Here is a 576716-nt window from a genome sequence, read left to right as displayed (position 1 = left end):
GAGAATACAACATAACAAAATCTATGTTTGTGGCACTGAAAATTCAGTACCCTCAATGCTTACATTAAAAAAGAAGAAATAGCTAAAATTGAAGATCTAACTGCCCTCTTGGAGGAACAGAAAAAGAACAGCAAACTAATCCCAAACCAAGCTGAAGGAAAGAAATAGCATAGATCAGAGCAGAAATAAATGAAATCAAGAACAGAAATCCAATAGAATCAGCAAAATCAAAAGTTGCTTCTATGAGAAGAATAACAAAATCAACAAACCCTTAGCTACACTAACAAAGTAAAATGAGAGAAGGTGCAAATAAGTGAAATCAGAAACTAGTGAGGTAACATTACCATTGATTGCACAAAAATAAGAGCAATCATAAGAGGATACTATGAACAACTCTATGCCAAGAAAAGTAGACAATATGGATGAGATGGACAAATTCCTAGAAACACATGAACCACCTACACTAAGAAACCTCTTCAAACCAATCACAAGTGAAGACATTAAAACAGTCTTCTAGTATTCTTCCCAAAGAAGAAAAGCCAGGGACCCAATGGCTTCACAGGTCAATTCTACTCATCATTCAAAGACAATCTAATACCAAATTGCTCTAGCTTTTCTTAAAAAATGAACAGGAAAGAATGTTACCAAGCTCATTCTATGAAGTCAACAATCATCCTAATACCAAAACCAGATAAAGATACTACAAAAAAAGAAACTTACAGGCCAATTCCTCTAATGAATATGAGGCAAAATCCTCAACCAAAAACATTCAAAACAAATCCAAAAGCACATTAAAAGAAGAATACACCACAATCAAGTGGGTTTTATCCCAGGTATGCAGAGATAGTTCAACACAAGAAAATCAACTTGTGTAATAAATCACATTGAGGAAGAAGAAAAACCACATGGTCCTCTTGATTGATGCAGAAAAAACATTTGACAAAATATAGAACCCTTTCTTGATAAAAACACTACAAAAGATAGGAACAGAAGGAAGCTTTATCAATATGGTTAAGTGTATATATGAAAAATAAACAGCTAGCTTTGTTCTTAATGGTGAAACACTGCAAGCTTTCTTGCTGAGATCAGGAACAAGACAAGGATGCCGACTGTTATTCAGTATTGGGCTAGAAGTTCTAGCTAGAGCAATTAGGTATAAATGACAAATGAATAGGAAAGGAAGAAGTAAAACTTTCACTATTCGCTGATGAAATGATGCTATATCTAGAAAATCCTGAAAGACCCACAACAAAGCTACTAGAACTAATATATGAGTTCAGCAAAATGGTGGGATACAAGATTAATCTGCAAAACTCAATGTTTATATACTGCCAAAGTGCAATCTGAGGAGTTATCGAAAACGTTTCCATATATGAAAGCATCTAAAAGAATCATTTGGCCATTTTGCCTTTCATCACTGTAAGACAGTTGTACTATCTTCCATTTAGTCCCCGAGTGTCTTACTTTTTTTTTTTTTTCATCTTTTCTTCAAAGAAGTTTTAGGTCACAGTTGAGTCATGTAGAGAATACAAAGAAATCTCATATACCCAACATCCTCCCCCTTTTCCCCTTTCCCTCATCAATAACACTATGTGTGGATGGTACATTTTTTACAATTGATGCACAAATATTAAAAAAATAGCTACTAACCATTGTGAATGGTTCACATTACGGTTTACATTTTGGGCCATAAACTTTTATAAAATCTGATAAAATTTTACATATCCATCATTGCAAGATTATGCAGGATACTTCCACCACCCTCAAAATGTCTGCTATTCCATCTATTTTTTTTATCCCCTCCTTTTGACTTTTTGTGTGCTGTCTCCTCTCTGTGTCCATTCACTGTGCTTTCTTCTGTGTCTGTATCTATCTCTCTATCTATCTATCTATCTATCTATCTATCTATCTATCTATCTATCTATTTATTTTTATTTCTCTTCCTCCCTTGCAGCTTGCTTCTGTCTGCTCTCTTGTGTTCATTCACTGAGTGCTCTTCTGTGTTTTTTTTTTCTTGTCTCCCTTTTTTGTTGTGTCACCTTGCTGAGTCTCTCCCCATGGGTGCTTGCAGACCAGGCGGTGCTCTGTGGCACCTGCCAGTAGTGGTGCAGGTGGTGCTCCTCAGCGTGTGAGTGAACCTGCCTTCACAAGGAGGCCCCAGGATGTGAACCCAGGGCCTACCATATGGTAGATGGGAGCCCAACTGATTGAGCCATAGCCATTTCCCTGTTCCATCTATTTTATTCCTCCTAGCCACTTCCCTTTGGGCCCATGGTGACCAACAGGCTTCACTCCTTGAAGGACAAAATTCATAGTTATTTGCATCTTCAATGAGGGCTTGACACACTGGTCTGTCCTCCCCTATTAGGAACTGCCAATTCTCTCAAGTGACTCCTGTCCCACTGTTTGAGAGCATAGTGGGCTTCCCTAGGATGAGAGTTGAAGGGTTTCCTGCTCATTATGTGGGTCTCTACTCACTAATGCAACACACTATGCCAAAATGATCAGTCAATGCTCGCTAGAAGCCTGACCCAGCTGCACTCTGGCCCAAATGCCCCCCATCCAACACCCTAAACCAGTAACCCTTCCTTGTCACATTGCCATATGAACATCCCAACATTGCAATTTCAACCATGTACCCATCAATCCCCAATGTTCACCCACTCCTTCCCCCAACACTTCCCCTAGTTCCATGGACCATCCAACACACCTTCCCAATCCTACCCCCCTGTCAAACCTGCACCACCTAACTCAATATTATCACTATACCCCAGTCAGGTCCCTTCACTGCACAACTACACACTTCCACCTTATCATAGATTTTGCCTATGTGAGTGTTGGCTCACAACCTTCTTTTCCCTTTCTATTTCCTATAAACCTATCTTCCAGACTCTAGCTATCTGAGTTGGCTCACTTTGCTTAATTTATATCAGTGAGGTTATGTAATATTTGTCCTCCAAGGCACGGCTTGTTTCACTCAACATAAGGTCCTCAAGGTTCATCCATGTTATCCTGTGCGTTAGTACTGCATTCCTTCTTACAGCTGAGTAATATTCCATTGCAATATTGATGGGCATTTAGTTTGATTCCAACTTTTGGCAATAGTGAATAAAGACACTATGAACATTGGTGTGCATATATCTGTTTGTGTCCTTACTTTCAATTCTTCTGAGTGTATCCCCAGCAGTGGAATTGATGGATCAAAATGCAGATCTATAGTTAGTTTTTTGAAGAGCTGCCAAACTGTCCTCCACAATGGCTGGACCATTATACATTCCCAGCAGCAGTGGATGAGGGTTCCTGTTCCTCTACATTTTCTCCAACACTTGTAGTCCTGTTTTTTAAATAGCCACCAGCCTAATGGGTGTAAGATGGTATCTCATTGTAGTTTTGATTTACATACCCCTAATAGCTGCTGTGTTGCATATCTTTCCATATGCTTTTTTAGTCATTTGTATTTCTTCTTTGGAGAAGTGTCTATTCAAATCACTTACCTATTTTTCAAATGGGTTGTAAGTCTTTTCATTTTAGAGGTGTAGGATTTCTTTATATATAATAGATAATAAACTCATATCAGATATATGGTTACCAAATACTTTCTCCCCTTGGGTAGGCTGCCTTTTCACTTTCTTGACAAACTCCTTTGAGGTCCAAAAGTTCTTAATTTTGTGGAGGTCCCATTTGTCTATCTTTCCTTTCACTGCTCATGCTTTGGGTGTGAAGTTCATGAAATCATGTCTTATTACAGGGTCCTGTAGATGTTTTCCTAAATCATCTTCCAAGGTTTTTATGGTCTTGGCTCTTATATTTAAATTTTTGATCTTGAGTTACTTTTTGTATGAGGTATGAGATGGTGTTCCTCTCTCATTCTTTCGGATATGGATATCCAGTTCTGCAAGCACTATTTGTTGAAGAGGCCATTCTCTCCCAGTTGAGTGAGCTTGGTGGCGTTGTGGAATACCAGATGACTGTATATGTAAGTATATATATATATCAGAACTCTTGATTCAGTTCCATGGTCTGCATGTCTATCCCTGTGCCAATACCATGCAGTTTTGGCTACTGTAGCTTATAGTATGTTTTAAAGTGAGGTAATGTGATTCCTCTGATTTCATTTTTCTTTTTCAATATGTCTTTGGCTATTCAGGACCTCTCTCCCTTCCAAATAAATTTCATAGTTAATTTTCCAATTCAGTAAAAATTGCTGTGTTGATTTTTATTGTAATTGCATTAAATCTGTATATCAGTTTGGGTAGCATAGGCATCTTAATGATGTTTAGTCTTCCTATTCATGAACAGGAAATATTACTCCATTTATTTAAGTCTTCTTTGATTTGCTGTAACAGTATTGTGTAGTTTTCTACAAAGGTCATTTACATCTTTAGTTCAATTTTTCACTAGGTGTTTGATTCTTTTAGTTGCTATTGTAATGGTATTTCCTCCTCAGAATGCTCATTATTGGTGTACAGAAATGATACTGATTTTTGTGCATTGATATTAAAACCTGTGACTTTACTGAACTCATTTAGAAATCATTGTAGATTTCTCAGGGCTTTCTATGTATAGGATCATGTCATCTACAAATAATGAAGTTTTAACTTCTTCCTTTCCAATCTGGATGCCTTTATATATTTTTCTTGCCTAAGTGCCCAAGCAAGTACTTCTAATTCAATGTTAAATAGGAGCAGTGATAGTGGGCATCCTTGTCTAGTTCCCTATCTTACAGGGAAAGCTTTTAGGATTTCACCTTTGGATATAATGTTAGCTGTGGGTTTTTCAATATACCCTTTATCTTGTTGGGGAAGTTTCCTCCTATCCCTATCTTTTTATTGCTTTTATCAGGAAAGAGTGTTGTATTTTGTCCAATGCTTTTTCTACATCTATAGAGATGATTATGTGATTTTTTTTCTTTCAGTGCTTGCATACCAGGAATGAAACCCACTTGTCCATGGTGTATAATTCATTTGGTGCGTTGTTGAATATGACTGGCAAGTATTTTGCTGAGAATTTTATCTAGGTTCAACAGGGAGATTGGTCTATAATTTTCCTTTCTTCTGGTGCCTTTGTTTATCTTTGTTATTAAGGTGATGTCAGTGTCATAGAATGAGTTAGGCAATGTTCCTTCCACTTATATTTTTTGGAGGAGTTAAAGCAGAATGGTGTTCTTTCTTTCCAGAATGTTTGGTAGAATCAAATCTGAAGCCATCTGATCCTGGGCTCTTCTTTGTTGGGAGATTTTTGATGACTGTTTCTATCGCACTACTTGTGATTGGTCTGTTGAGCTCCTCAATTTCTTCTTTCATCAATGTAGGCTGCTTGTGTGTTTCTAAGAATTCATCCATTTCCTCTAAGTTATCCATCTTCTTGGCATATAATTTTTCAAAGTACCCTCTTATGATACTCTTTATTTCTGTGAGGTCAGTGGTGATATCCTCTTCCTCATTTCATATTTTGTGTTTTTGCATCTTATTTCTTTTTTTCTTTGTTAGCTTAGGTAAGAGTTTGTCAATTTTATTGATCTTCTCAAAGAACTAGCTTTGGGTATTGTTTATTTTTTCTATTGCTTTCTTATTTTCAATTTAATTTAGTTCTGCTCTGAGTTAGTTTGTTGTTTTTTTTCTAATTCCTCCAGGTGTGCAGTTAAGTCTTTGATTTTAACTCTTTCTTCTTTTATGATATATGCATTTATGGCTATGAATTTCCCTCTCAGTACTGCTTTTGCTGTGTCCCATAAGTTTTGGTATGTTGCGCTGTCATTTTTTATTTGTTTCAAGTTAGTTATTGATTTCTTTTGTGATTTCCTCCTTCACCCACTATTTGTCTAAGAGTGTGTTGTTTAACTTCCATATCTTTGTGTCTAATAAGGTTCTCTGGTCCTTACTGATTTCCAGCTTCATTCCATTGTGGTCAGAGAATTTAATTTGTATAATTTCAGTCTTTCTGTATTCACTCAGAGTTGTTCTGTGGCCTAGCATGTGCTATATCTTGGAAAATGATCTATGTATACTTGAGCAGAATGTATATCCTGCTGTATTTGGGTGTAGTGTTCTTATATGTGTATTAGGTACAGCTCCTCTAATGTATGTTTAAAGTCTTATTTTCTTTATTCCCTGTTGACATGTTCTGTCTAATGGTGATAATGGTGTATTAAAGTCCCCACTATATTGTAGAGGCATCTATTTCTCCACTTATTTTTGCCTCATGTATTTTGAGTCCAGTGTTTGCCTCATGTATTTTGAGGTGTCCTAGTTAAGTGCATAAATGTTTATGATTGTCATTTCTTCTTGAAAGATTATCCCTTTTATTAACATATACTGTCTGTCTTTGTCTCTTCAAATAGTTTTGCATTTAAAGTATATTTTGTCCAATACTAGTATAGCTACTCCTGCCCTTTTTTGATTATTGTTTGCTTGTAAATTGTTTTTCAACCATTTGCTTTCAGCCTTCTTGAATTCCTGGGTCTAAGGTGGTTTTCTTGTGGATAGCATATAGATGGGTCATATTCCAGTCTGTGTCTCTTCACTGGTGAGTTCACTCTTCCAGTCTGTGTCTCTTCACTGGTGAGTTTAGTCCATTAACATTCAATGCTATTTTTGTCATGGAATTACATAGATTAGGCATATTTTCTTTGGGTTTATGTATATCATGCATTGTTTTTATTACTCTTGTCTTTTTAGTGTTCTTACACTCTCCTTCAAGTCTCTCCTGCTTTTTTCCTTTCAACTTGCAGAACTCCCTTTAGTATTATTGATGTACCTGTTTCTTATTGACATACTCACTTACATGCTATTTGTCTGTGAATATTTTGAACTCTCCCTTATTCAGTTCTGCTGGATAGAGAATTCTTGGCTAGATTGTTTTTTTTTCTTAGTACCTTAACTATATCATACCATTGCCTTCTTGCCTCCATTGTTTCCAATGAGAAATCAGCACGTAATCTTAATGAGCTTCCCTTGTATGTGATGTTTCTCTTTTCTCTTGCTGCTTTTAATATTCTCTCTTTGTCTTTAACATTGGATAATTTGACAAGTATATGTCTTGGAGTAGTTCTGTTGGGATTTAAACTGTTTGGGGCATGTTGTGCTTCTTGGATATGTCCATCTATCTCCTTCAATAAGGATGGGAAGTTTTCAGCAATTATTTCCTCCAACACTCCTGCTGTTCCCTTTCCCTTTTCTTCTACCTGGGGTGCCTATAATGCATATGTTTGTGCATTTCTTGTTGTTGTTCAATATCCCAAGTCCCTCTGGATTTTTTCTATCTTTTTATCTATCTGCTCTATTATCTGTTTGAGTTCCTAATTTAAAAAAATATTATTTTATTTTTACTTTTACTTTTTCTTAAAATTTTTGTATTATACTTACATATAAAAGTGTCATTGTTATTTCATTTTCTTATTACTTGTGTGTGGTTATTTTATTGGTTTCATTTTTGGAAAGGTTTCAGATCACAGGAGGGTTACAACTGGGGCAGGGAAGGATCATTGGTGTGGGGTATAAATGGGGGGAAGACATGGGAGGAAGTTCACCTGGGTATACATATAAAGCATAAAAATATATTCAAGTGTTCATGGGACATTGTCACAGTAGGTGTAGAGTCATACAATAACAAAAAGAATATCAAATTTCCATCTGGAGGAGCTCTGCCACATTCTCAAATGGAACAACAAGAATGCCTCAAGTACAGGGACACTGACTAGTAAAGGAGGATGGTCCACTGATATTGATAAATATGCTTATGAGCCTTTGCTCTTAAAATGGAAACTTAGCCTAGTGACATAGGGTGCCTAAGAACATATAAAAGCAATAACTTCCCCCCAGCATGGGACATGACTCCCAGGGATGAGAGTCCCTGTTACCTAGGGATTGCTACCAAGTACTAACAAGCAAAGCATCTGGAAGAAAAAAAAAAGACCTTAATCAAAAGGGGAAAAAACTAAAGACAAATGAGTTTGTATGGTTATGAGACCTTAAAGTGAGTTAGGAAGCCATCCCAGGGGTAGCATTTATGCACATCTCAACAGGATCTTATTGATACTATAGATCCAAAATAGATACTACCCTAAATACTGAAGCTTCTTTGGGATATGGAGACATCCAGACAATATAGTCAAGACAGATAGCTCAGGAATTTGACCCCTTGCCAGTGGGCCCTAATTTGGTATTTATCCTCCCCAGTGTGACAGAGTTAGACTCAGCAGTGATTTCCCTATGCATGATTCTTCTGTCCTTCTATTTGTTTTTTTTTTTCAAATTCTACTCAATTTATTCATTTTTTTTAAAAGATATTACATTAAAAAAAATGAGGTCCCCATTCACCCCCACCGCCCCCACCCCACCACTCCCCCCTCCAATAACACTCTCCACCATCATCATGTCACATCCATTGCGTCTGGTGAGTACATCTCCGGGCATCGCTGCACCCCATGTCCCGTGTTCCACACCATAGCCCACACTTTCCCACGTTCCATCCAGTGGGCCATGGGAGGACATACAACATCCAGCAATTGTCCCTGGGGCACCACCCAGGACAACTCCAAGTCCCGAGAATGCCTCCACATCTCTTCTCTTCCTCCCCTTCCCCGCACCCAGCAGCCACAATGGCCACTTTTTCCACATCAATGCCACATTTTCTCAATTATTAAGCACAACAGTTCATGAATAGAATATCATTAAGTCCACTCTGATCCTTACTGTATTCCTCCTTCCTGTGGACCTTGGCTTGGTTGTGTCCATTCCACATCTATGTCAAGAGGAGGTTTAGATTCCACATGGATATTGGATGCAATCCTCCTGCTTTCAGTTGTAGGCACTCTAGGCTCCATGGTGTGGTGGTTGACCTTCTTCATTGTCCTTCTATTTGAACCTATAATCAGTACTAGAGTTGGTAGGTGTACATTCAAGAGACTTAAATCTTTGGGCTGTCCAGGTGTCAGCTGAGCCCTGAATCTCAAAGGAGTTGCAACACCTATTTTCCAGTTCAATGGTCTCACCAGGACAACTAAAGGGAAGGAGATGATGGACAAACAACATACCAAGGAACCAAAAATGTCTACAACTGCAAGCAAGAGATTCCCATCCATTGGATTTATGGGACCAAAATTCCCCACAATTAATGGTGGTGTAGGCATCACCATCCCAGAGTCCTCAGGATTGGGAAACAAATTATGGACTAAAATGAACTTACTAGTATTCTACTATAGACTTATTGTGATTTTAGCAATGGAAGAAATACCATTGTTGTGGAGGCAGTGCCCCATGGATGTTCTCGGGTCATCCTGAATGACATTAAAACAAGAGATACAGGCCATTATATACGGGTCATAACCTTCAGAATCAAGGGGAATGATGTAAACTACAATGTGAACTATAATCCATGCTTAGTGACAATGCTCCAAAATGTGTTTGTTAATTGAAATTAATGTACCGCACTGTTGAAAGTTGTTGCTAAGGCAGGAAAATATGGGAGGTGTGGGGAGTGGAGCATATGGGAATCCCCTATATATTCTACACATTCATACAATCAAAGTATCTTTTAAAAATAAAAAGGGAGAAAAACATTTAAAAAATCAAATTTTTGGGAATAAACTTAACCTAGACATAAAGGATCTGTATTCAGAAAACTACAAAATATTGCTAAAAGAAGCTAGAGAAGACTTAAATAAATGGAAGGAATTCCATGTTCATGGACTGAAAGACTAAATATTAAGATGTCAATTCTACACAAACATTTACAGATTCAAGGCAATCCCAATAAAAATCCCAACAGCTTTTTGCAGAAACTCAAAATGAATCAAGGAACTAAGTATTAAAGCAAACCATAAAACTCCTAGAAAAAAAACTTTGGAAAACATCTTCAAGAGCCTGTGTTAGGCAAAAGTTTCTTAAACCTTACACTCAAAGGACAAGCAACAAAAAATAAAATAGATGAATGATTCCTCCTTGGAATTAAACACTTTTGCACCTCAAAGAACTGTATCAAAAAGGTAAAAAGGCAGTCATCTCAATGGGAGAAAATATTTTGTAATCATTTATCTGATAAGAGTTTGATATCCATGAAATATACAGAAGTCATACAACTCAATAATAAAAACACAAAATATCAAATTAAAAAATGAGGAAAACACTTGAAAATACAATCCTGCCATAACCCACTGAATGGACTGGGAGACAGTGTAAACTACAACATAATCTGTAATCGATGCTGTGTAGCAGTGTTCCAAAATGTAGTCATAAAATGCAATTATTGTACCACACTAATGAAAGAAGCTGTTGATATGGACAAGTGGAGGGGTATATGGGAACCTCCTATATTTTTTAATGTAACATTTTGTGTGATCTATGTATCTTTAAAAATAAATAAAAAAATATTTGAAAAAACATGAAAAATGTTCACCACCACTAGTCATTAGGGAAATGCAAATGAAGACTATAATGAGATTATTTCACACCTTCTAGAATGACTGCTACTGAAAAGATGAAAGCTGCAAATGTTGGAGAGGATTTGGACAGATAAGAATGCTTAAACACTCTTGATGTGAATGTAGAATGGTAGGCTGTACAGCCACCATGGAGTACTGTTTGACAGTTCCTAAGGATGTTGAATATAGACTTGCCATGTGAACCAGAAATACCATTACTAGGTATATACCCAGAAAAGCTGAGAGCAGTGACACTAATAAATATCTGTATACCAGTGTTCATAGTGGCATTTTTCATGATTGCCAAAAGTTGGAAACAATGCGGGTGTCCATCAATTGAAGAATGGATAAACAAATTGTGGTGTCCATACATTATGGAATACTGTGCAGTGGTAAGAAGAAATGAAGTCATGAAGCATACAATAACATGGATGAACCTGAAAGACATTATGTTGAGTGAAGCAAGTCAGACACAAAAAGACAAATACTGCATGATTGCACTATTATGAACTAAATATATTGTTTAAATTAATGGATTTAGTAATTATAATAAAAGTCATCAGAAAATAGAATGAGGGTAGAGAATGGAAAGCTGATGGTTAATCTGTGCATAATTGATTAAAACAATGTTTGCAAATCTTTGGAAATGAATGGAAATGGTGAGAGCATATCATGGTGTTTGTGAGTAGCAGAGCTATTATATGGGTATGGCAGTGGTTGAAAGGGCAAGTTTAAGGATATGTATATTACTAGAAGGAAAGCAGAAAAATGTAACATGGGATTGTACAACATACTGAAACCTCTTGTAAAATATAAATATGGGTGTTATTGCATAAATAAGACTGTTTTTTCAGAATATGAAAACAAAAATACTAGTGAGAAGGAAACAAAATAGTCCCTATGTACAGCAGGGGAAGCATAGAGAGATTGAGAGGTGATGAGGTTTGTTTGGTTGTTTGGCAATTTTTTGTTTTTTCTTATTACTTGTGAATAATGAAAATGCTCTAAAATTATTGAAATGATGAATGAGCAATTCTGTGATTATACTGGCTAACATTCACTGTATGCTTTGGAGGAATTAATGTTTTATTAATATATATCAATAAAATTGTTAAAAAATTTCCACCACAAAATCACATGCAAACATACATGCACACACATACACAGACACACAAGCCAAAGATGGTCCATGGTGGAAATGTGTCCTGTAAGAAAATATTTGGCTATATATTAGCCAGGTAAAGAATTAGTAGGAAGCATGAACTCAATAAAATCAGATAAGCTTAGTTTCTTTAAAATATATTTATATTACAAAACAATCATGCACATGTGTAGAATTTCATGTAACACCTCTTCATCTACACAGCACTATTGTAGAATATTTTTCACAGATTATAAAATAATATCATCAGACTATTACCGCTAATTATGGTCCATAGTGTCCATTTGGCATATTTTTTCTATCCACCCCTATAACTACCACAATATATATTTGGCATTGATGCAAGAATATTACAGTATTATTGTTAACTGTAGTCCATAGTTTACATTGTTTTTTGTCCATGCTTCTTTACATTCCCACCACCCTGCAGTAGAGAATTATGTCCATTCTAGTTCATGAAGGACATTCTTGCTTTTGTAACATTAATCACAATTCTCATCCACTTCTCAATTCACTGTTACTCATTCTCTATTCTCTTGCTTTCTTTTAATTGATATTTACATCCCCAGACTACGCTTTTCAGCCACAATCTTACTTATAAACCAGCTGCTACTCGCTATAATGTGTTACAATCAACTCTATCCATTTCCACACTTTTACAGTCAAGTTAATTAAAACTACATACATTAAGCATCAGTACTCCTTCACAGCCCTCCTCTTAACTCCTAACAACCTATATTTTATGCTTTAATTTCATGCATTTATTATTTGTATTTAGTTCACATTAGAGCAACCATGCAATATTTATCTTTTTGTGTCTGGCTTATTTCACTCAGCATAACATCTTCAAGATTCATCCATGCTAACATATATGTCCCAATTTCTTTTCTTCTTATTGCAGCATAGTATTCCATTATATGTATATACCACATTTAATTTATCCATTCATTGTTTGATGGACACTTGAGTTGTTTCTATTTTTTGGCAGTTGTGAATAAAGCTATTAGAAATGTTGGTGTGCAAATGTATGTTTGGGTCACAGTTTTAAAAATACAGAAGACTTCACTAATTTCAATGTCATTTTTGCACAGGGATCATGCTAATTTTCTCTGTATCATTCCAGTTTTAATATATGCACTGCCAAAGCAAGCACCAGATAATCTTGTTTTGAAAACCAGAATATATATATGCCTTTCAATGTTGTCAGCCTTTAATCAATTTATAGTTTCTTGTTTCTGATATGTTCTTAAAAGTCTCTCCAGTGTCACTGATTTTTTTTAAAGTTATCCAATCATTTTAAAACATTTAAGCTGTTCGCATTTGTAAGGATGCCATTTTTGGTTAATTTAGCTTTCAAAATGGCTATATAATTTATACTATTTCCCTCAGTATTCCACAAACTCATTAGGAGCATGGTTCATATATTTATCTCCACTATTTTATCTCCAGAGCCCAGAATTTATGGCAGAAGAAGCAACAATGAGCATTTATTTAATGAAGAGTTTTTTATATAGAATGAGGTGGTATTGTCAATGAGGTTCTTCTTCATTTTCTAAATGTACCAGATAGAAAAATTTCTATTTTACATAAAACACTGAGCTAAGCTTATTCTATGCAAAAAGACAAGGAAACCAAAGATTAATATTCTGTTGTTTCTCCTGAAAGATGTCCAGGAAATATGTGTCAATCATCAGGAGAAAAATCTATATTTAATTCTAAATTAGAGACAAAACGACTCATTGGATGTTTCTAAAACCCCTATGATATTTACAATACCAAGACCAAGTTCCAGTTTTTGGGTCATATATATATGAAAATTTTTGTTAGGCTAGATAATTAGTATTTGTATTGCTTTACTAACTCTATACTAAAATACTATTTTAAATTGATTACAAAATGTTTGAGAATGTTAGATTTGGAATGCATTTTCAAGGATGTTGGAGATTGAATCATCTTTCCAACAAAAGACATGCTCAGGTCCCAACCCCCAGTCCTGTGGGTGTGAACCCACTTGTAAATAGGACCTTTGAAGACGTTATTAGTTGATGTGTGCCCAGATTGTATGAGGGTGGGTCTTAATCCAACATGGCTGAAGTCCTTAAGAAAAGAAATTGGGGGAAGCAGACTTGGCTCAATGGATAGAGCATCTACCTACCACATGGGGGGGTCCATGGTTCAAACCCAGGACCTCCTTGAACCCTGTGAAGCTGGCCCATGCACAGTGCTGATGTGTGCAAGTAAAGCCATGCCACACAGAGGTATCCCCTATATAGTGGAGCCCCACATGCAAGGAGAGCTGTCCAGTGTGAAAGAAAGTCCAGCCTGCACAGGAGTGGTGTCGCACACATAGAGAGCTGATGCAGCAAGATGATGCAACAAAAAGAGACACAGATTCCGAGTGTTGCTGACAAGAATAGAAGAGGAAACAGAAGAACACACAGCAAAAATGGACACAGAGAGCAGACAGCTGGGAGGGGGGTATGGTGGAAGGGGAGAGAAACAAATATTTTAAAAATCTTAAAAAAAAAGAAAAGAATTTGAATATGGAAGAAAAAGCCATGTGAAGGAGAAGCCAGAAGTCAATAGAACCTAGAGAAGAAAGGAAAAGACATTGCCATGTGCATTACCATGTGTCAGAAAGACCAAGAAACACCAGAGATTGTTGGCCAGCCAGAGGATCCCAACCCCTGGAGGAAGCAAGCCTTCTAGCCCCCGACAACTGTGAGCCAATAAATTACATTTGGTAAGCCAATATGTTGCATGGTATTTATTTTAGCAACTGGGAAACTAAAACAAAGTACATATATAAATCAGAAGTAGAAAATTATAAATCCAGGCAATCATATTTTCAACTGCATTTTAAATGTGCTTATTTACCGAGACATTAAATAAATTCTTCAAAATGGGTATAGGCAAATAAGATTTTCCTATTTTTGGAAATGAAAATGGTAAGAAGGCATACTCCATGGTGTGATTATACTGCTGAAAGTGGAGTCCTTGTTTTTCATTTTGAATTATCATCAAATTAAAGACTTTTCTAAATTCAGGGTAATCTATTGAGAAACAGAAAAACAAAATAACATAGATATTTGAAAATGAAAGAAATTATAAATAAAAACTCTTTTCCTGAAATATTTTCCTCTGTTACAATGTTTAAATATTTTGCATCTTTCCAGGATTCAGGCAGTATTTAGCGATAGCAAGGCAGCCAGACTGAATAGTTCAAGAGAAAGAAAAATCATAATTCCACTGGCAATACAACTTAATATTTGCAGTTCACACAGTTCATCTTGTTGCCTTACTGTCTTATAAATAATGCTCAATTTCCTTTATCTAAATATTTACCAATTATAATTGAAAAAGGCCCTTAAAACTTATGGATAGGCCATATAAAAAGAAATTTTAAAAACTTACACATTGGGAAGGAAGAAGTAAAACTATCTCTATTCACAGGTAAACTCATCTTATATAAAGAAAATACCAAGGTATAAACACACACACACATACACACACCAAACTTAAAAGCATGAGTAAATGAATTCAGCAATGTGCAGGGTAAAAGATCAATGCAAAAAAAAAAAAAAATCATTTGTGCTCCTGTACACAGAAAGAGAAAATTTTAAACGGAATTAAGAAAATAATTCAATTTACAATAGCCTCTAAAGGAGTAAAATACCATGGAATGGATTTATCAAAGGAGATGCAAGACTTGTACACTGAAAACTATAAAACATTGTTGAAACTAATGAAAGAACACCTAAATACATATAAACGCTTCCTGTTTACATGGACTCAATATTGTTAAGGTGGCAACATTACTCAAAGCAAACTTTGGATCCAGTGCAATTCCCATAAACATTCCAATCACCTTTTTGCAGAAATGGAAAAGCCAGTCCTCAGATTCATAGGGCATTACAAGAAGCCCCCAAAAGCCAAAATAATCTTGAAAAAGATTAAAGTTGAAGGACTTATACTTCCTGATTTAAAAATTACTACAACTCTACAATATTGAAAGTAGTGTGGTGCTGGCTTAAAGATAGACCTATAGGCCAATGAACTAGAACTAAAAGTCCAAAAATAAACTTAAACATTATGGCCAATTGTTTTTTTGACATGAATAACACAATCATTCACTGGGGAAAGAAGTCTTTTCAATAAACAATGCTGGGAAAACTGGATATACACACACAAAGGAATGAAAATGGAACAGCACCCACATCATATGCAAAAACCAATTTAAAAAAGTCAACAACCTAAAAAAAAGAGCTAAAATTCCTAGAAACATAGAGGAAATCCTTATGACCTTGGATTTGGCAAGGGACAATAGAAGTAACTCCAAATGCCTAAGAAAAATAAAAGAAATAGATAAATTGGATTTCATAAAAATTTAAAACTTTGATGAGTTGAGGGACACTAAGTAAAAAAACAATTCACAGAATGGAAGAAAATACGTTCAGGTCATGTACATGATAAGGACCTAGTATCCAGACTATATTAAGAACTCTTATTTTTAAAAAAAACCTCATAATTCAATTATAAAAATACCACAGTCCAATTAAAATATAAGACAAAGGACTTGAATGGGCATTTCTCCAAAGATATAAAAATGACCAACAAGCACATGGAAAGATGTTCAACATCATTAGTCATTAGGGAAATGAAAATAAAAAACTCAATGATACATGACTTCATATGCATTAGAATGACTATAATTGCAAAAAATAGAAAAATAGCAATATTGGCTAGGAAATGGAGAAATTGAATCCCTTGTGAACTGGAACATAATAATTATTGGAACATAACATAAACAAATACATATGCATGCATATTTATAACAATATTACTCACTGTAACCAAAAGGTGGAAACAATCCAAATGTCATCAAGGGTGAGTGAATAAACTAATTGTGCCATATATATATAAAATGGTATATAATTCAATTATAAAAGGGAATGAAGTACTGATACATGCTACGATATGGATGAACCTTGAAAACATTATGTGAAGTGAAAGAAACCACACATAAAATTTCCTATGTTGTACAATTCCTTTTCTGTGAAATATCTAGAATATGTAAATTCATAGACATAGAAAAGTACATTGTTGGTTCCTAGGGTTTGGGGAAAGGTAAAATGTATAGATTCTGCTAAATGGGTAAGGGGTTTTCAGGGGAATGAAAATAATTTGGAGCTAGACAGAAGTGGTGATTCCAAAACACTCTTTAAGTACTAACCACTGAATTTTACATTTTTAAATTGTACTTATTATTGTGTTTGTCAGATTTCATTCAGAGAAAGGCATGCAAAACAGGAAAAATTCAAACCTTGCATGTAAAATAGGAGTAATTTTTGGGATATCTATGCTTACTTTAAAATTAAGCGAAATATTTTAATTCTGAAGAAATTGCAGATGACCTTACTATACAGGTCATGATGGCAAATTTTCAACTGAAATGTGAAGGTAATGTGATACAGTGTTTACTATCTTGTGATAAGCACTCAGGATATAATGTGATATATACTTATGTCTAATCTCAGCTTCACTGCTAAATAGGTTTGTAACCTGGATATATTACCTCGGTGACCTCATTTGTGAATAGGGACAATTCTTAACCTCTACATTTTTTATGAAGATTTGAGATCTTTGTGAAAGGTCTCAAATAGTATATGGTAGATCGCATAATATCAGCATATGTAAACTAGAAAGACATTTTATTGATTAGATATGACCTAAAATTAAAGATCATCAAATCCACAACTAATAAAAATTTTATAGTTAAAACAATTAAATAATTAAGAGACTGCTTTATTGAATAGAAAGATATAAAAGAAAACCTCCTTACATGTGCTTTTATTTCAAGGAGCAGAACAAGGCATATCAGTTCTAGAGTGAAATTCATTCAGATAAAATATATCCTTGCATTCACTGGCCATAAAAGACAAAGTTGATTTTTGGTGATATACTCGGTAAACATTAAATATCCCATTTCTTTTGTTAATATATAGAGGCTTTTAGGAAAAAAAAGTAAAATGACTAAGATTTCCCACCTCTAACAGACATAGCAAATATTTCCATAAGAAACAACCTCTATATGGACAAGGAATAAAATAATAATCATATTTTTGTATCCTTACAGTAGTAATATATACTAGGGTCTTTGGACTTAACTTATTTTAAGAACTTTTTCATTGTTCAAGAGTCACATTTTGCTTTTAACTGTCATAGTCACTATGTTTTATCTTATTCAAACATGAAATCCATTTTTTTAATATTAGAGTTTTTGGCAGTTAGTTCATAATTTCTTATTGTTCCATGCCAACTTCATTCTACTACATGAAATATAGGGACTTTTATCATAGTTCTCTTGGATTTTAGAGTAAACTTTCTATATCATATTGAAGTCCATTTTAAGAAAATATTATTCCCTTCCAGTTTTTGGTCCATTGCACTTTGGAAAGAAATAAAATGGAACTAGAGGTTACAAATAGCACATAGTAAAAAGATTAAGTTTTATTTCTGTTTTCCTTTATAGTCTGCATTCTCTAATGCACTGGATAAAATAGCCAAAGGTCTTATTAAATGGTAGTGCATAGAAGTCTTGAGAACTGTTTAATGTATATTCAAAATATATTAGTTGTATCTTGTCATTCATCTTAATTTTATATATAGGTTGTCCATAAATTCTGGAGAAGTCAACATACATAATAAATATATCTTTATTTATATCTATATTAGAAAAACATTGTTCCAAAGAGAAAAATCATATAATTATTGGGGCTGGCATTTTTTTCACTCATTTTTTAATTTTACTCAATACAAATTTATTGAGATCTGTCAGCCAAGCATTCATTTGAGTGCTGGAGTGCAATGTTAAACAGCACTGATGTAGTTCTTCTCAAATAGAAATTACGGTATTGCCAGGAACACATATACGGAACGACAATTACAAGAGTGATGAGTGCTGCTAAAGGGGACAACTGGTATGAGACAAAAAGGGTAAATAAGAAGATCTAGCTTAAAGTAATTTAATGTCAGTGATAACCCCTGCTTTTATAAATTATCTCTCTAGGAGAGATAAAATACTTCTTGTTCATAAACATGTTCTGTTTTGTAATTTTTTCATTTTCTATGTGTGGTAGTTTAGACTATATGTACCTCAGAAAATGCTGTTCTTAAAGCTGGTCCTTACCTGTGGGTGTGAACCTATCGTGGGTGGGGCCTTTATTAGTTATTTCTGTTAAGGGTCTTTTGACCAGGTTACTTCAGTAAGGCATGGCTCATGGCGGGTCTTAAACTTCTTATGGGAGTCCTTTCCAAATGGGATGAAAGAGACAGAAGGAAAACCACAGATGCTAAGAGAGAAAGCCAGAGGAAGCAAGAAGCTGAAGAAACACAAGGCAGAAGAGAAGGGAGAGACCAGCATACGCCACCTTGCCATGTAACATATGAGTTCAGGATCCATAGCAGCTGTTCTTGGGGAGAAAGCATCACCTGATGATGCCTTGATTTGGACATTTTCACAGACTCAGAACTATAAATTCATAAGCTAATAAATCCCCATTGTAAAAACCAACCCATTTCTGATATATTGCCTTTGGCAGCTTAGCAAACTAAAACAACTAAATATTTTATGATTTATGTTTTTCTCCTTGGTTATGTAACAATCACAGTATTGGAATGATGAAACATTAAGTTGTACATCAGCTCTTTATATGGGAATTAACATTAGCTTAGGTGTGCAAAGCATTTTAAATCACATTCACTATTTGATTTGCACAACACATTATGAGGGGATTAAGGTAGGTTGCATTTAAAATAGTAGGTTTATTCAAAAGCATGAAACTTCAGTTTAGCATAATGAGGTGACTTGCCAAAGATAAATACTAGTATAATGATTAAAATCTTGATTGAATGATGCATTGATTAGAAATTTAGTTACATTTCTGTTATCTATGCTGATTCTCTGAGTTTAATTTATTCTGTTTAAGGACTGAAATAATAAATTTTTATTTTATGTTTTGTAAATGTTTCTTTTATTTTCTGTAAAATTTTTGCATAATTTCAAGTTTGGCTGAAATTTTCAGAGAAAACTGAAAATGTAATAAAGGTAAATAAATAAAAATGTAAATAAATAAATGCATAGATAAATAAATTGAAACCTAACACCACTACTAACTTTTTGATAGGGAAATAATTTCATCAATGATCAATTTGTTATTTCAAGGACTGATCATCAAATTGCATTTTCATTATATGCCTAAAACTTACTAAAATGACTTATAGGCAGAGGGAATTATTACTTCATTTTCTGAGGGAAACTATGATAAATATTTGTTAGACAAAGTACACAGACCTAAATTCATACATAACAGAATTACCGTGTGTTCTTTCTGGAATGGAAGGGTTTTGGGGAAAGGGGATTCAAGTGTTAGAAGATTTAGCAGGAAATGTTTTTAACATTACCTAGACAAAGAGGAAGGTGAAAATGGAATGATATCTTTAAAAACCCAGGAATAAGGGAAAATATAATAAGGGAACTGAAGGAAATAGTGCATAGCTGAAGTGTAAAAGATAGGTGGAAATGGGCAAAACTGCCATGAGGGAACTATCAATAGTTAGTATTCCTTGAATTCTAGAACGCTAGCATTCCTTGAATGTCAGACCTTTCTTCTAAGGTTTTTGTATGGATTATTTTATGCTTTCCTCAGAAAAACTATATGAAGTTATTATAATATAGCTAGTATGACCGTGAGCACTGGAATCAGATGATCTTAGTAGCTATGCCACTATTTACTATGTAACTTTGGAAAGGTTATTTAACCTCTCTATGCCTTACTTTCACCTTCTATGAAACAGAAATAATGATATCTACCTTACAGTTTGTGAGAATTATATGAATTAATAGGTAGAAAATACTTAGAATAATACCTGGCACATAGTAAGTACTTTATATAGTAAGGATATGGTTTACTTATTAATGGTTTTATTTTTTGCACTTCATACTTGCAGAAACTGTCAGAGTGAGCCTTTGAAAATAAAAATGAATACATTTATCACATAGAGAAAGAGCCAATTCTGGGTCCTCCCCTTACCCCTTCTATGATATCTTCATTGGATACTGTGGTAGCTTGGAGCTATGTGCCCTAGAGAAACATGTTCTTAAACTTCATCCATTCCTGTGGGTGTGGTTCCTTTATAAATAAGATTTTTTAAAATATTACTTCCATTAAAGTGTGACTAGAATAAATTAGGTTGGGCTTTAATCCAGATTACTGGATTTCTTTATAAACAGAGTAAAGTCAGACAGAGTGAAAGCTACAGGGAATAGGCAGAAGCTAGAAGTCAATGGAACTGAGAAGCAACAAGAGGCCACCATGTGCATTACCATGTGATAAAAAAAGCCAAGAATCAAGGACCACTGGCAGCCAGGCCCAGAATGTCATAATCTTCTGGGAAAAAAGAATCACCTTGAAGATGCCTTTATTTTGGACTTCTAGACTCAAAACCTTAAATCAATAAATTCACATTGTTTAATACAACTTGTTGCATGGTATTTGATTTATCAGTGAGGAAACAAACACTTTGTTGCTCATCAAATACTCCATCTCCTAGTATTTGTCTCATTCTTCTCTCCAACCAAAAATCTCTTCTGACAAATAAATCCATGATTTGTACCTTTATTTCTTTCAAATTTCCTACCAAAGAGGATTTTATTTTGTCCACTTTATATAAAACAGCAGGGATTCTCCATGTGGAAGGATTTCAAGGAGACATGCACACTTTATAGTTTAACTAATGATCTCATAATGGTCATGCCTTCCCAATATAAGCAACTGGAAACAGGACAATAAATGTGAAATAATTGTTTTCAGAAATAGGACAGGGCAGCAGACTTGGCCCAGTGGTTAGGGCATCCGTCTACCACATGGGAGGTCCACGGTTCAAACCCGAGGCCTCCTTGACCCGTGTGCAGCTGGCCCTTGCGCAGTGCTGATGCGCAGTGCTGTGCCATACAGGGGTGTCGCCCACGTACGCACAAGGAGTGCACCCTGTAAGGAGAGCCGCCCAGCGCAAAAGAAAGTGCAGCCTGCCCAGGAATGGTGCCACCCACACAGAGAACTGACACAAGATGACGCAACAAAAAGAAACACAGATTCCTATGCCACTGACAACAGAAGCAGACAAAGAAGACGCAGCAAATAGACACAGAGAACAGACAACCGGGGCGGGGGGGGAAGGGGAGAGAAATAAATAAATAAATCTTTAAAAAAAAATAGGACAGCAATCAGCAAGGAAGAATGATTCCTAAAAGAAAGGAAACAAGTAAGAGGAGGACCAAGATCACTATGTCTCTCTGCCCACAGGTGAATCCCAAATGGGAGTGCACAGAGTAAGAAAATAAAAAGCACTCAGCAGAACTTCTACACAAAAAAAGAGATATCAGAATTTAGGGAGGCTGGAGTGACTGGAAGCTGAGAGGAAGAGTAACAAAGAAGGTGAAAACAGAAAAAGAAAACCAGGGATTTGCTCAGAGGTAGCTTTAGAATCTTTGCAGTGCAGTCATTCTTTGAGCAAATGGAACCAGAGTGTTGTAAATTTAACAATTCTCACAGCTAATACAAGTTAAGATATGTCTGAGTTTGAATCTGCCAAACTGTAGTGTTTTCAGTGATCAGTCAGCAGCAGCATAAGAAGGGACATCATTTAGTAATAGTCTGTGCTATGCCTGGTTAGAAGATAATTTAGACTCACACTAAAAAAAAAAACTTAGTAGGGTCATAAAGCACCAAATTAATCCATACAAAACTGCCTGCCAAAATATAAAACAACATTCATTAAAGGAAGACCACAAGATCCAGACCATCAACAATATATTATTCATAATATCAAACATTTAAACAACAATGACAAGATATATCAAGATGGAGAGACATGTAATATAGTAAAAGGGATAAATCAGTTGATAGAATCAAATCCAGAAATGACAGAGAAGATATAAATAGCAGACAAAATTATTGGAACATTTAATTACATATCTTTCAAGGAAAATATCAATATAATATGAAGTGAAATGGAAGACAAAAAAGTAAACAAAAGGAATGCCTAGAAATGAATGCATATCTGACATATATATATATATATAACAGATACACACTGAACTGGAGACAATAGAAAGTGGTCTAATTTACATATAATTGGTGTTCAAAAAGAAAAAACAAAGAGGTGGGCAGACAGAACAAACAACTGTAAACTTTCTAAAATTGATGGAAAATACAAACTAACACATCTTAGAATTTCATTCAGCCAAGCAGACAAAATAAAAACCATGCTGTGAAAGAAAAGAGAGAAAATCATATTTAAATGGCTGAAAAATAATGTTGATAAACCAAGAACTCTGAAAGCAGTGGAAAAAGGTCATGTATACATTGGAACAAAGATTTTCCCTTATAAACTATGTAAGAAAACAATGGAATGCTATATGTAAAATAGTTAAAGGAAGGGCAAATAACAACTGGCAATCTAGAAGTCTATAACCAATAAAAATACCTTTCAAAAAAAGCCAAAATAAAAACATTTTTCACACTGAAAAATTGGTCAACAGCAAGATTATACTATAAAAATTGTAAAAAGAAGCTCTTCAGGTATAGAGAACAAATATTAAAAGGAAATGTGCATCTATATAAATGAATGAATAACATAAAAACAGGGATAGTGTAGGTAAATGTAAAATTTTATCATATTTAATTTTTTAAAATTGATGATTCCTTTCTCATGCACTTGTAAAAAGAAGCATAAATTAAATCCTACGTGAGTACAGAGAATGTAAAAAATCTAAAAATTACAGTGGAAAACAAGGAAATGGAAAATGTGCAAACAAACAAAAAAGTAACCAAACATAATTTCTTTGGGAAGTCCATAATATTGATAACCTTTAGTTGGACTGACCAAAACAATAAAAGGGACCAAAAAACCAACAAATAATCAGCATCAAGATTGAAAGGAAGAAAATAATGAAATATCCTACAATCATTAAAAATGGAAAATAAGGCACAATTATAATCAATTTTATGCCAATAAATTCAACAACATAAATGAAATAGGGACAGAATCCTTGAAAGACATGCATTACCAAAATATATCCAAGAAGAAACAGCAACTGAATAGTCTTCTATTCTTAAGGAAATTAAACTTATAATTAAAAATTTTCCCATATAGAAAACTCAGATGGCTTTGCTTGAGAATTTTATAAGGCAATTAAAAAACAAGTAATATCAAATAGCAACAAAGTATATCACGAAACAGAGAGGAGAAAACACATCTCAACTCATTTAATGTGACTGTTTTTACACTGTTACTCAAACTCAACAAAGACTTTACCAAAGAAACTGAACAAATAAAACTCCCCAAAATGAGAGATGCAAAACTCCTTTAATGAAATTTGTAAATTATATGCAAATTATATTAAACTATTTGTAAATTATCTGTTATATAAAATAGGTAATACACCATGAACAAGTTGACATATCTTAAGAAATCAAAGTTTATTTAGCATATAAAAATTAAAGCATTTAAAAATTGACATTTCAATATTTATTCATAATTAAACTTTCCACAATTAAGAAATGATTGGAACTTCTTCAATCTGATAAAGAGCATCTCCAAAATGTTGCCAGAACAATTGTATTTTCATTTGGAAAGAAAATGGACCTTAACCCTTGCTTCATGTCATACTCATAAATTAACACAAAACTAACTAATGTAAAAGGTAAGTCTATAAATTCTCTGGGAGAAAACATTGGAGAAAATCTTCATCAAGTATTTCTTAGATAGGAAAGCAGAGGTGACCCAAGTGATTGAGCTCCCACCCACTACATGAGAAGTCCCAGGTTCAGTTCCCAGTGCCTCCTGGAGAAGATGAGCAAGACAATGAGCTGGCATGATGGGCTGACATGGCGAGTTGATGCAACAAGATGACACACAAAGGAAACACAAAGAGGAAATAATAAGACAACAAAGCATAGAATAAAGGTGACTCAAGTGATTGAGGGCCTCTCCCCCACATGGGAGGTCCCAGGTTCAGTTCCCAGTGCCACCTAAAGAGTAGACAAGCAGACACAGAGAGCACACAGTGAATGGAAAAAGAGAGCAGACAAAGAATGCAAACAACAAGGGGGGGGCAGAAATAAATAAAATCAATCTTTAAAAATACATATATCTTAGACAGAATATCAAAAGTCTAATTCACAAAAGAAAAAATGAATAAAAGTTTTGATTTAATCAAATTGGTAACTTCAGCTCTTTGAAAGTTATTGATAAGAACATGAAAAGATAAGACACTATCCAGGGAATACTATTTGCCACACATTTACCTCACTAAGGACTTTAATCCAGAATATGTAAAAAAATTATTTCAATTCATAATTAAGGAAAATGAAAACAAAACAAAACAAAAAGCAGTTGGTAAGTTTTCTATTTGCTTCTTATGTAGAAATTTAGACTGTCTAACCTAATCTTTAAAAAATGAATACTTTTTCAAAATAACATCTTTTTAAAAAATATCTTACAGACCTGAGTTCATCAGAAAGCCTGCTAGCCTGAAATCTAAAGAATCAGTTACTTTCCTAAAAGTGGAGGGCACATAATTACCTTCTTACCTGTTGTTACTGGGTTTTATCTAGGTTCTTGACTTTGCTGCAGAAATGAATTTCAAGAGCACACCCAGTGAGTTAGGGCAGTAATTTATTCAGGTAGGGAGGGAAGAGAAATGGGAAAAAATAACAGAGCAGAGGTCCCAGGTAGAGAGGAAGGGGGTAAAAAGGAATAAAGAGGGCTGATTTACAAGCTACAATTTCCCATTACAGGTTATAAATCCCCAGGTTTACTTGCAGGGCCACATGGCAGAGGAAAAATGGCAAGGGTGGTGCACGGAGGACAGGAATAGGTCCAAAGGCAAGAGAGAAGGGCAAGAGTGAGCTCAGGCCTGGTGGTTTGCTTCATAAACTGTTAATAATTCCACCCCTTTGCTAATGGCAGGGGAGGAATTCCAGCTGTTTGCTGTTTTGATTGATTACCTCACCCATCAGTCCCTTAGTGAGAACCCAATGATAAAGTCCCTAGGGAACATCTGGGGCTTTTCTTTGCATCCTGAAGAAGTCTTTGTTCTAGGTAGCAGAATCCTGGGGGGGGGGGGGGGGGGGTTCTTCCAGCAGCCATCTTGGGGGTTACTGATGTCCATGTGGACTCTCTGCCAGGTTCCAGATCTGTCTATTAATTTCCTATCTTACTAGCCTGCTTTTGCTGTGGCAGATGCCAGATGCCATACAAGCCAATAAGGGTTCAGATAAAATTTTTAACAAATTGTAAAAGCTGAGTATTGCATAATAAGGGAGTATATAAATCTTAAGAGCCACAGATCCAAAGAGACTTTGCAATTCCTCACAGACTCTTGTCTATGGTACTCAAGAGAAAGATTGGGGGCAGGGCAAGGTCTGGAAAAAGCACTCCTCATGATGCAGTTCTGGAAGAGTGAAACAAAAAATCCTGTGGCAGATCTTTCCTCTTTTCTACAATGGGAAAAAAAAAAAGAAAATTCAAACCATTCTTTCACCATTTTAAACATTTTTAATAATTTATTCAGGAGTGGCTTCATGTTCTGAAATCTTGGCTCTTTTTGCTTATTTGTTTTGGCTTTTGTTTCATGTGGTTATTTTAAGTGGGTGTTGTATTTTGTTATAGCTTTCTTTGGGGGGTGTGCATCTCTTTTTATAGCAATGTTCATTTTGTCCATCCCAAGGTCTTCTGTTTCCTCTTTCCTGATCTCTAGGCTCCAGTCAAGAACCAAGTCCTATAATGGTCACTGAGGTTTTTGTTTTTGTTGTAGATATTCTAGATCTAGTTTTTTACCTCATTCTAACTCATAACTAATTGACCTGACTGCTCTTGGGACTGTGTCTAGGTTCTATTTCCTGCCAAACAATCAAGCATAGCCCAGTCAGGAGTTTATAGTTGGAACTAGAGCCTTATCTTGACTTCTCCTAACATTTAAAGGATATTTAGTCTCTATTCTCCCCACAGCAGGCAAACTCCAAAGCACACCCTGCTTTATTCAGAAACCAGAGTCTAGCAGATCTTTATTTCAGTTCACTATTTTGCTGATCACTTCTGCCTTTAGTCAATAGAAACAGTTTTATTTTCCAACTTGCTGTATATGATTGTTTTTTTCTCTTTCTTTACTCTTTGTTATGTATTCAGCCTTTAACTTTTACTGGTATATTTTGAAACCAACATTGATGGACCCTGGTTAGGGTATGCTTCTTTTGCCTGGGAAATTCTGTTTTAAAAATTTTCCCATATTTTAGGCTGTACAGTTTTCTAAATTTTTTAGTTATCCTATGTTTTGTCTTATTGTTTTCATTATTAGTCTGTCGTCCCCTACATATTTTTGGTGTAATATTAGCTGTTTTATATTCATCCTCGTGTACTCTCACATAACTCCTCTTTTTCCCCCTTATTTACCTTTGTTCCATCCATTCCACATCCATTTTCCCCTCCCCTTAGGGCCCACAACGCCTGCCAATCTAATACCCTGGGAGCCGTCCTTTCTCACGAGAGATACAGTTCTCTCTATTCAACGGCATTAGTCTTCCCCAGGATATGGGTCCACCCCACCCAATGGTAGAACCCACCTTGGCAAAATGAGCCTTCAGCTATTCCCTCCGGAGTCCGTCACGCATCAGACCATACCCCCTGAGCATCCTAACCAGGTAACCCTCCTACTTATACTTTGATACGTTTTACTCAACATTTAGTTCTCAACGAACTTCTGACACTCTCCCATATTCGTATGTTGCCCCTCCCTCTAACATAGGATAACTAAAAAATTTAGAAAACTGTACAGCCTAAAATATGGACCACATAGTAAGCACAAATGTCACCTTGTTTGAAAACTATAGTGTTGGAATCTGTACATCAGTTTCAGGAAATATGATATGAATAAGTTAAAAGATTATTGCTGTGGAAGGGAAAAGGTTTTATGGTGGATCTGGGGAAATACTGTATATTGTATATATGAATTTCGGTGATCTAAGACTCTTCTGAAGCTGACATTATGTTGGGATTCACTTTACGGGAAGTTTTGGATCACAGAGTGGTTCAACAATGGCAGCGGAGGAATATTGATATGGGATGTTATTGACAGGATATATATGGTTGACAGGGAGTTATACAGAGCATATGCCCAGGGTATATGGTAATGTCTATATATAGTCATAGTGGAAACAAAAACAACAGCTGGGGGGATACTGGGCTCCTGGCCGGGGGGTCACTGTTGTGGGCCCTGGGAGAGCAGCGGCAATCCTCCAGGTGCAACGGCAAGAACCAGGAAGGAAGGAGGGCCGAACAGTGGGCTCGTGATACTAATGGTTACACTTTTGAGCCTATACACCTGCAATAAGAACAAGGCCTAGAGTAGCATTGTGCCTGGGGGTTTCCTCCTGACAGCCTGCATGTTACTCAAATGTGGCCACTCTCACAGCCAAACTCAGCGTGTAGATGCGATGCATTCCCCCCAGCGTGGGACATGACACCCAGGGATGAGCCTCCCTGGCACCAAGGGATCACTACCACATACCAGCTGAAGAAGCAACTAGAAAATGACCTTGAATTAAAGATTCAATGCGGAACAGCAGAATATACCTGTCTACATATAATGACATGACTTCGGGAAGCTGTTTGACCTAATGTAAGGGGGAAATGGAAAGGAGAAATGAGATTATAAGTCTGTGAGTCTCTAAAAAAGAGTCTGGAGGTTGTCAGAAGGAATACCCCTATGTACAACTGAACAGAGTCTAAGAGACAGATAAGGTAGATACAACCCCAGGTATTGGTTCTTTTGAGGGATAAAGAGACCCACGGGTTCTATGGTCATGGCAGAAGGGGTTCACTGCCATGACAGATAGCCCTTCTTTGGAGCTGGTGTTTCTGCGTGATGGAATTGGACTCAGAGGGGATCTCTTTTCACAAGACTTGCATGCTACTTTATTGGAATTGTAGTCGGTGCTGGGTTTAAGATATATGTAGGGGATTTGAATCTCTGGACTGATAATATGACACCCAGGCCCAGAGCCTCAACAGACTTCAGCTCCTACACTTTGATTTATTGGACTTACTCCACTCAGCTAACATGGAGTTGAAGAAGGTCAACCACCACAACATGGAGCCTAGAGTGTCTACAACTGGAAGCGGGAGGAGTGCATCCAGTACCCATATGGAATCTAAGCCCTCACTTGACATAGATGTGCAATGGACACAACCAATCCAATGTCCACAGAGAAAATGTGGAATGGGTGTGGGAACAGTAGCCATGGTGGCTGCTGGGTGTGGGGAACGGGAGGAAGAGATGAGATGTGGAGGCATTTTCGGGACGTGGAGTTGCCCTGGATAGTGCTTCACGGACAATTACGGGACATTATAGATCCCCCCAGGGCCCACCGGATGGAACGTGAGAGAGTCTGGGCTATGATGTGGACCATTGACTATGGGGTGCAGTGATGCTTAGAGATGAACTTACCAGGTGCAATGGATGTGTCATGATGATGGGAGAGAGTGTTGCTGTGGGGGGAGTGGGGGGCGGGGGCGGTGGGGTTGATTGGGACCTCATATTTTTCATAATGTAATTAAAATAAATAAATAAATAAATAATTTTAAAAAATTTTTCCCATAATTTTTAAAACTTTTAATCTATGTATTAAACATTGAATATACCACAGATGTACAGTTTTATGGTATCCCACAAACTGAATGCAGGGGTTATTTTGGGGGGAAGAAAAGAAAATATAAAGAGAGTTAAAGTTAGGGGCATAAGAAATGTTCATGAGGCTTTGCAGTGATGAACACACTTCAGAATCTTTCCTCAGTATTTTTGGTCTCTTATGTAGTCTGCAATTTAGGAGGCCTGAGTTTTAAATCTTAATTTTTAAAAAGAGGAAATAATACTTTTAGTGATCAATATTCAAACTTTGATGGAATCCTAGATCTTGCCAACATTCCTGAAGGACTTATTTGTTATGGAATAAAATAGATGAATGGCATTTGCTTTCCTTATCTCTTCTATACTACTCTTGGACCTCTGCTTTGATCTACTTTGTACACTGGAGTCCTGAAAAACATATCATTAGGAAAAATAAGAACTCTTCTTAAAATAATTTGAAAACTATTTATGAATTTGACCAAAAGAAAGTGAACTCAAGGTCAAATTGGCTTAGGCAAATAGGAATGTTTTTGTTCTGATAATTGAGAAGAATCAAAGTAGAACAAATTTGTCTGACGGCTTAGATATTATCAATAGGTTTCTCTTTCTCTCTGTCTCTCTGTCTTTCTGTCTTTCTATATCTCTATCTCTATCTCATTGTTCACTTCTCTGTTTGTTAGCCTTATTATCTCATATCGAAGAATGACTTTCTCTCTGTTATAAGAAGAGCAGATCATGACGACATACATTTCCAAGATTTTGTAATACCAGCAAGTTAGCAAGTTGTCCTTTGTGTACCAAAGGACTTCTTTATTCTTTTTTTTTTTTTAAGATTTATTTATTTAATTTCCCCCGCTCCCCAGGTTGTCTGTTCTCTGTGTCTATTTGCTGCATCTTGTTTCTTCATCCACTTCTGTTGTTGTCAGCGGCACGGGAAGTGTGGGCGGCGCCATTCCTGGGCAGGCTGCACTTTCTTTTGCGCTGGGCCGCTCTCCTTATGGGGCGCACTCCTTGCGCATGGGGCTCCCCTACACGGGGGACACCGCTCTGGGGCTCGGCACTCCCTGCGCGCATCAGCACTGCGCATGCGCCAGCTCCACACGGGTCAAGGAAGCCTGGGGTTTGAACAGCGGACCTCCCATGTGGTAGACGGACGCCCTAACCACTGGGCTAAGTCCGTTTCCAAACTTCTTTATTCTTGAACACACACACATATCCTAATATACCTTAGTTATGGATCAAACTTGGTTCACATAAACTACTACCAGCCTATTCCAATTAGCCAAAGCATAGAGAGAATATGTTTTACCAGACCTGATTCATATGTTTACCTCTGAAGAAGTGAAGAAGGTTAGCATCCCAGAAGAGGTAGGAATAGTTTCATAAAAAGAGAATGTGAGAGTAGATTGTTATTTCTTCTAGAGGGGAGGAGGGTGAATATAGTTGTTTCCTATGACTGCTGTGGCAAATTACCACAACCTAGGTAACTTCAAACTACAAGCCCCAAACAAGGCCAAAACAGGGCTATGTTCCCTCTCAAGGCTCTAGGGAATAATACATCTGTCCCTCTTCCAAGCTTCCAATGTTTGCTGGCAAGCCTTGGCATTCATGGCTTATAGCTGCATCATGCCATTTTCTGTTTGTCTTCATTTTGTTGTCTTCTTTCTGTGTCTTCACATCTCTCTTTATATGGACAGCAGTCACTGGTTTTAGTCTCACCCTAATCCAGGATGGCCTCATATTAATTTGATTATGTCTGTAAAGATACTATTTCCAGTAAACCACAGTGATAGGTAACAGGGTTAGTACTTCAGCGTATCTTTTAAAGAGACACAATTCAACCCACAACAGTGACTGGAGAGATATGTCCACTACTATTGGAACAGATGATTTGTAAAGTCTCCCCTTCAGTATTAATATTTTATGAACATGAAATCCTCTGTACTTGAGTATTCTTATTGATTTAGTGTCAGCATGGAACCTGCTTCAGTAGAGTAATAAAATATTTTACTGAATTCTATCTTTAAACTTTTTAAACCTCAAAGTTCCTTGGAAATTTCCATGTAACAGATGCAATTTCATAAAATTTCATTTCACAGTTCTCTGGTAAGAAAGTCAGATATCAATCATTCCTATTTACATTCTTAGCTTAATATGATGAGGTATGAATGACTCAAACACTTCCTCTCCTTTGGACAAAAAATTAGTAGGAAATTTTAATTAAAAGCATAATGACATAGATCCATTGACATTTATTTTTTTGAAGCTATAATTCCTAAGTTTGTTCATTTTTTTCTTTTTGAATATGATATCTCTATGGAGAGTGTCACATATTTTCCCATGTCCTCAAGTAGAGTCACTGAAAATAGCAGATGATACCACTATTAGGAGCCAAACCTTAATCTAACTACTTATTTTTCACCATGAGAGGTCTGGTCTCTAATCCTAACCTTTTTTTTTTTTTCCTATTCATGCTGATTATGCCCCAGTCTTTCAACCGACTGAAAAAGGTATCTTATACACATAGGAATGATGATTTTATAAACAGTTTCATTTTAACCTCAATCCAGATTTACTTAAACTTAAAATGCAACAAAAATGGACTATTCTATAAAAATATTTCAAAAAGAATTCCTTAAAACTTGCAAAAAGTCATATGTGCAATAAGAAAATTATAATTTATTTCAGATTTAAAATATGAATAAACAAGAGGAGATTGTGACTCCTAATATATTTAAATTCAACCCCAAATTCCTGAAAACTTCTGCAAAATGTGGTGTAACTTAGAATTTTTATTAAAAAGAAAGTGCACAGAGAACCAGCAAGATGGCAGCAGAGTAAGGAGCTCATAGAGTCAGCTCCTTCTACAGGGCAGTTAGCAAACACCCAGAGCTCTCTGGAGCTAGCTGAAGCACCTGTTTGGGGGCTCCAGGAGACCAGAAGAGCATCCTACAACATCTTTGAAGGAGTAGAAGGAGAAGACGGCCCATCTGCAGAGAAGACTCATAAGTAGATTGCTCCACACGGTGGAGGCCATTGCCCATCCTCCACTGGAGGCACAAGCTGCCTTGGGAGCTGTTCCAGGACTGGAACGAAAGTTCCACTCCCCAAAACAGGGGAGGAAGAGACGGTTAGACACAAATTTCACCTATGATGAGGAAATTCAGCAGGCTACAGTATAATTCTGAGAACATCTATAGTTTGAGCCTGTCCAAGTAGAAAGAGGCTGGGAGCTGCCATCTTAACTCCGCACCTAGGATGAAGGGAAGCAGGGTGGACTGAGGATCCCAGTGCTGGTGGAGACCAGCTTCTTTCCATCCAGATCATATTGCAACTCTATCCTAGGTCCCAGTGCCACCTCCAGCAGGGAGGAAGCTGCGGGGACCTTCACCAGTCTCTCTGGGAAATTACCAGCCAATCCTCAGAGGCTGTGATTGTCCAACTCTGGCAGCAGGAGCCACCCCAGGAGATGTTTTGTGGCTGGAGTTGGAGGCTCCATTTCCCAGAAATGGGGAGGAAGAGATGGGTGGCTGCCAATTTCAGCTGCTGATTGGTAGACTTGGTTGGCTAAGGTATAACCCTGGTAACAGCTGGGGTGTGAAACAGCCCAAGACAGAAAGAGACCAGTAGCCACCATTCTGACACTGTCCCCAGCCTGAGGGGAAGCCAGGCTGACTGAAACTCTCAGTGTTGGCAGGAACCAGTTTCTTTCATACAGATTATCCTGCAGCCCTACCTATATTTCAGCCCTGCCTCTGGTGGGAAGGAGGCTGAGGAGCCCTGAGCCAGCCTACATAGGTAACTGAAGGTAACTTTGGCTGGAATAGACTGAAAATCGGAAGTCTATCAGGGCAACTGCGGTCATCTTGGACTCGCACTGCATAGATTACTGCCCACACCTGCAGCTCCATCCCTGCCCCAACAGAGGAAAAAAGGATGTGAAGCTTCATCGTCTCTCTGGGCAACTACAGTCTAGGTCTGCACTTGTATTATTCCATATAGCTGTGACTCTGTACCTACCCCTGGCAAAAGAGAAAGCTAGAAGAAGCACCAGCTACATACTTGGCTGCTACTGCATAATCAGCAAGGGAGAAATGATGGGAAGACCTAAACTAAAGTGAAACATTGCACCAGGAAAAAATAGTGAGCCGGATGCAAAGACACCAACAAAAAGCTACAACCCACACAAAGAAACAGGAAGTTATGGCCCAGTTAAAAGAACAAGATAGGCCTCCAGATGACATAAAGGCGTTGAGACAACTAATTATAGATGTTCAGACAAATCTCCTTAAATTCAATGAGATGGCTAAAGGGATAAAGGATATTAAGAAGACATTGGATGAGCGCAAAGAAGAATTTGAAAGCACACATAGAAAAGTAGATCTTATGGGAATGAAAGGTGCAATCAATGAAATTAAAAAAATGTTGGAATCATGTAATAACATATTTGAGGAGGCAGAAGAAAGGATTGGTGAGCTTGAAGAAATGGCCTCTGAAAGTGAACATACAAAAAAACAGATGAAGAAGTGAATGGAAAAATTGAACAAGGTCTCAGGGAACTAAATGACAGCAAAAGGCATGAGAACATGTATGTCATGGGTGTCCTAGAAGAAGAGAAGGAAAAAGGGGCAGATGGAATATTTAAAGAAATAACGGTAGAAAATTTCCCAACCTTATCGAAGGACATAAATATCCCCATCCAAGAAGCACAATGTACTCGGATCCGAAAAAATCCAAATACATCAACTCTGAGACACATACTCATCAGAATGTCAAATGCCAAAGACAAAGAGAGAATTCTGAGAGCAGCAAGAGAAAAGCAACACATAACATATACGGTACACCCAGTAAGATTAAGTGCTGATTTCTCACCAGAAACCATGGAGGCAAGAAGACAGTGGTCTGATATATTTAAGATACTACAAGAGAAAAACGTCCAGCCAAGAATATTATATCCAGCAAGACTGTCTTTCAAAAATGAGGGCAAAATTAGAATATTCACAGATAAACAGAAACTGAGAGAATTTCTAAGCAAGAAAATAGAATTTCAGGAAATACTGAAGGGTGTGCTAGAGCCTGAAAAGGAAAGACAGGAGAGAGGGGCCCGGAAGAGAGCCTAGAAATGAAGATTATATCAATAAAAGTAACTAAAAGTGTCAAAAGAATGGTAAAAATAAAATATGACAGATAAAACCCAAATAGTAAAGTAAAAACTTAAACAATGATGTAAAGCACTTGTATCCAGAAAACTGCAACTCACTGTTAAAACCAATCAGGAAAGCCCTAAATAACTGGAAGAACATTCTATGCTCATGGCTTGGAAGACTAAATATGATTAAGATGTCAATTCTACTCAAATTGATATACAGATTTAATGCAATCCCAATAAAAATTCCACCAGCATTAAAGAAAAAGTGGAAAACACTATCATTAAATTTATTTGGAAGGGTAAGAAGTCCTGAATAGCCAGAAACATCATAAAAAGGAAAAGCGAACCCTCATCTCCAGACTTTAAATCATAATACCTAAATATAGTGGTAAAAACAGCATGGTACTAGCCTAAAGACAGACACAACAGACCAATGGAACCAAATTTATGGTCCAGACCAGACCCTCACAGGTATGGTCAAGTGAGTTTTGACTAGCCTGTCAAAGTCACACAGCTTAGGCAAAACAGTCCATTCATCAAAAGGTGCTGAAAGAATTGGACATCCATAGATGAAGGAACGGAAGGGGACTCCTATCCCACACCTTATCCAAAAATTAACTCAAAATAGATCAAAAAACTAAAAATAAAAGCAAGGACCATAAAACTTCTAGAAGAAATTATTGGAAAATATCTTCAAGACCTGGTGGTAAGTAGTGGATTCTTAAAGGAGATAAGATGTTTAATGTATGTAGAAGTTTTAATTAGCTTTACTGTAAAACTCTGGAAATGTACAGTGTGACTGGTAACATACAGTGAGTAGCAGCTAGTTTCCAAATGGGGATATGACTGAAAATGGTAGTCTAGTAAATGTCAATTGACAGGAATGCTTGAGAATAATCTAGGAAGTGGATAGCACAGTAGAGCAAGAGGTGGATGAGAATTGTGGTTGACGGTACCAATGCAAGAGTGTTCTTTGTTAGCTAGAATAAATGTGTATCACTGTTGCAGGGTGTTGGGAATGTGGAGAAGCATGGGAAAAATCCAGCTGGAGTGACCTATGGACTGTGGTTAGTAGTAATAATATAATATTCTTGCATCTATGCAAAAGATGTACTGTGCTGATACTGAGGCAGTCTGGAAAATGTGAGCCAAATGTACACTATGGACATGGTAACAATCAGATGACATTATTTTATCTGTAGCAAATGACACACCACATTGTGGTGTGTTGATGGAAGGATGTTGTTTGGGAACTCTGCACATGTGCGTGATTGTTTTTAAGTTTTGAACTTCTGTCATAAGAAAATATATTTAAAATAATAATAATAGGGTGGGTTGGGGGAAAAACACACCAAATGTAAGATAAGGGCTATGATTAGTAGTAAGATTCTGACAGCATTCTTTCATTGTTTGGAACAAACATCTCATGACAATGCAATGTGTTGGTGGAGGGTTGATGTATGGGACCCCTGTATGATGTTATGCATGTTTGCTTTGCAAGTTCACAACTTTTACTATACACTTAATTGTTTATGTATGTTCATATATAAATGATATAAAGATAATAGTCAGATTGGTTAGGGGAAAACTACCTCGTTTAATAGTAGTATTTTGACAATGCTCTTTAGTTATTAGTTAAAAAGTTTTAAAGACAATGCAAGTTATTGGTGGTAGGGTGAGATGTTATATATGTTTGTTTGATGTTATATATGTTTGTTTTGTAAGTTCACAACTATTATATACTTATTGTTATGTATGTGTATGAATGATGTATTTCAATAAATTAAAAAAAATTAAATTTAAAAATTTAAATAAAGAAAGCACACACTTTACAGAGAAAGAGGACAAAACCATGAAAAAAATCTCTATAAATAATTACTGATTGTCTGATATATGAATGATATTGGACGAAGTTGAAGAAAGCTTCAAGTTCTACCTTTTAGAAGATGTAGCTGTTCACCTAAGGCAATTTGTTTTATTTATTTCCACTCTAGAAAAAAAGAGGGTCTATATAAAATTATATTTCAGAAACATCATTTCTTTAGGGAATTGGAAACAAATAATTGTAATGTGATCTAGATAGATTTATTTTAAAATTTAGTTATATGTAGTAGGAAGAATATTTTGTTTGTTTCTGAGAAAGTCACTATTGTGTGCTCAAACAAGCTTGTGAAGGCAATTCTGCTATACCTAGGCACTGATTTAAAACTTAGTTCATCAACATCTTCTGGAATATAACTATTTTTAAATTTTTTCCTGAAAAGAAGACCAAATGTGTGTGTATATTATATTATAATATATATTTATTTTATATTATATTATATTATATTATATTATATTATATTATATTATATTATATTATATTATATTATATTATATTATATTATATGTTTCCTTTAGTGTGGCTTTTATACTCTGGGCTAGAACCTCTCCTGGCACACAGTACATTTTTGTTAATATTTGGACTGAATAAGTGATGAGGCAACTCAACATCTACAAGGTATAAGGTTGATTCCAAGAATGCCAATAAGAAGAACTTAACTATTTAATGCATAATTCTGGAGTTCCCTAAATGCACAGACCATTCGCTATGTTAATCATATTCAGATATGCAGAATATTACAATGCTAAATAGTTTTAAACTTTTTGAAGGGGGTGGCTATCCAATTGGAAGTCAAAGAAATGAGGAATCTGGATAAGTCAACCCACTAAGAGCCCTCTCAGCATTCAGAGCAGGGTGGAACACAGTGTGGAATGGATTTAGACTGGCAGGCAAGGAATATGATTTAATTATGTGGTTAACCAGGACTTAAAACAAAAATTTTAAAAATCGACTTCCCAGAATTATAAATTTGTCCCTGAAGCAAAGTAGTACTAATCAACCTATAAAAACTAGGCCCCCTTACACAGGTCAGGGGAAGAAAATTAGTGAGAAAAACTCCCTTCTTTTTTTATGAAATAGCATTAAATAGTTAAATCAATGAGGAGTCTCCTATCCAAATGTGAGAGAGAAAAGAAGAGTGTGGAGGAAAATCATCCTGGGACATAATATAAAACTAATCTCTGAACACAGACCAGGGCTTCCTTGACCTGAGCTCTATTTGTGTGATTTATTAAGACCAAACTCAACACCATAATTTCAAAACTTTGAATAAGAAATTATATTTTAGGTTCCAATAAAGATACTCAAATCTTTTAGTCTATTCGTTGTCAACCTCACTCACCTTAACAGATAAATTATTAGGAATATCTGGAATGAGATATTTCCATTTTCATATTTCTATTAGCTTATACAGGGGTCACTGGTTAAAAGAAAAAACACTAAATAGCCATAATAAGGAAAAAAAACAAATTAATTTATACTGGAACAAGAAGTGGCTTTTTAAAAGATCTTTAAATTATTTTTATGAAATAGGAAATATTTATAATGTTAAGTGAGGAGAGTAAGATAAAACATTACAAATGTGGTTTATGTAAATGTGAGTGTAGGTCCATGTGTGGTATAAAAAGAAAAATAATTCACTGAGAAAATGCTAAATGGAAAAGTGCTAGACTATTAAAAGTATCTGTCTCTGTTCAAGAAAATTAAAAGTGTATTTTTTATTCTTCTTTAATTTTCCTAATTTTCAAAAATTCATACCATCAGCATGTATTATTTTCATAATCTGGAGGAAAGGAACTTAAAAATTGGGGGGGAAAAAAGCAAAAGAAGCAATTGAATATGCTTATTTTATGGTTTCCAAACTCATTTATGCCTTTGAGATTGGAGAGTATAGAATATAAGTTGTAGGTCAACCTGCTCATAAATTAAAATACTAGCATTTCTCTCTTAATGAAATGGCATTTGAATATTAAGTAAAAGCATAAAGAGAAAACTTTGCCAACAGTTTTATTTTTTTAATTTTTACTATTTTTTTAAATTTATTGAAATATATCACTTATACATAAAATACATAAACAATAAGTGCATAATAGTTGTGAACTTACAAAACAAACATATATAACATCAAACAAACATATATAACATCTCACCCTACCACCAATAACTTGCATTGTCTTTAAAACTTTTTAACTAATAACTAAAGAGCATTGTCAAAATACTACTATTAAACGAGGTAGTTTTCCCCTAACCAATCTGACTATTATCTTTATATCATTTATATATGAACATACATAAACAATTAAGTGTATAGTAAAAGTTGTGAACTTGCAAAGCAAACATGCATAACATCATACAGGGGTCCCATACATCAACCCTCCACCAACACATTGCATTGTCATGAGATGTTTGTTCCAAACAATGAAAGAATGCTGTCAGAATCTTACTACTAATCATAGTCCTTATCTTACATTTGGTGTGTTTTTCCCCCAACCCACCCTATTATTATTATTTTAAATATATTTTCTTATGACAGAAGTTCAAAACTTAAAAACAATCACGCACATGTGCAGAGTTCCCAAACAACATCCTTCCATCAACACACCACAATGTGGTGTGTCATTTGCTACAGATAAAATAATGTCATCTGATTGTTACCATGTCCATAGTGTACATTTGGCTCACATTTTCCAGACTGCCTCAGTATCAGCACAGTACATCTTTTGCATAGATGCAAGAATATTATATTATTACTACTAACCACAGTCCATAGGTCACTCCAGCTGGATTTTTCCCATGCTTCTCCACATTCCCAACACCCTGCAACAGTGATACACATTTATTCTAGCTAACAAAGAACACTCTTGCATTGGTACCGTCAACCACAATTCTCATCCACCTCTTGCTCTACTGTGCTATCCACTTCCTAGATTATTCTCAAGCATTCCTGTCAATTGACATTTACTAGACTACCATTTTCAGTCATATCCCCATTTGGAAACTAGCTGCTACTCACTGTATGTTACCAGTCACACTGTACATTTCCAGAGTTTTACAGTAAAGCTAATTAAAACTTCTACATACATTAAACATCTTATCTCCTTTAAGAATCCACTACTTACCACCAGGTCTTGAAGATATTTTCCAATAATTTCTTCTAGAAGTTTTATGGTCCTTGCTTTTATTTTTAGTTTTTTGATCTATTTTGAGTTAATTTTTGGATAAGGTGTGGGATAGGAGTCCCCTTCCGTTCCTTCATCTATGGATGTCCAATTCTTTCAGCACCTTTTGATGAATGGACTGTTTTGCCTAAGCTGTGTGACTTTGACAGGCTAGTCAAAACTCACTTGACCATACCTGTGAGGGTCTGGTCTGGACCATAAATTTGGTTCCATTGGTCTGTTGTGTCTGTCTTTAGGCTAGTACCATGCTGTTTTTACCACTATATTTAGGTATTATGATTTAAAGTCTGGAGATGAGGGTTCGCTTTTCCTTTTTATGATGTTTCTGGCTATTCAGGACTTCTTACCCTTCCAAATAAATTTAATGATAGTGTTTTCCACTTTTTCTTTAATGCTGGTGGAATTTTTATTGGGATTGCATTAAATCTGTATATCAATTTGAGTAGAATTGACATCTTAATCATATTTAGTCTTCCAAGCCATGAGCATAGAATGTTCTTCCAGTTATTTAGGGCTTTCCTGATTGGTTTTAACAGTGAGTTGCAGTTTTCTGGATACAAGTGCTTTACATCATTGTTTAAGTTTTTACTTTACTATTTGGGTTTTATCTGTCATATTTTATTTTTACCATTCTTTTGACACTTTTAGTTACTTTTATTGATATAATCTTCATTTCTAGGCTCTCTTCCGGGCCCCTCTCTCCTGTCTTTCCTTTTCAGGCTCTAGCACACCCTTCAGTATTTCCTGAAATTCTATTTTCTTGCTTAGAAATTCTCTCAGTTTCTGTTTATCTGTGAATATTCTAATTTTGCCCTCATTTTTGAAAGACAGTCTTGCTGGATATAATATTCTTGGCTGGACGTTTTTCTCTTGTAGTATCTTAAATATATCAGACCACTGTCTTCTTGCCTCCATGGTTTCTGGTGAGAAATCAGCACTTAATCTTACTGGGTGTACCGTATATGTTATGTGTTGCTTTTCTCTTGCTGCTCTCAGAATTCTCTCTTTGTCTTTGGCATTTGACATTCTGATGAGTATGTGTCTCGGAGTTGATGTATTTGGATTTTTTCGGATCCGAGTACATTGTGCTTCTTGGATGGGGATATTTATGTCCTTCGATAAGGTTGGGAAATTTTCTACCGTTATTTCTTTAAATATTCCATCTGCCCCTTTTTCCTTCTCTTCTTCTAGGACACCCATGACATACATGTTCTCATGCCTTTTGCTGTCATTTAGTTCCCTGAGACCTTGTTCAATTTTTCCATTCACTTCTTCATCTGTTTTTTTGTATGTTCACTTTCAGAGGCCATTTCTTCAAGCTCACCAATCCTTTCTTCTGCCTCCTCAAATATGTTATTACATGATTCCAACATTTTTTTAATTTCATTGATTGCACCTTTCATTCCCATAAGATCTACTTTTCTATGTGTGCTTTCAAATTCTTCTTTGCGCTCATCCAATGTCTTCTTAATATCCTTTATCCCTTTAGCCATCTCATTGAATTTAAGGAGATTTGTCTGAACATCTATAATTAGTTGTCTCAACGCCTTTATGTCATCTGGAGGCCTATCTTGTTCTTTTAACTGGGCCATAACTTCCTGTTTCTTTGTGTGGGTTGTAGCTTTTTGTTGGTGTCTTTGCATCCGGCTCACTATTTTTTCCTGGTGCAATGTTTCACTTTAGTTTAGGTCTTCCCATCATTTCTCCCTTGCTGATTATGCAGTAGCAGCCAAGTATGTAGCTGGTGCTTCTTCTAGCTTTCTCTTTTGCCAGGGGTAGGTACAGAGTCACAGCTATATGGAATAATACAAGTGCAGACCTAGACTGTAGTTGCCCAGAGAGACGATGAAGCTTCACATCCTTTTTTCCTCTGTTGGGGCAGGGATGGAGCTGCAGGTGTGGGCAGTAATCTATGCAGTGCGAGTCCAAGATGACTGCAGGTGCCCTGGTAGACTTCTTATTTTCAGTCTATGGCAGCCAAAGATATCTGCAGTTACCTATATAGCTGGTGCAGGGCTCCTCAGCCTCCTCCCTGCCACAGGTGGGGCTGAAGCCTAGGCAGGCTGTAGGCTGATCTGCATGAAAGAAACTGTTCATACAGGGCAAAACCTATAGCAGTGATGAAAGACAATATGTCAAAAACAAAGCTTTTCCACTTTTTCATTTTTTGATACCCCAATTTATTTTTCCTTTATTTCATTTTTCTAAATTACTATGTATTCTATATTTAGCCTTTAAACTCATCACTATATTCCATTTTACTATTACTGGAACCTGGCTTATATTAGGCTTCCTTTTTAAAGAAGGTTTGGACTACAGAGAGGTTCAACTATGGCAGGGAGGAACATTGGTGTGGGGTGTTATTCATAGGGGGCACATGCTTGGAGGGAGTTCTCCAGGGTGTATACAGGGTACATAAAAATATTTGGATATTTTCATAGTTGTTACAGTTAAAAATGACAACTGAGAGAGTGCTGAGTTCCTAGCCAGGGGAGCTCTATCACGTTCCCCAATGGAAAAGCAACATTCCCCCAAGTGCAATGGCAAAGACCAATAAAGAAGGATGGCCCAACAATGAGCCCTTGATACTAATGGCTCCAATTATGAGCCTGTGTGTCTGAAATATGAACTAGGCCTAGAGCTGCACGGTGTCTAAAAGTTACCTCCTGAGGGCCTCCATGTTGCTCAAATGTGGCCACTCTCTAAGCCAAACTCAGCATGTAAATGCATTACCTTCCCCCAGCGTGGGACATGACTCCTGGGGATGAACCTCCATGACACCGAGGGATTACTACCAAGCACCAGCTGACAATGCAACTAGGAAAAGACCTTGAATAAAAGTGTCAATGCAAACCAGCAGGGTATCTCAGCCTACATGTAATATCAGGTGTTAAAAACTGCTTTTTCACCTTCACTAAAAGGGGCAAATGGAAAGGACAAATGAGTTTATATGGCCTTGAGTCTCCAAAAAAAAGTTGAGTAGTCATCAGAGAGGTAATGCTTATGCATGCCTCAGCAGGGTACCAGAGACAGCCAAAGTAGAAGGAAACCCAGGTACTGGTTCTCCTGAGGGCTACAGAGACCCACAGGTTCTATGGTCATGGCAGATGGCTCTGGAGTTCAGTGCCATGTCAGATGGCCCTCTTTGGAGTTTGTGTTCCTGAGTCTGATGGAGATGGACTCAGATGTGTCCTGTCTACACATACCTCTTCTGTCACTTTCACTGGACCTGTGGTTGGCTCTGGGGTTGGTGTATACTCAGGAGCCCTGAATCTCTGGACTGTCCATGTGCCAGCCCTGAGCCTCAGCAGACTTGTAACTCCTACCTTCTGGTTTATTGGACTTACCCTGGCCAGCTAACAGGGAGGTAAAGAAGATCAACCACCATACTAGGAAGCCAAGAGTGCCTACAACTGTGAGCAGGAAAATTGCATCCATCATCCATATGGAATCTAAGCCCCCTCTTGATGTAGAGGGGGACTGGAATTAACCATCCCAGGGTCCACAGGATGGAGGAATAGAGTATAGATTAGAATGGACTTACTGGTGTTCTGCTGGGGAACTATTGTGATTAGTAAGGGAAGAAATTTTAATATTGATGTATAGAAAGTGAACACGGTAGCTGCTGATGGTAGGGAGAGGGAAGAAGAGATATGATGTGGACACATTTTCAGGATTTGGAATTGTCCTGGGTGGTGCTGCAGGGACAGATGCTGGACATTGTGTGTCCTGCCATGGCCCACTGGGTAGAATGGGAGAGAGTGTAGACTACAATGTAGACCACTGTCCATGTGGGGCAGTGGTGCTCCAAAATGTATTCACCATGTGCAGTGAATGTGCCACGATGATGGAAGAGGTTGTTGATGTGGAAGGAGTGGGGTAGAGGGGATGGGGGGTATATGGGGACCTCATATTTTTTGAATGTAACATTTAAAAGAAAATAGAGAAAAAAAAAAAAAAAAGAAAGAAACTGGTTCCTGCCAACACTGAGAGTTTCAATTGGCCCGGCTTCCTCTCAGGCTGGGGGCGGGGTCAGAATGGTGGCTACTGACCTCTTTCTAACTTGGGCTGGTTATCACTCCAGCTGTTCCCAGGGTTATCTCTTAGCCAGCCAAGTCTCAGTAGCCAAAATCCGCAGCCAGCTGTCTCCTCCTCCCCTGTTTCTGGGAAATGGCGCTTCCAATTCCCGGCACAGAATAGCTCCTGGGGCAGCATGTGCCGCCAGAATAGGATAATCACCAGCCTCCATGGCTTGGCTGGTAATTTCTCAGAGAGGCTGTCGCAGGTTACCATGGCTTCCTCCCTGCTAGAGGTGGCACTGGGGCCCAGGCTAGACCTGCAATATATCTGGATGGGAAGAAGCTGGTCCTTAGCAGCACGGGATTTTCAGTCTGTCCCGCTTCTCCTCGTGCCAGGTATGGAGTTAAGATGGCAGCTCTCAGCCTCTTTCTCACTTGGACAGGCTCAAACTTTAGCTGTTCTCAGGATCATACTGTAGCCCACTGAATTTCCTCATCATAGGTGAAGTTTGTGCGTAACTGTCTCTTCCTCCCCTGTTTTGTGGAAGTGGAGCTTTCGATTCCAGCGGGGAACCACTCCGGAGGCAGATTGTGCCTCCAGTGGAGGATGGGCACCAGCCTCCTCATCATGGATTGCTCTACTTACGAGTTTTCTCTGCAGATGGTCAGTCTCCTCCTTCCACTCCTTCAAGGACATTGCAGGGTGCTCTTCTGGTCTCCTGGAGCCCCCAAACAGGTGCTTCAGCTAGCTCCAGAGAGCGCTGGGTGTTTGCTAACTGCCCTGTAGCAGGAGCTGACTCTAGGAGCTCCTTACTCTGCCACCATCATGCTGGTTCTCATGCCCCCAGTTTTAGAAGATAAATAAAGATAAGGAAGGAAACCGTTTCCAAAATTATACTGACAGATTTTAGCATGTCCCTGTTGCTACATGTGAGAATAAGAAAGCAATAGAGCCTCCTTCATGTGCAGTAGTTACTATAAAATCAACCTGTCAGTCAACTGTACAAGAAAATTTCCAAAGATATGTTCTAACTGTTAAAATACACATAGGACTCACTACTATGAAAATATATATTTCAACAAGGCAAGGAGAACCAAAAATATCCCATATTTTAGGAAGCCTACGTGTAGAATTTAAGTAAAACTGGGTCTCAATTTTTCAGGCTGTAATGACAAACACTACACAATGGGCTCCATGGCTAGAAGTCCAAAACCAAGGTATTGGCAAGGCAATGCCTTTTTCTACAAAATCTGCAGCATGCTGTGGCTGACTGCCAGCAGCCTTCTGGGTTCCTTGGCTTAGACCTCTGTCTCCCATCACATGACCATGCCTTCTCCTTTCTGACTTCTGTGACTTCCAAATTTTCTTTACAAAGTCTCCAGTTGATACGATTAAGGTCCAATCTGGTTCTGTTTGCCCCACTTTAATTAAAATAACATCTTCTAAATGTCCTACTTATATGTGGCTTCATACCCACAGGCATGTGGATTAAGATTAAGAACATGTTTTTGTTTTTTTTGGTTGCATAATTCAATCTACCAAAGAGTTATATTAAGTCTTTAAATTTTTTGAAGAAAAAAAGTCTTGTTGAATAAATGAGCAACATAATGACGATAGTTTGTTAACATAATATAACATAAATACTAATTCTGTAGGGGTTAATATGTAATTAACCCATTCTTTTCTGTTTGATATCTGAGAAAATGCTGAAATTTGATGACTAGATTCCTTTAATCTTTTCGTGATTGATAATATCAGGAAACTAGCATTAAATATTCCCCACTTTTATGCTAGGCAGTTTATTGAACTGAGGTTATTCTCATTTATTTGTAAAATATTCTCTATGTGTCTATTGAGAGAGCATATGGTTTTTATCCTTTAAGGTATACTACGTTGATTTATTTTAAGATGTTAAACAAACCTTTTATTCCTGGGATAAATCCCACATATTTATGATCTGTAATCATTTTTGCACATTTCTTGTGGTAGGGGTGGTCTAGTGCAGCCTGCTGCCTTTCCCTGTGATCCACAAATCAACCCTGTGCTCAGGACTGTGTTAACCTGGCTCCAAGGAGCTGACTCCCTTCTGAGGAGTCTGCCTTGTAAAACTCATCCCCTAGCAGATAGTAGCCTGCCTGATAGCACATTCCTTCCCCTTTTGCCCCGAACATATGAAAACATACACTGGTGATAGTCTGGCTAAAGTATGTGCTTCATAGCACCTTCTGGTATATTTGTTTCTGGTGGGAGGGAGCAAGGTCCCTCTACTAAAACATAAGCACAGGCTGTATGTAGATCATCTCCCTACCTCAGCTGTGGCCACTGGGAACCCATGCCCACCAGTGAAGTTGATTTTGTTCTGTCTCTTCTCCATATAAGTAACCACTGTTTCCATCAATGCCCATGTAAGTATGCTTTTGATGGCAACCTAGACATATGCAAACTATGGAGTAGGTTGGAACCCCAGGATTGCTGTTCCTGGTGGCAAGCACTGTTATGCTCTTTACTACTCCCAATGTGGTGAGATTCCCTCCCCTAGCAGTGGTAATTGATGTCCTCTTTATGAACATCAGATTGGCACAATGAGCAGGGTTGCCAGCAAAGCACACCATAGCATGAAGTAAGAGATCCTGAGTTCGGCTTTCCCAGGGTGGTGCCAGCTTCCAGGTCAGTGGTGGTGATGGGCTGACTGAGATGTTGGCCTCCCTCTGGTCACACAGGGACAAATGGGCAAGACATGCTCCCACAGTATTTCAACAAATAATTTTCAACTGACTTCAGAGGGGAGGGTGCGGTTCCATGGAAGAACTCTGCTGGGTCTGTTTAATTCAAGTGAAGCTTCATGGTTCTAAGTGAGATGTAGGTCCTTCTTTTCAACCCCTGACTCCCCAGGAGGGCTTGCAGGGTAGGCAAATTAGAGATTCAACAGAAGGATTCTCTAACCACTACTTAAGGCTCTTCAAAAATGGTGCCAGATGGGGGTGGAATCTACTACCTATTATAGGTAGCCCCCAGATGCCAACAAACACCGTGCAGCAGCTCAAGTGGTTGAAATGTCAGATAGAAAAGAGAGGAAGGAATGTAGAACCCTTTGGTTTCACTTTGCCCAGTAGCCCTAATAATACCTCAGAGACTTGGGTAATTTGCCCCTTCTGTAGGAAAGTAATCTGATTACAGTTTTTAAATCAAGAGAAGACAGCAAAGGCTGATGCCAAGACAGGTCCTGCCCTAACATGGTCCCATGGTGGAGGGGCCCACCTCACACTACTTGAGCTGTGGGAGCAGTAGGGGGTGGCTGCAGCCACAAGGACAGCCTGGCTGGGTGTTATCAAATGGCAGGAGGGCCACGCAGATCCCTGAATATGGGGCTACATGAAAAGATTTTTATGTACAACTTGAATGCCATTTGAAACCTAACTGCAGGAAAAAGTAAGGGCAAGCAAAAAAAAAATTGCTGCATATAATCATAAATCTTTTTTTGTAATATTAAACAATATATTTAATAATTATAACTAAACATTTTGTGTATCTGCATATACATAAATTGTGTAAGTATATATAATACCAAGAATATATTGCTTGCTAAAATATTTATATGTATATCTGTTTTAGATATTGTTTCTTTCAAAAATATGTAAATTAAAATTATCATGTGTCAATAATTTTGTCACTCTAACCAGTAAAGATCTTATGCCTTTACATATATATTATGAATAAAACTAACAAATATTTTCAATAGAAAAAGTTAATATTGGATTAGTTCAGAAAACATTGTTTAATGGAATTAGATCAACTCCTAAGAATTCATTTAGAATACTACTCTTTTAATTAAAAAAGATAAAGTACATCTTTACATATTTTTGCATACATAAAAACACAACTTACTGACATATGTTGAAAAATAAGCAAAAGTGAATAGAATTTCATGAAAAATTGGTAATTCTGTCTATTGTTCTTACTTTGGCTGATCACTTAATTTTTAAGAAATGCTTGCATTATCACTAGAAATGATATTTAATATAGGTAATCATTTGTAGTATCCTCATAGTTTAGATGAAATAGTTGATTTTAAAAATTGGAAATTACCAATTTCTCAAAGGAATGAATTTTGACATGTGTTTTAACATTTTGTCAGTAAATATAGTGTCTAAATTAATAAATAAATATGAGAGTGCATATGTGAGCATATGTGCGTTGGAAGATGTTTATTTTGTATACTTTGAACAATATTAGGTGGATGCTTAAGTGAAATATGATATGCTTGTTTTAGTCAATGTTCAGGAGGAAATCAGTAGTAATTGTTTCAAAATCTTTAATTTGTCTTATCGCTGGTATTGAGGTATTTGTTTTCTTCTGATTTAATACAAATAATTGAAATTTGGATATTTCTTATAATGTTGCATCATCTATTTAATTAGCCTTTTGCTCATCTTGCCTCTTAAAAGAGTTATAGCATATATTTTATTATTGCAAAAAGTTAAATTCTGTCACATTTTCTATCTCATTACTTTTAAGTCATAATAATGGGCCTGATAAACCAAATGAATAGTGTATCAAAAATTCATTTTTAAAACCATTCTGAAAACAAATGATATGTGTGAAGCATGAAGCATATTTTTTCAAATGCTTCTTAAACAAAAAAAATGTACCAGATCATACAGTTTCTCCTTTAATGTATTACAGTGATTCATAGCTCATTTATTGTTTAATATACATAAGCAGGATGATGGATAATAATAAATTAAAATTAAGATATCTTAACAATGATTTTCAAAACTGTTTACAGATATATCACAGTAAAGGCACTTTCGGGAAAGACACCTTTTCTGTTTCGAGTGATATTACTTCCTGTACATTAATCCTATATATTATTCATTTATGCTCTTGTACCTTGTACTGTGGGAGAGTGAACTTAGATACTGAGGTTGTTGAAAGGAAAATATCTGAGTCTAAATAGTCCATATTCTAAAAATTTTCAATAGACCTAATATAGTAAGTTATAAATGACCATTTGTTAAAATTAATTTATGAATAACAAAGTTGCCTAATTTGAATATATAAAAGTTGTACCTAATAAATATTAAAATTATACATAACAATAAAATTTTCAATTATATAAAAAGACATGACAAACCTAAATGTGCGTGTACCTAAAAACAGAGAGTCAAAATACATGAGGTAAAACTGATAGAACTGAATGGAGAAATAGACAAATCCACTATAGTCAGAGACTTCAACATTACTCTGTCAGTGACTGAATGATCAGGAAGGCAGGATAAGTAAGGGTATTGTTGACCTGAATAGCACTAACCATCAGCTTGATCTAATTGACACCTATAGAAAACTTCACCCAACAACAGCTGAAATCACGTTCTTCTCAAGCTCACATGGGACAATCACAAAGCTAGACAACATTCTGAGTCATAAAACATACCTTAACAAAGTTAAAAGTACAGACTTAGACAGCAGTGAAATTAAACTAGAATTAAGAAACAGAAAGATATCATTTTAGTTTTGTAGACTGCTAAAGCAAATACCACAAAACTGGGAATTTATTAGCTTACCATTTTGAGGCTGGGTAAATGTTCAAATGAAGTCATCATCAAGGCAATGCTTTCTTTCCAAAGACCAGCTGCCAGTGATAATTGGCTCCTCTACCACATGGCAAGGAACATAGCAGCATTTCCTGGTATCTCTCTTCTTTTCTGACTTTCATTGGTTTCAGCTTCTTGCTGCTGTGGCTCTCTCTATGTCTGAATTTTATTCTCTTATAAAGGACTCCAATAATAAGATTAAGACCCATTCTGATTGAGGAGTCACACCTTAAATTAAGTAGTCTCATCAAAATGTCCTACTTAAAATGGGTTTATACCCACAGGAATGGATTGAATTTATGGACGTGTTTTTCTGTGGTACATATAGTTTCAAACCACCGCAGGTATCAGGAAAATTTCTAAAAATGTGCAGATTAAAGAAAACTTTTAAATACTCCATGGTCCAAAGAAGAAATCTCAAAAGAAATTTTAAAACATTTTGAGCTAAATGAATGTGTATATACAGCTTATCAAAATTTATGAGCAGCAGTAAAAGCAATGCTTAGAGGGAAATTTATAGCATTAAATACATAGATTAGAATAGAAAAAAATATGTAAGATGAATGCTTTAAATTTCCACTCTGAAAAACTTTAAATGCCCCAAATTTAATAACTAGATGAAATGGATAAATCTTTTGAAAAAGACAAACTACCAAAACTTGCACTAGAAGAAATATTAATACATAAACTGAAGAGTTAATATCTATTAGAACAATTTATTCAATAATTAATAACATACCAAAAATTTTAAAAAGACGAAGATCAAGTGGCTTCACTATTGAATTCTATCAAACATTTTGGAAAGAAATGATACCAATTACCTACAATCTTTTCAAGAAAATAGAAGCAGAAGGAACAGTTCCTAACTCACTCAGTGATCCCAAAATTATCCTGATAACAAAAACTGAAAATGACATTACAAAAAAGGCAAACTACAGGCCAATATATCTTATTAAAACAGATGCAAAAATATTCAACAAAATATTAGTAAATTGAATCCAATAATGTATAAAATAGTTACACACCATGAACAACTGGGATTTATACAATTATGCAAGGCTGGTTCAACATTTGAAAATCAACAAATGTAAACCACCACATAAACGGACTTAAAAAAAAGAAATCACATGATCATATCAATTGATTCATAAAAAGCATTTGAAAAATTCAATACCTACTTATGATGAAAACTGTCAGCAAACTAGGAGTAGAGGGAAACTTGCTCAACTTGGTAAAGAACATCTATAAAACCTTTCACATAGAATGATACCTAATGGTGAGAAATACTTTTCCTCTAAGATCAGGAACAAAGCAAAAGATTTTCTCTCTCACCCAACCTATTTATCATAACTTATTTAGTGTAATAATAATACAAAAATAAGAAATAAAAGGCATACAGATCAGGAAGAAAAAGACAAAGCTGTTTTTGTTTACAGATGAAACTGATCACTGATGTAGAAAATCACAAATATTGACTAAAAATAAGAACCTCTTGGAGAAATAATATGCCTGCATATCAAGGTCATCACTCTCTATAAAAGTCATATATCAAAGTAAATTGCTTACCTATGTATGAGGAATAAACACATATAATTTCAAGTTTTTAAAATAGATTTTAAATAGCATAAAAATTAAACACTTAGTTGTAAATTTATACAGGATCTATATGAAGAAAATTTAAAAATCTGATGAGTAAAATCAAAGATCAAATTAAATGGAAAGATCCCATATTAAGGTATTGAAGGACTCATCATTATTTTATTTATTTGTTTATTTAAAAGATATTTAGATTACACAAATGTTACATAAAAACATAGGGGATTCCCATATGCCCTGCTCCTTATACCGTCCACATTTTTCCACATTAACAGCACCCTTCATTAGTGTGGTACATTCATTACAATTGATGAAAACATTTTGGAGCATTGCCAATAAGCAAGGATTATAGTTTACAATGTAGTTTACACTGTCTCCCACCCATTTTTGTAGGTTATGGCAAGATATGTAATGTCCTATATCTGTCGATGTAACGTTATTCGGAACAATTCCCAGATCCTGAAAAATGCCCCTATATTTCATCTGTTTTTCCCTCTCCCTGCCCTCAGAACTTCCAGTGGCCACTGCCTCCACAGCAATGATATAATTTCTTCCATTGCTAGAATCACAATAAGTCTATAGTAGAATACCAGTAAGTCTACTTTAGACCACAGTTCATTCCCCAGTCCTGAAGATTCTAGGATGATGATGCCCAGTCCACCTCTAATTGAGAGGGGGCTTCAATTCCATGAAGTAGATGGGTGGGACTCTGTTGCTTGCAGTTATAGACTCTCTCTGTTCCTTGGGATGGTCATTGTCCATCATCATCTCCTTGTTAGTTGTCCTAAATGAGTCCAAAGAACTTGAGAGTAGGTGTTGCAACTCTGTTGAGATTCAGGGTGCAGCTGGCACATGGACAGCCCCAAGATTTTAGTCTCTTAGATGTACACCTATCAATCCTAGCACTAATTATAGGTTCAAATAGAACAGTCAGAAGAACCTGTTTAGGGAAATCACAACTGAGTCCAGCTCTGTTACATGAGGGAGCATAAATTCCAAAGTAGAGCCCACTGTCAAGACATCAAACTTCTGAGCTATCTGCCCTGACAATAGTGTCTGCATATTTCCAGAGCCCTCACAAGCCCCACTATTCGAGGTAGTATTTACTTAGGCAGTCAATGAGAGCATGCTGAAACATGCATAAGTGTAACCTCTGGAATGACTTCCTGACTCACTTTGAAGTCTCTTAGCCATATAAATTCATTTGTCTTTACTTTTTCCCCTTTTGGTGTAGGTCTTTTACCTGTTGCATTGCTAGTTGGTGTTTGGTAGTAATCTCCTGGTGCCAGGGAGGCTCATCCCTGGCTCATCAACATTACTAAGATGTCAGTTTTTACCAATTTGATCTATAGACTCAAAACAATCCCAATCAAACTCCCAGAAAGCTATTTTTGTAGATATCAATAAACTGACTCTAACACTTGTTTAGAAAGGCAAATTACCAAGAATAACCAATAAAATCGTAAAAAACAATGTTGGGGGAATGATATTACAGACTTTTGATTTACTATTAAGTAATCAAGTCAATATGTACTGTCAAAAGAATACACCCATATATCAATGGAAAAATATAGATGGTACAGAAAGAGACCCACACAAATAGAGTCACCTGATATTTTACAAAAGGGCAAATGCAGCTCAATGGAGAAAGGATCATCTTTTGAACAAATGATGCTGGCACGATTGGATATCCACAAGCAAAATAATAATAATAATAACAATAATAAACAACATAGACTGAGATTTTACACTTTATAAAAAACATTCACTCATTCTGTATCAAAGATACCAATGTAAAATGCAAAAGTATTAAACTTCTAGAAGAGTTGGAAGTGGCTTTGGCAATTTCTTATGAATTTGTATATAGTTTTAAAATAAGATCTAACAAACATGCTTTTAGGTATTTACCCAACTTGTCAGAAAACCTATGTCAACACAAAAAACCTGCTGTGAGTATATAAAGCAGCTTTATTCATAATTACCCAAAACTGAAAGCAAATAAGGCATCCTTCAATAATTGTATGGATAAACAAATTGTGGTGCATCCATATAATGGCATATTATTCAGATCAAAGAAATGAACTATCATGCTACAAGAAGACATTGATGAATCTTAAATATTTCTAAAAGAAAGAAAGCAGTCTACGAAGGCTACATATAATTGTATGATTCCAATTATATGAGATTCTCAAAAAATCAATATTATAACTATGGTTAAGAGATTAATGATTGCATGGGTTCAGTTATAGAGGGGAAGGGTTGAATATGAGAAGGAAAGGGGGATTTTTAGTGAAATGAACCTCTTCTGTATGATACTGCAATCGTGGATACATGGCATTATGCACTTGTCAAAACTCAAAGCCTTTACAGGACAAACAGTGAAACAATACATACAGATTTAAAAAATCACTTAAGAAGTCTGAGGATCCCAGACAGAATTCAGATTGTGAAAATCAATCCATAAAACTGTAAATCTAACTATATTAAAATGTCTTCAGCAATATAACTGAAGCAGGTAGGTGTAAGAGATGCCGACTTATGTAACTTCAGAAATAAGTGGAGTCTGTAAAAATAAAGACAAAACAATGGCACTTAAACATTGTATTCTATCTAATAAAGTTGCTTCCCTCAGGAGTATGTGTTATCAATTCCAAGTCCACTATACATATGTACTAGAACTGAACTATTAATTAAATAGATAGTGGGTGATGGTATCCAGGTTTCTCACTGTTTGAAAGGAAATTTATAAATAAGCAAGGAGAAGTGGTTAGAATGATCCACAGGGTAATGGATTAGGATTGGAGACATCAGAACACACTCATATTTTGCTTGTATAGATACAGATGGTTACATATAGAAATACTTATAGAAACACCTGCAATCACAGGTTAAGACACATACCTATATTTTTTTCTCTGTCAGCTGAGGGGCCTAAAACAAATAACATGCCAGTAGCAATAAGCGTATGTAGGAGGCACATTTTGTTTCCAATACCTTCTTGGATTTAAAAGAAAACAAAATGAGAACAAAAACAAAAAAACACCCAGGCTCCTTGGAGAAATGTTGATTATAGGAATGGGGCAGGAAATATACAAAATGAGATTAGGACATTTTATAGTCCCAAAGTTTGGAAGTGCACCCCCCCACAAACAAATCACATCAAATTGATGGGGTTTGTCCAAAAGAAGAAGAGCTAAGCGAAAAAGCTGCTAAAAGCTAAAGATGAAACAAGGTGAGCAAAAATAAACCTAATAAATGAAGCCCAAAAAATAACCAAATAAAATAAATAATAAAATGGGTTATAAATCCAATGTATAAAATAAAAGTCCATACCAATATAAATGATTGACAAAATTAATCAATGGGAGAGAAGAGACAAATCTACCCTGCAGAAAATTTTCATATAAATTTTGTAGCTATTCCACCCTCAATGAGGGTGAGCATAACACCTCACTCCTTAAGTGTGGGCTGTGATGGTAACTTCATTCTAAAGAGTATGGTGTAGAGATGGGGAAAAAAGTAGATTTACAGTGAAAACAAATGACAAACACTACCTAAGTCAAGTGGTGAAGCTTAACAGCAACTGTCATAAATTATGTTGTTTGTATGTAATCTTGTATGAAATGATGAAAATGGTAATTTACTCCCGACACATTCCTCCTTCAAACCCATAATCCCTGTCTGATCACGGGAAAAGTCAGTTTCCAGTGGAGTGGCTTCCTACAAAATACCTGGCCAGTATTCCCCACAACTCTCAAGATCACTGAAAATAAGGAAACTGAAAAAGCTGTCTACAGTCATTAAGAGCATGAAGAGTTGTGATAGCTAAATGTAATGTGATAGCCTAGATTGGATCCTGGAACATATAAAGTGCAACAGGCAAAAACTAAGGAATCTCAATAATGTATAGACTGTGGTTAATAATACTATTTAGATATGTTTTCATTAATTATAACATGTACCATACTAATTCAAGATGATAATGATAACGGAAACTGGGTTTCAGGTATAGGTACACTCTTTGTACTATATTCTCTATTTTTTGGGACTTTAAAACTATTCTAAAAAATATAGGCTGTTAAAAATGATCAGTTGTTACCAGTGTGTAGTGGAGGAGGGTTGAATAGGTGAAGCATAAGACTTTTCATGGTGGTGAAACTCTTCCGTGTGATAGTATAATGATGATTGGGTGACACTAAGCATTTTTCAAAACCCACAGAACTTATAGTACAAAGACTATACTTAAATGCATGAAAATTTTTGAAATGCATTTAGGAGGTCAAGGGATCCCAAGATATAATGCGGAATATGACAAAACAATCTCACTGCAATACAAATACATGAAACAATATCACTTAAAAGGATGGAAGAAAGAAAGGTGCTGACCTCAGTAACCTTTGGAAATGAGTAAAGTCTATAAAATAAAGGCAAAAGGAATTTTACAAAAACACTGTACACTAGTGAATAAAGATGATTCCCACATGAATAAAGTTTAACAATGACATTGTTACTACCATATGTGCATATTGGAAACAAACAATTAAGCAAATGAAAGGGCAATGGTTAGAGCCAGGTTTATCAGAGTTAGAGTGGGAGTTTACACATAAACAAGGGGAATTGGATACAATGGCCCCAATGGTAATGGCTTACTTTGGAGGCATCAGAATGAGCTCATGTTTAGTTTAAGTTAGGTACATATGGTTATATATAGAAATGGTTATACATGTATATTTACATTTGTTATTATTCTTAAATATATATCTCCGTGCTCTGGTAGCTGATAGGGCTTAGAAATAATGTTCCACTACCAATGAGCACTGTTAGCACTCTGATCTTGGGTTCTAATACCATCTTCCAATAAAAGGAAACAGAGCTCCTCGAAGAAATAGCTGATTCTAGAACTGGTGAAGGAAATATACAAGGTGAGCCTATAGCATTTTGTAGTGTCGGGTGAGTGTTCTGGTTTGAGTCCTTTGTGGACCCCAGAAAATCACATTCGTAAGCTAAGCCATTGCTATGCATGTAAGCAAGCCTATTGTATGTGGGACCTTTTGGGTAGATTCAGTTAAAAATCCTTTTTGATTAGATCACTTTAGTAAAGGCCTTTGATTAAGACCCATCTTGGTCTGATGATTAAGACCCATCATCTGACTGGAGTTCTTTATAAACAGAGGACTGAAAGCAGCAGACACAGAAGAAAAAGCCCTAGATACAGAGAAACCCTGGGAGACTGAAAGAAAGTGGTCTGGGGGTCAGAGGCTGTAGTCAGTGGAGCACAGAGGCACAGAAAGAGGCCCCTGAGAGGCTGAAAGAGACAAAGCCCAGAGGAGAGGGATGAGACAAGTCATGTGCCTGGTCACCCACAGGATTTGGACATTCTCACAGCTCAGAACTGTTAAGCTTTTAACCAAATAAATTCCCATTATAAATGCCAACCCCTTTCTAGTATATTGCTCCCAGCAGCTTTTAGCCAACTAAAGCAGTAAGGAAGTCCTAAAATTTAATAAAGAACCACATGGATATGGGTCTTTCAAAGAAGCACAGGAGTCTACTGAAAGAAATCTCAAAGGCCAAAGATTAGTACAATTTGAGCTATACATATATTTAAAAATTAGATTATATTATCACTATAAAATAAATATCCCTGATTTCATACTGATATAAATAAATGATCAAATTAATAAATGGAAGAAGGACAAAAATCTCCCATGCAGAAAAATTCTAAAAAAAATAATATAAATATTCTGCCCTCAACAATGTGGATCATAATTCCCCACTTGTTGTGGGGGGGTGGGGGGGAAGCTTCTCATAGCAACTCTCTTCCAAAGAATATAATACAGAATAGGGAGAAACAGAAACTTCATTGAGGGAAGCCCTGACAAACACCTCCTCAGTTAGGTGATCAAAGTTAACATCAACAGTGCTATCATGTTGATGGTTCACATCCTTGATGTAACATGATGAAAATGTCACAGTCATATTGATTTCTAAAAGCCATAGCGCCTGTATAATCATGAGAAAAACATCAGGGTCCTGTACTCCTTAAAACTATCAAGGTCATCCCAAACAGGGTAAGTCTGAGAAAGCACCACCGCCAAGAGGAGCTTAAGGAGGAAGGATAACTAAATGCAATGTGGTATCCTGGATAGGATCATGGAAATGGAAACAGTAACTAGGTAAAACTAAGGAAATCTGAAAAAGCATGGACTTTAGTTAATATTAATGTGTCAATATATTTCATTAATTACAGCAAATTATGAAGATTAAATGGGGACAGTAAATACATGACTCAATTCCACTGTTTACAGTGCTTTATCAGAGTAAAATCAAGACATTTTTATGAACTTCCACATTTGTTTGCCCACTGCCACCACTGCCTTGAAGTCTAGACCTCTTTCAACCCACTTTTCCACTCCAAGCACCTTGTTATATCTGGGATTTTACCAGTAGTTGTCCACATATGCTCAGTAAAATGCCTGCTTCATTTTTCCTTATTATTTAAATCTGCTCTTAGTTTACCACTGTCATTTCTCCAAGGACCTCTATGAAAGCATTGCTTCTTTGCTGTTCACCTGGACCTAACAATGTAATTGTTTCCCTGATGAATCTTGGACTCTGGGTAACTTGTGGAATTAGAATAAGTGTTCACCCATCAAAAAGTCCACCTTTTCATACTTCGCAGTGGCATTTTTAGGTAGAACCTCCTAAAGTGTTTGCCAAAATGTCTCTTCAGCTTTGACTTACAACCTCCACTCTTCCTAATACCACTTATCCCCCTCATTTCTCTAAGGACAATGGAGGAACAGTCTATATTCTGCTCAGGTTTTTTTCTTTCTTTCATTTTTTCATCCTTTTCCCAGGGGTGACTTCATAAAAAAATAGGTTATAAAAAATATGGCATTGTATTAATTCCTATTGTTGTTGCACCAGATTACTAAAACCTTAGTGGCTTAAAATAACACTTGGTTATTGCTTCACAATTCTGATGTTCAGAAGTCCAAAAATGGATCTCACTGGGCTAAAGTCAAGGTATTGGCAAGTTATTTCTTTTCTGGAGACCCTAGCTGTGGGTGGTGGCCAATTTCATGTGTCATCTTGGCTAGGTTATGGTGCCCAGGCATTTGGGTCAAATAATCACTGGCCTGATTGTTATTGTAAAGGTATTTTTTAGATGGGTTTACATCTATGATATGGTTTTTTAAAAAAAGATTTATTTATTATTTATTAATTTATTTATTTCTCCCCTCTCCCTCCATTGTCTGCTCTCTGTGTCCATTCACTGTGTGTTCTGTGTCTGCTTGAATTCTCGTTAGGCAGCTCCGGGAACCTATCCTGAGACCTTCCAGAGTGGGCGAACGGCAATCATCCTATTGAGCCACCTCAGCTCCTTGTTCTGCTGCATCTCTTACTATCTCTCCTCTTTATCTCTTTTTGTTGCATCATCTTGCTGCACCAGCTCTTGGCATGGGCCAACCCTCCTGCATGGGGCAGCATACAGCACAGGCCAGCACTCTATGTGGGCCAGCTCACCACATAGGCCAGCTTACCTTAACCAGGAAGCCCTGGGTATCAAACTCTGGACATCCTATATAGTAGATAGGAGCCCAATTGCTTGAGCCACATCTGCTTCCCATCTGTGATCTGTCAGTTGCTTCCATGACTGCATCTACATGAAGAGTTTCCTCATCCAATCAGTTTATCATTTGGAGGTCTGACGAGTCAAAACTGAAGCTTTCAGGAGTCATAAAGAAGAATTCATGCCTTTATTTCATCCAGACAGTTTTTTCTGGCAAACTCAGCTTGCCTTTAATTGTAGTTTCCAACTTGTGACCAGGCCCGTGAAATTCAGACTTGCCAGCCACAGTCACATGAGCCAATTCCTATAATAAAGCTCTTCATATATGTATGCATATAAATAAATGATTTCTCTCTCTCTGTCTCTGTCTCTCTCTCTCCCCCATCCCCCTAGGCTCTGTTTCTCTGGAGAAACCTGACTAATGCAGAGGAGTCTGTTTTCTTGCCTTTTCAAGCTCTTAGAAGCTGCCCATATTACTTAGCTCATGATCCCGTTCTATCTCCAAGGGTAGCAATGGCTGGTTGAACATTTCTCAGGATACAATCTCTCAGATCCTGCCTCCTCTGTCTCTCTCTTCCACATTCAAGGACACATGGGTTTACACTGGACTCACCCAGAAAAGTCAGATTAATTTCCTCATTTTAAGGGCAAATGATTTGCAATCTTAATTCCAATCTTAAAGTCCCTTGTCATGTAACATAATGATTCACAGGTTCTGGGAATTAGGACTCAGACATCTTTGAGCAGCTATTATTCTGTCCAACACAGGCACTGAATTAAATAGAATTTCTGGAAATCTCCATCCAACACCCAATCTCAGCTCAGACTCAATAAAACTGAAATGCCCATTATTATTAAGCATAGTAGAATTATATTTTCAAACTACCAAGAGTCCAACTGTGACTCTCCCCTCTCCAAGTAGCACACTACTTATGTGTACTGGAGCTGCGTAGAATGCAGCATATATCCAAGACAGGTATGGGATCTCTAAACAGAAACCCTTTCCCCATTTACCCAGTCAAAATAAATCAAACCACATGATCCTGAAGGAAAATTTGCCATGATGTGCTTGTATGCAGATGAAGTGCTTGCAAGTCTTTTCTGTACTCCAGAATGGTGTGGGAATGAAACATCACAGTTTCCCAAAGGTGAGAATAGAGTGTCACAGATAGAATGATGGGATCTGAGGAATTAAGCAGATAGGAATGAAAGATGACTAACCAGCAATTTGTGGAGACCCAGTCTCTGTAGATGGTCAGAAGAAATTGAGGATAAGAGGTATTCCCCCACTCCCGTCATGTACATCTTTTCACTAGAAAATCCCACAGGTCTCAGTTTAATTAAGCTTATGTCACTTAGGCAAATAGACTTCAAAGGGAATTTTAGTTGTTAAACAAATAAAGAAAATTGGAGATAAGCACTGTTTATTGCTAGGAAGTGAGGACCCTTGTGGGTCTAGGTGAAAAAGGTGAAATAAAATTATTTTAAGGATAATGTATTATCACACATAAACCACAGGTGAGTTTAAAGAATAAAGAAACATTCAGTCATAAAAAAGGAATGAAGTCTAGTTGCTACAATGTAGTCGAACCTTTAAAAAATTACACTAACTGAAAGAAGCCAGATACAAGGGGTACCATATTATATAATTGCATTTAAATGAAATATCCAGAACAAATAAATCCATAGAGGCAAGCATACTGTGGTTGAAATGGGCTGGGAAGAGAAAGAAATGGGGAGTAATTGTTTAATGTGTATGAAGTTATATTTTAGGATGATGAGATAGCTTGTACATTATTAATATATAACTATTTATATATTAATATATTAATTATTTTATATATTTATATACAAACTATTAATATATTAATTTATTAGAGTGAATTATTCACTTTAAAATGGTTAATTTTATGTGAATTTTGCCTTAATAAAAAAATGAAAATAAAGAAACAATTTTAAAGTGGACTGGTTAACACTGACATAGAAGGATATTATAGGGATTAAATTCCCCAAAAGTCCCCTGTTGTCTTAATTTTTTGGTTGCTATGACAAATACCAGACAATAGGTTGGTTTAACAATAGAAATTTTTAAAAATATATTTTAAATTTGTTTTTAAAAGATACATAGATCACACAAAATGATACTTTAAAAAATATAGAAGGTTCCCATATACCCCACTACCCACACCTCCCACTTTTCCCACATCAACAACTTATTTCATTAGTTGGTACATTCATTGCATTTGATAAATACATTTTGGAGCACTGCTACACAGCATGGATTATAGTTTCCATTGTAGTTTACTCTCTCCCAGTCCATTCGGTCGGTTATGGCGGGGTATATAATGTCCTGCACCTGTCCCTGAAATATCATTCAGGACAACTGCAAGTCCTGAAAATGTCCCTATATCACACCTCCTTTTCCCTCTCGCCTTCAGCAACTCCAGTGGCCATTGTCTCCACATCAATGATATAATTTCTTCCATTGCTAGGGTCACAATAATTCTATAGTAGAATACCAGTAAGTCCACTCTAGTCCATATTTTATTCCTCCATCCTGAGGACCCTGGAATGGTGATGCCCACTTCACCTCTCAATTGAGAAGGGACTTCAATCCCACATGGCTGGTGGATGGGGCTCTTGTGCCCACAGCTGTAGATTCTCTTAGTGTAGCTGTTGTCCATCCTTACCTTCCTGTCAGCTGACCTGGGTAAGTCCAACGAACTGCAGAGTAGGTGTTGTAATGCTGTTGAGGCTCAGGGTCCAGCTGGCACATGGACAGCCCAGAGATTCAAGTCACCTGGGCATACACCAACCCTATCACCAAACATAGGTTCAGTAAAATGGACAGAAGACATATATGTAGAGAAGTCACATTTAAGTCCAACTCCGTTAACTCAGGAACACAAATTCCAAAATAGGGCCCACTGGCAAGGTAGCAAACTCCAGAGCCATCTGCCATAACTGTAGGACCTGGGTGTATCTGTAGCCCTCAGGAGCTCCACTACTGGGGGTTGTACTGCTTTGGCTATCTTTGAGATCCTGCTGAGATGTGTATAAGCACAATCCCTCTGATGACCTCCCAATTCATTTTGAAGTCTCTTAGCCATATAAACTCATTTGTCTTTACCATTTCTCCCTTTTACTCAAGATCTTTTTCCAGTTGCATCACTAGCTGGTGCTTGGTAGTAATCCCTCAGTGCCAGGAGGCTCATCCCCAGGAATCATGTCCCACACTGGGGGGAATGTAGTACATTTATATGCTGAGTTTATCTTACAGATAGATGGAAAAGGAGGTAATTGGGGGCAATGGAAGTGTTCTGCGTGATCATGCAATGATGGATACAAGCCATGTTAAATTCCATCAAAAATTTATAAAAGTGTATGGTCTAAAATATAAACCATAATGTAAACTTCTGATCATGGTTAGCAGCTATGTTTCAATATTTGTACATCAGTTGTAGCAAATGTAAGATTCACATGTAAAAAGATCATTGGTGGGGAAAGGGGAAAAGGGGGAGGATGTTGGGTATATGGGAGTCCCCTATATTCTGTATGTGACTTTACTGTGACCTAAAACTTCTTTGAAGATATATTGGAAAAAAAAGAGGTAAGACACTGAGGAAGAAATTGAAGAGTTTGCCTGGCCACTGTACCAACAAGACAACACCCATTACAGAGATGCAAGGCAAAACATCAAAAATTTTTTTTCTTTTTTATAACACTTTTCATTTTTTTAACTCCTCAATTTTTAAATTTTATTTTAGCTTTTCTAAATTATTATGTATTCTATTTCTAAGGTTTAAACCTATCATTACTATTTCATTTTTCTGTTAATTGAATTTAGCAATATATTAGACTTCATATTTGAAGAAGTTTTGGATCACAGAGGGGTTCAACTATGGCAGAGGAGGAGTATTGGTGTGGGGTGTCATTGATGGGGGATGCATGGGAGAGGGTTCACCTGGGCATGCATATAGGATATATAGATACTTTTGGTTGTTTGCTGGGTATTGACACAGTGAGTAGAGACTCACATGATAACTGAGGGAGTGTGGGGTTCCCATCCTGGGGAGCTCTGCCACATTTCCCAGTAGGACAGCAACAATCCCCCAAGTGCAAGGGTAATGGCCAGTGAAGAAGGATGGTCCAATGATGGGTCCTTGATACTGATATTATGCTTATGAGCCTGTTGCACTTGAAATTTCAACTTGGTCTAGTATTGCAGAGTGCCTAAGAGTTACCTCTTGAGAACAATAGTGATTTATTGGCTCACAGTTTCAGAGACTAGAAGGTTTGCTTTCTTCCGGAGTTGGTAGAGTCTGGCTACCAGCCTCCTTGTCACATGGCGATATCTTCTCCCTTTTGTCTCCTAAGGCTTTTCTCTTCTGCTTATAAAGGACTCCAGTAATCCAGATTAAGCCCAACTGCTTTCAGTTGGGCCATGAGCAGTTGGGCCGTGCCTTAAATAATGAAACATCTTCAAGAGATCCTACTAACACACTGCAGGAATGCACACCAATACCAAGAACAAGTTTAAATCAGGGTGTATAATTCACTCCATCATACCTGCCAACTATATTTTAGAATGTTCATAAACTGGCTATCATATTCAGTGAGTACCAGTAATGAGCACTCAAATAAGTATGCAGGTATAAATTAAGGAACATTATTCTAGGAGACCATATGACAAAGAAATTTGATTCACACTGAGGAGGGATCATCTAAAAATTCACTGTGAAATTGGTTCTTGAGGTGAGATCTGAAGGATAATAGATGTTAAATAAGTGATGGGAGTATTTTTGATATAAAGGGAAAACTGTGCAAAATCCCACCTCGTGGAAGGAGGAATGAACAGAATGTAACTGCTAAATCTGGAGTCAAAGGGCTAAGGGCCGCATGATGAAGGGAGCAAGATGGCAGACCAGGCAGAAACTTTTGGCAATGTTAAAGAATTATGTAATCACCCTAGAAACACTGAGTGCCACCAATCCCTGCTTCATACATTGTCATTACTCCAGAGGTCCTTAGAACTGTACTCACAGAATGCTCTTTTTGCCACTCTGTCTAGTGTACTTCTGGCTCCCTCTCCCAGGTATGTTCAGGCACTGTCCTCTTCCTCTCTGCAGAATTCACCTGTAGAAACTATGTATATCCTTTGATGCAGCACAGGTAGAAACTTATTTATGAAGTCTTTCCTGACCCTAATCATATGCTCTCAGTTGTGGTAGTATAATGTACATATTTCTACGTTGGCACTCAACTTATTACTTTACATTTTATGTTTTTAGATCTGTCTCCTCCACTAGACTCTGTGTCTCTTTAAACCAAGAACATGACCCACTATAACCCAACAAAAAGCCTGGCATAACTAATGGCTCAGTAAATACTTGCAGAATAAATAAATGGGTGAAAGTTAGCCGTATTGATTTAATTTCCTCTAATTCCACTCTAAGACTCACATGGACAGCATGGAATGGTCTAATCAGTTTTAAGATCATCAGGGACTGTGAAATAACTAAAGAGAAAAATAGTACGAAATTGAACTTTTAAACTTTTAAAAGTAGTATTCTGGTTTAAGACCATCATTGGGATAATTTGATTATACTGTTCTTTCACTATTACTGTTAACTCTTTAGAATAATGAAAGGAAATTTTTTTTATCTTAGAAGCAGAAAGGTTAGAAATTTCTGGTGAAGATGCTTTGAATTGCTTAATGAATAGTTTATTTATTACTTTTCTTATTTCCTAAAAGCTACTGTGTCCCTGAGACTATCCAAAGTAAAGAAAGTTTTCCTATATACAGTGTGCCCGTCCATGTGTGTGCGTGTATGTATGTGCTATGAAACCATATACCTTGAGAATTAAGATAATAGTAAACAAAATACCATCATTTTGACTTATGGTCAATATGTTCACTTGGTATGAATTCAAATGTATGCGTTTTGCTATTATTTCTGTCTTCTCAAGTGTAATGACTTCTTACTCTCAACAGCCTTTTTTACCAACAGTGAAATATGGGGCTTCTTTGACAAGGGTCTGGCTGGTTTATCTCTGTTTCCTTCACTACTGATCTCTGGAAAACTCCCTAACTGCTCTTTTCTGCCAGAGTGCTCAAGTTTTTCTTCCCTCCACTTCTTGCACTTTTCTCAATTTCATGGAATGCTTTTCAAAATGGTGTAGATAAGTCCCCTCAATTCTATGTTTCTCTCTTAAAGCTGAAGTTGTTTTATAGGTTAAGCAAGTAAATGTGTCTATCAATAGATTAGGAATCACAATAAGCAGTATAGAGCTGAGAAGGAAGTCAGAAAGAGAATGAACAATAATAACTTACATCACGTGGTATTCTTGGTGAAAAGCTATTTCCATTTGCATCAACTAAATTTATCTTCTCTGTAACCCTAAAGAAAAAGAGACATGAACACTATTAGCTCTAGTTTATTCATCTGTAAAATGGGGACTTAATAATGTCTATCTCATATAATTGTTGTGATTTTAATTGACACAAGGCACATATGTAGAAAATTTCCTGAAATATGGTAAGTACTTAATAAACGGTAGCTCTTATTATTTCCCTCATTTCAAGGAAATATCTTAAAGTTAAGAGATGTTTACTAATATGTCCAATGTAGTAAGGGCTAAATCCAAGGCTCAAATTAATGCCTTCTGACTGCAAGCACGCCTCTATTTTGTGTCTCAAGAGAGATTCCCTTTTATTAAATAGGCTCTTGGAGGCACCTGTCTTTACAATCAAATTCACTAATGATTGTATCGGGAAAAACTTTCCATGTGTTGGGAAAGGTGGTTAGCAACATCTGTATCTGATCAGGGCAATGAAGAGTTGATTACTTTAAGAGGATTAGATTTCAGCAATCAAGGTTACTCAGAAGGAAATAAGAGTGTAATTTGGACTGCTTTTCAATATTTAAATCTCAAAATTTGACTTTCACGAAAGCATGGGTTCAACTGAAAAACTATAATATTATGCTCCCCTCCAAAAAAAAAGCCTGTAAGCCAAAATGTAAATGACATGATCCATTAAATTCTAGTGATAGGAAGCTGGGATAAAAATTAGTCATCTATATTAAAGAGGCAGGAGATAAGCATGATGTTAAAAGGACGTAATAAAGAGTAGACAAAAGCTTATAAATCTCTGCCTGAATTAGTACTTATTTTAGCTCATCAACTGTGATGGTACTGTTATATTAAAAATTGGTTCACCTACTCCTCTTTTTGTTTAATGATCTAAATATCCTCACACATTGTAATATGCCTGGTGGGAAATCACTCATTTGTAAGCAAACTGGTGATTCTATAACATCTATAGCAAATATAAAAATGAGAGAAGAGTGAGTTTTGATAACAGCGAAAAAACTGGGAAATTGGTCAGTTGGCTCTTATTACCATGTCTTAAACATTGTTTTTAAGGAAAGATGCAGTTCTTGGACAAGGGATGACAGAGTAAGTGGTGGGACTAATGAATGAGTGTCCCCAATTCAGCTGAGGTGGGACTAATGAATGAGTGTGCCCAATCCAGTACTACTACAGAGTAGGAAGGATCTTTTAATGTGACCTTTAAAAGTGTGCATTAGAAAAAAATTTGTGTTAGAGTTATTAGTATTATAATAATGAATTGTTATGCAAATTAGTTGCTTAATAATATGACTATATATAGAATTTATGAAAGATTTAAAAGAATGTTTTTGTTTATCTCTCTACTGACTAAGGCTACAGGAAGTTACACACTTGGAGAGAAACACCTGCAACTCTATGTTTACTGCATTCTAATGAATAATTTATTAAGTGTATATATATATATAAAACATAATAAATAGAATTTTGAAGATCAATTTTACAATAAGCTGTGATTAAACACTTAAATATGTGGTCTTAAGCCATTTACAAGGCAATTCAATATTACATATGAGCAATTATTTTGAACATATTCCTTGAACAGCAGATAAGAATTCCAAAAATGCAATTCTTACAGAGCACATTACTACAGTTATACTTCAACCTATTTTTAAAATAGTCATTTTTCAGTATTTCCACAGTTACATTTAAACCTTGTTAGATTTATAAAAATATTTATTTTTATCCTTTCCTCGGTTTACTATAATCTTACAAGAACAAGAAAAGATAACTGCCTCAGAGCAGTCACATTTATAGGACATGAATTATCCAGCCATTGATTCTAGGTTAGGGCCTGGGACCTCATTGCTTCTCTCCAGGTGATTTATACTTTCCATAATGCCATTTGTAATTTAACTGAGACTTTGCCTTAAGTTTTAAAGTCATATTTTACTTGCCAAATCAGAGTGACTTGTTTTTAATTTTTCATACCCCTAACACAGGTCTTATTATATACAAATATTTATCTTCTCTTAAAATCATGAGTTCTTTTAGTCTGGAGAGGCCAGCATTATATAGCCCACAGCACTGTCATGAAGATACTTTTATTTGTTCTGTTAGAGTTATTGAAAATTGTGTATGCCTAATCTGTATCCTATTTTAATTGGAAGAGATATATAGGGAATCATCTGCCAGATAAAAAGTATCTCATTCTTGGTGTCAAGTCTCCTTTCTAGGGTATTTGGATAAATTATTGTTAGAAATGTACCCTTGAATGTATATTTCTTTAAATGTACCCTTCTCTCTGTGGGTCTATAATAATTCTGATTACCCCTTTCTGCCATGTTATAAAGTGTGACTACCAATGGTGATTGGGTCTTTCTCTGGAATAATTTCTATTTTTTTCTTTGTTTCATGGACCCATTTGATTAAGTCACAGTTTCCCTGCATTTTTTATTTTTCCTTCTCCCAAAACATGGTTCATTTGGGTAAAGTAAAATAGCAAAGATCTAAATATTTGTGTTATCGATATATTTAAGACTGGTGTTGGGTAACTATGCAACTACTAAATATTAGGTCTACTTTTCCAGGAAAAAAGATTCCCAGAAAGAGATTTAACCTCAGGAAGTTCCCTGAAGCATGCATACTCTCAATATCAATACATGTGGGAGGAATAACAAATAGGATTGGGAAGAAGAGACAAGTTGGAATATAAAGTATTCACAACAAAGTCTTAGGGTAAGCCTTCAGGGAGTTCTGAATTTTGGATGACCTTGCAGTGCTGTCCCAAATTTGGCCACACATACACTAGCCTTTATAGCAAACTGTCCTTGTGTAATGGATGTGAACGTACAGAAAGCAACTTTCTTCAGCCAAGTTCAAATAAAAGGAAAGGACTTTGCTGAGAGTTGCTGGAAGCCACCACTCCTAGGGGATAGGGGAATGCATGTTTTAATCCTGAAAGTTTGTCTGTTTAATAATCAACCTTAAGGTACATTCACTAAGAAGTTGTAGAACGAATGGATTTAATCATTTGTCCTATTTTATGAAGGAACAATTTAAATTTATTTTTTAGGGCATAAGATAGTATGGGGATTTCAGTAAAGCTGGTGACTTGGATACATTTCACCTTTCTTTTCATTTGAAGCAATCTGGCTGGTCATTTACAAGGGACTTGGAAACTTCAAATTCAGTTGACAGTTTTTATAGATACACACAGAGATATCTTGTTGTTGTTGTTGTATAGGGATTAGAAGATGATTGAGGCCTGAGAATTTAAAGAGGAAATCTCAGGTCCCCAGTGGACCTTAGACCATCCCTAGCGGTACTACTGCCTAGGGAACACAGTGGAGTAGAAGAGTAGTATTAACAGAGTATTAAGAGTTCTCCGTGCACAGTGAGATGGACTGGGCCGTCCAGCTTGCCGTCCAAAGCTGTGATAGATTTGGAGAAAATTGTAAAAACCTGAATCATTTTGGTAGACTAAGAGTTGAAATGAGTAATAATAGCAAAGACTCCAAATGGTGATAAAGATATAACAACTTAATGGAAAATTGTTTGAGAGATATAAAAATGACAGTCACAGAAATGAGAATACCAAGAAAGAAGTTTTTGTAAAAAAAAAAAAAAAAAAAAAGAACTAGAAAACACTAGAAATTAAGAAATGCATTCCCTTCACCAAAAGTCAGGAAAAATGCAAAATGAAGCAATAATGATGTGCTATATTTTCCCAAATTAGATTGAAAACAAGACATGGATGAGCACAGAAGTTCTCATTAAGATGCACCTGCCATTTCTGCCATTGACAGCATAAAAATCTTCCCTAATAGACTATAAAATGTTAGTTTACAAACCCCATAATTTTACACATTCACTAATATTCAAAAATGAATTTTTATATCCAGACTGACCTGAAAAACATCTTTCATATGAGATATACTGGCTGCCCTTATGATGTTAGTTACCAAGACAGAATTTATCTTACATTATTGAATAGTATGTTAATGCAAGCATATCGTGATATCCTTATTTGACAAATTAGGCTTACTTTCCAATGAGCAAAATAAATGGAGAAAATTTCCTGTAAAGGGTTATATTTAAATGCACATCATAAAATATATCATAAATTTACATAAAATGTTCATTAATATTAAATCTAGTGTGTATATTTTATGTAATAAAGATGATTCAATAAATTACTTGATAAAATTAAAGATCATTTAGTAATTTTCTCATATTTATACATCAAGCTATTTAATACAGTAATTCAGTTCATATGTTTTGACAAAGACTTATTTTTATTTTTTTATTAAGGCTGATGTTGACAAGGTTGTTCATATTACAAAAATGGGTAAATTCAAGCAGTGTTTTGCAGTTGGTAATAGAAGTCAAGAACACTGAGGGTGTTTTTTTCTTATCGCTTTCAGAATATTTAATTTCCCCTCCATCTGATAATAATTTCACATGTAAAAAATAACACAAAACTATGTCAATTTGAAATAACCACCCACACACCTTATGGAATTAAAATATTGTGTGGGCTTGGAATCATGAATATGTTCTGGAAACATGATCTCCAAAAGCATATTTTTCTATAAAAAATAAATTTATAATAAGGACAGTTGTTTGAACCAAAAGATTTGATATTTTAAACGTCAGGAACTTGCTCAATAGGCTCTGGATCTTAGTTTATAGTGTTAACTAGAACATTTGGATTTCAAGGACATGAAGTCTCATGATAGTAAAATATAGTTACACAAAATTTTAGAGTGAAGAGAGAACACAATGTCCATTAAAATTTATCATTTTCTAGTACTGCATTGAGGCAATTTTTAAGTGCATATATAATTTGTTGTAGACGAAAAGGTCATGTACTCTACCAATTTAAATATTATTTACTGGCATATGGACAGTATCTAAGAGATAATGTACACATATTTTCAGGATATCTCTGAGAGCTATCTTTAATTCCTGAACAAACTTGGCCCTGTATAAATGGGATATTAAAGCATGCTTTACAATTTCACATAACTGAGTGATGTTTAAAATAAGTTTTAGATAAATGTGGGAATTTCTTTCCCCCTTGCCATCCATTATATGAGTAAAATTGTTTATTGTATGTACATGTGCCACTTGGAACAAATTTTCAGGATAATTTTTGTATTCAAAAGCCCTTGAGTACTAACAGCTGCTTTTCTATGTGGTTTTAAATTAAAGGCTAGGGAGTAGTATTCTTATAAACACGTCCCAGATTTTTCCCATTTGTATAATTTTCTTACACAAAACAATCTTATGAGAAATAGACAGGAGAAAAGAATTTATTAACTGAAAATGAAATGTGTAAGACTGAAAAAGGAGTGTAAGATAGCTATAGTTATTTTATTATTGAACAGCATTGTTCTTCTAGTGTCCTAAAGAAATTTAATTTACCACTTTATACTCTAACAACTAAAAAAGGTACTTATAATTTTAAAAATATATTGATTGCAATCTTCATTTTGGAAATTTGGAAATTCAATCATTGTTTTGAGTAGCTTGAACTATCTTTCTGTCTTAAGAATTATAACTCAAATCTTCATATTTGTATATGTATCTATACACACACATCTATTTGTATGTGCAAACACATACACATATATATCATTAACATCCAAAAAGTAGAAGCAATGTTAGTCTATTTTTCAATGACCATTTAAATGTACCATATTGAATATTAAGACATCTTTTAAAAGCAAGCATTAAACTATTACAGACCAGATTTTCTAGCTCCCCAGTGCAAGATAAGCCATATGGAGTCACCCATTTGCACATCTCAGATATGTCATTGATGAATGACACAAATATATGGGATGGTCTAATAATTAAGGCAGACAAAACAATGAAAATTAATTTCACAGTAATTAAGTGAATGTTCAAACAGTACTAAAAAAGTAAAGATGGATGTTCAACTATTTAAGAATTGGTTGAATATACAAAACACCCTGACATTTGTACTCAGGGTTAATAAATCTTGAGAGGCATGTTTAAACTAAACGTTGTAAAACTTTTGTAACTTTAAAATGCTGCAGGGTTTTTCTCATTTGTTGTTGTTGTTGTTGTTGTTTTGTACCATGAAATTGGTGTTTTACTTCATACTTGCTCAATTTAAATAAGTCATTAACTTGATTTTGCTTTTTTCTTTATTTTCATATCTCTAAGGTTTAGTCTTTGAGCTGAAGGACATTACTTAACTGTGTCATCTATAAAGTATTGTCACCAAATTGTCCTATTAATATAGAAATATCATTTATCTAATTGCTTATAAATCTGTGGAATTATTTTTAATATCAGAAAAAAACACATGAGGATATCTGATGAATGCCTTTTGGAAGACGTAGAGGTAGTATCAGACACTAGATGGTCTGCTATTTGGTTACAAACTCAATTCAATTCAGCTGGCATTCATTAACTACTTAGTCTATGGCAGACGCTTTACAGGGATTATATGGCAAAGATGAGAAAGATGTGGATGTTGCTTTTGTATAGTTTACAAATCTTGTTGGCAAGATAAATATGTAAACAATTAATTAAAATATCTTGCTATAAGCGGAATGACAGAATTCTATATGAGAGGCTCTACACTGTATATTTAAGAACCCAGAAGCCAACAGCTCAAATCTAGCTTCCACCACTTACTAGCTGTGTGACCTTGGGAAATTCCCTTAAACTTCCTCAGTCTCAATTTTATCATGTGTAAAATGGGTTATTAAAAATGTCCCCATAGAGATATCGTGAGAATTACTGTAGACATAAACATATAAAGTTGTAAACTCAATGACTGGCATATAATAGGTGTTTGATGAATGTTACTTAATATTGTTTTGTCATTGCTAACATCGTTTTATTATCAAGGTAGAGAAACATCACAGAAGAAAAGATGAATAATTCTAGGGTTCAATTATTGCTTATAAAATTTCACATATTGTTCTGGCTACTCTAGATCATACAATAATTTAAATCTCATACAACTCTAAGAGATAAACCTTATCATTTTATTAGTTCTCCCATAGCTGAGTAAAACGAGGCTTAGGAACATTAAACTGGCCCTCAGAATCAGCTCAGTTTGCAGAGGTGCTGCCAGTAATTACCATGAAATGTTCAGTGGACAAAGGAAGGAGAGAATCATTCAGAGAAGAGAATAATATTTAGAAAGAGAGTGGATTTAATTAAGTCACTGAAGATTTGGTCCACCTGTTTCCTCTTTATAATACTTCCTGTGACTGCCAAGCCCCAGGATTCCTTGTACTCAGCCAATTCTCAAAAATGATAATATTTACACTCACTCATACACTTGCCACCCATCTCGAAACTGCAGCCAAGTCCTACTAGAATTCCATTCTCTAGTCTCTTCTCACAATGGTATTTGGAGTCTCCCATTTTATTCAGAACATAATTAAACCTTCCGAGCTTGGATTTCCATGGATTTCCATTTTCCTTGATCTACATTATCCAAAGATTTCTCTTCTTATTCTCCAAAACAATTCCTTTTCTTTAGTCAAGCTGCACTTTACTGACTTTTTAGTAAATATATTTTTTTGTTATTCCTTGTTCTATGCCATTGATCAAAATCATTTCACTGACTAGGAAACATTCCCCATTCTCTTCAGTTATTTAAGTTCTTCTTCAATATCTGGATTAAGTCCCTTCTTCTCTATGAGACTTTCACCAATCATTATAGCATTATACCAGAGGAAAAAAAAAAGAGAGAGAGAAAAAAATCCTTTCAGGAAATACTCTATAGCCTAAACTTCAAGAAGTTCTGTAATGCTTAAGTAAAAAATTCAGGTAATAAAGAGTTTTTAAAGAAATTTGTCTGTGCTTTACTTTCTAAAACAGAATAAACCCAATGGTTGTAAGAACATGCCTATTATTTGCTGCAATGCATTTTCTTCTTCATCGTAATGGCAAGTCCTTTTAGATTCTTTAAGAGTTCTCTTCTGTAGGATTACTTGCATTGCAAAGAACTTATAACCCAATTCAAAATAACCTAAACACTTAAGGGAATTTGTTAGTCCAAATAACTAAATTGTCCAATGTTATTAACAAGTACTTCAAGCAAGGCTTTGACCCAGAGACTTGAGGATTTTGTCAGGGATCTGGCTTGATTTAATCTCTGAAATCCCTCTTCTACAGAGTGTAGGTTTCATAATAAACCTGCCCACTACTCTCAATAAAGCCACATACAGCTACAAATTGGTTGCTGGAAGTCCATGGTAGTAACAGCTTTCTTAGTGCTTATCCAGAAAGAGAAGGAGCTCATTTACCTTGGTAATTTCTTTCACATCCTGTGTTCTGAGAGACACTCTTACTGAATTAGACAAGTCAAATAGCACCAATAAATTTACTTCTGGAGTCAAAGAAACACAACACTCTCTTTTTGATTCAATCTATTCATGTGCTTTACATTCTTAGTTTGTAGTTAGATTCCTCAGAATCAAGAGAAAATTTGAGAAGGATGGATATATTAACAACATGGAATCATCCAATGAATGAACTTCGAATATCTCTCCAATTGTTCGGTTGTTAGTTATTTTTTGTCAGTAATGTTTGGAGTTTTCAACGTAGAGATCTTATATTCAATATGTGTGACACTTTTACAAATAATGCTGATTTTTATTTCCATCTCTATTTTTTTATATTAGTAGGTTAAATGCAATTAATTTGATATATTGACCTTGTAACCAGAAGCTTTGTTGGTTCACTAAATAATTTTTAAAATATAATTCATTTAATAATATTTGTATTAATATTTTTAAAATGATTCTTTTGATTTTTAATTGTAATATATATTGATTTTCAAATAATGACAGATTTACTTGTTGTATTTTATCCTTTGACTTTCTATTGCCATAGCTTACTATTGTCTATCTTTTTACCCTTTTAGTTACCCTTACTGATAATCTTCATCTCTATACTCTTCTCCAAGCCTCTGTCCTGTCTTTTCCTTTCAGGCTACAGTACTTCCTTTAATATTTCTTGTAATTCCAATCTCTTAAAGGCAGCTTAGCAAACTAAAATAAATTATGATACTAGTAGAATAGGATGTTCCTATTCAAATTTCAAAAGTTAAAAAAAGGGAAACGGACTTTGGCCCAGTGGTTAGGGCGTCCGTCTACCACATGGGAGGTCCCCGGTTCAAGCCCCGGGCCTCCTTGACCCGTGTGGAGCTGGCCCATGCGCAGTGCTGATGCACGCAAGGAGTGCTGTGCCACGCAGGGTGTCCCCCGCGTAGGGGAGCCCCACGCGCAAGGAGTGCACCCGTAAGGAGAGCCGCCCAGCGCGAAGGAGGGAGCAGCCTGCCCAGGAACGGCGCCGCCCACACTTCCCGTGCCGCTGACGACAACAGAAGCGGACAAAGAAACAAGATGCAGCAAAAAGACACAGAAAACAGACAACCGGGGGAGGGGAGGGGAATTAAATAAATAAAAATAAATCTTAAAAAAAAAAAAGTTAAAAAAAAAGGCTTTATTAATGAGTAATGAGTAGAGTTGGGAAGAATTGTGTGGTACTTGATAGAAAAGGCATAGATGGCTTTCAAGAGACTTGGTAGAAATATGGATGCTAAAGGTACTTCTGATGAGGACTTAGAGGAAAATGATGACTATGTCATTGTAAACTGGAAGAAAGGTGACCCTTGTTTTACAGTGGCAGGGATTTTGGCAAACTTGAGTCCTGATGTTGGGTGGAAAACAGAATTTGAAAGGGAGGCACTTGGACATTTCATTGAAACTAGATATGTTTTCCAAACTAGATGTGAAAGTGTTGCTTAGTTTCTCCTTCTAGCTTACAGTAAATGCAAGAGGAAAGGAATAAGCTGAAAACTGAACTCCTAGGCACAAAGAAACCTGAAATTGACCTTCCAGAGAATAGTGCCCTGTGTGAGGATTTAAATGAAATGTGAAAACAGTCAGCTATTTCAGCATAAGTAAGGGTTAGAAATGCAGTTATCCAAAAAGGATTTGTGGAAATTCCTGTACTAGTAGGACAGAAAAAGGACAAATTGAAAGAAAAATCATTTCAAGGACAAGACCATGTAAGCTGAGGTCTGGACCAAAGACTTTTTAGTCCAAGAGAGAAGACCCACCCATGTGTGTGGGAAGGGTGAGTATGTACTGGCACTCAAAAAGAACAGATCTTCTACCCCATTGTTCAGGAAGAGTGTTAGCAATCCAGTTTTCTCAGATGCCTAGGGAATTTTCTGGCCACCATCCCAAAGTTTGATGAGAGTGGAGCCTACAGGCCAGACATCACCCAGATGCTTGACAAAGGTGGAGCCAAGAGCCTGGCCATAATGCCATGCTTGAAGATCCTGGAGGCTTCATCCCAGCATTTAGGGAGAACTTGACTGCTGTGCAAGCACTTACAAGGTGTGACGCTGCCTCTCAATCAAGTCCAGAGAATAAACTCATTGTTCCATAGATAACTCTCAGACTTCAAAATATAATGGAGAATGCTTTGCAGGGATTTTGGCATTTTTGGGACCCATGACTCCTGTTCCCTTCTAGTTATTCCTTATGGAAATGGGAATGTTATCCTATGACTTGGAAGTAGATCTTCTTCTCTAGGTCTCACAGGTCCACAGACAGAGGGAAATTGTACCCCAGGACAGACCAAACCTGTAACCAACTTTGATGAGACTTTATACTTAGTATTCTTAATGAAATGATGTAAAGCTTTTAGGATATTGTGATGGAATGAATGTATTTGCATATGGAAAGATCTTGTGTTTTGGGGGTCCAAAAAGTAGAGTTTGATTGTTTGAAGCTATATGTACTCCAGAAAAGTATGCTCTTAAAGTTAATCCATTTCTGTGGGTGTCGACCGGTTCTAAGTAGGCTCTTGGTGAGTAGGACCTTAAGTTAAGGTGTGATGCATGTCATTTAAGGTGGATCTTAATCCTCCTACTGCAGTGCTTTATGAAAGAATGAAATTCAGACAAAAAGAGAAAAGCCACATATATAAGAATCTGAAAGCAACAAATCTTGGAGGAGAAAGAAGAAACCAGCAGATACTTCCCTGTGCCTTACAGAGTAGTCTAGGACTGCCAGCAACTAGTCCTTATGATGCCTTCATTTGGACATTTTCACTGCTTTATAAGCTTTTAAGCTAATAAATTCCCATAGTTAAATCAAAAACATTTATGATGTCTGTTTTTGGCAGCTTGGCAAATTAAAACACAGGCCAACAAGAAGGGCAGGTTAGAACTCTCAGGCCTAGCAGAAGCTGCTTTCCACAGGTGAAATTTCTTCTCCATCAGAGAAGCCCCAATCTGCTCTTAAAGACTAGCACATTATTGAATCAAACCAACCAGATTCTTGAGGATTATCTCCTTAATTTAAAGTCAAAAGATTATGTTCTTTATCACATGGCCAAAATGCCTTCATGGATATATCAAAATTAGTTTTTGATTAATAACTAAGGATTATAGCCAATTTGACATATCACTGATTGTTTTAGCATACATTAAATAAATGTGACTAAATCACCCTGTCACACAGGAAAAATATCCTGGTACCTTTTATCTAATCTTTTCTGTTTTAAGAAAGACTTCCAGAATTTTATTGTTTTTCACCCTGTTTTAATACATCATATCTTTAAATTAAGTATAGATTCATTTGCAGTTTATCTGCTATTGCTGTACCTATCAAGATTTAACCTAAAAAATAATACTTTAATCTAACTAATTTACTCTCTGTCAAACCTTGCCCTAATGTATTTTAATATTCTTTTAGTAGCATCTCTATTTAGCCACAGAGAAAGTCTTGAGAATCTATAAAATGCAGAATAAACCGAATTTGACATTTAAGAAAAATTGAGTACTTGAAACTCACAGATAATACTAAGTAGTTAAATTTCATTATTATGAAATGTTACCAATATGTAAGCTTTTAAAGAAAACACAATAGCCCCTATCTTTGGTTAACCAAAATTTGAGAAACTTTTCTTCTTTTAGAGATTCATTTTATGGATACTTATACAATCTCAAACTGTTAGGTTAAGTAATTTATAAAAAGCTACAACTTCTCTTAAATGTAATTAAAATAAGGAAAACTATTTACTTATCAAGGGGAAGGTATTTTGTGTACAAGTAGTTCCGAAATTCTTTCAAGTCCATCAGTATGCTAGAATTTCTAGAAAACTGTTCATTAGACCTGAAAATAGTTTTATTACACTTTTAAAGGTTGGTATAAAAACTAAATGAAAAGGTAAAAAGAGAATTAAATAATCCATAAAGCTTTTAAAGGTGAATAAAGTACTGTATAATTCATAATTTATTTGAAGGTTTTGATATTAGGATACTGATAAAGCATGCTCCCTCTCTAGATTCTGTCAAATGTAAGAAACAAGAAAAAAACTAGATTTTTTAGATTCTGTCAAATGTAAGGAACAAAAAAAAAAGGAAAAATGGATTTTATATCTTTTTTATCAGATAGAAAATGTTTTAGAATTGAGTCTATTTCAAAAGCACCATTTACCATTAAAAGATTATGCTGTTCTTATCTGTCATTAAACTCTTTGCTTTCATTATTCGGTAGGTAAATTTCCAAAGAAAGTTTTTACTATACTTTTATAGAAATCAAAACATTCAGGAACTCTACTAGTGATCTCAAAAAAGAGGAGCATTTGTTTTACTAATAGGACAAAGGGAGGTCATCTGATTGGAGGGTGTCATTGGATTTAGTATGTCATGCCTATTGTGCTGTTCTGGAACAAAAAAAAAGTGTTGAAAAGTGACAAGAGAAAAGCTATTGTTCTGTTAAGATTATCTAATGATATAAAAACAAAAATAATTAATCATAACATTTTCAAGAGGAATTGTGACAAAAAGCAAGGGGTAATGGGGATATATATTTTTGCTTTCTAAAATATGATTCTAAAATAATTTTTAAAATTTCACTCTCTCCTATTCTGAAGCCATAACACAGGGAATGGGGTGGGGAGAATAGATAGGAAAATGGAAAGTCTTAGGAGACTTCCTCTGAAAACATTTTCTCTCAAGAACTTTTCTATTTAAATATCATGGACTTCACACAATTTCTCTCAAAGTGTCCTTATTAACAGAGAAGAGTAAAATGTTCACTGAGGACAGGGGAGCACCTTTCAAAGATATTTACCAGAAGTAAACAATTTATGTAGGCTCATATCTTATTTTTAAAGCTCATATTGATTTTGTGTTTCTTACTATGTTAGAGTCATTATATTTAACTATAAAACAGAGATTTCAGCAAACCTTCCAGAAAAACTGAAGCTCAAGGAAGATGTACCAAGTTTACCCTGTGGCCTTTCATATTTCTAGAGTTACTCATGGCTTTGTTTGGAACAAAAAAGAGTTTTGTGAGTTCTTGTTTAGTTGTCTGTGTATGATTTTCTTGCAGGTAAAACTTATTACTTTGAATAATGTTTTCTATTACTATATTGTTTTGTTGATCAGACTTCTGAAATCTTCATTTGTCCAGAATGACCACTAACAAAGAATGAAACCAAAAGACCTTTAAACTCATGAAAAGGGAAACGATGTGGCTCAACCAATTGGGCTCCCATCTACCATCCATAAGAGGTCCAGGATTCAATGCCCAGGGCCTCCTAGTGAGGGCAAGCTGTTCCATGCAGCTAGGTGGCCCCTGCAGAGTGCCAGCCCGCATGGGAAAAATGCTCCGTGCAGGAGTGTCAGCTGATGTGGAGAGCTGGCACAGCAAGATGACACACACAAGAGACATAGAGGAGAGAAAACAAGAAGATGTAGCAGATTAGGGAGCTGAGATGGCACAAGAGAGTAATTGCCTTTCTCCCACTCCAGAAGGTCCCAGGATTGGTTCTTGGAGCCACCTATTGAGAATACAAGCAGACACAGAAGAACACACAGTGAATGGACACAGAGAGCAAACAACAGGGGAATGGGGTGGGGGGAGGGAGAAATAAATAAAAAAAAAAACTCATGAAAATAAGTATCATAATACCTTTTCATATTACTCTAATCACTATTACATTGCCCCACCAACAAACATACACATACCTTAGCTACTCAAGTACAATAATATTGAATCTTTAAAGGTAAAGCAGATTTCATATTTCAGGTCTTGTATGTAGAGTTTGGAAGCTAAAATATCCACCTTTACAAGAAAAAGGTGGAGAGAGAGACAGACAGACAGACAGAAAGAGAAGAAATTGCAAAATAAGCAGTGTAAGCAGATGGGGGGAACACAAAGAATCAAAAGGAAATGCCAGAAATAAAAGACACTGTGAAAGGAATGAAGAATATATTCAGTGGGATCACCAGTTAAATTGATTCAGCTTGAAGAAAGATTAATTAAAAACATCCCCAAATAAAATGCAGATAGAAGAAAGAATGGAAGAGATAGAGCAGAGCATCCAAGAATTGCCAGTCAATATCAAAAGATACAACACACTTGTAATGAAAATATCAAAATGAGAAGAAAGAGAGAACAAACCAAAGAGATAGTTGATTAACAATGGCTAAAATCTTCCCAAAGTTAAGTATAAACACCAAACCCAAACACAGGTCTAAGAATCTCAGAGATAACCCCCAAGGAGGATTTTCTTAAAACAAATAAACAACAACAAGAAAAAAACAATGACAGGAGCAGAAAACCAAAACAAAGCAAAACAACTTAGGCATATTATAGTCAAACTGCAGTAAACTAAAACAAAAATATCTTTCAAGAATATGGGAAGGCCAGTAGGAGTACTCTTACCTATTGCATACTAAAGAAAAGTAGTATAGTGGACTTATAAAAAAAAATACACAAGCCAAGAAAAGAATGGTTTGTAATATTCAAGTGGTGAAAGAAGACCACCAAACTAGATTTCTATGACCAGTGAAATTATCCTGAAAAAGCATATCTTGCAAAAGGATAATTATCCTGCAAAAATGAGACATAAAGAGTTTCTGAGACATATAGAATCTGAGGGAATTTCTTGCTAGTAGGCATGCACTATAAGGAATGTTTTCAGGCAGAAGGAAAAGTCAGAGATCAGAAACGTAATTCTACACAAGGCAAGGAAGAGTATCAGAGAAGGGATAAGTAAATGAAGATAAAATAAATTATTTTATTTTTCTCATTTTTAATTTATTCTAAATTATAATTTTTGCTTTCAGCAATAATAATGAATTGAGTGATTATAGCATATTAAGTGAGAGAGATGAAAATAATGTCACAAGAGGGAGGAGGATTTGTTTTAGATGTTATGCGGAAGTCCTCCAGGTGATGAGATACAAAAACAAATAGTGAGCCAGCTAAGAATGCATAAAAGGACAGCTTTATTAGATCAGATCACCTGGATGGGGAGAGGGAGAATGAAGGCAGTGGAGGGGCTTAGGTCTTACTTAATGCAGGCTTTTTCAATGGTCAATAGAGGAAGTGAGAAAGAGAGCATATGGGTCCAAGGCTCTTGCCTTTATTGTGATCCAGAGGGGAGGAGTCAATTTTCCAGTGGTTGCTAAGGATTGGCAGCTTTAAACTATGCAGCAGGAAGGGCAGAAGTAGCAAGGACCACTTGGGAAGCAGAGGGTGGCTCTTATCATCTAAACCATATGGAGGTACATGCTTTGCTAGTTGTGGTTATGCCCAGAGCAGATCTAACTGAGGAGGTTGCTCTAAAGGGGAACTTATGACTACAGCCAGGCAAGATGATGAGGTAACAAATATAATTTCTTTTATACCATTACAAGAATGAAATGGCAAAACTCTGTTATAGGGTATCTGCATTACACATGAAATGGCATGTTATTTGAATGTGAATTTATTTAAAAATGTGTATCTTAAACTTGCATAAAGTTTAGACCAACTACAAAATTAGAGAACACGTCCCCATGACTGCTCTCAATAATGACACCAACTCCAAAGTCTGGGATTTCCAAAACTATAATCAGGTTTGGCAATTTGCTTAAAGGACTCACAGAACCAAATGAAACCTACATACTAAAGGTTGTGGTTGAATACAGGGAAAGAATACAGATTGAAATTAGCTAAGGGACGAAGTACATGTGGCAGAGCCCAGGAGAGACACCAAACACAGAGCTTCCATTATCCTCTCTCCATTCAGTTAGGATATGTTACTTTCCTGGTATCAGTGTGTTACAATATAACTAAGTATTGCCAATCAGGGAAGTTCAGCTGACCCTTCATGTTCAGAGATCTTATCAAGGCATCATCGAGTAATTGTTCATGTAGTTAATCACAGTCTCCATGTCAACTGATACCATGTGACCCAAAGGTTTCTCCTGCTGGAGTGAGAATTTTCAAATAAACAAGGGAGGAAGGCTAACATACTTCATGTGGTGATGGATTAGTTTGGAGACAACAGTATGAATTCATGTTTAGCTTAATATAGACACTGATAGTTACATGTAGAAATATTTATAAATATGATATAATCACAAGTTAGCATACACACATATATTTCCTTTCTCTGTCAGCTGAAAGGGCCTAGAAGGAACAACAGCCCAGTAAGAATGATGACATCTAGCGCCGAGAACTTGCCTTCTAAAACCATTCTTCAATAAAAGGAACCAGGGCTCTTCATGCAATGTCTGATTCTAAAATGGCACAGGATATGTACAAGATAAGCCTGGAGTATCTTTTTTTTTTTTCAGATTTATTTTTGTTTTTTCCCTTCCCTGCCCTCACTCTGGCCCTGCTGGTTTTTTGTTTTTTGTGTGTTTTTTTTGCTGTCTGTGTCCATTTGTTGTGTAATCTTCTGTATCTATTTCCCTTTTTTGCCTTCTCTTCTCATCTTTCTCCTCTAGGAGTCGGAGGGATTCAATCCTGGGGACCTCTGATGTGGAGAGAGGTACTTTTAGTGCCAGAAAATAAGGAAATGCTAAACACACCTCACACATGCAGTGTTAGACGTATATCAAAGAGACACACTAATCAACTGAAAGAGCTCCCAAGGAGAAATACTGGAACAATTTGATCAAACCCAAGTATAAAGTAATATTGGAATCTAACCAAAGTAAAATTAAATATCTATGAGCTTGTACTGGTAAAAATGATTGAATACATACATACATACAAACATAAATGGGAAAGAATAAGTGAATCTCCAATGCAGAAGAATCCCACATAATCTATGAAGACTGTCCACTCTCAAGGAGGTAGAGCATAAATCTCCACTTAAGTGTGGGCTGTGCATACTGACTTCCTTCCAAATAGTACACTATGGATAGGAGGGTGAAGAGTTGGAGAAACATAAGGAACCCTTCCTCTAAAAGGTGATCAAGGTTAAAATGAACAGTTATAATTTCATGGTGAGAGCATGTAATTTTGATAAGATGTGATAGAAATGTCAATTTGCCTCTGTGGTCTTCCACCTCAAAATCTGTAATCTTAATCTAAGCATGAGAAAATATCAGAAAAATCCCAAATGAGGTACATCTTAAAAATACCTGACCAGTCTGAAAAACTGTGAAAGGTAAGAAGAGTCTAAGAATACATGATAACTAAATAACAGAAAAAGCAAATAACATAAATCTAATCTGAATAAAGAAAGAATTTTAATTAAGAATAATCAATCAATATTTGCTCATTATTATGGACCAAGGTAATACAAGATTTGAATAATAAAAGAAACAAATGTGGTTTATACAAACTGTCTGTATTATCTTTGCAATTTTTCTGTAAATCAAATCTATTCCAATAAAACTTCTGGTCAATCAAGATGGTGGCATAAGACACTCCAAGGCACAATTCCCTCACAGTATCTTTGAAGAATGAGCAAAATTGACAGAGCCATCCTTCTCAAAATTTCAGAAAACAGTTGAAGGGTTATAGTAACTGGGTGAGTGCTGAATCAAGAAAACAAAACTTTAAAATTGGTAGAAAAAGTTCATGACACGCTTGCTGACCCCTCTAAGTTGTGGAACCAGGATGTGCTCCCATTGTGGGTCCCTGATCCTGTACTGGATGGAGCAGAGTAATTCATATTTCCATACTACAGTGATGTTTGTCAATGCCAATCTATTAGGCAGCAGATAAAACACTGAAAAGAAAAGTTCTATCTGATTCACCCTCCTAAAACTTGTCTTGCAGGCACAATCAACTTGCAGACAACTAAAGCAGAGTGAAAAGCAATTAAGTTAATGTGGCCTGGGGCAAAGGATTACTGGCTTTGGGACATACAATAAAGCACCAAGGAGTTGGGGATAGGGTCGGGGAGAGAGTCCATTTCATAGACAGTAGAGGAGGCATTCCTTCTCCTGTAAGTGGGTGAATTCCTAAGACCAAAATGAGCACAAGCACAGGACAAGAAATAGGCTCAGAAAAGATGCTGAACTTCACTTTTGCCTTGGACTGATATTCTTAATAGGAGGGCTAAACTCTGAAGGAGAACACTAACCAATGCATAGCCAATTTGCAAAGACTTTAAAACCTGGTGTTTTTGCACTGGTTTGCTTGTTTTTGTTAGCTCCTAGCACTCAAACAATTCTGTTTTATCACTACCTGGATACAAACTTAAGGAATAGACAGCTCAGGGACTAAATTCCAGAATTAACACACTAAAATATTAAAAGGTTACAGTATACAGGGTGTCAGTTGTGGGGGGATGTGTGGGGAAGGGTGCACCTATGGCATGGCTCTATGGAATATGAACATATTCAGGTGGTCATGGGGTGTTTTCTCAGTGGGTGTAGACCCACACAATAACTGAAAGATATAAATTCCCATCCTGGGGGTCTTGCTACATTCTCTAATAGACTGGCAAAAATCCCTAGTGTACATGGGCAGTGCCTAGTGAAGAAGGGCAAAGCAATATGCCAGGCCCTAGATACTGATGCCTGTACTTAGGAACCTTGTTCTTGTGAAATTGAAACTTAGCCTAGTATTATATATCACTTAAGAGTTATCTTCTGAAAGCCTCCTTGTTGCCTAAATGTGGCCTCTCTCTAAGCCAGACTCAGCATATAAATGCACTACCTTCCCCCCACCTGCCAGCATGGGACATGACTCACAGGGATGAGCCTCCCTGGCATCAAGGAATTTTATCAAGTGCCAACTAGCAATGCATTTGGAAAAAGACCTTGACCAAAAGGGAGAAATATTAAATACAAATGAGTTTTTATGGCTAAGAGATTTCAAATTGAGTTGCGAGTTCATTCCAGAGATTACACTTATGTACATCTTAGGACATTTACTTCCACAGTAAACAATGTCTCAAGCAGCAGGACTGCTGAGGGCTCTAGAGACATCTTGACACTATAGGCAGGGAAGACAACCCCAGGAATTCAGCACCTTGCCTTACCTTTGAATATATAATAACCTTTTCCCCCAAAGTATCAGAGTTGGACTCATTTATAAATTTCCTACACATGGTTCTTAGGCCTCTTTTAATTTGAACCTATAATTAGCACTATAACCATTAAATAGATGTCCCAGAGACTTAAATCTTCTGGTTTTTTATATTCTGGCTGAGCCCTGAATCTCAGCAGAGTTGCAGGCAATACCTACCCTCCAAATCACCGGACTTCCCAAGAACAACCAACAAAAGGATAAGGATGGATATGCCCATTCAAAAAACAGAGAGTTTCTACATCTGCCAGTTCTACCTATCTGTCCCATGGGATCTAAGACCCCTCTCATTTGAAATCAGAGTGGGCATCACCATCCCAAAATCTTCAAGACTGAAGAAAGAACAAACATAAGGGAGAATGCAACTGCGGACTAAAGTAGACTTCTTATTATTCTGGTAAGGGAAGAACTTGTAACAATAAAGGTAGTGGTCATCAGAGTTTCTGAGAGGAGTAAGAGGAAATAATAGATATAACTTGGGGCATTTTAGAGACATTGGAATTTTTCTGCATGACATTGCAATGATGAATATAGGCCATTATACATTTTGTCAAAATCTATAAAATTATGCAGTGCAAAGTGTAAACCATAATGTAAACTATAGACCATGTTTAGTAACAATACTTCAATGTGTTCATCAATTGTAACAAATGTACCATGCTAATGAAAGATGTTGTTAATGGGGAAAGTGTGGGAGGGAGATGGGGTGAGGTATATGGGAATCCCTTATATTTTTGATGTTGCATTTATGTAATCTAAAGTATTGTTACAAATAATAAAGAAAAGAAAAAAGAAAATTTTAAAAATGCAAAAACGACCATAAAGTATAACTATAAAGGACATGATGCTAAAGTGATTACTGGGTGTCTTTTCAATAAAGTGCTGGGTTTATATGGTTGTATAGGATTGTGCCCTGTAGATCGTTTTCCTATTAACTAAACTACTTGCAGTGCAGTAGAGGGATAGTTAAGTTGTAGAGAATAGATAGTGGTGCAAATAAATATTTTTTGTTTTAGATTAAATTGACTTTTTTCCTGTAAAACAGACCAATCATGTCATTGCATTTTATTGTCCTATAGGTTATCAACCAAATTTGTATCTACTAGCAACCTCAGGATTCCTGATCATATACAATCATATATATAATATTATATATACATATACACACATAAATACAAATGTGATGTGTCATTATATATAGATACAATAGTATAAATATGTAAATTATTTTTTCTTGAATTGTTTTAACATCTTATTGATTCTCATTAATTAGTTAAATAAAACATTTGACACTTGTTTATTTTATAATTGAGAAAAATAAAATAAAATAAAAGGTACAGCGTACAATAAAATAGTACAACACAAAAAAAAGGGAACCAGGAAATGATGGTCCATTCAAAGGAACAAAGTAAACATCCAGAAACAATCAATGAATAACACCAGACTTTGGACTACCAGACAAAAAACTTTATAAAATGATAATCAATATGTTCAAGGAGATAAAAGTAAATGTGGAAAAAGAACTAAAGCATATCAGGAAAATGATGAATGAACAATATGAGAATCTCCATAAAGATGTAGAAATTTTTAAAAGGAAGTATTGGGTGTAACAGAAATATTGGAATTAAAGACCACAATAACTGAAATGAAAACTTCCTTTGAGGGTTTTGACAGCAGAGCATAAAGGACAAAGAATGGAAAAATAAAAGTTAACAGTGGATAGAATTGAAGGTAACACATTATAGTGAATAAAACTAACAATGCTGAGTTACAAATGTGATTGTGGCTGAAAGAGGTAGCCTGGGGACATAATTTATCAATTGAAAGAAAACTAGAGGATAATCTAGGGACTGTATAACAATGAACTTGGTTGTTGAAGAGGATTGTAGTTAATATAAAAATTGCCAGAATATTCTATGAACAAGAATAAATGTACACAGTGTTAAAAATATGGTGATACATGAGAAAAACTGAACTAATGTACCTTATGGATTATGGTTAACAGTTATACTGTAATATTTTTATCAATGGCAAAGAAGGTACTTTACCAATGCTAAGGGTCAATGATAGGGGAAATAAAGGTGTAAGGGAGTTTTTGTCATAGAGTAAAAAAATTGTTCTAAATTAGACTGATGTGATGGCAGCACAATTCTGTGATGAAACTGATAACCACAGAGTGTACACTTTGGATATATTTTACACAGCATGTGGTCATATAATATACAGTGAATGCCATGATGGATGATGGATTGTGGTTAACAGCACAAATATAAGAATGGTCTCTCATGATGTATAACAAATATATACTGCTAATACATAGTGTTAAATTTAGAGTGGTTTATGGGAAAAAGCACACCCAATAAAGCTATGGATTATAGTTAGCAATAGAATTTTGATGAATTTCTTTCACATTTGTAACAAATATTCCACAACAATGCAAGATGTCGCCAGTGGGGTTACTTATGGGAATCCTATATATTTTGCACTATTGTTTTATAAACTCACAACTTCTCTAATTAAAAAAAGGGAAAAAATCCCACAGATGGGTGTTAAATGAAGCTTTATTTATTTATAATAGTCAAAAAATATTTGCCAGTTGAAACCTAGATGAGTTTCAATTGGCAAATATTTAAACAGACTTTGATTATCAATGTCATGGAATACAACCAAGCAATAAACAAGAAAATCTATTCACATACACAAAATCTTGAGTGAATCTGCAGTGAAGTATCCTGTGTGAAAAATTTAATCCCAGAAGTTTACATGAATCAATTTAGGAATTCATTTGTGTAGTATTTTTGAAATGATCTTTTGGTCATGAAGAATAGATTGGTGGTTATCTGGGTTTAAGAGCAGGGGAAGAGCTGAGTGTGGCTATAAACATGTACCACCAGGGATTCCTGTGGGATAAAAGTGTTCTGTCCCTCAACTGCGTCAATGTCAATATCCTGGTTGTGATACTGTACTGTAGTTTTACAAGATATTACAATTGGGAACAACTAGGTAGAGTGCACATGCTCTTTCTGTATTCTTACAAATATATGTAAATCTATGATAGTGTCAAAATAAAATGATTTCATAAATTCTGAAAAATTATATGATCCCAAAATTTATGGGATAATACTGGTTAAATGTGATTATAAATTTCCATGGAAATACAAATGACCCAGAATAGAAAATCTATGCAGAAAAAGAACAAGGACAGAAGGTATGTAGTTCAGATTTCAAATTTTACTATAAAACTGTAACTATCAAGGGAAGGTTGTAATGAGGTAAGGATGCACAAATAGATCAATAAAACATCATCAAAAGTCCAGAAATAAATTCTTACATTTATGGTCAACTGATTTTGGACAAAGGTCAAGGTAATACAATGGTGAATAGAGAAGATTTTTCAAAAGATTTTTCTAATTGCTGGAGCAATTAGACACCAACAAGGCTATAAATATAATGAAATATCAAGCATAGGTAAATCTATAATCAAAGACATATAGATTAGCAGTTTCTACTAGTGGATGATGGGTAGATGGTAGACGAATGATTGCAAATATGTTTGGAGTGTCTCTTTTGAGTTATTAAAATTTTCTGCAATTAGGTCATGGTGGTGTCACACAACTCCATGAATAGAATAATATATAATAGTAATATGCATTGAATTGTAAATTGTAAGTGGGTGGATTTTATGGTAATTGAATTGGAGCTCAATAAAGCTGTTTAAAATTTTTAAAAAGGAAACCTAGACACTGGGAGAAAATACTTTGAAACTACATTTATAATGAGAACTTAATATCCAGAATTATAAAGAAATCCTACATCTAAAGAACAAAAAAGGAAAAATAACTCAGTTGAAAATTGGGCAAAAAAATTGGATAGACATTTCTCTAAATAAAATTTTTAAAATAGTCAATATGCACATAAAAAGATGTCCAACATCATGAGCCATTAGGAAAATGCAAATTAAAACCACAAGGAGACACCATTTCATACCCAATAGAATAGCTACTACTTAAAAAAAACGGAATGTAAGTGGTGGAAAGGATATGGAGAAATAAAAATACTCGTTCATTGTTAGTAGAAATGTAAAATATGCAGTCTGATGGTCCCTCAGAAAGTTATGTATAGAATTGCACCATTACCTACCAATCCCACTTCAAGATATATACACCAAATAATGAAAGTGGGTACTTGAACAGATATTTGCAAATTGATGTTCATAGATATATTATTTATAATTGCTAAAAGATGGAAGCAATCCAAGTGTCCTTCGACAGAAGAATGGATTTACAAAATATGGTATATCCATACAATGTAAAATTGTTCGACCTTAAAAAGGAGTTAGATTCTAATCCAAGAAAAGATGAATGAACCTTGAAGACATCATGTTGAGTGAAATAAACCAGAAACGAAAGGACAAATATTGTATAATCTCCCTGACATGAAATAATTAGAATAAGCAAATTCATAGAATCAGAAAGTAGAATTCATGTTATCAGGAACCAGTGAAGATGTACGGAACGTGGAGTTAATGCTTAATTGGTAAAGTGTTTCTGCTTGGGCTGATGGAAAAATGTTGATAATGGATGTGGTGATGGTAGCACAACCTTGTGAATGTAATGAATACCATTGAATTATATATTTGTATCTGTGGTTAAAAGGGGAAATTTAGCTTCTATGTATCATTCTAGAATTAAAAAACAAGCTCGTACAACACAGTGAACCCTAATATAAAGGAGGAACTATAATTAATTGTATAATTATAATAATATTGTTTCATGAATTGTAACAAATAACCACACTAATGCAAAGTGCTAATAATAAGAAAAACTGTATGTAAGGGTGGTAAATGGGAACTCTGCATTTTCTGTATGGTTGTACATAAACCTACAAATTGTCTAATAAAAATAATTTAAAAAGCAATTCTAATATTAAAGAGTTCATGGAAAGTTTTCTGTTTACTTCTGAAAGCCATTAACTTTGTTCTCTTAAAATCAGAGGCAGTAGGTTTGAAAAAAACAGAAGAAGCAACATAAACGTACCAATTTTGAATTGATAGTGGGCTTAAGAGATCAACGTAAGAGAAATTATAGGCACACTAAACATTAGTATATACATATACTTCTCATCCTTTGACCAAAGTGTAAAGTGTTTATACTATACAGAACTCAGAATTAAGTCGTAGGCAATCAGTTCATCATTGTCATTCTAATGACATAGAGTAACTGATATTCAAAATGAAAGTTCTAAGATAATTAACATACCAAATTATATTAGACTACTCTGTTTACTAAGTTATAACTGGAACACTTAAATCTTTAATGATAGCAGGTAAATTATTTCTTAACTATATAGTAAATTATATATCCTGAATTCCATAACAGCAATTCGATTATATATAAATGATGTTTCCATTAGCAAATTTCCTAGAGATGAATTTTCATTATATGAAAAGTATATTCTCATTTGACCTTTTGATGCAATATATTATTTGAATCCTAATATTAAGCTGTCTTGTATTTTCGGATTAATAAATGGACTGCTTTGCTTTTGCTAAAATCTTTTCTGTGGCTTTTTTGCATGAATAATACTTTGTCTTGATATGGAAATATTATGGCAAAATGCTTTATTCTTTAAGAAAAGAGTAACTTGTGAAGAGTTTATATAAAATTGCAAAGGAAAATTTGCGGGAAATTGTTTTCTCCTCTATAGAGTGATATTTGCAGACAGGACACTTGTAGATACTTTCTTTTTCATCCTAGACATTTCAAAAAGTAGGTTGATTTATTAATTCAGCCTTTATTATAGTCAATATAACTGTACATTTTTAACCCAAATTAAGAGTGCTAAAGGGGGAGGGAGTGGTAATAAATCAATACTCTTTCATACTCTTCTAATAAGCCATGTGGTTCAAGTTCAAAAGCATGTGTGGAACATATTCTCAATGTTTGGTTGCTACTTTTATCAATTTGTTCTTTATTGTGTGTGTTTAAATGAGAAGTTAGAGGAGGATATTCAAGGACTGCTGGCATGCTATCCTGAACATTAAATTTGTACTGTCTTTAATTCCACATTCATCTACTACTATTTTTGTTACTCCAAGAGAGAATTCCAGAGGAATCTGGCTACCTCTTCATAGCCTTGTTTCTAGAGCCTGTATTCTACAGTATCAGTTCCTTTCAGGACGTAGAATCCATCATACTTGGCCCAATCCTGGCTACTACATGATTATTTTCACAGTTTTTGCATCCATTACATTTGCACAGCAGTTGCAAGTTGGATTTCAGCTACCTAGCTTAAACATTCCTCCAACTATTTATTCTGCAGACTTCTGCTTTCTATTCTCTCTGTGCATGCTATCTGAAATATAGGACATTATCTTAATTAGTTTTAGGTTTTATATGAATTCTCTTAGTTAACATAGAATACTTCTATGTGCTTCTTTATCTTTTCAATAGATGGCTATACCTTTCAGATATGGGCTATTATAACATCTCTTCCTCATTAAAAATAGCATCTCTGTAATGTGAAATGGCTTCAATCCAGGCCATAGTCACTAACGTATCATTACAAACTTATGTTGAAGAATTTAATTTATTTTTATTTTGAATTTATTTTGATCAAAGTATTTTAATACTTTGATTTTAATATTTTGATCAAAAAGAACTTTGGCCATTTAAACACTTGTCTCAGTCCCTTAAGCAATATTTTTCTTATAATTTTCAAAGATTTCAATGATTCAACGTTGCTTTTAAAAAGCATGGGTAGGGAAGCGGACTTGTCCCAGTGGATAGGGCAGCTGTCTACCACATGGGAGGTCCACAGTTCAAACCCCGGGCCTCTTTGACCATGCACACGGAGAGCTGACACAACAAGATGGTGCAACAAAAAGAAACACAGATTCCAGTACCATTGACAACAACTGAAGCGGACAAAAAAGAACACGAAGCAAAACAGACACAGAGAACAGACAACTGGGGTGGGCGGGGGGAAAGGAGAGAAATAAATAAATAAAATAAAATAAAAAATAAAAAGCATGGGTACCATTTCAGTACACTGAGGCTCCAGTTCACAAGAAGTCTGACTACAAATGTAAAAAATCAATAAAGACAAACAAAATAAAAACAAAGAACATCAGTAGGCACTGTGATACATACTTTGACTGAATGTTTTTCTTTTAACTCATGTGTGAATATCTAAACTTCTTAGGACATTCATTTGCATGAGCCTTATATTTCAGCAGCAATTTCTTGATGATCCCTCCTGATTTCTTAGACCAGTGGAGTTTAAAATGGATTTCTCAGAATGCTGATCCTTTTCTTTGAGGAACTCTGGGTCCCTGCTCCATGCTTACATGGAATCAATTTATACAGCATAAGGTTTCATATGAACAAAGTGTTTTGCAGCTAATTATAATGAAATGTGAAATTTGTTTGTTTTCCTATTGTATCCAACTGTCCATAGTCTATTCCTATCATCTTCAAATGGGCAAATAGACTAAATAAACCACATACTTGAGAAATACCTCAAGTGTTTGTTGGAAGTATAACAGATCAGCTGATTTATTTTATCAACCCAACAGTTTACTTGTAAATAACATCTTTATACCTCAATATCATACATATTATACCCCATTCCACATGTATTCCATTAGCATAAACATATGTGCTATTTATACAATGTATTAGTCAGCCAAAGGGGTGCTGCTGCAAAATACCAGGAATTGGTTGGTTTTTATAAAGGGTATTTATTTGGGGTAGGAGTTAACAGATACCAGGTCATAAAGCATAAGTTATTTCCCTCACCAAAGTCTATTTGGAGCAAGATAGCTGCCTACATCTGTGAGGGTTCAGGCTTCCTGGGTTCCTATGTTCCTAGGGCTTACTTTTCTCTGGGTTCAAGTTTCCTTTCTTCCTGGGGCTGGCTTCCCTTTCTTCTATGAACTTACTTCCCGGAGCTCGAATTTAAGTCTTCAGCGTCAAACTCCAACATCAAAACTCCAACAACAGAAATCCTCAACTCTGGTTTTTGCCATGCCTTTTATCTGTGAGTCCCCACCCACTGGGGACTTAACACTCTAATCATAACTTAATCATGCCCAGGTATAGATAAGATTACAAACATAATACAATATCTATTTTTTGGTATTCATAACCATATCAAACTACTACATACACCAAATGAGGAAATCTTATAATTGTGTGATTCATCACATTTCAATTGATAGCTTGCTAGGATCTAACATATTTTGTCTTTCACCTCTTATAAATCTTTGAGACATTTATTCCCTTTGTATTAACACTAATGTAACCACCACAGAAGAGATGCCATTGTTACTCAAAAAAGCCAAATTTGTTTCATAGCGTCCCTGATATTCCTCCCTCCTCCCCTCCCTCCCTCTCTCTCTCTCTGTCATTAACTTTCTGTTTGTTTGCACTCACCTAACTGGACACTCCAAACCTCTCTATTCTTCTCTGCTTTGATGAATTTCTGTCCTTGAATTCAAACAGCAAGCTATCAGGCCTTCTTAATTTTGTGGCTAATCCAAGGTTGATCATTTAAATGCTTTCTTAAAAAAAGCTGAATTTGTTCTTGATCTTCATTTATCGTCCACCTACTTAATTCTTCTATATTTTCCTTTGGTAGGTTGAGTTATGTACACCAGCAGAAACATGTTCTTAATCTTAATCTGCATTCCTTTATGTGATTATATTTAAAAGCAGGACTTTATGAAGATATTATTTTCAGTCGCCATGGGGCCAACCAAGTAAAGGTGGTCCTTAATCCATATTACTGGGGCCTTACAAAGAGAAGAAAGTGGAGGCAGAAATCAGAGAAATATAAGAGGAAGAAAACAAAAGACAGCAGAAACCAGAAGAGCATGTATCAGGAGGCAGAGATGCCATATGAAGGGAGGCAGAGGTGCAAGCCAAGGAATCTAGAGACTGTGGCAAGCCCGTCTACAGACTCTGGGGAGAAAGTATGACTTTGCCAACATCTTGGTTTTGGACTTTTAGCTGCTGAAGATGGAAACCAATAAATTCCTGTGGAATTGGTTTCCGTCTTCAGCAGCTAAAAGTCCAAAACCAAGATGTTGGCAAAGTCATACTGTGGTATTTGTGATAGCAGTATGGCAAACTAAGACATACTATGATCCATAATATTAAATTCTAATAAAATAAAGGTTTTGGGTAGTTGTACCTATGTGTGCAACAGTTTAATATTAAATGCTAAAACATCACTTAGGTTCTTGTATTTTGGGTGTTGATTTAGTATAATATTTAGTAATATTTTTGGAGTCTATTTAAGATAGTGCATTTTTTTCTGAGTTAATAATTTAAAATAAAATCTGAAATGACTTTTCAAAGTTTTTTCATGATTATCATTATTTGACCAAAAGGTCAGAAGGTAAGCTTAAAACATGATCAATAAGAGCATAGCTATGCTATGATTTTTATGATGGGTGGCAGCAACTAGCAAAATCTCTCTTCTCTGCTCTTGAAGAAAAGACTCTGGTTGTCACTCTAGTTAGGGTTCTTAGACATTAGAACTCTGTTAAGTGACAGAATTTGCAGCAGATTGAACTCTGACTATGCATATATAGGTTCTTAAAATGTGGTCTGCAAACAAGGGATTAGCAGCCTCAGAATCGTCTGGGAATTTGTTAGAAATGCTAATTATTTGCTCTCATCCAGACCTACTGAATCAGAAACTCTAAAGGTAGGACCTAGCAATTTGTGATTTCTCAAATCCTCTAAGTGATTCTGATGCATGCTAAAGTTTGAGAACCACTGCGCTAATGCTTCAAGTATAGATTGTAGACTGAGGTTAAATCACTACAGTTACGAGGATGAGTCAAAGTTTCAGCAAATTATTGCAAGGAGAACTGGTTCTTACTTAATAACAAAACATTGATAATTAAAGTAAAGATAAAAGTCCATGTAGAATAGGAGACTTTTGAGTTGCATATACTGATTTTGTTTATCTGGTTTTTTTAAAGATGTATGAATAAGTTCGGGATACAACAATAACTCCCCGATAGGGTTTGCAATCAAAGACAAGCTGGAGCTAATAGATATCTCCACCAGAAACTGGATCTGAGTCAAAATAGTACACCTAAAACTTAGTTTCTAAAATCAAATCAAGGCTATTAGGATATCTGTTTTCAAGGCTTAAGATCACTTGTTATGTGGCACTTCATATCTAATGCAATAGGGAACATGGATGATTAAATTATTTTCTATTATTCAATCATTATATTCATGCATTAGCAAAAGTGGTCATGATTTTTAGTGAAAATAGAAAATCTTTTATGAGAGACTGTTTTAAAAAGTGTAATATTCAATACCACTATTTTGAAATAAATTAACTGATGGGAGGAAGGTGAATTAATTTTTGTTTATGAGACTAAAAGTTTAAATGCAGAATTTTAATACATTGACTGCATCCTAATGACTCAGGAATTCTAAGTTTATGTGGAAAATAAGTCATGACAGAGAAATATATTTTAATATCAGTATGAAATAGTTTATGTTAGGGTATTGTGAACTTATTGCCCTGATATTCAACAATATTTGAAGCTTAAAATCTGTGGCAGTTTGACATTGTTTTTGAATTCCAAAAGGAGATATAGATTATTCATAAACTGGTCTATTTCTCTGGTCTATTCCTATTCCTTTTACTGATTTAAACTCAAAGGCTTTACATATACTTGATTAAATCAAAATTGGAGCTTTGATTCGAGCACGTCATTAGGGCATTCAGGGTTGCGTGCCCACCCTCTTGGTGGGCTATATAAATGGATGCCCAATCAAGGACACTGAAGTAGATACATAGGAGAACACTAGAAAGCAGATAGGTGAATAAAAAGAGAGAGCTTCATAGACACCACAGATGTCTCAGGAAGAGAGATGAGTCATTTGCCTGAAAGTTTTCAGCTGACCTTGTGAAGAGAACAGAGCAGCTAAGCCCAGAAAGAAATGAGCCTTACACCAGCCTCCAGCTGAGGTGGGAAGATGCTGGACCCATGGAACCATAAAAGGGAAGAGGAAGGCTGAATTCTTACAGGTATTGCCTGCCATCTTGTTTCAACATGTGGCAACAGAGCCTGGTAAGGAAATAAACTTGAGTTGGATTATTTAGGGCCTTGTAACTGTAAGCATTTACCCCAAATCAATACCCTTTAGCCAACAGATTTCTGGTACTTTGCATCAGCACCCTTTTTGGCTGACTAATACAAAATCCTTCAAACATTCCGAAAGTAATAATTCATGTAAGTGGAGTGTATTTTCCACTTATCTACTAATTTTCCCTTAAAATTCCTTTTGCAAATACTGTGTGTCAATGCTCTCTTCTCTTGTCTAGATGAGATAGCAGCATTGAAATATTTTCAACAGCATATATGATAAAACGTTGACAGAAAAATATTTTTAAGTCAGTTTTTCACAGATATGTATCCCTAAAATAAATTGCCACATCAATTTATGTACATGACTTGGTGTAACAGAAGACAAATGTTCCCCCAAATCAATTTTCATTTTCTTTCTTTAATAATACAACTCTTGAATTTTCCCAGTCTCCTTTGCAGTTTTGATTGGATAGATGACAAAGATATAGCAAATTGGAAATGAGGATAATGTCTTTTGCAACTTCAGAGCTGTTCTCTTAAAGAGAAGGGCAATGCCCTCTGCTCTCCCTTCCCACATTTGCACTGACTGAGACAATCATGGAATGATGGGAGCAGGAACCATATCAGATCACAAGATGGAAACCACACATTCACCCTGACAGAACACTAAGGTAGAAGACCCTGGGCCACTGACCTCATTTGGGACAACATATACCCAACTGTCATGTGAGAGAGAAGTAAATTAATTGTTTAAGGTTCCATTGTTTTGTTTTGGAATTTTTTTTTACTGAATTTGAATACTTATTCTCACTGATACCCTGGGAAACCTAATTTGCTTCATGTTCTATGGTTTATAAATAGAGAGGTAGTGCATTTGTTGAAATAAAACAAAAATGATGAGAAAAACCATGGGTAAAAGCACTGTTACAATGTGTTCACTTTTTCAAATACTTGCCCTTATTTCTTTGTCACCTGAAAATCTGTCAGTCCACAGTAATTATTGAACATGTTCTGAGCATTAGGTAGACCCTTTAACCAAGTGTTCACAGTTACCCACTTCTTATCCTCCGTCTTAACCAATCTATTATCAGGCTTCTTACCACTCCACAGGCTCCTGAACTTTAGCTTGCACCCCACCCTGAGAAAGCATCAAAATGCTTGTATCCAACCCCCATTAGGTTATGGAGAATTAGCCGACCAGAGTAAGGCACATTTCCTGTCACACCTAGCAGATAATGCAGTCTCTCACCCAACTTCACTTTACTTATTGCTTACCTCTCCTTATAAATGAAAACCATAAGCACTTTTTCTGTTTGATTCTGAGACAGATATTTCTGAGATCAGAGTTATTGCAATAGCCTTTATGAATAAAATTTCTACTTATTTAAGTCCAGATTATTTTTTCACTTGTTTTCTTCTAGGCCCCAGGAATGCTGTAGTGAGCAAGCCAGCCGAAGTCTCTATCCATAAAGTACTGTTATTATTTTTAGGGAGCTGAAATGAGTAAACAGATTAAAAAAAAAAACCATTAAATAACCTATTACATTTAATACATATATTTAATTAGATCAAGTTTAATAGCATAAGATTTCTTAATTTCCCTGGAAATTCTAAAATAAAAAAAAAATTCATACTACAATCCCCACTTAAAATCATAAAAAAATTTATCTTTTAGTAAAGTAGGGCCTCTTCACCCCCTACCCTGGCCCTGAGTTGACAAACCATCCAACCTAACCTTGGCAGTATTAACATTGGTTTAGTCTCTGATGCAGAGCCAGTCATTCTGCCTTTTTCTTATGCTTATCAATATCTGTCTATCTGTCCATCAACATACATATGCTAATGTATTTGTACCAAATAACACCACCACACTGTAGTTATTGGTTTTGATATGCATTGATGTATAGAGACATGACTATTTTTTAATTGATCTTTTATATATTCATTATGTGAATTTATATTAATTTTTCCTAGTTATTTTATTTTAATGAATATATTGGCAATTTTTAATTTTTTGGCATTATCACCTGTGGCAGTTTGATATTGTTTATGAATTCCAAAAATAGATATTGGATTATTTTTGTAAACTGCTCTGGTCCTCTGGACAATTAGATTATATTGGATTTAGAGGTTTCACTTTTACTTGATTAAATAATGATTATGGCTTTGATTGGGCCACATCAGTAGGACACAGTATAAACAGCACCACAGAGAAGGGAAATTGGAGTTTTGAGCTGGAGCCCCCTGGAAGTAAACACAGAGAACCAGATGTATGAGGAAAGAGAAAAGTCTCCATTAGATATGGCAGAGGCCCTGAGATGGGAAAAGAGATGAGCCATTTGCCTGATAGTCTACAGCTGACCTTTGAGAGAACAGAGCAGCTGAGCCTGGAGAGAAATGAGCCACAGAGAGAGAAGAGATTTATCCCAGCCTACAACTGATAGTGGAAGAAGCAGGGACCATGGAGCCTTAAGGAGAAGAGGAAGTCTGAACCTTTGCAGAAGTCAGCACCATCTTGCTCCAACACGTGGCAACGGACTTTGGTGAGGGAAGTAAGTTAACACTTTATGACTTGGTAACTGTAAGCTTCTACCCCAAATAAATACCCTTTATAAAACCAACCAATTTCTGGTATTTTGCATCAGTACCTCTTGGCTGACTAAATATACCACCATTCTATATTCTACCCTTGTGCTTATATTTTGTCTCCTTGTGATACTATTCCCTATCATGGTTGCAAGAAACTGGATTGCTGAATCAAGGGATATGCACTTTAAAAATTTTTCAGACACCACCAAGTTACCCTTCAAATAGTTATGAAAATTTACGTTCCCTAAAATCTTGAATAATTCATGCTATCAATCTATTTTTATTTGGATAATCTGATAGGAAAAATAAGAAGTCAATAATATCTCATGTTTATTGTCTATTCCTATTTCTTTGTGACTTGTTTTACATAATTTGCTTATTTCCATAAGGCTCTTTGTTTTATGTATTTTGCTCTCATGTTATTTGATGCAAAAATGTTTGTGAATTCTATACCTTCTTTATCTATTGTAATCTGATTCTTTTAGCTTTAAATTCTACTTCACATGGTAGGAATATTGATATCAAAGTTTTCTTCCCATTTGTAATTAATTACACTAACTGTTACTCTTCACTTTCAACTTCTCTGATATTTTAGATTTGGGCATGTTTCTTGTTTATAGCATATTGTTAGATTGTAGTACCATCTGAGAAACTTTCTATTTATAGAATAATTTAAATTATTCCCAGTTATTATGATAATTTATATACGTGGTCCTATTTTTCTTTTCTACTATTTATTTTATTTTTGTTACTTCTTATTTTTCCATTCTTATTTTTACTAGATCAAATTAACATAATTTTCCTAAAATTGATAATTATTACAACATTTTTTTTCTTCATGTAATGGAAAATGCTTCCTTACAATATAGATATGTGCAGAAAATATTGAAAGAAACATAATCAATAACAGTTTACCTAAAAATTGTTAAACTAGTGTTTTTTTTTCTTTTTTCTTTTTTGTATGTGTTGTACATGAATGGATATGTGTGTGTGGCAGCAAATGTGATTCTTGTTTGTATACTGATGCAGTTTTATATCCTGCAAGTTTTATAACATCATCTTCATGGCCTTCCTCATATCACTAAAATTTTTAAGCGGTTATATTTTACTATATATCATATTTGTATATAAGACATTTAAATAATTGTATATTAGATATAATATTTAATATATTACATACATTAATATATCTTTTGGATTATCTGTATCTTTTAGCTAATTTCCCATTGTTTAAATTTATATCAGTTATGGTGTTTGTGTCATATAAAATGGCATAACAAATAGCTGATTTCTTCATTATGTTCAAGTAGAAATTAGATTTCTGGTGAAAGTGTTTAAAAATTACATAGGTTACAGATTCAATCAATTACAAAAGGTCAATTCATGAAACTAACTTAAGTGGGTAATTGTATAAGGATTCTGAGGCATCACAAGGAAACAGCATATGAAAGCAGTAGATCACAAGAATATGAATTTCAGTGCATTCTCTAATATTGATCTATGTAGAAGAAGAGTGTATATATATATATATGTATATATATGGTGGGCAATACTGTCCACCAAGTACTTTCCAAGCTTCTCTGAGCCCAGGCACACAAAACATTAAACATTAATGACCCATAACACTTAGCATGAGACTCTGAGCTTTCTTGGTTTAGGTGCCTACCATGAATCCAGCAATTGTGATAGGAGCCTGGGCCATTTGGCAAACAAGTCAAAGCTATGTAGATAGTGAACAAGGATGGGGAATATGGATGAATAGACGAAAGGAAAAAAAATGTTGCTTAACAGCAAGCATGTTTAAGGTTTCTGATAGACATTTCCAACTTTATTTTCATAAATGTTACACTACTAAAATTCCTATCTGATATCTTGAAGTGTACATTTCATCGTTACCTTATAAACCCTGAGAAATATTAAATATATCTAGTTTAAATTTGTATTTATTATGCTTTAAGTGAATATGATCTTGAAACCTCAGTGAAAATTTTCACATTTTCTTGCTCTTACCAGGAAAAGGTGTGTTAAAGAAGAATGGAGGTCCAGTGGAGATATGCTTTGTTGGAGGATACTATTGAGCCTTAACCCTTCCATGTGTTTCCTAAATATACTCACATACATAAAGAAGTATTCCCACAAAATCTCTCATTTCAGTCTGTTAAACCCTGTTATGGAGTTTAATTTTTGTAAACTCAATAGTCTTTTTAGTATAATTCAGAGACAGATTGGTTAAAGTCCTGATTGACCTTCAAGATGCAATTTAAGATCTCTTCCCTAATCTCATCTTATGTGACCTATCAGAAACATTTCTCACAATTTATCATTAACTCCTCAAACTCCTCCTTGGTTTTTAAAAAAGTAGCGAATCCTACCAAATCAATAGGTATAACTGTACTTGATTACTTTAATGGATGCATATTAGACTATGATATGTATCATAATTTATGTAATTATTCTCTTTTTAATTATCATTTGTTTTGTTCCAAGTTTTGTATCACTGTGAACAATTGAGCAGTGTTGCCTTAAATATTCTTGTAAATATCCTTTTATACTGCTACTTTTATTCTACAGAGGTTCTAGGAATGCAATGCCTGGTTCAAATTTATATGCAATTTTAATTGTAAAAGATGTTGCCAGACTGCTTTCCAAAAAGCCTATAAAACATAGAAATGTAATAATTGTTCATCATTTTCTTTACTTAAAATAATGCATCTTAACATTATGCCTTTTGGTAAATTAGTTATGTAATATCCAATTATATTAATTTCTTTGGCAGCATATAAGAAATGTAACTTTGGCTCTTAAATTTACATTGTTCTGGCATCTATCCAAAGGCTACTTATTAGAATTGGAAAATAAAGGGTAAGAAAGATATAAATAGCCACTCACAGTATTAGCTAAATATATTTTATAGGTATAACATGTCAATATTCTTTTATAAATGTGAAAGAAGTGGATAATATAGATTCTTTAATTTATCTCTTAGGATTGGATGTAAGAAAACAAATTTTTAAATTTCTCTCTGATACTTTTTACATTTGCATTAAATTTCACATTTTCATAGTTGCTACAATTCCACCACCAGCAATTGAGGACACACATCCTCAAATAATGGTCTAAGTTGATGTTCTGTTTTTTCAGACTGAACCAATATTGACTCTAAGCAAGGTGCCAGAGGATCAGAGGAATTAAAGCTTGAAAACAGATATGATTAATATCTAGCTATTCCCTTTTCTTTAGAGGTAAAATAACTGAAGTTGAAGAAGTTTGAGTGATTATTTTTCCAATATTACACAGTTGCTTAGTTGGATATATCTTAAAGGGGTTTCTTGTAAGGTATTAATTGTGAAAGTATCTACCCAAGTATAAGTTCCATATTTCATTGATTCCAAATTGCCATATTGTTTATAATGTCTCTGTAATTTAGTTGTGTCTTATAATTACTAGCTCTCTACAGTTAACTGGCAACATGTTTTGATTCATAATTGTGATAAGTAAGATTTAAAATTGATGGGGCATTAGACTTGAAAAACTAGGCTTTGTTTATAATGGCTCCCAAATTTTCAAATCAGCAGAATAGAAAAATAGCACCAGGAATATAGGGAATAGAAATATATATATATATATATATTTGGTAATTATTACCTTAAAAATAACCATCATCCTTAAAGTCATACAGTAACAGATTTAGCTGCAGAGAAGGTCAACACTGGTTCTTCAGCACATATCCCACAATTAGCATATATCAGTGTTTCTCATCCTTAAACAACATATAGGTCCTTTTAAAAGATCCCCTCGCATAGATCAAATTTATTCATAGCATAATTTTACTCAAATATGTTAACATCAACCTAATTATAAAACCCATATGTTTGTAGCTCTTACCTAAACACAAACAAAAAAATAGGAATCAAATAGCAATACAACAGGCAAAATGTTCAAATTTAAAATCTTAATTTAATACAGCAGATGACCTTGCTTTTTTACTATCAAATCCTACCTCAAAACACGAAAGCTACATTTATGAGTGCTAGTGTACCAATACTGATCTCAGCACGCCTAAAGAATATGCTGATTATGGTTGCTATAGGGGGACTTTGTCCTCCTACCACTTTTCTCCAACTTAAATATGCCACACCTTTATTCATGCAGGGCGTCATATTTTATGGCTTCATTTTAGAACAAATGAATTATTTATGTGGTTAAATTCCTAAGTTCTTCCTCATTAGTCCAAAGCAATTAAAGCAATAATACTTGGAACCAATGTGATCGTAAATACGAATGCAAACAAAAGAGGTAAATAGTGGCAGCACTGAGTTATAAATTATCAATATTACAGTTACACAGATGATTAATAATATACTTATTATGTTAAGATCATTATGTTACTTCAAAGAAAATTTTAAATTCCCTTGACATAATCTATGACCACTAAAAATATATCACAGACACATTTGAGAAGTTTGGAATATGAATTTTTGTTTTCCAGAGTGGCATTAGAATAAGAACTCAGTTCACAGAAACTCAGGGAAGATGGAGTTACTGGGACCCAGAAGTGGTTTATGTTGTGGACTATTCAATTTATTGATGGGAAGTTATCCAGATGAATAGAGTAAAAGCATCCTGAGAATGTCATGACAGGAAGTATGAAAATCAGGCATTTGGAGAAAATAACATATGGTCTCAGAAGCAGCAGGTGAACTCAAGGATGATTTACTTCTTTCTGGAAGAACCAGACTAAGTGAATCAGGATAGAGATTCAGGAACCAGGGATCCAACGACTGGTCTGCAAAAGGAAGAAGAAATTTGGCTTCATAAATCAAGACAACAGTATTGTCCTAAAATCTAGTCTGTGGACCAGGACAGACCAGGAACAATACTCAGTTGCTGAGCAGAAACAACATGCAGATTTTGGTTAAGCGAAGCAAGATAAAGTAATGAGGTAAATCAGTATGAGCAAAAAACATAGAGAAACTTACTTTGATCTGCAATTATAGAAAGGAGGAAATATATTTTTAAAAAGACTAAAAATCTTTAGCTTTCCTTCTAGTAATATACATGACCTTAGATTTTTCCTTTCAACCAATCCTACCCATACAATATCACTGCTAGTTACAAACACCATGATATGCTTTAACCATTTCTATTCATTTTCAAAGATTTACAAACAACGTTTTTACCAATTCTGCACAGATTAACCCTCAGCTTTCCATTCTCTACCCTCCTTGTATTTTCTGGTGACCTATATTCTTTTTTTTTTTATTTTTATGGTATACAAACTTCATAGCTGCTTTATTTACAATAACAGATGGAAATAACACAAATATCTTATCACCTAATGCATACCCAAAATACATTATATCCATACATTCAAATTTTGTTGACCTATATTCTTATTATTAACTCCATGAGTTTGCATAATATATTTAGTTCATAATAGTGCAATCATACAGTGTTTGTCCTTTTGTGTCGGGCTTGCTTCATTCAACATGATGTCCTCCAGGTTCATCCATGTTTCATTTGCTTCATGACTTCATTTCTTCTTACTGCTGCATATATGAATATTCCATTGTGTGTCTACTCTACAATATGTTTATCCATTCATCAGCGGATGGACAACTGGGTTGTTTCCAACTTTCGGCAATCATGAATAATGCTGCTATGAACACTGGTGTACAGGTGTTTCTTCTCTCCGTTCTTCTGGGTATATACCTAGCAATAGTATTGCAGGGTCCCAGGGCAAGTCTATATTCAATTTCCTTAGGAACTGCCAAACAGTCCTCCACAATGGTTGTACCATTCTACATTCTCACCAACAGTGAATAAACATTCCTATCTCTCTACATCTTCTCCAACATTCAAAGTTTTCCAACTTTTTAATAGCGGTCAGTTTAATAAGTATGAAATGATATCTCATTGTAGTTTTGATTTGCATTTCCCTAATCTCTAGTAATGTTGAACATTTTTTCATGTGTTTCTTTGCCATTTGTATTTTTCCTTTGAACAATTATCGTTTCAAGTCTTTTGACCATTTTTGAATGCACAACTATGTGATTATATCAAATACCATTGATTGTACACTTTAGATGAATTGTATACTTTATTAATATGAATTAATAAAATTATTTTTTTAAAAGGACATCTGCTAAAGGCCTTTGATTGTAAACTTTGGATAGATCATATATTATCTATACATAAAACTGCTTAATAAAGAAAACAGTAATTGTGCAAGAATAGCCAGAAATAGTATCTATTTACAGCAGGGGAAGCAGAGCAATATCAAGGGGAGAAGAATTTTCTTGTTAGTTTATCTGTTTTGTTAATTATTATTACTAAAATAATGAAAATGCTCTAAGGATGATTGAGATAATGAATGCACAACTCTATGATTATACCAAATACCATTGATTATACACTTTGGATGAACTGCATGCTTTATTAATATTTATCAGTAAAATTGATTTGTTAATAAAAGACTAAAATTAATTATTTTAGATTAACGCCAGTCAGTTAAAACATTCACATTTTTAGTTATAATACTTTTGGTTGGAATGTTGGCATTTGAACATAAGTGATCTATAATTATCCCACAAAATATTTTTTAAAATATTTTCTGATTAAGAAATATTGGTTCAGACACAATAAGCAGTTAAATATTTAACCTAATCCATAAACTCTCAAAATCACTTATTTTAAGTAATAGGAATAGAGCATGGATAACATACGATATTGTTACATGATAGGAAGTCTAAAGACATTTCTTCAAGCACTTACTTTCTCTACCATGACAAAAGGAAAGAAATGGGATCAGCAAGATAGAAGGACACAATAATTAATCATTGTTTGCTAATTAAATATATTTGCCATAGAAAAGTATTTTTTTTTAGCTAATAGGGAAGTTCCCATTTCCTACTTCTCTCTTCTCTGTTTTAACAAAATTCAAATTAAAAGGTTCTCTATAAGTTTGGATATACGAATTCCATTCTGTTTAGTAGTTTAATTTGTTTCAAAAGCAGATAGCACATTTGTTCCCTGAAGGAAGTGTTTTACATGGTGGTGGCTCATTTCCCTCTTGAACATTAAAGTTGATGTAATAGAGTCTGCTACCAACACAGCTCATTGTAATGGCATAATAAGTATACAGTATGATTAGCTTAATTTGAATGAGGGATTAAATGTGGACATTCAGTTGGGAATAAGAGTAAACAAAGGGAATCTACAGTCTTTTCTGAAATATATGGTTTTGCAAGTTCAAGGTGTAGATACAGAATCATACAGATCACACTCAATACTAGGTAATTTTGAGATACATTTCCACATGTGTAGAGAAACAACGAATACAAATTTTATGCACCAAAACAGGTATATTTCACATTCCTTTATGTATAGATGTGTATATACATATATATGCATATATGTGCATATGTATATATGCATAAGTATATATTTAAATGCAAAATCTGCCACTTAGAACACAATATGACATTCTGTATATATGATATTTTGTTTCATGGGACAATTCATGTAAGTGAGATTCCTGTTTCCTGAACTAGGAATTGAACTTCATGCTGCAGGTAAGATCTGAACATTTCACCAGAAGTATTTTGAGGGAATAAAACATTGCAAAAAAGACCTAGCTTGGATTATTATGACTAGTATGTGCACAAACAACATCATCTTATCCTTTCATACTTGGTTCTTCTTCCATTTCCTTAGGAGATTTCTTGGCAGTGCTCAGTAATAGTAAATTTTATTTTTTGTCTAATAATGAAGTTTCCAAAACTTCAAACAATGTAATGGAAGCCATACAGGTCATTAGTTCTACCCAAATTTATTTCTCCACAGAATGCCTACATCTTCAAAATATACATAAAAATTAACTCTGTAATGATAGGAGTCAGAAATAGATTTACTTTCCACACAATATCAGGGGAGATCATTTAAAGACCCCATCCCCAGCACTGTGTTCATACTTAGTTCACACAGTTCTAACAAATCATTAGGTGATCTATTCCACAGAGTATAGAAGTTTTGTAAATTCCTGCTATTTCTCCCAAGACTTCCAGACTCCCCCAAGTGGATACCTGAGAAATGTAGCCAAGTGCTTCTAAATAACTCTAATCAATTCACACAAACTTTTTCCCCCTTTCTTTTAATTGAAGCATGACAAATGAATACTTTCTTTTTAGATACATCTACTACTCCCTTCTTTTACCACCTATGATTAAGAATGTATTCACGTGACAGTTGTCTCCCTTATGAACACTGTTTCTTTCTTCTCCCTCTTGTCCTCTTTAAAAATGTGAAATCAAACCGGCACATTCATTTAAGTACTGTATCGTGGTTTTCAGGGTCACTACTAAATAAACCCTATAGTCCAGAATGGAATGTCTTTTGGTCTTGACCTCCAAATAAACAAGAAAAATACAATTTATATCAAAGTACAGTTTGCTATGATATAAGGGCATTGGAATGTCTGGAATCTGCTTTAACCAATTAAGCCATTCAAGGAAAGTGGAAAATAAAGTGTTCAGTAAATCCACTGAAGGCACCATCTTCCGGTCTCCCACTGCCTTTATTGATCTTTTTAAGTGCCGACTAATGAGTCCTATATATACCTGATGGGTTGTTCTCACACCACCACCTCAGAGGAGCTAAACTTGCACAAAGAGAGAATCAACTGGGTGGGAGGGAGGACGGGCCAACCAGACCGAAGGCTGCGCTGGCCTTTTGAAACCCAGCCCGATGGTCTACCTCCTGGGAATGCAGAAGACCCCATTCCCTACTTTCCGTGCCAAATCCATTAGTTCGTTTGCAGGAGGTTCTCCATTCAGGTCGCTTCTGGGGCGAAAGCTTTTGTTCGCCTACCACTCTTTGTATTAGGAGAACTATAGGGAAATGCAAAGCAAGCTCCTGGCAGCCGCTTCTTTGCGGCAAAGCCGCCCTTTCCACTCATCTATGTCAATTGCGGGAAAACTGACGTTCTCAGGGCAGGTGGGTGAAAATACCAAGATGAGGGTCACAGAACCCAGGTGTCTCTGTGTTTACCCTTTATGCACTTATACAGCATCGCCACAACTCCCCCCTCCCCCCGCCCCAATTATCAGCAATACCAGCGCTTGCATTCTCTATAAAGGGGTGGGGTGGGGGTGGGAGCATTTTCTTTCCTCCTTTCTATAAGATTCTGAGCAGGATATCGGCCTCCATACCAAAATATAGAAATAAAATCAAATAAGCGAAACGTAACGGGCAGCAACTATACTGCGAGGGAAGCCGCAGCTGGCACCTGCCGGGATTCGGGATTCGAGGCGGTGGGAAGCTTTTGGTATTGAATTCTTCCTTTCTTTAATCCCCACCCCTCCCCCACCCCGGGCCGCCAGGCAGGCTATCTCTGACTCTTCATTTCCCCCTCCGCCCCCACCTTAGAGGAGTCTCCCACTTCTCGGTCACGGGCCGCTCTGCCTCCCGCCCGCGGTGGCCGTCGCGTTCCTCGCCCTCCGAGGCCGCCGCAGCACGCGGGGGACGCCCGGCTCGCGGCGCGCTCCCAGGCGCGCACGGGCTGTGGGTCCCGGCGGCGGCGGGGGAGGGCGGGAGGAGGCTGCGGTGACAGATGTACTCCTCTGACAGCTCTCAGTATCAGCCCAGTGGCTCCCTGCCATTGGCTCAGTGCAATGGACCGGCAACGCCGCGCACTATAATAACACTCATGCCTGCGAGCAGCAGCAACTCCGAGTGCGGGCGCCTGGCGCGGGGGATGCTGCCGCCGCCGCCACCTCCGCGCCTGTCTCTCGGGCGGCTCCCGCGGTCCGGCTGCGTTCGGCTGCCGCGCCAGCACTGACTCCAGCTCTCTCGCTCCTGTCTAACTGTTCCTCTCCGGGCCCAGGATTCTCCCATGGCTCAACGTCCCAAGGCAAATTAGGAGAGAAACAGACGAGAGGGAGAGAAAAAGCCACGGAGGGGAGCGCAGGGAGGATGCGGAGGCGGGGACGCCTCAGCGCGCGCGGCCCGGGGGTGTACTGAGCCGGTCCCCGGAGGTCGTGCCAGAGAGGCGGCGGTGTGCGCGGCTGGCGGGTCCCAGCCCACAGTTCCCCGGCACCGGCGCGCTGCGGCTGCGGGCGCGGGGTGCATGGGAGCGGCGGCTGCGGTGGAGGAGGCGGCGGCTGCCTCATGGAGTGTTACTACATTGTCATCAGCTCCACGCATCTCAGCAACGGACACTTTCGCAACATCAAGGGAGTTTTCCGGGGCCCTCTCAGCAAGAACGGCAACAAAACTCTGGTAATCGCTTCTGTTCTCTCTCCCTCTCTCTCTTCTCTCCCCCTCCCTCCCACCTAGTGGGACATTTGGAAGGTGTGCTTGCTTAGTTGAGGTTGTTGTAAGGTTTTGCAGGTGTCTCGATCCAATTTGGTTTATAATGTATTCGTTTATTTATACTATGGGCGTGGGGTGAGAATTTTGTCAAGGAAAAGATGGGGATCTTAGGAAAGCTGTATCCTGGCTTTGTGACACTTTCGGACACTCTACTTCACTCACTAACGTTGAAGGATTAACACAGTCTCTTCTTATTTGTAGTAAATTGTGTCAACACCACCTCTTTACAAAAGAAAGGGAAAAAACCACAAAACTCTAATTCCAAGTGACCCCATAACATCTTTCGGTTCAGAGCTGAAGGTGAATAAGGATCTTAGAGTCTCTGATGGAGGCAGGGAGCTGGTGGCGCGGAGGACGGGGAGGGATGGGGTGATGGTTTTAGGAGTTTGGATTCAGGCTGTCTCCTGAAAAATTGGCAACAAACTTACCTAGTGTGAAGTTATCAGGACTAAGCTTAGCAGAGTGACTCCAGAACTCATGCTGACAACTTCCAGCTATTCACTCTAAAGAGGCTGGGGATAAGTGTGAGAGGCGATCCCTCTGTCACTATCAGAGCTACTAGGAAACATATTAGACAAAAAGAACTCATGCAGTCTCTGGAATGTTCTCAGTGGACCACAGGCTTCATCTTTCAGCACTCTAAGAGGAAGAACACTCCTGATTGGTGGGAGAAGATAGGCTGAGCATTGAGGGAAATAGCTCATACTTTTCATCCAAACCAAATCTTAGCTACAAAAGCCTCCCTGCAGAACTGGCATGCATTGGTATCTCTAAAGAAGTATACACTTCCATAATGGAAAAAAGAAGTTGAGGGTAAGCTCATAAGGATGAGCACTGCAGAGAGAGTAAAGCCAGAGTAAGAAGATAATATACAAATATGTGTCTGGGTCCATTAGCGAGCAGACCTCATCCCCCTTTATAAAGTATTACTTAGCTTGACTGTGTAGAGAATGGAAGCTTATGGACAGACTAAACACCAAAGTAAATATTTTAACCTATTTTTTTTTATAACTTAGAATATGATTCTAATTGATTGAATATATATATCTCAAAGGTGTGGGTTTTCCAAGAAAGAAAATTTCTCATCTGAAGTTTTAAGTGAATTCTGACATTGGCATAATGCATTGGACTTCTTTCTTTTTCCCTTGAATCTATTGGCTCTTCTCAGCTCATTTAAGAATCAAAAAGCAGCACTAGTTTATTGCTTTTATTGCTCTTCTGGATGTGATCATTCCTGTTGTTGAATAAAAGAAAGTGCAAATACTCTTTTCAGTCTTTCTTGGTGGAGTCCTAAGCAAGAGCTTAAAGGAATTATAGAAAGTGTTCTGACCCTACTTAGAGAACTCAACTTGGGATTCAGGGAAACCCTTCATTTCGGTTCATCATTGGTTGTTTTTTAAACTTAGTTTCACTTGTGGGAAAGGCGAACTTACTGAACAAGAGCTCATCTCCATACTTAAAATAACGCTGTGGGTGATAAAACCACACAATAATTATAATTAATTTAAACAGTCATTTTTCAAACCTCAACATGTTAAAATTCTGTTAATCTTGAAACTTCAATCATTAATTTCTAACAATTTATGCTGACTTGTTTGTTGTGTGTTTTGAAGTTGATTGGTTATCACTCATATTAATAAAAGAGATTAAAGTCTATTAATATATTTGCCAGTGTAAGCTTGTGATTAAAGTGGGTGATTAGAAGCAGTTACCTAAGTGAGATTAATAAATCTAAATATCTACAAATGTCAGAAGCAACAAGCAAGCATAAAATGCTTTTAAATAGCTCCTGTAGTATTTCTCTTAACTATAATGGAAGAGATGTAGGACATTCATAACTGGTACATGCAGGCTGTGTTCATAAGTTGCCCAAGTTTGTATTTCCTTTACAAGAGATTTACACTAACTGAAATAATGCTGATTTTCATATATGATCCAAATATATCTGAAAGTATTTCTTTACAAGGTAATATATGTTTTATGTATGATTTCTAGATATCTTTGAAGTAGTTTTGTTGTTTAAGGGAATATCATGGCTATCTTTAAGTATAAGAGTTTCTAGATGTAATAAATGAAATGTTTTTAATTAAAATGATTTGTCTATATTTTACTTAAAAATGTGTTCTTTATAGCACATAGGATTCTCTGAGGACTTACTACAGGCTAAAAGATAATAGGTAACATAAAACTGGATCTGAAACTTCTAAGCATTAGCAACTTTAATAAGCAACACAAATATTTTCTTAAAATGTATATACATTACATTTTGAAAATTTTCAAGTAAAAACATCTTATCATGCTTTTTTCCCAATTTCATGGGGTAATAATTCTGAGAATTTTCTACCTTCTTTTCTTTTGATTTTGATATATTTTGAATTTTGCCTTTAAATACATTATCACATTCTTGCATATTGAATGTTTTAAGTTGAAAGAATTTTAATAATATTTTAAGTGTTTTTATATCAGAAATGCACAACTGAAACCATAAAACCTCTCAGGGTAAAAGTGTTTTGAGTTTATCTAGAGAAATTCCAATCACTTTCAATCACTGGATATTTAATGAGTTCTGAAAACTCTTTAATTTCACAGTTTTTTTAAAAATTATTTTATATTTTTCAAAAATATATAGGTCTAAATTTAAGATAGCCTGTAACTACTAACACTATATTCTTTCATGAATTGGAAGTTACTTATAGAATAACTAGTGCAACTCACGTTTCAATGACACTGATTTGTTACTATATTTTTAAAATCCAGAATGTAATCCTGCCACTCATACCTAGGAGATCATTAAAATGGACAGTCCTTCCCATAGGTCATATTATGTCATCCAAACATAAAATTCTAATTTCCAGGAAAAAAATACAAACATATTCGTAAGACTAGGCCCACTATGATTCTTGATCTTATCCAAAAGATTTTAAAATATATTCCATTGGAACACTTTAACTAAAAATAATACAAATCTCCATTTTGTAATCTCTTACAAGCAAAGGTAAAGGTCAAACCTCTTGTCATGATAACTGCTTTAAATTGTATCATATCTGTGATATAGCTCTAATTCTGTAGAGTGAAATCAAGCTGTTTTAAAAGTGCTCCTATTTCTAAGTTATTAGGCTTGATGGCAATAAATAAAGTTTACCTTCCTCCATGTATTCTCATTCTTTTTCTTTACATTATTTCAACCCATCATTGTATAAACATTTAATTATACCTTTTTAGCATTTGTTCCACAAAATTTATTCGCCCTAGTTATATTTTTTAAAAATAACTACTTTAAATATGAATATTGGGATTTGCCTCTGGAACCTTGGAAATCATTACTAATTTGTTCATCCCGTTAGTCAGTCAGTACTTTTATATCTCATAATTCAATTATGTGTTATTTTTCTGGGGATGGAATTGAAAAAGAATGGCTGGTTTGTTTTGAGCTTATACAGTGAGTTACACATATCACTGTGTAATGTAGATTTCTTGACCCCAGACACATTTCCTTTATCATTTATCTACTAAATTATGGAATCCATAGTGGGTGGTAAAATGATTCTTATGTTGATAAAGAAATTATATTGTGTCATCCATTTGACTGAGGATACCTTGCTTTTCTGCTTATTGGATGTGGAGACATGGTGCCAGATCCATAAAATAATTTGAATTCAAATTTATTTGCCTTCTTATCTTTCAATATGCAAACAACACTAATTTCTGTCTGGCTTAGGCCTTGTCTCTGTAAGTTGCCCTTAATTACAAGTAAATTAAGTACCAGGATTATCAAAGAAAAGAAGCATTATTAATTGGTTCTCAACTTTTTTTTAAATTAATTCATTCAGATTAATTGAGATGCTTCAGTTGCCAAGTAGTCTTCTAGGTGCCACAGTCTAGGATGGGTTTAGTCATGTACTACGATCCTGTTTATTTTAAATATGTTGAAGAAATTCATATCTTTGACATGTTTGCAGATTTCTTCAAACTCAGGAAGTTTTCACATTTATTAATTTTTTAAAGTATGAAAAATTCTGTGTTTTTTTCTTTGTGTGTATAGTAAGTCTCTAAAAATAAATCTTTAAAACCCACTGTATGGCCTTTCGTGTTAATTATCGGTATCTAATATAACTTACTATTATTCATGTCTTTCCCTTACATGTTCTAACATCTCCCAGAAAATGTAATTTAAAACCTTTCTCAAGTCATTGAAACCAACTTTAGTGGTACATTTAAGATTGCACAGAAGACTAAAGAGACTAGGTATTGAATTGGTGCTGATAAACTAAATATATATGCATATATATGTATATATATACATACATATATTATTGTTAAAATCTTCAAGGGAAGTTGGAGTGAGGGTGATTTAGGGTGAATCTTAATATACCCCAAAACTTTCCTACTTTATAAACTTGTTCATATAATCAGTATGGTCAAGTATTCTTATAAATTGCTTTCAACTCTTACATGCTCAGTATTAAAGACCATCTAGTGTCTTCTACTTTTCTGAACATAAGGTGTTCTTTGCTACATTTGTTGTGTTTTATTCTAGCAAAACTTTACATCATGTGCGTCTTTCAGAACACTTTCTTCAGGTAAGGCAAGTCAGTAATATTTGAATTATTGATATTCTAACTACTAAAAAATGTTAGAAATATTTTAAGACAAATGTCAGTTAATACCTTTGATTCCCATACACCTTTGTTAGTTCATCAAATATTGATTGAGTTATTTTAGCTGAAATTCAAACAGTGGCATTATATCTTGCCTTCACTTCTCAGTTCTGCACCAGTATTTTCCCAGTGACTGATGAAAGTACTTAAATTTTTCCCGAAAATACAGAGCAGCAAGAGCTTAAGTACCATCTAGTCCAGAGGTTCCATATGGTTGTATTCAGGACCAAAGTCAGGCTTCAGAAGTAGTTTTTTTAGTGTACACAATGTTTAAAATTGTTTGGATTTAAATGCCATTCAGAAAAGGAGAAGGATGTACTTCCCAGTTTGCCACTGTCTAAACTACTTTTTATTGTTATATATAATTAATTTACAATACCTGACTAACCAATGAAATCATGTGACTATTTTACTTCCTGTTTAGTTCAAGAAACAAATTTTACCTGTGGGTAGACAGAAGCATTTTCATCATTCCACAGGTACCCTTTTTAAACATTTTTATCATTCTACATGTACCCTTTGTTGTACCAGCTGTTAGGAAGCAAATGGTATTCAAATGTGTTCAACATATTCATGTTCTTCTATAATATCTGCTTACTATATGAGGGTTGACATGCTTAGTAGTTTTCTTCTGGTCAGATATCTGGGAAAATCATCTTAATAACAAAACATGAGTATGTGAGGGTGATATGTTTTTTAAAATAAAATTTTATTGAAGTATATCATTCATACATGAACTTACGTAAACAATAAGTATATAATAAAAGTCATGAACTTACAAAACAAACATTCATACCAACATTTAGGGTCCCCATATATTTCCCCACCACCAACACCTTGGTGTTGATGTGAAACTTTTGTTACAAATTATGAAATAGCATTACCAAAATATTATTGCTAACAATAGCCCATATCTTACATTTAGTGTATTTTTTCCTCAGCCCACCCAAATATTAACAACCCATATTAGGATTATACATTTATAATAGTTCATGAGAGAATGGTCTCATATTTGTCCTGTTAACCATAGCCCATTTTCTACCACTGGGTTCCCCTGTGTTATACAGCTCCTGTTTTTTACAAGACATTCAAAGTTTATACTCAGTGGTTCTAATTTTTATCACAGAGTTGTGCTGTCATCATCTCAGTCAGTTTTGTAACATTTTCATTACTCCAAAAGGAAAAAATTCCATACCCCCTTATACCTGCTACAGTTGTCTCTTAGAATTGATATAATATCATCTTTGATATTGCTCCAAAAATATCACAATATTACTGTTAACCGTCATCCATAAGTTATAGTAGTTGTAATTTTTCCATGTATCATCATATTCTTAACGTTTTGTAAAACAATATTCTTATATTATACTATTAACCACAGTGTTCATCCACCACCAAAATCACTGTTATACATACTCTAGATGAGTATTTAGTTTCCTTTCAATTGACATTTATATCCACAGACTACCTCTTTCATCCACAATCTCATTTATAAACCAGCAGTGTCCCTATAATTCACCATCAACTCTATTCATTTCCACATTTTCACACTAAACATTAAAAACCCTACATACATTGAGCATCAGCTCCCATTCTAAGCCTACATTGTATCTCCTAATAACCTACACTCTAGAGTTTACATCTGTGAATTTACTTATCATCTTTACTTTATATTAGTGAGACCATACAATGTTTGTCCTTTTCTGTCTGACTTATTTCACTCAATACAGTATACTCAAGGGTCATCCATATTGTCATATGTGAGGGTAATACGTTTTTTTCATTTTCAAATTATTACTCAGGCCACTTGACATTTTTGGTATTTTTCTATTTTTTTGTCATTTTAAAAAATTAATTTGTGAATATAATTTTATTCTTTAAGTAATTTATACTTTCAGCATACTTAATTCAGCTAAATTATTTGTAGCACATTTCATTGAAAGTAGAGAGGAAATTGTATTTTTTAAATGATTATGTTCATAAGAGTTGGAATAATGTCCTCCAGTAATTCTGTTGAAACATGAAAACTAGTGCTGCACAGTAGGACTTTGAGTAATCTTTTTGGAAAAATTGTTATAATGTATGGTGTTCTGCAGTGAGAATTCATTTAAGAAAACTGTTTATCACTTTTTAAAATGCTAACACAAAAATTGCAATTATCATTTTATTATTTTTCCTTTTCTAAAAATTTTGACCTGAAACCATATGATCTGTTTTATCTCATTTGAAATATCCATTGCCTATTAGAAAATCCTTTCCATTTATACTACATTATGATGGTGCTTTCAACTGCAAAGCTCCATTAATTTTATAAAGGTATTACAATGCACTTGCTAGTATAGTATAAGATAAAGTAGAGTAATTAATAATTAAAACTCAATCTTAGTTGTCACAGTAAAACAAAGTCCATTACCTAACATAGTGTTCTGGACTCTTTCATAATGGGTTGGCACCACTGGAAGAAAGGTATATACTTTTCTAAATGTAAGAACATTTACTATACTAAATGTTTATGGTAGTAATGTCTGCTTCAGACTACAAAAATTTTTTTTTCTTAAATAATTTTAGAGAAATGTGCTATACTATTGATCTCTTTACAATATTTCCTTTATAATAAGATCAACCTTCTGAAATATAAATCATATTTGGATTTAACTGGAAATAGGTAAAATTGATATAGTTAAAGTATTTATTTAGGTTTAAAACTAATAGTCCTTATTGTGGCATATTCTGCTATTTTGCAAAGAAGTTTATAATAGCTTTATTTGAAATATTTATCCAGATTAAAATCTATCTCTCAGTGATAATAACCCCCCCAAAATACCTATTATAACTATATAAAATTGTCTTATCTGTTCAACTCCAGTAGCTTATCACACACACATTTCTTATATTTAAGAAAGTAAGCTTATTTTTAAATGAAATACGTATTTTAAAATTTAATATAAAGTGTGCATTTTGGCAGCCTATATTTAAGAAAATAGGCTATAAATTGAGCTATATAAAATGAAGGATTTAAAATAAAAGCATGAAAAATATACAGAATGATGGCACTTCCCACCAGTCAAAGAACACAACTCTAGTTGAATCCAGTTATGGTTTTTGTTACTCTTTAGAACAAGGTAGACTGGACACCATGAAGACCCTTTGAGACTCTCTTGAAGAAGGTGTAAGGAGGAATTTTATAGGATGTGGAATTGTATGTGTTTTGTTTTGTTTTTTTGGTGGAGGATTTAGTAAAGCATTATTTTATTCTGGATTTGGTACAGTCAGAAAGCAGGGCCAATTCAATGATTACTTCTTAGTACTTTTCATCTAATGGGCAGAGCAATAGAGTGGGGGTGATCTGTAGAAGTGTTCTAATTGGTAAGAAAGAAGCTTTCTCTCGTGTTAACTGGCAGCTGGGATGTTTGGTAACAAAAAGAGTGTTTTTGTTTTGTCCATGCTGAAGCATGATTGGGGAATGATCTTGGTTTTGTCTAGTTCCATCATGATCAAAACAAAAAGATGTGTTTTTTTCAATGAAGTGTTTCAAATTATAGAAGTTATATTGATAATGGACACTTCTGAATTCAAGACATCCCAGGCCAGGGATTTTAGAACTTATGGAGGAACAGAGGATTGTGCCAGTAAAGGGGATGCATGTAACCATGTATTACATCGTATGAAGTCCAGGCAATGGGAGAGAATTTTGGAGTCTGGAATTCTTGTGGTGATTAACATCAATGGGAATAGGGTAGGATAAGATTAGTTCTGATAATTCCAGTGGCAGTGAAGTGGTGAAGGAGGAGAGGGGGTCGGGAATTCTGTGGGGAGCACTCAGGTTTCTTGGGCTCACCTTTGACTCCTCCTGTGAAATTGAATTAAGCACAGCCTTATTCTGAACCCCAGTGCTCTCTCCTTAACACAAACGAAGTATTCTGGCACAGAGGCCTGGTTACTCCTAGTTTTAGAGCCTGTCTTCCAAATTCTGCCACTGGGGTTCAAAGTATTAACAGCAATTCATAGCTTAATCCATTCTTATTGCCTTGTTTCCGTCCTTCAGGCAGAGAACACTTAAAGAATGTGGAACAAGCAAGTTTTGTTTGAAGTGGTGTTAGAGAAGTTCTGCAACTCTGGCAGTTGCCAAGGAGCTTAAATGGATTGTGGAAAGCAGGAGATTTGTGGGCAATGAGTTACAGATAGAAAGTTGACACCAGTTGCAGAAAAGGAAGTGGTTTAATGATGAGAGATTTGTACTGAATTTCCTATAACTGGTCAGGACATAAATTTGGGATAAAATATGCATTCTCTCTTTGTTTAATGAAAATGTCTCAAGTAGCATGGTTCAGTGATTCCCAAGGAAATGCCACAAAGTTGCCTTCATGTATTTGCTTGAAAAGTTAATATTTAGCAAATCACCACTCACTGTTGAAGACACCTGATATCTGATTACAATGCCTTTGTAATAGGTGAAGAGGATAGCAGCTTTCATTCTGGGATTTGGTTCTAGCATACAATTTGGAATGTCTTCATCAAAATGCTTATTCTTATACTATAACATAGTGGTTGAAAACACAAACTCTTTAAAACAAGATGGATCTCAGCCCCAAATCCTAGATTTACCTCTGTAACTAGTTAAGTATTGCTGTTTATAACCAAAATCCCTCACATATCAACTATGTATCTAAATAGTGTTTTACATTTGAGTATTTTTTCATTTAATAAGAAATATGCAAGTAGACGCTTTCTAACTTTAAATTGCTCAATAATGTCATGACTAATGACTGTGATATTTTGGTGTATTTCCTATGGTTTTAAGGCAGCTACTATTCCAGCCATCACATCTCCATTCTAAACAAGAAAAAGGAGTAAGGAAAAAAGGACAAAAAGTTGAATGTCTTTCCTTCTAAGAAGTCCCATCCAAAATTTTTGCTTACATCTCTTCGGCCAGAGCAGTGTCACAGAACCACTCCTGAGTACAAGGAAGGATGGAAACATGATATGTTTTAAACCAGGCACATTGTTAATACCAGTAAATTCAGTGTTATGTTTGTAAGGAACTTAGGTGATAATGGATATCGATCAAGCAAGAAAAGTCTCTACCACAACTATTCACTAGCTCTGTGCCCTTGGTCAAGTTCACTTTTCTTTCTGTCAGTTTTAGTATCTTTAAATAGAGTTGATAATAATGCCTACCAGGGACATTGGTTTGCAGATCAAAAGAGATAATATATATAAAGAAATTTGAATAAAGTTTGTCATATAATAACCCTTCCATAAATATTAGCTATTAGCATTATTCATAATCGTATTTGAATCTCATATTATTCAACTCAATATGTATGAATTTACATAATTTGGACCCCATTAGTAATGAATTATATAAATATTTTTTCTTACTTTACCCGGGTTATCTCTTACATACTTATCCTGTCCCTCAAAATGCTTAAAGTCTCTCTTAAATATGAGAGAGTAGCCTTGGATATTTAGGAGCTAGAGATGAAAATCCAATGGGAGCTATTACAGATCAGTCATTCTTAGATGCATAAGCCTATGGACTATACTCTGTACTGCTGGAAATCTGATTCTTGAGGAAAGCATAGGCTTTCTTTTAACTCTGTCCCATAATAACTTTCTAATTCTTGCGTTACTGCAGTTCTGTTGCTACAAAATGAATATTTACACTAGGGGGCGGCATAGCATTTCCTCTTGCTCTCATCTAGCTAAGTAATAATCATACAGTAAATAATTACAGATTAATAGTTTTGTCTGATATAATTACCACAGTTTTAGTAGCAAAAAGTAACTCTACATTTTCACTGACCAGGAAGTCAGTATGGAAATGCAACATAGGTGTGATATATTTGCTATGTATTTTATTTGTATATTTAATCAAATTATTAATTTTGGTCATTCTTAACCTCAATCACATAAAGCATTTGTTGTTAAGATGGTGCTAAGATAAGAGTTGTTGCCCAAATATACCCTTACTAGAAAGCCATTCTTGGTTATAAAAGTATCCGTTTTCACTGTTAATGTTATACTTTTCTAGGTGCTTCTGAGTCCCTTCAACCTACTATTTTCATGATTCTTAATGCTTCATTTACTTTAACGTCAGATAATTTATAATGAAATTTGATTGAAATTTTCATGAACTACATTATTAGCAAAATAAAGATGGAATGTGATCCCCATCATTTGTTGAAATAAGAATAGCTGAAACATGAATTAAGAAATATGTAATACTTTGAAATATAGTCCTTATTTTTATGAATGCAACAAATAATATTGCAGAAAAGTAGTTGGAAAAAAGCTGAGACAATATCTCCAAGTTTTGCTAAAATTTAATGGAATTTCCTCCATAACAATTTCGATTGCATTTCGTAGGAAAAAGGTACAGATAGTACAAAATAACACAAACTGCTCTATTTATTATACTAATCACTGAAATTATTGCTGCAACATGAAAGATACAATTTTTATGGATTAGGACTTATAGGAGTTGTTATTATGATACTTACTGCTATTAAAAAAACATATGAGGCTGGTTTGCCAGTAGACTGATATTAATAGAATTTCAGAAATACCACATTATATATTTCTGCCCTGGAGAGCCACAGTTTGACAATCTATTGCCGCATTCTTCTTCAGTAAAGCATATGTGAAATAAAAAATAATAATAGTAACAGTGCTTAGCATAGATGTAAGCATAATTTGATGATGTAAGAAAAAATTTAAATACTGAGGATATTGTTTGCTTATAATGCTCAATCGCTTTGATAAAGTACTATGCCAGTAATTCAATTCACATGTGATAGTCTAATTAGACTTTCAGGCACCAAACGTTCCAGTTATTTTGACTACTTAATACTATCCCAATACTATTCTATAAAGTATAGGAACATAGATCATATGAGAGACTCCTCTCTCTTATCTCTTAGCATTCTACAGAAGTTAGGTACAATATCTATTCATAGGCACAAGGAAAAATAGATATATGCACACAGCACAATCTCTCTTGTCCCTCACTGTCCCTGTGTCTCTCCCTCTCTCTCTTTTTTCACCATACCCTGTGGTATTCTAGAAAAGCAGAGAGGATATTGCTATTCCAATATTCAGCCTGTCTCCATGTTTCTTCTGAAAATAGCTGTGGTAAAATTTTGGGAAATCTGAAACAATTCTACCTCCAAAGTTCTACTGGATGAACATAATTACTAGGGATCATTTTTTAATTTAAAAAAGATCATTAAATACTCGGGCATTAAGCAAAAATGTAAAAATGTAAACTAAGATAAGAAGGTATATAAATTTAAACAGTAGGGTGGTGCAACACCCTTTTTTTGACTGAGAAAGTCTCCATTTATGCTTGTTATTCTGGCTTGATTAATAATAGTACTTCCTTAAACTCTTAAAATTATTTTCGTTTGGATGATAAATTCTATGGTCAATCTACTAAACATAAAAACCACCACAGTGACTGAAAGTTACCTGAAATGATTTCTTGTTTTGTTTCCTGAATTGAGTTCTGCATCCTTTTGGATTTTTGGACTCATGTGGGACAGTCAGCTAGAGATGATGTCTTAAAATGATACTTGGATATCTTTTCAACAATCCTAAGGTCCATGACATGCAATGATATAAGGAATGTACTTATTCTGCCTTCCTACCTTCTGATGGCTTGCGCCTAACTGCATGTTGGAAGAAGTGATATTCAGAGGCAAAATGCCACAAAGGCACAGGGTCAACTGGAAATTATTTGAAGCAGCTGCTGCAGTGTTAAGGCAAGAGGGGAGCTACAGCGAGTAGCCAGTGGCCATGCACCAGGCTTGTCAGTGGAAAGTGCCTGGAGCTAAAAAACCAGCTGCAATATTCCTAGCTTACTATTTTACTGGGGGGATTTTGCCCAAGCAATGCCAGTTTTGGTTCTTTAACAAGTCTGCTTCAACAGGCCCACCTTTGAATCTGTTCCTTACCTAATACTCTGCCAAAAAATGTATTTTATGCTTCATTTAATGAGTTAATTTTGGTTATTTTATACTAAGAAACCTGTTGAGGATTAGGGCAATTTTGGAATTAATTTTTTTTTTTCAAGGAAACGAACATTTTGCTGGATTTTACATATGAAGAGTTTTGATGGTGTTTTATTCGTCCTTCTGATCATTTCCTTTCCCATTTTTTCTATAGTAAAAAGTATTCAGGCTTTGGAACTAGAGACACTTGGGTTTGAATTCTGGTTATGTAACCTAGACCAGGTATTCAGCCTCTCTCAGATTCTGCTTTTTTAACTATAAAAAGCCAAATTTACAATTCATTGAGTTCTTGCTGTACATCAAATGCTATTTAAAACATATTATATAAATTATACATAATTACCACTGAAATGCTCAAAGATGAATATGTGTGAGCAGGATTATTATAAGCATTAAATAACATATGGGAAGTGCATTTTTCAGGATCTGACACATAGTCCATGCTATTGTTATATTTACCATTATCTATATCTTAAAAAGACACATGCTTCCTCCTTTCCAAAACTAACATATGTATTTGTACCTTTCAGATAGAACCTGAGAGAGGACAAATGAATGGTAGGGACAGTAAGTGAAGTTGAATAAAAAATAGACCAGGGATATGATCATAAAATTTAGCAGCTATAGACTGCCTATAAGTAGATTACCTAGGTTTGTCTGTGGAAGTAAAGTTCTCTAGAACACATATTCTAAAAGTAGATGATCATAATTATCACCTAGGGCTTATTTAGGAAATACAACACTCTGGACCTAGTTTCATAGGTCCTAAATCTTAATATCCATGGGTAGGGTCCAGGAATCTATGTGCATCCAGGTGCCTCTAACTGTTTTAGGACAAATACATCTGGCTTGGGGTGAATGGATTTGATCCAGCAGAACATTTGGATGTCATACATTCACATCAACACTCCCTCCCCCCCACACCTCAAAAAAAAAAAATTAAAAAGATCCTTTAGAGAGCTAGCAGCAATATTTTGTTAATTATTTTTAAAAAATTGAAACTAGGGGGGAAAACCTAGCTAGAATATAGTTAAAGTTATAAGCAGAACAAATTCTACTTCTTGGTTTGGCTTCATGAGTCAAATTACTTAACTTGGCTAATTTCCTTTTCAACTTGCTTTGTATGTATACTAGCTCAAGTACAAAATAAGGATAATGATGTATTTCATAATATTTAATCATTTTAAATTCATGCTGTTCATTTATCATTGTGTTGATCAACTAATCAACATCCAACTTATAGAGCTTTATATATGTGTTTATGCCTGATGATTAGTTAAAATTGGCATTGTTGGCAATTTGTTAGCTTATCAATAAGGTGTTCAACAAAGATATTTTCACATTTCTTTTTCTTCTAATAGGTAATGGAACATAAATAGTTTAATTACATTAAATAAGTCAAGTACCAAATGGTATATTTTGCATACATTATAAGGTATAAAAAGATAGAAAAAAATTAGTAAAAGATGACATGCTTTTAGTAAAATTCAGAGATAACATCTTTTTCCAGTGCATTCATTTTACTCTGTGATTTTCCTCACCCTTTTTTATGCCTAGTGTTTGCAATCTTCTATTTACCATTAGGAATAATAAATGTTTCACACTAAGCGTAGACAACTGGAATTATTTGCAAGCTCTTTATAGCTGGAAGTACACTATCATTTTCTGGGATATTTTATTGGGTTTTTCATTTATAGGAATAAGATGGGAGAAGCACTCCATTTTCTAGTATTTGCAGGACACATTTCTAGCTTTGGCTTTCAGGTTTAGACAGTTCTTAAAGTGTAGGTTATCCTTCCATCTTTCTCAGACTATTTTCAGGGAGAACACAAGAAAATGAAAAGATCTGAAACCTTTTAATATTTTTTTGGTAAGCTTCTAGAAATTTATTCTCTTCTAATTGCTGGCTGTGCTGCGGAGGAGTGAAAGAGGGTGGAAGAGAAAAAGGCACCTTGTGATGTGTGAACAGGAAGTAATCAGGTTGGAGCCTTTCAGCAGCCTTTGGAGAGATTTGTAAAGCGCTTTCCTATTCTTTCTCTGCATTAGTCTGGCCCTAGAGTAAACTTTTATATATATTATCTTTTAACCAAGATAGAATCTCAGATATATTTATGAGCTTTGATTAAAAATATATTAAACACGTTTAAAATTTTCATTGTTCTATTTAAGGTTACTATATGGTCTAGAATGCTGCCAGGTGTCTGAGTGGAATATGAATATTTTCAAGAGTTAATGATGTTATGCTGAGAAATATTATAGTACCGTTTTGAAGTAGAGAATAAAGGAAGGCAACATAGTTCATTGTAATAAGAAAAACTGGAAAAAATTACTGTGTGGTTAAAAATAAAATTGATGGTAAATGTCCTTAAATGTGTAGGTTCACAAGATGATATTGTACTCTTAAATAATTTTTCTTGAAAGTTCATATTTTGCATAAACCAGTATGCTTAAAAAAAGTATTATTTTTAATCAAGAAGGTATCATTGTTATCTGCATTTTACAGATGAGGAACTGAATAGAATCTAACTATCTTGTCAAAGGTTATAAGTGCTTATGAGTGGTTCAACCTAATTCTGTTTTAGGTTGTATTTTAGTCACAAACACAATAAATCATAGCCTTTTATATTATTCCTATAGTAAAATACACACTTCTAATTTATAAAGAAATAACCTTAGCAGAGGTCAATCAGTTATACAATACAAATTTGAAATCGTATTTGCAAAATCATATTCTGGAGTTTACCCTTTAAAAGCATTTCCAATTATATCTATGTATAATATTATAAATATATCAAATTACAAATCAAATATATATATAAAAAGTTAGTGTACAAGTATCCCCAAAGAAGTGTATATAGTAGCTTTTAATGTCTGCATTTCATATTATGTAATTATATAGGTCTGTCCAAGAATCATAGCAAGCACTTATTCAACTAATTAAAAAATGCAAACTGTTTCCACATAGACTAATAAAGGCAGTTTGTATGGAAACATTTGGAAAATAACTAAAGAGTAATCACATTTAATGATAACATGTCAGTTATTGCCTATAAATCTATCAGATCTGTTTTGTGAGTCAAGTATTGCATTATAACTCTTTTCTTTCCTTTAATACAAATTAAAAGGAAAAATAGTATGACAGAGACATATACAAATATAAGTAAAATATACTGCTTAATTAGCTGCTAAAAATAGCTAGTTTTGTAAATTGATTTACAGAATGGAGCAAGAAGTAAGCAAGAATTTTCAGCAGAAAGAAGACTGTTGAAGAGAGGTTGTGTTTTTGATAATAGGTGGGGAGCTAAGTGATTTCATTTTTATTTTAACAATCGTCTCTAATTAAAAATTGACAGATGGGCTCATTTATTCATCAAATATGAATTAAGCAGAGTAGTAACATGACCTGACAATCTACCTTTTCTTATCTAGTTGTTTAGTCATCAGGGCATAGAAGAGGGGAGGGCAGCCTGGCTGGCTGGCTGGCTGGATAATACCTATTTCTTTTGCTTAAGCCTATTGAAAATCACTCTCAAGGAGAATCTAATATGACAGTAAGTGGAGAGACACAGAGAAGGAGAATTTCAAATGAAAAACAAGAAAATAAGAAATTGAAATGAAATATAATAAAACTTCTGTAGAGAAGTAGGATAATTATTGGTGGAATAAAAAGTATACTAAGTTCACAATCAATTTCTTCAATTATAAACATGATCACCCTACCAATATGTTTTTTATAATTTCTGTATCTAAGGAGAAGGTTAGACTGTCATCTTTAATTATAGTAAATATTTAATAGGATAATAGCTGCTGTTTAGTTCGAAAGTGAGACTTCTAAAGTTTTAATTGATTTTTTCTATATCTTTCATTTCCTGTTAACAAGAATAATCGATATATAGATCAATAAGTAGACAGAAAATCACAGAGATAAATAGAAGGAAGCAAATACAAACAGACATTCATTTATGTCCATTTATAAATTTCAGAAAATAAGAAAATATTATGTATATATAAAATACTCTCAAAATTTTGACATATATCCCTAAAACTTTTTTCCACATCTAATATTTGTTTAAAAAAAGCATTTTTCAAAAAACAGCACTTAAAAAAACTGTTTTTGAGATAAAATATATTTTCCCTGTTTTCAACCCACACTGGCAGATAAATATTTTTAATATTTTAGTATTTAAGTTTGTAATTTAGGAACTATAATAATTTTCATAACAAATTTTTTCCATTATCATTTTTATATCAATAGCACATATGTCCATATAGTTACATATAATTGTATTTAAAAAATATTTCTAGATGGAAAAACTGACAGTGTAAAGAGCATTGAATTTAGATTTTGGAGATGTGCTTTTGAATTATTCCTGGATAATTAGCTGTCTGGTGCTCAAGAAATTATATATAACTGCTCTGTGGTTCCTATATTCATTCATTTATTTATCCCTGTAACAAACACTTATTGATTACTCTATGTGTCAGACACTGTACTAGCTACTGTTAACAAGATGAAGGCCAGAAAGACATGGGTGTTTTCTTCCAGAATTTATTGTCTAGTGAAGTGCTCTCTCAAGTGGGATGTATTACACCCTAGAAAGTGCACGGTATAATTTACTGGGAATAAGTAGAAGTATTAAAAATTACCTTAATATTTCTGGTCATCTCTGTAATTTTTAAAAATATTATAAATGCCCCTCAGTATTGAGATATTTGCTTGAAAGAGTTTTTTGTTGTTGTTGTTGATGGGTTTGTGATCAATTCAGAACTAAAATAGTAAATGGGAAAAGAATGAATGCAATGAAAAAATCTTATGGTCAAAGATAGCATAATTGTTTTAATGGACTGCAATTTCTGTGTGCTTGAAAATTTTGCAACTTCACGTATTTCATGACTCATGTAATTTTGCAATGAGGCATTAATTTGTACATAGCATGTTTGACACATTTTCAAGCATTGTATTTGCATTGTTACATTTTATCCTCATAGCAACCCTATTCAAAAGGTACTCTGATTATATCTATTGTCATTCAAGTTCAGGAGATCTGTCTCCAGAACCAGAGCTAATATCCACCATTGCTAGTCTGTCCCTCATATGTTAAGTTCCTTGAGAGGGTACAGTAATAACTGTGCATCTGGAAATAACTATGGTGTTAATAGCTTTAATGTATTTTTCTTTATTTGCATCTTTACATTGTGTTATGAAATAGGCAGTCTTTCTATTCCTGTGAGGTATACCTTGCCTCATAGTATTAATTTATAGTTTTCTGGCCACTTCCTTTGAAAATACTGTTTAAATAATCATCAAAGCTTGAATCAAATTTGCACCTTGCAAAGCACTGAGTGCAGCACAAGACCTTAAGAAAACAGAGCCTATCGAGACAAATTCTTTGTGCCAAGAGGAATTGCAGGTTTGCACAGGGTATTAATATATATTCTAAATTATTTATAAAATGCTGAATGAAAATCCTTCCTATCTCCATCAATAAAAAAATCATTCTATCTGCTGAAACTGATTCAGCAATATGTATATATATATATATATTATGGCATATAAAACTATTATTTCAGCTTTTTATGTGAACTTTAATAATACCTACATTTTATTAACTAGGCATTATGTTGCTTCTAGAAATAATTGGTAAGTTTTGTTCCAAATTACTATGTTAAAATAAAATATAAAGATGTGCTTTAGATGAAGTAAATCACATGGAATTTATTACAAATATTTATTAAGCACCTAGTGTGTAAATACCTACTATGGGTTAGATGTTAAAATGGAATGGTGTGCAAAAGCATACAAGTCCTCTGACCTCATGAAACTTGTGGCTTAGCAGGGACATCTCACATGAATCACTAAGCATATCATTGCAAACTATCTTAAGTTCCCTGAAGGAAAGGTATAAGCAGTATGAAAGCACATACTATGGATGATGGATCTAATATGGGATATAAGGAAGGCTGGGGGGAATAATAAGTAGGCAAAAGTGGCAGAAGATGGGAAGTAGGCACAGCAAACGGTATGGACACATGCCTTCTAAAGAGAAGTCTGGCATCTTCAAGGTACTGATGGAAAGCCAATATGCTTGGAGCTTTTCAAGTAAGAGAGTTGGTGAAGAAGAGACTTGAGCAATGTGTAGGTTCAGGAAATGCAAGGTTCCTTATGAAGGTGAACCGAAGAGATGATTTCATTATGAAAACAACAATCTATCTCATTGTGGAAAAGAATGGAGATGGTGTATGTAATAGCGCATGCAGACATACCAGCTAAGTATCAAGTGTAATGTAGACTAAGCCAGCAATGGCTCAGACTAAAAGAATGTAATGTATTTTGAGAGATGTGTGGAGACTTAAGATGCATTTATTACACAAAATCAAGGTAACATATGATAGCTAATGTGTAGGAAGTGAGGAGAAAGGGTGTGCTAATGATGACTCCTAAATAGCTCTCTCACAGTATGTTACAGGTGTGTGTACCATTCACTGATATAACAAACATGGAATCACGAGTTTGGGGGGTAGTGATGGTGAATACTCAAAAGTGTGTTTGGGAACACGTCGAACATCAAATGCTTTTCACAAATATTTCAGTCACATAGATAAATGGGTTTAGAGGCCATAGATGAGTTCATTTAGAAGGAGCTCATAATAAGCACTAATTTCTGGATGCAAAGTTAGAATTGAATTCCTTAATGAAATAGTTTCTACTATCATTATAAAATTGCAGTGGAAAATGTAAATCTTTTCATAGTATTTTTTCACTGTTTCAAGTCAATTCTCTTTATTCAGTTAATTATTAAATTTAATCTCATATTTTTTATTTTAATTTTGAAAAGAAGAAACTTGGGTATCTGTCCATGTGCATGTTTACTACTGTATCAATAGAGATTGCCAGTATAATTGAAAAACAAATGCTTTGGGGCAGGGGTTATTTTTCAGGTCTTTGATGTTAACTATCTGTACAAGACCAATATGAAAACACTGAAAATAAAGGACCTAGTTGTTTTGTAGAGATATGTGTATTTGTTTTAAGATCAATGAGGATCACTTAAAATATTCTATATAGTTCAATTTAAATAAACAAATAGGCAAAAAAAAAAAAAAGGAAACTAAGAAAGGAAAAGATTCTAGGACTGGGAAACAGGTTCTACAGGAAGTCTTTAGTGAATCAAATACCTATAATGTAAATTAGAAAATGGCTTTTGAAGAAGTGGTGCTTACATGAAAAATATGTGATATTACATTGAGAAGCTAGGGTTTAGAAAACAATCTGTGACCTCTATCAATAGTGGTACTTTAAAAAACAAAAACCCATATGCAATTAGGCAGACAAGATCATTCTCTTTATTTGCTCAAAAACTGAGCAGTGGCTATTTAAGCAACAATTATTTTTTAGTGTACTGTTCTTTATTCTAGTCATGGAAGAGGTGACCAAAAATGTTAGAACATTACCAGCTGTTCCTTAATTGAAATCCATAATAATAGTGAGTATATAAGTGCTCACTAACAAAATAAAAAAGCAATTGAAAGTTAAGATTTATAAACTATTAAAGAATGAAATGTTGGGAAATGGTGAAATATTAGAATTACATTTTCTGAAAATAAAGGCTTCACATGAAATAAAGACAAGTGTGCATTTAAGAAAAACCAGACGAGGGTATAAAAAGAAAATGGAAATAGTTCTTACCTACATATCTTTTGCTTTTGTAGAAGACTGTCATAGTTAACAGGATTTGAAAAAAAGTCCAGAAATTACAGACTTCTCACGTATTTTGTGCCGTTCTTGTAAATACACTTGAATTCTAAGCAAGGTGATTTCTAATTTTTCAGACGTGTTATTTTTAATTATTCAAAGAAACATGTTTTATTGCACTTCAATGTACTGTTTAGGATCAGAGTAATGGCCACAAAATCCATGGCAAGTTCTCATTCATGACACAGACTGAGATCACAAAAACAAATATTTATTGAAGATGATACCCAAACCCAGCCTTTGATACCAATAGAAATCTGTTACGTTCAAAGCATGTTTGTCATTATATCATCCATGACCTTAAACAAACAAAATAGCTAGTCATAAACACATACACATAAAGACATACATAGCACATTCAGTATGGGGTATCTGTCAATAGCAAGATTATAAATGAAGTTGTCTTATGGAAAAGTTAACTGCAAATCACCTTTACACAGATCACAGCATGCCATCAGGCACTGAAATTTAAGTGGAGAATCTGATCTTAAGAAGAAAGCATAATCAGGAGACACTTAGAATCAAGGCAGAATACTTTCATTTCAATAATCAGTCAAATGGACTTAGAACTCTTAAATATATCTGGCTGCTTCAGGAGTCTTAAACCAGCATGCCAGGATTTCCCATAATTGATTGACAAGGAAACTAAAAATTATAGTACCGTATTGATCCATTTGCAATTACCGTTAGATTAAAGCAGAGTTGGCTACTATTTTATTCAGCTGCTCTTTCACATAATATTGATTAAAAGCACTGTAATAAATCTATATGCTTCATGTAAAAGCAATGCTTCTAGACTTGTGTGTCTCTCATGCTTATGCACATGCATGTCTGTTTGTGAGGGATGCAGTGAATTATGCATCAGAATTTCTTTCAAAGCACCAACAACCAGGATCTAAAAGATTGAGTTCTTGTGCCAACTTGGGAACCATTAATCTGGAGAAGGTAGACATTTTCATAAAATTTTTAAGTTATTTATAACCAAGGTTCCAAGTAGTAACTAATAAATGGGACTCCATCTGTAGTATTCTGACTTCTGGAATACTACAGTGTATTTCCTTCTTTCTCTGAGGGGCCACTACATTTTTTCCTTCCTAAACATCGATACTTCTTTTTCCCGTGTGGTTTAATTATGCACCATTATTTGTGAAAAGCAAGTATCATTTGGATTTGATTTCTGTATAATATCAACATTTATAACTAGAAATCATAGCAGCTGATTTGATTAATGACCTGTAATACTACATTATAAAGTAAATTTTGAAATATCTAACCTCTTGGATGGATGGTGGGGGAGAGTGGAATGCAAACTGCTTCTGCATATTGAATTCCAGTATTATATTACCTACAGCACAAAGTGGTTGTTTCATCTGTGATGGAAACATTCCCCCCTGCTTTCTTATCATGAAAACAAGCATGGTACTGAAAGGAACTCATAGTTTTAACAACTCATTATTTTAACAACTCAGTTGTTCATGCGTGAATATTTTAATTTAAGAGAGTTCCAATGAAAACGTGAAGGATTAGGTTGGTAAGTGTGGGAGAACAGAAATAATAAAATTTTTTTTTAATCACTCTAGTAAACATCATTTCCAATAATACAATGTGAGGGATGTAATTTTAAAGTTTGCACCAACATTTATAAAAATTTTAGCCACTAGATTATAAAGTATCATTCAGGATTTTACTGTTCTTTTCTTACCTATATTTTCCATAAAATTCATATATATTAAACTTCTTTGGAAAATTATAGTCACCATGAAGCTTTAAAATTATTATTTACTATAATATTTAACATATAGTTTGATAAAGAATAGATATGATCTGGATATGTATTATCAAAATAATATAAAGACAGCAGCATTTTTCATTACCTAAAAATTAATGCAGTATAAAGAAATTGTTATTGAGACAGAAAAATAGAAGATACATGGATAGAGAGAGAGGTAGATAGAAAGGTACTATTTAAAGTTGACAAAATTTTCATAAATCTCGTTTCATGGTATTTTAGATTTCATAAGAAAGGGGTTGAGTGAAATAAATTAATATATATTATGATATTTTATTACCAATTTATCAATTAGTAGTATTCTTTCATTAAATTTTTTAGAATTTTACCATAAAAATTCTCCTAGAGATGAATTTAAACAAAAAAAACTTAAGGCAATTTATTATATTTGAAATTTCATGCAACAAGACATTAACAGACAGCCTGACAGTTGGATATCTTAATATATAATACTAGAGGGGAAGGGTGATTTTCCAGTTTTTCCTTATAAATTCCTAGATCAGGTTATAGTGATTAAGTTGTAATTTGCAGTACTGGTTGATTGGTATATTTCCACCATTATAGGCTAGAGTAATAATTTTCCCTTAATAAGTTTCTACATGTTATTTTTCTTTTTAAAGGTCTAATAAAGACTGTATAAAACGTATTGGGAGAATGTGCACTTCTGGAATATTTGAAGTGATTTTTGTATGTTTAATACCTTGTAGAAGTTAAAAATCCACATTTTTATTCAAACTTTATGAGCATGTAAAAATATTTTTCCTTAATCATATGAAGTGATATGTAATTTTTACTATAAATGATTGCTTCATCTGAATTACATAGAATTAGAGTACCTACAATGTTTAGAATATGTGATCAGCAAATAAATGATTATGTTTATAGATTTATGCTGTCTTCTTGGTATTTTTTGTAATGGTTACAAATTTAGAAACAATGTTTCATGACTGAAAATGTGAGTATAGCTTTTGGACTTTGAGTTTAATTACCAAAGGTTGTGTTTTAAACAAATACACAAAAACTGAGAAGTACACAACTAGTATACCTTTAAAAATATTTTGACAAAATCAAATTATAAATACAAATAGTGAGTTATTTCCTTTCTTTCAAAATGATAATGTATGCAAATTGACTGTTCAATGTTATAAACACTAAAATAGCAGAAAAACTAGGCCTGCAAACTATGTGGACTGTCATGTATGCATGTTTTATGTAACATCAGAAATGAAGAACTAATTCCCATTAACCATAATTGCAGACATCTTTCCCAATACAAATAACAAATACCAAAAAAATCATAGTATGTCTTGTGGGACTCTAAATGAAATTTCCCCCAATCTCTAATTTAAATGGATAAATAAACACACTGTTCTATTCTGAAACAAAACACATGTTTTAAGACTGGGCTCAAATCTAGTCTAGTCAGGATTCTAACAATCTAGTCTGTAATCATGCCAAATAGCAGAGAAGACTGAAAAGAAAATTCATTAATTATGCTCTGTTTACTGTTTTATTGTCAACTCTGATCATTAAGATTACCTATCTTGGCTACTGTCATTACTACACTAGAGTGAATTATAATGCAATTAAATTAACTGATATATCAAAATTTCATGTGTGTGTCTTTTCCAGAAGGAATTTATTGACTTATTGATATCTAGAATGAAAATGAATTTATATTTTATTATAATTTCATAACACTATTTAATTAATTTTCTTCTGAGTTGAACTGATACGCAAAAAATTTATTTAAATACTTTGCATTTTCACTGAAATCTTTTCACACTTTTTTCCACTCTTCCCTAAACTGTTTGTCAGAATTTGTATCTTTAAATTAATTGCATTTGCGTCATGCCCACACTGAACCTGTCTTATTGCTAATGTGAACTTGACATTTTTGGATATTGTTGAATGAATGAGCAAATATACCTAATCATCATGCTTGTGTATGTAAGGGACACATATGCTATTTAAATAATTTGTCTTAAGTATTATGATTTTAAAATTTATGCTTTCAAATATTATTAAGTATCCTTTAAATTGCATAGGTAGCTAAGAGAGATCAGCGAAGTGTTTGTTCCATGAAGCTCTCCATTTAATGTCTCATATAGATAGAGAACAGAAGTCATGAAAACTACCAGCCTAGGGCTTAATTCATTCCATCAATGTGTTAGTGAAGTGACTTTCAACTTCAGAGGAGAGTTTAATGGATAAATTAAAGCAGTGAAAGGAGAACTGCTTCACTCAATATTTATTTGATGTATAGATCCTGTCACATGCTCTGGAAACAGAACGATGAGCACAAATAGCCCCTGTCCGTGCCCCGTGGAACATGGATGTGCTGAATTAGATATATATTACTCAAAACCAGAGGTTCTTACTCTTTTTTTTTCCATGTACTCTTTTTCCAGTCAGGTGAAAACCATGGACCCCTTACCAAGTCCACACTACACTGTGTACTATTTAATAAATATATCACACCCACACCAACATGTCCCCATTAGAATAAACTTTGAATTTCAATTCAAGTTCATAGACCCCTTGTTAAGAACCCCTGATCTAAACAATTACAGAAACAAATCTAGAATTGCTATTCCAAAAAAAATTAGCTTTGTTGTATGAGAACTTATAATAGGATTTCCTATAGCAAGGAGATCATACAGTTTTCTTCAAGATTCACTTCAAATAATATTGAAAAACTGTTAACTACTTATTGGATGGAGTGAAGGATTTTGGGATGAGGCATCATTGAAAGTGCTGTATGCAGAAGACAGAATGGTTTATTTGAGAAACCAGAAGAAGATATATGTGGCTTAAACAAATAAAGACAAAGATGTTTTTAATATGATAGTCCAAAAAAAAAAGGTACGAACTAGAAATGTAAAACCATTTACATGACTGTACAAAGTTATACTTCTCTCCCAAAACAGTGTGTTCAACAAAGTAATTCTTAAGTGGTTATGAGCATGTATATAAAAGGAGTATATTTGTGTTTTTTAAAGGTCACTCTGACTACACAATGGAAGATATATTAGAATGAGCCAAAGTGTATGTGAATTATCTACATGGAAGATTCTTCCAGTAATTCAGGCCAGTAGTGAGGGCAGTGTGAACTAGAGTAGAGATGTTTGAGATGGAGAGATTATGAATTCTAGGGGATATTGACAGTCATCATGACTTGAGGAAGGCTGACTGGAGAGTAGAGTTGATAAAGATGTAGAAGATGATTTTCTCTATTTCTGGTTTTTGAAGCTATGCAGGTAGTGGTGCCTGTGACTGAGACAGTCAACACTGGGAGATAACTACTTTGGGAGTTATCGATGTTACAAACATTTTCACTTCTATCAAGTTGATGGTTTTGTCTGTTTTTGGCATAGTGTCTGAAAATGGCAAAAGTATGGAATTTATAGAAGGTTCCCGGAAATGCTGACACATCCTTTGTTTTACTGCATGTGATAATGTTTCCATTTACATTATTCCTTTAGGTTTTGAGGAAGAGGACTGCTTTTACTTCTAAAAAGTTAGGTGGGTAAAAGGAATCTAGATGTAAAGACTGTGTTAAATATACTCATACATTTAATTAAATAGTAGCTTTCAAATACTTTGTTTTTGTTTTAAATAGTGAAACAATAGCAAGTGAGTACTGATATCTAGTAAAAATGTGTTAATATTCTCATCTTGATTTAGAGTGCTAAATTATTTTAAATCATATAGGAAAAATAGTTGCATATGAATGATAAATAATTTAGGAAAAAAATAAATGTACTATCAATTTCAAACAAGCATAGGAAGGAAATATATACATGTGTATATACACACACACATATAAATACATACACAAACACACTTAAACCTGTATATTATTTTTTAATTATCATTTATCTGTTCCGTGTAATGTAATGTCTCTTTATATCTGTGGGCAGAAATAGAAACAATTTTTTTAAACAATTTTCCAGTTCAATGATTCTCTTATCAGCTATATTTAAAGTACTGCTCCAGGAATCCCTTTGTTTTTAAATTCTGTTTACAATTTTAAATAGTAAAAATATCTTTTGATTCTTTATAAAACATCCTGTTTCCTGGTTCATATTTTCAAAACTTCTCATGATTTTTATATAAATATTCTATTTATCCCTTTTCAATCCATATTTGATCATTCCAATATCTTAAATCTTTGCATGTTTATTTCTGCCATTATTTATATATATATTAATTTTTATGCACAGTGCCTTGTCTCTGTGTGTTTTGTAATATATGTTTATTTACCTTTATAATGAGGTACTGATTTTCCTTTGTATTTCATATGTCCTGGATTGAGAGCCCTATGGTTTCTATTTCTATCTACCAATTTGTCATTATTTTAAGTTAAATTATTTCAAATAAATTATTTTTGGAACTTTCCCATGAAGTGAAATTTGAGGCTTTGTGAGAATTAAAGTTTCAAATTATACTTGTAGTTGCTTGTTTTTGTTTCTGTTTCCTGTATTTCCCTTGATGCAAAATCAAGGCAGAAACTGTCAACATTCTAGTTCTCCATCTTTAGAGGTGACAGAGAAGAGTTGGGAAAGGGGCTATTATATTTCTTAGCCTCCCTTATTCACTTTGCTTCAACCTATAGATACCATTTAGATATTTTCTGGTAGCTTCCATAGGTAGATATGGCGCTTCCATACTTCCCATCTCCTATAACCCAAACAGTTTCAAAGCTATTTTTAAAGACTCCTACACTTTGCATATATCCTCCATGAGACTACTGGCAGTGGCACTATCTTACTTCCCAGGTCTCTGATTTCCAGTTTTTTGAGATTTCCAATATCTGGATGTTCATGGTAACTCAATGAATTTAAAATTTGTTTTTAATATTTTAATTGAGATTAATGTTTTATTACTTCAGTCAGTAGTTAACATTACTTAAATTCTGTTTTATGAATATATGTCACTTTTTGTTCTTATAAAGTATGTTACAAAATAAACACTATCTAAAAATTTCTGTCAGAATTTTCTGCTCTGATTGTTATCTTTCCATTTATTGCATGTATACAAGGCTACCAAAAAAATTTTTAAAGAAATGTAATGTGGACATTTACATTGAAAACAAAATTTCTAGACTTAACCCATTGTATTGGTAAAATTGATTGATCTTTAAGAAATTACAGTGTGATTTTTGAAAATTTTCCCAGGTTCAGAGAAACATATGAATTTAGAGAAGCAATTTAAGCACTGACCTTTGAAAATTTAGTCCTGTGCTTTATTCTTTTACTGTAGTAACTTAGATTACATGATCACCATGGCAACTGGTTCTTACAAAATTTAAAACAAAAATTCCTGAGGCTACCCAAAATACGTAATGCTCAACAGAATAGCCTTTAAAACTGTCCATGAAGTACTAACTAAATTGTGAAGCATAATAAATAGCAAAAGGAAAGCAATTAGTCACATGCTAAATGTTATAGTTTTCACCTAAATATTTTTCTTATTGAACCATATGTCTAATTTATGGAAAAAAATTAAAGGGCAATTATTTTTAAAATCCTTGACTTTCAATGAATACCAATTCATTTAAAGTTTTATAACAGTCAAAATGTAAAATATGCTGGCATATGGACTGTGAATAGAAGGAAACAAAAATAATGAAAATATTTATGTTAGGATGATTAGATCATGTAGTACTCTTAAATGTTTTATAGTTCTGTTCTTGGAATCAAGACAGACTTGATATCAGTTATGCCTAACTCAAGATAAATTCAGTCAATATGTACCTTTTTATTCAAATATAAATTTGCCATCTAAAACTATAAATATATATTCCATATGGATTAGCTAAAAATTTTATATGATGATATAACTGTATCATATAACACTTGGGCCAGTTATCATTTTTAGAGTACAATCTTTAGGAAAAGTGATAAAGTCAAATTTCCAAAATTAAAATTCTTGGGAGGATTTCCTACATTTTTCAAAACTGTATGTGGCAAATTTTATAATAAAATTAGATACATGATCAAAATTCAGAACATTGACAGTTGTTGGATAGGCAAATAATAGAAAACTTTTGCATAGAATGTTGAACAATTACTTCAAAATAAAGTACAATTTCAATTTTAATTACCATTATAATAGAAAGGCTATTGAAGTTAGGTAACATGATTGTCTATATCCTAATATAATATTAGCCATAGCTGCAATTCACTTAAACTAATAAATTCAATACAGTAACCCCTAATCTATTGGTAACAACTGTGTTGAATATTCAGAAGTTTGTTGGACTAAATATCAAGTGCCTTCATTGAACATGCATGTTCTTTGGGGCAGAGAAGGAGAGAATATAACAGAGTATGCAATGTATTGGTTCCAAGTTATTGAATACTTACGATGCCCCTGACATTGGGTTGGGTGCTATAGATACAAAGATGAATTGGCCCTTAAGGGACTTACCAATAGAAAGTAGAGTCGCAAAATAGGAATGAGTCATACTTTTGATCTGAGACCAATACAATAAATATATGTAAGGTTTCAGGCCATCCCCAGGTAAATTCCTGACTTAAAAGTAGTGTGTCTTTCAGGATCCCATTTAGTCTTGATTGAGTCAAGACTTTTTTTTTTTTTTATTGCTTATTTTCCTTTCACTCTCCTGTAAATAACTCTCTTCTTTAAATGTCTGCACTGTAGCAGGTTTCAATGAACTTACTCTCACTGAAATCTAAGTGACTGATAAAGACTGGTATGTTACATTCCTCAGGGATTTTTCTACTTCTAAATTTACAGTCTTTTAGACTTAGATGAGATCCTAGATGTAATTTATTCAAAAATTTTTTCAGAAATTTGAATGCTAAAGGCCAAAGAAGGATGACATGTCCACGGTCACTACCTATTAAGTGGTAGAGTCAGGCTCCTTTTAGGTGCATTTTAATAATAGGTAAGAGATCTAAGCTAAAAGCCGATCCTGGCTATGCACAAGGACCTCCTGGTATCAAACACAATACTCTAAACCCATACATACTTATAGGACTATTGTTTGGGGAAATAAGAAGGCATATTGCAGTACTTTCTGTGTTTTGTAGTTCTGGATTTTAAAAAGGAGAAAAATAATCCAAATTTTTCATTTACAAAGAAATTGCTTTTAAATGCAATCTTAACAAAAAATAACATTTGAAGGAAAATTCTAAAGATATGAAAACTTTAGCCTACTCATCTATCACTTATAACAGAAGCTATGCCACTAATGATCTATTCATCACTTTGAAAACCTCCTTCCAGTGTATCTAGCTGCTGAATGGATGGGGAACAAGAGGACCAGAACAAGGCTATTGCATTACAATAACACACTTTAAAATTGGAAAGTGACAAAATCAACTCTTTAAAATTACCAAAATAATAATAATAATAAAATAAAAATTATATAATTACCAAGAGCTATTGAAGTGCTTGGAAATATATTTTTAAACAGATAGTATGTAGATGATACCAGTTATTTTAAATAAAAATACCTTTAAAATTTTTGATCATTAAATCTATTAAAACATAAAAGGAAACATCTTTGTTATTCTTCAGCTACTAGACTTAAAAAAACATGTGATACAAAATAACTATATTGTTATACTGAAAATATACTAATAACTATCACTAGCAAACTGAATCACATTGAAGTTTGGAACAAATTTGGATAATTTAAGAAATAGTTCTGGATTATAGAGTAATACTATGATTATATATTTTAAGAAATATTTGATGCCATTCAAGCACCCCGAACCTACCTGTAAGCTTTGTACATTTCTAAGCTTTCTCTGAATTTAGTGTGTCTCCAAACAGTGTAAAAAACTTTTTAACATTTACCTAAGAATATCATGGGTAGGAAATCTGCATCTCCTTCTTCTCCCCTCGTCCCCCTTAAAATAAAACCAGGAAGAACATTCTAAAGCTAAAAATATGAGCTTTGGAGTCACCCATCATTGCACTAAATCTGTATAATTAGTTTAAAGTGTGAAATTTTAGATCTGATTCATTTAATATGTTATTGTAAGCAATAATACTAAAAGCCACTGGTATACCATCTTTAACGATAATTGTGCGTTATTTAATTAGACTAGTTAATACCAACTTTGGTAGCATATTCAAAATACTCTACAGTCAGGTTGGCACTAATGCTGACCAAACAAAATGGACACAAGCAACATATAACCTATACTTGGTACACAGTGAATATCATGCTTGAATGTAAAGATATATCAACTTATTCCAGATGAATGAAATGAAATTTGTGCAAATAAAAAACAATCTCACTTTTAATTGATAAATTGAGTTTTAATCTACATTTTTATCTTTCCCTTTAAAGAAATTGATTGTTTTGGTTTACCAATCAAAAAGTAAATAAATAGGCTTATAAAACAAAGACAAGTCTATGGTCTGTATTGAAATAAAGGAGGCTAGCACATTAAATTAGCAAGAGTTCAGTCTTTGTGATCTTCTGAGGCCTCCTCTTGGTTTTGGAGAATGTTAATATAAAGCTATTTGGAATGAGCAAAATGCACATAGAAGCATACATATAATGTAAAGTAGCATATAAAGATGTACTCACTAGTCACCTTAGAAACATTGTTAAATAATAATGGAATATCAATTGACAGAAAAGTTCACTTCCATTCTGATATAATGAACTGGGTACTTTCACAAGTTCTTAGTGGGAGTATATACTGATACAGATTTTTGAGAAATAAATAAGGGAGACTCTCAAAATTTTTAAAGGTACCCTTCAACTCAGTAATTCTATTTGTAACCAATTTTGAGTTGAAGCAAAATATGACTATGCATGCCATGATTTTATATTTTCAGTCACTGAGTTCAACTATAGTCTGCTAAGTTATCCTTCACTGACTTTTAATGACCAATTTGACAGATTCCAATACTTTTGGTAACTGTATTTATTACATGAACTATCATTTAGTTTTAATCTTCATAATCAAATTAAATCTCTAAACGACCTTATACTCCTTCTAAACCTCAGCACCTCCAAAATTGTTGGAGTAGGGAGAAGGGAAAGGAAAAGTTATAAATATCTTTCCTTACCTGGCCATAATTGTACTTTTTTTACTGATATGTAGAAGCTTTCTAGACTAAAATTGACTATATATGAATGCCTCTGTGTAGCAAATATGTTGGGTACATGAGCTAAATTCATAGAAAACTAATGCTTTTTTTGTTTGTTTGTTTGTTTTGCTGCATGATTCCTTGATATGGTATATCCAGAGGAAGTTTATCCATTTCTAACTCATCCCAGATTTGCTCACCATGAGGTCTCCCCCAATCACCTTAAATTTGGAAACCCTTTTCCTTCTACATAACTCTTTTTGACAGAGTGCCAAGAAAGATGACTCAAGCTCCATTTCTTTTTGTGGTGTTTGTTTGACCAGCAGAAAACTTTTTCGGAATTGTCATTCTCAATGATGGGCTTCTAAGCCATATAAATTCTGTTTGCTCTCTACCCTGTTATCTCCTAATTCAGTATTTTCTGAACCAGAGGCATATGGATGGGCCTAATGCCTAAGCAGGGCTCTCCCCTGAGAATACAATGCCAGTCTTCCATTAGCAAGCATCCCCAACCTCTATAAATGATTATTTTGGTGCTTTTCCTCAGAAGTGGATGTCTGCAGAGGTGCTGACTGTGGAGATTCTCATCAAGATTATTATATTTCCCACCAGGCCCAGGAAACTCCACTCCTCATTTCTCCACTTAGCTTAACTGGTGATGGGAAGTGGTGGAGGTGGGTTTGGTAAAAGAACTAGTTAATGGGTTTAATATCCTTAAAAGGATGTGACTAGCCAAAATTGTTGGTTATTCTTTAGATTATATGGTTCTTCTGTTAATTGTTTTGATGTTAAAAGGTCCCACTCAATATCCTGTTATACAATTTTTACAAATATGCATGAAGAAATACATACAATTCTATAAATTTTAACATTATTTGTAAAAAGTAAACAAATAAAATATAAGAAATCAACCTGAACTTTTAAAATGAAAGGAAGAGTTGGGTTTACTTAAAACTAAAATAAGGAACAATCCCCCATACTTGAATGCACTCCTTTCAAGCCCTGGGATGGACCCTATCAATGTGTTCTTATGTTTTTATACAATTTGCAAAGATAAATATTTTAACTGCAATTGACTAAGACTATTTTTCCTTTTCTTTCCAACTTCCCAAAAATAAAGATAATATCTTAGTATATCTGACACTTCTTGTGCTGATGATGGCCTATGGTTCCACATAAAACAACATGGACAATTATCACTGATAATTAAATGGATTGAAGAAAAAGTATTTAAGTTATAAAACTGTTTTTCCTAAGTCCTCATTTCTTCAAAAAGTCAACTGTTAAACCATAAAAGAAATTTGCCTACAGAAATATGTAGGTCAGTATAAAGAAGCAATACTTTAAAATTTTCATTTAATTATTTCCTGCATGCCCTAACTTCTAGTTAATTTTGAATATTTCTAAAGATTTGTCAACTCTACCCAAATTCAGTTATGATAAGAAATCCATATTGTGATGGAAGCAAACACTTAAATTGTAGGTTAGAATAATGGAATCCCATTGATGTCCATATCTTAATCCCAAAATTTGTAAATATGTTACCTAAAATGGCTAAAATGACTTTGCAGTTGTGATTAAGTTAAGGTTCTTTACATGAGGCAATTGTGGAATTTCTCTGTGGGCCCAATAAAAGATGATAGAAAGGAAAGAATCAAGAGATGCAGAAGCAGAGATCAGAGAAAGAGAGTGAGATTTGGCATGATTACACTGCTAGCTTTAAAGGGATTTTAAGATGATGCACTACTGGCTTTTCTAGAAGTAGGCTTTAGGAGCTGGAAAAAGCAAGGAAACATTTTCTCCCATAGCCCTCAGAAGGAACGCAGAGCTGCCGACATCTTGATTTTTAGCTAAAAAGACCCATTCTAGACTTCCAACTTCCAGAACTTTAAGATAATAAATTTATGTTATTTTAAGCCAGTAAGTTTGTGGTATTTGTTATAACAGTAATAGGAAACTAATGAAATCTGAAAGAAAAAATGTATATTATTTGTAGTGTTTATCAGCCTTAATTTGCAAGCTACTATTTAAGTGTTTATGTTCTTCATTGAAAATATACATACTTTAAATTCACTGAAAAAAGAAGAAGAAGAAGAAGAAGAAGAAGAAGAAGAAGAAGAAGAAGAAGAGCTGTAAAGGCATAAGGCCCATGGAAATTGGATTTGGGTTTTCTCTTCATAGAAGTGATTCTCACTGCAGTGATTTTTCTTCTTTTGAAATAATTAGAGTATTCCATTATAGAATAGATATTATTCTTTTAGAAAATTCTTTTTCAAAGACCTAGAGTTGTCCTATAATTGAGTCTCATCTTTAATTATATATACTGTTGGGAAAATGATATTTACATACATTCCAGACAATTCCTCTTTGAAAATACAAGCATTTTTTTCATCTAAAACAACTACTATTGCTTGTCTAACATTGGAAAGGATTTCTATGGAAGTGTAGTAATTAAATCAGCCCAGATGCTCTACTTCAAGAATAAGGAGTAGCTTGGCAGTAACATTATAAACCTGTCTACTTGCTTGTATTTAGAAGTCATTAAGCACTAGAGCAAAGTAAGTAATTACCGCTGTTCAAGGTAGTATAATTACTATGCATAGAGTCAAGTATGGAATATAACACAATAATAACGAAGCTTATATTTAGATGGCAAAGTGTTCTTAAAGAAAGCAAATAAAATATGTTCTCCATAATTTCCCCTTATATTTTAGTAAATCTGAATTAGTTAAAATAAGGTCAATGGGGGTTTATTAATTTGACAATTCAATACCTCATTCTTAATACCTAAAATAACTGCGTATTTTTTATGTCCTATTATCTCTATCAAAATGCCTATAGTAAAAACATTTAAAGGGTTTTTCTTACTGAGTGTCACTATGCCATTTCATGCTCCTGCCCTGGAAAAAGGGATTTTATTGTTGTTGTTTGTTTATTTGCTTGCTTGCCTATTTTTAAAAACAGCATTGCCTATAGTGATATTAAAAGTCTCTGACTGAGTATCCATTATTGAAATAGAAGATGATTTATTAAGGAAACATCAATAAAGATCTTTAATTCTGTTATTTGTGCTGGATCAGAAAGGAAATTTTTAAAAAAGAATACTTTGTTTCTGAAAACTCACTACATTAGATTTGTATTTTAAGTGATTTTCTCCTCCTCATCCAATTTTACAGTATTAACATGGGTTATGAAATACAGCTTGAAGTAGATAAAAATTATTTTTAATATTTTCTTCCATCATATAGCTCTGAGTTTTTGCATATGCATGAACGCATACATCCACTACATAAATTATGTAAAGGGAAAAGCAACTTGCTTTTGTGAGCAGTAGTTAAGACTGAAATTTATTAATATCTAATCAAATGTTCACTGAGTCAGTGCTTAAAATGGAATGTTGTTTATTTTTTTTAAAGCTTTATTTATTTATTTATTTCTCTCCCTCCCCCCCCCACCCCAGTTGTCTGTTCTCTGTGTCTATTTGCTGTGTCTTCTTTGTCTGCTTCTGTTGTTGTCGGTGGCACGGGAATCTGTGTTTCTTTTTGTTGTGTCAGCTCTCCGTGTGTGCAGCACCGGTCCTGGGCAGGCTGCACTTTCTTTTGCGCTGGGTGGCTCTCCTTACGGGGTGCACTCCTTGTGCGTGGAGCTCCCCTACGCGAGGGACACCCCTTCAAGGCACGGCATTCCTTGAGCGCATCAGCACTGCACATGGGCCAGCTCCACATGGGTCAAGGAGATCCGAGGTTTGAACCATGGACCTCCCATGTGGTAGACAGACGCCCTAACCACTGGGCCAAGTCGGCCGCCAGGAATGCTGTTTTTACAGATCTTCCATTAAGACAAAACCAGTACTATCCCAGTGAACTATTCATTAATATAAACTTTCTTGTTTTCTTCTTCTGGCATATCTGTCTGTCTATCTGTCTGTCTGTCTGTCTATCTATCTATCTATCTATCTATCTATCTATCTATCTATCTATCTATCTATCTATCTATCTACCTACCTACCTACCTACCTACCTATCTATCTGTCTGTAGCTAATGTTGCTCAGCATAATTTTTGACCCTAGTAAAACATAACTAAATACTTACTACTTATGCATTTCAGTTATTTTAATACACGGCATTTTCAATCATTTCATTACCACTTAAATTAATAACACTTTCAATTCACCATCCTTCAGTGATCATTTTTGTATTCAATCTACATATTCAGCCATTCTAGCATAAATTTCAAAATTATTTCTACTAAACAATTTTTTCCATTGTTTTCTGTAAATAGTTTGCTGACAATCCATGAAAAGTATTATGCTTTGCTGAATATTAGACAGATACAATATTATACCAATTTCTATATCAGTGTTTCATATCTTCGTTGAAACCAAAATCATGGACAAAACATTACTAGGAAACAATATTTCTTTATGGAAGAATCTATTAATACTGGATGAGCATGGACTCCACAGTTTGATAAATTTGTCTTTCCCCTAGCTAAGCTGATGTTGGCAACAACAAGGACAACTATTCAGGGCTTTTGAACACAGTCACCTTTTGTTATTATGACAAAGAGCAATAAGTAAGGAAAAAGATTTCTCAGTGGCCTAAAAATTGTTAGTAATGGGAATGGACATTTAGGATGAGAGGTCACACTGTGCAGCTCAAGCACTTGATCCCTAATGGCAAAGACACCTATGGGTTCTTTAATAAAGTGCCTGAGTATATGTATCTGTGTATTTTAAGTTTAAGCTCTAATTTAAAGAGACCAAAATTAGAATTTATGAGAGAAAATGAAGGGGAAAAAAAAGAAAATATAGATAAAAATCATCTTTGTTCAAAGAAAAATATTTATTTCAATCAAAAGATTAGAATGCAGAAAGTTTTATAATAAGAGGCTGTAAGCATAAATGGTTAGAAGAAAATTCATCATAGACATTTTTTATAAACTAGTGTCAAGGTTATCACCCTGCTAAAATGATATGTTTTCATTTAAAACAAATGTTTAAGATATGTAAGTTTCTTTGAAAATTATTCTTTACTTTTACCAACTTTTTCCTATTTACCTAACATCTACCAGTTCTGATAACATCTACTGTACTTGGGAGACCAGAGCAATCAATGAAATTAAAAGATTCAGAAAAAGAATGACTTTGAAGAGACTATAAGATTGAGAGTTACAGTTGTATAGGGAGCCAGTTGAAGTAAAACTGCATTAGCAACAGGCAAAAATTAGTTGTATTAGTGAATGCCATAAAAATAATTCTGGGTCATCCAAAAACATTTCATTCTCGTTATGTGTAAATTCCTAGGTTTTGGTGGGTAGCTTCAATGACCACAGTTATCTCAACATTAGTTTTAGAAAAGTTACCTTGCCCCAGGATGTGTATACACCTAGTATAAATGAAAAATGGGAAAAATAAAATAAAATAGCCTATCAGTAATAATGCTAATAAATGAGAACATGTATTTCATAGTGAATAATAATGTATTTCATAATGCATTTCAGTACATACCAGTGGAATGGAAATAGGAACATTTGCCATTTGGAGCTCCTACATTGAAGATTAATGTTCCCTGAAACCTTAGATTTTGCATGTAGGAACAATTCAAAAATGTTTATTGAAATAAATAAGGATTCCTGAAAAATGATTGATGTCTATATAGAAAAATTAAGTTTAAAACTTGTTTAACTTCTTGGTCTGCCAAAAACATGATTCAACTATTAAATTTCAACTAATTCCATATGATCAGGAGAAAGAAAGATGATTTACCCTAGAATTCCAGCCCTGGGGAAGCATGTAATTATAGAATCAAGACAAACTTTAGTTGTTTTTTTTTAAAGAAAAGGTGGAATTTAATCTATTTACAGGGCACACTGTAAGATATGAAATTCCACATAGATATCAACACATTGAGGGGAAGCTTCATATAATATGTATAGTTTGAAGCTGTTCAAGTACAGTTTCATTGTGAAAAGTGTTATATAACAAAACACTTTTAAAAAAGAGTTCTTAGTAAAGAGGTGGCAAGACAAACCTATACCAAACAGTATAAAAACAACTTTATACCTCAGCAGTACAATCTAAAAGTTAAAAGTCCCAGGAGTACCATCCTACACGTTGAAGGTTTAGCCTTCAGAGCCAGTTTCTGGCAAAATATTCTGATCATCATCTTCCTCTACAGATAAATACTTTTCAATTAAACTCTGAAGCCTTGTAAACAGACTCACGTTTGTGGTTGTATAGAACTTCAATTTTGTCCAAGCCTCCACATTCTCCAATCATTGCACAAAGTTTCTCGGGTTTCACGTAGTTCTCACCAGCTTTCATGACAAACTTTAAATTTACTGCAGAACAAGTTTTAAAATCTTTTTACATAGTCATGTCTCTTTTTCCTTCTTTATGACAATAAAAAACAGCACTGCCATGTAATGCTGTGGGAAACAAAATGGTAGAACCCACGAACCTTAAATATTTACTCTCTGACCCTTTAAGAAAAAATTTGCTGATTCCTAGATTGCAAGAATGCTGAAGTGGTGGTTGTAGAAGGAGTAGAATGACTGGTTTATTAATAAATCTGAATGCTTTAGAGTATAAACACAAAATTTTTTTTTCTTCAATATCTATTGCCAGCTAATACCAGGGGAAGAATGGTTTGGGTCCCCTATCTCTATAGCACTTTCAGTTACAAGACCAGTCCCAGTCTGGTAAATCAATCGAATAAAACACTACTATCATACTCCATTCAAAACTTTTCTCTTTCCCTTCCCCCAGCACCAGCTGCCCAGGTCTGAGCCCTGATGCACACAGCCCCGAGTTCCTGAGGCACCAGAACCAGTTTTGCCTTGAGTAGAGGACTGGGGTGGGTATAATCTGGCTTTGAGTCATTTAGAGGAGGAAATGGAGGAATGGTCGGCAAGACAAATTTCCATTATGGACCGCCTACATATTGTGGGGAAGGGCCCCTGACTTCTTTCTAGTTCAGACAGCTCTGTCATGCTCACACCTCTGCTGATGCTGTGTTTTTTAGCAAATATACATGATTTTCTCAGATAATATTTGGCCTCTGTATATGTGAAGTGTCAGACGAAAAAAAAAATTAGTACAACGCCATGGAACAGAATTTGGCAATAACTGAAAGCAAAACAAAAGAAAACTTACATATGCATTCATCCTTCAACCCAACAATCCTACTTCTAAGGCTTTAAAGGTAAACCTCAAACAATTTGAAAATACTTATGCACAAATTTATTTATTGCACTGTTATTTGAAATTGCAAAATATTAAAACTACTTTAATATTCAGACTCAAAGACTAGTTGAATAAACTATTGTAGTACCCACAATGTAGTACTATACAGCTATTTAAAAGAACAAGGAAGATCTCTATGAACTAATATGAAGTGATTTCCTGGAATTATTGTTCAGTTAATAAAAGCAATATACAATAAAACACATATAGTTTGTAGAAGAAATAAGGTGAAATAAAAAATGCATGCATCGTATTGTCTTTATTAAAAAAAGGGAAGAATAAACTAGGAAACAATTACGTTGGTTGAGCTCAAGGGGCAAAAGGGAAATAGAGTATATGAAATATGACCTGTAGTAACCCTTGTTTGAGTATACATTTTTGTATAATTTTGACATTGGGCGAATGCTAATACTCTACATATTCAGAAAGGTTAAGTCAATAAGAATGGAAGGGGCAAAAAACATACAACCAAAAGCAAACTAAAACAAATGAATCTAATTGCATTTTAAGTGAATAAAACAACTTACACTGAAAGAGGAGGAGGGGGGCAAATCCAAGGAATATATGAACAGAGTAGCTGACCATGTATGTTAATATCTTCATTTTTAATGAGGTGGTAATGGGCAAGGGGAGGAGAGAGGGGAACTACAAAGAGATCTTGGGCTCTTTTACTAGGTTTGCTTTTGTGGAAGTATGAATGAAGCTATTTTGAAACTATTTCAATTGAAATATAGATATGAAAAGTTAGTAAACATCTTAATGCTGTTGAGAGTCAGGTATCTCATTATTCACAAAACTACTTACAAATGGAAAGTGGGATGGGAAGAAAGAACACTGGGAATGGATTAGAATTGGCAGTATATATTTTCATATAAACACTCACCTACCTACCTGCCTACATATGCATGCATGTACATGCAGATAAGCATATATAAATACATGAACTTGTATATGCATATGATTGTATTTATTTATGTCTATGTATGCATATAATGCCTCCCTCTCTCTCCTGAGGCAGCCTTGAGGTAATAACTTTCTAGCAACAATGAACACACATTCTTGCCAGATCTTGTTTTCTAATAGAATTCCCCACTAAATGCACCTGAAATGGCTGGTTTCAGGGCTGGTCAAGAAAGGTACAAGATAAGGGTGGAACATTTTGTTATGGCAGAAAGTAACAAAGTCTTCAAAAAATGATGTAATCACATCAAAAGGACGTAGGAGTCAGTCTGAAAAGGTTCACACTGACCCAACCTTTTGAGCCACAAAATAAAGGACAATTTATTATTGAAAATAATAAATCACAGACCATTTTTAAGAATCAGGAATCCATGAATCCCATCGCTCCCAAAGAATTGGGAATCTGTTAATCCCATCGCTCCCAAATTTGCTACACATTGAAATCACCTTGGGATCTTTTGAAAATCAAGAGCCCATGCTCCCATACCTAGTCATTCTGTTTTAATTAGTTTAAGGAGTGATCTAGCAACAGGATTTCTTTTTTTCCCCCCTTCTTAGGATTTATCAGCTGATTAAAAACAATAGGGGAAACCTATAACTCATGCTCTTTTTCTTTATTTCTTTTTTAAAATGTTGAAATAATTTAACTTTTTTTCTAGCCTTCTCATTGATCAGATTAGGAAACTGACACCTCTACCATTTATAATATTTCAGCAAGTTTAAGTGAACATTTGGGAACAAATTGTGAAGTTTTCCTATTTCTGAAATATGTTTTTTCTCACTAAACCAAAATTTCCCACTTTGCCTTAGTACTAAGGCATGAGGTTATTCCAAGGCTCCACTGGAGTGTAAAAAAATCAGATGCACATAATATTATGACTTTAGGAATTATGACTTACACCTTTTCAGGTTTTTCTTTTCCCTCCAGTGCCCACAATTTCTAGTATACAAGATATTGACATTTTAGTACACATTTGAAATAATGTATTCTAATGTCACTAATTTGGCCCTTAAAAGTCAATTGTATAAAATAGGATTCAAGTTAATTTCATTTCTCCTTTATCTTCTCTGATTTACTTTTTAACTTCACCTGTTTTTACTTTCATTCTAAGTATAAATTATAACATTGTATGCTTTAATTCTTAAACAATGAAATTATATTGTATATATAAAAATATAAAAAAAACTAGACAACTCTTAAAATATGAATGTGATAGTATTTCAGTTTTCTCTCTCTTTCCAAAATAATGCCTGACTAGAAAAGAGAATGGGGAGTTGGCTTTGTGTGTGTGTGTGTGTGTGTGTATTTTCCCAATCATAGTGCAAACTGTTCAAAAGTCATCTTTCCCCTTTACCTGTTTTTTCTTATTATTTTTCCATATTTTCCTACACTCAATTCAGCTAATGCTTCCAATTATGAAAGGGGCTTAATTAATTAAATCTACATTTATCATCACTACCAAAAATAAAGCCTTTAAATGCTTTGGGCTAGTAAGATGTAAGAAAGCATCTAACAAACAAATTATAATTTGTTTTCCAGGATATTACTTTTTTAGAAATTATGAAACATCAGATCAGACTCACTTCCTTCTAATATACAGTATTGCTTTTGAATTCAATGGCATTTTAAAATTATGTGTAGAATATATTAGAAGTGGCTCACAGTGATATAACTATAATTTCAATAGTTTCTGAAACATTATCTGTTTCTCATCATACAAGTTATTCAAGTGTCTCATTTTATTTTTAATTGCAGTGGATGGAATTTAAAATTAAAATTAAGTTTTAGAACTAGGGGCATTTTTCATTTGAGAGACCAATTTTCTTCTGCTGTATGTAGTTCTTTTAGTGCTCATGACAATATTACAGTAAATGAGGAGCAGGTAAGATGTGAATTATTTCATGAAGTATATTCCCCCATCTTGGAAGGTATTTTAGGCAGTATGAAACTAATATTACACTTAAAAAAGCATGTTTGCATAAAATTTACATTGATAATTTGATACGATCTCAGGCAAGAGACTTTTAAGAACATTCCAATAAAGTTTAAATTATTTTATTTAAAACTTTTTATATTTATTGAAAAATATTACGAGTTAATGTTTTATTACTGTGTTCCAAATATAAAAAATGGAATAACTTTGTGTTAGTATCTGAAATGAGTTATGAACAGGTCTTAATGTACCAGTAATTCTGTTCAAAGCAAGAATGACAACAGTATGGGAAGTTATAAACAGATTTATGTTTTATACATTTCTACCCAGTATTAATATATTACAAAACACTCTTCAGGCAGAATGTATCTTTCTCTGTATTTTGGGAAGCTAAAACATTTTAATGCAATTCAAAATTATCATGCTTGATAATTAAGCTATTAGTTTGGACTAACCATTTTAATAAAACGTTATAAAAGCTCCAACTGTAGTTTCCCTGGACCAATGGCTTGAGGGTGCAACAAAATCATAAAAGCATGAATCAAACAATTTCTCAAATTCAGTCCTCATACATAAAATTAAGAAACCCCTACCACTGCATATATCCCATACCATTTTATTCTGGACCCCTGGGAAACTAGAGAATGACGTTTTCCTTTTCTATCACTTCCAATAATGGTCATGTACATCCCCAGCCAATTCAGCTTGTGGATAGAGTGTATTATGGATTTCCTAACCATATCAATATTCTGCCCCTTGAAAAATTTGCTATTGCCCCGTTGCTGTACATTAATTATTACCTCCTCATTCTTAAGGAGACAAATGCTCTGTGATCTTTTTTCTTATGCAATAGATTACAACTGCTATGTTTCCTTAGGTCTCACAGAAATGTTGACAATATGGCTCTTTCATTTTACTTGTCCTTTATTCCATCTCCTCCACATTGCCCGTAAGGTCCTTTGAGGTATAATTAAGGAACAATCAGAAAGACTGTCTTGGTACCTCAAAATCATCCTATTTGATGACAAATAGTCTTTGTATGTGGGTCAGGCTTGCAGAAGAGCTCATCATTGTTCTACCCTTGATCCTACAGTGAGATACCAATTTTCAAGGGAAGTAAAATCCTTTCACAGAGACACCTCATAATGAGTGGTACATAAAATCTGTTATATGGTGGCTCCTTTGATGGTATATTCTTTAAAATCAGTACAAACTTTAGAATTTGAAGTTCAAAGGTTTCCACCAGATTTTAGTTGCATTTCCATAACTGATTATAAATGTGGTTATTGTTGCTGGAGTTGATTTCCAGATTCTTGGTTATGTTCTAAGAAAGAATTCAGAAGTGCACCACAGTAAAGAGAATTTAGAAAAAGAGTTTAATAATGGGAAAGTACACACTCAGACTTGAGTGTAGGCATGCTCAAGATAGAGATACAGGCAGTGGACTTGGTCTAGTGATTAGGGCATCTATCTACCACATGGGAGGTCCGTGGTTCAAACCCCGGGCCTCCTTGATTTGTGTGGAGCTGGCCAATGAGCAGTGCTGATGTGTGCAAGGAGTGCCCTGCCGAGTAGGGGAGCCCCACGCCCAAGGAGCGCGCCCTGTAAGGAGAGCTGCCCAGCGCCAAAGAAAGTGCAGCCTGCCCAGGAATGGTGCCGCACACATGGAGAGCTGACACAACAAGATGATGCAACAAAAATAAACACAGATTCCTGTGTCGCTGACAACAACAGAAGCAGACAAAGAAGACGCAGCAAATAGACACAGAGAACAGACAACCAGCATTGGGGGGTGGGGGGTGGAAGGGGAGAGAAATAAATAAATAAATAAATCTTAAAAAAAAAGAGAGAGATACATGTTCTGTCCTGGGGTTCCCTATTTTATAGCCTCCAGGGCTCCAGAGTCTGTGCTGATTGATGTCTTTGAGACAAAGCAAGGGAAATTTCATTGGGTGGTGATTTGATTCTCTTAGGGGTTGCTGTCCAGTTGTTACTGGCCTCTGACTGCTGTTCATGACCTGTCCATGAGTGAATGGTGATGTTGGTGACCCTTCAGCAGCTGTTGGTGTGTGCTACAAGTTGCCCCCTGAAACTTTGCTTGTATGCATCTGCAGGAGGATGGAAGTCGGCAGGTCATTGCCTCAGCCTTTCTTACTAGATGGTATTTGTGTGGCTTATTGGGTTTCTACCTCTCATCTTTGGGTTCCTATTCTATCCAGCCTCAAATCTGCCAAGAGAATTGTACAACTTTAATATTAATGTAGAGTTGAAACGTGAAGGTCATTCTTCTGTATCTGCTTACTATTGGTTAGGGGTTTCAGTCCCTGCCTAACAGGGTGTAAAACTCTCTTGCTATGCTTTTGGGGTCAGGAGGAGGAGCACTAGCTTCAATGGTGGAGATTGGGTGATAAACAGTCTCCATAAACAGATGTTTGTTTTGGAACATACCAATTCTGGAAGAGATAAACTGAGTTAGGAGCTTAAATATATAGGGGCCTACTAAGAGTTTAAGAGGGATGTTGAGAGGGGGCCTAGGAGGGTTATAAACCAAGGAGAATGAGAGATGCAAGAAGAGTGAGAATGGAGTGCTGTTGGCAGCATTTTCTAGTCTGAATGCCTGGTTAATAAGGTTTTTTATGTTTTCCTGAGCTTTAGAAGACTGGTTGACTTAGAAGCAACATTCTTTACCCAGGAGAGCATAGGCACCTCCTTAAGTGGCAGTAAGCACACCTAGAGCTCTTTGGTTTAGAAGAACTACAGCTGCTACAGAATTTAGCTCAATTTGAACAAGTTCTGTGCTATCTGTGGTTCTTTTTATTCTAGTTGTTAGCTCTTTGGAAAGACTGAGATAGGTTCATTGGGTCTCGAGGTGACTGGTGGTGCCTGTAGTTATTGCTCCTCCAATTCCCAGTGTACCCAGGGAGAAGTGGTATGTGTAGTAGGATGACCTGTTGTAGATGGGGAAGATTTTTTGAGGGGATAATAGATTGAAACACAGGGAATGGAAATGATTCATTTCCAGGCTTGTATTTTAGGTTGGGAAATAGATATGCTAAGGTACAAGTTCCTCTCCAGAAGGGAGGGAGAGAGATAAGCTTTAGTTCCTTAGAGGAAGAAGAGGCCTTGTTCCAGGGGAAGGGAGACCTTTTATGTCACATTTCCTACAACTGTTTGTTGCTGTTGCTTATCACTTTTTGATGTCTGATAACATGAAAGGCATCGGCAGGTCTGGCTTCATTAAGGATTTAGAGGCAGGGTGGATTGTTAAAAAGTATTCCCTGTAGCTCCTCCCAGGTGAGGCACTTTGAGCCAATTAAGTTTTTGAACTGGAGGCTGCAGAGATAGTGACTCCCGAAATGACTAAGGAGGAATTGCAGGTGGGCATGGCCTTGCAAAAGTTAGAGGTGTTGTAGTGAGAAGCCTTAGGGATTAGGCCCATCACTGCCGAGATGTATTGGTTGGCAAGACCAATAGAAGTGGATGAAAGTGTGAATGGAAGTGGATGAAAGAGTAATATATTTAAGCATGTATATGCCATGTATGTTAATATAAATATAAAAACAATTATGATTCTATTCTACTGATCTACTGCTCCTAAGATAAACACCATTTTTATCTAGAATGGTAAACCTTCATCAAAAACTGTAGATACTGAATCTCAAACTGGAAAAAAAATCACCCACTTTTTGGTATTGCCTAGAGAATGGAATCACAATCGCAAATGTTACCAAAAGACCTATAGCTTATTTTTCTCTAAGAATTGAATATCTATTACTTTTCATTTTTATTTATTTTCTTTCTATGGTGAATAACAGCATTTTGTACTACAAGGGATACTAGAATAGAAGGAATGAAACCCAGTTCCTAGTTCTGTTTTACTAGTTATTAGCCACATGTATAGCCATCTCAACATTTCAAACTTCAGATTTCTTTGTAATAAAATTATAATAAAATACTCTCTACCAGTGTTTTCCTCACAGTTATGTTATGAAGAGCATAAATGATACTCTTGGTAATACTGCTTTGAAAATAAAAGATGGTGTACGTATTTTAGATCCTCTTAAAGTTCTGATTTTATAGCATACTTGTGATAACTAAGGTGTGATAGACACATTTTTTACTATAAATTTCAAATAAAAGTGAATTCATAAATTTTCTGGCTCTTACCATAGTGAAGATAATAGAAGAAAAAAAAATTCATTGCTGATTCCTCTTATCCCAATTTTATATAGGCTGATAATTATTAACCTTGTGATAAGAGCTCCCATAACTTTTTGTCCTAAAATATATAATATAGTAAGACTAAATATGAAATCTCTCACAGTAGTGGTTACAGATACTACAGTTCTTTATTATCTTGATATGACAATTTAACTCTGCTTACATTATACATATATACGCAAACACACATATTTTATGAATATTTAATTTTATGTTGAAATATATGCAAACAATTAAAAACAAACATTGGGAAACTGCTGGTCACAATACAGCTGATACTGATGATATGGTTCCCTGTTTACAGAATAGCTCGTGAAAAATAACTACCATTACTAGTATGTTTCTAAAATAAAAATATTTTACCATAAAATTCTTCAGACAATTTTATAGACATGTTATTATACTAATTCACTTATTTATTTTTGGTGGTGGGTGTATTGCATGGGTTTAATAATCCCTTGCCCTATTTTCTAGTAAATAAATCATAAAGTAAAGAGGCAGAAATTTAATTCTCGGTGAAATTGCTACTATTGTAATCATTGGTCAAAGGACAAGAACCAATGGGTTACATGAAGATTGCAATGGAACTAAACAGAATATGATAAATACCAGATCAATTGCATTCTTAAGGATAGTAATTGGTAGATTATATAAATAATTTGTAATCTGTACTTGTGAATATACAAAAATGTTTGTGTATCAATTTTATCCTCTTACTTTATTGTATTCTACCTTTTTTTCCAAACCAATTTTTTTCCTAAATGTAGATGAACTGATTAGAATACAAAATATTAAAAGGCCTAACTACACCATGGTTAATTTATAAAATAATGAAATCCAAAATGACATGTTTGACATTTCAAATTTTATGTTTAAAATATTTAAGATATTAAAATATTAAGATATTTATGTCCTGAATGTATTTATTATTTGCATCTGAGTAATGTTGTTTTTCTTTTTCTAACCTGTTTTGTAAAGGGAGGTAATACCCTGAAAACCACACCCTATATATATATATGAAAGCATTTCAATGCTGAGAAAAGCTGGACACAATACAGGTTTTTCAAAGATCTTCAGAACTTAACTTTTCAGTGTGCTTTTAATTTCTTACACTATTTGAAGGGACTGTGGTAAGGGAATGTATTAGATTTTTTTTCTTCTTTTATTTAATTTTCTCATGTTTAATACTCCACCACACTGGGGCAGCAGTCAACAAGATTAGTTTCCTTAAATAGAAGTCTATCACGGGTACCTGATGTTTGTCTTTTATTTAAAAGCCTAAAAGTTAGTTTATATTTCCTTTTTCCATATATTTGTCTTCCAAATGCTTACCTGTTTGTAATTAAAGTATGAGAACCTAATACATAGACACCAATGATTCATCAACCAATTTGGGGCATCAGATTAGCCGCTAAAATTGTATAAATGATATAAAAGCCAAATTCAGCATGTAAATGCATTACCTTCCCCCCATTATGGGGCATGACTCCTGGGGATAAACCTCCCTGGTGCCAGGGATTACTATCAATCACTAACTGGCGATTCAACTACAAAAAGGCCTTGAATAAAAGGGGGAAATGGTAAAGACAAATGAGTTTATATGGCTAAGAGTCTTCAAAAAAGATTTGGGAGGTCATCAGAGGGGTTATGCTTATGCACACCTCAGCAGGATCCCAAAGATAGCCAAAGTAGATACAATCCCAGGTACTGGTGCTCCTGAGGGCAATGAAGACACACAGGTTCTGCAGTCATGGCAGTTGACTCTGGAGTTAAGTACCTTGTCAGTGGGCTCCGCTTTGGAATTTGTGTTCTTGAGTGTGATGGAGATGGACTCAGATGTGACCTTTCTACACATGCCTCTTCTGTCACTTTTACTGAACCTGTGGTTGGCGCTGGGGTTAGTGTATACTCAGGAGACTTGAATCTCTGGACTGGCCATGTGCTAGCTGCAGCCCTGAGCTTCAGCAGAGTTGCAATTCCTACTCTCCAGTTTGTTGAACTTACCCAGATCAGCTAACAGGGAGATAAAGATGGTCAACCACCACAACAGGGAACTGAGAGTGCCTACAGCTCCAAGCAGGATAATCGCATCCATCAACCATGTGGGATCTAAGCCCCCTCTTGAAATAGAGGTTGAGTGGACATCACCATGCCAGTGTCCACAGAATGGAGGAATAAAATATGTATTAGAGTGGATTTACTGGTATTCTACTATAGAACTATTGTGACTAGTAATGGAAGAAACTGTAGCATTGATGTTGAGAAAGTGGCCACAGTAGTTGCTGAAGGCAGGGAGAGGGAGAAAGAGATGTGGGGGCATTTTCAGGACTTGGAGTTGTCCTGACTGATATTGCAGGGACAGATGCTGGACATTATATATCCAGCCATAGCCCACTGAATATACTGGGGGACAGTGTAAACTACAATGTGAACTATAATCCACACAGTGCAGTAGTGCTCCAAGATTTATTCACCAGATGCAGTGGATGTGCTGCAATGATGAAGGTGGCTGTTGATGTGGGATGAGTGGGGGTGGAGTGGGGGGGTATGTGGGAACTTTTTGTATTTTTTAATGTAACATTTTTTGTGATCTATGTATCTTCAAAAAATACAATTAAAAATGCTCCTAAAAATAAAAAATAAAAAAACAATGTAAAATTAAACATTTAAATAAGCAAATACCCTGAGCATTTAAATGTATGCATTTCAATCCCAGAAGAAGCCATTGTGAATATTGCTAGAGAAAAAATGGTGCTCACTGGGACAAGGAGAGTGAGAATTGCAGGCAGGCAAGAGTTTATTGGAATGCTCACCCAACAGAGGGGGTCTGAAGTTTAGACTTCAGCTCCCCCACCAGCATGGTGAAGGTCTGAAGAGAGACTTCAGCCTGCTTGTTGAAGGTGGTGGATATGACTTTATACAGTACATAAATAGGAGGGGAAACGTTAGTCCATGGGGAGGGGTTAGACTCTGAGTATAGCCTGTGGTTAATGAGGGGTTGTAAAAGTGAATTCTTTTTGTTCATGGCTTAGGGGTAGTGGGCTAGGAGGTAGGGTATTCTTGGAATGTGGAGGTCTGGAAGGGATGGGTCCTTATCTGCTCCATTCTCACTATGATATGGCTTATCCCTGGGGGGAAATATGCTGTTCTCCACAAGTAGACAGACATCTTGCTCAATTGATCAGGATGGAGTCCCAGCTTTATGACCTCTTAAGCATTGCAAACGTAGGACATCAACTCAGTCTGACTACTTCCTGCTGTCATGGGGCAGTGAAGGGTTCCCTTCTGTCCTGTCCAGTGGGTTCTGATTTCTGGTTCTGAAGAGGTTGGTATTGGTGTCCATGTAGCAAAAAGATGCTGTTCCCATATTCCTGAGTTGTTGATTGTATGATTTGGCCTATGAATCAGACAAGAAGCTGTAAGAGACAAGGACCAAAAAGAAACAGCAGCAATATTACCAGTAATGGTGTTATAATGGGTAAAAGGAATGACTTTTGTTTTCCTTTCAAGACTAAGATTTTTTCCTACCTGCCCAGTTTGGTTATATAAAACAACAAGTTTCATTTATGATTGCACAGGGGTTTAGTACATCCTGTTGGATAAGGAACAGTTGTGAGAGTTTGGGGTCATCTGTTATTGGGGCAGAGGAGACCTGCCAGCACTGATGAGGCTCGTGGGGGGTTATTTTGCTAAATGGGGCTAACATTCCAATTCTTTTTAATATGGTTGGGTGAGGAGGGACAGTGGGAAGGTGTGGGATTCAGTTATTGTTCCCCTTTCAGTGTTGAAATATTTTGACCTCTGGCTCTGCGGCTGGCACTATTTTTGTGGCAGGAGAAGATCATGTACATGGTCATGGGTGACATCTTGGATGGCTGTCTGGATAGACTGCGTTATTGCATGGAAGATGTATGGACCTGCTGATAGGAGGAGAATGAGAGTTCTAATTGTGGTAAGGATAGGAATTAACTATGAAATTTAGAGTGGACTGTGAGATTATTGCCTCCAAGAGTCTGAGGAGAAGGAATAATAAGATTATACATTTAACATTGAATATTAATGACATTAATGATTGACAATGAAATTACATGATTTGGTAGGCTTGTACACATAGAGTTTTAGAGGGAGTAGGAGACTTTACATTATTAACTGTGGCTTCATAACAGTGTTTTGAGTGATGTTTTATTTTTCATGGATTTAAGGTTCCAACCAGCAGAGCTGCTTAGACCAGTACGGTGATCAAAATGACTACGTTTTCCCCAGTTTATATAGTTTGAAGCATAGGCAACAACAAATTATTATTACTTAACTTTTGGGCTTGGGGCAACTGGCACTTTGACTTGTAGGTTAAATTTAGTCCATTGTTGTAAGGATCTAGTTACAAGAGTCCCGTTGCTATGTCTGCAGCACTGAAAGCATACCTTGCCCCTTCTGAGAGCCAAAGGGGACTGATAAAATCCACTTGCCATAGTGCTACTGCAGTGTGTGCTCCGCCAGTACATCTCATCCAGTGAGGTAATTGTCACAGTCATTGGAGTGAGTACAATGGACACTTGTAGGTGATGTTCATGAGCTGCTGGTGAGTGACAGGCAGCTGGAACTGCTGGACTAGGCACCACAAGGTCTGATATCCATGATATTTGCCTTTTCAGTGGAGCCACTCTGCTGCTTTTTGGGTCTCAGTGGTATGGTTCTGGATCTTCATAAGGGCATCTGTTGCAACAGTCCCAAGAAAGAGGAGGGGGCAGGGGCATGATAGACTGCTGTTTGTCACTGTTGGCAGCCATCCCAGATGATCTTCCACAGATTTCTCTTCCCCACAGAGGGCAGCCCACAACAGTTCATTGTTCCTGTCTTGTACTTTGGGTTCTTCTCCCAATTGTGATCAAAACTTAAGTGGTATTTATTTAGAAATTTGCCTTTGCCACAAACTCCACCTAAAGCCAATACTGATACTGGTTACATCCAAGTCACAGGGTAAGTTAAGATCCAACCCCCTTACCACCTGAGCTTGTTACTGTTTTAAAAGCAGCCTGCTGGGCGTAGTTCTCATTTCCATGTACAACTTTTCTGATTAACACATATAATGGTTTTAATATCTGAGCTAAATGAGGGATGCAGGGTTTTCAGTATCCCAACAATATTATAAACCTTATTAACATGAGAAAACATTGTAATTTATCAGTTACAGCAGAGGGTACAGTTTTTTGTTTTACTCAACTAAATACCTTTTAAGAATTTGATAGGGCTTTGTAGCTTGTCCCAGTTGTTTGCCTATCTCAAGCTCTTAAGATAAGATACCATTGTCTTTGATGCTTCTTTTAATTTAAAAAAACAACAACAAAAGGTTTTTTGGCTAACATAATATCAATAGTATTACAGACATTGGTTTGTTTGTTTTTTTTCAGCAACTAGAAATTTTGCTGCCAGGCCAGGCCAGGTGATTGGGCTATGCACACAGCCTTGAGGAAGCACTGCAAAATCCACCTTTGGCCTTCTCACATGAAGGTGAATGCAGGCTGGATTGATTTGCCTAAGGAGATACTAAAGAAAGCCTTAGCAAGTTTTAAAACAAAGTGATAGTGACATAACTGGATATTAAGTTTGTAACATACTTGCAATATTTAGGACTGCTGCAGACAGCAGTGGTGTTACTTTAATCATGATAATCTACTGTTATGCACCACCCTTGGCAGTCATCAAGGGTCACTCTTTTTCTGAAGCCATAGAGCTGCTTCTTTACTGGAAATGCTGCAAATCAGTTGAACAGGAGCTAAAGCATTTGTTTTTTGCTTTCTAGGCGGAGGGGTTGTTTCTGTGACACATACCATTTAAAAAAGTAATTAAAGTCATGATTAACAACACTATATCTAATAATTATGCTGAAACATTGTTAGATTTTTCAGGAATTCTATGCACTCTTTTAAGTATTCATTAAGCATTTTATTGATTAACAGAGGATTAAAAAATCCCTTTTAATTTCATAACACTTTTAAGCACTTTTCATTCAACTTATAATATATCAATGGAACTCAACTATTCTATTATTTCACTTTTTACCAAGGTGAAAGATGTTTTTCAGGACTTGACTCTGAGAAGACAGGTTTGAACATAATGTTCTTTTAAAAGTGATAAGATTTATTATTATTTTTTAACAGCCAAGGAAATGATAAGGTTAAAGTATAAGAAACTGTTTTGATAAAAAGAGATTTTTCTTTTCTATATTGATTATTCAGGGGAAAAACTCTTTGCAAACTTTTGCTTAAAAAGACCATTAGTATACTATTTGATACTACAGCTTTTAAAATTTACAGATAGACCCAACAAATTTTACTCAGCTTTAACTACAAAAACTTCTTTTTCATGAACCTTCTGCACTTTCTGTATTCATTCAGGTTTTGTTTTATATTTTAACTTTTCTTGATAAGCAGTTGTTTTATCTTGGGACAAAACTACTATCTTTTTCCTTAACAATAAAACACATTCTATACATCCTAAATATAGAAGTTACTAAAATGATTTTGGGAATTGTCTCAAAGCAAATTTCTTACAACATACAATTACATTGATTACCTTAATTAACAGGTATTTTATTTTAGCAGTTCAGGAAAAACTCCTTTCCCCGCTTTTTTATGAAAACCTAAGATTCCCAATAGAATCAAAATTATCTTTTTTCTATCACCACTTTAATATGCAGATTGAGATGGCTTCTAACAGGTTTTCCTGTTATGAATTTAATCATTAATTCAGTTTCTGTTTAATAACGACTTTCTGTAATTAGCCATTTGAATATTTCAGTTTAAGCCATGCTTCTACAAACTTCTTATAACTATTCATAATCACATAGAGCATCTTTACTTCATTTCAAGACAAATTCTGCCTTCATGGAGCACATTCCCTTACTTAATGCTACCACATTACCTTCTACAACTTGCTATATGCATTCAAGTTTTGTCCTACATACTTCCATTCTGTTCTTATGGAAACCAGCCAGCGAATCCTAGGATAAAAGACACTTTTCTTGAATAAACTTATCAAGTTTCAGTCAGCACTCCTACAAACTCTTTACTTCTTTCAATATCCATTTAAGTTTCACATCCTTCATTTCATTCTGTGAAGAAAAATAAACTATTTCCATTTAGGCAAGAACTATTTTTTATGAAGAGATTTGTAGTAATTTCATTAGTCAAGATTTATAATTTTCATCACTTTAAATATCTTATTAGCATTCATATTTATTTATTAATATAAGCACTTATTTAATTTTTGGCCATTTGAATAGAGCTCTTTTAGGAATTTTCATTTATCAATTTCTATTGTCATCTGGAGGTATTAAAATATACACTGGCACTGAACAAACAGACAAACACAAAAAGAGTTATGATACACTGACAGAAACATAAAGTTCATTAATTTGACTCATAATTCTTACTCCTTCAGTATGGCTATTTTTACTGCCTTTAAGATTTTTTTTCTGGAATCAGTGCTGCTTGTAATATGCAACCTTGCTTTTGGAAATACTTTTACTAGTAATCAGCAATAGTTAGGAATATTCGAGCATTATAAATACAGTTAAGATTTAATTTAGCAGTTTATACAGACAGGTATTCAACAACATGTTTTGGATTATTGCTTTTTAGGAGTGCACTTAAACTTAGGAGTCAGTTAGAAGCTTACTTGTGAGAAGCGAGCCATTGCAGGTTAAGGAAGGTTATTAAAGGGACAGCAGGGTATTGATAAAATGAGAGGGATCAGAGGAATAGGATCTGAGATGGTGTTTGATTAGGGAGAGATCAGAAAGGGAGAAAGGGATGTGAATGCACATAATGCTTTCAGCCTCAGACACTTCCTGAAGATGGAGGACTGGAGCTGGGGGAAAAAGGTTTGAGAGTGGGGAGTTGGGCTCCGGAGCGAGTAGTGGGTGGGGAGAAGGGAGCATGTTCACGGGTAGATGTGGGGGAACAGGGGGAGGATGGAGTAAGTCTGGGGGTGCTGATGAGGCATACAGCAGTGGCAGTGGAGGAGGGGCTTGATCGGAGAGATCTGAGTTGGAAGAAGGATTTTCTGTGTACAGACAGCAGGGAGTGGTGGGAAGGGGAGGTGAGCTCCAGCTCTGGTGCCTGTATGAGGAGGGGAGAAAGTTGGAGCTGAAGGTAGTGACCACAAGGAAGGGGAGTCAGAGAGGAGGGTGGGAGTGGAGTTGATGTCCAAGGTATAGATGGAGGAAGTGCAGGGGGAGCTGGATCAAAGTCGAGGTTTTCGGGGGACTTGGGGGGCAGAAAGGAGGAAGAAGAAAGCTTATGAGAAGGCTTTTGGTATAAAAGAAGAACAGGATTGCAGAGGGAGGGCTATACAAAGATGAGAGAAGGCCTGACCACAAGGAATCTTGGATACCTGCCACTGCACTGGATAAAGTTCTTTAAGTCTCAGAGAATTTGGGAATTAAAAGTGCATTCTCTGGCCACTGACATTCATTGTCCAATTGGTATTGCTGCCACACAGAGGTTGAATAGAAAATGAGTTCTTTGAATCTGATGTCTCCGTTTGGGCACAGCATTTTAAGGTTGTGAAGGAGACAACACAGAGGCATGATTCTGGGGGGCCAAAATTGAATTCCCCATTTTAGGTGTCCTGGGTGAGACTAAGGACCTCTAGGACAGGGGAGCTTCTGAGTGAGACAGGCATCCCCAAATCAGTCAGATATCTAAGGAAACAAGAGACTGTGCTTGGGACTGGATGTCTCTGGAGCTAAGGAATCTCTTCCCATGAGGACTAGGCAACATGTCCACCCATGGCCCTCAGATCTGTGAGGATCCTGACCTAGTGCTAGGTTTTCCCAGTTAGTTGTCCTGGACAATGGAAAAAGGAGAGAGAGACAGCAGGATCCTCCAGTGGAGAAATCCTTAACTCACCCAGCTGAGATTCCACATGTGGTGTTGGATGGGCATTTGGCAGCGGCAGGATGGAAACTCCTCACCAATCAGTCTCAACATAGTTCCAGACCTGGGTTTTCATCACCAAATGTTAGAGAAAAAACAGCGCTCTCTGGAACATGGAGATTGAGGATTGCAGGCAGGCAGGAGTTTATTGGGATGCTTTCCCAATGGAGGGGGTCAAAGATTAGACTTCAGTCCTCCCGCCAGCATGGTGGGCATCTGAAGAGAGACTTCAGCCTGCTTGTGGAAGGTGGTGGATATGACTTTATACAGTACATCAATAGTCAGGGAAACGTTAGTCTGTGGGGAGGGGGTTGAACTCTGAGTATAGTCTGTGGTTAATGAGGGGTTGTAAAAGTGAATTCTTTTTGCTCATGGCATAGGGGTAGTAGGCTAAGAGGTAGAGTATTCTTGGAATGTGGAGGTCTGGAAGGGATGGGTCCTTATCTGCTCCATTCCCACCCTGATATGGCTTATCCTTGGTGGGAAATATGCTGTTCTCCACAAGTAGGTATCTTGCTCAATCCATCCGAATGGAATCACAGCCTTAAGACCTCTTAATCATTACAAACCTTGTGAGGGGGAAACTCTAACAGATATAAATAAAGATTCCCCAAATGAATCTTTTCATTTGACAATAGACAATGAACAAAGACTATTTACTCTGCTTTTGCTACAGCCATTGCATCAGACACCATCACATTTGCTTGGTAGAGACTCAAAAACAGGTAAGAGAGCAAAAATAACCAAGAAGGCCTAAGTATGCTCATTGGAGGCTGATGGCATGGAAAAGTTAGAGGCAGGCAAACAAGAAGCATGATAGCATCTATGAATTGTTTGGGGGGCATATTTAGCTCTCTCCAATTATTCCTGTGTTCCTGAAACAGAGAGAAAAAAATAGGGAAATGGACAGCCATTGACAATGTTCTGACCATTCTGGGCTGATTGCTGCGATTTATGGTTTGACTTGTTTGAGTGATCCTCAAAAAATGGGATTTCTCCCTCTAGGAAGATTGCTGTAGAGATAGTGGTCTGAGTTTTGTGTTGCTATGGTCTGGCCATTTTTTTGCCTGTATAATCAGCCTCTCAAGATTACTCACAATAATAATATTTGACATTTATTGAACAACTATTACATGATAGGCAGTTGGCTGAGTACTTTACATGTTTTCCTAAAATCTTACAAAAACATTGTGATGTATATTTTATTATCCTCATTTGATGGATTAAAAAACTGAGACTCAGGTATATTTTAAAAATTGCTTAATGCAAAACTCTATTAATATGTTACTGGCTAGGAGTAAAACCCAGGAATGGCTGACTCCAAAAGCTATGCTCTTAGGTAAATCATGCTATGTATGAATATTTCTTTGCACTCACAACTCACACCTTTAACGTATTATCACCTTTTGACATTTACTTATTATGCTCTTTGAATAATTATATATATAAACATGTTTAAACATAAGAAACCAATGTACTAGTAGGAAAAACCTTCACATTAATAAGATATATGATAGTCAGATGATTTGCAGTTCTGAAGTCCATCAAGGAACAGACAATACAGGAAGAAAACTGTCCACCTCAGAATCTTTAAATATGAAGTTGTTTGCCTCTGGTCAACCAAGATGATGGCATGTGATGCTGCAGGATAATGTTCATCCAAAGATTATTTGAAAAACTAGCAAATAAGATGGCAGAACCCTCTTACTCATAACTCCAGAAAAGAGTTAGTGTTTCAGTAACTGAACAAGTGCCAAATCAAGAAAACATGGCTTTTAAAACAGTAGGAGACTGTATTAGCAAAAAGGGTGCTGATGCATATACCAGAAATCTGCTGGCTTTTATGAAGGGTACTTATTTGGGGTAGAAGCTTATACTAGGCCATAAAGTTTAAGTTACTCCCTTCACCAGTCTACTACCATGTTTTGAAGCAAGATGGCTGCCTACATCTGCCAGGGTTCCAGCTTCCTGGGTTCCTCTCTTTCCAGGGCTTGCCTCTCTCTGGGCTGAGATGATCATCTTCTGGTCTCTGCAGCTGCAAACTGTCAGGTGAATGGCTAGTTTTTCTTCCTGGGTCCTTTACTCTGTCCTCACAAGAAGCTCCTCTGTATGCTTACTTTCCAGGGCTCCAGTTCAAAACTCCAACTTTCCTTCTCTGCAGTGCAGTTTCTTTGTGAGTCCCTGCCCACTAATGGGGTGGGGAATGAATATCCAACTGACATGGTCCAATCAAAGCCTTAATCATTATTTAATCAAGTAAAAGTAAAACATCTGAATCCAATACTCTCTAATATGCCACAGAAAAAGACCACAGTTTACAAACATAATCCATTATTTCTTTTTGGAATTCATCAAGAATCTCAAACTGTTACAGGAGGTTCAGGATACCCTTGCTGAGCCTACCCTGACCCCTTCTCTGAGCTGGTTTGGAGCTACCCTGCACTCCCATTGTGTCCCTGGACCTGTACTAGAGAAAGCAGAGTAACCCCAATGCACAAATATGCCAGTGCCAATATATCTGGTGGAAGCATGAAAGACTAGACCAGGAATTCTTCTCTTGTTCACCCTCTAGAAATTGCTCTGCAGGCAGAAAAAAGCTTGCAGACATCTAACACAGTGTAAGAAACAATTACATAAAAGCAGCCTTGGGCAAGGGATTTCTGGTTTTAAGTCTTAAAATAGAACATCCATAAGGGGGAGAAAGTCTATTTCATAAGTTGCTGAGGGGGCATTTGAATTCCTGTAATTGAGAGAATTCCTGAAGCTACAAGCAAGTGCATGCCCAACCCAGAAAAAATGAACAGTATCCTGCACTTCACATTTGCCATGAGTAGTTCTTGATAGGAGGGCTAAATTCTGAAGGAGAGAATCAGCCAGTGCAAAGCCAACTTGCAAATACTCTGAAGGTTGTTTCTGTGTTTGTTTTCATAAGCTCTTGGCACTCAACAAAATCTTTGTCATGTTACTATTTGGATATAAACTTAAGAAACAGTTAAGGGACTAAATCCCAGAGGTAACACACTAAAATATTAAAATGTACAATGGCAACAAATGTTTACAAGACAAAGAAAGAACCAGGAAATGATGGCCCTCCAAAGGAACAAGACGAAAATCGAGAAACCGTCATTGAAGAAGGCATAGACAAAGACTTTTAAAAAATAAATACATTCAATATGCTTAAGGAGATTAAAAAAAAGCACAGAATAATAAATAAAGTATGTAAAGAGAACAGTGGATGACCAACATGAGAATCTCAGTAAAGACACAAATTTTAAAATGGAACCAAAAAGAAATACTGTAGTTGAGGATAGCAATAACTGAAATGAAAAATTCCCTAGAAGGTTTCAACAGCAGATGGAACTGGCAGAAGAAAAATCAGTGAATGGGAAGAAGACAAGTGAAATGATACAGGTTGTGGAGCTGAAAGAAAACCGAATGAAAAAAAAAAAGTGAATAGGCCTAAGAGAAGTGTGGGGCGTCATCAATAGTACCAACATATGCATTATGGTAATCTCAAAAGGAAAAGAAGGAAAAAAGGGACAGAAGGTATATAAAGAAATAATGATTAAAAAATTCCAAATTTAATGAAAGACATGAATATTCATATTCAAGACTCCCAAAGAGCCCTAAACAGGAAAAATTCAAAGAAAATCACTCTCAGACACATAATAATCAAGCTGATAAATGCCAATGACAAGAGGAGAATTCTGAAAGCTGCAAGAGAAAAACAATATTTTATGTATGAAGAAACACCAATGAAATTAAGTGCTGGGATATTATCAGAAACTATGGGTGCAAGAAGACAGCAGGACAAAATATTTAAAGTGTCAAAAGAAAACAATTGTCAACCAAGAATTTTATATCTGGCAAGACTTTAGAAAAAATGAGGGACAGATTAAGACATTGCCAGATAAATAAAAGCTGTGGGAGTTCATCACCACTAGATTTGCCCTACAAGCAATGTTAAAAGGAATTCTTCAGGCTGAAAGGAAAGGACACTAGGCAATGAATCAAAGTGCCATTATGAAATAAAGTTAGCCATCTGGGTAATTATAAATGCTAGAAAAAATGTATTGCATTTTTGGGTATGTAATTCCACTTTTTATATCTTACAGGTCCTAAAATGCAAAGGCATAAAAAGTAATGATAAAGTTATGGTTTTGAATGTACAATGTGTAAAGATATAATTGGTAAGAATACTTTGTATATGCTAATGAAATTAAGTTGGTAACAAATAAAAAATACTTAACAAAATATTGGCAAACTAAATCCAATAGCCCATAAAAATAAATACACCATAATCAAGGTCGATTTCTCCCAGCTATGCAAGGATTATTCAACATAAGATCTTCAATTATTGAATTATGCCACATTAATAAAATGAAGGAAAAAAAACTCCACATGTTCATCATAATTGACACAGAAAGGCAGCTGACAAAACCAGTACACCCTCTTGATAAGATCTCTTAGAACACTAGAAATAGAAGAAAACTTCCTCAAAATGATAAAGGGCATATATGAAAAACCCACAGCTAACATCATACTCAATGGTGAAAGACTGATAGCTTTCCCTCAAGATCAGGAACAAGACAAGGATACCACTGTCACCACTGTTTTTCAACTTTGTAATGGAAGTACTAGCCAGAGCAGTTAGACAATAAATATAAATGAAGGCATCCAAATCAGAAATGAAGATATTTACAGATAACATAATACTATATATAGAAAATCCTGAAAAATCCATGACAAATATATAATAACTAACTAATGAATTCAGCTAAATGGCAGAGTACAAGATCAACACAAAAATCAGTAGTGTTTCCATATAACAGTAATGAACAATCTGAAAGGAAACCAAGAAAAAAAAATCCATTTACAATAGCAACTAAAGGAATCAAATATCTAGGAATAGACTTAACTATACATATAAAGGACTTATATATGGAAAACTATAAAACATTGCTGAAAGTAATCAAAGAAGACCTAAATAAATAGAAGTATATTCCATGTTCATAGATTGGAATACCAAACATTGGTAAGATGTCATTTCCATCTAAATGATTTACAGATCCAATGCACCTCCAATCACAATTCTACCAACCTTCTTTGAAGAAATGGAAAAGTCAATCTTACATTTATATGGAAGGTAAGGGACCCCAAATAGCCAAACCAAATTGAAAAGAAGAACCGAGTTGAAGTTCTCACACTATTTGATTTTTAAAAATTTATTACAGAACTACAATAACCAAAAAAGCATACCCCTGGCACACAGACAGACATTCAGTCTAATGAAGTCAAATTGGGAGTTCAGCAATACACTCTTACTTCTATGGCCAATTGATTTTTGATAAGTGTGCCAAGTCTACCTAATGGGGAAAGAATAGTGTCTTCAACAAATAGAGCTGGAAAACTAGATATTCATATGTAAAAGAATGAACTTGGACCTAAGCCTCACATAATATATAACTGAATATGGATCAAGGACCTATATATAAGAACCAAAACTATAAAACTCCTAGAAAAAATCATAAGGAAGCATCTTCATGACTTTATATTAGGCAGTGGTTTATTTGACTCTACATTGAAAGCACAAGCAACAAAATTAAAATAGATAAATGAGACTTGATCAAAATTAAAAACTTTTGGACATCAAAGTATTTTATCATAAAAGTGCAAAGGAAACAGACTGGATGAAAGTTGGAAACCACATATGCATAAAGGTTACTATCCAGAATAATAAAGAAATCCTACAATTTAACAACAAAAAGACAAACAGCACAATTTTAAAAATGTCTAAAAGTCTTGAACAGACATTTCTCCAAAGAATATATACAAATGGCCAAAAAACACATGAACAGGTACTCAATAAATATCATTACCCACTGGGGAAATGTAAATCTGAACCTCAGCAAGATAACCATTTCACACTCACTTGAATGGCTACTACTCAAGAAATAGAAAATATCAAGTATTCAAGAGGATATTGAAAAATAGAGACACTCGTTTTTATTGGTTGGAATGTAAAAGGTATAGCCTATGTGGAAAACAGTTTGACAGTGCCTCAGAAAATTGAGTGTAGAATTACTACATAACCCAGCAATTCTACTAGTTACATACCCAAAAGAATTATATATAGGGAATTGAACAGAATGTTCCTAGTGACATTATTTACAACTGTCAAAAGTTAAAAGCAACCCAGGTATCCATCAACAGATGAATGGATAAAAAAATGTGTTATATATATATACAATGAATTCAACTGTAAAAAGAAATGAAGTTCTGATTCATGTGACAGCATGTGTGTGAACCTTGAAGATGTTTTGTTGAGTGAAAATAAGCCAAACACAAAAGGACAAATATTGCATGTTTTCATTGATATGAAATAAGTAGAATAGGCAAATTTATGGAGTCAGAAACTAGAATACAGTTTACCAGGGGCTAGATAAGGAATGGGGAGTTAATGCTTAATTGGTAGAAAATTTCTATTTTGAGTGATTGAATTGACTCTTTAATGGATGGTAGTGATGTCAGCACAATATTGTGAATGTAATTAACACCACTGAAATATATAATTGTGAAAAGGAGAATTTTAGGTTGTATATATGTTACTAGAATAAAATTTTTTAAAAGCAGGGCTGTGCAATACAATGTACCCTAATGTAAATTATGGACTAGAGTTAATGGCATAATCATAATAATGTCAATTCAGTTTTAAGAAAGGTATAAAACTAATCCAAACTAATGGGAAAAACTGAGTTCATTGAGGGGCAGGTGGGCAGGTATGGCAACTCAGTATCTTCTGCATGATTTTTCTCTAAACCTAAAACTTTTCTAATTAAAAAAAAATTAAGGCCAAAAAAAATGAAGCAGCAGCATCTCTGAAAGTTAACCTCCCTAGGCTCAGATCAGCTGAACACTTGATCTTAAGTAACTTCAATTAATAAAGAAGGTGACAGTCATTCTTAGTTGAGAGGCAATGTCAGTAAACTGAGAGCATAGCTGTCATGTTCAAGTAATATACAAACCCCAGGAAGACCGAGAATTAAGTACAGGAATATTTAAGCAAATTAAAGACTGTTAATATGTTTTTATTGGAAGAACTCTGTTTGTTATGTTATGTACTTGCAGTACTTAAGGAAAATCAGCCTTACTAATATAATAGCTTTATAACTCCAGTTTACAATGTGTAACTGTGTAATTGGTAGAGACTTGTGATTTTAGGATAAAATAAATATCATTTGTTGGGAAGTGGTTGAGTGCCTACTTTCCATGTATCAGGTCCTAGGTTCTATCCCCAGTGCCTCCTGAAAACAAAAACAAAACAAAACCAACCAACCAACCAACAAACTATAATTCTCCTTGAGGAGCAGATGTAGCTCAGTGGTTGAGCACCTGCTTCCCATATACAAGGTCCTGGGTTCAATTTCTGGTACCTCCTAAAAAAAAATAATTTGTGCAGTACTGGAATATTTCCAGGTTTATCTTATTAGAATTTTAGGGTATAATGATTATAAGATTTTACTCATTAATTCAGATTATTGAAAATATCAGGTTGAATGGGACCTCATATTTTTTTAATGTAATTTTTAAAAATAAATAAATAATTAAAAAAAAAGAAAATATCAGAAGGAAACAAAATATACCAAATTAATCCATCTAAGTTTAAAACATTAAAGCTGTTTAATTTGTAAATTGACACAAATGTTATTTAATGCCTCTTAAAATGACTAAATATTTGCTCCATTTAAAATATAACAACCTGTGAATTAAGGAAAAATAAAGTAGCACAATTTCTTTGCTCACTAGTGATTTTCATGTGCTTAAGAGGATCCTTTTGCCACACACTTGGCAAAAATGTGCAATATCTACAAATTTGTATAAGTCTAAAATCTTCCATTTGAAAACAAAAAAAAAAATCAGTGCAAATTATTTTTTCCGCTTAATCCCATTTATATTAGTCATGACAGCTGTTTTTTAAAACTTTATAGAAATATTTGATATGACCAAGAGTCCTCTACTTGTTCTTCTGTCCTTAATCAACTAAACACTGTCTTACTTGGATGCTCTAGAAATAAAACAGACAGGAGTTTTGTAAACCCATCTACAAAACAGCTCTTTAAATATGTGAGGAGAGCTTTATAGGGCACCCTTCACTGCCTGTCATATCACTGGCCTAATCACAATTCAAACTAAACTTAGGTGAGAGGACAGGGTCCCAAACGTAATTCTGCTATTTCTAAAACCATTTTAAATATCTTATAGTGTGACAAATGTCCTTTTAGATACTACAGAATTCACAGATATAACCATACGTGGTTGCCTTCTATTAATAGAAACAGTCTACTGTGAACAAACATTAAAATAGAAAGGAATATCAAAGTTGTGCTCCGGGGATCCAGAGAAGGCTCCCTGAAAGAACAACGTGAACTCCTGCCAAGGAAAGAGTAGTTGATAAAGTGCCCAAGGGTGGTGTATTATACTAGCAAGTCCTCAACAGATATTGATTTTAAAACTGCTATCTCACAGGGTATGATTTTCAGAACTATCTTTTGATTACACTTGTGACAGTAAAATTGAGAACATTAATGCCATTTTCTGGAATTCCACTGCAGATGTGATCTGAGCAATGTCTTGTGCAATGAACACTATATATTTCAGGCAATTTAAACTTTCAGTCACAGCATATCAGTTGATAAATAAAATCTAGTAGGCTCAACCGAAGGCCCCCGTGTAACCCCTATGTCAGCAAAACCAAAATCTGAGTAAGTTTCCAGAAAACAGAATTTAAATCAGCAATCAGCTATTGCCAACTCCCTATTCTCACTTGAGCTAACATCCTCATTGCTAAGCAACCTCCTGCACTAATCATATTAGGAAATGTACTTCGCTTTAACCAATGCAGATTTCCTCACAATGTACTCCCTTATTTTGTCTATAAAAGCACATTCCTTCCTTTGTTCAGTGGATTTTTCTCTAATTCGTGGTGGTTGGGATCTCTCCAATTCATGAGTTGATTCAATAAAACTCTCGAGAACCAAATTTTGCTCAAGTTTTTATTTTAACAGTTATTTTGGCAACCACAAAAGTAACTGCTGATGACTGCGAATAACACAAAGGACAGGGGTAGCTCCGCAGGAACCCTTATAGTCACTGTTCACTCTTCTCATCGTTTGTCCTCAGTGAGTTCCTTTTGGGGGTCTGAGTTCCACTCTTCCTGTGCTTGAACCTTTAGATCTCACTGAGTTCCTGTCCAGGAGGTAGCTGGCCAGTTATACTTGGCATGATGGGACCTGAGTCCCTACCCTTTGGTTTGGTTCACATTATTTCCGCTGTGGGGTTCACAATATTTTGCTGCTAGTTATGGAATCCTCAAATTCTAAGAGCACTCTGCTGCCAGCACCCCAACATCTTTGATGTTTAGGAATTATGGGGCACAGAGTCATGCAAACTTAACTATTAGCGGAACATCACTGAAAATAACTTAGACATACAGTGGTTCTCATGGGGAAATTTTCAGCTGAATAAGATTGCTTATCTTAGAAGTGCATTTGAAAAAGTGGGCATCCAAATTAGGCCAAATGGGATTCCTCTTTTAACAGGTACTTGGAATCCACTGAGAAATTGCAAAACTCAGAATAGTTTATGTAAACTGGTGAGTTTTGTATTTCTGTTTTCTGTGTTTCTGTTTTTATGTCTGACCCATTACTGAAACTTTTAAAATTAAAGTTACAAGCTCTCTATTTGTGTCTGTCTACAGTTTGATATATAATATTTTCCTTCGTCCAATGGTATTAACAAATTAACTTAAAAAGCTTCCTAAAAGAGCTTTACTCAAATTGGTTTAAAAATAAGTAATCACTTACATATAAATATTCCTAGGGAAACGGACTTTGGCCCAGTGGTTAGGGCGTCCGTCTACCACATGGGAGGTCCGCGGTTCAAGCCCCGGGCCTCCTTGACCCGTGTGGAGCTGGCCCATGCACAGTGCTGATGCGCGCAAGGAGTGCCGTGCTACACGGGTGTCCCCCGCGTAGGGGAGCCCCACGCGCAAGGAGTGCACCCATAAGGAGAGCCGCCCAGCGCGAAGGAGGGAGCAGCCTGCCCAGGAATGGTGCCGCCCACACTTCCCGTGCCGCTGACGACAACAGAAGTGGACAAAGAAACAAGACGCAGCAAAAAGATACAGAAAAACATACAACCGGGGGAGGGGAGGGGAATTAAATAAATAAAAAATAAATCTTAAAAAAAAAAAATAAAAATAATAAAAAAAATAAAATAAATAAATAAATATTCCTAAAGTCCTGAATATTAAGGAAACCAAGCTTTTAATATTCCCAATTAAAATAAAAAGTATTAATAGAATGAAAGCCAAATGTTAAAAATAAAAAACCTGAAGTTCACATAATTCAGATAATTCTTTGATAAATAGGACTAGTTAAATATTGTTAGTTAAATAAAAACAGCTATGTCTTCTGAATTATCAATGTTCTGTTAAATACAAACACAGTTTTATTCTACCTGGGTATGTTCTCCATAAATGTGTACTTCTATAACTGATAAAAAATAACTTAACATTATATCTTCTACATCTTTAAAATGAAAAACGTAAACTTGTGTTTAATGAAATTGAGTTATTATTCTGACAAACTTTAATAATTCTGTTTTGTAGAATGTTTGTTTAAAGATGGCTTCAAAGAACTTTTTAGTAATTTACAATGCCAGTGTGTACAGTATGCGTGATGTGCTTTGATAAAGAAAAGAGAGTAATTTTATCCTAAAGTAAAATGACTGTCTCTGAATGAGAAATAGGAATGTGTAGAACAAAACCTGAATGAATATAAGGTTTATTGGAAAAGGAATTTTATTTGTCATCATGAAGTTTGACTAAGATTCTATAGGCTTATGAGAGTTTTAGGAGTTTTCTTATCAGATAGTATCCCCATGGGAAACTAGAATTTAGTTTTCTTGCTGTTAAAATAACAATTTTCTTAGATTATTGGCCTGCTCTTAATAGGAAGCTGTAAAAGTTTTACTTAACCATTTTGGGTAATCTGCTTAGAAAGCAAAGATTCTATGTCTTATCAGAACAATATCCTTATTGATATTTATATTGACTTTTTCATCCTTTATTGTTTTAAAAACAAGTCTTTTCACTTTCAAAAAAACTAAGTTTTTGTTTGTTTTTATAAAATCATGTTAATCCCTGTTTACTTTTAAAATATTTTATTGTCACTTTGGTTAAATAGGGAATCAAGTATTATTTCACAGTAACTTATTTTCTTATTTAACAAAATGTGAAAACATAACACAATTTTGACATTTAACATCCTAAAATCAAATGCTAAATAGCATCTTATTGCTCTCAACCCATCTTGAAATGTTTAGAAAGCCCCTATAAGATACAGAGGACTTTTTCTTTCACCTTGTAAAAAAAAGAGTTGTTATTGCTCATAAATTCAGTTATTCTTAAAAAAAAAGTTATATGTCACATAAAAACCGCATTTCCTTCTCAATTTTATTATTTTTGTAATGTACATTCATCAAAATTTCCACTTTAGGAAAGAGTAATAAATTAACCACAAGCATTTTAAGAATTTTATCATCTACAGACAATTTTCATTCTGATGCTTCCCTGAAAACACTTGCTATCAGCTGAAGGATAGAGTGCTTCATCTTCAATAAAAAGGACTGTCTCAAAGGCTCATAGAAAAAAGCTATGCCAGGTACTCTGGGGCATAGGCTTCTATGGACATTGTTTAAATAATTGAAACCATGCTACTGGTCTAAAGTCATGATTACAGAATTCTAACAAAGAAGCTGATGGGTCATGAGATTGCTGACATGAGACAGAGAGAAGACTAATTATCTAGGACTAGAGGAATTAATAAATAATTATTGTAGTTTTGTTTACATTATTGCTGATGTTTTAATGTTCTATTTTCTAGTACAAGAAATCCCTTACTCTTTTCCCTTTAGATATTTATAATTCATAATGCACTTATCTTTTTCTCCCTGCTTGGAGCCTCCAGAATTTGGAAACTCTTATTGAATATTTTTATTTTCATGACAAAATAATTATTTATGTAGGTTCAATCACAATTTATACTCCTTGGGAATAGTGCATGATTGGACATACTAGCAATATAACCAAAGTTTTAACAGGATTAACATGTTTACAAATGATGCTCATTTAATTAGATGTAACCAGAAACTTTCAAGAAATTAAGGTTAACTTTTTAAAGTCAAAGCTTATAAATCCCTCTTAAAACCCTATCTAGTACCTAGCCTTACAGGTCAGTAAAGAAAGTTACTTTCTGGACTGCTGGTGAAATCTGGTGTTGAGTTTTTGGCTTGACTTCCTAGCTTTAATAGGCATTTAAAAGTCCAACTGGATGTTCCCTATAAAAATATCAGCAAAGCAATCTTAAAAGACTGTAAATTAACAGTCTTGCCATATCTATGTAAATAATCAGACCAAATCTAATAAAAGCAGTCTTACTTTATGATTAAGAATCATGTTTTGGGGTTATCGTTAATCAAAAGAAGGGTGACTAAATCAATTTTTTAAATTTCAGTGAGAAACTATATAGCACACTTCTCTGAGTTATCAATTTTTGCTCCTATTCATTGTCTAAGCTATTTTGCTTCCATTTTATAAACTGAAGATATCTACATGGTTTTATTACCTACCTGTAAGTTTGACTGGATGCTGTGATTTTGCATTTATTATCTACCCTATATGCCAGTCACAAAGCTAGCTTAGTATTTTCTGTATACTAGACCTTAAATTCACTAAAGAGGGTCAGTACCCTCAATCCCTTGACCAACAGGGTTCCACTCTTTCACACACACTGTAATCCCTTCCCTAAGAACATATGACCCAGAGAGAGCAGTTATAAATATAGCTAAGGTTATAAAATAGAGCTTTAAAAACCACCCTAAATGTTCTTCACGCCCTCAGGGCTGAAATTAAAAGTCTACCATCAGTGTCCTTATAAAACAGACAGGCCCTTGATATCCTGACTAGCCATGAACACTGTTGCATTTATGTTAATAAGATCTGGCACAGCAATAAATAATCCAAATATATTAAAACACCAAGTTAAGATAATTCATTGTATCAGTTAGGCTTAAACATTTCAATAAACAGAGGCCTTTCCTTATTGTAAGACTGATGCTTTAAAAGTTACTAAAAACTTTAAAAATATATATATTCTCCACATGGAGAATACCTTCTATTATTTTTAGTGCCTGAAGCCCTCACTTTATTGGGAATGTCATTAAAGCTCTAACTAAGAGTCTGCAAACAAGTTGGCATTATCACTGTCCCTACCATCCTCAATCTTTTGGAAAGGTGGAGAAAACAAATGGCATATTAAAACTTAAACTGTCTAAATTAACTAAGGAAACCAGGTTACTTAGGCCTAAATTTCCTTCACCGGGCCTTATGACCATTCAACGCACACTTTTTGGAAAACATAAACTTTCTCCCTATGAAATTGTCACTGGAAGATCTGTCAATTAGCCTCCATTTTAACAATGATCTCTGTCCACAACAGAGATAACTCATTATTGTAAATCTCTAAGACTTATGCAAAAAGTATCTCCAAGAACCAAGGAATATATTTCCAAATTTAAATCTCCCTCAGACTCTTCACACCCTAATTTCAAGCATTTGAGTGTGTTGGAAGTGACATTAATACAAAACAGCCCTTAAATCACACGGAAGGGACCTTATCAAGTACTCTCAACCTCTTACCCTTAAGTTAAACTGGAAAGTATTGAACCTTGGATTCACACCTCACAGCTTAGAAGGCCTCCAACCTGCAACAACTGAACCTACAACCAAACCAAACACCTACAACTACAATTTACTAGGACAAGAAATAAATGGCTTGGCGAGGTGCACAGCTTCCACCCAAGATCACAAAACAAGTCCCCTGAATGCCTACATTCCTTTCTGTTCCTTATCATATTGTTCTTTACAATTATTGTTACAGTTCCTATGACACAAGGCTGAGGTTCTGAGATGTGTTTGCTTGGAAACCTGGGTTGTCAGTGATGTTGTAATAGACTATATACCTTGTCAGTTGGAATTTATAGGAAGTATCAGATTTTGTTTTATTGCAAACTCTTCAAGTGTTATCCAAACTCTTTAAGTAATTACACAAATTATCTAAAGACAATGTTTTAAATACCTCTTGAGATAACTCAATCCTCAGGGCATATTTGCATTCTTTTGTGCATCCCATCTGGATTTTTATGGAAAAAAAACATGAACAATAGTATCTATTAAAAAAACAACCATGACTCAAATTGTCATTTTTGAACCAAAACATGATTAGGCGGTGATTCTTTGCATACTTGGTTGAAATGGAAATTCACTTTTATGCCATAATTTAACAACTTTTGGATGAGAATGTTTTCATCATTCTTCTTAATACACTGTAAAAGGAATTATAGGAAAACTTACAAAGCTGTCAGCAGTAGATTTAATTATTCTGTTGGTCAGAGTTTGGATAGTAATATGAGTATTTTCAGGTTTATTAGTAATGCAAAGTATTTGCAAAAATCTGGAACAAAGTATCATGTGACTTGGAATTTGACATTAGTGAAGTCTACTGACTACACAATGTCAGAGTTGTTTAACTTTGAAAATTAAGTGCAATACCAATATTTCTAAAACTTAGCAAGATTGACAACAGATGGTTATTTGGGTACCTTTTTTCCCCTCTCTTTGAATGTTTGTTTGTGAAGCTTTGGTGCTGAGGTTTTTCTAGTTATTACTATACATTTTCTGACCTATGTTGTACATAAGAAGAGGCTCAGACCCATCCTAATTAGCTTCTATTTCAAGGACAATTTAAATAGTGGATTAGTTCATGGTATACTGCACTATTAAGCAAGGGGAAAAATCATAAACTGGGTACAGACTAGAATGTTTCAACTCAGATAGCAGAATCTTTAAAAGGAGAAAGCAGAAGGAATTAGAAAGAAAAGCTATACCAAACAGAAAGAAAGGTCAGAAACATAACTGTATTGTTAAGAATGAAAGATCTGGAAAGCTCATGGGCCAAGACGGGGTAAGATCCATGGGGCTGAGTCCTCCCTGGGCTGTTGAAATTCATTTGTCTTCACAGTTCACTTACAAACCTATGTACAAATTAATGTGCAATTAATATGTCATTCAAATGTTCTATTTTTTATAAGTATACATTATTTTCTGTCTTCTACTTTTGGTTTATTTTAAAACATACTTATTTTATTCAACAGTAATAATTTAAACTATGATTTTTAGAAAGTCCAAAATTTTAACCTGTATCCATAATCTCATTACATGAAACATTATTACTATAGCTGTGTCATTTTTACTCTTTTGCTATGCAATATACATATTTCCTAAAATTCAAATAATTTCATATACAAAAATTATATCTTCAAATAATATTACATTGTGCACATATCCATATATTGTTATTGGCTGCATAATATCTTTTTAACTTGAGTGTATTATATTACCCAATCCTACGTAAACTGTGACTTAAATCATTTATCATTTTCCGTATTTTCAATGATAATGTGATCATTATTAAAATATTTTCAGTTAGTTAGGAGTAGGCATTGGTTATTATTATTGCATTTGGGCTATTGGATTCTAGTTTCATAAGTACTGGATCCTATACAACTTCTGTTTTGGTGAATTTTGGTATTTTTTGGGAGAAGAAAATGTATTTGATTAACTTTATTCCATAGATACTTGAAAAGAAGATGTATTCTTATAGGAACTAGAGTTATACTCACATACACCCAAATTTTCAGAACATAATTGTTGGATTTACATTTACTTCAAAAGCCTGCTGAAAGGTTTATTATTTAAAAAAATGAAACAAGTTATTTTGCTGGTATTCAAGCTTCTTTTTTGCTCCAGAAAATTTTCTTCAATTGTGTTTTTGAACTTTATTTCTATTCCAACTGTTATGGTTTCTATAATTATCTCTCATTATTTTTAATTCTTCCAATATTTCTTTCCACAGTATTTCTCATTGCATCTATCTCTATTTTAAAGCAAACTGTGTTTTTAGCTATCATCTAGTTTCCTATTTCTCTGTTTTCCTCCCACTCCCCTTCATCTGAGCTTGTTCTCTTCTGTTTCAGAGACCATGTCTTTCTCCTTTCTAACAAAGATTTCAAAATATTTTCTAAAAGATAACTTCTTGAATTTAACACTTTTTAAAGTCATTTAGTTTCTCTAAATTAAACTTGTTTTTCTCTTTTGCTACATATATTTTTAATGCCCCCATATTTACCCATCTTTCTATGTGAAAAGACTTAGCTGGTGCTTTTCAATAAAACTACTTAGATTTCAGTAAAACTACTCTATGCCTAGTGAGGCATAAAGATTTGAACACATATAAAACTACTTTTAAAAATATGTGTTCAAATCTTTATGCCTCACTTTAACATTTATAGATAAATCATTGAAGAAGGTAGAGGAAAAATATATTTAAAATCACCAAGAATCATAGAAAGTCATTTTGTCAACAGTTTATATTCTAAAACCCAGAAAAGGGAAGTTTGATCAAAGAAAAATTTAAAGGACATAAGGAATTTTAGGAGGTAGTAATCTCATTGGAAAACTTAAAGAGTTAGAGCACCTTGATTGTGGAAATGTTCAAATATTTGTTAAACATGTCTATAATAGCTTCCACTATAAGAAATGAAGTACCAACAAAAGTTATCACAATATTTGTGAACTAGAGAAATACATATTCTACATGTAGCATGAGTTTAAAATTGAATTTATTAGGAAGATAGGTATTTTCTGGTACTAAAACTCATTTTAAGTGATGATGTCAAAAGAAGCATTAGTCCTTCCCAAGATAATAAAATATTTCCACCCCAATAAATAAAATATATTTACAAATAAATATCAACTTTCACAACTTAAAATTAAGCTTTTAAGTGGATAAATATTTTCTGATGATAAAACTCATTTTAGGTGATGGTACTAAAATAAGCAATACTCCTCTCTAAGGTAATAAAAGATTCCCATCCTGGTTATTAAAAATAGGTAAAAATACATTTTCAGTTGCAGATCATTTAACTTCACCACCCAGGAAATACAATGATATTTACACTATTGCAAATTATACAGATTCCATAGAATGATAGCCTTAGTTTTATGAAGAAAATTTTAGATGTCTTACCTTAAATAAATCAGAAGACTTTAGTTATACAGAGTTGCCCATTTTGCTGTTTGGACTTAATTGAAAGCCAATTTGATTAGGTGATATTCATTTTTTATTAGATCATTTAACATCTTGATGGAATTAAAGATAAAAGTATTGCTCCTTTCTGATTTTTAAGATGTTTTCAACTTAATGTTTTCCAATCACCTGCATATCATCAATCATGATGTGGTGATTTATGTCCAAATCACTGCATACTTATCTTAAAGAAAATTCCAGAAGACTCTATACATGTTTTCTGCCAATCATAAGTTGAAATTTCAAACCATTCCCATTTCAGAATTTGAAGTTTCTCTAAGGACACTATCTGGTTTTAAAAATTCAATGTCTCTGTTAGATCCTCCTTGATTGCCAGTTGAATAAACAGTTTAAATGGTATTTTCCTGCAGAGGTTGATGTTTTCTCTCAATTTTATTTTCACCTCAACATCTACAACTGTGTAAACAAATATAAAAATACAGTAAGGGAATAAAGAATCTTATGTAGATCTCTGGCGGTGTGTACATCCTATCAAATAGAAGTAGTTCATTATCAAAGAAATGGAATTTTTCACTTAATACTCACATTTTAGTGATACTATCACAATTAATCTAACATAAAATAAGCTGAATCTTAGGTTTCTGTAAAAATATATGGAATCTAAATCAGTCTTATGCTGATATGAGCTTAAAATGATTTGTATTGTAGGGAACTTTCTTACTGACATTAGATAGACACAATTTAGAAAATTTTATGTTTTTCAGAGAAATTTCCTTAAGCTTCTGAATGTTATTTTAAATGGCAAATATCTTAATGTGTTGCAGTTTCCAAAAATACATGTGTGTGTGTGTATACAGCCACACCTATATAGATATATTCATTACACTTTGATACATAGTGCTATGTCTTTCATAGATACCTCCACATTTTTCCCCCTAAGATACAAAAATTCTGGGGAGTCTCTGGCTATCACAAACCAATATGTCCTAGAAATAATACTCTTAATTATTCACCGTCTGAGAGTTCCATCTCCCACAAGCAGAGGCCACCAGAGGCATACCTGTGGTCCAAAACGTATGGTTTACTGATCATTGCAGTGAGTTGAAGCACCCCACCTTGGGGAACCATGGAAACATCACAGTATGAGTGTGTTGGAAAGATTTATTATCAGCTCTGTATCTATGTTAGGTTATTTGGGAGAAAGCTTAAGGAAGTAGGACTTTTCTCTGAACTAGAGATTGTAAAGAAGCAGGCATAATGTTATGATTGATTATTTTATCTAGAAAGATGGAAAATAAGGGTATGGCTAAAGCTGTAACTGGAAGTAGGAGTCAGTCATTAGCCAGGATGGAGATATTGGTCATGTCACAGTTTGGCGAAGTTCATGTTACTGTCTGTGTTCAGACATGATTAAAAGTATTCTTGGTTTTGTTTTGATCTCTCGTGTTCACTGCTGTTGATGTTCTTTGAAATTGTTTGTGTCCAACAGAAGAACACCAAGCCTGACTTCAACATCAGGAGAACATCAGGCCAGCTCTTGGATGTCAGGCTACTCTTCTTCTCTGCTCATACTTCACAGATACAACAGCTATTTTATGTGTGTGTGTGTGCATACACGTGCATGTGACAGAGAAAATGCATAAGTTTCATAAGATTAAATGACTTAATGTAAATCTGGGGAAGGAACTTTCCACTAAGAATAATTCATTAAAAAATATGAGATCTGAAAATAAAAATGGAAATAATTTCATGTATTAGTTTAGTTATTTGTGAAATACACCATCAAACAAATAGTACTATTAAAGGTTGCATAATAAATGGATGAGTTTATTAAATTAAGAATAATTGATATTTAGTTTACTGTTTTTTAATTGAAGAAATATTCATCGAAAGTTCTATCATCATTTTCTGTACTGAGAATTAATTCAACTTGTTTGAAACTCAAACCAAAATAATTTGACAGAGTGAAATAGCAGTTATATGAAAATACATGGTTGTAAATAACAAATTTACTTTTGGGAAATCATTCCAAACTTACAATATAATTCAAGATTTCAATTTCTCTCTCTCACATACATACACATATGTATGTGCATACATAAGAAAAATTAAGTAAGGACTTTATCATAGAAAGAGATGTGAGAGATAGTATTATTTAATCTAACCTTGACATCATTTTTAATTTAATCCATAAAGTCTTTTTGAACAATGCAGTATATTTAACCTTTCAATTTATTTTATCTTATAATGTTTAAAAACTTTGGGAGAAATATCTAGAATGCTATTGGCAGGGGAGCTATCAATCTGTGTTTTATTAATTTTTCCCAACCTTTTATTTAAAAATTTATTGAGCTACAGAAAATTTATACAAACCATACAATAAACACGCACAAGCATTCACTTAGGTTTGCTAATTGATTTTACCACATTCATTTTTTTCCTCTTTATATTTGTGTATATCTTTGTGTTTATATAAACAGAATCATTTGAGTATTGAGAATTATAATATTTCACCCCTAAATTTTTCTGCATCTGTCTTTTAAGAACAAAGACATTTATCTTCGTAACAACAATATATTAATGCATTCAAGATATTTATACTCATATTTCACCATTGGTCCCAAATAATGTTTCTAATCAGTGTTTAATTTTGTTTTACCTTGTTACACTTTGCTTTGATCCAAATTCCAATCACAGATTATGCCTTGAATTTAGTGGATGTAGTACATATTTGTAAAACATTTTTCAGATCCTTAATAACACTGTATATATTTTTAGATTTAATGGATTTTTGTCCTTCTTCTTATGTAAGTGCTTGGTATGACATATATATTCTGAGTCTCAAAACTGACCTAGATAAGGTGCCTTTTAAAATGAAAACGTTATCATAGTAAATAAATATGTTTAAATATTTATTTTATTAAAGGTATGTTTATAAAATCAATAGACATCAGAGAATTGGTCCCTGAAAAAATGGCGTTTAAAAAAGTTATATTTTGAAGGGAATGGGAATTAAAGCAAGTTGTTGCCAGGCAGCAGTTCAGGGACATTGAGTCTTTAAAGAGAGGCACACCAAAAGGGTAGGTGTAGTTGTGAAATGCTAAATAATAAAGATAATGATAACAATAATAATAAACCTTTGCCGATTTATGAATTTTGACTAATACTGGCTCTGGGATGAGGGCTTTAGGAGCTTTCATGGATACAATGACTGGCATTTTTATTTCATCCCTCCACCCTTGGGGTAAGCTGCGCTCCCTCTATGGAAAGTTGACCTTGCTGTTACTGGAGGACTTGTGCCAGTACCACCCTGCACCGAACGTCAGCTACTAGGTTGCAGGCAACATCTTCAGCAAATCTCAGCTTTATAGACAGAGAGAAAGTGCAAAAGCAAGCAAGTGATAGAGTGACCATCATCATTTGAAAGAATTCTAGCACATGTACTTTCATTTTGAATCATTGTAACTTTTCAAAGAATTACAAGGAAAAAAATTACAAGAATTATTCTAAAGCATACACAGACATACTAGGAAGCATGTCACATTTACAAGTACAAATATTATAATCTCTTAACACCAAATTTAAAATACATGTGTCCTAAATTATTTAGCTAATTAAATCAATGCAAATTGCATATGCAGATTGCAAATGAACAATTAAATCAATAATCTAAAATAAAAAATTATATCATATAATCCCAATTTTAATGATATGCTGTAATACTACTAAAAACTGAGGTAAAATAATGTAGTAATTTTGTATTGCACCAGTTGTATGAATATGTTTTCTCAAGATCAGCAGAAATTCTAAATTTTCAAATTGTATGCTATCATGTCAGGAAAATTAGCATAAAATTTAATTTGTGCAAATTAGTCAGAGGCAAGGGAGGCAAATTAACTTGACACATTAATTTTGTATTTACAGTAGTCTTATAATGTGCATGTACATGAGAAATTTATCAGTTTTTCTCTTTGCATCAATATCAGAATTTACTTCTACGGTTACCTTAAATGGAACAAAATATCTGTTTACAAAATACTTTGCCACAAAAATTAAATTTCACAAAACCGGTCATATAGGAAGTAGTTCTACAAGATAATTTCATGGAACACAGTTTTTGTAAACCACATATACCTTTTTTTAGTTAAAATGAAGATGCATTTAAATTTCAAATATTTATAATGTTGAGTGTTTAGAAAGGGAAATATTCGAAGTAGCAGATAATTTGAATTATTTTCTTAAAATGTGTTTATTTTAAAATGCATGATATCAAGGTGGGAAACCTAAAAAGTTTGACTATAATTTGAATATTAATACTGTATAGCCTTGTAAAGGCTATCTCATTGGTTGTTCTATACTGTTCACTAATTAGGATTGCCTTCAATAGTTAAACAAATATGCAAATATTTTCTTGACTTTTCAAGATTCAGAAATATTGTAAATAATTTACTTTCGGTAACTTTCTTTTTTGGATTTCTTGGGCATTCCAACATCAGTGATTAAATGAAATGGTTTTGGTTTTTGTTTTGTTTTGTTTTGAGGTACCAGAGCCGCAGATTGAACCCAGGACCTTGTATGTGGGAAGCCGGCACTCAACCACAGCCCCTCATTGGCTCCCCTGAGTTGGCCTTCTCATTTGTTTGCTTATTTTAGATTTTAGGAGGCACTGGGGACCAAACTCAGGACCACCCATGTGGGAAGAGGGGGCTCAACTGCTTGAACCACATCCACTCCCTTAAATGGGTTTTGAAAGTTTCTGTTATCACTTTGATTCAGTTAGCCAGGATGTTAGGTTTTATATCAGCTAAAGCTTAACATCACCTGAATATTGACATATACTGATTGGAACCCAAGGAATATTTATTGCTTTTTAAATAAATTTCTTTGAAATTATTGTGTGTAAGACAATAACAAGGGAGAATATTGATATAATAATGACTTGAAACATTGTCCTGTAGGAGGACTACAAATATTCACTTGTAAACATTAGGAGGAAAACAAAACAAAACAAGAAAAACCATGAAAGAGTTAAAATCAAATATTTGTATCAAATTACTTCTGTCTTTAGTTTTATCTATACCTTGATCAAGTCAGCAAGTCTATATAAATCTCAGTTTATTTATCATAGTGTGGGGATATATATGTTAACTTCCAAATCAGAGGATTAAAAGAAATAACATTTTTGTGAAAATATTTTTAAAAGTTCTAAAGAGATATTTGGTAATTTATAAAACTAACTAAAAAAGGAATTCCCAATTATTATTTTTTTAAAGATTTTGTTTATTTATTTCTCTCCCCTTCGCCCCCACCCCGGTTGTCTGTTCTCTGTGTCTATTTGCTGCGTCGTCTTTGTCCACTTCTGTTGTTATCAGCGGCACGGGAATCTACGTTTCTTTTTGTTGCGTCAGCTCTCCGTATGGGCGGTGCCATTCCTGGGCAGGGTGCACTTTCTTTGCCGCTGGGCAACTCTCCTTATGGGGCACACTCCTTGCGCGTGCGTGGGGCTCCCCTACGTGGGGGACACCCCTGCGTGGCAGGGCACTCCTTGCCCGCATCAGCACTGGGCATGGGCCAGCTCCACACGGGTCAAGGAGGCCCGGGGTTTGAACCGCAGATCTCCCATGTGGTAGATGGATGCCCTAACCACTGGGCCAAGTCCACCGCCCCAATTAAATATTCTTAAAAGTCACTATTCCCTGTTTTCAGACAGTATGATCTCTTGGAACGCAAAATAATTTAGTGTTATATGGTTCAATTTCTTTTAAAAAGGCAATAGAATCATCTTAAAATATGAGTCCTAGTTAGCTCAGATGTAGGTTAAAGAAGATTAATTAGAATACACATAAGATCCCATAACAACTCAAAGGCTATTTTATTTTCTGTGTTTATATTTATTAAAAAATTGTGAAAAAATGTAATGACGTTTTGCTTATCTTATTTTTACAATTGCATTTGTAGAGAACATCAACCTTTTATTTGATTATGTCACTGAAATAACATTATTAATTCCCTCTGCTCAAGAATTTTCTGAAGAAAACCTATGATTTTCTTTCTTTCACATTAAATGTTTGGCAGCAAATTTGGTTGCTGAAAGCAACAGGAACTACTCAGAAAGTTCTAAGAATCATGAACTATGCTATTTTGGGTCCTTTAAGAAAGGAAAAATATTTGTTTCACAGCTATTTGGAAATTTATGGTCCTTGACTATAATGATTGAACTTGTAGAAGGTTGAATTGCCCTCCTGACTGAAGTTGTCTCTTATTAGAGACAGCTGGGGACCAAAATGTGTGGACAGACTCAAAGAGGATAGTATAGCAACAGAAATAATAATTTATTTTGTAAATAACATTAACATTGTAAGTACTACTGTCCTGGAAACGATAGGCAAATCAAATTTGTCATGTAAGCTTCTTTCCTGTAAGTGGAAAATCTAAGGGACACAAATTTTCCCTTTGTTTGTTCTGCTGCGTAGATAACTAAACCCCGGCCCTCTTCTCTGGCTAATGCTTATTTTCCTGGATGTTATGAGAGAATACCACTTTGGTTGATGAAAACAAAGGTAACGACTATGCTTCCCTTTCATTGCATAAAGAAGAGGATTATGAGAAACAAACAGAAACTACACAATATGATTCACATTGCACCAATCATGGCAGAGCCTCCAAAGGGTAAATAACCATTTCTATATTCATGCAGATGCATTGGGTACAGTTATTTTTCTGGAAATGCAATCATGTAAGTTGTTGAGTCCTTATTGATTAGATCACATAAATTAATCTAATTGCTTTTAAATACTCAGTTTCTATGTCTCTAGTGTTGTAGATCTATGATATATATATGATATTTATATATATTATATATATATATAGATCACTAACTCTTGTCCATTGCCTTGTTCACGTAGGCACTGTTTATCGCTTTATTCTCTAGTGGTGTGAAAGAAGTAGTGATGTTCTTTATTAGTTTCAGTTTCAGCTTTGAGCAGAAAAGGCTAAAAACAAGGAAATGTGTTGAAAGAAGAAGGAGGTAAGGGTGCAATAAAGATGGTGCTCCTATTGCCTAAAACAAATCACATGTGTGGAAGAGAAAGGAGAAAAAAAGGTAGATAGCTGTATAGGACAGATGGGCAGAGGAGGTGCTAGGAGGTCAGTAGATTCTTTCACCTTCTGTCAGGGCTGGGTTTGAAACTCATCTTCCCAGGGGACAAGTTCTGGAGAAAGTTGTATATGTTTTAACCGTAATTTCAAGTTCTTTTGTTTAAGAATTGAAAGGAGGCTCTACATGACTTTCAGACTTAGTTTAAATTGAATTCCAATTTTACCTATATGATCTAGTAAATAAAATCAAATAAAATTGATATGTAAATACTAAATGTGTGAAAGTCTAACCTGCAGGAAAATGTGGAAGAACATTTTTGCCATGCAAAGCCTATCATAACTCCTCATGTTTAGAGTAAAAATTTTCCCTAGACAACAGTGACAAGTGGTGAACCTGGCTTGGATTTGGAACTCCAAGCATCTGGCCTCTACTTGCCCACTGATTTAACATCAGAGTTGTTTGATCTCTGTCATACAGGTTCCTTATCCTTTACTTAGACTTTTTTTTTAATTAAAGAAAGTAGAACTGTAAAACTCAGGTTAATGGAGGTAAAATCCCACTCATTAAATCACGATGGGATCTAGGGCTCAGTTCTAGCTGCCTCATTTAATAGGGCATGTTTCTACATTGGACAAGTTCCATAGAAGGACAATAAGTTTAGAAAATACTGCCGATAATTTCACTTCAGTAAGTGTCCAGAAATAAATATGTTTAGTCTGACAAAGTGTCAAGTTGGAGTGATGTGGAAATTACCTTCAAATAATTGAATGATTCATATGCATATAACAGACAGGTACATTTATTATGAAAATGAAGATGCTTAATCTTCAGCATTCTCTCACATCAAGAGGCCACTTCAGTGCTTAAACAATGTGCTCACAAGATCCTGTATTTTCTATTAATAAATTTTAATTGCTTTACTTAAAGGAGACCCTCAGACTGTATAAACTTAAGTAATCTCTCAAAAACCTGATCTGACCCTGTTGATATATACTTGTTTTCTATGCTTGTTTTCTGAAGCATTGCAGAACAGAATTAGGATGTACTATTCTATGGGAGAAGAAAGTGCATTTGGATCAATAACTGAAATTATACTACTTAGCTAAAATCACTTCATTTACTTATAATTTTATATTTAATTCTACTTTTATTTGCTTTCTCCCCTTCTAAAACATACATTGCATAAAGGCAGAGGCTTTGTCATTCTTATTTACAAAGAAGATGCATATAATAGATTTTACTTTTAAAACTGCAGTGATTAGAAAATAGTGTCATTCCAATCACAGAATTGTTCAAGAAGAGTTGGAGAACCATTTGGCAGGTATGTAGAGAGCATTCTTATACCAAGGAACACCCTTTCAAGTTTTAGCTGAAATGCCACTGCCATGGTAAAGCCTTCCCTCTTCTGGACAGTTAGTTCTGCCTCAGTACTCCCAGATTACTATATTCACCTAGCCACTGAAATTCTTACACACTGCATAATTGTTGTTTGTGTGTCTGTCTTTCCTTTCTTGACAGTAGATTCTAAAAAGTACATATAGTTCCAAATCATATGCTACTTCTTATTAGCTATAATTCTTTAGGCAAATTATTTAAATATTTTCGGAGCATCTTCTATGGAATAGAAACAATAATATATATTCCTTAAGTTAAAACAAGCAAAGCATGATTAGCAAAATAAAAGTCCTAATAATTATCACTTTCCGTCCTTGGCATCCTGAAACATGAAACATTGAAACTGGCACATGAGTAGTCACAAAATAGCTTGATAGATCAATAGACACATAAATAAAGGAATTAGTTTCAAACTCTTTTATAATTGAAGATTTAAAAATAATATTAACTCTCTTTACCCATGTGCTAAATGATCTTCCTTGAACACTTGGAAATAAAGTCTGATTTCATATATCAGGAAATTTTGTGAGGGAATTGGACATAATGCTTAAGGAACAAGGATCAAGTACAGTAAAATAAAATGAGTTTGTAATGCATTTCATCTCACATTTCCAGTCAAAAAGGAAGAAGATTTGCAATCATTTTAAAATTTAAGTTGAGTGGTTATTTTGTGCTGGGAATTGTTCTAAATGCACATTATAGCATTTTACAGTCACATTTTATTAAGCACAATCCTATTAGTAAATGACAGAAAAATTATTCAACATTGGAATACAAACACCACATGCACACACACAAAATATTTTTAAAATTTCTTTTCTGCCCCCAATATACTTCATATATATTTTTGTTTAAAATATTTTAGAGATATTATTCCATTTATTTAATTTAATGCTTTTATCTCTTTTCTATTTAACATTTAATAAAGAAAGAACCCAATAATTTTCATTAGTTTATGTAAATGAATGTCCAAAACCCCAAAATATTAATTTTACTTCTGCAATTATAATTCCCCAACAACTGCATCTTCTCTATTATATTATACATATACAAACAAAATACATAATATCTATATTTATATTATATATATTATATAACCCAAATATATATAATTACTCTAGTGAAAATAATTGTTATATTATTTAAAATTAGTATATTTAAAGCATTATTATAAAAGATGAATACTCAAAAGAAATAAAATATTACTTTTATAAAATATTAAGAAATATTAGAAGAACACTGATTAATAATCATTCAAATTACAAAAGTAAGACTACCCGCAAAGTGGGGTGATTTCTCCCTACAATAAATTATTAGATTCAGTGAAAGAATTTATAAGGACTTTTGCAATTTATAAGAGGCACATCCTATTTTTAATACCTGGTCTTTACAGAAGAGTTTAAACACAAGAAAATTTGACCACACCACCCAGATTTCACCAATATTTCTGTTTTGCTACATTTACATGTTTTTTAAAATATGAAATGTATTTTAAACTTCCTTTATAGTTTCACTTCCCTTTATGTCTCCTTTGTAGAATTAACCTTAGGATTGAAGCTGTTGTTTCACATCTTTCCCATCTGTATACATGTATGTATGAAAAGAAATATATATGCCATATAGTTTGTACTGGGTATTTATTCATTTTGACACTTTAGACATATTCATTGTAATTACTGTGTAGCATTTTTTGCTTATAAGAATAAGTGATTTTATGCATTCTCACAATAAAGACTTAATTTGCATCCAATTTTTTTTTATCATTATAAGCAGTGCTTCAAAAAGTTTCTGGCTATATGTGCCTTTACGTAGAAGGGCTGGCAATTTTCACTGGGCTGTATACATAAATGTGGAATCACTAGATTCTTCAACTCAACTAGCTGCGACAAAACAGTTTTTCTGATGTGACTGTACCAGTTACATTCCTATTAGCAGTATATTAGAGTATATATATTATATACTCTATATATATTATAATATATATATTAGAGTATATTTTTTTTTTGCTCTCATCTTAATCAGTTTTCAATATCATCAGCTTTTAAAATATTTACATATTAGATAGGTTTATTCATTGTTTTAATTTCATGTCTCCCTAACAATAGTTCCTGTTCTGAATTGAAAAAGTAGAATCTTAAATTTGGGTTCGGGTGGAGGTCAGGTATAGCACAAATATGGAACCAAAAGCAATAACGCATGAAACAAGACAGTTTACTACTTACAGTTCTGGGGGGATGGGGGGGCTGGATGGAGATTCTATGAGGGAAGAGAAATCCTGAACCCTTGCAGACATTGGCAGCCATCTTGCTCCAACATGTGGCAACAGACTTTTGGCCTGGTAACTGTAAGCGTCCACCCCAAATAAATACCCTTTTATAAAAGTCAACATATTTCTGGTCTTTTGCATCAGCACCATTTTAACTGAATAATATGCCATATATTATTTAGATTAGAATTCAGTATTTTTAAATTTATATGGCAAAGACCAAAAAAGAATGAAGGTCCAACAATGAGCCCCTGATACTAATGGCTATGCTTGTGAGCCTGTGCACCTGAAATAAGAACAAGGCTCTAGCAGCAGTGTGCCTAAGAGTTATCTCCTGAGAGCCTCCATGTTGCTCAAATGTGGCCAGTCTCGAAGCCAAACTCAGCATGTAAATTTGTTGCCTTCCCCCCAGCATGGGACATGACTCCCAGGGATGAGCCTCCCTGGCGCTGAGGGATCAATACAAGTGCCAGCTGATGACGTAACTAGAAAATGACCTTGAATAAAAGGGTCAACTCAGGCCAGCAGAATATCTCTGTCTACATATAATAACAGCAGTTAAAAATGCTTTTTGACCTAAATCAAGGGGGAAATGAAAAGGACAAATGAGTTTATATGCCTACGAGTCTCTAAAAAAGAGCCGGGAGGTTATCAGAGGGTTGCCATTATGCACACCTGAGCAGAGTCCCAGAGACAGATAAAGTAGATACAACCCCAGCTATTGGTTCTTCTGAGGGCTACAGAGACCCAAAGGTTCTATGGTCATGGCAGATGGAGTTCAGTGCCATGTCAGTTGGCCCTTCTTTGGAGTTGGTGTTTCTGTACGACAGGGCTGGACTCAGGTGTGATCTCTTTTCACAAGTCTTTTCTGTTACTTTACCAGAATTGTAGTTGGTGCTGGGGTTTAAGATATACCCAGGGGATCTGAATCTCTGGACTGACCATATGATAGCCAGGTCCTGAGCCTCAACAGACTTCAACTCCTACACTCTGGTTTATTGGACTTACCCCACTCAGCTAACATGGAGTTGAAGAATGTCAACCACCACAACATGGAGCCAAGAGTGCCTACAACAGAAAGCAGGAGGATTGCACCCAGCATCCACGTGGAATCTAAACCCCCTCTTGACATAGATGTGGAATGGACACAACCAATCCAAGGTCCACAGGATGGAGGAATAGAATATGGATTAGAGTGGACTTACTGATATTCTATTCATGAACTATTGTGGTTAGTAATCAAAGAAAATGTGGCATTGGGGTGGATAAAGTGGCCATGGTGGCTGCTGGGTGTGGGGAATGGAAGGAAGAGATGAGATGTGGGGGCATTTTCGGGACTTGGAGTTGTCCTGGGTGGTGCTGCAGGGACAATTACTGGACATTGTAGGTCCTCCCATGGCCCGCTGGATGGAACGTGGGAGAATGTGGGCTATGATGTGGACCATTGACCATGAGGTGCAACGATGCTCAGAGATGTATTAAAAAATGCAACGAATGTGTCATGATGATGAAGGAGAATGTTGCTATGGGAGGAGTAGTGGGGTGAGGGGGGTGGGGGATACTTGGGGACCTAATATTTTTTTAATGTAATATTTTAAAAAATGAATTAAAAAATAAATAAATAAAATAAATTTTTATGGATGCTATACTTTTCTTTATCTGTTTGAAGACTCTATTTTAAAGCATTCCAAATTGCTTCTAGAGTAATAACGTCTACTGTTTATTTTTGGTTAACTTGTTTCACTTTAATTTTTCCTGTTGGGTTTTAGAATGTTAGTTGCATAACCTTGACTATATTTTTTCTGCTGTTCTCTTTCTGAGCTCATGTCTTCTTCGTCTGGTGGATTCTGTGTTGCCTTCTTCTGATGCCTTCTGGTTCTCAATCAGACTGTGTTAAACTAGTTACTTGTGGCTCCTTTCCTGTGGTAATATTAGACATAGATTCTCTCTCAGTAATAATCAGTTTGTTCATTACTTAAATATGGGCATAGAACTGTTTTGCCTGCCTCTGTAAGGTGATCAGGTTCATATCAGTCAAAGACACAGACAGTAGTCAGTTCCAGCTTATCAGCCTTTTCTATGAATGGGGCTGTGACTTCTCAGGTATTGTTTTGAGTCAATGAGCCAGGAGTCCACTGCCACCAATTAATACTTTTATTCCCCATCTACGAGGATATGTTTGCCCCTCTCTATGCACCTTCATCAATTCCATTCTGTTTTCAACTCAAGGAGACTAACCTATATAGGATCTCTCAATGGTCTTCTTTGCCCTCTGGCTACTGATTGTGTTATACCCTGGGAAGCATTAGTTAGATATGGATGAGAGGAAGGACAGTGAGGTAGGGTATTTATTTTTCTGGATCCTTCCCCTAAGATTGACTCTTTCTCTCAACCAAAGTGGCCCACTCTGCATGACTATTTCCTCTCAAATTCTGAAAACCAGTTTTCTCCTTATCCCTTGGGGTCTGGGGTGATAACAGCTTTCCATTGGGGTACAGCAGTAACCACAGTAATTTCCCTATATTCTGGCATTACTTTGGCAATCAGTCCCTTTATTAGACTTTCTTTAATCTTAATTTCAGTGTGCCTCCAGTTTCTTGCTGATCGATTAATAAGTTATCTCCTAGTAAGATTGCTCCAATCTCACCTACTTGACTCTGGACCAACAAACCTACTTATGTGCAGCTTTAGGTTTGCTTAGCTGTTCATTTTTTCTTTTTTGTTCTTGTTTGAAAGCAGTCCAACTAAATGTTTTATTCAGTTGGTGAGATTTACTATATCATGCTATTATTTTTCTAAAACAATTCATTATCTTGGCTTTGTATTTTGAACTGGCAGGAGAGTAATTTTTCATAGGATGGGCTTTCAGCTATTTTGACTGGCATCTTGGCTCTCTCTAATTGCCAAATATTGAAATATGGGTCAAAAAGTTTTAAGAAACTCAACCTGTGAAAGGTGGGAAAATGACTTTGAATTATCCAAGAAGCTGCTAATGGAAATAAACTTTAAATGAGTGTCAACAAAAACAGACTCAGTGATATCACTAGAACTTCTAAAATGACATGGGAAGAGTAGAGTTATGAAGAGAAATATAGTCATTTTTACAATATCCTTGTTGTTGCATGTTTGCCATGCCCTAGTACCATAGCCAACCAAGAACAGAAAACCAGATATAGTAAGAGAATCTGCAGATGAACTGGAGCATATGTCCAGAATTGGTCAGAATAGGCTGGGGAGGATCTGTAGAAATAGGCCCATCAGTCAATCAACAACTTTTAGTTCTATAATGGCCTTACTTGGTGTGATTAGCTCATGCCCACAGGTCTAAGAGTTGATCATTTAAAATTAGGGTCATGTGTGTAAACCTGCACCCCAGATACACACGTAACCTGAAAAACAGTAAAGGAATTTAAATTTAAGCCTTGAATTTCAGTGCTTGGCAGTTTTGGAAGAATAAAGACAGGCTTTACTTTTCATAAATTCAGTCATCTGGAATCACAAAATATGAATTTATTTTATTTTATGTTATTATTACACAGAAGACAGCTGTGGCAATTTGCCATAGAGTCAAAAGATAACCCTAATGTCTACAGATGATTACAAGTGTCATAGGAATAAAGAAGTAAAGCATAAGAGAAAAGAAAGGCAGGCAAGCAGATAGCAGGAAGGAAAGAGAGAAGGGAGAGAGGAGGAAAAGGGAGAGAGAGAGAAAAAGAGAACATTTAGAACCATGTTCATTTTCATTTTGTCCATTTTCACCTCACCAAAAAAAGGTATTGCTTATGTTTAGAACTCAAACACATTTGATAACACATTTTGCAAGCTTTGTAATGAACTTACAGATTCCCCCTTTCCAACTTTTAGAACCTCAGCCTTCATATGGTTTTTGTCTTTAATTTAAGCACCTTTGCTATAAATCAAGATACACATTTACTGTTCTTGATTCTTCAGTCACCAGGCAAGCTTTGCTTTGCTTAAATCAGATTCAGCTGTGATGAAACTTATGCAGAATAAATATTGCTTGTGAGAGCAACTAGTTTTCCAAGATCTATGAGATGTGACAGTATTCTCTTTACTGATAAATTGCAATGTAGCAGGAAGGATGCTACAGTATGTATTGATTTCTTTTGTGTATAGAACTGATTTTGCTGCAGCTTGTGAATTGCCTTCATGAGCTGACAGCCCATTAAGTATCACTTTGTGTGTCTCCTCCTTCATTATTGCTTCTTTTACTGCTATGTTTTACTACCTTTTAAATAGAATGTCAAAGAAAAATGGATTAAAAGAAAACTTTAGTGGTAACACCACAATTTCGAAGGAAATATATGACTTTATTAGGTAAAATTGGATGTCTGCCACTACTTGCAAGGATGGACTTTAAAAAAAAAATTCAAAATGACTGAATTAGAATATCTTAAAGCAAACTAGTAGTACAATGGCTTTATTTCTATTATAAAGTTAAGGGTTTTATTTTAACATTTTATATTACAGCCAGAGAAAATGCAATGAAAATATTATAGTATTTTTCATTTCTTCATGGTAGATCTGACTTTTTATGGGTAAGTGCAAAGAAGACACCTTCAGAGTTTAATTCCATCATCCTCAACAGTCATACATTTTTGACTTGATAGCAACTTCAAGATCGTTTTTAAAAATTTTATTATGATTGTTTGGTGTCTATCTCTTAATTTCTGAATATCACTGTATATAACAATAGTTTAAATTTTAAAAAGTAGTAAAATATGATACTGTTAAAATTTAAGATTTGTAGGCCATTATCATTCCTGTTTTTGATATTGTCTGGCTTACATTCCATCATTTTCAGGAAGTGGTAGAAACGCAATGATAATACACACTAGAGGAAAAGCATTTCACTCAAACTTACAAGAACTAGAAGAAAAGACATCACTATACTATATGATGGAAACAGAAACAGAAAACCATAATTACAAAAAAGAAAAAGAAACATGGTTTATTAAAAAGCAACAGAATGTCAAAGGAAACACGAAACTGAATTTGAAAGAGAATTAAAACTGCCTTGAAATAATAAAAATCGAGATTGTGGGAAATCAGTTCTAGGACATGGAGCGGCAATGAGAGGATTTGATTATATGTAAGAATAAGATGAAGGAGGACAAGGAGGACGAGGAGATGTACAGTAGGATGGAAATGAGTAGAGAGAATATAAGTGTGGAGGAAAGAGAATCCTGCTTCAACTTAAACATTATATATTTTCCTGAGTCAGAAAGCAGAAGTATAAGAAAAAAAATATTAAAGGAAATTCAAAGAAAAATCTCCAAAGCTAAAAAGAAAGGATCCAAGTAAGAAGATGAAAAGTACTCACTGTTGAAAAAAATTAAACTTCACATGTCAACAGTTTATAAATATGTAACAAAGATAAATATCTTATAGATATATAGCTAATGTTTACTGAGTCAACTATGAGCACAATAAAATATCAGTGCTCCATTATCACCCACTTCTTAACTAAACACATTCATCTGTTAAATCTTACATACCCTGACCATATATGTATGTACATATGGAAATAAATGCATATGTATTGTGTATATATAAGCCTATATGCATGCATTTATATATGTCTGTATGAATATGGAGAGAAGACTATAGGCATTTGTTATATTTGTATATACACATTGATACTAATTTACACTACCTGGCTATCATAACACAGCTTTTGACCAAGTAAGGTCTGGAAATCTGGTTACTTATTTAAAAATATTTAAAACACAAGTAAAAAATATGATAATAAATATTTAATGAATTAAACCACAGATTTGCCTTAATATAAATCAAGGACCTGTATAAATACATACTTTATAAAATATTAGAAAATTATGTTCTTAAAGGTATATAACCTACTTGTTTAAGTCGTTTGATTTTACTGTGTTTAAACAGATGATTTATGTGGCTTGACACATTTTAAAATTAATCAATAAAATTATGTGAGTGATTTTGACATAAGTCATTCTGAAAATCAGACTATGTACCACATTGGTATAGTCATCATTGATGTTCTTCATAGAGTTAAGTTAATCTAGGAGTGATTTGCTTTATTATCACATGCAATATAAAAGTATAACACTAGACATTGACATGACTTCATGTGGGATAAAAACACTACCATTGGAAGAGGGTCCCAGTGATATTCAGGAGAAATCAAACAGATTCAGGTATCACCATGCAGAGACTTGATAAACACACAGTAAGCTTAAATTTTGGAAAGCAAACTTTACTCCAAATTGCTTAGTTATAAAACTTCTGGCAGTATATAATAATGGAAGATTTAACTTAATTAAAAGAGCTAAATCTAAAGGCAATTGTGGTGGTAGAATTTTATATTAGGAATTTCTACTCCCAATTGAAATTCCATTGATATCACGGAAGAATAATAGAGATGTAGATTAAAACAGAATAAAATAAGAGGAAAAGCATTTACTTTGAAGACTACACTACAGATCTCCTGCGTAGGTGGAAGATGTGGGTGATGTTTTCCGAACAAAAGGGACAAACAATAACTCATAGGCAAGATAATGTGGGCCATATAGTCTTCAAATTCCTAGACTATGCTGCTTAAAGCAGACTCTAAAGAAAAAATATAAAATACCTGTATTTATCAGCCAAAGGGGTGCTGATGCAAAAGTACCAGAAATTGGTTGGTTTTCATAAAGGTTATTTATTTGGGGTAGAAGCTTACAGATACGAGGCCATAAAGCGTAAGTTACTTCCCTCACCAAAGTCTATTGCCACATGTTGGAGCAAGATGGCTGCTGTCGTCTGCTAGGGTTCAGGCTTCCTGGGTTCCTCTTTCCCTGGGGCCCATTTGTCTTCAGGCTCAGTGTCTCTGTTTTCTCCCCAAGATGAACTGTAGGCTATGAGGCTCTCTAGCCTTTGCCTCTCTCCACAAGGCAGGCAGTAGACTATCAAGTGACCAGCTCTGTTTCTCTCCCTGGGGCTTGATTCTCTCCAGGCTCAGCTGCTCTGCTCCATGTGCTTACGTCCAGGTCTCCAGTTCAAAACTCCTGCATCAAAACTCCAACTACTCCTCTGCTCTGCCATGCAGTTTTATCTGCCCTACTGACGTGGCCCAATCAAACCCTAATCATCATTTAATCACATCCAGGTACAGACCAGTTTACAAATATAATCCAATATCTATTTTTGGAATTCATAAACCATATCAAACTGCAACAATGTCCTTCTCACTCTCATGCAGAAATTAAAGAGAGCACAAAGGATGCTAGGACCCTGAATTGATTTCTGCCCCATAAAAATGGTCTGGTATAAACATTACATGACTCTCACCCAATTGTGGGATAATTTGAGGGAGTGGTCTGTCCATGACGCAGGTTAAAGAAATGCATTCTCTATAGAGAACTTTAAAATAATGATAAAACCAACTAAAAGCATGTCTGGGTTTTAGTATTAACGTATGACAGAAGTTCCTCACAGTGTCAGTGATGAAAAGTTCCTCTCTTCCAAATATCTCCTAAATGATTAATTGCCATTGTTATTGTTGAAAAGTGTTGATTTATATAACATTAAAGTAACACATTTTTGTTACTTAGCCTTTACTAAACATTGTATCGCACATGGCTATTAATTTGGAGAATTCGCAGCCATTCAGTCAGCCCCTGAAACATGTAGAATTAGTTATAGGTGATTGTTTTTGCTGTTGTTTGTTTTGCTTTTTGAGAATAAATTCATAATGGCTGGAAATCTTTTGAGAAGCAGATGATGACTCCAACCCTTGTGGCACTACATACTACTACATTAAAACAATAGATTTTAAATAGGCAATAATAGCATAGTGATTTTAAATTGGAAAAATGGAACACAGATTATCCAAATCTACTGTTTTATATGCTTATCAATCTCAGAAATTTGTGAGGTTCACTCTTACAAGAGCATTTTTTCCATGAGTTTTCATCTTATAAAGTTATATTCATGTAATTAAAACTATCAATTCATGGTTTTTCCTCATTTGTTCAACAATATGTATTTTAGTCTCATTTCATTTCTTTTTGGGGGGCATGATTGTGTCTATTGCATGTGTATAATGTAGTAAAAGAACCAATTAATTGTCCACATTTTAATGCACTTTACTAATTGTTTCATTTCATAACTACTATTGGAAAATAATTTAGTCATATAGAAGATGTTAAAAATTATTTCCTCTAGGTACTAACCATGATAGATATACCTCTTTTGCACTTTCCAACCTTTGCCAGAGTTATTCCCTAAAATTTCAGATTTGTGATTTCAGTGTTTTATTTCCTCCTATGCAGTGTATATCTACAGTTGGAGGTCAAATGAGTGATATACAAGCCTGAAGGCAGACTTCTTAACTTTGCCTCACAGTAACACCTTTCTACAATTTATTATACTCATTTCCCTGAATGAGTCCAAAAGATTGCACTACAATGTGGTATTTTTCCCCTTCCTTTCAGCTTCAATGACTAGAACAGTTCCTGAAACATAGTTGCTAAAAAACAAAAGTGCAGAAGTAGACATAATGTAAGGAGCGAAAACATACAAATTATAAAATTGTAGAATGCAAGTTGCTGAGAATATGGCAAATATATCCAGGATATGAGAATATAGATAAGCATTTAATAATTATATTAGATAAAATATATTTAATTTTCTCTTTAATATAACAGAAATCTTATTCTTTTTTCATTTGTGATATTGTGAGCTGTCTTATCAAATGTGTCATTTAGTGTCTTCCATGACATCTAAATGGGGCCTCATCACTGTCCTCTGCTATAGCTAACATCCTGTACTCATCCGTTTCTTTTGTGGCATGTGTGATTATATTTCCTCAGTAACCTTTTATTGACTGCCAGAAGTGCCTATTAGCTTGATCTTCTCTTCCTTATTTAGTTAGCTATTCCTTTAAAGCATAAGTCTGGCCAGATGTAGCTATAAGCAGGCAGATGGCTTTTGAGAGATTATTTTTGATAAGGAAGTGGCTTCTTCTGAAGGTGTGGTTGCACAGCCATCCTGGCCAAAGACATAAAGAATGCTTTGTGAGCTCGTATGGGATACCTTTAATCCAGTAAAGATAGAAAAAAATTCAACATAACACTGACATTTAAGTGTAAGGAGCCAGCTTTTCTATGTGAATATTATGTTTTATGGAAGTAGGGGTTAACTAATAAGTATATGTGGATAGAAAATCACCTTTTGTGAAGGGAAGGAATATCTTTTTAAAATAACTACCCATTTAGTGTAGTATGAGAAAATTGAAATTATAAAAATAAATTAATTTTGTTATAGTGTTAATGGTCAGCCCAATTTTACTGGATCATTTACTCATTGCAATGAACCCTCCAGTTGATTGAATGTATGAAGTCTAGATTTTTGGAAAGATCTTTGTAATTTACTTGCTCAATTAAATTAGCATTTCTATTGTGGAAGTTGGCAAAGGTATTAACTTAAATTTTACTTATTCATCATTTTTGGAGATTTATTGAGAATCAAATTGGGACAAATTTTGAGGCAACAATGAATCCTAAAACATGCCAATATGTTTTGATCTTCTTTTTTTTTCCCAGTGGGTTATGGCAGGATGTATAATATCCAGCATCTGTCCCTGCAATATCATTCAGGACAACTCCAAGTCCCCAAAATGATCTTACATTGCATCTCTTCTTCTCTCTCTCTGCCCTCAGCAACTACCGTGGCCACTGTCTCCACATCAATGGTATAATTTCTTCCATTGCTAGAGTCACAATAGTTCTATAGTAGAATACCAATAAGTCTGCTCTAATCCATATTTTATTCCTCCATCCTGTGAACCCTGGGATGGTGATGTCCATTCCACCTCTAAATCGAGAGGAGACTTAGATCCCACATGTCTGATGGATGCAATTCTCTGGCTTGGAGTTGTAGGCATTCTTGGTTCCCTGGTGTGGTGGTTGACCATCTACATCTCCCTGTTAACTGACCTGGTTAAGTCCAACGAACCGAAGAGTAGGAGCTGCAACTCTGCTGAGGCTCAGGGCCCAGCTAGCACATGACCAGTGTTTTAATCTTCTGAGAAATGAAAATCTAAACTGTAATTTTTTCATACTAATTTAAATCATTTAATACATGGACTATCATTCGCTACCTACTGTAAAAATGAAATTGTAAAGTTCAAAGTATCATACCAAATTTGAAAATATATTTATGAACACATAATTAATAAGTGACTCTAAGTTTTAGTTTAACATTATGATGAATCATGTACATATTTTTTCCTATTCTTCCCTGTTAAGATGCCAGGCAAGGATACAGGTAAAATTTAGGTACCAATGGAGAAATCTTGTTTTTCCCTCTCTCTGTAAAATAAGTACAGCAATATGTTTTATGTTTACCTTGTATACATAATTCATTATATTATGAAGAATAAGCTCAAATATTCCAAGAATATCATTTTCAGGCTACTAAATCTGTTTCTTTTCTTCAGACAGAATTCCTTCTAAACCATTATGAATATTCAAGCTGGAAGTTAGTATTACTTTGACATTTTACCTATTTCAGTGTTTTTAACTGTTGCTCATAATCTTATGCTTTAACGTTTCCTCAATATATAATGATTCAAAACTTTTAATGTTTCCTTTCCTAGAGGAATAAAATTGTGTTTGTTCTCTGGAAGATTCATTTTAATAGATAAAACATCATGGATAATTAAACAAAATAATGATGCACCTTTGTGCTAAAAGGAACACTTTTAGAAATTTTAAAGTTCAAAACATTTAATGAAACTCTTAAACCTATTTTTAAAATCTCAGTTTAAAATATGGTAATATCTGACTATTCTAAGAAAACTTAAGAGAAATGAATCGTAGCCTACAGGTTATTTTTTTAATTAAGATTTATCTATTTCTCTCCCCTTCCTTTCCCCCCCCCCCCCCCCCCGCCCCGTTGTCTGTTCTCTGTGTCTATTTGATGTGTCGTCTTCTTTGTCCGCTTCTCTTGCTGTCAGCTGCATGGAAATCTGTGTTTCTTTTTGTTGCGTCATCTTGTTGTGTCAGCTCTCCGTGTGGGCGGCACCATTCCTGGGCAGGCTGCACTTTCTTTCGTGCTGGGCAGCTCTTCTTATGGGGCGCACTCCTTGCGCGTGGGGCTCCCCTACGCAGGGGACACCCTTGCGTGGCATGGCACTCCTTGAGCGCATCAGCACTGCACAAGGGCCAGCTGCACACGGGTCAAGGAGGCCCAGGGTTTGAGCCGCGGACCTCCCATGTGGTAGACGGACGCCCTAACCACTGCGCCAAGTCCGCCGCCCAGGTTATTTTTTATACCATTGAAATACTTCTGATTGGTATGCAGAGATCTAGGTCTTTTGTCCCTAATGACCAAAATTTCATAGAATCATGTATATAAACTCTACTTATTTAAATAAATATTTGTACACACTTAGACTATAATAAATACAGCATCCATCAGATTGTATGTCATCCTCTAATACTTTGAATTGATGAGTTGTTTTATCTTAATTCTTCTGTATGTCAAAAAATCTTTCTTCTGCATTTCTGCTTCAGCTATCTCAAAGACTGATATTTTGCCTCAAAATACTCATATACCAAATACTGTACCAAATATGAGATTTCTGATATAATTGTATTCTAGAAGATTTATTTTCAAGTGAAAATGACTTAAAATTTATCACAGTGCCATGAAAAGTAAATTTGGAATTAGAAGACTGGTGTTAAAGTTTTAATCCTCTCCTTTAATAATTACGTGTGGAAATGCATTCAGCCTCTCTGAACTCCAGTTACTTCATCTATTGAATACGTACACTAATTACATAAAAGAATTTCATAAGAAAATGCAACTGGAAGCTATTGGTGAACAAGAACATACTTTAAGATGTTAGATAGTGATTTTAAAAGTCTCGTCATAATACTAGGGCCATGTGTTAAAACAATAGGATATTATTTATACAGGAAGTGATTTAATCTTACTATATTTGAATATCTGATATAATTAGATATATTTAATGAGATTTTAAAGGTAAAATTTTTAGCTCTTCATACATTCTGCTTAGATTTGATGTCCTGCCTTTTAACATGATGCGGTAAAAGAAATTTTATATGTGGGCATAATTCCTTAGAATTTTACTAGATTCTGTTTCTTCTCTCACATTCTTTGTTACCTTGTAATGCATCCTATAATGTAAAGACCATGGCTATAAGTAAAAAAGCATGTATTGTAGGAGTAAAAGAATTGAGTGGTTAGCCATTAGATAGCATGATTTTCCTTCTTCTTGAAGTTACATATAAAACTAGAATATCTTGGGTTTTTGTAGAGCAATTAAAATAAAATAAAAATTCACATCAACCCCTTATATCTTATTAAAATCATTAAAAATCAGGAAATGTGTGGATTTTCTAATTAATTATTTAATTCTAAGAAGTATACTAATACATAAGCCGTAATCCAAAGGGGACCTTGAATAAAAATTAACTTGCACAGCCAATGATAATGTAGCTTTAAATTAAGAATGGATTCGTGTGGCAAAATGTGAATAATAGATAAATTAAAGCTATCATGAATATGTGAGGGACTAGTAGTAGTAATATTATCAAGTATCTGAATTTGACTATCTTAGCACTGTGTATTTGACAAAGACATCAGGAAAGCTTAATTAAATAATGTGATTATTATTATCTTTCTCATCCTTCATCACATCTTACATGCCACACATTCTACTCATTCAGCTAAAGTTCTGTACTATATAATAATCTGATAAATTCTCTTTTTAAGATATAGGAGTTGCAATGTCCTACTGAGTTAAGATATAGGATATACAAGTTATTTTGGTAAAATATTTTAACACAAAGGAGAAATTCCAGGGATGGAAATTTCTTATGATATTACAGGTCACTGTGTGAAATATTACTCAAATCATGCCATAGAAATGTTTTTACCATTCCTTCCATTAAGTTAACAAATATTTACTGCACGTCACCTTTGTGGAATAACTCAAGGAGTTGTCTCACACCACATCTTCCATAAAGACACAATGGTCAGCAGTGTAATCACCTAATGGGGTCATCTCCTAAGACAGCAAGAAAATACCCTTGGAAATAAGTCTAATTTTACTGAATGTGGTTTACTTCTGCTTTCTTTTTTTTACATTTACTTCTATAACTTACATGATAAATTATATTGTGTAAAAAGACATAAGAAGTAGATACTAGGAAATCTTTCTTTGTCAAAATAATTTATGGAAAAATTTAATGCCTACTTAGTACAAAGAAACATTATAATTTGTTAAAGGAAGATATATTTAGTGTGGTCCACCCCTATATAGTACGAAGTGTGCACCTTTATGCAGGCCACTTTTGCATAGGCACTTTTGGAGGAATGATCATCATTTTACCTAGTTTATATTTGAGAAGGTGATATACAGGGCTTATCTTAGAATTTATAGGTTTATGACAAGAGAAAGGGTATTCACTTTGTCCCTTCCACTTGTTCAATGCTAAACCTTGGAAAATTTTGCCAATAACATTTTACCAGAAATTGCACATTGTTTATAATAAACTAGGAATAACTACCATTACCAGGCTCTGTGTGAATTATGCTCCCTTTTTCTGTTAGTTGCTATAAAATATAAAATTATTTATATGTAAAATTTGTATATGCTAAACATTGAAATATAAGATACAGAATTAGATTATATTTAACTTTACATTTACATTTATAAAATTTCTTCTCTAGGCAAACTAGTTAATGAAAATTAATCTACTTATAAATATATACATATATTCACAAACCAATACTTCTGTATAAACTATTGCATCTAAGGTTTCTAAAACCAAACTCCAATAATCTATCTGATTGGATATATTATTAACATAAACTTTCACTTCTAATCTTACTATACAATTTTGAAAATGTATTTCCTTCTTTTAATTCTTAATATAGGTAAGGATGATAGAGTAGTTAAAGAAAAGCCTGCATATTTCTGTTATGAATTAGTTATTTTAAGATAACAAGTTAAATTTATATTTATAGGTACAAACACACACTTAGGTACATATACATTTGTACACATCCACATCCACACACATAATCTCCAAAAATTATGAGAACATAGTGATTCCTATGTCTTTGGAAGTAGTAGGCAAGTTGGGGAAAATAGAACACAGAGAAATGACTCATATTTTATGATGAGAAGAAGGAAAAAGAGATAGTTTATAATTTTGGCATTAGATAAACTGGTAACTAAAGTGATCAAGTGTAATTTCCTTATGTTTATATATGTTACTGCCTCAAAAAGATGGGAATTGAACTATATGACTTACAAAAGGTTGATTTCCAATTAAGAGTTTCTAGGTCTAGAAAGAGACTAAACATAGAAATGTGTTTTAAGAAACAAAGGCAGACAAGTAACAATTGTTCAATAAAATATGTCTTTGCAGACATTAGCTGGTGTGTGTATACGTGTGTATGTGTGTGCTTATGTGTTTAAATCCAGTCAATGGCAGTTAATAGCAGCAACACTTCACACACTGATTCAGCACTTAATTTTTATTAGAAAATCTTAACAGTCTTCTGTCATAGTGTGAATGTGTCTGCCCCTAGGACTAGCACCATGTGTTGAATTTATTCTAGTCTTTCATAGGATCCCAGGGGAGTTTATTCACAGTTGTAGATTTACTGCCATGCACCCATAACTGCCTGGTTGGCTTTCATTGTGAGCACAAAGACAAGAAATTATGCAGTGCAAATAATTCATAGTGGTACATTAAAAATAATAAGCATTATTCTTGGTCCGTGATGCTGGAAGTTTATAGTTTCTGACACTTGACTCTGGTTTAGTGGCAGACCCCAGGATTTATGTTTAATATCTGTCCTTTCAATGTCTTACAGTAGAGCCTGAGTTTTTACAGCTTCAAAGCAAGCCGAGAGATGCTGGCACCATAGATCTGTCTATTTTATTGATTTTACCATAAGTGCTTTTAATTATTCAGTAAAGGATCCAGTTAACAATCCTATCTATTTTTAACCAATTAAGTTCACATTAAAGATTTACCAAGATCATTCTAATAATAAGAGCTGTTTCATGGCATTTACCCAGCAAGTACCCAGTACTGGGATTCTATATCCTGTCATGGACAGAAAGATCCAAAGCAAATATGCTTTCAGATATATAATAGTTTCTTTATTGAGCAATTATTACTTATAAAATTGCATATTTTTTGACATCCACATAAATATTTATCGAATCAAAATATTTTGGTCAATATTTTTCTTATAGGAATAGAAATCTTCAGAGGTGAAATTAAAAGTATTGGAAAAAAGTATAATCATATAAAGCTAAAGGAGAATACAATAATTGCTTATGAAATCAGAACATACATTAATTCTGCTAATCTGCAAACACATCTACTAAATCGTACGGTTTATTATTTCTTCATATCACTTATGTTCTTTACATTGCTGGAGGAAATGTTAGGGTTAAAATAATTTATTTTAAAAAGGCATTTCAATTCGTTTTATTAAAAGGTCATATTATGAATGAGTTAGCATATTTTTAAAAAACATATTGAGAGAAGCAGGCTTGGCCCAGTGGTTAGGGCATCCGTCTACCACATGGGAGGTCCGCGGTTGAAACCCTGGGGGTGTGGAGCTGGCCCATGCGCAGTGCTAATGCATGCAAGGAGTACCCTGTCACGCAGGGATGTCCCCCGCGTAGGGGAGCCCCACGTGCAAGGAGTGCACCCCATAAGGAAAGCTGTCCAGTGCGAAAGAAAGTGCAGCCTGCCCAGGAATGGCACCACACACACGGAGAGCTGACACAGCAAGATGACGCAATAAAAAGAAACAGATTCCAGTGCCGCTGACAACAGAAGCGAACAAAGAAGACGCAGCAAATAGACACAGAGAACAGACAACTGGGGGGTGGGGGAAAGGGGAGAGAAATAAATAAATAAATAAATCTTAAAAAAAAAATCATATTGAATACACTTCATTTTATAAACAGGTAAATTAGGGTCAATAAATATTAACTGGCTTCCCCAAGCTCACCTAACGTTAATTAATAATATAAGAGTTTAATCTTCCATCATGTGCCTTTTGACCCAGGGTTATTTTCACTTATGTTGTATTTTTAACCCCAAATTCCTAATTTACTTGCATGTTATGTGGTACTCACATTCTATTTTCTCTGAAACCCAATTTCACAATAAATATGCATACATGTAGGATATTTTACAATTACAAATGGCTCCTGTTACTTCTCTATAGTCCCAGGAGAAAAAAAAAATCAATTTGAATTGCCTCATACTGACTTTCAGTGGATTTATGCCTTAGCGCTGAGCTATGTTTAACTTTAAATCCTCTTAAAAAGCAATAGTTCCCATCTATCGCCTATACGTTGCTTTTTGTTTCAATACCTGTGTAACTAGTATTTCTCTATTGATGAATTCTTCTTTTGCACATTTTTTTCTTCCTGGATTCCTTGCTTTACTACATACTCATGCATAGTGTAAGCTTTGATTCAAAGGATATCATCATAAAAAATAACAAAACAATAAGAAAAATAAACCCTTTTTAATACTTAACAACTATGAGGACAAAATCAATGATGCAGTTAATTTTATTTTTATTGTTATATACTGGAATCACTTTTAGTAATATATGCACATATAAACTATAAGTAATATGGAAATTTCAGAGTAAAATTCATTGTAAAGCTCACAAACACTTTTTTTCACAAATCTTATTCTTTTGCCATGGATAACTTATTTTAGCAGTTTGGTGTTTACCATTCCAAAACTTAATTTTGTCTAATGCATGTATACTTTAAAGTCATATACTATTGCTATTGAATATACAGAAACATACAATATTTATATTATTTAAAGACATTGGAACACACAGACACACACAAACTCACACATCTGGCTTTGGAGAATAATTTTAACAATCTATCACTATATAATTAGTTTGTATCTAAGATTTAGGATTCCTAGAATCAGAGATTGAGACAAGGACTCAAGTGCATATTATTTATTGAAGAAATGCTCTCAGGAATAAAAGTTGCCAGATTTAGTAAATGAAAATATATGACTAGTTCAATCTGAATTTATCTTGGAGTCCTTTATTTTATCTGGTAATTCTACTCAAGAGAGAGAGTGGAGGACATGGAATGTGACAGGAGTAGTAGCTAAACATAGGTATATTGTCGGTAAAATTCAGCTTCTGCTGAGTCCACATGGAGCATAAATATCCACAGCATAACTACACTACACATTTGGCCCCAGCTTGGGGCTGACCTTTTGTACTAGCATCACTCAATCATTAGCTGTCCGTTGTGTGGGGAGGAGTGGAGAATATGTGAGGGTAGAGATAACTTTTTGGATGGATGACTCCCAGTCATCCAAGGGCAATACTTCAGAGAAGGTGGTAGCTTTCAGCAGTTAGAGGATGTCAGATTAAATACAGACATGTTTAAGTGTTAATGCAAACAAACCTACCAACCTACATCATCTTCCTTGCAATGAAAATACCTTGGTTTATCTTACCAGATTAAGAGGGATGTAGATTATCAATAAAATATAAGGAATGCCTTATTCATACTGTAGAATCCAGAATATCTTGTAATGAAAAAGTAGATTTGGGTTTGTTCCTATAATCCATAATACCATTTCCTTTTCTATTAACAGATTTTAAATATTTTTTTTACTGACAAGGCATTTGCAATTATATCTCAACTTCTGTTTATTTTTTAATGTAATATATAGATTACATGATTTGCTGACCAGAGTGAGATGACTATTTTATTTTCTATTGCCCAAATTTATATTCTCTATATCAGTTATAATTTGTGTATAAATACTACGGATGATTCTATCTTCTGTAACCAATTATATTATAATATCTGCTGGGTTTATGTATTTCTAGCTATTGAGAAGTTTCATTTCCACATATATAATAACTATAACTTCTGAAATACTGCAGTCCTTACCAGAATACAATAACTAAACAGTTCTTTTATCCATGGTGTGACCTGCCTGGTTAGAGATCAAAAGAGTTGGTTTCTACAGAACTAAAAGCAAGTCAAAGAATATTTTCAAACAAAAGCAACATTGAGTTCAGAAAATCAAAGAGAAGACAAATAATGTAAATGTTTTGAAAAACCAAAAACAAAAACAGGTAACAAAATCAATTCCAGGCCATAATTGGGGTCTCATGTTTACAGAATCAAATTTTGGAATCTGATGGAGTTGAGATACAGAGATGAAGTCAGATTAGAAACTAATGATTAAGGTTCAGTCTGCTGGTTCACAAATTTAGAAGTGAGTACCTGGAATGTGCCTGTATTATATTTATGATGATTATTAGGTTGTACTGAGTGTCATAGATTCATGGGATGCCATCTGGTCTGTATATAAATTATTATAAAATGTGTATTTTTCAGAGAAATATAGTATCATTCAGCACACTTCTCATTTACATGGTCTTTAAAAATCATCCAGACAAATCAGTTATCAATATTTTAAATAGTTTGACAATAAAAGTTTATTATAAAATTATCCTATATACTTCATGGAAATTTGTAAAATGAAGATGAGAAGGAAAAATGATTCACCCTTAGTTAATCACTCCAAGACAATAATTGTTAAACTCTTTTTTATGTCCCCTTCCTGTCTCCCTGCTGTGCATATGTATTTTTACATAATTGTAATCAAATAAATGATTTATACAAAATTATACATGCTGATTAAAGTATCTGTTCTTCATGATTAATAATAAATATTTGCTTGTCACAAGTAATTTTAAAAATTTAGAAACAATTGTAATAAAAAATCACCCAGAATTCTACAACCTAGAAATAATAACTATTGATATTTTGTTATTTCTAGGTTGCTTAATAGTGTTCAACATTTTACAAATGAATAATGATTCCAGTAATTAATATAAACTTACAGCTATAAAATATTAGCAATAATTTATAATAAAAAATATTATGCTGACCTGCATGTATGAACAAGGAAACTATATTTAAAATGGATTCTATTTTTTAAAAAAAGCCCCAATAATTTAAAAGTTCTAACCATTATCACAAGACAGAGAACTAAACAGCTTTAATATTATGTAAGAGGTCATCAACAAATCAAGAGAACCTATCAGATTTGTGAAGGGAATAAAAGAAGCTCAAGAAAACCATTCCCTGTTACAGGTAGAAATGAGGAAGAAAAGAAGCAGTTGAGTTAAAAATTCCTAATGAATTAGTTTGATATCACCACTGATTAGAGAGCAGCTGCCATATATTAAAAATGTTAGGATATCAGAATATATTGATGATTCCATAATTTTATTTAATCTGCTAATGTATAAATCTAAATACAGTGTTAGAATCACAAAATATTGCATTTAAGATTAGGCTAATGGGGTGGCAGAAAGATGGAAAAAGCACTGATCAAGATATGATCCTTCAAAGATCTAACATTTATCAAAACTGAGTATATATATATATAGGTCTTTTAAAATTAAAGTGAGAAATTACCACATACACATATACATATCTACACATACAGAAAAAAATTTTAAGCATGCATTTTATAATATTTTAAGTGTTAGTGTTCCATTTGATTTATAGAACCTTATAATTTAAGTGCTGGAAAACACCTTCAAAATCATCCACATTGGAGGCTTTTAAAGTAGCCTGAGTGGAGTACAAAGGTTTCGCAAAGGATGGAGACATTCATTGGCTAGCTCTGGATCTTCTCTGCTTCCATTTGAACCAGAGGACATCTACTTTATTTGTGATACACATACATGTGTATCTTAATATATATATGTTAAATATATATCTTATCCATATATATGTACTTTTTGCATGGAATTTCTTTTTTTTTTTTTGGCAAAAGAGAAGTGTTTCACTCCTTAAAAATAAGGTGAAAAATTCTGATTTGACTCCATTTTCTTTCATATGTGAGAACTCAAAGCCCAGTGGTTGTTCCAGCTCAAGTTCACACACAAGTAAACTAGAATGTAAGTATTCTAAAAGTGCTAAGACGATTCTATTCTTCCCACTCTGCTATAATATGTATGAAATACACAGTTTAGTTTGGTCTACTGAGAAAACAAGTTGTTATAAAATTTTTATGTTAATTTTCTATCCCCACAGCTTATTTCTCTAGATGGGGGAATGATAAGCCTTGATAAATTCTCCTGGAAAGTCAAAAAACAGGAAGATTCTATCATATTACTGAAAAGAAAACCACTAGTGTTTAAACCATATAAACACTCAGCTGCCTAAAAATAAAGGTTCTTGTTGCTGCATTACCTTACTCTGCCTGAACTTTAGTACCTTCAACAGTTTGATGAGGGAAGGCCTAGATGATCTCTAATGTCAATTCCATTCTGTATCATTTAGGAGGCTTTGCATTTCAAATAGCAGGAAACCCTCATTTAAACTAGCTTAATCAATGAGGAATATATTACCTTAAGAGAGTGAAGTGAAATTCCTGAGATATGGTATATCCTAAGGTTTGTTCATTTAGCAACTCAAATGTGTTGTCCATGACCCGAGTTCTCTCCTCTCAGCCTGCTATGCTCAGGGTGACTGCATTCTTGGCTGTTAATAAGATGAATAAGTTCTCCGTGTCACATCCAGACACAATAATGAACATAGAAAGGAGGAAAAAAAATATTTTTTTATGGTTCTCTCAAAGAAGATAAGAATGTTTTTATAGAAACAATCCAGCTAATTTACCCTCATGTCTGACTGGTTAGAGATGGCTCATATGCATATTCCTGTACCAATCAATGGCAAAATTAATTACCTGAACCAACTACGCCCACTCCTGGAAGTGGATATAGTTTCATTTTAACATGAGGCACATATTTATGGGCATACTGCACGAGTGTGAACACCTAAATGAAACTGGAATTCTGCAACCATTAAAAAGAGCAGGAAAGGATGATAATTGGCTAATATGTGTGTTGCCTACATGACTATACTGCCCTAATAACATTACTTGATTTATAATCTCTACTTATGAATGGTAATGAGATAAGACACAGTGAAACTAATCTGAATTTGAATGGAGTTCTCAAACATTATTCTAGGCATTTCTACCCAAGCTTTCTCTAACTATTTATTTCTTTGTTAAAATCAGATTAAAATAACAGATTTGCATTGAAGAAAACATTAATGTGAAAGCTTAAAATGGCATCGTGATGCTTAGTGATGCATTGATTAAAAAGAAAATTAAAATGCTGAACCCAAGTAAGCAAATAACCTTATGAATTTTGGCACAGAAAATTACCAAAAATGCTGCCAAACTTCATGCCTTCACTCTATGTATGGATGTAAAGCCTCATTCCAGCTTTGATATTACAACTTTGTAAGTATTCTATTGGAGAATTCTATATAGAACAAGTAGCAGGTCAGGTACACCAAAACTGTGTTCCTGAAAATCAAGCTATTGTTGCTATGATCATCATTCCAAATAGTTCCACAAACTGATAGGATGGCAGCAGTTAGTATATAAAATAAGCAATTATAAAGAATGGTAGTCAGCATTTAGTAAATCCTTTCATTGTGGTGCCAGACAATATTCCAAGTGAAGTAAAGGTTTATAACAAAACATAAAGGTAGGTGATGTTATTATTGTGATCCTCAATTTACAGATGATAAAAATCATAGAAAGCATAGGAAATGTCTAAAATTATATGGTTAATAAGTAGAACAGCTGTTAGTCCCATCCAAGCAGTATGGCCACAAAGCCCTCAGAATCTTAAATACTATGCTGCCCGGCCTCTAATTTAAAAAATGCAAGGAGGAAGTAGACTTTAATTTTAATATGAATAACTGGCTTCATATGAGACAGAAAGAGATTTATTCAATGGACTAAGAAGGAATCTATCAAAAATTGAGTCCTTTTATTATTCAAGGAGATGTAAAATTAATTTTTCTAAAATATTTTTGCATATAGTTTAAATCAGGGCTTCTTAACCTTTTGTGGGCCACAGATCCTTTTGCCAGTCAGGCGAAAACCACAGACCCTTTACTAAATCCACACTATACTGTTTATTATTTAATAAATATATCTTACCCACACCAACACATCCCCACAAGAATAATGTTTCTTTGAATTTCAATTCAAGCTCACAGATCCCTTGTTAAGAACCCCTGATTTTGATAGTGATTTATTTTCTGTTTGTAGTATATGTGCTTTTTTTTTTTATTTTATTTTTTTATTTTTATTTTATTTTTTTTTTATTGACTTTGTAATAATATTACATCAAAAATATATATGTGAGGTCCCATTCAACCCCGCTCCCCCACCCCCCCCTCTCCCCCCCCAACAACACTCGTTCCCATCATCATGACACATCCATTGGATTTGGTAAGTACATCTTTGGGCACCTCTGCACCTCATAGCCAATGGTCCACATCATGGCCCATACTCTCCTCCATTCCATCCAGTAGGCCCTGTGAGGATTTACAATGTCCGGTGATTGCCTCTGAAGCACCATCCAGGGCAGCTCCATGTCCCAAAGACACCTCCACCTCTCATCTCTTCCTGCCTTTCCCCATACCCATCGTCCACCATGTCCACTTTTCTCAATCCAATACCACCTCTTCTATGTGGACATTGGATTGGTTGTGTCCATTGCTTTTATATGCCACAAAGTAAAGTCTGTTAAAATTGTGCTACTTCAGTCCATCTCCAGCCTACATAATATATAGTAAGACAATATCAAAAGGTAATTTGGTGTAATAACATTAATATTCCAAAATCAAATTTATAAACTTATTTTAAATCTGGGTCTTTTTTTTTCCTAATCTTAATGTGAAGCATTTTTGTTAGATATCTAATTGGCCTAATGAATAGAAAAGTGTTTTTATTAAATGCATGAATGATTGAATGAATACATAAATTTAACTTAAAGGATGGTGGACCATATTTCTACTGCCCATACAATTTTCCATTGTATCAATTGAAAGCATGTTTTCTGTGTAAAAACTGGATTTCAGTTACTTGGAGCGCATATAGGCCTCTGTATTCTAAAGTTCTAGGCAGCCTGTTCTTCAAATCAAATACTAAGAATCTTTTTAAGTCCATTTAATATTGATGAAGTTAAAAATATATGATTAACAATAGGCTATTACTTAGCAGATATTTCATATATGCCTAAATAAAACAGGAAGATCTTAAGAAGGGGCATGACCACAGCCTCATGGTTCAACATGCAGATCTATATGAAGGTAACCTCAAAGGAAATAAAAACAACATGAGGACAGCAAGTACTGGGAAACAAAATCAACAAAAAGATCAAACTGGTAAAAACTGCCATTGAAAAGGTATTGTGTATATGGGGAGGGGACAGTTCTCACTTGACATGGGGCATTTTTGTCTCAATGGAGTTATTAATAGAACTACCTCAAGAAGGAATCTGTAGAACTTGCAAATGGTAGATAAGTTAAGCATGTACAATTTGGAAAGGAGCTTCGGTGACCATTATATGAAAATTATAAAGATCTGAAAAATGGATAAAGCAGAGAATATTTCTGCAGAATCGTCCTTTTGTATTTGCATACATGTTAAAATAAAACAGTGATTAAATCCTCTAAAAGTACTAGTTTAATGTAGAATAGAATATCAAGAGTCACCAGAATGATATCACAACATAATATAGCCAAAGACATGAAGCAATTCTGAAATAAAATGTTAAGGACTAGACAGAAAGATACCTTATAAGACATACAATAAATTCCTTTCTGTTAAATTAAAATAAATATTCTATCTCCCACAATCACTAGAACTTTTCCAAAATAATTTGAATGTATGCCAATTTTTTCTTTAAATTATATTTAAGCATTATATAATGATGCCTGAAGTCATTGGTAAGAGGGCAGATTAGCATCTATTTTTATTCAAATGAGGTACTCTGCTTTTCCTGCCAGTCCTTTTAGTCATATTATTATGCCTTAGAAACATTTTATGTAAAAGGAAATGAGAAAGATTTAGTGCCAACGATTTTTTTAGAATAATCAACTTGGCATTAGCAGCTTGATTTTCTTAGAAATCATGTTCATTTTTTTCTCTCACTTAATAGGAAAATCTGAAAGCAAATGAAATATTATAAATTCACAGAATAAATTCTGTGGGAAAATACTATTAGTGCAGAATTGCTAACCATGAACAAATTACTGCAATTAGAATTATCTGAGTGGTGTTCTAAGGCCTCCACCTCACTAAAGTTATATGATCTCAGAAATTGTCTTCCTTATATTAATATTAAGACTCTCTGAGTTGAATGAAGGGAGACACTTAATGATTATTCATTTCATAAGATTCTCTCTTGTCAAAAGGTGTGTTTCAGAGTTTAGACTCATAAGTTTGTAGTAATTCTAAGTCCTTTGGGAAATTCAAAATTTCCATCTTAAAATAAGAGCTACAGGGAGAAAACACTTTTTATAAACTAGTACAGTTTTTTAAAACTGTACCTGTTTTTTTACAGGGTCTAAATTCTTCACTGCTGCTATGTCTGCATAAGAATTAAATGTCCATCTATACTAATGCTCAATAACCGCATGGATATATCCCTTAATCTGTGGTTATTGTCATCAGTAGTCTTTTTCAGATTGTGGGTTTAATGAGATAATTGGAATTAAACTATTTAAAAGTGGTCACTTACCATAGAAATATGAATGTACAGGCAAGAGGCTAAAGGAACCCACAAGAACGAATGAGAAATACTACATAATTCAAGATATTTCTAGATTCACATGACTGTAAAATTTGAGAACTCTCCAAAATTTATATAATGCTCTATAGATTTAGTGCTCATTTTAACTCAGCTTTCAAAAATGAAACTTGTACTGAACTGAAATTAAAGATGCAGATTTATAAATATCCTAGAGGATATGCTATAATTTTTAAAATAATTTATTATTTTTAAAATAAATTACCTTTTTATGTTATTTGATATCTTCTCAAATCTATGTCTTTGCAGCTGTTTTTCACATTTGAATTAATAACTTCAACAAATACCTAGGAGAGATTTTCATCAAACATCTTAGGAAGAATTTTACTATAAATAACCAAGTCAAGTATTTTGATTCTTTTAGTCAATTACATCTCTTTTAGTCAATTACAACTTCATAGATGGAATTAGGTTCTAAAATCAAGTGATTTTAAGTCAAATAGATTGCACTCAGTATTGGAGTGACACTCATCCCATCAGTTGAAATTCTTGAGCAAGAGAACTGAGGGTTCCCGGGATCAGAGTCTATACCCTCTGTTTTTTCCTGAGTAACTTAAGGAATTCAGAATCAAAGCTTCAACATCTCTCTTACCAGAGTTTCCAACTCCCAGACTGTTCTACAGAATTCAGACTTGCCAGTCCCACACTGATGTGAGCCAATATTTTATGAAGAGCCTTGACTGATACATTTTCCATTTAGGATGATATGTTTTTTCATTTAGGATACGTTACCAAAAAGTATAAAAGTCAATCAAATAATTAATCCTGTTATCAATTTTAGAACCTGTTATTTTTGAGGCAACTAAATATGTAAATATGGCAGGAGCTCTGTCCTTACATAGCTCATTCTATACTGCAAGATGCAAACAGAAAATGGTGATCCATTATGGTACTTGCCATGATTGTGATGTGATCAGAGTTTTAGTAGAAGAGCCTCACCCAACTTTGACAGGCAGGAACAAGCAGTGCCACTCTGGAGTCATGACAATGGAACCATATTTGAACAGTGCTGCTTGGCTTCATAATGAGACAAAGGGGAGATAAAGTTGAGAAAGTAGAGAGGCCATTGATCATGAGGTCGCCTGTATGAAATGCTAAAGATTTTGGCCTTTTTCCTGTAGGTGCCGAAAAGACACTATGATATTTAAACTGGAGAATGACATGAATACATGTTAGAAAGATCATTTTGGAAATAGGGAAGAGTATGAGACATTGTAGAGACGAGACAGCAGGTTTAGTAAGGAGACTTATATGCTAAAGGATGGCAAACAAGACTGCCAACTACAATGTACTCATATGTTATACTGTCATGTATCTCTATGTTGTGATGTCACTTTTATTCAAAGAAAAACATGAAACATGTAGCTTCTGCTGCAAAAACCTAATGTTAAGTCATAGTTTTGTAGTTTCCAAAAATCTTTTCAGTGGTTCCTTCGAAATGATGCAAAGTGCCCTTCAGGACAAGACGGTGTAACTAGCATCCCTTTGGGATTCCGCAAGTTGAAAATTAGCTTCACCTAGATTAAATATATTAAAATTGGATGAAATATAACACTGTAGGAAAGAGTTTGAACAGCATTGTACTGTGTATGCACACTTAAGAAATTTGCGTTTGTTCCAAAAACATACAGGTACTCACTTTGGTGTAAATGTGCAATTGGATAGCAATTAGAAGACTCAATAAAAAGTCCAATATGTCTGTATTTACCATCTTTATCACCATATCACCATTGTGTCAAAGTGTGACATATATATATATATATATATATATATATATATATATATATATGAAGGGTTGGAATATATGCTCTCTAAGAAAATTTTCAAAGATTTAAAAATAATTATATGTCAATTTCCAACAATAGGAGGTATATATCTTTTCACTACTCCTCTACTTCAGAAAATGAGGCAGGGGGATGTTAGAGAAATCTGAACTATACAGGTGATTTTTATAAGAAGTACCTTTTATTGACTCTCAACTAGAGGTTGTACCATTCCTTTGATGGAATCTGAAAAGTGGAATGTATGAGTTCTCAATGATTGGGAAATACTACAAACATTTAATGGGAAGAACTGAGTATGATAAACTTCCCAAAATGCTCAAGACATCTTCACTTAACAAAGAACTTTCCCATCCAAAGTAAATATCAAAAACTAAAAGAAACACTTATTTAGGTTCAGATTGAAGGGAATATAGCAACAATTGAAGCTAGTATTTATAGAATATGCATTTCATATTTGAGCTCTCCAAGCAGTCATTTCTTATCATGTGCTCTGTCAGACTTTACTCTTCAGTTTCTTCTTCTGGTCCTTAATATCCCTTTAGTTCCTTCAGTTCTGCTAATTTTAGAGTCTCTGATCCTGACTCCCACTCTCTCCTCTAATCCAGACCCTCTTCATTACTTCTGTATTTTTGAAATGAGTCTGATAAAATACACATTGATCAAACAGTAACTACCTTGCTTGAAACTTTGGCTTTCAGAATTATTCTGACTTATAATAAATGGATTTTCCTGGATTAGCAGTACATATGTTCCTTTGCAGTCATATGCATAAGTCAAAATAATCCAATGTACATCAGTGAATAGGAAAACTCCGAGAACCAGCAATTTACATAGCTAATATTTGAGGCAGTTAGTATTTGGGCACAGTTATTTGGTTTTTCTTTATTAACTCCTATTTACATATATTAATTAGCTACTATTATTTATAGCTACATCTACATCCATAGCTATATCTTTAAAGAATTTTATTAAGTAATAATCTCATCTCTTCCCATTTTGCTAGCCAATTTAAAAAATATATTAATATATAATGGTTCAATAAATATAATTTCGTTACATTTTTAAAAATAGCTTGTAAGTTAATATCAGAATATTGTATTTGGCTCATTTTCTTATCATTTGTTCTCATTTGATTATAAGCAATTAGACTGTCACATGAATATTCTACTTAACTCTGATAGCTGCTTTTCTCATACATCCATGAAGAATTTCTTACATAAATACTTTTATAAGAAAAATTTTGCTATTAAAATTCTCAATATCTTTTTTTTTCCTCCCAGAACAACAGGTACTATGGGTCCAAAGCAGCTGCCTTATTGGCTTGTTTGATTTGGAGAACCTATCTGATGATAAGCCTGGAATCTGTTAATCTCATTTAAAATAAATGTGGTGACTTGGAGCTATGTACCCATAGAAAACATGTTCTTAACTTCACCCATTCCTGTGAGTGTGAACGTTTGTAAATAGGAACTTTTGATGAGACTACTTCAGTTAAGGCAGCCCAGCAGAATCAGAATGAATCTTAATCCTATTATTGAAGATCTTATAGGAAAAGCCACACAGAGAGAGAAAGTTAGAGAGAACAGCCAGAAGCTGAAAGTCAAGGGAACCCAGAAGAGAAGGAAGAAGCCAGGAGAGGTCACCATGTGCATTGTCATTTGACAGAAAAGCAAGGATCAGAAGTTGCCAGGATCCAGTCCTGGAATACCAGTCTTCAGGGAAAAAGAATCAACTTAATGATGGCTTGATTTTGGATTTCTTCTAACCTCAAAACTGTGAGCCAATAAATTCACATTGTTTAAGCCAACCCATTGCAGATTATTTGTTGTGGCAGTTAGGAAACTAAAACAAACAACAAACCACATGTAAAATATTGCTAAATATTGTGCATAAAGTCATTCATAGTGAATATGTATACTCAAATTATAATTGACAAACATTTTAATTAAAATATAATTGCATGAAATGTTTTAGGAGAAGAATTATTTTCACAAAGGTACAATATATTTTGACTAAATGGCACAGTGTAGAGATTGTAGTTGTATTTAACTTATTGAAGGAAAAGCTAAATTTAAAATGACATTTAGGATAAATTTGTTAACTCTGAATTGAAATAGCTAATCATTCTGAAGCGCAGAAAGTGTGCTTTTTCCAAAAATCATAAAATTTTGAGTATAAATTACTTTGTTTTATGTCAAAGTAGTGAAACGTATGAGCCATGATTCTTCACATCAAAGACCTTAGAGAATTGTAGAGGTACTATCACCCCAATTGTTTTAAGACATGAAAAATGAGGTCATAGATGAAAGTGAATATTTTATAATTACTGTTAAGTAGAGGGTTTTTCCAGTATGAGTTTTAGGAATGTTTCATAAAAGAGGCAGAAATGAGCCCATCAAGAAAATGTTACATTCCCAAAGGAGAAGTAGAGAAGAGAGATATTGAGTGGGTGGATCAACATAATGTGTTCAAAAGATGCTCAAAATAATAGTTGAGGAAAAGTTCATGTAGAGGAGCAGTGGGAAAGTAAAACAGAAAGATTGATGGTTCTTAGGTTGTGAAATTCCTTGAATTAAAGAGTTAAGAGGTTTGGATTTTTGTTAAAGTTTTTTGAAGAGAGAATGAAAAGCTCAAAGCAAATGTCTTAACCTGGGTACCCAAGAAAGCAAAGCCTTAGGCATAAGCTTACGTGCTTTTTTTCCCTTTTTTCTTTTTTTAATAAGAGAGTGTATCTGAAAGACTAGAAGTGAAGGACAATGGATTGAAGTATGTAAGGAGGAAGAGGCAGATTTAGCTGGTTACTTCTAAGTGGGACTGATAGCATGATCTTTGAGGCAGTACTCTGAGAAGTCACCTCTGTATCAGAACTGTGGCATATAGGGAGGAGGGAGAAATAAAGAATAATTTAACCACTGCTGCTTATTTCCCATTGTTCAACCATTCGCCCCATGATTTGTTAGAATCCCTGTACTTATAGATACTAAATTGGTTGGCTAGGGCAAGAATTGATGCACTGTCAGATTGCACCTGCTTGAATTTGATCAGAGCCTAAACAGGACTGGAACTGGAGGCAAATGATGGCTAGAGGACAGGGAGCAACATGTCAAAGATTTCTGATGTGATGATATTTTAGAAAAAACTCACCTGGTAGAATAATTTAGTAAAGGATATTGAAGGAAAAAAGTCCAGTTATGTTGAAATAAGACAGGTGAACATAGCAAAGACCTCCACTGCCTAGTGTTATTTGTAGCAAGAAAGAAAGAATGACTGTAATAAGTTGTAGGGGGAAAATTGTCTGGGTTTAGATAGTGACTGAAAATGGGAATACAGGAACCAAATAAGATTTTATTTTTTTAAGTTTGGATTGAATGGTGATGCCATTTTCAGAAGGCACTGTTTGCTGCTGTTGTTGTTTTTCCTTGAATAGATGCTAATGTTAAAGATGTTTTAGACTTACTGATTTCAAAATGCTCTGATATCACCAAATATATTTTACCCATCAATATAGAAAGTGCAGCTAAAGTGATAATATAGAATATGTTATCATTTGGCCATTTCGTTAAAATATTTTGTGCTTTCTATTTCCAAATACAGCTACAATTAAAATTTCAAGTCATTTCTGCAGGAACCCAAGGAGTCAGTGGATAACTTCTCTCCAAAGGAGTAATGGCATCTATTTTCTGTTTCCTAGAAGTGTAGGATATGCTACATGATCAAAATTTGTTCCAGAAAATTTCTATAGAATTTATTCTGTCCACATTTTTATACAAAACTATTACCTTGTCTGCCACCCACACACACATAAGTACCATCCAATTTGTCACATGACTATTTCCATGTGTTAGAGTAGGAGAAAATGTGGTTCAAGGATTAAACACTGGAAAATTAGCTACCATTGTACAAGTTAACTGAACACAGCACAAATTGGTGGTAGCTTCTGAAACAATATTTTTTTTTACTACCTTTGACTAAGGGGGCCTAGATGGGCAGAAGGGATCTGTATACCAGGAATTGCTATACTATTTATTAGAGGAAAAGAGTCACTTGTGTCTACATTCTATTTGTCATTCAATCTTCCTTCTCTTAAAACAGTGAGGGAATTTCCATGTCATTTTCTTCAAAGTGGTCTTTTTAGGCTCTGTTAAAATATCATCTTACATTATCCTGTGTAATATCTTTAAGCATCAGAGGATGAGAGCTATGTAATAGTTCATTTCATATTAATATTTTAAAATATTTTATTTCCCCAAAATTTGGAACTTTAATTTTTCCATCAAATCCCCACAAAAGAGTGTTTATACTCTTCTGTTTGGGGAGCCTTTCTTGGGTAAATCCACCCCCTACATTGTCCATTGATTTTATATGCACCTAGTTCCCTCTATTACAATCCCTATTTGCTTAAAATAACTAGATTGGATTCTATTATCTGCAATTGAAACTTAATTGATAAAATTATCCACATCCATCCTTCAATTCCCATTGTCATATAGGAATCTCCCCTCATGAAACATCTCAACAAATGATATCTCTCTTTCATAAATGAGTACACTGTCCATCACATCCTAATGATATTTGTTGAATTATGACCCCCAGGAAAAACAAAAACAAAAACAAAAGCAAAGAAATATGGTGTGAACCCTTCGTAAATAGGATCTTTTAAAGGTGTTGTTTTCAGTAAGGTGTGCTTAACTGAATGAGGGTGGGTGTTAGTCCAGAGGACACAGAAGCCATATGTGAGTGGGAACCCAGAAGAGAAAGGAGAGGACATTGCCATGTGATGGGAAAAGCCAAGGAACCCAGGGGTTACTAGTCAGCCAGAAAACTACTGACCCCAACCCCAGGAGGAAGCAGGTCTTCTACCTGAGGTCTTGACTTGGACTTCTGGCTTCTAAAACCAGGAGTTAACAAATTCCCATTGTTATGCCAACCCATTGTATGGTATTTGTGATAGCAGCTCTGGCAAAAGTAATGCAATGTTTACCTGCATATTACCTGTTGGCTGCACTGGTATTTTATATTTTCTCCACTAGACCAAAAAATTCTTAAAACAATAACCATATGCCATATACCACTGTAAAACCTACAATACCTAATGTTAATATTTGGATACTATTTTGAGAAGAAATAAAAGTTGAAAGTATATTATATTAAAGGAGTAGTTCTAAAAATCTAGGCAATGAAAATGTTATTATTTTCTTAGATAATTCATTATAGACAGTATGATTTCCCAAAATCACTGATTAAATACTTTTTATATGTTAATATCATTTTATAGTTATTGTTCCTTTTCATATATACAAAATGCATATTCAGTACAAAGCAATGAAAAATTGCTTTTAATGCAAAAGAGGAAATAATACATTGTTTGAGATGGAAATTAAACTCCTATTTGGGTTATTGCATATTCAAGTTAATACATAGGGGAAATTAAATAAGGTCATTTTGAGACATATTTAGTGATTTGCAGATGTTTATTAAAGAATAGTACTAAGCAATAAGGTTTTGCTTAGAAACATGGGTGCAGAGATTAAATGAACTATATTATCTTTAACAGTTACAATAAATTGTCCACTGTATTTTAATGTTTTAATCAAACATGACTGATTAACTAGAATTGTTTGTAAACTATAGTTTTTTTTCTGTTAAATAATTCTGTAAATTGGCTTCTCTGTTCTAAATGGCTGCCTTGTCTGACTTAAAATATAAAAGCTATCCAGAAAGATTCAGATGTCTTCTTCATTCATCACTTACTGTTCATCTCAGTCTCTGATATTCTCAAATCAGCATGCACAAAATTGCATGCACATGTATTCACTTTTCCCTTGCTGCCAGCATTTAAGTTTCTCCATTTTATTTTAATGTTTGTAAATTATTAAATATGCATCATTATAAGCTACATTTGAGTTTTATAATTGTTACTATATTTTTTTCATTTTGTATGTTAAAACACATTTAAATTTGCTCAGAAAAAAATAGCTTGCTTTGCCCATTTTCAAAGAGGTCTTTGAAAATTTGCAACTTGTGAGCTATTCCAAACTGCTGAGAGCATACAATCCATAAACAAAGAATCATAAAGAAGTGAATATATAGAACAGGATTTGGGTCAGAGTAGTGTTGAGGATGAACCATAAAGGAAATAAGACCTATTCAACTTTTCAAGTAGAATAAGCCAGGTAAATATTCCTTCACCAGGAGGATAAATCAAGGTTATACAAACTTTATAAAGAACCTAGAGAAAGGATATCTGGCATTATTTGCTTTTCTTTGTGTCTTCTTTATACTAAGAAGGAGGAAATAATGAAGGATGAGTCTTGAAAGGAGTAAGAGCTAGTATAATTTCTCTCTGGCTATGGCAATCATCCATAAGCTACAGACCTAGGCTAAGAATCTACTAAATGCCCAATTCCCTGAAAGATTAAGTTTGGAAAAATCTTGGAAAATCTTTTTAGCAAATTTACAAAAGTCTCTAGAGTAAAGGCTTTTATACTCTCCAAGAGCCTAAATAGCTTGAAACCTCTAATGCTAATGCTTCTGCAAGACTGACTGTGTTCTGAAACTGTAGAATGTATATAACCTGGATTATTGGGTAAGGGAGGCTATACAAGACAGAAATAAATTGGTGAGTACCCAAAATGTTTAGTTAAAGTATGAAGTATTTGCCTTCATGAAAGCATGCCCAAATTTGGATGCGGTCTTTGTATTGCTTCACAATTACTAAAGGAAAATAAATGAAGTAGTATAAATGAATTGCTTTTTAAAAGGTCTTGCATATATAAGACTGTTTTTACAAAACATAAATAGAGATATAGAAATAGAATAGCAGCTATATACAGCAGAAGAAGCATAGAAAGATAGAGAGCTGATGAGTTTTTGTTTGTTTTTTATTACTATTACTGGAATAATGAAAATGCTTTAAAAATGATTGAAGTGATTCAGTATAATCATAACTATGTGATTATACTGAATACCTTTGGTTGTATAGTTTGGATGGGTTTATGATCTATTAGTATGTATCAATAAAATTGATTTTTTAAAAAAGTAATTGGTATATCATTTCCTGAAATATTTCTATAAGTTTATCAATATTTTACAGGTGTTTTAATATTTGCTTTTATCTATAAGAGCAAAATTGGGAATAGTTTGGATTTGTACTGATAAACAATCAGAAGATACATTTATATTGGTAGTCTAATACATCTAAATATAACAATATCCTTCTATACTGAGTACTCCAAGTTGTAGACACAAATTCCTTTAAGCCTCAACAGTAATACTACAATTCTCTCTCATTCTTTAGGTAGAAAAATTAAGATCATGTTAAATGAACCCTAAAACATTTACCTATTCTAGTTACTAATCTTTGCTAATTGAAGGAGACTCAGATTGGTCACAACAGGATTATATACAAATAGTGGAACCAACATCAGTGATGCAATATTAAGTTTCTTTTGATTGCAAGCATTACAAGCAAACTGGAGCTATCTTATGTTAAAATTGAAATCTATTAGCAGGACTGATGTGATATAAGAATGGCTGAAAAAAGGATATGTCAACAACAGAATCATCTCCAAAAACTGAACCCACACAAGTCCATTGACTTTCTTATACAGGCAACCTGAATCCTACCCTATGCCCAAGCTCTTTGTAGTAATTCTCTTGAGAGAGAATATCTAGTTGTCCCAGTTTAGATCAGACTTCTGACAAAAATCACCTTTCTTCATAGAAACAGAGTAGAAACATGGGTACTAAGTTCCCGTCCATATGGTGGTCTGTACCATTATATTAAATAATAGAAGAGAGATGAAGTAAGCCCTCTAATGGTGTTTTTCTTGTTCTTGGCTGAATCTACTTTGATTTTCACAGGTTCTGGTATATAATAGGTACTGATAGAATACATGTTTGAAGAATGAATCGATTCAAGATGGTGCTCAAATGTTGTTTCATGTCAACAGGGTTAATACATATGAGAGCAACATTTTTGTGAAAAAGCCCATCAAAATTCTCTTCCTGTCAGCTTCCTGTAAGTTTTGAGTCATGTTTAATTTAAATCACTTATTTGGACATAAATATCAGAAAGCATTATATAACTTTTAAAGAAATTCTGTTAATGTTTGTAATCTCTATTAGATACACATTTTAACTAAATTTCACAAGGAAACTTTAAGTGAACACTTAGAATCCAAGTACCTGTTAAAATCCAAATTATCAGGTTAGCAGAAAGAACAGGGTCCTGAGGAAAGAGATACAAGGGGAGATTTTGCAGCAATCAGGGGAATGAAATCCCTTAGAGGGGGGCAGCCAAACATGCCTTCTTTAGGGAGATACGACCTTCCTTAGGTCAGAAGATCACTCAATGCCTAGGTCGGAGATAATTTTCAACAGGAGAAAAAAAAAATGTCTAAAAAAAGCACCTAAACGGTAGTCATGTAAGACTGTTAGCTGCACGAGGGGACTGGGTAGGACTGTGAAGGAAAAGTTGGCCGCACTGTCAAGCACAAAACTAGTCGTGAAACGCTGGTTTTGTCGGTAAATGAAGTAGACGTTAAGGTGTACAGGAGCAAAGGAGAATAGGAAGCATAAGTGAAAAATCTAGAACCTAGAGAGAAAAAGAAAAGAATAACAAGTAGAGTATTTATATTAAAGGAAATACCTCTTTAAAACCGAAAACTACTGTGTTCTCTTCCTCTTCCGCAAAATGAGAGAGAAGGATCATCAACAGCAGTAGGCAGTATTAAGAAAGGGACACCTAGAGCCTGCGCCACGCTCAGGAGAGAACGCTGCGCCTCCTCGTGGTTGTGTGGGCCATACATGTTCAGAGAACATTCCCTAGTAACGGGCTATAGAAATGATCCCTGAAAGTATAGTTTTCGTTAAATAACTGTTAAATTTGGATAAAAAGTATAATTGTTGAAAAAAACAAAACAGTATGATGGTTCTGGTGTCACAAAACATCTAATTGAGAATTATACAAATAATTTCATATACGTTGCCATTATTCATGATTATTATTTAGGAATACTTCTTTAATGTTTTTACCTAGTCATTATTTTTACATTGTTATGATAATATTGCAGATAATCTTTAATATTCCGTTTTGTTCAGCTAACATTTTAATAGAAACATTTTAATGTTATTTTATTTTTTATAATATACTCTGAATAATCAATATAATATTTGCACATTCCTTGTGATTTACAGATCACTAAAAATTACTGTATAGAAAATAATAAAAATAATCTATGAGTGAGCTATCACTAGAGTGCATTTTTCAGGGAACTTAGACCTGCCTCTTATTTCCAGGGACTCTTCCAAGGAATCTTTACAGAGAGCTGACTGATGACTCTTAGTGGTATCTAAGTGTAGAACGCCACATATGGTGCAAGAGGAGCGCAGGCATTGATGTCAGGTAGACAGGGGATTACATTTCATTTTGGCCACTATTATTTTTGTGTATTTTGCCAAGTGGCTTAAAAATTTTCAGTTTGTTTCCTCATAGATAGTTATGAGACATGATAGAAATAAATGTTAAAACACCAGTATAGTGCTTCTAATAATAGTAATAATTAATATCAAGTACTTTGTGACATGCTTTATATTTATTCACTGCTTTATAACATATAGCATATATATGGGTTTCATAGTGTGCCTTAAGTTGACAGTTAGCTTCTCTGAGCCTATCATTTTCTTTTTGCAAAGTTTCCAGCCACAATCCTTTTAACTCTCATTAACTCATGCCAAACAGGTGTAATAACTCATTGTTAACCCAGCTTCTTGCCTTCCACCATAATTACCAAGCCACGGTATCCTAAGGGTTACCACAACAGCCAGCCCCTGCCACCAGCAGTGGAGCCCCTACTGCCTTCAGACTAGTAAACACCCCATTCTTCTGCTGTTGCTGGCCTTAATCTGGGTTTCCTAAAAAATAAATTAGTCAATAAATAAAGCCTGGGTCAAAAGTTTGCTCTAAAATGGAATACAACCCAGGGAAGCAAGAGTGAGCAGTAATATTAGAAATTTAATAGAGCAAGGAAGGAAAAACAATACAAGAGATTCCATTATTCAGCTGGACCTGTAGCAAGATCAACTGATACTTGGTTTCAGAAAACATCTTTAGAGCGCTATAAAAACTCATTAAATTTTGAGAAAAATAAAGATAGGAAAGGAAGGGAGACGTTATCTTCCTATCTGCAATTATTGAAAGTCCACATCATAGGGCCTTAATTCTCACTCATTCCAGTTTTGTTAACCAGTCTCTTCAGGCAACAATAGGAGCAGGCCAAACCCCTTGGGTTCAGCTGTGCCAGCATACAGGCATAATGGTTGGTCTCTCCTTGTTTTGGTAATGTGGTCAGGACAACCTGATCTATAAGTTAAGTGGGGCAACCTAGTTCCAAACCTTGGAAAGATCATGGGCTTGGAAGTAAGGCAAGTGTTAGAATCCCGGAGAGAAAAGTAGCTATAGCCACTAACATCTGGTTTGGTGCATAAATTGAATCTGATATAATAAGTACTATCATACTGCCAGAATAATAATTGATTATAAAATAATAAACAATTAAATAAACAAAAATACAAACTAATCTTAAAGAATGATATGGAAGCCCTGGAGTTGCCAGCAAATTCATAAAGTTGAGACACAAGTATTATAGCTAACATGACTGGTCACTGAAAAGGAAAAATGTGTAATCGCTGGCCATATTGCTGAAAGGTTAGTCAAGTTTCATAACATCCAAGAATATCAAAGTTTATGACTTAGCAGAAAATATGAGAAAAAAAATTCAGATTGAAAATAATAGACAAAGCATTGGTGATCAGAATGAATGGGCTATAAATTCCTAAAACAATCGCCAAAAGTAAATAAAGAAAATGCACATAATATAAAAATTCTGTAATAGAATAGTGTAGCAGTTTGGTATTGTTTATGAATTCCAAAACTAGATATTAGATTGTGTTTGTAAACCAGCCTGTTCCTCTGGGCATATTAGATTGTATTAGATTCAGAAGTTTCACTTTTATTTGACTAAATTATGATTAGGGCTTTGATTCAGCCATGTCAGTAGGATGTTGATTCCCAGTCAGAGACTCACAGAGAAACTGACACTGCAGAGGAGAGAGTTTAGTTTTGATGCTGGAGTCCCAGGAACTAAATGCACAGAGAAGGAGAACACAGAGAAAGAAAGACAGCTCATTAGACTACAGAGGCCATGGAAAGAGAGATAAGCTTGATAGCTTAAAACTGCAGCTGAGCCTGGGAAGAATCAAGTTCCAGGGAGAGAGTTGAGTCCTCCACCCTACAGCTGAGACTGGAAGAAGTTGGGACCATGGAGCCTTAGGAGGGAGAGAAAGACTTAACCCTCACAGAGACTAACAGCCGTCTTTCCCCAACACGTGGCAACAGATTTTGGTGAGGAAAGTAACTTACTCTTATATGGCCTTGTGACTGTAAGCTACTACCCCAAATAAATACCCCTTGTAAAAGCCAACAGACTTCTGGTACTTAGCATCAGCATCCCTTTGGCTGACTAATACAAATGAGTATTAGAATAATTTATATTTTAGTAGTTATTGGTGGCAGTAATGCACACAAGATTTCCAATATGACAGTCTGTTCTAAAAGGGAAGAATGGAATAAAGGTCATATTTGTGCAGGTAAAGATATCAGGGTATAATTTATAAATGTAAGTTATTCGATACTTACGTGACAGGAAGGTTGGAGTCATTCATTTTCAATTATCCATACTCTATTATAAGATAAATCTCACCCAGTAGAAACAGGTTTAAAAAAAGTTGTGGTTCTGTATGTGTTTGTGTGTGTGTGTATTCTCACCCATGTAGGCAAAAATTTTGAGGGGTATAACTGGTGTGAATGGGGAGAAGGGAATATCAAATGTAAAATTATTATTAAAAGGCAAATATGGCCCTTTGTTCTTTATATATGTCAATAAAATTTCTAGTCCTCCAACTGTCCTCTTCTGACCACAATATAGTACACTCAGAAAGAGTCTTTGTGGAAAACCTATCATCATCCTCTAACATAATAACAAAGTGAACACAAAGCATTGCAGGTGTACCATCCTGGCAGGGTGTCAAGCTAAAGACAAATGGATAAGTCATCAACAAATAATTTGAATAACTAACCATTTATTGAAAATGGCAAATGAGAATCCCATTCATATTATACTATAAAGCATCTTAAAATTTGTTTTTGTTATCTCTCTCAAGAGCCTTCTTTTCCTTCAGCTGCCCTGAAATTTCTCCATTTATTCTCAAATTTCTCCAAATTACTTTGAACTTTCTGCCTTTCTCCATACCCCTCTACCTTCTAGATCTGTTTGTTTAACGTTGTCACTGGTTTTACCAGTAACCATGTCTTTCTTTTCCAAAATAAGTCAGTCAAGGTCCTTTCAGGAAACCACAGTTTTTTACCTCACCAAATTGTCAAATTCATCACAGAAAATGACCAGGTTCCAATTTGGCAGACATAGACTTCTTCTTAGAGAGTAAGTGATGGGATGAAAAGAGTGGTTGTGAATTCAAAAAAGTAAGATTCTTTGTTGCTGCCCTATATCCCAGGAATTGATGAAAAGAAGGTATCACATTAAATATAATTTGGCAAATAAAGCTATAGCTTCATTCCTTAGTATACTCATTGGTATATTCATGTCTCCAATAGGGTTGAGAAACCTATTTGGGTGGAATATTGATAAGAAAAGTGAAGATTTTTCTAGATAGTGAGAAAAGTCTGTTTTGGTTTGTACACTTCCTGGTATGTTTCAGATAATAGAATGATATGTTTGTGTAAAAATGAATCCATTCTTGCCACTGCTATCACAGTCATCCTTGTGTTTAAGTAAGCTATTTCTGTGCCTATCCCTATAGCAAATAATTTAAACACAGCATAATAATTAATACTTAATATAATGTAAACGAGCCATCAAAAAAGTTTAATTTTTTCAGTATATTTTGTTTAAATGGCTAGAAAATAAATGGGGCACACAGAAATGCTCCATGTGAAAAGTTTAATATAAAATTTTAAGTTAAACTCAGTTATTTGGAAAGCATGAATGCATGATAAAATCTACTGTGAATATTCCTAAATACTGAAGTTTTATTATGAAGTTTCACATCTATAATTAAACACAGTGTATTTACTTTATGAATTATATTCATAGTTATTTCAGAAGGGCCCAGAGTTATCTTCAGAGATCTCATTGAGTAAAGAGGCTGCACTCAATATATGTGAAATGGTTAAATGCATGTTCCAAAAATAAAATAATGTCATTGAAGTATATTCAACATTGGAAATTATCGCTTTTGGTTTATCTATAATTTGGATATCTCTATGCTCTTAATTTAGATAAAATTCTCCTTTATCTTTCTATAATGTGATAATTTATCACTGAAATGGAATTCTACAAAACTGATCCTTCCAAAACAAGCTTAATCATTGTGAGACCCTGTCATTAATGGAAATCATAAAGTAATTTCAAAACTGTTGCCTGTTAATAGTATTTATCCTACAGGAAAGTTTAGGCTTCGTTATAGTGTATGACCATTCAAAATAGCATAACTTTGCCTAGATTATTAAAGAAATCATCCAATTTAAGAATATATTACTGTGAAGACACCATCTGTCACTACAGAAGCTAAAAGACAGGATTAGTTTTACTATGGCTTTTTAGAGAAAACATAAAGTAACATGTATAATCTATTAAGTAGCCCTATGTAATATTTAAAAATATTACAAACAGTATTGCACAATTTGAAAGAAAAACTGTAATGATTACTATTGATTCTTGCAGTGTTTCCAAGAATATTCTGCTCACTGTGTTGACCGGCAATGGTCTAGAATTTGGGTAATTTCTGTATTCAAGAAATCATTTGTTTAGTCTTTTTTCAAATATTTAAAAATAATAGTGAGAGAGAGATACAATTTAAAAGTCTCTTCTTCGAAACTTTAGGTAACATGCTGACATGAAAATCAACTTAAATATTTATGTAGTATTAGAAATTGACTGAGATACTTGTATATTAGCACACACTCTGAGGTTGAACTTACTTTTTGCAGTTGCTCTATATCTTTCATAAACTTTTGTTCTTTTATTTTACTTTTATTCTTTTCATTAAAATCCCTCAACACATATGTAAATTAAATTTTTGCTAATCTGTGTACAAGAAAAAGACCTTCATAATTTGCCTCAGCAGCTTCAGGTAAAAGAAGCACATTAATAAGATGAAATGCATAAATTCTTAAAAGATGAAACAAGAAATGACTTGGAATTGCATCATTTACCTTGTGTAAGTAAATGGAGTGTATGGAATATATATATATAAATGCAATATTCTACATGCATTCAAATGGAAAGGAAATCACAATTGCCACAATTAAAAATTTATTTATGGGGTTGAAGCCATGACATTTCCCCTAGAAAACAGGAAGTGCATCATGTATGTGATAGGCTTACATAATAATGGAAAGAATACAAGTAGAGACTCTTCCCATGAGTATACATGAAATCATGAGAAAACTTAGGAGAAAATGTGTTAAATAACGTTGTTTGAGAAACAAATCACTTCAGGAAAGATATTAACACTGATAATGGCAGATTAAGTGAATCACAGTCAATCTGTTATTCAGTAAAACATATACTTGGTGCTGATTCTACAAATATGAATTGGAAGTAGTTCTACTGCAATGAGAGCTCTATGTCTGTCATGGAAGAGGACATTGAAAGAAATGAATCACAGTACAATTTGAGCAACATTGCAAATTTGTACCTAAATAGGGAAAACACAGACAAAGAAACCTGGACAGAAGTTTGTCAGGCAGATAGGGAAGTAATTTTACAAGGAGGAATAACAATATTTCAAAAGGTTTAGTTAAAGAAATGAAATGTGGTGGTGGGTTTAGGGAATCTACAGTGAAATTTCAAGGTGAGGGAGTGAAACAGATGCATTTCTCTTGTATGTGGTACTTTTTTTTCAGTTTATTGAATACATGGAGGTACTACCAGGAGCACTTAGAATTTTTCTCCAATTGCTTTATCCCCAAACAAGAGTAACACTCAATGTTTAGGGCTGCTAGGACTTTGTGATCAGACAGTTTTGCATTTGCATCCTAGCTTTCCTTCTTAAAAATAGCATGACCTTTGGAAAGTTTCTTCCCTTTTCTAAATTAACTTTCATCTTCTACGAATGAGAATAACAGCATGTAACTGTAGAGTTGCTATAAAAGTGCATTGAGGATGCTGTAGAAGTATGTAAGATTTTATAAATTTTAATATAAATCTTATCTATTTTTATTGAGAAAAATGTACTGAAAGTATAATTCTACATCTGTAAGCATCAGCATTATTTTCTCTATTCCTTAGTAAAACTTATACTGGGCTTATCATTTACATGTAAGAGGATTTTTATTACACTGGAACGAAATGGATATAAATCTCATATGAATCTAGCATCAATTTGAATAAACTTCTCCTATCTCCACTCATAACTTTCCATTGTCAAACATTTTATTCATTAGAAATCTTTTGAAACTTTTTTCTAAAATCAAATTTTTAAAGAATAATCATGCATATGATACAAGATTCTCATATATCTCCCTATCACCAACACCTTACATTGTTACGTATTTGCCAGAAGCAATGATAGTATGTTGTCACAATATCACTGCTCTCTGTAGTCTATTGCTTATATTTTGTGTATTTTTCCACAAACCATCCTATTATTAACACCATGTATCCTTATTGTATCCTATACTGACCTTCAGCATTAATCGTAAAAATATTACAATATTACAATAATACTGTTTTCCATTGTTATAAAAATATTACAGTATTACTGTTTACTATAGTCTATAGATTACATTAGTTGCAATTTCCCATTTATCTCCATATTCTTAACATCCTGTAATAAAGGAACCTTCTTGTATTTGTACTATTAACTGCAGTCATCATCCACCACCAAAATTACTATGTTATACATTCTTTAGATTGCCCTGTAGCTTTCTTTCAATAGACATTAACCTCCTTAAACTACCCTTTCAGTCACATTCACATTTATAAATTGGCTTTGTTATACTCATATACTGTTACCATCAACTCTACCCATATTCACCTTATTAAACATTCTACATACATTCAGCATCAGCTCCCTCTTCTCAAGCCACATTCTATCTCCTAGTAACTTATTCTCTATAGTTTAACTCCATGAGTGTACTCATTATATTTAGTTCACATTGTGAGACCATAAAATATTTATCTTTTTGTGTATGGCTTCTTTCACTCAACATAATGTCCTCAAGTTTCATCCATATTGTCTATGCATCCTGACTTCCTTTCTTCTTATAGACAAATATTATTCTATTGTATACATCTACCACATTTTGTTTATCTATTCATTGGTTGATGGACATATAGGTTGTTTCCTTCTTCTAGCAATTGTGAATAATGCCGCTATGTACATTGGTATGCAAATGTCTATTCATATCCTCACTTTCAATTCTTCTGAATATATTTCTAGCAGCAGGATTGCTGAATCATAAGGCAGTTCTATATTAGCTTCCTGAGGAACTGCCAAATTGTCTTCTACAGAAATTGCACCATTTCACATTCGCACCAACAGTGAGGGAGTGTACCTACTACTCCATAGCCTCTCTAGCGCTTGCAGTTTTCTGGTTTTTTTATTTTTTATTTTTTTATTAATGGTCATTCTGTAAGGCATGAAATGACATTTCATTGCAGTTTTGATCTGCATTTCCCTAATAGCTAGTGATGTTGGACATCTTTTCATGTGCTTTTTGGCCATTTGTATTTCTTCTTTGGAAAAATGTCTTTTCAAGTCTTTTGCCCATTTTTTTTTCCTTAGGAGGTACAAGAATTGAACCCAGGATCTTTCATGGGAAGCAGGTACTTACCCACTTGAGCTACATCTGTTCTCCTTGCCCATTTGTAAATTGGGTTGCTTGTCTTTTTATTGTTGAGTTGTATGATCTCTTTATATAACATGGACATTGAACACTTATCCAATATGTGGTTTCTGAAAATTTTCTCCCATTGAATAGGCTGCCTCTTCACCTTCTTCACAAAATCATTAGAAGCACAAAAGTGATTAATTCTGAGGAGATCCTATTCATCTATTTTATCTTTTGTTGCTTGTACTTTGGGTATAAGATTTAAGAAACCACCACCTACCACAAGATGTAAAAGATGTTTCCCTACATTTTCTTCCAAGAGTTTTGTGCTTCTAGCTTTTATATTTAGGTCTACGATCCATTTGGAGATAATTTTTGTATAACAAGTGAAACAGGGGTCCTCTTTCCTCTTTTTAGCTATGGATATCCAGTTTTCCCAGCATCATCTGTTGAATAGAATATTCTGACCCAGCTGGGTGTGTTTGATAACCTTACCAAAAATCACCTGACTGTAGATGTAAGGGTCTATTTCTAAATTCTCAATTTTGTCCCATTGGTCCATACATCTATCTTTATGCCATTACTGTGGTGCTTAACACTGTAGCTACATAATATGCTTTAAAATCAGGAAGTGAGAGTATTCCAACTTCCTTCTGCTTTTAAAAGATGTTTTTGGCTATTTAGAGCCCCTTATCAAATCCTCAGGTTCAACGGCTAATGTCAGGAATGACAACAAATGTCATTGGGGAACCTGGTGCTGGAGTTGGGGACCTCACTAACCTGTCCAGCCTCATCCAAGCAGGACAGAAGTTTGCTCAGTACATATAGCGAAAGAATCCTGAACCTGGAGAGCACCTGAGAAATCATGTCTGGAAAAGATCATTCAGCAGCAGCACTGAAGAACATTACACTTGACCAGGAACCCTGTCTCAGAATGCAAATGGCTTCATGCTCTGAAGTATTCACTATACATAGAGGCCAAAAAATAAACAAACAAATAAACAAAAAACACCATAGCTGATCTTTGAAAATTATGGAGGAAAACTCTTGGATATACTCCTAAAGGATAACTCTGTTTGGATAATAGGTTTATCACAAACAGACCTGAACATAGCATGACTCCTTTGGAAATAAATCATCAGTAGAATTGTTAATTATAAGTGCCAATAAGCACTGGGGAGAGTTCCATTTCCAAACTTTTATTATCATATTTTTATATTAGACTTAACAACAGTATATATTTATTGAATAAAAAATGAAGAAATAGATTTGATAATTAGCTTTTCTATTTCTGTAGAAAAATGCTGTTGGAATTTTTATTGGGATTGTGTTGAACCTGTAAATCAGTTTGGGTAGAATCAACATCTTAACGATATTTAGTCTTCCAATCTGTGAGCATAGAGTATCCTTCCAGGTTTACTTTGGTTTCCTATAGCAATGTTTTGTAGTTTTCTGAATATATTTCCTTTATATCCTTGGTTAAGTTTATTCCTCAAAATTTGATCCTTTTAGTTGCTAATGTAAATAGGATGTTTTTCTGACTTTTCCCTCAGGTTGTTTATAAGTAGTGTATATAAATGCTACTGTTTTGCATATTAATCTTGTATCCTGCTGCTTTGCTATAATCATCTATTAGTTATGGTAACTATGTTGTGGATTTTAAAAAATTATTTCTAGGTATAGGATCAAATCATTGAATAGAGAATATGTTACTTCTTCCTTTCCTGTTTGGGTATTTTTATTTCTTTTTCTTTCCTAATTGGTCTAGCTAGAAATTCTAGCATAATATTGAATAACAATGGAGACAGCAGGCATCCTTGTCTTGTTTCTGATCTCGCAGGAAAACTTTCAGTTTTTCATCATTGAATACAATATTAGCTGTGATTTTTTCATATATGCTCTTTACAATGTTTAGAAAATTTCCTCCTATTCCTGTCCTTTGATGTGTTTTTATCAAGAAAGGATGCTGCATTTTGTCAGTTGCCTTTACTGCATCAATTGAGAGGATCATGTAATATTTCTTCTTCAATTTATTAATGTGGTGTACTATATTAATTGATTTTCTTGTGTTGAACCACCCTTGCAAGGTGGGATAATACCCACTTGATAGTGGTGTATAATTCTTTTATTGTGTTCTTGGGTTCTGGTAGTAAGTATTTTGTTGAGGATTTTTGGAGATATATTCATTAGAGAAATTGGTCTTTAACTTTCTTTTTCTGTAATATCTTTATCTGGCTTTGGTATTAGGGTGATGTTGGCTTCATAGGATGAGTTTGGTAGCATTCCTTCCTATTCATTTTTTTTTTTAAGTTTGAGCAAGATTGGTATTAAATATATTTTTTTTAATGATTGTTAGAATTCACCTGTGAAGCCATATGGTCCTAGGCTTTTCATTATTGGAAAGTTTTTGGTGACTGTCTCCATCTCTTTACTTGTGATTGGTTTGTTTTTGGTCTTCTATTTCTTCTAGGGTCCGTGCAGGCTATTTGTGTATTTCTAGGAATTTGTCCATTTTTTCTAAGTTGACTTCTAGGAAGGTGGCATCAGAATAGGTTAGCAAGGCTCAACTCTTTTAGAAAAGCAACAGAGGAAAGACAAAAAGCTCCAAGAGAGCTTCTTTGGGGATCCCCAAACCAGGAGAGTGCTGTGCATCTTCCAGAAGGGAGAAGGAGAGAAAGAGAAAGAGGCTGAAATGAAAACCCAGCCCAGCAAATGGAGGTTGAAAGAGAGACATCTGTGTAAAGAACTGCCAAACACCACCACCTGCTGGCAGGCCTAGAAACTGCAAGAAGGAAAAAAAGCTTTTTGGAGTCTCTCATGTTCCAGGACCCTTGGATCTGGTTTGCACACCATTAGTGGATCCATTATCCTGTTTTGTTAACTTAAACGGGGCAGTTTTAAATATTTAGAAAAGGTTGAACAAAAAAATCAAAGAAGAACCATGAAACAAAACCACTAGTTGAAAGAGAAAAATTGACAGTAAATTCACCAACATAATCAGATGCTTAGAAATCAGCAAAAAATTACAAGCCACACCAAGAAACAGGAGATGGTCAACCAAAGGATAAAACTAAAAATCCTGATGAGACACAGGATAAAGACAACTAATCAATGATGTTCACACAAATCTCCTAACTCAATTCAAGAATTAAAAGAAAATATGGCTCAAGTGATTAGGTTCCCATCTATCATATAGATCATGGTGAAGGCAAGCTGGACTGCATGGCAAGGTGGCATGAACAGAGAGCTGACCCATTTGGAGTGCTCGCCCATGTGATGTGCTGGCCCACATGGAGTATTGGCCCGTGTAGAGTGCTGACCTGCACAGAAAGCTGGCACAGCAAGATGATGCAACAAAAAGAGACACAGAGGAAAAACAATAAGAGACACAACAGACCAGGGAGCTGAGGTGGCGCAAGTGATTGAGCACCTCTCTCACATACCAGAAGGTCCCATGATTGGTTTCTGGTGCCACCTAAAGGGAAGGAATGCAGACACAGAAGAACACACAGCAAATGGACACAGAGCAGACTGTGAAAGCAAACAATGAGGCAGGGGGCAATAAATAAATAAATTTATTTAAGAAAAAGAAAATGTGGCTAAAGAGATAAAGGATTTAAGAAGACATTGAGTGAGCATAAAGCACAATTTGAAAACCTGCAAAGAAAAGTAACAGAGCTTATAAGAATGAAAGACACAATGAATGAGATTAAAAATACATTAGAGGCATATAACAGTAGATTTGAATTGTTGGAGGACAGAATTAGTGAATTAGAAAACAGAACATCTAAACTTGAAGAGACTGAAGGACAGAAAGAGAAAAGTTGGAAAAAATTGAAACTTGAAAACGTTTTGAAATATTTATAGATTCACAGGAAGTTGCCAAGATTGTATTGAGAGGTGCTGTGACACTTGACTCAATTTCCTCCACTGGTTTTATCCTACATTTTTATAGCAAAATATTAAAACCAGAAAATGGCAGTAGAATAACATGTATGCATAGTTCTAGGTCTTACAGATAGATTCATCTAACCATCATTGCAATCAAGGTACAGGGTTATTTTATCACTGGAAAGATCCCTCATGCCACCCCTTTACAGTTATACCTGCTACTTCCAAACCCACTGTCTCTAACCCATGGCATGCACTAAATTGCTTTCTATTACTATGATTTATTATTTCAGGAACATTAAATAAAATAAATTATATAGGATGTGACTTTTAGAAATTGACTTTTTTCATTCTGTGTAATGTTCTTGAGATCTATCCCACTCATTGTAGTTTATCAATAGTTCTTACTTTTCTATTGATGAGTAGTATTCCATGGCTTTAATTCATGGTTTAACAATTTACCTATTTTAGGACTTTTTGGTTTCCAGTTTGGTGTTATTGCAAATAAAGCTGCTATGAACAATCATGTTCATGTATTGGTGTGGATCTATGTTTTCATTTCTTTGGGATAAATGCTCAGAACTGAAAGTGACAGGTAATATGCTATGTATATATTTAGTTTTTTCTAAGAATCTGTCAAATTATTTTCCAGAATATTTGTACCATTTTCATTACTACCAACAATCTACAATATTTTCTCCACACCTTCACCAGCATTTGCTATTGTCACTATTATTTTATTTTATTTTTCAAAATATGTGTCTAGTGATATTTCACTGTGGTTTAGGGTATTTAATATTAAAAAGGAATGCCTATTTTCATTGACATATATTTCTGAATAGATAAGATATGGTTGTATGTCATTACTTTACATAAGAAATAAACCTAAAAATTAATAAAATGCTTAGACTAAATAAAATAAAAACTTCACTTTACCTGTACTGAGATGAGTCCATGGCCTAATGGAATGGTGGGAGGAGAGTGGTAAGGAGGAAAAATAACATGGAGTGTTGCTCTGAAGAAGAGTTCCCTTCCAATAGAATATCAGACACCTGCAGTTCAGCTGTTTTTTCTCTTTTCTGCCTTTTTTCAACTTGCACACAGTCTCTGACACACTCTTTGTCACCCTCACTAAAAACTTATCCAATGAGGACTGCTTCTGTCTTCCTTTCAGAATTCCTTAAAAGTGTGAAATTGTTTGGTTGTTCAATAAATTCACATTTCTGCTTGTCAGAGATTTGTCTGGATGGTATTTCTCCACAAAGTTTTGAACTTCTACACATTTTGCGCACATTTCTTTTATTAAGGAACTGGGGACATCCTCCCTTATCTCCTCTTCATCTGAGGAAATCTCTTCAGACACCTCTTGTTGCTGCTCCTTCTGAAGTTCCTGCAGCTCCTCAGTGCTGAATCTTCACGATGTTCCTCCACTGACTCTTCAACATGAGCAGCATCGACCTCCAGACCCATGGGCCAGCCGAAAGAGACAATATCCTGAACAGCTGTACCCTCTGTACCTGTGGGCTTGGGGTCAGCCTCAAATCCTTCAAAGTCTCTCTAAGTCACAGCTTCTGGCCACAAATTCTGGCCTTCTCCTCTTTTGTGATATAGGTTCGACTTGGCATTTTCTTCCAAAAACCTCTGTTCTCATCACAGTTAAAAGCTTGGTGGGGAATAAACCCTCAGCCTCTATATAGTCTTGAAATTCACTGACAAATTCATCAGCAACCTTTTTATTAGCACGTGCTGCCTCACCATGCCTCACAACACTATGGATGCTGATCCTCTTTTTAAAATTATCAAACTAGTGATGACTGGCATTAAAAACTTCAACCTGTTATCTCTTGGTTCCGGTTTGGTTTACAAAAGAGCGGCATGCAACACTTTCACTTTTTCATATATCATGCTTCTAATACACTGCTGCCTGCTAACTGCTTCTTGTCTACCTAAATTAATAACAGCTTTTCAACTTCCTTGTGTGTCTGGAAATGCTGCTTTGTGACTGTTTATCTCCTTTCACAATTTCAGACTTTTTTTTAATCGTTTCTTTATTCTTAATGATGGTGGAGAACATTGTTCTAAGCATACTGTATTCCCTAGCAAGATCAGCAATGTGAATACCTCTCTCATATTTACCTCTAATTTCTTTTTTTGCTCTAAGGTGGTACAAAGTAATTTTCTTTTCTGCTCAGTGCTATCACTGCTCAGTCTCTTAGGATCTATGATGAGAAAAAAAATGCAAAAATACACAAAATTACCACAGAAGCTAGGACTGCAGTGGGTTGTGCACAGGGCAAGAGCTACCATGTAACTAGACCATCACCCTCGGTTTCAGCTGGAAAGGGTTGCGAGTCATGAGGCACCTGACACTGAGAAGTTCTAGCTTGCGCATCGAGTCCTAAAAAAATGATGAGTACCAGAACAAAGTTTTCACGTCAAAATGTGTCGAGTACCAAATTAAAAGTGTTTCAAAGCAGTCAAGTACCAAGGTATGACTGTGTTTAAATTGTAATTATGAGAAATGTGGAGGGAAAGGACCTCTTTCAAGTTAGAAGGGATTGAAACCAAACTTTTGGGCTAAACTAAGAAACATTGCACATTCCCACGAGGAAAAAATATCAATATATTTCAAGTTATTAATGACAAGAAAAGATTAATCAGTAGTGTTGCCTGTTTTAAAATCAAGTCTGTCATTCATCTTTCTGCCTGCCATGTCATAGGTCCACTCAATATCTAAATATATCTCTGAAAAAAATATTTTTGTAAAATTATGTGTTTTTTATTCCTTGTCTATGAATGCCTTAGGTCTTAGGAAAGTATACCTCTAGTAACATTTTTTAATTCCAGGGATTCTAGTGCCATATTCCCTATGTTTAAAAAGTCTTATGTACAAAACATCTTAAAAGAACAATTAATAGTGTAAATTTAATAGTATATAAACTATGTTAATAAGTCATAATAGCATAAATAGACTAAAAATCAGAAGGTGAGTTCTCTGGTATTACTAACATTGAAGAACTTTGTGAAACTGGAATATAGTTCCCCTGGTAAGTTTAACCAAAGCAAATTGTATCTATAACTGAGATAGTACAAAAACAAAATATTTCTTTTGCATTTTCTTAAAATGATCCTTTTTTTCCTCTCCCCAGAACATATGTTAGCATTTCATTTAAGGTCTTATTAAAAATGCCCTGGCATTTCTGCTTGTCTGGATAGAATTTCACTACCTCACACATCTTGAGCATTATAAAATGCCACATTAACCTTTCTAACAGAGCTTGGTATGACACAGAAGATATATTTTCCAATAGAATGTATTATTCATTAAGTAAATAGTTGAGGCAATATGAAAGAATTGCCTGAGTTCTAAAATTTAATCAAGGCAATTAAAGTCAAAGGTGTTAATATATTGCTAGACACATCAGAGTCATTAAATATTCTTGGACTTTTCCTTCAGCAGTGAAATGGCCTTCTACTTCAAGCATTCATTTGAATTTTATTACGCCTCCTCATTTTTGTACTAACTTCCAATGCTGAATTTATTATTATGTGTAAGTATTTACACATAAGGTGTTTTGCATTTTATATTATTGTTTTGTAGTGCCTATGTTTTGATAAATCAATTCTAAATCACTAATTGTTTATTTTAGTACTATTTACAGACCTATATATACTACTGTCTCCTCCTCCAGAGGAAATATTTCAAACGTAAATAGAAGTGATATCTATATACCATGAAATTCATAATTTTAGTAAAAATTATTTTTTGCAGTGCTTTATGATTTAATTGTGGATACTTGGGTACCAAATGTTGCTGATGTAATTACTGAAGAATTTTACTTTTACTTATAGTCAAATACAGTTAATACGAGTGGTCAGTTTGTGAGCACTTTTTTTCATGTTTTTTAGATTTTTGCAATGAGATTATTTACAAAACCCTGCACATGCCCTCATGCCCATTCTTTTACTGATCCCTTGGCTCAACCTCACAGGAAGGGAACAAAGTGGATCACATGCAGTGTACTTTATATTCAGAATCTCACTTGGCATTGTTTTTATTGGCATGTTTACAAGTACAACTCAGAGAATAACTTGCTTAAGAGCATACAACTGGTAAATGGCAAACAAAACCTGTGAATTGAGAATATATATTTTTAAATGTTGAGTGGTCATCAACTGTGGACAACCAAATGGAGTTGAAATAACCAAAACATAGCATTCAGAATATTCTAACTAAATTACTTCCAATATATAGATGAGTGAAGCTTGCGAATAGAGACTTCAAATTAAATAACTAGTATAAAAAAAGAAAAATAAAATATTTAGGTATTCTCATATATAGGGAAAGGAAAGACATGATGCACGAAATCACCAGAAATATATATAATCAACTCAACAAACTATTCTTAATGCCTAATATAAATACAAATAAAATGTATATAAATAAAATGTATACAAATAAAATGTTATTTGGGTATGTAAAAATTAAAGCTGATTCCACACTTTGAGCTATACCATATTCTGATGCTTTTAATCACATTGAGTAGGAAGAGTCAGGTCACTAAATGATAGTCAATGTGTGTTACTGTATCTATGCTCTACCAACCAGTACTTAGTAGTAATCAGGAACTACCCATTCTGCTTCCAGCTTTAACTATATGATTTCAGGGTAGATAATAAAGGAGGTACTAGAATATTGCACCTGGAGATTCCTTCAGGTCTGGTGAAATGCATTCCAAATGCAGGCGGTGTTCTGGTCTCTGTGCAGAAATTGGAGCCATGTGGAGAGCCAATCATAACTTACTTCATTTGTGACAAGGAGACAAAGTTTCTTTCTATTTTGCAATTAAAACATGAAAAATAAGGGAACATAATTTTCAAAAAGGATGTAAGTTGAAGGTGAGATGGTTGTTGCTGCCTTTGTACCCCTGCACACTGGGAAAAAGGCATACAATCTTGAATTAGCTTGTTTAAGAAAAATAAAAATGATAACAGTGTGTTAATTTCTTTTCTTCCCTTCAGTAAGGAAAATATTACTTTATGGAATTAGAATGTCTTAGCCTAGAAAAGAGTACTTGATGATATTCTATTAAAATTTATGATATATGCCAGTAATTTAAAGTAATCTATTTAAAACGGAATCCATGATACCAAAGGACTCATTTGGTTAAGTTCATCAGCAGGTTCCTGTATTAAAAATTATTTTTAAAGTGTCTTAATTTCCTCACTGTTGTCTGCTATAAGTCAATTTACTAATATCAAGTAATCGATCAATAAAATTATGGTGTAAATCAATGAATGTAAACAAAAAAGTATGTTCACTCAGCTGAAGGAAATAGAATCTTAATTGAATGTTGGATATATATTGTAGAAATCGTTTTGCTACTGACACTTTTTTCCTCAAGTCTATATATTTATATAGCACTTATTATTCCAGTGTCTAGACATCTTGACAAATGTGTCATTCTGATATAAAACCCTATATTCTTTGGCCAACCCTATGGAAAACCATATGGCATACTGAGCTATTCAAAAACAATCACAAAAATAAATGACCCTGTGTGATCAGGCATTGGATATTATTATTAGATTATGATGCTGTGACCTTCCCTTCACAGGATTGTCTTAAATACTAAGTAGTTGAGACATGCCACAAAAATGACTAGGATTATACTTGCCTCATAATAAGCGGTCAATAAATAGTAATTATTTCTATCATAACTACCAATATAGTTGTTATTATCTGGACAAACTTCTAAAAATATTGATATGATTCAGTTAAACTTTAGGAACTATTTCATTACCCTTTCATTTTAAGAAGTTTGTAAAGGCAGAAATTTATATCCTTTTCTGGGTAATTGAAAGAAAGAATTCTCTTGCTTACTATTTTCTTGGCAGTTTAACTGAGATATATTCATATACCATACATTTATCCAAATTGTATAGTCAATGGCTTTTAGTATAATCACAATGTTGTGTATCATCACCATTAAAAATTTTAGAACAATTTCATTTTTCCAAAAAGAAAAGCTACACAACCTTAGCAGTCACCTCTCAATCCCTCTATCCTAACCCAGCCCTACATAACCACTAATATAATTTCAGCTTTATAAATTTATTTATATTTACATTTTATATAAATGGAATCATACAATATGTAGTACTTTGTGTTTGATTACTTTCACTTAGCATTATGTGTTTTTTTTTGTAAGATATAGACATTTTATAGTCTTAAATTACATTTGTTCAGTTCTAAAGAAAAACTCTCCTATATATGCAATTTTACCCAAATTCATATTTCACATGAGTTTTTACTATGCTCTACAGTCCCATGGTATATTTTTTAGCTTTCATTTTAGTAATATACATGACCTTAGACTTTCTCTTTAAATCACTGTTATATCCACATAATAGTACTGCTAGTTACAAACATTGTTATGCTTTCAACTTTTCTATTCATTTCCAAAGATTAACACACATCCTTTTTATCAATTCTGCACAATTTCACCCTCAGCTTTCCATTCTTTAACCTCATTCTATTTTCTGGTGATTCATATTCAAGTTATTAACTCCATGAGATTACACCATATATTTAGTTCATAGTAACAATCATATGGTTATTTGTCCTTTTGTGTCTAGGTTCCTTAACTCACCATAATGTCTTCCAGATTCATCCATGTTGTCATATGCTTTACCACTTAATTTCTTCTTACTGCTGCATAATATTCCATCATGTTTATATACCACAATTTGTTTTTCCATTCATCAGTTGATGGACACCTGGATTGTTTCCATCTTTTGGCAATCATGAATAATGCTGTTATGATTATTGGTGTGCAGATGTCAGTTTGGGTCACTACTCTCAGTTCTTCTGGGTATATATCTAGTAGTAGTATTGCCTGGTCACATGGAAAGTCCATATTCAACCTCTTTAGGAACTGCCAAACCATCCTCCACAGTGGCTATATATTTTTCTACATCCCTGCCAAAAGTGAATAAGTGTTCCCATCACTCCACACCCTCTCCAACACTTGTAGTTCTGTCTTTTTAATAATGGCCATTCTACAGGTGTGAAATGATATCTCACTGTAGCTTTGATTTGCATTTCCCTAATCAGTAGTGATGTTAAACATTTCTTCATGTGTTATTTTGCGATGTGTATTTCTTCTTTGGACAAATGTTTATTCAAGTCTTTTGCCCAGTTTTTAATTGTGTCATTTGGCTTTTTATTGTTGTGTTCAGTATTTCTTTATATATCATAGTTATTATTATATGTGCTTTTCAAACATTTTCTCACTTTGAGTCAACTGCCTTTTCACCTTCTGACAAAGTCCTGTGAGGTACAAAAGTGTTTAATTTTAAGGATGTCCCATTTCTCTATATTTTCTTTTGTTCCTCATGCTTTGGGTGTAAGGTCCGAAAAACCACCTACAACAAGGTCTTCAGAATGTTTCCCTAAATTTTCTTCTATTATTTATATGGTCCTGGCTTTTATATTTAGGTCTTTGATCCATTTTGAGTTGATTCTTCTACAGGGAAGGAGATGGAGATCCTCTTTCATTCTTTTGGTTATGGATATCCAGTTTTCCCAGCACTATTTGTTGAAGAGACTGTTTTGTCCTGTTAACAGGATAATTGGTAGGTTTGTCAAAATCCAGATGTCTGTAGAAGTAAGGTTTATTTCTGGGCTCTCAATTCTATCATACTGATTAGTGTGTCTATCTTTATGCCAGTACCATTGTATTTTGACCACTGTAGCTTTGTAATATGTTTCAAAGTCAGGCAATGAAATTCCTCCCACAAATGCTTTTGGCTATTTGCGTGCACTTTTCCTTCCAGATGAACTTGGTAGCTGCCTTTTCTATTTCTGTAAAATTGGCTGTTGGGATTTTGATTGGTATTGCATTGAAACTATAAACCAGCTTGTGTAAGATTGACATCTTCATGATATTTAGTCTTCCAATCTATGAACATAGAATGTCTTTCCATTTTTATAGTTCTTCATTGATTCTTTTAGCATTGTTTTGTAGTTTTCTGCATATGGATCCTGTACTTTGGTTAAACTAATTCCTATGTACTTGAGCCTTTTTGTTGCTATATAAATGGAATTATTTCTCTGATTTCCTCCTCAGATTGTTTAATACTATTGTACAGACTCATTATTGATTTTTTTCATGTTGATCATGTATCCTGCCACTTTGCTGAACTCGTTTATAGCTCAACTAGCTATGTTGCAGACATTTCAGAATTTTCTAAATATAGGATAATGTCTTCCATAAATAGTGAGATGCCTTTCTTTTTTTTTTTCTTTTCTTTTCTTTTTTGGAGGTGACTTTTATTATTATTTTTTCCTATTTTCTTATTTGGATGCCTTTTTTTGTTATTTTTTCTTGTCCACTTTCTCTAGCTACAACTTCTAGCACAATTTTGAATAACAATGGTGATAGTGGGCATCCTTGTCTTGCTCCTGATTTTAGAGGGAAAACTTTCAAACTTTCCTCATGGAGTATGATGTTGACTGTGAGTTTTCATACATGCCTTTTATCAAATTGAGGAATTTTCCTTCTGCTCCTATCTTTTAAAGAGTTTTTATCAGGAAAGAATGTTGGATTTTATCTAATGCCTTTTCTTCATTGATTGAGGTGATCATGTACTATTTCCCCTCAGTTTGTTAACGTATTATATTACATCATTGATTTTCTTATATTGAAACACCCTTGTATACTAAGAATAAAATCCACTTAGTTGTGGTTTATAAGTCTTTTGATATGCTGTTGAATTCTATTTGCAAGTATTTTGTTGAGAATTTTTGCATCTATGTTCTAGAGAACATATGCATCTAGAGAAATTGGTCTGTAATTTTCTTTTCTTTCAGTTTCTTTATCATTAGGGTGATGTTGGTGTCATAAAATGTGTTGGGCAATTTTACCTTGTCTTCAATTTTTTGGAATTGTTTAAACAGGATTGGTGTTGATTCTTCTCAAGATGCTTGGGAGAATTCACCTGTGAAGCCATCTGATCCTGAATTTTTCCTTTTTGGGAGATTTTTGGTGACTGATTCAAGCTCTTTAAATGTGATTGATTTGTTCATTTCTTGTATTTCTTGTACTGTCAGTGTAGGTTGCTTTTGCATTTCTAGGAATTTGTCCATTTCATCTAGGTTGTCTTGCTTGTTGGCATACTGTTCTCATAATATCCTCTTATGATCCTTTTTATTTCTATGGGGTGAGTTATAACTTCGTCCCCTTCATTTCTAATTTTATTTATTTGCATTTTCTAACTTTTTTCCTTTGAGAGTCTACAGGATTGTCAATTTCATTGCTTTTCTCAAAGAACCAGCTTCTAGTTTTGTTCATTTTCTCTATTTTTTTTTGTTCTCAATTTTATTTATATATGTTCTAATCATTATATCTCTTTCCTTCTGCTTGCTTTAGCAATGGTTTGTTGTTCTTTTCCTATTATCTCCAGTTGTCCAGTTAGATCTTTGATTTAGCGTCTTTCTTCTTTTTCAATATAGACATTTAGGTCTATAAATTCCCCTCTCAGCACTGCTTTCAGTGTATCCCATAAGTCTTGATAAACTATGTTCTCATTTTCAGTGGTCTCAATGTACTTACTAATTTCACTTACAATTTCTTCTTTGACCCACTCATTATTTAGGAGTGTGTTGTTCAGCCTCCACACATTTGTGAATTTACCTCTTTTCCATCTATTATTGATTTCCAGTTTCTTTCCATTATGATCTGAGCAGATGTTTTGTATAATTTCAATCTTTTTATATTTGTTGCATTGTGCCCTAACATGTGGTCTATCCTGGAGAAAGATCCATGAGTACTTGAAAAGAACATATAACTGACTGAGTTTGGGTGTAACATTCTGGATATGTCTGTTAGGTCTAGCTCATTTATCATATTGTTCAAGTTTTCTGTTTCCTCATTGATCTTCTGTCTAATCTTCTATCTAATGATATGACTGGTGTATTGAAGTCCCCAACTATTATTGTAGATATGTCTATTTCTCCCTTCAGTTTTGCCAGTGTTTGCCTCATGTATTTTGGGGCACCCTGATTAGGTGCATAGATATTTATGACTGTTATTTCTTCCTGGTGGATTGTCCCTTTCATTAATATATAATGACCTTCTCTATCTCTTATCATTTTTTGTATATAGTCTGTTTTGTCCCATATTAGTACAGCTACCCCTGCTCTGTTTTGGTTGCTGTTTGCATGGAGTATCTTTCTCCAAACTTTCAATTTCAGCCAGTTTGTATCCCTGGGTCAAAGGTGAGTCTCTTGTAGGCAGCATATGGATGGCTCATTTCTTTATTCCATTCTGTAGGCCTGTATCTTTTGATTGGGAATTTTAATCCATTCAAATCCAATGATATTACTGTAAATGCATTATTTACTTGCACCATTTCATTCTTTGTTTTTCACTTGTCATATCTTATTTTCATCTGTCTTTTTACTCTTTTGTTACCCTTTCTGCTATTCTTGTCTTCCACACTCTCCTCCAACCCTCTCTCTCCTGTCTTTCTTTCAGGCTCTAAAGCTCCCTTTAATATTTCCTTCAAAGGTGGATTCTCGTTAACAAGCTCTCTTAGTTTCTGCTTATTTGTGAATATTTAAATTCATCTTCATGTTTGAAGGACAATTTTGCTGGATAAAGAATTTTTGGCTGGCAGTTTTTCTCTTTCAGCATCCTAATTGTATCATACGACTGTCTTCTTGCCTCATTGTTTCTGATGAAAATGCCACATTAAGTCTTTGGGGGCATCCCTTCTATTTGATGGTTTACTTCTCCCTTGCTGCTCTCAGAATTTTCTCTTTATATTTGATGTTTGACGTTTTGAGTCGTATGTATCTTGGAGTAGGTTTATTCACGATTATTTTGACTGGCATGCACCTTGCTTCTTGAAATATAAGTTCATTTTTTTCATGAGAGTTAGGGAATTTTCACCCATTATTTCCTCAAATACTCTTTCTCCCCCTTTTCCCTTCTCTTTTCCTTCTAGAACACCCATGACATATATGTTGTTGTGTTTTGTGTTATTCAACTCCAGGAGCCCTGCTTGATTTTTCACTCTTTTCTTTCTCTGTTCTTTTCTCTAGTCAATTTCAGGTCTTCTATCTTTTGTATCACTTATTCTTTCTTCTATCATTTAAAAATTGCTCTTGTATGCCTCTAATGTGTTTTTATCTCACCCATCATGTTTTTCATTCCCATGAACTCTGTTACTTTTCTATTCAGGTTTTCAAATTCTTCTTTGGACTTGCTCAGGGTCTTCTTGATGTCCCTTATCTCTTTAGCTATATGGTCTTTCAACTCATTACTTTGATTTTGGAAATTTGTATGAAACTTGTTGATTAGTTGTCTCAAATCCTGTGTTTCTTCTGGGCATTTGATATATTTCTTTGCCTGTGCCATTTCTTCCATTTTCTTAGTATGCATTATAATTTATTTTGCTGTTTTCTAGGCATATGCATAGGACAGTGAGTTTACTCAGATAGTCAACTTCTCTTTCATAAGAATTTAGTGGCAAAAGCCTGTGTATTACTGTTGTTCTTTGATTCTTTGTTCAACCTGTCCTGGGTCTTTAGGATTGTCCCTATTAGTTGCTCAAATCTGGGCCACGGACCTAACAATGCGTTGCAGACCTGCTTCCAAGGGCCTTGAGGAGGAAGGCTGTAAGGCCACAAAATGCCTCTCTTGTTTACTTTTAATTCCCTCATGTGCACTTCTTTCGTCTGCCATCAGATGGCATTCTTTGCAGCCCTCTCAGCTCTAAGCCTGGTTGGCATGTTTTTGCTGCAACACCATCCAGATCAAAGTGATAGAGGATTGTGCCTGGAGTCTAAGAGCTTTGTAATTCAGTCTTTCTCAGGGGGAGTTCTCTAATCTTTGCTGGAAGCCCCTCCCTTTTCCCAGTTAGAAAATAATTCCACTCCACTCCACATCCTCAACAACCAGTCCTGGTCAGTAGAGAGGATCAGATTTCTTTAGCCCCTTTCTGGCTCCCAAGACAAACAATACTACTCTCCAGACCTGGAAGAACTCATGACACAGCAGACCAAATCTGTGAGTCAAAAGCTGAGTCAGCCTTAACATGAGTCCCTTTCTCTCCTATTTCCTCAGAGATGGCTCTCTGGGGACCTCTTTGTCTGTAGTCACTGCTCTTGCTTACTTTTAAATGCATTTTAAAAATCCATTTTTTCTTTGTCTAGCCCCTATAGATCCAGAATCAGGCAATAAACATAATTAAATGTCTGGACAATTAAAATAATATTCATATTTCTCACTAAATGAGTCTTGTGACCTGTACATGTATTATTAAATTAATTTTCTAGCACTTAGAGTTGAATTTAGTAAGAATTTTATTTGAAGATCAATGCTGGAAAAAGTGTCTTTTACACTGACAGTATGTAGAATAGAGCAGAGGTTTCCCAAAGGCTGTTTGTAGATCAGTGCTGATATATGTATCTTTTTATGTGTGTCAGAATGAGGAAATTAATGGAAATATGCATAAAGTTTACTATGAAGAACCTGGAATCTAGGAAGAGGTTTTGCAGAAATGGTGAAGCACAATGTCACTTTATGTGCTTTCAGTGCCACCCTCACCCCCTTAGTGACAGAGATACAGAGTAGTATGGAAACTTCTATTTTTTTCTATATCATGGCAATTTATTGCATTTTAACATGAAATACAAATATCCTGGAGGTATGAGGAACATATCAGATTTTGAGTTAAGGTTTGGCTGACTGAGTACATTGACCTTTTCAATGTCCTTCGGTTCTGAGGCTCAGTCACACCCCTCCCCAAAATTGATTCTAATTCACATATATGACTTTTAATGCATAGGCCACACCTTCAGTTCTTTGATGATTGCTTACGGGATGAAAATCACAGTCAAGTCCATTAGAGGTGACCCAGATACAATCTTGGTCTTACAAATTTCTTTGTTTAGTAAGAGAAGTGCAGTCTTGGCAACTACTCTCTCTTAATATATTTTTTATACTATATCCTTTGCTATTTTTATGTTAAAATGACCATTCTTTCATGAAATTATAGAAATAATATATAATAAGAATTCTAGAATTTGTATTTTTTGTGCTTTTTTAATCTTTTTTTTAAAAAAGGTACATAGAGCACACAAAATGTTACATTACAAAATATAAGAGGTTCCCATATACTCCCCATCCCCAACCACCCACTCTACCCACATCAATGACCTCTTTCATCAGTGTGGCACATGCATTGCATTTGATGAACACATTTTAGAGCACTGCTACATAGCATGGATTATAGTTTACTTTGTAGTTTACACTCTCTCCCAGTCCATTCAGTGGGTTATGGCAGAATATATAAAGCTCTACATCTGTCCTTGTCATCTGGACAACTCTAAGTCCCAAAAATGCCCCCATATCACATCTCTTCTTCCTTCTCCCTGACCTTGGCAACTCCCGTGGTCACTGTCTACACATCAGTGATACAGTTTCTTCCATTGCTAGAGTGACAATAATTCTATAGTAGAATATGGAGACACCCAGGTCCTATGGTCATGACAGATGGCTTTGGAGTTCAGTGCCTTGCCAGTGGGCCCTACTTTGAAATTTGTGCTTCTGAGTGTGATGGAGTTGGATGCAGATGTGACCTCTCTACACATGCCTCTTCTGTCACTTTTACTGAACCTGTGGTTGGTACTGGGGTTGGTGTATGTTCAGAAGATTTGAATCTCTGGTCTGCCCATGTACCAGCTGGGCCCTGAGCCTCAGCAGAGTTGCAACACATACTCTATGGTTTGTTGGACTTACCCAAATTAGCTAACAGGGAGGTGAAAATGGTCAACCACCACGCCAAGGAACTGAGAGAGTCTACAACTGCAAGCAGGAGAATCTCATCCATCAGCCATGTGGAATCTAAGCCCCCTCTTGATATAGAGGTGGAGTGGACTTCACCATTCCAGGGTCCACAGGATGGAGGAATAAAATATGGATTAGAGTGGACTTACTGGTATCTTTGTGTTTTTTTAACTTAATATGATTAATTTGTTTTCTAGTTAGATAATGCTATCATTTGCAAATAATGCGTTTTCTCTTTCCTTTCAATCTTTATATATTTCATTTCCTTTTTTTCCAAATAGTGATATTCAGAACTCCCAACACTATACTAAACGACAGTGGTGTTAATGAGCATCCTTATGGATTTTTTCCTCTCAGTTTTAAAGAGAATGCATTAAACATTTGTTCATCGAGCTTAAGGTTTGTTATATGTTTTGGCATTACCTTTACCAAATTAGGAAAAGTCCCTTTCACCACTAATTAGCGAGCTTTTTAAAATCATTAAATAGTGTTAAACCTTGTCATACATTTTTTCTTTAATGATAAACTGCATGCTTTTTTTCCTTCTTTCTATTAATATAGAGAATTACAATAATATTAATTCTGATATAAAACTTATATTTGTGATTTTTACCAGATTTTGATGTATCATTAATGACTATCCAAACTAACATAAGTATATGCTTTGATGACTCAAGTATAAACTTGATTTTAATTAATAAGTATTTTCATTGTTCTTTCTCATATTTATTTGAAATTTAATTGCTTAATATCATACATATGAACTATTGTGTACAAAAAATCACTCATAGAGCTTGGGTATTCAGCGTAGTAATTCTACTTGTCTGACCTGGTTAAAAGAACTCTTTGACATGAAAACTGTTAGTTGTGATAGGGAAGGTCTAGGATTGCATTTGAGAAGATCAAATATATTTTCTGTAAAATGGAAACATGTAAGATTCAAATAGAAAAGTCAAGTAATAAATTAAAAGTTATAATGGAAAAATAAATAATAGAGTTCAGGAGCAAGGAAAGTTGAAAGAAGACTAGATTAGGTTTGAGAAATTGGTGGCTGTGCATAGCTCAGAACAAAGATTATAATTGTGTGAGCTTGCATTTATGTTCCAGGGGACCCAGATTCAGGCATGACCGTAGTAGCTTTTAGCAACTGTGGGGAACTAAAATTCTATGGATGATATTTATATTTATTAATCTCTAAATGTCCCTCAATAGGTAAACTTCATTTTCTATATATAATGAGATAGTTACTGTACAAAGGTGTTGTAGTAAATCATCTATAGAACTGGTGATTATGATGACACTGACTTTGTCAAGAACTCCAAAGGACCATGTGTGATTTGAGATTGTATGAACCTCAAAAAAATATGTTCTTAAATTTAGTCCATTCCTGTGGGCTTGAACCCAATGTAAGTAGGACTTTTTGATGAGGCTTTTCAGTTAAGGTAAGACCCACTTCAATCAGGATGGGTCTTAATCCTATTATTGGAGTCCTTTGTAAGAGAAAGAAATTCAGGCAGAAAGAAAAAGTCACAGGTAAAGCAGCCAGAAACTGAAATCAATGGAACCTGGAAGAAAAGGGAGAGATCAGGAGACTGCTATGTGCCCTGCTATGTGACAAGTTAATGACCAAGGGTCACTGGCAGCCATTCCCAGAAGTTTTGGGGAGAAAGTATCACCTTGATGTTGCCTTTATTGGGACATTTTCCCAGGCTCAAAGCAGTAAGCTAATAAATTTCCACTGTTTAATCTGAACCATTTCATGGTATTTGCTTAGGTAGCCTAGGAAACTAAAACAGATTTTGTTGCCAGTAGTGTGATATTGCTGCTATATATATCAAAAATGTAGAAATGGTTTTGGAATTGGGTGTTGGGTTGAGGCTGGAAAAACTATGAGGTGCTTTGTAGAAAAAGCCTAAACTGCTTGAAGAGACTGTTGGTAGAAATATGGATGTTAAAGATACTTCTCAAGAGGCCTGAGGTGGAAATGAGCAATATGTTATTTAAAACTCCTTGTTTTAAAATGGCAGAGAACTTAATGAAATTGAGTTCTGATGTTGAATGGTGGCAGAAATTGAAAATGATAAACTTGGATTTCCAAGGTAAATGTTGAAAGTATAGTCTGGTTTCACCTTATGGCTTAAAGTGAAATTAGAGAAGAAAGGAGTGAGCTGAGAACTGAACTCCTGGATAAAAAGAAATAAAACATTGATGGTTTGGAAAATTTTGAGCTTCTAGAAAGTAAGTCCCAAGAGAATAGTGCTCCCTGTGCAGGTTTAACTAAATATGGAACCAGCCGGTCATTTCACTGCAAATCAGAATTGGAGGTGCAGTTAACCAGGAAGGATTTGTGGAACATTCTTTCATCTGATGGCTTGGACCTGTATCTACTACCTGCAAAATTGATAAACTTTTTGTGAGATCAGTGTGAACAAAACCACTGCCAGCCTGGACTGAAAAGGACAGAGAAAGGACAAATTGAAGGAAAAATCACTGCAAGGGCAGAAACATGGAAACTGAGGTCTTTCACTGAAAACATCTTCTTGGGCTAAGGGAGTGTGGAAATTGTGACAGTGCCCCAGCACTTTGAGAAGACCAGCCTACCTTGCTTTTGTTCAGGAACAGTGCTACTACCCCAGTGTTCTCCGAGGGTAGAATGTATGCCCCTGAAATTCCGGAAAGCCAGGCTGCCATCACAATGCTTGAAGTGGGTGGATCCTTCACACCATTGAGAGAAATTAAAGCACTTGGAAGGATTGGGGCTGCTACTCCATCAGGCCCAGGTGACAAAACATCATTTTATAACTTACTCTTAGACCATGAAATCTAATGGAATATACCATGCTTGGTTTCTGAATTGTTTGAGACCTGTCACCCCTTGTTTTCCTTCCAATTTCTCCCTATAAAGAATGGAAATGTTTTCCTATGCCATTCTTTCTATTGAATATAGTAAGCAGAAAACTTTGTTCTCTAGGTTTCCCAGGTCCACAGATGGAGGGGAATTGTGTCGCAGAAAAGACCACACCCATAACTGACTTTGATGGGACTTTATACTAAGTATTACTCTGAAATGACTTAACACTTTTGGGATATTGTGATGGAATAAATATATTTTACAAACCCTGAAAAAACATGTTTTTAAATTTAATCCATGCCTGTGGGTGTGAACCCACTGTAAGTAGAACTTTTTGATGAGGCCACTTCAGTTAAGGTATGATCCAACTCAATCAAGATGGGCCTTACTGGTATTATTGAAGTCTTTTATAAGAAAATGAAATTCAGACAGGTAGAGAGAAAGCCACTGACAGAGCCAGAAGCTAAAAACAGCAGAACCTGGAAGAGAAGGGAGAGACCAAGAAATACCACCATGTGACAAGCTAAGGATCATGTGCCTATAGCAGCCAGCCCCAAGATGCAACAGACTTCTATGCCTTGATCTGGACATTTTCTCAGTCTCAAAACCATAAGCTAATTAATTCCCGTTGTTTAAGCCAAACCATGCCGTGGTATTTGCTTAAGCAACCCAGCAAAACAAACCATCAGTAACAAGTGAAGTTGAGGAAGAAACTCAACCTAAGAGTCTACTGTAACTGTAAACTGGTTTGTCCATGCAAATTTTAGCAAACACAATGTGTGGAACAGTGTGATTCAGGAAACCAAAGCAGCATATTTAAAAAGCATTACAGGAGGCCATATTAGAGGCTAATGTATTAAGTCACATGTGCTTAGGTAGCTGGAATATAGAGAAAGTATTTTATGTATAGACATCTAAGAGAAAAGGAATGGCTTTAGTGAAAATAAGCTGTTGGGTCCCTAAAGGACTTAGTAGGAGAAGAATTTAAGGCACCACTGGCAGAGAAACTGTTGGAAGTGTTTGACGCACTGTCTTCTCGAATGCTCGCCTTCCTGTTTTCTTCCTGACCAGGCTGAATCTCCTCCATAAACAGTGGCGTATCTCAAGTGTCGGTCAAAATGAAAGTGAATCTCCCTAGACAGGAGCACCTCCTGATGTTGAAAGGTTCAAGAGCCGCCCTCTAGAATGGTATGTATACCTGGGACATCGCTCTCTGATCAATACCCTTGCAATCACCAGACAGAATTTAACCAAAGAATCTGAGGTACCTACCTGATTTGGTGAGATACCCGTGAACCAAGGATGATTTACAGCGTGCTTCAAGAGTGGTTTCTCTTTCTGTCTCAGGTCTCTTCATGTGGCACTGATGAAGTTACCAGGCTTCGGTTTTATCAGTAAAATTAATGTAGTATTACATGACAGCAGTGCCAAGGATTTAGAAATACATCACGTTTCAACATATCACTGTGGTTTGTTAAAACTTACTGTAATTTACTTCAAAATATTGTGTATAGGGGAAATATGTCCAAAATCTTATGTCAGCTTTCATTTTCTGTACATGGAAAAGCAATTTTGAAAAAGTTTAATGATTTAATTGGGTCATTATTTAGGAAGAAAACAGGTCAGTTTTCCCATGGAAATTTTTTGTTTTCTGAAGACCTTTTATTTGAAGTGTTTCAGCTTTATTTGTGTTTTTTACTATCACAAATGCACTTTTTATTACTTGGATGCTCTAAATACATGGATGCCAGTGCTATCCTGAGCTGAGCTACAGAAATGATCAATAGATATATGAATTCATTGGATTTGTACTTACCTTCCTTATGGCATCCTTTTTTGAGGGACCATAGCAGGCATTGCCCTGTTATGATGTAGTCATCAAACATTCCAGAAGCTTACCAGTCCCATTTATAACTTAAATCATATTCTGATGACTGGAGTTAATAGGACCATCTCTGACTGTTGAACTAAGATGTTCTGCAATATTAAGTAATATAGTAATGGAACCTATATGCTTAACCTGAGCTGATAATCTGAACTGAAGTGGGTTATGGGTGGAGAGAAAGGAAAAGAGAAAAAGGAATTAATTTCCACATTCTTTATCTTTGAATCTCACAAAGTATATGTTAAGTAACTTTACCAAAATCACATAGCTAGTAAGTTACTGAGGCAACATTTCAACACAAGGCTGCCTCCATGTTTCCAAGATACTATGCTGTCTCCTAATTAAGGAAACATTTTCAGAGATCATTCTCTTACAGACTTCCCAGTTTGATGCGATTTTAGAACAATTCTGTTAACTGCTAGGTGTGATTTTGTATAAATTAGAAGCCACAAAATACAGTTAATTCCAGAGATACAGAGGCTAACTGTCACTGGGAATTTGTAGTTTTTGGTTATTCTTTTATTTCCCAAAACAGAAAATACTTGGAAAAGAGTATTTCAGCAGTCTAGAATGCTAGAATGATGAGTGCTTTGAAATTCATGGATAATTTCAACTTTATCAAAGCTCTTTGTCACCATTCTTCCCTATAAAAGTCAATTAAGAATTTTCACAAATTTTAATTTTATTGATGTTGAATGCCAAATGCACTAATTTAAATAGACATTTAACTTTACAGTATAAAATGTGAAAAATATAGAGATAATATCTTATTAGTCTAGAAAAAACAGTTTTTATTTAAAAGGAATTCTCACAAATACAGATGTCCTTGAAGTACAAGACTGAATAAGTTCAGACAACAGTAAAGCAATCCTCGATTCCATGTCTTACCATGTGAAATCATAAAGAAGGGGCAAGAAAAAGATAATTGCATTAATTCTTGAAAGAATATGCTATCCAATGGTTAGTTCCATATAAAAAATTGTGGCAAGTGGGTGTAGCTCAGTGACTGAGCACCTGCTTTGCATGTGCAAGGTCCTGGGTTCAATCCCCAATACCTACTTAAAAAATTGGTGGATTTAAGGATCAGTAATTTATTAATTTGAGAGTTGTAAAATATGTCAGTGAACATTAGCAATAAGTGAAAAGAATCATTATTAGGTACTTCTTCTGACTCTTGAGAATGAAATAGTGGTCAAATGAGTACTGTGACAGCATGACAGGAGTTCCCCACTAATGAGTGCCCTAGCAGTGGAACCCTCATTAAGTAATTCTCTAATGACTTTTGAGGAGAAGGAATTCATCTCTTAAATTTTTTTTTAAATAGTGGTGAAGATATGAACAATCCTGCCTTATGGCTCTTGCGTCTTGGGGCCTGGTTAGGAATTCTAACTCAAAGACCCTGGAAGGTTCCATTCTTGAGCCTATGTACTATATGCTGGAGTCTATGAACAATGACTTAATTGCGGGCAACTTGAAGACTGCTATGTTATAATAACTTCCTGTACAATTCCCTACTCCAAATTAGAATTCAAGAACCATAGTTCTAGGGTCTTGATACTGCTTAAGTGCCCCAGATATACAGAGGACACTTTTGGTTTTTTTATACTTTTTAAAAATTAAAGTTAATAGATCACAAAGAAAATTACATTAAAAAGCAAAAAACATAAGAGGTTCCCATACACCCCACTCCCCACCCCCATACCCCATTATTTTTGTAATTTGTATTTTTTTGAAGATATATACATCACCAAAAAAATGTTACGTTAAAAAACATAAGAGATTCCCCATATATCCCCCAACCCCCCAGAGGACACTTTTGTCACAAAGCCAGTCCCTAGTCTGGTTAAAGTGCAAAGCTAAATCATGTCTATGTTTTTAGTATATACTGCTGAAAATAAATCAAATCAGTAAATATTCTGTTTTTATATATATTTAGTGGAATTCAGTTCATTTTAAAATATAAAATGATCTTTTCCAGATGGATTAAAAATTAGTAGTTTTTAAATTGTCTTCAATTCAGACATCTCATTTTTAAATATTATTACATTCTTGTTAGTTATCTTCATGTGAATTCAATATTTTAAGTATCACTAATTTACTCTTTTAATTTTTAAAATTTTTAACAACTAATTTATTCTTTGTCTCTATAGTCTTAAGACTATTATTACTTCCTACATTAATATGGGTATTTCCACATCCTTTATATCTCTGGAATTAAATATGATGACTATTTTTAAGCTGGAAGTGATCTTACAGGGCATCTAATTCAGATCTTTATTTTGGAGAATGAAGTGATTTTCTTTTTTAAGTTTGTGGATTATATTCACATTTACCAGTAGTCACTTCAGTGAAATAGCATATTGGTGTTGATTTTTGATTTTCCTTTTTCCCCTGCTTTTCAGTAGACGAGTTGTCCCTACCATATCTTATTTTTTGTGATACTTCCACTTTAGGTCCTGTTTCCCTCGGATTTGGAAAGATTGTAATTATAAACTACATTCTAGGTCTAAGAAACACAGCTAAGAAATGTTCTCTTCACTAAGAGTACTAGATTATTGCATAGTGACCACAGAAGTAACATTACATTATTGACCATATGAAAACAACCCCACATGCCAAAAATTGCAGAAAAAGGAATTCAAGATTTTCCTACTCATCTCCTATCGAGATTTATTCCTTGGTTTCCACATGATGGGTCCAAACTTCTGCTCAAACCTAAAAGATCACCACCTGTGATTTCTAGAGAGGCAACTAATTATATGAAACAGTACTTAATCATTTCAAAACATGATTCAAAATCACGGTTATGATTGTAAAGTAGATCTATTGGAGTTTCAACTTAATTTGAAAAAAAGAAGCACTTAATCTGGTCTCACACACTAAATGAACAAATTAATTCTGGAAATATGAATAAACAATCAGAAAAAGGAGAACGGCATTTGAAGAGGTCTTAGAGTGTTTCAATTTCCAGCAGTAATTGTACTGAAAAGATTTTTCCTTTATCTAAAAAATTGCAAGATAGTTTAAAAGCACTAAATTTGCACTCTCTTTATAGAGCAAGATGGGCAATAGAACACACTATTTGTAACAGCCAAACTGGGATTATCGGGCACAATGAAATACTGTCTAGTAATGCAATGATTCAGAAACATTTAGGGCAAATATGGGTTTTCTGTGATGTTATTTACTGTAAATATGTGGTCCATCTTCATAAAAGAAAATTAGGTCTTATTGGGAAAATAAATTTATTTATACATTAATATGGTGCTATTTTTCATATATAATGAATTTCACTGTGAGAAAGAATATTGTGAATAAACAGTGCATGGACTGAAATAGTGAAATGAATAACTACTTTACTGACTTTTAAATTTTTAATAACTTTTTTATTGACCATTTGTTAATATAGCCTGTTTATTTTTAACATTATAGAAAAATAACTGTGTGGTATTATGTGTGCAATCTGTATCCCAAAAATGATTAAGTACCAGGTGAATTCCTGGCCCTTAACTAAAGAACTTTCTAGGTTCTACTTAAAAGAAGCCTTCTTTTAAATTAATTATGATAAATTATTGTTTAAACCGAATTTGAAGATAGCATGTTTCTTTTCCTTTTGTTGATGCTTTTCTAGTGATTGAATTAGATAATTCATGTGAAGTAAGATAAGTAGGTCAGATTTTGGTGACTCCCCCAATCTAATTTTACTGTATTTTTTCTTTCTTCATCTTAAGTGTACTGATTTTTTAAAAATAAAACTGAAAACAATGAAAAAATATAATAAAAAGCATTACAGATAAAAGAGGGAGGTGAGTCTGTGATTTTATTCATGTTTTGCATATATATCATAAGATGATTAATTTTTATAGAGAAATGACAAAGAAAATAATTATTAAATTCAACTAACGTGTATTATTAAAGCACGTCATTTATTTGTTATTTTTAGTTTGAAGGATTATTAATGAAATTATAAAATAAATATGTGGTTGAAATGTCACAGATAATTCTGAAATTTGATTGTAGAGTCAATAATGACTTCAATATAGTGAACTTTTATTATACTGACTAAACTCAAAATTTGAGATCTTATTTTAGTTAACATAATTATTTTGGAAGATTGTTATGTGAACAGAAAATGAAATAGTATACTCATTTTATTAGGTTACATTTGGTTCTTAATTATATCCTCTGTATATAATCAATTACAAATTCAGAGAATAAAATAGTCATGTACTTATTCTCCAAATGAGGGTAATGATTTACTCTGTTCATTAGTTACATGTTGCTTTGAAAGCTTAGACACCAAGACAATCTACTATTAATTACTTCCATATGTTGCATGATTACTAAATGAGAATATTTTATAACTATTCCTTTTTTTTTTTTCTTTTGAAGATTTATTTATTTATTTAATTTCCCCCCCTCCCCTGGTTGTCTGTTCTTGGTGTTTATTTGCTGCGTCTTGTTTCTTTGTCCGCTTCTGTTGTCGTCAGCGGCACGGGAAGTGTGGGCGGCGCCATTCCTGGGCAGGCTGCACTTTCTTTCACGCTGGGCGGCTCTCCTTACGGCGCACTCCTTGCGCGTGGGGCTCCCCGACGCGGGGGACACCCTTGCGTGGCACGGCACTCCTTGCGCGCATCAGCACTGCGCATGGCCAGCTCCACACGGGTCAAGGAGGCCCGGGGTTTGAACCGCGGACCTCCCATATGGTAGACGGACGCCCTAACCACTGGGCCAAAGTCCGTTTCCCTATAATTACCCAATATGGAAATAAAATAGCTTCACACACACACAGTCAACTTCCCAATATTTTATCACCTGTACTTTTTGAATTAGGTATCTTTTAGTCTTTTAGTCTCCACCTCCATGACTTAGTGCCACAGCCCTTTCTGAGTTAAACATAATCAGATAATTGAAATCTGGATATCATAGAGTCAATGCAGACTTTTACCACCAACCACTGTAATATAAGTTTCCTTAGAAAATTCACTCAGTTGTTGAATTAGTATAACTAAGAGATGGAGCACAATTCTCTTCTAAGATATACCAGTCGTTTATTTTCTGTATTTTAGTCAATGATCTATTATTGTGCTCATGTCATGGGATATGAATTTTGATATACATTCAACATGTGTTTAATGTTAATTTTTCAAGGGATTCATCATCTTAAACTGTGCTACACTGGAGTCATGATTACTAATCTTCATAAGAGGAAATTTCATATTTGTTATGTTTTCTTAAGATTCCCCTGATAACTTTGTCCGGAATAGAGCCTATGTGCATTCTTCTAGAGATATCAAATGCTACTAACATCATTGAGTATTTTCTAGAAATACTTATTTGATCCATGAGGTTACTACAAGCAAGGGAGTTGAGAGAGTAATTGTAAGGTTGTTAAGAAGCACCATCATTTGCATATTGATGATGCTTACATAATATTTTGAACACTATCCAAAGACTGCACTTTAACTTTCTGATGACTCTGGAGAACTGGCCTTAATACAGAGAATATTCAGAAACCAAATCTTTTGTTTCCCAAGCATAAAACCAAAGTTCTTTTTTTTTCAAAATTTTATTTATCTATGACTAAAAATTCAAAAAGCTTTTTTAAAATATTACATCTTTCAGAAATATTGTTGAGTCAGATTTGTTGATTAAGACAATAGAGAAGTTTCTCTATGAAAATATTTATAATTTAATTTATAATTTTAAAAATTCAGTACTATATATCTTATATTCCATTTTTCTAGTGCAAGAATTCTTATTATGTACAGAATAAATAACATCATTTTTGGTTGGCATGGGGAATTTCAACTACAAAGACAGGGTATAAAAATTAAGATTAGACTAAACATTGATTTCTCTCCACTACTGTGAGTGATAGCTTTGAGACTTAGAAGGAGATTACTCAATCATTTCATTACTCCATCTGTAAAATGGGTTAATAATATTACTTAATCTAGTAGGATTCAATGATCAATGTATATAGTCAATAATTATTAGATATATGATTGTAAGATGAGGATGAAAGTAACTTCAATGTTGAGTAGTTAATACTAAATATTTCATAGTGGAAATTTTTATGTACTGACAGAAATCAGGATAAAAATTGCAATATTCTGTTTAATAGTAAATATACTGTTTATCCAAAGTTTTGCAATGTGATAAACTAGTTGTTTTATTTTAGGAGCAGAATGCTGTTAGTGCTTTAATAGTTTTTGTATTGGTGCATGACTAAATAAAATTTTATTTGCTCTCTGGATTCCAGGCAACATTTTGCAAAATATTGAGAAGCAATAGTTGCCATTTTGAGCTTGTTTACAATAAATTTTTGAGCATTTTAATTTACATGTTCAGTTTAACCTTTATCAATTTTTTTACTTGGTGCATTGATTTTTATCAATAAAATGCAAAATTTGCTTTTAAAAACATAACACTATTGGCATAAATGCAAAGTACCGACTTACATTTCATTTTTAAAGAAATAATCTTCATTTTTAAATCTTTTAGTCTCAAAATATGGTGTGTAACTATACAGGCAAGTATTTTTGCACATTCATTTCCATCATTATGATAATATGCTTACAGAGATAAAAGCTGTTCTATTTCTTATTCTGCATTGTTAAATCTGTGCAAGTGTTTCAATTACCATAATTCTGAAAATTTTTATGGCTTAAAATTCTAAGGTAATATATTCTTTTTCTTGTGTTCAATTTCATTTTTTGTATTCAGTCTAAAATACCTGACAGCTGCCTTTGAATATGTTTTGTAGGTATTTGAAAAGACTAAAGTATAGGGTAAGACAGAAAAAAAGCAAGAACAAAGTTGATTCTGACAACCTAACATGTGATAAGAAAGAATAAGGTATTTTTGCCTATTGTATGGTACTTTGATAAAAATAGAATGAATCTTCAGTAAAACTACTTTATTTTTCTAAGTTTGGTGGTTTTGGATTTTTTTTTTTTTCATTTCATTGAATTTAACTCCCTCAACCTGCTTGGTAGCCATTTGGTCAATTAACATTTATAGACATTATTTATCATTGTTTTAGTTTGCTAAACTGCTGAAAGCAGAAACCATGAAATGCAATGAGAATTTACTAACTTACAAGCTTAAAGTTTTAAGGCTGAGAAAAATGTCCAAATCTAGCATCACTAGCAATGCTTTCTTCTAGAAGGGTGGCTGCTGACTATCCTGGACTCCGCTGTCACATGGGAAGGCATGTGGCAGTGTCTGCTGATCTCTCCTTCCTCTTCTGGGTTTTCTGTGCTTCAAATCCCTGCTTCTATGGCTTTCTCTCCCTTGGTCTGAATTCATCCTGTTTATAAAGAACTTGAGTAAAAGGATTTAGACCCACTGTGGGCCATACATTACCTGTAGTAACCTCATCAAAAGGTCTCACTTACAAAAGGTTTATACCCACAGGAATGGATTCACTTTAAGAACATTATTATCTGGGGTACATACAGTTCCAAACCACCACATTCATCAAGGAGGCACTGGGATTTGAGTATTATGGTTCCAACATTCAGGACAGACTAGTCTAGTAGGGATGGATCTCAGACAACCTGCTGAAATTGAGCCACATTGTGTACAAATAAATGATATTCCCAGTTCCAAGTTCTTGAAATGTTACTCTCCGCCAATTGTCTAATACTGAATGTTTCTATCTTTGAAAGCTTTTTTTCTTTCAGGCACTGACAATTCCTAGTACATATTTTTGCCATCTTGTTTGAAGTCATGATTGGCAGAAGATATTTTTTGGTCTCATTTATTTTTTTTCTCCCTCCCTCCCCCTCTCCCACCCTGCTGTTTTTGCTGTCTGTGACCATTCACTGTGTGATCTTCTGTATCTATTTCTCTTTTTGTCTTCTCTTCTCCTCTTTTTTCTAAGATTCACTGGGATTCCATCCTGGGGACCTCTGATGTGGAAAGAGTTTCCCTGTCAGTCAATTGCATCATCGCAGTTCCTGGTCTCTGCTGCACTTCATCTTGACTTTCTCCTTTGTCTCTCTTTTACTGCATCATTATTTTACTTCATGACTCACTTGGGCAGGCATTGGCTCGCTGTGTGGGCACTGACTCACCATGCGGGCACTTGGCATACCATGTGGGCACTCGGCTTGCCATGCAGGCACTTGCATGGGCACTTGGCTCACTGGGTGGGCACTCAGCTCATCACGTGGGCACTGGGCTCACTGTGCGGGTCCTTGGCTTGTCACACAAGCATGCTTTCTTATCTTCTTTTTCAACAGAAGGCCCCAGGGATTGAACCCAGGTCCTCCCATATGGTAGACGGAGGTCCTACCACTTGAACCACATCTGTTGGCCTCATTTTTTAAAAAATTATTCAAATATATCACTCATACATAAACATACATGAACAATAGTATACAATAATAGTTGTGAACTTACAAAACAAACATATGTAACATCATACAGGACTCTCACACCTCACTCTACCATCAATAACTTGCATTCTTGTTAAAACTTTTTAACTAATGGTTAGTGAGCATTGTCAAAATATTACTACTAGCCAAAATATTTTCCCCCAACCCCCCCTTATATTCTTTATATCATTTATATATGAACATACATAAACAAGAAGTGTATAGTAAAAGCTGTGAAGTTACAAAGCAAACATGCACAGTATCATACAGGGCTCCCATACATCAACCCTCCACCAACGCCTTGCATTGTTGTGAGATGTTTGTTACAAATTATGAAAGAATATTATCAAAATCTTACTACTAATTAAGGTCCTTATCTTATATTTAGCATATTTTCCCCAACCCACCCTATTATTATTTTTTAAATATATATTTTATGACAGAAGTTGTAAACTTATAAAACAATCATGCACACGTACAGAATTTCCAAACAACACCCCTCTATCAACATACCATACTGTGGTGGAACATTTGTTACAATAATATAATATCATCTGATTGTTACTACATCTGATTGTTACAACATTTGGCACACATTTTCCATACTGCCCAATTATCAACACAGTTACAGCTTTGGCATAGACACAAGAATATTTTATTACTGCTAACCATTATCCATAGGTCACTCCAGTTGTATCTTTCCCATGCTTCTCCACATTCCTGCCACTGTACAATAATGATGGACATTTGCTCTAGCTAACAAAGCACACTCCTGCATCTGTACCACCAACCACAATTCTCATCCACCTCTTGGTTTACTATGCTATTCTGTTCCCAGAATATTCTCTAACATTCTGTAAATTGGGATTTACATAACTAGACTACCATTTTTCAGCCACATCACCATTTATAAACTAGCTGTTACTATATGTTACCATCCACTCTACATTTCCACACTTTTACAGTAAAGCTAATTAAAAATGCTAAATACATTAAACATTAGTAGTTCATCTCAGTTCTCTTCTTATCTCCTTTAAGAGTCCACCACCTACCACCAAGTCTTGAAGCTATTTTCCAACAATTTCTTCTAGAAGCTTTATGGTTATTGCTTTTATTTCTAAGTTTTTGATCCATTTTGAGTTAATTTTTAGCTAAGGTATCAGATAGGGGTCCTCGTTCCTTCTTTTGGGTGTGGATATCCAGTTCTTTCAGCACCATTTGTTGAATAGACTGTTCTACCCAACCTGTGTGGGTTTGATAGGCTAATCAAAAATCACTTGACCATACATGTGAGGATCTGTTTCTGAACCATTAGTTTGGTTCCAAAGGTCTACCTGTCTGTTTTTGTTCCAGTACCATGCTGTTTTTACCACTATAGCTAGGTAATATAATTTAAAGTCTAGAGACGAGAGTTCACTTTTTCTTTTTAAGATGTTTCTGGCTATCCACCACCACTTACCTTCCAAATAAATTTGATAACTGTGTTTTCTATTTTTTAAAAAATGCTGGTGGACTTTTTATTGGGATTGCATTGAATCTGTGTATCAATTTGAGTAAATTGACATCTTAATGATATTTAGTCTTCTAATCCATGAGCATGGACTATTCTTCCAGTTATTTAGGCCTTTTTAAAATTTCTTTAACATTGAGTTGTAGTGTTCTGAATATAAGTGCTTTACATTGTTGGTTAAGTTTACTCCTATTTGAGTTTTGTCTGTCATATTTTATTTTTACCACTCTTTTGACACTTTTAGTTACTTTAATTGATATATTCTTCATTTCTAGACTCTCTCCTAGGCCTCTCTCTCCTATCTTTTCTTTTCAGGCTCTAGCACACACTTTAGAATTTCCTGAAAAATCCAGTCTTTTGGTTAGAAATTTTCTGTTTCTGTTTATCTGTGGATATTCTAAATTTACCCTCATTTTTTGAAAGACAGTCTTGCTAGATATAAGATTCTTGGCTAAAAGTTTTTCTCTTGTAGGATCTTAAATATATCACACCACCGTCTTCTTGCATTCATGTTTTCTGGTGAGAAATCAGTCCTTAATCTTATTGGGTATTCATTATATGGTATGGATTGCTCTTCTCTTATTGCTCTCAGAATTCTCTCTTTGCCATTGACCTGATCAGTATGTGTCTCAGAGTTGGCCTATTCAGATTTTTTTGGATGGTAGTAGGTTCTGCCTCTTGGACATGGATATCTTTGTTCTTCAATATGGTAGGGAAATTTTCTACCATTATTTCTTCAAATATTCCTTCTACCCTTTTCCCCTTCTCTTCTCCTTCTGGGACACCTATGACACATATGCTTGCATGCCTTTTGCTGTCATTTATTTCCCTGAAACCATGTTCAATTTTTTCCATTCTTTTCTTCATCTGTTCTTTTGAATGTTTACTTTCAAAGGTCATGTCTCAAGTCACCAATCCTTTCTTCTGCCTCTTCAAATCTATTATATAATTACATTTTTTTAAAAAAAATCATTTATTGTACCTTTCATTCCCATGATTTGCTATTTTTCTATGTATGCTTTCAAATTTTTTGTGGTCATCCAATGCCTTCTTTTTTTTAATTTTTTTTATTTTGGAAAGGAAAAAGGAATTTATTTACAGCTGGCCAGACTCAGGAGCCTTCTGTTCAAAACCTAAGCCCCAAATAAGCTTTTCAAGTTCTTTTTATACAGAGGAAGTATGTTTTAGCATGGACTTCTTACATTCTAGGTAAGCTTTTACAATGGACTTCATACATTCCATGTAAACTTTTAACACATTTGGCCTATATTCTCTCTGAATATTTAAAGTATATAGAGTTTGCATTGCTAAACTATTTTTCTGGGACTATAGTTGTGCCACTGTTTTCTTAATATCCTTAATCTCTTTAGCCATCACATTGAATTTATTAAGATTTCTTTGTACATCTATAATTAGGTGTCTCAATTCCTTTATGTCATTTGGAGGCTTATCTTGTTCCTTTAACTGGGCCATATCTTCCTCTTTCTTGGTGTGGATTGTAATTTTTTGTTGGTATCTTGGCATCTGTCTTACTAGAGTATTTATTCTGGATGCAGTTTTCCTCTTTAGTTTAGGGCTTCCTGCCCTTTCTCCCTTGCTGGTTGTGCAGTAGGAACCAAGGATATAGTTGGTGCTATAAGCTGTGGAGGCTCAAGCTGCCCTCACTAACCCAGGGACTGATGAATCTTCTTCCAACTTTCTCCTTTGCCAGGGGAAGGGACAGAGTCACAGCTGTTTGGAATAATCCAAGTCATGCAGGCCTAGACTGTAGTTGCCCAGAGAGAATGATGGAGATTCATGTCTCTTTCTCCCCTGCACGGGATGGAGTTGGAGCTGCAGGTGTGGGCAGCAATCTATGCAATGGGGGTCTAAGATGACTGCTGTTGCCCCGATAGACTTCCAATTTTTCAGTCTGTGCCAACCAAAGGTGCCTGCAGTTACATGGATAGGCTGGCGCACAGCCTGCCAGCCTCCTCCCTGCCAGAGGTGGGCTTGACATCTAGGCTGGGACTAGACCTGGGTGAAAAGAAAGTTGGTGAAAGAAACTGTCCTACTGTCACTGTTATTTTCAGTCAGCTGGGCTTCCCCTCATGCTGGAGTCAGAGTCACAATTGCTGCTACTGGCCTCTTTCTGACCTGGACAGGTTCAAACTTAGCTGCTTTTAGGGTTATACTCTAGCCAGCTGAGTCTACTAATCAGTAGCCAACATCAGTGGCCAACCATTTCCTCCTCTGTTTTGGGGAAATAGTGCTTCAAATTCCAGCCACAGAATAGCTCCTGGGGAAGCTTGCACTGCCAAGGTAGGATGATCTTTGGCCTCTGTGGCTTGGCCAGTGATTTCCTGGAGAGGCTGGTACAAGTTCCTCCAGCTTCCTTTATGCCAGAGGTGGGGCTGGGGTTAGGCCAGAGCCGCAATCTGGCCTGGATGGAAAGAAGTCAGTCCCTACCAGCACTGTGATGTTCAGTGTGCTTCACTTCCCCTCGTGCCAGGTGCAGAGTTTAGATGGTGGCCACTGGTCTCTTTCTGACTTGGACAAGTTCAAACTTTAGCTGTTCTCAGGATTATACTTTAGCCCGCTGAATTTAGTCATCTGTAGCTGTAGATGGTGCCAAACCGTCTCTCCCTCCCCCATTTTTGGAAAATGGAGCTTTCAGTTTCAGCTACAGAACAGTTCCCGAGGTGGCTTGTACCTCTAGTGGAGGATGAGCACCCATCTCTGTGGCGTGGAATGCTCTACTTACGAATTTTCTCTGCATATAGGCACTTTCCTCCTTCCATTCCTTCAATGATGTGGCAGGATGCTCTTCTGGTCTCCTGGAGCCCCCAAGCAGGTGCTTCAGCTAGCTCCAGAGAGCTCTGGGTGTTTACTAACTGCCCTGTAACAGGAGCTCCTTACTCTGCCACCATCTTGCTGGTTGTCTCCGTTTCCCTCATTTATTTTTAATCACCCACCTTAACATCATCTATGCTGAACTTTATACTTGCCTCTTTTCCCCATCTCCAAATCACCATATTTGAATTTTTTCCAGTCTTCTCTTGTTTAGTAAGCAGCACTGTTATCCTACTGATTGTTCAAGTCTAAAGCCTTTGTCTAAATTATCCTTGATTCTTCTTTTGCCCTCCTACAACATTTCCAATAAATCAGCAACTTTTTTTCCACAACTTATGCTGAATGCATTTATTTTTTCTATTTACTTCTGCTTAAGCCCCTGTCACCTTTAACCTGGGTTACCATAACACACATATAACTAGTTTTCTTGTTTTCACTGTTACTTTTTTCCCACCTATTATTCATATAATAGCCCGAAAAAACTTTTAAAATATGGGTCAGAGTATGTTTCAGCTAAAAGCTCATTCTTGGTTTCCCACAGTGCTTGTTATAAATCCAACCTCATTCTTTTGCATACCAAGTCCTTATCTTGTCTCTTAGACTTCATCTCTCAAGAATTTCCCCTTGGTCTTTTTATTCCAGTCTCACAAACTTCTTTTCCTTATCAAGCAGACCAAAGTGGTACCAGCCGTAAGCCATTTGCCAAATAGCTTCCCTTGGCCTACAATGTTCTTTCCTGAACACTCAGATGGCTGAATTCCTGTTACTATTCAGGTCTGAGTTTATATCTTCTCAGATTGCCCTGCTTTAACCAACAATATGAAGTAACCATTCAATCGCTGATTATCATATTTGCATAGCATTTACCTCTATCAGATTTGTTGCCTTGAGTATTTGTTATATTGTGTGGTCATATAAAAAGCCAAGTCACCCAGTCCTTCCTTATCCTTTCTGCAAAGTACCTAATCAATATCTGAAAATTTGCCTTATTTATTTACTTATTTATTATTTATTTACTTATTTAATTTTAGTTATTGACAATTTTCCCCCCACAAAAACATAAGTGACATAAGAACCTAGAATATTTCCTTTTTGTTTAACACTGTACATCCAGCTCCTGCATATTGGTTTCCATTAGATAGGCATTAAATAGTTGTTGAGTAAATGATTAGCTAGTTATATCCAAGTCCTTCACCAGTGACCTTAGTATTTTCATTTGGTATAATGTAAACCATGTCAATATTGTTGTTAAACCAAACCAAACAAAAAACAGACAAAACAAACAAGAAAACCCCTTAAAATGTGATATTCTGTTAAATCTTGTTCCAGAAATTAATTTTTTCTCCTGTTTCAAACTGCTGTTTCCTATAACAATCTACTTTTGCTGCAGATCTTCAGGAACTCTGAAAGTCATGCTGAGGAAATTAGCTCAAGAGTTTGAATGTATCATTGAGTAACAGAAACATACTGGCTTAGTAGTGAATCTCTATTGTTTGTCAGACAATCTGGATGGGAATGGCTGGTTGTGGATCTGGATCAACAGATCAATGGTGTCATCAAGAAGTCAGGCTCTTTCCACTCTTCCACTTTGCCATCTTGTAACTGTGGTTTCATCATTGCACTGTGCTGCCACACCTGTACATAATATAGTCATATTCAAAGGCAAGAGAGAGCCCACAGGGCTAATGCTCTCCTCAAAGTGTTTGCTCTTTTTTAAATTTAATAACCACAGCACTGGATTCACTTTATTTTTATTATTTATTTATTTATTTATTTATTTATTTTTAGTTGTATTTTTTTGAAGATACATAAATCACAAAAAATGTTACATTAAAAAAATGTAAGAGGTCCCCATATACGCCGCCCCCCCCCAACTCCTGCCACATCAACAACCTCTTTCATCATTGTGGCACGTTCATTGCATTTGGTGAATACATTTTGGAGCACTGCTGCACCACATGGATGATAGTTTACGTTGTAGTTTACCCTCTCCCCCAGTATATTCAGTGGGTTATGGCAGGATCTGTACCTGCAATATCATTTAGGACAACTCCAAGTCCCAAAAATGCCCCCACATCACATCTCTTCTTCCCTTTCCCTGCTCTCAGCAACTACTGTGGCCACTTTCTCCACATCAATGCTACAATTTCTTCCATTACTAGTCACAATAGTTCTGTAGTAGAATACCAGTAAGTCCACACTAATCCATACTTTATTCCTCCATCCTGTGGGCCTTTTCAACCCTCTTTACAGTATTCCTCTTGGTTATCAGTGGCCAGCGGTCAGCCTTGAGGTTCAAATGGCCTGGACCATTTGAAGGCAAAGGGGAAAGAATAACAATAACTACCTTAAATTAAATGTGATCTACTGAGACTGGAGACAGATGTTTCCTGATTTCCCACCATCTGCAAAATTGGAGTTCTTTCAGCAAGAACTAAGATAGGCAACCAACAATGTGTTCCATAAATGGTGTCCCTAACTCACTTTTCTATATTTTTTATAGCTGATACTGAACTATGGTTGTCTAGGCATTAATTCTGATCTTTGAATAAGAATTACAACCAGAATATTTCTGTCTTGGACTAAGTGACATAACAGGCCACCATTATCTTCATTTTTCACCATTATCTTCCACCATTATCCACCATTATCTTCATTTTTCTTGAAGTACAATGACATTTGAAATAGATGAAAGATGGAGAATATTAAGATAAAAGCAAAGAGAAAAACTTTAAAATTTAATATGAAATTTTATCACCATAATCCCATGCAGGGCATTGTGCTTAATAGTCTGGATAAATAATCATTTTTTTAAACAATTGCAGGGCATGGTATTTAATAGTCTGGGTAAGTAACCATTTATTTTAAGGAATATTTTTCATAGTTTTATATTTGTATAAATAATCCCAAAATATTAAAATGGGAAAGTTCAGAGACTTTCAAACCATAAAATATTAATATTTAAGGATGATATATCGTGTGTATATATCTATTAAGACTATTCCTCTTAAGATTTCTTTTAATTGTAGCAGAATAAAATTGGAAATGCTACAAATTAGATAAAAGTGTTTTGAGGAACAATGAGTACTTACACAGAATAGACAGGAATTACAAAAAAATTAGCTGAAAAGGAACTTAATACCATAAGGAGTAATTAACTTCCTTGGACATCCTATAGGTAATTTGTGATCATCATTCTTTTGGCATCTATATCCTATAGGTAATGTGTGGTCATCATTAAATTGACATCTATATCCTGGTTCTGAATTTGCCAAGAACATAAATGACCATGGTGAAACAGACTCTTATGAATACTGCCTTCGACAGTCATGTTAAAATTATGTGGTAATATATTTTTATAAATATTAAAATTAATCCATTTAACGTTACTCGAAACACTCACCTAAACAACAACTTTTTTATTTCTGCTCTACAAATCTTAGTCACATGAGCTTAGGGAAATTTCTTTACCTCTTTGGTCTCCATTACCATTATGTACTATTTAGTTAGGGATAAAAAGACCTGTTCTTTGTAACTCAGAGGTTATTATAAGGATCAAAGCCAGCATATTAAAATTGATTTGCATAATTGCAAATATAAATTATTATTTATAGAATATTTCAAATACAATAATATGGTTTCCCTATATATGTATTAAGAACCCAAATAAGCATTAGTTTACAAGTGTGTGTAAAATGGCATTAAGGACCTACAAATACGAACTGACAACTTATTCCCAATATTCTCTATCCACCAAACACATATCCATATAAATATACACAACTTAGCTTTTTCTAATCAATCCCCAGCTATCTTTTTAAGGTGATTCACTGTTAGACCACAGGCTCATATATGTGAGAGAAACAAAAGCAAAATTGTTAGTAGCTCAGACAATACAGTCAGAAAGAGAGGATGTTGGGTCTGTTGTTTTATTGGCTTTTGACTGTAGGCAAATTTTTCTCACATCTAATCAATGGGCACTAAGTACCTTTTCAAAAGTTGTTTTAAGTGTTAAATAAGATTTTATATAACAGTTTATATTACTTATCAGTGTTCCTGCTGCATAAAACATGCTTTGTAAATTATAGTTGTCATTGTAGTATAAAATAGAGATAATATATAAGATGGCTAATATTTATTTAAAAAGAATAGCAATCGATATTATATTATTGCAGAAAATAAAACTATGGTATCTGAGATTATGTCCTAGATTAGTTCTTTTCCAAATGATAAAACTGGGGCAATAAAATGGATAAATACTCCATAAATACAAGTTCAGCATTTACTGTGTACTTTTTTTTTAAAGATTTTATTTCTCTCCCCTTCTCCCCCCCTCCCCCCAGTTGTCTGTTCTCTGTGTCATTTGCTGTGTGTTCCTCTGTGACCGCTTCTATCCTTATCAGCGGCACGGGAATCTGTGTTTCTTTTTGTTGCTTCATCTTGCTGTGTCAGCTCTCCATGTGTGCGGCGCCATTCCTGGGCAGGCTGCACTTTCTTTCCTGCTGGGCAGCTCTCCTTACGGGGCGCACTCCTTGCGCGTGGGGCTCCCCTATGCGGTAGACACCCTTGCGTGGCAGGGCACTCCTTGCACACATCAGCACTGTGCATGGGCCAGCTCCACAGGCGTCCGTCTACCACATGGGAGGCCCACGGTTCAACCCCCCACTATGTACTTTTAAAATACTGCACACTAGCTAATATAATCAGTATTAAATAGCAATTAGCAGACCCATTACCTTCTTCAAAAAAATATTTACATGTTTTAATATCTTATTTAAGCTAAGGTTCTTGTGACATGTTTTTTTTCAAGAATGTTTGTCACTATCCATCAGGGATAATATTTAAGCTAATTTATTTGTGTGGAAATATCAAGAACAGAAGCCTAAATTCTCATTTACATATATTTTTAAAATGTCCTTCAAACAAAATATATATACAGAACAAATGCATTCATATTTAATTTTTCTTTTTTAGGCATTAGCAAAGATTGCATTTTTAGACTATTTCATTTACTTACAGGTAGAGAGCCAATGCCAGAAACAAAAAGTTTACTTGTATTATAACTGCCTGGGGGCAAGAATCATATCTGAACTGTGCTTTGCCCTTATCACTTAATAGGTAATGGGAAAAGTGCATTGGATGAATAAATTATGACAAAGAAGGTAATCAATTTAAACCACATAAAATATCAAATGTTTTATGAAGTATTCAAAATGTGTGTTAGTATTTTTTGTCACAAATATAAAAATCTCTGGCATTTTTGATGAAAGTTTCGTACTTTTGTGAATCTTTTTTTTTTTTCAGTAAGGATCATGAATCAAATAAGAATGTATTTTTAATGATTGAACCCGAAAAGAGTTTTCGTTTCATTTCAAAGAAGCCAACAAAGGATTGCATGCTTATTTGATGCTTATTGGAATACATAAATCCAGATCTCTCATCAAAAATCACACAGAAATATGTTTTGTATAGACTTCCAAGATATTTTCAGTAGCTTTCCTTATTTAGTTAGCAATTTTTCCCTTGTCAGAGTCCAGTAATAACTTTAGAACAACTGGTTTACATTTTTCAAAGACTAGAAAAGTCATACTATTTAATCTTTTCTGCTCGAGTTTTTGAAGAGTTAAATATGCAAGAAACTAAACAGAATTATATTTTATGGAAAACTTGAAACAGAGAAATAACTTTTAAGTGTAATAGTTCTCAAAATAGACCATAGAGCTTTGTCTCACTCTGAGTCTTATATTTAAGTAGAATATTTGCAGTAGCATTTAAGTCTTATATTTAGAATTGCTTTTATATAGAAAATAAATTGATGGTACCTTTACAGACTTAGTGAAAAATTTAATGTTCTTTTATATAAAATGAACAGGTATAAAAAAGGAGAAGATGCTTTAAATAAACATTAAATAGGTTTAAATTTAATATAATAATTTCTCACTTATTTTAAGCACAAAACTCTTCCATGTCATATAATATGTACCACTAATTATTTTAGGAACTTATTTATAACCAGATTCTGCTCTTATTAGTAGTTAATTTTTTTTTAAGTATTTGTCTGTATTTTATTTGACAGGCTGAAAAAAAATAAGAATAAGTCACATATGTAATGATTCATTATAAATATGTGGAATAGACAAGTCCCATTATCAAGGGAAAAGGGAATTTTCTAATTTATGGGTTTGTGACATTTCTTGTTTTTCATTAGCTTCATGGTTTCTCTTAGTGTTAAGTAACATTGTTTTCAAATAAAACTGTTATTGATTTCTCCATGTATTTAGTTTTCACTTGAGATTCTCATTCAATTATGTTAAAGGTAAAGAACTCTTGAAAAATATTTAAGATCCCATAAAAGTGTAAAGAAAATGCTAATTCTTATTATTATCAAAATTTCTTAGGATTTTTAAAGGATAATGAATCCCTCTATATTTATGTAGTTCTTAAATTACTTCTAACACATGATGATTATTCAGAAGTTTAAGTTTGGGGGCATTAGGTAGAGACTGAATTTAGGTACAGACTAATTATACAATACATTGTCTTTTCATTTTATTAAATATTTGTTTTATGTTTTTTGGATTAGAGCTTTAAGTGTTCTATTTTAAAATCCTAGAGAACTGAAACATAACTTTATTAATTTCATTAGATTCTTCTGGAAACTATGTGTATAAGCAATAATGAAAATGAAAATGATCTTTTTCACAATTGAGCATGTCATAACTGTGTGGTCTCACTCACCTTAACTATCACTGAATGAAAAATGGAAATTACTTGCTTAATTAGGTTCAAGTTGATGAATTTGCTCTGGGAACATTAGGTGGAGAGTCAAAGCCCAGAAACACTAATAACTGGTCGCACTAATCTGTGTATAAAATGAAGACAGCTTAAACTATGGTAAAAGCCTGGATGGAGAGAACAATTAGGGGAAGATTCTATAATATGATAATTAGGTGTAAGTGATGATGCCATGATTCTGAAGTCCTGGAACGGAGGATTAACAGCAATGTTTTGTTAGGAATCTGGTAGTTGCCTTTATTATTTTACACCTGTATTATATCAGATTTTCTTATTTCAAGAAAAAATATTTTAAAATTTTCATGCTAACTGTAAATCTGATGAATAATCCTAGTAAAGCTTGTCTCTCAAGGCAATAGAATGACAGGTTCCTCTTTCCACAATCTCCTAGAATACCAGGAGAACTTGAACACAGCTATATATAGAATATCCCAACACTGAAAGGCATTTTTATGAACACATATCACATAGCGTTTTAGTTCTGTGCAATGCCAAAAAGTTCAGGTCTGTCCTTCATTACAAAAAAAAAGATGAAAGGACAAGATATAGTGAAATCAGCTAAATGTTATGATCCAGGGCTAAGATTGCTTGTCTTGGATGACATGCACTCTTGTACCTAGACCATTCCGTGCTTTCTGTTTGAAATTAGATATATGGCAAATAGTGTCCTAACATTCTAGTTTTACTTGTGGCAGCAAAACCTTTTGTGAGTTGTTCATATGATATCTCAACAATGATAACAACTTTCCTTTGCTCTCATAAATTCGGTTTTTCAATTTGATACATTATTTTGCAATAATTTAAAAACGGGAAGATGCTTAGAGTTGAGATTTTCAGACAAGTTTTCATGAAAGAAATGAGTCTTAAGAAACCATGTAAAGGAAAGATAAAATTTTATTCTTCATCCTTGCTCAGTACCTTGCCACTAGGTTTGCCAGATGTAGCAAATTAAAAATGCAAGATACTTGGTTAAATTTGAACGGCAAATATGCAAACTTTTTAGTGTATGTCCCAAAAATTGCATGGGGTATACTTACACACATACACACACACATATATATGTATATATGTATCAGTTATCTGAAATTTATATTTTGAAATTTAAATGAGTATCTTGTATTTAGCTTTCCTGGGACATAAGCTTGATCAGTGGACTATTATTGTCCCCAGGACTCCTGTATCTTATGCACTGGACACAGGATATATTCAATATTTATATAAGCAAATTTAGGTGCTCTTTCTATATTAAATATTGGGGAAAAACAGTTTTGATTGATCAAACGGCTCAGTCGTAATATTTCAATTTAACACATTTATGCTCAGCAACAAATTTTGTTCACTTGTAATAGACCAAACCAATCTATGAAAACATGGGGACTTGGAAAATACCAATCTGTAAACAAGTTTATGATGGAAAAATTTGTATTTATTTCTGAATTATATAATCCTTTTATCACTTTTTTGTATACTTGTCCAGTGTCTTCTTCATGCCCCTTATCTCTGTTCACATACCTGTCATTTATCTGTAGAAGGAATTTGTCTGTAGAAGGAATATGTTTGAAGACATTTCCTATCTCAGCTATTCATTTTTCTATTAAGCTTCATTGCCCATATTTTAAAAGCCTTATTTTCCATATTGAATTTCCATATTTTTGGAAATTCAGTAGCAACAATTAAGAGCAGAATGATTTCAGTGTTAAAGGTAACTGTAGCAGTTTGATATTATTGATGAATTCCAGAAAGAAATATTGGATTATGTTTGTAAACTGATTTTTCCTTTGGGCATATTAGATTATATCAGATTCATAGGTTTACTTAATTAATTATGCAAACCTATTGTGCTGGCAGGGCATTGAGTCCCCACCCTTTGGTGGGTGGGGATTCACAGATAAAAAGCATGACAAAGGACAGAGTTAGGGTTTTTTTTTTAATATTGGAGTTCTGATGTTGGAGTTTGATGTTGAAGCCTTAAGCTAGAACCCCAGAAAGTAAGCACATGGAGGAAAGAGAAGGAAAACCCTGAAAGGAGGAACCCAGGAAGCCTGAATCCTCACAGATTTTGGCAGCCATTTTGCTCCAACACATGAAAATAGACTTTAGTGAGGGAAGTAACTTATACTTTATGGCCTAGTGTCTGTAAGCTCCTACCCCAAATAAATACCTTTTATAAAAGGCAACCAATTTCTGGTATTTTGCATCAGCACCCTTTGGCTGACTAACATAGTGACCATCAACCACACTATGTTAAGACAAATTTGGAAGATGAGTCAAACTTAGTCTTGAGATTGTCTTACTAACATCCAAATGGCCCTCCCTTTTCTATAGATTATAAACTATGAGCTATGATTTATGAATGTGGTAAGTAGAGGTCTAATGATGGAAAATACTGTTGACTTACTAGAAAATATCAAGGCTTTTCCTTAACATGTACAGTTAATCTTGGCCAACATTCTATAGTTTGAATCTATCCTCTGAATTAGATCTTGGTCTCTGTCTATTCCTCTTCATAGCTCACATGAGCCCCACCTAATCCAGACACCACCTAAAGTAATCATGTTCATATTTTGTTTTTCAGCACATTCGCTGTTCTCGTGCTGTGTTCTCCACATATTTATGAGGCTGTGGGATGAACCTGTATGCTTCCTATATTGTGCTTTTATCCTCCTTGAGTTAAAATTGTGCATTTTGGATGGCAATAAAAAAATTGTTGGTTACTGTCATAGTATGCCTAAAATTATACTGAAAGATATAGTGCTGAGGTTCATAGATATATTGATGAGATAACTGCAGATTTGTGAATAAAGTGAGTCATAACACACCTGATTCATAGCAATGACTATTTTAAAAGCACATATTAATGCAAAATAACCAATTCTCAATCTATTCAACAATGATTTGCATACTGTTTCTGACTTTGTTCTCTCCAAATGCATTCTTGATTAGTTGTTTTGTTCTTGAACGCCCTGAAATACTTTAACTGCCAGCTTTTTTCTGAATTCTACCTTAGAAAAGGAGGGCTTATATTTGAAACAGCATGACACACATTTCAATTTTAAAGTATTGTAAGTCTCAAAATATTTACATTTTCCTTGTAGGATTTATCTTAGTTTGCCAAGTTGCTATAACAAATAGCATACCTTGGGTTGGCTGAAACAACAAGCTTTTGTTGGCTCTCGTTTTGGAGTCTAGTAGTCTAAAATCAAGACTTTGGCAAAGCTGTGCTTTCTCTCCAGTCTGCAGCTTTCTGGCCCTGACTTGGCGCAATCCTTGGGGTTCCTTGGCATGTATTTCTGCCTCCTGTCACTTGGCAATGTCCTCGATCTCCTCTTGAGTATTTTTTCTGACTTCTAGCTTTTTATAAGACCTCCAGTAAAAGAGATTAAGGTCATACCCAAATAGTATTTTAGAATACCCTGTTCATAAATGAGTCCAAAGTTTAACTGATAATACATCCTCAATGGGTCCTATTTGCAAATGGGTTCACACCCACAACAATGCAGCTTAAGAATATGTCATTGTTGGGATACACAATTCAAATTGCATGTTGGGATGCAACATGCAAATAAATTACTTAACACTTTAATGAAAAGTTAGTTTGCACCAACCCCCTCCCCCCAAAAAACCCTGTTCAATCATAAATACATTTTTAATTTAGGCCCAGGGAAATACATTTCTCTGTATTTAAGATTTTTTAAAAAATTTTTGTCAAACTTGCCCAGGTTCAGAGAGCAATGACCCGTTTTAAAAAGTATTTTCTGTAAGGATAATATGAGTTACCATATCTAATATTCATAAAAGAATAATTAAAATGGATAACAAGACTAAAAAGTCCATGAATTATTTCATGTGTAAGTTTTTAAGTACTATCCCAGAAAATGACTTTAATGTATATTTATATATATATCTAACTTTCTATATATTCATATTTATAAAATGTCTTTCACAATAAATATATTTCTAACTTGCTTAATACAGTTCTCTTAAGAATTTTCTATTCTTTTATGCCTGGTATGTTTAACACTCTAAAGAAAAATGGGAAATAGGGTGTATCAGTCAGCCAAAAGGGTGCTGATACAAAACACCAGAAATCCATTGGTTTTTATAAAGTGTATTTATTGGGGTAGGGGCTTACAAATACCAGGCTATAAAGCATAAGTTACTTCCCTCACCAAAGTCTATTTCCACATGTTGGAGCAAGATAGCTGCTGACATCTGACAGGGTTCAGGTTTCCTGGTTTCTCTCTTGCCAGGTCTTCTCTCTGTGCTTAGGGTTCCTCTCTTCCCAGGGCTCCAGCTTTAGCATCAAACTCCAACATTGAAACTCCAATATTAAGAACCCTCAACTCTGTCCTTTGCCATGCCTTTTAATCTGTGAGACCCCACCCACCAAGAGGTAAGAACTCAAAGCCTTAATGATGTGGCCCAATCAAAGCCCTAATCATAACTTAATCATGCCCAGGTACAACCAGATTACAAACATAATCCAATATCTATTTTTGGAATTCATAACCATATTAAACTGCTACACTGGGTCATAAAATCTATGATTTTAAACTTCCACTGGGTCTTCAATCTTTCTACATAGCCCTCTCATCTAACCTTAGCCAACAATTTCACCAGTTTCCCTCAAAGACTTAATTCAACAATGCTCAAGGCCCCTATTAAATTCTTTCTCATCCTGTGCCAACAATCTTGCCTTTCTTTCATTATACATTGTTTCATTTCCAAGACTATACAATCTCATGGTCTCAACATATATCTACTTCCTAAAACATTGTAAACACGGTTTGCTACTCTCATAATTCAGTGGAAAATCAACAAATTGATCATCAGGGGAACTGAAATTCATGTCACTCTCCAGGTTTTGTTGGATATAAGGAACCCAGTCTGAGTCCTTAAATGCAGTCCATGTTTCCTTTTCCCTCACTTGACATCTCATAGTCACCAAGTCTTACCTCCTAAACACATCTAGATTCTACTTCCTTCTTCATTTCCCCCCTGAATTATTGCAACAACCTTCACTGTACTCTTTCTGTTTCCTTGAGAGACCTGTTTCACTGAAATCAATTCTCCATATCACCCATAATGCAATTGTCTGAAATGGAGGTGTGGCTATGTTAATGATCCTGTAAAATACTTCATTAGTGTAGTGTCCCAAGCAGGGCTTCTGCTTGTAACTTATGTTTACCTCTGCCACTTTCATATTCTATTTTATGGTCCCTCAAGCACCAAACATCTAATAGTTCTTTACCTCATTCTTCTTTACTCTGTGCTTTTATTCTTTCCTTAATACTTCTTATATAATCCCTAACTATCATCAGATATGTCGCCTGGGAAACTACTTAAAATTTAAGGTTCTCCTTTGGTTTGATCTAGGCCCACTGACTGCCTTACTGTTATAAATACTTATTTCTGAGTTTTATATAAACTAGTAAGTGCTCTATATTATCAACCCCCAGGCTCATTGATTTTAGCTTCCTTGTGGTCAGATACAAGTACTTATTCACCACTGACTTCTTAATGCCTAACAGGGCATCTGATTAATGGCAGTGTGCTATTCAACAAACACATGTTAAAATAAAGCCCTAGTCAAAAAAGTTATCTAACTTCCTCTTAGGAAAGAAAAGCATAGATTTTTATAATGAATTTAATATATAGTATAAAAGGGAAATAAATATAGCAGAGTAATCAAGAGGAAAAATTACCTTGGTACACTTTCAAGTTTCCATACTTTCAAGCCGAATGACTTTGGATAAATTAATTAATCTCTCTAAAGCTCATATTTTTCTTTAGAAAAAATGAAATAATTGTACCACTCCTTGGATAATTGTGAGGCTACTATATTCACATATTAACTGTGATGCTGTTAGTCTTCTGTCTGAAAGTGAGAATCATTAATCATGTAAGATATCTGGACCTAGCACTGAAATTGTTACTTGGTGATTGAGGGTACTTATTGCCAAAGCTATTAGGTTGGTGCAAAAGGAATTATGGTTTCAGACCATGAATTTTAAATCATTATAATTAGGCTCAAACACATCTTTATGAATCAAAATAGGAACCATTACAATCAACATATTTTTGCCAATGAGAAATAAGTATGTTCATTCCTGTGGCATAAAGAGCCATGCTTTGGGATTTAACAAACTCTTGGAAAGCATTTTCTGCATCCTGTTGGTTGTAGAAGCATGTTCCCTACAAAAAGTTTTCAAGATGCTTAAGGAAATGGTAGTTGGTTGGTGAGAGGTCAGGTGAATATGGTGGGTGAAGAAACTTCATAGCCCAGTTTGTTCAACTTTTGAAGCATTGGTTGTGCAATGTGTGGTACAACATTGTCATGGAGAAGAATTGGGCCCATTCTATTGACTGATGCCACTGCATCTCAACAATTTGCTGAGCATACTTCTCAGATGTAATGGTTTTTCTGTGATTCAGAAAGCTGAGGTGGATCAGATGGGCAGCAGGCCACCAAACAATGACCATGACCTTTTTTTGGTGCAAATTTGGCTTTGAGAAGTGCTTTGGAGCTTCTTCTCAGTCCAGCTACTGAACTAGTTATTGCCAGGTGCTTTGTAAAATCCACTTTTCATCACACATCAGAATCTGATCAAGAAATGATTCATTGTTGCTGCATAGAATGAGAGAAGACTACACTTCAAAATGATGATTTTTAAAAAATTTTCAGTCAGTTCATGAGACACCCATTTATTGATCTTTTTTCATTTTTTCAATTTGCTTCAAATACTGAATAACCCTAACAGAATGGTTCACACTGAGTTCTTCGAAACTCCTTGTGTAGTTGTAAGAAGATCAGCTTCCATCATTGCTCTCAATTGGTCATTGTCAACTTCCAATGATCGGCCACTACACTCCTCACCTTCCTGGCTCTCTTCTTTGCAAAACTTCTTGAAACACCACTGCTCTCTATGTTCATTAGCAGTTTCTGGCCAAATGCATTGTTGACATTACGAGTTGTCTCTGCTCCTCTACGACACTTTTGAACTCAAATAAGAAAATTGCTCAGATATACTTTTTGTCTAATATCATTTCCATAGTCTAAAATAAATTTAAAATAAACAGCATGTAATAAGTGATTAAAAAATAAAGCGAGAAATGCACTTTAAAATGATATATACAATAACCACATTTATTTAAGATTATATTCCAATATCAAACAGCAAATTTCAATAATGCAATACCATAATTACTTTTGCACCAAACTAATATATGTTTAACCTGGGCTCCACTTCCAGAAAATACAGTGGGTGTTCTGAATCTCTTTTTATTCTTTTTGTAGTAGAAATTGCTTATTCACATCTATGCCCAAATGCCACCTCCTCAGAGGTTTCTTTGAGCATAATCTAAAAATAGCAATTTCTATGCCTCAAAATTTCTTCACTTTGGTTTTTTTCATTCATAATACTTATATATGAGAGCATATCACATAATTTGTGCTTTTAAAAAGAACTGCCATCTCCAGTAGAATAAACTTCATGTGAATAGGGGAAGGGTTTCTTTTGTTCAAAACCCTAGGCTGGGGAGTGGATGTAGCTCAGTGGTTGAATGCCTGTTTCACATGTATGAGGTCCCAGGTTCAATCCCCGGTACCTCCTAAACACACACACACACACAAACAAAAACCCTAGATCCAGTTACTACAACAATTTCTGTGTCCGTATAGGTACCATTTGTTTATCAATATGAAGTCTAGTATAAACCTTAATCAACAGGCCATTCCTAGGGTGCACACTGGATTGAAGGAAAGATATAGAATCTTTAAAATCTTTATTGCTCAAAGTAAACACATACTTAAAAATTAAAAGAGTAGAAATGCCTTACCTAAATATAGGTTTCCTCCCTACTTCCTCAGGACAATGCCCTCAATCTCAGCCTTTTCAAATAATTTATACCAGTTTCATCAGATATTTACTCTAAATATCTGAGTTATAAAGCCTAAATTGATTCATTAACAAAAATATATACAAGTGTATGAGGATGTATGCACAAGGTGGGGGAAGGAGAGGGAACAGAGAACATTAGCTCACATTTTCTACCTGTAGCCTCTCAATAAATATCATAATTTTTTGTTAAATCAGTTGTGAAAATGTTGTTCACTGGAGGGATAATTTATCTGCTTTGGTTTAAATTTCTATTCTTAGATAAATTTGGGGTAATCCTGTGATTAATATTTGACTCAAGTTTTAAAAAGAATTGATATATCTGCGTTCCTATCATTAATTACTACACATGTGCTAAATGTAACTAAAATATTTATCATATTTCTAAATGCTGAGGAACAACAGGTAGTATGTTAGATTATTTTTTATCTTCAGTAAAATCTCTGATAGCCTTCCAAGCACTAGCTTCAAACTGGAGTAGTTTCTCTTACACTTAATGCACAGTGCTCTTCCCAGAATTTCTCTTTGCCATTCTCCATTCATTGATCCTTTTTCTGGATCCTATGTCTTCTTTATTTGTTTACATTCTCATTTTGCTGGAGTGCATGCTTCATTATATTCCTTTAAATTATATGTCCATAACAAGAAAATAAATGATTGAATTGTTGCATGTCTGAAAAGATTTATAACAAACTCATATTTGACTAATACTTTTTAATGGATAGAGATTTTGAGGAGTATTCCTTGATCTTGTCTTCTAACCTCCTATTCATATGAGGTTAGGTGAACATGGTATATTTGTACATATGTTTGGTGATCTTATTTTGTACTTCTAAAAGCTCCTTCCTTCAGAAAAATTCATATAATTTAAGAATATATTTTAACTAAATGTTTCATTTTGAAGGAAATGAATATCACATGAAGTTGTTACCCTTTTGGCAAGGTAGTTTTTTCTTTGGCTACTTGCAAGGTTTTTGCTTTCTCTTTAGTCTTTAGAAGTCTAACTATGATGTATATTGGCATGGGTTTATTTGGGTTTATTTTAGTCAAGCTTTGTTCATTTACTTGAATCTTGTATAAGTCAGATAAAGGGGTGCTGAAGCAAAATACCAGAAATTTGTTGGCTTTTATAAAAGGATATTTATTTAGGATAGAATACCATACAGTTACCAGGCCATAAAGCATAAGTTACTTCCCTCACCAAAGTCTCTTGCCATGTGTTGGAGCAAGATGGCTGCCAAAATCTACAGGAGTTCAGGCTTCCTTTTCCTCTTAAGTCTCCATGGTCCTAGCTTCTTCTAATATCAGCTGTAGGCTGGGATAAGTCTCATCTCTCTCCTAAGGCTCATTTCTCTCCACATTCAGATGCTTTGCTCTCTCCACAAGGCCAGCTGTGAGCTATTAGGCAAATGGCTCATCTCTCTTCCTGGGGTCTCTGTCATGTCTAATGGGGCCTTTGCTTTTTCCTCATGTATCTGCTTTTCTGTATATTTACTTCCTGGGGCTCTAGCATTAGACTCTAGCATCAAAACTCTAACTCCTCTGCATGAGGTTCTTTCTAAGAGTCACCACCCACTAAAGGGGCAGGAACCCAATGTCCTACTGACATGACCCAATCAAAGCCTTAATCATTATTTAATCAAGTAAGAGTGAAATTTCCAAATCCAATACAATCTAGTGTATCCAAAGGAATAGACCAGTTTACAAACATAATCCAACATCTATTTTTGGAATTCATAAACAATATCAAACTGCTGCAAATCTCTAGGTTTACATCTCTTGTCAAATTTTGGAAGTTTTTGACCATTATTCCTTTGAGTACCTTTTCAACCCCACCATCTTTCTCCTCTCCTTCTGGAACTCCAATGATACTGATGTTACATTCCCAAAGATTTCTGAGACTTTGTGCATTTTTGTTATTTTTTTGCCTATTATCCTATTATGGCTCCGTTGTTCAGATAATAGATCATGTGTTTTTTATTGTTCTATCTTCCAGTTCACAGTTTCTTTACACTTCCATTTATTCTGCTTTTTGAACCCATCTACTATCATTTTTATTTCATTTATTGTATTTTTCTGCCTTACAATTCTATTTGGTTCTTCTCTACACCTTCTTTCTCTTTTGGTGTGCTTTCATTCATTCTTTTTTCATTCTTTCTTTTTGCTTTCTCTTTCATTTGCTTTAAGTGTGTGTTTTGTTTTTTTCATTTACCTCAAGTGTACTTATAATTGCTCCTTAAAGCATTTTTATCATGGCTTCTTTATCTACTATATCTGTCATCTTAGTGTTAGCACTTATTGAATATCTTTTTCACATTCAATTAGAAATCTTCCTTGCTTTGGTATGACAAAAGATTTGTTCTCTTATCATGTTTTGCAGTTCTGGATTTTATTTAAACCTTGTGTTTTGTACTGTTGTGTTTTTCCTTGACACCACTGAGACAGAATGAAGATTGACATTATTGCCAGGTTGAGGTGGAAGTTCAGATTCCCAGGTAGTGTCCATTGGCACCCAGTGAATGTGGGGCTCCTCATTACTGCTGACTAAGGGTGTGAATTCAAGCCCTCTATGTGATCTCCACTAACACTGAGGAAGGAATATTCTCATTACTACTACTTGATGGTGTACAGAAAGGGGAAGGGAATTTGGTGGCCCAAACTTACCATATAAAAGTTTTCAAATGGCCCATCTTTCTCTTCTAATTCTCATCTCTGTCGTTCTTATTTTCTGGGGAAAAATTATTCTCATTATCATCTTTCAAAATTTTTGCATTGCTTTGGAGTTTCTAGAAATATGATAATAGAAGAGGATGGAAAATTGTTCTATATATTATAAATGAAACAATGACTTTATTTATTGCTTGTGTCCTATGATCATATATTAATAGTAGAATCCCAAGTGACTGATTTAAATAATTTGATAAGCATCTTAGATGCAAGATAAAAATGAACAATTTTTCTAAAGTCATAATAACAAGCTAAAATTCATATTAGAGAAAACAATTCCATTTACAATAATAGTTTGAACTATAAAATAATAAGATAAATTTAATGTAAATGAAGGATTATGGTGATTGATATGCTTTACTCGATATTTGTCATACTATTATAACCTTTGTAATCAAATTAGTAAATATATATGTATATTTTTTGATGAAGCAGAATAGAGAATATAGTAATAGATTTCAAGTAAAAAAAAAAAACCCTGAAAACTGGAAGGGAATTTAGTCTAAGATAAAAGAAGTATTTAAACTTAATTGTAAGTGATAGTTTCTTAGTAAGTGAAGCTAGCGCAACTTGCTATATCTTGATAGTTTTTAAGCTCAATGTGGCCTAACATTCAAGATTCTTTTATCTTAAGAGAATAAGCCTGATTAAAAGATCTAAATTAATTTTACTGGTGTGTGTGTGTGGGGGGAGGTTGTATTATATGAATATATACCGACATTACAAAAAAAGAGATTCAATTTGACACAACAGTTGATAAGAAATAATCAAGAAAGCAATAATTTTTTATTGTGGTCAATAATTTAAATTTATTTAAAATCTATATAGTTTTATTATGTTTTTCTCTCTGTCTTTCTAAAAGATACATATGTATTGGTGCAAAATGTTAATACCATACAATCAAATGATTTGAAATTTATCTTACCAGGAGGAACATTAAACTTAAAAATTAACCTGTCTGATATTACCTTTAATTTGTATAAGAAAATATTCTCCAGAGGATATCCTACTTACCTTTCATCCTTGCCCTGAGTGTCAGAGTGATTATGTGTAGAGATTGAAAAAGAGCAAAAGACAACAAAACTTTATGTAAGCAGAATGAACTTACTGATCTTCCTAGAGTAGAAGTCAATACAGATATATCTTTCTGCTAGGGATTTCCCTGATTATCTTGAAGAGAATTATGCAAACTTGAAAACTTTTTGAAGATTCGTCCTGCTGTGTAACATTCCTTTATTTTATAGATTAGCTCTTTCTTTTTCAAATATTGCAAAGCCTGGACTGTATCACTTCTTAACATGGTACAAAAAAGAAACTACTATAATTGCAACTATTAAAAGAAAACTTGTCATGAGTTCTTTTAAAGCATTGCTATGGATACATTTGAATTCTTTCACACATTGCCATATATTTCTGGGTATCCTTAATGAGTACATAGAGATAAATATTAACCTTCAGGAAAATAAGCCAATTTTATTTGTCCTTAGTGAGAAATAAGGAATGAAAAACAGTACATTATTTGACATAGCAAATGAGGTAATGTGAGAGAGTTCTGATTGTAGAAAAAGCATAATGATTATAAAAATTATCATAGCATTTATTATTTACAAGTGACTATTTTAAGTATTTCACATGAATTTATTTAATTTAATCCTTTCCAACAATCCTATAAAGTAAATAATATTTTATACAGATAAGGAGACTGAGGCATAATAAGGTTAAGCAATTTATCCAAGGTTGCTTAACCAGTAAATAATAGTTCTGGGATGGGATTCCAAGCACATGTTTTGCTTTAGTATCCATGAGCTTAGTCACAAGGTACAAAGTACAAGTAATTATTTTTATTTATCAAATCTAAGGTTTTACAGAGAGGATCATCAAATTATGCTCTCTTTCACTTAAAATGATTTTGAAAATTTAAATAATGAATTTTACTCTCATAAATATACATCTCTTCTTGACATAAATTATATGATATATTATTAAAATAGAATATAATTTTCTATTGTATTTTATGGACTACAAATTTAACTGATATTTATAGTTATGACTTTAAAAATTCAAAATCATTTAAAATTAGAAATTATGAATTTCACAAAGTTAAAAATATTTTTTCACTGTTCCACTTCTCAGTGGAACAAATTATTGAACTTGATTTAATAGCATCTCTGCAAGAAACTATTACAGCATGCAATTTTCCCCAAACTTCTTTGACAGGTTTATAGATTATTTTGTGTATATACAATAACATATGTATTATATATGGAAATGCTGTTTTTCTTATAGCACAGGTGTTCTTAATCAAGCTTAGGCAATCTGTGAGCTTAAACTGAAAAAATTTAACTCGATTAAATGTCCAAAATGATATGCATGTTGACTACTATACCACAGTTTAATGTTCTTATTCACGATAAATGACATTCTGAACAGTGACATGTCTTTAAAAAATAAAATTTAAACTTTCCTATACATATATTTTTAAGTGCCCCCTACCCAATGGCTCCCTCATCTGCTTGTTCGTTGTTTTTGCTCATTGTTTGGGCTCATTGTCTACTTGTTGTCCCTACTCACCATTTATTCATTGTTTTTATTCATTATCTGCTCATTGTTGCAATGCCTACTTTTACTTTAGGAGAGACTGGAAACCGAATCCAGGACCTCCTATGTGGGAGGTGGGCGCCCAACTGCTTGAGCCACATTCACTCCTTTCCTATATTTTTGATGTATTGGATTATTATTTAATGTGTTAAGAAAGAAGCAGAAAGGAACACATATGTATAGTATTATATTATATTTTTAAAATGTTACTATATTACAATATATGTAACTGATTTCCTTTATAATTTTATTTTATGCACTTAAAACACTTTTAATAAGTTGTGATATATGATTAAATAATACACAATAGAGTGTGGACTTAGTGTGATTTTTATTTTGATGTAGCCTATTCAGAGTACAGTGGATAACTACCTGCAAAAAGATTGGTAAGGATAGCAGAGATAGTTTTATGACGCAGTGGGAAAACTCAAATTTCTAAATGTTTGCCAAAAATAACCATTTGAACAGATGTTGAACCTGTGTTAGGTTATTAGGTAATGAAATTATGGGATAGTTGTAAAAGGTAATTTTGAATAATCCTAAACTTTAATTTAAAGATGCCAATGGTGAGAGTTAAAACTATCTGCTGCTACATTCTGAGAAAGGGGTCCATGGTTTTCACCTGACTGGCAAAGGGGTCTGTGGGACAAAAAAGGTTAAGAAACCCTGCTGTATATTTAATGTATTAAATATATAAAAATAAATATATTTAATGAACTCCAAAGTTTAAAAAATGTTATTTCTTTAAAAAATACATAACATGAATATTAAATAGCAGCCTTTTTATGGTACGATGAAATAGGTATGAATTACCTGGTATAAGAGGGATGAGTGAACTTTTACTCATTCTCATTGAATGATATTATGTCTTATGCAATACTGAAATATAAGAACATCAATATGAGTGATGACTCTACATACAACCAAAAATAAGTATGTTTATGTTTATGTACTTGTTTTTAATTGAAAAGATAGAATTTTCAATTGAAATAGTATATCTGAACTGAGTTAAATCACAAATAATTTCGGTTTGAGAAAAAATATGTCTGGACTGTGGCTATTCTATTGTGAATAGCCTGAGAAGGGCATAATTCATGTTAAAGACAGTTTTAAGTGGGCACAATGTGTGAATTTTAAGACTCTGTATCTTATGCTGGCCAAACATATTCCAACATTTCTCTAATACCGTACCATACAATGACATCACAAAGCCTTTAACCCCATGCCCACTCAGCCGCGCCTTCCCCATCCTCCCCTGACTCAACAGAAGGAGGCACACTCTGTCACATTTGGCTTCATTTGTCTATCTGATTGGAAGAGAGGTGACTGGTGTTGAAAAGCACCTAGCATAGTTTGTTTGCTTCTCTTGAGGGTAATTATTTATTTATTTTCCCGGTATACCACATTGATTGACTAACTTCAAACCCCAAGTTCTCACCAAATGCCTGAGATCTTTCTGCTGTCCAAAATCAGTATTCCTATATGTAAAGGGTTTAATTCATTGCCTGGCACAGGGCGGGTTTGACAAATGTTAACTATTATTGCAAATTTAACTTGTGTTTAATTTATTTTTCTCCTTATCATATAAATAAAGCCATGTTTCGATTTTTGTTAATATCAGACCTAAGACTAGGCACCTAAATTATGTTTTGCATTTTTATGGAAATAATTTTCAAAGAATTTAAATTACACTTACTGCCTCAGCATATTTTACTCATTGATGTTTGAAAGTCAAGATATAAAGCTGGTTTGTGATTTCTACTGAAATTTTGCAAATGTAAAAGTAGTATGAAACCATTATGCATACAGATAAGCACAACTGGCTTATTTCCAGCCTGGTTAAGTTTGCATTTTAAAAAGTGTAGTAAGCCTTTATGAAAAAAAAAATGCTTTACTCCAGTTTTATCTCTTTCTTTGAATGTCAGGATAAATTTGTATATCAAATCATATTCAGACAAATGTTTCACCCTAAGCTTTAAAGCTTTAAGAATTGATAGGTTCGTTTGATGTAGAGAAAGTGATTAAAATTATATTGTGAGTTTCCAGGACAATACTGGGAATGCAAGGCACTATTAACAGCATATTCTGCCGCACACACAGAGAGCTGACACAACAAGATGACGCAACAAAAAGAAACACAGATTCCCAGTGCCACTGATAAGGATAAAAGCAGTCACAGAAGAACACACAGCGAATGGACACAGAAAGCAGACAACCTGGGGGGGGGGGGGAGGGCGGGAATAAAAAACAAACAAACAAACAAAAAGCCAGCATATTCAACAACATACTTTTTTTTGAAAGGGAAAAGCAATCCAATTGTTTACAGAAGTTTTTATATGATAGACACTATGTGAAAGATTAAGAAAGCAAGTAGATTAAACAAAACAAAACTAAGGAAAACAAGAGTCTAAGCGCTTTAGAACTCACCATAATGAAATTATGTTTGTTCACAGAATGTATACAATCTGAGATTGCTCAAGAGTGTTCAAAGTTGTATCTATTAACCAGATCATGATGTGGACTTTGGTGATGTTGTGTGGATTTGACAGCTTCCTGGCTGCTAGTTATTTTGAAGTTCCTGGTGAATTTCTAAAGCTGGAAGATTGAGACTAAGCTTCTGATATAACTTTCTTAGGAAGCATGTATCCTCAATCTTATTAACCCAATGGGAGCATATTCTGTAGCTTGTTACTTCCCCAAACTGTTCTTATATAGCCTAGCTGCTGAAAGAAGGAGGAAGAAAGATATTTCTGTCATATCTATGATGTCACTTTACCTTGTTTTCACACTATCTTCTTCTCTAGTCTTTCTCCTTACTATTCCCCAACCATAGCCTATCTTATACCTGACCTCTCTGCCTTAGACAGCAAAATCCAAATGGTATCTTTGCCTGTGGTCTAGTTCATTCATTTAAATATTTATTGAGAACTTACTATGTCCTAATATCTTCAATTCTAGGAATGCTGTAGTACACAAAACATACCAAAAAAAAAAAAAAAACACCCAAAAACAAACAAAAACCAAACCAAAACAAAAAAACCCTTTACTGTCCTGGACCTAAATGATTATGCTTTATCAAAAGGTAATACATATTACAGAAAAAAATGTAATTCCTGACTGATATTCTTTCTGTCTCAAAGTGTTACCACAAGCACAGCTATTTCTAAAAGAAGGGCCTGCCCAATTCCGTGCTACAAAGGAGAAACAATTCTGTTAGTGAGAAGGTGATTTACTGCAAAGGCACAAGCAAGGAATTGGGGGAATCTTCCCCAAATGAGTTCCAAGTAAGAAGGTGGTGTGTTCTGGTTATTATCCTTCTAGGAACTAAGAATAAAGAGTAAACTACTAATATTATGTTAATAAAAACCAGTTGAACTACATCTGGGAAGGTATTTGAAGTTTTCAGAGTTGTTTAAGAACAGAAATTTTTAATGAGCACATTTTCCAGTATCAGGAAGATGCCATTTAGTCTTAACAAGTCTATAGAGTCATACCTCCAAAAGAATGAATTTATTCAGTCACTTATTTATCATCTTATTTATTTGCTTTTGAATTGGACATGACCATTTAAAGATGTAACAATTTAAAGACAGGATTAGGCTTTTTTGTTGGATGCTATATCTTCATTAATACTCCACATGGATGGTAATGTTTTAATAAAGGAGCCATACGCTTAAAAATATATTAGCAGAGATATGATAATTCTCCAATAGGAAATGACATAATCACAGGGAAAAAAGGCTTGGAAATAATTGGAATATATGTCCTTCAATAGAATGTTTCTAGGTGATCCTCACAAAGTAAGAAATACTAAAAGTTTATAGTTGTATCTAAGAAAAAGTACCTAATCCTGTGAAAGACCCTAATAACAGTTGTAAGGATATGCATTTACTTAGTTGACAAATTGTTTTGTGGTACAAGATCTAAAGTCAATTCTATCCCACTGTGAGTAATAGCATCAGACAGCATCTGAAACATTGTGATTATCAAACATGTGTTAGAGGTTATCCCTTTGTAAAACAAATGGTGCTGATGGCAGGGGAAATGTGAGATATGATTCTTACCCAAAATATTGCCATCTTGGTAGAGATGCATTTGTTAAAAAATGCATATAATTCAACAAAATGAAATGTGAATTAACAAAAGATTATGAATAAGAGAAACATTCATATGCCCTTAGGTGTTACAAAAAGAAAACTTTGAGGTAATAGTTATTTGCATTTAGTCTTGAAAAAAGAATAGGATCTATCAGGAGAGAAAATAAAGACAATTTGAGATTTTCTTTTGAAGAATGTCAACAAATAATTGATTTTTATAAAGACGTGTGATTTGATAGTAAGAAATTTAGAAAAGTGTCCTGTGAAGAGTGCCTAATCAGCCCAAGAATAAAAAGCAAGAGGATAAAACTAAAGGGGGAACTAATAGTTATATCAAGTATTTGAAAGATTCCCATGTAGAAATAGATAGAAGCTGGGCCTTTAGAGAGTAGGAATTGAATGAGCATTTAAAGTAAATAGATTACGGGTCAGATTATTGAATATTCTAACTGCATCAATCAGGGTTCTTATTTATAAGCAATAAAAACTGATTCCAACATAAGCAGAAAAGGTAATTAATGGGAAGATAGGAGATAACTAATGGAATTGGGTTGAAGAACAAAAAACTGGCAGGAATGAAGGAAGACTGAGCAGCATGAAAACAGCCAAAGTCAGATGGCCAAACATCTAATTATAAAGCTGCAACTGGAAATGCTGCCTTGAGACTTTTGCACAACACACTCTAAGATACTTCATGCTGTTGCTGCTTTTGTGCTTCCTAAGGCACTGCTAATCACTTTTCAGAAAAATATTTCTGAAGTGTTAAGTCAATGACATGGAGATAGTGGTAATAAATTATGCAAGTCTAGTCAAACTCCTTTCTTTAAAAAGAATCATATAATATATGAGTCTCTCAAAATTACAAGTAGGGGTAGAGAGAGGTTAAGGACAACAAAAAAAGTGGAAGAAGCAATGAAAAGTAAAAGAAATGTATAACAATACCTACTGTACCATAGCAAGAGTGTGATTTTTGTAGGGTTTCTTCCAATTTAATTTTTTAAAATTTTATTGAATTATTTTTGACAGTTTGAATGAACTCTATCACTTGCAACCTAAATAGTCCCTATACATTGATATAAACTAATGAACTCATAAATTTATTATATATGCTTTTGATTAATGAATTGTCTATAAGATATCCATCCTAAATAGTTTGTAAAATTTATGAAAATGTGTATGTGTTATCAATGTTATCAGATGTCCAAAGGTCAGAAGTGACCCAGAAAGTTTAACAATAGTGTGACTATCATTACTTGTTATCCATCAAACATTGCCCTTCAACTCTGCCAAATTTCAGTATTTCAATTTTTTCTAAAAAGGAAATAAATACCCAAACCCCACATTTCATATGAGAATAACATAACAGATGATTCAAGTTCTTGAAGTTGAGAATGGAAAAGTTCCAAGCACATACATATCTTCATTTGTTAAATTGCTATAAAGGGGGTTCCGATTTGAATTTTTTTTACTTTGTTTAAATAAGAAATATCATTTGTAGCCATTTGATCATTAGAATATGATGAAATTATATAATTTCACAAGACCTTAAGCCTTATCCTTTATTTACAAATGCATGAAGTCATGTCTTCTACCAAAATATTTCCCAGATTTTTCTGTTTATCCTAATTGTCTTGGCCATTATCTTGATCTAAGCCATCAGGGCATTCACGTTTCTAGCTTGGATTAAAGCAATACATGACTGTCAGATATGAAGCATTCACAAAGATTTCTATAGTAATGCTGCTCATTAGTGTTAATGTCATTTAAAAAATCTTCCCTGAATACCCTATATAAGGTGCCTCTTCTCCATACACTATAGCTTTATTTTGTTTTCTTCAAAGCACTTGTTAGTTGAAAAGCTGTATTCCCATTTCGCAGTCCCCCCCCCCACATGAAAACAGGGACTTGTTCTTCATTATTCTGAATACCTATTCCTGAAACATGTAAGTGCTCAACTATTTTAATGGGTTGAAATGAATCTCTATGGTGTGAAATTCAACTAACCATGGAAGAGTTTTGCTAGAACAAAACAACTTTTGAATAAATAAAACATAAAACTCATCTCATTTATTTTCTCCCATTTTTCTGGTCTACATACTAAATCCAACCTTACTGAATTACTTATTAAATATGAGGTTTACATGAGGTTAGGTGAGATGGATTTTTGATTAATTGGTTTATTAATTATAGGCAAATAATTACCGGAATTAATGGTTTGAATTAAAGGGCTCATAAAACTAGCCAAAAGCAATTTCAGTATTCTGTATTTTGTTTCTCTTTTTCCTATTCCAAACATACCACTTTTATTTTCTTCTAAATGTTGAGTTATTAATGACAAGACATACTCAGGCAAAATCGTGATATGACTTTTGGGGTTCAAAGTAGACAAAAGGAGCTAACCAGGAACTGGACTTTCCATGACACCCATTGCAATGCTTCATTAGGCATTTGCTTGATGAATCCAGATGCATGCTTTCCTAGCCTTCCTTTTGGGAGGATCCACAACCACAGCATGAATTGTCACATCTCATTTTCAATTCAGACACATAGCTTTCTTACTTAAGAAAGAAAACATAAGACAATGGAACTGTTTCCAAAGTGCTAAATCATCCCCATTGGTATTTGCAAATTATAAATATGATACTTCAAATTAAAACCAATTAAACATTTATGAAAAAATACTGTGTAATTTATTCTTTTTCAAATTTATGAATTTTGGGTTTCATACAGTTCAAGACAATTATTTTGGTTTTTGAAAAATCTAACTCTTCCAAGGAAATTGTAAAGTTACTAGGATGAATAGTTTGCTAAAATCTTTAATTAGGAAAATTGCATATGAAAAATCTGTTCCCTATTTGGAGTAACAAAAATGTTTTAAAATTGATCATTGTGATAAATGCACATCTCTGTGATTATACCAAAAGCCATTAACTGTACACTTTGGATGAATTTTATGGTATGTGAATGTATCTTATTAAAATTGCTTTAAAAATTATTCTTTAGGTTAAAGAAAATATCTATGAATTAAATTTGATGTTAAAAATTCTTACAAGTACACAAGTGATTCTAAGCCAGGTTTTGAGATATCCTAATAATCAGCATATTTGTAACAATATGGGGTTTTTTTTGGCATCATTGCTTTCTGAAAATTTTTGTAGAGAATCATGAAACTGTTGTGAATAAGCAAATTCTATTTGTTTCCTTAGTAGCATATTAAACATTGAATTGGCTGCATAAGCAGTTAGGAGTAAATTGGAACATTCTGCTGAGCCACTACAGTTAGAGACTGAAGATGAAAGAAAAGTCAATCCTTCCACTTCTACTTCTTTTTTCATACCATTTAGAGGAGTCTCTAAAATATTACTCAAAATACATTGTAGCTGTTAGTCTGTGAATTTACCAGTTTCAAGCTGAGCTATATACCCATAGTATTTTCTATTGAAATATTATTTAGAAAAAAATCAATGTAACAGTTACCTCTCCATTGTTTGGCTAGCAAAGCCCAACCAAAAAAATCTTGTAAAAATGAAAACCAGCTTATTACTGATTTAAAGAAAAATGGACTACTTTTTTCCTTCAAATGTATGTCAATTTAAAATCACTAAAATATATATTTATGTATATAAACTTACCTGTTTGTTTTACTGGAATTCTCATGTTGATAAAAACACCAAAATAATTCATTGGTTAATAGCTATTATTCCAGTTGAATATCAAATTATCTTTTGCTGATAAGATGGCTATTCAAAGATCTTTAATCTTAATAAGTAACTTCCTACAGCTCATATACAGAGTTATTATATCACTTAGATGATACTTCCTTGTTTCTAGGATTAAACACAGATGATCAACCACAAACTCAAAAAGTTTCAAAAATTAATTTTTCATGATACAGTTTTTTATTGGGAAACATATAATATTGATGAATAGACTAATCAAGACTTTATTTTTCAAGTGAATATTTAATTGTGTTCAAGTACTTGGGAACTAATAAGTCTATCTAATGAATTGCACAATGTAGTTTTACAAAATACTTGATCAACCTTAACTTAATTGCTGTGAAAATTAATTTTATTCAATGAAAACATTCAATTTTAATATGAGCCTTGCAGATTTTTCTGTGCTATACAGTTGGAGCACTTTTGAATAGCTGATGAAAACAAACCCTTGTAATCTAAGACAAGCCATGGCAGCTATTTGGAAATTGAAGGATTTATAAAGTGAAACTGAGCTTCTGGAGGAATAGTGATTATGCTCAAGAACATGCATAGTGAAATATATGTTGGCATAGTGCTTTAAGCAAAGACTGAAAATGTGTCTTGGCTATAGTTTCTATACATATGTTATCATGATAAGCCTTGTACCTCTTAAATTAACTAAAATAATGAAGTTAATTGTACCTATTGTCTCTGCCTTCACACACACAGAAGAAACAAAAAAAATCAAAATACACATGGTCATTTATTATGATAACTGATTGTGAGAAAATATATGAACACTTACCATTATTTGAAATCACTTGTCCTTTCATTTCCTTTATAATATGAATGGTCTTTCTTGGCTAATAAATGAAAGTAAATTGTATTTCAGACTCCTTATACTTCAATCCAGCTAGTTTTTATCTCAAGTCAATATTACTCTAATTACGTATCACCTTATATATACATCAGACACTTTACAGCATGCTTAAATAGTGTAAAACACAGGATTTAGAGATACATGTTTAAATTATATTGAAATTAAACAATTCACTAAAGGACAATATTTTAACATAGGTTATACAATGCATCTGCTATAGAAATTTAATTAATTTTTGAAATAGATCTTTAATAATAATTTTAGAAATATGGCCTATAAGTGAGAAATGGTCTGCTATGTTAACATGCCCTTTCTGCTTTTTGTAACTAAAATTTCTGAAATTGTAGAGTGATAAAAAAAAATAAGCTGTTTAACATGAGAAGCAGGATGTACAATCAGTTTTATTTTTATAATTCCATCTCAATCCAGAGAAAAAATGTCCAGGGCTAAAACTTCTTGGTAATCAAAGAGAAGAAACCAAATATTAATGACAAGGATGCAGTGTGCGGGGGGCAGGAGGGAGGTATAAATTGAAGTTTGCTGATGACATTCTTTTAGATATGTGTCAATTTCACTGCAGTTTGTACTGAATTCACCACTTGCACTGACTAACTCATGGAATCAATCCATAGTGAAGTGCACTAAGTGTTCCTTTTTAACTCAAAACAATTATTAGGTTTTGAGCTTTAAACAGTGATATTAGAAATTTCTTTTTCACTTACATTAAATAAAATATTTTTAAAAATCAATATTAGGAATTTTCATGCTACTAAATATGTTTTTAAAGTATTTTTCACCTTAGCTTTTGAAATTTAAAAGTAAATGATAATTTCAGTCTTGGAGTAAAAAACAACTTAAGGAAAATTTAAGGAACTATAGGAGTCCACCCAGTCTAAAAGTTCCAATTTTAAAGAAAATCATAAAAGGTAATTGTCGAAGATTTCTGCAAATAATTAAGACACTTATCAGTGGTTCTAATCTGTGCACTACTGAAGAGTCCTGTGTTAATTTTTCACCTCCTTTTTTATATTTTATAAATTATTATGTTTTTAAATACATAAATTTTTAAAAGCTTTATTTTGGTAATCATAGCCTAATGTAACTATTAAGCCAAATACACATTTAAAAAATCAAAACTTTTTTTATTATTAGTTAAGATTTATTTCCATCTCTTGTTTACAAGGCTGTATCTTGAACACCTAAAATGTTGTCATTTACATAGTGGGTATTCAATAAAAACAAAATAACCAATGTTACTACATGGTATGTTTTCATAAAGCTACCACACAACTGGTAGACTTCATGAGACACTGAAAATACATTTTTTGAAAATATGTAGTTAAGAACTATTGCATATATAAAGGAAGATGAGATTTAATGTCAAAAAAAAAAAACACATCAGGGTGTAAAAATAATCATCAGGGTATAATCACCTAGAGAGATAGCTAAAGCTGTGATTAAAGGGCCTGTTCCAGAATTTCATTTTTAGTAGGTCTAAGGAAGAGTCTGAAAAACTGTATTTCTAATCAATTTCAAGTGATTCTGATGCTGTCAATATGCTCACCACAGTTTGAAACCATTGTCATAGAAAATATGGAGGAAAATTAAGGTGTAAGTTTTCAGGTGTGGAAATTGGAGCTGTCTGATAAAATACTATAGTTCTTGACATGTTTTCCTCATCAAAATAATTTTATATTTACACACATATCTAGTATTGGTAACAGTTTATGCAAATTAAATGATTTCCAAATTATAATAACTTAAAGTACATGCAGGTTTGTGAGCATTATCTGATAAACGTGTCCTGTAGTCTACATCATCTTAATGACCTCCTTTTAACTGGGTGCATATTAACACAAGAAGCAAATCATCGCCATAATTTACAGAATGAAGAATATCCTATATCTAGGTTTAATTTATCAGATTTCAGCTCTCAGATACTAAAGGTCAGGCTCTTGTTCTGACCTTTTCTTTTATCCAAATATTTTATAGTACTTCCATATCTTGGGTAGAGGCTCAGGATTTTGTCTCCATGCACATTTCCTGCCTCACAACTACTGCCAATGTTCATTCTAATCTATAAGTGCCTACCAAAGAATGACCTAAACTATTTGCACATTTTCTCTTCCCAAGGCTCTTTTCTTCTTCCTTTAAGGAACAAATGCATTATGTAAGTTATGAAATGGATAGCAGGATATAATTTCTGGCAACAGGTTAAAGATATGGAGAGAATCTGCTCCTAGTAACATGTCTGCCCTGTTTTATCTCTTCTCTGATTTATCCCATTCCACTATTCTAAGGCCATATCTATGCATATTTTCTTAAAAGAGGAGCCATGGTAGCCCATATAAAAAAAAAAGTTACATATTTCTGGAACCTAAATTAATTAACCAAAAAATCAGAGGTCTTATCTTTCCAAAACACTGAATATTAGAGTTGAAAAGGACTCTAGAAATCCCATGAGTCCTTTCTTATTCTTTTACATAGAAGAGTAAATTGAACTTCTGAGAGATTTAATTTCAGGCAAAGATCAGGAATTTAGGAAGAGAGAGAGAAAGACACTTGCCTCTATATCTAATGGCTTTTTCTTCACAAAAAGAAATCCCTATTGTTAGAGACAGAGGAGGGCAAGGAGAGTTACCAAAACCCAGAGATGTGGACACTATTCAGAAATCATGGAAACAAGGGTATATAAAGGTATCCAGGATCATGTCCCTTACATTTATGTTAATGCACCTCGATCATCAGAGCTCAGAGATTTTAAAAATAAGAGATCATTAATGACTTAATGACATTAAAGCATTTTGGCAGAAGTCAGTCTTGAGAGCACAAGGAGAGAATTTGTTCTTGAAAAATTGGAAACTTTTTTTTCCTTTGAGGCAGTAAAGAAATAAAGATACATAAAATATGTGAATATATATTTTAAAGTGATAATTTTAAATTTTTCAATATTATATATAAGGATTGAAGTAAGATTTTGACCACTTTTTACTAGATAATTAAGCTTAATGGCATATTTTTTTCCTGTATCATACACCTAAATCCTACTACACAACATAATAATTAGAATCACAGATTGGAACAACTGTAAATTAGAAATAATGTGGTTTAAGGACTAACTAGCTGTCTAAATTTATTACTAAGAAATGTGTGACAAATTATTGAGGTAGTTTACAAAACAAATTTTGTGGGAATTTTGGCTTCCTTTCCTTCGCCGTTTAGAATGCACTAACTTCTCAGACCAGAGCTACTCAAGGTATTGCAAATCACATATTGTAGTAACATTTGATAAGCCATTGCTCTGAATTTTAATGTTCATGACTTAGGATGAGTTACAATAATTTCCCAAATTGGCCAGAAATAATGTAAGGAAGATAAACTGCAAAGGCATTAATAGTCCTATACTTCCATTCATCTCCCAGTAGAAGTGCTTTGTAAAAAGTGCATGGGGCAGAGAAGTGATTAATTTCCTCAAATAATTACTTTAGTCATTTATCAACTGTTTATGCTGTTATTAAGTCACTGTATTGGCTATTGGAAGCATAAGCGTAAAGCAGACAAGATTCCGGTCTTAAGCAGCATGCTTTTTTTCAGAAGAGAAAAATATATATTAAATAAATTAACATGAAAACTATCAGAGAATTAGAGCAGCATACTATAACAGCAAGTTGCTTAGTGGGAACTATAGATTAGCACTACTGAATATCTAAAATTTAAAAAACGTGAAAAAGCAAGCTAAACAACTAGAACTTTTGTACACTCCTTGTGAGAGTAAAATGACTGTGAAAAATTATTTTGCAATGTCTTCTGAATATGTGAATATTTTCTATGATCCCTAAATTCTACCCCTAGGTGTAGTCAACAGAAATGTTAGTATGTGTGCATGTATATTTCATCTAAAGACATGTACATGAATAGGAATGTTTACAGCAGCATGACTTAAACACTGGAAACAGCTCTTCTGTCCATCAGTAATAAAATAGGTAAATAAATTGTGGTAATTCACTTAGTGGAATAGGATACAGTAATAAAGATGAACAAACTAATGCTTCATTACATGTTAGTGACTCTCGACAAACACATTGGCAATGCAAACCAGGCACAAAAGTGTTTATCTTCAATGATCCCAATGTTAAAAATTTAAAATAAGTGTTGCTGTTCCAACATGATAGAAATGAAATTATCAGTTGCCTTTGGGAATGGGACTGTAGTGCCAGGGTTGGAGGGGCTGGGTCAAAAGGATCTTCTAGTATAATGGTTTTAATAGTTATCTATTGCTGCATAAAAAAATTACCAGAGACTTAGTTGCCTAGAACAACACATAATATTTCACAGTTTCTCTGAACTAAGAGTTCTGTGTCAGCTTAGCTGGATTCTCCATTTTTTGGTAGAATTTTGGTAGAAACTTTGGGTAGAATTTAGTATCTTGGTATAATAGGAGTGGGGTCCTCAGCTCCTTCAGGCTGCCTGCAATTCCTTACCACATGGACCTCTTGAATGGCAGTTATCAGCATGGCAGCTTAGTTCTTCAAGGCCAGGAGGAGAGTGAGAAAATCTGTAGAATGACAGAGTCTTACATAAGTTAATATAATCATGTACATGTACACTGCATCCTTGCAGTATAATGTATCTTAGTGATGGGCATTATATCCCATCACCTTTGCCATATTCTATTGGCTTTATGCAAGTCACAGGTCTTGTCCATACTCAAGGAGAGGAGATTACATAAAGGCATTGAAACCAGGAGAGAAAGATCATTAGAGGACACCTTTGGGTCTATTACCACAATGGTAATGTTCTATTTCTTGATTATTCTTTTTAAAATGTTATATACCATTTATCAGATATAAATAAGTTATTGAGTAAAAATAGATTATTTTTAAAATAAAAGCCTCATTGAAATATAATTCACATGCAGTAAAATTCACTTTTTGAAAGTGTACTTTTCAATAGTTTTTAGTATATTCAGAGTTGTGAAACCATCACCACAATCAATTTTTGAACATTTTTATGCCCCTACCACTAAAAATAAAATATACCCATTTAGCAACTACTTTCCTTTCCTCACACTTCCTCCTAGCCCTCGGCAACCACTATTCTACTTTGTCTATTCTAAGCATTTCATGTAAATGAAATTTTACAATAGGTCATTCTTTAAAACTGTGTTCTTTCACTTAGTATAATGTTTTCAAGGCTCATCCATGTTGTAGCATGTATCAGTACTTCGTTTCTTTTTATGGCTAATTAATATTCAATTGTATGGATATAGCACATTTTATTTAACCATTCTTCAGTTGCTGGGCATTTGGGTTGTTTCCACATTCTGGCTTTTATGAATAATGCTGCTATGAATACGTGTGTAAACATTTTTACTTAGACATATATTTTCATTCATCTTGGCTATACACCTAGGAGTGGAATACCTGAGTCATATGGTCAGTCTATGTTTAATCTTTTGAGGAATTTTCAGACTGGTTTCAAAGTGGTTGTAACATTTTACATTCCCAGCAGCAGTATATGAGGTTACAATTTCTCTATCTTCTTATCAACCCCTGGTATTATCTATCTTTTTTATATAGCCATGATAGTAGGTTTAAAATGGTAGCCTATTGTGGGTTTGATTTGAACTTTCATGATGACTAATGATTTTATTTTTTAATATAGGTCTGTTTGGTGAAAATTTGAGTTATGTCCTTGGGAGTTGAATATCTTAAAATATGTTATAATTCACTAGTTTATTTTAAAAACAAACTCACTGATTCTGCACTGTGTTGTGCACCTAAATAGCCAATTGCCATTTTTCCAATTTATTCAATATGGTTTTAAGAAATTCTTTCTGCTTTCTTGGTTTTCCATTTGCCTTTCAAACACAGCCCTATCTTACCTCGCCTAGTAAAAAACTAATACAAATGGAAGTCTGGGAGAATCATTGTCTCTGGCCTCAATTCCAACTGATGCTCAGCAAAAACCATTTAGGGAAGAGAAGAAAAGAGGGACAGAGACAGAGGGACAGAGAGTGAGAGACAAAGAGAAAGAGATAGAGAGAAAGAGAAAGAGAGAGGCAGAGACAGACAGTAAGAGGGGACTTAAGTAATAATAACCAGGAAGGAAAACCAAGTAAGCAATTTAGACTAACATGTATAAGAATCTAGTGTGAAATACATAGTGTAAACAGAAATCATTACATTGGAGTTTAGTATTAAGTGCTAAGTTAAAGTCAGGTGAAGTTGGGAGAATGTAGGGGCATACTGAGGGTTTGGTTCATATGCATGCATTGAATTTTGATAGAGAGTTTATAAGTAAAAGTGAGAATAATGTATGCATAGTCTACTTTCCTCAAGCTATTCATTCATAACTATTAATCTGTCCTATCAACTTCTCTGAAATCCTGCCTTTTTGTAATAATTTGGGTATTTGATAAAGGTCAGGAAAGAATCACTGTATTAGAAAACAAACATGAAAACATGCAAAATTTAATTATACGGGTTTGATGACAATGACTAAACTATTTTCCACTGGTGAATTTTAAGCATAAAAAAATATTCAAAATTGCCCACTCTCAATCAGAAGCTGAGTGGGCGTCATCATCCCCAAATCTTCAAGACAGAGAAACGAACAAACATAAGGGGAGAATGCAACTATGGACTAAAGTAGACTTATTATTATTCTAGTAATGGAAGAACTTGTAACACTGATATAAAGATAGTGGTCACCGGAGGTTCTAAGGGGAGGAAGAAGGAAGAATAGGTATAACATGGGCATTTTGGGGACATTGGAATTATTCTGCATGATATTGCAGCGATGGATACAAGCTACTGTGCATTTTTGTCAAAACCTATAAAATTGTGTGGAGCAAAGTATAAGAACATAATTTAAACTATAGACCATACTTAGTGGCAATGCTTCAATATGTGCTCATGAATTGTAACAAATGTACCACACTAATTAAAGGTGTTAATGTGGGAAAGCATGGGAGGGGTAATGGGTAGGGTATATGGGAGTCCCCTATATTTTTTGATATAACTTTTATGTAATCTAAAGCACCTTTAAAAATAAAGAAAAAAACTTTTAAAATATTCAGAATTAACATCTATCATGAGCTAACTGTAAAACTATATAATGGAGGGGCAACTAATATCAAAATTGGAAAACACAAACCTTTGGAATGTCTAACTCCTGTCACTATAAAGGCAGAAGGGTTGCTTTTACAACATACTTTTTGTTCCAAAAATATAGAGAGTTGTGTTTTGAAAATATTTTTCCTTGTGAATGGTTCTCAGGGGTAAAGTAAAAAAAAAAATCTTATCAGGGAAGAAGATACAGGAGAAGGTAGAACTTTTAGGTTTTTATTTCTTTTATTAGTTTGGTCAGGTATTGTGAAAGGGGAATCTTCCCACTTTAACATGTTCTCAGAGTTGGCATTTCCAACCTTCTTTCCTTCATCTGCAAGAGACTTGAACCATCATTGCATTAATACTTCTCTCACGGTCCATTTTTATAGTCATGAAGGTAAGTTTTACATGTTAGGATGAAAACAGCACATATTATTTCATCATTAATGTTTTTCATAGAAAGATAAATTCTATTTTAATGTCCTTATTTAATGTGCAATGTATAAATACCAATCTCAGCAGTGTATTTTTTTGCCTTATTAAAAGATGGCATTAATAAAAGAGGAAAGGGTCAGTAAGTATAAAGATAATGTGGAGAAAAATCAGAGTGGAAAGATAAAGCATTGCACATGTGCCTTCAGGGTACCAGTAATATTAGTGGTCCTTTAACATGATGTATAATTAAAAAGAAAGTGACATATTGTGAAAGAAGAAATTGATTACTCTTTTTTTTCTCTTTTGTGCCAGGTAATTATTTGTATTTTATATGAAATGCAATAAAGGCAAGCAAAATCTCTATTTTCATTATGAACAGGATTTACTACATACCTGTGAAAAAAGACTTTTGAGATAGTTATTTTAACCTGCATCCCCTAATATTTCCTTCTGATCTATTGCAAATAATCATGTAAATATATAATTATAGGCATGTTTAAAATGTATAATTTATTCAAGTCTTTAAACTTATTTTTGAGTTCTTAAGAACTTTAAATATGTATTTAGGTAAAGGTTTTTGAGTATAACTAAAAAGAAACAAACTGCTCATTGAGAGCCCACAGGAAAATTAAGTTGTGTATGATTATCTTGAAGTAGAAAGGTACTTACCGAGTTTTGAAAGTCATAATAAGAAACCATAAGAACAATTGAGAAAGCAGAGACTCCTAATTTTTATAAAATAGGGCCAAAAAAACAGTAATAGTTATTTTGAGGGTAAGTCACTCCATAGAGAGTGAGTGCACATTACTTTCTACATTCATCTTAGCTATATGCAGTGAAGCTATTAAGGGCAAGCTGACATTCCTGGGCCCTCAATGCCTACATCAGAAAAGACAGTGCTATCCTGTATGCCATACCATCATGAACTCCGGAGCTGACTTGGGGAAATACTTGTGCAAGGCTTGCCCCTTTTTTTTCTTGTGAATTTAGAAATATTAATAAAAACCAAATTGCTCTTCTTTCCATATTCTCAGTAAAACATCCCTTAAACTCTTTTCTGTAATTTATATCTCCAGAGAAGCTTGAATACTGGGTAACTATAATGACATCATGAAAGAGTTTAACTGCTGAAGCATTTCCTAACCATGAGTTAATATAAAATCACACTAATTCTCATTGCCAAAAAGGAAGATGGGTAAATGGGGTGGAGCAATAGATGTATGGAATGAAGGAAAATCTTTGCTCAGTTAGATATTAGTATTTCATGGTTGAGTCACCAAGTGTAAAAGTTGTAAAACTCCCATGACCCTCCAGAAGAATTTTGCTTGGGAATATTATATTTGTATCATAGTTATTGATGGTGTTTACAAAACTGGTGGAGCTGGGATCATTCATTCTTCTACAAATATCTATTAAGCACCTTCTTTTATCTGGCACCATTTTAAATTATTTTACAAACACAGCAGAGAATAAGAGAGGCAGTGTTCCTATTTTAAAGTGCTTGAATTTTGGTTGGGGGGTGGTGAATGGAACTGAGAAACTGTGAAACAGTAAGCATATAAACAAATGCATTCTTGAATGAAAAAATAAACAGTAGTATTTGCAATAAATGTAATAAAACAGTGTTTTGGATAGAAAGTGTCCAGGAGTTCATGGAAGGTTTCTTTGAGGCAGGAATCAAAAATATTACATTGCATTAAACATTGAAATGACAAGAAGAGGCCAGCTAATCCCTTTGATTTGGGGGAGAGAGCATTCTAAGCAGGAAGAAAAGTTTATTCAAAGGCCTTGAACTCTCTTTGGAGACAAAAAGAAATCTGGTATGCTAGAGATTAATGACCTAAGGCTAGAGCAGGATAAGAGGTAAGCAGAAAGGCAAGCAATGACTGATCCTACAGGATGTTGTGGACTACAGAAAAAGATAATTTTTAGTAGGGGAGTAGATTTATGGTATGATTTATATTTTTAAAAGTCAACTTTAGAAACTATATGTATTATAGATTAAGTGGGCCAATGTGAAGTAGAAAACTAGCAGTCCACATGAAACATAACGGTGGCTTGAACCAGGATGGTGACAGTGGAGATGGTGAACAGTTTAAAAAGTTGCTTCTCGATTTTATTGTTAAAAAGTTCTTGCCATTGCTGAATGACTTGATGAGAATTCGAAGATCCATTTTTTGTTGACTAACACAAAACTTATCTTTCTTGTAAACCTCTGTGTAAAAGCTAGTTGTTTAGAAAGACTAATTTTTTATTTCAGTTTGTGATAACAATTGAAATATGTCAATTTGGGTGGCATACTTTCCAAAGGTGTAAGGGAGTGAGAGCCATGGGGGTTATATAGGGAAATGTAATTAGTTCACTTACCATTTACTATTGATTATAAGTCCCAGGTTTAGTGAAGCTGCATGCTATTTGGTATATTTCTGGATATGGACTGATAACCACAGATACTAGACTTTATGGCCCTGTTGGATATTAACTAATTATTCTAACATTGCTTAGCTTTGCAAATGTTCTTATTAGTTTAACATCTCACTATTTCCTTTGTTAAATAAGTGAAGGAAAAATCTTTGATGTGTTTTCATGTTATATTGGGATAGGAGTCATGATTTTACCTTTTGGAAAATTACATTTTAATACTTGAAGCACTTAGCTCAGGCTCAGTTGATATGATGAACAGTACCCATAGCTCCCTTCTTGCTAGCTGATCTAGATGAAAGAAAGAACAAAGAACTTCTATGATCTAATGATTATTCCAGCATATTTGTAGGGAAAAGAAAAGTTATTTGACTCTGTTTTCATTTGCATCCTAACTGCTGACTGATTTTATGGGTCATCCTCATTACTCAAATTACACCAAAGAAGTCTTCCACTTCGAACAATTATTGTTATCAAAATGATAATAATGTCTACTTCTACTTTCTTCAATCATTCATTCACATGCTAACACACTGGGTCCACAAATGCAGCAACTCAGAAATATTAAAACTCATTTATACTTATTTCTGATAATAGCTACTTATTCTTTATCATCTTAGTTTTTACTGCCACTGTACCTGTTTTTGAAGCTCCATAAACTACCTGACTACTCCTTTCATTTTATTAGCTCTTTTTTAGTCCTTTCTACTCTGATTTCCTTCTTCACATAGTTGGAATGACATGATTAAGTGTCTCAACTCCTTTCTCAGCACAAGTTTTATTCTCTTGTACTCCTATCTTTATCCCATACTAGCCCTGATATTTCATAAAATGTGTTTGATATTTGTGCTATTGTCTCACAGAGTTACCTGAAGATTTAGTTTGCTTGTTTGTTTTTGTTTAGTTTTTTCCTGGATGCGTTCCTGTAGTATGTTAAATACCATGTTTCCCTGTCCCCTGTCTAAAGCTTGATCTGGAGGCCTGATCAGATTCCCATGTATAGTTACCTTTTCAAGACGACTTCATTGATGTGCTCTTCATCAGGATGCACCTTATTATCTCTTTTTGTGTGGTGTTTTCAGTCAGTGATCCTGACTGCCTAAAAACATCAAGTAATTAGTGGTTGAAAATGGTGATATTCTGATCCTACAATTTCTTCTTTATTTATTACTTGGAAAACTTAAAAAAGAAACATTTTCTCACCAACTATTTTGTTACCTAGAGGCACATTTTATATGGAAAAGGCAGAACAAACACTAAATTATTTCCCTTTTTTTGCCTTTTTCCAAAGTAAGAGTTTTGTTCCCTTATATTATACAAAGGTGATGGTGGGAATTAAGTTGTGTTTATATGTGTATGTGTGTATTTATCATTATGAATTCATGAATTTATACTTATTTGATGTGTTTAAATCCATTGAAGTTGTTATGTGTATTGATGCTTATTTTATCTCTTAGATAGCTTCTGAATTCTTTTCACATAACCCTAAACGTATTTAATAGCTTTATAGTTGTCCATCTTTCTATACACTATATATTCATCTATTATATATCTTTTCTCAGAAATAGATATCGTCATTTTTCCAAGAAAGAGTAGTTCTTTATAAAAGTATAAATGGTATTTAGAGACCACCCTAGGGCTTTGGTAGTACTTATTGCTATGGAATTTTTATTGTTTCTAGGACTTTGAATGGACAGATTAAGAAATATGTTTTACTTGTATTTCATTTTAAAAATTAAATATGGCATACATTCATGTTATTAATTTAATTCAAATTCAGAGTTACAGGATATTTACTTAACCTCATAGACCTTAAATATTCAACATTAACTGCGAAAGTTAACTCTAATGCTCCACAATTAAAAAGTATAAATTTGTGAAGATAATAAAATTCTTTGTCTCTGATTTGTGAGAAGGAAGTATTCAGCTCCAATAAAATCTGATATCTGTTTCTTTTTAAAATTCCCCTTTGAAAATGAAATAGTTCCCCAAATCTCCCTAAGGCTGGTCTTTAAACAATAATGCTTGATGAATTGATTAAAGTATTAGTTATAGTCCTTGAATATGGAAAAAATAATAGACTGAACAACACATTGCAGTGAAAAGATTTCATTTTTGAAATTATAATGGAAGTAGTGTTTTTTTTTAGGATTATGTTGGCTTTTCTAGCATGATTTTTTCCCTGCAGTTTATAGGAATTTACATTAGAATAAAAATATGCACCTTTGCTTTAGCCTGATTCTAGTATTATATTGTCAAGCAGCTGTGTTAAGCTCTCATCACTTCTGAGTATTTTCTTGCTTTGCTTTTAGATAAGAAGCTTTTGGCATACAAAAATTAGCTGGTGGATTATTCTTATAATGATTTTTTTTTCTTTCACAAAATATCATTTTCTTATTCAATAAATACTTATTGCAAGAATACTTTTGAGGAGGAACTGTTCTAGACACTGAATTTCCTGTAGTAAGGAAGACTAACAATATACCACCTCTAATTGGGTTTACATTGTAGTGATGAGAGAAAGTCATATTTCTCAAGTGGCTGTAATACATATAAACCAGGGTAAGGGACTGAGAGGGATTGGGGTATTGGTATTATTGTGATTGGGTTTATAATAGTACCCACATGTCTGATATTTGTGCCACCTCCATAATTCAGATACCATTTAAAACAAACAATTTCTCAACATTGGCAGGAGACTGCCAGGTGCTAGCATCTCTACATTTAATAAGATACAAAATAGCCAGAAATTACTTTTTAAGGTTTAACCTGCTTCCATAGTCATGTCAGTTTTTCTGAAATAATATACTTCTATTTGTAATATTCCACTAACATTCATTAGTACCTTTAATGTGTTGGGCACCATGATTGATGTAGAAAGTACAAGGAAACATGATATAGACTTCAAACTTAAAATTCAGACACTAAAATTTTAGAGAGTGCTTAATAAACTTGCTATTGTATACCTTGGGATCCTGGGCATGCTGAATCAGCATCTCTGAAAAAGAGGTTAACTCTATATTTTCAAAATCCACATATTCTGGTGTGGAGCCAGAGTTGATGATGAATGATTGAGAAAGAATACAATAGTTCATTTTCATCATCTGCCAAAAATTGTTCTACCATGTTTCTCATTTGTAGACTTCCGGTTACTCTAAGACATCCTGCTCCTTTCTCCTACTCTTCTGAAAATGTACTAGTCATTCTTAGGTCCCTGGGATATCATATTCTGAAAATCCAAATGGAGGTCTTATAGGTAGACTTCCCAGTGTGGAGGTGATTGACTGTGATGCTCTGAAGTTGGGTTGGCCTCTCACCATCAGTGGGTCACAAACCACTTCTGCCTTCACTCTTAATTTATTTTTAAGCAAAATGTTTAGTACAATAGATATTTTATTTATTTATTTTTACTTTTTCTAAAGCTCTTTCTACTCAGAACTCTTACACAAGTATGAGGGAGAAAGGAAAATGTGTTCTGAGAAGACTTTGACATTCATTTTATAGCATTCTGCATTACTCATCCATTCTCATTACCAATTCTTGTCCCTGGACATCAGCTCTCTTTTCTCTTCTTTATGCATTATATTCACTTTCTAGAAGATTAAAAGAAAGCCCTTGCTCCCTGTGGTAAGCAGAATAATGACCCCCAAGGATGTGCACATTCTAATTCCTGGAACCTATGAATATGTAACATTATATGGCAAAGGAAAATTAAGATTGCAGATGAGATTAAGGTTGCTAATCAGATGACTTTAAAATAGGAAGATTATGCTGTATTATTTGGGTGAGCCCAATGTAATCACGAAAGTCCTTAACTGTAGTAGAGGAGGGCAGAAGAGTTAGTGTCAGAGTGACATGAAGGGAGAAAGATGGAACAGCTATTATTGGTTTTGAAGATGGAAAGGGGCCACAAGCCAAAGAATGTGGGCAGCCTCTAGAAGCTGGAAAAGGCAAAAATGGACTTTCTGCAAGCCTTCAGAAAGGAATGCAGCCCTGCCAAAACCTTGGTCTGAGCCCAGTGAAACCCATTTTGGAGTTCTCACTTCCAGAACTGTAAGAAATAATCTTTTATTATTTTAAGTCACTAAATTTGTGTTAATTTGTTACAGTAAAATATAGGAATCCAATATATTCCCCAAGATTTCAAGGTTTTCATTTTGAAAGGCAGTCTGCTACCCAATAATATGGGAAATAATTTTCCCAGTAAGATATAAGGGTTCCACAGACATATAAACCCCCACAGATTCATTGTCATTTTAAACTTTCCCAAATGTGGACATAATCAGTGTGTATACAGCTTACACTGTGATGTCTTCATGAAATTATAGAGTCTAGTTTAATGCTGATTAAAAATACGTCAGGTAGAGGGTAAACACAGTGAGTCAGGTTTTAGAAGAACTTGTCAAGTTATGTGGTATCTGAGCAAAACATGCCAAGGAGCATGTTGATACCATAAAAAATATGAAATAAGCAAATTTGCTGACAAGGAGAAGGTTAAATCATTACTAAAAAGATTTAATTTTAAGGGGAATTAATATATAAAGTTTATATGCTACAACTTTTCATTTAATTTAAATAAATTTGGAATATGGTGAGTTTGGAAATATTATCTACCTTTGGCTGGGTACTCCACAGGTTACAGCCTATCCAAGAGATTTAACTAACCCACATGAGTTTCATCCCTCCCTCCCAGATTTTTACTCATGTAAGGAGTTGGTGCCCCTTTTTCAAACAAGGCACCAGAGTTGTTAGAGCCTTTTTCCCTGTTTCCGTTAACTGCAGAGCCAGTCTAAGTTAGTTCCCTTATTAGGATGTGGGTGGCCGATACTATAAACTACGAGGCTGATTTTAGTTTGTTTTCCCCAATTCCATGTCTCCTATATGTGAATGCTAAACGTAACCCTTTTCCTATAATGGGGAACAGGGAATTCTGAAAAGCTACGATGAAACACTTCTTGTGATTCTAAAGAAAACCCTAACTCTAAAGATCTTTAAAGAACTAAGAGTTTAAACAGTTACAGGAGGCAGTACCTTGGCTTTAAATATTTCTTTTTTTTTTTCTACATATCCTTTGTTGTCAGTAAAAAGTGGGAGAAGAAAGATAAGCTTGATTTTCCTTGAAATTATTGTTAATCTTTAAAATCTTTCTTCCAAATTCATCTGCTTTTCTTCTATTCAACAACTTAAAACTATTGAAACCTTTAATCAGCAATTACTTAATGACTTATTTCTGCCTTGTGTAAGAAAAAGGGTATGAACTATGATAGATTTAATCATGTTTGCCAGACAGAAACATGCTTTTAAACTTAATACCATTCCTATGGGTGTGAACCCATTGTAAATAGAACCCGAAGGAGCTATTTTTAGTTACAGTGTGGCCAACTGAATGGGGATGGTTTTTAATCCTATTATTGGAAACTTTATAAAGAGAAAGTAAGGGAAGGAGCCAGAGGCAGGAAGTCAGTGGGAACAGTGAAGAGAAAGGAGTCTCAAAATTGTTTTAGTTAACAACCTGCAAGTAGACATGCCAAGATTTAGAATGCAGGTAGGTGTAAACCATTTTGATTTCCTGATAGTTTAACTAATCACTAGAACACAACCTAGTAGAAATCCCCTCAAGATCAAATGTTTTCCTTTGCAGTATTCTTTAAAATGGAAGGAACATTGGTTAGTCTCCTATGTGATTTTTTATTGGACAACTTTTAAACTAGTTTTGAGTTTAAGATGACTTACAAATCTGTTCATAATTTTTTAAAATTTAAACTAAATTTTTTTTTAGTTTTTAGAACCATTTTAGGTCTATGGAAAATTATAATGGTAGCACAGAGAGTTCTTATATACCTCGAACCCCATATACCCTATTATTAATATCTTACATTAGTGTGGTCCATTTGTCACAATTAATGAACGTACACTGATATATTATAGACTAAAGTCCACACTTTATTCTGGTTCCCTTAGTTTTTACTTCTTGTAATTTTTGTGTTCTAGGATTCCATTCAGAATACCACTGTACATTTTGTTGTTATGTCTCCTTTGACTTCTCTTGGCTATTACAGTTTCTCAGACTTCCCTTATTTTTGATGACCTTGGCAGTTTTGAGGATTACTGGTCATGTACTTTGTGGAATATCCTTCAACTGGTATTTATCTGATGTTTTTCTCATGACTAGACTGGGTTTTTGCCAGGAATACCATGGAGGTAAAATTCCAATTTTGACACAAAATCTCAAGGTTATAAAATATTATCAGGATTTATCTTGACCTTGATAAGATGCCTAAGGAATTTTTTGCCAGGTTTTTCTACTGTAAATTTACTCTCCCCATACTTCCTTCAATACTATATATTTAGGAAATAAACCATTGTGTACAGTCCAAACTGGAAGACTGAGTATCTACATAAATTATTTAAAATTATTCTGCATTGGAGGTTTGTCTCTTCTCCCTGCTCATTCATTTATTTATATTAGTATGTCTTCATGAACATTTATTTTACTCTTTGTATTATAACCCAGTACCACTTATTTATTTTTCTAGCTCAAATTTTTCCACTTTGGCCATTAGAAACTCTTTAAGTTGACTCATGTTTCTTTTATATTCCACCATCATTATATTTTTAACATTTTTATTACTTATTTTATTTTCAGTATTTCTTACTTTCTGGCACTACTAGATGCTCTAGGGTCAATTTCTATATTTCCTGCTCAAGACATAGAGTCAGCCATTTCTTCCAGCATCCCTAGTTTCTTTTATTGAAGAGTGATACTAGAAACCAAGATCTGTACTCTAGCTTTACTCAGAGAGACTAGAGTGATTTTGCTTCAGGATCTCTCAGTTGTCAAAACAAGGAAGAAATACTAACCTGTATAGGTATATATATATACACAAATATTTCTGTAAGTCTGTGTCCAAACAACGTATATATAAGTTTACACTGATATCTTCATCTAATCCATTACTACAACTAGCCTCTTTCCCTTCCTTATCTGTAAACTCCCACAGTAACAATGATAAACCTCACTTCCCTGATCTGTCATCCATTCACTTATTTGTTCAAATTCGGTGTACTTATATAGCAATATCAGAATTTTTATTCTTGGTGAAAAACAATTTTCCCAACTAGAATAAAGTACTTGTGTATAATTTATTTTGTTTTTGATCTGGAAGACTACACTAAATTCCAAAGCAAGTTAGATTATTTTTTACATTCTACATTCTACCATACTGTTATTCTCCCAACCCCTTCAATGATTTTATATTACATACATTAAGATCATCTTTGTTCTGTGAAGTTCAATATGTTTAAACAAATGCATAATGCTATGCATGCACAATTAACCCTATCATACAGATAGTTTCACTTTTCTTAAAAAAAATACCAAACGCTAAGCTTCATCTACTAATCCCTCTTACCTCTGCACCTGAACCCCTGACAATCAGTGATTTTTGTACTGTTCCTATAGTCTTGCTATTACCAGAATGTCATATAATTGGAATCAGACAGTAGTGAAGAATGATAGTAGATTGTTGTTTAGATATTCTTTATCAAGTTGAGGCAGTCTCCTATTTCTAGTGTGCTGAGTCTTTTTTTAATCATGAATGGATATTGGAGGATTCTTTTTCAAATGCTTTTTCTGAATTAATTCATATTCTCTTCTTTAACCTGTTTTGCATTATACTGATTGATTTTCCAAAGTTGAACTGGGTTGATTTACCTGAAGTAAATCCCACTTGGTCTTAGTGTATAATTTATGTTATACATTGTCGGATTAAATTTGTTATTATTTTATTGAAGATTTTTGCATCTATGTCCATGAGAGATATTGGTCTTTAGTTTTCTTTTTTTTGTAATGTTGTTACTTTGATTTAGCATTAGGGTAATTCTGGCTTCATAAAATAAATGAGAAAGTGTTCCCTATACTTCTATTTTCTGGAAGAGATTATAGAGAAAGGGTGTCATTTCTTCATTAAGTGTATGGTAGAATTCATTTGTGAAACCTTATCTCCTTTTTCTTGGTTATTTTGGCTACAATTTTTATCAATTTTTTTTTATCTTGTTAAAGAAGTAGCTTTGGTTTTGCATTGGTTTTCTTATACTTTTTCCTGTTTTCAATTAATTGACTTATGCTCTGATTTTTATTTTTTCTTTGATTTGATTTAGAATAAAGCTCTCTCACTTCTTTAACTTCCTAATGTGGAAACTAAGATAATTTATTTTATATCTTGTTTCTAATACATACATTTAATACTGTATATTTCCTCAAAGCACTGTTTTAGCTGCATTCCACAAATTTTGATAACCTGTATTTCCATTTTCATATACTTCAAAATATTTTTTTAATTTCTCTAGAGACTTATTCTTTGCCTGTGTGTTATGTAGAGCTATTTGTTTAATTTCCAATATTTGATTTTCCCCCAGCTTTCTGTTGTTGGTTATTAGTTTAATTCCATTGTGGACTGAAGATATACTATGTCTGATTTCTAGTTTTTATATAACTTAAGGTTGTTTTATGGGCCAGAATGGTGTCTATATTAGTGAATATTCCATGAGAGCATAGCAACAATGTATATTCTGCTGTTGTTGGACAGAGTACTCAATAAAGGTCAATTGGAAAAATTTATGGTTGTTTTTAGGTCACCTAAAATCTTCAGTGAATTTCTTCCTGTGTGATTTTTCACATCTGTAAAGAGAGAGGTATTGAAATCTTGAACTATAATAGTGTATTTATCTACCTTTCATTTAAATTCTATGAATTTTGACTCATATTTTTATTCTTGTTTTTAGGTGCATATGTTTAGGATTATTATATCTTTCAAAGAATAGACTCCTTTGTCATGATATTTTTATCTGAATTCTACATTGTCTGCAACAAATATTGTGAATCTAGTTTTTTCTCTTAAGTGTTGGTATGACATATCTATTAAACTCCATTTTTATAGTTTAATCTGAGTCGTCATATATAAAATGGGTTTCTTATAGACAACATGAAGTTAGGTCTTTTTAAAAAAGTTTATTCTGGCAATATCCGTATTTAAATTTATTTATGTATAATATGCACATTTCAAGTGATTATATGGCTTCATTAATATCTTCTATATTTGTAACTCTTTCCTATTCATTGCACTTCTTATTTTGTTTCTTTTCCTCACACTTTTTCTGCCGTCTTTGGTTTTAATTGAACATTTCATATGATTCAATTTTATGGTCATTATTAACGTTGCTTTAAACAGTTATTTTTAAACAAATTAAAAACAAAAATTTAAAGATTTTAGTTAACTTTATTTATTCCTTCTCTGATGTTCTACCTCCCTCTCTTTTTTTGAAATGATCATCAAGTTTCTGCTTTAGGTCATTTTCCTTCTCCCCAAAGAACTTTAAATATTTGTCTTAGGGCTGATATGTAAGCAATGAATTGCCTTAGCTATTGTTTGTCTGAGAAAGCCTTTATTTCATCTTCCCTTTAGAAGGATAATATTATCCTATATAGCAGTCTAAGTTGGAATTTGTTTTTTTCCACACTTTATGTATTTCATTCCACTGTCATCTTGTTTGCATTCCAGGTAAGAAATCAGCTGTAATTCACATTTAAGAACAAAATGCTCTTCTGATTTCTTTCAAGATCTTCTCCTTGCCTTTATTTTTCTGCAGTTTGAATGATATGCCTAGATGTATATGTTTTCCAATTTGTTCTTCTTGTGTACTCTGACCTTCCTGGATCTGTGGTTTGGTGTCAGTTATTAAATTTGGAAAATTATTGGTCCTTATTAGTTCAAATATTTTTCTGTTCCTTTCTTTCTTTTCCTTCTGGTATCTAACTATGATATGTTTCACTATTTTGATTTGTCTTTGATGTTCTCTTCATTTTTGTTTTTTCTTTTATACTATTTTCTCTTTGCATTTGTGATGTTGCTATTAACATATCTTCAAAAACACTGATTTCTCCTTGGTGACTTCCAGTCTATGAATGACCCCATCAAAGGCATTCTTCATTTTGAAATCTAACATTTCTTTGATTATCTGCTTACATTAACTATGTATAGCATGTTTACTTTTTTTTTCCAGGAGAGCCTTTCTTCTCTTAATTATAAAGTTTAAATTCCTTGATGAGAAATTACAAAATCTGAATCATATCTAAGTCTGGTTCTAATGCTTACTTTGTCCCTCCAGAGTGTTTTTCCAGTCTGTTAGTGTTCATTGTAATTTTTTTGATGAAAATGATGATGTTAGAGATCATAGCAACTGAGGTAAACTAGTCCTTATTTTTTAATTTTTTAATTTTTTAAAAAATTCATTTTTCTCCCCTTCCCCACAGTTGTCTGCTCTCTGTGTCCATTCGCTGTGTGGTCTTCTGTGACTGCTTCTCTCCTTATCAGTAGCACCGGGAATCTGTGTTTCTTTTTGTTGAGTCATCTTGTTATGTCAGCTGGCTGTGTGTGCAGCATCATTCCTGGGCAGGCTGCACTTTCTTTCACACTGGGCAGCTCTCCTTACGGGGCGCACTCCCTGCCTGTGGGGCTCCCCTACTCGGGGACACACTTGCGTGGCAGGGCACTCCTTGCACGCATCAGCACTGCACATGGCCAGCTCCACACGGGTCAAGGGGGCCCGGGGTTTGAACCGTGGACCTCCCATGTGGTAGGCGTTTGCCCTATCTATTGGGCCAAGTCTGCTTCCCAAAGCTGGCCTTTAGTGTGAAGCTTTGTTAATCTTTATCTAATGATTTCTGCATCTTTGGGTGCCAGGGATTTCAAATTCCTCTATTGGTCTTGTGATTATTTGTTTGTTTTCCCTGTTATCGTTGGAATTCACTAAGAATTACTCCTAATAAAGAGATTAAGTCTTGCAGCTGTTTTATCTGTAATTCCCTGTTATTGTACAGGAAAACTGTTGTCAAGGTGGTAAGGTGTAGAAAGGGGAAGCATTCTATAACCTTATGCTTACGGGGTCTGTTAGTGGGTCTGTGTCTTTGGAGTGACTTTTAGAAGTGCTTCTTTGTTTTCTCACCCTTTATCCACTTGATAAGGCATGAAAACTAGAGAACACTGGAATTGGGAAGATGTCCCTGGCAAAGTCTTCCCCTGGAGTGTAGATCTTTGTTATATAGAATGTCTTGAACGTATTTAAAATGATTTAAGGGTCTTTCTTGGACCCTCACCTTAAGGATCTGGTTGGATTCCTTGAGGTATAACCCTGGAAAGTATGAAGTCCCCATAAGTCTACCTCCCCAACCTGCAAGTTTCTTACTCTCGTACTAGTCCATACCTAACCTCCAACGATTCATAAATATTACTATTTAAGTGTTTAACACTAACACTTTATACAATAACACTCCTTGTTACATGTAACAAGTTGTCTTGGCTAAAAGAATGAGTTCCATAGTAAGACTTCAGATTTAAATATTGACTTCTATACTCACTGACTCTCTATCCTTGAGAAAGTGATTTTACCTCTTACAGTAAATCTCCAGTCTGCATAATGACTATAAATTTCTGATTGGCACAATTATAAAATAATTTCATAAACTAATCAGTATGAATTGTCTGCCTTATAATAAACACTCCATGAATATTAGATATTAATATTTGCCATTATCACTAGTTTGATTACTGCTCTCACTCCACTACAACCACACTGACTCCTTCTTTCTTGAACACATCAGGGGCTTATCTTCAGGGATTTGCATTTGCTCTTCCCTCTATCTTAAATGCTCTTCATGCAGATAACAGCCTGAACAACTTCATCTCTTTCAAGTCATGTTCTAGTCTTCTTCAAAGGTTGCATTCTCATTAAAACCCAACCTAGCCACCATATTTAAAATTGCAGCCAAAACCTACCAATCTTGATTCCCCTTACCTTGTTCTATTTTCCCATATCATTCATTTTCTTCTAACATTATATTTTATTCATTTGTTATTGTGTTTATTATCTAATTCTTCCCATTCTATTTTAGCTCCATGAGCACAGGGTTATCTATTTTGTTGAAATATCTCTTAATGTTGTCTAGAAGAGTGTCTGAAAGACTATACATGCTTAGTGTATTTTAATGAAAATTTGAACACCGCTGTTCAATAATTACATAAGAAAAAATATTTCTTTACAGAACGTGGGCATGTGATAATGCATCAGTTTCCTGGGATTATTATAAGAAATTACCACAAACTGGGTGGATTAAACAAGAGAAATTTATTCTCTCACAGTTTTGGAGGACAGACATACAAAATCAAATGGTAGGAAGGGCCAAGACAAACAAACATAGAAGATAAATTCATTTACAAGGGAGGTTTGAAAAGTTCCACTTGGATTTCCTGAGATATAGATAAGCAGACTGATAATTATTTTGTGTATCCATCACTACTGACCTGGAAGGCACTTAATAAATGGCACTGAATAAGTGGGTGGACAATCCCTAACCAGTTCAGGATAGAACAGCAATCATTTCTCCAATGCAGTACAGAAGAAACACTTTTAAGACTACTGCTGCTATCCAGGTAGGGTAGTCAAACCCTCTCATCCTATCCACAAGTCCCTTTATTCATGTGGTTATCTCTGTCTAAGGAGAGATCACTAATAAAAATATTGAAATTTAATTTTATTATCCTTGAGAATTCATATCTTAATTAAATAAACAAATGTGTAATTATTTAATTTAGATGAAAACATTTCATTAACATTTTAAAGACAACAGATTTGTTTTACTGTGTTCCTCAGAGTAATACATTTAATGACAGTTTGATAACTGCTACTAATTTATAATCAAAATTGGGAATAATAAGGAATAATTTTTTTTCTAAGCAAAATAAGATAATAAGACAAATTGTCATGGCATTTTTGCAGTAGAAGTACATATATTATTTAATATATAGTAATATTTAATATGTACCATCTTTATTACTTATGTACATTAAGGTGCAAAACGTTATTTTTCAAAAGAATGAACAATTGCACTACAATTTAACTTGTTGCACTAAACATGAGTTCTAAAGAGAATGATGAAGATATTTTATTTTCTCAATGAAATATTAAATTTGCTGATAGGATTATTAATGACTGAAAAGGAAAGTAAAGGTTAAATATATTAAGCCTTTATTTAAATAAATAGAAATTGCTCTGTCATTTTTCTATGAAGTTTTACCGAATTGTCAAGTCACAAAGGAAATCATGTATTTATATATTACATTTTCAGTGAGGATGTGGTGAGTGGTTTTATGAAAAATATTACCTGTGCTCCTTCTAGATATTTCCTGTCCTATTTACCACATAGTTTACTTTGAATATCTCAAAAATATGTACATTAAATACATATATCAGATCTAAATCAGAAGCAAAGTAAACATTGTAACATTCACTCTAATCTTATTACTATTCCTGTCCTATAACAATAGAAAACTAGAAAAATAAAATTGCAGGACACAAACCTCATGTGTCAGCTTGTCACCATGTTACACTTAAAGTAGTTATTAAAATCATTATGCTATCAGCTTGTGAAGTTTGGATGCACCAAATATAGCAACCTGGTTTAATTGCTCACCATTTTATTTTGAGTGAATGAAAGAAAAAGAGGGGGGAGAAGAAGGTGGATGAAACTGCAAGTTTGAAAGATCCTTATAAAAGCCTCCTCTCTATCAAAATGCAGTGAAAAAATTGTTCTCAGCATGAATATTATATAAATGAAGACTTGTTTGTTGAACTTAGGTTTCTTATTGTCTTCAAAATTGGAAGAAAAAAATAACCACACTTGTCTAATTACCTGCAGAGCTCTGAGAAGGGCACAAAAAACGCCATTATAAAGTGTGCAGGAAAACCAACTTGACCTTGCATAATATTTCTACTTTTTAAAATTAAACAGAACAAATCCCAGATTTTAAAAAAAATCTGATCTGATGCATGGGATTGTCAATATTGACTATAAATTGTGTTGTGTACAGTTAAGTTGCCAATATAGCAGTTGATCCTAGGAAAAAAACTCATTAAATTTTTCAATTTTCTAGCTGCTCCTTTTCCCTTACTTATCTGTGTAAAGATCAATATTACTTAATGAGAAGGAGCAAGAAATAGATTTGAATTCAATATAAGATTCATGTGAAGGTGTGAAATTGGGATTCGGTCCTGAAGTTTATGTTGTAATACGTATTTTGTTCATTATTTAATTTGTTTATATTTTTAAAATGCATTTTCTTTAAATTGCAGAATTAGCAATAGCAAGGTAATATTCCATAACTATATGGTACAAATCTAATTCAATATTACTGCTTATGGATAATATGAGGCTTCAGTATAGGTGTTCTTTACTTTTCATTTATTTGTAAATAAAACAGAAAAATTATGGACATGAATGAGTATATATTATACATAATCTTATATTTTAATTATATGTCATTTTATTTTATATATAAATATCATTTTTACTTTATAGTACACTTTAGTATCATATACATATTCTTCTGTTCATTGAAAGCCCTGTTTCTTTTAAAAATAAAATTTATTTTTGTCTAATTTTCATTGGTTAGGAGATTGGGTTAATTTGTTCAGAAATCCACACTTTTTGGTTGAGGTAATACTATATAATTAAAATATGAAGAGCTAATTTATTGTTGTAGAGAAATGTATAGTCCATTTGTTCAAAGAAAGATGTAAACTTGAATTTGATATGCAAATTTATAGTAATGTAGATGTAAAATTTCAAGTTACTTAGTGCTAATGCAAATTTTGCTTGTTTTGCAAATAATTTAAATACTATATATTTTTCAATTCTCTTAACGTGTGCACTATTCCACTTTTATGATTGAAGAGAAAATATTATTTAACATTTGAATAGCTAAATAATAATGAAATATAAAATGGAGCCCACATATTTAATAAAAACTTGTTTTAGAATCCAGAAACAAACATTAAATTTTAATTAAATGGTTTACAAAATGCTGCAAAAAAGACTTAATGTTTAAGACATTATCCATTATCACATTTTCTGTTTAGTTTCCACTAGATACAGGACATATATATATTTATAAGCATTTCCCTTAAAACAATCCATTTTAGACTTTTTCTGAAAAAAAAACCTTGAATTTCCTAAAGTTTGACTTTTTCGGATATTATATAATATTGCTGTGGTGGTTTGCAGCTATGTTCCTGGAAAAACAAGTTCTTAAACTTCCATTTCTGTGGGTATGAATCCTTATATAGAAACATTTTGATGAAGTTACTTCAGATAAGATGTGGGACAGGATGGATCTTAATCTTATTACTGAAGGTCTTTTAGGGAAGACAACACAAAAAGAAGCCAGCAGCTGAAAGACAATGGAACCTGGAAGAGAAGGGAGAGGCCAAGGGAGATGGCCATGTGCATTGCCATGAGACAGAGGAGCCAAGGACCAAGGATAATTGGCAGACAGTCCAAGAATGCTGGTCTTCAGGAAGAAATCATTGCCTTATTCACTCCTCACTTTTGGACTTCTCCTAACCTCAAACTGTGAGCCAATAAATTCCCACAGTTTAGGCCAACCCACTGCACTGTATTTGCTTTAGCAGCAAGGAAACCAAAACAATTTCGTTAGTTACTTTGATTTAAACCAGTTAGTTTCTCTGCAATCAGAACTCCAACCTAAAATTATTTTGTATACCCAGATGAAAGAATGAAGGAATTGATTATTGCAAAAACATGTGTTTGACAATATTAAATTAGAGAACTTATAGTTTTACAAAGAAATCGTGTGAAAAATAGCATTGCAATATTATCCCTGACCCCATTAACGCTTTGCCTTAGTGTGGTGCCTTTGTTACAATTGATGAAAGAATATTATAATTGAACTATTAACTATGTCCATCATTAACAGTAGGACCCACTGTGTTGTGCAGTTCTATGTTTTCTCTTTTAATTTTTATTCTAGTAACATATATATGACCCAAACTTTCACCTTTTAACCACATTCACACACTTAATTCAGTATGATTAGTTACATTCACAGTGTTTTGCTACCATCATCACTATCTATTTCCAAAGCCTTACAATCAACCCAAATAGAAATTCTGTACAAATTAAGCATTAAGTCCTCTTTCCCCACCCCAAACCAAGCCCCTGGTAAACTATATTTGAGATTCTAATTCTGTGACTTTGCTTATTCTAATTATTTCACATTAGTGAGATCATACAATATTTGTCCTTTTGTATCTGGCTTATTTCACTCAACATACCATCTTCAAGGTTCATTCACATTGCTATATGAATGAAAAATTCATTCCTTTTTAGTGCTGAATAATATATCACATTTTATTTATCCATTCATTGGTGGATGGACACTTGGGTTGCTTCCACCTTTTGACAATTGTGAATAATGCTGCTGTGAACATCAGTGTGCATTTTTGTTATTTATGATATGTCAGTATTTTACTTATAAACATTATGCTAGTACCTTTATAAAATATACATGTATTTACCATATACAATACATTTAGGAGAATACATTATGGTGGTCACATATATAAGGTGGGAGTTGATAGTGATTGAATACAATTATCCCTGTGAATGCATGTGTATATTAACATGTATTTATAATTTACATATCTATTTACATGCATAGTACATAAACTATTTATTCTTCAGATGCCCTTTCATATCTTTTGCTTTTTATTTGTGGCAAGACTATAATATATACCCTTAATATTTCAAATCCCACAGTAAGATATAAATACAGAATTTTGACATATTAACTCTCTAATTAAGCATCCCATATTAGTTGTGTTTTATATTGTTGTTGTTGTTGTTTTGTCCACAAATCAATGATGGTCAAACTATGACCCATGGTCTAAGTCCAGTCCACCAACTTTTTTTTGTAAATAAAGCTTTATTGGAATACAGCCATGCATATTTTTCTATGTATTATGTATGGTTGTTTTTGTCCAAAAATGGCCAAGTTGTGTTGTGACTAAGACCATATGACCTGCAAAGCCTAAAATATCTTCTACCATTAAAGAAAGAGAGTTTGCTGATCCTTGTTATAGATGATTGTCATACTCATTGTAATAATTCATTTTGACCTTAGATATTAAGAAAACAATTAGATATGTTCACAGATGTCCTTTTCACTCAGTGCACACAATCACATCTACACAAACTAGAATCCACACTATTATTTGCTTTTTAACACTCAAGCTGGGGATTCATAGTTTTTTATGCTCATTATCATTTCCCCCTAAAATTGGAAATGTTATTATTCTGATGAAATTGCTCAAATACATTAATACATACATTAATACATTTGATATGTGAATTTCTTCCAGAATAAGAAATGTAGAAATAGTGCTCTTACACATAATATCTCTGAAAATGTGTCTTCATATGTAAAGAAAACTTTTGTTAAGTATAAAATGTTACTAGTAATTTCTTTGCAGTATGACTCTTTCCCCATTCTTTACATACTCTTTCAAAGTGTAAGACAATAATGAGTTACTGGATCGGTGGGTGAATTTCTCAATGATAAGCACTGAGGTATTACAAATTTGCAGTAAAAAATCTGCTGCACATTTGTCAGATGTTTCACTTTGCAGATGGCACATTATGTAAATGGCAAATTGTGTTTACAATTAAATGCCAGGATGTACCTAAGTCCATCAGGGGTATAACACCAAATTGTTGAAAAGGAAATGACACATAATCACTAGCTGTATTGCATACCATTGGCATGCTCTTCATTCTTTTATAGTGTCAGTGGCCTAGCATAGGAATTTACTTTCCAATTTGTTCCTGGATGAAATCAGCAGTTTAATTCAATTTATTAGCTAATTGAATCAAGAACAAATGATTAGCATCTAATTTTTATTTTATCTTAAGCCTGGTCAAATATATATTACTGGACATATTAGTTTTATTGTTTTCTAGATACCATACAACTTCCTCTCCTTTCCCTTTTTCTTAATTCTGTTACAAATTATAGAGCATAATAAATGCATTAAACATCCATTTGGGGATTTGCTTCCTAGCTTTGTAGATTCATTCAGCCAGAGAATTATCATTACATAAAGGTTGTTATTCTTTTGGAACAGAGTATAAACACTAGTGTTTCTCAACAGGAATCATTCAAACTTGGCCAAATTATCATTGTTTGGTGTATTTTGAGTCATCTATGGTATAAAACAACCTCTAAATAAAACGCGTATCAAGGTTTTGAATACTAATAGTTTAAAGTGGCAAACGACAAAGATATTCCGTTTCCTTAAGAGTATGTACACAAAGCCTTTTCTGTTTGCTTTCTTGCAGATCAAAATCAGCTACCTGTCCCCAAAAGCTTTGTAATATTTCTGAAAATAGCTAATATTCAACTAGAAAGGCTGGTAGCAGCGTGCACTAACAAAATATTCAAACTGCTGACTCTGTCACCCAACCACATTCCATTTGACTCTGGAGTATCTGTGAAATCTGGTCATTGTGAGATTGGAGGAAATAGAGACAACCTCTGGGTCATGAAGAAGTCAAGGAAAAGAGAAAATAATTCATTATGTTTTCTTTCCCATCCTTTTTAACAGTTCCAGATAAATTAAAGATAAGAAACACAATTGAAAGACTTTTATTATTTTCCTCCTTTTCTCTAACAGCTCTGTGCCAGATTTGACCTTGGAAGAGCACTGAAGGAAATTAAGAAAGGAGGAAAGATACTCTTTAGAAGTATGTGGGTAGTGGCTGGCAAAGTCTTCAGATAAAAAGAAAAAAGGTAATAGAATTCCTAGCAGAAGCACATCCAAAATAGAGGCAAGACTATGGTTCTGCCTGATAGAAGCCTGGCTTGCCTTTGTCACTCAAAGAAACTTTTTCTCTCTAGGAGAAAGTGCTAATCCGTTATTGAGAAAAATTAGGAAGATTGCTTTCAATTATGAGACTGTTGCCCTGATTATATTGTAAGGCCAAAATTTTCTCCCGTTCTTCAGACAATTTAGGCAGCATTAATTTATGTTTCTCATTGGTGGAATGGCAACTCTGGTAAAATGAGGCACCAGTGTTTATATCAAGCAATCCCATTTCACCAGTAACATGTAAGTGAGCACCAAAATATTCAATCAGTTCAATATAAAATGCATGTTTGTGTTATTGTGAGGTAAGTAATACCAGTGAAGCTAGATGAAAGTCACAGTTATCTGAGTCAAATTGTTAGAGGAAGGCTCTGGGTTCTAGGCTTACAGGTTCTTGCCTCTGTCACATTAAAAATTTTAAGGACATGCCATAAGGTAGGTAAGGGAATAAAGAGTTTATTAAGAAACAAGAAAACTAGAAATGAGAAAAGGTTAGGCCTTTTTACAATCTTTCCTTCTCCTCTTCCCTAATAGCTGGAAAGGCCCCAGCTGTTTGCTGTTCTGATTGGTTGTTTTATGATCTCTACCTGTTAGTTCTCAGAGGACCAATGGGAGCCCCATTTGGAGTTATCTGGAGCTTCTCATTGAACCCAGAAAGAGTCCAAATAGGGCCTTATGGCGGCCAGGGTCTTTCTGGCTTTGTTCTTAGTAGCAGAAGGTTTCTGGGCGGAGTCTCACCATCATATTTTCTGCTAGTCCCAGCTGCCTTCCCTCTTTCCCTATATTAACCTCCCTCAAACTGTCTGTGGAATAATATCAGAAATCATACTACTGCTGGGGTTTACTATATTTAAATGTTAATTTTAATCAACAAACTATTCATAAAGAAAAAAATAGTTAAAATTTTTATTTTATAGATTATAATGCACTCTGGTGGGCACCATTAAGAATGAAAAGAAAAAAAATTCTAGCCCTGAAGCTTATAATGTAGTGGGAGAGTAACAGATATTATTCAAATATAAAAGATGTATTAGAAAGGGCAGAAGTTAAAAATAAAACTCCTGGATAAAGATCTTTTTCTATTCTGATTGAAAAATAAGTTCAAGAGGTGGATGAAAAAATGTAGTTTCACTTTATTGCTTACTCATCATTTTATTTAACTATCTGTCAGTATTTTTAAAGCAAGGTTTAATGTCATGGCACCTGCCGACTCTAACCCTCAGAATTTCCACTCACTCCTATGCTAACCACCCACAATATATTAGTTCTTCAAACATATCTTGTTCTTTCTCCTTGTTGGGATTTTGTTTGGGTTTTTTCTTTGCTTAGTCTTGATTATTGGTTCCAATGACATAAAGCTGTCCTTTGAACTTCTCCCTTCTCAGATGTCTTCAGTATATACATTGAGCACTATAGGATTCAAACAATTTATATACATTTTATATATAGTATGTTTTCACCTCTGTATTTATTAAGTTCAATGAGAAATGTAGAGTTTTTATTGTCTTGTGCACTGCTCTATCCCCAGCACAAAAACTGTCATATGACATAGAAATTACTCAACAATGTACATACTGGCTGAGAGCTATAGTCTCACTGAAGGTAGGCATTATGTTTTAGTTATATCTTAAAAGCTAGAATCTGCCATACAGTCTCACATATTTTTTTATAGTGATTATTTCATTTAAGTCAATAAATTGTTAAATGATTGAATGATTGGAAAGACAAATGGCTTACTTGAATTATTAAAAAGCACAAAACTAACATGATGATAGATATTTAACCTGAGAATTTAACCGTGAGTTTTAATGCTATTGTGATTCAAAATTGCTGTTACAGTCACCAAGTCAGTAAAATTATTTGGACATCAGTTTTCTCATTTGTTAAATTAAGGAGCTGGACATCAGACAACTATATTACTTGTTAAGAGCTATTTTTACACATTCACCCTATACATTCTTCAGCAATGCCTTTGCTTCAAAGGTTGCTGCTTTGCTCCAAAAACACCTAATTTAACACCTAATTGTCTCCACATTATAGGAAATGAGAAAGTTGTCATGGAAAGGTCATTGAGGAGAATTTATTCAGCACAGCATGGCAGTTTCTGGCTTTCAAGTGCTGCCTGGGATATAATCACTTGTCTGGTAGCTAAAAGGCCTTTCTAAACTTGAGAAGATTTTCCTGACCTATTTAAAACCCACTTACATTTCTGGCATCTTTTTGGAACATGGGGACTTAATTTGACATATGTAAATGAGTTCCCCATCACCTGAGTAGTTGCTCTTGCATAACTGTTGGTTTAATAAGTATGGCTTTGAGCACTTCTCTGCTTCGGTAGAAATCTCAGTGTAAGGGATAATTTCGCCTATCAAGGATTTGCCCTTTTTAAAGCCTTGTAGACCCTCACTATACCAGATCATTACCACCAAGAACAGACATTTATTAATTTCTAAGAATGTATATGAGTGTATTTTTAGAAAATTAAAAATATGTCAGAGGAAGAAATTATCCAATATAAACAACATGAAATATATAAATATTTTATTAAGAATATTAGTGCACTGACAAGTGGTTACCAATTTGTAGAACTGAAAAGCCAGTGACAATGCATTTATTATTGGGAGTTCAGAAATTCACAATATCCATAAGCAAGGTAAATATCTCTGTACATATATTTTTAGATGTCTGTAGATGTTAAAAATTTTTAAAGTAGCATAAAATAATGATTAAATCCATAATAGGTTTGATCATCTAGTATTTTCTCAAGCAATAAAGCCATCATAAAAATAAAAATAAAGTATTCAAGATGTTTTTTCTTCCTAAGCAGTTCTTATTTTAAAATATCAGAGGGATATTGAACATTTGGAAGGATACTATACAGTTATACTGTACTGTTAGAGGGAACAGATTTTAGTATTAATATCAATAAAGCAGTTATTAATTTGATCATATTTAAGTTTGCTCATGTCCAGTATTGAGAAATACAATGGTTGAACATGTTTATGAACTGAAGCCCTAAGAGACTGTGTCATATAAAATGAATCTACTAATCTTTATAATTATACCAAGCAATACAGCTAGCCAACACTTTACAGTGAATGAAGTGCTCTCACAGTGATTTAGCAACTTGAGAAATGAGATCCTAGTACATGGAGAAAAAAGTGAAAGACTTTTTTATTGTTGTTGTTGTGTCACTGTGGCATGTTAGTTTATGGCCCCTTGTCAATTTTTCTTGTTTTGATACATACAAACTCCAAGCTTAAATCTCTAAAATGTCATTTTAAAATACACAAGTACAGCACATAAGCTGTCATTTGACAAATGCATTGTGAACACAGAATCAAAAACATAACATCTTTCACCATCCCATTTTCCTCACCGCTGATTCTCTGTCCCCTCAGGCAATAAAAGACTCCAGAGATTCCTTAATGGAATACATTAGGCCACAACTTGATTAGCTTAAACAAAGAACATGGCAATTTTTCCCAGATGTATTCAGCAAGCCACTAGGCAGCAATGATCCCTAATTTCCCCCAGTGACTGTTTGATATCTCTTTTAACACTAAACTGCCTTTGACAAAGGGAACTGGGCTGAGTCCTACCTATTACTTATATTGGGAATACATTCATACCATGGCAAGAACAACAATTGCTATTTAACCCTTTCTCACTTGAGAATTTTAAGACTTAAGAAAAGGGGGTTCTGCTTCTTTATGAATATTTATAAGATTGTGAAATCATAGGAATATAGTGTTCCAACTCTTAAGGTTAGGGATTTCTCCTTTTCTGACTATTTTCCCAATTACTCAATTTCTAGTTTATCAAATTGCCACTTAACATAGTTGCATATTGACAAACGTATGCCTTTTTATATTCTTCATGACTTCTTTAGGATTTAATCTTTAGAACTGGATAATTTTTCCAGCCTGAAAATATGTTCAAACTTGTCTCAGTTATCAATAAATCAAAACATCAATCACTCAAACTCTCTATACTCTGTCTTCCCACAGTGCTACCCTTCACAATGAATTTTTGCAACTATCATATCTCCATGCTTTTTTTTTTAACCTTTATCTCATGCCTTCACTCAGATGACAGACAGACAGAAAAGATTTTTGAAAGGACTTGAGCAGCTCCAAGTATTTTGGTGTCATTGGATCTTAATGTTAGTCATTGAAGAAATTTGAGATCAGAAAGGAAAAGATTATGAATGATTTTATGCTAAACTAAGATGTTAAAATTTTATCTTAAAATACTTTGAGCATATCTAAATTTGACAGGGTTGCTATGACAAATACCACAAAATGAATTGGCTTAAACAATTTATTGTCTTGGGGTTTTGGAAGCTAGAAGTCCAAAATCAAGGTCTTATCGGCCATGCTTTCTCCCAGAGTCTGTAGGGTTTTGGTGCTGGCTGGCCACAATCCTTGTGTTTTATGGCTTTCTTTGACTGTGTCTGAACTTTCTTTGCCTTATAAGGACTGTAATCCATTCATACAGTTTAAGGCCTACCCTGATTCATTTTGGCCACCTCTAAATAGGATATTCAAAGATCCTATTCACAAATCATTCCACACCTAATTTAACAATAACATCTTCAAAGGTCCCTTTTACAAATGGGTCCAGACCCACAGGAACATGAATTTAGATTTGAGCATGTCTTTTTTTTAGGGTGCATAATTCAATCCCTAAGAGCGCATTTAAGTGAAGAGTTAAAATTTGTAGTTAAGAAACAGCATTGCCTACATTGTGAATTCTGCATTTTGGGGGGATAAAGGGTAGGTTGAAAGAACAATCCAAGAGCAAAGAGGCCATAGCAGTGGGGTTGGAAAGTAGGAATTTGAATGGAATGAAAAGTTATTGTGGAGGATAAATACATGAAAAAAACCCAGATTTGTTACTCTTTTATTTAAAAAGCTATTGTAGAAGATGGAATATATATAGCAGTAGGGAATATGATGGATGCTAATTTTATCGAATTTACATATGATAATATTATGAAACACCAAAGTCTAAATATTTAGTAAGCAGCTAGATGTATTTTTGTATTTAATGATAAATACAATTGATTGCTTTCCAAACAATAATTATATTTCAAATTATTGGAAATCCATGTAATAGCTCTATTCACAAAGTTTGTTTGGGATCATTCAACCTGATCCAAAGGAAGTGTGATTGTATGTGCTTATTCCATAATACATATCAGAAGAGTACCTATATTTTAGAAAAACAAAATAATAGAAATAGCCATAAAGGCCCTCTGATCAGAGAGCAGTCTTTCTCAAAGTTTAGGCTTCTTAAAACACATGTTGCTGGACCCCATCCCCAGTTTTTGATCCACTGGACTGGCCTGGGTTGGGGCTCAAGGTTTTTCATGGTAAGTTCCATTTGATGCTGATGCTGCTTTTACAGAACTTCACCCTTTGAGAACTTCTGAAATAGAGGATAAAGTGAAGAAGATTTATTACTGATGTATATACGATCTTTTGGTTAAATATGTGTTTCATGTGTTATTGGTAGACTTGTAGAAGCATATTTTTTTGTTGTTGAATAAACAGCTTTAGAAAGGGAGAGAGGAAGGAAACTTCCTGTGTTTTGTTTTCCATCTGGTACATTAATTTTCTTGATCTTCTGAATTACTCTATTTCTGAATTCACTATTGGTGATATACTTGATGGGAAGGGTCCCTTCCTATAAACATTCTACTTGTAAGTTAAAACACACTTAAAATAGAGTTGGAAGCATTTCTTATGGCTTGTTCTTGTTTTTATTAATTTATAAAATTTCTAGTTGGAATGTTAAGTTGGATATCTGGTAACAATTAGATTACGAACATGTACTTAACTTGAAACTTGAAATATATAAATCATGAACAAAATTGCTGATATTAGTCATTCTAAACATAACAGTAAAAATATTCATTTTAATTTTCCATTAAGAAATTGTTTACTGATATATATTTAGAAAAACAAAAAATTTAGTTTGTAAAATTGTAATCCAGATTTCCACTCTTTTTTCAAATTCTATAAAATAAGCCTAAACAATGGGGAGGGTGTATATGTGAATTTATTCATTACATAATAATTTGGAAAATAGAAATAGTAGAGAATTTTAAATAACCAGAATAAAGAAATAGCCAAGTTAATGATGAATAGTATGTGAATTATATTATAATAGTATATGTGCAATAAATGTGTTTGTGATAGCATTATAATGAATGGTTGACTAACAATTGCCTTTGCAATAAATTTGTCTCTATTTTTAAAGCCATTCCTCACAATTGAAAAAAGAAAAAGTACTCAATGCAAGCAGTATATTAGTTAGGTGGAAGATTATATTAAAATTCTGAAATTTATGGTCTGCACTACCTCTAGCTGGCTGGAAAAAATATATATATAAATTGCCTTTCTATTATTATATTGCAAGTATAAACAAGTATATGTTTTATCCCTTTATAAGAAAGCAAAATATTGTTAGGTTTAACTTTTAATGTGGAAGGATTTTTCCCCCCTCCCCTGCCCTGTCATGATTTCATTTTATAGAAACCTTGGCAAAGATTGACAGAGATGCCTAGCATGAGCCTGGTCTTCCAGTATGAAAATACACACACACCCCCTTTTGGCTCAGCTTCTTTTCAAACTTCTGGCACCATATAATAATAACAATACTAATAAAACAGAGATGTGTGATGAGACACAGCTGGTTATATCAATGCCACAGTGCAATAAATTGTAAATAAAAATCTCAAAAAATGAGAATAAATTCACAATGGGCTTAGATTCTGAATCTATCAGTGACAATATGTATTTCTCTATCTCAATTAAATTCATATCACATTTGTGCTACAAATTTGACTCTTAAAACATTTAAAGTATGTGGTCACAAAAATGTGAAGTAAGGCAGTCAAGCTGAATTTAAAGGTATATTTTGATAAAGCTTATTCAATGTTTAAATGTGAGGAAAACATGGCCATATATAAATAGTCTTGGTAAAAATTGTAGAATAGGGAAGTGGACTTGGCCCAGTGGTTAGGCTATCCATCTACCACATGAGAGGTCCACAGTTCAAACCCGGGGTCTCCTTGACCTGTGTGGAGCTGGCCCATGCACAGTGCTGATGCGCACAAGGAGTGCTGTGCCACGGAGGGGTGTCCCCACGTAGGGGAGCCCCATGTACAAGGAGAGCGCCCATTAAGGAGAGCCACCCGGCGAGAAAGAAAGTGCAGCCTGCCCAGGAGTGGTGCCGCACACACATGTGGAGAGGAGAGCTGACACAAGATGACACAACAAAAAGACACACAGATTCCTGTGCCACTGACAACAACAGAAGCAGACAAAAGAAGAACACACAGCAAATAAACACAGAACAGACAACTGGGGTGGGGGGGAAGGGAGAGAAATAAATAAATAAATCTTGAAGAAAATTATAGAATAGACATTTTGATGTGCTGCCTACTTCCTGTAATGCTCTTTCTTACATTTTACAATAAATTTCTGCCCATTCTTCTAAATACATCTCCAATATTACTTATTGCTCTTATTTACTATTTTTGCCTGAGAGCAAACCACCTCAGATTTAGTGGCATAAAACAGCACCCATTTCAGTACACTTAGGAATTCTGTGGGTCAGAGATTCAGAAGGAAAACAGTGCAGACAGTTTGCCTCTACTCCTTGATACTCTGGAGATGACTCAAAGGCTGAGGTTTGAAATCCTCTCAGAGCTCATTTATCGACATGTCTAGCAGTTAACGCTCACTGTTAGCTAGGACTTCAGCTTGGGCTGTAAGCTGCAAACATACAAGTGGTCTTCCCTCACAGTATGGAAACCAAGTTCTAAGAAAACCATGAGGAAGCTCTATTACCTTTTTTGACCTTGTTTCAAAAGTCACATAGAGTCACTTCTGGAGCAATTATTAGTCCAGCCAGATTCAAGGGGAGCAAACATTGCTTCTCAATAGGAGTGGTGTCAAAATCATATTTAAGAAGAGCATGTGGGGTATGAAAATTGTGATGACTATTTTTGGAAAATACAATGTGACACTCCTACTTTATGAACTGTTTCTATGAGCACCTCTTTTCTAAGTGAGCAGGGAAATTAATCATCAAATATCTGATGAATAAGTGAACAAACGAATGAATGAAATAGTTAATTCAGTAATGATGAATGGTAGGAGCTGATTTAAGAACTGGGCAGAATATATTCAACATAAAATTGTCAAAGAAAGCTATGACAATTGAGAAAAGTTTATAGACCAGAATGCAACAATTCTGATGTTCTTCATCCTTTCTGGCTAGGCATTGTGAAGAGATAAACAACAAAAATGTCGTACTTCCAGCTTTCTTGTACATTGTAACCCATTGGAGGAGATAGGTATTATTCAGAAACAAAAATTAATGTTTGTGTATAATAGATTAATACCAGGGCTCTAAGGGAACAGAAAAACATATCTCAAAATGGTCAAAGGGATCATAAGAATATTTCTTTGAGAAAGGGACTCTTGAACACTTGACTCAAACAGAGTAGAGGGTTGATGATATTTCAGATGCAGGAAATGTTATATATAAAGGTTAGGCACAGGTGGAAGGGTAAGGGGTCAGGACTTAGAGCTGGCACAATCTGATTTGTGTATTTCCAAAATAAATTCATGAATGGTATATATACATATTATTACTTATATGGGCATGTATGTATGTTTATATGCATGTGTGTATGTATTATTGCCTTATTTGTTTTGTCAATAGCCAAGTTCTGACAATTTAGTACATTTTAAAACCATAGGGTTATTTGGACATATTTAGGATTTCTTCTTTGAAACCCTGGCTAATTAGAATATAGAAAAAGTTAAGCCTTATGGAATGAAAAGAGCAAATTTAATGTATTATCTTAGGAAAAAAAGATTTTTTAATGGTAAACTAAGCTATTCCTACTATTCTACTTTGTGAACATGATGTTTCTTTCCTTACGAGTGAATGTAACTTTTAGCTCCTTAAAATATATAAAAATTAATGAACTACAACTTTATTTTCCTTTTATTCATAGATTCCTTCATAAAATTGATTGAATTTCTGTGACTTCCTTCTCATTCACCCCTCTAAAACCATAAACAAAAAAAGGAAAAATTGTGACATTACTTTTCATTAATTAACCTCACACAAGGCAGAATTTTTATTTTTAGATTTATAAATAGACCCTTGAAACATTATTAATAGTCATTTGGAACCCCAGTTGGTTATTTATTTGAAATCTATCCTGTGAACTGAAGAAGTTTATAAGAAGCTGTAAAAAACATTATATTATCAAAGCCTGCTGTTATTGTTTATTCTTGTATGCTTTCACACCAAATTCATGTTTCTACTTGTTCACAGCATTAAAAACAAATCTGTTGAAAAAGACAAATGATACTAGGATGCAATTAAGTCCCCACCATCAATCCTTAGGTAGACTATTTTAACTTTATATACATTTCACTTAATCTAGTCAAGTGCACATGATTTTTATTTTATTTTATTTTTCAGATATCTTTTAAAAAAGTTAACAGATCACACAAAACTTTACATTAAAAAACATAAGAGGTTTCATATACCCCACTCTCCAACCACCCATCACCGTCATTTTTTTTTTTATTGTATTTTTTGAAGAAACATAGGTCACAAAAAATATTACATTAAAACATATAAGGTGGAGGACTTGGCCCAGTGGTTAGGGCATCCGTCTACCATATGAGAGGTCTGCAGTTCAAACCCCGGGCCTCCTTGACCCGCGTGGAGCTGGCCCATGCGCAGTGCTGATGCGCGCAAGGAGTGCGGTGCCAAGCAGGGGTGTCCCCCACGTAGGGGAGCCCCACGCTCAAGGAGTGCGCCCCCTAAGGAGAGATGCCCAGTGCAAAAGAAAGTGCAGCCTGCCTAAGAATGGTGCTGCCCACACAGAGAAATAACACAAGAGATGCAGCAAAAAGAAACACGGATTCCTGTGCCGCTGACAACAACCCAAGTGGACAAAGAAGACGCAGCAAATAGACACAGAGAACAGACAACCGGGGTGGGGGGGAAGGGGAGAGAAATAAATAAATAAATCTTGAAAAAAAATTAAAAAATAAAACATATAAGAGGTTCCCATATACCCCACACCCCACTTCTTCCACATCAACAACCTCTTTCATCATTGTGGCACATTCACTGCATTTGGTGAATACATTTTGGAGCACGCTGCACCACATGGATAATATTTTACATTGTAGTTTACACTCTTCCCCAGTATATTCAATGGGTTATGGCAGGATATATAATGTCCAGCATCTGTACCTGCAATATCATTTAGGTCAACTCCAACTCCCAAAAATGCCCCCACATCACATCTCTTCTTCCTTCTCCCTGCCCTCAGCAACTACCGTGGCCTCTTTCTCCACATCAATGCTACAATTTCTTCCATTACTAGTCACAATAGTTCTATAGTAGAATATCAGTAAGTCCACTCTAATCCATATTTTATTCCTCCATCCTGTGAACCCTGGGAGGTGATGTTCACTTCACCTCTATATTGAAAGGGGACTTATCCCATGTGGATGATGGATATAATTTTCCTGCTTGCAGTTGTAGGCACTCTTGGTTCCCTGGTGTGGTGGTTGACCATCTTCACCTCTCTGTTAGCTGACCTGGATAAGTCCAACGAACCAGAGAGTAGGAGTTGCAACTCTCCTAAGACTCAGGACCCAGCTGGCAGATGGACAGTCCAGAGATTCAAGTCTTCTGAGTATATACCAACCCTAGCGCCAACCACAGGGTCAGTAAAAGTGACAGAAGAGGGATGTGTAGAAAGGTCACATGTGCATCCAACTGCTCCACACTCAGGAACACAAATTCCAAAGTAGGACCCACTGACATGGCACTGAACTTCTGAGCCATCTGACGTGACCATAGAACCTGTTTGTCTCCGTAGCCCTCAGGAGCACCAGTACCTGGAGTTGTATGTAATTATTGGTCATACATTTTTGCCCTACCACAAAGGATTCAATCAATTCACCTAAGAAAATATACTAGTCAAGATGCCTAAATATCTGTAAGCAGTTAAATGTGTTTTCTGCAACAAAGGTCCTAATCAAACTAACATTATTCAAACTGAAAATATTCAGTGTGTTTGACTAAGGTTGAGGGGTTAAATTTATTTAAGTAAAGAAATTAAATGATCTGGTTTATTATAAATAGCTCAAATAAGATTAAATGTTTCTTTGTTAGAATAAATATTATATAATGTTAAATGTAAAAAGTCTTGATATATTTTTGTGTAGAAAATAAACCCACAACACACTCATTAATTTCCCTTTTTAAAACAACATTATGGAGGTATAATTTATATACAATAACACTCAGGTGCTTTAACTGTTCAGGTTGATGACTTTTGACAAATAGGAACTCCTGTGTAACTGTCACCAAAATCATGATATAGAATATTAACCTCACATCAAAAGTTTACTTATGCTTCTTTGCAGTCAGTCTTTCCAATGACCTCTAGTAATCCACCCAGGTCAAGCAATGATTGGATTAGTTTTGCATGCTGTCAGTGTTCATATAATAGAGTCAGACAGTATTTACTAATTTGTGTACAATTCCTTTTACTCAGCAAAATATTTTTGGACTTACAAGAAAATAATCTTCTTATTTACTCTACCTGAAAATAATTGCATATTTTAAAAGTATTAAGTATGTAAAGTATAAGATAAATAATTGTGGAACAAACATATTTTGGATGTTTGTATATATATATATATATATTTTTTTACACTTTTCCAATTTCACTTACTGCTAAAATGAATCAATGGTTTTCTATTTAATAGATAAATTTTGAAATCTTCCTGTTTTATTTTTATGAGAATGTTTAGCATGATACCAACTCTAAATTATTATAAACCAATTGTTTACTCGGAGATACAATCTGTGATCTGCTTTGTTAACTCCCAAGTCCCAGGCTTAATAACGTAGAGATTTTCTTCACGGGTAAAATCTGGGGATTTCTTTGGTTTAGTGTAGGTTCAAAGTTTTAATTGTTTCTAGGATTAAAGATGGAAGTAATTACATTGATGTTTATCTGAACATTTTGTCAGTTGGGACAGATTTCTTTCCTTGCAAGGTGATTAAAATAAGAAATTAGTGTGTAGCCATGATTCGTGCTTTAGTACATTAGCAAATAACTCTGATCCATCTGGCAGTTCATGAGGGGTGAACTGGATTTAAAAAGTAAACAGTAAACAATTGAGAGCACCTTGCAGTATATAATCACCAAAATGTTATATTGGTATATCATAGAGTCACCTTCCATCCTCTCCTTAAGGACTAAATTGATTCTCTGAAGTGCTGAAAAGATTTCCATCAGAATAAAACATTTTACTAAATGATTGTATCCCAGGCTGGGTGGACAAATGGCTGTAATTTTTACCACAGACTCTGGAAAAACTTACTTCACACAATAAAATATAAATTCTCTTTAACCATAGCCTTAAGTTTTAGGAGTAAGCTAGGGGTAAAGAAGCAAAAATATAGGTATTTTATGATACTAAAGCTCTTCAAAAAAGCATGTTTTATACTCTCCAGAATATACTGAGCGAAAACACTAGTATATTGCAAAAATTTATGAAGGATAACCTCAGAATAAAAAAGGGCTAAATAGCATATGCAGTTTTAAAAGAGGAGAGGAGAAAATAAAAATTTTCCTTTAAAGGTACAACACCACCTATTTATACATCTACCCCAATGTGTATGCATATTATTGATAGGCATACTTAAATATGACTTAATGGTTAGTGTTAGTGCTAATGATCCTGCTACTTTTTTGGAATTTGAAAATTAATGTAAATGAATATGTGTGTCTTTTTAGTGTGCCGTGATTTATTTTATGACCACCTGATCAATTTAATCACCATTTCTCTGAATGGAATTGCTTATTGTTATATTAGAAGATATTTCAAGCAAAAACATGTTAAAGTTTTTCTATAATCTCCAATCCCTTATTTATTTTATTATTTATCTATTTATTTTTTTATTAGAGAAGCTGTGGGTTTACAGAACAATCATGCACTAAATACAGAATTCCCATACATTCCCCCATTGCCATTGCATTGGTGTGGAACATTTGTTACAATTGATGATAATACATCTTTATAATTATATTATTAATTAAAGTCCATGGTTTAATTTAGGGTTTACTGTTTGTGTAGTGTAGTCTATGGATGTTTTTAAAAATTTTTATTGTTACATATATAATTCTTACATTTTCCTTTTTAATCATACTCTGATATATATTTCTGTTCTGTTAATTGCATTAACAATGTTATGCTAACATCACCATCATCCATTACCAAAACATTTCCATCATTCCAAATAGGAACCTTGAATATTTTAAGCCATAACCACCCATTCCCTATCCTACTCCATCCCCTGTTAACTTATATTCTAGATTACACTTCCATACGTTTGCTTATTCTAATTGTTTCAAATTAGTGAGATCATACAACATTGGTCCTTTTGTGTCTGACTTATTTTACTCATCATGTCTTTAAGGTTTTTCCATGTTGTCACATGTATCAAGACTTTTTAATGGCAGAATAATATTTCATTGTATGTATAATCTACTTTTTATTTTTCATTTTTCATCCGTTGATGGATATTTGGGCTGCTTCCATTTTTTAACAATTGTGAATCTGCTATTAACAGTGTGCAAATACCTGTTTGAGTGCCTGCTTTTAATTCTTTTGGGTATATACCTAGACGTGAGATTTAAACACTTAGCTTTTTGAGGAACTGCCAAACTGTCTTCCACAATGGCTGCACCATTTAACATTGCTACTAGCAATGAATGAGTGTTCCTATTTCTCTACAACCTTTCCAGTACTTGTTACTTTCCTTTTTTAAAATTTAATAGTAGCCATTCTAATGGTGTGAAATGGTATACCATTGGAGGTTTTGATTTTCATTTCCCTGATTGCTCATGAGTTTGAGTATCTTTTCATGTGCTCTCTGGCTATTTCTTCTGTGGAGAGACATTTATTCAAGCCTTTTGCCCATTCTTAAAAATTGGGTTATCTTTTTGTTGTTAGGTTGGAAAGAATGTCTTTACATGTATATTAATATATTCTGGATATTAAACCTTTTTTGTATATGTGGTTCCCAAATGTTTTCTACCATTGTGTAAGATGCTGTTTTTCTTTCATGATGAGGTCCTTTGAGGCATAAAAATTTTTATTACAAAGTCAATAAAAAATAAAAAAAATTAATAAAAAAAAAAAATTTCTAATTTTAATGAGGTCCTATTTATTTTTTCTTTTGATGCTTGTGATTTGAGTCTAAGAACCCATTGCCTAAAACAAGATCCTGAAGATGTTTCCCTACATTTTCTTATAGGAGTTTAAAAATTCTAGCTTATAATAAACTATTTGATCCATTTTGAGTTGATTTTTGTACAGGGTGTAGGGTAAGGGTCCTCCTTTAGTTTTTCAAACGAGATAAGTTTTCCCAGCACCATTTGTTGAAGTGACTATTTTTTTTCAATTGTAAGGTCTTCACCACCTTGTCAAAAATCAGTTAGCCAACATTAAAGTGAGTTGCAGCTGGTTTATAAATGGAATTGTCGCTGAAAAGAGTAGTCTAAGGATGTAAATGTCAGTTGAAAGAAAGCTAGAGAATAATCTAGGGACTGAATAACACAGTGACTTTAGAGGTGGTTGAGAATTTTAATTGATGGTACAGATGCAAGAGTATCCTTCTGTGAGGTAGAGCAGATGTATGTCACTATTGTAGGGTGGTGGGAATGTAGAAAAACATGGAAAAAATACAATGGGTGTGACCTATGGACTGTGGTTAACAGCAGTATTCTAATATTCTTGTATCAATGCCAAAGATATGTGTTAATAATGAGGGACTTAAAAGTATGCCAGTGTACTCTATAGACCATGGTTGATGGTAATAGTTTGAAAATATTATTTCATAATCTGTAACAAATATTTCACCACAGTGTGATGTCTTGGTGAAGGGGTGTTGTATGAAAATTCTACACATGTACATGATTGTTTTGTAAGTTCACCACCTCTGTAATAAAAAATATTTAAAAATATAATAGGGTGGGTTTGGGGTAAAATACACCAAATGTAAGATATAGGTCATAGTTATTAGTAATATTTTGACAATACTCTTGCATAGTTTGTAACAAATGTTTGACAACAATTCAAGGTGTTGTTGGAGGGGTGGGATATGGGACATCTATATGATGTTAAGCATGTTTATATTGTAAGTTCAAAACTTTTACTATATACTTTTTGCTTATGCATGTTCATGTATGAATGATATAACTCAATAAAAAATACATTAAAAAAATCAGTTGGCCATAAATGTGAGGGTTAATTTCTGAGCTCTCAATTCTATTCCATTGATCTATATGTCTGTCCATGTACCAGTATTATGCTATTTTGATTACTATGGCTTTTGTAGTAAGGTTTTTTGTGTTTTTTTTTCTGCTAATTGTTTTATAACTACAACGAACTAGTACAGAGAATGTCCTGTACAAAACAACACAATAAAGGTTCAGAGATCGAGGTGTTCCCTTAGCAAGGCTGAGGATTTCAGTCTCTGGTATTTGGAGTTTAGGGCTACAGTCCTTGTTTTTGGATGGATCACTGGGTGGATGTCACAGTCCATGCTTTAACCAGATTTGAACAGAAGAATGGCCACTTGGCCCAAGTAGAAGTGCTTGGTTTCATGTGTCATATAACTACTGAAGTTCCTCCCCACAATGCAGTGCCAGGTGGGGTTGTACTTCTTGTTAAACTCCTTCTTGATATGGGCTGCAATGTCCTTCTCTATGTTCTATTTCTCCAACGCCTGAGTAGCGCACTCCACCGAGTCCCACTGCATCTCCTGTGACAAGTCCGCATTTTTGATCACAGCCTTTAGGTCGCACATGGTTATGGAGGAGGAGTGTTGGTCGACTACAACGGTCTTCTGGGGAAGGTACTAGCAGGGCTTAGGCCTGCCAAGAGCTGCCATTGCTACTGAAGCTGTGGTGCATCTGTAATAAGCTTTAAGGTTGTTAAGGTTGCGTCCTGCAATTTCATTCTTATTTTACAAAATAGCTTTAGCTTTTTGGGTCCTCCTTACCCTTCCAAATACATTTGATGATAGCCTTTTCCATTTCTGCAATGAAAATTGTTGGACTTTTTATTGGGATTGCACTGAACCTATAAATCGCTTTGGGTAGAATTCATATCTTAATAAGATTAAGTCTTCCAATCTAGGAACATGGAATGTCCTTCCATTTCTTTAGGCCTCCTTTGATTTCTTTTAACAATGTTTTGTAGTTTTATTTGTACAAATCCTTTACATCTTTGGCTAGATTTATTTCTAGATATTTGATTATTTTAGTTGCTATTGTTAATAAATTTTTCTTGATTTCTTCTTCAGATTGTTCATGGCTTGTGTATAGAAACACTACTGATTTTTGAGTGTTGATCCTGTATTCCACCAATATGCTGAATTGATTTATTAGTTCAAGGAACTTTGTTGTGGATTTTTCAGCATTTTCTGTGTATAGGATCATATCATCTGCAAATAGAGAAAGATGTACTTCTTCCTTTCAAATTTGGACGCATTTATTTTTCTTCCAGTACAATGTTGAATAACAATGGTAACAGTGAGCATCCTTTTCTTGTTCCTGATCTTAGAGGGAAGGCTTTCAGAAGGATGCCCACTGTGGACTTTTCATATATGCCATTTATTATGTGGAGAAAGTTTCCTTCTATTCTTAGTGTTCTAAATGTTTTGATCAAGAAAAGGTGCTGTATTTTTTCAAATACCTTTTCTCCATCAATTGAGATCATCATGTGTATTTTTGTTAATGTGGTATGTTACAATAATTTTCTTATGTTGAACCAACCTTGCATACCAGGAATAAATCCCACTTGATCATGTTGTATAATTCCTTTAATATACTGTTGGATTCAATTTGCTATTATTTTCTTGAGGATTTTTGTATCTATATATTTGTAACAGTTATTGATCTGTAGTTTTATTTTCTTTCATTATCTTTATCTTCTTTGGTATGAGGGTAATATTGGCCTCATAGAATGACTTAGGGAATGCCCTTCCTCTTCAACTTTTCAGAAGAATTTGAACAGAATTACAATTAAATGTTTGGCAGAATTCCACTTTGAAGCCATCTGGTCTTGGACTTTTCCATGTTGGGAGGTATTTGCAGACTGATTAAATCTCTTTACCAATAATTGGTTTGCAGAGATCTTCTATTTCTTCCTGAGTCAGTGTGGTCAGGTGTGTGTTTCTTAGAATTTGTCCATTTCTTCTAGGTCATCTAATTTATTGGCACATAGTTGTTCATAACATCCTCTCATATTCCTTTTTTATTTCAGTAGGGTCAGAAGTAATGCCCCATTTTCATTTCTGATTTTCATTATGTGTTTCCTCTCTTTTTTCTTTGTCAGTCTAGCTAAAGCTTTGTCAATTTTATTAATCTTTCCAAAGAACCAAGTTTTGGTTTTCTTGGTTCTATCTATTGTTTTGTTTTGTTTTTTCTATTTCATTTGTCTCTGCTCTTATCTTTGTTATCTCCTTCCTTCTGCTTGCTTTGTGTTTAGTTTACTCTTCTTGTTCTAGTTCTTCCAGTTTTGAGGCTAGATCTTTGATTTGAAGTCTTTCTTTTTTTATACTGTAAACAATTCAAACTTTAAATTTTCCTTTCAGCTGTCTTTGATACATCCTATAAGTTTTGATATATTGTACTTTCATTTTGATTTCTCAAGACATTTACTAATTTCACTTATAAATTTCCTCATTAACCCATTATTTTTTAATTTTATATTATTTTTAATTAGCCTTTTTAAAAGTAAATAGAACACACAAAGTGTTACATTAAAAAACATAAGAGGTTCCCATATACCCCACTTCCCACCCCTCCACCCATCATTTTTAATTGTATTATTCTTGAAGATACATAGATCACAAAAAAATATTACTTTAAAAGATAAAAGAGGTTTCCCATATACCCCTCACACCCCTCCACCCCACTTCTGCCACATCGACAACCTCTTTCATCATTGTGGCACATTCATTGCATTTGGTGAATACCTTTTTAGAGCACTGCTACACCACATGGATAATAGTTTACATTGTAGTCTACACTATCCTCCAGTACATTCAGTGGGTTATGGCAGGATATATAATGTCCAGCATCTGTACCTGCAATATCATTTAGGACAACTCCAAGTCCCAAAAATACCCCCACATCTCATCTCTTCTTCCCTCTCCCTGCCCTCAGTAACTATCATGGCCACTTTCTCCACATCAATGCTACAATTTCTTCCATTACTAGTCACAGTAGTTCTGTAGTAGAATATCAGTAAGTCCACTCTAATCCATATTTTATTCCTCCATCCTGTGGACCCTGGGATGGTTGTGTTCACTCCACCTCTATATCGAGAGGGAACTTAGAGCCCACGTGGATGATGGATGCAATTCTCCCACTTGCAGTTGTAGGCACACTTAGTTCCCTGGTGTGGTGATTGACCATCTTCACCTCTCTGTTAGATGACCTGGGTAAGTCCAACGAACCAGGGAGTAGGAGTTGCAACTCACCTAAGACTCAGGACCCAGCTGGCAGATGGACAGTCCAGAGATTCAAGTCTTCTGAGTATATACCAACCCTAGCGCCAACCACAGGGTCAGTAAAAGTGACAGAAGAGGGATGTGTAGAAAGGTCGCATATGCATCCAATTCCATCACACTGAGGAACACAAATTCCAAAGTAGGGCCCACTGACATGGCACTGAACTTCAGAGCCATCTGCTGTGACCATTGAACCTATGTGTCTCCGTAGCCCTCAGGAGCACCAGTACCTGGGGTTGTATCTATTTTGGCTGTTTCTGGGATCCTGCTGAGGCATGCATAAGTGCAACCCATCTGATGACCTCCTGACTCTTTTTAGAAGATTCTTAGCCATATCAACTCATTTGTCTTTGCCATTTCCCCTTTTTATTCAAGGTCAAAAAGTTGTTTTTAACACATGATCTACATGTAGGCTTCTTTGTTGGTCTTTGCCATTGTACTTGGGGTATTGTTGCTGTTCCATTGGGGAATGTGACAGAGCTCCACAGGATAGGAACTCAGCACCCCCTCAGTTGTCATTTGTAATTGTAACTACTATGAAAATAGCCAACATATATCCAAACATTTTTATGTACCCTATATACATGCCCAGGAGTACTCCCTCCCAACTACATGCCCCACACCAATGTTCCTCCCCTTCCATGGTTGAACCTCTCTGTGGTCCAAAACTGCTTAAAAAATGTAGCCTAATAGATTGCCAAATTCAGTTAATAGGAAAATGAAATAGCAGTGATAGGTTTAAAGATAAGAGATAGAATACATACTAATTTAGAAAAACTAAAATGAACATAAATTGAGGTATTAAAAAATGAAAAATATTATAAAACTTTGTTTTTGATGTTTTGCCTTTCATCACTGTAATAGGTGTTGCCCTGTATGTACAGTGGCAAGGCAATTTCTTTCATTTCTTCCTCAGTGTCTACATCCTTTCTTTATTTTTTCTAATTTTTAATTTTGTCTCCAAAACATTTTAGTTCACAGTATTTCACATATACAATAGATTTTTTAAGAGTATGTTGTTAAATTTCTGCATATTTGTGAATTTTACATTTCTCCTGTTGTTGATTTCTAGCTGTATTTCCTCATGGTCAGAAAATATACATTGCATGATTTCACTATTTTTGAATTTATTGAGACTGCATTGTCACTGAACATATGATCTATGCTGGAGACTGATCCACGTGCCCTTGGGAAGAATGTGTATTCTGTTTTTTGTTGAGTGTGGTGTTCTATATTTATTTTTTAGGTCTATTTGGTTTAGTTTATCATTCAATTCCTGAACTTCCTTATTGATTTTCTGTCTAGATGTTCTATCCATTATTTAGAGTCATGTATTAAAGTCTCCTACTATTAATGTAGAAATGTCATTTCTCCCTTCAAATTTGTCAATGTTTCCTTCATATATTTTGGGGCTTTGCTGTTAGGTGCATATATATTTATAATTATTTCTTCTTCCTGTTGAATTGTTTATCAGTACATAATGTCCATCTTTATCCCTTGTAACTGTCTTTGCCTTAAAGTCTATTTTATCCAATATCCAATATAAGTATAGCAGCCCAGCTTTCTTTTGGCTACTACTTATATGGAATATTTTTACATCCCTTCACCCTCAACCTCCTGGTTTTATTTAGTTTAAGGCATGTCTTTTCCAGACAGCATATAGTTTGGTCATGCCTTTTATAATCTATTCTTCCATTATCTGCCTTTTGACTACAAAGTTTAATCCATTTACATTTAAAGTCACTACTGATAATGTGGGACTTTCTCCTGCCATTTTGCTATTTATCTTTTCTAAGTGCTATACCATTATTGTCCCTCACTTCAATTAATGCCTACTTTTACATTCATTTGCTTCTTTTGTGTTGTACCATACTGAGTGCCTTCTCATTTCTATCTAGATACCCTTTTCATCTATTTTCCTTGTGGCTACCATGGGGTTAAAACTTAACATTTTAAATATATAACTATCATATCCCAGAAAAAAATATTAAAAGTTCATAATCTCATCAATCACAATCTATAATATTTTGATATAATTTCATCATGTGCCTTGCTTACCTTTATTTAATCTTGTCTGACTATGAACCCTGTCAACACAGTCATCAAAGTACAGGGCAGTAGCAATCTGTAGCTATTTGTATTTTTAAAAATCCAGCAAAATGTTCAGAGCAATTAGGCAATTCACTATTTGTTCTTAAAGTGCATGTGCATTATATTTCCTAGGATTCGAATATAGAGAAAACATTGTTTTCATAGTTTTCCCATCTATATTAGAATACTGGAGTATAGCATCCAGTGATGTGACTGAATCTACACAGACTAAAGGTTATATGTTGGTTACATGGTCATTGCCTACCCCAAGTTTTAAAATGCTCAGAGCACCCATAATTGAAGTCTCATATCATCCTAATTTTGTTATTTAAACTAGTGTTCTCATTTCTTTTAGTATAATTGTTCACCAAGTACCTTAAGCAATATTTAAAAAAAAAAAGAAAAATGTAAACCTAACCTAAACTGTCACAAGTATATGACACAAATGTAGTACTATTAATAAATCACAGAATATGTAGCTGTTGCTATCTAGAAATATATGTTTGCAATTTAAACAAATGCTACATTATACATCATATACATACCATTAAATAAGTGCACTTCATCATTGTAATAGCTGCATAATATTTTATTATATTAGTATATAATATAATTTCTTTAAAAAGATTTTTAGTGACTTTCACATGCAATTAATAAATCTGGAAACTTTTTCTAAATTACACATTCTCATATTTTCAAATATCATTAATTTGAAATGTGTTTTCTGAAGTAAAATATCAATACATATCTGAAAAAAATTCCATTTCTTTATTGGTTCAATACTACTTATAGCTGACTGGTAGCTATTTTCATAGAGCAGAGAAACTTGAAATAGTTGACTTATTTTTCAAAGGAGAGCATAGCAGAATAGTTTTGGCAGTGCCAAGTGAAAGAACACATTGTCCAGCATGGAATATACACATGCACAAGGACATAGTAACATTTAATGCCTGTGGCAATGAAATTATCATAACGTTTAATAATACTTATCTATATCTACTGTGTTTAATACATATACAGGAAAATACAGTAAAATGTAAAGTTTCATAGGTGAAAATTGGAGAATGCTGAGATTTTCCCATCTTGGAATAATTATTTACCAGTTCTTGATGGAATTTGTTTTAAGAAAAATAGCCTGTAATGAGTTATTTGTAAAAAAAAAAAAGAAAAAGAGAAAGAAAAAAAATCAGAGTGAGAGAACAAAACCAGCCTCTTTAACTGGAATTTGAGACTACCATGAACTCATATCTAGGCTCTGCTTGCACAGCTACGAATGTATCCTAAATCAGAATCTTAGTAATAATTAACCTTTTTGTACAGCTTGTGAATGGAGCCAGATTATGTGAAAACAATAATAATCAAAGTCTATGAAACTCAAGTTTCAACTGTTTCACTATTATTTTCTCTGTATAATTTTGTTTAAAATCATATCTTTTATTCCAATGCTCAGGAAATAAGTGCCATTTTAAATGAATTAAATTATATTCAAAATTAGAAAAAAAAATTTGCAATTCAAGTATCGAACTCTGGGTGTCCCTCAAGTCCTCCAATATCATTGACTCACTCTTAGAAAAAAACAGAACAAAGCAAATTTTTTTACTGAATGCCTATTAAAATATGGGGGGAAACCCAACACTTCTTCCCTTCCCCCCAAAATTGACAAAACCACCACCTCATAAACCATTGTCTTCTAGGGAAATTCATTCCTCCTACTTATTGCTTATTGAGCTTCCATCAACATTGACTTTAACATCAGCATCAACATTAACTTTTTTTTTGCCTAATCTCTTACAGTTTTCCTTTTTTTAAAGGAAGTACCAGGGGTTGAACCCAGGGCCTCATACATGGGAAGCTGGTGCTTTAACCACTGAGCTACACCAGCACAGTAGTTTTCCTCTTCTTCGACCTTTTGTCTACTGAAACATAGATCATAGTCACCCACTCTTTTGCCTTATCCCTGAAATACCACCACTTTTTGACTGAGTCTAGAGCCGAATTTTACTAAAGTTGGGGGAAATGGAGAGGGGCTTCACCTAAAGTTGCAAGCAAACAATTGCAAATGCAATAATGAGATATCCCTTTCTTCAATGTTTTTCACTTCTAACTGCCTTGATGATTTTCTCTCTGAAACTGTAATCTAAATATTTTGGCAAGATTCCTGCCTTGTCCTTCAAATGTTTATTCACTTATCCCTATACATTTTCTTTCCAGGAAACATAGAAATGTGAAATCTTTTCAACTTCTTCAGGTAAAACAATTCATTTCTGACTTCATCGCACCCTAACTAAAGGGAGAATTCCAGGGAAAAGGGAAAAGATAGAAAGCATACTTCTGCTTTAACACAGAAAAGCCATCAAAGTATCATCTGAATAACAACTGTTCTTTTATTGAACAGAATTCCTATACTGTATTTACCTTATTTTAAAATAATAATTTCCTACTCACCTTGATTAGAGTCCCATTACAGCTACATTTTATAAATGTTTTAAAATTTTCATATTTTGTTATTTACGTAATGCCACCAGACTTTCACGTGTATTATATTGAATGAATGCTATCAATTTAAATGGTTGGTAAAACTACATCAATAAGTTACTCCTTAGTGTAGTGTAGTTTTATTGAAGCATTTCAATAGTCTTATATACATGTTGTCATTTAAAATACTATCTTCCTAAAATATACTGGTTGATCAATAGTATATTAAAATGAACGGCAGAACTGTTTTGCATGATCATATGTTTGCATTTTAATTGAATTGATATTTTAACAAAACATACTTTTTTTGTAAATTTTAATTTCTTTTAAAATCTGCATTTCTGATATATACTCATGCTATGTTATTGCTTTAGATCACTACTGATCCTTCCCAACAGAAAGCAATGTCATGCTTGACAGCATAATAGAAAGAGAAGGTTAACTAGAGCCAACTAAAAGACCAGCCATTTTACATGGTATAATATTTTGGGAAAATTATCCTTCACCTTCTAACCCTGTGTTTATCATATTTAAAATGGAGCTAATAATATTCACCTGAGGATTAATAGTGTCAGGGATGAGACAATTTGAGTGTGGTGTTCATGTGTGGCAATCAATATATATTAATTCCTTTCCCTTCCTCATGTGTCATCACCCAAATTTGGTTGTAAGTTTTTCAAGTCAAAGTGCTTCTCTTTTCAAAATATCCCTTTTCTTTTGGATACCTGAAACATATGATTACTTCCAAATGGGCTTCCCCTGCTGTGCTAACAATGTATCAAATGCACAGATTATCATTCCCATTTGGAGTTCAAAACAAAGCAGAATTAACCACAGGGCAGAGCCTGCTGGCACTAATGGAGGAGACAGCATGTCTCTATACATTGCTCCTCTTATTATGGAAGCCATGGTTGCGTTATAATCTTTACAAGATGTCTGAGGAACCTGTGTAACATGGCACCTACTGTGCCATGCTTGCTTTTTGGGAAAATATTTTCTAAAAATGCATAAAAGCTAAATGTTTTGAAGACTATTATTTTACCTTATTTTGTTCTCAGCAAGAGTTTCATTTCTCAGCCAAGAAATAAAAAACTAAGGAAATTTGAGGCTTTAGGAAGTTGAGGAACTAGTCTAAAATTAATTTGGAATCTATCTTCTCCTTTTTTGAAATCAATATTTGCCAATAATATGATTATCTCTATCTATCATCTATCTATCTATCTATCTATCTATCTATCTATCTATCTATCTATCTATCTATCTAATCTATCTCTATCATCTAGCATTTATCTGTCATCTGTCTATCTATCCAGCTAGTTAAATAGCTTTCATCTATTTAACAGTAGTCCTTAGGTACTTTTCTTACCCCTTATTTTTCTTGAGACCATCTTTTTAGTAATACTATCTGTATTAGTCAAAGGGGTGCTGGAGTAAAGTACCAGAAATCTGCTGACTTTTATAAAAGGGTATTTTTTTGGGGTAGAAGCTTACAGTTACCAGGCCATAAAGCCTAAGTTACTTCCCTAACAAAAGTTAGGAAAGTGAGATGGATGTTGATTTCTGCAAGGGTCCAGCCTCCCTCTTCCTCTTAAGGCTCCATGGTCCCAGCTTCTTCCAATATCAGCAATATCAGGGATAAATTTCATCTCCCTCCTGGGGCTCTTCTCTCTGGGCTTAGCTGCTCTGTTCTCTCCACAAGGTCAGCTGCAGACTATAAGGCTCTCTCTCTTCATGGGACCTCTGCTGTATAAATGGAATCATCTCTATTCCTCTGTGCTCTTCTCCTGTATAATATTTCTTGGGGTTCCAGCATCCAAAACTCTAACTCTCTCCTCTGCCATGTAGTTTTCTCTGTGAGTCCCCACCCACCAAGGGGCAGGGACTCAATGCCCTACTGATATGGTCCAATCAAAGTCTTTATCATTATATAATTAAGAAGTGAGACCTCTGAAGTTAATACAATCTAATATGCCCAGAGGAACAGACCAGTTATAACCATAATCCAATATCTCTTTTTGGAATTCAAAAACAATATCAAACTGCTACAATACCTTTTAACAAATGTGCACAATTTTCAAGGTGTTCCCTTTCAAAGTGCAATCTTATAAATTATATGAAGTTTTCTTCTAATCCAAAAGAACCGATTGTCGCCTTGACCTCCAAGAAATCCCTGCTGAATTTAGTTACAGATGAGTCCAGTCCAAGTTAATACAGGGAGACTGGTTAATTCCCTCTTGATGGAGAAAATATTTTATTTGATGGGTATAAAAGCTATCAGTTGGAATTCTTTCAATTTTTGATTTTTTAAAAAAGTTTATTATGCCTTTTTAATGTTATTAATATAATAGTTTTGAACTTTTTAATCTATCATATGCTATATTGAAAATATCTAACAATGAAAAATAATAACTGAGTTAGAGAGAAACATTATAATTAAGTGAAAGTTCAAAATAAGGGTCAGAAAATATTTAAAAATTATCATTAAGCTCTAGGAAATTGAGTTATTAATAAACTACTCAAGAACAGCTCCATAGCTTTAGCTATTATAGGGTAAGCATCTCAGAAATGACTTAGCTATGCTGCATATTTCTCTTTTCCTCTTAAAGGAAGATACTCAAAACAGTATATCTACTTTCATACCTCCCCGTTCGTTATCATTAGGAAAAAATCTGGCCTCTGTTCTCATCAATCAAAACTGAAACCATTATCTTCTGTCCCCTTTTTTAAATCAGTCACAACTTTCTGTGTTGTATCTCTCCAATTTTCCAATGCCTTCCTATCATTTCTGTTCCCATTGCGGCTCCCTTTAATTTTATTTTGTCCACCAGGAAAATATTGTCCTAAATAGCCTCTTTTTTTCTAGTCTTAACCCCATACAATATTTTATTCTCCACCCTGTAGTCATCTGTTTTCCTAAATACTAATTTTTTTTACTTCCTTCCTTGTTTAAAAATGTTGACTGAATTACCCATCAGTTTTACAAACATTCAGCCTGCTTTGCATACATATAGGCACCTTCATAATCTGACCCATTACGTTTCTAAGAACCCTGCCACCACCAACAGTCCCTCATCTTATGCTTTATGCACCAAATTCTGTACTCACCAAATGTCTTGCAATTTTCCCAGGGTCTAGTATTTCTTGGCTCTAAACATACTGTTACTTTTATCTGGAATATAAAACCAACCACCATGTCTTTCACCTGCTGACATTCTGCAGTTTTCAATGAGTTTGGCATCATTAAGAAAGCCTTTCCTGGTTCCCTCAATGGGAAATACATACATTACTACTCTGCTTCCATCAGTCATAACCTTCTCTAGAGATTATTAATATAACACTTATAAATACCATAAGAAAAAATGTTGCCTTTCTTTTGCATCTCCAATATGACCATATTCATTAAAAATAGAGGTAGTTTAATACATACTTGTGTCTCTAGGTTGTTCATAATTCCTACAGGTTCTCTCTAAATGATTACTGAATAAATGAATTTATATTTCACATCATCTGAATGGTGTTTTTTGCTTATCAAGAAGCACAGATATTTGTACCTTGGGATGCATCATTTCTTCTCTCCATTGCAAAATAAACTAATCAGTGAACAACATTAGCAGTAATGTTGACGTATATCCCTAGTATTAAAATTATCTTTTAGAAGAACTATTGGTAAAATGTATATTTTGCACAGGATCTTAGATAGCAAGGATTATAAATATAAGCCCTTAAAAATCATTAGGAAAAAAATTGTAAATATCACATATTCTGAAAAATATTTTCCCACCCAGCTGAATAGTGCATGCCACCAAATACGTGGTTCAGCACTATAATAAAATGATGTGTATAACCTCCAAAAATATCATTATAGCTTATGCATTTATTTATTGAGCAAATATTTTGAAGTGCTCTTCTGTAATAGGCACTCTTAGGCATTGGGGCAAAGAAAAAAGCACATGGAACTTATAGATACATGATGTAATATCATGTAGTGAAAAACATATACATATATGTGTTACTTTATATATATATATAAAAGGTCAATACTTTTTGATATACATATTAAGTATATACATGTAATTTATGTAAAATAAAATGGTATTTCTGAGTAACAAAGATGAGTACCTTAATGGTGATGGTATGGATACTTAGGGTAATTTTAGTGTTTCTACTCAGGGCGCCTACCAGACTCCACAGATCTTGGTGAGTCATAAGCTTTGCCCTCACATTTAAACCCTGGCCTAGACCAATTGTGTACTCAGTCAGTGTAGCAGATGCTACTGGTTGCCCACCCCATACTCATCAGTAGTTACCATGGCCAGGCACTCATGCTGGGCTTCCCGCTGCTCACACCTGAACTCTATTCCTGAGGTTTTTTTCCTCTGGCCACTTTGTCCTTGAGCATGGGAGAAGCCAGTCACAAATGACTTCTAGAAGCTGCCATTCCCAGTTGTGTGGGATATCAAAAATGTGTTCAACATCCACATACAGCTTCTGACACGAACTGCAAATACTGCATTAACTCAATTCAATTCTATTCTGATCCTAACTACCCAGAGCTAGGCCAAGCTCCACAGATTCAGGGCAATCCTCTTTAAGATTGCTCAGCCACCCACACTTCTGACCAACTGGCTGAAATTCGTGAGTTCCTGTTTACCCTCAGGTTTGATAATTCATTAGAATGACTCACAGATTTCACTGAATGTGCCATACTTAGAGTTACAGTTTTATTACAGTAAAAGGATATATATAAGAAGAAGACAAAGGAAGACATACATAGGGCAAAGTCTGAGACAGTCTCAAATGCAAACTTGTGTGTTCTTTCCACACAGAGTTAGACTGTGTCACCCCCAGGGCACAGAGGTGTATATTCTTAATCATATAAGCTCATTCAGCTTTCAAGTGTCCTGAGTTTATACAAGGTCTCATTAGGTAGTTATGATTAATAGAATCAATGATTCTATGATTAAAGTCAAACTGCTGTCACCCCTTCCTTCCCAGAGTTCAGGTGGGAAAAGTCTCAACCCCCTAATCATATGGTTGGTCTTCCAGGTGGAGCCAGTCCCACCCTAAGACTGCAGCTGTGTCTGACATCTTGTTAGCATATTAGCTATCTTGTATTGTCCTGAGCCTACCAGGAAGAACAAAAGATATTCCTATCACGGAAATTCCCAAGATTCAGAGGTTGCTTTTCTAAGAACTGAGGACAATGACCAGCCAAATTTTTCATTATACCACACCAATGCTTAAAGGGATTCGTTGGATAATTTGCCTTTCCCCATGATTAGAACAACTCTGAGATTTGAGTACTCTACTAGATTCTAAAGTTCCCCAGCATAGTCAAGCTTCAGCTGCCCTCTGCATTAACTTCCTTTGTAACATAATCTTTATTGGCTTCCATCTCTTTAGTTTTAACCTTTCTGAGTCTTTTATTTAAAGTGGGTTTCCTGTAGGCTATTTATAGTTGGATATTGTTTTTTTATCCACTCTGACAATCTCATTGTATTTATACCATATAGATTTTATGTGATTAAGTGGTGCAGTGGATTAATCTCTAACATGTTAGTAACTATTTTCTACTTGTTCTATTGGTTCTTTGTTCCTTCCTCTTCTTTTATTCTACCTTCTTTGGTTTTAAATCGGCAACTGTTTTGGGGATTTTTTGGAGGTACCAGGTATTGAATCCTCATACACAGGAAGGAGGCGCTCAACCACTTCAGTTTTATCTGCTCCCCTAAATGAGCAATTTTTATGATTATGCTTCACCTCCTGTTAGTGTATCAATAATGCTTCTTTAAAAAATTATTTTAGTTATTGATCTAGATTTTACAATATATATTTTTACAAACTTTCATATACTACTGCTGTTAGTGGAAAGCTCTTGGTTCTGGGCTTCTAGGTTCTTGGCTTATGTCGCCTAAAAGAATTTAAGGACAAGTCATAAGGTAAGCAAAAGAGTAAAGAATTCATTAAGAAACAAGAAAATGAGACAAGTACATGGTCTGAGGTATGGACTGTGGGTGTGTTGCAGAGTGCAATGTGCACAGAGGGCCTCAGATCAGGCCTTTTTAAAGACTTTCCTCTTCCTCCTTCATAATGTTGGGGTGGGACCCCATCTGTTTGCTGTTCTGATTGATTGCCCCACCTGTCATTTCTCAGGTGGCCAATGGTGAAGTATTTTGAGGATATCTGGGGCTTTCCCTTGGCCCCATATGGGATTCTCATTCCAAATGAGATTCTTGCGGCTGGGGTCTCGTGGGACCCCACAGGAGATTTCTGGGTGAGGTTTCATGGCCATGTGATCTGCTGGTCATGTTTTCTGTTGGCCATATTTTCTGCTGAGCCTCAGCTGCCTTCTACCTTTCACTATACAAACCTGCTTCAACTCCCCCTCAGAGAGTTTACACCCTTATTCTTAAGGGGGCACCGAAAGGTGATGGTCATTCTTCTGTATCTACTTCCTGCTTATTAGGCCCTACCTGACAAGATGTAAAAACCCTTTAGCTATTTTATGGTGACTGAGGAAAGATGGGTCCAGTACCATGGTTGGAACTGGATGAAATCCTTACATAACTAATAAGGCATTGATTCTGTAAAAAATAAACTTTATTAGAATTTTGAAGATACATGGTCCCATTGAAAAGATAAAGAAGATGGTGGTAAGCAGGCCCCAAAAAGGGGGCTAACCATGACATACTGGACCATGAAAGTGGAAAAGGCCAGGTGTCTTCAGAGGCTGCATCCTCCCAAAGTTGATGTGAAACAGCATTCTTCTTTGAGTTTTTATGCTGTTGGTTAACTGTTGGGAGAGATTATGGTAGACCTGCTGGGTTTGGTATAAATTCCCAACCCTGGTTCCCAAGGTAGTGGTTATGCCTAGGACAGCTAGGAGAAGTATGAGGAGAGGCACTGCCCTAGATAAAAACTTACAAAGACAGTACAGGTAACAACAAGACAATCATATGGCAAGCAAAAAAAGATAGTACTTAAGAGAGCCATTCTTTTTGTAATATAGGCACATTCATTAATTACTTAGAAAATTAATTTAGTTTACCATGACTTTTAACATGTTCAATATCCTTCTGCATATGATCTAGAAAAGATATCATAATCATCAGGCATATAGATACAGTACTTAATACTAATCAATGCACTAACCAATATATTAGTTTCTCTTTGAGCTGCAATTAATAGATCTAAGATACAGGTCTGCAATACCATCCACATTATCTCTCCATGGGAGCAGGCCATAATGCCAATTGTGTTGGTTTAAGTTCTACTCACATTACTCTGATAATTTTTGCCCTACTTGGTATGTTATTCACACAGTCATCATGCTGCAGCACTGTTGATCCTAGAAAGAGACTAAGAGGATAAGGCTCTAGTGTTTCAACAGCCTGATGCATAGCACCCTTTGGCACTATGAAATAGAACCCTTCTGGAGGCAATGTCCATTGTACATCTGACCATATCAGGCCATTTCTGGCTGTTGCAGGAATCTGAAACTGCAGTGTACTCTCCATCCACTTCAGGAGTATGTTCAGAGATGTAGTCGATAATATTTTTTTAGAAGTCAGTGACCACCTAGCCAGTAACTCAAATGAAGAGGCACTGTGAAATGTACTGAAGGCCTGATTTGAATGCAAAACAGAGTTTGATTATACTGAAGTCTATCTCTTTAATTTTTATATACTTTATAAATACTTACAATGCAATTTATAGCATATCAAATGACTTTACTTGTGCCATGATTATGTTAATTAAAAGGTATTTTACTTTAGCAGTACAGGAAAAATTATTTTTTCTCAATTATTTTATGAAAACTGAATATTTCCAATGGGATCAAGTTTCTCTTTCCTTACCACCACTTTAATATGCAAATTGAGGTGGCCTCTGACAGGTTTCCCTGTTATGAAGTTACTTTTTGTTATTAATATCAAATTAGGTTTCTAATTAATAATAGCTTGCTGGAATTAGCCATTTAAATGCTTCAGTTTAGAAGATAATTTTACAAACTTCTTATAATTAACTGGAAGTTACTTTACCTTTAAGTAAGCTTATTAAATTACAGTTAGCATCCAATGAAATTTATTTTATATTAATTTCATTAAACACAAACTTACAATTTTCATCATCTTAAATATTTAATACATATAATGTTAATTTATTTAATTGGTATCCTATAAACCTAGGGAGATTACATCCAAACTAAATAAAATTGAAACTATTATAGTATACAAATAGAATGTTCCTTTTCTTTCCTTTCAGGAGGCTAAAGCCTCTTTTCTTTAATAAAATTCTAAAACTGTGAATAATCTTACAATCATACTGATTTCTAGGCTCTGGAATATATTATAATCATTTAATTAGTTTTAATTATAATTTAGAAAATATCTTTCCATAGCTTTCAAGGACTTTTCCTTTATTTAAATTTGGTAGTAGAATTATTAACCACTGTTATTTTAAGGCTATTAAAAGGTTTAAGTTGGGAAATAACAGGATAAACTATGATTAATTCCCCAACCTCTGTCATACCTAACCCCTACCTCATTACTGTTGCAAAGAGAAAGTCCTCAGGGCTGGGTAGGTCAAAGAGCTTAGGAAAATCTTTTTCCCTTTCCCAGTAGTTTCTATATTCCAGGGGTTCTTAACCTTTTTTGATTCAATGACCCCTTACAAAGCCCATACTATACTGTGTATTATTTAATAAACATATCACACCCACAGCAACATGTCCCCATAAGAATGATTTTTTGAATTTTAGTTCAAGTTTACAGACCCTGGTTAAGATCCCCTGCTATATTGAGATTTCTATATGACTTTCCATTCTGCTTAGACTAACTTGGGCTCCAGGAATATCCATTCATTTATATACTCATGTTTAATTTTTCACAGTTTAAATAGAGGTCTTCAAAGAATTTTCAATTGTTAATTAGATATTACCATCCCATTGTATGAAGATAAACATTGAACAAATAGGCAGACACAATAGTTAGACACAAACACGCAGCTCACCAATGTTACTTAGAATTTTATTCTCTTACAAAATAAGTTAATTATTACATAATACTCAAAAGATCTCTTTGAAGGCTGTTTGTTTGTTTTTTTTTAAGATTTATTTATCTATTTCTCTCCCCTTCCCTCCCCCCACCCCGGTTGTCTGTTCTCTGTGTCTATTTGCTGCATCTTCTTTGTCAGCGGCATGGGAATCTGTGTTTCTTTTTGTTGTGTCAGCTCTCTGTGTGGGCGGCACCATTCCTGCGCAGGCTGCACTTTCTTTTGCACTGGGCAGCTCTCCTTACGGGGCACACTCCTTACCCCTGGGGCTCCCCTACGTGGAGGACACCCCTGCGTGGCAGGGCTTTCCTTGCGCGCATCAGCACTGTGCATGGACAAGCTGCATACGGGTCAAGGAAGCCCGGGGTTTGAACCGCAGACCTCCCATGTGGTAGACAGATGCCCTATCCACTGGGCCAAGTCTGCTTCCCGCTATTTCTTATTACGCTGCACTGTGACCATGTAGTTTTGTCCAAGAATTTTCTTCATTTTAATTATTGGCTTATAACCAAATTATTCCCAATGCTTTAAAACAGAATTTATAATATTTTCCTTTACTTCAGAGCTTTGCTTATTTCCCATTTTGGCTTTGACAGACCTAGGATAAGTAATTTTAAATCCAGTATACACTCATTGAGGTCATTGAAGACCCAGGGAAACTGGTTTTTCTCATGACTTGCTGCTTTTAGGATCATCAACACTTGAGGAGTCTTCAGAGATAACAGGACTCCAGCAGCTGCTGAACTGGAAAAGTGGACATTCAACCCCACAGGTCGAGAATTCCATCAGGCAACAATCTAGTCCACACCTGGATAACCATGACAGAATATCAGGTTATTAACACCAGTGGAAAAATGGGAAAGAGGGGTTTCTCAATTTTGCCTTCCTATAAGTCATAGGGAACAGATTGCCATGTTACAAACAGGGGAGAATAATGTAGTTACCATCACAAAGGTGAGGCCAGCCCTGAAATAACCATAAGCCATAAGGAAGGGTAGGCTAGACCTGAAGTAACTATAAACAAAGGTAAATTCAGTTTATAATTACTATTACACTAGTAGGTCTAAGTTAAATACACCCAGTTATAGTGATTTCAGATATTATCCTTCTGCTCTTTTAAACTGTAAAGGCATATGTACAATGATCTTAATTTTAGTTACAGTTTCTGGTAAGTTTTACTTTATAATAACTAAGCAATTAAAACCATTTTATTAGTAACATAAATGTTGCTAAGTTTTTCTGTTCTTCCAGCAGTTGAATTATTTCCACTTGTGATTTCATTTATACAGGGATGAGGTTTAGTAAATGGCCTAAATCTCGATTCCCCATTCATTTCCCTCATTAGGTACAACCAAGTTTAGAGATTTGGAGTACAGGCTAGGACTGAATAATTGGCTCCCGTGTTAACTGAGAATTTAACAATCTTACCTATCATGTCAAGGGCCACCCAAGGTTCTTCTTGTTGATGGTTCACACATGGCTCCAGATTTCTCTCATCTTTCTCTGGGGCTAAGCCCATCCAGGTAGTGAGGTAGCTTGGGGCCAGGTTCCTGTTGATGTGGAGCCTGGATTCAGTGAACCCTGAGGTGATGGTGCACTTAACAGCAGCAGGTAAAAGGTGAACCTGCTTTTGAGCCTTATGCCTGACCCCTCCTCACCTGCTTCTCAGTGGTTAGGTCTTGATTGTTGGGAACCTGTGCAGCTGTGAAGGCTGTTTCTGAAAGGGAGTTAATGGAAGTTTGGGGGCCCAGGAAAAGTTTCTGCAGCTTTCTATGGATATCCAAGGCAGACTGGAGTTCTTAGGAGAATCTGTCCTTCTTTAGAGTAAGGATCTACAGGAGGGTATTTTTATTGCCTCTGCCAACTTTCCTTGAAAGAAGGCTGGTTTTCTAGGTTTTGCCTCTGAGTAATTTCCCTGAGCTTGTTTAAAATTGACTGGTTTGGTAGTGTATTTCCTCATCTCTTTAAGGGGACATGACCATGTAGTCTCTGGCCCTCAGATCTGTCTGTTCTCTCTTTTACTTTGGTTTAATTGGAATTCAGGATCCCATGCAGAGGCCACTCTCAGCCACACTGTGGCTATGTGCTGTGGCAGGAAAAGATTAGCCTCTTCGTTTTTAAACCATCAGTAGGCAGATTGTCCCAATTAGAAACCACCCGTTATCCTAGGGGAGGATAAACATGTTCATCAGTCTTGGTGGTGTCCCAGTGCTAGACCTGGTTGAACAGATTGCTCACCAAGCTAGTGTCCTGGAGGTTCAAGCCATGTTCTGGGGATCAGAAGCCTTATGGTTCTGAGCATCCCCAGATCCTTAAAGGTCTTGGGAGACATCTTAGTCCAGTTTCCAGATCTTAGCTCCCAAACCAGGCTTTCCCACTAGCAAAGGGACTGGCTAGGGGCCTTTCTTTTGCCTACTTTGCAGAGGTTTTAGGAGATAGCCATGGGTGAGCTCATCTCATGGCCACTCCCATGCCATCTCATGGCAATTTCTGCAGGTAAACCTGATATTCAGAGGCAATTAAGAAGCAGAGACTGATCTGCAGTTTACAGGCAAACAGCCAAAGGTACCCCAGAAGTAATCTCTGACCTTACTAATAAAAAAAAAAGGGGAGGCACAGCAGGCTTTAATTAAAAACTCATCAGTCCTTGGCAGCTGTCAAGGAGTACCTCTTGCCTCTCTGTCTCCTAACAAATAATGTTAGCAGAAAGCTCTGGGTTCTAGGCTTCTAGGTTCTTGGCTTATGTCACATAAAAGAATTTAAGGACATGCCATAGGGTAGACAAAGGGGTAAAGAGTTTATTAAGAAACAGGAAAATGAGAAAAGTACACAGCCTGAGGCATAGACCATAGGCATGCTGCAGAATGAGATATATGCATGGGGCCCCAGGTCAGGTCTTTCTAAAGACGTTCCTCCTCCTCCTCCATAATGTTGGGGTGGGGTCCCATCTTTATGCTGCTCTGATTGGTTGCCCCACCTGTCATGTCTCAGGGGCCAACAGTGAGGTCTTTTGAGGGTATCTGGGACTTCCCAAAAGGGACTCTCATTCCGAATGAGATTCTTGTGGCCAGGGTCTTGTGCAATCCCTCAGCAGTTTTCTGGATGGGGTCCCACAGCCATGTAGTCTGCCAGCCATGTTGTCTGTCAGCCATGTTACCTACTGGGCCTCAGCCACATTCCCCCTTTTGCTATACTAGCCTGTGTCCTATACTATTTTGCATGTAGTATAAGTACATTTTTAAGGGTATTCACAATTTCTCTTTCTAGTCTCTTGTTGCATGGTTTGATTCGTTTCACTTATTCATATGATATAATAATCCAATACATTGTTAGTATTATTGCTTTAAACAAAGTTAACTTTTAGATCACTTAAAAATAAGAAAAATGAAACATTTTATTTTACCTTTACTTCTTCCAGATGCTCTCCTTTCTTTATGTAAATTCAAATTTCTGAACTATATATCCTTTATTTTCTATACAAAGAACTTTAACATTTCTTCCATGAAAGTTTGTTGGTGATAAATTCCCTCATTTTTAGTTTTTCTGAGAAAGTTTATTTCTCTCACTTTTAGGGGATAACTTTGGCTTGTTATAGAATTCTAGAATAATGCTTTGTTTTGCTCTTTCAACACTTTAAATATTTCATTCAACTCTTTTTGCTTGTTTGGTTTCTGATGAGAAGTCTGTTGTAATTTTCATCCTTGCTTCTCTGTAAGATTTTTTTTAAATGTCTAAATTGAAGACTTTCCCTTTGTCTTTGATTTTTGTGATTTGGATATGATATGGCTATGTGTTTGCTTCCTGTTTTGTTACTTTTATTGTTTACCATTCTTTGATTTGGTGGCTCTTACTAATGTTGGAAAATTCTCAACCAAAATTGCATAAATATTCCTCTGTCTTGCTGTCTCTCTCTTCCCTTTCTGGTATTAAATTATATATGTTATAACTTTTGACAGCGACCCACAGTTTTCAAATGTTCTGTTCTTTTTTTTCCCCCACTCTCTCTTCCCATTTCATTCTGACTACCATTCAAGGTCACTTATTCTTTCTTCAGTTTTGCTGAGTCTACTGAGGAGTCTATTGATGGTATTCATTTCAGTTGTATTTTTGAGATACAACTATTTAAAACATTTTTTTCTTAGTGTTTCCATCTCTCTGTTTATGTAATCCAATGTTCTTGCATGTGGTTTACTCTTTTTTCCATTAAAACCCCAACATATTAATCACAGGTACTTTGAATTACCTGTCTGATAATTCCAACATCATCAAGACCATATCAGAGTATGATTCTGGTGCTTGCTTTTAATTTTCAAACTGTGTTTTCTCTTGCCTTTTAGCATTTGTGGCAGTTTGATATTATGTATGAATTCCAAAAAGAGATATTATGTTTGTAAACTGGTCTGTTCCTCTGAGCATGATACCCTTTGATTGATTTAAATTCAAAGGCTCTACATTTACTTATTAAATCAAGATTAAGGCTTTGATTCAAGCACATCATGAGGACAACTCAGAGTTTAATCCCCACCCAATCAAGGAAACAGAAGCAGAGAAGATACACAGAGAAAGAGAGACAGCTCCATAGACATGGCAGAGGCCCCAAGAAGAGAGGTGAGCCATTTGCCTGATAGCTTACAGCTGACCTTGTGAAGAGAACAAAGCAGCTGAGCACAGAATGAAATGAGCCCTGGGAAGAGAGATGAGTCTTATGCCAGCCTACAGCTGAGATCCAAAGAAGCTGGACCCACAGAGCCTTAAGAGGAAAGAGGAAGGGAAAGCCCGTGTGGCTCAAACAATTGGACTCCCATCTACCCTATAGGAGGTACAGGGTTCTATCCCTAAGCCTCCTGGTAAAGGCAAGTTGGTCTGCACGGCAAGTTGGCCCATGCGGAGTGCTGGCCCGTGTAGAGAGTTAGTGCAGGAAGATGATGCAACAAAAAAAACACAGAGGACAGACAATTAGAGACACAGCAGACCAGGGAGCTGAGGTGGCACCAGAGAATGATCACCTCTCTCCCACTGCGGAAGGTCCCAGGATCGGTTCCTGCTGCTGCCTAAAGAGAAGACAAGTAAACACAGACACAGAAGAATACACAGCAAATGAACACAGAAAGCAGCCAGTGAGTGCAAAGCAATGAGGTGTGGAAGAGGGGAGAAATAAATAAATCTTTAAAAGAGGAAGGAGGTAGGCTGAATCCTCACCAGACATCACCTGCCATCTGGCTTAAACATGTGGCAACAGACATTTGGTGAGAAAATACCTCTTACAGTACCTTGAATTGGACTCCTTAGGGCCTTCTGACTGTAAACTTCTACCCCAAATAAATACCCTTTATAAAAAGCTGACAGATTTCTAGTACTTTCAATCAGCATCCCTTTGACTGACTAATAAGGCATTCTTGGCAATTTTTTGTTGAAAGTGAGACAAAGGTAAATATGCCATGTCTGCTTATATTAATCTGGCTAGGTGTCGAACTGTGTTCAGTGTTTGCTCTAGGAGTAGGTGCCAGAATCTTCAAATTCCTCTACTGTCCTTGCTTTTGTTTCTGCCATTGACTTTGGCTTCTTTATATACATTTCCTCAAAGTCAATCTGTATCATGCAGCCCTTTTAACTGTAAACTATAATTATTCTAGATCCCTGTTGGGAGGTGCTAAATTGTGAGGGAGGGGAACATTATATGATCATCTAATTAAATATCGGTATTTTAATAGTCTGTGTCTTGGAGGCCATAGCCTTCATAATTATTTCTTCAGCAGTATCACTTTTATTTATCTCCTGCCATCCTCCTATTCCCTTCTCTGGCTGCAGATTTCCTAACATATTTTTTTGATGCTGTGACCAATGTCGAAAATACTATCCTTCTGTATAAACTTAGGTCCCATGGCAAGGCTAGAGTGGCCTGGGAAAAGGGGACATTCCTCCCCTTGCTTAGATATGTTTTCAGAATTGAGCTGTGGCAATTTTTCCCTCTTGGAAACAGACCTTTATTGTGGAGAAGGCTCTTGACTTATTTTACAATGATTATTCTTTCCCTCCCACTGTCAAAGACACAGGTACTCTTTTAGGATCATCACCATGAGAATCTGGTGGCATTCATGGAAGGGAAGTCCACAAAAATGTTTGGGGTTCCCCTAAGATTGCAGCCACCAAGAATCTCTTGCTTGCGTAATAGCCCATACCAGCCTACAGCAACTGGTTGAAGTTACCCGTTTATGACTCTAGTGATTACTGGTATAAGTAAGAAGACCCGAGCCACTGTATATCTGAGTATGCTAGCTTTTACACTGGTATTTTGCTGATGGGTACAAGAAATACAAGTGATTTTCTGTTTTTCCAGGTTTTTTTCTTCTTATAAGGGCAGGAATGATGACTTTGAAACTTTTTACATGTTGGAGCTGAAATAGGAAGTTTTTATTGACTTCCTACTCTCAATTCACCACTCTCCTACCAGAATCTCCTGAAATCCCTGATAAATTAATTAAACTCAACTGCTTTTCTCAGTGTTGATAGCTGGAAGAACACCAACTAGAATAAATGGTGAGACTTACACTAGACTACTGTTACAACTGAAACAGTAACAAAAATGCAACACATGCCTTTCTTCTGCTGCTTAGAGCTTTCAACTTTCCTAAAGTGAAACAGGAACCCTCAATTATTATCACACAGATTCCCTGTTGGGAGAAGCTAAATTTCAGCTACCAATTAAAACCTGCTGCCCCCTTATATCTTCCCAATCGTGAAGGTAAAAGCCTATCTTATTCCTAGTTTCCTTCTTCAGTTGTTAAAAATTACTGACTTTAATTAACTAGATAGTGTGCTTGCAGGGTTAGGGTTTTCTATAGAATCAATGGAAGCAAACGAAACAGGTACTTCCTTTGAAATTCTCCATAGAAAGTTTTGCCATCTTGATGATGAATATATCCAAGTGACATTGGCAAGGCTGTACTCTGAGAGAAAAGGCTTGGGAATCCACCCTTCTTTTATATGAGTGGTTCTACAAATTAAAAACTATGCTCTTTATCCAGTGGTTGTTATCAGCTAAATAAGCACAGACAACATGTGGGTAAAACTTTATGACTAAATCTGCTTGTCTTGAAACTAATTCTGAAAGAAGTTTTAATTTGGTTGAGAAACAATTTACTTACTTAAATGACAAGAAATGTGGGTATTGATGTGGAATTCTTACTTGCTATTGGGTTGTGCTCTGTTAATCTCACAAGAGATGTCCATAGTTTTATAGTATTCAGTCTCTGCCTTCAAATTTGATGATGGTCATAGATGAGTTTGCATTTCTGTGGAATCTTTAAATACCTCCCATTTAATATACATTTTTAGTATAATTTTTCTCAATGTCTCTATGGCTTTTATACTATTGTGACTTACTGACCTGATACTTAGCTGTGCTTTCTATATTTCTGAAAATCTTCTTGTAATCAACCTTTGAATTCTTCAGCCTTTGAATTAATAGAGTCTGGACTTTCAGAGCAAAATGAAATATATGTTGAAACAATAGCACAACCTTTATCACCTAGAAATGATTTCCTTCTTCCCCAATAGGGAAAATAATTTACACAAGATAATGACTAACAGCTTTTTTTCCCATATTCTTTCTTATGAACTCCATTTTCTTTATTGTAAATATAGCTTTGAGGTTCTAATCACAAAGGTATTCTATCACCATTTTATTTTCCTGAATAAACTCTGTCTTTTTTACACTGAAAGATAAAAGAGAGGAAGGAGAAAATAGTGTCTCTGTTCTAGAAAGAGTGATAAGGGAAACTATATTTGAGGAATTAGCATTTGAAGAAAGACCTGCAAGTAGCAAATACACATGTATGCAAACATCTTGTTTAAGTACATTCAATGGAAAAAACAAAACAAAACACGTGAATGTGTCAAAGCGGGTGTATAGTTAAGAAAGTTTCCTAAGTATTAAAGAGGTTAGGTGACTAAAACTAAATGAGGAAAAGAGAATGATAGGTGTGGTAGATTGAATTATGTACTCCATTTAGACATGTTCTTAATCCATATTACTGTGGGTGTGCATTGTTAACACTATCTCTTGAAGGTGGTGTTTCAATTCAGGTATAACCCAACTGAATGAGGTTGGCTCTTATTCCAGAGTACTAGAGTCTTTGCAAAGAGAAAGAAACCAGAAGCGAGAATCAGGAAATGCCACAGGGAAAACCTAAAAGTCAAAGGGAACCCAGAAGAGAAAGAAGATATTGCCCTGTGTTGGGACAAAATGCAGTCAGATTGCACTGCATGAAGATTCTGGAAACCATTTCAAAACTAGTCACTTAAGCAATGACAGGGACACTAGATGTGGCACAGATTTGCAGTGGTGCATAGGAAGTGTAGACTGATAGCTTCCCAGATGAAATGTCTTCTGTCTGGATATTCTTCTAAAAGTGAAGGACCTTACCATATCTTCCTGACTGATCTCTTTCTTGCAATCAAAAATTTTCGAAGACGATTTTTGTTTCCTTCTTTTAAGGAAACAATAGTAAACTTTATCCTGCTTTTTAAATTGCAAGGATGATTTTACTTGTATTGGAGCAATGACTTTGAAAACAAGGCAATAAGAGCAAGAGCAAGAGATATTGATTTTCCCAAGTATTTTAAATGTTGATTATTCATGAATGTTCCTTTTCAGTATTTAAAATAATTACATATTAGCAGTGCCCAATCTATTTTTATCCTTGTAATTTTGACTATTTCAAATAGACTATTTGTAGCAGAAATACTAAAATGCAATATGCGGATACAGACCTACTATTTAGCAATGCTTCTTGTGTATAGGATAACTTGGTATTAGCTATAAAGCTTTTCTCCAAATGAATGGATGCCACAAACCCAAGGATGAACATAATTATTTTAATAATGCTAGTTATCTAATGTTGCTATTTTCTGTTCTGTTTGCTTTTCTTTATACACATGCATGACAGAAAGGTCTGTCTTTATTTTTGTTTGTTGAGGGTCTTTCAATCCTAGGCTCTGTTTAAGGTTCTGGGGACAGAGTTGTGACTAATACTGGTACAAATTCCTAACTTCACAGAACTCACATTTCTCAGAATAGGTTATACCAAGTGTTGAACATCTTTAAACAGAGGTGGAACATCATTTGACCTTATATTTTGTGCTGAAGTCAGCATTAAAATGCTGCATTTTGGAAAAGTATTCTCTATTCAATGTTCTAACTTGGTGGTATCCACTTTTTAATGTTGGGTAGATGGATCGCCACTGGGGCCATGGGTAAACCATTAACATATTTGTTTCAGTTTGCCCATATATAAAGGATATTGCAATGCATGGTTGTTAAGGCTTCAAATGAAAAGATACCTACTTTCTTACTTTGAAGTGATATGCATTCTGATTTCCTTAAATTAAAGGATTCAACCTTTCGTGTTTTTGGGAGTATGTAAAATATGATGGGTTTGGATGACCCTATGAGAAGCCTGTTTCCATCTGCTTTACTTTCTGTTATAATGCTAAGTGGGTTACTTCAGAACCTGTGAATATACTTGAAGAGAATGGTTTCCCAGATAGAAGAGGTTTTTTAGGTGAGGATATTATGAGCAGCTTTCATCCACTTTCATCTTACTCAAGTGCATTTCTTATCTATACAATGGGATGGCTCTGGTGAATATGTATTAGGTATGTTTTATAATCTCAATCAATACCTTTTTCAATATTGTCTGTTATGAAGAAGGAAAGGAGTCATGGGTTGTGTCAGCCTGATTTGAGCTTATTCTATCTTTCTATATATTTTATCAAGAAAGGATGCTGAATTTTGTCAAATACCTTTTCAGCATCAAACTAGGTGTTCATGTGATTATTCTTCTTTGAGTTATTAATGTGATATGTTACATTGATTGATTTTTCTTGTGTTGAACCACCCTTGCACGACAGGGATAAAACCCACTTGATTGTGATGAATAATTATTTTAATGTGTTGTTGGATTTGATTAACAAGTACTTTTATGAGAATTTTTTAATGAGATTTATTTATTTATGTTTAATCCCCCCCCCCAGTTGTCTGTTCTCTGTGTCCATTTGCTGTGTCTTGTTTCTTTGTTATGAGAATTTTTGTATACATATTCATTAGGGAAAAAATATGGAATGCTTCATGAATGTGTGTGTCATCCTTATGCATGGGCCATTCAAATCTTCTCTGTTTCATTCTAATTTTAGTACATGTGCTGTTGAAGTAAGCCCTATATAAATATTTTTTAAAAGGTATAATTTATGACAATACAAATGGATCTTCCAATATACATACAGGAACTAATTTATTCTATTCTGCTATGTTTTCTAGAATACAACCATGATTCCTTATTGCTGTTCAAACCAAATAGAAAATCACGGCCTGAAAATATTTCTTACCATGCCACATCTTGCAATATTAGCTTTGACCACATTATGTTTCTTTTAATTTCTTAGAGGAAGAGGGAGATAAAGAGAAAAAAAGAGCACTTGAGAGGGAAATTGAGAGAACAGGAACAATCAAAAGTGTCAAAATATTAACAAAGAGTTTATTTAAATAATGGTCATGCAAGAGTTAATGTCATATTATCACAAATTTTCTATAGTTCTGAACATTTTTTCATATGTGAAGTGTAACTTTTAAAATAAACATTCTGAAAAATCTTGCAATGAGGAACAAACAAGAAAGGAGGGAATCAATAGGAAAAAAGAGACTGAAAGACATACCAGATGATGGTAATATATAGGGTTTATTTAAATTCTGTTTCATATAAACAATTTTAAAACATTTACAATTGGCGTTATCTGAACACACTGGATAATTGATGATATTAAGGAATGATTGCGTGTTTTTTGGTTTTGCTTGATTTTAGTTCTGATAATGGTCTTATGTTAAAAATCTCACCTTGCATTTTAGAGATTCATAATGAAATAATTAAAGATAAAATTATATTGAAGTAGGGAGTTTTCATTCGAAATAATCTGGTGCCAGTGATGGAATATGAGATGAGTTAGGATAAAATAAAACAAGACTGGCCATGAGTTGATAATCATTGAAGATGAGTGATGAGTACATGGGTATTATTATACTATTATATATACTTTTTAATGTGCTTAAATTTTTCCAAAAAATTAAATGGAGCCATATTTGGGTTCAAATATGGATTGCATGGTTTCTTGTTGTGTGTCTATGAGCTAGTTTCTTAGTTTTGCTCTAACTCAGTGTTCTCATCTGTAAGGAATGTACCAAATGCAGACCTATATGATTTTAATCAGGATTGAGTTAATACATTGAGATTCTTAATCAGTGCTTGACCAGGGAAAAAAGCACTGAATAAAAGTCAGATATTTTTATTATTAGATTACTGTTTTTATCTTCAAATCTAAGCTGAGGCTAATATTTTTAAGAAAGCAATTTGCCTAAGAATTTCAGTTTGTTCTACTTGAAATTTTCAATTGTAGCTTCTCTGGAGGGATATTCATCTTAGGAAGAAAACAGAAGTTACAGCATAACAAGAAATAATTCAATATTTAGAAAGAGGAACTAGCTTTCCTTTAATTATAATTAGTGGGAAAAAATCAACTAGTTTGCTAAGAAATTACTGTTAGAACTAGATCATTCTGAGAGCTAATTCAGCTTCTAAACCAAAAACTATTGCCATTATAATATAATTCCTGTATTGATTGGAATTTTATCTTTATTGCACACACTTCAGCCATGAAATCATAGTATTTAATATTTGTTTCATTTACACTGGTTAATCCACAATATATTATTTTGAAAATTTTACTAATAATTTAGTGAACAGTTAAGATCTATATGACTCATTTTCACTTTTTGAACTAACATTTTTTAAAACATATTGGAAGCAACCAAAAATAAGTTAGAAATAGGTCACTAATATGTTGAGAAATGGCAACTCAATATTGAAATAGATGGAAGCATAAATAAAGCAATTTAAATTATTTAGAAATTCATCACTTCCTGCTATGTAGTTCATAAAACTAATAAAAAGTAATAATGGATTCTTATCTTTAACATTAGAAGACGTGCTATGCATTTGTAGATTTGGACAAATGTAATCATAGAATACTTCAAGATGTATACTTTTTTATATTTGGATGAACTTTCCTTTATGTGATGTTTGTGTGAATAAATTAATAGTAAAATAAATTAGGGGGAAAATATGAAATGGCACTTTTAAATAAACTACTTCTAAATTTTGTAGAATCTATTTAAAATTCAAACTATGAATATTTACGAGCCTGTATATTGAAAGGACAAAAATTATGTTCTTTCATTTCCACATCCCAGTGCCTAAGAGCGAGTGTCTTATATTAGCACACAGGGGTCTGGATGCTGTAGTTATTGAATTTTAAAAAGTTGAGTATAAAAGCTTCTGTAGGTTAAAAACAATATATTCTTCCTCCAGGATTGAAGTTTAAGTCTTCTGTATATCAGAACTTCAATGGAAGAATGAGACAATGTTTCAACATGTAAAATTTATTTGTGTCTGGTTAGCATTTTAGGATGCATGACTAGCTAGTAAGAAAACCTAAAATCATTGTCAAGCATTTTGCCATTTGATGTTTTGTGAATAAAAATTCATGATGACCGCCTACATTTTTCATCTTTTTATGGTTGTGATTGTCTAACAAAGTTTTAGTCATCGTTATTTACTGTGAGAACGATAAAAACAATCTGTTTATAGAGTTTAATCCTTTGCAGTTTGGGTAAATGACATGCAAAAAGTCTTTCATTTCCAAAATACTAGATGTTTTAAAGGGCATCCTAAATGGACTTGGGTCAACATGAAAGCATCTCATCAAATGAAGTCTATTCCAAGTGAAAAATAAGCTACCATATAGATATTTAAGGAAACAAACAAAATACCAAATATTATTCATGTATCAATAGACCTTTTCCAAGAGGACACATTTTAGATAAGTTTAGTTAGAATTGAAACATTTAATGTTAAATAAGACAAACAGAAATCCACAGATGAGTCTATGTATTTTCATTGTTTCTATGCTCTAAATAGCCTAAGAACTTCTTCATGGAGGGCTTCTATTTCTTTCTATGGTTGGATTTTCTTGTGCATTCTTCAGCTTTTTTTTTTTTTTTGCCAGTCTTTCCATTTTACTTTGATTTCTGTTAATCGTAAATTTTTTTATCTCATAATTTCTTCTAATTTAGTTAGAGGGTTTTGATTTATTTTTTTCTTTGTTAGATTCTGTTTATATCTCTAATTATTATACTAAGTTTGACATCTGTCAAAGCAACATAAGCCCAGGAGAGAGCTAATTGCTTCCTTTCTGGAATTTTATTTTTCAGGACTATGCTGAGAAGGAGAACACCATAGCAAAAGCTTTGGAGGACCTGAAGGCCAATTTCTACTGTGAACTCTGTGACAAACAGTACTATAAGCACCAGGAGTTTGACAATCACATAAATTCATATGACCATGCTCACAAGCAGGTAAGAAATAGAGGTACAAAAATATCTGGCATTTATGAACTTTTATAGTAATATGAATTATTGGGACTATATAATATTTTTTTATTTTTCTTTAAAATATAATGTTTAAAGATGATTCAACAATGCAAATTGCATGCTGTGCTGGTGATTTGAGGACTTATAGAAAAAGACATTTAAAAATAGCATGAAAAGTTTGAAAAAATCACTAAGAGAAAGAAATACTGCTCACTTGCTTTTTGAAACAATTGTGGAAAACAATATTCTATATGTGATGTCCTCAAATTCATTCATTTTAAATATATTAACTAATTAAATGTATCAAATTTAAATGGATTTTATATATAGTTCTTTATAGAAGGTATTTCACATTTAAACCATTATCAAAAACATTGAAAATACTTTGGCAGGCTAAAAATATTTCATTATTGGATACATAAAGATCTAACATAAGTATGGCTTAGGTTATTGTTTTAGTTCCTAGGCTGCTTAGGCAAATGCCGTGAAATGGGTTGACTTAAACAATAGGAATTCATTAGCTATGGTTTTGAGGCTAAAGGAGAGTCCAAATGTAGGCATTATTGAGGCTTGGCATCATCAAGGTGATGCTTTCTCTCAGAGTACTGTGGCAGTCTGGGGCTGGCTGCCAGTGATCCTGGCATCCTTAGCTCATTACATGGCAATGGACAAGGCAGCAGCTCCTGGTCTAACCCTTCTCTTCCAGGTTCAACTTCTTGCCTCTGGTGGCTTTCTCCCTCTCTCTCTCTCTGAGTTTCATTCTGTTTATAAAGGACTTCAGTAATAGGATTAAAACCCATCCTGATTGAGTGGGCTATACCTTCTTAATGGAAATAATCTCATCAAAAGATCTTACATACAATGGGTTCACACCCACAGGAATGGACGAAATTTAATAGCATGTTTTTCTGGGGTACCACCACAGATATTTCAATATTACTTTCATTTTCCCTATCAATTATAAATCCAAGATTGACTCTTTAGGCACTCTGAGCAAAAATGAGCCTAAAATAGTACTGTTAAAAAGTGTAAGTTAATAAAAAGATTCCATTTGCTCATTCACCTTACATTTACCAATATAAGTCATCATTTGTTATTTACTTTAGTTGGAATGATGTGGCAGGTTTCACGGTCATTAATTTTAAATTAATTTCTATTTTAGCCATCACCACAAATACCACACAGTATTCTTTTACTGGTAATAATGAAATGATAGAGTTTTAAACCCATGAATCTTTAATAGCTTTGCATCAATATTAGGATTACTCAGCACAGGTAAGAAAGAGTAGAGAAATAACAATCACAGAAAGTGCTTATTAATCAATTGTATCCACCTTCTTTTACTGTCAATCCTTCCATTCTTCCAGAACAAAATAATTGTGTTTGGGGAAGTTGTGGTAAGAGAAGAGAGAGAGTCTTCATCCATATTTGTATCACAAATTAATGCTTATTAAGTGTGATGATCTGTCTACAACTTTCTTTTTTCTGGTGTAGGTCCAGTGGCAAACCAGTTAAGGGAAAGGTCTTGATGGAAATATCACTTCTTTTCTTACATAAAACCTATTAAATTTTATGCTATAAGAACATTATTGCTTGATCTGAACATTAAATCTATTGGTAAATATTACTGATTTTATTAAATGATTGTGTTTTAGTTTCCTGTTAAAATGAATGCTATACTTGGTTGGCTTATATGATGGGACTTTATTGGCTAATGGTTTTAAAGCTAGGAGAAGTCCAAAATGAAGGCATCAGCAAGGTGATGCTTTCTCCCTTAAGACTGTATAGTGTTCTGGGCTGGCTGTCTATGATCCTTGGGGTTCCTTGGCTTTTCCCATAACATGGCAGTGTCCTTTCCTTTCTCTTCCGGGTTCTGTTGACTACCAGCTTCTGCTCCTGCCCCCTGGTGGCCTTCTCTACAAGGCCTGCAGTAGTGTAAGACCCATCCTGATTCAATTGGCCTTAACTTAATGATGAATAACATCTTCAAAGATATATTTACAATGGGTTCATACCCACAGTAATGGATTAAAATTAAGAACATGTTTTTCTAGTTTACATAATTCAACCTACCACAACTGGTATTTGGTTTATAAAATCATTCTATAATGCTATTCCTGATTTAATAAATCTGAGAAAGCTATTTTACTAATTTTAAATTTTTCCTAGTAATCTACAAGCAAGACATATGTCATTATATATATATTTATTTTTATGAACTAGATATTTGAAAATGCATGTGTGTGTGTATGTGTAAGATTAACTTACTAGTCATTATTACCCTTTGTCAAAGGCTGCTTCATTCAGTCATAAGGTTGCCCTGAATGGCACACTCATTGAGAGGATCCCATGGTTCCTTCCACTTCTATATTCTTAGTGAAATTGGGATACTATAGATTCTGCACAGATCAGCTAAGGGAATTCAGGCTCAATCTTTCTCACAATTTTGGAGGTCTAAGAGATACACTTTTGATAGTGCTTTGGGGACTCCAGGCCCTAGAGGCAGATATGCTATCTAAATGTTCTCTAAATTTGGCAGATTGCAGAGTTATAATTGATTAATTTCACTAGACAATGCTATAGTAGTTTAAAATATTTAAACTTTTTATAATCATTACATCCTCTTCATAGGATAGTGGCACATATTTAAAGTTGTTTTCCTAGATAATTCTCTCTTTTCTGAGAAAAGACTTTACACTATAACAGCTATCTGAGTTTATACCACATGGTTCCAATACTTTGGCCACTTTAACTGAATTATTAGATGGGTACAAATATTGGAGATGAGAAATTCAGAGTTTTCTCTCCTGACAATTTGAATCTGGGATTTTAAAAATGTCTAGCTATTGTTTTAATATGGCTGGAACTTAAAACCTGAAAATTTAGATCTTTGTGCAAATGCACAAGAAAATAACAAAAAGTGATGACATGGAAATTGAAAGAAACTATGTATGGAAATGACAATTTTGACTCCTAATGGCATTTCAATTCCTAGAAGTAGGTTTTTTTTTCCCAAAAACTAATCTGTAAATCTTGTCCTTGGGTTCTGAGAGCTTTTTCAACTTGCTACTAATCATTTACTTTTAAATTAGCTTAAATGGTTATTATTACTTGCAATCAAATAAAATCTCCTAATAAAGCATTACGCTACCTGAGGAGCAAATTATAAATAGACCAATTTTTGGTTTCCCATATTAACACCTACTCCAGAAACAGGTCATTCCCCAAGACTGGGATGAGTGGAGAAAGGCAGGAGTTTGCCTTGGGATGATTATGAACATTGTCCATGGAGGCAAAACATTTGAGGTTGAGTCCTGGATCTGCCACTTACCAGCTGTGTGGCCATTTAAGTCTCAATTCACTCAAATATTCATATTTAGGAAGATTAAGTGAGAGAATGCATAGGAGCACACTAAGCAGAGTACTGGGAAAATAGTTAATGCTCAATTTTTAATTTGTTTTTATTATTACTACTTATTAAAATTGTTTCCTCCTGTACTGTTTTGGTATGACACTGACAATTTTCCTTTGAGACTATCCTTTATTTAAGCTTCCCCTTAAGGATACATTCATGCTCCACTTGAACTAAAATAGTCTAAAACACTTTCAGGTAATCTTACAAATCTCCGTATGACAGAATATGTGTTGCTCTTATATTCTACCCTTCAAAGAAAAAAATCTGTTCATCTGCATTCTCTTTGGATAGCCACACAATCTTTCTAAAGCACTTATCGCAAATATTTATAGGCAGAGAGTTAAAAAGAGATAGAAAAGGTGATGGCAACAGTTCATAATTTAGGGTTCATTTTTGGAATAATTTTAGCTTTGTGACTCCAAAGCCTTTGGATTGTAACTCTTCAAGGGCAAGGACTAATTCTTGTATGTCTGTATCCCTCACAGCATCTAGTGCAGCGTCCTGCACAATGAAGACACCCAGTCAGTGCTTCTCATGTAAATAAAGGCTAGAGTCAAAATTCCTTTTGAGCTTTTGTAATCATTTTTGAGGAGATGAGAGTTTCAGAAGAATAAAGTGATTCATTTATGAATTTATACTTGGATGAGACTGTTTGTAAGAAGATCATTGTTTATGCAGATTAATTGACTATTATAAGATGTATGGAGCTACTGAACTCTTTTCACATCCATGAATATTTTTTCCTTCATAACTGTAATGTTATTTTTGATAACAGTAGCAACTTAAATAGCATGTTTTATGTGGACTGTTAAAAGTGCCTCATATATATAAAATCATTTAATCTTGCTATGCTTTTGATTTATATTGTGTCATTTTAAAATTGAAGAACCAAAGAAAAAATAGTTTCAGAAATACCTTGGGGTTTTCATTTACAGCTGGATAGCACACAAGATATTCCAAAGGACCCTTCTGCTATAAAACAAATAGATGTTCCACAAAACAAAATTTATGTTGAATTGCTGAGATTCTAGGAAAGATGATATCTCCAAACAACCTCTTCACCCATGGCATGAAAGGTCAGGAAGATATTTGTTAAAATCTAGGCAAGAAGTAATAATTGCCTACAAAGTGTGAAATTACATAGAATAAATACCATTATGAGCTTTGTAGTCTGGAAAATGAGTCTTACACAGCAGGTGGTGAATACTAAGTTATCTGGACTAAATTGAATATTTCCCCTAGATCCTGACAGGAGCATACACAAATTGCCTTGGGAAAAAAAAATCTCAATTTAGATCTAGGACCTAATATAGTAACAAAATAGGAGTTCACATTCAAAGACATACACACACTCTCTCAAGAAAATGACCAAGAGTGAGTGTCAACAGCAAAAATAATCTCAATTAAATGTGCATATATTTCATCTATATAGTGTGCATAATTATATAAGTGTAAAATGTGTAATAAGCATGTGTGAAATGTTTAAAGAAATAAAAGTTGCAACTGTCAACAACACGTGGGATGAATTTAAAAGTCAATACATAGAATTTTTATAAAAACAAACTATAATTGTTGAAATAAAAAAGTGAATTCGTAGGTTTAACAAGAGGTCTGTGAAAGAAAAATAAAAGAGGGAAAAAAAGTAGTGACATGAAAGAAACCTATCAGGAAAGTATTCAGGCTGCATTGTAAAGAAAGCAAGCAACTGAAAATATGGAAGATAAAAAGAAAAGAGTAACATTCTATTCTATTCATAGTACCAGAAGGAGAAAATAGAGAATATATAAAAATAATTTGAAGAGATAATAGATGAAAAACTGCCAAAAAATGATGAAAAGCCTGAATTTCCAGAAATACAATACATACAATATTTATCAAGAAGGATATGAAAAATAAAATACTTCCAGAAATACAATGCATGCAATATTTATCAAGAAGGGTACAAAAAATAAAATACTTACAGACTCATTGTGTTGTAATTATATAGAAATTCTTATGTGCAGCCAGAGTGATGAAATAGATTTATTTCAAAAGAGAACATGGCAAACAATCTAGAATTTGAAGAGAGAAAACTGTCTTTCAAGAACAATGGACAAATCAAGAAAATTTCCTACATCTGAAAAATTTAAAAAGACTGAGAAAGTTTACTACTTCATTAAAAGAAGCTATGATATGAAAAGATAATTGCTTAAAAATAAACCTGTTCAGGAGAACCAGCATGATGGTGGTAGAGTAAGGAACTCCTAGAGTCAGCTTCTGCTACAGGGCACTTAGCAAACACCCAGTGCTTTCTGGAGCTAGCTGAAGCACCTGTTTGGGGGCTCCAGGAGGCCAGAAGAGCATCCTGCAATATACTTGAAAGAGTGGAAGGAAGAGACAGCCCATCTGCAGAGAAGACTCTTAAGTAGAGTGTTCCATGCCACAGAGGGCAGTGCCCATCATCCACTGGAGGCACAAACTGCCTCAGGAACTGTTCTGGGGCTGAAATTGAAAGCTCCATTTCCCCAAAACAAGAGAGGAAGAGATGGTTGGGCACCAATTTCAGCTACTGATGAGTAAATTCAGTGGGCTACAGTGTAATCCTGAGAAAAACTAAAGTTTGAGACTGTCCAAGCAGAAGGAGGCCAGGAGCTGCTATCTTAACTCCGTGCCTGGCACAAGGGTATGCGGGGTGGACTGAAAATCACAGTGCTGGTGGGGACCGGCTTCTTTTCTTTCAGATCAGATGGCAGCTCTAGTCTAGGCCCCAGTGCCACATCCAGCAGGGAGGAAGCTGTGGGAACCTGCGCCTGCATCTCCAGGAAATTACCGGCCAAGCTGAGGAGGCCAGTGATTATCCTATTCTGGCTGCACGAGCCACCACAAGAGCTATTCTGTGGCTGGAATTGGAAGCTCCATTTCCCAGAAGAGGGGAAAGAGGAGACAGTTGCTACCAATTTCAGGTAATGATTGGTAGACTTGGTTGGCTGGGATATAACCATGGGAGAAGCTGGGTTGTGAACCAGTCCAAGTCAGAAAGGCCAGTAGCCACAATTTTGACACTGCCCCCAGCCTGAGGGGAAGCCAGGCTAACTAAACTCTCAGTGTCTGCAGGAATCAGTTTCTTTCACCCACGTCAGCCTGCAGCCTTAACCTAGGCTTCAGCCTCACCTCTGGTGGGGAGGAGCCTGAGGAGACCTGCACCAGCCTGTACAGGTAGCTTCAGGTAACTTTGGCTGGCATAGACTGAAAATCAGAAGTCTACTAGGGCAATTGTGGTTATCTTGGGCCTGCACTGCATAGATTGGTGCCCATACTTGCAGCTCCATCCCTGCCCCAGGCAGGGGAAAAAGGGATGCAAAGAATCATCACTTTCTGGGCAACTACAGTCTAGGCCTCCACTTGGATTATTCCACAAAGCTATGATTCTGTCCCTACTCCTGGCAAAAGAGAAGTTGGAAGAAGCTTCATTGGTCCCTGGTACAATGAGGGCAGTTTGAGCCTCCAAGGTTTACAGCACCAACTACATGCTTGGCTCCTACTGCACAACCAGCAAGGGAGAAAGGATAGGAAGCCCTAAATTAAAGAGAAAAACTGCACCCAGAAAATCTCTCTGGTAAGCCAGATGCCAAGACACCAACAAAAAATTACAATCCACACCAAGAAACAGGAAGCTATGGCCCAGTTAAAGGAACAAGATAAGCCTCCAGATGACATAAAGGAGTTGAGACAATTAATTATAGATGTTCAAACAAATCTCCTTAATAAACTCAATGAGATGGCTAAAGAGATTAAGGATATTAAGCAGACATTGGATGAGCACAAAGAAGAATTTGAAAGCATACATAGAAAAATAGCAGATCTTATGGGAATGAAAGGTGCAATAAATGAAATTTTTAAAAAACATTGGAATTATATAATAGCAGATTTGAAGAGGCAGAAGGATGGTGAGCTTGAAGAAATGGCCTCTGAAAGTGAACATACAAAAGAACGGATGAAGAAAAGAATGGAAAAATTAAACAAGATCTCAGAGAACTAATGGACAGCAAAAGGCATGCAAACATATGTGTCATGGGTGTTCTAGAAGGAGAAGAGAAGGGAAAAGGGGCAGAACAATATTTGAAGAAATAATGATTGAAAATTTCCCAACCCTAATGAAGGACATAGATATCCATGTCCAAGAAGCGCAATATACTCCCATCTAAAAAAATCTGAATAGATGAACTCCAAGACACATACTCATCAGAATGTCAAATGCCAAAGACAAAGAGCGAATTCTGAGAGCAGCGAGAGAAAAGCAATGCATGACATATAAGGGATATCCAATAAGATTAAGTGCTGATTTCTCACCAGAAACCATGTAGGCAAGAAGACAGTGTTCTGATATATTTACAATACTACAAGAGAAAAATGTCCACCCAAGAATCTTATATCCAGCAAAACTGTGTTTCAAAAATGAGGGTGAGATTAGAATATTCACAGATAAACAGAAACTGAGAGAATTTCTAAGCAAGAGGCCAGATTTTCAGGAAATACTAAAAGGTGTGCTAGAGCCTGAAAAGAAAAGGCAGGAGAGAAGGGTCTGGAAGAGAGTCTAAAAATGAAGATTATATCAATAAAAGTAACTGAAAGTGTCAAAAGAGTGGTGAAAATAAAATATGACAGTTGAAGCTCAAATATTCAGAAATAAACTTAATCAATGATGTAAAGCACTTGTATTCAGAAAACTGCAACTCAATGTTAAAACAAATCAAAAAAGCCCTAAATAACTGGAAGAACATTCTATACTCATGGATTGGAAGGCTAAATGTCATTAAGATGTCAATTCTACTCAAATTGATATATAGATTTAATGCAATCCTGATAAAAATTCTACCAGCATCAAAGAAAAAAATGAAAACATGATCATTAAATTTATTTGGAATGGTAAGGAGTCCTGAATAGCCAGAAACATCATAAAAAGGAAAAATGAACCCTTATATCCAGACTTTAAATCATAATACCTACCCATAGTGGTAAAAACAGCATGGTATCGGCCTAAAGACAGACACAATAGACCAATAGAACCAAATTTATGGCTCAGAAACAGACTGTCACAGGTATGGGCAAGTGATTTTTGAGTAGCCTGTCAAACTCACACAGCCTAGACAGAACAATCCATTCAACAAATGGTGTTTAAAGAATTGGATACCCATAGCTGAAAGAAGGAAAGAGGACCTCTATCCCACCCCTTATCCAAAAACTAACTTAAAAAGAATCAAAAAACTAAAAATGAAAGCAAGAACTATAAAAGTTCCAGAAGAAATTATTGGAAAATATCTTCAAGACCTGGTGTTAGGTGGTGGATTCTTAAAGGAGATAAGAGGAGGACTGAGTGGATTATTAATATTTAATGTTTGTAGAAGCTTTAATTACCTTTACTGTAAAAGTGTGGAAATGTATAGAGTGGATGGTAACACACAGTAACGCTAGTTTATAAATGGGGATGTGACTGAAAATGGTAGTCTAGTTATATAAAGGCCAATTGACAGAATGCTAGAGAATAATATAAGCATTGGATAGCACAGTAAACCAAGAGGTGGGTGAGAATTGTGATTGATAGTACAGGTGCAAGAGTGTCCTTTGTTAGCTAGAGCAAATGTATATCACTATTGCAGGGTGTTGGGAATGCAGCTGTAGTGACCTATGGACTGTGGTTAGTAGTAATAATATAATATTCTTGCATCTACGCAAAAAATGTACTGTGATGATACTGAGGCAGTATGAAAATGTGAGCCAAATGTATACTATGGACATGGCAACAATCAGGTGATATTACTTTATCTGTAGCAAATGACACACTACATTGTATGTTGATGAGGGGTGTTGATTGGGAATTCTGCATATTTGCATGATTGTTTTATAAGTTTACAACTTCTGTCATAAAAAATATATTAACAAAATAATAATAGGCTGGGTTGGGGGAAAAACATACCAAATGTAAGATAAGGACTATAATTAGTAGTAAGATTTTGACAATATTCTTTCATAATTTGTAACAAATGTCTCATGACAATGCGAGGCCTTGGTGGAGGGTTGATGTATGGAACCCCTGTATGATGTTATGCATGTTTGCTTTGTAAGTTCACAACTTTTACTCTACACTTACCTGTTTATGTATGTTCATATATAAATGATATAAAAATAATAATAGCATTGGTTGGAGGAAAAATCCTTTGTTAATAATAATATTTTGACAATGCTCTTTAACCACTAGTCAAAAAGGTTTAACAACAATGCAAGTTATTAGTGGTAGGGTGAGTAATAAGAGTCCTGTATGATGTTATATATGTTTGTTTTGTAAGTTCACAACTATTATTATACAGTTATTGTTTGTGTATGTTTATGTATGAGTGATATACTTGAATATAATTTTTTAAAAAAATCACCAGGTGAACCCTGGCACCGAAAATGGATTTTCATCTAGTCATCCTGGAGAGTTCTCCAAAAGTCAAATAACTGTCTATGATATCTTGGTCTAAATGGGCTTTGTCTGCTGAATTCTAGCCTGGCTACCAAGAGGATAGCCAGAACTTCTACTGATAGATACTACACCACATAAGGAAGTACTTATCTAAATTCCATAAATTCCAAATGGTATGCCTTACAATGACTATTTTTTCTTTTTTAATTAATGCAATCCTTAGAATAAAGAACTTTATTGTTGGTTTTTTTTTAAATAATAAAATAAACCTGTTCATTAAAAATTGTATAGCTAGCATCTGTGACATTGGCATTCATTCATTTTATAAAATTCAGTGACTATGGAAAAAAATTTTAAACCAAGAATATTACTTCCTTAATCTAACAGAAACTACTTATCCCATATCAATAGAAAGCAGCATTCTTTGCTATGAAATAATAGAATCATTCTCTTTAGGTTTAAAAAATAGGAAAAAGGTGGCCACTATCACTAGTTCCTTTAAGCAGCATACTCAAGACAGTTAACAAATAAACAACAATGATAACAACAATAAAAACATGGGGGTTGGAATGCAGAAACAAAGCTATCATTGTATATTCACTGATGTTATGATGGTTTAATGAGTATTTAGAAAATTATCTGGTTATAATATCCCATTGCTATCCTTGGGACAAATTATCTGAAAACAAAATATACTACACAGTAAATTATTAAACAAGGAATATCATGGTCAACTGAATATTATAATCTCAAAGACTGAAAATATTTGATCATAGTTATAGAAACTGTCTTAATTGCAATTAAGTGGTACATGGAGAATTATACTTGAGGTTATTTAACACTCTTTTTGTGTCATTCAAACCTTTTGCCAACTTTTTTCTTTTTGAAATAAATACAATGCCCCTGTTTAATAATTATCAGGGTAATCCTGTTTCAAATTCCTTTTTTTTAAAACTCATAAATATCAAAATAAAATTTCTACAGGAAAAATTTTAAAGGTGGCAGCAGTACATTTCCAGTGCTCCTCTCTTCTCATCTGAGCACACTAGACTTTTAAAGTATGTGGTGGGCTGAATTACGTGCCCCAACCAACAAGTTCTTAATCTTAACCTGCACATCCCTGTGAATGTGGTCCTATTGTTATAGGACATTCCCAAGATGTTATTTTTAGTTAAGGTGTGTCCAGTTGAAGCAGGGTAGGTCTTAATATGGATTATTGGAGACTTCATAAGAAGAAAGCCACAGAGAGGAAAGGAAGTTGAAAGTCAATGGAAACATGGAAAAGAAAGGAGAGTATGTGATTGGAAAGTCAAGGAACCCCTATGCTTGCCAACAACCACCATCAGAATGCCACAGACCTGGGGGAGAATGTATAGCTTCACCAACGCCTTGATTTTGGACTTCTGGCTTTTGAAATTGTGAGACAATAAATACCTGTTGTTAAGTCAAAAAACCCATTGTGTGGCATTTGTGATAGCAGATCAGGCAAACTAAGACATAATAGAAATACAGAAAGTGCACAAATCAATGTATCACATTTACATGATTATAGAATGGTTCATTCAAAAGCCTAGAGAAGCACCGGATTTTAAAAACATATCTAAAGTTTAATTTAAGCAGATCAATGAAATTTAAGGTCCAAATCATTTCATGTTGTATAAACATGATTAATTAATTTAAAAAAATAAGAAATAGTCTATGCGTAACAATAAATATAGTATTTTAAGGATAAATATATATCCCAATATTTCTGGGATAGTCTTACTTTATACCTATTTTTCTGGTTTATTTAGTTTAATTAGTAATTGTGTACTGATGTGGATAATATATAATATGCTCACAATAGTTATGTATATTAAAAAGCTATATTTTTGGATACTTCTAAAGATGGAAATTTAAAGGCAATGGCCTGCTATGTCTTACCCTATGTACTAGTCATATATGTACCCAAACTGTAGACTGTTAATGGTGTTTTGAAGCTATATGAACACCAGAAAAACATGTTCTTAAATTTAATCCATTCCTGTGGGTGTGGACCCATTATAACTAGGACATTTTGATGAGGCTGCTCCAGTTAGCGTGTGACCCACCTCATTCAGGAAGAGTCTTAATCCTCTTACTAGAGTCCTTTATAAATGGAATGAATCCAGTGAGAGAAAAAGCCACAAGAAGAAGAGGCTGAAATCAATGGAACCCAGAAAAGAACAGAGACCAGGAGATGCCATCGTGTACCTTGTCATGTGGCAGAGGAGCCAACGATTGCCAGCAGCCAGTTTTCAGGAAGAAAACATCACCTTGATGGTGCCTTGATTAGGACAAACTGTAAACTAATAAATTCTCATTGTGCAATGCCAATACATTTCATGGTATCTGCTGTGAGGAAACCAAAATAAATATTAAAAGGGATTTTAAAGTCTCTGAAAGTCAAATATTTAGCCTATTCTTCTGCATTTTTGTTTTAAGCAAACTATGTAAACATACATTTGTATGTATCAGCAAGTTCATTTGCAGAGTTAGGAGACCTGAATAACTCATACCAGCTCACACTAACTGCCAGTATGGCTGTAACTTTTTGTCTTAACCTGCCGAGGACTTCATTTCTGGGATTTAGACTGGATGAATTTCATTGGCCTTTCTGGCTTTAAAATTTGAGAATTCTAAATCATCAACTGTAATACATAGAATAGGCCTATCAAGTATATAATTACTTCTCAATTCCAAATTGGTTCCAATGGATTTAATTATTCTGAATTATAGTAATTCATTGTATATATGTGTTAAAAAAGTGGAGAGTTTTCAGCATCAGATGAAAAGATTTTCCTCTAAATCATTTTATCTGTTTATTTGCCCTTAATGTAAAGCAAATTCACACTGTTTCTGTTCTCATACCTGGCAGCCTATGGGCAATTCAGAGTTATTTTCACTGTAAGAGATTTGTCACACTCATGATATGAAGAGATAGAAAAAGGAATGATTGCCTTATTGCTGCTACCCCTCAAACAACTTGATTTTTGCTTTAGTGGCTTCAGTGTAGTTGAAATACCTCCAAAAAAGCACTGAAGTGATCTTCACCCAGCAGGTCAAGATTCAGTGCCTGTGGCTTACTGTTTTGTTCTGCCACAGAGGAAGTCAAGGTCAGACCAGGCTGCTGGAAATCATTGTTCCTGCAGAGACTGGTATTGCTGTAGAAATGAAACAGCTATGTTCCCAAATTTGAACGTTTCCTAATAATTTAAACTGCTGCTCCAGTGATTTGATCCCAGAGAAAGGAATTGCTTCTTGATATGATATGTGAAATAAATATTCATCTGCCAAAAATTATTTAAAGATTAGTAAAAATAGTAAGAGACACAGGTAAAGAAATGCATGATTCGATTTACTTCACACACCTTCCTTAGGACTTTTTTGGGTGGTATACACTTCCATCTAATTGGGCTTTCTTTTTTTAACATTTTGAGGATAGAAACAAGGGAAATAACATAGAATTTCTTCCTAAAGAGCCCTTCAACCCCCAAAAATAACTGCCCCAAGAGAAGCAAATGTATATGTCTAGCTGATCATAAAACTGTTTTTGCTTTAACATTCCCTATTCAAAACCATGATTTGAATAGAAATAAATTGAGGGTTTTTTATCCATCCTTGAGTCTGAGCCAGTCCCTGGATAAAATAATCAACCTTAATATCTGAACTGATGCCATTTTAGTAAGTAAACTGTGAGTATATATAACATGAAAGTTTTTAGAAATATATCGAGAGAACAAAAAATTCACAAGTAGAGTTCAAGTCTCATTCTCTTCCACACCTTAACTAATAATAATATCTTCAGAGGTCTTATTTACAAATGGTTTCATACCCACCAGAGGACAGATTAAGATTTAAAGTTGCCTTTCGTAGGGTTCATAACTCAATCCCAAAAGTCCATCCTCTGGACCCCTAAAAAGACAGGATCTTCCTACATGCTGGGTGAATTCACACCATCTTGATATCCCAAAAGTTTTAAATCACTTGAGTAACAACTTTCAGCACAAACTCTCATCAAAATAATTTTGTTGTTGTCTATCCTGGGGTAGAATTCCTCTCTGTTTATGTACCTGTGAACCCTAGAAAACAAGTTATCTGTTCCCAAAATATAATAGTGCAAAAGGCATAGGATAGATATTCTAGAAGTGAGACATTGGAAGGAAAACAGGGGCCATGTATCTCCAGCAAGTCAGAAATCTCACAAGGCAAATACCGTTAGATTCTAAGCTCTGAGAGTCATCTGTAGATTGATGTTTTGTCCTGCAGACCTGATGAAGCTGCAGCCCCACCCTGTCTAAGCACTAGGGCAACAACTGAGCTATCTCCAAATGCCAGGGCATTGGAGCTACCCTCTCCAAGCACCGTGACAACCACACTCTTCCGAAGCACAGGGCAGGAAGGGCTGCCTCCTCTCACAGGCAGGGATGGAAGACCTGCCCACTCCAGATGCCTGGGTAGGCCTATCTCTTCCAAATGCTGAGATGGATGGCCTGTCATTTCCAAATGCTAGGGTGGAAGCACTGCGGACTCTGGCGGAAGCTGTACTCCCTTAGCCTAGCAAACCTATTCTGCCCAGACCTCTGTTTCCATGTTTCTGTCCTTGAAGTCATTTTTCCTTTACTTTATCCCATCTCTGTCCCTTTCAGCACAGGCTGGCAGAATGTCTCCTAATAAAAAATTCTCGAAAACCTTGTTGGTTTTCCATTCAATTCAAGGCAGTCCAAGTCACCAGACAGAAGGATCTTAAACAGATGCTTCCTGGATAATTGTTTCTCACATCTTGCCTTTCTCTGAGATAGCAGACTGGATCCATGATTAATCTCCTTAGCAAAAAATTGTTCAGTCTCACCTGCATGGGAAAACTTTCTATAGGAATTTACCTCCTGGAAACTGAAGGAAGGCCTTTATAAAGTGGCCTCTGGCTCTAATCTCAGAGGGTGAGATAATTTACCAATACATTAATATATCTTATCTTACTATAAGCAGAAGGTGGAAACAAGCTATACCTTCTACCTTTAACTTAGAAAGCTCCTTTGCTAAATATTAAAGTTCATTGCTTTTAAGTTCTGCCTTCCACCTGGCACCAGAACACACCTTCTCCAAGTTCTTTGCTGGTTTATACCAAGAACAACCTTTGCTCCAGTTCCAATAACACATTCATCATTCCCTTCTAAGGCTTTACCAGATACTTTTAATATCCATATTTCTACCAATATATGTACAATATATGCATTCTTTAAGACAGAAACTTTTGCTATAGCTCTCTTCAAAGCAATCTAGATTTCTTTGTATAAAGTTCCTCACAATTCTTTCAGCATCTACCCATTATCCAATTCAAAAGTCACTTCTACATTCCAGGTATTTGTAATAGCAGCACACCACTTTCTGATACAAAAAACAGTCAGTTTGCCAGGGCTGCTATGACAAATGCCACACATTGGGATGACTTAACAACAAGCTAAACAACAGAAATTTATTTTCTCATGATTTGGAGAAGTCCAATATCAAGGTATTGGCAGGGCTTGGTTATCTCAGTCTGTATTGCTGTGACATTCTTCTGTCACAAGGCACGCTTTCTCTCTCTGGCTTCTATTTTTGACTTCTACTGACTGTATCCAAATTTGTTCTGCTTATAAGAACTACAGTCATCTGGATTAAGGCCTACCCTGATTCAATGTGACCTCATCTAAATAGGATCTTAGAAGGTCCTAAATAGGTCCTCATACAAATGAGTCCATGGCCATAATACCAGGGATCAGGACTTGACCATAGCTTGGAAACAGGACTGAGTCTACCACACTATTTAATAACTTAAGTATTTGTATCTGATGAGCTAATGACAAGGAGACTTCAACTAGTGTTTTAAACATATCTCAGCTACAATAATTGAGACAATTTTTATGAAAGAAAATTATGTCTGTATTTGTAAAAACAGACAAAAATACTTGAAGGAATACTAGAAACAGGGAGAACAAGGAGATTGATATATATATCAGTGGATATATATGGATTGTAATATATATATAGTATATTATATATTGTAATATATATATTTATATCAATATTACAATCTATCTTCATTCTTCCTTTATCCAATATTTTGCAGCCTTATTACTTTGAGATTGGTACTGTTATGAGTATGTAGTATATCTGTGAGTAGCTTTGACAAAGAATTCTGCTTAATGACATTCTTTTCCTCACTGCATTTACTTGAATTTTTTATTATGATCATGCCCTTTGATAGCCCTTTGATAGTAGAACATGGCAAAGCTTACAACCCCATCTCTATTTAACATTCCCTTTGTTGAATTAAATGACTTTTCTTTTTATGAAAATGTTAGGCTCATCTGTGCTTTTTCCAATTGCTATAGGTATAACACCTTTTTTTTCAAACCTAGACTTTGGAGAAAAAAAATTAGCAAACACAAGCTATTGCGTACCCTCATGTCATAGGTCCTTCATTTATTGAAATCCTGTATCAAAGTAATCTTATAATACAAACAGTTTCTGAAAAGTCATGGCTGAATATGATATTATTGTTATATAGACCTGAGAGTGATTCCAAGAGAAATTCTTACTCCAAAAAGGCAAGAAATGGGCTAGAAATTATACAGATCATTCATAGTTACATCACATATTCCTAGAAACTTACAAACAATGCCTTGCAAATAGTAGTCACTCTTTTTGTATTTCATAAAGTCAGGTTGCAGTCATTTTGCTCGCCATTTTATCCTACACACTTAAAACAATATCTAGCTTATGGTAGGATTGAATATGTGTTTATTGAAGAAATGCATTAATGAATAAATGAAGGAATCCTGGCTTGTGGAACCTGAAATGAATGGGAGCTGGAATGGATAAACAAGACAGACAGAAGTGGCTTATATAGGTTGGTAATGGTAGAGATGGAAATATGTGGATAATCATGAGAACTACTCTGTGGATAGAGAAAAAAAATTGGTTGAATTGGATATTAAAAACTAGGAGAGGAAATGGCAAAAGTACATCCAGATTTCTGGCATGAATAGCTGGGAAATGGGGCAGACTGAGGAGGAGCAGTTCTGTACTTTAATGAGAAGATCATGAGTAACTGCATAGACACAACTCATTTTTTTCTATTAGTGCTCTCCATGTACCTCTCAGAGCAAAATTAATTCATACCCCCAATTTGGCAGAATTCTTTAGAAGTTGTATTCCAAGTTCTATCATATGCTTTCTATAATTTAATTATAATTCTCAAAACAATCTTACTTTCATTTCTTCTTAGATCCTCTAGCATATATATTATCCTTGTGATTTTCACAAAAATGATAATAAAAACATGCCTAATTTTCCTTTTAGTTGTTATTTTTGTACTTTAAAAAATGATTCAGCATTTGCAATACCTGGAGACTGGTCATATGTGCAAATTTTCAGGCCTATTCAATCAGAAATTCTGGGACTTGGGCCTAAGCAATCTGTGCTTTAATATGACATTCAGATAATTCTAATGCATGCTGAATTTTAACAAACACTGCTTTAAAATATTGGATCACTTACTGATTATTACTTAAGAATTACAATGCATGCATTAGTTTGTTTCCTTTCTTACTAAGGGACATGCAACTGCTGGCAAAAAGGACACTGGAAAATTAAAAAACCCAAATGCACCATTTTTTCGACAGTAGGAAAAAGATTCTGAATACTTCTGATTATGTACAAGGCAAAGCCATGGTGACATGTGCAGCACAGAACAAGAGGGCCTAAAAAAGAATCAATGTCTACCACTAAGAACAGAATGTCATCTTTAGGGAAAAGTGCTATTTTCAAGTAGATGAGATAATTTTAAAATTGAAAGGAGGAAGATTGGAAAATAGAAAGTATTAAAATTTTCAGTGATTAACCTTATGTGTGTTTAGAAGGAAAAGAACATATACATAATTTTCCAAGAATAATTTAAAAATGACTGAGGCTACATAAAGTAATGACTATTCTGCCCTGAATGTACTTCAGAGTATATTCAAATAATACTACTTAAATTTATACTATGATCATTAGTATATAAAATAATGATGAAGTTTGCCATGAGCAATAAGGTAGGATTTTGATCAAATCAGTCCTTGAATTCTTCCTATATCCTACCTCTCATCCCTATCCCCTGCCCAGTTGTTGAAAATCAAATGTAAAACAAACATACCATACTTGTGCCTGCGGAAAAGCGTAGGCAAAAGACATTTTCAAGGCAAAAGACATTTTCAATTTATATTCTTCTGTGTCCCCAGTCCCACTACAGCAACTTGCCCTTTTAAATCCCTTGCCCAGCTTGATTTCTCCTCTGACTTCTCTGTTTGTTGTTGTGTATTCTGAGCAGGAGTACCCTAATTCCAAAGTGGGGTATACAAACTTTGAAGAATTTAATCTGAACCTGTATTGCAATGCTTTATTGATTAAAAAAGATTAGGCTAGAATCATGGAGTCTGAAGTTTCTCCCAAGTTCTAATAGCTGTCTACAAATAGAGACCAATGTTTCAGGTCCTAGGAACTCAGAGGACTTTTTGTTTGTTTGCCTTATTGGAGGACTATGAAAAGAAGAGAAAATGGTGGAAAATATAGAATATGAGAAGGAGAGAAAGTACCTACATCAACTCCTCCTGGTAAACCAAATGCTGTTTGTTTCTGTGCAAAGACCAAATTTTTAAATGTTTTTTTATTACATTTGCATGAATTGCTATTGCTTTCACTTTTTATTTCATTTAGGGTAAAAAGCACAGAGGTATAGGTATATTTATAGTTATGTTAAAATTTTTAGATCGAGAAAAACATATTTTTTCCCTAAACTGATAGTTTTTTCTTACCTTTATTCATATATGTGCATATTCTTAGATATAAACAATTTTTACTACGTGATACACATATTCACATTATCAATAACATGTTTTGATTCTACAGACTTCATAATATTCATTTAATGGATTAGTAATATCTCAACCATGTAATATTTTTTAACTTAAACATTCCCTATTGCTGGATATTTGAATTGCTCACACTATTTTAAATTCTGGTGTTCTGATGCTTCAGACTTCAGTTTTTCATCCTTGCTTAAAGAGCCTGAAAATGAACATGACATATAGAAATTATGTTAATATTTCTTGATTTATAAAATTTACAATAATCTAATTGAAACTGACATGACTAATTTCCTAGAAAGTCATTTTCAAAATGGTCACACACGTCAAAATTTCCTTAATTAGCAATTTTATTTTTATCATAGTCAAAAGAAATTCTCATTTTTTTCATATGGCATGAATCATTTGGTGTAACATTTAATTACTAAAATAGAAATAACAACTGAAATGAAATTATATTTTTATTTTTACATTGTGCTACTGTGTACTAAAGGTATGTGTCAGCATGTGTGTGTATATATATATTTGTATTTAGGTATGGATATAAATATGTATAAATGTATGTTAAAGGTACATACATGTATATGTTTCTGTGTCTGCATGTATATGTTTTTTGGTGGTAAAACCATTACACAGTTATTTAATATTTATTTTCATTTAATTGTGGTCAGGTTAAACATATTGTACTCTTATGCACCAGTAATACATATTAAATAAATTAAATTAATACATTATTCCACAGAATATTTTCTTCATATAATTTACATTTAGCAGAAAGTTTTGTTATAACAGGGTGCAATACTCTCCTTCCTACCTCATGCATGGCCCGATTTTTCCTCAATTTTTTGTAGCAATTTGTAAAATACAGCTTATTATACTGTCTGAAACATCAATGAGTATTTGTAAGGTAAACAGGGATATTTCTGGGGAGAGGGTTGATACCTCTTTTGTGGTATTCCCCAAGGCAACATAAGATAAATTTCAAATCATCATGTGATGTTCTAACCAAAGAAACATGATTCATGTCACAGAATCTGCTAAGAAAATTCTCTACTAAATATTAAAAACTACTTTTTCAGCAAATCAATGATTTTTAAAATAAAAAAATATGTCACTCTGCTGTCTTACATAAACAAAGATGTGTGCCAAAATCTCAAGTGAAATGCCTGATAAAAATAGATTTGCTGCATGTTAACCCCAACTTTGTTTTAATCCCATGTATCTATGTATAGTTACAGAATCTCTTTTGCCCTTAAGACCATAAGAAATGTTATCATCAAGGTTGCAATTCAAATGTAATTCATAAGAGCTAAAAATAAAGAAAAATAAGGCATTGTGACAAAAATGTCAAGACAAAAAATTTCATGGAAAATACCAAACAATGTTTATTTAGCTTTTATTTGGCCACAGTGTTTTATTGAGTAAAACAAAGGAAATTAACAGACAAAATCACAAAAATATCATTTTGGAAATATTACACAGAAATTGATATATTTGTTTTGTATATATGTGTATATACATATGGATATATGTTAATTTCTTTCCCACAAAATAAAGTCTTGACTCCCAAGCAAATATAAAATGACATGTGTCAAAGATGTTAACCGGATCATTAATTAGTAAGGAAACCAATAAGATACTAAGGAGCATTTGAAGAACAGCAATATACAGGTAGACAGGAATGCTGAAAAAAATTGCAAATAGATCAAATAGAAACATAGAAGTTGAATCTAAATTTCCTCATTGCAGTTGATAATTGCTGAGTTTGGGCTTTCTTTAGCAAACTAAGGAAGTTTTCTTAAGTTTTATTAGGAATTGTTGATGAATTTTATCCAAACATTCTTTTCTTTAATGGAACATAAATGAAAATTTACCATATATCAGATGCAAAGCAATTCTTGTCAAATTTGCAAACAAACAATTTATTTCATTCTCTAAGGACAAATTAATTGAATTAAACATTATAATATTCTATAACCAAAGGCATCTGGTTTCAGTCCTAACATATAAAGTGTTTGTAAGTTGTTCTTTCCACCTTACAACAAGATAATTATTTTTTATCACTTAATTACTAAATGTGATTAGTTTTTAAAAAAGTGTTTGCTTAACATTAGATCAAACTTGAATTCTCACAATAAATTGTTTATCCGCATAAATGGAAATATTTCTATGTGTGCCTCACTCAGTTAAGGCTCCAGTAATGGTATCTGCCATTGAGAGTAGCCCTTTATGTAATGGAGAATGATCTGGGCATATTTCAAAATGGTTACTTTCCTTCTCCACCTTCCCAAAATGCAAGGGAATTTTTCTCAGATCTTCACTATGAGACTCACTCTAGTAGGGTTCCTGGAAATAAAACCCAGCAAAGTGTAAGGGATCTCTCAAGGCTATGCCCCAAGGAGTTTCTCACTATCAAACTAGTCCAATCAAAACCTCCAGCAAACTATCATGCTTTCAATTGCAATGTTCTTATGAGTTTATAGCTCCAGCTGCTTATGGTCTGGGCAAGCTGATCTTGGCTGTGATTCTCTATGTTTGCCGGGCTCTTCAGATTTCTGAGTGACAGTTTCCCATGACCTCAATTTTTCTGATGTGTCTAAAAGGAATCTTTTCTTTTCTCTTTCAGTTTGTTCAGCTTTTTTTCTTGTTGTAAGGTGGAAAGAACAACTTCCAAACACTTTGCACGTCAGGACTAAAACGAGATGCCTCTGCTTATATTTCTTTTTTTTTTTAAGATTTATTTTTATTTCTTTCTCCCCCCTCCCCCCCCCCCCCATTGTCTGCTCTCTGTGTCTGTTCACTGTGTGTGTTCTGTGTCTGCTTGCATTCTTGTCAGCAGCACCAGGAATCTGTATCTCTTTTTTATTGAGTCATCTTGCTGCGTTAGCTTTCCATGTGTGCGCCATCACTCCTGGGCAGGCTGCGCTTTTATCGCATGGGGTGGCTCTCCTTACAGGGGGCGCACTCCTTGCATGTGAGGCTCTCCTACGTGGGGGACACCTCTGTGTGGCATGGCACTCCTTGTACGCATCAGTACTGTGCATGGGCCAGCTCATCACATGGGTCAGGAGACCCTGGGTTTGAACCCTGGACCTCCCATGTGGTAGGCGGACACTCTAACCGTTGAGTCAAATCCGCTTCCCTATATTTCTATTATAATGTATAATTCAATTAATTTGTCCTAGAGAATGAAATAATTTCTCTTGTTTCTTTGTTTGCAAATTTGACAAGACTTGCTTTACATCTGATATGTGGTAAATTTTCATTTATGTTCCATGAAAGAAAAGAATATATATTTGTGTATTATTCATTTGGGAGTACCATGTTAGATAAGTAGGCATACATCTCCATTCTCTAGAACTTATAAACTTACTGTTCAAATCTATATCCATAATGATAGTTTAAATATTTAATATCAGTAGTTGTTAACGATATTTTACAATTACTCATTAGGAGTGCAGATTTTTCCATTTTTCCTTAAAGTTTATTTTTGATTTATATAGTTTGAAACTATGCTATTAGGTACACTTTCATGTTTTATTTTCTTCTTGTGAACTGGATGCTTTGTATCATTATTCAATGACCTTAACTATATCTGATACATCTTATCATTAATTTACTGTATACCGTATTCCTACACTGACTACTGCATTTCACTGGGTTAATGCTTGATAGTGGTGTGTGTATAAGCATTTTTAGCTTTCAAATTTGATGCATTCTTACATTTTAGATTTATTATTATAGCTGCAAAAACAAATACCATAACCAGGTGACTTAACAATAGGAACTTATTGGCTCACAGTTTCAGAGGCTGGAAGGCCTGCTTCTTCTAGGGTTGGTATCTTTGACTGGCCAGCACTCTTTTGGGTTCCTGGCTTTTCTGTCACATGGCACTGCACATGGTGGCAGCAACTCCTTTCACCTCTGAGTTCTGTTGACTTTGGCTTCTGGTTGTTCCCTCTGGCGTCCCTCCAGTGTCTATCATCCTTTGCTGATAAGATTTAGGCCATATTGAATTATGGCCCACTCAAATTGACTCTGGGCATAACTTAACTAGTAAAATCATCCAAGGTCCCATTTACAGTTGGGTCTACACTCACAGGCCCAGGGGTGGGGATATGAACATGCCTTTTGTGGAATAATAATTCTGGATTTTTAGAATCTAATTTCATACTCTTGACATTTTAAGTGAAATATTTAGTCCAGTTACTGGTATTGTAAGCAATACTATATTTTGAATTAATGTCTTCTAAATTATTTTGTTGTTTTTAGGAGTTCCATCTTTTCGGTGTACCATTTTCTCATATATTTTTTTAAAGATTTATTTATTTATTTTATTTCTCTCCCCTCCCTCATCCCCTCCCCCCGCCCCAGTTGTCTGTTCTCTGTATCTATTTTGCTGCGTGTTCTTCTTTGTCCACTTCTGTTGTTGTCAGTGGCTTGGGAATCTGTGTTTCTTTTTGTTGCGTCATCTTGTTGTGTCAGTCTCCATGTGTGCGGCACCATTCCTGGGCAGGCTGCACTTTCTTTCATGCTGGGGGGTTCTCCTTAAGGGGCATACTCCTTGCACATGGGGCTCCCCTACACGGGGGACACCCCAGCGTGGCATGGCCCTCCTTGAGGGCATCAGCACTGTGCATGGGCCAGCTCCACACAGGTCAAGGAGGCCCGGGGTTTGAACCACGGACCTCCCATGTGGTAGATGGATGCCCTAACTACTGGGCCAAGTCTGCTTCCCCTCCATTTTCTCATATTTTTTAACTCTTTGCAAGCAACTGTTTTTCCCATTCTAGTTTGTCCTCCTACTACTTGAGAAGATAAAATGCTACATTTTAAATTTTAAGTATTTAATCATTACTTTATAAATTTTAACAAGCATATCTAACTTCACAACAACCTACATTACACAATACCTTTATCCTCTTTCCAAACAGTTTAAGAATCTTAGAATACTAACTTCTTTCACTGCCCCATCAGAATATATATGCAATTATTTTGTGTTTTTATTTTTAATTTTTAACCACACGTACATTATTGTTACTATTTTAAATAGCTAGTATATGTTTTATTTTGCCACACATTTACCTTTTCCTATGTTATTGGCAACCTTTCATCTGAAATCATTTCCTTTCTGTTCAGGTATACCTTTTAGATTTTCTGAAAGTAAAGATTTGATGCTTTCAAATTCTTTCAGTATTCATTGTCAAAAAAATCTTTGTTTTACTGGTTATTTATAGATTTTCAATGGAATATAATTCTAGGTTGAGAGAAATTTTCTTTAGCACAATGACGATAACATTGTCATCTATTTTCCATTGTTGCTTTTTAGAGTCAGATGTAATTTGTCTTTCTGGATGCATTTAAAATCCTTTTGCATTTGGTGTTATGACATTTTATTAAGATGCGTTTAGGTATGGATTTTTAAAATTTTACTTGGAATTTATATGATTTTTAAATTATCTTGCAACAATTTTAATAAAATCTCAGCCATTACAATGTCTCTCCCCATTTAATTTCACTTTCCATATTTTGATTAGATGTTTGCTAGACTAGACTTTATCATACTACCCTTCTTCATTAGTCAGGGCTCATTAGGGAAACAGAACCAACAGGAGATATCAATAAATATTATGAGGTTTTATAAAATTGTCTCTTGTGCCCGTGACGATGCACAAGTCCAAATTCCATAGGACAGGCTGCAAGCCAGGGACTCTGATGAAGGTACTCGTTGAGTTCCCCGGAGCTCTAGCTATTCGAATTAGAGATGGGAATTTTCTCTCTGAATAATGAAATCACTTCTCCTTTTAAGGCCTTCAATTGATAGCATGAGACGTCTCTCATTGCTGAAGACAATGTCCTCAGTTGATTGTAGGTGTAATAGTCACAGATGCAATCAACTCACTGATGATTAAAGTCTATAAAATGTCGTTGCAGTTTAGTTAGCCCAATGCTTGCTTGGCCAAACAACTGGATGCCATTACTCGGCCTAGTGGACACATTAGCCTGACCACCATCGCACCTTCATATCTTTGATTTTGAAAAATGTAAAAAACATGTAATGTAAAATTCCAGTTGTATTGAAAAAACAAAACAAATTCCAGAAAATGGGAAAGTCAGAAAGAAAGACCGTAATTTTTTTCTTGGTACATACAAAGAAAATTTCTTCTGAAGAGATTAAATGGATTTCCATGAATATTGATCTAAATTGTTTTGCTAAATTTATATTCTAGTTCAGTAACATTTTACTATAAGGTTTATGTTGAAAATTTGCTCCATCACCTCTTCAAGGAATATCAAATACCAACCCCCAAATAACAATTTTTCTTACTTACTTCACTGTATTTCCGGTTAATACCTAACTTATTTGTGGAGAGATAATGAAGGATTCATATGCAATCACAGACTTGAACAAAGTAAAATATATCTTTATAGCATCTAAAATATAGCATAAAGGAACTGAGGAATTTGAAAAAAAAGGTGCTCTTTTGTTTATCATTTTGTTCCAGATTGAATTTAAGTAATTTATAAAGATAGAATTTGAAAGTAATTTTTAGTTTACTTTTTATAGGATATAAACTTATTAATTTCAAGGAGACTATTCACAATTTATTATTTCATACCACCTAACTCTTCCTATTTCTACTGAAGGAATGCATACCTATGGACAGTGCTCCCATGTTAAAATATTTTACACTTCTATAAATTTGAAAATTTTGTTTTCTTCAATATAGAGTTTTTACATGTATGAGATTGTAAAATTCTGACTGCATATCTATGCTACAATAATGTCTATGATTAGTGTTAATTGTAAGGCAATTAGCCTTGTGCTTATAAATGTGATTAAGCATTATGCATTTGAGCAAAATATTGGTGTTTAATTTTATATTTATTAAAATAATAGTTGGTAATAGGTATGATAGAAAGATTATGCAATATTTTTATGTAATAAAATCACTACTTAAAATAATTTACCTAATCAATACTTTTGTTAAAAGTTTTAATTTCAAACAGGGTTAAATTTTATATTCTAATTCATTTACTAGTAGTTTTAACCTCTCAACAGCCATTTTTAGGTTCCTTTACATAAAAGATGTGTCTTTAAATGATGTACTGTAAAGCAAAGAAGTTATTCTACGTTCATTTACAGAACAAAACAGTGAAGCCTTGTGTGTGCGTGTGCATGCACGCGTGTGTGTGTATGTGTGACTGTAGGAATCAAGTGTGGCTTTGGCAGTTAACCTCACAGAAATCACTCACTGAAGTCAATGTGTTTCACACAGATATGAGAGGCATATGAGAGTATCTTTTGTTTCTAAAATTTTCTTTGCGTGTGTGTTTGTGTTCATTTGTATGTGTGTATATATAATTTCTGGTTGTGTTGCTTGCTAAATCCAGGCAAAATTTTATAAGTAGTCCAATTATTTCCCCAAAAACTTCTTTTGTTTCATAGGTGCCCTAATGTGGATGTTCTGGAGGATTGAAAAAGGAATCTCTTTAAAAAATTAGGTGTAACATCAAAAGCCAAAAACAACCCAATTAAAAAATGGTCATGGAATTAAGTTGAAAGTTTTCAAAGAAGGTATACAAATTTCCAATAAGCATGTGATTAGATGCTTAATGTAATTAGCTACTAAGGAGATGCAAATCAAAACCCATAATGTGATACCATTTCACATCCACAAAGATGGCTGTTACTTTAAAAATGGAAAAAGTATTGGAGAGAATTTAGAGAGTTTAAAACGGTAGTGCATTTTTGGTGGGAATGTAAAATTGTACAACCACTATGGACAGCAGTATGGCAGTTCCTCAAAAAATGTAAATACAAAGTTACCATATAACCAGCAATTCTACTTTTAGGAATGTACCCAAAGTGAAAACAAGGGCTCAAAGAGATATTGGTATATCATTGTTTATAGCATCATTATTCACTATAGTCAAAAGGTAGAAACAATCCAAGTGTCCATCAACAAATGAATGAATGAACAAATGTGGTATATATACATTATGGAATATTACTTGTGCATAGAAAGAATATTATAACATGGAAAAATCTTGAAAACATTACGCTCAGTGAAATAAGCAAAACATGTAAGACATATAAGGACAAATAATACTATACAATGTCACAAGAGAAATTGTGAAATAGTAAATTTACAAAGACAGTAGATCAGAGATTACAGGGGAAGCGAAAAGGTAAAAGGTAGTATATGTTTGGTGGAAATGGAGTATTTGTAGATAAAATTAATTTTTAAAAAAGCGTCACTCAAAAACATTGGGGAATATTAGCTGAAAAGTTTTAGAATAAGCTATGTTCTATAATTAAAGTAGAAAGAAAAATATATTGTGCACTTAATCATTTTCTACCTCAATCTATTTCACTCTAAAATACATAAAAAGTAGTAACCTGAAAGGTAAGATTACTAAAGATTTAGAACATAAATCTTCTCTGATGATATTTTTTCTTTAAAAATCTAATATTATTTGTTTCTATTTAAGGTGAATGTTAAGAAATCAGATAGTACATTGTTGATGAGAGTAAAGTGCCTCATGATATTACAAATGCATATAGCTATACTTTTAGATTGTGATATTTTTACAAAATAGTAAAATAGGATTTTTCTTTATCTGAAAGAAGTCCAGATATAGCTTTATAAACTAAATGATTTATTATTTGATTTAGAGTTGTGTGTACTAGCTAGGCAGTTGATTAAATTGTATGACCAGAGAATTTGAAGGTAAGCATTCATTCAGGTTCACAGAACTGATTACACAATCATACTTAATCATGGCTCTATGACCTTGATGTTAAATTTACTTCTTTGAGTTAATGTGGAAAGGCTTTATCCACTTAGGAGAAGTTCACATCATTAAATCATGCAAAACTGTCTCTAAAGTGGATGACACAGTAAAGTCATGGGTTTCTTATACTCTACCTTTAATTAATTTTAATTGAGCCATGACCTAGCATATTTTGACTTATTTCTAAGAAAGAATTGATGACAACTTGCTTCTATTAGTTCAGGAATTTTTGCTGAAACTTAGAAATGGGACTCCTTCTAACTTTACCAGGTTTAAAAAAAAAGGAATTAAAGGTAATAAAGACAGTTGATATTCTTTAGGAGTAATATATTTCTTTCCATTTATCTTCCACTTTATTTTTATTATATTTTAAAAGTTGTTTATGAGTATCTATATGCAAACCCTTACATTATAAACCTCTACTTGGACAAAGTGATAAAATTCCTACTCTTACTCATTAACCTCATTCCCCTTTCTAAAAAGCAACAAATTTAACTGTTTTTTAAAAGTTTTTCTTATGATCAATGTTATGTTTTAGCATCATACTTTGTCTTTTATTGGTTTATTGTTATTAGACTGCATTCTGAGGTACAATTATGGAAGAAGAAAAAATTTACTGTTCTTACCACCTACTTTATTTCCTCCATCTAGCTATGATTTGTATTATAAATATACTATTATTTGTACAATGCATAGCTTTTGCCTTATAACTTAATATTTGTGCACTTATCTTTTCTGCTACTTCATAATTGTTTTAAGCTATAAAAATGGAAAAGATGAAAATAATACCATCAAATATAGTCTGTTCTATAAGTATAATTGTCTTCAATGTGCTGTTTCGATATTCAATCATCTTATACCCAATACCAAAATATATGTTATTATGATTGTCAATATAGAACCAAGTGGGCAACTGAGCACACAATAAAGGGAATGTAATTCTTTGTCACTAAATCCTGCTACTGAAAAGATTATCCCTGCCTTCAGGATCCAAAGGACCTTTCTTGTGACTTCTTGTAAGCTTTTGATGATTCTTTTTGGTAATACTCAACTGCCCCTGATTCTTCTATTTCTTGTTATCCTTCCTTAAATGTTTCTGTTTCTTTTTGCTGTGGTCCTTCCCAACAAAAGATATCATATTCATGATAATCAGATAACAATATTTTGGAGCCTTGACATTTAAAACCAATATTTTCTTTGTGCTCATCATTTGCCTGAGTGTAGAATTCTAGATTCAAAATAATTTTCCTTCAGAAATTTGAATATGCAAAATTATTGTGTCCTTCTGGCATTCAGATTTACTGATTATATCAGTTTTATGCTCATTTTTAAAAGGTGATGTGCTAGTTTTTCTCTGGAAAGATAGGATGATTAGTATAGAGAGCTGGAATATGTAAATTTGGTTTCAGGGTATTTCCCTTGAACTGGAGGGCAGACTTTGAACTTTGTGTTCATGGGCAGGGTGAGATGATATGCATGTTTCCTTTTGGGATGATTGAAAGGTAAGAAGGTAAAGATAAGCACCTCTACAATTATAGTAGGAAGTCTTCATTTTGCCTGTAGAGCTACGTCCTTCCATCCTCCAATGTCTCAGAGTCTGATTTAGTTCTTTTTAAAAAATATTTATTGATTTATTTATTTTTAAGGTCCCAAATCAGCTGACATGTTTGCAAGGCCATGATTTCTCCTGGAGTCCATAGCATTCTTGTGATGGCAGTCCTCAGTCACATGAAATTTCACTCCTCTTTGGCTTTTGCTTCTAATTTCTTCTACTTCTGGCTCCTGACTTCTCTTGTCTAACCATCTGAATTTCATCTCTTTTAAGTCCTCCAGTCATACTATTTAAGGCTCACCCTCAGTTTGGCCACATCTAAATATGGTCTTTGAAGATCCTATCACAAATGAGTCCATGATCAGGCTCGCTTTAAAATATTCTAAGATGCTATTTACAGATGGGTTCACACTCACGGGAACATGATTAAGACTTGAACATGTCTTTTGAAAGTACATGATTCAATTTCCAAAACCGTTTTTCTAGATTTCTGCATTACGTACAAGAACTTTTCACAGCCTTTATTTCTCAAAGTATCTGTCTCCCTTGCTTTTCCTCTCAGGTTTTCATCATGTCTGTTCTTTACCTAACTATGATCTTTTGCCCCAGGTGGCACCTTGCCTTGCTCATTTTCCTTTCAGTGTTTTAAAGGAAGCCTTCCTTGTGGCCACTTTTCCTCCCTGAGTGTTCTGCAGTCCCTAACAGGTCAAAACAGACAAACAGTTCTGTGAGAACAAAATCTGATGTGTTCCCTTTGGAACTAGAGACACTCTGGGAATGAGGACTACCATCCTTAAGATTACCTCTGAGCCCAGGTTAGAGCAAGAATAAATTAAAATGCCACAAAGCCCTCCTACTGTATTTAAATCACCTTTTGCTTGATTTAATATTGACCTACATACTGTAAAGTTTTTACTATTTTCCCGAGTTCTAACAAAGTTGATTCTGATAGTTTTTGCTTACTTTTTGGTGTTTCTGTGGAGGGATGGGCTCTGGGATTTCCACCATTTTTTTCTGATTTCACTCAATAATAATTTTTAAATATTGGCAAGATGCTCATCTTCACTCCAAATATGGTTCTGTTCCTCGAGTTCTCTAATATCATATTGCTGTATAGCACCTGAACATCTTTTTATTGAGGCCAGTGCTCATGCCTGGGTTTGAGGATTCTTTTCCTTCAGACTCTCCAAGCTGGTTTGATCCCAGATGCTCAGGTCCACCTTTCAGTTTTGCACTTCTGGCTCCCTGGGATGCTCTGCAGCTGCCTGCATTAAGAGTGTCTTTGCACTGCTAGAGTGTAGGAAAATTCTGAACATCCTCCATGTGCTGGTCTGGCATCAGTGCCTAGCGAATGCTTACTCCCCACGTTCTAGCCCATATTGCCACACATGCACTTTTGAGTGATTACTCAACATAAGACTGACTTAGAAATATACAAGCCAGGATGTACAGCAGTCCAGCATCTAGTACCCAATATTTCCTCCCCTGTAGGAGTTCTTTTAGTGCGAAGAACAATTATGGGGCTCTTTTCTTAGGTGCTAAAAGATGCAATCACATCAGGTTATGTGGGAGACACTCTGGCTTAGAAGCCCCATATCACAAATAGAAATGAATATTTCTTGTAAAGACTTCCTGGAGATATCCACGGTCCTATCAAGGAAAGAACCTAATTATAAGTTACATTTACATTGCACTCAAAAAAAGAGAAGTACATAGTTATGGCTTTCCAGGTTTTAATAAATCTTTCACATTCTTCTCAGTCCAAAGGCAATTTAATAATCAGGGTCATTTTTCAATCACAAGTTTCCTAATAACACAATTGATATTCCAGCTTTATCTCATGTCTAAATAACAGAACCATAAAGTTACACTAGGTTAAATTCCTCCTTAGAGAAGAATAAAATATTTGCTAACCCTTTACTCACAATTTCCTATTATAAACTAACTTGTAAATAAATGCACAAAGATATTTGTTGAGAGAGAGAAAAAAATGTGAAAGATTTATGTGTATGTATGTGTGTATATGTATAATACTGTACTTCCCATAGGCTATCACTATTTCTGGGGCTACATGATATTTTCTCGCTATACTTAAACCAAAGAGTTGATCAAAATAGTAACCAAGCCACACAGATTTCGTGTTCTTAAAATCACATGCATAAAATATTTCACCAAATTGATTTTACCCTTTATGCTGGGGACACTGTGAACATTCAAAAACCTTGGGGAATTTTGAAAAATCTAGTTATTTCTTAGACCACATCACATAGAGGCATACTTTGTAGATATTACAGGTTCAGTTGAAACTTTTGGAATAAAGAGAATTTTTCAATAAAGCAATACATAATTGTTTTTTTTTGTTTCCCAGTGTATATAAAAGCTTATGTTTATACTATACTGTGGTCTATTAAGTATACAATAGAATTGTGTCTAAAAACACAATTTTCATGCCTTAATTGAATAATACTTTATTACTACAAAGCACTAACCAAAATCTGAGTCTTTAGTGAATTATATTCTTTTTGCTGGTGGAGGGTCTTGCCTCAATGTTGATGATTTCTGATTGATGGGCCATCACTGAAGGCAGCTGTGGCAATGCCTTAAAATAAGACAACAGTGAAGTGCACCATATCAATTGACTCTTCCTTTCATAAAAGATTTCTCTGTAGCATGTGATGCTATTTGACAGCATTTTACCCACAGGAGAACTTCTTTCAAAATTGGAGTCAATCCATTCAAACACTGCCACTGCTTCATCAAGTATGTTTATGCAGTATTCTAAGTCATTTGTTGTCATTTCAACAATGTTCACAGCATCTTCACCAAGAATAGATTCCATCTGAAGAAACCACTTTCTTTGCTCATCCATAAGAAGCAACTCTGCATCCATTCAAGGTTATGAGATTGCAGCAATTTCGCCACACTTCAGGCTCCTCTTCTAATTCTAGTTCTCTTGCTATTTCCACCACGTATGCAGTTACCTCCTCCACTGAAGTTTTGAACCTCTAGAAGTCATCCATGATGGTTGGAATAAATTTCTTCTAAACTCCGGTTAACATTGATATTTTGACCTACTCCCATGAATCATGAATGTTCTTAATTGTGTCTAGAATGTTGAATGCTTTCCACATGGTTTTTCATTGACTTTGCCCAGAACCACCAGAGGAATGACTGTGTATCACAGCTATAGCCTTACAAAATTTGTGTCTTAATTAATAAGACTTCAAAATTGAAACGACAACTTGATCCATAGGCTGCAGAACGGATGTTGTGTCAGCAGACATGAAAACAACTTTTATGTCATTGTCTATCTTCACTAGAGCTCTTGTTTTACCAGGTACATTGTTAATGAGCAGTAATATTTTGAAAGGAATCTTTTTTACTGAGCAGTAGTTTTTTAACAATGGGGTTAAAATATTCAGTAAACCATGTTGAAAACAAATGTGCTGTCACCAGGCTTTGTTTTTCCATTTACAGAGTACAGGCAGAGTAGATTTAGCATAATTCTTGAAGTCTGTAGGATTTTCAGAATGGTAAATATTGGCTTCAACTGAAAGCCACCAACTCCATTAACCCTAACAAGAGAGTCAGCCTGCCTACATTGAATCTGTTGTTTAGTGTAGCCACCTTCATCAATTTTCTGAGCTAGATCTTTTGGATAACTTGCTGCATCTTCTACATTAGCAATTTCCGTGTCACCTTGCATTTTATGTTATGGAGACAGCTTATTTGTTGAAACCTCAAGAGCCAACCTCTGTTAGTTTCAGATTTATCTTCTGCAGATTTTTCACCTCTTTTATTCTTCACAGAATTGAAAAGAGTTAGGGCCTTACTCTGCATTAGGTTTTGATTTAAGGGACTATTGTAGCTGGTTTGAGCTTCAATCCAGACCACTCAAACTTTCCACATATTATCAATAAGGTTGTTTTGTTTTTTTCTCATCATTCGAGTGTTCACTGGAGTTGTGTGCTGCTGTAGAAACATAGCCTCAGGTCTCAGGATGTTACTGCTCTTGCTCAGGAGCAAACAATACCACAAAGTGGACAATTCATATGAACATTTATTCAGGGAAGTTTACATACAACATACATGGTCCAATGTGGTAGCTGGACTACTAAGCAGCGTGCAGGAGGTTGCATGGATTTTACAGAAAACAAACAAGAAAGCAGAGAGCCAAACTGTACAATACCATTAGACTTATTTATCATACTCTGGAATGTGTATGGGACCCTTTGGTGTGTGTACTCAGGGACTTTGTTCAAAACAACTCTGTCTCTCATAATCACAGGCAAGAGTTGGACCAGTGTTATCTGCCCTGCATACCAGCTGACTTCTCATTAAGTGCCTACACCATCATTCATTCAGGCTTGGCAAGTGCCTTTAGGACACTTTCTGTACTGTTTCCAGGAAACAAGGGAAGGGGGACAAAAAGGGGAAAGCAAGGTTTGCACATGAGAAAATATTTGCCTTACGCATAGCACTTTTAATTTCCTTCAAGAATATTTACTTTGTGTTCACAACTTTCCTAACTGTTTGGTGCATAGGTCTAGCTTTTGGCCTATCTCAGCTTTCAGCATGCCATCCTCAATAAGTTTAGTCATTTCTAGCATTTGATTTAAAGTGAGATATATACTATTCTTCCTTTCACTCGAACACTCTGAGACCATCGTTGGGTTATTAATTGGTCTGGTTTCAATATTGTTGGGTTTCAGGGAAGAGGGAGACCTGAGGCAAGAGGACAGCTCTTCAGTGAAGTACTCAGAACACACACATACATTTAACAATTAGGTTTTTACATCTTACATGTGTGCGGTTTGTGGTGCACCCAAACAATTACAATAGAAACATCAAAGATCACTGACCACCATAACAGATAAAATAATATTGAAAAGGTTTGAAATATTGTGAGAATTACCACAAGATGCCACAGAGACATGAAGTGAGCATGTGCTGTTAGAATAATTGTGCCCATAGTCTTGCTCGATGCAGACTTGACAAAGACCTTCGATTTTTAAAAATACAGTATTTGCAAAGCACAATAAGGCTAAGCACAATATACTAGGTATGTCTGTATAAAGACATGATTTTGTTTAAGTTTTAAAATATGTCTCATTTCAGTATTTCAAATTTAAATGTAAATCTCTATTATTGAAGTTAAAACATGCTTTTAAGAAAAAATTGGAAATATACTAGATAGTGAAAAACAAAAATAAAGGTCTTCAGATTTTACCTTCCAAAAAGAAACTTTGTTAACATTTTCTTTTCTGGCATTTTTATTCTTTTTTAAATAGGTGTATATATTTTTATTATATTTTACAAACACTGACACGTTATTTTTAAAATAGCATTATAATCCAATAATGTTCCAAATATCTTAAGACTCTTTGCATTATTGGTAATAGCTGCATAGGTTTTCTTTATAAAGTTGAGCCATAACTCTTAACCATTTTTCAATTTCTAGCACATCAGATTGCTCTTGCACTGTTTTAAATGTATGTCTATATCTCTTACCCTCCAATTTGTATTGCTTTGTCTGTATTACCAAAGATATTATCTAGCTTTCTATTAGCTAATTTTCAAAACCTCTTACTGTATGAGGAAGTTAATCACTGCTATTCTGTGCCAATTCTGTTTGATGAGCATCCGCAAACACTTACAATGCACAAGACACTTCTGATCTAGCACTTAAGAAAATGCACTGAATGGTCTGAAAATCAGCTTTAGACATAACACACACAAATTGCAAAGACTTTTATATTAGAACTAGAATGAGCATTTTGTCCACAAAAAGAAGCTTGAGTTAATGGAATCTAAAGAATGAGAGGCCTTGGGGAAAGATATTGTTCAGATTTGATGTGCCATTAAGTGATTAGATGCTTTTAAAGCTGCCATGAGAAAAATCCAAATGATACACATTCACGATAGTAACGGGAAAAGAAATTTTAAAGAGTCTTCCAAAGGTTCACTCAGCATAATGCCATTGATTAAATAATGACTAGAAGGAAATTACACATTGAAGTGTGATACCATCCACTAGAATATCTTAACCTTCTCTAAAGAAATATATTTGCTAACATTCTAATAAAACCTGCTGCATAGTGTCTTCCAAGAGAGTTAAATTGATTCAGGAAATAGAGATGGTGATTGAGTTGTAATTCTTTGAGGGTATTTCTTCTACACAAGATCAAAAGTATACTTGGTTTTTGTGAAAGCATTTGAAAATAGTTCCTGACAGAAATCATTCTTTGGGATTCAAAGGAAATGTTAAACCAGTGGAAAGACTAACAGTGAATTATATATTATGTTACTAAGCCATATGATACTAGGAACAGAAATTGAAACATTTTAAGAGATTAATGAATTTATTATAATAGAGAAAACACTTCACAAGGTAAATTTACTTTATTTTTTAAAAGATTTATTTATTTACTTCTCTCCCCTTCCTCCCTCCTTCCCCCTCCCCCACCCCACCCCAGTTGTCTGTTCTCTGTGTCTATTTGCTGCATCTTCTTTGTCTGTTTCTGTTGTCAGTGGCACGGGAATCTATGTTTCTTTTTGTTGTATCATCTTGCAGTATCAGCTCTCCCTGTGTGCAGCACCATTCCTGGGCAGGCTGCACTTTCTTTCGCGCTGGGCGGCTCTCCTTACGGGGCACACTCCTTGCGAGTCGGGCTCCCCCACATGGGGGATACCCCTGCGTGGCCTGGCACTCCTTGAACGCATCAGCACTGCGCATGGGCCAGCTCCACATGGGTCAAGGAGGCCTGGGGTTTGAACCGTGGACCTCCCATGTGATAGACGGACTCCCTAACCACTGGGCCAAGTCCGCCGCCAGGGTAAATTTATTATTGTTCTAAAAATATAGTTTATTTAATAACTATCCATCTTAAAATACAGAATTTGAAAGCACTGTGTCACCTAGCCCATCTTACTTAGAAGGGAGGCTTTTATTATTTCAGTTTAATGTGTTTCTGACCCCATCTCTCCCCAAAATTGAAATGCCCACCACAGACATCACAATTAGAGTCCCATCCTTGGGTCTTCTATCTGGTTTTCCTTCAGATTTCCCACACTTGCCTGTGCTGTGGTTCAGATAACTTTTCTGCCCTACTGCTTTTACAAACTTGCAGCTAAGAAATATTAGCACAACCATGCAGCTAAATGCAGTGATAAACAAATCTGCAATCCACTTGTGTCTCATATAGGACTTTCTGGAGTTAGCTAAGACAGACTGATACCTCACAAGAATAAGGTCACCTTGAACCATCACTAGTGAAGTATTACAATAAGCAAATGGAAAATAGGGAAAATAAATGCACATATACGCACACTCACAAAACTTGTCCATTTGAAGTAGGTTTTTTTGTATGTTCTCAAACCTTGTGTTAAGATATTTTCCTCAGCTTTTTTATTTTATGGCATGAATAAATGAAAATAACATTCAGGTTTGGTTATTTCTAAATAACCTTAACTAAGGAAAAAAATGACCAACATGTGAAATTAAATTAATAGATGTCCTATTGTGCAAGACATAGAAACTTTGAGAATTTTTTTAAATCACAGCATTCAACACTGTGTATATTGGGATTCTTTATAGATAATGCTGAGCTGGACTTTGAGGCTGATTTGCTTTTAGATTCGGATTACTGCCATTGTAACACTAAAAGCAATTTCAAGTATTGTTCTTTGCATCTCTTGCACCTAATACTATGCTTGGCAAGTATGGAAAGCGCACTAAATATTTGTTAAAATTAGCTGAATACCTTTAAAACCCAGTGTCAATTTGAATAGTTTGTGATTATCCTTCCTACTCATACAAATATAAAAATAGAGTCTAATTGAGAAGCAAGGGCAATGTAGAAGAAAGAGGAGATGTCCAAGTGCTCGCCCTCTGGCATATACTATCAAGGTGGGTACCGGAGAAAGAGCCAAATTTCAGACAGAGGCATATTTTAAGTGGTAAATTAACTTCTTCAAGAACGATATATTAGAGGTGCTCCTCTTTCACAGAGATCCCGTAGTTATTAGAGCAACTGTGATTTGCAGATCCATTAAAGTTATCCTTAGAAGTGTGTGGCATCGTGTTGGGGATCATAGGGATCCTATAAGTTAAACATCATCCTGGAATATTAATTATTTAAACTTTTATTGTGATAGTATTTGTAAAATCAAATACTATCACAGTATTTTATGAACAATTGGCAAATACAAGAAAAAAGTAGAAAAAGGGAAATCACATGATTTTTATTATTTTAATGTAAGCCATATGGTGTTTTTATATTCCCTTCCAGTTTTTTTTTTTTTTCCTTAAGTAAGTTTCTATTCCTATGTTCAGCTGGTATAGCAACTTTCTTGGTCTACTTTTTTCCTTCAACTTTACCAGGAATGTACCTTCATTTCTATTTCCCCTTTTTATAAATTTTGAGAAGTTGTGAGTTAACAAAGCAAACATGTATACCACACAGGATTCCCATACATCATCCCACCAGCAAGAGTGTACGTTATTGCAACACATTTGTTACAAATGATGAAAGAACATCATCATAATATTACTGCTATCTATAGTCCATAGCTTATATTTGGTGTATTTTCCCAACAAACCATCCTATTATTAACACTATGTATTAATATAATTTGTTATAGCTTATGAGAGAACATTCTCATATTTGTACTGTTAACCACAGCCCATCATTCACCATAGGGTGCACTGTGTTATAGGATCCCCTACCTTGTACAATCCATCCAAAGTGTCTAGATTACCCTCTAGCATTATTTCAACAGATAGTAACCTGGCTAAACTACCACTTTCAACCAAAATCACATTTATAAATCAGCAGTGTTGATTATACTCACTATAATGTGTTACCATAAACTCTAAACATTTCCCCACCTTGTAACATTAATGTTTTTGATGATATATCAGTCACAGTTCCAACCAAAAAAAAAATGCTACAGTGAAAAATAGGGTAATTTAGGGAAAGTTTATAAAGATACTCTTTCTTTACAAGGTATAGGTGTAGGGGAGCCACAATGATGGTGAGGCAACAAGGAACTAGGATCAGGGATGGTAAGAGTTCCCTGATCCTAAAGATTCAAGGGCAGAAGGAGTTATCAGGCAACAGTGAAGAAAAAAGTCACAAAAGTTGTCCACCTTGTGAGAGGGTGATGTTGGGTGAAGGGACACAGCCAATCCAAGGTAACATCACAGAAAGGCTTGAGGAGATAAATATCCTGACCTCATTCTGCTCCCTCCCTTTCATCTGCTACTGGAACTCCACATGGCTAACTCCCACAGAAGCCATGGGGTGCTGAAGCCCTGTGAGTGTGGGCCATGGTGTTTAATGGTCAGGTGAGAGAGTGCCTGGAAAAAGATGGAGAGCAGATCTTTAGGGAAGGGGCTAATTGGAAGATATCTGGTACATGTGGTGAGGGAGACAAGTTTAAGACTTTTCTTGTTAAGCACAGACAAATTATAGAATGAATTGAATAATCTTTGAATTCTTTAAAGAGAAAACACTAACTTTAAATAAATAAAGCTGTAGCTAGCAATGCAAGCTTTACTCCAGTCCTCCCAGAGGCTGGACATTGCTGGTTCTCTGTTACTAAGGATATTCCTAGTAAATAATAGGAGAAACCCTGAACCACGTAAAAATATAATACGAGGAGACACTTGTGGTCTGTCAGTTGTCAATGGATGTGTAAAAGAAGAACAAAATGTAAATTCCCTTCCACAAATTTTGCTTCTCTAAGAGCAATCAGGAGTAGGCATTCTGGCAGAAAAATCAATTTTGTCTTTGGGGAGCAGAGAGCAGAGAGAAGACGAGTTTTTGGTTGAAGATGAAATAACGTACTTCGGGTTTGAGAAATGTATTAGCATTTCAGAGTGAATGACATCTATTAGAAATAGTGGAATATTTTGACACTAACTTCAGTACCTGTTGATTATACCTTTTATAGAGTTGCATTTTAAGCATTGGTGGTTACTTCACCGGATTAGTGAAATAATCCTTAACTTTTATATCAGTTCTTACCATTATCAGGCACCAATTTTATGCTGATGAATATTGTAACATCAGACCATGTGAGACAATTTTTTAATCAAAATTCTGTAATTTTATCTTAATAGACAGGTTCTTATAGTTTTTATTAGAGAAGTTGTGGGTTTACAGGATAATCATATATAAAATATGAGGGTTCTCATATACCATCATATTATTAACACCTTGCATTGGTATGACACATTTGCTATGATTGATGAAAGCAATTGTAAAGGGCTCACTGTTTGTCATTGCGCAATTCCATGGATTTTTAAAAATTTTTTATTCTAGTTCCATCTACACACCCTAACATTTCCCCTTTTAACCACATTCAGATATATATAGTTCTGTGCTATTAATTGCATTCACAGAGTTGTGTTATAAGCACCACCATCCATTACCAAAAGTGTTAAGGTTTCATCTATTTTATAATATCTTAGGACCTTAAATATCACTTATTACCAACAATTCTCACATGTCTGTTTCTAGACCAGATTTCTCCCCATACCCTATGCCCACAAACCCACCTGCCTGTGTGACATCTTTCTTGAGGTCTAATTAAGAAGCACATGTCCAACTCCTGATCTGCATCCCCAGACTGCTCCACCTGCCTTCTTTTCTCTTGAAGGTAATGACAGTTCCATCATTCCAGTTGCTCAAAATAGAAATCTGAGCTCTTCTCTTTTACTCACTCTCCATATTCAAACAATTCATCCACCGTTGTTGGTTTTTTTCTATTTTTAAATTTTGCAAAATGACACTGTTTTACCCACTTACACCACCATCATTTTGATACAAGTCACCAAAATCTCTCACAGGATTTTTGTGTCTTATTGTATTCTTGTTTCCATCCTTGCCGCCCTTTAAACTATTCTCAAACAAGCAGTTTCAAAGATTATTTTAAATACAAGGGAATTTGCTCACATCCCTTCCAGTTAAAATAAAAGTGAAACATTTTACAAAGACCTCAAAGGTCCTAGTCCATCTGGCCTGTATTAACCTCTCAAAGCTTATCTCCTAAATTTTCTCCTTCATTTACTTTGCTCCTAATACATGGGTGCCCTTGCTTTTCCTCAAGCATACCAGACATGCTCTTCCCTTAGGCCTTTTAAAAAGCCAAGTACAAGGAGGTATAATTTACTTGAAGTGAAATTCTCCCGTTTTAGGTAGTATGGTTGTATGAATTTTTACAAACTCACAGTGATGTGACCACCACTACAGTCAAGACACAGAACATTCTGTCACACCAGAAAGTCCTCTCATGCCATTTTGTAATCAATCCCTTCCACCACCCCCAGTCCTTGGCAACCTCTGGTTTATCCTCTGCCCCTATAATTTTGTTCCCTATGTCATTTTATATAGATGGAATCATTTTGATATGTAGCCATTTGAGTCTGGTTCCTTTATCATACCATAATGCAATTGAGATCCATCCATGTTTTATTGCAAGTTTCACTAGTTTCTTTTCATTGCTGGTTTTCCACTATTAGGACATTCACAATTTTTCACTGATTCATCATTTGGTAAATATTTGAATTAATGTTGGTTTGTGGAGATTATGAATAAAGCTGCTATAAATCACTTTAGGCTGACTATTTTCTCTGCCTGTAGTGTTTTTCCCCTGGCATATCTTCGTGGCTTACTCCTCACCTCCTACAAATATTTGCTCAATATCACCCCTTCAATGAGGCCTTATGTGGAGAACATATCCTAAGGTGAACCTCAGTAAATCACAATGTTATATGTACATCATATCCTCTTCCTTTAAAGGTGGACAGAACCTGTGACTTATTTCTGTCAATAGAATATGAAAAACACAATGGGAAGTTGCTTTATGGATTAGATTGCTTTATCTATGTTGTGTTATATTAAGACTCACTCTTAGCAAACTGAGAGACTCTCCCTTTCTGTCTTTGAAGAAGCTGTCATGCTGTAAGAGGGCTGTGAGAAGGCATATGGCAAAGAAGTGCAGAAGGCCTCTCTGAGAGTGTGCCCTGCTGACATTCAGGAAAAAGCCAGGTCCCTCCATTCCACAACCACAAGGAAATTAATTCCCCCAGCAAAACTAGGGAACGTGAAGAGGATCTTCTCCCAGTCAAGCCTCCAAATGAGTCTACAACGTAGCTGACACTTAAATTACAGCCTCATGAGCCTCTGAGCAGAGGACAAGGTGCCTGAAACATGGAACCTGTGAAATCACAAATGTATGATGTTTGAAGCTGCTAAAGTTGTGGTAAAATGTTACATAGCGATAGTGAACTACTATACCTCCCTTAATGACACTATTTGAAATTACTATCTTTCCCCCGCTACATGCCCTGTAATCCTTCCTCCTTAGCTTTGTTCATTCACAGAACTTTTCATTATCTACTGTACTACATATCTAACATATCGTTTATTGTCTGTCCCTCTCAACTAGGATACAAATTTCATGAGCAAAGCAGAGATTTTGTCCTCTGTTGTCAAGCTGTATCAATTGCTCCTAGAATAGCACCTGACACATGGTAGGCATTCAGTAATATTAGCTGAACAATGAATTCAATAAATTCAGCCTGACCTGAAGGGTCATTTACCTTGAAGAGCATATAGGAGAGTAAATACAGAAGATAAGTCACAGGGCTTATTCCAGGAAATCTGATTCCAGTCAGTCCTGGTTTTGCTCCTTATATGACTGTGGCCAAGTCTCTAAAATTTGCTTAGCTTCAGTTTTATTATCTCTAAATATTAATAATAACCCCAGCCTTGTCTTTTCATAAGTCTATCTTCACGACCAAAGAAGGTAATATATATGTGTATGTGTATGTGCCTAATAGTGCTTAATTTTAAGGAAGAATATTAATTCTAAATGGAGATATATAGGTACTTAAACTGTAGGTAAAATATTTCAACTCCCATAGTAAACTAGTCAATTAAAAGCAGTACATTAATGATAATTCATTTATTGACTATCAATTTAAAAATAATGCTACCCAACATTGGATATGTTATATACCCTCATACACTTTGATGGTACAATTTTCGGACAGCAGTTCAGAAAACATCAATGGCCTCCAAAAGTGCATAAGTATATCTTTTATGTCAGCAATTCTGCTTATAGAAATCTATTTTACAGATGTAATCAGACAAGTATACGAACATGTAGATATAAGAATGTCTATCAAAGTTTGGTTTGGAATTGTAAAGCAATGTAGTTGACTTAAATGTGTAGGCACAGACTGAGTCACAGTTGATTTTTATGTGCTTTCTTGTACTTGGTCTAAATCTATGAGTTCTCTCTGTCTCTAATTTCTCACACTTATTAAACCTTTGCTGATCACTCAACTCCCTCCTCTAACCTGAGATCAGCATTAAGACTTTCCCAGCTGACCAACTTCAACTGTAGTCTCCTGTTGTCAAATAGTTTCCTGAGACTGTATTTGAAGATTCATGTGGTTTGATTTGTGTTGCCCTAGTAACATTTTGGTTTTCTATAAAATGTACATGTAAATCAATGAGAAATTAGAGTAAGCCCCCTAAGAATGTATTATAACCAATGGTTAGTGCTTCTCTATGCTTTACCATTCTCACCTTGTACATACACAAATCATATTTGAATAATACACTATTGTACACTATAATTTCTTTTGTAATATAGTGGCTAGATGACATCTCTCAACAACTTACTTTTCCACACTTTTCTAATTTTCTAATCCTTGCTGACTACCATTCCTGCTTTGACATTCATCATCAAGAATTTCTTTCTAGTTATTCTCAATAAACCATTGAGGAAGATATAAGAATAATACTGGTATTTACACAAGCTACATCTGTATTGTTCTTTACATTTATTTCTGTGGAATTTAATCTTTATTCATTCTACATGGTTTCTATATTTTATCTTTCAAAATTATATTACTAGATATTAAATATGATGTGAAACTTTATTTTTTGCTGCAGAAAAATTAAAGAAAGGATATTAACACTGTTAAATTCTAACCATAAAAGTCCCTAAAGTATTTGACCTGGTTTATCAGTTCTGAAGCTGATCATTACCTAAATATTAGACAACCCCTTTTACTTTAATGTAAGAAGTCTGTCATTAAGATAAGAGAAGTGCATGTGTATAGAAGAACAAGATCAATAGAGATACTTGGAAATACCTTGGTGCTTCTTCACTGCCTCTGTAAGACTAGAAATAAATTTACAATCTAAATATACATCGTTCATTAAAACAACATTTAGGGGCCAATTCCCACCATTTCAATCAGTCAATTATATCACGGATAACACAAAAACACAATAAAAAGCATTTGATAAATGACTGAGTCCCTCATGTTCAACTATTAGGTCAAAGAAAACAGGTTAAATCAAATCAGAATGGCTAATTTGGATCAGTAGATAGTGAAAGTCTTAGAATTTCACATAATACTTGCTTTAGAAAAGAAATTGCTTTTCCTTAAAGCATTGTACTTTTACTAATAAAATTTAAACTCTTTTTTGCTCTCCATTATTTACATGAATCTTGTTCATTATATATTAATATATATACATATATAACAGAAATTAACTTTTATCCTAAATATTTATTACAAAGAGTCAAATCTATCTATCTTATATGTCGACTGCAACTTCCCAAAGGAATCAGTAAGAAACAAATAACCTCTACTCGTTGAAAGTAAACTATAAATAAGAACTAAAAGTCTTTGAAAACCAGCTCTCTCATTAGTATTATAACAAATTTGCTTGGATTTGTTTCAAAGGTTTAACTCTAATTCTTTTCAAAGTTTATTTTGGAGAACTTAGTTTCTCCTTCCTTTCAAATTCTCCTTTAGCATCTTCCTCCTACCACCCAAAACTGGTTCACCTCTCTTGATTGACTCTTTCTCACAGTGGCAGGCAGTATATCTCAGAAGAGATAATGAGTATCCTTTGAGTTCCTCTGTGGCCAAGTCAAATAAATCACCAATTCTACCTTTGCTACTCATTGCAGTTGCCTTAGAAAAGGCTCTCAGTATTTCTTATTTGGATTATTTTAATATCTTACTTATGGATCTTTTTGTCTTTAATCTTGTTCCATGGCAAAATTTCATGCACACTGATGCCAAATTAATCCTGATAATGTTAAAACCTTATCATAGCATTACATGGTTTAAAATCCTTCAATGTTTCCCCTAGTCACACTTTCTTAATATGATAGAAGGTTCTCCCATGATTTGGTCGGACCTATAATGCCTCAGTCTTCATCATTTCCCCACAGTATATGCTGCTCCAGCCATCCTTTACTAAATAATTTTTTTTTTTTGAGAATATCAGTGTTCCTATTTCTACGTTTATACAAAACTGTTGTATCACCTGAAATACCTGCTCACTCCTAATACTCAGTCCTTCTTTAGGTTAATTATTTTTTATCCATTAAGACCCAGCGCAGATGTCCCTTCCTCCAGGTAGCCTTCCTTGTTTGTGTGTCTTTGGCAGTGCTGGATCTCCTTATATGGCTCTATAAGAATACTTTAACCTATTATTGCACTATTATCTCTTCATGTATGTGTTCTCTACCTATTTCTGAGGAATGCACATAAACATACACAAACACATGCACTCTCTTGCCCACACATATACTTACAGACACACCAGATAAAGGAAAGAATATTCAAATTTTTTCTCTATCCCAATCACTTAGCAGAGTGACTGCTTCCTGTTCTTAATAATTGAATGTTGAATGAGTCTTGACAATATTACTTCAAATCTAAGAAATAGATATGACTCCTTAAATATTAGTAATTTTTTTTCTAAATACCATTTTTCACTTTCTTGCCCTATTATACTCTAATTTTAGATTTGTTTTTAAAGATTATTACATAATTTATGCATATATTAAAATTTTGTTAATAACCGGTCTTTACAGATCTGATACTCATCTTTTGTCTGTGAATAAACTCCTTCTCCATAAATAAATCTATGCAAATGAGTGCTTTCAAAATATCTTTGTATAATATAAAAATAATTACTCTAGAGAAATAGCACAGGCATATATATGTATATGGATATAGATAGATAGATGATAGATATACTTTACATGCATATGCCTTCCATAAATCCCATCTATTAAAATATTAGTGATTATTTTAAGCTTAAACTATGGTATCTTGTAGGTTTAGCAGATACAATTCAGAATTACCAGGATTCTAATATTACTTATCTTAATTTGGAAAATCTAAGTGAGTCACATAATTCAGATAGTTCTTAGTATTAATATTATATAAATGTATATATAACCCCCTGGCATATGTCAGTTAATAATAAGGCAGGTATTAAGACTTTATTCAATCTCCATCACTTCATTAAAATGTGATTTGTGTATGTCTTAGTCTTGGAGTACTCCTCTATAACCTTTTTTTTAAAGATTTATTTATTTATTTAATTACCACCCCCCCCCCCCCCCCCCGTTGTCTGTTCTCTGTCTATTTGCTGCGTCTTGTTTCTTTGTCCGCTTCTGTTGTCAGCAGCACAGAAAGTGTGGGTGGTGCCATTCCTGGGCAGGCTGCACTTTCTTTCGCGCTGGGCGGCTCTCCTTAGTGGCAGGTGCACTCCTTAGGCGTGGGGCTCCCCTACGCGGGGGACACCCCTGCGTGGCAGGGCACTCCTTGAGGCATCAGCACTGCACATGGGCCAGCTCCACACAAGGTCAAGGAGGCCCAGGGTTTGAATGGCGGACCTCCTATGTGGTAGACGGACGCCCTAACCACTGGGCCAAGCCCGTTTCCCACTCCTCTATAACCTTGACACATCACAAACACATAACAACATGAGCTTTCCAGAAAAAAAGAATAGTGCTTTAATGATTTAATGGTTATATGCTATCTCCATTAAAGACCATCGTGAAACTATTTGGAGCTTAGAACCTCTTTGGTGTTTCTTAAATCATACCACCTAAGTTCTATTCAAACTGACATGCTCCTTATCCGGAACTCAACCTAAAAAATGACCTTCTTTAAATACATATGAAAAATAATGCCCAATGAAATAAGAATGTCCAGAAAAACAATCTTAATTTTCTTTCAACATTTTATTATTATTGGGAAATGTGCCTGGATATTTGATGGAGGGAATTTGTTAGTTTTAAATCATGTCACTAGAGGTAATTTGCATTATGGGTTAACATAAGACTTTTACTCTACTTCAGAAAATATGAAAAGGATCACATAACTTTCTAAAATATGTCATATCAAAACATGATGGAACTTATCAAATATAGCTGAAATAATCAAGTAAATTGAATTTGTTTGAAAATTAGGTGTTTAGAAGAATCTAGCACTTCATCTGAATTACACAGGCAGTGAATCTTAGCTGGCAACAAACAGTGAGATGAGAGGAAAGTTTATAATTCCAATTGCCTAAGACATGATAATATCTTTTAATATAGTGTAATAATATACTTTTGTACTTTCATAAGGCAGAGGTGCAAGAAAACATTTTCATTAGAAGTGGATTGTCACAAATTTTGTGTTTTCTTTGGATGAGCTTAAAGATCATGTCTTAAAAATTTCCAACAATAATAACTTAAAATTACCATAGATGCAAATACTATTAATTATTTCCATATTTTTCAATAGAGGCTCAAAGAACTGAAACAAAGGGAATTTGCTCGAAATGTAGCATCTAAATCCAGAAAAGATGAAAGAAAACAAGAAAAGGCACTCCAACGCCTGCACAAGCTGGCCGAGTTAAGAAAGGAAACTGTATGGTGAGTGTGCAATGAAATGTTAGGTTTTATTAAAAATGAGAAAAGAAAATGGAAGATAAAAATAAGGGGTACAAAGCTATTTATATCTGTACTTAGAATAAGACACATATGTTTTTATGGCCCTCTGTGGAATGTAGACAGTAATTTGAATTTGAATTTTATGCAAAAACCTGTTTAATGCACATTTCAATAAGTGAAAATTATTATAATTTTAGTTTGTGAAAAATTGATTTCACATTATGCTCCCATTTAAGCCATGTTAGTTGAAAGCTATTTAGTTTCTTGGTTCAATTTAAAACATTTGATTGGAAGAGAGAGCAAGGCATCACCTCTTTTTTAAGAGAAAATCTAAAAAGCAGCCAGAGTTGAAGGATGGGAATGGAATTGGTATCATTTATGTCTTGAATCATACCCAGAGAGTCTTTACACTTCTTTAAAGTTTTTCATTAAGCAATGGTGTCCTCATTTAGAAAGCATATCTTCTATATTTCCACAGTCCTCAGTTTGGAGTTAGTGTTTCACATTAACCTGACTACTCTCAAGCCAGGAAACCCATTTTCAGTGTCTGGAATGATTTACACAAAAGCAGCCATGTCATTTATTCATATCAGCATTAACAGGCTTTATTTTCTTTAATAGTATTTAAAAGTTAAATATTATTTCTTATAATTAGTTAACTTCAGCATTTTATGAAGCTTTGATTTAATACTTTATTTTTTTAACTTTATAATAGCATGATAAAATGTTTGGCATTTATGTATTTATAAAGTTATGTTTTGATATGTGTTTGTAATGTGCTCATAAATTTTATACTTAAAATCCATTATGTATTTTGTTTCATTACTGTTTTATTTTATGCTTCTGAACTTATGACTTATGACTCAAATAGATTTTTAAAAATATATTTTTATTGAAATATATCATTCATACATGACATATATAAACAATAAGTGTATAGTAAAAGTTGTGAACTTATAAAATAAACATGCGTAACATCTTACAGGGGTCCCATACATCACTCCTCCACCAAAACTGTGAATTGTTGTTCTTCATTTGTTTCAAACTGCAAAAACATCATCAAAATATTACTACTAATTGTAGTCTATATCTTACATTTGGTATTTTTCCCCCCAACACACCCTATTTTTTTTAAACAAATCAATATTAGTAAAACATACAGTTTATCCAAATTGTACATCAAAGGTATTTGGTGTAATTACCTAGCTGTGCATTCATCACTTCAATCATTATTAAAGCATTTTCATTACTTCAGTAATAATAATAATAAACAAAAACCAAACAAATGAGGAAATTCCTCCCCTCTCAATCTGTTTCCCCTGCTGTACATAGCTGGTAATTCTAGTTATTCTTGCACAATTATTTATTTATTTATTGAGCAGTTTGAGATATATTCACCTATACCATATGAGCTATCTATCCAAAGTGTATAATCAATGACTTTTTTTTAGCTGGTAAAAAGATCTTTATTGTAAAATTGTAAAATAAATAGAAAAGTAGATTGAAAGAAATTACAAATTTTAAAAGAGAGTGTAAAGCCAGGTAAGATTTAATACAATCAATTATAAGAAACAGAGAGTATAGCAATAAACACACAAATATAAATATTAATTCTAATATAATAGAAATAATTATAACATAATTCTAATTCGTATTGCTCAAACTATTGGACAAAATAATTTCTAAGAATGAAATAAATTATTGGGTTACTTACTTTGTGTTTTTCTGCCTCATAAAATTATGAGTTGGCATATTGTTATCTGCTGTAATTCATTTCAAGAAGATGTGAAGAATTCTAAAATAGATTTTTAAGAGAGACTTAGTCTTTTGAATTTGGAGAATTTATATTTGAGATTATCTTTAAGATAAAAAATAGTCAGAAAGACTCTGTGTGCTTCAGAAGCAGGAGAGAATAAACTATAACTGGACAGGTAGACATTCACAACTGTTAAACTTTGACCTGCTTCTAACAGTAAGCAGCTATTAAACGTGAACAGTGTTACAATGCAGACCTTAGAATTCAGTACAAGGCAGTGTTATAAAAAGAAGACCATTTTTCAAAGAGTCCTTATATCTCTCAGTAAATGAACCCTCTCTGATAATTGTCTAAAACAGCTATTTTGTAGCAAATCTATTCTATACTGAATAGCTTTAAGAGGATTGTGGTGCCTCAAAACATTGAGATGTCAAAAATTAGAGAAATAAAAATGAAATCTCAATGTACTTGTTATCCTATATGGAACTGTGAAGAACAAACATAACTACATTGAATACAAGTATAGAAAAAGATCTTTAAATAAGAAGTTATAGCAACCAGATAGTTTTATTTGACTGGATGATAAGTGAAAAATTATACAAGTTATAGAGAATTGTTAATGCCCTAGAAGTAGCATTTGAAAATGCAAATTCTAACACATTAAGGGAATTAGAGTTAATAATTTATATTTCAAATGATACCTTTTATCTGAATTATTTTCTTCAATACCATGAATATTTTAGATTATGTATGTACATATATGATTTATGTATACATATATATATGATCTTTCCATTAATTGTATGCTTTTAAAGACGTGCAACATAGAAAGCAATACAATTTCTTAGTATCAGATAAGGCAGCTCCTTGTCTTAGCATTCAGATTAAGAAAATATTCAGCTAACAGAATTTGGTGTCATGTACAATTTCTTAGAAGCTGAATACTGAGAAGAGCAAATTTTGTACAACATTGTTTTGTAAGGGCAAGGATGATTTTTAGAAATTTCTTATATTTATGTGATAGATAATACTGTTCCTTTAATCAGAACTCACTATTTATGCTGTACTGTAATGCCAAATAAATAGAATTTTCATTTTAAATAAATAGCTTTTTTTTTTTTTTTTTTTTGCGGTACTGGGGCCAGGGAATGAACCTGGGACCTCACATGTGGGAAACCAGTGCCCAACCACCAAGCCACGCCAGCTTTCCTGAGTTGGCTTTCTCATTGGTTTTTCTTGTTATTTGTTTTTGTGTGTGTGTGTGTTTTTTTCCCTAGGAGGCACCAGGAACTGAGCCTGGGACCTCCCATGTGGCAGGTGGGAGCTCAACTGCTTGAGCCATATCCATTCTCAAATAAAAAGCTTTTATCCTATATTTGCAATAAACTATGATATAATTTAAAACTTCTTTGTAATTTTTAAATATTGAGTATAATAATCTCAAAAGACTCAAAGCTCTCTGCGACCTCGTATTAGTTCTTATTTACCTTGCATCACAGCATACTGTCTGGTCTGTGATAGTCTCAGTGAAAGTTGATTGAACTGATTTGTTGAACTGAATTTCCAGTCCTTCTGAAGCCAAGATATTTTTAAACTTCTTTATATTCCCTATATTGTATGAATATTAACTGTTAACATTTATGAAAGTAATTTCTAAACAATATCTCCAATTTATCCCTAACAATAACCAATAAATCAATAACACTGTAGCACTAGGGAAAGTTAAACCAAATGAAAGTAAACAGAGAGTTGTATTTTCTCTTACAAAGATTTAAAATTTTGAAAAAAAATATCGTAATGATATTTCAAAGATGTGTTTGGCTATCTTTCCTCAAGGGTGTACTATATAACATAAAATTTTGTTTCTTTTTTTGTAGTGCTCCTGGAAGTGGCCCCATGTTCAAGTCAACAACTGTAACCGTGAGAGAAAATTTTAATGAAATTTCACAAAGAGTTGTTGTGGGTTCAGTTAGTAACCAGGAAGATTTCAAATATACATTGATTCATAGTGAAGAGAATTCTAAAGATGCTGCTGCTGTTGATGCAGATCCAGAAAGCACAAATACTTATAAAGCAAAAAATAGCCAGATTGGAGATCAAGCCCTGGGAATTCACAGGCACAAAATTGGCTTTTCTTTTGCGTTTCCAAAGAAAGCATCTGTGAAGCTGGAGTCTTCAGCTGCAGCGTTCTCTGAATTCAATGATGATGGCTCTGTGGAAAAACAATTTAGCAGAAAAAGTAGATTTGTCCCTGGTGCTTGTCCTCTTCAACTATCTTCACCAGCAGATGGGCCTTTAAGTTCTGAGGAGAAAGCTAACTCTTTTCATTCACCAGAGGGAATGTGCCCTGACAAGGAAGAAACTCCTCAACCTCAAGAGAAGAACGAAGAGTCTAGTATAAAAGATACATTATTATTACCTTCACTTTGTCAGCTTCAACTCCCCTTATCTTCTGGTGCAGATAATTGTCAAAATTCGGTGCCATTAGCAGATCAGATACCGCAGGAAGATAGTATTAATGATGGCATACCTATGGATGCAAACAATTCCGAGTTGTTAGGAAGTAAATCCACAGTTCTTGATATGCCTAGTGGTTACTTATCTTTGCAAATTAATCCAGAGGAAACTAAAAACAATGATGCTGCCACACTTGAAATTGAAAGTAAAAATCATGGTCCTGAGATTTTGGCCCCTTTAAGTACTGAGGAAGACACTATAACCTTACAGAAAAAAACAGATTTATATAAAAGACAATGTAAGCCATTTGTACCTGTGCTCAACAAACATGGATCCACGGTTCTTCAGTGGCCAACAGAAATGCTGATTTACACAAATACCGAACCATCAATTTCCTATAGTTGCAATCCTCTCTGTTTTGACTTCAAGTCCACTAAATCAAGCAACAATCAAGATAAAAATAAACTGTTCTTAAATGACCTTTATTCCCAGAAGAATAGAGAGGACATTTGCAAGACACCAATGTCAGAGTGCAAGGACACATGTGTTGCTGGACTCACTGATTCTAAAATTGGAAGTAGCAGAAATGAATATATCCAAATCACTCCTATTTCAGCTGAGGATACTCTCACTAAGAGTTGTGATTCTGACAAGAATGAGAATAAGGGTCTGAGGTTCAAACGTATTTCCTGTAGGATCAGGAAAACAGAAAAACATAATTTTGCAAAAAATCAAACAAAACAGGACAGTCTGGATGAAAAATACAATAAAATAAGGTTGAAAGATACTCATGAACGCTGGTTTCATAAAAGTAGAAGAAGGAAAAAAAGAAGAAAGTTATGTCGGCATCATCATGGAGAGAAAACCAAAGAATCAGAATCTCATTTCAAAATGGAAATGGAGAATAGCTACACTGATACAATGAGGGAAAGTCTACTAGAAATAATTTCAGGTAAACAGTATTTGGCTGCTGAACAGTTATTAAAATCACATCAATTACTTGATAAAAGGCCCAAATCATTTAAATACCTAAGAGAAAATGAAGAAATGTGTCAAAACTGGAACAACAAATACAAAAATAATGATGTTATCAGTTCCAAAAGCCACTGTAGAAAGAACACAATTGTTTTAAATGGACAATCATATCCAACAATGATGTATCCTGGGAAACATAATTTAACATACTCCAGAACTTTCTGTAGTCGGAAAGCCAAAAAGTCAAGCTTCAGCCAGGATCACAAATGTTTAGTTCTTCAAAATGATGTGAAATTCATGAGTCAAAATCAGGCTATTAAAAGAGGTTATAATTCTCTCATCAATGAATCAGAAAGAGTCCATCGAAAACGTAGACAAAATTCATATTCTTATTCTTCAGATGAAAGTTTAAATCGACAGAATTATTTGCCAGAAGTTCTGAGGTCATCAAGTACTTCATTTTCTCCCTCTAAGCCTAAAAAGAAATGGAGGAGAAAACGAAATAGATTCCACACTGGATTTCAAGCTTTGGAACTCAAAGAGAATACTGATTTTCCCATGAAAGAGAATTCTTCCTTAGGTCACCTGGATGACTTAATCTGTGAAGATAAAAAAGAGGAGATGAAACCACAAGAAATTACAAAGACTGAAAATAACTCAGAACAAACAGTCCAAGTAGAAAACAAACTGACTTTGCCCTCTAGCAATCCCCTTACTTCTGAAAACAATGGTGAAACTGAGCATTCGATAATGGAGACCAATTCTGGTGAATTTTCAGAGATTTCCAATGATCCCACCACATCTGTCTGCTTAGCTAGTGTCCCAAGAAAAGGAGCAGTTGATAATACCTTGCCTGAACACAAAGAAAAATGTGAGACTATAAATATTAATGAAAAGCAAACTCCATTTAAGTTGCCCAACATTGAAAAGAACTTTAGACAGTCACAACCTAAATCGTACCTTCGTCATTATGAACTGGCTGAGGCCCTTCCACAAGGAAAAATGAATGAGACATCAACAGAGTGGCTGCGGTATAATTCAGGAATCCTTAACACACATCCACCATTTCCATTCAAAGAAGCACATGTCAGTGGTCATACCTTTGTAACAGCTGAGCAAATCCTGGCTCCACTAGCTTTGCCAGAACCAACAATATTGATCCCACTAGAAAATCCTGACAAATTCAAAGATCTACCATGTGAGGCATACCAGCACATTATACAGCCCAACATGCTGGCCAACAAAGTCAAATTTACCTTTCCTCCAGCTGCCATCCCACCCCCTAGCACACCTCTGCAGCCTTTGCCTTTGCAGCAGCCCTTATGTTCTACCTCTGTAACCACTATCCACCACACTGTTTTACAGCAGCATGCTGCAGCTGCTGCAGCCGCAGCTGCAGCTGCAGCTGCCGGGACCTTTAAAGTGCTTCAACCACACCAACAGTTTCTTTCCCAAGTCCCAGCTCTTGCTAGAACATCCTTACCTCAGCTCTCAGTAGGACCAGTAGGACCGAGGCTCTGTCCTGGGAACCATCCACCTCTTGTCGCTCCTCCTCAGATGCCAATCATTCCAGCTTCAGTTCTTCATCCTGGTCATCTGGCTTTCCCACATTTACCCCATGCACTCTTCCCTTCACTGCTTTCCCCACACCCTAATGTCATCCCTCTGCAACCTCTTTTCTAGTCATCACCATAAAGGGAATACCCATGTGAAAACTGTTGTGATATGCATTAAGTGTCAGCTAAGTGGATACATGGCTCTATATTAAATGGTGGAAATTAACTGGCCAAAAGATGGCCTTGTTGATTTTGAAATAATTTACTGTAAGTGTAATGATGCAAATATATTCCTAAGTTTCTGATATATATATATTATTAAAGCACTGACTAGTTTGGAAATAACACAATATATGCTGTATATTAAAATGATGTCTTAAGAGTATGTATAATATACATAAAATATATTTATAGTACTGTAATTTATGTTGTAAAGTATGCTCTTTGGTTTTTTAATCTTTGTGTATTTGCACCTATATAATGTTTAGATGAAGCTGATGGCACTATGTTTTGTACCATGTTCCTTGAAACTGTAAATTCAGTGAAAAATTATCTCTTGCAATAAATTTTTGTTAACTATTTAAGTAAATCAAACTTTTGTTTTTAGTTGGTTTTCACTGCTTTATGAATTTTCAGTAAAGGTAGGCATTGGTTTTACATTGGTTTTCCTCTGTCCAGTAGCATTTCTGAACCTCAGAGGCCCTGCAAAATATCTTTGGAGCTCTGTTTATACTTAAGCTAGGATACTGTCTTTCAGATAAGTGTAATTGGTGCATTTGATCTTCTGTTTCAGCTGATGTTGCTTAAATTCAGAACAAACTGTGTTTCCTGAACAACTGCTCCTCTCTTTAGACAGTAATTCACAGAAATTTATGATAAAACCAATGTTAATAATTATGAGGAAAGTAAGTAAAAAACATGCAAAGTACTTAGTATTCTTCCAGGAACTGTAAAACAGTATCAGTTGACAAGGAGTGGCAACCAATTTAAGTAATTATAATATTTTTGCACGTGAAAATTCTCAAATTTACTATGTTAGTAGTATACAGTTGCAGAGAATATACATATACAAGAAGACTGACATGAAGTAAGGATGGGTTTAATTTTAATCAATAATTAATCATTATTTAACAATTTGGGATGATTGACATAAATACGATCCTTTCCTGGATATATTCTGAAGAGCAATGGAGAATCTGGAGTGTCCACTAGTCATGGTGGTATCATTTTTTCAAAGTACCCAGCAAAAACTAGTGTTTACATCAGACTTCCAAATTCTGCATTATATTTAATGACCTCTGCATTATTGTTCACACCATGCTTCTATGCATGCTAAAGATTGGAGTTATTCAATAGAAAAACAAGGGAACAGTCCACTTTTCCTAAAAGTTTTCTAATATGTATCTGCCCCTGTCCATGTCATTTGAAAGCCTACATTCCTGCTGAAGTAAAGTCACTGTAAAGTCACTGCACGCTATGCAAATGATGAGATGATTATGGTAGCCTACCAATGAGTCCAGACATTAAAGAGTCTAAAAATTTCCTCTAAAGTGAGAACAACTTTTTAAAGTGATGCTGTACTGAGGAAGTGCTATTTCCTGTGGCTCCCATAGGAATGGGATATCCCTAAATAATTTTAAACATAAAAATATGTTAAGATATCAAAATAATCTATTTTGAATTCTATATTAAGTGACAAAGAAGGGGAATTAGACCATTTAATTTCTTTATTATTTGCCATAATAATCATTAATTTAAATCTTTGCCTGAAGAATGGTTATAAAAGTCTGTATCTATCATTTCATGATTGGCAAATCATAAAAAAAAATATTAATACAAGCAATGAAATTTCAAATGCGCTAAGATATGTCCCAAAAATTGGAACTAAATTTTGGTAGAATGATTCCCTGGCCCAAGCAAAATATGTGAAACTACCTTTAAAGATAAAATAGATGAGGATATCTGCTGACCCAGTTTGTTTTTAATCCATGAGAGGAGGACTGTTGCTTTAGCTATTAAAAATCAAACCAAGTGTTTGACTTTAAAATATGCATATTTATTCTCTCTTCTTTTAATCTCCCGACTATTATCCTGCTTGTTAACCTCTTACCTCCTGTTCTTATCCTTTAATTATTTTTTCCCTGATTTTTTCTCTTAACTTCATTATAGACATCATATGTACAAGTTCTTTTTGAGTTGAAGACTGTCTACAGGGCATTTCAACCTATATATCTGCCAAGTTTTTTAAAATCAATAAGTTCAAAACAAAATTCATCATCATACTTTCATCAACACAATGGAAACTCGTTCCTTTTCCTGTGTTTCTCAGCTCTGTGAATGCACTAAAATAAAATCTAATATCCAATTCAGAAACCAGCGTGTTACCCCTACATCAAATAAATCAACAAATCAGTTTGGTTGATAGTCCTTAAAAGTTTTTCTCAAAGTCTGTTCAACTCCCCTCCTACCACCCCTCTCACAACACACTCTATAGTTCTATACCTATTAGTATATTGGCTGGTTTGCTGAAATGGTCTCTCAAACTCTAAAAGTTATCTCCACTCTCCCCAGTCTCCAGGGATTCATTTTTAAAATGCAACCTCATTGTGATGCTTCTGTACTTCAATACCTATGATGGGTTATTACTCTCAGGATTAATATCAAACTCCTTAGTATGTCATAGGAAATCTGTACCCATGACCACCCATTCCAGGACCTTTCTGGGCCAACCATTCTAATAACTCAGTTTCAATCATCTTTGAGCTTTTGTGTTCTGTTCTCCTGAAATGCTTTCCTCTATATCAGTTTTTTCACTTGTATCATCATTAATAAAATTTAACTTGAATGTCAGTCTCTTTTCAGAACTCCTTCTTCAAGTTCCTTCCCTCCCCAGATGAGTGAACTACACTCCCTCTAGTCTTTCATGGCATCCTGTGCACAAATTTTGTTATATTCACTTTGTTCAATATATTATTTTGCTTGTTAAATTCACTTGATTAAATGTTCTTTAAGGTAATCTAGTAAGTGACACACAGAAAGCACTTACTAAAAGTTTGTTGAATGATGAAATAAATTGAGTTAGAATTATAAAATTAAAATTTATGTAAAGTGTATCACAGAGTTACAGAATAATTATCTGTTTTTATTCCAAACTGGTCCTAAATCAGCCTAAATAAAAAATATACTTTGCAAAAAATTATGATTTCAAAATACTTTTTACCATGAAGAGCTTAATTTTAATGGAATGTATGGGTCATTTAAAATATAACTCCATAACCAAAAAGGAAAGCATGACTTGAACCTTGTCACTTGACCCAGGAAGAAGGCACAGATTCACTCTATCCATTTATCTGTCTACCTAGTTCTCTATCTATGTATCTATCTCTATCATCTATGTACTATCTACTTATCTATCTAATCCCTATCTATCTATCTATCATCATCATCATTATCTATCCATCTCATTAGTATCACCAGTTATCAAACATTGTTAACATATCTGCCAAATAAACACCCTTGCTGTTCAGACAGTCAACCTACAAAAGTCATTAAGAAATGCAAAATCTTGTATTTAATCAATTTAGTTCATTGTAAATCATTCAAAGGAGATTGAATTTATATTTATTTATGAATTTGAATTCATTTATTTCTTTTCTTTAATGCCCTGGTTCACTGCTCCATATTCTCCCTTTTCTCATCTTTTGTCTACTGTTCTTCTCTACTTATTTTCTTGCTTAGCCACTGTCACTTGTGTGTCATTGGGAGAGAAAGTTACTACCAAGGATGCTTTTCAAAAAGCTGTTGATCTTGTCTCACAAATACAATTGCTTAAAGGCGTAAAGCTTACCTACATTATGGTTTGAGGTCCACAGTCCTGCTGCTTTAAAGGCAGCAATGTTAGAAGTATGTACAGTTTGCCTGAGGATGGAGTCTGGCTGGAACCTAGCCCATGCTCTGCCAGCCCAGCAGATTGAACCCCCTTCCCCACCCACCTTGGACTACATTGATCCAGAAGAAGAGGCCACTTTTTCTTCACACAAAGGCACCATTGCTCACTAAGCCAAAAGCTCACAGCAAGACCCTTTTATTTATTCAGCAAGGCATCTTGTAGACTATCAGCTGCTCTGAACTTTCAGATGGTGAAACCTGAGTTCTGGAATCTACTTGAACTGGGAATTCCTCTTAGAAAACTAAGTTTAACCAGTTTTTCTTCGTTTTGAATCTTATTTTTAAATAACCTAATTGATTGTATTTTTTGGTAATAAATATTTTGAATATCTGTATTTACCTATTTTACTATTATTTTCCTTTTAAGGATTCTGATTTTAACTGCTATGTTTTGTCGTTAATTATATCCTAATATTTTTCATGGGGAATATTTTTCTTTATCTTTGTTATCTCCACATCATTTATTAAACTGTATATTTAGATTCTTTAAAATAGATTGCAAAGCATTGAAATTGACATTGAATCTCAAAGACTTCATTCTTTGCTTCTTACTCTTGTTGACTTCCATATCTAGTTTTTATTGATTATTTTTAAGACGATTTAATTACTGCTTTATTCATTTCATTTAATTTTTCAATATCTTTATCAATGAGAGGAAGGAAGCATAAGTTCTTTGAGAAATGCTAATCTATTATGTAAAGGAATTTTGATGACAAGTTTCCATTAACCCTTCCAGGTTCTCCAAAGAGATTCTCCCATTCTCTTCAACATTTAATTTCCATAACTGGAATCTCTATTCAGACCTTAATTTTCATTATATCCTACCAGAACTATGATTCAGTGCACCAAGGATAAAATTTGCATGCTCATGTATGAAGCAGTCAATTTCCTTTTGCTTCACTAGCTTAGTTAAATGACTAGATTTCTAATTGAAAAAACTCAACACATACACTTCCTAGTTACCCTACTTAGTCCATGTTCTTCTCTGGCACTTAGAATACATCTTATGCACCTTCCTAGCCCCTGTCATCACTAAACTTGTAACCTCAAGAATATAACTCCTGCCTGGGATTTGCTTTTGTCTTATTGCCACAATTTGTTAAACCTCTAGTTATACCGAATTTATGCCTAATCTTGCTACCTAACACTGTTTCTTCACCCTTTTAGTTTTACTTATTAAAGCCAATCTCTTCACATGAATATATTTTACTATTCCTAAAGGCTTATTAACTTACATTACCCATTATCCTCCTTTGAACAAATTCCTGTCATATCTCTGTTCTGGGCCCTCATGAGTTACAACATTTTATACTCAGGGATAGTGTTCTAAAAAAACATGTGAAACTGCCTTAATTATACAGGCTGTATTAAATTTGCCATACATTTAAAAGCAACTAAGTTTCAAATTAATGCTTTGACCTGCAACTAATGTGCTTACCATATTCAACTTATTTTTTATCAAAATTATTGTGTAAGCTGTTATTTAATTTATTTGAGTTGGTAGGGAATCATTTTTTAAGAAAAAAAATGATGTCTATTTTAAAATAGATTACAGGTTTTATTAAATGGCTTCACTTTCCCAAAACTGTTATACTGAAAATAAAAAAGAAAGAAATGTTAATATGTTCTACTGAGATGAGAAATGTGTTATTTTCTGCAATATAACAGTCTGTATATACCATGACCTTTGTGAACACATACCATTTTTCAGGTAGTGCAAACCATAATGTAATATTCTGATTACATTTTCAGACATTAGCTGGTATAATTATATTTTGTAATGTCCAAGGATTATGTGTTTACCAATCTGCTATGCTAATACATAACACTATTTTCACACTGTCCTTCTTAATTCCTAAACAAAGATTTATTTGTAAAATCGAGAAAATGTTTCTCCAGTATTCATTTGCTATAACAATATTCTTTTATATAGATAATCTCTGCCTAAGTGTGTCACCATGAAAAGGACTCTGTAGAAATGAGAAGATAGCATTTGTATACTAGGAAATGCAGCTACAGTTAGATGTAGCTATTAAAGCTCATTATAGCTATACTGTCAGGTTGTTAGTCTCAATCTATGTTAAGAACTGTTTTATTCATTTTGGCTGGAATGGTAGTTTACTAACAGTAAAGAAGTTAAAATTGGCTACGAATAAAAGAATTTCAAGTGCAGTATAAAAATAAAACTCTCCTGGAAAATAACATATTTTAGTATTTCTATACACTTTTAAAATTAAACCCACCTACAACCTGTGAACTCAAAATTTAGTGAGTGAAAGTGGAATTAAAAAAAAATCTTTTAAATTTCCTAAATCATTAGTTAGAAATTGCTTCGTAGTACAGAATGCTTTCCTTCTCCTCTCTGGGGATCCAGTGCTCATTGTACTGCCTGTTGACAACCAACTTCCTGGACCCCTGCACATTGTCTCATTGACAGCATGCTACTTTTTCTCTCCAAGGTAACAGTCAAGAGGCTATATGAGACCGCCACATTCACATTGTTTCTATGTTGCACAGTCAGACAATGTCTTCCAAGAATAACAAGTGTGTGACTTTCTTAGTTGAAAAGTTAAGACATTTTGAGGGAGCAGATGGTTCACAAAGAGGGAATGAAAGTGTTAGAATCAGCACTGCATATGACTTACCCTGGCAAGAAATTAAGCTATTCACAAGAAGGTAATATTTTAATAGGTAACCAAGCTCACTTGCAGCTAAATGTGTTGCATTCCTCTCAAAGTGCCTTTGAATCTTCATCCTATTTTGGGGAATACTGACTGCTACACATAGGAAGATATTTCACTCCATACCATTCCTTCAGCAAATAACAGATTGTCTGAAGTCCAAATCATTTGGTTAGGACTAGCACCCATGGAAGACACTGGCAGGATGCTTTCTGCTGGTCTTCATCACTCCTACTTTCACAGGTGTACAGAGCTAGAGGCCTTGGTATTCCAAGTCCATAGGAAGCCCAGGGTGAGTTTGTAGAAAACACGCACATTTCCCAAGGACTACTAGCTGGTCACTGTAACTCCTAAACTTTATCTCTTTAATAGGATTCTACTCTCTTTTTCCATAGTCACAATCAAGAGGAGAGGAATATATTCATAGGTGCACTATAGTCAAAGTTGGAACACAGTTTTCAACTACTTTGAAAACTATAAAACAACTTCCATTTCCATGTCATTAGTAAAACTCATGTTTCCTTGAGTCTTCCAGAATAAGGGAGTGGATGAGTGACCATACGTTTTTAAAACAAATGTCATGGTCACTATGCTAGTAAATGATTGAATAAATGCTTATCCAAGTTCCCATGTTGTCAGCATCAGAGACGAAAGAAAGGGGATCTCTATATATGTCCAATAATATAATTTTAGGCTATGACTACCTTATTCTGATCTTTGAGATGCTTCTTCAACTGATTACCTAGTTTAGGAAAACTTGTCTCTTTTATGGTCATTCATGTCTAATACATGCCAGACACTCCACTAGGGTGTAGAGAGGCAACAGTGAATAACAGTGAAATTAGTATGCATGCATTTTTGTGTTTGATTTTGGGTGGGGTAGTGAGGAAGTCAGAAGAGCAAAAGAAGTTGCAAGCTGCTGCAAGCAAGTAGAAATAATGTTGGTTTGAATTAGGATGGCTGTCAAAGAGACTGTAGAAAATACACAGATATTCTAGAGCTGTTTAAGAATTAACTTTATGGGAAATGTTTTGGAAGAGAGGGTTTAAAAACCAAAATTTAAGTTCTGGCTTGGGCAATTAGATTGATGTGGTCATTCATAAATAAAGGAAAAACAGAAGGCAAGAGTGGAAGAAATTTAGCAAGCACTGGAGGCCTTTTAGGGGAATGGCAGATAATATGCTTAATTTTTAGATATATTAAATTTGAGGTGACTAGGATATATCCAAGTAAAACTATTGTATAAATAGTTCTATGTATTATGGAAATTTTCTTATGTGAAACAATCAGAACTGTTTTAATGTCAGTTAATTGTTTAAAGTGGGGAAACACATATTGTCTATGTATCATATATTAACTCACATTATCATATTTTATATTAAATTCACAAATATTGTACTATAGGTCTAAGACCCTTTCTTTAAATTTGTATGGATCCTTTATAGTTATTGATTATCTTTCTTATATAATCCACACTCATAGAAATCAACTATGATTTCCAGGTTTATTTATTTTAAGTACAGTGAAGACAATTACATGACTGAGCAAATCCTAATACAGTGTATTTTAATTATTTTTCTACAGTCATATTATTTCACATACCTGTGTCATGGTTAACAGAATTTATTTAGAAACTTAATTGATATATTCTAAAGCATTATATTTTGTTTTGGTAAGAATAAACTATTTTTAACTATTTCACCATTTTATTTAACTTTGAATTAAATTATGCAGTTTTAATGACAAACGCAATATGCCCAAAGTAATTTGAAAACAAACAAATCTGGATGTTGATAAGTAAATGATCTACATTTGGGAAGATAAGTATAATGGCACTCTGTGGAATAGCCTAATAGCTTCCTTCACATTATGCCTTGGGTATCAGTTTTACATAAAAAAAAATAATTCAGCCACACTGAGAAGATGGTTAAATATAGGTCATTTACTAAAGAATCTACTGCAGAATTCTAAGAGAGTTCAAAAGTGAAATATACTGAAGAAATTTATTTTGGAATCATCATTTTGTTCATTTAAATTAAAGTCTTATAAGTGTTTGAGATTACCCTCAGGGATAGTGTATAGATTAAAAAGAAAAGCAGATTCTGGAAAGAACTATAAACACCAACAATTAAGTCTGGGCAGAAGAAAAAGATACTATAGAGGATACAGATAAAAAGTTTTCAGGGAGCTATTGTTAAGGCAGGGAATTGTAGTTTCAAGGAAAAAATAGAAAGAGGTAGGGTTTTTTGGTTTTTGTTTTTGTTTTTTTTTAGAAGGCACTAGGGATTGAACCTGGGACCTCATGCATGGGAAGCAGGTGCTCAACCACTGAACTACACCGCTCTTAAAGTAGTTTTAAGTAATACCCAATGGTAGGAGTTCTCAATAGTGTTAGGTGTTTAAGTAAATAAGAACCATGAATTTTTTATCTAATGACCTAAGTCATTGCTACTGAGTTTGACACAGTAGTTTCAATAGAGTGTTAGGCATAGTAGCCATATTGCATTGAGTTTAAGGAAGAATCTTGAGCAAGAAATAAGCAAAGCTTCTTTGAATATTTATAATATTTATGAAGGGACAATGAAAGATGGAGCTAGGGTTATAAGGATTACAAAAATAGTTTTAAATTTTACAGTGAAGTCAAAGGTCTCTGTAAATATATAGAAGTTGACTAAGTATAAAACCAATTATAAATCAATTAATATACATGCAATTTAGTGCCCTTATATACTAATTTAAGGATTTAGACATATGTCTTGAGTATCCTTTTGGTCTCAGATTCTTTAAAGTAGTTTCCTGTTATTCACTGATAATATATAGTTAAAGTGATATTTTTTAAAAAATATCTATTAAGACAAATGTGACTTTGAATCTTTGCTTTAATAAAATTATTCTTTTTTTTCTTTTAGGTTATAGTTCAATGTGAGGAAAACTTATAAGAAAAATTGGATAACACTATCATGTTAAACAATATGAAACATGATTGTGGGTACTCATAATTCAAAATATTAATTGATCAATACTGGCTTTAGGTATAAGAATATGTTTTAAAGGTCTGATATTTATCCACTATATGGGAAATCTGTTCTTTGTTCTTTTAAAATGCACAATGAATGTAAATTTCCATAGATAGACTATACTTTACTTGATATCATACTATGAGAGTCAAGTATTCTATATCCCTTATCATTTAATGTGCTTTGAGATAACCTGTTCAGATTAAAATCAGTCACAATTTTATTGTTTTTTAAAGTCAAAATATTTTTTCATTTCCAATTTTACATTATATAACCTGCTACAAGGAATAACATAATTTAATTTTTCACTTTACTATTTTACTGACCAGTCAACATAATGACAATGTTCTGTGGCAGGATTAATGTATTGTTACTCAGAAAAGAGGCTTTCCTTATGTCCTTGTTGTTTGTTTTTTTGTTTTTTAATAGTGGACTATAAGTTCAGACATTTTTGTAGTTTAGAAAATCATTTGGAATTGTTGTTTTGTAATTAAAGAGGGCAGAAATTTTAAATAAATTTGATTAATATGGCATTCATCCCAGCATATTGAACTTTCTAACTGTGGCAGGGTGGCTTCAGGATTGGACTGGAGGGTTTTTATTCCTTTTCTCATCCACACATGTACAGTCATAAAATAAAGGTGAAAGCTCATATCAAAAGTAGGAGAATAGGTATGACAAGCAATTCTTGTTAATCGTTAATGATACAGTGAAATTACATCAAGAAATTTGTTTTTGTGTTAATCAGCACCTCAGGTCAGAATTTAGCAAAATATCCATCTAGATGATTTGATTTTAGGTGTCCTTAGGGTGAACTGAGTCTTTTATCATTGTCTCTGGAAATTTATGCTTTCCCTTGCAAAGAATGTGTTCTTAGACACTTTAGAGTGGTGCATTTCAGAGGTTTCTACTTACTGGAGAAAAATTAAGAACCTCATTAGCTGTTGGCAAATATCATAGGTTAGGTAACCTAGCATTATGTTAGGCTCAACTCCTGCACCCCAACTTGTTATATTTATACTGGAAATGAAAGGGGAAAAAAGGCAAAGAGAATATAAAACTGAAAAGAAAAATACTGGAATATTAAGATTATTTATAAATATTTCTGTACATTGTTATATTAAGATGAATTAACACCTAAATATTCCTTGATTTTCTGTTTAATTCTTTTGACTTTCCACAATTCGATTCCATAATTCAATTGCAGGAGCTATGTGGCAGTTTTGGGATTTGGTCAATTCAGTTAACCTCACTGAACCTCAGTTTTCTCATAAGTAAAATGGAATGAAGATAATACCTACTACATAGTGCTTTTGTGAGGATGAAATAAGTTCATGAATATAAAATGGTTACCACAACATTCAGTAATAAGTGCTCAGTAAGGGTTAGCTTTCATTATCATTAATTTTCAGCTTTTCTTTGGATGGTTTTCCAAAGCAGAAGCCAAGAAAAGAATTTGTGTGAAAGTGAGTTATTGAAAAAGTACATCCAGGAGAAACTAGGAAGAGAACAGAGAAAGCAGGAACACTAAGGGAAGAAATTAAGAAGGATATGATTTCCAGAAAGTTTCAAGGAGGGTAAATTTTGCCTGATTGCTCAGGTAAACTTGGAAGTATAAGCTCCACTTCAGTGTTTGTCCTAATTAGAAGAATAGAAGCTGATCTTTTGATTCAAGCACCAAGCAATTATTGGCTAAGAGCAGCCTTTAGGTAACATAAATGCCCGGCCTCTTCTAACTCTGTTGTGTAAACTAAATGGTTCCCTCAGTCGAGGAAAGATCTTTGAAGAGAGTTGCTGGTACAGGCCCCTAGAAATAAAGTTAGAGAGATGGCAAAGGAGGGACATACTTAAAGAGCAAAAGGGCTCCAAATCCAATCTTTACTATCTATTCTGCAATAATGGAGCTAGACTCCTTAAGATTTTCTCCTATGTAGAGAACACAATGTTAACTTTAGTCAGTATAGGGTGATGGAGATACATGGCTGGAGAAAGGATTTCTATTCCTGGCTCTAGTGTGCTTCCAACTCCATTCTCTTTCCTCCTTTCTCACTGCCCAGTGTTGTGTGTTACATTTTGCCTAGCCATAAACCCAGAGCAGGCAGTACCTTAGTGAGCTCACAGCCCTGGCGATGGTTTAACATGAACCTCAGTGAGGACCTCCCTACACCAACACCAGCACACCCCAGGTGTGCAATCTAGCCACTCTTCTGCCTTCCAGCAGGCTACAGTCACATTCATCTGATAAAATCTGAATCACAGCATTGGATACGGTGCCCCACCTTCTAACTTTGTTCCTTCCATTAATACAGACATACCTTGGAAATAATGTGAGTTCTAAGGTATAAAACCAATATCACATTAAAATGAGTCATATGAACTCTTTTGTTCCCCAGTGCATATAAAATTTATATTTATACTATACTCTAGTCTATTAAATGTGCAATAGAATTATAGCTAAAATACACCTTAGAAACCTTAATTAAAAATATTTTATTGTTAAAATATACTACCCATCATCTGAACCTTGAGCAAGTTGTAATCTTTTGTTGGTGGCTTAATGTCAATAGCTGCTGGCTCATCAAGGAGGTGGTTGCTGAAGGTTGAAGTAGATGTAGCCATGTCTTAAAATAAGACAAGACTTGCTGCATTGATTGACTCTTCCTTCATGAAATATTTCTCTGTACCTTGTGATGCTGCTTGAGAGCATTTTACCTATAGGAGTTCTCTCAAATTTGGAGTCAATTCATCAAGTACTGCCCCTACTTTATCAATTAATGTTATGCAATATTCTAAATACTTTGTTGCCATTTCAACAATGTTCACAGGAGTAGATTTCATCTCAAGAAACCACTTTCTTTGCTCATCCATAAGAAGCAACTCCTCATCCACTCAAGTTTTGTCATGAGATGGAAGCAATTCAGCCACATTTACAGGCTCCATTTCTAATTCTAGTTCTCTTGCTATTTCTATCACATCTGCAGTTACTTCCCTACTGAAATCTTGAACCCCTCAGAGTCACCCATAAATAAGGGTTGGAATCAACTTCTTCCAATGTCCTTCCAAAGGATGATATTTTGACCTCCTCCCATGGACCAGGAATCTTCATAATGGTATCTAGAATGGTGAATCCTTTTTAGAAGGTTTTCAATTGACTTTGTCTGGATCCATGAGGGGAAGCATTATCTACATGACTATTGCCTTACAAAATGTATTTCTTAATTAATAACACTTAAAATTTGAAATGACTGCTTGATCCATGGACTGCACAATGAATGCTATGTTAGCAGTCATGAAAACAACATTCATCTTTTGTCCATATCTGTCAGAACTCTTGGTTGACTAGGTGCATTGTCAATAAAGCAGTATTATTTTGAAAGGAATCATTTTTACTGAGCAGTAGTTCTCAACAGAGGGATTAAAATATTCAATAAACCATGTTGTAATGTTGTAAAAAATGTGCTGTCTTCCAGGCTTTGTTGTTCCATTTATAGAGCACAGGCAGAGTATATTTAGCATACTTTTTAAGGGCCCTAGGAATGCTGTAAAGGTAAATAGCTATAAATTTATATTTATACTATACTCTAGTCTATTAAATGTGCAATAGAATTATAGCTAAAATACACCTTAGAAACCTTAATTAAAAATATTTTATTGTTAAAATATACTACCCATCATCTGAACCTATTTTAACACTTTGCATTAGTGTGGTATATTTATTACAATTGAGAAAACAGTATTATTATAATTAAATATTAATTATAGTCCATAGCCTATATCAGCACTCAATATTCACATTGTTCAGGCCTATATTTGTTTATTCATCTTTTCTAAGAAACAACTTTTTTTTTGTTGATTCTATTATTTTTTTTAACATTCTATTTCATTTATCTTTGCTCTATTCTTTGTTATTTTCTTCTTTCTGCTCATTTTGGGTTTGCTCTTCTTTTTCTAGTTATTCCAGTTTTGGTAGTAAGTCTCTGATTTGAAATCTTTCTTCTATTTTAATGTAAGCATTTAGAGCTATAAATTTCTCTCTCAGCACTGCCTTTGCTGCATGACATAAGTTTTGGTTAGTGTTTTCATTTTCATTCACTTCATGATATTTCCTAATTTCTTTTGTGATTTTATCTTTGACCCATTGGTTGTGTAAGAATTTGTTTTATAATTTTCACATATGTGTGAATTTTCTAGTTCTTTCTCCATTGTTTCTTGCTTCATTCCAGTGTGTTCCAAAAAGACTCTTTCCATGATTTCTGTATTTTTAAATTCATTGCAACTTGTTTTGTGACCTGACATCTGGTCTAACCTCAAGTGTGATCTATGTGCACTAGAAAAGAATGAGTAATCTGTTGCTGTTGGGTGAAGTGTTTTATATATGTCTACCAGGTGTAGTAGCTTTAGAGTATCATTTAAATCTTCTATTTCCTTATTGATCTTCTGTCCAGATACTCAGATCGAATGGCTTTTAATAGCTTTTCTCTTGAGTGGATGATTTGTTTAACAATTCCATATCTACTATATACATGATAATAAAAAAGAAAGGAACAATACCAGATCATTAGTTACTCATAGCTAGACATAAGTGTTTATGTAGGGAATGGGAAGAAATAATTGAGAATCTCTTAATTTTTGAAAATTTGTCAGGTTTGTATAAATCCATTTCTTCACTACATAATGTCTTTTGAGAATCATATTACTTAACAAATTTCATAAAATTTTGTATATCTTGTTTTTTTGTAAGATTTATTTTTTATTTATTTCTCGCCCCCCTCCCCCCCCCCCCCCCCCCCCCCCGTTGTCTGCTTTCTGTGTCCATTCACTGTGTGTTCTTCTGTGACTGCTTCTATCCTTATCAGCAGCACCGGAAATCTGCGTTTCTTCTTTTTGTCGCATCATCTTGCTGTGTCAGCTCTCCCTGTGTGCAGCGCCATTCTTGGGCAGGCTGCACTTTCTTTCCCACTGGGCGGCTCTCATTATGGGGCGCAACCATTGCACGTGGGGCTCCCCTATGCCGGGGACACCCCTGCATGGCACGGCACTCCTTGTGCGCATCAGCACTGCGCGTGGGCCAGCTCCACACATCTACCACCTTTCTATTCTATTTTTAAGAACCATTCTTTCTTAGAATTGTTCATTATCTCATTACTTTCATTACTAGCCTGGTTAATAGATAATCTTCAGGAGCCATTCTTTTTTAAAAAGAAAGGTGAATTTTTCTATACTAAGAGTTTATTATATATGCAAAAAAGAATAACAGAGGAAAAACCTTGTTGTAAGTTCAGTTGATCATTAGGTCCAAATGCCAGATAGACAATTCAGTCAGGGTGAGCAGATGTGAGGCTAATATGTGCCATAAAAAATTTTTACATGTCAAGAGTCCTCTGAGTGACTCCTAAATACTTAAAACTGAAAATGAGTGTCATAAAATAGCAAGGATCTGTATATTTAAAAATACATAGCATGTCAGTATGTGTTTTCTTTAGATGGCAATTCTCAGAGCCATTCCATAGAAAGGAGAGGAGTCTGGTTTTTCTGGAGGAGAAAACATTCCTTGAGAATATATTCCCATTGCCTCTCACTACTTTTTCTTTAGAAAGAAAAAAGTTAATTACCAGACTGTTGGCAGAAAGCAATCAGTAGTTGCCTGGAGTCTTGGATAGGATGATTACCTGCAAAATAGCAAAGAGAATTTTTGAGTGCATGAAAATATTCTGATGTGATTGTTGTAAGGATGCATAGATTTTTCAAAGCTCATCGAAACATACTCTGAAAATGTGTCCATATTGTTCACAATTATAACTCAGCAAATTAAAAAACCTTTGAAAATCTATGAACCAAGTTCTGAGATTGACACTGTGGTACAGAAGAAATATATTTGTTGCCTTTGTGGAGCTTACAATCTTTATAACACAGGACATACAAAAATACAAATAAATTATAAAAATTCTTTGTTTCTAAAGTCTCCTTGGGGAAAATAAATAATAACATATATGTGCAGATGAAAATTGCTTTAAATTTCTCACAGTATCTAGCAAATTCTGAAATTTTAATATTAGAAATCCAATTCTTTCAATTTAATACAACAAACATGTATCAGCCAGCTAATAGATATTATACACTATTTAATTTCTTAGAAATATCATAATGGATATAATATTTATCCTCAATGAGCCTATAATTTCATGGTAGATCCATAAATGAAGGTTAAGGAAGACTCCTGAATGAAATTTTCATGTAAAAGTAAGACAAATAAACACATGTGAAGACATGATAGACACTTACAGGGAAGGCCTGTAAATCTTCCTCTTCCTGAAGGATACTGGAGGACATCCCTCATCCTTATGAAGGATGCTGCAAAACTCATCAATACCTATTTCAAATGTAATCTCCCACTATCAGGAGACTTATGAATTGATTTATTCTTGAGCTCATTGTCTTTCAGTGATTAGTTCAAGTTCAATTTGCTTTAATTCAAAACACTACTTTGTTTAAAAATAACCTAAATTCTACCTTACTGCATAAATCCTAAATAACCTGATGCAATTCTTCATTAAATGAAAACTGCATTTCCCATGCAATTTTTCTTTTGACCAAGCAATACATTTTTAATAAATACAGAATTTTGTTCTACAGATTTCAGGAGACTATGATTTCCATAAAAAATTGGAGTTTCCAAGGAGATTACTTGAAGAGTTTGCTCGTTTAGTTTACTGAAATTGAGGAGATCCTGAATTGAAGATCATGTTTCCCTTGCCCAGTATGTCCTATACCTGCCTATCTCGGTCATTGTTACAGGTAGGTACATGCCAGAAATGATGATGTGAGCTCTGAGAAAACATTCATAGACCACTTGCCTCTGAATTTATTTTGCTACTCTAGGCCTTATCAGGTTTATGTCTTTAGTCCATGTACACATGCATGTATTTCTTGAGTCTGAGTTGTATATAGTTTGTGAGTTGTGAAGCAAAAATAAATTGTGATAGAGACTTCTTCACCATGATAAAATACTACTTTCCCATTCCACCACATTCTTTTGCTTTTATTAACCAAATACCAGATTTGTTTGTCTTTTCTGTTATTTGTTTTGTGGACTTATGTTGAATATCATAAGAAAATCTTTTTAGGGGTTAGACTGTGGCACAGATTGTGAGTTAGTCGCTTCCTATCTGGTTTTAGAGACTTAACAGTTATGGATGAAATGTTATTCTGGTAGCAAACTTTGCCTTGGTTCCTTAAAATTTTAATGAGATTCTCTGTCTTTGGTGTCCAAAGAAATATCACCTTCTTTAACATAGGAGAAACATTTCAGTATTTTGAGGACTAGTAATTTTGGGCTATTGGGCATACACTCTAGTTAAAAATAACCATGGGTCCAAGACACTGTTTCACAAAGTAAGAGTAGACTCTAGCTATAATGACATATGTGTACATGTTTATGTGTCAAAGTGAGTCTCTCTGTCTCTAAGCTACAGCTTCCCTCTAGCAGAAAGTCTGCATCCAAGATGTTTTCTCACTGTTATCCATAATCTTGTAATTATCTTGCTAAATGGCATGATTTCACTAAGGATTATTTAGAATTTCAGCTGTCATTCTGAAAAGCTTTTAGCATTTACATAATACTATACCTCATAAGAACTCTAGAAATGAAAGGAGAGGAAGTATCAAATAATAAATTACAGCCACCCCTCGGGCTGAAGTGTGGTTTGCTGGCCTGGCAGGGGAGCAGCCATGGTAGGCCTAATTCCAAGCCGCTGCCCCCATAATAGGGTGGCTGGTCAGATTCACCACCACCCCTGAAGGGAGCTCGGCATGGGCGCAGAGTGCCCTCGGGTCTCCCCTTCTCGGCAGCCATGCTTCCGCGGCCGCCCCTCCTCCCGGATAGCGCCACACGATGCCTTATGAGGCAACACCCTTCTTCTTCTTTCTCCCTGCGCAGGCGCAGGGCGGAAAATTCCAGTCTGCCCTCCCCCCCCCCCCCCACAGCAGCAACAGCCAGGCACAAGGCGGGAAACTCAAGTCTGCCCTCTACCCCAGCAACAGCAGCCACCAATCCCTAAACCCTGCCACTTCCCCCGGCAACAGCAACAGCCAATCCCTAATCACCACCCCTCCCCCTTCCAGTACCTCCCACCGACCTTTCTCCCCAGTAACTGCTTGCGGCAACCAATCAGAACATGGCATAAGCTTCGACCAGTCAGCCTTCCCCAGCCCCTATAAAACTGTAGCCACTTCCTCAATAAAATTGGACCTGCGTGTTTACCTCGTCTCCGCGGTAGTTCTTCTGCCGTGCGCCCTCCAGTCCTGAGAGCCCCCGACAAGGGCCTGCCCTCCCTTGTCCCCAGTTCGTCGCCTGCCTCTCCGGGCGACCCCTTCGTCGCCGGCTTCTCCGGGCGACCCTGTCAGCCGAACCGCGCAACCCCTGTGAGACCGACACCTCGTCTGCTGCCGGACCAACCCCTCGTCCCAAGCCAGACCGACCCCTCGTCCAAAGCTGGACCAACCCCTTGTCTGCAGCCAGACCCCACCACCACCGACCGAGCAAGCCGCAGCAATAAATGGCTGGACTTTCTTTATTAAAATGGTGAGACCTCAAAATAATATTTAACATCTCTTCACAAAGATTGGCTGGCAAAGGTCATAGGGAAAACAAAAGAAAACAAAACAAAACACTACCTGTCAAATCATCTAATACATGTCTTTCTGCTACCCCAAATTCTATATCCTGATTTAATTTCACCATCTATTTTTAAGACTTCTGTCCCTTCTTCTCTCCTAAATTCATAAAGGAACTATCCTATTCTTAAGATCTTCACCAGAAGTCTACAGTTTTGTCACTGGCTTCAAGAGAAGTAGTTCTGGTATCTGATGTAAAACAATTGCTGTCCTCCATTTTGAAAAATGGACTAAGACCAGAAAGATACATTTAATAAAAAATAAATTGGTATGGGAATTTTCAGACTTTGATGATACCTTACATGAGGCTGAATATTTTCAGAAAGTCTTCAGAAAATTGACAAGCTGAGAACCAAAGGAAACGTAGGACTTTTCAGCAAAAAAAATTGGGCTCTAAAATAGAAACAAAACCAAGGTATCATCCTCTAAGAAGCAAAGGCCTACTACTAAGGATAGTTGCAAATATTACAAGGAAAAAAGGCCTTTGAAAGAGCCAAAATCCCATATTAATAAACAAAATAATAATACAATGAAATAACAAAGTCACAATGGCTTAAACCTTCCAAATAATATTGCTTAAGAGAAAATCTAGCACCCAAATACTCACTGTCCTTCCTGGGACTCTCAAGGAGACCTAATTAAATTTAAATATAAATGAATATTAGATTTCCTCATAGAAATGATGCACTTTCTTCCACAAACCCAATTATTGTATGAGCAGACCTCTCAGAGCACTAAATCTCCTTGGGTAGTGTGAATTGCTAATAGCCCCAAATCCTTCCTCATGTTTCCACATATACCTATCACCCTGGGACAACATCAGCATAATACTTCTTCCTTCTGTATGAAATAACCCCAGTAAACATAATATACAGGTATTTACTTTGTGTATTGAACTGTCAATAAAATAATTTACAGAAGAATTTGCTGATAAAGGACCTGCAGAATTCTCCTGCTCTTAACAATTATAAATGATTTAGATATTTGTATGCCTATTATAAATATGATTCAAGAAGAAATGGTTAGATGCAGTTCTGAAATCTTTATGGACAAAAGAGTCTATTGAAACAGACAGAAGAGCTGACACTGAACTTATAAAAGTTCAGTTGATCCTTCTAAACCTGTTTCAAAGATTCTTGGTATTCTCTTTAGGATGAAGCTGGAGAGGATCTCAGCCCTCCTGTGACTGACCCTGAAAAAGTATTAATCATCTTTTTCACTAGTTACTGGAACTTTCCTCTTTTGTATACAGTGAACAAACAAACAAACAGCAGCAGGAACTAGGTCTGTTCTAGATGTGTAATCAATCTAATACCTCCCTTCTCCAAATATCATTCTTGCTTCTGCCTTTCCAGAGACTAAATTCTCCACTGTGACAGCTCTATGTTCAGCATTTTTTGAGTCCCAAATGAATAGATAGAGTCTATATTTATTTGCCTTTACTCAAGAGAACTTACAGCACACTTACATAATAAGTGTAAGGCTTTACGGAAGCTTAATTATACTTCTCTCAGTTTTGAATCAGGACTCCTTCTTGATCTTTATTAACCCAATATGTAGATGATAACCTTCTATGTTCTATCAATTTAGATGTTTTTAAATCAAGCTGTCTCTCTTCTCTCTGAAAACAGAGAAGAGATAATGATAGGTAGATAGATATAGTCTTGTATATAGATAGCCCTTATAATTATAAAAAGTTACTACTTATAAGAAACACACACACACATATAATAGATATAGGCATAATGACAACATGGACATAGACATAGACATTTATAAAATATACACACTCACATGTATATTGTTATGAGTTTCAGGAACTGAATTTGCTAGGAAGGAGCATAATGTTTCTAAAACTATAAAGCTTTAGTTCATTACCTTGGTAATGATTTGTCAACTGAAGATGGAACATTAACTCAGGAAAGATTGTTGGCTATTCGAAATTATCTAAAACAAATTATAAAAAGACAGAGAGGATTTTTAAGATTGACTGGGTATTGTAGACAATGAGTCCCAATTTTTCTGAAGTTTTAAGACCTTTATATTATGTGACAGTACTAATTGTAGTTTCTCCACTTAATTCTAATATGCCATGAGGATTGAGATCCTCCCCTTTAGAATAGAAATGTAAGAGGACAAGTAAATAGAGTGGTGATGCTGGGGCTCCCAAAAGCAGAATTTTCCTATGCAATAATTTTTTTAAAAGCATAAGAATATTTATTACAGTTATCTAGCAACTAACATCTGTATTGCTTTTCTTTTTTTCCTCTGTGAATGAAACATCAATCTATGGTTGAGTCTTGGTCTCAAATTTGGAAGGTGATTTTCTTGCATTTGAAATAGGTTTTAATAGTACTATTTTATATTTACCTTGATGATCCACAGATTTCTATTACAAATATCATCACAAGTTTTGTCAGATCTATCACTGAGAAAAATGACAATTGAGTTTTTAGAATTGGGGCTTTCTCTGTATCTTTAAGAAATTGTGAGATACTAGATACTTATAATTTTACTACACAATTTTTCCCTAGATATATGCCTTTAAAGTGATTTTTATAACTTTATGTGCAGTGTATTAAATATATAACAAAAATAATAATGATAATAATATCTCCAAGCACGTAAAATGGAGTTGAGTAATTTATCTATGGCATTTCAGAGTTAATTCAGTTATTGTGGCTTTTTTAGTGGATGAAAAAATCAAAAAGAAAAAAATGAAAATGAAAATACTTTGACTTCTTAAAAAATGAAATAAAATATGAACTTCAGTTCTTTTCCCTATTAAATCCCATCGGCTTGTCAGGAGTATAAGATTTTTCTGGATTGGTTTCCTACATATCACATATATACATATAAATACATATATATACATATATAAAATCTCACACAGTAATATATTACCAATTAAAAATATGTCATTCAGAATTTTCAATTTATTAGTCGAAAGTTGCTCTTCTTATTCCTTTGTAAACTTTCTACCTTTATCTAGATATGATTTCTATTCCTATCTCTGTGTTTACATATTTTTGTTTCCTCTAATCTCTCTCCTCTTACTATCTTTTCTTTCACTAGTCATGCTTCTCAAGGAAAGTACTTTCTCTTGTTTTGGCCCAGCTTTCAAGGTATCACTCTCTTCTTGGTCAATTTCAGTTCTTACTGTAATCCACAATTTTTGCTTTCATCTTTATCAGTTTACTAACCTTTGATTTATTTTTCTTCTCGTTTATTATGTTTAAGACATAATGAATTGTCCTTGTATGTGTGCCAGCTGGGCCCTGAACCTCAGAAAAGTTGCAACACTGTCTGGTTCGTTGGACATACCCAGGTCAGCTGGTAGGGAGGTGAGAATGGTCAACCACCACACCAGGAACCCGAGTGTCTCTAACTGCAAGCTGGAGAATCGCATCCATCAACCATGTGGGATCTAAGCCCCCTCTCAATTTAGAGGTGGAGTGCACATCGCCATCCCAGGATCCACAAGATGGAGGAATATAATATGGATTGGAGTTGACTTGCTGGTATTCTACTATAGAAATGTTGTGACTCTAGCAACGGAAGAAATTGTATCACTGATGTGGAGCTGGTGGCCATAGGAGTTGCTGAGGGCAGGTAGAGGGAGGAAGAAGTGTGATATGGGGTATTTTCGAGACTTGGAGCTGTCCTGAACAATATTGCAGGGACACAGATGCAGGACATTGTTTATACTGCCATAACCCACTGGATGGACTGGGGAAGAGTGTGAACTACAAAGTAAACTATGGTCCATGTGATGTGGCAGTGCTCCAGGGTGTATTCACCAAATGCAATGAATGTTCCTCATTGATGAAAGGGGATGTCGATGTGGGAGGAGCTTGGGGGTGGGGAGGGGTGGGGAGGGGTGGGGAGTGGAGTATATGGAACCTCTTATGTTTTTTAACATAACGTTTTGTGTGATCTATTCATCTTTTTAAAAAAAGACAATAAAAAAACAAAATTTTTAAAAAGACTGAATTTATCTAAATTTTCTAGTTTAATAATAAAAGATCTTAATAATAAAATTGCAGCTTTTACATTAAGCCATGCATTTGAATTGAAACACTATATTTTTGAAATTTCATTTAGTACATTTCATTTTATTTACTCATTTACCTAAGAATTATTTGGTACAATGATGTACAATTTTTAACATATCTTAACTGAACTTCACCTCTAGATTTACTGTATTTTTGTCAGGATGTGCTCTCTCACATGTCTATTTGGAATTTACTAAAGTTGCCATTGTGGCAGTGTATTTATTATCTTTCATGATGAACTCCCTGCTAGGCCAAGTCAGGCAAAATAATGTTATGAAGGTGCAGTCTACTAAAGGTGAAACTCAGAACTTGCCTTCTTCAGCTCTTTAGTTTGGCCAGTTAGAAATTTTTAGGTAAATATCATAAGGGTTAGAAATAAAAAGTAATGTTTCATAAACATCCATTCGTTTTTGTAGGTATAATATTTTCAGAAATTACTTTATACCACTAAAGAAAAAACCCAGCTTTGTTTATTGCTGAAAAGATAACCTTTTCCCTCTCCTGCTTCTGCTTTTGAAATATGCTTTATGCTTCATCAGAGAGGGACTTACAACTAATACTATATATCACACTTGCCTTTTTTTTTCTTTTTGGTGAATTAAAGTAGTGATAATTAAGTTTAAGTTGTTCATCACCTTCCTTTATGTGTGGCACTTCTCAAGTACCCCATTACTGGTTAACCACATAATGCCAAAAGATAGGAAATCCTGACCCCCTGTAACATCTCATTAGCATGAACAGCTGGAGCCTGAAATGGAAGGCACCATAGGGATTAATTACCTGAAAAGATCTAAATAACAAACACCTACCAGGGTCTTGTTCACAAAAGGCAAATCTCCATTAACCCATTTATAAGGACTTCCTATGTCTAAGACTAATATTTATTTGAAATTTAAATGTTTTAAAGTTTCTCCATTGTAATGGTGCTATGACATTTATCCAGGTCAATTGCCTCAGTCACTGCCTTACCCAGCGATATTATGAGCTTAACTTGGATGGTGCATTTGATATGGCAAATCCCAGGGATACGTGTCCATGGAAATCTCGAAGTCGCACATTTGTTTTTTTTTTCATTACTGCTGTTGTGAAGCACATGACAGCCATTTTAATGTATTTGGCTAAAAGATAATTAAACATTTGTCAGCCATGTTTGAGCAGGAATTCTGATGCCAGCATCCTCTGACTCCAGAGAATTTTTGAAAACTCTCAAATTATGGGCAATGTTTTACGTATATGTACATATGTGAATTTGTTTTTCAAAAGGAGTAGACTCTTTTGGATTGTCTTATACCACAAGATGTTAAGAGGCCCCAAAATTTTACAACCATGTGTCCTCCCCCACCAATAATTATTAAGGATCACTCTTGTCCAGATGTTTTTCATTCTTAGGGATTTGGGAAAATTACCTGTGCTGTCAAAAAAAAAAAAATTGTAGTGTCTATCTGTCAATCGGAAGGGTTAGGGTCATCTGATGGGAGGAAGTGATAGGCAGAGATTATTATTCATGTAAGGCAGGATTCTTCAACACAGGCTAATGGGCCAGTGGAAGAATTTTTTAACCACCTGTGAAAAAATAAAAAAAAAAAATACAGTGCTTTCCACTTTAAAGACTGTCCTTTAATCTGAGAGAATATTTTCCTATATACAGATGTCAAACTCTGACTTCTTTTACTGAATGATAGTGAGAATAGTAGTATAAATTTTTGCATGTTTGTTTCCATAATCTTCTTTGGTAAAATTCTAAAGAAAGGCTGTATACAAACTTTTCTACTTTTTTTTTTATTAATGAAGTTGTGGATTTACAGAAAAATCATGCATAAAATACAGGATTCCCATATACCACACTATTCTCAACACCTTGCATTGGTGTGGTATATTTATTACAATTAATGAAAACATATTTTTATATTTATACTCTTAACTAGAATACATTATTTAACTTAGAGTTCACTGTGTAGTGCAGTTTCATGGATTTTTTAAAAATTTATTCTATAACCATTTATACCATCTAACATTTCCCCTTTTATCCACATTCAGATATATATTTCAGTACCATTAATTGCATTCATAATGTTGTGCCTTTTCTCTTTTTAAAAGCTATGAAACCTAAAGCTTGAGATCTATGCTCCATATTCTTCCCATCCAAAGCATGGCCCAAATATAAGATAATTACAAGAGAAGCACCTTAAATTCAAAGACACAAGAAGGTTGAAAGTGAAAGGATAGAAAAAATATACCACGTCAGTGGTAACCAAAAAAGATCTGGGATAGCAATACAAATATCAGATAAAAGAGACTTTACGTCAAAATCTATAGTAAGGGACAAAGATAGTCATTGTTTACAAATAAAGAGCTCAATTTAAAAAAACACATAACAATTATATATAAATATTCACCTAATAGGAGATGTCCAGTACATATGGAGCAAATCTATTCCTCTTTTTAAATAGATGGTTCTACATTAATAGTAGGACTTTAATACACCATTTTCAATAACGGACAGAACATCTAGACTAAAGATCATTAAGGAAATAGAAGGCTTGAACGACACTCTAAAGCCACCAGATCTGACCGACAATGGAATACACATTCTTCTCAAGTGTTCATGGATCATCTTCCAGTATAGACCATATGGTAGGTAAAAAATTATGCTTCAGTATATTAAAAAAATATAGAAATCATACAATGTATCTTCACTGACCACAATGGAATGAAACTAGCAATCAAGAACAGAGGGAGAAGTGGGAAATTCACAAATGTGTGGAAATTAAATAGCAAACTTAAACAACTAATGAGTCAAAGAAGAAATAACAAAGGAAATTAGGAAAGATCATGAGGTGAATGAAAATGAAAATATAGCACACCAAAATTTATATATGCAGCAAAGGGAGTGCTGAGTTGGAAATTTATAGCTCTAAATGTTTATGTTAAAATAGAAGGAAGATTTCAAATCACAGCCCTAACATCACAACTGGAATAACTAGAGAAAGAAAAGCAAACACAAAGCGAGCCAAAAGAAGAAAATAACAAAGATTAGAACAGAGAGAGGATAAAAAAATAGAGAGAAGCAACAAAACCAAAAGCTGGTTCTTAGAAAAGATCAAAAACACTGACAAGTATTTAGCTAGATTGATGAAGAAAGAGAGAGGACACAAATAATTAAAATCAGAAGTGAAAACGGGGACATTATACTTACTCCCCTAAAATAAAAAGGACTATAAGAGGATACAATGAAAAATTATATACCAACAAATTTTTAAAATCTAGATGAAATAGACAAATTTATAGAAACAAACTACCTATACTGACTCAAGAAGAAATGGAAGATTTCTACAAACTCATAACTACCAAGAGATTGAATCAGTACTAATAAACCTCCCAACAAAGAAAAGCCCAGGACCAAATAGCTTCACAGGGGAATTTTATCAAGCATTCCAAGAGAATTAACACCAATGCTGCTCAAACTCTTCCAAAAAAATCGAAGAGGCAGGAGGACTCCTTAATTCATTCCGTGAGACCAACATCATCTGCATACCAAAGCCAGATAAAGATACCAGAAGAAACAAAATCTACAGACCAATATCTCTTATGAATACAGATGCAAAAATCCTTAACAAAATACTAGAAAACTGAATCAATTAGCACATTAAATGAATTACACACCATCAGCAAGTTGTGTTTATCCCAGGAATGCAAGGGTAGTTTAACGTAAGGAAATCAAATAATGTAACATGCATTAGCAGAATGAAAGGGCAAAAGCCATATGGTCATCTCAATTGAGGCAGGAAAAGCATTGAACAAAAGCCAGCACCCCTTCTTCATGAATCACTTAGAAAATATCAATAGACGGAAACATCATTAGGATTAAGGGCATATATGAAAAATCCATATTTAACATGATACTTAATGGTGAGAACTGAAAGCGTCCCTCTAAAATCAGAAATAAGACAAGGATGCCCATGGTCACCACTATTATTCAACATTGTACTAGAAGTTCTATACAGAACAATTGCACAAGAAAAATAATTTAAAGGCATCCAAATTGGAAAGGAAGAAATAAAACTTCCCCTTTTGCAGATGAGAGGTTTCTACTTACAGAAATTCCTGAGAAATCTACACTCAAACCCCTTGAGCTAATAAATGAGTTTAGCAAAGTGGTGGAGTACAAGATCAATACCCTAAAATCAGTAGTGTTTCTATACACTAGTGATGAACGATCAAAAGAAATCCAGACAAAAATTCCATTAACAGTAGCAACTAAAATAATCAAATATCTAGGAATAAATCCAACCAAGGATATAAAGGAATTGTACACAGAAAAACTAGAAAATATTGCTAAAGAAATCACAAAAGTGCTAAATAAATGGAAGAATATTCTGGGGTCATGAATTGGAAAACTAAATATTGTTAAAATGCCAATACTACAAAGAGATTGACAGATTCAGCACAATCCCAACCAAGATTCTAACAACCCTCTTTGTTAAAATGGAAAAATCAACCATCACATTTATATGGAAGGGTAAGTGGCCCTGGATAGCCAAAGCCATCTTGAAAAAGAACATGGTTGGAGGACTAACATTCACTGATCTTAAAAGTTATTACATTTGAAATTGAAACTTATTCTAGTATTGTAGAATGCCTAAGAATTACCTCCTGATGGACTCCTTGTTACTCAAAAGTGGTCTCTCTCTAAGCTGAACTCAGCATATATATGCATTACCTTCTCCCCATTGTGGGACATGGCTCCTGGTGATGAACCTCCCTTGCATTGGGAGATTATGTCCAAGCACCAACTAGCAATGCAACTGGAAAAAGACCTTGGCCACGAGGGGGAAAATGTAAACACAAATGAATTTATATGGCTAAGAGACTTCAAAGACTTCAAAGTTAGTCAGAAGGTCATTTCAGGGGTTCTAGAGATCCTGCATGTCTCAGCAGGATCTCATTGACTGCCAAAGTAAATATTCCCCCAAATAGTAGGGCTCCTGAGGACTCTGGAAACATCCAGACACTATAGTCAGGGCAGTTAGCTTAGGAGTTTGATGCCTTGCCAGTGGGCCCTATTTTGGAATTTATGCTTCCCCATGTGACAAGAGTTGGACTCAGTTGTGGTTTCCCTACACATGGCTCTTCTGACCCTTCTATTTGAACCTATAATTAGTACTAAGGCTGATAGGTGTTAAGTCTAGAAGACTAAAATCTTTGAGTTGTTCATGTGCCACCTGAGCCCTGAATCCCAAGAGTTGCAAAACCTACTTTATAGTTCATTGGACTCACGCAGAGCAACTAACAAAGAGATAATGATGGACAACAACAATCCCAAGGAACTGAGAGAGTCTACAACAGCAAGCAAGAGAGTCTTATCCATCTGTCCCAGAGGATTGAAGTCCCCCTCTCAATTAAAGGTGGAGTGGACATCACCATCCCCAAATCCTCAGAATTGGGGAAGAACTATGGACTAAAGTAGGCATACTGGTATTCTACTATAGACTTTTTGTGATTCTAGCAATGGAAGAAATTCATTGATGTGGAGGCAGTGGCCAATGGAGGTTCTGCAGGGAGGGAAAGGGAAAAATAGGTGAAATATGGGGCCATTTTCAGGACTTGGGAATTGTCCTGAATAACATTACAATGACAGATATAAGCCATTACATATCTTGCCATAACCTACAAAATTGTGTGGGACAGAGGGTAAACTACAATGTAAACTATAATCTATGCTTATTGGCAATGTTCCAAAATGTTTTCATCAATTGTAACAAATATACCACACAAATAAAGGATATTGTTAATGTGAGAAAATGTGGGAGGTGTAAGGAGCAGGGCATATGGGAATCCCCTATATTTTTATGTAACACTTATGCAATCTAAATATCTTTTAAATGTATGTATATATTTAAAGTTATTACAAAGTCATAGTAATCAAAACAACATGGTACTTGCACAAGAACAGACATATAGACAATTGGAATCAAATTGAGAGTTCGGAAATCACCCACCCTCACATTTATGGCTAACTGAATTTTGACAATGGGTTAAAGTTCACTCAATTGAAAATAATAGTCTCTTTAACAACTGATAGTGGGGAAAGCGGATTTCCATATGCAAAAAATGAAAGAGAATCCTTACCTCATACCACATACAAAATTAATTCAAAATGGATAAAAGATGAAATATCAGAGCAAGAACTATAAAATTCCTGGTCATTTCAACTGATATGAGCACCTCGAAAACCTTCTTCATCTCTGATATCATCATTTTCATTTCTAGTGTTATTTTGACTACATCTTGTAGTTGCTATCTGATGAAAGTCACCACTGGTTCAACCACATATGTTCATGTTTCCCAAAGGTCTTTAGCATATTAACTATAGATATCTGAAATTTCTTGTGTGGTATTTCCAATATCTCGATCATTTAAGTATGACTTTTCATTGCTTTGTCTATTAAGAACGGGTATTTGTTCTGTTTTCTTTCTTTATATATATTGTGTATACATGTATGCGTTTGTGTGTGTTGGAGTCTAATAATTTTTTATTAAATACTGGCAATTTTATGTAGAATAGGAGAGCTTGAGGTGAATAATAGTTATTTGTTGTAATGTCCACTCCTCTTTTTATGCATTTAGCAGGGAGATGGAGTCAATCTTGTCAGGAGGTGATATGAGTTTGGATTTTGCTTTTGCTTTCTTTTGTTCATTGTGATACAAACTTTTAACTAGTGTAATAATATCTTGTACTTAGCCTGGAAGTGCTGGGGTTCAGAAAGCATTTCTCAATATCTGTGTACTATCCTCAGCTTGGAACTATCCATCTATGTTTGTATAACAAAAGTAGTCTCTCTCAACACACTGGGGAATCAATCTTTCCCTATTGGGAGATTGCTAATGCTCATTACTCTATGCTCTCTAGGCTTCCCTTAACATCCAGGAGGGAGGAGTGTTCTCTGTTGCCCTGTTCCTGCCAGTCATGACCCAGTATGGAATTTTCTCAGAATTTCTGACAGTTATTCCTGCGGCAGGCAACCCAAATCTGTCTTGTATTTGTGCTGGCTCTTGTGAGATGATACCATTTTTTATAAGGTTCTTAGGCTCAGGACATTTTCTTAACCCTACCCAGGAGGAAAGGGCTTTATCCTATACCTTCCCTTGTTATTGGGGATGCCAGGATTTCCTATCCCTCTCCTTAGTAGCTTACTGTTTTGGAGATATAATCCACTTTCTCCCAAAAGGGCTGATTCTCTCTTCAATGTCTGCTCCACTGAGAGTGGCTTTTGTTGGTTTTTAACCTTTAGTCTAGTCTTTCCTATAAGCACCATGAGCATATGATGAAATTCTTAGGAAAAGAGCCTACAAGTGGAGCTAAACTCCCATTAAGTCTCATTTCCACAGTTTTGTCAAATTAGTCCATACTTAGCCTTCAACTATTTGTTAAAATGTAAGCTCATTTTTTCCTGCTTACTTGTGTGTTTGCCCTTTCTCTCTTGTTCTGTCTGATAGCAATTGAATCATGTCTTCCAAAAAAGTCATATTCAGATCCCAACCCCTGCTATGAGCCCATATATAAATATGACCTTTGAAGATGTTATTAATTAAGGCGTGCCCTAGAAAAGTAAGAATGAGTGGTAAATTCAATTTAGCTGAAGTCCTTATAGGAAAAAAAATTGGACACAGGAAAAGAAACCATATTGGATCAACCAGAAGGTGAAAGTCAATGGAACCCAGAAGAGAAAGGTAAATATGCTGCCATGTATGTTGCTGCATTGTCATATGACAGAAAAACCAAGGAAAAAGCATTGCTGGCAGCCAATTCCATAATGCCAGTCTTTGGAGAGAAAGCAAAACTTTGTTGATGCCTTGATTTTGGACTTCCCTTAGCCTCAAAACTGTGAGCCAACAAATTTCTATTCCTAAACCAACCCATTGCATGTCATTTATTTTATCAACTGGGAAACTAAAACACTGCCCAAAGTGTTTGTCTTCTTATAAGAAGTGCCAATTCCTTTTTTGGATTTCAAGCTACTTGAGTGCTCTGCAAACTCACCTTCTAGGTGTTAAAGAAATTTTACCATTTTTGTTTTTTCTCTGGCTCATTTTTTTCACATTGTTCAGATCATTTTGACATTCTTTCAAGCTCTCTCTATAAGAGAGGCAGAAATGAAACCTTCCCTTATATTTTTACAAATACGTTCAATTCATTCATCAAACACATTCTCCATCATCAACTTATTCACGTATTCAACAAATATATTCCAATGAACCAAACTGTGGACTCAGAATAGACACATTAACATTTCCTGAAAGAGTCTCACATTTTCAAATGAAATTTGAAAGTATTCTTATACCTATTTATCCTATGTTACATAATTATATTAAGAGTCTTAAAATTGGACTTTTGTCATACAATTCAGTAGCTTTAAAAGTTACCGTCATTAATTCCTACCACCTCTAACCTATTTTTCTTTGCCTAATTTCCAGCTACCACCAAATCAGCTTGCTTATTTATGCTTCCAGAATCAGAACATGTGTTTTACCCCCATCTTCCAAAGTCTTGCCTCTTCCAAGTTTTCTTTACCAATTCACTTCACTTCTCATTTCTGCACTCAGCACTACTATAACACTAACATTCTTTAGCATACAATTTACACATGATTATAAAAATATGTGGCTGAATAAATATGCACAGTGAATAAACCTGAAGGGTAAATATGTATTATCTGACAGATAAGCATTAGATTAAAATAATGTGCAAAATGTCTAAAATGAGGAAAAATGGCTTTATAGCATGATTAATGCTTTTCCTTACAGCCATAGTAATTATTTTAGGATGCACTAGAGTGATCACAGTCACAGATGTTACAATATAATTTCAATCTACATATAGACTATATTAAAAAAAAAAGCTCATTTTGACAATTTTAAACAAAAATCTATTTATAAGGTGTTTATCTCCATATTATTTAAATACTTGGACAATCCAGTCATGCTCATTTCAGTTATCAATGTGAAGAAGGAAAAAAATTGAGATTGTTCTAATTTATTTTCTTTTCTAGAGTAAACACTATCTAGAAGTCCAAGGATTTGAACATTTCTAGGATGGAATTGATTCTTTACCAGTCTAGTCAAAGGTAGATTTTCTAAAGAAATTTGTAAGTTGTTCTTTCTAAGGTGGTGATGTTGGATGTTAAACAGAAGGAAAAATTAAACTCTGTAACCAGCAATGCTAAATATTTATTAAAGGAAAATAGTAGCAATATGTATTTGTGAGGCTTCTGTCTCATGGAAATGAGGCTAAGTGAAAGTTTCTACAGCAGGTATTATTATTAATATTATTCATATTATATCTGCTGCAAAATGGGACAATAACTACAGGATCAACTAGTCTCTATTTTTCAAACTCATTACTGTGTTACTTATAAAGAAATTGCAATATGTTGGGAATGTGACAACTTAAATTTTTGAACATTCAACTGGGTCTCTTTCTAGGCAAAGTGAGTGTAGTCTGCAAAAGGTGAGAGTGTATAAGCTCTATGTAAATAAGTACATGGGTGTATCCCAGCAAGTCTTGTTTGCTCATATACCAAATAAATCATATTAGACAAGGAAGGTTTGAGGTATTGGTGTATAATTTCAATTTTGGCAGTTCTTCCCTACCTAAAGTTCCTTATATATTTATCCTTTGAGAAAGTTATTCTTTTCCCTAGAAATATATTGTTGTGCTCATCTCAGAGAATTCATCAGTTTTTATTCAAATGCATGTTTAAATCCACAAATTTCAAAATTAAATGATCTAGCACATAACTAAACTAGAATGATTGGTTGTTTTTAGCAAATAGAGTAATATTTAATGTCATTAACACATCTCAAATTCTTTGGTTCCCAGAAAAGGTATGGATGGGTAGAGATGAGAAAATGAGAAGTGTGTGAGTAAGGTTGTTTGAGAAAAATTTAATCTTGAATCCCAGTAGCATCAAGCAATTTTTTCATTTATCAGAACAAACCAATTATTCAATTGGTATACAAACTGAAAGTTTATGTAAATACATTTACATATTGGTAAATACATTTTCTTTGGTTGACTATTTTATGTGTTGGCTTTTATTTTTGTTTTCCCAATAATCGGTCATCTGTCCAAGCAATTATTAGTAATAAAAAAATCCCAATAGTGTCCTGTTTCTTTATCTGCAAATTAGGTGTTGAATCAGACTTCTTTTAGTCCAGAGACAATTCACAAATTTTCCGTGGCTGTATAACTTCTCTCACTTGGGTGTTTGTCAACTCCCTTATGTTTATGGCAAAAATTATGCTTAATGTGCACAACTGCTATGCTGTTTCCTGGGAACAAGCTTACATGCAGCATAGTTTTGCTAGAATGAAGCAGATTCTTCTTTTCCTTTCATAGATTTATTCTGATAACTATGAACAAATGCAACAAAAGAAAACTTATGTTTTCCATAATATACTGCTATACATGTTCCTGTAGCTGCTGGTTTCAATAGCAATTAAGTTATGGTAACTACAGAACCATCATTTCCCAGGAGTTGAAGTCACCAAATGGATGTTAGAAGAAATGTAGTGGTGTAGGAGTTTAGGGGAGGCAATACCATATTCTAAGGCAAAAATATCACAATTTATTGGAGGAAGAGAGGCCAATTTCTCTAGCATCATAGACTTCAAAACTGGGGAACTCAGATTAAGGGCTTGCTCAATAATGCACAAATCAGGAACATTGTCAATAAAAGTTTTTATTCAAGTGCCTTCAAGTTTGACCTCGACAGAAATTGTTCTTTAAATTTAATTATTGAACAGCAGATTTTTGCTTTTTTGCTTTTATCCATTATGCTTATGTTGTGTGTATGCCTTTATTTGTTTATGAAATTTTGAAAGTCAGAACTAGTTCTTAAAGCAGAATATACTAAAAAAATTATAAGAATTTATGGAATAATGTTTTCAATTTTTCTTCAAAACTCTGATGATAAACAGAACAAAACATACAACTGGGAACACATTGATTTTAAGATACACATAAAAGAAATTTAATGCTTCTATAATATGTATGGACACAAAATTGAGGCCTGAAAGATTATTTCAAAAGTAAAATTATTGTAATAAAGGTGGATTTATATATTAATATAGAGACAAACATACATATGTGCTAATCACTTATGGAGTGCTTATTATTTGCTAGTCAGTGTTTTACTGCTTGATGTACATAATTTCATGTAATCATAATGAATTTATGGGGTAAGTATTATTGATCCTTTTTAGGGATGATCAAAACTGATATTTAAACAGAGTAACTAATTAGTCCTGAGTTACACAAAATCCAACCACTGCAATAATTACATTATAACTGTTTTTCAAACTGCAATTAAAAAGCAGAGATATCAGAGTCTATAAAGAAAGCAAAAGATCTGAGATTTTAAAGAAGGTATGTCTTACTTCCAAAAATGCAATCTTAACTATTGTATTATTCTTGAAGTCATATTACATAATTGAGGTTGCCATGTTTTTCTAAGAAAGAGATAACTGAAAATTCCAATATTTCTTAAACTTCATTTCTTTATATTTTCCCAGGTAGATTATTGGTATTAATTGGAGTTCACTAAATTTCAACTGAAATCAAAGTGCCAGAAACATAATCTAATTTCAATAATGTTTATTGATGTCTAGTTTGTATGTTATGATTACAGATTTATCTTTATAAGATATTCAAAATATCTTTAAAAATCACAAAGTAATTAATCTTGCATTGTTTGGAAAGCTTCCCTTAGACTGATAAGATATACAGTAATTTTTCTCTTCACTGAATGCACAGATAATTTGATGCTTCCTACATAGAACCAAATGAAAAGAGATCAAAGAAGTATTGAAAATAAGTAGTGTATAATAATGGAACATGTAGTTAGCCTGTAGAAAGGAGTGCACATGAAGATTTTGATTGCCTAAGCAACTTACAAGTTTGGAGCCTTTCTCTATGATAGAAGGAAAGGCTAAACCTATTGAATATAGGATCTGAAAAGATTTGGCATAAAATTTTAAAAATCTAGTGAATAAACACAGTTGACAGTGCTTGCATTTGAAGTTATTGAATTGAGAAAGTCGTTACAGGTGCATTTAATATTTGGCAGCATTCTTCCCATTATATTTTTTATTATTACAGAGTTGATACACAAAAACAATGAAAGAAGTATACAGATAAATACATAATGAAGGTAATTTTGGAAGAAGAAACTATTTCAATACAGCAATCCTAGGTTTAATTAAATACTAAGAGATAGGGCTGAAGGATGAAATTATATGGAAAAGAAAGAATTCCAGAAGATAATCTAGAGATTGCTTAAAATGAATTAGGAAACTTCAGAAAAGAGAATGTTCAGACTAGGTAGCAAGAAAACACAATCAGAGGCTCTGAGAAGATGGCATCAGAGTAAGCAGGAAGGGCTCAACTCTCTCACAGAAACAATGGAGAAAGGACCAAACACTGTCTGAGGGACCAGCTTTTGGGGTCAGCAGACCAGGATCATGCTGTGCAAATCTCAGGAGAGTGAGGGACAGAGAAACAAAGAAACCAAAATAACAAATGTGAATTACTAAACCACCATGGTGACCAAGAAGGGCTCCTGAATGCCACTCTTAAAACATTAAGGCTGGATAAAACCCTTGGCCCAATGCAGCCAACTGAGGGGAACAGGTGTCTTCCTTCCTCTTACAAGACAAGAGGGAGGGTAAGTGAGAAGGCTTCTTTTCAATAAATTCAGCCAGCAGAACCTGTTTTGAATCTTAGCTCTGGAGAGACCAGAAACATGAAAGCAGAGGTTGAAGGAATTACCTCTATGGAAAGTTTTGCTCTCAAGTACCACCTGCTGGGCAGGAAGTTCCTTGGAGAAAAACCGCTCTTAGTCTCTTTCTAGCTTTACCCCTGGGAGTAAATCCAAACACTATTAGTGAATCTCTGGGCTGATTTTGATAACTTAAACTGGGAAATTTGAAAGACTTAGAATAAGTTCAACCAAAAGTAAAAAAGCTATGTAAAAAGTAAAAATACTAGGTGAGAGAGAAGTTGACCATCAGAGTAAATTCACAATCATATTCTAGTGTCTAGATATCAGCAAAAAATTAAAAGCCATACTAGGAAATAGGAAGAGATGGCTCAGCCAAAAGAACAAACAAAATATCCTGATACAGGATTTAAGACAACTAATCAATGATAATCACAAAAATCTCCTAAATCAATTCAAAGAACTGAAAGAAAACATGACTAAAGAGATAAAGAATATTAAAAAGACATTGGTGAACATAAAGAATAATTTGAAAACCTGCAAAAATATAGCAGAACTTAGGGGAATGAAAGACATGATGGATGAGATTTAAAGGCACATAATCTTAGAGGCACATAAAAGCAGATTTGAATTCCTTGAAGACAGAAACAATGATTTTTGAGGACAAACCATCTGAAGTGTACAAGGAGGGAGACCAGAAAGAGAAAAGAATGGAAAAAATGAAAAAGGGTCTCAGGAAATTGAATGACAATGTGAAATGCACAAACATATGTGTTATCAGTGTCCCAGAAAGAGAAGAGAATGGAAAAGGGGAAGACTATTTGAAGAAATAATGACAGAAAACATCCAATTCTTAAGAAAGATATAAATATTAATACCAATATCCAAGAAGGACAAAACATAGCAAACAGAATAAATCTGAATAAATCTACTCTGAGACAACTACTATTTAAAATGACAGATATCTGGGGGAAAAAAGAGGATTCTGAAAGCAGCAGGAGAAAAGCAAAGTATCATATACAAAGGAACTTCAATAAGATTAGGGAAAAACCTTTCATCAGAAACCAAAATGAGCAGAAAGTGGTATGATGTTTTAGGTTGCTGAAAGAGAAAAACTGCCAGCTGAGATTTCTGTGTTCTGCAAAACTATCCTTTAAAAATGAGAGTGAGTTCAAAGTCTTTACAGACAAACAAAAGCTGATAGATTAGGTTACCAAAAGACCAGAATTATGGGGCAAAAGAATTGGAGAAGAGTGTAGAAATGAAGATTATTAGGAAGAGTAAATTAAAAGGTAAAAAGAGACAAATGTAAAATATGAAAACACAAAGCCAAAGGACAAAATGGTTGAAGTAATTAATGAGTTCACAGTAATAACAATTGAACATTACTGGCTTGGACTCACCAAGTGAAAGACATAGACACATAGAATGGATAAAAAACATTAGCCATCTCTATGTGGACTACAAGAGATTCACATCACATGTAAGGACACAACCAGGTTGAAAGTAAAATGTTGGAAAAATATATTCCATGCAAATAATAATTAAAAATGAGCTGCAGTAGTTATAATAATGATAAATAGATTTTAAATGCAAAACTGTTTTAAGGGATGAGGAAAGTAATTATATATTAATAAAAAGGGCAATTCACTAAGAATAAATAAATATACTAAATATGTATGTACTTAACCTGGGTGCCCCAAGGTACATGAGGCAAACACTGACAAAACTGGAGGGAGAAATAGATATATCTACAATCATAGTTGGAGACTTCAATACACCACTCTCAGTATTGGATAGAACATCTGGAAGAAGGTAAAGAAACAGAGAACTTGAAAATACGATAAATGTACTAGATCTAACAGATATTTACAGAGCATTACAACCCAAAACAGCAGGTTATACGCTATGTACAAGTGCTCATTGGCTCTTCTCCAGGAAAAATCATATGTTGGGTCTCAAGACAGATCTCAATAAATTTTAAAAGTTTGAAATTACACAAAACACTTTCTCTGATCATAAAGGAATGAAGCTAGAAATCAATAATGGATGGAAATAGGGAAAATTTGTACATATATGAAGATTAAATAACACACTCAAATAGTGGATCAAAGAAGAAATTATAAGAGATTCAGCAAAAATCTAGAGATAAATGAAAATGAGAATACAACATATCAAAAGAGATGCTTACATAAAATAGAAGAAAGAGCTAAAATGGAAGAACTAACTACACACCTGTAGGAACTAGAAAAAGAACAGCAAACTAATCCCAAGTCAAACTAAAAGAAAGAAGTGGTAAAGAATAGGGCAGAGATTAATGAAATAAAGAAAAAAAAACAATAAAGAGAATCAACAAAACCAAAAATTTATTCTTTAAGTAGATGAACAAAATTGACAAACCCTTAACTACACTGAAGAAAAAATTAAAGAAACACAAAAATAAAATAAGAAAAGATAAAATATTACCTCTGATACCACAGAAATAAGAGATACTAAGAGGATACTATGTACAACTGTACACCAAAAATAGTAGACAATGTAGAAGAGATAAACAAATTCCTAGAAACACATAAACAAATTATATGACCCTAGAAGAAACAAAAGATCTCAACAACCAATTACAAATAAAGAGATGGAAATAGTCAACAAAAAACTCCCCAAGAGAAAAAGCCCAGGACCAGATGACTTCACAGGTGAATTCTACCAAACATCCAAAGATGATATAATACCAATATATTTTTTAAGTTAAAAGAATCATTTCTATTTCTTATTCTTTTTAAATTTTCTTTTTTATAATAAACTTTCTAATTTTTTTATTCAAAGATACTTAGATTGCATAAATATTACATTAAAAATGTAGGGGATTCCCATAGGCCCCACTCCATACCCCTCCCACATTTTCCCATAGCAATAACATCCTTCAACAGTGTGGTACATTTGTTACAATTGATGAGCACATATTAGAGCACTGCCACTAAGTATTGATCATAGTTTACATTATATTTTAAACACTCTCCTGCACAATTTTGTAAGTTATTACAAAATATATAATGGCCTGTATCTGTCATGCAACATTATTCTGGAAAAATCGAATGTCCCAAAAATGCCCCTATGTTATACCTATCTTCCCCCCTCCCTATCCTCAGAACCTCCAGTGGTCACTGCCTCCAAATCAATGCTAAAAGTTCTTCCATTGCTAGAATAACAATAGGTCTATAGTAAAATCACAGTAAGTCAACTCTAGTCCCTCAATCATTCCCCAATCCTGAGGATTCTGGGATGATGATGCCCACTCCACCTCTATTTGAGAGGAGGCTTAGATCCCATGGGGCAGATGGATGGGACTATCTTGCTTGCAGTTGTAGAATCTCTCTACTCCTTGGGATGGTGGTTCCTCATCATTTCCTTGTTAGTTGTCCTGGGTGAGTCCAATGACCTGGAGAGTAGGTGTTGCAACCCTGTTGAGATTCAGGGCCTAACTGGCACAATGAAAACCCAAATATTTTAGACACTTGAACATAAACGTATAAACTCCAGAACTAACTATAGTTTCAAATAGAGGGGTCAGAAGTGCCATGTGTAGGGAAACCACAACTGAGTCCAACTTTATCACACTGGGGAGCATAAATTCCAAAGTAGGGCCCACTGACAGAGCACCTGAGGTGCCAACCCTGCCTATAGTATCTCGATGTCTTCAGAGACCTCAGGAGGCCCACTATTTGAGGCAATATTCATTGTGGTAGTCAATGAGATCCTGCTGAACCATGCATAAGCATAATCTCTGGAATGATCTCCCAACTCACTTTGAAGTCTCTTAGCTATATAAACTTATTTGTCTTTACCTTTTCATTCCTTTGGTCAGGGTCTTTTTTCCAGTTGCATTGCTAGTTGGTGCTTGGTTGTAATTCCTCAGTGTCAAGAAGGTTCATCCCAAGAGTCATGTCCCACACCAGGGAATAGGTAATGCATATTTATGCTGAGTTTGGCTTAGAGAGGGGCCACATTTGAGCAATAAGGAGGCTCTCAAGAAGTAACTCTTATTCAACCTATAATACTAGGCTAAGTTTCAATTTCAAAAGAAAAGGTTCATAAATACAGTCATCAATATCAAGGGCCCTTTAATGATCCATCCTCTTTCACTAGTCACTCTCTATTCTCAGGGGATTCTTTCTATCCCATTAGAGAATGTAGCAGAACTCTCCAGAATGGGAATTTGATATTCTTTCAGTTATTGTGTGGCTCTCCACCCACCATGACAATGCCCCATGAACACTTGAACTCATTTAAATACCTTATAAATATGCCCCATGCATCCCCCATCACTGACACACTCTGGGCCAATGATCCTCCCCTGACACAATTGTAACCCTTCTCTGATCCAAAACTTCTTTAAAAATGAAGCCAACATGTAGATTGTGGGAATATGGCTGACAGATTAGGCAGATAAGGCTCAGTTCTCACTGAAACAATGGAGAAAGAGCCAAAGGCTGCCTTGGTGACCTGAGTTGGGGTACAGCAGACCAGGTTACTGCTTCACAACTCCCAGGAGAATGGGGAACAAAGAGACAAGCCAAACAACACTGTGAGTTATTAACCTCCCAGTCACCACGAAGGGCTCCCCTCCCTCACTGAAGATATTAAGTGAGGGGAAAGTTCCTTGTGAATTGTATCTGAGAGGAGAGCAGAAGTCTTCCTCCCTGCCAGCTTCTTTGGATATAAATAGAATGGGAAGGTGCTCTGAGTCATCTAGAAGGGAACTGGAAAGATAAAGAAGCTAAAGAAAAATCATGAGTTTCTCGCCCTTGTAGCTGGAAGCAGTACATATACCTCTCCCTCAGGACAAAATGCCTCCGTGGAATCACTTGCTCCCCATTCTGAACCGAGTGTGGCTGCAGATTTCTGGGAGGAAGAGGGGTCTTGGAGGGTGGAGAGTGGTTTCTTTGCAGTGAGTTGAGCCAGCTGAGTCCCCCTTGAATATTGGAGGGGAACACACTTGACAGGGATGGGGTTGGGGATCTCCTCAGGCAGGCTCTCATGCCCAGCTGCCTAGGTAAAGAGAAGAATTACATCAGAGAGGAGGCAGAGACAGACAGGTGACTTGAAGGGAAAGCGGGCCCGGCTGCGGTCCAAGCCATGAGACTAGCCTTAGAAGGGACGAAACTATGAGTAAACTCTAGATCCTACACACCCTTGAGTAAACTCAGGGATAGCCCTCATAAGAGCTGAGTCACTGGCTAAGGATAGTATGCCTGCTCCAAACTGCCCCTTTGTCCTCTCCCGCCCATCTAGCTAGTAACCCTAAGGCCACTTTATATAGACATACCGCTGTAGCAACCAATCATATAATATTTCCGCATTCACCCTATATAACTCCCTTCTACCACTCCCTCCTCGGACTTGCTCCAGACTGCCCATTAACCCACACATCCTGGCTATCTCACTCCAGCTAATAAATTGTTTGAGCATCGCAGCCAGTGGTTTGCATGAGTTTGTAGCGTAGTCCCCTTCCGCTGACTAGCAGCCCCGGCCAGCAACCCGGCACACAGCAGAGAAGGTGTGTCGACAACCCGCTGCCTACGAGGGCGACATGAGGAAGGCTTCTCCTCCTGCTTGAGTGGCCATGAGCAGACAACCCCCAGGAACAACTGGCTCCCAACGTGAGGTCCGAACCCACGACCCTGGGATTAAGAGTCCCATGCTCTACTGACTGAGCTAGCCGGGTTGGTTTGTGTGAGTTTGTAGCGTAGTCCCCTTCCGCTGACTAGCAGCCCTGGCCAGCAACCCTGGTACACAACAGAGAAGGTGTGTCGACAACCCACTGCCTACGAGGGTGACATGAGGAAGGCTTCTCCTCCTGTCTGAGCGGCCACGAGCAGACAACCCCCGGCAACAACAGTGATTGATTAGCAGGACTTGGGTAGAGACTGCAGGGAATCTAACCTACCCTAGGGAAAAGGGGTTGATAGCCTTCTGAAAGGAAAACTAACCTAAGAAGGGAGGTTAATTTTGTGTGAGAATTCACACCTAGCATATATGATGTCCTGGTTCAATTCCTGGCTCTTCTTTGAGAAGTGATCCACTGGGTTATCCAGCAGAAACTTTGTGACAGGGAACATATAGGCATTCTCTCTGTATGAGCTTTTCTTCAATCTCTTATTTTAAAGAAAGGTTTCTTTTTTATTTTCCTTATTTTATCACTGAAACCTGGTTCAAAACCTATAGAGGGCAGGCTGCAGAATAATTGACTAATGAATACCAGCAGTCTGAGAAGATCCTTAGGGGTCTAAGAGAGAAGCCTGTTTCTCTGCATTTATTTCTGTTTTATTTTTTAATCTTTTTTTCTCCTTTCATTAAATGAGTTGCTGCTGTCATGTTTCTTGTTTATTATATTTCCCTTTCCTTTGTTTCTCTATTGCTATTTTTTTCCTTTTTTCTTTTGTTTACCAATTTTATCTTCCTATGCTATTTCTTTTCACTCCATTTCATATCTTCTGTTTTCTGTTGTTGTTCTTTCATTCCACTTCTTTTTGTTTGGTCTTCAAGTTTTCTTGTTTTTATTTCTCCTTTTTGTCTCTGTTTTCTTTCTTTTGTCACATTTTTTCTTTCTCTTTTCTCTTTTCTTTTTCCCTCTTCTTATCATCCTGTACTTTTCATCCATTCTATATAATTTTCTATATTCTGTTTCTATCCCACTTTTCTAATCTCATTTCTCTGTAGTTCTTACTCATGTTAATTACTCAATTTCTTTTGTCTTGTACAATTCCTCTCCAACCTTTTACTATATTTATTGCTATTATTCTTTTTCTCTTCCTATTTCTTTCCTTTTCTCTGTTCCTAAAATATTTTTCAAGGGAACATAGACAAGAGTAAGGAAATAGAATAGGAGGAATGAAGTGTCAAAGTGAAATCTTACCACACTCAAAAACAATAAAATAAAATCATAGAAATGAGAGAGAAGCTGATCAACCAAATAAACTCATCAAGATAGACAGATGGCAAGACATCAAAAAAATTATAAGGCATACTAAGAAACAATAACACATGGCCCAGTGTAATGAACAAACTAAAAAACCAGAGAAGATGCTGAACATCAAACAACTAATCATAGATGTCCCAACAAATATCATGAATAAACTTAATGAAATGAAGGAAGAGATTTGGATATCAAGAAAACACTGGGAGAACATTCAGAAGAAATTGTAAACATATAAGAAAAAGATAACTGATATGATGGTGATGAAGGCATGATACAAAAAATCAGAAATACACTGGAAGCATGTAACAGCAGGTTTGAACAGGCAGAGGAAAGAATCAGCAATGTGGAAGACAATACATCTGAAATCAGACAGACAGTAGAAGAGATAGATATAAAGATAGGAAAAAAGGCAGCAGCAACTTATGGACTTGAATGACAACATGAAATGCACAAACATATGCATTATAGTCACCCCAGAGGGAGAAGAGAAAGGAAATGGGACAGAAGGAGTGTTGAAGGAAATAATGGCTGAAAATTTCCCAATTTTATTGAGGGACATGGAAGCACATGTCCAGGAAGCACAGTATACCCAAACAGTATAAATTTTAACAAGGCTACCCCAAGACATATATTTGTCAAATTGTCCAATGCTCAAGACAAAGAGAGAATACTGAAATCAGCAAAAGAGATCCATCACATACAAGGAAAGCTCAATAAGATTAAGTGCTGACTTCTCATCTGAAACCTTCTAGCCAAGAACTCTATATCCAGCAAAGCTGGCATTTAAAAATGAGGAAGAGTTCAAAATATTCACAGATAAGTAAAAATAAAGAGTTTTTTCAATTAGAACCCTTCCCTCCTTGAAATACTAAAGTGAATTCTGAAGGTTGAAAGGAAAAAAAAAAAGGAGAGAAAGAGTTGTAGTAGTGTAAGAATAATTAAAAGGATAAAAAAAGAAAGAAAAGCAATATACTGCATACATAAACCTAAAGAAAATATTACTAATGTAAGTAATTCTTTGACAGTAATAACATTGAACATTAATGGATTAAACTCTCCAATCCAGAGATACAGATTGGCAGAATGGATAAGAATATATGACCCATCTATACGCTGTCTAGAAGAAACTCACCTTAGTCCCAGGGACACAAAATGATGGAAGTGAATGGTGCCCATCCTCCACTGGAGGCACAATCCACCTCAGGAGATGTTCCACAGCTGGAATTGAAAGATCCACTTCCCAAAAATGGGGAAGGAAGAGATGGTTGGGCTCCAACTTCAGCTACCAATGAGTGAATTCAGTGGGCTAAATTGTAATCTTGAGAACGGCTAAAGTTTGAACCTGTCCAAACTAGATAGAGGTCAGTAGCTGCCTTCTTAACTCTGCACCTGTCATGAGAGGAAGTGAGGCAGACTGAAAATCACTGTGCTGGTAGGGACTTCGTTCCATCAGGATCAGATTGCAGCTCTAGTCTAGGCCCCAACCACACCTCTGGAAGGGAGGAAGCTGAGGGGACCTGTTCCAACCTTTCTGGGAAATTACTGGCCAAGCCACGGAGGCTGGTTATCATCCTACTTAGACGGCACAAGCTTCCTCAGGAGGTATTCTGTGGCTGGAATTTGGAGCTCCATATCCTTAAAACAGGGGAGGAGGAAACGGTTGGTCACTGATTTCAGCTACTGATTAATCAAGTCAGCTGACTAGAGTATAATCCTAAGAACAGTCAAAGTTTGAACTTGTCGAGGTTGGCAAGAGACTGGCAGCTGCCATTTTGACTCTGCCTCTAGCATGAAGGAAAGCCAGGCTAACCAAAAATCACAGTGACAGTAGGAACCAGTTTCTTTCACCCATATCAGCCTGCAGCCCCAGGCTGGGTGTCAGCCCCACTCCTGGCACTCCTAGCCTACCCAGCTAATGGCAGATTTGTTTCCCTAGCACAGACTGAATAATCAGAAGTCTACCTGGGCAACCCAGTCATCGTGGACCTGCACTGCAGAGACTGCTACCCACACCTGCGGCTCCATCCCTGCCTCAGACAGGGGAGAAAGGGATGTGAAACTTCATCAGTCTCTCTGGGCAACTAGAGACTAGGCCTGCATGACTTGGATTATTCCACACAGCTGTGACTCTGTCCCTACCTCTTGCAAAGGAGAAAGTTGGGAGACTTTGGTCCCTGGGGCAATGAGGGCAGCTTGAGCCTCCACAATTATAGCACAAACTACATCCTTGGTTCCTACTGCACAACCAGCAAAGGAGAAAGGGCAGAAAGCCCTAAACTAAAGAAAAAAACTGCACCAGAATCAATACTATAGTAAGCCAGGTGCCAAGACACCAACAAAAAAATTACAATCCACACCAAGAAACAGGAATGTATGACCCAGTTAAAGGAATAAGATAAGCCTCCTGATGAAATAAAGGAGTTGAGATAATTAATCACAGATGTTCAAACAAATCTCCTTAATAAATGCATGAGATGGTCAGAGACTAAGGATATTAAGGAAACATTGGCTGAGCACAGACAATAATATGAAAGCATACATAGAAAAATAGCTGATCTTGTTGAAATGAAAGGCACAATAAATGAAATTTAAAAAACATTGGAATGGCCTTGAAGAAATGGCCTCTGAAAGTGAACATAAAAAAGAACAGATGAAGAAAAGAATGGAAAAAAATTGAACAAGGTCCCAGGGAAATAAATGACAGCAAAAGACATGCAAACATACATGTCAAGGGTGTCCCAGAAGGAGGAGAGAAGGGAAAAGGGACAGAAGGAATATCTGAAGAAATAGTAGCAGGAAATTTCCCCACCCTATTGAAGGACATAGATATCCATGTCCAAGAAGCACAACATATTCCCATCTGAAAAAATCCAAATAGACCAACTCCAAGAAACAAACTATTCAAAATGTCAAATGTCAAAGACAAAGACAGAATTTTAAGAACAGCAAGAGAAAAGCAATGCAAAACATATCAGGGATCCAGTAAGATTAAGTGCTGATTTCTCACCAGAAAACATGGAGACAAGACGATGGTCATGTGATATATTTAAGATACTACAAGGGAAAAACTTCCAGCCAAGAATCTAATGTCCAGCGAGATTGTCTTTCAAAAAGGAGAGCTAGTTTAGAATAGTCACAGATAAACAGAAACTGAGAGAATTTCTAGCCAAAAATCCAAATTTTCAGTAAATTTTAAAGGGTGTGCTAGAGTCTGAAAAGAAAAGAAAGGAGAGAGAGGCCTAGAAGAGAGTCTAGAAATGAAGATTATAGCAATAGAAGTAACTAAAGGAGTGGTGAAAATTGAATATGACAGATAAAACTAAAAAAGTCAAGAATAAACTTAACCAACACTGTAAAGCACTTACATTCAGAAAACTGCAACTCCATGTTAAAAGAAATTTAAAAAGCCCTAAATAACTGGAAGAACATTCTATGCTCACGGACTGGTAAACTAAATATCATTAAGATGTTGATTCTACTTGAATTGATATACAGATTCAATGAAATTCACATAACAAGTCCACCAGCACTTCTTTTTTTAAGTGAAAACATGGTTATCAAAATTATTTGGAAGGGTAAGTGGTCCTGAATAGCCAGGACATCATAAAAAGGAAAAGTGGACTCTCCTCTTTAGACTTTAAATTTTATTACCTAGTTATAGTGGTAAAAACAGCATGGTACTGGCATAAAGACAGACACATAGAACAGTGGAACCAAATTGATAGTTCAGAAACAAACCCTCATGTGTATGGTCAAGTGATTTTTGACTAGTCGGTCAAACCCACACAGTTTGGGCAGAAGAGTCCATTCAACAAATGGTGCCGAAAGAACTGGATATCCATAGCCAAAAGAAGGTAAGAGGACCCCTGTCTCACACCTTATCCAAAAATTAACTCAAAATAGGTAAAAAACCTAAAAATAAAAGCAATAACCATAAAGCTTCTGGAAGACATTGTAGGAAAATATCTTCAAGACCTGGTAGTAGGCGGTAGATTCTTAAAAGGAGATAAAAGGAAGACTGAGATGGACTAACTGATGTTTAATGTATGTAGCAGTTTTAATTATGTTTTTTGTAAAACTGGAAATGTATAGAGTGAATGGTAACACATAGTAACAGCTAGTTTATAAATGGGGATGTGGCTGAAAATGGTAGTCTAGGTTTGTAAATGCCAACTAATAGAAGGCTAGCGAATATTCTAGGAACAGAATAGCACAGTAAACCAAGAGGTGGATGAGAATTGTCGTTGATAGTACAGGTACAAGAATGTCCTTTTTTAGCTAGAGCAATTGAACCTCACTACTGCAGGATAGTGCAAATGTGGAGAAGCATGGGGAAAATACAGCTGACGTGACCTATGGACTGTGGTTAGCAGTAATATAAAATTCTTGCATCCATGCCAAACATGTACTGTGTTGATAATGGGACAGTATGGAAAATGTGTGTCAAATGTACACTATGGATGTGCTAACAATCCAACAATATTATATTACTTGCAACAAATGTTCGCGCACAGTGTGGTGTTTTGATAAATGGGTGTTGTTTGGGAATTTTGCACATATGCATGATTGTTTTATAAGTTTACAACTTCTGACTTGAAAAAATATACTTAAAAATAATAATAGGGTAAGTTGGGGAAATATACACCAAATACAAGATAAGGACTATGATTAATAGTAAGATTTTGACAATACTCTCATAATTTGTAACAAATATCTCACAATAATGCCAGGTGTTAGTGAAGGGTTGATGTATGGGAACCCTGTATGAGGTAAGGCATGTTTGCTTTGTAAGTTCACAACTTTTACTATATCTTATTGTTTATGTATATTCATATATAAATGATATAAAGATAATGATAATAATAGCAGGGTTAGGGGAAATACTTTGGTTAGTAGTAATATTTTGAAAATGGACTTTAATCATTAGTTTAAAAAGTTTAACACCAATGCAAGATATTAGTGGTAGCATGAGGTGTGAGAGTCCTGTATGATGTTATATGTTTGTTTTATAAGTTCACAACTATTACTGTACACTTATTGTTTATGTATGTTTATGTATAAGTGATACACTTCAATAAATTTAAAAATGTGAAAAAAAAAACAACTTACAGGAGGCAGAAAAAGTTCTACTGATGGGGAAAATCATAGCCATAATGCCTATATTAAAAAAGAAGAAAGAGCCAAAATTACAGACCTAAATGTACACCAGGAGGAATTAGAAAAAGAAAAACAAACTAACTCTAACATAAAGAAAGAAGGAAATAACCAAGATTAGAGCAGAGTTAATGAAATTGAAAATAAGAAAGCACTACAAAAAATAAATAATACTAAATGCTGGTACTTTGAGAAGATAAAAAAAAATGACAAACACTTACTAGACTAACAATTAAAGAGAGAAAATGCAAATACATAAAATAAGAAATGAGGAAGGGGATATTATCACTGATCTCCCTAGAAATAAAGAGTATCATAAGAGGATACTTTGAAAAATTGCATAACAACAAGATGGATAATTTAGAGGAATTGGACAAATTCCTAGAAAAAAACAAGCAAGCTACATTGGTGAAAGAAGAAATTGATGCATTCAACAGACCATTTGCAAGTAATGAGATTGAATTATTCATCAAAAATATCCCAACTAAGAAGAGACCGAGACCAGATGTCTTCACAGGGGAATTCTACCAAACATCCCAGAAATAACCATTGCCAATCCTGCTTATACTATTCCAAAAAATAGAAGTGGAGGGAACGTTGTCTAACTCATTCTATGATGTCAACATCACCCTAATACCAAAGCCAAACAAAGACACCACTAGAAAGGAAAACTATAGGCCAATTTCTCTAAAGAAACTAGATGCTAAAATCCTCAACAACAGCAAAAAATACTTCCTAACCATATTCAACAGCACATGAAATGATTATATGCCATTACCAAGGGGGTTTCATCCCTGGTTGCAAGGACTGTTCCCTGTAGGAAAATCAATCAATGTAACATATCACGTACACAGACCAAAGGAAAAAAATGACATGATCAGCTCTATAGATGCAGAAAAAGCATTCAACAAAATATTGCACCCTTTCCTGACAAAAGCACTTCAAAAGATAGGAATAGCAGGAAATTTCCTCAACATGATGAAGGGTAATTATGAAAAATCCGCAGCTAACATCATATTCAATGTTAAAATCCTAAAAGCATTCTCTCTAAGACCTGGAACAAGCCAAGGATGCCCACTGTTACTGCTTATATTTAATATTGTGTCAGAAGTAATTCGCTGAACACTTAGGTAAGAAAAAGATACAAAAAGGCAACAAAGTTGGAACAGAAGAAGTATAAACTATGTGAATATAATATGATCCTATACCTTGAAAGTCCTGATAAATCTTCAAGAAAACTTCTTGAGTTTATAAATGAGTTCAGTAAAGTGGCAGGTTATATGAGCAATGTGAAAAAATTGTATCATTTCTGTACACCAATAATGGACAATCTGAGAAGGAAATCAAGAAAATATTTCCACTTACAACAACAGCTAAAGAATCAAATACTTAGGAATAAATTTAACTAAAGGAGTAAATGACTTGATTGTAGAAAACTACACAATACTGTTAAAGGATTATCAAAGAAAACCTATATAAATGAAAGAATATTCACTGTTCATAGATAGGAAGAATAAACATCATTAAGATATCTATCCTATCCGAACTGATTTACAGGTTTAATGCAATCCCAATAAAAATGATCACACCATTTTTTTTTTTTACTGAATTGGAAAAGCTAACCATCAAATTTATTTGGAAGGGCAAGGGGCTCCAAATAGCCAAAGACATATTGAAAAAGAAAAACAAAATTGGAGGAATCACACTACCTGACTTTAAAACATACTACAAAGCTACAGTGGTCAAAACGGCATGGTATTGGCACAAGGATAGACATACTGACCAAGGAATGGAATTGACAGTTCTGATATAGATCCTCACATGTACAGTCAACTGATATTCAACAAGGTCACCAAAACCACTCAACTGGTAGAGAATGGCCTCTTCAAAAAATGGTTCTTGAAGAGCTGGATAGCCATTCCAAAAGAATGAGAGAGGAAAGTCATCTCACACCTTATACAAAATTTAACTCAAGATGGATCAAAGATCTAAACATAAGTGACTAGACTATAAAGATCTTGAAAGATAACATAGGGAAGCATCTACAAAATCTTGTATTAGGAAATGGTTTTATGAACTTTATACCCAAAGCACAATCAATGAAAGAAAAAAATAGATAAATAGGGCCTCCCCAAAATTAAAAACTTCTGCACCTCAAAGGAATTTGTCAAAAAAGTGAAAAGGCAGCCTACTCAATGGGAGAAAATATTTGGTAACCATATATCTGATTGTGCTTGTAATCTGATCTGTACCTGGGCATTATTGAATTGGGCATTGAGTCCCAACCCACCAAGCGGTGGGGACTTTCAGATAAAAGGCATGGTGAAGAACAGAGTTGGGGGTTTGTGATGTTGGAGTTTTGATGTTGGAATTTGATGCTGAAGACGTAAACTGGAGCCCCAGGAAGTCAGCACACAGAGGAAAGAGAAGCAAGCCCCAAGAAGGAAGGAACCTTGAACCCAGAGAAAAGCTAGCCCCAAGAACGTAGGAACCCAGGAAGCCTGAACCCTCTCAGAGCAGCCATCTTGCTCCAAAGAGACATTGTTGAGGGAAATACTTAAAATTTATGGCCTGGTATCTGTAAGCTCCCACTTTAAATAAATACCCTTCATAAAAACCAACCAATTTCTGGTATTTTTCATCAGCACCCCTTTGGCTGACTAATACAATAGTGTTGTGTAGTTTTCTGCCTACAAGTAATTTACACCTTTAGTTTAATTTATTCCCAGGTATTTGAGTCTTTCAGTTGCTATTGTAAATGGGATTTTTTTCCCTAGATTTTCCCCTCAGGATGCTTGTTATTGATGTACAGAAATGCTACTGATTTTTGCACATTAATCTTATAACCTGCCACTTTACTGAACTCATTTATAAGTTCTTGAAGTTTGTTATAGATTTCTCAGGACTTTCAAGTTATAGGATCATGTCATCCACAAATAGTAAATTTTTACTTCTTCCTTTCCAATTTGGATGACTTTAATATCTTTTTCTTACCTACGTGTTCAAGCAAGTACTTCTCATGTAATGTTAAAAAAGAGCAGTGACAGTGGACATCCTTATCTTGTTCCAGATGTTAGAAGGAAAGTTTTTAGGATTTACCATTGAATATGATGTTAGCTGCGGGTTTTTCATATATTTTGAGGAGGTTTCCTCCTATTCCTATCTTTTGAAGTGTTTTTATCAGGAAAGGGTGCTATTTTTTGTCAAATGCTTTTTCTGCATCTATAAAGATTATCATTTGATTTTTAAAATCTGTTTATGTAGTGTATTACATTGGTTTTTTTATGTTGAACCATCCTTGCACACCAGGAATAAAAACCACTTGGTCATTGTGTATGTGGGCTGTTGAATATGATTAGCATTTTGTTGAGTATTTTAGCATCTAGTTTCATTAGAGAGATTGGGCTATAGTTTTCCTTTCTCATGGCATATTTTTTGGCTTTGGCATTAAAGTAATGTTGTCATGATAGAATAAGTTAGGCAACATTCCCCCCACTTCTATTTTTTGGAATTGTTTGAGCAGGATTGGTGTAAGTTCTTTCTGGAATGTTTGATAAAATTCACCAGTGAAGATTTCTGATTCTAGGCTTTTCTTAGTTGAGAGGTTTTTGATGACTAATTCAAATCTTTTCTTGTGATTGGTCTGTTGATTTCATCTATGTCTTCTTTCATCACTGTAGGCTCCTTGTTTTTTTGCTAGGAATTTTTCCAATTCCTCTAAATTATCCATCTTGATTGCATACAATTTTTCAAAGTATCCTCTTAAAATACTCTTTATTTCTGGGGAGTCAGTGGTGATATCCCATTCCTTGTTTCTTATTTAATGGATTTGCATCTTCCCTCTTTTCTTTGTTAGTCTAGCTAAGTGTTTGTCAAATTTTTTATCTTCTCAAAGTACCAGCATTTAATTTTGTTTATTTTTTCTAGTGTTTTCTTATTTTCAATTTCATTAACTCTGCTCTAATGTTAACTAAACTATTTCCTTCTTTCTTTATATTAGGGTTAGTTTGTTGTTCTTTTTCTAATTCCTCCAGGTGGCCATTTAGGTCTTTAATTTTGGCTCTTTTTTTTTTTTTTAATATAGGCATTTATGGCTATGAATTTCCCCCTCAGTAGAGTTTTTTCTGCATCCCATAAGTTTTTATATGTTGTGTTATCATTTTCATTCATTTCAAGGTAGTTACTGATTTCTTTTGAGGTTTCCCCCTTGACCCACTGTTTGTGTAAGAGTGTGTTGTTTAACTTCCATATCTTTGTGCCTAATCTGGTTCTGTGTTCTCTACTGATTTCTAGCTTCATTCCATTTTGGTCAGAGAAATTACTTTGTATAATTTCAATCTTTCTGAATGCATTGAGAGTTGTTCTGTGGTGTAGCATGTGGTCTATCCTGAAGATTGATGAATGTGCATCTGAGAAGAATGTATATCTCTCTGTATTTGGGTTTAATGTTCTGTATATGTCTATTATGTCCAGAAACTTCTAATATAATTGTAGCAGTTTGATTTGGTTCATGAATTCTAAAAAAGAGGTATTAAATTATGCTTATAAACTTGTCTGAACCTGGGCATGATCAAATTATGATTAGGGCTTTGATTGGGACACGTTAGTAGGGTGTTGAGTCCCTCCCCTTGGTAGGTGGGGACTCACAGATAAAAGACATGGCAAAGGACAGAGTCAGAGTTTTGATGTTGGAGTCTTGAGGTGAAACCCTGGAAAGTAAGCACACAGAGGAACTTGGTCATGAGGAAAGAGAGAAGGCCCCAGGAAGAGAAACAAGCCATTTACATAATAGTCTGCAGCTGCAGCTGACCTTGTGGAGAAACCAGAGGAGCAGAGCCTAGAAGGAAATAAACACTAGGAAGAGAGGAACCCAGGAAACTTGAACCCTTACAGATGTTGGCAGCCATTTTCATCCAATACATGGCAAAATCTTTGGTGAGGGAAGTAACATGTTTTATGGCCTGGTAACTCTAAGCTTCTACCCAAATAGATACACTTTGTAAAAACCAACCAATTTCTGGTATTTTCCATTAGCACCCTTTTGGCTGACTTTATAGAATTTGGTACTGGAGAGTAGGGTCATGATTTTCTAATCACCAAAATGCTAGAACTGTTTCATAAATGGGTAAGGGTTATTTTTTGGAGGAATTGTGAGATGCTTGATAGAAAAGGCTGAGATTGCTTTGCAGAGACTGTTGGTAGGATTATGGATGTTAAATAGACTTTTTATGAAGCCAAAGAAGTAAATGATGAAACTCTTATTGAAAACCAGAGGACAGGTGATCAGTATTTTAAAGTTGCAGAGAACTTAGCAAGATTATCTCCTGATGTTTTATGGAAAGAAGAATTTGAAAATGATGAGCCTGGGCATTTAGCTGAACAACTTTCCAAAGTAAACCCAGAGAATGTGACTTGGCTTGTCCTTGCAGCTTATAGTAAAACGCTACATGAGAGAAACACGCTGAGGACTGAACTGTTGGGCACAAAGAATTCAGAAACTGAGTCCAGAAATTCCAAGCCTCTGGGAATCAAGCTTCCAGATGATAATGCTCTATTTGAAGCCTTAACTAAACTTAGAGCTTGTAAATCAAGATTGAAGATGCAGTTATCCAGGAAAGACTTATGGAATGTCTTACTGTCTCATGGCTTGGGTTCCTGCTTCTTGCATGCTAAACCAACAAGTTTTGTGAGAGAGCTGGTTTAACAAAACCATTGTCAGCTTGGCCTAAAAGGGGCATGGAAAGGAGAGAATGAAGGAGAAACAGCTTTAAATGGAAAACCATGGAAGCTGAGATCTTGAATTAAGATATCACATTAGGCCAAGAGAGGAACCCCACCCTTGTATACAGAGAGGGTGAGTTTGCACCAGCATTTAAGGAGGGTGGCTATTCCTACCTTATGTTCAGGGAGAATTTTGCTGCCCAGGATACAGAGAAGGTGGAGCACATTCCTAAAGTATTAGGGCAGTTAAGGTCAGTACCCCATAGTTGTGAGAGGGGTACACCTGTCTCCCATGGATTTGGGAAGGCCAGTCAGTCAACTCATTGCTATGAGAGGGTTCAACCTGTATGCCAAAGGTTAGGGAAGATGTTGCCTTCACCTCACTGTACTGGGGGGTTGTCTCTAAACCAAAGATTGGGTAATATGTGGCAAACATCCCAAAGCTCTTGAAGGGTGAGATCTAGAGGTTGGTTGACACTGAGATGATGAGGATGGAACCAAGAAAATGGCTGTTGGGCAAGCCAATGGAAAGGGTTGGTCCTCATGAGGCCTCAGGGAGAAGAAGCCATCCTCTTAAGAATGACTCTCAGACTTTGAAATCCAATGAAGGATGTCCTGCAGGTTTGCTGAACTGTTCTGGACCCATAACTATGTTTCCCTCCCAATTTCTCCTTATTTGCAATGGAAATGTTTAACCTTTGTCTGTCCATCTGTGCACTGGAAGCAGATGAATTGTTTGGTAAATTTCAGAGGTCTACAGAAGATGGGATTTTGCCCTAAGACAAAATATATTTCTTTAAATTGATTGCAATGTGATTCTATGCTTAGCATTGTTTCTGATTTAAGTTTTTTTTGAATTTTTGATATCTTTTTGGAATTCAGAGGGTGGACTGTAGGTGTTTGATATGGTGAATGAACTCCAAAAATAGTCAGATTTTCTTTAAATTTATGTATGTCATATGTTGTTTTTACTTCTTTTTATCTTTTTAGTTATTATTACAGTCTTCTCCAACTATTTCTCTCTCTCTCTTTTTCCCCTTTTCAACCTACAGAACTCCCTTTAGTATTTATTGAGGTGCATGGTTTTTGTGGGAGTTTTTTTGGCAAACTTTTAATTTCTGTTTATCTGTGAATATTTTGAACACTCCCTCATTTTTGAATGCCAGATATGCTGGATAGAGAATTCTTGGCAGGCAGTTTTCTTTTCTTTTAACACATTAACTATCCATGGTTTCAGATGAGAAATTCACACTTAATCATATTGAGCTTCCCCTATATGTGACGGATCTCTTTTCTCTTGCTACTTTCAGGATTCTCGCTTTGTCTTGAGCATTGGATAATTTGGCAAGTATATGTCTTGGGGTAGGCCTGTTAGGATTTTTACTCTTTTGGGGATGTGTTGTGCTTCCTGGACATGTATGTCCCTGTCCCTCAATAGAATTGGTTAATTTTCAGCTATTATTTTCTCCAACACTCCCTCTACCCTCTACCTCTTCTTTTCTCTTAATGGGATGCCTATAAGGCATATGTTTGTGCATTTTGTGTTGTCATTCCAGCCCCCAAGTCCCTGTTGGATTTTTTTCTATCTTTTTATTAATATCTATCTGTTTTACTATTTGTCTGACTTCAGATGTCCTGTCTTCCATATCACTGATATTTTCCTCTGTCTGTTCAAATCTGCTGTTATGTGCTTCCAATGTATTTTTGGTTTCTTGCTTTATGCCATCCATCATCACCATACCATTTTCTTCTTATGCATGTTTAAAATTTCTTTGGTATGTTCTCCCAATGTCTTCTCTTCCTTTATTTCATTAAATTTATTCATGATATTTGTTTGGACATCTCTGATTAATTGTTTCACATTCTGAATTTCCTCCTGTTTTTCAGTTTGTTGTGCCTGGCCATGTGTTACTGTTTCTTAGTATGGCTTTAGTTTTTTGTTGATGTCTAGGCATGTGTTTTTCTTGATGGGTTTATTCCATTGGTTAGCTTCTCCTTCTACTCTAGGGTTTTATTTTGTTGTTTTTGTGTGTGTGGTAAAGTTTCACTTTGACACTTTGTTCCCTTATTCTATTTCTTTGCTCTTGTCAATGTTCCCTTGAAAAATCAAATCAGGACCAGAGGAAAGGAAATAGATAGGAAGAGAAAAAGAATACTACTACTACTAATAAAGAGAAAACATACAAGGCCTATGAAAATAAATAATAAGCATGCGTAAAAAATCATAGGAAGTACAGAGGAATAAGTATAAAAACAGGAAAATAGGAAAAATAAAATGAGAAACAAAATAGAAAAAAATATTTGGAATGAATTAAAGGGCAAGAACATTGAGAAGAGAGAAAAACAGAAAAAGAGAGAGAAAAAATAAAACCAAAAAAAATTGAAGACCAAACAAAAAGAGATGGAATGAAAAAAACAACAACAACAACAGAAAATAGAAGATAGAAAAATGAAGGAAAGAAAAGAAATAATGTCAGACCAAAAAATCGGTAAGAAAAAGGGGAAATACAACAAACAGGAAACAAAACATCAGCAACTAAAAAACAAAATGAAACAAGGAAAAGCAGCCTTCCCTCTTACGCCTTTAAGTAGTTTCTCAGGCTGGTGTTCATCAATTAGAAAACCTTCAGTCTGCCCTCTGCAGATGATGACCAGGTTTTAGCAAGTAAAATAAGGAAGCTAGAGAAATTGAGAAGTGAGGACTTTTCTTGTTTGTTTCTTTGTCTGTTTTTTGTTTATTATTATTAATATTGAAATAAGGAAAATGCTCTAGTAATGACTGAAATGCTGAATGCACACATTTGTGATTAAAGCAAATACCATTGATTGTACACCTTGAAGGAATTGTATGTTTTATTAATATGTATCAACAAAATGGATTTTTTAAAAAGGAACCTTAAAAAAAAAAGATCAAAAGAAAACCTAAAACAAAAAGAATGTCTATATGTTCCCTTACTAAGGTGTAAGCTGGATGCCTGATAACCAGGTGGATCATTCTGTGATTAACTTCTCTAAACAGACCTGTTCTCTAAACAAAATGGGGCCTCATAGATGCAAGGTGGGAATTCCTCAGCTGAGCTAAACTGTCTCCTTAAGATAGGCTTTAGAAAGCTCTGTCCCCTTTCCCCCAGGCATTTTAGATTTCTACAGTTAGCTCAAATCCTGCTGATTAGGTGCCTGTCCCTGGTCCCTCTCTAATCTAGTTCCTCTTTTCTTCCAGGTGGCTGGGCATGACAGTCTGCCTAAGCAGATCACCCCTCCCCTCTTCCAGTAGGATCAGGGTCCCTTCTGAGAATCAAAGGGGGCTCAGCTGGCCAAACTCACCACAAAGAAACCACTTTTCACACTGTCAGACTCCTCTTCCTCCCAGGGAATGCACCATCCCACTCAGTTGGCAGCAGAGTGTCAGGGCTTCCACCAAGGCTCCTTGCCCTGAGGGCAGGGCATATGTGCCATTTTTATTGTTCCAGTACCTTCTTAGATGACTCAGAGCACCTTCCCATTCTTTACATATCCAAAGCAGCTCCTTTACATAGGTCTCTTCCTTCTCTGTACTTTTTTATTTTTTTGATGAGAGAGCCAGAGAGTCTGACTTCAGCACCATTTTTTCAGAACTCCTTAATACCAAACTTGCTCAAGTTTCTTCTGAAACTTGTACATGAAAGAACACTACCAAATTCATTCTATGTAGCCAACATACCCAAACACCAAATCCAGATAAAGAGCCTATAAAAAAAGAAAATTATAGACCAATATCTCCAATGAAAATAGTTGCAGAAATCCTCAACAAAAAAACTTGCAAACCATATCTAATGCACATTGAAAGAATTGTACACCATGATCAAGGGATGCTTTATCCCAGGTATGCAACAGTGTTTCAAATCAAGAAAATCAGTAAGTACAATAAGCCAGATTAATAAATTGAAGAATAGAAATCACATCATCTTCTTGATTGATGCAGAAAAGGCATTTGGCAAAATACATCATTTCTTGATAAAAAACACTCCAAAAGATAGGAATAGAAGCAAATTTTCTTAATATGGTAAAGTGCCTATGAAAGACCTACAGGTAGCATTGTACTCAACAGTGAAAGACTGAAAACTTTCCTGCTGAGATCAGGAACAAGACAAGGATGCCCACTGTCATCACTGTTATTCAATATTGTGCTAGAAGTTCTAGCTAGAGCAATTAGGCTAGTTAAAGAAATAAAAGGCACTCAGATAGGAAAGGAAGAATTAAAACTTTCACTCTATCCTAGCAATATGATTCTATACCTAGAAAGTCCTGACAAATGCAAACCAAAGCTACTAGAACTAATAGATGAGTTTAGCAAGGTGATGGGATGTAAGACTAATACATATAAAATAATAGCATTTCAATACACTACTGATGAGCAATCTCAAAAGGAAATCAGAAGAAATTTCCATGTATAATAGTGACTAAAATAATCATATATTTAGGAATAAACTAAATGAAGGACATAAAGGACATGTATTCAGAAAACTAAAAATCATTCCTAAGAAAAACCAAAGAAAACAAATAAATGGAAGGATATTCTGTGTTCATTTACTAGAAGACTAAATATTATTAAGATGTCAATTCTATGCAAACTGATTTACAAATTCAACACAACCCCAATAAAAATCCCAACAGTCTTTTTGCAAAATTGGAAAACCAATTATCAAACTTATCTTGAAGGATAAGGGCCCCTGAATAGCCAAATTGTCTTTAAACAGAAGAACAAAATTGGAGGAATCTCTCTTCCTAACTTTATTTTTTTGTCTTTATTTTTTTTATGTTACATTCAAAAAATATGAGGTTCCCATATATACCTCACCCCCTTCACCCCACTCCTCCCCCCATAACAACAACCTCCTCCATTATCATGAGACATTCATTGCATTTGGTGAATACATCTCTGAGTACCACTGCCCTTCATGGTCAATGGTCCACACCAGAGCCCACACTCTTCCACAGTCCACCCAGTGGGCCATGGGAGGACATAAAATGTCTGGTAACTGTCCCTGCAGCACCACCCAGGACAACTCCAACCCCCAAAAATGCCCCCACATCACATCTCTACCTCCACTCCCTAACCTCAGCAGCCACCATGGCCACTTTCTCCACACTTTAAAACATGTTACTTAGCTATAGTGATAAAAATATTATGGTACTGGCATAAAGACAGACTGACCATTAGAACTGAATAAATAACTCAGAATAGACCCTCACATGTATAGTCAGGTGATTTCTAACAAGGCTGTCAAGCCCTCCGAGCTGGGCCAGAACAGTCTATTCAATAAATGGTGCTGGGAGAACTGGATATCCAACCCAAAGAAAGAAAGAGGATCTTTATCTCATACCTTTTTAAAAAATAATTAATTAAAAATGGATGAAGGATATAAATATAAAAGTGACAACCATAAAACTAGAAGAAAATGTAGGAAAACATCTTCAAGATTTTGTGGTACATGGTATCACGTATCTGATAAGGGTTTAATATCATGATATTAAAGAGATGGGACAATGCAACAATAAAAAGACAAACTACCAGATTAAAAAATGGGAAAAGACTTGAATAGACAGTTGTCCAAAGAAGAAATACAAATGGCGAAGAAACATGAAAAATGTTCAACATCACTAGCAATTAGGGAAATGCAAATCAAAACTATGAAACGAGATATCATTTCACACCTATTAGAATGGCCAGTATTAAAAAGATGGAAAACTACAAGCGTTGGAGTAGATGTGGGAGATAAGAACACTTATTTACTCTTGGTGGGAACGTAGAATGCTACAAGCACTGTGGAGGACTGTTTGGCTGTTCCTAAGGAAGTTGAATATGGACTTGCCATGCAACCCAGCAATACTGCTACTAGGTCGGAGAGCAGTGACACAGACATCTGCACACCTAGGATCATAGCAGAGTTATTCACAATTGCCAACAGATGGAACTACACCAGGTGTTCATCAACCGATGAATGGATAAACAAATTATGATGTATACACACAATGGAATATTATGCTGCTCTAAGAAGAAATGAAGTTGAGAAATCAACATGACAATAAGACAACATGCATGAACCTGGAGGATATTATATTGATTAAAGCAAACCAGACACAAAAGGACAAATACAGTATGATTGCATTATTATGAACTAAATATCCTGTGTAAACTCATGGAAATAATAATTAGATTATAGGTTACCAGAATATAGAATGAGAGTAGAGAATGGAAAGTGGAGGGTTAATCTGTGCAGAATTGGTATAAAGGTTGTTTGTAAATCCTTGGAAATGGATAGAAATGGTGAAAACACATCAACGTATTTGCAACTAGCATAGCTATTATACGTGACACTGTCTGAAAGGGAAAGTCTAAGACCATGTATATTACTAGAAGGAGTGGTATAAAATGTAAAAGAGGACTGTAAAACATAGGGAAACCTCATTTGAAATATGAATATTGGTAATATTGCATATATAAGACTTTTTACAAAATGTAAATCCAAATAAACTATAGAGACAGAAACAGAGTAACAGCTATGTATGGCAGGGAAAGCATTGAGAGATTGTGAGGTGATAAGGTTTTTGTTTTTATTATTATTGGAATAATGAAAATGCTTTAATAATGATAGAAGTGATGAATGTACAACTATGTGATTATACCAAATACCATTGCTTGTACACTTTGGATGGATTTATGCTTTATCAATATGTGTTAATAAAATTGATTAAAAAAAGAAAACACAAAGAGCTTGAAATTTTATAAGAATATGTTTGTGCTTTTAGTTTTAAAATATTTTTTTGGTTTTAGATTGTAAAATAACACCATTTATTTATTTACTTATTTATTTATTTATTTATTGCTTCACTCAGATTTTCCGGCTGCATTATACCTTAATTTATTCTGTGCTTCTATGAAAAAGCTACTGGTGTAAGAGATCTGGCAATGCTGAAGGTCACCTACCTGTATGGCATAATATGATATAATGAATTGGGATTGGGAAAAAATGAAATGATATATAAATGGCAGATTTTCTATTTTATTTTATTTTATTTTTTAGGAGGTACCAGGGAATGAACCCAGGACCACAAACATGGGAAGCAGGCACTCAACCAATGAGCTACATCTGCTCACCAATGAGAGTTGGTTTTTTTCATTTGTTTGCTTGCTTGTTTGTTTGTTTTTTGGAGGTACTGAGGATTGAATCTGGGAACTTGTCCTTGGGAAGCAGGAGCTCAACCACTTGAGCGACATATACTCCTGTCTATTTTATCTTTGTGGCACTAGACATTTCTAATTTCAATTAGAATCCATTGGGTTTGTTGTGTTTTCAGCAAAATTTTTCCTTTTCTATTAATGTTAAAGCAAAATGTCACATTATCATAATTTGTCTTGAGCAATCCATAGAAGTGTTCTTATTTGGTAAAATATAACTGACCAATTCATCATTTACCAACATATTCCACATCAAAAGAAGAGATCTTTCAGTGACTTATAAAACTATGAGTATTTATCAAATAATAAAATTCAAATTCCATAAGTAGCTTTCTTTTTTAAAAAGATTTATTTACTTACCTCCCCCCCCATTGTTTGTGTTTGCTGTCTGCCCTCTGTGTCTGTTCATTGTGTGCTCTCTGTAACTCCTGGTCTTTTAGAAGGCACTGGGAACCCTGTATGGGGAGAGAGGCACCCAATTGCTTGATGTGTCTCCTTGTTGCATCAGCTCACCGCTCTGCTTGTATTCTTTAGGAGGAACCAGGAAGCAAACTAGAGGCCTCCTGTGTGGTAGGCAGGTACCCAACTGCTTGAGCCATATCTGCTCCCATAAGTAACTTTAAAATATATGCTCTTGTGCTCATTTTGTCACAAGATACAATTTTTCAATAAAAATATAGTAGGATTTGACACCACAGAACAGAATAATTTTACTGTGAATAAGTAGGTTTTGAAGACAAGATAAAGGACATATATGGAATATTTCTAACACCAAGTAACTATAATTGTTGAAAATAAGTTTTCCTGAATAGAGATATAGATTGTAGAGCAAAATCTCCTGAGAATTTGTGTGATAAAGCTTAGTAATTATATAAATACTGTGAATTAAAAAGAGCAATTGGATAGCATTAATTATTGAAATTCACATTGAAACCAGAAATTCATTAATGTTGTTTATTTTTAAACCATATAGATATAATAGTAAGAATAATGAAAGTAAGTTTTTGTGGTCCTGAAAACCTATTAATAATTATTATTGTGAAGAGTGACACAATCAAATGGTTTTGTACAGATTTTCTACATTCTATTACATATATACCTTGCTTCTACTAAATTTTGGGCATCTTCTTTTCATTCGTTCTACTTTTCTATCAAAAATTCTCTCTTCCTGGTCTTTGCAAATGCATTAAAAACACTGTACCAAAATTCTGTTTGACCTACCTTCTTTTAATAGTTTCTACTTGGAAATTTTAAGTTAATTTTTGTTTCCTTCAAAATACTTGTTCCTTAGCAATAAATGAAAATAAACTGCCTTTGAAATTCAAAAGAGTTTCTAAAAGAAAACTTTTCAAGGAAAAATTGTTTGCATACAAACTTTTACTATTGAATAGATGATAGACATGTAGCTTAAGTTCTAAGGTACAAAATAGGATTGTGAATAAAATATTTTTTAAAATATGAAAAATTCCTTCTTTCTAATCAGTAGAAATTCGCCAACTCTTTTCTTATGAGGAATTCTATTTAATTTCTGAACTTCTTCATTTCAGAGACTGTGAAAGTGAAACAAAGAAAGCATTAGTCTTCACTGATTCTACCCTCTGTCCAACATCCATGGCTGAGCCTGATTGTCCTTATTGTTCTTCTACTGGCTGGAGCTCACATGCTAAGGAGGCTCACTGGATCCTGTATGCCTGGTATGGGATTGTAAGCACTGTATGCCATATTTCAAAATAATTTAAAAAAAACACACAAGAAATGAGAACCTTAGTCCCAGATGTGGGTGCTGTGAAAGAAGTAAAGAAAAAAATGTGAATTCTGTTGCAAATTAAAAGTACTAAGAATTACGTCATTGTTTTAAAGGCATAACTGGTCTTATTTTAAATATATTAGTGTGTTATTATGAAACAATCTTTTTTTTCAAATTAAGAAGCTTATATGTCAGTAAATTAAAAAAAACAAATAAATTATCTTGTTCAATAAAGGTACTTCTTCAAAAGATCAGGTTTAAATTTTAATTTTTATACTAGATGAAATTCTATTTTTATTCTCAAGTCATTTCCTTGGTCAGAACTTCAGTGGTGTTTCTTCTTCAGTATTTCCTACACCTAGTTTCATTTCATATCTCATGTTCTTATAACTTTCTATTATTTGTATTGTAGCTGCTAAGTTCCTGGTACCCATCTTTCCATTTTTGCTTTGTTTTGTTTTTAGGTGAATTCTCATATTGTCTTCCAATCCTGGTTAATGGCATTTTGGAAGTAGAGAGTTATTATAATTTCCCTTAATGGGTTAGAATTGCATTGAATAAAAATTCACAAATATAATCACCTTATTTAAATATGAATATTAAAGCTGGACCAGGAACAGATGGATTCACAGGGGAATTTCACCAAATATTCCAAGAAGTTTTAATCCCAATACTGCTCAAACTCTTCCAAAAATTGCAAAGGAGCGTACATGCCACAATTCATTCCATTAGGCCAATATCACTCTCATACCAATACCAGATAGAGATACCATAAGCAAAGAAAATTGCAGACCAATACCACTAATGGATATAGATGTAAAAATCCTTATCAAAATACTAGCAAATTGAGTCTAACAGCACATTATCATAATTGTCCATTGTGATTAATCAGTATTGATCCCAGGTATGTAAGGATGGTTCAACATAAGGTAATAAATTAATGTAATATGCCACATTAATCTGACAAAGGAAAAAAAAAAAATGACCATCTCAATTGATCCAGGAAAAGCATTAAAAAAAAATCCAGCCCTATTTTTGATGAAAACACTTAGGAAACTAAGAATAGAAAGAAATTCCTGAACATGACCAAAATCATATTATAAACCAACAGCTAACACCATTCTCAATAACGAAAGACTGAAGGTTTTCCTTTCAAGATTAGGAACAAGTTATGGTTGCCCACTATCGGCATGGTTATTCAACATTGTTCTGGAAGTTCTAACCAGAGTGATTAAGCAAGAAAAAAATAACAAAATAAATAAAAGGCATCCAGAGTGGAAAGGAAGAAGTAAAACTTTCCGTTTGCAGACATCATGACACTATATTATACAATACTGGAAATTTCACAATAAAGCCACTAGAGCTAATAAATGAATTCAGCAAAGTGGCATGATAGAAGATCAATGTCAGTATTGTTTCTATAACTATTAATGAACAATCTGAAGAGGAAACCAGAAAATTATTCCATTTACAATAGCAACTAAAATAATCAAATATCTAGGAATAAATTTAACCAAGAATATATTGGACTTATAAGCAAAAATATTCAAAAATTGCTACAAAATATCTAGAAATCTAAATAAATAGAAGGAAGTGCTTTGTTCATGATCTGGAAGACCAAATATCATTAAAATATCAATTATAACCAAAATTTTTAGAGTTAACACAACTTAATCATGAAAGAAAAAAGACAACATATTGAATGGAAGACAATTTTAGAATCCACATATCCAATAAAGTTTTAACATCCAGAATATATAAAGAAATGACACACCTCAACAATAAAAAGACAAATGACCCAATTAAAAAATGGGTTATTGAAGAGACATATTTTCCAAAGAAGAAATACAAATAGTAAAAACCACATGAAAAGGTCATCAACATCACTGACTGTTAGGGAAATTCAAATCAAAACAAGGAGATATCATTTCTCAATTATTAGAATGGCCACTATTAATAAAACAGAAAACTCCACCTGTCGGAACTGTGGAGAAAGAGGAACATTCATTTACTGCTGGAAGGTATGTAATATGGTGCAGCTACTGTGGAAGACAGTCTGGTATTTCCTCAGGAAGCTAAGTATAGAATCCTCATATGACCCAGGAAAACCACTCCTAGGTATATACCCAGAAGAACTGAAAGCAGGGACTCAAACAGGTATTTGTGCCTGAGTGTTCATAGCGGTGTTGTTCTCAATTGCCAAAAGATGGAGGCAACCTGAGTGTCCATCAACTGAGGAATGGATAAACAAAATGTGGTATTGCATATGATGAAATCTTTTTCAGCTATAAAAAGGAACAGAGTACTGATGCATACAATAACACTGATGAACCTGGAGGACATTATGTTTAGTGAAATAAGACAGACACAAAAGGACAAATATTGCATGACATCACTGTTATGAACTAAGTATACAAAGCAAACCCATGGACTTAGAATCTTGAATATAGGTTACCAGGAGATTGGGGTTAAAGAATGGGGAGTTGATGCTTTTCTTGTATAGATTTTCTATTTGGGCTAATAGTAAAGGTGTGGGAAGGGATGGTGGAAATGATAGCACATTACTGTGATTGTAACCAACAACACTGAACTGTATAGTTGAATGTGGTTAAATGAGGTAACTTTAGGATATATATATATTAGTAGAATAAAAGATAAAACATAGGACTGTAAAAAAAGAAAACATTAATATTTAGTTTTTTTTCTTATATAATTACAATTAATAATTGGTACCTTTCTTAAATGCAAAGAAAAGATATTTCACCAATAGAGAGAAAACAAGTAGAAGTTTTGAAAATAATTTAAATCAGAAACATATAAATTTCTTATGCAAACATGATCATGGCTTATGTTTTGCTTTTCCATGATTAAAGTAATGATTGTGTGGAACCTATACTAAATATCATTAATTTTCCAGTTGGTAAACTCTGAATATGTACTGGGGTTGAGAAGAAATATACACACACATATATATATATATGTACATATATATATATATATATATACATGTCAGGAAAAGGGAGGGAATTGATGCCTAAGCAGGATTTTTTAGACTGAAAATCATATATTTCTATATTTACATAGGGAATTCAATGTATATAGTACTGCTATATCTATTTAAGTATTTTTGTTATTTGAAATACTGAATTTAAAAATGAAAGTAGAATAAGGAGTTCAGAAAGAGGGTAATTTAATTTAGCTGGCTAGTAGAAATTGGTTTATTTTCTATTAATAAGACATTTTTCTGAGAAACTTGCAAATAAGTGATATAGTTTTTGTTTGTCCACGTGCAATTTTGATCTATAATGTGAATTTCATATCAAAAGCTTAACTGCACCATTACTAAAGCATTTTTAAATTGCTAAAGATTTTATTTTACAAAGGCATATTTGTTTCCTTACTCTTGCTAGCTAGACTACCTAGTCTGAAAATTACCCTCACCACCAATCTACTGCCTTTGGTAAAATGTAAGTCATTGCTATGTAAAAAATGAGGATTGTAGTAACATTCCAAGACATCTTTCCTCATCTGTTGGCACTGGAAACCAAATCCAGGACCTCCCATGTGAGAGGTGGGCACCCAATTTCTTGAGCCACTGCTCAGTTTTTGTTTTTGCTCATAGTCTGCTCTTTATTTTCTCTCATTGTCTGCTTATTATTTTTGCTCATTGTTTGCTCAGTTTTTTTGCTTGATGGCTGCTTGTTGTTTGTCTTGAACCCGGGACCTCCCATGTGGGAGGCAGGCACCCAACTCCTGAGCCACATCCACTCACCAAGACATCTTCTTAATGCTACTCTTACCATTGCACCTTCTAAGTAACATCAAACCAGTATGGCTACAAATACTGATATTAAAACATTGTATGTTCAAGATTATTAAGTATTTGCTGCAAAATGTAAGCAATTCCCCTGCATTTACTTTAGTACATTTACTGCCTTTACTACAGTAGTCATCCATTACTGTAGGTGAATGGATTATTTTAGAGCAGGAAGTGAAACATTTCTTTGAGCAATTTAATGTGTTCAATAGATTCATATTTTAATGATATTTTATTTAGAAATAAAGGATATACTAAAGTTAGAGAAAAGATACCATAAACCATTATTATATACTTTTTAAAAGACTTTTTAAAGCAAGTGAATAGTCTTTCTAACCCTAAGCAACTGTGTTCAAGCGTCTTTGTGTTTTTATTGAAACAACATCTGCTTTCTGAAAATAATAATCTTAATTTGAAAATAATTCAATAGAACACTGTGTCTGAAAGTGTTAAGGACAAGTGTGAAATTACTTTATCTTCATTTTCTTGGACTCAGGACAGCTGATGGAGAGAGTATAGAGACCATCTGCTGTAGATATAACTCCTGGGATACCTGTCAAATTGATTGTGCTCAGAAACAACTGAAACAGAAAGAGAAAGAGAGCTTCTGATCACATTGCATTTAGAATGTTGTTCAAATCTAGAAACTGTTTTAATTCAGAACTAAATAACTTTGTTGAACATTTGAGAATTTTTAATTAACAGATTATTCTATTAGCTCATATAATTCTCTCCAGGTGACTGACACAGATTTTCACCTGTGGTTTGTTTCATCTATCAAGAAATGTCCACCTAAATAAGTAACATATTAATGTATTAATTCTTATCTCATAAGCAGACTGCCATAAAGGGTAGAAAAATAAAGGTTTTTATGCTTTATTACATTCTCCTTTTTGAAAATGTATTCACAGAGATTCTTTTTCATTTATGTGATTACACTAATTTTCAGTGACTAAAAATCATGGATTCTTTATAAAAGAATTGATGCATCTAGCAAACAATATACATGATTTAGACATCATAAAATTTTTGATGGATACAAGTATGTCCCATTTCTCCAAGTATATGTAAATATTGTCAGCTTATACCACTGTCATTTCTTGATTTCATTGATTATGAGAACTCCTTCTTCATATAACTCTATGATAAAAGAAGCCCCTAAGCTATTAGAAGAATCCTAAAAGTACTAGATTATAACTGATTTTTAATTTTGTTATTAGATGATTTGTTGACTATCTATAAAGAAAGGTACCACTCTATACAAGATTGCAATGAAATGAAAGATGATTATCAGGTACTATTAGAAATTCCCTCCAAAATAAAGTAAATGTAAATGCAAAATACACTAGATTGATGACAGAAGTATGACTAGTACTTTTTCTTTTTCTCTACTCTGTTTGCCCAGTGCAAGTTGGTCCCTTTGACAGGTATATAAAATAACAATGACAATAAAGGAATTAATAGTATATAAACGTTCCAGCTTCTATTTCTTTAAGTCTCTACCCACCTCATAGACTAAGCTTTTTTCCTTTTCTTCTTCATATTTTGATTTCCTCATCTCCATCCTGAAATCTGTCACCGCACATCAAGTATTCTGAACTATCAGTCTAAGTCATTGTGTGGCAACTGCTAGTCACTTGTTTTTTATTTCCATTACCTGCAGTTGAATGAAGTGCTTTGTGAAAGGGTATGTCCATGGATTGCCAAGACAGCAATATCCAGTGACTATGAATGCAAGTGATGGGAATGGAGGATAAATTGATGCAGTTCACATCCGTTCTCCTTTAGGGTACATTCTTACCTTTACACAGATGTGCATAACATTCAAGTATTTATGGCTACTTGAATTTGGATTCATATTTTGTATGTGTACAACCAGGTGGTATATTCACTTATTAGGTCCAAAGTGGAAGCAAATAAAACATTATTAGATATTCCTGAATAGACATATAAAATAGTACTCTAGGCTCCATTACTTTAATAATGAGCACGTTTTCCTTACTAATATTTCAAAGCAGTGACATGGTAACATAAGAAATAGACCTTCACATTTGCCTTAATCAACCTTTCATATTTATTGCAAAAACAATGTTTTCACCTATAGTTAACACATACCTGCAATGCATCTGCAGTGATCATTGCCACATCATTATGCAATAAGCAAGTAGCTCAAATTTCCCTTGCAAATTTAGGCTTCACTTATTCTGGCTAAGACAAATAATACCCTTAACCAATATGTTTATAGTTGTATTTATTGCTAAAAGAATTCCTCTTTATTGTTTCTGCATTTTCTGAGTTGCCAGGTGTGAAATTAACTAGTCAGGCTACTTTGGAAAAGAAAAACACACATTTTGTTTTTTTGATGAACTGTGTGTAAAGGGAAAGAAGAATAGAGCAATGATCTGGAGAGCTCTATTTCCAGCATATGTCTACAACAAATTTTCTCAGACAAATTAACTTCACATTCCTAATTAAAATTTTCTTAAACTGAAAAATTTTCAGAAATTACCTCAACGATGATAAATCACCATATTTTACTTTCTAAAGTGCTAGTATTCATGTTCATATTACTATCTAATGGAACCTGTATTCAAACAGAACTCTGATTTGGAAGTAAACAGTGAAACAGACACAGTTAATATTTTTATGCATAAATCCTTAAATGTGTTAATAAATGCTTCTCTTTCTATAACAATGAGTAGAACAATTAAGATGTTTCCACAATATTTCTATTTCATAAACCAGTGTATCAAAATCACAAGGGAGAATAAGCAAGATGGCATCAGAGTATGGAGCACCAAGAGTCAGCTTGTCCCACAGGGCAGTTAGTAATCAGTCTTTATATATGGAGATCACCTGTTTAGGAGGCTCCAGAAACCAGAAAAGTACCCTGCACTGTCCAGAGAAGAACGGAAGGGAAGGACTGGTCATCTGCCGTGCAGATCTGTGAATAGATCCCTGGTTACAGAGGCCAGCGCCCCTCCCCCATTGATGGGATAGGCCACTTCAGGAGCCACCCCCAGGCTGGAATTGGAGGCTCCATTTCCCAATATTGGGGGAGAACATGGCAGGGACTATTACTACTGATTAGCAAATTAGGCTAGTTAGATTCCAATTCTAAGTACAGCTGAAGCCTGAACCTATCCAAGTTAGACACAATTTGGCAGTCTCCATTTTAACTCCACCCACAGCAGGAGTGAAAGCTGACCTGATTGAAAATCACAGTGACTTCCTAGAAGGTAGGAAATGGCTTCTTTATTCCCAGATCAGATTACTGCCCCAGTCTGGGATCCAACCCTGCCCCTGGCAGGGGAAGAAGGTGGGTAGAACCCATCAATCTTACCAGGCAGCTGCAGAACTTTAAGGAAGGCTTGAATTAATCTATTGCATGCACCTTTGACTGCTTACTCGCCCACAGCATGGGAGGAAGGTGAGAAGAGATTCGTTTGTCTCTCTGGATAGTTGCAGACAGTATCAGCCAACAAGGCATAGTCTTATAAACTTCACTTTCCCCTCTTCCCCACCCAGGCAGGGGAGGAAGTAGGTGGAGTAGCAATCTCTCCAGGCAGCTGAAAATGTTAACAGCTGGCAGGCTTAATTTACTGCACACACTCTTGACTAAATTCCTGAACTCAGCAGGGGATAGAGGTAGGCAGAACCTCCATAAGTTTCTTGGGTCAATGTGGGTAGTTTCAATCCAATCAGCTTGGAAAGTAATGTTTTATCTGTCTCTCCCCTGCCTCCAGCAGGGGAGAGTCTGAGGCAAATTTACAGACACAGTGCCCTCTTGGAGTGGTGGGGAATAGCTTGTTAAAGGGTGACTCTTCCCCCCCAAAAGGCAGGGTATAAGGCCCAGTGGAGGTTGTCACAGTTGATTAGAGAACTCAAGTCACAGGGGCTGGGATTGATGCAACAGCTTCATCCTGGTGCAAATGGCAGTCTCAGTCTCAACCATGCCCCTGACAAGGGGTAAATCAGCTGAGAATTAAGGGAACAGCACCACTTTAGGGCTGCAGGGAACAGCTGGCTGAAGAGCTCCACCTGCTGGGACAAGTATCAGAAGAATAAGAGCTGAAAAAATCTGATTTGTTAAACACAAAATATTATAAAAGTCTAAAATAATTTGAAGCATGTCTCAAAAAGGAGCTTTTTGCTGCAAGCCAATTAACAAGAAAGCCCTAAACTAAAGAGAGTATCTAAAAAAAAAAAAAAAAGAGAGAGAGAGAGTATCTAAGTACAAAATAAAGACAGAAAATCGGACACCAGCAATATAAGCCATATTAAGATACAGGAAGATATGGCCCAGTCAAAGGAGCAAATTAAACCTCCAGACGACATAAAGGATTAGATACAATTAATCACAGATGTTCAAACAAATCTCCTTTATAAACTCAATGAGATGGCTAAAGAGATTAATACTAAGAAGACACTGGGAGAACACGAGGAGGAACTTGAAAGCATTTAAAGAAAAATAGCAGATCTTATGGGAATGAAAAGCACAATAATATAAATTAAGAGTACTCTGGAGTTACACGACAGCAGATTTGAAGAGGCGGAAGAATGAATCAGTGACCTTGAAGAAAGGGCTTCTAAAATCAAACAGAAGAACAGATAGAGAAAAGAATGGAAAAAAATTGAGTAGGGTCTCAGGAAACTGAATGGCAGAATGAAGAGCACAAATATTTGAGTCATGGGTGTCCCAAGAGGAAAAAAGAAGAGAATAGGAGCTGTCCAAGTTTGAGGTAATTTTATTAATCCCCCAAAGAGAAAGGTATTTGTAAACTAATCTATTCCTCTGGGTGTGATACCCTTTGATTGCATTAAATTCAACTGAGATGTCTATGATTAGATTACCTGTTAAGATTAGGTTTTTTGATTTGACTATGATAGAGGATGACTCAGGTTGAGTCCCTGCCTTCTGCTGAGTTTGATTTAAAAGGAAACTCACCCAAGAATACACACAGAAGAGAAATCTATCATTTTCCAAAATATAATTTTATTTTTTTAGAAGATACTTAGATTACACAAAATGTAACATGCAAAAATATAAGGGATTCCCATATGTCCCACTCCTCACACCTCCCACCCTTCCCCACATTAACAACTTCTTTCATTAGTGTGGTATATTTATCACAATTGGTGAACACATTGGAGCATTGCCCATTTAGCATGGACTATAGTTTACATTGTAGTTTACACTCTTTCCAACTCAATTCTGTAGGTTATGGCAGGGTACATAATGGCCTGTATCTATTGTTTCAGTGGCATTCAGGGCAATTCCAAGTCCCCAAAATCCCCCCATATTACACCTTTCTTTCTCCCTGCCTTTAGCATCTCCTGTGGCCACTGTGTCCACATCAATGTATAATTTCTTCAATTGCTAGAATAACAATAAATCTATAGTAGAATAACAGTAAATGCACTATAGTCTACATTTTACTCCCCAATCCTTAGGATTCTGGTATGGTGATGGATGGGACTCTCTTGTTTGCAGTTGTAGACTCTCTCTGTTCCTTGGACTGGTGGTTATCCATCCTCACCTCCTTGTTAGTTGTCCTATGTGAGTCTGATGAACTGGAGAGTAGGTGTTAGAACTCCACTGAGGCTCAGGGTCCAGCTGGCACATGAACAGCCCAGAGATTCAATTCTCTTGGACATACACTTACTAACTTCAGTGCCAATTATAGGTTCAAATAAAAGGGACAGATAAAGCATGTGTAGAAAAGGCATATCTGAGTCCAACTCTGTCATACTCAGGATCACACACTCCAAAGTAGGGCTGACTGGCAAGGCACCAAGCTCTGGCACTATCTGCCATGACTGTGGGATCTGGGTGTCCCCAGAGCCCTCAGGAGCCCCATTATTTGGGGTAGTATCTACTTTGGTTGTCTATGAGATTCTGCTGAGATGTGCATAAGTGTTACCTCTGGGATGACCTCCTGACTCCCTTTGATGTCTCATAGCCATATAAACTCATTTATAATGTCTTTACCTTTTCCCCTTCTATTCAAAGTCATTTTCCAGTTGCATCACCAGCTGGTATTTTGTAGTAATCCCTCAGTGCTAGGGAGGCTTATCCCCAGGAGTCATGTCCCATGCTTCGGGAAAGGTAACGCATTTACATACTGAGTTTGGCTTAGAAAGTGACCACATTAAAGCAACATGGAGGTTCTCAGGAGGTAACTCTTAGGCACCCAACAACACTAGGCTAAGTTGCAATTGCAAGATCAAAGGCTCATAAGCATGGTCATCCGTATCAAGGGCCCATCGATGGACAGTCCTTCTTACTAGTCATTGCCCCTGTACTTAGGGGTTTGTTGCTGTTCTATTAGAGAATGTGGCAGAGCTCCCCAGGATGGGAATTCAGTATTCTTTTGGTTGTTGTTTGAATTACCGTGGCAATGCCCCATGAATATTTAAACATATTTATACACCTTATATGTATGCCCAGGTGAACTTCTTCACATGTATCCCCAATCATTGACAACCTACACCAATGGTCCTCCCCTGCCATAGTCATAACCCTTCTGTGAGCCAAAGCTTCTTCAAAAATAAAGCCAAGAATATTGCTAAATTCAATTAATAGGAAAATGAGATAGTAATGATAGGTTTAAACATAAGAAATAAAATACATAATAATTTGGAAAAACTAAACTAAAATAGAGTAAAAAATTGGGGTATTAAAAAATGAAAAATTTTTAAAAAAATAAAAATATTTTTGATGTTTTGCCTTTCATTACTGTAATAACTTGTCTTGTACATACAGTAGCATTTTCTTCCATTTCTTCCCCAGGGTTACTTTTTTTCATTTTGTCTTTAAAGAAGGTTTAGGTCACAGTAAAGTCACATACAGATTATATAGGGCACTCCCATATACCTAACAACCTCCTCCTTTTCCCCCTTCCCTATTAATAACCTTTTTTTATATGGATGATACATTTGTTACACCTGATGTACAAATATTTTAACATAGTTACTAACTATGGTCAGTAGGTTATGTTATGTTTTACATTTTAGACCATACACTTTTACAAATTGTTTATGAAATTTCACATGGTCTTTATCCATCACTGCAAGATCATGCAGAACACTTCCATCATCCCCTAACTACCCCCTCTTCCTTCTATTCTTTTCCTCCTTCCCTCTCCCCTTGGGGCCCACAGCAACCACCAGACTCCATTCCTTAAAGGACAGGATTCATAGATACTTGCAACAGTGCTGAGGGCTTGACACAATAGCCTGTCCTCCCCTTTAGGAACTACCCATGCTCTTGAGAGACACATTCTCCTCTGTCTGAGAACAAAATGATCACGTGCACATTCTCTAAAAGACTATCCCCAGGTGTGCCTTGTCCTGAATGCCCCCTCCCCCAACATCCTAAACCAGTAACCCTTCCTTGTCATATTACTAAAAGAGTTTTCTCAACATTGTAGTTTTAACCATGTATTCTCCAATCTCCAGTGTTCACCTATTCCCTCCTCCAACCATCCCCCAGTCCCATGGACAATCCAAACCATCCTCCCCACCCTAGTCCTCTGTCAAGCTTGTACCACCCAACCCATAATTATCCCTAACCCCTGCCATATCCCTTCACTGCACAACTACTCCCTTCCACCTTATCATAAATTCACCTGTGTGGGGCATTGGCTCACAATCTTCTTCTCTCTTTCTATTTCTTTTAAACTTACCTTCTGACTCTAGCTCTCTGAATTGGCTCAGTTTGCTTAATTCATATCAGACAGGTGATGTAATATTTGTCCTTCAATGCCTGGCTTGCTTCACTCAACATAAGGTTCTCAAGATTTATCTATTGTTTAATTGTTTTTATATGCTGTTAGGTGAGTTTCATCATAGGGATTGGATTGTAATTTTCTTGTAGTATCTTTATCTGGCTTTGGTATTAGGGTGATTGATGTTGGTTTCATAAATTTTCCCTCCTTTTCAATTTTTTTGGAAGAGTTTATACAGGATCATTATTAATTCTTCTCAAAATGTTTGATAGAACTTACCTGTGAAGCCACCTGGCCCTGCACTTTTCTTTGTGGGAAGATTTTTGATGACTGTTTCAATCTCTTTAAATGTGATTGGTTTGCTGAGTTCCTGTATTTCTTGTAGAGTTATTGTAGGTTGCACGTTTCTAGGAATTTGTCCATTTCATCTAGGTTGTCTAATTTGTTGGCATACGGTTTCTCGTAATATCCTCTCATGATCCTGATTACTGATTTTATTTATTTGCATCTTCTCTTTTTTTTTGTTAGTCTTGCTATGGGTTTGTCAATTCTATTAATTTTCTCAAAGAATCAGTTTTTAGTTTTGTTTTCTCTATTTTCTCTATTATTTTACTGTTCTCAATTTCATTTATTTCAGCTCTAATATTTGTTATTTCCTTCTGCCTGCTTTTGGACTCGTTTGCTCTTCTTTTTCTAGTCCCTCTTTGATTTTTTAAAATTCTTTTTTAATATATGCATTTTTGGCTATAAATTCCCCTCACAGCACTGCTGTCACTGTATCCTTAAGTTTTAACATGTTGTGTTCTCATTTTCATTTGTCTCAAGATATCTACTGATTTCTCTTGCAATTTCTTCTTTGACCTACTGATTGTATGTTATTTAGCCTCCATATATTTGCAAATTTCCCCCTTTCTCACCTATTATTGATTTCCAGCTTCATTCCATTATTATCAGAGATACTTTGCATACTTTCAATATTCTTGGATTTATTGAAAGCTGTGTTGTGACCCAACATATGGTCTATCCTGGATAAAGATCCATGAGCATTGAGAAGAATTTATAACCTGATGATTTGGGATGTAATGTTCAGTATATGTCTGTCAGGTCCAGCCATTTACGACATTGTTCAAATTCTCTGTTTCTCTGGTAATCTTCTGTGTAGTAGTTCTGTCTATTGATATGAGTGGTATGCTGAAGTCTACACCTATTATTGTATAGACATCGATTTCTCCTTTCAGTTTTGCCAGAGTTTGCCTCATGTATTTTGGGGCACCCTGGTTTGGTGCATAGATATTTATGACCGTTACTCCTTCCTGTTGAATTGTCTCTTTTATTAATATATAATTGCCTTCTTCATCTCTTATCAATTTTTTACATTTAAAGTCTGTTTTGTCTGACATAGTTATATCCACTCCTGCTCTCTTTTGGTTACTATTTCCATGAAATATTTTTTCCAACTTTTCACTTTCAGTCTATTTGCATCCTTGGGTTAAGATGAATTACCCACAGAGAGCATATAGATGGTTCATGTTTTCTTATCCATTCTGTCAGCCCATGTCTTTTAATTGGGGAGTTTAGGACAGTTTTGCCAGAAAAATAATTCTTGGCTGTTTTGTTTTTCTATACCATAATTAAATCATACCACTTCCTTCTTTCCTCCATGGTTTCTGAAGAGAAATCAATTCTAAGTCTTATTGAACATTCCTTGTATGTTATGTTTCACTTTTCCCTTGTTGCTCTCAGAATTTTCTCTTTATCTTTGCATTCTGCATATTATGTACTTTGGGATTGGTCTTTTTGGAGTTATTCTAATTGGAATATGCTGTGCTTCCGAGACACATATATTCATGTCTTTCATGAGACTTGGGAAATTCGGGCCATTATTTCCTCAAATTCTCTTTCTGCCCCTTTTCCCTTCTCATCTCCTTCTAGAACTCCCATAACAATATGTTGGTGTGCTTCAAGTTATCATTCAACACCTTGAGCCCCTGTTCAATTTTTTTCCATTCTTTTCTCTTTCTCTGTTCTTTCTCTTAAATTTCAATTGTTTCTTCTGTTGCATCACTGGTAATTTCTTCATGGTTCCAAATCTCTGTTGTGTGCCTCTATTGTATTTTATATCTAAATTATTGTGTCTTCCATTCCCATAAGCTCAGTCCTTTTTCTTTTCAAGATTTCGAATTATCTTTGTGTTCACTTACTGTCTTCCTAATGTCTTTTATTTCTTTAGTCATTTTGTCCTTCAACTCCATGATTTGATTTAGGAGATTTGTATGAACCTCATTGATAAGCTGTTTCAGGTCCTGTGTCTCATCTGGAGCTTTGATTTGTTCCTTTGCCTGAGTCATACCTTCCTTTTTCTTTGTATGGCTTATAATTTTTTGCTGATATTTAGGCATCTGATTCTGATTCTGAGTTTACTCTGATTTCAGGTTTCCTCACTTGCCTAAGGATTTGCTATTAAGTAGCTGTGTGTTACCACAGTTCTTTGACTCTTGATTCAACTCATACTAGATATTTAGACCTCTCAGCTCAGATCCCAAGTGTTATAGGGGGAATGTATTTAGTGCAACTCCTCAGGTGGGTGGCCAGTGCAAAAAAAATGTCTTCAGGACTGGCCAAGCCTCACAAACCAACTTTCTCAGAGGCTGTTCTCCACCCTTGGTCAGCCACACCCTCCTTCCCTCTGTTTCCTCAGCATCCAATCCTGGGCAATAGGAAGGGTGTGTGAGAAGACAAATTATCTTTAACTTCCTGCCAGCTCTCAGGGCAAACAATGTTGAGGCCCCATCCAGACCAGAAGTGTGCAACCCATCCAAAGCAGCAGACCAAGTTCACTGGCTAAAATCTGAATTTTTTCTTGGGAAGAAGACCCCTGCAACTCCCTCAGTTGCAACCATGCAGTCCACAGCTGCTGCAGTCTATAAACTGCTATTTTCTCTGTAAGTGGGGAGAAAGGTGCCTCCTGCTGCTTTTGCAGCTCTATTCATGGAATTTTTCAGCCAGCTGAGATTCCTATCCTTTGCTCCTCTCTCTTCTGGGTGGTGTCATGCTTTCCCTGGTGTCCTGATCCCTAGAGCAGCCGTCCCTACAGTTTCCACCTCTCTGCTATTTTTTTCTGGGAGTAAAATGAACCCTCCACCTCGTAATCTTCCATCTTCCCAGAATTCTCTCAAATAAAGTTTTAAAATAACAAAAATACTCTATTTCATGGATAAATAATAACTTAGCAAATACAGTCTTTTGGAATTACATATAACAAACTTCAGTATAGTAGTTACCACTGGGAGTAGGAAATGAAGTAGAATCAGTGTGTAATACCTTGGGAAATAATCTGTATTCATACTGTACACTTCAATATAAAGAATTTTGAAGCAATTTTGGTGAAAATATTTATTACATCTAGATATTTTATATATGTATATTACTGCCTTGGTTTCTAGATCCTTAATACAGACTGTAATACTTTAAATAAATTATTTTAAATACTACCTATAGCCCAAGCACTACATATCTACATTCAGATTTCTCAGTAACTATAGTGAATGCTTTTGTTTCAGTGCCATTTTTAACTTGCTCTGATAATCTTATCTCATAAACTTTTCCTGATTTTTTCTCTACAAAAATAGTAACAGGAATTTTGTATGAATCTTCTCAAGAACTCCTGCACTTTCTTAGTAGTCAGAATTCCTTTTAGTTTGAATTCCCCAGATAATTTTCCTTGTACTTTATTTCATATTTCCTGTCTACCAGTCATATTTATAGCAGCTGGTATTCATTACGGTGATCCCTGCCCATGTTATGGCACAATTTTTTGAGCGCTTTTTGTAGGCATTCAGGCAATCAGCAGAAAGGAATTCCCTTAGGCTCTTTTCTATTCCTTTATAATACAAGAAAGCAAAAAGTCCCCACTTTTTAATAAATACTTTTATTAAAACTATATGGAAGAGGGATTTGATTTTTTTTAACTCCACAGGGCAGAATTAGGAACAATGGGTAGAAATTCTAGTGAAACATTTTTATTGTTGTTGTGCACTTTGAGAAAGAACTTTTTACCATTTTATGACTTAAGATTATAATTGGTTTTCATTTGAAGCTTTGAAGTTTCTGTTGTTAGGAAATAGATAGAATGACATTCTCCCCGCTCCCCATCCCACCCAACCAACACAAACAATCATCAAAACATACTTCTGGAATGTTACAGAAGGCACTCCTGTAGTGTGTCAGATACTAGGTACAATGATTTCTAAGGTGCTTCTAAATATATATTTTCTGAACACAAATATTAGGTACCAGTGCAATACTTCAATTCTATAAATGTAAGAAAAGAATACTAATTGTTTTTTTTCTTTATATAGTTTTATTTAGTTGTGGGAAAATTCAACATCATTTCATAAAAGGCGAGACAACTTATTTTTCAATCTTGTAGCCTTAACAGCCTCAATTTATTACCACCTCTGTTTGTGAAAATATCTTAATGGTCTCTTTTATAGCAATTAGTAACTTATTATTTTAACTCATTAGTATTCTAAATATTAATCCCCATTAACCAATTGTAAATCAGCTTCTTAGTAACAACATTAAAGAAAGAGTGTCCCATGGTAACGATCAAGAAGAATTTCCTTCCCTTTTATTCTTTTGTTTTTATGCCCTCCCATGTCAATGACAACCTACATTTTATTTTCAGTGTGCCCTGATACCTCTCATGGAATGTGTTTATTGCTAGTCCAATTTTGCATCTTGCATAATGTCTCATGTAGATCTTGGCTAGCTTTCAGATGGATTAGTAAGCGAGTGAGTTAATGAATGAATGGATAATAATATGAATTTTAAGAGTATAGAGGCATAAGACTGGTTTCAACTCCCAGATTTGTCATTAGTTAGCTATAACATTGGCAAGTTAACTAAGCATTCTAATCATCAGTGCCCTTTATTAAACAGAAATAGTCCCTAAGCCTATGTTATGAAATTGCTAAATGCATTAAATATAAAATATATGGGTGGCCATTGAGTAGGCTAGACTTTAAGTTTGAAGAATAATGTTTATTTGGTTCTTCCCTTGCTTATCCATATGGTATCATCAAAAAATGCCCATCAAAAAGTATCTCCTAAGATAGAGGTTAATACAGAGAGAGTACATAGAATAAAAGACAAAGTAGAAGCAGTAACTATATATATATCCCATCTAATCTATATTCCATGGTCCCAAGTTGGGATACCCTCCTACATTGATATCCTGCCCCTAGATAGATATAGATTGTATTGTATACAGCATAGTAGTCCTTCTTTTTTAATATGGGGAGATCCATGGTGTCAAATTGAGTATAAAATCACCGTCTGAATAAGTAAGCATGTTTACAAGATCCTGTAACCATGAATCAGCACATGCATAGTGCACATAGTGCATAATGATTCTTCTCTCTTATACAATTGGAAGTTGACACCTGTTCTATGCAGATTCTTCATTCCTTTCTAATTGTGTCATTTATGTTTCAGATTATTAATTAGAAGGGACATTAGAAGAAGGAATATATTTTAAGATTTATTTCTACTGCTTTTTCTCACATAAAACATAATCTAATTCAATAAAAAAGGAAAAACCCTCCTTATCATTACAAAGTTTTCATAACTTTCTTCTTTGAAAATACTGCATTCTAGATTCCTAAACATTTGCAATTCTTCATGATTTATACCTCTTCTTTTGCCACTAAATATTAATTAATGATACTCCCTGTATAAAGATCTAACACATAAACTGTCCCAAAGAGTAGGCCAGCAATAATACCACAACAAAATTTTGAACTGTAGAAATTATTACACTGTATATTATAATAATAAAATTTATTCTGCTCATTAAGTCTAAGATTTACCTGTGGGTCTGATCCATTGTAGTCCAGACTGCCTATACAATGAGATCCCACATGCAAATCTTTTCATCAGGTATAAACTACGACATTTGCCTTTCTAATGCCCTTGGAATTAACCAAGGCATCCTACCCTACCCCATCTTAAGCCCTACCATCTTCTCCAGCTTACCCAAGTCTTGTTGTTTTATACAATGGCTCTATCACTTCCCTTTCAGTATCATTCAGATTTTAAAAGTTGCTATCATTAAAATTCTATTAATAACCTTGCTAGCGCTGCTTGTTTAGGGGTATCATCAGACTAGTTATTACATATTTAAGAGCCTTTATTAATAAATCTTTCCCCAAGCTTTCCAAGATGCTTATTTGACCCCTTTATCTACAAGGGCTCTAAAGACCCATCCACTTACTTCCCTGGCATATCGGTAATACCCTAGGGCCTAGCCTTTGTTGTATCCTGCAAAATATTCATGATATTAAATCTAAGTTACAACTTGCTGATTTGTGGGGCTTCAGCCTCCTCTGCCAGGTTCTTGAACTAACAGCCTATTGATCTCCTTCCTTCTGAAATCTCAGATTCCTTCCCCTTCCATACCTTTGTCACATATTATAAAATGCACCACAAGCAGTGTGAAATGCACACCTGTGTCAGGCAAAAGTACGCACAGAGTTGTGATATAAATATAACAGTTCCTGTTTGTCCATTCTTCTTTTGCTTGAATGGCTGTTTTTAGGGAAAATGCATAGTTCAAGTAATGCATGCTGTCAAGTAAAACAAGTAAAATAATCTCTATATATTGTTTATTAAGATGTGAATGCATATTACATTCAATCATTATTACCTGTTAATTTACCACCTATTGGTGGGAATTGGGTAAAATTTTTACTGTTTGTTTTGTAAGATGTCATTATGCTATTAATCTTTCACTCCTTTAGGCCACTGGGGAAAATCTCCTTAGTTAAATCACTGCTGCAATAGTACTCTAAAACTGAAAGTAGTGATTTATAATAGTCCCCCAAATTCTACTAAATTATCTTCTAATGTCTGTGCCTTGCAAATATTTATACAAATATATCCACATAATACCTAAAAAACTGAATTTTTGCTAGAGAGTTTCTACCTCTCTATTGGAAATAGTAAAGTAAACCATATATAAAATTTGATCTTTGAAATACTCCAGTACCCTATTTTATCTTTAGTATGCTTAAATGCAAATTGATAAATAACAATAAAGCAAGGAATGCCAAGGCCTTTAATACATACTTGAATTTTTAAAAAAGAAAACCAATTCTCTTGATTATTGCAACAGTTTTGAAAATAACATCTTATTTAGAGTATTGGGTGATTTTGTTAAAGGTAGTTATGATGGCCAATTTAATAGTATTATATTGGTATTACATATGCCATGATTTTAAAAAAATAGAATATTAAAGGTTATGATGATTTAGGGAATAATGACAAGATTATGTATAATTTTTCCCAGATAGAGAGGTATGTTTGTACTTTTCCACAGTTATGAAACTTTTGGCGATATGCAGAGTAAAAAACACTTATTAGACTTTAAGCTAAATAGTCTAAGCCATATGAAGAGAGAAAGATTGATTAAAAAGCTTAATTGCTTTTGGATTTAGAAAGAGCATAACTGAAATTTTATTTAATATTCACTTTTAAAAATTTCAAGTCATTATGCTTTAGAAATAATGTCTGCTTATTTTATCATCTGCTTATTCTAGCACCACTACTTTTTATGACTTTATTTAGAAGATAAAAGCACACCTATATCTGGTGCTCTAAATTATTGTTACAGGAACATAATTTTGAAAAAAAGAATCATAAAAATATAACGAAAATTAATTCTGATACAATATGCCTGAGTTTCACACTACTGCAATTTTTAATTACACTATTTCCCTAATTCCAAAGTAACAGGTTTAATACTAAATAAACTAGTGAACAAAATCTCATGAACCTCACCATAAATTTGATGCTACAAGAAGTATAGTATATCTGTATTTGACTGTTCTGCAATTGTTTCACATCTTTTTGGTTCTTGGATTATGTATTATTTATCTCTATTTTAAGTAATGCTTCAATGAAAATTCTTTAACTGCCCCTCTGCATATGGAAAAGTTGATAAGTCTTGAAATCAGGTAATGTCAATCCACTAAATATATTTTAATAATTATATAATAAAATCTGTAACTTAATGGTTTAATTGATATCAAACTTAGAATGATTTTCATATGTTAATATGACATAAATAATTACTCAAAGTTCTTTTCAGTTAAATTATAGTTTATTATATCAAATTAGTTAAATCTCCTTGAATTTACTAGGATATAGAGAAATTAGGACTCAGCTTTATGTCCTGTTTTATATTTATGTCATCACCCATCAATTTTGATAATAGCATACCCTTTTCGTATTGCTAGACTATAAGCTCCATGAGGACAGAGAGATTTTTGTTCATGTTCTTTTTGTTTTGTTTTGCTTTACATATCCTTTCAGGAAATTTTCTGAGAAATTCTTCAATAAATAATAATTTAAACATTTTATATTGCTTCAGGTTTCCTTGACTATTTTGATAATGGAAAATTTTTAGAATAATGCTTTGAATATATACTTGTTATTTTTAATAGGGTCTATATTGGAATCATTCTTGATTCCTCACTTTGTCTCACATGTGGTATTCAATCCATTGGCAAATCCTAGTGAACTGGTCCAAACTTCAGATGTTATCCAGCTTCTGAATTCTTTGCATGACTTCAACTGCTACCACCTTGGTCCTTGCTTCATTCTGAAACTCTCCCTAACTCTCAGAGTACTTTTCACCCTATAGTCACATTCTGATAATACATAAAGTTATGATACCAACATTGACTATTGCAATGAAAGGTTACCACTTAGAATGCTTATCAATTATGATAAAATCCTGTACAATACTCAGTTGCTTGTGCTAATTTAATATATGCATGCATGCATACCTTAAAATATATAATAATCCATAATACACACTTACATATTATATACTATGCATACCTATATTTTACATATATTGCATATATCCATACACACTGATGAGAACATGACATTGAGAATACCACAGTGATAGGTATATCAGCATCATCCTTCTCTTGGTCACAGTATATCACTTTTACCTTTTTTTAGTATCTTTCACCAACTGTTCAATCAATTATAACAAGAAAAATTAAGTGAATATGCAGTTTTTTGGTCAAATCTATTCCCACAATTCAAAACATAATTGTTTTCTCTGTCTAATAAATTTAATAATGAACAGAAAACTATGATATTAAACATTGATTGCCTTGGAAAAGTGAAGGATTAGAGTGGCACAGGACTCACTTTCTCCCAGGAAAAGTGCCTAAAGAATTGGCAGAAATTTTTCTAGGGCTTAAGAGTATAGGGAAAGGCCTGACAAGACCTATGAGAGAGAGGTAAAGAAAAAGAGATGCAGCAGGGAAAACCCATGAATAAAGCTGCAGCTGCAGCTCCTGGTGCCCATCCTCTTACCCTCACAGCAGACAGTAGTGGGTCCTTCAGCCCCTGGCTGGCTGCTACAGATGGAGTGGGTTGCAGGGGTCTACTTCCACAGGAAAGGGAAAGGGGGGAGGACTCACCCTAGGGCTGACCCAGCTTTTGTCCAGCAAACTTGGTCTGCGTTGTCCCAAGGGTCATGCCCCTTCAGGCCAGGCGGGCTGTGGCATAGTTCTCCCAGGGACATGACAGGGAATAAAAGAGAACCTGCCTTTTCAAACACCCTTCCTACTGACCTGGACTGGTTGCTGGATGAAATTTTTAATTCTTCCCAGGGAAAATGGAGGGTGCAGCCAGTGAAAGCCTTCTGTGCAAGTTTGATTTGCAAGGCTTGGCTTTGAATAGTCTACCCTGAAGAGAATACTCCAGGACATTGATTTTACATCACCCACCTGGGCAGGGTTCCACATTTCCCTCCAGGGCTGAGCACAGAAGTCTGCTGAAGTTCACCATCTACTGGCAGACCAGGAAAGTGCATGCAAAATGGAAAGCTAATAAATAAAGGAGGCTTTTGTATTCCTTTATTGCTCCCCCCCCTAAAGCTCCTGGAAACTGATCTGCACCCCATTACTGGGTTCATGGCCCTGATTTGAGCAATTAAGCAGGGGCAATCCTAAAGACCTAGAACAAGTTGAACCAAGTATCAAAGAACAGTCCTTAGGCAAGAGAAAGAAACTGACCATGAGAGTATATTCACCATCATAATCAAATGCTTAGACATCAACATAATATTATAAACCATACAAAGTAAAAGGAAGATATGGTGCAGGCTAAGAAACAAAACAAAGTTCCAGACAAGATACAGGGTTTAAATCAACTAATCAGTGACATTCATACAAATCTCCTAAATTAAATCAAGGCATTGATGGATAACATAGCTAAAGAGATAAAAGACATTAAGAAGACACTGGGAAAACACAAAGAAGAATTTGAAAGCTTGAATAGAATAATAGCAGAGGTTATGAGAATGAAAGACACAAAAGGTGAAATTAAAAATACATTGAGGCATATGACAGCAGATTTGAAATCATTGGAGAAAAAATCAATGAAGTAGAAGACAAAGCTGCTATAATTGAAAAGAGAGAACAGAGAGAAAAAAGGAACATGAAAAAATGAGCAGGGGTTCAGGGAGTTGAGTGATAACATGAAGTGCAACAGCATATATGTCATGGGAATTCTAGAAGAAGAAAAGTATGGAAAAGGGATAGAAGGAGAATTTGAGGAAATAATGCCACAAATTCACAATTCTCATGAAAGACATGAATACACAGGTCCAAGAAGCACAGCAGACCCCAATCAGAATAAATCCAAATAGAATAAATTGAAATAGATCTCCAAGACATATACTTTTCAGAATGTTAAAAGTCAAAGGTAAAGAGAAAATTCTGAAAGCAGCAAGGGAAAAGGGAAACATTTTATGTAAGGGATGCCCAGTAAGAGTTTGTGTGGATTTCTCTTCAGAAACCAGAGGTCAGAAGAGAGTGGTACAATATAATTAAGATATTGAAAGAGAAAAACTGTGAGCTGAGAGTTCTTTATCCACCAAAATTGTCCTTCTATTATGAAAGTGAGTTTAAAATATCCACAGATAAACAGAAACTGAGTTTGTAAACAAGAAGGTGACTCCATTGGAAACATTAAAGGGAGTTCGGCAGCCAGGAAGGAAAAGACAGAGAAGAGAGGTTAGGAGAGAGTGTAAACATGAAAATGGTTGAAGAAACTAATGACTTTACAGTAATAACATTGACTATTAATGGATTAAACTTCCCAACCAAAAGATACAGACTGACAGGTGAAAAAACTATGAGCCATCCATATGTTTTCTGCAAGAGACTCACCTTAGGCACTAGTATACAAACAGGATGAAAATGAAAGGTTGGAAAAAGATATTTCAAGCAGTGACAAAAAAAAAAAAGCAGAGGTAGCTATACTAATACTGGGAAAAAACCAGACTTTAAATGCAAAAAAAGTTGTAAGAGATGCAGAATGGCATTAGATACTAATTAAAGGGACAATCCACCAGGAAAAATAGATGCCTATTCAATAATAGGTGGGAACTTCAATGCACCCCTCACGTCCAACTAGACATAAAATCAACAAGGAAACACAAAACTTAAACAATATGATAAACAAGCTAGACCTAACAAACATATATATAATATTGCACCCCAATAAGTAGGTTATACATTCTTCTCAAGTGCTCATGGATCATTCTCCAGAACAGACTATATGTTGCATCACAAAACAGGTCTCAATAAATAAAAAAATAAGATTGAAATTATACAGAGCACCTTCTCTGATCATAATGGAATGAAGTTGGAAATCAATAATAGGCAGGAGAGGGGAAAGTTCACAAATATATGAAGGCTAAACAACACACTAATAAGCCATCAGTAGGCCAAAGAAGAATTGCAAGAGAAAACTGTAAATGTCTTGAGATGAATGAAAATAAGAGCACAACTTATCAAAAATTATGGCATATAGTGAGAGCAGTGATGAGAAATTTATAGCCCTAAATACATATATTAAAAAAGAAGAAAAAGTTAAAATGAAAGACTTAACTGAAGATAAGGAGGAAATAGAAAAAGAACAGTAAACCAATCCCAAAGAAAACCAAAAGAAATAACAAAGATTAGAGCAGAAATAAATGAAACTAAGAAAAACAACAAGAAAAAAGAGAAAATCAATAAAATCAAAAGCTGGCTCTTTGAGAAGATCAATAATATCAACAAACCCTTAGCTAGACTAACGAAGAAAAAGAGAAAGAAAATGCAAATAAATAAAATTCAGAATGAAAAGGGTGTCATTATGATTGAACCCACAGAAATTAAAAGGATCATAAAGGATATTATGAAAAAAATGTACTATAACAAATTAGACAATCTAGATGAAATGGACAACTTTGTAGAAAAGCACATAAAACTTACATTGACTCTATAAGAAATGCAAGAACTCAAGAAACAAATAACAAGTAAAGAGATCAAATCAATCATCAAAAATCTTCTATAAAGCAAAGATCCAGGACCAGAGGGCTTCACAGGTGAAATCTACCAAATATTTACATAAGAATTTATATCAGTCCTGTTTAAACTCTTCCATAATATTGAGGAGGAGGGTAAATTACCCTACACATTTTCTAATGCCAACATCACACTAATACCAAAGCCAAATAAAGATGCTACAAGAAAAGAAAATTACAGGACAATCTCTTCAATGAACATAGATACAAAAATTCTCAAAAAATACTTGCTAGTCAAATCCAACAGCATATTAAAAGAATTATATATCACAAAAACGTGGGTTTTATTCCTGATATGCAAGGGTGGTTCAACAAAAGAAAATTAACATAATATACAACATTAACAAATCAAAGAAGAAGAAAAAAACATGATTATCTCAATTGATGCAGAAAAGGCATTTAACAAAATCCAGCTTCCTTTCTTTATAAAAACCCTGTGAAAGATAGGAATAGAAGGGAAGTTCCTCAACATGATTAAGTGCATATATGAAATACCCACAGTCTACATCATACTTAATGGGGAGAGGTTGAAAACATTCCTTCTAAAAACAGGAACAAGATATGTATGTCCACTGTCACCACTGTTGTTCAGCATTGTGCTAGAAGTTCTAGTATAACAATTAAGCAAGATAAAGAAATATTAATAAAAGTCATCCAATCTAGAAAAAAGGAAGTAAAGCTCTCACTATTCACAGATGACATCATCTTATACTTAGAAAATTCCAAAATAACTACAACATAGCTACTACAGCTAATAAATAAATTCAGCAAAGTGGCAGGGTATAAGATCAACTTGCAAAATTAGCAGTGTTTCTATACACCATTAATGAACAATCTGAGGAGGAATCAAGAAAAAAATTCCATTTGCAATAGGAATAAAAAGATCAAATATCTAGGAATTTAGCCAGGGATGTAAAAGGACCCATAGTCAGGATCTACAAAACACTGCAAAAAGAGATGAATGTCAATTCTACCCAAACTGATTTATAGTTTCAATGCAATTCCAATAAAAATTCCAATATCCTACTTTATAGAAATAGAAAATTCAGTCACAAAATTTATTTGGAAGGGAAAGGAGACCTGAATTTCCAAAAAAAAAAAAACATTTTAAGAAAGAAGAACAAAGCTGTAGGACTCACGCTTCCTGACCTTGAAGAGTATTTCAAACCTACAGTGGTCAAAACAGCATGATATTGACAAAAAGATAGATACATTGATCAATGGAATTGAATTGAAAGTTCAGAAATAGACCCTTATCTCTATGGTCAACTGATTTTTTTTTTCATTTATTGAAATATATCACTCATACATAAACAATAAATGTATAATAGTTGTGAACTTACAAAACAAACATATATAACATCAAACAAACATATATAACATCTCACCCTACCACCAATAACTTGCATTGTTTTTAAACCTTTTTAACTAATGATTAAAGAGCATTGTCAAAATATTACTACTAAGCAAAGTATTTTTCCCCTAACCAATCCGATTATTATTATCTTTATATCATTTATATATGAACATACATAAACAATTAAATGTATAGTAAATGTTGTGAGCTTATAAAGCAAACATGCATAACATCAAACAGGGGTCCCATACATCAACTCTTCGCCAACACCTTGCATTGTCATGAGACATCTGTTACAAACTATGAAAGAACACTGTCAAAATCTTACTACTAATTATAGTTCTCTTTTTACATTTGATAAGTTTTCCCCCAACCCCCCATTATTATATTTTAAATATATTTTTATAACAAAAATTATAAACTTATAAAAACAATCATGTACATGTGCAGAATTCCTAAACAACACCCCTCCATCAACATACCACAATGCAGTGTGTCATTTACTATAGATAAAATATCATCTGATTATTGCCATGTCCATAGTGTACATTTGGCTCACATTTTCCATACTGCCACAGTATCACCACAGTACATCTTTTGCATAGATGCAAGAATATTATATTATTACTACTAACCACAGTCCATAGGTCACTCTAGCTGCATTTTTCCCATGCTTCTCCACATTCCCAACACCCTGCAGTAGTGATATATCTTTGTTCTAGCTAACGAAGGACAGTCTTGCACCTGTAACATCAACTACAATTCTCACCCACCTCTTGGTTTACTGTGCTATCCAGTTCCTAGATTATTCTCAAGTATTCTGTCATTTGGCATTTACATAACTAGACTACCATTTTCAGTCACATCCCCATTTATAAACCAGCTGTTACTCACTGTGTACTACCATCCACTCTATACATTTCCACAATTTTACAGTAAAGCTAATTAAAACTTCTACATTCATTAAACATTAGTAGTCCACTCAGTCCTTCTCTTATCTCCTTTAAGAATCTGCCACCTACCACCAGGTTTTGAAGATATTTTCCAATAATTTCTTCTAGAAGTTTTATGGTTCTGCTTTTATTTTTTCCATTCTTTTCTTCATCTCTTCTTTTGTATGTTCACTTTCAGAGGACATTTCTTCAAGCTCACCAATCCTTTCTTCTACCTCCTCAAATCTGCTATTATATGAGCCCAATGTTTTTTAATTTCATTGATTACACCTTTCATTCCCATAAGATCTGCTATTTTTCCATGTATGCTTTCAAATTCTTCTTTGTGCTCATCCAGTGTCTTCTTAATATCCTTAATCTTTTTAACCATCTCATTGAATTTATTAAGGAGATTTGTTTGAGCATCTATAATTAGTTGTCTCCACTCCTTTATGTCATCTGGAGGCTTATCTTGTTATTTTAACTGGGCCATAGCTTCCTGTTTCTTGGTGTGGATTGTAATTTTTTGTTGATGTTTTCGCATCTGGCTTACTAGAGTATTTTTTCTGGATGCAGTTTTTCTCTCTAGTTTAGGGCTTCCTATCATTTCTCCCTTGATGGTTGTGCAGTAGGAGCCAAGCATGTAGTTGGTGCTGTAAATTATGGAGGCTCAAGCTGCCCTCATTGCCCCAGGGACAAAGGAACTTCTTCCAACTTTCTCCTTTGCCAGGGTTAGGGAAAGAGTCACAGCTGTGTGGAATAATCCATGTGCAGGCCTAGACTATAGTTACCCGGAGAGACTGATGGAGCTTCACATAACTTTCTCCCCTACCTGGGTCAGGGATGCGGCTGCAGGTGTGGGCAGCAATCTATGCAGTGTGGGTCCTAAGATGACTGCAGTTGCCATGGTAGACTTCTGATTTTCAGTCTATGCCAGCCAAAGTTCCCTGCAGTTACCTATACAGGCTGGTGCTGGGCTCCTCAGCCTCCTCCCTGCCAGAGGCAGGGCTGAAGCCTAGGCAGGCTGCAGGCTGATCTGCATGAAAGAAACTGGTTCTTGCCAACACTGAGAGTTTCAGTCAGCCCCGCCTCCCCTCAGGCTGGGGGTGGAGTCCAAATGGTGGCTACTGGTTGGTTATCTCTTAGCCAGCCAAGTCTACCAATCAGTAGCTGAAACTGGCAGCCAACCATCTCCTCCTCCCCTGTTTCTGGGAAATGGAGCTCCCAATTCCTTTCACAGAGCAGCTCCTGGGGCACCTTGTGCTGCCAGAGTAGGACAATCACCAGCCTCCATGGTTTGGCCGGTAATTTCCTGGAGAGGCTGGCATAGGTCCCTGCAGCTTCCTCCCTGCTGGTGGTGGCACTGGGGTCTAGGCTAGACCTGCAGTATGTTTGATCTAGATGGGAAGAAGCCAGTCCCCACCAGCACTGGGATTTTCAGTCTACCCCATTTTCCCTCGTGCCAGATGCAGAGTTAAGATGGCAACTCTCAGCCTCTTTCTGACCTGGACAGGCTCAAACTTTAGTTGTTCTCGGGATCATACTGTAGCCCACTGAATTTCCTCATCAATAGCTGAAATTTGTTTCCAACTGTCTCTTCCTCCCCTATTTTGGGGGAGTGCGGCTTTCAATTCCAGTTGCAGAACAACTCCCAAAGCAGTTTGTACCTCCAGTGGAGGATGGGCACCCACCTCCGGGGCGTGGAGTGCTCTACTTATGAGTCTTCTTGGCAGACAGGCAGTCTCCTCCTCCCAACCCCCCAAGGACATTGCAGGATGCTCTTCTGGCCTCCCGGAGCCCCCAAACAGGTGCTTCAGCTAGCTCCAGAGTGTTTGCTAACTGCCCTGTAGCAGGAGCTGACTCTAGGAGTTACTCTGCTGCCATCTTGCTGGTTTCTCCGCAACTGACTTTTGATAAGGCTACCAAGTCCACTTTACTAGGTCAGAACAGTCTCTTCAACAAATGGTGTTGGAGAACTGGATATCTATAACCGAAAGAATGAAAGAGGACCACTCTCTCACTCCCTGTACAATAGTCAACTCAAAATGTCAAAGACCTAAACATAAAAACCAGGGCCATAAAACTCCTAGAAGATAATATAGGAAAATATCTTCAAGATCTGATGGTAAGCGGTGGCCCCTTTAACCTTACATCCGAGCATGAAAAACAAAGGAAAAAATGGATGAATGGGACTACCTCAAAATTAAACACTTTTGCATCTCTACAGACATTGTATGAAGGTAAGAATGCAGCCTACTCAATGGGAGAAAATTTTCAGAAATCACATATCCAACAAGGGTTTATTATCTATGATATATAAAGAAATCCTACAAATCAATAATAAAAAGACAATGACCCAATTAAAAAATGGACAAAAAGACTTGAATAGACATTTTTCCAAAGAAGAATTATAAATGATGAAAAAACACATGGAAAAATGTTCAATGGCACTAGCTATTAGGAAAATGCAAATTAAAGCCACAATGAGGTATCATTTTACACCTACTACAATGGCCACTATTAAAAACAAAATAGAAAACTACAAGTGTTAGAGAAGATGTGGAGATATAGGAATGCTTACTCACTGATGGTGGGAATCTAGAATGGTGCAGCTGCTGTGGAAATATATTTGGCAGTTATTAAGAAACTTTGTTATAGATATGCCTTGTGACCTGGCAATACCACTACTAGGTATATATCCAGAAGAACTGGGAGGAGGGACACAAACACTGATGTTCACAATGACATTATTCACAGTTGCCAAAAGATGGAAGCAACTGAGGTGCCCATTACCTGTTTAACAGATTAATTGCAGTATATACACACACAAAAAGGAATATTATCAAGCTGTAAGAAGAAGGCTTGAAGCATATAACAATTTGGATGAACCTGGAGGATATTATGCTGAGTAAAGCAAGTCAGACACAAAAAAACAAATATTGTATGAGTGCTGTTATGAATGGAATAAAGTGAGCAAACCCATGGAATTAATAGTTAGAATATAAGTCACAAGAAAAAAGAATGAGGTCAGAGAGTGGAAAGCTGTGCAGAATTGGTAAAAAGGTTGTTTGTACATGTTTGGAAATGGTGAAAGCACATCATAATGTTTACAATTAGCAGAAATAATATATGGGTATGATAGTGGTTGAAAGGGAATTTTAAGGCATCATATAAAAGGAATACCACCCTCCTTCTCTGGTTGTAGCTGGGGAAGGTGACTACCATGTGCAAAAATCATTAATGGATGTAGGAGAAACAAGAGAGATGTATGCATGGTGCACTTAATTATAAGGTGCCAGGAAGCAGCTGAGACGATCTTTTAAGTTCTCTTTGGCCCCAAGAAGCCTTATGGATCATACAGCAGGGTTACTTGGTACAGACAGGGAATGCAATGCATAAGCGTGAGATGACCTCTATCAGAAGACTGCATGGAACTCATATTTGCCGCTCTCCATACCACTTCAGAGTCTTTCCTATTTTTACAGTATATAAAATTGACCAAATCCTCCCCAGGCCACTAATGCTGTCATCAGTGGGTATATGATTTTCCCTCCCACCCACCTCCTTCATTCCTGAATGAACCCAAGGAAGCGAATAAAAGTGGAAATTTTTAACTAGACTGTGATGAATTTATACATATCAAATAGGCTCATTAATCACTGGATTAGACTAAATTTAACTTAAAGTAGTTAAGTTATCCATCACTATACAGTCTGGAAGCTCAGAGTCAGAAATTAGAAATCATTCTAAAAATGAAGGATAGCCCGTTCTCTAAATCTGAATTACTGATTGTACAAGTTATACCTCTTTGAGGCAACTATTGGAAAAGTCTGAATAAGAGGAAAGAAATCGGGTAATATCTGTAAACTAGTTTGGTAGTAGAGTTTGGAACAAGATACATTTTTATTTAATTTGTGAGAAAAATTCAATTTTGTAAAATTTGCTGTTAATTCTCATTAAAATATCTTCCAGTCTAAAAGAAAAGGTTGTGACAATGAATACTAGACATATTAAGTAATTTAGTAGGGATATTTTTAAAGCTTATATAAGCAACATGCGCAAGTTGTTAATTTTTATATAGAATTATGTTATATACTATTTTACAAACATTTTTATTTGATGATATATTTTACCACATATTATGATTCATTTAGCTACTCCCCTCATTTGGAGGCCTAGGTTGTTTTCAATTTTTATTTTTTATGCTTTACTCATGAGATTTGGTCTAAATTTTGTAATTTCCTAGGAATAGATTCTGAGAAAGAGAATAATCAAAACAAAAGGCATAATTACATAAAGTCTCTGGGTAAAAATTACTAACTTGCTTCCCACATATCTTGTACCAATTTGTATTCCCACTAGCAATCATATAATTATTCAGCAGTCATATGCCTTGTTTTCAGCACTACATATTGTTATAATAAAAGTACTCTTATTTAACGTTATGGTTTTGTCAGTTAATTTAATAGTTAAACTAGAAAATCATAAAATGCAATATTACATAACTTATACACTCTATTTCTTCATAAATTAATTAAGCATATATTATTCAACAATATTTTGATTTGGGTTTGGGTACTAATCTGGCTTGTGATTATATTTTTATCTTGTTTATATTCTATAAAATCATATATAATCTACTAAATGCAATTATATTTTTTTGTGTGGAATCAAAACTTAAGAATATCTTCAAGGCAATTTAGTTTTAGAATAATTTTAATTTTTCAATATTATTTTAACATTTCCACAATTCTATTGTCCAAAACTCATTTGACACCTTTTAAAAAAAGTAATTAGAATATTTTATTGAGTATTTCCAAAATATTTAACTCAGTTTTCACAGAAATAAACGTCTAACTAATTCCTATATCATGGCTTATACCAGAGTTAATTAACTTGTGTAATTTACATGTATATTTGAGATTAAATCTACTGACTCCTAGTAAACAAGCTACTAATGGGGCATTTTAGTTCTTAAACTACTAACCATAATTATTCTGCATGCTAGGGGCCTCAATTAGTATGTTATACAATTAAAATGGAATGGTATATGCTGATTAATCTTTTAAACTGACGAAGTCATTTTATCAAGTTTTTCTTTATCAAGTATTTAATAAAGAAACAAACTTGTCCTATGCTACAATATAATTGCATTTCTTTGTTATCAAGGATTATATGCATTTTGGATCTTTATTAGCTATATGTATATTTATTCATGCACTATATCCATTTTTATTAGGGCCTGAGTTTTTTGACATTTATTTAATAAATTCCTCTATTTAGCCATTTACATTCATCACATAGTTTTGCTCTTTGAAAGTTTTCAATCTGAATTCATTTCTATATGATATTAGAATTATTGCAACTGATTTCTTCCTTATTTCATTATCCTGGTTATTCTTATTCTCTTTCTGTTCTGTTGGTTCCAGAATTCCTCATGAAAGTAACATATATATCTCCAAGCTGAAGTCTCTATCTGTAATTAACAAATTTAAGTCATTCACATTCATTGTGATTAATGATATAATTGAACTTAATAACTCTTTCATGTTTGTTTTTATTTTGATATACTCATTTTTTAAAAAATACTTTCCACTGGCAAGATCTGGCTTTGTTCTGTGTTTGTTGTTTTCCTCAAATGATTAAAAGTCATGCATACTACTACTTCTATCCTTTTTTTTAGTTATTTCTAACATTGGAAGACATACACTTTAACTTCTGTTTCTTAAACAATACATAGAATTAGTTGTATGTGTGCATGTGTATGTATCCTTACTATCTACAATGCTAGGCAAGAACATTAGCAACTTTTCTTTTAAAAAAAGCAAAAAAAACCAAAAACCTTTTCTTCTTTGCCCTCCTCATTTCTCTTTTGAGAAGTTTCAGTTTCAGATTATTAGTTTCAAAAAATAATCAACAATTAGTTAGACTTAATCATTTTTATTTTCTCAAAATTATTTCTTGTATCCCAGGCTGTCTTTTTAGACTTTCTAAAATATGTTATTTAATCATAATATGCTATGGTGAAAAATACTATAACAGAAATATGTTTTGAAATGTGAAAATGAATTGATGACTATATTTTTTATCCCCCAAAATCTAATGATACACTATGTTTGAGTATGCGAGGAATATAATGAATGGCAAGTGTACATATGTGTGTTTCCACACAGTTAGCTGTATTTCTATTAAAAATATACATAAGCATATATTTAAGGGTACTAATAACATGGCATTATTTGCCCCATAATATTTGTCAAATATATTATACCTAATTCCATGACTGAAATATTTGGTGAAATGCAATTAATCAGCATTTTAATATTGTTCAATAATCTCATAACACTAGATAAATTTAAAGTGTTTTGTTTTCACTTACTGCATTTGGGTATTTTCCATACAAATTGAAAATCTATTTAAAGATCTGTTTAATTCCATTTCATAAAAGAAAAGACTATGTAGCCTCTTCCAAAGCCTGTAAAGATGATTGATATTGTCAGTCAGTTCATCTGAAGGTGTATTCATATTTAGTGTAATCTTAAATATGAAGTCATATTAGGTCAGACATAATACTCTTAAAATTTTTCAAGAAATGCAAGAAAATGCCCATGTCTAAAAAAATTTTGAAATTTGTTATTTTAACTTCCATGAAACCATATTAAAAGCATATTAACATAAAACCATTTTAAAAGCAATTTAAATATGATTAACTTTAAATTCTTCATAATTTTTCTGAAAAGTAAAATATAGAACTTTAAGACTCAAAGTAAAAACCCTTCTCTTTTTATATGATTGTAAGACAATAACTTAGACATCATACGATTTTTCAAACCTTTTTAGCTTTGAGAGAAATTTTAAAAGTAAGGAAATTTCAATAATAGGAATGGACTAATAAGAGATAAGTGACATAGACAATAGAATCTCAATAGTCATGTCTTGGTAGTAGGATCCATAAATCATTAGAAATGTCATTGATTAGGGGATTAAAAATATTCTAACTAGGGGATATTTATATATACATAATGTAATATGATTAGAAGTTATTTATGAAGTACATGTAACTTTTATTAAAGGGCATTTTAGAGTTAGACAAATTTCAATAAGTAATCATCCTGCATTGTTTAGTATCTGAGTGATGTCTATCACCTTTGTGTGTTGATATCCACAAAAGCAGATGAAATTTTACTCATCAGCACAACATAAAGATAAAAATTCTAACAAATAAATGATGTGGTATGATAAAATAATGGATGAGCACCCAAGAGTGCATACAAATAGCCCAGAAATTTTTTGCTAAAAGAGAAGTTCTCTATTGGATTATTTTTTTTTTTAAGATGTATTTATTTCTTCCCCCAACCATTGTCTGTTTTCTGTGTTCATTCACTGTGTGTACTACTGTGTCCACTTGTATTCTCATCAGGTGACACTGGGGATTTGTATCTGTTTTTGTTGTGTTATCTTGCTGTGTTAGCTCTCTGTGTGTGTGGCACCACTCCTGGGCAGGCTGCAGTTTCACATGGGGCTCTCCTTGCACAGGGGCCACTCCTTGTTCGGGGGACACCCTTACATGGGGGCATCCCTGCGTGGGCTGGCCCTCCTTGCATGCATCAGCACTGCCTGTGGGCCAGCTCACCACATGAGCCAGGAGGTCCTGGGTATTGAACCCTTTGACCTCCTATATGGTAGGTGGATGCTCTATCTGTTGAGCCACATCCACTTCCCTCTGTTGGATTCTTGAAGATTGTGATGGTTAATTTCATGTGCCACTTGGCTAGGTTATGGTGTCCAATTGCTCAGTCAAGCAAGAAGAACTGGCCTCATTGTTACTATGAAGGTATTTCTTAGATGGATTTAAATCATTAGTCAGTTGACTGCACCTATGGCTGATATCAACCAACCAATTGGAGGCCTTAAAGTGAGAACTGATGATTTCAACAGTCAGAAAGAAGAATTTCTATCTCTACTTCGGCCAGTCAGCTTCGCTTGAGGTATTCAACATTGCCTTCATCAGAGTTTTCAACCTGAGGCTTCTCATGGAGAATTGAACTTTATCTTCTTTGAGTTTCCAACTTTGGCCTACTTGTTGATCCCCAGGGTAGGGTGAGCTGATGCCTAAAATAAATATCTTAGTAGTTACATATTTAAATATGCTGGGTCTGTTTCTCTGTAGAGTCCCTACTAATGCAAGAACAGATTTAACCATATTCTTGAGTTAATTAATCTCTTTACACTCCAATGGCATTTTTGCTAGAGGAGTTTTCAAAGTCATTGGAATAATGATGCAAGCAGACCAAATGACTTTTAGTAACATCCTGCTAGTGTGGATTTGCTGAAAGAGCTTATAACACCATATTTAGTACTTAAATCACATACTTAGAGTTTTTGATATTTAACAACTATTGAAAGTTTAATTATCCAAACAATAATGGACTTGGTCTAGAAATTTCAGATGAACTGTAAGCTGTGTTCTCAGAATTCACATTCAAACAGGAAGATGATGATTATCCACTGGTGGTAATCAATCTTTTTTGTGTTCTTGACACACTTTTGAATGCAAGAATTTGAGTGGCATAACTGAAGGAATTAAGACTCAAAAGCAACACAAAAGAAGTTGGCACTAATTATAGTAATATGAACTACTAAAGTATAAAAATATCTTTTACTGCCTATCAAAACATCTAAGTTAATGTACTATTATGTACTTGGCTGCCCTTCAACATATTTATGCCACTGTTTGAATTAAACCATTAAATCATCTAACTTCTATAATGCAAAACTCTATTTCACATTGACAAAGTTTGCCTTTCCTAAGTGGAATGTCTAAATGTTTGTGAAAAAGGATAAAATAACCAAGTTCCAGTTGCCATTTTTCTCTCCTAACATTTGCTTGGACATTTTTCTCTAAATTAATACAAATATAAGGACAGGCAACAGCACCAACCAAACTAAAGAGAGTGATTTGCAGTGATGTGATTTGAGAGTCCCTTAGAATACATCTTACCACACATTGTTTTTTCAATAGTTCTAAACTGTGAGAAAATTGTTAGAAACTACATTTCAAAGTTTAGAAAGAGCAGAAACAAAAACCTGAGAGAATTAGACAGGGTTTGATGGTTCTAATTGATGTGAGACTTAAAGACAAACTTCTCTAACCTGGAATAACATAACAAACATAAGATTTAGATACATATTGCCAGACTAGAGAAGTCTCCTTTATGTCTTCATTCTGTCATAAACCCAAAGCTAACCACTATTTTGACTTTAAGTATCATGTTGAAAAATACCTAAACTTTATAGTAATAGAATATATGATTATATTGCATTTATTTAGGCATTCTAATGTTGAGCATTTAGTTTCCAATTTTTTGTTCTGACCAATAAAGCTGCTATGAGAGTCATTGTACATGTCTTCTGATAAACACCTATATCTGTCTCATTTTAGACATTCTGGGAGGTAGTGATAGGTCTTTGTGGTCTAGACTCTATTTTCTTTATGGCTAATGATTTAGAGCAACTGTTCATACCCTTATTTAGATATCAGTTTTTCTGAAGGGCCTTTTCATGTCTTTTACTCAAGAATTTATTTATATATTTTGGCACATGGGACCTTGCTTAATGTTGGGTAGTTTCCAGATCCCATACAAGACAGTGAGAAGAATTTAGCTAAAAATTTTACATTTAAAAAAAATTGCTATAGTGTGTGCTAGCTTAAGTATATAGAATCCTGCAGGGCCACAGAAAGAGGGGATTTGCACCAACTGGAGATAATTTACTGCAGATATCACCAGGTCCTTATAAGAAAGATTAAAACCAAGGTAACGACTGGAGAAGATCTCAATTATGGTGTAGATTTGGGAAAGTGTCACAATTTCCACTATGGGAAACTCATTAATCTCTGCCTTGGTTCTTCTTCTCAACCTCCAATATCCTTACAAAAGAAAAGCTTTAGATGTTTCTAGAGCCCTCAGAAGTCCCGCTGTTAGGCAGGGCAGACAATAAGAATTTGGCACCCTCTCAGCAGGCCTTACTTTGGAATACATGCTCCCCACTGTCACAGAGTTACTAATTTATAATTTCCTTACACATAGCTCTTCTGCCCCTTTTATATGGAACTATAAATTTACACTAAACTCATTAAATATATGACCCAGAATCTTAAATCTTCACTTTGTTCATAAGCTGTTTGAGTCCTGAATCTCAGAAGAGTTGCAATACCTACTCTCCCGTTCATTGGATTCATCCAGGACAACTAACAAAAGAATGATGATGGACAGCACCCGTCTCAAAAAACAGAGAGCATTTACAACTGCAAGCAAGACATTTCCATCCATCTGCCCCATGGGATCCAAGCCCCCTCTCAATCAGAAACAGAGTAGGCATCATCATCCCCAAATTCTCAAGACTGATAAATGAACAAACTTAAGGGGGAAATGCAACTATGGACTAAAGTAGACTTATTATTATACTAGCAATGGAAGAACATGTATCATTCATATAAAGGTAGTTGCCATCAGAGGTTCTAAGGGAAGGGAAAGGGATTAATAGGTGCAACATCAGACATGTTGGGGACATTGGAATTGTTCTGTATGACATTGCAATGACAGATATAGGTCATTACACATTTTGTCAAAACCTATAAAATTATGTGGTGTAAAGTGTAAGCTAAAATGTAAACTATAGACCATGGTTAGTAGCAATGCTTCAATATGTGTTCCTCAGTTGTAATAAATGTACCACACTAATGAAAGATGTCATTCATTCAGGAAAGTGGGGAAAGGGGAGGAGGTGGGGTATATGGAAACCCCCTATATTTTTGATGTAACATTTACATAATCTAAAGCTTCTTTAAAAATAAAAAATTAGGGGAGAAGATGTGGATCAAGTGGTTGAGCTCTGACCTCCCACCTGGGAGATTCTAGGTTCAGTTCCTGGTGTCTCCTGAAAAAATAAAAACAAACAACAAGCAAAACAAATAAGAAAATCAATTCAGGAAACTGATGTGGTTCAGTGGTTGAGCACCAGCTTCCCACATACAAGGTCCTGGTTTCAATCTCTTGCCCCTGGCACCTCAAAAAATAAAAATAAAAATAAATAAGAATAAATAAAAAAATAAACAAACAAAAAAGCTACTGGGAAAATGAAAGGAAAATTTGTCTCCCTCAGGTAACTCTTTAAAGTTGAGGAGAAGAAACATAAGAACAACAAACATGCAGAAACAAAATCATTCTACCTCTGTGGGAGGCATAAAAAAAAACATCTTGGCCAAGATAACTAGAGATTAGGTATCACTCAGAAAGGCAGGATCATTGAGAACATCTTAGCCCTGAGACCCAGAGACATAGTTGCCTAAAATTGATACTGAAACAAAACAGCCACAAAGCTAGCAGACACTGTTAAAACAATCTAATGTTGGGGGAGGGGCAAGACTAGCAGAGGGACACTTTTCATGTACTTTCACATGTGTATGTTTTTCATGCATCTACAGCTGAGGGTGGAACAAATATTGAGAACCCTCCAGCAATCCAGGCTCCACAAAAAGCATAAGGTAACACTAGAGAAATTTGAAGCCCGTGATATAGAGGGTAACCACAGCAAAAATACCAACAATAAAAAAATCCTGTTCCATTCCTTGCTAAATTGACTCAAGCTCCATACTAACTTTCTAGGTAAAATAAAGGAGCACAGATTTCTAGAGTAATTATCATTAACCTCAGTCTCTACTGTCTTCACAAATGTCTCATTTTCAACCAAAATTTACAAAACACATAAAGAAGTAAGGAAGTGTGGTGGGAACACAATGTTAAGAGATAAAGCAATCCCAATCAGATTCAGATGATACAGATGCTACAACTATGAGTCTGGAAATTTAAAACAATTTTGATTAATATGCTGAAGGCTATAATGGCAAAGAACAATTCTGATTGATGTGCTGAAGGTTACAGTAGCTTCATGCTGAGGCAAAAGGGGGATATCAACAAATAGACGAAAACTGTTTTGAAAATAGAAATGCTAGAAATGGAAAAGAAAACACATGGACACATACATAGAAACATAGCTGAGCAAAATATCTGTGGACTTAAATATAGTTTGATAGAACATAATAGAAATTATCTAAATTTAAAAAAAAAAAGAAAATATGAAAAAATATAACATTCAAGAACTGTGGGAAAATATTTGGTCTAACATGTGCATAATTGGAATTCCAGAAGAAGTAGAAGAAAGAAGAGGATAGAAGATATATTTGAAAAAATAATGACTGACAATATTTCAAACATAATGAAATTCAACCAGGTATACAAATTGGAAAAGGAGAGATAAGGTTTTATCTATTTGCATGTTTGTTTATGTAGAAAAAGTATTTATGAAAAAGCTACTAGAACTAAGAAGTGAGTTAAGTAAGTTGGCAAGTTATAAGATTAATATATAAAATTGAGTCTTAAATAAATTTACTAGCAATACACAATTGAAAATTGAAATTAAAAATGTTATTTATAAGAGCATCAAAAACATCAAATGCTAGGGATATAAGTGTTTATCTTACTTATTACAAAATTGGATTCCCCATCAAGCAAATTTTTCTAATTTCCTTAATGTGAGAGTTCACATTGTGAAAATTTACCTTTCTGACTAGAAAGAATTTCTAAAGAATTGTAAACAAATAGAAATGTAACCAGAAGTCATTTGTTACATTTCATCTTCACATTTTCTGGGGCAGTCTTTAGAGAATATTGACAAAAATCAGAACAGACAATAGTATATATCATTTAAAACAAAATTATATGAAGTGATGTGATTAGAGAATCTGTGGACGGTGCATATGCCCAGGCACATGTTCTGGCCTTGATTTCATGACAGTCTCATGGTTTTCAAGTCTTTTGGGTTAAGGCATTCATGTATGTGTTAAGTGGGAATATGCAATTTGGGAAGTGAAATGTGAAAAACATGGTTGCCAATTGAGTTTCAAAGGTTAGAAAAAAATCTGGGAAAATGGAACAGGACTTGATCATATTATTAATATGATATTGAAAAGAAAACAAAAAACAAGCAATAAAAAAATATTTATATCCTAAAATATGATAAGGAATCACAGTCATAGTGCACTTATCGTATGGATGAGAAGAATGAAGAGTAGCAATGCATACATAATTACTCTCAAGTCCCACTTTTTCTCCACCACCTACAGGGAATGCAATGCTGTATGAAAAGAAAAGCTCTTTAAACTGGTTAAAATGATGATTTCTAATTTTCTAAATTCAAAAACACAAATTTTGTTGGTTGTTATTATATTTGGAGAAGACTAGGTTCAATATATTTGAAATGGGTTTTATTAATTATTTACTAAGACCATACTAAATTCCACACTATAACATCTGAATGCAGTGAATTTAAATGATCAAATTTGATAATTTTCATAAAAATTGAGGTTGTTAATCATGTAATTATACTGCACTATATGATTGAAATATTTTAAAATTCAAAGAATAAAAGGAATGGTTACATACTGTTACAAGGAATGAAGAGGAAATATCAAGGATATTTTTAAAATTTCTGGTTTTGCTAAATAAGAGTTGTACCAGTCTAGTTCACATTAAATAAATTTGAAAAGTGCCAATTCTAATATTTAGTTTTAATGCCCTCTTTTCCCCAGATAGTTGAATTATCTTCAACTCTTATTTCTGAGTACTAATCTATATTACCTACATTCTTTTGATATCTCCCCTACTAAATTCTTCCTTTTAACTGGTTGGTTCTCTGTACATCTTCATTTTGCTATGTGTATTGTCTCACAAATTGTATAATGAACTTCTGAAGAATAGGAACTATGGTTTATTGTGTTCTTTCACACAGGGATCTGCACGTGGAGAAAGGGAAGGAATATCTGTAAATCTTTACCAGACCAGCCAAACTGACTAATTGCATTTATGTTAACAGTTCTTTGTAAAGAGTCCTACACTTGGTCATATTGACAATTCAACTTCTTGGAGGAGATTGCACACTGCGATTATTTAAATGAAGTCTCTATTTCTTACTGCTGCCTGGTGGCATGATTGCTCTAAAGCTGAAAGTCTATAAATGCCAATAACCTTGCTTTTGTCTTTGAAATATGCCAGTATTCCTTCCTTGTTTTGTTTAGCAAATAGTGCAATTTAATGTATACATGCAAAATAAGTTCCATATTTTCTTCTCTAACCTCTATTTTAGCTTTATGGATATGAAAACAGGAAGGTAGAAGAGGGCAAATTAGGAATTATTAGACTAAATATATATTCAGCTCTAAATTCAGTTAAAGTTTAGTTCATTGGGGGTGATCCCTGTTATTTACCTCTTCCTTTCTGGAATAACATCTTAGTACAGTTGACCCCATCTTTTTAATCCCATTCTGGTCCTTTCTACCTTTCATTTACTCTTCTCTGATGCCCTGCTCCAACTCAGCTAGTAATACATTTTTGCCATATGGCTATGTTGCCTTTTGTTTTGGATTTTTAGAAATGTGTTTATGTGAAGTAGTAAAGTCCAAATAATTTTTAGTGTCATTGTGTAAGGTATATTCTCCCTTCACTACAGTTATGAACTATAATATAAAATTCTTCAAGCAAACTTTTTAAAAGTATCTTTTCCAATCTGAACGAAAGTGATCCTTAAACAGTCCTAAATGAAGTTGATAGTGAGTTTCAGATTTTAAGAGCCAAGGAACTTATCCCAAGCACCATAAAACATCTGTTCCCCTAAGTTCATTAGAACATCATGTGACAAGATACATTTTTAAATAACTACAATGACAATAATGATTTTGAAACCAATATCATTAAATGTGCTAAAAAGTCACAACAGGAGACATTTTATATCAAATCAATGGGATCCATAGTGACAGTGTCATAGTAATACATTTAAATCCATGTCACTTACTATCAATATTGCTTGATAATTGTATCAATGTATGACAGACTTCCTTTAACTGAAGTGGAAGATTGACAAAAGAAAAAGGGTTTACTAATTCTGTTGCTGCTTATTCTCTCTGAATACTGCAGTATTTTTTTTCCAGCAGTTAAGGAAAATAAACTTATTTAAGATTATATTATAATTTTGATTTTTATAAATATAATATTACTAAAATAGCAATTTAATTTAGTACTTTATACTCATGCAGCATAGATAATATTTGATCCAATAATTATTAATGAAATTTTTATATTTAAGGCAATAAGCCTTATCATTTAGGTGCAATGATCAGTTTTAGCACTGTAGTGTAAAAAAAATCATGGAATGGAGTTATATTTCACTTTTTAATTAATTACCCTTTGAAGATAATATGTTGTGCTTTTTTTGGAAAAGCTAGCCTGACTGGATTTTCTATTGAAGTACTTTTCTTCATAGTTACTTCTATGAGAAGGGAAAATTTTTTTTATTGGAACATAACCCAATAAATAGTGGATTAGTGATGACACATCTTAAAGAAAAGACTGACAGACACTCGATTTTTATGTCTGAAAATCTTGTCAACACCCATATTTTTGGTCTATCTGTGGTCTCTAAGCTGCAGTCAGAGCCATCTGTCTAAATGGCAAATTACCTATTCATAAATTAGTCGGACCATTTGATCAGGGTAGAAATGCCAAGGAATAATAACTATAAAGGAGCAAATTATATACCTCACTGACTGCTACATCTATACGAAAATCACATTCACCCATATATTGTCATAGATGAACCCATCCACTGTATTCATGTGGGGTCCTAAAGAAAAGCATGGTGGAGATATTTTTAGATTATTTCAGAAATTAAAACAATTTACATATAACATTTGAACTGAAAGGAACAGGCTGGAATGAACTGTGAAGCACATATTCAGAGGCCATAGTCAAGAAGTGCTTAAAATAAATGTATACACATAAAAAGCTTTAGTGATGCTTGTAGTCTATATACAATAGTGATTGCTTCCCACATGGGTATTATAATAAATACTTTAAAGGTGAAAAAAGGGAAAAAGAAATGTGCGTGTGTGTGTTAGTTTCCTCAGGAAATAAGTGTTTGGATTTTCATACAATAAATTGTGAGAAGTAAATCATTCCATTTGACTTAAGTATGTTATAAAAACTAGTATAATTTATGTGTAACTCCAGTTACTTTTGTCACTATTCTATTATTTACTTTGATGAAGTCACTCTATAGTTTTATTTCCTTTATTGTTTCTTCAAGGTAAGCAGGAATTAGTACAGTTTTATCAAAAATATTATGCATGCCAATCTTCCCATAGGTTCATTCATTTTATTTCCCTGTAGTATGTTTACTTTGCACTGTAAATAAACACAGGAGTGTTATATAAATTAACCACCTAAAGTAATTTAGCTCTTTTGTTATTTTATAGTAGGTTGTTTGTTTTCATTGTGCAAATATTGTAAACATGAAAGTCTTTCTGTCAATTTTCATACACAAAATCATATTTAGCAATTTTCAAACAGTTGTCAAAACCTCAAAGTATAGAAAATGTACCGGGCTTAATCATGTGAACATTTAAAGTTGAAAGTGAAAGGAGTGTAAGCATTTTTTGCCAATTCCAAAAATTTCTTCACTGAAAATTGAAAATGAACTTTTTTATATCATGATCAGTGGATTAGCAAACAAATGATAATGGAAAGTAACCAAAAGTGAAGATATAATTTCTAATGTAGTATGAATATTCTTGGCATCAGGCCATAATGAAAGAGCTCAGCTCTTACTCTTAAGGGAGGTCTAGTGCCCCGTCAATATCAATCAAGTATATACACTCTAGCACCTTTATTTTTCATTAAAAAGGGTATTTTGTAGAGAAATGAAATACATTAACATTGAAGAGTCAGCAAAATTTTGTGAGGCTATAGCTCTTTAGAAATTAGATTTGTGTCCTACCTTGAATGAACCACAAGGTTTTAATTTAATGAAATAATTACCCTGAAACATGAAGCCAATAAATCATGAGGTAAATCTATAATTCAATTTCCAGGCCTGTTGCCATTCAATATTTTTATTCTTTCTATACATGAAAATGTTCACCTTGGAATAACTATTTTAGACTCTTAGTTATTGATGTAGAACTCTACATGGAAATCTTCCAGATATGTAACAGACCCTGGATTATGTTATTACATGGTTATGAATTCCAAAAATAGATATTGGATTATGTTTGTAATCTGATCTGTACCTGGGCATGATTGAGTTATGATTAGGGCTTTGATTGGGCCATGTCATTAGGGCGTTGAGGTCCCATCCCTTGGTGGGTGGGGACTCACAGATAAAAGGCATGGCAAAGGACAGAGTTGAGAGCTTTTAAGGTTGGAGTTTTGATGTTGGAGTTTGATGCTGAAACTGGAGTCCCAGGGAGAGAGACAGAGCCATTTGCTTGATAGTCTACAGCTGACCTTGTGGAGAGAAGCAAAGCCTAGAGAACCTCATAGTTCTGTCTTGTGGAGAAAACAGAGAGGCTGAGCCCAGAGGAAACCAGGAGGCCTGAACCCTTGCAGATGTCAGCAGCCATCTTGTTCCAACACATGAAAATAGATTTTGGTGGGAAGTGGACTTGGCCCAGTGGTTAGGGCATCTGTCTACCACATGGGAGGTCCGCGGTTCAAACCCCAGACCTCCTTGACCCGTGTGGAGCTGGTCCATGCACAGTGCTGATGCACGCAAGGAGTGCCGTGTCATGCTGGGGTGTCCCCCGCATAGGGGAGCCCCACATGCAAGGAGTGCACCTCATAAGGAGAGCTGCCCAGCATGAAAGAAAGTTCAGCCTGCCCAAGAATGGCACCGCATAGATGGAGAGCTGACACAAGATGACGCAACAAAAAGAAACACAGATTCCCGTGCCGCTGACAACAGAAGTGGACAAAGAACACGCAGCCAATAGACACAGAGAACAGACAACTGGGGGAGGGGAGAAGGGAAGAGAAATAAATAAGTCTTAAAAAAAAGAAAAAGAAAATAGACTTTGGTGAGGGAAGTAACTTATGCATTATGGCCTGGTATCTGTAAGCTCCTACCCCAAATAAATGCCCTTTATAAAAAACCAACCAATATCTGGTATTTGGCATCAGCACCCATTTGGCTGACTAATACAACATGGTATGATTCTTTGGATATTTATTGGTAACTCACTATTTTCCACCTATTTTAGGAATTTTGAAATATGTAGGACAATATGTGAGGTTGTAAAGTCCTATAGGAGAGATAAAATTGATGCACATGTACAAGAAGTTAAAATGTGGAAATCACCATAAAAAGGGAATAAATCAACTTCCATGGGAATTCAGAAGGGAAAGTAGACATTTAGACACAGGGACAGAAAAAGAGGATCTTCATGGGGAAATTTTTGCATTTTTTTTTGACCTTGAATATCATTTGGGCAGATAAAAGGGGCTACCTAAAAAGAAGGATGATAGAGAACAACAGAAAAACCTAGCCAGTACCTACCACTGGCATATTAAGCACACAGTAACAAACAATATCTTGTTGTATTTTCACTTTCTTGATGGGATGTATTAAAATGCAATTTGTAAAAATTTTGATGAATTCAATTTATCTATTTTTAAAATTGTGTTCTTTTTGTTTTGGCTTCATATGTAATCAACTATTGCCTAACTCAGGCTCACAAAACTTAGTCCTGTGTTTTCTTCTAAGAATTTTATGGGTTTGGTTCTCAAATTTAGTCTATAATGAATTTTAAATTATTTTTGTGTATGTTATAAGGAAGGTGTCTGTTTTAGTTTCCTAGGCTACTTAAGGAAATACTATGATATGGTTCCATTTAGTCAATGGGAATTCATTTGTTCACGGTTTTGAGGCTGGGTAAATATCCAAATCCAGGCATCATCAATGTAATGATGTCTCCCGAAAGACTTTGGCATTCTGGAACTGGATGTTGGTAATCCTTGGCTTCTCTGTCACATGGCAGGGCACATGGTGGCAACTCCTGGTCTTCCTTCCTTTTCAGGCTACATTGATTTCAGCTTCTTACTTTTCTGTGGCTTTCTTGTGCTCTGTCTGAATTTCAGTCTCTCATAAAGGATTTTAGTAATAGGATTAAGACCCATCCTGATTCAAGTAGGATACACCTTACTGAAGTAACTTCATCAAAACGTCCTACTTACAATGGATTTATACTCATACAAATGGATTAAAGTTAAAAACATGATTTCCTGGAGTACATATAGCTTCAAACTACCACAATGTCCTACCACATTCTTTTATATGTATATGCATTTGTTCTAGCACCATCATTTGAAAAGACCACTTTTACTCCATTTAGTATTTTGGCACCCTTTTTAAAATCGACCATAAGTGTAATGGTTTACATCTGGACTGTCGATACTATTCCATCGATTTATTTGTCTGTAATTATACCAATACCACACAGTCTTGATTACCATAATCTGCACTGAATTTTGAAATCAGGAAGTATGAAATCAGGAACAAATGAATTCACATTTGTTCTTTTAAAAGATGTTTTGGCTATCCTGTGTCCCTTTGATTTCCATTAGAATTTTGGAATCAGTTTGTCATTTTCTGCAAACAAATCATCTAGCATTTTTTAAACTTTTTATTTTAAAATAATTTCAAGCTTAAAGCAGAGATATAAAAATAAAAAATTACAAACCTCACGCTAACAATAAAATATTAAAAATCCCATGCAAAGAATTCCAACATACCCCCATATATAGATACACACATCCACCAATTTTAAAATTTTGCCACCTTGCTATTGGTCACTTGCTTTTAGCCCCAAGAACTTCTGCAATGACTTCTTCCTTTAAGAGCAGACGTGTCTTTACTATTGTGGAAAGGTATAGTCATTCAGAGTGAGAACCTATCAATATGAAAATAACTGCAAAGAATAAATAAATTTATGGCAATTTAAGTGATATCAAATAAGCAACATTGTCTGTGTCATAATTTTCTGCACATGTTAAAGTTGGTATTCTGGGGAATGATCACAATCCATTTATTTTACTGAGTATATCCAACCTCTGTTAAGAGAACACATGAATTATTTCTATGCCAGAATGAAATTCCTTAAATAAAAATTCACAGATGAACACACAAAAAGACATTGAATGCAGAAAACTGATATGTGTAGCAATGTGTATATAATTTCCTACAAACTCAAAAGAGAGCTAATAGCACAGCAATATTTGAAGAATATTTAAACAGTTAAGACTCTTGTAGCATGGTAAGAAATTTTAGGATTTTTGAGGTATATTATAGGACCCAAGGAAACAATCAAAGGAAAACAAACAAACCACCCGGCTGTAAGCATATTCTAATAGACTTTAGTACAAAATGGGTGAGAAGAAAGAAATATTGAAAAAAGAAAGTAATGCATTTTGAGAAGAGCAATTTATGAAAGTATGCACACAAATGAATAAAACATATTATTTACAAGTTTTACAAAAAGGCTTAGTTCATACTGTTCCATTATGTTTGTGTTAGTAATTTTACTCTAGCAAGATAATTTGTTTTAATGATTAAAAAATGACTCATTTCCTTACAGTTCTGGCCATATATGGAAATAAATTATTTATCTATCTATTTACACAATGTTTTGCATGATGGAAAATATGCTCCCTTCTGGCACCCTCTCTCCACCCAACCATTTGCTAAATAACTTTTATTACACCATAATGTTGAAAAAATCCATGAAAAGATTCACAAGAATTAATTGATAGTGTCACACATTGCCAGAATAAAAAACATATAATTAAATTAATACATGAATTATACTAAAACTTCCCATGTGGTCTTTCTGGTCTTTACAACTGACTTTTTATTTTTACAAAATGTCTAAATTTCTTTAAACACTTCAGTTATTTTTTTATCTAATCTCTCTTAAAAGAGATCTTCTCTATGGCTGATACCACACCATTCTTTATCCCTAATTCAGTAAAAATTTCTGATATCCAGGTACTCTTTTTCCACTGTCTTAAGTTTCTCATGTTCTAGTTTGTGATATGCAGGTGACCTCCTTGGGGAGAATGTTAGTTAACTGTAGACTAGAATTAGTCAGGGGAAAGAGGACACAAAAGTGCTTCTGTAACAGTGTAATCATCCCTCATTTATTGCATTGATCCAATTTTACTTCTATTAGATTATATTCTTTTTGAAATATTTGCTTTTTATTTCAGAATTTAGAAATCTAGAAAATAAACTACTTTACCACTGAAGTTTTAGAAAATAGGCTGTTCCCCCATTGATGTTTTTCACTATGCCTTGCACAAACTAAGGACTCAATAAATTTAATGTTTACTCATTCTGTAACTATTTAGTTTCTGCTGTACCATATCTTATTTTTTATTTTTTTTATTTTTAAAGAGCTTTAATTTACATAAATGTTAACATAAAAATATAATAGAGGATTCCCATATGCTCTACCCCCCTCCCCCTCCCACACTTTACCACATTAACAACAGCTTTCATTAGTGTAGTACATTTGTTACAATTGATGAACACATATTGAAGCATTGCTACTAACTGTGGAGTATATTTTACTTTATAGTTTATACTTTGCCCCACACAATTTTATAGCTTATGATGAAATGTACAATGTCCTGTATCCATCATGACATTGCTATAATAATAATATCTATAACAGAATAACAATAACTCTACTTTAGTCCATTTTTCTTTCCCCAGTTTTAAGGGTTTTGGGATGGTGATGCCCACTCTGTTTCTGATTGAGAGGTGGCTTAGATCCCATTGGACAGATGGATGGAACTATCCTGCTTACAGCTCCAGACACTCTCTGTTCCTCGGGATGGTCATTGTCCATCATCATCTCCTTGTTAGTTGTCCTGCGTGACTCCAGTTAACTGAAAAGTAGATGTTGCAACTCTGCTAAGATTCAGGGCTCAACCAGCACATGAACAGATTAAAGATTTAAGTCTCTGGGACATATACTTAACAAGTCAAGTGCTAATTATAGATTCAAATAAAAGGGACCGAAGAGCTATGTGTAAATGAGTTTAACTCCTTTATACTGGGAAGCATAAATTCTAAAGTAAGGGCCACTGACAGGGTGCCAAATTCCTGAGCTTGTCTGCCCTGCTTATACTGTCTAGATGTCTCTAGAGCCCTCAGAACCTACCCCCTCCCCCCAGGTACTGTTTAATGTGGCACTCAAAGAGATACTGCTGAGACATGCATAAGCAAAACCTTTGAAATGACCTCCCAACTCACTTTGAAATCTCTTAGCCATAAAAACTTATTTGTATTTAACATTCCCCCCTTTTGGTCAAGGTCCTTTTCCAGATGCATTGCTAGCTGGTGCTTGGTAGTAATCCCTCGGTGCTAGGGAGGCTCATTCCCAGGATTCATGTCTCATGCCAGGGAGAAGATAATGTTTTTATACTCTGAGTTTGCTTTGGAGAGAGCCCATAATTGAGTGGCAAGGAGGCTTTCAGGAGGTAACTCTTAGATAATATATAATACTAGGGTTAAGTTTCAATTTCATAAGAAAAGCTTCATACGTATGGTCATCAACATCAAGTGTCTGACCTAATTATCTGTATTCCTGCACTAGGCACTGCCCTTGAACTAGGGAGATTCTTGCTGTTCCTTTAGAAAACAGATCAAGACCTCCAGGATGTGTATTCAATACTCTTTTATAGTGTGGGTCTCTACCCACAGAGACAATGCCCCATGAAAACTTGAACATATTCATATGCCTTAAGGCACGCGTCAGGTGCGCTCCTCCCCACACATGCCCCCATCACCGACACCCTGCACCAGTGATCCTCCCCTGCCACGACTGTGACCCTTCTGTGAACCAAAACCTATCCAAAAATGAAACCAAAGAAATAGCCAAATAAAATAATAAGAAACTGAAATAATAGTTTTAATAATAACTAATAAATCACAAAAATAATTTGAAATAATATAAAAATTTTTTAGACAGTATCTTTCATCATTGTAAGATGTGATATACTGTATGTACAGAGACAATTTACTAAGCTTTATAAGAGATTTGCTTTTCCTTCAAGGGGGTCATGATTAAAGAGGAAGCAAATAACTGTACTAACACAGTAGAGGCTAGTTATTGTGGTCTTCACACTCGACTTCTAATGGGGAACTTCCAGGTGTTTCATCTCACTCTTCTTTGAATTAACGCTCTGAGTGATTCAAGAATTGAGAACTACATTGCGCCACCATGCTAGAAGGTACATTTTCATGGTTTTTTGTCTTTGTAATTATTCTTCCTCTTTTGTTTTGTTTCATGAAGCTGGTGCAGGTAGAACAATTGTTATCTTCTTTCATTTGAGAAGCATATGTATTAAAGTCCCACCGGCAAAGAATGGGTCATCTGTTTACCCTGAATCCTCATCATAATTTGGTGGATAATCAATACCTGGGGAGGGCTTCAATATGATGGTAATTTCCTAGAGACCAATTATATGAACATATATTTCCAAAGTCAGTGTTTTCATTTCCTTCATGTTATTTTTAGAAGCCTGTCTAAGGTTCCGATTAGAGTCTAAATAACTAAAATGATAGAGTCCAATTGATTCAATAGGTGCAAAAATAGTCTATGTTTGCACTCTAATCCCAAGGTGCCCTACAATACTTTTTTTTTTTTAACAGAAGGATCTTGAAAAAGTGAAAAAACTGTAAACAAATATTTTCCTTGAAAACCTCTGGTGCACATTTTGGAATCAGTCTTGAAGCTAATGACTGAACTGCAGGACAATGATCTTCATGTGGCTTTGTTTGGCTAAAGGTAGAAGGCTTCTGATTTCAGACATCTTTTCTCAAATTGGTGGGGAATTCATGATGGTACTATTTTCCCCTGAATTGTTTAAATTGGTTGTCCAAAATATCAGATAATAATCTCCTTTTCTGCTTTGAAATTACAAAACAATGAGATGGAAATACAAGACTAGGCATGCAGGATTTAGCAAAGGAAAGAGAAAATAAGTGATCTAGCAAAACTTCTTACTTCATTCAAATTAGATATTGACTAGGAAATTTAAATGATGACACTCTAAAGATGACTTAAATAATTCGTGTTTCTTAAAAAGAGGTAAATGCATACCAATATCCTTTAAGAGACCCCTTTTCAAATACTTAATCATTAATAAGCAATATAACTATCATCACCTAAAGAAAATCTAAACATCGATCCCTTTCCCTTGTATTTTTTGAAAGGCAAAGAGAAAAGAGAAGACAGAGAGATAATTAAAAGAACAGTGGAAGTTGATGGAGTTTTATGTATAGGAGTAGAAGAACACCATATTCCTGGAGAATGCATTGTAAAGTAGCATCCACACCAAAACAGCACAATCCAAACACTCTGTTCAGGATCTATACAAATTAGTTGAGTAGAAAGAAGCTGGGTTGCTTGGGGCCCTTGCTTTTAAGTTATGTTAAGTAAAATGTGTCTATGGCTGCTTAGATTTAGGGATCATGATATCCTGGGAGTACATGTAATTTAAATGCTGACTTTTTTTGACATCTCAAATCTCTGGTATCTTTTGAAAATAATCATCCATCTTTGAAACTACTTTGGAAATCAAAAGGAATTCAGCATCATGGCAGGCTAGAGGAACGAGATCTTAGGAATATAATTAAAATGTTTATGAAATACTGGACAAGAAGGAAGCTAATTTCTAGATTTTGGCTTAAAACATGTATTTTGAAGTATTAGGGTAGATAAGAAATAAATATTTCTATTACTACTACTATTAAAATAATTATAATAATAATGACAATATCAGAATCCTTTCTTCAAATGAAAGCACAGTGGAAGCAGCAATATATACAAAACTGAACAAAGCAAATCAGCTCTGTGTGAATTGGGCCATGGTGTGAAAGCTCTACCTCCTCAGGGCCTGCTCTTCACCACATTCTAGGAAAACCATGAGACAAAGGACTTTGCAAAGTTCAATTGGAACCTCTCAATCAAGATACCTTTTCCCATAAAATGTTGATGTACAACAAAATGGAAGTATTTAGAAGATTAAAGGTGGCATTTGATTGAATTATTGCAGAGATAAAAAAATGAAAAAGGCAAAACAAAACAAAACAACCAAAACAGTTACCTTGACAAACATTGTTTTCCTTCTCTTGACCAAGCTGCCAACCTTACTCCTTGCCTGCCCCCGCCTGCTCCCTCCCCCACCTGACCTCCTTGTAACCAATCTTGCAGCTTTGGGACTTTGAAACAAACAACTCAGATTCAAGAAAAAAAAAAGAAAAGGAAGAAAAAGACAGCTTCAGACCCTATCTCTCTTGCTTTGACCTCTCTCTCCCCTTTCTCTCTCACCCTGGCTATCAAGTCACCTGAGATACTCCCAACTAAAGATTTCCTTATCTTTCTGCTTCCTTCTTTCCTGTTCCTTTCAGACTTCAGGTAGCCTACTTACCTCAAAAGAAAACATGTTGAATCACGTGGTCCTAATCTCAACCCACCCCAGCGATCAACCTCCCTTACTATCTATTGGTGCTTTTTCATCCAACCCATTCCCAGACCTTAAAAAGTCTGCTGTCCTTTGTTTTAAAAGCATGAAGATCTACTCTCTTCATCCTGATACAGCAACTCCTGAATGGTCATCCTTGCTTATTTAACATTGTCCAGTGCAAGTTTTTTCTTTGACAGGACCATTGGGATAATGCAGCTATTGGGTAAATGGACATGGAAAGTGGAAACTAAAATGAAAACAAATTGTTAAGGAGAAAAAAAGAATGGCACAGATAACTGAATAGTGAAAAATTCAGTCATTAGTACCAGAAGATGTTCTGTATCTGCAAGCTAAAATAGTTAAAAGGAAGCACTTTATAGTGAGACACATTTAGGTTAGACAGAAAGATAAATAAGCCTTATATTTCCAGCTCTGCTATTTATCAGCTGTGAGATGGTGAGCAAGTTATTTACCTGTTTAGTCTTAGATTCTAAATTTATAAAGATATCTTCCTCTGCCGATAAATTGTTCCACAAATGCTTATTGACCATATGCTATGTGATAGGATATTATTGTGGGATTCTCCTATATACAAGACAAATACATGTCAAAAAAGTCTTTACAAATTAAGTGGAAAAAATAGAAACTGAGCATATGTTCACATGTGCAGTGTGTGCTAGAAAAGAGAAATAGAAGGTGCCATAGTATCAAACAATAGCTAGATTTAGTATCATATGAGATTAAGAGTGTGGTAAGGATTAATAAAGGATAATAAAGGTAAAGATTTTGGTACACCGTCTGGCTCAAACTAAACTGTGGACATCTAATGTTCTTTGAGCTTTTAGGATAGAAAGGACAATGTGTAGTCTGAAAATGTATGAGCATTTCCAAGTTGGATGGAACCACATTCACTGGTTTGCAATTCAAGTAATTCACAAGGAGAATATTTTCAGATGATAAAATAAGTTCTGATTACTCATATTTATTATGAGTATATAATATAAAATCCCACTCTATAAAGTGAGAAATAAAAATCTAGGGAGATAGGAAATTATGATTTTCCAACAGGGATATGAATTATAGTCATTATATATGGATGATGGAAAATCAATAATAATCATAAAGAATAACAATAAGAACAAAATTTTATAACAGAAAAAGCAATAAGGCTCAGGATAGAATATTTTGTTATGAAATTTAGGTTTTACTAAAGTGGTCAAACATTTACATTTAAGAATGCTGCTCTATGTAAGTCAGACGAGGCGTAGAGATTGAGAAGTGATGTGCTTTGTCTTTTGGTTATTATTATTATTAGATTAATGAAAGTGCTCTGCAAATAATTGGGGTGTTGAATATACAAATATATGATTACACCATTGATTGTACTTTTGATGGGTTTATGCTTTATTAATATGTAACAATAAAATTGACTTGTTAAACAAAAAAAAGAATGCTGCTAATTTTTTTGTTGGAATGCAATTATGAAGCAGGAGGCATAGATTTAAGAAGGTTGATTTGGTTATATAATGAAGAGTGAAGTGTTTTTCTATAGTTCACTTAGTTAATAAGACATTTTAAATGGAAGTTTGATTAATGCAAGGGAGTGTCAGGAACTGAGAATCAGATAATCCATACTAAATGAGTTGTTTTAAAATCAATATTCTATTATCTTCTTTAAGAGAATCTGTTTGTACTGTGAAGATATAACAATAAATTTTTAGTTAATTGGGAGATTTTTAGCAGGTCATAAAATTATTCCAATTATTTCCTATCTTAAGAAAAAAATTCCAGTGAGAAAATAAAAGAATGTATGAGAATCAAATACTTTTAGAAACCTTTTTGTTATAGCTATCATTTTTACCAAAGAAAATTAAGGAAATGTAATAAAATTTCATATATTTGTAATTAAAGACATTATTAAAATATAGAAATTAAGTTTGAGTTCAAAATTGGATAGAAAGCTCAAAATCTTATACAATTATGTTTCTATTATTTCACAAGTATAGTTCTCCATATCCTTGGGGCAAGAAGAGAAAATCAGGCACAAAATTGATGAATAAGTAAAGGCTAACTATATTTCATATAACGAATGACTGAAATAGAAAGTTAGAATGTCTTGTATTTCATAAAGTTAAGTTGTCTGTAAATCACTTGAACCAGATGCTTATTCCTTGACTGCTTCCTTTCAAATGACTCACATACCATCTAGATTCCCTACAGGCAAGAAGGCACCGTGGAGAGAAGAGTCAATATGCAAAGTATCTCAGAATTGTTTGGCACTTCTCTCAAGCTTTCTGTATTTTGTTTTCACAATGCCTTTTTAAACCTCTGATCTATTCCTTTATAGAGTAGGGGAATCCTCAGTTAGGCACTGGGGCACCACATGGTTGCCCATCTGTGTAGGTCAGTTTCAAATCACTGATCAGGGCTCAGATTGGTTGAAATTCAGCCAAGTAGCCAGCAGCAATGACCTTGAAACCTGTCATGGTTGGCTGATGGGCAACTCTAGGAAATGTAATTTACTTTAGAACTTGTATATCACATTCAAATCTTATTTTTAAAATGAATTTATTTCTCATTGATTTTTGTTCTTCCAATACTTGATCAAATAATTTATATATTAATGTAATTTTTGGTAGAGGTAATATTGTCCTCTATTTTCTCCTCAGGGGAAAATAAGACTAATTTTTCAGAAAATTAATCTCTGTCTTCTCCAATAGCAACTGACACATCTCAACTAATAGCTGGGTACTTCATATTATCTGAAATAGAACATAGTAAATAAAGAAAGTCAATCTACTTAAGAACAAGGAGTGATGACCTTTTCAAAATGAATTAAATTTGTCAAAATATGTACATTTTGAAATTAATCTAAAAGCTAACATTTCCATAGCCTTTTAATTTGCTTTCTAATCTTCCATATTTAAGAAATAGATTTATGAAATTTCCCGAGGTCTGAAAAAGCTAATTTTCTTTTCATGTTTCTGCTAAAGCCCATTTTCATTTTTCATAAAATTAGAAGGAATATTTTCATGTCTCTACATTTTCTATGTATGCAACCAGACCAAGTTTTCTGTTCTCAAGGTTAATATCAGATGATCTGTTTAAGAAGGGAGACACTTTTAACATTTTGCTATTTAGAGAGGTCATCAGAATCATCAATAATCTCCATCTCCCTTACCTAACCTTCCTTTCCTCAATTTAATGAAACCTTTGATATACTAACACGGCCAATGGATTCAATAACAATAGCAATACTCAATAAATTCTTTTCTGAGACTTTACTGCAGACTGTGGGTAGTGCTGTAGGGTTCCTTACTACGCTTTCCTTTTAATGTGTATGTACATTTTAATGTAAAGTACATGTAATTTACACTTTTGCATTTTAAAATGCATGACTAATTCTTTAATTTTTAATAAACCTATTTTATTATCGTATTAATTTGTCAGTACACAAATATTTTACAAATTATTTAAATTTAATTATTTTATGTTGCATTTTACATCACAAACATCCAGGTTTGCACAATAAATTATGCTCTCACCTTACTTTTAATAATCTATGAAGATCTACATTGTCTAATTCCCATCAGCATTCTGATGTCACTTCTTATGATTTCCCATTTCACCACCCACTCTACTCCAGCCAAGTTCTTTGTGCCTTCTCTACACAGCTTAGCAAGCTCATGTCTGGGGACTTTTACACTGACTATTCCCTCAGCAGCAGAAAACTATTTTACTACTTTGTATATTATGGTTTATCCCAATTGTGTCCTTCAAATCTTCGCTATAATATCATCTTCTCAATGAGATCTACCCTGGTCAGTCTGTTTAAATCACAACCAATTTCTCCCATACCCTTACTGCCATATACTTCACAGGTTTTACTTCTTCCCACTTACTACCTTTTTACATATATAATTTACTCAGGTATTATAATCATTTTTTAATTTTTCCCCACTAAAATGTAAACTACACAAAGCCAATGACTTTTTACAATATTTTTATTTTTAAAGAAGCTTTAGATCACATAAATGTTATATCAAAAATATAGGGGAGAGGATTGCGGGAAGATGGTGATGTGGGCTATGGGTGGAAGGCTCTTTCTCTCTTCAGAGATAACCTAAACTATCTGTGACTTGTGGGTGTGGGATGATAAAAGGCTGCAGTCCTGCCCTTGGTGAGCAGGAAACAGTTTAACAATGCAAGGTCTATAAACTTTAAGTATTCAGGGGAAATGCAAATCAAATATGCTAAAAGCTTATCTAGAATGTCTGGAGTCCATGCTAAAAGCTTACCTAAGATGTGGAAGATATATATGCTAATTGAAGCCTATTGAGAACTGAAACAAAGGGACCATTTCCTCTCTATACACAAATAATTGAGCCTCTCTCAAATTCTACAACATTTTTGGCAACCACGACGGGAGCAAACAAAGGCCAGAGACAGTAGCATTTTGCTGCCCCTTCCAAATCCCCAAGGAAGCCGGGAGGACTTGGGTGAACCCCAAATCTGGGCTCCCCTGGATTAAATTTAATCCAGAAAAGATGTGGGCTCCACTAGAATCTTCCCAACAAAAATCGAGGGCAATGGAAGGTCTGAAGAGAAAGATACTGGGAACGAAAAAGAACTCTGAATATGGAAGAAGGTAAGACTCCCCGGGTGAGCACAGTCTGGAAGGCCCTAGCTTTAATTGCTAGGAAGGGGAGGCTGATCACCTCCTGAGAACCCTCATAGCCCCAGAAAGTTGGGGGGAAGCCGTTCTCTCTAGGCTTGGGAAAAGGAGAAAAACCGGGAAAAAGCCCTGGTGTTTTGGGTTTGTCTAACTGCATGTTAGAATCTGGTACTAGTCTTATATCCACTAAAGGAGTGGAGGCTTGATTTTAATAGAAAGGGTTGTTTATAGGTTCAAATCCTAACATCCTGGAAATTGGTCTGGATTCAAAAAAAACAAAAACAAACTTGGTTACAGAAAAATGGATCAGCTTTTCTAGTGGAGCTTGGTCTGGGTGTAAAGTTAAACAGTGGAAAAAGTCTAGCTGAAATCTTTTGTTATGGTGCTAAATTGTGAATGAATTTGCTATATACCAAATGTTAAATGTCCTCAGGTTTGTGATGGCTGTGGGGGCAGCAGTGCTGAAAAAATATATATAGAACTTGTGGTTCAGATTAGTGACCTTTGTGCTTCTGTCTGTGTCAGCTCAATGCTAGTGTTGGAGTTGTGTTGTTATGTAAAGTAGAATTCAGTGGAGCTGGAGAAATGATTATGGGGCAAAACTGAGGAGTCTGGATGTTCGCGGAGTCTAGATGTTTGTGCATCTAGACTCTGCTAGATGCACTGCTGTCTTGTCTCTGGTCTGCCCCTTTGCTGGGGCTTGGAGGCCATCTGTGTCTGTGCCACGCACCCAAGTTTGTTGGGGCTGCCCCAGTCAGGGTGGCTGGGTCCCTGGGAGAGTTTCTGTCTGCTCATTTTGGCTGAAAGCTGGAAAGGAAGGAGAGGCTTGCCCCTTTACAGTGAGTCCACACCTTCTATTCATAAGCCGCATTCCTGTTTGATTGTTGTGCACCCAACTGCCTGTAAGGGGGGGGGAAGTGAAGGGGGTGAAAAGCATAATCAGAATAAATGCAGTAAAGTTCCCTCCATAGGGTGTCAAAGCCAAAATACGTCTGCATTCTGCCCAGGTTCTTAGAAGGTGTTGTTGTAACTTTAAGTAAGAGAATGTGTTCTGTGAAGGTAGAATTTGTCTTAAAGGTATAAATAGTTATAAAAGTTTTAACAAAGCATTGTTTAAATTAAGGTATTTAAATGGATAATTGCAGAAAGTCATTATTAAACAAAACTGAATTGATAATACCAGCCTTCCCTGCCAACTTGCATCAAAAAAAAAAAAACCTGTTTCTGGTATTACATGCTACTAAGTATTAAAAGCGAAGAAAAGTTCATTATTTTAACAAGCTTGTTTAGTATTAATGGCAATTATATGTTGTAAGAAGTTTGCCTGGTAACTTAGTATGTGGGATATATGGAATGTGTTTTTATTGTTAAGGAAACAGAAGATGATTTTGTCCTAAGATAAAATGATTGATTATTGGAAAGAGTAGAGTGTGGGACAAAACCTGAATCAATACTGAAAGTGTAGAAGGTTTGTGAAAGGAAACTTTTATGATTAAAATTGAGTAAGATCAGTATACAAAGAAAATCTGTTTTATCAAAATAGCTTCTGCCCCTATAGGCCAGACAAGAGCAAGGACATCACTGTCTCCTGTCCTGGTATTAGTAACCCTTTCTCTCATGAATTCAAGTGTAAACTAAATAAATTGCTGCCTGATGGAATAAGGTTAAACAACCACTGGAGTTTTATTATCTCCAAAATCAAAAAGGAAAATGGAGGGGGAGAAGTCTCCTGCCTTAATGGTCATTGTTCCTAAGAGTGGCAATTCATGAGAGAAACCAGTCTGTCTCCCTGAGGCTTCAAATAGCCTCAGTAAATATATAAGATTAATCTTGTTGTTCATCCAAAATTCTGCTAATTTCAAAGTAAAATATAAAGTTCTAAAACAAAATGGTGCTAAAGCATTGAGAACATTTTGGTTATTACAATCCATTAAGTAAGAAGGAAAATTCTTGTGGTAAACTGCATGGTCATAGCGTAAAACTGGACAGTCACAGTGCAAATTAAGAAAAGTTTCAGGAGTCTTTGAAATGTTTTGCAGTCACACTTGTTTTCTAACGATTAGAAGTTTAAAGTAACTAAAGTTATGTTTTTGTCTCAAACTATTTATATCTGCCTATTTGCTCAAATTGTTGAGGTTAAATATGCAGTTATATAAGTAATATGTATTTCTGGACCCCTAATTAAACTAAACAGTATATAAAATAATGCAAATTATAAGTAATATCAATGAGTTGTGTTTGTGTCTAACTCTTTTTGTCTGCTCATTTGCTCAGTGTATGTCTTCATACATCAGGATAATATCAAATTAACAAATGAAAATTCTTAAAAGAGCGCTATTCAAATTGTTAAAAATTAAATATGCAGTTATATTTGTAAAATCCTTAAAGCCCAAATTAAACTAAGCAGGATAAAAAGTCATATAGAAATCTAATTATAAAAACAATTGGGAAAAGGCCTCCTCTTTGCAAGAGCTTTAAAGGCAAGATTAGGTGTGGCAGATTAAACCTATCTACTAGGCTAGGGAATTAAGAGTCAGTTTGCCCAGTAATTTCCCAGATTAACCTTTTGTCAACCATAAAATTAAAAAAAAAAAAAGATTATGTTAATTTTCACATGAGAAAAAAAATGTTGATGTAACCTGGTGACCTGTTGCCTCAGTCTCCCACTCCTGGGTTGAACAGCAGTGGAGGAAACCAGTTTAGGCCAGTCCTATGGGCAGTGGAAGGATGCCCAAGAAGGAGCTAAGTCGGTGCCATTTCAGCACTAAATTCTATTCCTTATTTGACAAGGGAGCAGGTAAAAACTAAAATGGTTGGAATGTGATAGAAGAAGCAGTTAAATCACAAACTTTTGCGTGGGAAAGTTAGTTCTCAGATAAGCTGTAACTTCTGAAGTATCCAAACAGAGGAAGAGCTTGCATGCTAGGCTTAGGGGTATAAATTGTGTCATTTTTCTTCATTCGGGGCACCAGCCATATCTGGCTCTGCGCCCCTTCTTGCAAGACTGAGAATAAATTCTTTTCTTCTCCACAATCTGGTGAGCCTTATTTACTTCCAGAAGATTTCTTTCCAACAAAATAAAGGTAATTAGTGGCTCTATTAACAAATTTCAGTAAGTAAAGGAAAGTCCATAAAAACTATGGAGAGATCTTTCCTGGGTTATGATTAAAAAAATTAAGTAATTGTATAATGTGTTTTAAAACCTGGTAGTCAGTATGCTTTTAAATTATTAATTTTCATACTTTAAACAAAGAAAAGAAGTTTTTAGCTTCCTGTAAGGAAAAAAAAGAACATTCCTTGCATAAACTATAATGGTTTCAATTTTATTTAAGTTGAGTGTAATCTCCCATAGTTAATTTATAAACTAAATTAACATTATGTATGAAATCTTTAGAGTAATGAAAATTGTAAGTTCACATTGGTAAAATTAAGCTAAAGGAAAAAGATTGTAGATATGCTCTCTTAAATAATTAAATTTCTTTAGTAATTGTAATTTAATAAGTTTATTTAAACATAAAGTGTCTAGTCAATGTAGTTATAGTCAATTATAAGGAGTTTGTAAAACATCTGCCAAACTGAAAATGTTTAAGTAGTTCTAGTTCTAGAGAAGTCATTGTTAACTAAAACTTAGATTGGTATTGGTAGCAGAAATAACTTAATAATAATAAAACCTGTCTGAAGGCCACCGCAAAGTATATATTTAAGTAAATAGTAATAAAAAGTTATCCTGATTATATTGGAAGTCTTCTGTTTTCATTTTAACAATGGAAAATAATATTTTTTCTCTATTACTAAAGTAAAGTACCTACTGTTATCTTCATAGTAAAATTGTGTAAGTAAACAGTCATTTAATATATGATGTGTTGCATTAAATTGTTTAAAATATATATATAAAAACAAGGAATAAACATTAACATTATCAAACTCTTGTGCATTCAAACCAGGCCTTGTATACATTACAGGTGGCCTCTCCATGTGAGTTATTGGCTAGGCTGGTCACTGACCCCTCAATTAAAAATATTTCCTATATCAGCCTCTGGTTCTGCTCCTGAAGTCGATGGAAACTACGTTGCAGTTTCAAGCTCCTGCAGCAGCCAATGATAACTCGGTACAGCCAAGTGTACAATGGATATCGCCTCCGGACTGGCACTGTTCCATAGTGCCAGAGAGCACTATGCACCAGGCTAGTAAAATACTGGAAAATCTCTCTAAGATCAAGAATGCTGCAACTTGCTCACTGCAATTGAAGAACAAGCTAAGTGGAGCCATGATACCAGGATACTGTAAGTGAAACTTAAACACAATTGGCATTATGGCCTGCTCTCATGGAGAGATAACATGTAAAGTATTACAAACCTGAAACTCAAAACTAATAATTGCAACTCTGAATCCTTTTGCATTAAGTAATACATTAGTTAATATTAAGTGCTGTACTTTTATCCTGTACTAAATATATGCCTAATAAGGATAACGTTATCTTTTCTATTTTGGATCAAGTGCAGAAGTATATTAGACATGTTAAATTCCTGGTAAAATCATTTTCTAAACAGTTAATAAACATGTCTATAGAATAAGGTGACAGTCTCAGCCAGTCTCAGTCAATTTACTATATTCTGCTGTACTCTGCTGTGTAGCAAAGGTGAGGCTTGCTTGCTGATGGTGAGTCACCTATTGAACAAGTCAAAATTGCTAGAAATTGTACAATTAAAACCAAGGTGTAAAAAACCTTTATTCTGTAATTCTCATCACTCCCACAGGTGAAAACGAAGAGAATTTCCAACTTAGTGTTCTAATCCTGAGTGAAGCCAGTTGCCCAAGGAGTGCCAGTTTGTTGGGGGCGCACCAGCCATTTTGTGAACCGCCCCACACCAGCAGAAAAAATGGTGGGCGGCATGATTCAGCACTGTTTCCCCCTGCTTCCTGCCCTCTCCCTGCCCCTTTTTCCCCCGGAGCCCTTTCCAAGCCATATAAGGTCTTGTTCCAGCCCTGACCAATCCCCTTGCAACACGAATGCTTAAGACACTATATAAGCTTGCTCTGTACAAAAAGAATAAACAGAAGAAGAAGACACACCATGGTGCGCTCTGAGTGGTTCTTCCCTGCCATCTGCCCATTCCCTCTCTCGGGTACCCTGTTGTCCTCGTGGTCTCCATACACCCGCTGGCGGGGCAGGAGAGCACACCAGTTGACCAGGAGCATCTGACAGAGCAAATGAGTGCCAATCATTGAACAGCTTGGAATGTGTCTTCAAACAAAGCTAAGTGCTGTTGCAATTTCTCTGAAGATGAATAACTTTAAAAAGTATATGCTGTTCCCACCAGCTTTTAAGGAGTGCCATCTTTATAGGCACCTAACCTTGTCTACCTCTGTAATCCAATGTCCTCTTTTAAAAATGGGTATTCCAAATTTTTAATTAAGTTTGTTTCTTTCAGAGTGAACATCTTATTAACCATATGAAAACTTCATCCAACTTCATACAGAATGCCAGATCCATCTTCCTCCAGTTAAAATAAATAAGAGTTTTACACCTTATTAGGCAATGACTACAGCCCATGGCCAGCAGGAAGCAGTTACAGAAAAGAGATCGTCTCCCTTCAGCACCCCTTTTAAATTAAAGGTGTAAACTCTTCAAGGGTAAAATAAAATTAATAGATGGATCTGAAACCTGACTGGAAATCCACGTGAGCGCTGGTGGCCGCAGAATGACTGCAGGAGGCCCCTGCCCCAGGATTCTGCTGTCCAGAATAAAAACTTCTAAACTTTTAAAAACAGTCCTGGATGCTACACTAAAGATTGATAAATAATCAATCAAAACAACAAACAGCCATCCACCTCATAGCTCCAACAATAATTATGCCAAAGCTTAGCAAGTTAAACTTTGGCAAAGGGGGGAAATGATTTGGGCTATGGGTGGAAGGCTCTTTCTCTCTTCAGAGATAACCTAAACTATCTGTGACTTGTGGGTGTGGGATGATAAAAGGCTGCAGTCCTGCCCTTGGTGAGCAGGAAACAGTTTAACAATGCAAGGTCTATAAACTTTAAGTATTCAGAGGAAATGCAAATCAAATATGCTAAAAGCTTATCTAGAATGTCTGGAGTCCATGCTAAAAGCTTACCTGAGATGTGGATATATATGCTAATTGAAGCCTATTGAGAACTGAAACAAAGGGACCATTTGGCCTTTCCTCTCTATACGCAAATAATTGAGCCTCTCTCAAATTCTACAACAATGGTGACGGACTAATAGGCAGAACTAAATGCACTCACACACAAAAAAACGAAGAACCAAAAACTGTTCCAGGGACCAGATTTGGGGTTCAGCAGACTAGGACAGTGCTATACAACTTCCAGGAGGGAGAAGGACAGAGAGAGGAAGAAGCCGAAACTACAAACTTGTGATTTACCAAGCCCCTGTGGCAGCTCAGAAGGACTTCCCTCCCCATCTCCAAGAAATTAAGTTGGGGTAAAACCTGTGTCTCACTGCAGCTGACTGAGAGAAGAACAGACACCTTCCTCCCTGTCACCTGTTTCAAGGGAAAAGGAAGGGGAGGCTGGAGTGCTTTTCTTTAGTGAATTCAGCCAGCAGAGCTTACTTTGAATTTCCCTATCTGGATTTTCAACACAAGAACACAGGAAAGCGGAGACTGAAACACATCCGTGGACGGGTGCTCTGATGAGTGCCATCTGCTGCCTGGTCTGGACATTGCATGGACAAAAACAGTTCTCTGCTCTCTGCATCCAAACCCTGGGAGTAAATCTGCACCCCACTAGTGGGTCTCTGGCTGGATTTTGAAAACTTAAGCTGAGCAACTTTAAGAACAGAATAAGTTGAACCAAATATCAAAGAACTGTGAAAAAAAACAACAATAAGCACAAGAGAGAAATTAGCCATCAGAGTAAATTCACCAAATATTCAGATGCCTAGAATCAATAAAAAATTACAAGTCCTACAAGGAAACAGTAAGAGATGGCCCAGCCAAAAGAACAAACCATATATCCTGAAGAGATACAGGACTTAATACAATTAGTCAGTGATAACTGCACAACTCTCCTAAATCACTTCAAAGAATTTAAAGAAAATATGGCTGAAGTAATAAATGATATTAAGAAGACACTGAGAGAGCATAAAGAACAATCTGAAAGCCTGCAAAGAAAGGTAACAGACCTTATGGGAATGAAAGACACAGTGTATGAGATTAAAAAGTATATTAAAGGCACATAAAAGCAGATTTTAATTGTTTGAAGATAGAAATCAGTGATTTCAAAGACAGAACATCTGAACTGGAAAAGATAGAACAGAAAGAGAAGAGAATAGAAAAAATGGAACAGAATCTCAAGGAAGTGAATGACAATGTGAAACACACAAACATTCACATTATTGGTGTCCAGAAAGGAGAATAGAATGGCAAAGGGGCAGGGAGAATATCTGAGAACTTCCCAGCCCTTATGAAAGACATAAATATCAATATTCAAGAAGGGCAATACACCCAACAGAATAAATATGAGTAGATTTACCCTGAAGACATCTATTATTCAGAATGACAAATATCAGAGATAGAGTTTTCTGAGAACAGCAAAAGAAAAGCGTCACATACAAGGGAAACTCAATAAGATTAAGTGCTGACCTCTCATCAGAAACCATGTAGGAGAAAAGAAAGTGGCCTTTGTATTTAAAGTACTGAAAGAGAAAAAGTGCCGGTCAAGAATTCTGTATCCGGCAAAGCTCTCCTTCAAAAATAAGGGTGAATTCAAAGTCTTCACAGACAAACAAAAATTGATAGGTTATGTTACCAAAATAAGAGATCTGCAAGAGATACTAAATGGGTGTTGCAACCTGAAAGGAAAAAACAAGAGCGAGAGATTTGGAGAAGAGTTTAGAAATGAAGACTTTTAGGAAGGGTAAACTAAAGGATAAAAATACAGACAATAGAACAATATGACAACAGAGAGCCAAAATAGATGAAACAGGTAATACCTTTATAGTAATAACACTGAATGTTAATGGATTGAACTTCCCAATCAAAACACATAGACTAATAGAATGGATTCAATAAAAAAATTTTAAAAAGAGCCATCCATATGTTGTCTACAAGAGATCCACCTCACGCATAAGAACACAATCAGGTTAAAAGTGAAAGGTTGAAAAAAGGTATTCCATGCAAAGAGTAACCAAAAAGAGCTGGGTAGACCAGATAAATGTAAAATAAAAACATTATAGTGTATGACAATAATTACTCTGTCCAACTGGGAAATTGTTCCTGTGATCAGAGTTCTGTAATTTTTTCATACAAAAAAAAAACACTTGCTTTTAATTGAGGAAGGTTGGAGAGGAGATATATTTTTGTATACTTCATTTTTCTTTAACCCTTGCTTATTCATAGTCTTTAATTAAAATAATCTATCTGGGTCAATAATGATTTAGCATGACTACTGCGGAATAAGATTTTGAGTTTTTCTGCCTCAAAAAATTACGAGTTGGCAAATTGTTACCTGCTGTAATTCATTCCAATAAGATGTGAAAAATTCAAAAATAGGAACTTGATTATCTAGAAAGAATTATGGCCTAAATGGAAATTAACTAACTAACCAATAATTTATTTCATTTTTAGAAATTATGTCCAATAGTTATAGCTGTAATATAAAAATTAAAATTATGTTATAATTAATTTCTATTACATTTGAGTTATTATTTACATTTATAAATGTTTGTTTCTATACTATCTATTTTTGTACTTAATTATATTAAATCCAACTTGACCTTATATTTCATTTAAAATTTGTAATTTCTTTCAATTTATTTCTCTATTTATTTTACAATTTCATAATAAAGGACTTTTTAACAGCTAAAAAATGCCATTGATTATACACTTTGCATAGATGGTATGTGAATATATCTCAATAAAACTACTTAATAAAAAATAAATAATTGTGTAAGAATAATCAGAAATATCAGCTATGTAAAGCAGGGGAAATGGATTGGGAGGTGAGGAATTTTCTTGTTTGTCTGTTTTTTTATTATTATTATTGAAATAATGAAAATGCTTTCATGATTGAAGTGATGAATGCACAACTATGTGATTATACTAAATACCATTGATTGTACCATTTAGATAAATTGTATGCCTTATTAATTGTATCAATAAAATTGATTTGTTTAAAAAAATATGAGATTCCCATAAATCTCACCCCTTTCCCCTCCCCACCTTCCCAAATTAACAACATCTTTCATTAATGTGGTACATTTGTTGAACATTTGTACTAGCTAAGGACTATAGCTTACATTATAGTTTACACTTAGCCCCATACAATTTTATATGTTTTGACAAAATGTATAATGTCCTGTATCTGTCATTGCAATGTTAATCAGGACAATTCCAAAGTTCCAAAAACGCCCCTATGTTGCATGTATTCTTCTCTCTCCCTCTCCTCTGACCCTCTGGTGGCAACTGTGTTTATATTAATGATATAATTTCTTCCATTGCTAGAATAATTGTAAGTCTACTTTAGTCCAGTCAATGACTTTTGTCCCTGATACCTAGCATTTAGCACCTATTAAGAACAGAATAAATACTTGTTGAATGATTGAATTATTCAGCAAAATGTTTTTGTTTTTAATTTAACAGCATTCTTGGAGACATTTTCAGTCCATAAAAATAAACTATATTCTTTATAATTATTGAGTGATATGGATTTAAAATAATTGATTATCCATTGTCATATCAATGGATACTTTGTTATTTCAATTTTAGAAACTAGGCTATAATTAAAATTTTAGTTCATGTATGTTTGTATATATCAGCATATGTAAAATCTAATGTACATATAATAGATACCTAATTGTGGAATTGATGAGTTAAAAGTTATATTTTGGGTTTGTACAAAAGGAATTGTGGTTTTGGACTGTGAACTTTGGATTATTATAACTAGGCTCAAACACACCTTTATTAATCAAAATAGGAATGATTACAATCAACACATTTTTGCTTATGAGAAATAAGTTTGTTTATTCCTGTAGCATAAAAATCTGTGCTTCGGGATTCCACAAACTCCTGGAAAGCATTTTTCTGCATCCTGCTGGTCGTGGAAGCATTTTCCCTGCAAAAAGTTTTTGAGATACTAGAAGAAGTGGTCATCGGTTGGCGAGAACTCAGGTGAATATGGCAGCTGAGGCAAACTTCGTAGCCCAATTCATTCAACTTTTGAAGCATTTGTTGTGCAATGTGCATTCGAGCTCTTTTGTGAAGAAGAATTGGGCCCTTTCTTTTGACCAGTGAAGGTTGCAGTCACCGCACTTTTTGGTCCATCTCATCGATTTGCTGAGCATACTTCTCAGATGTAATGGTTTCGCTAGGATTCAGAAAGTTGTACTGGATCAGACCGGCAGCAGACACCAGACAGTCACCAGGACCTTTTTTTTTTTTGGTGCAAGTCTGGCTTTAGGAAGTGCTTTGGAGCTTCTTCTCAGCCCAACCATTGAGCTAGTTGTTGCTGGTTGTCATATAAAATCCACTTTTGTTGTACATAACAATCTGATAGAGAAATGGTTTGTTGTTGCATAGAATAAGAGAAGATGACACTTCAAAATAATGATTTTTCAAAAATTTTCAGATAGCTCATGAAGCACCCACTTATCAAACTTTTCACCTTTTCAATTTACTTCAAATGCCGAAAGACCATAAAATGGTCAATGTTGAGTTCTTCTATGATGATTTCTCTCAATTGGTCATTGTTAACTTCCATGACAGGCCACTATGCTCCTTATCTTCAAGGCTCTTGTCTCCTTTGCAAAACTTCTTGAATCATCACTGCACTGTATGTTCATTAGCAGTTCCTGGCCAAATGCATTGTTGATGTGAGTTATCTCCGCTGCTTTATGACTCACTTTGAACTCAAATAAGGATATCGCTCAGATTTGTTTTTCGTCTAACATCATTTCCATAGTCTAAAATAAATATAAAATAAACAGCAAGTAATAAGTCATTAGCAAAAAAACATAAAGGGAGAAATGCACATTAAAATGATGTATAACATAACCACATTTACTTAAGAATGTATTCCAATATCAAATGGCAAATTTCAATAATGCAAAACCACAATTACCTTTGCACCAACCTAATACATTGTCCATTTTGAGAGATACCTTCCAAAATTTATATACCTATTTATTCTGTTACACTGTAACCAGAACTCATTACTTTTTCTCCTTATCAACATTAGATGTTTCGAATCCTTTAACATTTGTCAATCTAATAACTACTCTTGTATTTTCTTCTTGTCTTACATACCATTTCTCTGATCTCATGTAGAGTGAAAGTCTTTTAATATGCAATTTGAATATTATTGTATTTCTTCTGTGAATTACCTGTTTATATCCTATATATTCATTAGGGCCACTGAAAATCCACTGGGAGTCTTTGTGGAAAACAGAAGAGAAGCCCTTCCTCCATGTGACTACAGCCCATGCCATGACGTTTTGGAAAGTAGAGGATAGCCTGGATTTTAGTTTTCTCCTGCCCCTCACTGGGTGCTCTTAGCAACCTTATATGATACTACTTACTCTTTTAATATTTGTCTCAATTTCCTTATATTAATTAATGAATATTAGTTTAGGGTATGATGCATATACATGTTTATGCCAAAGTACATATGTATAGTGATTAATTTTCCCAGTCTGTTGCTTGTCTTTTCATTTCATACTCTTACCACATGAAAACATAAAAATTAAGGTAAAAATTTTAATACTTTTCTCTCATTTCTTTAAATTTTTTTTGTCAAAGTATATCATGCATGCATGCACACACATAAACATTAAGTACATAGTAAAAGCTATGAATTTGCAAAACAAACGTGCATATCATAATACAGGGCTCCTGTACACCACTCCACCATGCAACCTTGCATTGCTGTGAAACAATTATTACAAACTATGAAAGACCACCATCAAAATATTATTATTACTGACTATAGCCAATATCTTACATTTGGTGTCTTTTCTCCCAACCCACCCAGTAAATGATACCCTGCATTATTATTATATACTTGTTATAGTTCATGAGAGCATGTTTTCATATTTGTTCTGCTTACCACAGTCCATCTTCTTTACTATGTATAAATAAACATGTATAAATATAAATCAAGATTATGTAAGTATTTTTTTTTCATTTAAAATGTGTTTGAAATGAATCAGGAGATCTTTTAATTGCATGCTACATGCTTAAGGTCTAATTTTACAAATATTTACTCTTTATAATACCATTAAAATTTATCCTATGTTTGTTGATTTAAAATATTTTCATCATTTATTAAATTACTATATATTTGAGTCTCATTTATTATACTGTATTATTATTATATCTATTTTGGCATAAATACTACTTTGGTTACTTATTATAGCCCCCTTGTAAGATTTTGAGAGAATTGAAATCTTCAAGATAGTGAGACATTCCATTTACTAATATGGCATTTCTATTGAATATTTTTAGTGCTTATTTTCATTCTTCAATAAATTGTCAAAACTTTTTTCATGGAGGTTGCTTTACATGACTTGGTATATTTATTCTCAAGTGTGGTATAATTTTCTTGCTGTCTATGAACAAAAAAAATTGATTTAAGACATTCTTTCTGATTAATTGGAGAATCATTGATTTTGCATATTGAATATATAGTATATCATCTTGCTTGATTTCCATATTAATTCCAATAGTATTTTAGCTTATTTTCTTCTACTCTCATACATTCTCCCTATATCCCTATAGGGTATAGCCACTGAATTCTAACATAGTTTCTTTGGACTACCCATGTTTAAAATGTTGAAGCAAATATCATATATTATAAATAAAGAACACCACAGTAGACTGTCAAGATTACATGTTTATTAAAAATTGATGACATTTAAATTTTTTTTTAAATAAAAAGGGCAAAAGAAGCTAGCTATTCTCAAAAATTGATTCTTACTATTCAAAAATCAATTAAGTGCACTGTCATGTACTCTGGAATAAAGTGGGCATAATAGGATCAGGGACTGTTTTAATTTCCCTGGAGGCTCAAGCAAATACCATGACGTGGGTCGAGTTAAATGTTGGAACTTATTTACTCATGGTTTGAGGCTGGGAAAAAGTAGAAATCAAGGTATGATCAAGGTGATACTTTCTTTTGAAGATGTGGCATTCTGGGCCTGGCTGCTGGTGATCCTTCATCCTTAGCCTCAGTCACATGGCAATGCAGATGCTGGCCTCTTCTGACCTCTCTGCTGAATTTCAGTTTCTGGCTGCTTCCTGTGACTCTCTGTTTGAATTTCATTCAGTTTATAAAAGAATACAGTAATAGGATTATGGCCCATCCAGACTGCCATGGGCCTCACTTTAACTGAAGTAACTTCATTAAAAGTTCCTGGTTACAATGGGTTCACACTCACAGGAATGGATAAGATTCAAGAACATTTTTTTTTGGTGGGGAGAGGGGTACATCCAGTTTCAGACCATAACAAGGAGTAATAAAAATTTCATCTCCATCTAAGAAATATGTAAGCATAAATAAGAGATATGTTTTGGGAACATAGCAAACAGTCCCAGAGTTCTTTTTTCAGTAACATTGTAGTACTTCCTTTTCACATATGAACCCCTCTTATATGTAAGTTTTCACCTTCAATGGCTCTTTCTCAGAGCAAACTTCTCACACCGCTATTTCTGATGTTGGATATGGCTCTTATGCTCTGTGCTGTTTCCTGTGATGCACTATTAAGAATTTTGGACAAATTAAAATTTGCATTTATTTTATTTATTTGTTTACTTCTGTATATTCCCCTACCCCATACCCCTTCCCCCCAAAAAAGAGAGAAGAAATGCCTTAAGGACAACTCTTAGTACAATGATAGGCACATGCTAACAGCACCTATTACTTGGCGGATTGATGAGAAAAGGAATTCACTTTGTTTCTTCAATATATCTACCTTGAGTACATAACTTAATGCCATAGATTAGACCTATTCTTTTGTGCTGATCATTGTTACTATACGTTCTAAAACGTGAAAGCCAGGATCAGAAACCTTTTTATCCTTTTCAGTCCTGTCCAAGTAAAAACTGTTTTCAAGTTCAAAATAAAAGAATATGTCAAATTCTTAGAAACTTGCATAGACAGAAACATTCTTTGGAAATACAGTTCAACTACTAAAATTACCAGTTCTTTTAATGAATCTCATTATGAACATCTGAAAAACAAGAAAAGAATCATAGAATAAATATGGCCAACAAGACTTTTTTTTTTTACTTTTAATACCTTAGGTTACTATAAATTTTCAGTCTTTCATTCCAACCCACATTCCTTGGAGCGTAATAAAACTAGAACAGAGAAGAAAATCAACAACATTAGAAAGCTGTTCAAGCACGGCATTGCCTCAGTGTGTGGGTTGGATAGCAATAATCCTGGACTCTGCTCTAACAGATGGACTTCAGCGAGAAGAGTATCATGAGAGCGAAAGCTAAAGACACATTGAAAAAGTGTCAGTGCCATTCTTAAGACTGTATTTATAAGATAAAGAAAAATTATGTAAAATTTAAGGTGGTTGGTATAACAAATAAAATGTGCTAGTAAAAAAAAAAAACACACAAAGCATCATAAGATATCATAAAACAACTTAAGTCAAACTGCAGGTGTAAAACTACCTATAATCAAGAGAGCTGGGTGCAGCAGTTCTGCTGTGGCACTTCGGACATGGCCGAATTTTCTGGCCCTGCCAAGCGGCTCCTGTTGCCGGACCTGCATGAGCAGGTTCAGGTTCAGAAGCAGGTGGGGCAGGTCCGCTGGCCTGAGACATGGCAAAACTTACTTCCGGAGTCGTCTATGTAGGCCACATACCTCGAGGCCTTTTCGAATCCCAGCAGGCATATTTCTCCCAGTTTGGCACTGTTACAAGAATCAGACTGTCCAGAAGTAAAAAAACTGGAAATAGCAAAGGCTATCTTTTGTGGAGTTTGATGATGTTGCCAAGATACTTGCTGAAACAAAGAACAACTACCTTTTTGATGAAAGGCTCTTGAACTGTGAGTTTATACCTTCTGAAAAAGTACATGAAGAAGTTCTCAAAGACTGGGATATCCATTTGCAAAGCTATGACATCCAGTAGCGAAACGGTATAATAAGAAAGGAACACACAGTAAAGCTACAGATGGAAGAGTAATCTAAAAACAAAGAAAAGTACCCTGGAAAAGATTAGCTAAGAAAGGAATAAACTATAATTTTCCTTCATTGATTTTATGGAAGGAGAACAAAAGGAATGCTTCCAATACTCTTCAGAAATCTACAGAAAGCCACATTTTCCCAAATAAGAAGAAACAAGAGGTTTTTCAGGACTCCTAATACTCGTATGAACACTGGGGATAGCCACAGCCCCACACTAATTTGCACACCAACATTTTTGGAGAGGCAAAAATCTGGTGGCTGAAATGAATGATAATGATGAAGATATTGAAATAATTTTCAAATAGCTCATATCAGGTGCAAAGGAATAAATACAAGAGACTCAGAAACCTACATGTTCAGGGAAAAAAGATGAAGAAAAAGCAAACAGTGAGTCTGAATATATTGTGTGTAGTGCAATGTTTCTTCTGAAAAATATGCTTTTGTTTTTAAGGCTTATTACTTAAATATGATGATATCCAGTGAAATGCAACCATTGGCAAGATTTTAGAGGAAAATCATACTCTTGGTTCTAATAAGTAAGACAAGCAACCAATAATTCTAGCTTGCCCCCCCTTGCTGAAATCCAGGGGTGCATGCCAACTCATAGCAGCTCAGTTCATAAAGTCTTTTTGACGTGTTGGTTGTCAGTGGTTTCCTTTGCAGTTTTCATAATTGTTCTTAGTTATTCTGCTTGGATAGAATGGTCACTGTTACCTGCAGGTTTAAACTGTAGCCTTCATCATAACCACCACGCTGCTTCTGACCTACTTAGTTCTCTGGATTAGGCAGTACACATTTTACCAATAATTGTACTTAAGAGTTCAACAGATGGTTGAAATGGGAAGCTAAATTGAACGGTGGATTTAAGAACTTAATCCAAGTGTTACTGCAGATTCATTTATGTGTATATGCCTCATTTTTACCAGTAATATTAAATTAGCTTTTGTTGGACTAGTGTGGATTAATAACTAACTTTTTGTATCTGTTATCAATGTGGAATTCTATTCCAAGATTCAAGTAGTGAGCGGCAAATATACTTCTATAATTTATTTATATGTAAGTGGGACTTGGGGAGACTTGAAATAAAATGATAGGTTTTCACCTTCTCAAAAACAAACAAAAAGCTACCTATAATGGAACATCATCTTACAAATGTATTTTGAAACACGTTTAGAATAGGAAAATGTTCATAACCACTTTAGAGGTATGTTTGTTTGTTTGTTTGTTTTGATAGGTGTACTAACCTAAATCCTTCAGCGTGAATGAGCAAATATACAATGGTTATTTATTCTCCCATGATATAATGAAAGAAATTGTTTTTTTTCTATTAAAAATACATCATGCCTTACATATATGCATATATACTTTAGTAAAGATAGCTGTAGTCATGAATACATACACACACATACATATATCCTTTACCTTTCTGTTGCAGCACAATGTGAAATATTTTTATGAATCTTAAATAAATTGCTGCTTATGATTTATAACCAAGGGGGACTAAGTGATGTTTCCAGTTTTCATAATTGCATCATAAAATTTTCATGGTGATACCATAAATGATGGTGCAGTGAGAAATCTAGTGTAATTTAGAAATACTGAAAGTACAGAGAGGTCAATTCTTTTGTTTGTTGTTACTGTACTGTACAATCACAAGTTCCAGTCCTTCATTATAGGTTTTATAACCTATTTTTAAAAACATGAATGTTTCATACAGATACATATGCAAAACATTCAAAATTCTAAGAGCATATTGTTCTCTAGCAACAGCATCATTTTCAATGTCTTATATAAATCATTGTGTTTATAGCTTATCATTATTAGATAATTTCAAATAATGTTTGAAAATATTTTTTTAAAGAAAATAGAGAGAACAATCAAACCATGGACATACCATCCAAGCTGTAGATCTAAGAGAAAGAAATTGGGTAAATGTGGGTTTTTTTTTTTTTGTTGTTTATCTATTTCATAAATATATACATTGCAAACCTCTAATGTGAAAAGCAGTTACTTTAGAAAAGAAAAAAACAACAGCAACATATGGTTTCTTAAAATTCTCAGAGAGAATTTAGGTTGCTATAAGACTGGCCAGCAAGATATATTCTGATATCTTTCAGATATATTTCAGAATATCCCCAAACCATTCAGATCAATCAATTAATCAATATAGATAAATGCATGCATAAATAAAACTTTTCTTAATCCACATGCACTACTAACTATAACACAGAAAATAAATACTCCAGATGTATATTTACCTAAAATTAGGATTAAGGTACTTGAGGAAAAACAAAGGGAATCACAAAATTAGAAGACAAACTAGTTTCTCCCCATTTATCACATGCACGGGTACAAGCAGTCCTCTGGGTAGATACCAATAACTAGAATTGCTTAGTTGACATTCTCCTTCCCTCCCTCCCTCCGTTCCTTTCTTCCTTCTCTCTTTTCCTTTAAAAGATAATGGCACTCTGTTTTATATATACTGTACCCTTCCCTGAAGTATGTATTTTACATTTATGTAAAATGTATTTTTAAAAATATTAATGAAGATATTTATAGAAAAATTAAGAATATGAATAAACGTGAATGAGTAAGAAACAGTCCAAAAGAAAAATGGGAAAAAGACAGGAATAGGCATTTAACACGAGAGGAATCATAAATGACTAATATTTATAGGAAAAGGAGCATTACTTCATGACAACTAGGAAATGCAAATCAAAACCAAAATGTGACATTTTTCATTCCCCTGATTGGACCTACTAAAAAACACTGATGATACACTGCTCCTGGGATTATAGTTGGTACAGCCAATGTGGAAAATAGTATGGCATTACCTAGTAAATCTGAATAAATTTAATCCTACTATTTAGTAGTTCTTCTCATTGGTACAATAATAATTATGTTGATTATTAGCAAAACAATGTATTATTTAGGAAAGTGTACCTTTTTAAGGAAGCTATAAAGTAAATCAATAAAATAATTAATAATTAACCAATCATTCAGTAGAATAATTACCCCTTCTTCTAAGTTTTTCCATATCTATATTTATTTGCTTTGGTTAGTTTTTTTCTTTATGATAAAATATTTGAAACATACACAAAAGGAGAGAGTATTAAATATAATGAACCACTATGGACTTATCACCCAGCTCCTATAATTATTGATACTTTGATAATCTTATTTCCAGAATTGAATATTTTGAAGCAAATTCTATACTTAATATCATTTTATCTGTAAACAATTTGCTATCTATGTGTATCTCTAAAATATAAAGGCTACCTTTTAGACATAACCATGATACCTTCATTACACCTAAAACAATCAACATTTCCCTTAATATGACCAAATATAATCCATTACTGTTTATTGGTCAAATCAGGATTCAAAAATACTCACTTATTTCACATAACTGGCTACAATGCCTTTTAATCTTTTAAAGTATAATTTCTTCCTTTTTCCCACTTGAGATCTATTTTTTTTGCTGGTTCTGTAAATAGCCCCACATTCTTTTTTAGTATTTTTAAAAAGACCTTTAGATTACATAAATGTTACATAAAAATACAGAAGAGTAACATATTCCTCAAACCCCCCCACCCCACACTTTCCCCATTAACAACATCCTTCTTTAGTGTGGTACATTTGTTACAATTGATGAATACATATTAAAGCATTGCTACTTGCGGCGGCTTGCTCGGTCGGTAGAGGTGGGGTCTGGCTGCGGACGAGGGGTCGGTCCAGCTCTGGACGAGGGGTCGGTCCCGCTTGGGACGAGGGGTCGGTCCCACTTGGGACGAGCGGTCGGTCCGGCAGCAGACGAGGGGTCGGTCTCACAGGGGTTGCGCGGTTCGGCTGACGGGGTCGCCCGGCGAAGCCGGCGACGAAGGGGTCGCCCGGAGAAGCAGGCAACGAAGGGGTCACCCGGAGAAGCAGGCGACGAACTGGGGACAAGGGAGGCCAGGCCCTTGTCGGGGGCTCTCAGGACTGGAAGGCGCACGGCAGAAGAACTACCGCGGAGACAAGGTAAACACGCAAGTCCACTTTACTGAGGGAGAGGCAACAGTTTTATAGGGGCTGGGGAAGGCTGATTGGTCGAAGCCACGCCCTGTTCTGATTGGTTGCCGGCAAAAGGTCAGTGGGCGGTACTGGACGGGGGAGGGGTGGTGGTTAGGGATTGGCTGTCGCTGTTGCTGGGGGAAGGGGCAGGGTTTAGGGATTGGTGGCTGCTGTTGCTGGGGTGGAGGGCAGACTTGAGTTTTCCGCCCACGCCTGGCTGTTGCTGCTGTCGGGGGAGGGGAAAAGGGCAGACTGGATTTTTCCGCCCACGCCTGGCTGTTGCTGCTGTCGGGGGAAGGGAAAAGGGCAGACTGGAATCTTCCGCCCTGCGCCTGCGCAGGGAGAAAGAAGAAGAAGGGTGCCGCCCTACAAGGCATCGTGTGGCGCTATCCGGGAGGAGGGGCGGCCGCGGAAGCATGGCTGCCGAGAAGGGGAGACCCGAGGGCACTCTGCGCCCATGCCGAGCTTCCTTCAGGGGTGGCGGTGAGTCCGACCAGCCACCCTATTATGGGGGCAGCGGCTTGGCCTGCCACGGCTGCTCCCCCGCCAGGCCAGCAAACCACACTTCAGCCCGAGGGGTGACCGCAGCTACTAAATGTGGACTATAGTTTACATTAGAGTTAATACTTTGTCCTGCACAATTTCATAGGTTATGACAAAATATATAATGGCCTGTATCTGTCTTTGCAATGTCATGCAACACAATTCCAATGTCCTGAAAATGCCCTCAGGTTACTCCTGTTCTTCCTTCTCCCTCCCTCAGAACCAATGACCATCCCAAGGAACAGAAAATGTCCGCAACTGCAAGCAAGATATTTCCATCCATATTCCCAAGGGATCTAAGTACCCTCTGAATTAGAAGCAGTAGGCATCACCATCTGAAAATCCTCAAGATTGGAGAAAGAACAATGGACTAGGGTAGATTTATTATTATTCTATTATAGACATTATTATTCTAGCAATAGAAGGGCTTTTATCATTACTCTAAAGGCAGTGACCACCAGAAGTCACACATTCTTGATTTTACTGATTGTATCCCTGTGATGTTGATGAACATATTTTTCCTTTCTTTGAATTTACCATTATGTAGTAGTTAAATCTAGGGGATTAATAAGATTCAAGTTCAAATTTTTAGCAAATTTATTTTTGATAAGAGATGTTGTGTTCTTCTAAGAAGGATAATATCTGTTTGTCTCTTGTTCTGGATGGTTAAGATTAATCAGTGGGTTCAGGTTGAGGGAGAGAGGCTAAAACCAGTCCCCAGATGTTTTGGCGATCCCAGTTCTGGTGGGATCTCACAGCACACGTGTGAGTAAAGTCTTCAGAAGACTTCATTCCCAGGAATCATAAGATTGCAATTACATGAGAGACCTTAAATGAGTACTTCTAGTTGGGCCCAGTCAACTCACAGAACCATAAGAGATGGCCATATATTGTTGCTTTACTCCCATGCAGTTTACAACTGAAACATACAGTAGCATAGCTCAAATTCCTGGGTTCAAAGTTTTGCTCAATCATCTTTTCCTGTGCTTGGAAAAATTACCAGTTTTTAAAATGTGAAAAAGTATTACAAACTTCACAGGAGTTTTAGTAACATTAGGTAAATTAATGTATGTAAAAATTCTTACAGAACCTGATACATAGTAAGGCTCCGTAAGTCTTAGCAAAGTAGTGTTTACTTTTAAAACTTGTAAATGCTCACATAAACATAAATGTGTAAACATAATCATCATATAACATTTTAATGGGCCTTCAAGAGCAAGGAATTGTAAAAATATGTTTTGAATATTCACTTCCTTATAGGTTATTTATGTGACAAAGATCATGAAATGTCAAAAGTCTTATAAAAATGAATGGCAGTATAGGAGAAGGAATGGCAAATCTTAGCAATTAAAGTTATACTAAATTACAAACAACAAAGATAATACAGTATAAATTTTGTTTTGTTTGTAGAATGACATTATGTAGAATTTGTTTGGGAATATATTAAAACTATATTTTCTATGGTTTCAAGGCTAGTTTAGGTTTCTCACTAGAAAACATATTTGTAAGTAAATGATTATAATGGACAGACTTCTCCATTTTTTTCCTAGGATTCTTCTGCAGTTACTCAGACAAAGTTGCACTAACTAATCTGTGTAATGTATGTTAGCCTTTGACAATGGGATGCTTTTCACCACTTCATTTGTTACAGTTTTATTTTATTAATCAAAGAAAAGTCCTTATGATCTTTAAATTCTGAGAAAAAGTACTGCTCCTGCTTTATTTTATGATCCTTTCCTCCTCTAGGGTGTAGAAGCATGAAAGATTTAGAACCACCAATTTAAATATTATTTGCAAGCATTCTTTATTGAATAGACTACTATAGTCTTTCACAGTATTGTTAAACTAATGTACAATGGTGAAAATTTGATCACCTGTCACTAAAGATACTTTGAGATATTTTCTATGTGTTGTCACTACTAATGATTAATTTTAACTCTTTTGTATATATTTGTAAAAGCTTACAGTAGAGAGAACGTACTCTTGGCTTATACTTGCTTTCTCTAGGATAGTTTTATCACATGTATCCTCTTGCTGTCATTGGGCTGGCCCTGTCCACTTTCATTTCTTTGCGTTTTTTTTCAGGGGGTGCTTAGTCACTTTATTTAATAAAAACTTTGTCTGTGGATTTACTATTATTATTATTGCTATTATTTTATCATTATTGTTTTATTTGTTTCCCTTCCATAATGAAGAAAGGAAAAAACTGCCCGATTAGTACCTGCATTTTCTAACCCCTTTAAATCTATGGGAGCCATTTGACTAGATCTGGTTTGTGAGCAGAGGTGATAATCAAGTATACTTGATTCTATTATAGGATGCAATTTGTCTTCATTTGGCCACCACTTGGATGAATGTTATAAAAAGAACATTCAGGAATATTGTTTTTGAACACATTGTGTAATTGAAATTTTCACAGTATGAGAGCTAATAAAGGTTATTAATTAATACCTAAGAATAAACTTTAAAGGTATTCTTCTTCTAGGTCATTCACATTGCTGGTAAATAGAAATCTATTGCTTGGAATATATGGAATTTATATTCAATCAGCCTACAAAACCTCTGTTGGTTAGAAGTGTTTGATGATTATTTCTACTGGTTTTCTGTGTAGACAAACATACCGTCTATAAATTATGACACTTTTAGCTTTTATATTTTCCTGCTTTTTATACTTTATTTTATTCTTATTGAATTATCTAGAACCTCCAGTAAAATCTTGAATAGACTGACGATTACTGTGCATACTTAATTTTGACTTTGTTGTATATTTATGCATTATTCATTTGTATTTCTTTTTAGGCACTTAGAATACATATTCATGGAGACTTTATTTTTAATAATCAATATATTATCAAAGTCTAGTTAAGTTCTTTCCATGTTGTAAATACTCAAATGTATTAAATGATTAAATAAATCAAGCAATGAATGGAATCCTAAAGACAGATTTATTTAAGAGGAATGAATTTGTCCACTTTTTCTATCTTGAAGAATTTTATTAATTGAAAATTTTCTCCACCTGTCATATCCAGTTTCATTTTTTTTAAGATTTATTTATTTATGTATTTATTTCTCTCCCCCTCCCCCCCACCCCAGTTGTTTGTTCTCTATGTCTATTTACTGTGTCTTCTTCTTTTGTCCACTTCTGTTGTTGGTTGGCAGCAGCATGGGTTTCTGTGTTTCTTTTTTTTTTTCTTTGGAAGTATTTTTTTTTAAAGATTTATTTATTTATTTATTTCTTCCGCCCCTCCCCCCCCGCCCATTGTGTGTTCTCTGTGTCTATTTGCTGCGTCTTCTTTGTCCGCTTCTGTCATTGTGTTTCTTTTTGTTGTGTCATCTTGTTGTGTCAGCTCTCCGTGTGGGAGGCACCATTCTTGGGCAAGCTGCAGTTTCTTTCGCGCTGGGTGGCTTTCCTTACAGGGTGCACTCCTTGCATGTGGGGCTCCCCTATGCCAGGGACACCCCTGCGTGGAAGGGCACTCCTTGCACACATCAGCACTGCACATGGGCCAGCTCCTCAAGGTTCAAGGAGGCCCGGGGTTTGAACTGTGGACCTCCCATGTGGTAGATGGACGCCCTAACCTCTGGGCCAAGTCTGCTTCCCTATCCGGTTTCTTTACCTTTGAGTAATCACTAAGACCTATTCAAATTCTAAGTGATAGAGAGCTCACTTAAAATGTATCTTGCAGTGATGTTATCTTTTCTTCTTTTAGCTTTAACAAAAAATAAAATGATACATAAACAAGAACAGTTGTATCACTACAATGTCCCCAATAAAACTGGCATTAATTTCCCAAATCATTTTAATAATAATGTAATTTTTAAAATAATAAACACAGGAAGATAAGAAAATAAAACAAAGTCATTACTTGAGCTCTCTTATTTTCTGCATTCCAAATATGTCATTTAGAAACAGCAAATCAGTCATCAGAAGAATGTCATCAATTCTTCTGAAAATCATAACTATAATCCTCAAAAGAAACATAGGATAGTTTGCTGTGGACAGTAGACACCATCTGTGCATAGTATTAGTGTCTTTAGGCAATGAGTATGGGGAGGTGGGGGTGGATGGATTTAAAAGCCAAGAGAAGCACATGAGTTCAGTGATGTGGTGACATTGTGACATAGTATAGTGTTGATCTTGCATATGAAAAAATTAGCAATTTCCTCTAACAGTACGAAGAACAGTGGAGCACCCAATTCTTCCTTTTGACAGATTGCTTTTCACTCAAAGTCAAGAGATAATAGAGCTCATGGAGTTGTACATCTGTCCATCCTTGCCTTTTTTACAAATGAAGTTCATTTTCATTTAGCTTAAGTTCATAGAATTTATGTTGAAAAATTGGATTGCTATAAACAGATGTATGTAAAATTCTAAAGAGGAAAATAAACTATTATTTGCAATTCTTTCCGCCAGAATCAGCTGGATTTTGTTCACAAAATAAAAACCCCTTCTTTTTGCCAACTGCTCTGCTAAGTACTGCGAATAAGAAATACTCTTTAACTTTGAGGAACAAGGATAATCAGATAAGGTAATTTTAGAAATAGATAATTTTAATAAAGTGATTTCAAAACTATAGTAAAATGTTACAGACATTCACAAGGATCAATAACAGAAAGAGAAGGGCTAACTAGCCCCATGTCAAGAATGTGTGTTCTAGGGCTGTGTACTTGTAAACTCTTAAAGAATGATTAACAGGTAATTAAATAAATATTAGGGAAAGCTATTACATACATTGTGATGTAAATCTACCAGGTTGCATAGATAGGCAAGTATGATGAGCACTGAATTACTTTGTGTAGTTCAGTGTTATTGAAAAATAAAATACATGGTAGAGACAAGTAAAGATGAGCCAGAGGTAGGATAGGTCTAGATAAGACCTAATTTTTGAGAGCTGTTAGAATTCCTTTCAAATGTTTAACCAAGTATGTGTCAATGTCAGATTTACATTTTAGTCAGACTTTATGATTGCAGTACAATGGAAGAGATCAGTTAGGAGGTGCAGATGAGAGATTACACATTTATGAAATAAGGCAGTCAGGATAGAATGGAAGGTCCTAATTAAAGAATATGTAACAATAAGATTGGTGACAATTTGTGATTGATTAAATATAAATATGTGAAAGGGAAGAAAAGAAAATATCCTTTCTTTAAGCATTACCAGAAATGACCTTTCTAACCTCAAGAACAGGGAACATCCTACATATTTAGGGGTAAGAAAATTCTGGGTAGAAAAAAAATTCATGAATGTGAGGGGTGGGAATTTCCAGAACTATTGAGTGAGGAACTTGGTTAATCCTGTCCTCCAAATGCAGTGATAAGACTAGGAAAGATGTCAAAAACAACCATTTAGGGGTGGGGGTGGTAGGGTTGAATGGGACCTCATATTTTTTAATGTAATATTTTTACAAAATCAATAAAAAGAAAAGAAAAGAAGGAAATATATTAAAAAAAAATTTAAAGATTCAAAAAATTGGAAGCAGTTATACAAAAGAACCTATTAAAACTTGGTAAGATTGGGAGTCTGTGGGTTTTTTTAGCCTGAAGCTGTTCTCACCCCCCGCCCCACCACGCTCATGGGGTGGGATTTAAGGACCAGCAGCAACCCTGCCCTTCCAATCTAGTAACCTTATTTGGAGTGGAGAGTAGAGAAATCCATGCCCAGGGGTACTATGAAAAATGGCAGAGATCTCAGTGGCAAATCATCAGTAAAGCCTGGCATGAGCTAGTTTGAGGTCTTGGTTGAGTCAAGCAACAAAATGGAACACCAGCCAAAAACTTAACAGGGAAATCCAGGGAAAGAGGATTATCAGCAGTTATAAAGCAGAGCCTGCTCATAAAAGATCTGAGAGGTCCCCACTGAGTTACTTCTACCTAGCTGAACAAGAGGTTTACCAAATGCAGAAAGTGAAAAATTGGGTGGAATTGCAAATTCTCTGAATCTAAATAAAACTTATTATTGAAGAAAAAGAGACCATTTTCAGAGATACATATTCTTATCCACACAATCCCAGATATATAGCAGACAGTCAAATTTTCCAATTATTTATTTAAAGTTAGTATAACGCTCTGCCAAATATCTTCTATTTATCTCTCTAGATCCATGTGGTCTCCTCAGCGACTGAACTGGCATGCCTATATCATCTGGCTCCATGTTTTATGGCTTTTGTTGGAATTCAGTGAATCAGAAGCACCAGAATGAGGCTGAAGTGAAGGAAGAGAGTAAGAGCAGGGTATCTAACCACCAGATTCCTCCCATCAGGTCTCCTTCATGGGCTTTGCCACTTTTAACTGTATGCTTCTTTTCCATTTCTGATGACCCCTCAGGCGGCCAATCTCTTTGGTCCTTGAAATGGGGTCTGATAGCAGCTAGGGGTTTCCCTATACCCTGTTCACATTATTGTAAATAGTTCCTTTATGAAAGTGTCCCTTAATTATTCTAATTTGAGAGAGCCATCAATTTTCCATTGGGATCATGACAGAAAAGTACCAAGAGCAAACTCTGGGAAAAGATAGCCTGTAGTCAATTTGGTTTCATAGAAGCAGTGGGGAAGTGAGATAAGGTTGAAGAATGTTCTCATCAAAAAGATTCAAAATTATTTAATAAAACACAAGAATATTGGATCTAGAAATATATTATTGTAATTATATCCTAAGAACATGTATAGGAGGTTTTATCGGAAGAAATTTTTTAATGTAATTTAACATATGTGAACATAGTTAAAAATATGATCATTTAAAAGTCATTAAATTAATAGCAAGACCATTAAATAAATTGTAATTAATAATTGTAAGTCCATTAAATAAAATAAAATGGAAATAAGGTTAAAATAAAATGGAAATAGGTTTAAGACAGGAATTCTTAACCTTTTTTTGTTCCATAGACCCCTTTGCTATTCAGGTGAAAACCACAAACCCCTTACTAAGTTCACACTATACTATGTATTATTTAATAAACATATCACATCCACACTAACACATCCCCACAACAATAATGTCTCATGGACCCCTTGTTAAGAACCCCTGGGTTAAGGGGTTTGTTCAACTTTATGATGAGTGAACCCCTTAGCCCAAGGGTTAATTTTGGAAAGGGTAATTTTCATTATTCATTTTATACCCAATTAAATGTGGCCAAATGTTTTTTCTTCTTTTTGTATTTTTCAATATTTTTCTACATTTAATGCCACAAAAAGTAAATATTGATTAAGTCAGAATTGAGTCAAAGTTACAATAATGACAAGTCAGAATTGAGTCAAAGCTACAATAATGATAATTACAATAATAACAATTAATGACAAATAATGACATCATATACTGTCACAAAAAAGAAGCTTTAGTTTTTGTCCCACCCTGAGAAGATACATATACATTCTTATAAAATTTTGTTTATTATCTATGTTAAATTCACAATTTAAGATTCCCCATGGAATTTGTTATGAAGCATCACTGATTCATTCTAGACATGTGGTAAATTCTCAGTTGGGGGCAAGTGTTGGGTATTGTGTTTGGCTAATGTTTATGAAATGTTTATAAAAAAGCAGATAAATTGATGAACTTGTTTTTATACTTCTGTTTACAAGGTTGATTTTTGCTTTAACTGGGCATGAAAATCTGCACTTGGAAAATGCAAAGATTTGGAATTCAAATATAAATATATTTATTGAGTTCTATAAGTAAGCTATAAGCCTTTTATTATCAAAACATACATCTCTCCCTATAAATGTGAAAAAATACATCTATATATTTATACACACTTAGACATGGAGATAATATATAATATAGACTACTTGATATGGACATTCATTACAATCTTTTAGACCATAATCTGAATATATTTTGGCAAGTTCTTCCTAATTTTCCTTAAAACTACACAGTTTCAGAAAGGTTCAAAAGCAATTTGTTACTCATTAAAACACCTTAGAATGGCAATTTTCCATAGAGAAGGTATATATGTATTTTGCTAAAATCTTTCTGGATTTTAAAGATGAAGCTCCATTCACTAAAGCATTTCATTAAAATAGGAAATATTTAGTACATGCAAGAGCTCTAATATAAAATTGCTTTAACATTGAAAACAAAGCTTTCAATTAAATTATTATCCTCCAGATATTGAAACAAGTTAATTCATATTTTAGAGAGCTGAATGATAGTTTCTGAACTAATTAACTCATTTTTTCCATGAACTTGGGGGAGATGAAGTGAGAACTAATAGTGATCTTTTCATGTGAGTTTTCTCCAGATTTTTCCACTGCCCTGAATTTCTTGTTATAGAAACTATTTCTACTATGTACAGCCCATATCAGCTAGTATCAGGGTCAAATGGTCTCTGACAGGCTCTACAGAGCAGCAACTTCTAGCCAGGTGCTTTTGAGGTGTTTAGAACTGAAAGTGATTTTATAAGAGAAAGCCAGTGAGGATTACTGTCTTTTTATAATGTTTTAAAATACACACTCTCTTCACCAAGTCAGAGAAATTCAGGCTTCTTTTTCAAGCACAATGTTTTTTAATAAACCAAGAGAAAGTCTAGTTGAACCAGTTTGTCCTTACTCCATTTCCTTGGTACATTTCTAATCCATGGAATATTATGTATATATATCGACAATAAGATATTTAACTTTCTATTAAAAACAGGCAGTGATCCAGACAGGAAGGAAATCTACAATATGGATATCTCATTAAAAAGATCCATAATTAGGAAAATAAGTACTAGCATCTCTCATAGGAAAATAATTTATTTATTGCATACAATATGACATACCAGTAAATATAATATTTAAAATAATAGTAAAAATATTACACCAGAAATAAATGAATCAGTTTTAAAATATTTTATTTGAAACTGTTAATTTAGATAATCTAAAAAAGTGCCTCTTGAATCTATGAGTGAAATAAATAAGTGGAAAAGATGAGATGTTTTAAAACAATTTTCATTTATTTACCATATATTTTCTAGATAGCTATTCCCAGAGACAACATTATGTAGACAGACTTAGAGTAAAATACTGATAAAGATATAGGAAGATATTTGAGAACCATGAGTTATATTTTTATGGCAAATTCCAGTAACATTTATTTTGCACGCCTCTATAATTGGGCTCTTTCATTTAAATTACCAAGAAAGAAAAAAAAGCAGTGCTATCATTTGCCTACCTTGTTAAAATTAATAAATCATAGCTCTCACTTTCCCTTTTACTCTTTCTAGGAGAAAGGAAGTACAGATTGTCTTGCTAGCCTTTTACTTAAATCCACTGGGATAAAAATCTTTTAATAGGGATTTGAATTGGAAAAAGCTAGATTAAGCTTGATGTTTGGTGGGCAGACTTTGAGGACGCACCATAATGATCCCTGGTATTCATGTCCCTGTGTAATACTCTTCACTTGAGTGTGACCTGGACCTACTGACTCATTTGTTCTTAACAGAATGCAGCAAAAGTGATGGGTGTAACTTCTGTGATTAGCTTACAAAAGATGGACCCTCATCTTACTTGTATTCTCTATCTATTGCCTTCTCAGCTTAGATGTTTTGATGAAGCAAACTGCCATGTTGGAGAAGTCCTCATGGAAGAAACTGAGGGCAACCTCCAGCTGTCAGTCTAATAGCAACTGAGATCCTCAGTTCCACAGTCCACAAATTGAAATCTGCCAGTAGCTATGTGAGGGAGCTTGTGAACAAATATTTCTCCCTTCAAGCCTTGAGATGACTGAGACCCTGGTGGGTACCTTGTTTGAGATTTTCTAAGAAACCCAAAGGACCCACCTAGACTGTGCCTAAATTTCTGACCCACATAAACTATGACATGACAAATGGGTTTTGTTTGAAGCCACTAAATTTGGGAAGAAATTGTTACACAGCAATTATTTACTAATATTGATAATTCCATGCACTGCTAGCTTCTCCAAGCTATGGAAAGCTTCTAAGCTATGTGCTGGAACACCTCAGATGTGCTTCTCTCAAAAAATGAAGACAGGAGTCTATAGAAAAATGCCTCAGTCTTCTCAACCCTCCAATGGGAAAATTTTAAAGGATGTTCTATTTGATTTCTCAGAGGGTCACCAGAGTAAATGAGTGCTCCTTTCTCTATGTGACACATAAAAAAGATAACACACCCTCCAGGAATTATGGTGTATTGGAATTTGTTGCATGGAGTAAATGGATCAACAAACAAACCACCCAGTTAAATTAATTTTCTTGGGTAGGAGCTTAACATCTCCTAGTATCTTACTGCAAAATAAATGGCAATTAAATTATCAACTGTGGTTATTTTTAACCAGGAGTTTACAAGGACTATGCTCTGTATTCCCAGGTATAATCTGTTTTTAAAATGTCATGGGATATTTAGGAGTTTGTGACTATTAAGCCAAGAAAATAATAGGCTTAAATTTCTGTATTGTTACCTGGAGACATGGGATATAATTCTGAACTTTTATGACACTGTTAAATGAATCTCTTCTATATAGACATAGAATCAGTATTCTTGAAAAACAAACTTAGAGTTTGTTTCTGAGAGTTGATACATTGTAATGCCAATAAAACCCGTAACTTCCTAGATAGCATGCGTGAGAAAAAGAACATTGATAAGGAATGGTTTTTACAATGACCTCAGTATCAGCCATGGTTCTCTAGGGAAACAGAACATACAGGAGATATCTGTAAATAGTATGAGATTTTATAAAATTCTCTCACATAACCATGGGGATGCATGAGTCCAAATTCTGCAAGACAGGATGCAAACCAGGGGCGCCTATGAATGTCCTTGATAAGTTTCCAGGAGATACTGGCTGTCCAAAGTGGAGCTGAAAATTTTCTCTCTGAATTCTGAAGTCATTTGCTCTTTTAAGGCTTTCAACTGATTGGGTAAGACATCACTCATTGCTAGTGGCAATCTCTTAAGTTAATATTGTATGTAATCAGCCATCAATGCAATCAACTCACTGATGATGGAAGTCCACAAAATATCCTTGTACTACGATTAGCCCAGTGCTTTCTTAACCAAATAACTGGCACTATTATCTGGCTGAGTTGATTCATTAGTCACAGCACCCTTGCAAAAGTTCCCTAACGATTTTCCTCTGACCCCATTCTTCATGTTACTGTTGTAGAATTTAAGAGAAGTTCAATTATTTGAGTATAGAGAGGCCAGGACTCAGGAATGATTTTGAGAAGGAAAAATGGTTTATTGACGGCCGGCCGGACTCGGGAACTTCTGTTTGAATCCCGAGCCCCGAACAAGATTTTCAAACGTCTTTTATACAGAGAGGAAAGGCCAAATGGTCCCTTTGTTCAGTTCTCAATAGGCTTCAATTAGCATATATCTCTTCCACATCTTAGGTAAGCTTTTAGCATGGACTTCAGATATTCTAGATAAGCTTTTAGCATATTTACTTTTTGCATTTCCCCTAAATACTTAAAGTTTATAGCCCTTGCATTGTTAAACATTTCCTGGGACTGGAGCCGCTTCCACTGTCCCTAAGGGCAGGATTGCAGCCTCTTACCGTTCCACACCCACAAGTCAAACAACTTAGTTATCTCTGAAGAGAAAAAGAGGCTTCCACCCATAGCCCACATCATTACTATGTGCAGGGATAGCATCAAACATCAAGAAGTCTAGTCAGCAACTTGGTAGTTAGTAGGAATTTGGGTTTGCTTTTATTGGTCATGTTGCTTTCCCAAGCACTGTCATCTAAGGACTTACTGTCTTATATAACTTTATGATATTTCACCCAATAAAAATTGGAATTAAGAACCACATTCATGTCAGTAAAGCATTATATTAATATATTTTTGGATTCAATGGTCTTATCATGTATGTTACCACCCAGAATCAGAATACTCTCAAAAATACTGGATATTCGATTGAATTCCCAATTACAGTTTTGGATGAAAGAAAATTCTCAGTGAGTTTGGAATACTGTCCTGAGAAATGATGCCTAACCCACTGACCAATATAGAGGGCAGGATCTCCCAAATCTTTGAAAACTTATGCAATTGTTTTGCTTATAACCTAGTCATTGTGATTCAATTTAAAGAATTTAGCGCCTATGGGAAAATGTTTCTACCAGGGATAAAAATCATTGGTGCCACTGGATTAGATGACAAAGCTGATGCCAGATCATTTGGGCTACTCATTCTACAAAGTAGTTGGACAAAAAAGAGTGGGTTATTCTCTTTTGTTGAAATGACTGGACCTGATTATCAGTTAGGCCTGTCACGTTAAGGTGGGGAACTGTATGGATGAAAAATGTGATTTTCTCTGCTGTTCATCTTAAGTTAACATAGTCAAAGAAAACAATAGTCAGAAGTTTTTTCAGACCTACTCAGGAAGATGAACTTGGGCTCAGATTCATTAAGAATGAATCACCCTACTGGACAAAAATAATCTCAATCTTAAAAAGTTATGAAAAAAGAAAATATGCT

General features: G+C 34.6%; 1 protein-coding gene, 3 non-coding genes and 2 pseudogenes across 4 annotated transcripts; 2 read left to right on the top strand and 4 right to left on the bottom strand.

The window, feature by feature from the left end:
- Positions 1 to 12628: 12628 nt before the first annotated feature.
- LOC111766178 (U6 spliceosomal RNA) lies at positions 12629 to 12733 on the bottom strand. Its single transcript, XR_002798288.1, has one exon. It is a non-coding gene; the product is annotated as a U6 spliceosomal RNA (small nuclear RNA).
- A 94540-nt stretch (positions 12734 to 107273) lies between these two features.
- Positions 107274 to 426783, top strand: ZNF804A (zinc finger protein 804A). Its single transcript, XM_058300525.1, has 4 exons — positions 107274 to 108016; positions 372395 to 372538; positions 419297 to 419427; positions 423079 to 426783. The coding sequence occupies exons 1-4, from the start codon at positions 107906 to 107908 to the stop codon at positions 426314 to 426316; spliced, it is 3624 nt and encodes a 1207-aa protein (XP_058156508.1). The 5' UTR covers positions 107274 to 107905; the 3' UTR covers positions 426317 to 426783.
- LOC111766197 (small nucleolar RNA U3) lies at positions 225898 to 226099 on the bottom strand (annotated as a pseudogene).
- LOC139439351 (shieldin complex subunit 3 pseudogene) lies at positions 259159 to 259916 on the top strand (annotated as a pseudogene).
- Positions 369185 to 369291, bottom strand: LOC111765560 (U6 spliceosomal RNA). The gene has a single exon (XR_002797864.2). It is a non-coding gene; the product is annotated as a U6 spliceosomal RNA (small nuclear RNA).
- Positions 426784 to 466991: 40208 nt separating the features above from the next.
- TRNAK-CUU (transfer RNA lysine (anticodon CUU)) lies at positions 466992 to 467064 on the bottom strand. The gene has a single exon. It is a non-coding gene; the product is annotated as a tRNA-Lys (tRNA).
- Positions 467065 to 576716: the final 109652 nt, after the last annotated feature.

The sequence above is a fragment of the Dasypus novemcinctus genome, chromosome 7, assembly GCF_030445035.2.
Source record: "Dasypus novemcinctus isolate mDasNov1 chromosome 7, mDasNov1.1.hap2, whole genome shotgun sequence".
NCBI classification, from domain to species: domain Eukaryota; kingdom Metazoa; phylum Chordata; class Mammalia; order Cingulata; family Dasypodidae; genus Dasypus; species Dasypus novemcinctus.
The sequence above is the reverse complement of the archived record's forward strand: the minus strand, read 5'-3'. Positions and strand labels throughout refer to the sequence as shown.

Bases quoted from the DNA above. Each gene is read 5' to 3' on its own strand.
- ZNF804A (XM_058300525.1), top strand. From the start codon at position 107,906: ATGGAGTGTTACTACATTGTCATCAGCTCCACGCATCTCAGCAACGGA. The intron at 108,017-372,394 runs GTAATCGCTTCT...TTTATTTTTCAG, and splicing joins AGAACGGCAACAAAACTCTG to GACTATGCTGAGAAGGAGAA. The intron at 372,539-419,296 runs GTAAGAAATAGA...ATTTTTCAATAG, and splicing joins ATGACCATGCTCACAAGCAG to AGGCTCAAAGAACTGAAACA.